The following is a 566699-nucleotide window of genomic DNA, read 5'->3' on the forward strand; positions in this document are numbered from 1 at the left end:
GAGCCTTGCTAGCTGTGCAGAGTATGTGCTGTAGCTTACGTTTGTGTGTGGAAACAAGCGCTTGTGTTACATTGGAGCGATCAATCAGAGAGGTGGGATCACAGACATGGTCCTGAGGAGATAGAGACATGGGTGCATGCTGCCAAAAAAAGGTTGCTGTGGGCATCAAGACAGGAGTCAGGCTCTGCTTTAGCAGTAAGATTGAGGAAAAACCTTTGCAGCAGCTTTCAGCACAATGATTTTTAGAATTTTGCTTTCATGACTGACTGGAGATCCATCAAGCTGAGCTGTGACAGAGAGATATTTCAACCGAAGAGGCCAAAAGCAGGAGCAAAATCTCTGACAGGCATTATGGTTCCTCTCAGAGAGAGAAGGGGAGCTCTGTCTTTTTTAATATCAGTGGTAGATATTGGGTAGGGGGACATTTGGCTAGCAGTAAACGGTTGTAGCAGGGAGATGGGAGAAATGGAAAGAGAAACTGAGAGGAGAGCTGGACTCTCAGCTTGTCATCCTGATCTTCCTCCGGCCAAAGGCCTGTTGGCCCAGCAACCATGACTGTTCCTCCATAGTGAGACACCATAAAAAACATCAGCTTGCTGCTGCAGGCAGCTGAATACGGCGCTGGATGCGGGGTGAGGGCTGGCCCAGCTTGAACTGGGACACGGCAAGCCTTGCAGTTGGGGGAGATCAGATGACGAAATAGAAATGTTGGCTCTGGTGGATTTCTTCATTTTTTTGACCGCTTGAGGAACAAAAACTTTTAGTAGAAATCAGGTCATGAATTCCTTTAATACTCATGGACCAGAGAAAGGACCCATGCAGAGCAAAAGATCAGGAAACTATTCACAATTACTGTGGATGAACCAAATATTGACAGACAAAAAAAATACATATAAAAAGAGGTTTTACCACAGGAGTCATCTTGGGCCAATGCCAGTCATGATGATAAATTAGCAATATTCAGCAATGGAGTTTCCAGAAAAGGTCAGACATCTTTGAAAAGTTTAGGCCCCTGTGGCTTGAGTTGGCATGTGGTTAGTTTGGAGTTTGTCTCAAAATCTAAAACAGCGACTATGTGGCTCTCATTATATCTTTAACAGAAGTGACTGGAAATTAGGAACTCATTTTCTATATAATTAAATTTTCCACAGTCGAAAAACTTACTAAGGCATGAAGGGCTGCTGTGACAAAAAGAAATTTACTGTAGGATTAGGAGTTTATTGCTACTGACTGAACAAGCGATACATGACCCTGGAGTAGGAAACAACACAAAAAAAGACCCCTCCCCCCCCAAAAAAACAACCAACCAATCAAACAAACAAACAAACAAACAGATGCAACAGAATCCAAGACACTGGAAGGGTCTGTGTTTCGGTCACAATTTCAACAGGGCCTATATCTGAGAGGAAATGAGGCAGCACACCACAGGCTATTGCTCATCAAGTGAGAGGAGACAGACCAATGTAGAGAGTTGTGAATGGATCAGCGGCAAGATGCATGGAGAGGCTAGCGTCATCTCATCAGGAGGGGTAAAGAGATCTAAGATGCATTCTTCTAAAAATAGGGAGTAAGAGCCAGGTGGTACTTATACTGTGAAGCACAAACTGGAATGACTGCAGTCTGTTTCTCTAGGCAATCTTATTCATATCTCGGGGAGATGTACTTTGAATTGTGCATATTCTGTTTTTCAAATGATTCTATTTTGTTTCATTTCATCTTATGTTCATGGCTGTTGAGTATTTTGATTATAATACTTTTTTTTGAATGCCTTGCCGGCTGTACACCATAACCTATCTTGTTATCGGTTCTCTATCTAGAGAAATTGATTCAACTTTGGTTCAAACATCTGCTTTGACTCAAGGATGAACCAAAAAGATCTGGGTGGTCAAAGGTCAAGATTGCTGTCACACTGACACAAGATTTGCTCCATGCTTGCTCAGGCACCTGGTCCTGCCGATAACACCAGGAGAAATGTGATGTGGTGGGGTTTTTGAAATTTAGGATTAAAAAGGAAACAAAGCTGACCACGCCACCTAGGTTTAGGAAAGCCTAGGCCTCATTAAAAGGTTGCAGGTTCTTTTAGAATCAGGGGTGAGCACAGTTAAAAACAGTTGCGCCAGATTAAAAAGAATAACAATTTATTTGTAATAAAATAGAAACCCGGGCCCCCCAGGACCCCGTCACATTTAGTTCAGTGTTAGCTCACGAAACACCTTAAGGAAACCTTTCCAAATTTGGCTCAACTGTCCCCTGGGACTCAAAGATGCACTGATGATACGGTGGTCAAAGGTCACTGTCACCTCAAATGAACACATTGAAATGAATCCCACCATCCACTGGGTCAAAAGGATGAAATGAGAAACTTTGGCTGGTTGTAGACCAAGGTTACTTCTATTCATATTAATTGCTCATGTTAGTTCTTCTGTTTACTTCTTTTGCTCATACATCAAGAGGTAATGCGTTAACTCTATCCAGCAATAAGCCTGATTCTGAAGAACTACACATTTTTACAGTTGTGCAAATACAATTATACTGGCACAGTATGAATTACTGGGTGTTTCATGGCGCTATCTAATTAGATCCAGAACTTTGCACAACTTATGAGCAAGTTGGTCAGGAGCAACAATACCACTGCAGTTTGTTAATGTTACGCTTACAGCACAACACATATAAAGTATTACATTTTAGTTAAGGAGCCTGTGGCGTCTGGTTGGCTGATTTTTTTTCTTTTTTCTTTCTTTTTTTTTTTTTTTCCCAGACAGCTAGCATCCCCTCCTGTGCCCAGCTGCAGGTTTCAGCTTCAAAAGCAATGAACAACAGTAGGCAAGAAGGATCAGGTGGTTTAAAAGAACACAAGGGGAATGAGACGAGGGCAAGAAAGAAAGAGCCCACTTGTGGTGTAATTGGTTGAACACTTGTCTCTGACAAGGCCTGCTCCTGAAAATGACAGCTCTCCTCCTCTCTCTGACGGCTCTCATCGTTGATAGACCCCTCTTAGCTATTGCTCCTGCTAATTTTACCTCCACTCAAGCAACCTCACGTGCTCGCACACCGCCGACCATTAATACTGTAAGATTTGAGGTATCAAACTGATTCCGTGAGTACATGGAATTAACCGTTCCTTGCTGTTACTGGGGAGCGTGCAAGTGGAACCCCCACTAAAACACAATTTTGTATGAGCTTAGAAAATGATTGCAATGAGAGAACAACATTATATTAATAGCTGTAGTGCCATCCCTGGCTGGTGATCAGAATAAACACACCTGGGTTTTGCCTACTGTGTTATCTCCAAATCATCAACCTTGTACTTAATTTTCAAACCCAATGGGAAATTATATTTTTTCTCCTGCTGGACCTGATTACCTAATTTTATGTCTCTTAGTGTGGCTTAGAAATGACCCAGTGCCACTGGTGCTTGATGTAAGTGTTCATCATATTGCCTGGCTCGTGTTTGTCTCTGCTGCTGACATTTTCCCGAGACCTGCAGCAGCAGTTGTAACCAACATGAATATTGCTGGCTTACGATCATGATCTGTTCGGAGATTAACAATAATCTATAGGCTCACTGACCAGCTTCATCCTTGGTGACCTGGCACCAAGAGTAAGGATCTGTGGCCGCATGTTGATGTCACAAATAGTGACATCGCTCAGATGTGATCATATTTTCACAAGATTGTGGAGCCCAGGCAAGCTGAGGGGTGACTCTGATTGAAACATCCCAATGATCTAACATAATACTTTGTCAAAATAGGGAGCAACACACATGGTGGGCATGCATGGAGATGGCAACATTTTTTTTTTTTTATCACAATAAAACCATAGTACCATGGAGACACTGCCAAAAGCCAGCTGGTCTAGTGTAGTTTTAATACTTTATTCCACCAAAACACTGAAGTGATAAATCAAGTCTAAAGTAGGGTAATTTGGGAATTCACTTTGCAACCAGTGGAGTCGCCCTCTGGTCGTGTTTAGAGTAAAACTAATATAAAGGACTAAAGAACTCTTCAGCCTCCACCTATGTGTCTGCTACGTGTATGTCCACGCTAAGGACAATTGAAGTGGCCCCAAACCACACTGTAATTAATCACGTTCAAAGGATTTTCTGTCATCGTGCCATTTGCTTCTCTTATCTTCTTTGAACTTAACAGTGCTACCTTTTTACGATCCTTTTAAGCAATTCCTGTGTTTTCCATTGTGTTCATGAGGGTTTACTGGGTTTACCGGTGTTATCACTCAACAAAGATATACACATGCATGCTATATATCATTTTGCTACTTCAAGGCTACAGCTGACCCTTGGGGAGTGCTGCTCACTGCTATAGGTCAGATGTAGAGGATAAAGTAACCCTCTGGGACTTCAGGCGCCGTGTACGTGAAAGGTAAACCAATTGTGATGCTTGTTAGATGGCTGGACATGCACTCATGGTACTTAAGATACTTCTTGGTTAACTATATTCCCTTGCTTAATGTCTTTGTTTCTTTGCTTCATCCTAACCAAGGAATATGAAAGTGCTTGCGTGTAATAAAAAAAAACCAAAACCAAAAAAACAAGTTCATTCATACATAAAAAGCAGGTAAACAAAAGAAACCCAAACAAAACTGTTGAACTGCAAGTAAATGAAAAAAAGTAAATAAAACAGATGAACTCCATAGAATGCCAAAGTAGGAGCTGTTGAATATAAAACAGAAAAGTAAAAAGCGTGTGAAAGTGCAAATGAAAGAATGTACAAAAACACCATTAAATAAACACCATGAAAATGAATATCAAAAAGAAAACAATGAAGCTACGCGATAAGTAAGAGGGAAAACATCTTTCAAGGTCATCAGGATCTTACAAAAGTGAGCTCTAACTCTAGTTATTATTCACGTGTACGACTTGTCCTCCTGTGAGTGTTAGAGGGATAACAGGAAGTACTCACCGTGACGCTGATCTGTGTGCTGTGGCTGACCCTTGCTCCTCTTCAGCCCGCAGAGAGAAACATCATTGACACCCTGGGAGCAATGATCATTCTTCGGTGTGGTAATGACTTGCTCAGGCTACTGGTCTTTCTCTGGACCACGTAACGTTGCAGTGGAGAATTTTACCATCGCACCTTCATGTTATGGCCTTCCTTTCTGCATTTCTATTCTACAGTGCTTCATGATCCTCTTGAGATCTAAGACCCCCCCCCCCCCCCCATACAACACTTCACTGTCAATAGGTGAAGGAGGGAAAAAAAAACCTTCACCTTTCACTTCAAATATGAGGAAAAATAAATAAAATAAAGGGGAAAACAAATCAATTGAGAATAATAACACTCACATCCAAATTGAAGTTCTGTGCTTGACACAAAACAATATTTTGTGATACAGTACAATACAATACCGTGTTATAAAATACAATGTATTATGATATAATTCTACAATTCTACAGTTTCATTTGGCAGACGCTTTTGTTCAAAGCGACGTACAGCACATGCAAGAATTTATACAGGAGGGAAAATCTTAGTAAGAATGACAAAGTGCTTCAAGTTTGATTGGCCGGAAGTGCTGCCATCTAGTGGCAGAAGTAGTGCCAATTTTGTTTTGTTTTTGAATTTTTTCTCGATATAATCTAACCACAACTGACAACAACCAATAATTCAACATCAACGATACCTTTCAACATTCAATATTCAACATTGCCAGGGCTAAGTATTCATAAAGAGCTGGATCTTAAACCTTTTGACCCATTCTACCCCTGAGGACAAAGAGGAGAAGGGTCAGGTTTAAATGCCTAGGTGTTCCCTGAATGGTTGAGTCTTCAAATGTTTCTTAAAAGTGAAAAAGGACTCTGTGGATTGTATGGAGTTTGGTAGTTCACACCACCATTTGGAAACAACAGAGAAGGAGAGTTAAATAGCGATTTAGAGCCATGCTGGGCTGGGAGCAGCAGCCGTCTCTCTCAGGCGAGGCGTATCTGGCGAGAGGGAGCGTAAACCTGGATGAGGGATTCCAGGTAGGCAGGAGCCGTTCTTGTCACTGTTTTTATAAGCCAGAAGAAGAGCTTTGAAGTTGATTCAAGCTGCTGCTTGAAGCCAGTGAAGAGACATTAACAGTGGGGTGACATGCAGTTTTGGGCAAGTTAAAGACCAGACGTGCTGCTGCGAGAGAGAATGCATAAGATACAACATGATATGACCTGATAAGATATGATAAGAAATGATACGATAACATACAATATGATTCAAAATGATAAGATAACATACAGTACAGTATGATATGATACAACATGATATGACCTGATAAGATATGATAAGAAACGATGCGATAACATACAATACAATACGATATGATTCAATACGATATGATTCAATACAATATGATTCCATATGATACGATAACATACAGTACAGTATGATATGATATGACATGATACATTACGGTGTACTATGATACAATACAGCAAGGTACGATATGATACAATACAGCAGGATATCCATCCATCCATCCATTTTCTTCCACTTATCCTGTTAAAGGTCGCGGGGGGGGGGGGATGGAGCCTATCCCAGTGGCTTTTGGGCGAGAGGTGGGTTCACCCTGGACAGGTCACCAGTCCATCACAGGGCCAACACATAGAGACAGACAACCATTCACACTCACAGTCACACCTACAGTCAATTTAGAGTATCAATCAGCCTCGTCCTCTCTTGATGTCTTTGGACTGTGGGAGGAAGCTGGAGTACCAGAGAGAACCCACACAGGAACAGGGAGAACATGGAGACTCCACACAGAAAGATCCTGTGCTGGAGCCAGGACTCGAACTGTGAGGCAACAGTGCTAACCACTGCACCACCGTGCCGCCTACAGCATGATTTGATAAGACACAATATGATTTGGTAACCCAGAGTACAGTATGATAAGGTATAGTACGGTATACACTGTGGCACATTACACTAGGATATGATATAATATGATGCAATACGATGTGAGATGGCACAACTTTCTCCTGAAATGTGTTTTGCATCTCTGTTAGCCTAATTCAAGAAGATGTATTCATAGATGGCACATATGATGACATTTTCATAGTGTACACCATGCCATATATTGTACACTGAACATTTACACACATTTTATCTTAACACCACACGACACAAAATGTCATCTATTTACACTGTTTTGCATGAAACGTCTTCACATTGTTTTATCTGAACAGAATCAAATCCAGGTGATAAAATAGTGCTGTCATTTGCAAAATATGTGTATGCCTGCATAAATTGAGATCAGCTTGTGAATTAATATCTTACAGCCCATCACAAACACTCACGCCTCAAACAGGGAATGTGTGTTTGTGTTGCTGCTTGTGAGAATTATTTGTTTTCAAACTTATTCAGTGAGAAATTCTGTATTGGCATCTTGATTGCAGTCTGTCCTCACATCTATTCTCCATTCTCTCTGATAGAGAACACCCAAAAATGGATCTCACATCAGTTTGATTATCTTAATGACTCATAGCAAATACAAAAGCGCCCATTGTTAAGACTTCAATTTCTGGACGTTTTTGAGACGGTCTAATCCTTCAATGCCCCATATAATGCAGGAAACTGAATGCATCCCAGTGAAGAGTGCTATTAGAGCAGAGAACAGTACTTTTTACTGCAATTTCTAAAGCGCCCACCAACAGTATGACAATACCTCTCTGAATAATAGGTGGAGGAATGTTGGAGGGAAAGGTTACCCATCGAGTGGGGGAGATGACAGAAAACTAGGGTTACAATTGAAAACAAAGGTATAAAGCTCTGCAAGACTCTTATGATTCATTCTCCCTCACATTCACTGCATAATTATGTAAAGCCATTGATATACTGTATAAATGTAGAATTAAAACCTTTTATTTATGCTAAATCATGTCCTCAAATACATCCATTTTTAAAAGCCTGGAGATATTGTGAATCACAAAAAAATTATAGTTCTGCAGCTGCACTAAATAGCTCTTGTTGTCCACATTTTACTTTGAGGCTGAAGCAAGCTTTCGACTGGGAGGTTGCCGGTTCAATCCCCTGTACCGGCAGGATCAATTTTGGGTGGGGAGGGTGAAGAAGCGCCACTACCTCACACTCATTACCACCAGTGATGTGACCTTGATCAAGGCCTTTAAGCCTAACTGTTCCAATAGATCAGACTGTGCTTGTACTGGGTGGATGTGTAAGTGAATCAGGGTGCTCAAGACAGGGATTCTTGATTCCTATATTTTGCATGTGTTGCCATAGATTTTGAGGCATTTCAACTCATACAAATCCAAAGTGTTTGTGTTTCATCCGCAATCCCCATGTAGCTTCTCTTTTCTTCTCTAGTTGATGATTTATATTTCCTTGAATATTCACAGAAATGCTCCTTGTCAGACCGGAACTAGAAATATTCCATCCATCCATTTTCTTCCACTTATCTTGTTAAGGGTTGTGGGGGAGCTGGAGCCTATCCAACACGTATAGACAAACAACCATTCACTTTCACAGTCACACCTACGGTCAATTTAGAGTATCAATCAGCCTCGTCCCCTCTTGATGTCTTTGGGCTGTGGGAGGAAGCTGGAGTACCTGAGAGAACCCACACAGGAACAGAGAGAACATGGAGAAACACACAGAAAGATCCTGTACCCGAGTCAGGACTCAAACCCTGAATCTTCTTGTTGTGAGACAACAGCGCTAACCACTGCACCAGCGTGCCACACACTAGAAACTTTGCTAATTGGAATTCAAATTATCACTTTATTTCCCCATTTGTGATTTGCCTCCTGAATGGTCTTACACAAACACAAAATTAGGTGAGAGAGAAATTGTCAGGTTGTTTATTTGTCAAACAGAGGTCACAGCTGAAATTTTAACAACTCTAAAAGGCACTTTACCAAACATTTGATTCACAACTCTTTAAAAACTTCAAAACAGACCATCAGGATGAATTGAGACTTTTTTTTTTTCCTCCCTAATTTTCGAACAAACTAAACTGGCTGGTACCCGTGTAGCATAACCAATTCTTTATGGATATAGGTTTCCTTGGCCTTTGGGCTTCTTTTCTTAGAATAGCTGCGTAGGCTTTCTTGATATATGATGATAAAACAAAATATATGACAGGAGGAGCAGCATGGACCACTGAACCTGTCTCCACTCTCCCTGTATTGCTCTACCTCTGAGGACAGAAGCTCCTCTGCACCTCAGTCTGTAATGTAGCTATAATAAAACTCCAAACTATTATGTAGCTTCATCAAATGAAGTTTAATAGACCATTCACTTCTTTTTATTGCATTTATAAAGACTGAAATATGGTTATGTCTGTGTATAGATCCTAGTGTTTCCCCTAGGAGTCTTTATTCCGTTGCAAATATATCATGTAATGACACTGTCAGTGATGAAATAAGCCTCACTTACAGTTGTGATGCCATTCTAAAATAATGAAAGCAGAATAATCTGTGAGTGAATCTGGCTTCAGACTCTGTAAATCCTGAAAAAAAAAGTAGTACACACACAGCCTTTTTAGGAGGACGGATCTCCCAAAATATTGTTTTATTTCACAGATGGAGCTGTTACATATCTCATGTAAAAACAATATTCATCTTCCAAAAGGAATTATATCATCTATGCAGTAAATTGCCTTCACACATGACGTTCACTGTCCTTGCACATTGGCTGGAGGGTCATATCAGGCTGCTGTGAGGCTTCAACCCAAACCATCTCAGCAGATTTATAGTTAATTGTTATTCATATAAACCAACCAGATATCGGGGATCTAAATGGTTTCAACGATGCCACCTGTTGTCAGATTTATTTATTTTAGCCATCAGTGGTTGCCATGTTTCTGTACCGAGTACAGTCCCATTACCCTCATGGAAATACTTCTGACTCTTAAAGCTCCTCCTTCCCACCAGTCCCTGATCCCTGGACCAGTTTCTGACAGGGCTTTGTTTCTCACGTGTGTTCTGTGGGTTGCCCAAACGACTAATTTTACTGTGACTGGCAGGTTCTTGGTTTGCAGGTTGTCAGACAGCTGAAAAAAATATATCAAGAATAGAAGGAAAGAATTAAATAGAAAGAATTAAAATAAAAAAGAAAACCTCCTCACATCGTGATCTCATGGGTTTGCGTATCAACGACACAGCACTTTTAAGAACATTTGGTGTTCTGCTATTTATTTACGTGTCCTATTTTGTCTGCGTGTCATTTAACGCCCCCACTGTGACGAGATGGCGTCATTGGAGATGACGCGACGACTGTGTCCAACACGGCAAAGTATAAACAAACATTCTCATTTGAAATTTTAAATGTATTCTAAACGGCATGCGTAAAATAGAAAATGCATCGTTAAAAATAAGTAACGGGAAAAAAATCAAAACACAAAAATTTGTAATGAAATTACAAAAAAAACCACACTGGATCCTCACAGGGTTGTCATCCCCCCGCAGGTAAATGAAAAAGAGCCCAAATCAACAAGCTCTCAAAGCATGGTAGCCCTTTATGTTGTGTAGAGATGACCAGTTGATAAAACAAAAAGTAAAAAATAAAATTGCTGAATTGTTTTTCCTACATAAATCATTTTCTCATTTTGATTGATGTATATTTCTTACATAAAATCTCCCTTACAGTAAGTCTGTACTATATATACAGTATATATACATATTATAGCAGTATACAGTTCAAACATAACTTTTTTTTTTAGGTAATGCTTCTGTACAGTGTGGCCCATTTAATTCACTCCTCTACTTCAAGCTCAGGTTTGTGATATAAACCCACAGAGCCGTTTGCCCTTTTCCTCCGTAACATACAACAGCGCAGACTTGCAATGAAGTCACAGTATTGCAATGCTTTCCTAATCTCTCTATTTAGTGAGGTAACTCCTCATGTGACCCTGGCAGGTTTGACTTTTGTCATTAAATGAAAACATTTGGTCAACGTTTGTGGCTTTGTGACATTTAATACAAAAAGTCAGCGATGACGAGAGAAGAACCTGACTCCCCCTGCCAGCAGTGCTGTCATGTCTCAACGTGTCCGTCGTCGGTGTTTCAAGGAAATACATTCCACATTTGTACTGTCATGTTTTCTCATTCAAACCAAATGACTTATTTAACTCATAATGGAGATGATCTCTTCTGGTTTCCTTAATTAAATTAAATAAATGTTGCTATGATCTGAAGGATTATACTTTGGAATGAAAGCGAGAGACAGACCATGCAGAGAAATCCGTCATCCTCTCTTAAAGTCAGAGAAATTTGTAAAAGTCATTTCATATTTAGCCTAATATCACAAATCTCAGCTTTGCCTCAGGGGGTGTTGAGTGTGTGTGTGTGTGTGCGTGTGCGTGTGCGTGTGTGTGTGCGTGTGCGCAGAATTTATCATCCTCTATCCTTAAACACTCTGCCTGTTAAGATAATTAGGAATGTTGAAAGATAAGAAATAAAAATGCAAATGATAAGTTGAGTAAACATGGATGGAAATCAAATAAAACAGCACTAATAAGGTACTGCTGTCTATCCTCACCTTTACCGTTACCTGACGGGAGCTTCTGACCCGTCTCTGTTCTAATTTATGTCTCAGTCCAGGGAGGAACAACAAATCAATCAGTGCTGGATAATCAAAGCTGACTGGAGAGCAGCTGTAGAAATTCAGGGAGATTTTAGTTTGTTGTTGTAGGGAACAGCCCATTGTGATGTTTATATGTAAAGGCCTCTGAAGTATAAGGATTGAATTAACCAATGACAGCTGGGATTACTACAGAGTGGACCTCAGAGACCCTTGGCCTCATCTTTCCAGCTCAGGTCAGAGCAGCAAGGATGTTGCTGCCTAATCCCATTCAGATCTTCATTTAGACCATCCAGGGAGTTTTGTGACACATTTACTAATTCAGTTCAGGTTGTTTGAGTTCTTCTGTGTGTGTGTAATCACTGATGGGATTTATTGGGAGACGGGTGATCCCTTGTGTTGTTCCCTTGTGTTATTTTAAACATATAAGCCTGTATCATTAAACCCCAATTTACAACAGCACAAGGGAACAACCCTCTGTTCTTCCCGAAGGTCCAGACCGCCTAAATAATCAAATAAATTATAACACACAAGTACAAAGGCTTTACATCTGTGCGGCTGTCATATTGGGACGGGGCATCCATCTGTCCTCGTGGAAGTATTTCTATAGAGGTACAAGTAGGAAGTCTGACCAGAATTAAAATCATCATCAATTTTCAGTAACTTTTCAATTCATCAATTTGATTCCAGTCCATCACAGTGTCATCAGGAGCAATTAGGAGCTCAGTATCTTGCTCAAAGATACTTGGACATGGTCACCGGGGGAAGTGAGGATTGAACCAGCGACCCCTCGATTGCTAGAAAAAAAAACCAGACAGAACAACAACAAAACCATATTTGTTTCTTGAGCACGAGCCTGATAAATCAATGAATCTAGAGTTAATACAACATGACTTGGCACCTCCCTCAATGGGTGAGAGCAATTCTCTTTTATGAATTCCATTTGTCCTTTTTAAATATCTATCCACTCGTATGAATTATTTGTCTCTTGGTCTGATGCTTTTTGGAGAGAGCAGAGTCGCACTTAGCATTCAACACCGCTGAATGATGATACTTTATTATTTCCCATTATTTCAGTGGTTCGACTGTGTCTATTTTTGACATTTTTACTAAATGTAACTGTGTATTTAGGGGAACGACATCTTCATATTTGGCTAATACATAAAATTACAGAAAGCTAAGTGAAAATGCATTCTGAGAAAAAAAGTCATCAGACACATTAAAATCAAAATGCAATTATATGACAGGATGAATGACTTGTGTCACCAAAGGCCCACTGCTACCACCTGGTGGTAAAAGGTAGCAAGATTTTAAGGAAAACCTTTAAAAACTTGCTTTAACGATAACTATAAAGTAATTATTCATATATTTACAGCCTGCTCTTATATGTAGGTATTTCGTTCACCTGGCAAAAGGGGACACAAAATATTTTAAATAAATACATAAACACGTAAAGAAGGATGTGCTAAAACTTGTCAGCTCTGGACATGAGATGTTTTCTTGTGTTCTTTTCAGGCCTAAAAAGAATTAAATAGCACTTTGGTGCAAAGATACAACCCAGCAGTCCATAACTAGATGCGAGGATAGCAAATACCTCCGTAACTGTTGAGTACTTCCCTGGAGAGCTGATATATGCCGGTATAAATGCGACCCACACTGCACAGAAAATCAGCATGCTGAAGGTGATGATTCTGGCCTCATTGAAATTGCCGGGGAGTTTCCTCGCTAGGAAGGCCAACAGAAGGCAGAGGCAGGCCAGGAGGCCAATGTAGCCCAGGACTAAACCGAATGCTATATACGAACCTTCATCACACAGGAGAATAACTATAGCACTCTCACGAGGTATCAGCTGACGTGGAGTGGGAGGAGCAACTACCAGCCACACTGCGCAAATGATTACCTGGGAAAACAGACATTTGTTTGGTTGAATGAATTCTTACTATTAAAATTACATTAAGAGTCAGTTGTCCTCACCTGAATCAGTGTGCAAAAGGTGATAATTGCTTTTTGCTGTGCAGGTCCAAACCATTTCATGACATTACTGCCAGGAAGGGAAGCTTTAAAAGCTATTAACACCACGATAGTTTTCCCCAAAATACAAGAGATGCAGAGGACAAAGGTGATGCCAAACGCTGTGTGACGCAGCATGCAGGACCACTCAGAGGGTCGGCCGATGAAGGTCAGCGAACACAGGAAACACAGAGTCAAGGAGAAGAGCAGCAGGAAGCTCAGCTCAGAGTTGTTGGCCTTGACAATCGGAGTTGTTCTGTGATAGGAGAATATGAAGACCACCACACCGGTACAGCAGGAACCAATGAGGGATATAGCCATCAAAGTGACGCCCATGGTGTCGCTAAATGAGAGGAATTCCACTCGTTTGGGGACACAAGCTGTCCTTTCAGTATTGGACCAGAACTCTGGTAAGCAGCGAACACATTCTATGGCATCTGAAGAAAAGATTTTAACGGTCAGCTCTAAATGTCAGACAGATTTTCAATGGAATACAGGAAACTTTCCTCACCGGTCTGATTGCTAATCTCCCCAGCTGTACAGACCACACAATCATGGCAGCAGATAGGGAAGTTAGGTCTGATTGCCTTTCGGGTGCCTGGCTGACAAATGTTGCTGCATACTGACAAGGGGACCTATGCATCAAAGGAAACACACACTGCAATGGTCTTAATTCAATCATAAAATGTATGAATAAATGCACTGATGCAATTCACAAAACAGCATTTAAAAAAAAAAAAAACCTACATTGGTCTGATTGCCATTCCATTCAATATTCTGTTCCTGGATTTGGAGTTTTTGTCCTCCAAATGTGTTTGTTTCATCAAACCTGCCGATAGTGACAAACTCAATTTCCCCACTGGGTCTCAGCTGCCAGTTAACCAGGTCATACATTGCTGCGGGGTCACCATTCTCATCAAACTTGATTTCTTCACCAAACGAGTTCAAATATTTCACCCGTTTAACATAATGGAGCAGCTAAGAGAAGAGAGTGCACGTCATCTGGTGAGATTATCAGAAATCACAGATAATGTCAACTTTAATCTATCAGATTTGTAGGATTACCTGCCATGGCTCTATGTTGTCTGTATCTGGACAGGCCTGCAGCATAAATGGCCCTCTCCCTTTTTCACAGCTTCTCATGCTCTTCAGCGCATAAACGATAGCATACACAGCCTTATAAACATTGTAGGAAATCCTTAGCTGTGACACATCAGAATAGATATTTGATACATTCCTGAGGTCTTCTGCTCCAGAACACGGTGGTTTACCTCCACCACCACGTTCCTGACCCTCCCCCAGGCTGCACTTAAATACCTCTTCCCAAAAAGGTTTTACAAAGGGGTCTTTAAGGGCCTCTGAGCTGGAGGGATTGAGGCGAAGTAAAAAGTCTTGCAGTCCCGGGATGCGTGCACGCCGAATGGCAAACCCCATCGAACCCTGGAGGATGGGATGGTACTTTTTTGGAGTGGAGAGTACAGCAGCTGTGCTCCAAGCCTCACTGGCCAACCACTGTATCCCGGTGAGCCCCTCCCTAGGATTAACAGACATACTGATAGGAGTTTAGAAGTTGCAGTGAATTACCGAGTTTGTATTTCTACAAACTTAATGAACTCTAAAGCTGAAGATTACAAACAACATGTCATGCCTGAGTGCTTCATCAAACAGTGCTGCTGCGTCTTGCTCTACAGCAAACACCAGAATCACTGCAGCCCTGGAGGAGTGGATCTTGGAAATTATCAACGAAATTGCTGTCTGTTCTCGGTTCTTAGGGATGATTTCATGGAGGGCAACACAAACTCCTAACCTCCTAACCTGAGGAGGTAATAAAAAAACATATTTTATTACAGCTAAACAATAAAAAATAATTAAAAACAAATGCTGGTAAATTATTTGCCCACCTCATCAGCAAATATGTTTGCGCCACCACGGCCGTACGCATCATCCCCTGCAATCACACCCACCCACGTCCAGCCAAAATGTTTGACAAGTTGTACGAGTGCATCTACCTAAAGAAACACACACACAACATGGAAATCCGGACATGTTTGTGTGTTTACAGATGGCATTGCACTGCAACTAATCTGAGTGAGTCAAACCTGGAAGAAGTCACTGGGCATCGTTCTTAGGAATGCTGGAAACTTCTTTTTATCACTGAGACAAGCGCAGCTGGAAAAATAGCTAACCTAGAAGAAAGAAATACACACGATAAAGGAATCTTCAAAATGAGAATATACTATGGAATACGCAGTGGTGTAAAGGCTATTGTGCGGTGCCTCAATCCTCACCTGTGGCACATTGAAGACTCCCAAGAAACGAGCCACTACCAGAGACTGAGTAGAGCCTCCATCCCCGATCACTGTTGGTACAATCTCATGACAGCTGCTTTCTCCATGCATCCTCCCTTTGCCCAGTGAACCATTCGCACTCCCCATTAACTCCATGGTAGCTCTGAGAGCCTGATGGGGAGTACTGCACGAATCATAGATCTTATAGCCCAGTGTGATGTTGGGAAGAAGTTCCCCATCTCTGTTGATCTGCTCAACGGCAAAAATCATAGTCTGCATCCAGCGATATGTCCTAAAGTTAAATCTGAAAGAAAAGGAATGATGTCTTGACACTCAAAAACAACAAAATTCAACATCACGTATTGTAGTTTTGAATAGTACTTGAGGTCTGGTTAGGAATATTACCTGGTGCACTGAGTAGGTGGAGGCATGGAAGTAAAAGACAGATGAGGCTCCTCCACCATATCATGAAGAGAAAAAAGCCCCCCCAAGATAATGTCTCCCTTTTTCTCCAGTGCAGGCAGAGACATAGAACCTGGGATTACTTTACATTGTTGGCTCTGGTCCTGCTGGGATTTGTTGGGGAAAATCCCCCACAACAGGATACTCAAAAGTACAAGATCTGTCCTTTGCCACGACAGACTGAGCTTTACTGAACTCATCCACAAGTGATGCATCCTTTCTATTAATCATGATACACACCTCGTTGTAATTAATAATGAACCAAACAAGCACCTTGTAAGCTCAGAGACCACTGAACAGTTCTGTCAGCCAAAGAATAATTATGTCAAACACATGAATTGAAATAAAGTGTTACGATAATTCACCTTCAACTTTAACTGAAGAATGAAAGAGGAAGCATCCCACCATGAACTGAAGCGCTCATATACAAGCTTATTTCATCCAAATACAGTCCGGCTCGTCTCCATCATGTAAAAACCGCACAGAGAAAGCATCTTGTCTTGACAGTCAAATGATAGACAACCTTGCGAGCATATATGTGTGACCTGCCACACGTCACAACTGCAAAATTGAACTAATTTCCCCTGAGCCTCTGATCAATGGGGGGGACTTGGTTCACAGCAACAACCATAACAGGGAAATAGATAGAACAGCAAATTTGAAAAGACATGAGGAGTGTCATATCATAATCTCATGCCTGACTGGGCCTAACTCACCCTTCACTGATAGGAAGAGACAGGCGGCACGAGCGCTCGCGCACGCACGCACACACACACACACACACACACACACACACACACACACACACACACACACACACACACAAGCTGCGAAATTTTCATCTGTACAATAACGTTCAAACTTAACTAGAATCTAAACATGTACATCATTTAAAAAAAAGAAAAGAAATATTCTTGTCTCTTCTTTTTTCATTCTTTGTTTTCTTTAGCAACAGTTTATTCTGTGGGGTTTAACATGTTTAATATTACGGAAATAATGAGTCATTAGAGTGCTGTGTGCACATCATTATCGAAGCAAACCCTGAAGGCTACTAAACAGAGTTAAAGCAATAAGAATGACACATAGCATATGTTGTGCTGCCTGAGGTCGAAGAGGTTTCGTTATTCAATTAATACATCCCTCTGTGGCACTTAGAAGTTGGGGGGGCGAGGTGCCCTCACAGCAAACTCCCGGCGCTATGTTTTAGGAGAGTCCGTCTCAGAGGAGCTGCTCTCTGAGGAAACAGGCCAGCTTTGTTGTTTCAGAAAAGTAAAGAAAAAGATTGAGATCGCAAAAATATCAGGGATGTTTTAATTCAGATAATTTAAACCCCTGATTATGGAAGTTTCATCGGATGCTCCTCGACACAATGGTGGAAGAGAGAAAAGATGAAATACAGAGATTACAAACATTTGGTTAAGGGATCAACAACGCTGGTTCTCAGCAGTGGGTTGATCACTGCTGGTATAGGGAGCTCAGTCTGGGGGTTTAGTTCTTGGGAGGGGGGAATGTTTGCTTAATGCACTGCTGTGAAGAACAGAGTGCTCTCATAGTCTAGGATGATGATATATGGCTCAAAACTAAAAGAGTGAGACTGCAGATACAAGCACTCCAAATGGGTTTTCCCAGGAGGGTGGCGGTGACGCCCTTAGGTGTACGGTGAGATGCTCAGTCATCAGTGAGGATTAGAGCTGCTACTCCTTTATGAAGAATGGAACCAACTGAAGTTGTTAACCCATTTTGTAAAGATTCTCCCCAGGGAGGTTTTCCAGGGATGGGGTGCACCTGTTGAAGGGGCCTGCAGGGATTGTATCTCCATATTGGCCATGAAATGTTTCAGGTCTCCCAGTCAGAGCTGGCTTGAGTGGCCAGGGAAAGAGAAATCTGGGACCTCCTGCTGGAACTGCAACCTCTGTGACCCTGTGAGACCACTGCTACCCCCCCCCCCCACTCCTCCGACCCCACTGCTTCCACCATGACCCTACTTCAGATAAACAGTTGAGGAAGGAAGGATGATGGCTGTATGGACAGACATGGAACAAGCCATCAAGAAAAATATGAGAAGCTTATGTTACTTATTACACTCAAAGTATTTGATGGGTTTGGAGGCGGGGGAAGGGTGGGCGGGGGTCGGTTCACAGCACACCACTCTGCAAGGAAAGCCCCCCTTTTTTCACACAAGGAAAATATGACATCCATCAAACTCACTCCCCTCATTAGCAGCAGTCTTCAGAGTGTTAGATGCTTGGATGAACAGAAACAGATTTTGCTGGGGATGGGGGGGGGGGGGTACAGCAAGCCAGTCTGCCAGCAAATGGAACCCGTGTTATCTCCCACAAGGAAACTTGTGCATCCATGCAACTTACTTATCAGCAGCAGCCCTGCTATGCAAACATGACAAAACCAGTGAGAGTTAGACAGTGAATGGCTGGACAGAAATGAGTTGGACTAATGACTGAGGGACAGAAAAGAGCTGGAGGGAGGTAGAAAAAGAGAAATGAGGACAAACAAACTTGCAACTTGAAGAACTTTTGCATAATTATGGGTTCATTTTTTTAAAGACGTTTGCTTGAATGGCTTTCAAGGTTCTTGGTTATTTATGGCGGGGGATGGAAACGTGGTTTTTGGTGCCTGCTCTGAAAACAATGAACTCACAAATGGACACCTGAGACCAAGTTGAACTGAAAGAGTCCCTCCAGGCTTGTTTAGCCAAGAAGACTCCTGAAGCAGCATCCTTTTATGGTTGAAGTCAAAGTGCCGCATCTTCTGTGGTCACTAAAACAACAGCTCTGGGTTAGGGACGCGTTTAAGGAGGCCACAGTGAAAGAGGAGATGCGGTGACCATAAGAATTTTACACAGGAGAACTGCTGACCAAGGACGTCTGAAGTTTATGGCAGAACTTCAACGAAAATGGCAGCGCACAAAGGAAATCCATCACTCGGAAACAGGTCACAGAGTTATTCATCAGCGACAGAAGGGAGAGGATGGATGAGATTTATTCTTGCGAAGACTGAGGACATTTGTAAGTCCGTCTCAGTTGACACTTCTCTTTAATATCACTTAGATGTCAGAGACAGGGCTGATGGACTAGCAAGCCAGGTGCTTCCTTTTTTAAGAAAATAAATAAATGGGAATGGACGGGTGTCCTCCAAAAGGGTTATTACTGATTATCAGGTCCTATGCATATTTCACCGTGCATCTGTGGAGAAGCAGGACCCCCAAAACAACAACCTCTCTCATGTGATTGGCTCCATACATCTGAAGCTCGCTCTGAATATGAAATAGCAGCATTAAGATTTCATACTGCAGGCCCATTGTAGACGCTGCAGGGCATTAGACGGTAACGTTATCAACAATTTAGAAGCATGTTGCCAAACCTTCACTCAACAGAATGCAGAGTAATTGGATGAATGGCTTTTGATTTCATTTGTCAATTTATGTTTTTAATGACCTTTTTCCGATTTACGTTGCACACATTTATGAATTATTATTGGGATTTTCATTTGAATTGCAACGCAAATGACTTGAGATGTCTCGTTATTTCAGGTACATTCAGGTCTCTCTTGAAAATGACGTTTCAATCTCAGTGGGAATTATATGAATGAATAAAAAAAAAATATATATATATATTACCGGGGTGGCCTGGCTCAGAGGTAGAGTCGCTGTCTAGAGTTGCTGGTTGGATCCTCACTTCCCCCAGAGACCACGTCGAAGCATCCTTGAGCAAGATACTGGACCCCTAATTGCTCCTGATGGCCCCGTGATGGACTGGTGACCCATGCAGGGTGAACCCCGCCTCCTGCCCAATCTCAGCTGGGATAGGCTCCAACCCCCCTGCGACCCACGATCAGCAGCACTGAAAGTTGATGGATGGAAAACATTGTGTTCACCACAGATCGTTCACAATATATTTGGGCTGTCTTGATGATGCGTCTGCTTCATTTCATGTGTCTGTTCAGAGCGATAAACATCTTTGTGGTTTCATCTCTCTACACTTGCTTTTGTCGGTTGATGTTTTTTTGTTGACTGAAAGCCACTGGAATTTTTCCATCAGATTTGGAATTCTTGCTGAAAATAAACTCTGTGAAAAATACAAGCCAAGGAAACTTACACGTTCTTTTTTTTTGGTTGTCTTTTTCATTTGCTGTTTTTGGAAGTAAACACCCCTTTCATAATATTAGAAGTGCAAATTCAGTTGTTACAAGCACACAGCTAAAGCGATGCAATGAATAAATTAGGTGTTTTTTTAATATATATATTATATATATATACAAAGGGAAAAAAGAAAAAACGAAATAAACAAGAACACAGCCAAAAAAGAAGCACCAGAAACACACGATTCAAGGTCATGTCTACTAGCATCGCATTGTTTTGTTTTTGTTTTTGTTTTTGCCTCTAATGTTTAATATCTGCAACAAAAAAAACCCCTCTAAAGTCTTGCGTAAAAAGCTTCAAAATTCATTGGTGTGGTAATTACCGATGTAATTTATATCAAAGATATTGACTTTTTTTTTTTCAAGCTTATTAACCCTTGACCTTATTTCAGGCTTTCAACCAAAAAAAAAAAAAAATGACTGTAACCAGATTTAACATGGGGACTCATTTTGTGTCAGACGCGCATCCGATGACCAGTTCTGTTTGGCTTCCTGGTGTTGCTGTCTGGCCACATGTGGCTCTTTGATGTTTGCAGATAGAAGTCGAAGCTTTTGGCGAGATAATGAGACACTTTACATGAGAGGGCACTGAGAGGGCACCGTGTCCGTCAGTGCTCAGCATCGCAGCAGAGGAGTCTCACAGTGTTTAGTAGAATAAAATTCGTAGGTAGCACACTTCTGGAATAGCATCTTGTCCTAAAATGTGAATGTATGTGAGAAAGATTTTTTTAATAGCTGCATCTTTTCTCTTTTGATGGGTACTCTTGAGGCCTCTGTTTCGTCCTCTGGTGCTTCTATCAATCACAGTAAAAAAAAAAAGAAAAAGTAACCAAATAAAATTTAAAGAATGTACAGTAAGATTTGGGGGTTTCAGTCATTGTTCTGCATATTGATGAAGAGTTTATCCATGGAAATATAGAAGGATCGGGCCCAGTTTTAAGAGGAGATACATGACTCCGGGATTGTAGCGTTCCCCTTTTGACTGTGCGGAATGTTCTGCATGATATACAGTTTCAGAATGGAGCATTTTTTCAGATTTTTTTTTCAAGTTTTGCTCATTAGATTAACAAATCTGGCTGTAACACATCTAATAACTGTGAGGGTCTATTCATCTCAGTTTTATAATGAGACTGTAGAGGTAAATTGTTCTTTAAAAATGGCCTGCACGGCTAAATCGACGAGCGTATCTGTCATGAAATATTCATTTTTGCCAAGGTATAGTTTTATCCTAAATTTGAATTACTATCTACATGGAAAATTACGTTGTACAAGGTGTACGTTGTTGAGGGGGACTTGTTTGTGAACGTGTTCCTCATGACAATAACCTGTGCGCGGTGTTGTTTTTAATTTTAATCAGTAGGCAAAAACACATCACACACCGGACCATAACACACACACACACACACACACACACACACACACACACACACACACACACACACACAAGGGAAGCACTTAAAATTTGTTATTGTGTGTATTGTGGAAAAAGGAGGTGGCGTCATGACATCATCCTAAACCTGCCAATTTGCCTTTTGCCCCAGGAGGCCGAGGGGAGGGACGCGGGCTCAGCTGGGCAAGAAAAGACAAGCAAGTGTTTCCAATAAGACAGACGACATCTGGGCCTGAGGCTGGGAAACAGCAGCTCACCAGGTGTTGTTCTGGAAATTAATTAATTTTTAGGCTCAATTGAAATTGATCAAAACAAGCTAATTAGAAGGACTGCAGCTGAATCCCTAACCAGTTCCAACATCTGAAATGTTCTTCATTTGAAGAGCCAATTAGGAGCTTTAGATTAAATCGGTCATATCTGAAATGTGCATTTGACTAAAATGTGTCGCAAATCTTTCTAATATAAAACGATAAATGCAATCACAAGTGTTTCTTAGAGAGAAATGAATGCGCCGTTATACATAAATCTCCTAAGTCAGCTTCACAACACCTCACTTGTTATTAATGCTCAAAAAAGAAAAAGTCAAGCAAACCCAAAAATACATTTTAAGTAAAATGCATGGCTGTAACAGTTGTCAGGATGATAAACTAAGAATGTTAAATCGCAGAAAATAAATGTTAACTCTTAGCAGATATTCAACATTAGATGAGAAGTCCTGATAGTTTAGCCTTTTTTTCCATCCATTTGACACATTCTTAGGTTTCGTTTTTCTCTGGCTTGTGAATTCTTGTTCTCTGTTTGATAACATCAGGTTACTAAGAAGGTCATCTCTGGGAGGTATTTGGTTCTGAGGGACATTGAGGGACATAAATTCACTCTGTTCACATCCCAACGAATACTGCATGTGGTCTTCCAGGTCGACTGAATCCAAGGTTAATAAAAGTTTGAGTCTCTGAGTAATGCGAACAAATGTTTTGAAAACAAAACCAAAACTGAGGCAACACACATTTTTGAACCCTGTGACGGAACTCAGGCTGGTCGGTTTCCTGCATGACTGAGAGATGAGGCCACTAAGTTCGCCTGCTTCTGTCTTGTGGTTGTGTGCCTGTCATAGTGAACTGACCCTCAGATCATTGACCTGATTTTTTTGGGGGTCTTTTTTTTCCAGGTTATCATTGAGTCCTTGCAGATGTTTGTACTATGTCCATCCATTTTCTTCCGCTTATTCCTGTTAAGGGTCGCGGGGGGTTCTAGACTGTGTTGGATCTTAATTCAGGTCACACTGACCTTGACCTTTGACCAACGATATTTTCACTTCATTTATTAGACACGTTAGCCCAACAAGCAGGTCGTCTGCTTGGATTTGAAGATAGTTTGCTCCTCATTTAAGCACCATGTCTGTATATAATTATAAGAGAAGATGAGTTTCCCTACCAGATGAGCTGAAAAATCTGCCAAGTTTGAACTGGGTCAAGATTTCTGACGGGTAACTTGAGCCTTGACTGCTCAGAAATTCATGTAAAAGCAAACTGGTGGCTGCCAAAGATCCACAGTAATGAGCTTAAGTTTTTGATTTTGTCTTTGCTACAACCCTGGTAGCAGCAGTAAGCTAGATAGTCCGCATCAGATTGTCCTCAGTGGCCACAATTGAAACTTTTATCAGATACATTATTAAACAATATCACTGCCAGTACAGTCTTTCTATCCAGCCTGTGTTTGATCAGCTGGGCTTACATGGTTGTATAAAATAATTTCAGTATGTATATTTTAATTTCTGATTTTGTCTCATCATTGAGCTTCATTTTAAGTGTCTTTCACTGCACTGTTTTTCACGCTCTGCATTATTTTTCGGCTGGTATATGCAGGTTTTCAGCTGTTGCACTATATTGCCAGGAGATGGCAGCATAGTCCATTTTATGGCATCGTGTGTTCAAAAGGGGACCAAAGCCTGTTTCTTTATCGGTAAAACTTTGATTTGTGGGTTAAAAGTACAGCTATATTAATGTTTGTAAACTGCACTGTCTGTCACTCATATTTGTGATGTTATGTTTCTTCCTGAGTTCTCTAAGGTTAAATAAAAATACATATTAAGGCAGATTAAAAGGCTCTTTAAAACTACTGAGCCATAAATGAGTGTTTCATGTCCATAATCCCGTATTTTGTTGAAACGGAACAATATTGAAAATCTTCAATAACTATTTGCTACATGAAACTTAATTTTAGTCTAAATGAGTGAAAGTTTCATTTATTTTTCATATCATATAAATCCTAATTCATATTAATAGGCTTCATTTATTTTTTTAGTTTGTTATCCTGATGACAATTTGACAAAACAAGAAAAAAAGAATGTCTCGTGAAGGTACTAAAAACAAACCACTGTAGTTTTTCTGGTCATACATGGAAATAAAGATGGCCTTTTCCTCTTAAAACAATATCACTGCACACAAAGTGCAGCAAATCTGGAGTGAATGAACTTGCCTGCGTAGATCCAGAGACCCTCCACGCAGAGGAGTGAGAAAGTTTGAGCAGAAATTAAATGTACATGGTTTTGGATGTTTAAAGTCCCTATAAATGTTTCATGATTGGTGGGTAAATGCAACACTTTGGCAATGTCAAGCAGACAGAATATCAAAAACTCCATCAACTTTTATGAGATACAGCATGGAACTTGGATGGATCAGCGTAAGATGAGAAAAAGCCTTTGGTCCTCTCTCCCTTTTTGATATCAGCTTGATCCTCTCGTAGTGAATTGTGCAAATCATGACCTTCGTGTCCTGGCAGTACACCCAGCCTCACACGTTTTTCCCCCCTCTTTTTTTTTTTTTTTTTTCATTTTAAAAGACGGCGTTGCATGTCAAAGTTCAGACAAAGAAGTTCAATAGGAAACATCATGGACAAATAGAAGTGACAGACTTGACAAAGGCCTCAGGCTCTACCGTAGACTCCAGTAGGAGATCATGATGCAAGAGCCCTGAAGGGAAGTTTCAAAGTTAAGCGGGGGGGGGGGGGGCAATGAACTCCAGAGGGGGTTTTGTTTGCTTGTTTGACTGCTTATGAGTGAGAGGAACCTCAGGTAGTTCAGTCAGGCCCGAGGCACCAGCTCTTCCCTTTCTTCACCTCGCTCCCTCGTGTCTGCTCCCCTGGAGAATGCTGCTGTGTCTCATAAACTGACAGGCATCTCTACAAATACACAAACACTCATTCCTCTTTTAATTAACAGGACCTATGAGCCTCATCAGCTGACTGTTAAACATCCCTTTGGCTCCAAAAGAAAGAAATAACAATAACATCAAATTAAATATCACACGGCTCAGTGCTTTGCTAAATCAGGTGTGTTTGAATTGTTTATTTTGAGTAGGTGTCAAAAGTGTAACTTTAATTTCCTTTCCAAAAAAACAAAATTTCCCATAAACATAAGGTGAAATCAAGGGTGAAATAATGAAGGATTGAGTGCAAACAGATTAGAATTATGCAGCAAAAAATGCTGTCATAATACGTTATCATATTTTATATATTCACAGGTTGTTGATTATTTAAACAAAATGGAATCCAGCAACTGAAGGAAAGGCAGAATCAATATGTAAATCTAGGTTTAAAAACATCCAATATTCAAGCTCTCTGCAAAATGCATTAAACATCATTAAATAAAGAGTTGTGGTTTACATTCAAAATTAAAGCTTATTAATTTGACCTGTTATATATCACGCGCAGGCGAGAAAACAACGCTGGCTTTCTTGGAAGAAATCTCATGAATTTTCATTCAAATTTGTCACAGAACTGCAGTCTTTATAATAAACTTACATGACAAGTTCAAAAAAAGTCCTTTCAAAAACTATAAAATTGTTTTTTCTCAAAAATTGGTTGATTCTTCATCACTTCTGCTCAGCATTTGTCTGATTACAGTCGAGTGAGTGCTACAATCCATGGCGCAGAATGGTGGGTTAATATTATTGCATCAATTTTGGCACAATTTTGTTGATAAATATATGAAGAAAGTCCACATTGGTGCATAATCAGGATGCAAATTGTGATGTTAAAGCATTGAAACAGGGTTCATAGCCCTGAGACTATTTAGGTGTGAAGGACGCTTATCGTCACCTTCTTAAAATAAGACGTAAGTTATTTTATGACAATTTTTTTTTTTTTTGCCAAAAACAACTCCTTATTTGATGTCTTGTCTCCAGTTTTTTTATTTTCTGAAAAATTTGAATTTTTTTTTTTAAGAAGGTGACCATATTTGGATTTAAGAAACAGTTTAAAACTGGATGAACCTCTATATTTTTGCAGTATCCATGAGTCAAAGTATTAAAAAAGCAACAAACATATTAAATGTCCCTCACAATAGCAACATAGCTGTCTCTCTTCTCTCTGATTGGTTAATGAGTTGCCAGCGAACTCCTTCGTCTTCTAAAGATATGTATAAAAAAAAGTCGAGCTTTGGCACTGGTGGATCTGCCCCATTAGGATCTCAGAGAATAAAATGTCTCCAGTGATTCTGAGGATGGTGGCCATGTTGGCATGTGGGGTGGTGGGTGAGGACGCTCCTGTGTGTCATATCCTGGGAAGTCCAGAGTCCCCTCTGCTGTCAAAGAAGGGAGACGTCACTGTCGGAGGAGCCTTTTCCATTCATAGCAAAATAACCCATCCGTCGCTTTCTTTTACAGATAAACCAACTCAGCTCACATGTTCCAGGTAATTGTGTTTACTGTGTAAAACAAAGAGAATAGAGGAGTAACTTTGCTGAGTTTCTATTTGTGTTTTTCTTGTTTCAGCATCAACCTCAGGGAGTTTCGATTTGCCCAGACTATGATCTTTGCGATTGAAGAGATCAACAAAAGTGACTTCCTTCTTCCCAATGTGTCTATTGGATACCGTATTTATGACAACTGTGGTTCCACTTTGTCCTCCATGCGTGCAGTGATGGCCCTGATGAACGGCCATGAGAGGACAGTGGGACAAGGTTGTTCCGGTCAGTCAGCTGTTCACGCTATTATCGGGGAGTCAGAATCCTCCTCTACGATTGTGTTGTCACGCACAACCGGACCTTTTCAAATACCAGTGGTAAGATGAATGTCAGCTTGTATTCTAATGTGTTTTTGTTTTTTTTCATGTGAAGTTTCCTCATCTCCTCATGTGTGTTCTCAGATCAGTCATTCAGCTACATGCGAGTGTCTGAGTAGCAGGAAAGAGTATCCATCTTTTTTCCGAACTATCGCCAGTGACCTGTACCAAAGCAGAGCCCTGGCACAGCTGGTTAAACATTTTGGCTGGACCTGGGTGGGGGCAGTTAACAGTGACAGCGACTACGGCAACAATGGCATGGCCATCTTTCTGACTGCAGCCCAGGAGGAAGGAGTGTGCGTGGAGTACACAGAAAAATTCCACCGAACAGAGCCAGAAAAGCTGAAGAAGGTGGTGGAGGTGATCCGTAAGAGCTCAGCCCGGGTGATTGTTGGTTTCCTGGCCCACGTAGAAATGAACAACCTTCTAGAGCAGCTGAATCTCCATAACATCACAGGCCGTCAGTTCATCGGCGTGGAGGCCTGGATCACTGCTGACAGCCTCGTGACTCCCAATAGCTTCAGTGTGCTTGGAGGTTCTCTGGGATTTGCTGTGCAAAAGGCGAATATCAGTGGTCTGGATGAATTTTTAACCAAAGGTTTCTGGGAGAGAGAATTTAAGTGCGATGACATAAATGAAGACAACATGGAGGCACGCTGCAACAAAAACCAGGATTTAATCAAGCTTAAAGATAACGATGATGATGATGTGGCAGAGCTGAGATACTCCACTAACATCTACAAAGCCATCTATGCTGTGGCTCATTCCCTGCACAGCATCCTGAAGTGCTCCACCGCTCAGGGCTGTGACAAGACTGTGAAGGTTACACCCTGGCAGGTAAAAGTGGCTACTTAGTTAATTCAATAACTGCAACAAAAATGATACACTTACATCTTTCTTTTAGGTTGTAAAGTCTCTAAAGCAGGTAGATTTTACCATCAAGAATGGAGATCACGTGTGGTTTGACAGCACCGGAGCAGCAGTGGCTCGGTACGAGGTGGTGAACTGGCAGCGTGGATCAGACGGTTCAGTCCACTTTAAACCTGTCGGCTACTATGATGCCTCCCTACCTCCAGGACGGAGGTTTGTCCTCAACACGAAAGCCATAATGTGGCCTGGAGGACACAAAGAGGCAAATATCATCGCCGAAATTAAAATTTGACATTTTTTACAGCTTTGAAGTATAACTGCATTTAATCTTGAACGTTTGTCTTTGATTTAAAGCTGCCGGTATCTGTGTGCAGTGAGAAGTGTCTCCCAGGAACACATAAAGTTCTGCAGAAAGGAAAGCCTGTCTGCTGCTATGACTGTGTACCGTGTGCAGATGGAGAAATCAGCAATGCCACAGGTAGATGTATCACCGACATGAAACACACCGATTCTAAGACTATGTTTACATGCCACACCTTGTTTATAATATTCAAGTTAACTATGGTGCAATCTCTAATTCATGTTTTCTGGGTGTAACTGATTACACGAATGGTTTTTGTTACAGATTCTATTGACTGCACAAAGTGTCCTGAAGAATATTGGTCAAATGAAAACAGAGATGTTTGCATACTGAAAATTGTTGAGTTCCTCTCTTTCACTGAGGTGATGGGTAAAATGCTTGTGTTTTTCACCTTGTTCGGGGTACTTCTCACAATACTTGTAGCTACGTTATTCTTTGTGTATAAGGAAACTCCCTTAGTCAAGGCCAACAACTCTGAGCTGAGCTTCCTGCTGCTCTTCTCCTTGACTCTGTGTTTCCTGTGTTCCCTGACCTTCATAGGCCGACCCTCTGAGTGGTCCTGCATGCTGCGTCACACAGCGTTCGGCATCACCTTTGTCCTCTGTATCTCTTGTATTCTGGGGAAAACTATCGTGGTGTTAATGGCCTTTAGAGCTACACTTCCAGGTAGTAATGTGATGAAGTGGTTCGGGCCTGTGCAGCAGAGACTCAGCGTTCTGGCATTTTCTCTCATACAGGTTTTAATCTGCATACTGTGGCTGACAATCAGTCCACCCTTCCCCCACAAAAACATGAACCACTATAAGGAGAAGATTATTCTTGAGTGTGTTGTCGGATCATCTATTGGCTTCTGGGCTGTATTAGGATACATTGGACTTCTGGCTCTTTTATGTTTTGTGCTTGCTTTTTTGGCTCGAAGGTTGCCAGATAATTTTAACGAAGCCAAATTCATCACTTTCAGCATGTTGATATTCTGCGCTGTCTGGATCACATTTATCCCAGCATATGTCAGCTCTCCTGGGAAGTTCACCGTTGCCGTGGAGATATTTGCTATTCTGGCGTCTAGTTTTGGGATACTTTTCTGTATATTTGCGCCAAAATGTTATATTATAATACTCAAACCTGAACTGAACACTAGGAAACATGTGATGAGGAAAATCTGATTACAAAGAAAGGTTACTCTTTGAGTCAGTAGAAGAAATTTGTATTCAATATTAAATTTGTTCCGCCAAACTCTATTGCTGTGCTGAATGTATCAGTCCCCTTGCTTAAATTTGCACAAATAAAAAATATGGTAAAACAAAAGAAAGGATTTATTTTTGATCTAGAACATCATTTAAATGTGTCATTGTGGTCACACGCACAAAAAAGTCCACTGTTGTCACACAAGCACAACACATACATGCACTTTCTAAGTGTCCCTGAATAAGGGCCAAGAAAGAAAAATAAAATCATGTCCATTATTAATTCACAGAGGTGCCTTTCTGCGGCTCACTCAACCCAAGCAAACTGGATGTTAACGGCCTTTCTGAAGCACCCAACAGTTACAGTCCTGCACAAAATATCGATTTATGTTTATCACTGTGCATATTTCTAATGCTTTTACTCCAACAGGGTCAGGTTATTAGCTATTAGTTTACATATTTATGTAAGCATGCGGTTTACGCCTCACCCTAAGGTTTTAATGATAAACATACAGGACCCTTGGCATGTTCATTAAGCTCACATTCTAAAATTAAAGTCGGCTTGATGAGAAGAAATGGATCCTACCGGAAAACACAGCCTGTTACCTGCAGCTGTTGGGTTCAATTGCTCACTGTCACACCAGAAAACTCACAAAGTCACATCCATTTTAACATTTTTAAATGTTAATGTGGTCCATGTTACAAACTAATAATTAATTGTAGCCTTATGTGTCTATTTTCTTTTCATTATGGGGGGGAAAAGAGTGATTTTTAGCATTATTTCTGGAAAAGGGTGTCAACAAAATGTTCCAGTTCCAGTTCTAATCCTGGTGTTTAAGATACATTGTGTAAGATTTTGAAGATCTTTTGGCAAAGAGTAAACATGCTCATAAAAAATATTTACCATGGTGTATAACATCTGAAACATGAAAAGGAAGGTGGCTTAGCCGGAAATCCTTTTAAATTAGCTGTCAATCAGCTGCTCCAAGTCAGCCCACTTCAGCTGCCAACCCACTTGTCTCCACACCCTTCATTGTAAAATGTCATTTCAAGGTGCCTCATTGAATGCAAAGTTCTATCTCACATATTTAAGTTTTATTTTTATTTTTTGCAATCGCTGCCATGTTGTGCCACCTGGTGACTCTGCTCCAGATAGTCACATTAGACTGGAGAGAACAATGAGACACTATTTTTTATTGCATTTTAATGCCTCTTATATTTTGCGTGAATGATATCATGCAGATTTTTTAACATTTATATTTATGATGCAATAAAATATTTTTATTTCAATAGCGTCAATTTCAGGTGCTCTGGGGCCTTGGAGTCAGACTCAGCACCAGACTTTAATACTGAAGTGGAAAAATGGAATACACCTCTTCTTATTGGATTTTACATCCTCTTAATAAATAATATTTAGAATTCAAAATTTCTGCTTTCTACATTTTATACATGGAAAATACAATGTTTATTTATTTATTTCATTAGTTTTAACCTGGGGACACTGGATATTTTTCAAAAAGTATTAGAAGTATCAGGATAGCAACTTAAATGTTTTGGCGATATATTTCAAGATGCTCTATGAATTGAATCTACAAAAAATGTTGACGGTTGGTCTTTGGGCTGACATGCACCTTTCCACTAATTGTTTTATGTAAGTTCAGTCGAAAGATTTAACAAATCATCCATCCATTCATTCATTTACCTCCACTTATCCTGTTCAGAGTCGCGGGGGCTGGAGCCTATCCCATCAGCCTTCAGGTGAGAGGCAGAGTTCACCCTGGACAGGTCACCAGTCCATCACAGGGCCAACACATACAGACAGACAACCATTCACACTCACAGTCACACCTACAGTCAATTTAGAGTATCAATCAGCCTCGTCCCCTTTTGATGTCTTTGGACTGTGGGAGGAAGCTGGAGTACCAGAGAGAACCCACACAGGCACAGGGAGAACATGCAGACTCCCAAGCCCGAGCCAGGGCTCGAACCTGGAACCTTCTTGCTGTGAGGTGACAATGATGACCACTTTACCACCGTGCCGCCAGATTTAACAAACTATCTAGTGAAAACACAACTACCTTGGAGCTAATGAAGCACATCAAGGTAGTCTGACGTCATCACTAAGGACCTGAATTATCATCGTCTGCAGCTGCATAAAGCTCTGCCCAACCAAACTGCTGCATGTTTTGGGCTGTGAAGAACTCATCATTGAGTGAAGACTTGTGTGTGTGTGTGTGTCTGTGTGTGTTGTGACAGATGTGTGGCTTTGTAATGTTACTTCTTGTGTTTTTAATTGGAGCCTCTGAGGCAGAGGAAGACTCTCGGCTGTGTAAGATGCTGGGACGCCCAGAATTCCCGCTGTTATCTGAAGATGGAGACATAACCATCGGAGGAGCTTTCTCCATCCACAGCCAAATCTCAAAGCCTCAGCTCTCCTTCAGAGATACTCCAGAACCTCTCACATGCTCCAGGTACCACTGTTGTCTCCTCTTGTCTTTCCTGATTTTCATTAATGTATTTCATTGTCGTCTGAAACATTGTACTCTTGTCAGAATAAATTTCAGAGAATTTCGTTTCGCCCAAACAATGATATTTGCCATCAAGGAGATCAACAACAGCACCTTTCTGCTGCCTAATGTCTCCATCGGCTACAAGGTGTTTGACAGCTGTGGTTCAACTCTGCCTTCAATGCGTGCAGCGATGGGTCTGATGAATGGGCAAGAGAGGACTATGGGAAATAACTGCTCCAGCCAGTCATCCCTTCATATCATCATTGGAGCCTCTGAGTCGTCCTCAACTATTGCAATGTTACAAACGACAGGGATTTTTCAAATACCAGTGGTAAATATTTGTGTATATGAATAATTTTCAACAGACTATTATGATATAATTTTTAATTCTATGATGGGTTATCAAGGTTAATTCAAATGTAGCAGATTTATTTTAAAAGTTAAATGTTGAGTCAAACAGTATTAATGGATGTTTCGTTACTGTAATATTTTTTCTCCTTTTCCTTTAGATCAGCCACTTTGCCTCTTGTGCTTGTCTGAGTAACAGAAAGGAGTACCCCTCCTTCTTCAGAACTATCCCCAGTGACTACTACCAGAGCAGAGCCTTGGCCAAACTGGTCAAGCACTTTGGCTGGACCTGGGTCGGGGCAGTTAGAAGTGATAACGACTACGGTAATAATGGCATGGCCACATTCATCACAGCTGCACGTCAGGAGGGCGTCTGTATTGAATACTCGGAGGCCATCTCAAGAACTGACTCCAGTGAGCATGTCGCAAAGGTGGTCAGAGCCATCCGCCGGGGCAGTGCTCATGTTTTAGTTGCCTTCCTTGCCCAGGGAGAGATGAACGTTCTGCTCGAGGAAGCTCTAAACCAGAACTTGAGTGGGCTGCAGTGGGTGGGCAGTGAGTCCTGGATTACAGCAGGACATCTGGCCATCAAGAGATACTCGAGCATTCTGACTGGGTCTGTGGGTTTCACCATCAAGAAGACAAAAATCCCCGGCCTGCGAGAGTTTCTTTTACAGGTTAATCCAAGTCAGAACCCTCAGAACGATCTGCTCAAAGAGTTCTGGGAGGCTGCTTTTGATTGTAGTTTTCAAGCCGGTCTGCATGGACGGAACCAGTGCTCTGGCTCTGAGAGGCTGGAGAGTATAAATAATCCTTTCACCGACGTAACAGAACTGAGGGTATCCAACAACGTGTATAAGGCTGTTTACGCTGCAGCTCACGCCATACACAAAATGTTGAAATGCGATGAAAACATGCATCACTCATGTGTACTGAGAGACAATTTTGAACCAAAACAGGTTAGAGACCGCTTTCTCATGTGATATATGAGTTCAACAAGCTCCATATTTATGTTAATTTTTATTTTATTTTTTTAATGGTAGGTTGTGGAATATCTGCAAGGTGTGAACTTCACACTTCCGTCAGGAGAAAGTTTTTACTTTGATAAGAACGGAGATCCCGCAGCGATGTACGAACTGGTGAACTGGCAGAGAAGCAAAGCAGGAGACGCTGTATTTGTGGCTGTGGGGAGCTACAATGCTTCACTGCCTGATGGGAATCAGTTTAAGATGAATGGAATAAACATAACATGGGCTGCTGGTTCTCTAAAGGTATTGGTCCCAGTAATATATATTAATGAATATTAGTTTTTTTGTTTCTTTTCACATGCTGATATTTTGAACTGCAGACTATCCTTTTGACTTTTTAGAATGTACTGGAAAATGGAAAACATATTCTGACATCCACTTAAAAAAAATCCAGATTCATTTGAAAGTTAATTTTATTTGCTTTAATTCCGTTTTAATACCTTCAGTATTAGTGTGCTAATGTAAAGCATATAATCAACTAATCACATTAGGTCTTTTAATTGGAGCAACATGTGGGTGCCAATGAGCTGATGTGGTGTTGTTACAGAGGCCTGAGTCAGTGTGCAGCCAGAGTTGTCAGCCTGGTTTCCGTCAGGCTGCCATTCGAGGGAAACCCGTCTGCTGTTTCTCCTGCATCATGTGTGCTGCCGGAGAGATCAGCAACACCAGTAGTGAGAAGAAGCTTTTTTTTTTTAAATACATCAAAGCTTTTTAATATTGTAAAGTCACATGAGCTCACAGATTGAACAAAGTGCAGCCTTCAGGCCTAGATAAGTGTTATTTTTGCAGCTTTGTGTTGGGTTATTTTGCAAGGCAGGCAAAAGGCAAGTGTAAAATCATTAGCAGTTCAAACATTTTGGCATAGACAAGTAGTGCAATGTTCCTTCAGGGTCCACAGCCCACTGAGGTTCCAGTTAAACCACTAAGGGCACATTTCCACTGACTCATTCCGGCTCGGGTTGGGTCAGGTCGGTTTGGCCCTCACAGTTTCAAAGCAGACCATATAGCCTATACACAACTGTTGATTCAGGACAGTGCACTCAGAACTATCACACAGATTCATAAAGCTTCACAAACAAACGTGAAGCATTTCCAACCCCCACAATTTATAAAAGCCTTAGCATTTATACCACTGTGACTATTTCCAATGCCTGTTGCATTAATTCTTCCTATGTCCAAACATCCCAGAGTAATTGTCATGTTTGGAGCAAGGAGAGGTCTGGACCCAGATGCAGAGTTCAAAAGGATAACAATGTTTATTGAGGCGTGAAAACAACTAAAGATCACCGTAATGGGAAGAAAAGTAACAAATTAATTACAATGGAAAAAAAAAAAATCACTACAAAAGGGAATAACTGGATAAGTAAGAAAAACCACCGCAAGTGTAAAGTCACAAATAAGAGAAAAACAAATGAGAAGAAAAGTTAACAGAGAAAAACCAAAAGTGTCCAGGAGCAAACTCAAACTGGCAACAAAGTTGCAACAGAAAACATGAATGGAATACTTGGGGTACAAACAATGGAAGGCAGGGAACTGGCTCGAGAGCAGGGTTCATTCATGCAGCAAACACAACGCTTTGGAAGGGAGTAAAAGTTTGGAGGAGGCTTAAGTAGTCAGACTAATCAGACAATCGGGAACAGGTGAGTGTGGTTGAGCCCTGCCGTTGAGGGGATCGCCCGCCTCGGGGCGCTCCGACGAGGCAGAGGGAGAGAGAGAGAGGATCAGAGGGCTGCTCACAAGAGCGAGACCATGACAGTAATACTTCAATCATCACGTGAACTTTTTAGCAAATCAGGATCAAAAGAGGGATCAGACACAAGGACGTAATTGGTCAAATTTAAGATTAGAATAGAATAAGTGATGTGATTCAGGGCACAGAATTGATTTTAAGTTAAGTTTATACTTTTGATTTTACAGAATGATGTGTAGACATAACACAATAAGTCACTTATTGTAAATCTACTTGTGCCTTTATGTCAATCTCTGGTGTTTTGAGTTTTTTCCAGATTCTGCACAGTGTTCCCAATGTGCGCAGGAGTACTGGTCAAATGAAGACCACAGCCAGTGTGTTCCGAAGGTGATGGAGTTCCTGTCTTATGGAGAAACCATGGGGGCCCTGCTCACTACCCTCTCACTGTTGGGAGCGAGTTTAACATCGGTGGTGTCATGTATCTTCTTTCGCTTCCGTCAAACACCTTTCGTCAAAGCTTGTAACTCTGAGCTGAGCTTCCTGCTGCTCTTCTCTTTGACGCTGTGCTTCCTGTGTTCTCTGACCTTCATGGGCCGACCTTCTGAGTGGTCCTGCATGCTGCGCCACACAGCTTTCGGTATCACCTTCGCCTTGTGTATGTCGTGTATCTTGGCTAAAACCATCGCAGTGGTGATCGCCTTTCAGGCTAAAAGTCCAGCGACCTCAGTCTCTCAATGTTCTGTCCCGCTTCAGAGAACAAGTGTCCTCAGCTGTACTTTAGTTCAGGTGTTAGGTTGTGTGCTGTGGCTGATTCTTGCACCGCCGTTTCCCTACAGAAACACAGCTCACGCGACTGGAAAGATTATCCTGGAGTGTAATTTAGGTTCACCATTAGCATTCTGGGCTGTGTTGGGCTATATAGGACTCCTGGCCGTGCTCTGCTTCATTCTTGCTTTTCTAGCTCGGAAGTTGCCGGATAATTTCAACGAAGCCAAATTCATCACCTTCAGCATGTTGATATTCTGTGCAGTCTGGATCACATTTATTCCGGCTTATGTCAGCTCTCCTGGGAAGTTCACTGTAGCTGTAGAAATATTTGCAATCCTTGCTTCTAGTTTTGGTTTACTTTTTTGTATATTTGCTCCAAAATGTTATCTTTTACTGTGGAAACCAGAGAGGAATAGTAAAAAATATTTGATGGGAAGAAACTAATATAATCCCAATAAATCAGTAACCATAATATTCAAATACTATGACATTATCTTTATTAGTGCCTCCAATTGGATATTATTAATAAGCAATTCATTTCATTTCTTTTTTTTCTGTTTCTATTATGAAGTTAATTTCATGACTGTTTCAAGAAGCTTGGATTAGAAGAAATGTATTTTTTTGTTATCCGGAGTGAACACATGCAATATGTCATATTAGTACATTATTTTTCAAGACTATCTCATAATATTTTCTGGTGAATTCAGTACATTTTCAGCTGTACTAATCGACAGGCTTAATAGATTCAATGATTGCATTTCAATTGTGATGACTATTAAAATGCACAGATTTCAGCGCCTCTTTTTAAAACATCATGTAATTTATGCAGTTTATTTTTCCCAGACTGCTTTCACACTCACATGTGAAAATGAAGATCATCTCATTAAGGGTGTGAAATCCATTACTCAGATTTCGTCAAAAGTGAAACTGATAATGAATACTGAAATGAAATATACATTTTACAACAACTATAGAGAAATGTGTCTGAAATCATAATCATAAGCAAGTAGTTTTTCTGAAAAAAACAAAAAAAAAACAACAAGCCGAGGCCCTGTACTAGACCCACCCATCGTCTCTCAGTCTGACTGAAGGTGCTGCCATTGGTGGAGAGAAACATCACATTCACACGTGTTGCATCCGAGCCCTCTTGGCTTTATGCTACTTAAAAGAAACTCTATAAAATGCCCAGAGTTGACTGGCATTATTTTGGGCCCGGGGTAGTTGGTAAGGTAAGGTGAGCAGCTATGCTTCTGATAGCAGATGTGCTGCTTCTCTCCCTTCTGGCTGTCAGCGGATTGAAACCTGTGTGTCAAACATACGGGACTAAAGAACTATCTCAGTTCTCTAAGAATGGAGACGTCAACATCGGAGGCATTTTCTCCTTCCATCAGAATCCAGTCAATGTGAACCCAGCTCTCCAAGTCAACCCTGGAACAATCCGCTGTGAAGGGTAAGATAAGAATAAGGGTAATGGTTCTGTTGGGATGTAAATCTTTGTGTTTTCTAATCCTTATGGTATTTTTATATTCAGACTGGATCCAGGAGAGCTCCAGTATGCATATACGATGATGTTTGCCATAGAAGAGATCAACAACAGCTCTGAGCTGCTGCCTGGAGTGACACTGGGCTACAGAATCTTTGACTCCTGCCCCAGTATCCCACTGTCCATCAGAGCATCATTAAACCTGATGAATAGGTATGAGAATGGGGGAGGCAGCTGTGACAAGCTCTCCACTGTGCACGCTGTCATAGGGGAAACTACATCCACCTCCACAATTGGTATAGCACGCACCATGGGACCTTTCCATATACCTGTGGTGAGTCGTGTGTGTGTGTGTGTGTGTGAGAGAGAGAGAGAGAGAGAGAGAGAGAGAGAGAGAGCACACAGGCTTTCGTGTTAATCCTCTCTGATGAATGTGAAAAATCCCTCTGTGAGAATCTGAATAGTTCTATTTCTTCCATGAATTTTGTTTCAGATCAGTCATTCGGCAACATGTGCGTGTCTTAGCAATAGAAGAGACTATCCATCCTTCTTCAGGACCATTCCTAGTGACATTTACCAGAGCGAAGCGCTGGCAAAGCTCGTCAAACATTTTGGCTGGACATGGGTAGGGGCAATCAGAACCAACAGTGACTACGGAAATGGTGGTATGGCTACTTTCCTGGAAGCAGCTGAAAAGGAAGGTGTCTGTGTTGAGTACTCTGTGGCCATTTATAGAACCGATCCCAGGAAATGGTTCTTAGAAGTTGTGGACATTATAAAGAAATCCACATCGAAAGTAATAGTGGCATTTGCTGATGGAACTGATCTTGATATTCTCATCAAAGAACTCCATGCCCAGAATGTGACAGGCCTGCAGTGGGTGGGCAGTGAGGGGTGGATCACCTATCGCTACATTGCCTCTGCAGTAAACTATGCTGTGGTGCAGGGCGCGGTGGGATTTGCAGCACTCAACGCTCACATCCCTGGACTGCATGAGTTCCTAGCTAACAGCAGACCCTCCTCTATACCAGGGAACCAGGGACTAGTGGAGTTATGGGAGATGGTTTTCAGCTGCACCCTGACTCCCAACGCTCAGGATTTGGTTGCAGCGTGCACTGGCGGGGAATCCCTGTGGGACACAAAGACACGCTTCACAGATATTTCTGATGCCAGTCTGCTAAATAATGTTTACAAGGCCACATATGCTGTCGCTCATGCGCTACACCTGCTGTATACTTGCCAAGATGGTCAGGGGCCTTTCGAGAACAATTCTTGTGCAGATGTAGGAAATGTACAACAATGGCAGGTAAAGTACAAGACATCATCCCCACTACAAAACTACATTTTGATCTGTTAAACAGGAACTTGTCCCTGCAGGTGCTGCATTATCTAACCCAGGTCAATTTCACCACTAAGATTGGTGAAAACGTGTTCTTTGATGAAATGGGTGATCCCGTGGCACGCTACGCTCTTGTGAACTGGCAGATGGATGAGACAGGTTATATAGTTTTTGAAACCATTGGATACTATGATGCCTCAAAGCCTGAAGGCCAGCAGTTTGAGATGAAGGCAGGTGTTAAAGCCATCTGGGCTGATGAGAATCTACGAGTAAGTTGGTTGGTTTCAGATTCTCTTTGAGAATATATTCATGATTTTGTCAAATTCACTCTAAATATTTTTTAAGCCTTCTATATCAGTGATTTACAGATTTTTTTTTTTCTTTTCCGTGTGTGTATATTATTGTCATTGTTGTATAGGTGCCAAAGTCTGTCTGCAGTGAGAGCTGCCTGCCGGGGACTCGTCGAGCTTTCGTGAAGGGAAAACCTGTCTGCTGTTTTGATTGCATCCTCTGTGCTGACGGGGAATTCAGCAACAGCACAAGTGAGACAGCAGGAGTCTTCGCCTTTACTTTAGCAATCATCATGTTTCTTTTGGGAAAAATCACTGCCAGCTCTTTACTAGTCTATGTAAAGATGTGTGTTCTCTGCAGCTTAAAAATATTTATGCTTTCAGATGCAGTGAAATGTGACAAATGCCCTCCCGAGTACAAGTCGAACAGCGAGAGGAATAAATGTGACTTGAAAGCAATTGAGTTCCTCACCTTCAGAGAACTGATGGGTATACTACTGGTTACTTTTTCTGTGTTTGGGGCTTGTTTAGCAATCACTATAGCCCTGATATTTTTCCATTATCGGCAAACTCCAATTGTCAGGGCCAACAACTCTGAGCTGAGCTTCCTGCTGCTCTTCTCCTTGACTCTGTGTTTCCTGTGTTCCCTGACCTTCATAGGCCGACCCTCTGAGTGGTCCTGCATGCTGCGTCACACAGCGTTCGGCATCACCTTTGTCCTCTGTATCTCTTGTGTTCTGGGGAAAACTATTGTGGTGTTAATGGCCTTTAGAGCTACACTTCCAGGTAGTAATGTCATGAAATGGTTCGGGCCTGTGCAGCAGAGACTCAGCGTCTTAGCTTTCACTCTAATTCAGGTCGTAATCTGCATACTTTGGCTGACCATCAGTCCACCCTTCCCCCTCAAAAACATGAACCACTATAAGGAGAGAATCATTCTTGAATGCGCCCTGGGATCACTTGTAGGTTTCTGGGCTGTGCTGGGATACATTGGACTCCTGGCTATATTGTGCTTTATACTTGCTTTTTTGGCCAGAAAGTTACCTGATAACTTCAATGAAGCTAAATTCATCACTTTCAGCATGTTGATATTCTGCGCTGTCTGGATCACATTTATTCCAGCGTACGTCAGCTCTCCTGGGAAGTTCACCGTAGCCGTGGAGATATTTGCTATTCTGGCGTCAAGTTATGGTATGCTATTTTGTATTTTTCTGCCCAAATGTTATATCATTTTGTTGAAACCTGAGAATAATACAAAGAAACATTTGATGGGTAAAGTAACTGCAAAAGCCCTTTGAAATCAAAATAAGAGATTTATACTTAATGTCACTGCACATGTTCATTGTCTGTAATTAGACTTTAAAATGATTTAAATGTCATGTTGTAACCAAAATAAATGATTGATTCAGTCTTCAGGTTAATATTCATCTCTGAATATTGTGTATTTGTGTTCATGTCGTGCTGTCTACATATAAACAACACGTTTGAATTGAACATTAACTTTATTAATTAGGAAAGAACTCAGGGCCTCAAGGTGCTTTTTTTTCAAATTTTAATGTCTGCTCCATTCTGGAATGTCAAAGGCCATGTGCAAGTTAACGTATAGAAAATAATCATAAATGCACAGATGAAGGAAACCTGCCAACATCCAAATAGCTTACACATTGAAATAGAAGTATGCAAAAAGATGAATCTGTACTGGCATCACCTGCACGAGACACACACACATACACACACAGACACACACAGACACATTCTGGTGCTTTATGACTGCGTTCATCCATGGAAAAATTCGACATCGTTTGAATGTTTGAATTTTGGACATGAGTTCATCACCTGGACACAAACATGACTTATGATATATGCTCATGCATCTACACTGCCTCCAAATCATTTGTTCAAGGTTTGACATCATAACATTTCTTTGATAAAGGTACATCTTAAGCACAATCGAATATCCCGAAATCATCTGGACTAAGGCCCTGGCCCAAAATGATTTTCTCTAGGTGCACCTCCCTCTTCTTCCCCCACCTCAACATCCATACAGATGAAAGATCATTGGTATGATGTTATTTTTACACTGCTCAAAAATGTATAAATACCAGTGATAGCTTCTGATGTGCATTAATTGATTACTGCTTTCTCAGACAGCATGATGTCCACACAGAGGTGGGCAGAGCAGGGTTTAGCATTTTTACATCTGTTGTTGGTAGCATCTTTCCCTCAGGTCGAGGAGAGAGAGTGCAGGCAGAGAGGAGATGCTGAGAACCCCCAGCTCTCCAAGGATGGAGACATTATGTTGGGTGGAATCTTTTCTTTCCACAGCAGCTGGAAAGAACGACAAGATACCTTCATGCAAAAACCACTGCCACTGCAGTGCACCAGGTAAATCATACCTTTGCTATATAATTTCAAATGTTGAAAAGGAAGTGGGAAAATCGGTGTATTCCAGAACACACCTTGCTGTCTGTTATTACCATTAAATGCTGTCATACATTATCGCTCCTGTTGTTTATGATGACATTTTCTGGCATTGATGTCCAGTTTGAATTTCAGAGGGTTCCAGTATGCCCAGGCTCTGCTCTTTGCCATAGATGAGATTAATAACAGCACAGACATACTGCCTGGCATCTCTCTTGGCTACAAGATCTATGATGCTTGTGGCTCCATTGCCAGAGGGGTGAGAGTTGCACTGGCCTTAGCTAATGGTAACGGGGATGAACCTGCACCTCTGGAGGAGTCATGTAACAGACCAGCTCAAGTGCAGGCCATCATGGGAGAGACATCTTCTTCTCCTTGCATGGCTATAGCCACTGTAATTGGACCCTTTTATATCCCACTGGTGAGTGTTGGAAAACACATTTGTCATTTGTGATGCATCTTTGTGTTTCACATCTCAATGCTATCCTTTTGTCTTCCCTCCAGATCAGTCACTTTGCCACCTGTGCTTGTCTCAGTGATAAAGTCAAATATCCATCTTTCCTCAGAACAATACCCAGTGATTACTACCAGAGCAGAGCTCTTGCCCAGCTGGTCAAGCACTTTGGTTGGACTTGGGTGGGAGCACTAAGAACCAACGATGATTATGGCAATAGTGGTATGGCCACTTTCACAGAAACAGCCCAGAAGCTGGGCATCTGTCTAGAATATTCTCTATCCTTCTTTAGGACGGATCCACCAGACAAAATAAAAAAGATAATTGATATAATCAAGACATCCACTTCAAAAGTGATCGTTGCTTTTCTGTCGCACTTTGACTTGGATGTCTTGATACATGAATTTTCTCGTCATAACCTGACTGGGTACCAGTGGGTTGGCTCAGAGAGCTGGATCTTTGATTCACAATCTGCAGCTTTGGATAAACATCACATCCTGGATGGTGCAATTGGCCTGTCCATCCCTAAAGCTCAAGTCAGTGGGATGAAAGAGTTCATACTGGATGTGAAGCCTCTCAATTCATCAGGTAATGAAATATTCACAGAGTTTTGGGAGACATTATTTAACTGTGAGTTCCAGCCAACAGTGTCATCAGCAGGGAGACAGAGGAAATGCACTGGATATGAGGATCTGAGCGGTGTGAAAAACACCTTCACTGATATGTCACTCATGCCTATCTTTAACAACGTCTATAAAGCTGTGTATGCTGCGGCCCATGCACTTCACAGTAGTCTTGGCTGTGATAAAACATGTAATTCCTCTGTGCGGCTAGAACCATTCACAGTGAGTACACACGCGACTGAATATTATCACCTAAGAAATAAATCACTGCTGCTCTTTATGAAGTTTGTCAGACAACAGACTACATGAAAGCATATCTCCTAAGATTTTACAGAACATAAGAAAGATTCGGTTCAATACTAAGGAAGGAGATGAGGTTTACTTCAATGAGAACGGTGACCCAGCAGCAAAGTATGAGATCATAAACTGGCAGCCGACAGGCGAGGGTGTTGTGGAGTTTGTCACCGTTGGTCTTTATGATACATCTTTACCTGCAGACAAACAGCTGAATCTGGAAAATAAGACTTTAATTTGGGCACAGAACTCCATCCAGGTGATAATAATGCTATTCAATACTTTTTCCACTCATTATAGTGACAGTGATAGATGTGTCTTGATAAGACACTGCTTTCTGTTCTTTCAGGTGCCTTTGTCAGTTTGCAGTGAAAAGTGTCCCCCAGGAACACGCAAAGTTCTGCAGAAAGGAAAGCCTGACTGCTGCTATGACTGTGTGAGATGTGCAGAAGGAGAATTTAGCAACATGTCAGGTACTCTAGTAAAACCTAATTTACATGTTATTACAAATCTATCATAAAACCTTAAATGTGTGAAATACATGTAATGCATGACAAATAACACTCGTCTATAAATTTCGTATTAAAAAACAATGGGTGATTGTTGTGGAATTGACGAGATTGTATTTTATAACATTCTGGTGAGTGTATGATCGAAGCTTTTTGGGGGAAGAAAAATAATTTTAAATCACTGGCCTCAATGATTTCAGGCAAAGGTAACAAATCTTTCATACTTCATTTGTGTCATTTTAAATGTCAGTGGCTTTTTCCAATCTTACAAAAAAGGAGAATGAATAATATTTTTTCAAAGATGTAGGCCAATAAAAGGAAAAGATTAATATTAGATTTGTATTAATGTATTATTTAATATGATATGTTTAGATTCAATAAAGCAAAATCATTAAATGTATATAATTTTCATGTTTGGTTGTAAGAAGGGGCGGCACGGTGGTGCAGTGGTCAGCACTGTCGCCTCACAGCACGAAGGTTGCGGGTTCGAGTTCTGGCTCGGGCACGGGATCTTTCTGTATGGAGTCTGCATGTTCTCCTGTTCCTGTGTGGGTTCTCTCTGGTTCTCACAGTCCAAAGACATCAAGAGGGGACGAGGCTGATTGATACTCTAAATTGACCGTAGGTGTGACTGTGAGTGTGAATGGTTGTCTGCCTCTATGTGTTGGTCCTGTGATGGACTGGCGACCTGTCCAGGGTGAACCCTGCCTCTCACCTGAAGGCCACTGGGACAGGCGACACTCACAGTCACACCTACAGTCAATTTAGAGTGTCAATCAGCCTCGTCCCCAAATTGCATGTCTTTGGACGGTGGGAGGAAGCTGGAGTACCAGAGAGAACCCACACAGGTACAGGGAGAACATGCAAACTCCTCACAGAAAGATCCCGCGCCCGAGCCGGGACTCCAACCCAGAACCTGTATTGCTGTGATAACCACTGCACCACTGTGCAGCCCAGGTAATAACATATTTTCATAAATTAAAATTATACAGAGCCCCCTTTGTTACTCATAATAACGAGTAGTCACCTTTTGCCCTGTAATCATGTGAGGTCTGTGTTGATGCTGGAACACTGAATGAGATGAATGACAAATGTTCTGTGTGAATCTAACAACAGCTTCGATCTGAATCTGCAGATTCTGTCTCTTGTGTGCGTTGCCAGCCTGAACTCTGGTCAAGTGAGGGAAGAGATGCCTGTGTGAAGAAGGAGGCAGAGTTTCTATCATATCAGGAGATAATGGGAGCTTTGCTCACTGCAGCTTCCTTATTTGGAACATACATGACTGCTGTTGTAGCCTTTGTTTTCTTCAGATACAGGAAAACTCCAATTGTCAAGGCCAACAACTCTGAGCTGAGCTTCCTGCTGCTCTTCTCCTTGACTCTGTGTTTCCTGTGCTCCCTGACCTTCATAGGCCGACCCTCTGAGTGGTCCTGCATGCTGCGTCACACAGCTTTCGGAATCACCTTTGTCCTCTGCATCTCTTGTGTTCTGGGGAAAACTATCGTGGTGTTAATGGCGTTCAGGTCTACACTCCCTGGCAGTACTGCCATGAAATGGTTTGGACCTGTACAGCAGAGACTCAGCGTCTTGGCTTTCACTCTTGTACAAGTTCTCATATGCATCCTGTGGTTAACAATTTCTCCTCCCTTTCCATTTAAGAATTTTAAGGAATTTAAAGACAAAATTATCTTCGAGTGTGCTCTTGGTTCAGCTGTAGGGTTTTGGGCCGTGCTTGGCTATATTGGACTTCTCGCTCTGTTCTGTTTCATTCTTGCTTTTCTTGCTCGGAAACTGCCAGATAATTTTAATGAAGCTAAATTGATCACTTTTAGTATGCTGATATTCTCTGCAGTCTGGATCACCTTTATCCCAGCGTATGTCAGCTCTCCAGGGAGGTTCAGTGTTGCTGTGGAGATATTTGCTATTCTGGCTTCCAGTTTTGGTTTGCTCGTTTGCATATTTATTCCAAAATGTTACATAATACTAATGAAACCAGAGAAAAATACAAAAAAGAATATGATGGGTAAAGGTGCTCCAAAATAATTGATCATTGAGCAAAGACATTTTAACACTGCTGACATCGTTTTTACTTTGGAAATCAATCGCTTCTTGTTTTTTTGTCACTCAATAAAAATTTGAAAGTGAATTAGAATCAAGATGCCTGCATTTCCTTCTTTTCCATCTTTTGGATGAAGAATAAAGACAGAGCTTGTTTTTTTTTTTTTTTAAGTATACGTTGAGGTGAAGCTGTCAAGTGTCTCGTTTTAAATTATTTTTAATATCCATCAAATCTTTCCAAACTCGTTGCAAGTTCACAAGCTTTTCAGCATATTGGCTAATGTTGACCAAAACTATGTCTTGTAATTCACATTTTAAAAGCATAAGCAGAAGCACCAGCTTCAGCAGACCGTCTACTGTTGTCAGATGCAGTGCAGGTTAGCCTTTCCCAAACTTTTAACGCCTGTTGATCAAATTTAAGCCTATACATAATTAATGTGGCTCAAGAAGGGTCCCGATTTTGGTGATTTTTGTGTTTACAATCTCTCGACATTTAGAAATGAGGACTCAACTTATGTAGTCATGCTGCTCAATTTGAATTAAAGTTTTGACCTGTATACAAATATTGTGTAAAACCCGCAACTAATTAAATTACAAGCGATACTGGCAAGAATACTTTGTTTTGTTTAATAAAGGAAAGCTCATAGCTAATGTAGCACAACTTTTCCTTTCTCGTTTGGCATTGAAAACGCATAGAGTAAAATCAAGATTCCCACTGACAAAAACATCTTTGTTTGGTTTCCTTTGGTCTCCTGAGGCCAGCAACAACTTCCTAGTTGTTGTTGATGGTGTATAAAGCCCCGCCGTGTTCTTGCAGCTGGTTGGACTGGCCTGCAGGGAAGGGCAGAGCTGCGACATGTCAGTGTTGAGCCTGCTTCTCTTTGCTCTGCTCATGGAGAAGGGAGACACCGATGTGTGCCGACTGCGTAGTTTTGTTCCGACACCTGAACTGGCCCAGGATGGTGACCTGGTTATTGGAGGCATTTTTTCATTCCGTACAGGGCAAGATTATACAGTGAATATGTTTCAAACAATTCCAGAAGTGCGAAAGTGTAAAAAGTATGTTTAGCTTCAAATGTTTGGCTGTATTTTGTATGATGTATGCATGTCCATCCAGTGCTTATAATTAATCGTTTGACACACTAGCAAGATAGGTGATTTATATTTTGTATCTTTCACCACCCCAGTTTCAATTTTAGAGAATTCAAATTTGCCCAAGCAGTGATATTTGCTATAAATGAGATCAACGAAAACCCTGAAATGCTATCAACAGTTAAACTCGGCTACAAGCTCTATAATGTCTGCGGAACTATGGACATACTGAGAGCTGCACTGGCCCTGGTGAGTGGACTCAAGACAGAAATCAGCGATGAAAACTGCACTAAAAGTGAAACGGTGCAAGCCATCCTGGGACATTCAGGATCAAGACCAACTATTGCTTTTGCGCCAGTTGTTGGAAGTTTCCAAATACCAGTGGTGAGTCAATGCAAGAAAATGTCCGCTCATTTGAATTTTTTTCTAATATTGCATTGTTGTCTTTGCTATGTCCTGCAAAAACTGCATGAATGTAAAGAGAATATAGGAGAATACGTAAGAGAGTACATATGAAAAACTCTCTTTCTTCAATACAGGTCAGCCATTTTGCCACCTGTGCCTGCCTGAGCAACAGAAAAGAATACCCAACCTTTTTCAGAACGATACCCAGTGACTACTACCAGAGTAGAGCCTTGGCAAAGCTGGTCAAGCACTTTGGTTGGACTTGGGTTGGAGCTATAGCTGTGGAAAATGAATATGGCCTCAATGGTATAACTGCATTTATGCAAGCTGCAAAAGAATATGGGGTGTGCATTGAGTTTTCTGAAGCATTTTCCTCGTCAGGTCCACCTGATCATCTGCAGAGGATAATAGAAACCATTAAAAAGGCCACTTCTAAAGTGATGATAGCCTTTATGTCCCACAGAGAAATTAAACTGCTGGCAAAAGAGTTGTTCAATCAGAACCTAACAGATGTGCAATGGGTTGGCAGCGACGCCTGGATCACTGATCATTCTCTCACTGACAGCGAGGGACACAGCGTCCTCGTCGGCTCGTTAGGTTTCACCGTGAGCAGAGCTGAGATCCCGGGGTTCGGGGAGCATCTGGGGAAGCTCTACCCATCACAGTTCCCTGACAGCCAGTTTGTCAAAGATTTCTGGGAAGACGTGTTCGACTGCTCTCTGAATGAAACTGCAAACGCACAACGAAAACCATGCAGCGGCTTGGAGAGCTTAGAGAATGTTGACTCACAATTCACTGATGTGTCGGAGCTGAGGTTTACTAATAATGTCTATAAGTCAGTGTATGCGGTGGCCCATGCTCTTGATAACCTGCTCAGATGTGAAGAAGGTAAAGGGCCCTTTCCTAATGGCAGCTGCGCTGATAGCAAACACATTCAGCCATGGCAGGTGAGGAGCTAGCAGTTGTCTGTGATGAACTGAGAACTGCGCCGATCTGCTTCTCACGACCTTTTGAATCTTCTCAACAGGTCCTGCAATATCTCAGCGCTGTGAACTTCACCACTCCTGCAGGGGAAAGAATTTATTTTGACAGTAATGGTGACTCACCAGCAAGATATGAACTAGTCAACTTACAAGTGACGAACAAAGGAACAATGGAAGGAGTCACGGTCGGCCTTTATGATGCTTCTTTTCCCAAAAGTCATCAGTTTATCATGAATAACATTCCACTGGTCTGGGGTCATGGGCACTTTGAGGTAAAGTTTAATCTTCACTGATTCTATTCATTTACTAAGACTGAGCTCACTTTCTTCTGGCGTGTGTATTTGTGTGTGTGTGTGTGTGTGGGGAGGGGGGGGGGGGTGTTTGTGTGTGTGTAGAGGGTGCCTGTGTCTATCTGCAGTGAAAGTTGTCTCCCAGGAACTCACAAGGTTCTCCAGAAAGGAAGGCCAGTCTGTTGTTATGACTGCATCAGATGCCCTGCAGGTGAAATCAGTAATGTAACAGGTAAATAAACTTGAATGACACGTCATAAATATACTGAGTATGAACATGGATTTTAAACTCTTCATTGTTTATCATTATGCAGATTCAATACAGTGCATGAAGTGCCCACCTGAATACTGGTCCAACAAGCAGAGAGATGCCTGCATCCATAAAATTGTAGAATTCCTGTCATACAATGAAATTTTTGGAACTATTTTAGCTTTATTTTCTTTGCTGGGAGTTTTTCTGACTTTGATTATAACATTAGTCTTTTACTGCCATAAAGAAACCCCTCTAGTGCGTGCAAACAACTCTGAGCTGAGCTTCCTGCTGCTCTTCTCCTTGACTCTGTGTTTCCTGTGTTCCCTGACCTTCATAGGCCGACCCTCTGAGTGGTCCTGCATGCTGCGTCACACAGCGTTCGGCATCACCTTTGTCCTCTGTATCTCTTGTGTTCTGGGGAAAACTATCGTGGTGTTAATGGCCTTTAGAGCTACACTTCCAGGTAGTAATGTCATGAAGTGGTTCGGGCCTGTGCAGCAGAGACTCAGCGTCTTAGCTTTCACTCTAATTCAGGTCGTAATCTGCATACTTTGGCTGACAATCAGTCCACCCTTCCCCCTCAAAAACATGAACCACTATAAGGAGAGAATCATTCTTGAATGCGCCCTGGGATCACTTGTAGGTTTCTGGGCTGTGCTGGGATACATTGGACTCCTGGCTATATTGTGCTTTATACTTGCTTTTTTGGCCAGAAAGTTACCTGATAACTTCAATGAAGCTAAATTCATCACTTTCAGCATGTTGATATTCTGCGCTGTCTGGATCACATTTATTCCAGCGTACGTCAGCTCTCCTGGGAAGTTCACCGTTGCCGTGGAGATATTTGCTATTCTGGCGTCAAGTTATGGACTCCTTTGTTGCATTTTTCTGCCCAAGTGTTTTATCATTTTGTTTCGGCCTGAGCTGAACACTAAGAAAAACATAATGGGAAAATCATCCAATAATGATGTACAATATTGAACACTGTCCAAAATATTTCTTTTGTTGTACAATGTTGCAGCAGTGTTCCTATCGTAACCCATATGTTATCTCACATCCCACTTTCAGAGAATAAATCTTTATTCGCAATGATCTGATTCTATTGTTTTACATTTTGTCAAAAGTAAGAAATCCAACAGAAACATGACATGTTTCCATTCTCACCATGTCAGGAAGACGGTGCTCTTAAACACATCTCATTCTGTAATAATTTCTTCATAAGTGGTTGAAGCCACAATATCTGTTCTAAATGATTTGCAATTAAATGTTTCAACACAATAAAAACAAACAAGCTTATTTTTAAAATGTAATATCTGGCATGCATTGGAGATGCGGGAGTGCAAAAAAAGGCCTTCATAATGGAATGTGCAGGGTCTTTGCTGACTGTTTTCTCACCTTTATGACAGTACGCGTGTATAATTTCAAAGTGTAACTCCATAAAAATCAGATAACTGGTTATGCTCTGTTAATCCTCACATCATTACTGTATATGACCGCTGATGAGCAGTCTCCATAAACTGTGAAGAGAATACTCTCATAATAATGACAGACAACCGTCCCCATACTTAGAATTCAAATATATGAGGCTTTAGTTGTCTGAGGTACTCAGATTATGGGTCTCTTTTTTCAGCTGAAGTGGAACATTGGAAATCAGAAGGCAAAATTTTGACGTGCAAAAATTGACCAATTTTGCCACTTTATGTAGTTTTTAGTTTCAGTTGAGGTTCCACTCCAACATACATGCAATAGAATGGAGGTTTTTGGAGATCAGTTGCACATTTTCATCTGCTTGTCAATTCAATGCATTGGACTTAGCGCTTGTTTAATGGAATATGTGCAACATGATTCTGAAAATGTAAAAACTGATCACTTGTTGAGATGAAATATGAAGAACCGAAACAATATGGCAACACTATAAGGCCCTGATACCTTTTCAGACCCAGAATTCCCCTTCCGCTTAGAAATAATCATTCAGTTGCAATCACACTAATTCTCTTTGGCTCAAAAATACAATGATGCAATACAACTGATTAAATATAACACGTATCCAAAACAAGACGGAAGAAAAAAACATTCGAAGACCCCATCTGCTGTAAACATGACTTTATTACCCAGCGGTGTGACACCAGTGGGAGATCTGCACGGCCCCAAAACTCAGAGGCAAGAGATTAAACATTGCAACAGATCGTTTCATTCGCTTGCACAACAACACGGACACCAGGTGGCATATTGCCTCGGGGCGAAAATCAGAGCGCATGTTGATTAGTGCTTTTGTCACAACACGTAACTGTAATATTTCAAACCAATTAAGAGCTAGTTTTGATCTCTGTGGCTTCCTTCCTTTGTGCTGACCTTGAGGCTTCCTTTTTTTTGGACCATTGTTTCCTGTTTGGATTTCAAATTAAATGCAAGATGGTCATAATGTAAAGAAGAAAGTATAATGGTGTCAGATCATGTTTGTAAAATACTAAGAATTCGTCTTCAACAGAAGATGGCGATACACATGCTAATCTAGCTTTGTTTGGTTTCTCTCTCTGATACTACACCTGCAAATTTACAACATCATGATTTAATCATCTATAAATCTCATCTTTTTAAATCTCAAAATGTTAATTACCCCCCAAAAAATAGCTCCAACTGCTGAATTATTTGATTTTGTAGGTGAATGCTCAGCCCACAGCATAAAATACTTTGATTATTTTGATTATATTCGATCATAAATGATAAATAAGCCAAATTACCAACTGCACTCTTGATTCTGTCATTCGTGATTTCAAAGTACGATTAAAGTTAATGATGCTGTGCTGATTGCTAGGACATATCAACAGGGGAGGAAAAGAGCCATAATGGGGTTTTTTGTCATATAATTGAATTTTATACAGAATTAAAGAAATCTGCTTGCAGAGCATCATTTTCACAAGGCTATCAGAGAACATTACTTGAAAATATAGATGCACTTGTAATGCACAAACTCGTACTCGGTTTTGATAATTGCTGCTGTGTTTGATGCAACTCTGAGCTTACATGAGCTTTACATGAGCTTTGCTGAGTTCAGCTTCCTGTTCTATGACTTTCACAGTAAAAAAACCTAAGCCCTAAAGTTTCTCGGGCCCCTTTTTCCTCTTGAGCCACGTCTCCTAACTCTCCCTCAAATGGAGCCCTGGTTGTACTTTTCACCTGCACCTTTGTGATCAAAACAAGCATCAACAAGATTTGCAGCCACCCTTCTAATAAGTTACTGAAATATTTGTGCTCTGGCTTTCATTCACATCAGTGTTTTCATTTCCACATTTCATCTGGCCCTCATTCTCTTCATCGAGCGGGTTCTGAATACATCTAGCTCAGTTTAGATCAGCTCTCGGGGAAAGTTGATTGTGGGTGTGGATACATTTGCAATTATGTCTTCCTGTAATTACCTTCTTTAACATATTATTATCAATGAACGCCACAAGCAGGCCAGAAAAATTATAGTCAATTAGATTAATAAGAAAGCGAATAATAGTCGAGTATAATCGCAATCATAGTGAATTGTAATTCATTCATAGCGCATTATGACTACACTCATAAACACATTAAATCTATTATAATGCATTCTATCAACACTTTTGAAAAATTACAGATGTGGCCTCTGCATTATAATTCAATCGATTTAGCATTCAATGTCAAATACTCACGATTAGCTATAAATTAGAGGTAAACTGATGTGTTTATAGGTGCCTGTACACACACTCAACAATCAACAGTAGTAAGGGCTCATAATGAGATATAACAAACTATGTAGTGTGATCAATTTCAATGTTAGGTGTTACTGAAAGTGAGGCACATATTGATACATCTAAAATCATTTCTTAGCATTTCATTCCTGGTGATAAATATAGTGTAGTACTTTTTCATGTGTTCAAAGGAATTTATGCTTTTAACTACATTTCTGAGTGAGTGGTAGAGTTGCTGCTTTCAGGTTGACCAAGTCGTGTAGCGACATCCACAAAAGCAACATTTTTAACTTTTCTGCTTTGATCCGAAGCTGCTAATAATCTGTAAGTGATGTCACTGTCATACAAAGTCCTGTATGTGTAGCTGACAGATACCCTTTCATATGATGCCAATTTAGCAATACTGCAAAGGAATACTGTCACCCAAGCTGGAGTTTACTGCAGGTGGACAGCTCAGGAGGGAGTGTGGTCATCTAGTTCAAACCCCACCTCCTCTAGATACCCTGGCTGGAATGTGACTGTGCTCCATACAAGCAGATTAAATGGTAGCATCCACCATCAGCTTCTCCGATGTAACGACTTCCAGTAATGAAGCTGCAGGTTGCAACTTCAAATTTGTTATCCTGCAATTGTTCAAAATGGAGTTAGGAAGTTGAAAATAATTGTCCAGTCTGTGACCGAACTCCACAGGGACAATGAGGAAAGCAGATGGACAAAAAGTCTAACAGAGTAGATCACATGACACAGAGTTCAAGGTGTAACATGTGGGTGGATGTGCGCGTGATATTAGCCTCTCTGCTAACAGTTCCATAACTTCGGTGCAGTTTGACCTGTGGTTAATAAAAACAACAAAATGAACACTTTCTGATGGTGGCGACGGGGTCCAGGGTTTCTTCCTGCGGCTCTGTCACTAGAAAACTTGCAATTCACTCACAAAACACCCACAATACAGAAAACAGAGATTTGAGACTCAAAGAGGATGGCCGTCGGCGTGATAGAAGGGTGGGTGGGCAACGTGAACATGGAGCAGCTTGGAGAAGCCATTTTTTCCTTTTCTCTCAAGACTGTTTCACACCACTGGTGCAGCTTTTCACTGTTCATTGTTTGTAATAAACAATTTATAGACTTTTGATGGGAAATGAGTGAGGAGATGGTTCGTAAAAGCAATATTGAGTGTTAAACATTGTTCATTTACATGTACGACCCAATAATGTGATTAATTATGTTCTAAAACTTTACATAGCGCTCACAAAGAAAAAAATCTTAAAAAATATTATTAACATTTTCTACAAAATGTTAGGCTGAAGTGTGTTTGTGTTACATTCAGTGTTCATGAACTAATGTACGGAAAAAAAATTATGTAAAATAACACACAGACATACACACACACACACACAAAAAGCACTTACCTTAGAGAATAGCTCACCTACGAAGTTGCCTCCTACTTCTGGGTTGCTGACAGGAAGCTATAAAACTCAACCTTCCAAGAATGCTGACTGTGCCAAAGGCGAAGCTGTGAGATGACAAGAATCGCGTTAGTCTTGTTAATGCTGTTCACTTGGGTATTGACGTCTGGCACGTGGCTAAGCCTGGGCCGCTGTACTGAGTATGGGCACCTCGAGGAGACAAATGGCTTGAGCTCTAATGTGTCATGTAAGAGAGCTCCTGCTAAAACAAGTCTGACCCCGACATGTGAGAGGTGAGTATATTGTTATTGAATCATAAAGTTGTGTCAAATTCTCCTGCTTGTTTCTTGGTTATTAACTTGCTTTTATTTATGTTTTGTACATTCAAGGACTCATTGCATGTCCCACAGTGATTTCCCAGAGTCATCATTCATAATCTTGTGATTTATGATTTTCTCAGCAGAGAATGGTGGGAATTACGGGGGCCTAAACACCTGAAAAGACAATTAGGTGTTCTCCAGAGGAGCTAATGAGTCACTTACACTTGGAATTTTCACTGTCATTAGATGCTCACTATTTTCCTCACAGTTGGTTTATCATGTGTTTTCCACTTGTCGCTTTTTTAGTTCACTTCCCAGGCACATCTTTAATCTAACGATGACACCTTAACCTTTGTTTTTGTGTGATAACTTGTTCTGTGTTGTGATCGTGACATTGATGTGTGTGTGTGTGTGTGTGTGTGTGTTTATTTCTCTCACGGTTTAGATCTTCTGAAGTGAGCTTTATCTTGAACTCGATTTCCATTCAGGAAGCTATGAAAAAGGAGTGTGTTTGCTTTCCTGATGTGACTCTAAATTGCACACTCGGTCATGGAGGTGTGATCCTGATGCAAAAAGACCAAGACATTGTGACCGCAGGGAAGCAGAAGTGTCAAATTCCGCAATTGCAGCTATATTTCCTCTCTGAGGCCAGGTGCCTCATAATAAAGGTGAGCGGCCTTCGTAGTTGTGTTTTCGCCCATTACGGTTTACCACAATGTGATGATCACATGTCTGTGTTTTACTTCATGTAGGTAAATGCTGATAATGGCTGCAAACATCTCAACTGCGGAAATATGTGTCCTTTTCCCCTGAACTCTGTGGCTCACTGCTCCCACATCATAGCTGTTGTTCCAGCAGGCCACTGGAGCGTCGTGGACTCTATCCTTGAGCTCAGAATCCATCAAACCCTTCAGCATCGAAAGCTTCATGTCACGTTATCCGATATCCTTCCTCATGAGAACAGACAAAGCCTGGCGTCCTCAGATGGATCTGACGTCAGGATCTGCTGTCGGCAGGTTTGTGTGAACGTACCGCTTTGAGTGTTCATGTTTTTCATGTTATCTGCAGTGCATGTGTGTGTATGTTGAATAATACGTATCATGTAAGTGCGCATTATTGGATTTTTTGTCAATAACTGATTAAAAATGCTGATTTTTTTGTATTGATTTTGCCACTAGCTGATCAGTACAAAAACACATTTATATGATATTCATACTGTGTACACACTGAAAAACACATGGAAGCATTGTGAACTTTGTAAACAAGTACGATTTTTCTTCATTTCCACAACTTTTTTAAACATCAGTAAGCTATATATTCGTGGTTGTTTCCTTCCTCACATGGTGAGAAGACTTGAGCGGAACCAGACTAATACCAGTATATTTAAAAAGGATCATATTCTGCAGATTCTGATGAAATTAGCATTTCTTGTGGCTGATCTTGTTAACTGATACACATTTATGCATATTTATGCAAATCTTCTTATCCACTACGATCTAAATGCTGACGCTCGAAGAAATGGAGCAGAAAAGTCTGACAGTTGACGAATCAATACAATCTCATTCACGCACGCATCATTGCATTTCTTTTTGTGTCTTGGCAGTTATACATACCATCAAAGGTCTGCGGGACACAGAAAGGAGCATTTCTTACACCAACAGGTATATCAACCACAATATCACTAGGAAACGAGTTTGATCAACAAATATAATATATATGAATTCTCTTTCTTAGAAGGTATCCGATGCACGACTGTAGAGAAAGTGGACAGCTGGCTGCCTGCAGACAACAGCAGATGGGTCGGAAGGTTCTTCCTGGCAACTGTATTGCTAGTCGGAATCCACATTACCAGGATGAAAATATCACCAGCCAGAGTCTGTCTCCCTCATAGCGCTAACTCGACTGTGGTGATGTTCTTTACTTTGACTCTACATTGGTTTTCACCAGCAGTTGGCATCCCTCCGTCAGCGGACTGGTCGTGGATTCCTGCAGCCCTCTGCCTCTCTGGTGCTCTGGGAAAAACCGTTCTTGTGTTAATTGTTTGCAAGGCAGCTCAAACCTTCCTGAGGTTGCTATGTCCCGCACAACAGCGATCCAGAGCTCTGCCCCTCACCGTTTTGGTTCTTTGGTTGACGTTCTGTTCCTGTTTTCGAAATGAAAAAGACTGGTGTGTGTTTGTGGGGGGCAGCGTGGGGTCAACGCTGCAGCCCTGGGCTGTACTGGGACGCTTTGAGCTACTTTTGACTTTTTGTTGTGCGTTTATTTCAATTCCCATGTTGCTGCAGTCAATCTGGATTAAACTAAATGTTTTAACCATTTTCTTACATGTGCAATTGGTAACCAGTCTGCAGAACACAAGGGTACCAACAAAGTATGTCCTCATCATTAAGATAAAGAGGGTCATTTGACACAACACTACAAGACGTCTCACTCTATGAAAGTCTCGTATTCGAGCGGAATATTCAGGAAAGTGTGCACGCACACACATTAACACACAAACACAAAGTCTCATAGATGTCACTCTTCAAGTGTGTAGCTTTAGAGCATTCATTTATTCATTTCGCAGGAGATATGAACTTTTATTAACACTCACTAACAGTAACAGTTGAAAAGGAATGTGATTAAATGTCCACCATGTTCCCTTTGTGACACCTTCTCCAGCTACTGGGCACAACTGAGTGACTGAAAAAGTTCTTTATTTTTCTCGTTTGTTATTTTTATTTTTGTTTTTTTTTACAGAGCTCGGCAACATTAGGTGATATATGTATTTTTTCTTTTCCATTTGTATTTTCATTTTTAAAAAGATACATTACTGCATTTTAGACTTAAAAAGTGCATACTGTTAGTGATTAGATTAGACTGGCATTTTAAATTTGTGTATTTATTTGTATTTGGTATCTAATAAATCAATACCTCTACCAAAGAGGTTATATTTTAAGTGTCTTGGTTTGCTTGAATATTATTAATATTTTGCCAAAACTGAAAGAGTTTTCTTTAAAGTTTGGCGAGGGGACTGAGGGTAGGTCAGGGAAGAACCCTTTACATTTTATTCCAGGTGAGAATAACAGAGAGAGAGAGCAGTTGTTTTTTTTCTCACTAGCTTTGAGAGTTTAAGATATGTCGTTGTTTTGCATTTTTCATGAATTGCTTTGGAAATGTTACACATGTATAGAAAATAGAAACACAATACTTTTGGAAATATGCATGTGATTGATTCAGTTGCAAACAGCATATATTTGAAAAGTGAGCCTCTGGGGTTTGTGTGTCTGTATGAATGATCCTCAGCAGTTGTTTTTTTTTAAAGAAATTATACTTTCAACATTCATATTCCCCTCATATGCAACCCCAAATAGTTTTCCCCTCATTTATCAAAAGCGGATGCATTACCACACAAATATCTGGAGGGTGTGCAGGGCCTTTTGAATTATAGAGATGTGGATTTCTAACCTTCAAATAAAGAGCTTTTCTAAACTGACAGATTTTACTTTTTAAATGACATTAATGAGCTACAAGAAAGAAACTACTGTAGTTTTGGAAGATTCACAAACTGTATGATGTGTATGACAGTCTTACATGACCTTTATTTGGATAAAACCCCAAAAGGCCAATCATTGATTTTGCTAGAGTTGCGCTGGGGGGAAATTGTCGTATCTATTCATTTTTTTCACGATAATTTCGACCTATTTATTTAAGAAATGCAAACACATTCGAACAACTACTTGAATAGCTTAGATAGCGGTAACCAATTAGCAAAGCAGTTGACAAGGAACATACCTTTTACTGCACAAAACTAAGCAGAATGAAAACAGCTACTTTCTTTCAAGGGTATTCTAGCAATAGATGTAGTATAATAGCTACACTTTCTCTCTCTTCGAAAAGCTGTGTTGCCCAGAAGGTGTTTAATATGTCTCTAAGTTTAAATCACATAAAAAATAGGAAAATTCCAGGAATCTTCAGGCAAAAAGTGTTGTTTTTTTTGTAGAGGAGTCCTTGACTTTTCTTTAACATTAACACTCTTAACATTTAATTTCTCCAACCTCATTTGATGAATACTTTTTTTATTTGGTTTTTCTCAAAATTGTGATGCAGGACTGAATATGATATGTATTCATAATGACTGATACAAATTAATATAGATAACATTTAATTTAACGTAATAACTCCTCTCATGAGGCACCAATGGAATACTAAACACTTGAAAGAAATATAAAAATCTGAAGAAGTCACGTAGAATAAATAAAACCTCTTTATAATATATCTAAATATCTACATACCTATATCTGTCTCACTCCGTGTATATATACAGTATATATGTGTGTGTGTGTGTGTATAAACACACACGCACACGTCCCTTTAGAGACAGGTACCGAAATGTTTTAAGAGATACAACTGACAATTTCAGCTTGCCTCTTTAAAAACATTTCCATTGTCAAAACTTTCTGAAGATGCATTTGTATTATCATGTAAATCAGTGCAACCTTCACAAGTGCAGTGAGGCGTGGAACAAAAACATATATTCTTTTGAGAATATGCTATGTGCCCACATTGGTTGGTGGTGAAATAGAGAAACTATAAAGTTCAGCCGGCGGGTCAGAATTGCATCAGGGAAGGGGGAGAGTGATGGGTTGGATCACTTTTATCTTATTTGTGCTGCTGGCAAGGACGAGGACAGAAAACCTAACATGCAGAGTGATTGGCCAGACGGGGTCCATGGAGTTCTCTAAGGAGGGGGATCTTATCATCGGAGGAGTTTTCTCTATGACTAGTACACGTAAACTGGTTGATAATGACTACCAAGCATTGCCATATACATACTGTGTAAAGTAAGTACATTAATTCTCTGCTTTATTTGATTTTTAAATACTTTTATTGTCATAAATGTATATTGTTTGCAGGTGGAATGACAGGGAGTTGAAGTTTGCCCGTACGGTGATTTTCACCGTGGAGGAGATCAACAGAGATGCGAAGCTTCTTCCAGGAGTGACTCTGGGCTACAGGCTCTTTAATGGCTGTGGGAGTGAAAACCTAATAAGAGCAGCAGTCGAAGCTATAAGTCAAGAGGATTCAAAGGGCTGCACGAGACAGATTCAAGCTGTCTTAGGCCATTCATCCTCTGGAGTCAGTCAGGATATAAACACCATTTTAAGTCCGCTATCTATTCCACATGTGAGAAGAAAAAAAAAAAAAAAACATGATGAAATTGTAACAAATGACAAATTAGCAAAATATGTAACGATTTAACATGCTTCTTTTTTTCCTTTACAGGTGAGCTACATGTCCACCTGTGCATGTTTGAGCAATAAGAAACTGTACCCCACCTTCTTTAGAACCGTGCCAAGTGACCAGTTCCAAGTCATCAGCCTGGTTCTGCTGATGAAATACTTCGACTGGCGCTGGGTGGGTGTTATTTATTCTGAAGTCTCGTACTCGGAAGAAGCCACAACTCAATTCTCAAATGAAGCAATGAAAGAGAACATATGTGTTGAATATAAATTACCCTTCTCAAAGACTAATGAAGATAAATTGAATGCCATTGTCGAGGCACTAAGAGAATCCTCATCAAGGGTAGTCCTGTTATTCATGTCCTTGTCTTACACCAAATCCATCCTGTCAAAACTGGAGAAGTATAATATAACGGGGAAGCAGTGGGTTGGCAGCGAGGCTTGGATCACACAGCAAGACCTGGCTTCTGCTCAGAGGAAAAGCATTTTACAGGGAACGATGGGTTTTGCCCTCCCACAGGCGTCTATTCCAGGTCTGGGGGAATTCTTACTCAGCTTGAAGCCGTCCAGCGAGCCACAGAGTTCAATAATTAAAGCTTTTTGGGAGAAGTTCTTTGACTGCAGCTTCTCTCCCTCAAACACCACGACTACGTGCACCGGCACAGAGGATCTGAGGACAGTCTCCAGTGACTACACAGACGTGAAATACTTCAGGGCTGAGAATAATGTGTATAAAGCTGTCTATCTGGTGGCGTATGCTATCCACGCGCTGTTGCAATGTAAAAATGGCTCAAATCCCACCACGGGAAAGCCCTGTGTGAGCAAGAGCCAAGTTCAGCCCCCAATGGTGAGCTGTGCCACAGATGACAGGAATATAATGTTCCAATAATTTGTGTTCATGAAAAAACTACAGACGTACTGAAAGGTGTCTAAATTGTGCAGGTTTTGCTAAAATGTGAATGTTTATCTCTGCAGGTGTTGGAACACATTCGTTATGTAAATTTTACAACGCAGAGCGGAGCCAAGGTGTTCTTTGATGAAAATGGAGACTCAGTTGCTCAGTATGACTTAGTGAACTGGCAGATAAAGGAGGACGGCTCTGTTGAGATTGTCAATATCGGTCGGTATGACACATCTTTTCAAGATGGGAAAAATTTCAAACTAAAAGATGATGCTAAAATAGTTTGGGGAGGAAACAGCAATGAGGTAAATTTGACCCTTCACAACTACATAACAATCTTATTGTATTTTTTGATTGCAGTCAGTGACATACATTTTATCACATTATTTCTTTTTACCAGTAATGTTTTGCCTCATCAGGTGCCGAGGTCTGTCTGCAGAGAACCATGTCCACCAGGGACTCGCAAGGCCATAAACAAACGTAAGCCTGTGTGCTGCTTTGACTGCTTCGAGTGCCCAGAGGGAACAATAAGCAATCAGACAGGTGAGTGAGGTTTTCAACGTTAATTTCATTGCATTAGTGACAAGAAATGTTTATTTGTATTTTATGACTTCACATCTATTACAGATGCTCCAGAATGTTTGATATGTCCACCAGAATTTTGGCCCAATGAGAAGAAGGACCGGTGTCTCCCCAAACCGACCGAGTACCTCTCTCACCAGGAGATCATGGGGGCTCTGTTGACTGCTGTCAGCTGTGTGGGTGTATTTTTATCTCTTCTGACATCACTAATATTTTTGACCCATAAAGAAACTCCTATTGTAAAAGCCAACAACTCTGAGCTGAGCTTCCTGCTTCTCATCTCGTTAAAACTGTGCTTCCTGTGTTCCCTGACCTTCATCGGCCGACCCTCTGAGTGGTCCTGCATGCTGCGCCACACAGCGTTCGGCATCACCTTTGTCCTCTGTATCTCTTGTGTTCTTGGAAAAACTATAGTGGTGTTAATGGCCTTCAGAGCTACACTTCCAGGTAGTAATGTCATGAAATGGTTTGGGCCTGTGCAGCAGAGACTCAGCGTTGTGGGTTTCACTCTCATTCAGGTTCTGTTCTGTATTATTTGGCTAAGGACCACCCCTCCATTCCCAAGGATGAATATGAAATATTATAAAGAAAAAATCATCTTAGAGTGTGCTCTGGGTTCAGCTGTTGGGTTCTGGGGTGTGTTGGGTTATATTGGACTTCTTGCTCTCTTGTGTTTTATACTTGCTTTTCTAGCCAGGAAGCTGCCAGACAGTTTTAACGAAGCCAAGCTGATCACTTTCAGCATGTTAATATTCTGCGCTGTCTGGATCACATTTATCCCAGCGTACGTCAGCTCTCCTGGGAAGTTCACCGTAGCTGTGGAGATATTTGCTATTCTGGCTTCCAGTTTTGGTTTGCTTGTATGTATATTTGTTCCAAAGTGCTATATCATTATTTTCAGGCCAGAGAAAAACTCAAAAAAGCATCTGATGGGGAAAATACCAGCAAGAACTCTTTAAATCTAATCTGAGTGCCCAGAGCATTTCCTTCATAGTCTGAGATAAACTGTAGAGAAGCGTTAGTCATTTTCAAGCTTATAACTTGCTCTGACATTCCAATAAATTGCACTGTATACAACCATATGATTTAGACTTCAACTGTGTTAAACTGATTTTAAATATAGCATTTTCTGCATGGCCTTTGGTTTATACAAAACTGTATTCAACATTAATCTCTCAGTGCCCCCCCCCCCCCGCCTCCCATATTTATGATACTAAACAAAATCCTTTGCATGAGGTGGGAAAAGTAAATAAGACATGCTGTTCTCAATAACTGTCATCAGCGTGTCTGTTGTTAACGCTCAGATGCGTGAACAATGGGATCATTCACTCTTTCATTATTGGGTTGTTTTTTTTTTTACTCTGATGAGACAATATGTTTATGGAATAAATGTATGATTTTTCCATTGTTTTGGTTGATAATAATGCTTTTTGTATGATAGCTTGGTCCATTATTGTTCACTTTTTTAACAGAACATTTTGACAAAAAAAAATCAAAGTCATCATAAAACTAAACTATTACTAAACTACACTGATACAGCACTATCACTAAATAAAACTAATATAAAGCACATAATTCATCCTAAACTACTATTTCCACAAACAGTGATGAGGTGGATTATGAAAAAAAAAATTCACATACATTCTATAAGATTAAAAACGAGGTTATGTCGCACGACTGCAGACTACTACAAGAAAAGGGGCATGTTATGAGGCCAAAATCTATAGGTTTTTCAAGAGCCTGTGCATTACTGATAGTGTGTGTGTGTGTGTGTGTGTTTATATTCTGTTTTTTTCTCTCTTCTCAGTGCAGCCATTTGAACCAGGATTACCAAACATAAAAAAGAATGTTTTGAGCGATGCACAAACCAATCAAGAAATTGTCTCTACACACTCACACACACATACACACACACACACACACACACACACACACCTAGTGTTAGCAAGCATGCTAATTTCATTGGAACATGATAATATACTGTACTCCTTCACAGGATAGTCGTTTCACACAATGTCAATGATTTGACTCTCTTTCAAGTCTAATTAAGTTTCCAAACTGTTTTTCTCTCAAATTCACTGACATATGGACCTTAAGGTCTCCAAATATCTAGTTACAATCATCATGTGTGAGGAGTTAATTGGTTATTACCGCTGTCAGATCCTTCTTTTTTAAATCACTGACAATTTATCTTGGACACGCATGCTTTCTGACCTTAACTTACCGGTAGTTGTTTGTTGTATCCTTTAGTAAGAACACTGAGTATTAATAATGAGCCTGAATGCTTGTTATCTAAGGCAAGGCAAATTTATTTGTATAGCGCATTTCATACACAGGGCTATTCAATGTGCTTTACATGAATAGATTAAAATACAGGAAGGAAAAAGAAAGACATTAGCGTAAAATCAAATGAAATGAGAAAAGAAAAGAGAGAGTCAGTGCAGACTATGAATAGGCACATGAGCAGAGGAAAGTTTTCCACCTGGTTTTGAAGATGTCCACGCTTGGTGAAAGTTGCACCTCCATTGGTAGCTTGTTCCACTGATTTGCAGCATAGTAACTAAATACAGCTTCTCCGTGTTTATTTGTCACTCTGCTAAGCACCAGTTGTCCTGAGTTGACAGATCTAAGATTTCTACAAGGTTTATATGTTCTAAACATGTCACATAGGTAATCGGGAGCTAACCCCTTTGGTGATTTGTATACGAACAGTAATGCTTTGAAGTCTATTCTCTGGCTCACTGGAAGCCAGTGTAAAGTCTTCAAAACTGGTGTGATGTGTTCTGTTCTTTTGGTACGAGTTAGAACCCTAGCAGCAGCATTTTGGATCAATTGTAGCTGCTTAATGCTCTTTTTAGGAAGGCCTGTTGGCAGACCATTACAGTAGTCCAATCTGCTGGATATAAACGCATGGATGAGCATCTCTTGGTGTTTTTGGGTGATAAAACATTTAATTCTAATTATTTTTTTGAGGTGATAAAAAGCAGTTTTGGTGACTGCTTTGATGTGGCTGTCAAAGGTCAGATCTGAGTCTATTACAACACCAAGGTTATGGACTTGGTTTGTTGTATTCAGGGCCCATGTCTCAAGATACTCTGCGATGGTGGTCCTTTATCTTTATTTCCAAAAAGAATAATCTCTGTTTTATCCTGGGTAAATTGAAGGAAATTGTGGCTCATCCAATTTTTAATTCGCTCCAAACACTTATATAGTGACTCAGCTGAACTTAATTCCCCTGGCGACAAAGATACATAAAACTGTGTCTCGTCAGCATAGCTGTGGTAGTCAATATTGAACTGCTTTATAATCTGACTCAAAGGCAACATGTACAAATTGAACAGAAGGGGGCCTAATATGGACCCCTGGGGGACGCCACTAGTCATTGCCAGTTCTTCAGATTCATAGATGCCGATTGTAACATGATATATCCTGTCTTTTAAGTAATATCTGAACCACTTGAGGACCGTTCCTGAGAGTCCAATCCAGTTTTCTAACCTGTGCAGCAGGATTCCATGATCAACAGTGTCAAACGCAGCACTAAGATCTAATAAAACCAAAAAAGATACACGGCCGAAGTCTGTATTCAGTCTTATGTCGTTTAACACCTTAACCAAGGCCGTTTCAGTGCTGTGGTGAGGTCAGAAACCTGATTGAAATTTGTCCAGAACGCCTACCCTGTCCAGAAAGTCATTCAGCTGATTAAATACAACTTTCCCAATGATCTTGGCTAGAAAAGGGAGGTTTGAGACTGGTCTGTAATTATTCAGAATTAAGGCATCTTGGTTTCTCTTTTTTAGAAGCGGTTTCACAGCAGCTCTTTTTAGCATATCTGGAAAGACACCTGATGACAGTGAATTGTTTACTATTTGCAGTAAATCAGCTTCCACTGAGGGAAGAGCAGTTTTTAGAAAGTCAGATGGCATTACGTCCAGAGTGCATGTTGTTGATCTTAAATGACTGACAGTGTCTTCCAATAATAAAACTCGAATTAAACTCTGACAAAACAGCTGAAGGATTAGGTCTAGTAGACAAGAAAACCTCTGTGTTCAACTGTGTGGCATTGATGTTATGTGTAATGGTTTTGATTTTGTCAGAGAAAAAGTTAACAAATTCATTGCATTTCTCTATGGAGAGAAATTCTGGGTTTATTTGTTGAGGGGGGTTTGTAAGTTTATCAACCACAGCAGAGTTCGTGGGTTGTTGACATTGGTGCTAATAAACTCAGACAAGTGCTGCTGTTGGGCGTTGCAGAGCACACTGTTGTACTCTTGTAACATGTGTCTGTACAGCTCATAATGAACATGGAGCTTGGTTTTCCTCCATATCTGTTCAGCCTTTCTACATTCTTGTTTCATGTTGTATGTAAGTGCTATACAATCATTTACAATCTTGGTTTCCTGGGGCGGGGGGCACTTTGATGGGAAGCCCACCTTGCACATCATCTGCCTTTGGTAAACCACCACTCACAGGCCTCTTAACAATTATATAATTAATTCATTAAACTGGAATTTTGTCATATTTTTTATCAGCATGGAGTGGCGGTAAACTGTTTATTTTATGTTCTATAGAGAGTATACAAATATATAAATATATGTGTGTGTGTGTGTGTGTGTGTGTGTATAAAATTCCTTGAGAATTTTTTTTATACCCACAATAAATGAGAAACACTTAAAGATCACTCAGGGGAGGACATGTGTGCACATCCTTAGACTTCTCATGTAAGGTCTGGATGAAAAGGCAATGATGGTAATAACATAAACACAACCGTAACATACACACTCCTTTTTCATCTTTAATTTATCGCAAGGTTTGTGAACTTGTGGATTTTGTGAGTCTGGGGAATAGTGCAGCTCAGAAACACATATAAAAAAGAAGTACATTTTTTTGGTTTGAAGTGCAATACCTGATGATCAGAGAAACACATGCAACCAATTTTTAATGATTCAAAGTCATTTATTATTCCTTTTGCCATACCGTAACAGGATTTTTGGACACTGAGTTATTTAGCACCACTAAAATTCAGTTCTGACTTTCTCTTAGTCAACATGCAGTGCTGACAGTATGACCCAAATAGAGCAACCACCCTTCCTCATCAGTGAAGCCTCACAAGGCCCTGTGGGGATTAAATGCTGCACCTTTGATATAAGAGTTGCATCCTTATGACTCTTAAAAAATGCAGAGCAAACATGTTCGAGGCGAGAGCCGTGCTCTTGTCTCTTCTTTTCTTCGATGCAGCTGTGGGCTGTGAACGCTTTGGCAGGTTTAACATGCCAAGTCTTTTAAAGCAGGGAGATATAATGATTGGGGGGATTTTCCCAGTTTTCAATAAAGAAATAAGTAGCACTTACACATTCGAGAGGGAACCTCTAGGAGTGAAGTGCGTGGGGTAAGTTGAAATAGGTCTGATTTTTACATCCAGCACGCTGCTGTCTCTGTTATTTTACAATCACTCAAACCTTTACAGATTTGACCTGCGAGTTTTTCGATGGACACAAGTGATGATATTTGCAATCGAAGAAATCAACAAAGATTCTACGCTGCTGCCAAACATTTTGCTCGGTTACAGGATCCTTGACTCTTGTGCGTCTCCCACTAACACTTTACGTGCTGCACTATCGCTGGCTAGTGGACCAGAGGACGCGGCGCCTTGTCCTTCAGCAATATCTGCCCTCATTGCTGAGTCTGGATCCTCTCAGTCTTTAGCTGTGGCTGGAACACTTGGACCATTTCAAGTACCAGTTGTAAGAGATTAGCCTGTTTTTATTATCATGGTTGTTGTGTAATATTTGATGATTTTTGTCAAGCATTTATTTTAGTGGTGTTTTTTTTCCTCTTTTTTTCTTACAGGTGAGTTACTTCTCAACATGTGCCTGCTTAAGTGACAGAACTAAATATCCTACATTTTTTCGGACAATTCCCAGCGACTATTTCCAGGCTAAAGCTTTGGCAGCACTGGTCAAACGTTTTGGTTGGCAGTGGATTGGTGCCATACAGTCAGATAACGACTACGGTCGGAATGGCATCCTTGCTTTTACAGAAGAGGTTAAAAAGCTCGGGGTGTGTGTTGCATTTGTTGGGACAATTCTAAGGACATACTCAACAGATAAAATTCAAAATGTTGTGGAAATGATCAAGCAGTCCACTGTCAAAGTCATTCTTGCTTTCGTTCCTGAGGGTGACTTTTATCCTTTGATGAAAGAAGTGGTGAAACAGGATATCACAGGAATTCAGTGGATTGCCAGCGAGGCCTGGATAACAGCTGCGCGACCCTCCACGCCGGAAATCTACCGAGCGTTTGGTGGAGCCCTGGGATTTGTGGTGCAGAAGATGGCTATTCCAAATCTTAAACCATTCCTTACAGGCATTAACCCCTACATCGATCCAGGTGAAGAGTTTGTGAGGGATTTCTGGGAGATTATGGTGGGCTGTAAACGTGTTTCACCCGCTGAACACACAGACACTGAAGCAAGAACTAAAATGTGCATTGGCAATGAGACATTAATGAATTCCCAGCATGTGTTCTTTAATATCACTCAGCTCAGAGTTTCTTACAATGTGTATAAGGCAGTTTATGCCGTTGCCCATGCTCTCCACCGTCTGGTATTCTGCCAACCTGTCGGAGAGAAACCAGTGCAGCCATGTTTGAACGTATCAGAAATTGAGCCAAAACAGGTGAGAAATAATGCAAGTGATTACTGTTGTGATATGAGCTAAAATAATCAGTTGTTTTCTTTTCAAAGGTGTCTGACCAACTACAAAAGGTCAATTTTTGGAATCAGTTTGGGGACAACGTGTTCTTTGATGAGAACGGCGACCCTCCTGCGTCTTATGACATCATCAACTGGCAGCTGAGAGACGGGAGAGTGCAGCATGTGACTGTGGGTCATTTTGGCTCTGCTGCTAACGGCAGCTATGAGCTTCAGATCCAGGAGGAAGAGATAGTGTGGAGGACAGAAAAAATGGTGACTAATGTTTTCATCCACCAACATCTCTTATGAACTTTCAATAAACTTTTGGGTTTTTTTTTGTGTCTCTCTAATTACATTTCATGAAGTTTTGTTTTTAAATGAATTTTTCAGGTTCCAATATCAGTGTGTGCTAATGCTTGTCCAGTAGGAACAAGGAAAGCTCAAATTAAGGGGAAACCAACCTGCTGTTTTGACTGCATCCCGTGTACTGAGGGAACCATAGCCAATTCAACAGGTATCTAATCCAAACAACATCATGTACAGATATGCATATGCAAAAAAACAAAATCCTCAGCAAACGTAAAATAAATGAGACTTCTAGTAACCCACCCTATTCTATATATTTTTTATAGAAAATTTTATAGAATTGAACAAGTTTAGATGCAGTTTTGCTTTTACATATGTATTTAATAGTCTCTGGATTAAAAAAAAAAAAATCCCTTTAATTTATTTCATCATTCACTGAGAATGGTAGTCTCTTCTCAGAGGCCAAAGGACAAGTGACATTCACAAAAACATTTGCAAAATTAAATACATATATAAGCAAATTTGAAATAAATAAAGAACTTTACAGCTTAGTCCATTTAAAAGATGCATTATGTACACGAAACCAGTTGGCCAACATTAGTGTATATACTTGTGATGTCGCTAGTTTTAAATGAGGGGGTGCAAGGATGTTTGGAAGCTTCAATAGTAGAACTTTTAAATTAAATGAATAACATGAATAACACATGTTCAACAGGTTCAGCAGACTGCACACCCTGTCCACAGGAGTACTGGTCCAGTGAGAGGAAAGATGAGTGTGTTCCTAAAACAGTTGAGTTCCTGTCGTATGATGAGCCAGTGGGAATCGCTGTCGCCATTGTTTCCTTGCTGGGTGCCTCTCTGTCGCTGGCCAACATGATTATTTTTATCTGCTACAGAGAAACACCTGTGATAAAAGCCAGCAACTCTGAGATGAGCTGTTTTTTGTTGTTTTCTCTGTTTTTGTGTTTTCTTTGTCCCTTAACTTTCATTGGCAAACCCACATTCTGGAGTTGCATGTTACGCCACACAGCCTTCGGAGTGACATTTGCATTTTGTATTTCCTGCGTATTGGGTAAAACTATTGTGGTTGTAACAGCTTTCAAAGCCTCGTTTCCTGGCAGCAAAACTGTGATCAAGTTTGGACCCAAGCAGCAAAGGATCATAGTTTGCTCATGCACTTTAATCCAGATTGTAATCTGTGTGTTGTGGCTAAAATTAAACCCACCCTTCCCAGACAGGGTGTTCAGATACAGCAATAAGAGGATCATTTTAGAGTGCAACACTGGCTCTGAAACTGCTTTCTACGCAGTGCTGGGGTACATAGGAATTCTGTCGTTCATTTGTCTGGTTTTGGCATTTCTAATGAGAAAGTTGCCTGATAACTTCAATGAAGCAAAATGTATCACTTTCAGCATGCTGATATTCTGCGCGGTCTGGATCACCTTCATCCCAGCGTACGTCAGCTCTCCTGGGAAGTTCACCGTAGCTGTGGAGACATTTGCAATTTTATCTTCAGCATTTGGACTCTTAATAAGCATTTTTGCACCGAAATGTTACATCATATTGCTTAGGCCAGAAAGAAATACCAAGAAGCATGTAATGGGAAAATTCTGAACAAAGGCTCATGAGTTCTTAAATTCAACAAATAAAAGAGTTGTTTCTGCTTCTTCTACTTGAGAGAAGTACGATCATATAAAATGTTCTTGCTCATGAAACAAGTTTGCATCTGTTTGATGGGTAGTTATTTAATTACGTATTAATATTGATTAGAAACTGAAATATGTAAGCTGAAGACAAATAAAAAATAATTTGTTATAATTACTTTGATCATTAAATGATGACTATTTGTACTTTTTTCAGACGTAACAACCTAGTTTTTGTGTTTCTCAACCAGTGGCCCGTGGCCCATGGGTGGGCTGTGAGCTGGCCTTCAGTGGGCTGTTACTTTCAGGTTGAAGCTTCTCCCATGCTTGTTAAAACTGAATAGCTCTGATTCAATAATAATCTTGATTACGATGCACCCAAGAAAATAAAAAACAAATAAATCAATAAACATGATCAATAATCCAGATCAGTTCCGATCGTCAGAATGAAATATCCCACGCCCCCACAATAACTCCTTTTTGATATTCCCACATTTGTACCTTCTTTTTGCTTTCTCTCTTCTTTATTAAGTCATTAACGTGTTGAGACAATCAATAGTAATAGAATATTGAGGATTCAATTGTCCCAATTCAGTACAAGGGAGCATACGCTACATTTATGTGATGTGTTCAGGCTCTTTTACTGAGGAAAACGTACACAAATTTCTGGAATGATTTTGAATAAGTATGTATGCACTCGTCTCAATCAATGCACAACTAAAAAAACATGTTTTAGATAATAATCCAGGCACAAATTTTAAAAGGAGGATAAGCTTTGAAGCAGTCTTGCTGACACATACAGAAAAAAAAGGTGTGGGATTGTAAAGTAATGAGAGTATGAACTGGATCAAAAACATACACCAAAAAAAAAAAAAAAAACACCACGTAAAAAGAAGCCACACTATCCAGTCATCGTACTAATGTATTTATTCTGCAACATAAATCTTGTGTTATTTCATACAGCTTTTTACTTAGTTAAACAATCAGATCGTTAATATTGAATTTCAAAATGGAAATTACGAGCCGTTACAATTGATGTATTTCTACACAATCGACTCATCTGGGAGGTTTTCCAGTCATGCCTTTTTTAATATTACTCTCAGGCCGCAGTAAAATGATGTAACATTTGGGAATAAAAATACACAGTAACAATCCAGAACTGGAGGCTAAAATTGCAAAAACTTCCACAGCCACAGTGAACTTCCCAGGGGAGCTTACATAAGCCGGGATAAAACAAATCCACACAGCCCAGAAGATCAGCATACTGAAGGTGATCAGTTTGGCCTCGTTGAAGGTATCAGGCAGCTTGCGTCCCAAGAAGGCCAGGAGGAGGCAGAGGAAGGCTAGAAGGCCAATATAGCTCAGAGCCAGGTAGAATCCAGGAGGCCATGACTCCTTACACTCCACAACAATCTAGTGATGACACAAACATATATTTTGACCGGTTTCTTTCTGGGATCAATAAGAAACATCACTCCAGGATTGGAGTGATGTTTCTTGTCCACATTGTCTGATGTGGACAATGTCCACATCAGAGGATTCTGAGCAACTTGACAAACAAACAAACGAATGAGATGGAGAATCCTGGAGTGATGTTTCTCCATCTCATTCGTTTGTTTGTTTGTCAAGTTGCTCAGAATCCTCTGATGTGGACATTGTCTCTTGGTTTATGTGTTTCTATCATGTGAACATAGATTGCACGGTTATATTGGCCCTCATTTATCAATCAGGAATAGACACTGCTTTAGCGCCATCTGAGTGTAGGAATAATTGTCAGACCAGACTCATGTGCAGTTTAAAAAAAACCCCAACTGGTTTTACCTTGCTGAGCGCAGCATATAAATGACCGCTGAAAAATATGCCACCTGCCACCAATCATCATTGATATCTCGAGCCCCATTTCATACTGGTTTTGAAAGCAATAGAGTGAGCTAAGAGTCTAAATGCCTGATATAAGTATACCTTCTCAGGGAGGTTGTGTATTGTGATGGCCCTGTAATTGGCATACACCCTTTGGCCCCCCTTTTTAAAGAGATGTACCCCTGCCTCGGTCTGCCACACCTTTTGGTACTACCCAAGACCTCCAAACAGTGTTGAAAAGGTTTGTCGTTCAAGACGTGCCTTTAATGCCCAGTCTTATCTTAACAGATCTCTGGGGTTTTGCCACTGTGTACCATAGCATCCTGTTGGGGGTAATGTGGCACAGGCCATGTCAATAACTTTCCCCATTAGAACACCAAGGTGTACCCAGCCTCACGCCCAAAAGCCTCTGGGATAGGCTCCAGCTCCCCGCCCCCACGACCCTTCACGGGATAAGTGGAAGAAAATGGATGGATGGGTAGCAAAATGTCCAGATTTACTAAGCCTCACCTGGGGGCACCTTCTGGTTGGCTCAATTGGCTGTGTGCAGATTAACAAAACCTCTGACTGAAATAGACTCACAGCACATTCTTCACGGACTTCCTTACTTTTCCAGTTGAGGCCTGATAGGTGGGATTCTTGAATGGGAAGGGAGGCGCACCCGAAAGCCAACCAGCATAGAGACAAATCTAGTAGGCAAATGAAGAACATTTTCTTGTTTGAAAAATAAAAACCACAATCACACAATCACCAATTCAGGTTCAAATTGATGTCTTAATTTGGCTTTTCCCACCTGAGGAGCTGTGGTGCAAAAGATCAGTGCTCTCTGTTGAGTTGGACCAAAAAGCTTCACAGCTCTGGAACGAGGTGAATTAGCTTGAAAGGCCAAAAGAACCACAATGGTCTTGACGAGGAGACAGGACAGACAGAGGACAAAGCTGATCCCGAATGCTGCCTGACGTAGACTACATGTCACCACAGTTGGCTGGCCAATGAACACCAAGCAACACAAGTAGCAAAGTATGAGTGACAGAAGAAGTAAAAAACTTATCTCTGAATTGTTGGCCTTGACGATGGGTGTGGAGCGGAAACTGTGAAAGACTGTAGTAACGGTGGTTGTCAGGACAACGCCTAGCAGTGTGAGTATCACCAGTATGATACCCATGGTCTCAAAGAAAGACAGGTACTCTTCTACCCCAGCAACACATTTAACTTTGTCTTTGTCTGACCAGTAGTACTCAGGACATTTCGTGCACTCTGTGGAACCTTTGAAGACAGAAAATAAAGACAAATACTTGATAAACATATGCAAATTCCAAAAATAAGTGATGTGCTATGGTTAACCCAAGCTGAGATCCATTCTAATGGTTAAATGATATACCAGTGATGATATCTGAAAAAGACAAACATAGCTACCTGTCTGATTACTGATTTCTCCTTCAGCACAGGGCAAACAGTCAAAGCAGCAGTGTGGTTGTCCTGGACGTCTGGCCTGTCTGCTGCCGGGGGGACATGGTGCACTACACTGGGAAACAGGCACCTGAAGAAAAGGATTGGAGACCAATGTTTACCTTGACTACATAATGTTTAGTGTAATAAATCCATCAATCAATTGTCGATTGCTTATCTGACACTGGGTCCTGGGGTAAGAACTCCCCAAACTTTCCTTTCCCTGGTCACATTAACCTTTTCCGACAGGGCACAGTTTCTAAATGACTAAGGCCATCATCTTAAGAAGACGACAATATACAAGCTAAGATTTGTAGTATACATACAGTACAGTATGGCTTACCTGCAGTTGTCCTGCTGTCCAAACAGTGCTGCTTTTCTCCATCTGTAACTGTTGTCCTGGAGGAGATGCACCATCGTAGCTTCCTACTTTGACAAATCTAAACGCAGATTGAGTTATCTTGACACATACACTTATGCAAAACATTCAAATGAACAAACGTGTCACAATATTTCCCCTTGCAATATTAGCACTTCAGTATTCACAATATACCTTAGCCAAAAGATCTGAATTGCATAAAATTTGCACTTAATTCACCTAATTTCTTCATTGCTGTCCTTCTGCCAGTTAATGATGTCATAGTAAGCAACAGGCTCTCCATTGGAGTCAAAGTACACTTTATCTTGAAACTGGGTGGTGAAATTCACCATCTTCAGATGGTGCAGTAACTGAATGAGAAGAAAGACAATAAAGTCAAGAAAATTGTCCAAAAAATAGCAAAAATAAAGACTCAATCAGTAAAATATCAAATGTTTGCATTTTTTTCTACGTACCTGCTGAGGGGTGAATGAGCGATTTTTCTCACACGTTCCCTTGTCAGAGTCACAGTGTAATAACTGGTGAAGAGCGTGGGCAATTGCATACACAGCTTTGTACACATTATAGGATATTCTGACTTGAGATACGTCAGTGTAACTATTGTTGATTGACCTGAGATCTTCTGAACCAGTACAGAGAGGCTTTTCAGCAGCACCTTTCGCATTTTCGTGAAACGAGTAATTCAATGTGTTTTTTTCCACAACAAATGACTGAGGGTCAGTCACATTGTCATTCAGTGTGTCTCCTAGAATTTGCAGCCTGCAGCCAAACATGTCTTCCCAGAACATATTGACAAATTCCATGCCAGGTTCAGGAGAGGGGCGAACATTCACTAAGAACTCTTTTAGACCCGGTATCTGGACTGCAGGGAAGGACAAGCCCAGTGTTCCCAGTAGGAGAGGCTGGAAGAAGGCTGAGGTGAGCAGGCTGGGAGTCACCCAGGCTTCGCTGGCTAGCCACTGTATTCCTGACACATTCCTCCGAGTCAGCTTGAAAATGAAGCATACAGCTGTCAGATTATCATGGGCTGGTGATAAATGATCATATAAGCATTCTTTTTACACCACCATCACGTCTGGATGCATTAACCCAGATGACGCAATCTCACCTCTGAGAATAACTCTAAGAGCTGCACTTCTGCAGCAAAGACCACCACTACATGTGCCGTTGAACTCTGCAGCCTGTCTGCCATTTCTTGTATTTCAGCTGCAGTGGGTGACTGAGGGATAGTCAGATGGAACGCCACACACCCGCCGTGTTGACTGAACTGATCGGAGAATGCCTGAATACCGTAGCGACTGTAGTCATCCTAAAACACATATCATGCATGTTTATGTTATACATGTCTTTTCTTTGCAATAGAAAATGTCCTCATCTCACCGTGGTTCCTAATACGCCCACCCAGCTCCAGCCATGGAAGAGGACCAACTGTACAAGACCTCTGACTTGAAAAAAATCACTTGGAACAGTTCTCAAGAAAGAGGGGTACAGTTGCTTGTCAGTAAGACAAGTGCAGGTTGCAAAATAACTCACCTAGACATGAAGTATTAACACTTTCAATAAATGCTGCTTTGTTCATATCCAAAAGAAAATAGGAGGAACATGAACACTGAGAATGATCATGTAATTCCTGTCTTACCAGCAGGATATCAAAAGGTCCCAGAGTGTGAGCCACAGCTCTGGTTGGGGAAGACGATGCAAGGCCAATCACAGCAGGGACAGGACAACCAGCCACACATGAAGGGGATGTTTCTGATTCTTTGTCATTATACATTCTATTAAGATCAAGAGTCTTTTTCTCCTTTGGTACATCAAAACCTTTTTCTGTGTCCTCCTTTTGCTCCACCTTTCTAGATGCCATTGTGGAGTGAGAGATTAAAGAGAGTGCGGCCTGCAGACTGGTGTGAACATGGTCACAGGTGTCCATGATCACGTAGCCCAGTTTAACATCAGGTAACAGGCTTGAATTACTATTAATTTCTTCCACTGCAAACACCATGGACATCATCCAGCGGAAGGCTCTGTGCTCCAACCTGGGAGAAGTTAAATGATGTTGAACACAGTCTTTGATTCATTGTGAAACAGATAAAGAAGAAAAAAAGTCACAACATTAAATAGAATGGAAAGAAACACAGAAATGCAATCACATTAAGATACATTCATTTCAGTACCACGTACTGTATGTGCATAAAGGTTTGGGTTTGCTTTTTTTTTGAGTAAAATGACCATATCTGTTATCAAAGGTTCCCTCACACTCACCCGCTGCAGGCTGTGAGCTGAGGTTTGCTTTGATAATTGAACTGCGGCTCAAGTAACCGATAATGCAGAGGAAACAACCCCCCAATCACAACATCCCCGTCAGACTGCAGCGCTGCAGGTTCCCTGTCTGCCAGTTTCACACAGTGAGGAAAACTACTCTCTTCATCCTCCACACCTGCATCCAAATTTAGTTGTTTCCTCTTTTCTGCAGACTGAGGAACATCGGGGAAAACTGGAGAGAAAAAAAGACTGAGCAAAGCCCAAAGAAAGAGCCAGAGTAAAGCCCCAACCAGGCTTCGATGCTGTTTCATTGCTGAACACATAAAGACAGAAGAGAGCTTGTTGGGGTGAATGTTTCTCCAACAAAATCTGTGACAGACTGATCGAGTCAATATAAAAGATCTGATGTTTGCTGAATTTGTTTGTCCAACACGAGTCATCGTCAGATCAACCAATCACAGTAAGAAGCAACTTTCCAGCTTCATACTTTGTTTTTCTCCGACTGGAAATGATTCAATCTCTCTGTAAATTATTGCAATCACTTATTTTTCACGTCTTTAATACAAAAAAAAAATCATTCAGTCAACTAAACAGAAGAATTAGAACTAAGAAGTACAACTGCAACATTATGTAAATGATTGTAGTAATCACAACCGCCTTGCAAAACAATTAGGAATAAACATGCAATTAAAAAAAATCTAATTTTACGACAAAGTTCTACACTGATTCATAAAAAAATTATATGATGAGGAAAATATAATAATTTATATATAATATTTTTTGGCTTTTTGGAAATTTTGTAAAAGAAATCCCGCCCTATTGTGTTTTTGATAGATTGAGTATATTTAAATTAGCGCCATCTGAATGTGACTTGATGTACTGTTACCACCTACTGGACATCATATCGTTAAGTTGGAGTTCACTAAAGTTCATATTCATGTTTCTTTTTAAAACACTGCACTTTCAAGTGTCAGGTTCATCGTCCCACATACACCATATTCAATTTTGTCTCAAGAATGGCCTTTTTAATAGAGAAAAATTGATTTTTTTTTCTTTTTCCATTGTTCATAAACTGAACAAGAGGTGTGAAGCAACATGTTGATGATTAAAATCTTAGTTGACAAATTATCTCTTTAAGCTGTCTTACTCATTGGGTTTTAAGGTTTTATTTTTCCAGTTTGAGTCACTTTACAATTGTATTTTGAGAGGTTCAGTATTATTATTATTGTTGTTGTTTACAATAATAATAAGTAAATAGAGCCATGTTGGAAGTGAGGTCAGGTTCATGTCAATTTATATCAATTACCATTATACAATTAACTTAAAATTGTCTTTTTTTTGTCCTTGATTTAATAGTGTGTGTGTGTATGTGTGTATGTGTGTGTGTGTGTGTGTGTGTGTGTGTGTGTGTGTGTGTGTGAAGATCCAGCAAACACTGACGTAGATGCATTAAGTGGATGAGGTTGTCCTGTGTATATAAATTAACAGAGTGTGCAAAGGTTTTGAAAACAAGAGCAGAGGCAGAACAGGAGTGTACTAATGGGGGCGTTCTTTGACACATACTTGATGGTCTTCATTTTACTTTCTTTCACACAGCCAGTCTCCTCTTCTTCTGTTTCCCCATCTTGTAAGCTACGGAGACAGTTTCATCTGAATGGGATGCACAAGGCTGGTGATGTGGTTCTGGGTGGGCTGTTTGAAGTCCATTATTCTTTTGAATACCCTGAACTGACATACACCTCAGAACCGAGTCAGCCCCGCTGCCGAGGGTGAGTTTCACACACAAGCATAGAAGAAACCTAAGGATTATTCTGCAGTATTAGTGGTATGAACACGATCATATACATCTGATATTATTGTATATTTTTTCTCTAACAATGTCGCATCTTCTTTTTGTAATTGTTACATTTGTTTGTGTGTGTGTGTGTGTGTGTGTGTGTGTGTGTGTGTGTTAGCTTTGATATTCTAGGGTTCAGACATGCTCAGACTATGGCATTTGCTGTTAATGAGATCAACAGAAACTCCAACCTGCTCCCCAATCTCACTCTGGGATACAGTCTGTACGACAACTGTGCTACACTTGGAATTGCATTTCGTGCTGCAATGTCACTGGCCAGTGGTCAAGAGGAGCAGATTGTTCTGGAAGAAACCTGTGTTGGTGCTCCTCCGGTTCTAGGGATCGTTGGTGATGCCTACTCTACATTTACAATTGCCATGTCGAGTGTGATAGGTTTATACAAATTGCCCATCGTAAGCTTAAAATCCTCATTTCAACTGAGAATGAATTATTTACTTACTATCTGACTGAAATATCAGCTAAAAATATTGGTATTCAACTATTTTTGAGTGGATAACCTGTAATGGCCTCTTGTGCATCGCATCTCATAGGTGAGTTACTTTTCCACCTGTCCCTGTCTGAGCAATCGGCAACGCTTCCCATCTTTCTTTCGAACAATCCCAAGTGATACTTTCCAGGTAAACGGCAACAACACAAGAACTTTAACATAATTTGAGCTGCACTGTGCACTAATTCATAAGAACTATACCAATGTAATTCTATTCATCTGCTTAAAGACTTTTTGCATGTGTGTGTGTGTGTGTGTGTATTTTCTACATTTTGATGCAGATTACGCAGCTGAACATGAGAAATTATTTCCTCGTAATAACTGATTTTTTTTTTTTTTTTTTTTTAAATCATTGCCATTTATTCAGGTGCAGGCCATGATTCAAATTCTGAAATACTTTGGCTGGACATGGGTGGGCCTTCTGGTCAGTGATGATGATTATGGACTGAATGTTGCTCGATCCCTCCAGTCCGACCTGGCTCAGTCTGGCGGAGGCTGCCTTGCGTATTCCATGGTTTTACCCTGGGGCAATGACTCAGCTGCCATTCAGAGAATCGTGGATTTGATAAAAAGATCCACAGCTCATGTTGTCATTGTGTTTGCACATGAAAGTAACATGATTTATCTCATGGAGGAGGTAAGAATTTAAGGAAGAGATTAAAAAGATGTTTAACTTTGTTCTCGGAGTCAAGGAATTTTGTGTAATTTCTATAAATTCACAGATGTTTTATTACAATAGGCAATCGTTAAATTTTAGCTACACATGGTATTTCACTGGAGTAAAATTGTACAACAAAATATACAAATGACAAATTTATAAGTTTAGGACATGGTCTACGAACAAATCTGATAGATTTCAATGTATAGGTGATCAGGCAGAATGTGACAGGCCGCCAGTGGATTGCCAGTGAGGCCTGGATAGCGTCCGCTCTGCTCCAGACCCCACGCCTCAGGCCGTATCTGGGAGGAACGATAGGAATCGCCATCCGTCGAGGAGAAATACCAGGCCTCCAAGACTTCCTATTAAGAATACATCCTGACCTGAATGCTAACAAAACAAATGAAAATGACATGGTGAGATGATTTTTCTTTGCCGTATTCGGAATTTTTTAAATTAATTATTTCTGTAATAAAGAAATTTTGTTCGATAGGAAAGGCAGTTTTGGGAGCACACATTCCAGTGTAAATATCCACCTCCTCCAGCAGGTTGGCTGGAGGCTGGAGGAGCACTCTGCACTGGAGATGAACAACTGGAGAACGTGGAGACTGAGTTTCTGGATGTTTCGAACCTCAGGCCTGAGTACAATGTTTACAAGGCTGTTTATGCTCTGGCACACGCCCTTGATGACATGCTGCAGTGTGTGCCAGGGAGAGGGCCTTTCAGCGGGAGCAGCTGTGCTACACTGCAAAGACTGGAGCCGTGGCAGGTGTGTTATTATCATTATTATTATTATTATAAGGGCCTGAGCCTGAAGGTATTTCAGGTGAAGACCCTATTATGTTTTTATTATTATTATTATTATTGTTGTTGATGTTGTTGTATTAATTTTTTTAATTAAGAAAACATTCACTTTTTGTCATATATCATACAAAGGTTTTATGAGAAAACATGTGTATCTCAATTTTTCTGTTGTCTTTTTCTTTTGGGACAAGATTGAACATTCACACATTCTTTTGTTTCCTCCTTCTGAATAACTGTCCATCACTTGAGGTCTGTTCTTTTTCTTTTCAACTGTCATGGCTGATTTAATTGGTATGATGTGTAGACTAAGAAATAACTCATTGTTTCCTCTCACTGTTTTGTAGCTTGTTTATTATTTGCAAAAGGTTAACTTCACCACATCTTTTGGTGATCGTGTGTCATTTGATGAGAATGGTGATGCATTACCCATCTACGACATCATGAACTGGCACTGGCTTCCTGGTGAACAAATAAAGGTCCAGAATGTGGGAGATGTCAAGAGGTCAGCCTTCAAAGGTGAAGAACTCACAATTGATGAAGACAAAATCTTCTGGAATTTTGAGTCCAAACAGGTCACCCCAGTTTTTGTAATCTCCTTTATTTTTGGCCTTGCATATGAAAGTGAACACTGGTGAAAAAAATAGCAGATTTATATTTTTTCCTCCGTACAGCCTCCCCGGTCCGTGTGCAGTGAGAGTTGTCCTCCTGGTACTCGCATGGCCAGAAAGAAGGGGGAACCTGAGTGCTGTTTCAACTGTATCCCCTGTTCTGATGGAAAAATCAGCAACAAGACAGGTTAATTTTAAATACTGCAGTTTGGTTTACTTAACATAAACATGAATCTTTATACCTTCTGTTATGTCTTAGACTCCACAGAGTGCATCAGCTGCCCTGATGATTTCTGGTCCAACCTACAGAGAGACAATTGTGTTCCCAAGAAAACAGAGTTTCTCTCCTACCATGAACCTCTGGGTATCTGTTTGACAACATCATCATTGCTGGGCACGCTTATCTCTGCTGTTGTTCTGGGGATCTTCATCTATCATCGCAGTACACCTGTGGTACGCGCAAACAATTCAGAACTGAGTTTCCTACTCTTGGCATCACTTAAACTGTGCTTCCTGTGCTCATTGCTGTTCATCAGCCGTCCCAGACTATGGACGTGCCAGCTGAGACATGCAGCATTTGGGATCAGCTTTGTGCTTTGTGTCTCATGTATTCTGGTAAAAACTATGGTGGTTCTGGCCGTGTTCAAGGCCTCCAAACCAGGAGGAGGAGCCAGTCTGAAGTGGTTTGGTGCTCTGCAGCAGAGAGGGACTGTCTTGGGTCTCACTTCTATTCAGGCAGCAATCTGCACTACATGGCTTGTATCAGCCTCACCAAGTCCTCATAAAAACACTCAATACCAAAATGACAAGATAATTTATGAGTGTGTGGTCGGGTCCACAGTTGGTTTTGCTGTGTTACTGGGTTATATTGGCTTACTGGCCATCCTCAGCTTCCTGCTGGCATTTCTAGCCAGAAACCTTCCAGACAACTTCAATGAGGCCAAATTTATCACCTTCAGTATGCTGATCTTCTGTGCTGTGTGGGTAGCCTTTGTCCCAGCTTATGTCAACTCTCCAGGGAAATATGCAGATGCAGTGGAAGTGTTTGCCATCCTGGCCTCCAGTTTTGGTCTTTTGGTGGCACTGTTTGGACCCAAATGTTACATCATCCTGCTGAGGCCAGAGAGAAACACAAAGAAAGCAATTATGGGAAGAGGAACGACAAAACCATAAGGCACCACTTGGGTACAACTCACATTCAGTGATCCAGACCGTGCCCAAGCGCATGTGTCCCCTAACATCCAGTTTGGAGGACAGCCTTATACCAATAGCATAAGATTCCCTCTGGCACCTTGAATGAGACACAGACTTATCTGAGTATGGTCACAGCCACCAGCCTTGCCACTTCGTCCCACTATTTAAGACACATTCTGAGGTATTTTGAAGCCAGAAGAGGTGTCATACCCTGCACAAATTTTCAATGCCTGCAGTCTTTGTTCATAATTTCCTTTTACTGGAATTTTTTTAAAAACACAAATATCAGTTCATAAAGACCCCATTCTCGAGCCGGGGCTCAAACCTAGAACCTTCTTACTATGAGGCGACAGTGCTAACCACTGCACCACCATGCAGCCCTATTCCTATAGTCTTTGTTCAAAATTTCCTTTTTACTGGAATGTGTATTTTTAAACAGAAATTTTAATAAATAATGTTCAAAATTAAACAGTACGATTGAAAATCGCAAAAAAAAAAAAACCAACCCAACTGTAACTGTGTAAGTTTGTGGTTGGTAATTGGTATTAAGCAAAAGCATGAATCAAAACTGAATCCAAATTATACATATGGATTTGCAGTATGAACTCTTGAGTCTGTTTTGTTGAGACCAGTAACTTAAATGGTCATTAGTTCATCTATTCATTACATCGTATTGTTCATGAAAGTCTGAACAGTGAACTTAAGGTTTCTTCGTCTTGGACCCAATTCAAAGTAGTATGGAAAGTATGGAACAAGGGCCTGTTGTTGACTGCAACTCCACAGCGTGCTATGATGTAATCCAATGGGGCAAATGGCTTCCACTAATTAAACTCACAGGTTGAAAAAAACAAAGTACAACTTTAAGACCGTGTTTCAAGCCCTCTGTGGTTTAATGATCCCAAGCATTGGAGCACACAAGGGACAACCAGCCTCTAAGGCTTTCTAATAGAAAGATGCTTTCTGATGCAAAACCTTGAGGGTGTCAGGTGAACAAATTGAAGTCAGTTAACACAAAGCCTTTGAGCCAAACTTTTCCATTGTACTATGAATGGTTGGTGGCGTCAGTATGTGTGCATAACAAATACAAATGTGACGGTGTCACACACCTGAACGTTGCTGCAGTCATCAAACCTCTTGATATCAAGAAAGACATCATTTATTCTTTCCAAAGTTAATAGAAAAGTAAAATCAGATACATTTTTAATCATAAACTCAAGAGTTGAAATGTCAAATCTTCAGCTTTTGTCATTTGCTGATGAAACAGTAATATATTGAAGTAGATTCATTTCTGCATCAAACTTTTTATGCCTATATTTCATGTTTATTCTTATGATATCATCCAAATGTTGAGGCAGGAATCAATACCATACGTTTTTAATTCTTTCACTTATTAAATGTATTCATCAAAGGATATTAATTATTAGAATTTCCATGTATAGTCTTGTTGTAGCTGAGGCAATAAAAGATCCAACTAGTAACAGTGTGATACTAATATAAACACACCAGTGGAAAAAAAAAAGCTGTTCATTTCATGCAATATGTGACACTGTGATATACATTCTTATTTACTGTATATTATGTCCAAGCCTCAGGTATAATAAGACTGATTTTTACCCCTCAGATATTTCTTGGTGTTTTTTTCTGGCTTAAACAATATTATGAAACACTTTGGAGCAAATATACACAACATTAGCCCAAAGCTAGAGGCCAGAATGGCAAATATCTCCACCGCCACTGTGAATTTTCCAGGGGAACTGACATATGCTGGGATAAAGGTGATCCAAACGGCACAGAATATCAACATGCTGAAGGTGATAAGTTTGGCCTCATTAAAACTATCAGGTAGTTTCCGGGCAAGAACAGCTAATATAAAGCAAAAAAAAGCCAGGAGGCCGATGTAGCCAAGCACAGACCAGAACCCAACAGCTGAACCTAATGCACACTCAAGAATTATTTTCTCCTTGTGTATGGTTAGGTTTTTGATTGGAAAAGGAGGGCTAAGAACCAACCAAATGCTGCATATCAAAACTTGAATAAAAGTAAAGGTCACTACAGTCATTCTTTGCTGTTGGGGTCCAAACCATTTCACAACATTACTACTTGGAAGTGTAGCTCTAAAGGCCATTAACACCACCATAGTTTTTCCAAGAACACAAGAGATGCAGAGAACGAAGGTGATGCCAAACGCTGTGTGGCGCAGCATGCAGGACCACTCAGAGGGTGGTCCCATAAACGTTAATGAACACAGGAAACATAGAGTCAGAGAGAAGAGCAGCAGGAAGCTCAGCTCTGAGTTGTTAGCTCTGACAATTGGGGACGTCCTGTGACAGTAGAACACCACTGCTGTTACAATGGCCATGCAGGCCCCACCGATGGAGAAGGCAGTCAGGATGATTCCTAGAACCTCGCTGAAGGACAGAAACTCTACCGGCTTGGGAAAACAAGAGTTTCTCTCTGTATTAGGCCAGAACTCTTTGTGGCAAGGAAAGCACTCAGGGGAATCTGGGGGGAGAAAAATCAGAATTGACTTTACAGTACAAGACCATTTATGTTCTGTCTACAAAGTCTTTTCTATGGAGTGTGCCAGTGTCCTGCGCCTTCACACCAAGGTAGTAGTTTGTACAAGCATGGTTTGTTGACAGGTTGTAATCTCCTTCCTGTATGAAACCAAGAGAGGCCAGTTTATTTATGCACCTCCTGTTTGACATGAAGTGAAATTGTCATCTTTGTTTGTTCAGTCTGAAGCCACCAGCTCTTCAGCTTCAACATTACTTTGCATTTCTGCCAGCAAAAGCAATGTCTGTGAGTACAGCTGAAATCATTAACTACCCCAACATCTTCAGTGGGTTGTTTTTGTTTTTTTTGCGTCTGGATACAAGTTTTTTCAATGATGGCTAATATACTAAGTGGCCATGCCACTGTTCTGTGTGGGTAAGCTAAGCTGGGCAAGGTTAGCATTAGCAAACATTTGTGACTGGTGTGAGAAATTAAGATGTCTTTTTGATTCTATATACAGTAACAGTTTAATCCTGCAATTCATTCCTATGCTAAATATAATATGAATTATGCCATTTTCTCCTTCTTGAGCTACTACCTTATCCAAGTGACCATGCTACCATTCCATGTGGGTAAGCTAAGCTAGCCAAGGTTAGAATTAGCAAACATTTGTAGTTCTACATGTAGTTCATATGATCCTGGTATTCATTCCTATACTAAATAACATGCATTATAGAATTTGATTTAATTATTTCTTAACATTTATGAGCCTCCACCAAGCAGTGGCATTCATCTGTTTGTTCGTTTGTTTTTCTGTGAATGGCATTATGGCAAAAACTGAGAGTGTTTTTTTACCAAACTTGGTGAAAGAGTGTATCGTGAGCCAGGGGAGAATCCATTCAATTATCTGGGAGATGAGGAATAGCATCAGATTGTGGCAAATGGAAATTACTTATTCTACATTGATGCTCTCAGTGGTTTGACCAGATCAATGTTAAATTAGGTCAGAAATGCCTGTCGAACGTGATATGTTATCTAGCACCCCCCCCCCACACACACACACACACAGACACACACACATTGGACATATTATCAGGTTTCATCCTTCTCTCACATTTCAGAACAGCCACTCACTGTGACATGCACAGAGATTAGTGTGTCCGCTCATCGCTTCTTGCAGTTGTTATTAGGGCTGGTGTGTGAACCAAACTTCGCCTCGGTGGAGGTATTTTCACTCTGAGCACTCTTTTGCTTTTACCTGTTGTGTTGCTAATCGCTCCCTCGGGGCAAAGTACACAATCATAGCAACAGATGGGTTTTCCTTTCTGCAGCACTTTACGTGTTCCTGGAGGACAGCTGTCAGTGCACACGGACACCGGAACCTGTCATTTATACAAGGACATACAGATAGGGACTTCAGTTATATTTATTCAATGTAGTAACAATGGAATACATGGAAGCCTTATCTTTGAGCCCCTTACTTGAGTGCTACTTTGCATCCAGCTGATGTTACTATTGATACGGAACTCCTCACCAAACAGCAGTGATGCATTATAAATTCCAACTGTCACCAGCTCCAAACTGCCACTGGAACTCCTCTGCCAGTTCACCAGCTCATACGTTGCCACAGGGTCGCCATTGGCATCAAACGACACATCATATCCATTTTGAGAAAAATTAACTTGCTTTAGCTGAGTAAGAACCTGATTCAAGGGAGGAAGGTAAAGAGTAAAAGTACATATGATTAATATTTCACATTTCAATTAATAACAATAGAAATTATGAATCAATACTTCCTGTCTCAATCCCGCTGACCTCTGCAGACCCCATCCTGGGGAATTTACCACACTGAGTTGTTGAATTAGTTTCCTGACACACTGCTTTGTGGATGGCATGTGCAATCGCATAGACAGCTTTATACACCATGTTGGTGATTCGGAGCTGAGACGTGTCAATATATGGACTCTGGAGGCTCCGTATATCTTCAGTTCCATCACACACACGCTCAGCTGTGGCAGCACCTGAAACACAGACAGAGGTGTTTTGGGGCCCTGCAAATGAAAGTACAAATCTCTCCCTGCTTCTATCACAAATAATTACAAACATTTTGTCATGCTCTTGTATGGTTTTCCTTGAACTGAAAACTTCAATGATATTTTAGAACAATTCTAATCTTACATTACATTTAATAGCAATGCCGAATTATACATATCGAAATGTTATATTTAAGTTTCTGCCAGTGTTCTTTAGTTTTCTCTGAAATCATTGCTCTGAATCTTTTCTTTTTTAACTGTACTTGTATTATTCCTTGTAGTATTTTTAATGAAAGCTTGTGTTTAGGTCACAGGAAACATGCGGATACAGGACTGACATAATGTATACACGAGGCAATCCAACCAAATGTACAGCCGAAACATTTACGGAATAGTTGAGTGCTGGCTTATTACAGCTTTGTAGTGCAACATATATGTCAAAACTGGACCTTTGTCTTGATACATATTTGATTACTTTCTTACTTTCAGACAAATGACAGTTGAATGCATCCTCCCAGAACTCTGTGAGCACTGGGGAGGCAGCTACTTCATCAGGAGAAAGATCTAACAGGAAGTCTCTCAGACCTGGAATGACAGACTGCTGGATGCCAAATCCAATGGCACCAGCACACAAGTCGAATCTCAGCATTTCTGGGTCTGTTATCCAGGATTCACTGCCTATCCACTGTCGAGGTGGAGAAGGCCGACGTGACAGCTCCTCCAGCAGAATTCTCATGTCTCCAGATGCCATAAATGCCACAACAACCACAGCTGTAGACCTAGAGACAGTGTTCTACATTACGTATTGGATATCACCTTAAAGCAGACCTAGGAAATTTGTGTTACAAGGACTTACAATCATTTAAGAAGTTGGGTTGTTTTTTTTTTGGGGGGGGGGGGGTTTGCCTGAGAAACAACAACACCCAAAACTAAAACAATACCTGCAGATAACATCAGCCACTCTCTGGATCCTGCTGGCTGAGTGAGTCCGATAGAAAGACTCTGAGTATTCCACACAAATGCCCTGTTTGTGAGCGGCAACCAGAAAAGAGGCCATTCCATTGTTCCCATAGTCCGAGTCTGAGTGGACAGCGCCTATCCATGTCCAGCCAAAATGTTTCACCAGTTTGGCCAGAGCATTCGCCTGGAACTGGTCACTGGGAATGGTTCGGAAGAAACTGGGGTACTGCTGCTTATTAGACAAGCAGGCACATGTGGCAAAGTGGCTCACCTGAATGAGAACAACATCGTTTCACTCTTTACTTAGGTGATCACAATATAACCATTGAGTTTGAAAAGCTTACTTGAGGAATATTAAAGGGCCCAATGACACGTGATATGCTGATAGATGGCGTAGACCCAGATTCACCAACAATCGCTATCACCTGACCAGCCTGTGAGCAATTGTTGCCAGTATAAAACACTGTTTCCAGGCTGTTTGACAGCTGGAGGGCCACATGTACAGCCACAGGCACTGATGCACAGGTGTCATGAATCTGATAGCCGAGCCTGACGCCAGGCAGCAGCTCTGTGCTGTTGTTAATCTCCTCAATGGTGAAGATCATTGCTCGGGAAAAGCGTAGTTCACGAGAGTCAACGCTGCACAGAAACATAATTTAATGTTAAAAGCGCTTCTCACCTGATCGTGACTGAACTGCAACTGTCAATAAAAATGGGGTTGAAGGAGTCAAAGTCATGCAAAATGCTAAGATGATACACAAGTGAACACAGAAGCTGAACTCAAGTTCATACACCGATTTGGCCTTTACTGACAAACACCTAGTTACTAAATGTTCACTATGTAACGGTTGTAAACACATCATAAAACATTGTATACATCTCATTTACTGGACCTCTCTAATACTAGCCACCCCGTAACGAAACACGCATGATCAGGTACAGTCACGGACAGGAAACAGCTTGACTGCATTTGTAAATAAATTAGGTGAAAAGATTCGTTCCCCAACAAGTTCAAAATGACTGAGTCATGATATTTCAAAAAAGAAATAGACCAATGAAATAAAAACAGAAGATAAGGACATAGCTGAGCACACGATGTCAGTGCATGTACTGATATGGCCTTTTCTGCAAAAAAAAAGAGATTAAGAGGTTCAATATTATATAACAGCAAACACATCATAAAACATTTCTATCCGCGCATATCCTTTCATGCCCCCGCTTCTCTCTCATACTAGCCTCTCAGGAACAGAAAACACATGATCAAGCACAGTAGTAATGGGCAGTAAAGAGATGATCTGCGTCTGTTCATGAAATAAAGTATAATTCAGGGTAGTTTTCACCTAAACGAGGGATACTATCTTGTTACCTCTGAAATAAAAGCAGAAAAATTCACAAACAATATATGACATATAGGTAAACACACAGCTTCTATTCATAATGTTTTGCCCACTAGTCTTAACTGTTCAGTATTAAATGAATGCAGTACACATAAAACATCTCTAACCACGTACATTTCCTGCTCCACTTCTCCCTCTTACTCACCTTCCTTTGCACTTTAATGGCTCAGGCATGCTGGTGTAGTTATTCTTCACAGTGTGTATGTAATAGTGTATGGAGAAAGCACCTCCGATAATGTAGTCACCTTCCATTGAGAACACAGGTAGACGAGCTGCACCCTGGAGCTGACATTTCATAGATGCAGACTTCAGGTGATTCCCAGAGTTACTGGAGGGAAGGGCAGAGGGCAGCTTCGACAAACTCAGAACCAAGTTCAGGCCAATAATGAGTGCGGAGGTCTCCATCCCTCTGCATGTGTGTTCATAAGTGTGTTTTCACTGGTTTATATAGCTTTTCAGACAAAAGTTCCCCTCCTTCGTCTACACATCAGCTTCCTAAGAGATGGCCCTACCCAGTGGGGTTTAACAGTTTTATTTCTGTTCAATATTAACATCCAGCCATCCATTTTCTATTCAGCTTATCTGTTAAGGGTTGTTGTTGGGGGGGGGGGGGGGGGGGGGGCTGGGGTGGCGCCTATCCCAGCTGACATTGGGCGAGAGGCAAGGTTCACCCTGGGCTGGTCGCCAGTCCATTGCAGGCCCATCAGGAGCAATTAGGGGTTCAGTATCTTGCTCAAGGATGCTTGTCACCGGGGCAGTTGGAGATCGACCCTTTGGTTGCTAGACGGCCCCTCTACCTCTGAGCCATGCCTCCCCCAATATTGTCACATATTAATGATTTGTCCTGGGCACTACTGTATCTTTAACTCATTGTTGTCCTGTTATATCTTGCCAAGACAGGTGTCCCTTTTTAAGACCCTGGATCAGTGAGATTGTCAGTATTATCAAAGGTGAAATAAAAATAATGAATTAACAAACAGGTCTGTCTCCAAATCCCAGGTACATTTGTATTCTGTGAAAATTACTATTAAAACCACCAGATATCACTTATCTAAATTTGCTGTGTACTTTTATCTCTGCTTGTTTGGTTTTGATTCATTTAGAAATGCATCTTTTTTGGATAAACTAGAGATCCACACTGAATAAAATCTGTAATCACAATGGAGGATAGGACCTCATGGAGAAACAAATATAATTTTTAAGACTTTAGGAATAAAGTTACACAAATACTTTTTACTTCAAAAAAAGATAACGTTACAACAGAAGTAAACAAAACAGGCGAGTGTACAGGGAGCCTACTTGGCCTGTCTCCAGTGCCATTATACACCATCAGTTCTTGGAAATTGATGCAGTTTCTTGCATTTCTTTAAGTCCTGATATTGATACAACTTCGGTGCTGATGTGCCAAAAGATGAAGTCAATACTTAAGTACAATTTCGCAAAGCCCTCCACGACCCTCATTTTAATGCAGGCGACTGCTCTTTTGACATCTCTTTTCAAAAATAAGACGAAAATAAAGACTTTATTCTCCTTAATTGAAGACATAATTCTCAAAATCTCAATGTGACCCTTATACTATATCATTTATTATCAAACAGTCCCTCTGAGCTCTGTCAACTTGATTCTGATTCAACTGCAAATGACCAAAGTGTAACATTTGAGGGTGTCAAACTCTCTGGCCTTGTCAGATCATGCGTGCATCTAGAAAATTCCTAAATGCGAGAAACCATCCAGTAGTACTGAGAAGCCTCACAGAACAAAGGAAGAGAACATACATAGGATACTAAAAGGCTCACTCTGCTACTACCACCTAGTGGACAGATTTTGTTAAATACTGTGCCTTATGAATGAAATTCTAGTGTACACTCAAATTGCACTTTAAAAGTAAATGAAAATATATGTATATGTATGTATGTATGTATGTATATGTATATATGCAGTATGGGGCCACAAAATAGGAGCCCGATGAAAGCCTAAAACAGTAAAAATGTCTGCAGTACCAGAAGAGATAAAGAGAAAAAGTCACTACAACAGCACTGCAGGTTTAAGCCTTTCATTTGCTCATCTTCACTGTAAACGATGAGAAAATATCCCCAAAATGGGTTTTAGATTTAAGGAGCATAAACACAGAGAGACAAAATATGTATTTTTTACAACTTTTGTTACAGTGAGCATTTGAATTGACTATCATGTTCTGCCAACACTTGAAACGATTGTGAAAAGCATACAGGAAGGATGACAAAACCCTGAGAACGGTAACCTGTGCAATGAGATTAGAAACAGGATTGATGAGAGGAAGGTAGTCAGGGGTAAATTTATAAATATGGTGGATTACAGGGTGGAAAGTAATGCAGTATCTGATATTTTGTTCGGTCTTTGTCTCTCATTTCAAGGTTTTGCCACAACGTCTGGCTCAGTGCAAAACACTCCTAATAAGTCTTTTCATATTAAACACAAAAAAATGATGAGCGTTGTAGCTGCGTTTGCAGATATTTTATAATATGAAAGTGTGCTAAAATGATGTAATTGTGACATTCTTTTGGAACACTGTGCCCAGCCACCACATGGCTGACCATGCCCTGATGGGTGACATGATGACAACATGACCCTGCATATAAAATACAGCAACACTGCATGACGAGAGGAAACAGGGGAAGGGAGGAGGGCAGTATGGGGCCATTTACTGATGCATTTTCACTGTTTCATTTGTACCTAATGTTGATTTTGCTGTCATATTCATATTCTTTATTGTCATACTGTAAATTAAGGAAACAGTTCTATCTTAATGGGATACACAAGTCTGGTGATGTGAGTCTGGGCGGGCTGTTTGAAGTCCACTACACCTCTGTCTTTCCAAAGCTGACATTCACTTCCGAACCGCATCAGCTCAGCTGTCAGGGGTAAGTTTCTCACAAATACCACCAGCTGCCAAAATCTCTGCATATCAAATTTTATGATGATTGTACAATTTTTTTGTTTGTTAGTTTTGACCCTCCAGGGTTCCGGCATGCGATGACCATGGCATTTGCTATTGATGAAATCAACAAAAAACCCAACCTGCTACCTAATCTGACTCTGGGTTACAGTCTATATGACAACTGTGCCACACTTGTAATTGGATTCAGTGCTGCGTTGTCAATGGCCAGTGGCAGAGAGGAGCAATTCCCGCTACAGGACACCTGTTTGGGGGGCCCTCCAATCTTGGGGATCGTGGGTGATTCTTTCTCAACATTCTCAATCGCAACCTCTGATGTGATAGGTTTATTCAAGTTGCCCATTGTAAGTTTCCTCTCTTCAGTCTTAGCTGTACTTTTAATGGTCTATTTTATTGATTTTTCAAAACTTTAAATGTTAGGTGAGGTATCAAGACATGATGATTTCCATCAGGTTAACTGAATCTCAGCTCTTGCTCCTCCAACGTGTCAGATGAAAAAATGATGATTTAAATACTGCAAATGATGTGCAAGAAATTTACAACCAGTGTGTTCTTCATGTTCGCTCACAGGTGAGTTATTTTGCTACATGTTCCTGCTTGAGTGATCGGCGACGCTTCCCCTCATTCTTCAGAACGATCCCAAGTGATGCCTTCCAGGTAAAAACTCAGCTAAAGATGTGACAAATAAATATCTGCCTCAGAAAATATAGAGAGCAGCAAAATATTCCTCACACTATGCCGTAAAAAAATGATGCAGTTCCTTTATGTACTATTTATTAAATAATACAGAATTAGAAGGAAAAGCAAATCATCGCCTTCTCAAAACAATCATCAGTCTTTTTTTTTTTTTTTAGGTTTTTCAGAAAACACAAAAAACTGGAGACGAAACATCATAAGGCGTTGTTTTAGGCCAAAAGAAAAAGTGAAAAATTGACTTGGGCAATTATTTTAAGGAGGTGATGATATGTGAATTCAATTGAATTTGTCTGTGAGAGTTTTGATCAATCACTACTGTCTATATTTAATCAGGTACGTGCTGTGATTCAGATTCTAAAGCGTTTTGGCTGGACCTGGGCTGGTCTCCTGGTCAGTGACGATGACTATGGTCTCTATGTTGCCCGGTCCTTCCAGTCTGACCTGGCTCAGTCTGGTGAAGGTTGTCTGGCCTATTCTGAGATATTGCCCTGGGGTTCGAACCCATCTGAATTAAGAAGGATAGTAGAAGTGATGAAGACGTCAACAGCTCGTGCGGTCATCGTTTTTGCACATCGGATCCATATGATTCAACTAATGGAGGAGGTTGGAAAGCAAATGTGTCTGTCTACCTGTTGAGTTTTCTATCGATTCCATCACATCATAAATTATGACTAATAGCTCATCATGTAATTTTGCTGCTTTAGGACCTACATCCTAAATGAAAGAATTATTATAAAAAATAATTCATTGTATGTTATCAAATTCTCTTTTACGTTCTATTTTTTGTGAGGATTCAGTCCCTCAAAGTCCAATTATTTTTCCAGAGAAGTCAGCCTATATACATCTAATCTGCTCTTCTAAGGTGGTGAGGCAGAATGTGACAGGCCTTCAGTGGCTCGCCAGTGAAGCCTGGACAACAGCTGCTGTACTCCAGACCCCACGCTTCATGCCGTACCTGGGAGGCACACTAGGAATTGCCATCCGTCGAGGAGAAATACCAGGCCTCAAGGAGTTTCTGTTGAGGATACGTCCTGACAAACACCATAACATCAGCTATGGAAATAACATGGTAAGAGTTAAAGCAAGTATTACTGGCTACAAGTATTGTGATAAAATGTTTATTGTATGAGTTAAAGCTTTCTTTTAATTCATTTCAGGTCAATCAATTCTGGGAACACACTTTTCAGTGTAGGTTTGCACCTCCTCCAGCAGGCTGGCTGGAGGCTGGAGGAGCACTCTGCACTGGAGATGAACAACTGGAGAACGTGGAGACTGAGTTTCTGGATGTTTCTAACCTCAGGCCTGAGTACAATGTTTACAAGGCTGTTTATGCTCTGGCACACGCCCTTGATGACATGCTGCAGTGTGTGCCAGGGAGAGGGCCTTTCAGCGGGAGCAGCTGTGCTACACTGCAAAGACTGGAGCCGTGGCAGGTGTGTTATCACTGCACCACACTCTTATTTACAGTATAACTTAAATACAGCTGCTACACCTTCATGTAAAACAGATCTCTTTTGGTCGAAGAATATCATAAGATTGGTTTTCTCATGTATTTAGCGGCAAAAAATAAATCAAAAAATCTTTAAACACATGACCATATTTGCAGTGCCTCAATATTCACATTTTAGTACATTTTAATACAAGAACGAAATTATTTAATTCACCATTTCTCATTCATAACCTCAAAGGAAGGTTAAATTCAACAACAAAAGAATAACATGTTGTCTCCCTGTCAAACTATTTATCCGATATGTTCTTATCTCATCGACAGCTCATGTATTATTTGCAAAAGGTCAACTTTACCACATCATTTGGTGATCTAGTGTCATTTGATGTGGACGGCAATGCATTACCGATCTATGATGTCATGAACTGGCAGTGGCTGCCTGATGAGGGAATACAAATCCAGAGTGTGGGTGTGGTCAAAAAATCAGCTTTCAAAGGTGAAGAACTAACACTAGATGAAAACAGAATATACTGGAACTTTGACTCCAAAGAGGTACCTTAATTTGTGATGTATTGTTGTTGATTTCCCTTTGATTTACATACAATGCAAGCATCAAACGGTTTTTCATAACAATTCATGGTTAATTCCCTAAAGCCACCCAGGTCAGTTTGCAGTGAAAGCTGCCCCTCAGGTACTCGCATGGCCAGAAAAAAGGGCCAGCCTACGTGCTGCTTTGACTGTGTCTTTTGTTCTGAGGGAAAGTTCAGCAATGAAACAGGTTAGTATCTCTCATTAAATGACAAGATATTAAATATCATTCCTAAAGTCAGTCCCATTTGTTCTTGCTGTCATTTTCACACTGTTCGGGTGGGCAAAGACAGTGGTTTATTTGTCTGAGTAACAGTGTTGAGAACATAAACATATCTGTTTATCTTAATGAACTCATTTTAATGAGTGGAGATTAGTTTGACTTCAAAAAGGCAAGACAACAAAATGAAAAAATTGTTATGATGAAGAGATATAAATCTTTGAAAATGTAGGGATTCATCCTGACTTTATCTAAGCCTAAAGGGTCACGGAGCAGGGGTCAGTTTGTTACGGGTGAGAGGGGAGGCGGGGTACACCCTCTACACATTGCCCGTCTATCACGGGACAAGAATTAATACAGTCTTTCTATTTCTCTTAGACTCCACGGAGTGCATGAGTTGTCCGGAAGATTTTTGGTCTGGCTCCAAACGTGACCACTGTGTTCCCAAGAAAACAGAGTTCCTCTCCTACCATGAACCTCTGGGTATCTGCCTGACAACATCATCATTGCTGGGCACGCTTATCTCTGCTGTTGTTCTGGGGATCTTCATCTATCATCGCAGTACACCTGTGGTACGCGCAAACAATTCAGAACTCAGTTTCCTGCTCTTGGTTTCACTTATATTATGCTTCCTGTGCTCATTGCTGTTCATCGGCCGTCCCAGACTATGGACGTGCCAGCTGAGACATGCAGCATTTGGGATCAGCTTTGTGCTTTGTATCTCATGTATTCTGGTAAAAACTATGGTGGTTCTGGCCGTGTTCAAGGCCTCCAAACCAGGAGGAGGAGCCAGTCTGAAGTGGTTTGGTGCTATGCAGCAGAGAGGGACTGTCTTGGGTCTCACTTCTATTCAGGCGGCAATCTGCACTACATGGCTTGTATCAGCCTCACCAAGTCCTCATAAAAACACTCAATACCACAATGACAAGATAGTTTATGAGTGTGTGGTCGGGTCCACAGTTGGTTTTGCTGTGTTACTGGGTTATATTGGCTTACTGGCCATCCTCAGCTTCCTGCTGGCATTTCTAGCCAGAAACCTTCCAGACAACTTCAATGAGGCCAAATTTATCACCTTCAGTATGCTGATCTTCTGTGCTGTGTGGGTGGCCTTTGTCCCAGCTTATGTCAACTCTCCAGGGAAATATGCAGATGCAGTGGAAGTGTTTGCCATCCTGGCCTCCAGTTTTGGTCTTTTGGTGGCACTGTTTGGACCCAAATGTTACATCATCCTGCTGAGGCCAGAGAGAAACACAAAGAAAGCAATCATGGGTCGAAGCATTGCCAAGTGATAGAAGTAACAATTACAATCAAACTGTGTACTATTCTGAGTCAATGCGTGTTTTACATAGATTGAGATGTGGAATGTGTTTCTCCCTACATCACAAACAAGCAATTGTGTTCATAAACCTGTGATATATCCATACATATTATTTGATCAGTCCAAAGAAGTCAGAGCAGGAAGTGAAGGAAGGTGTATATAAACACTTGAAATCATGTGTAACAATTCCCTACCCTCATTAAAATGATTAACTTAGACACTTGCATTCAAATGTTTTTGTGTCACTGTCAGAAAATGAAAACTACTAGGACTTCGACTACTAGAACATTTTATTTCCGTCACCCTTATCACTACTAGCATGAAAAAGTGATTTACAATGAACAAATAAAAAAAAACGCAAAACAATTCACACTACATTTGGAAAACAGACATGACAGGCACGAGGAATAAAAAGGAAAATGAAAAGCTAAAAATAAAAAATGCCAAAACACCAAGGAAAGAATTCCTTCTTACCTACTATTGCAGGCATGTCCTGTCCGAGTCTTGGTCCACTGTCAACAAAGGTTTAGCGATCTTCTTTTTCAACCAAGTCTCTGTAGCAGGTAGAAGATCGAGGATGTTTGAGAATCTTAAGTCACAGGTTGAAATGTTGCGAGGTCAGAAATATGGGGGTGGAAAATACTGCAAAAGGCCACAACACACCATACATACAGGATAATCAGCAGAATATTGATATCAATTCTAAAACAAACTGGGAGCCAAACAAATGTTATTTGGTTGCCTTGCTTGTTTCGACCGGTTCAGTACCATCTGGCCGTGATCCGTAGATGTTCGGTAAAGAGAGGCCTGTTACAGGAATGGAAGTGGAATGAGATAAACCATGTATTGTCAGATGGTTTCCAAGATGATAAAGACATGATCTTAAATTTTGTTGTTGTTGTGATGCTCAAAACTAAGATTACTGTCAAATCAGACGCAGTGATTTCTTGCAACAGAAAGCATTTAGCAGGGACGTACAATTACATGTCATCTGCATACAGAAAGAATATCCATGCGTTCCCCTCAGGACGAACAAACAGTAAAACTACAGTAAGTCTGAGTAGGTACATGACCCTTTAGAACCAAGGCTCCAACAGGAGTACATTGGACAAGTTGTTCAATGATGCGTAAAATAACAAATTTAACAACAGGGTTGAAAACCAAGAGAGAGCAATATATCCCCACCTTGTGCTTCAGCATGTCTAGCAATATGCTGCGGTTGAGCAAATGCTGTCAGCTGCCAGTACGAGATCGTAAGAGGTCATTCTATTATTTTGAATGTCTGAAAAACAAACAAATGGAACGTCACAAAAAATTTGACGCAGTCATTGTGGCTGCTGATTGATGACAATGATCATTGACAGCGGAGAATGTCTCTGCACTCCGACTACACATCGAGGACCAGCCTGGAGTGTTTCAGGCTTAAGAGAGAAAAGCCTATAAAAAAGAACGTCTGGTTATATAATTATGTTTAAAATCTTCAGACCCTAGATGAAAAGGAAGCTAATATCAAAGCATCTAATCACCTTTGTTTATTGTAACATAATAAGATGATTGAAAAAAAAAACATCACAAATACTAACTTATTTGATATTTAAACACTTCAAGAGGTAAACCACATCTCATGTTTTTCAATATTCGTAGATTTATATTATTTTCAAATGTTACATGAACATGTTTAGTATGTCCTTCCCCAAAGGCCCACATCCTGATGGGTGGTGCAAAACTCAGCAGTGACAAAAAGCATTCAAAGGGGATGAGATATGAATATAATTAAGTCACCTGGCATGGAGACGAGACAACTGAAATGTCAGGGACAGACATGGGGACTTGTGATGGCATACACTCGCTCTTGTGTTGCTTCCTCAGCTTGTTTTTTCTCTCTCCTCTGTCTTTGTGCTCTGCATCTCCTCCTTCTTCTTGTCAGTTATGGAGACGCTTTCAGCTGAATGAGATCCACAAGCGTGGTGATGTGATTCTGGGTGGACTATTTGAGGTCCACTACACATCTGTCTTCTCAGAGCAGACTTTCACTTCAGAACCTCTCCAGCCCAGATGTCAAGGGTAAGAGCCAAGTGAACATTTATTCAACAGCATAGATCATTGTGAATGATTTGGTTCTGTATTCTTAGGAAAGACACAAATGCATGATGGCTGAGTCATGAATTAAGTATTTAAGGTATTTCAGTGAGTGTAATCATGAACATGCCACTAAATATTGTAAGACTACACTTGCATAGATTATCAGCATCGGTCCAGTGTTATTCCTGTTCTAAGAGTGACATAATCTGTGTTAGTTTTGACATGCTAGGTTTCAGGCATGCAATGACCATGGCCTTTGCTATTGATGAGATCAACCGCAACACCAAGCTGCTACCGAATCTGACTCTGGGATACAGCATTTATGACAACTGCGGTGCGCTTGTCATCGGATTCAGTGGTGCATTATCACTGGCTGGTGGTCGGGAGGAGCAGTTTCACCTTCAACACAACTGTTCAGGGACCCCTCCAGTCTTGGCCATTGTGGGTGATTCCTATTCAACATTTTCTATTGCTGAATCCAACCTGCTGGGTTTATACAAAATGCCAATGGTACGATCTGTGTCCTTTCTCTATTTTATCATTTTATTCTAATATATCGTTCTTGAATCAATTTCGTTTTTTTTAAAACATGACACTGTAAACGTGAATGTATTTTCATGGTTTGATGTAATGAGTAATCAGGCCATTCTGTATGTTTCTGTATAGGTGAGTCATTTTGCCACATGCTCCTGCCTGAGTGATCGGCAACGGTATCCAACCTTCTTTAGAACGATCCCCAGTGATGCATTCCAGGTGGATCCCTTCAACAAAACGGAGAAACAAAAATGTGTTTCACATGCACAATTGTGGACATACACAAACAAGTCTCCTATGACACCAATCATTGCCTTGTTTTCCTTCATGGATTCAATGAACAGGGATTTTTTTTTTTTTTGTAAATGATGAATTTAATGACATAATGTAGACAAGTAAAAACATTATTCGTAGGTCTTTTTCCTAACCCCTCCACTCCTACTCAGGTGCGCGCCATGATTCAAATCTTAGTGCGGTTTGGCTGGACTTGGGTTGGTCTGCTGGTCAGTGACGATGACTATGGACTTCATGTGGCCCGGCCCTTTCAGTCTGATCTGAGTCGTTCTGGTGGAGGTTGTTTGGCTTACCTTGAGGTTTTGCCCTGGGACAGTGACCCACATCACCTGAAAAGGATTGTACGTGTGATGAGGACTTCAACAGCTCGTGTTGTCATGGTGTTTGCACATGAGATCCACGTTCTCAAGCTATTGGAAGAGGTTAGAATTCTGTGATTTGATTTAGAAACTTGTGAGTGTAAGATTGCTTGTTTGTTTGGGTGAACCAGATGACAAGACAAACATTTTCATTTTCATTTTAAGTAAGCTATTTACACAATAGACAATTAGTTGATGATGATTTTTGATAACGCTTACTGCATCCAGTTTCGGTCAACCATTTGGGGTTCATCTTAATGTTCAGCTATGAATGAGTTTATAAATATTTATGTGTATATTTTCATTGTTCTGAAATCCAGGGTTGTAGCAGTCAGTCTGACATTCTGCTGACTTTTTTTTAACGGCACTTTTGTAGTCAAATAACAGGATTTCCTTCATTAAACTGATGAATTTAACAAGGATGATGCAAACAGCTCTACATATTTCATGTGCTGATACACAAAGGTGGTGAGGCAGAATGTGACAGGCCTTCAGTGGCTCGCCAGTGAAGCCTGGGCAGCAGCTACTGTACTCCAGACCCAACGCTTTATGCCGTACCTGGTAGGCACACTAGGAATTGCCATCCGTCGAGGAGAAATACCAGGCCTCAAGGAGTTTCTGTTGAGGATACGTCCTGACCAAGAAGAGGGCACAAACCACAGAAATAGCATGGTAAGAGTTTGTTTAATGAGAGTATTTTGTTTATATCTTCAAATGAGGTAATGCAGGAGTTACATGTCTGATCAAACTGATATTTAAAATTTTGCAGGTCCAGCAATTCTGGGAACACACTTTTCAGTGTAGGTTTGTACCTCCTCCAGCAGGTTGGCTGGAGGCTGGAGGAGCACTCTGCACTGGACAGGAAGATTTTAGGAAAGTGGAGACTGAGTTTCTGGATGTTTCTAACCTCAGATCTGAGTACAATGTTTACAAGGCTGTTTATGCTCTGGCACACGCCCTTGATGACATGCTGCAGTGTGTGCCAGGGAGAGGGCCTTTCAGCGGGAGCAGCTGTGCTACACTGCAAAGACTGGAGCCGTGGCAGGTGTGTTATCAACTTACACTCCACCTGTTCATGCTTTGAAACACCTGCTACACTTTGAGATACATTCTTAAGGATTTTTGGTCAGAATATGATGAAAGAAAATAAGAGATTTTTGCAATGACATTTTGATGTTGCTCCCTAATACTTTTCTAAAACATTATTTCATATAGAAAGGAGCATTGATTTAACTCTATTTTTTTGCGTTTACTCTGCCTGTGTTTGGTTTTTTTTTGTTGTTGTTGTTATTTTAAATGACAATGACAACTTATTTAAGGCCAGATGAAAACAACATCCTGACTTCAGTCATATCAATAAATCCTGGGTTAAATTTACTTCTGATGCATTGTGCTTCCTGTTGTATTTTTGGTTTGTCTGTTTGTTTTATATATGTTATATACAGCTTGTGCATTATCTAGAAAAGACAAACTTCACCACATCATTTGGTGATCAAGTGTCATTTGATGAAAATGGTGATGCATTGCCCATCTATGATGTCATGAACTGGCTGTGGCTCCCTGATGGAAGAACTAAAGTCCAGAATGTTGGTGAGGTTAAAGAGACAGTGTTCAAAGGTGGAGAGCTAACACTGGATGAAAACAAAATCTTCTGGAACTTTCAACCCAAGCAGGTGACAGCATTTTAACACCTCACTCATTCTGGTGTAAAATGGAAAAGCATGTAGAATCACACAATTCTTTTCCTCCACACAGCCTCCACGGTCAGTGTGCAGTGAGAGTTGTCCTCCAGGTACTCGTATGGCCAGAAAGAAGGGGGAACCTGAGTGCTGTTTTGACTGTATCTTTTGTTCTGATGGAAAGATCAGCAACACGACAGGTGGGTGTTCATCTCCATGTCACCACACCAGTGGGCATGGCTGGAGACATTACTCTTAGGTCATCAGTCTGATCCTTTCTCATGAGCAGAATTTAACAATAACAACTTGAGGCAGGGTCTTTAAATTTGATCAAATGCTTCATTTGGCTCAAAGATACACTGATTAGATTTTGGTGATAAAAGGCTGACGTCACTGTGATTGTACTTAATACTTTCCCAACTCAGTCATGCCTTGTAGTTCCATCGTCCATCATCATCATCTTCCGCTTATTCCTTACTAGTAAGGGTCGCAGGGGGCTGGAGCCTATCCCAGCATCTACGGGCGAGAGGCGGGGTTCACCCTGGACAGGTCGCCAGTCCATCGCAGGGCCAACATACAGAGACGAACAACCATTCACACTCACATTCATACCTACGGTCAATTTAGAGAATCCAATCAGCCTCGTCCCCAAATTGCATGTCTTTGGACTGTGGGAGGAAGCCGGAGTACCAGAGAGAACCCACGCAGGCACGGGGAGAACATGGAGACTCCACACAGAAAGATCCCGAGCCATGACTTGAACCTGGAACCTTCTTGCTGTGAGGCCAAAGTGCCAACCACTGCACCACCGTGCAGCCCGCCTTGTAGTTCCATTTGCACCATAACTTCAATTTCACTAACAAGGCTCTTGAATCATAGTTCATCATATGGTCACTAACAATTCTTCCATTTCGTCAGACTCCACAGAGTGCATCAGTTGTCCAGAAGATTTCTGGTCCAATCCTCAGCATGACAACTGTGTTCCTAAGAAAACAGAGTTCCTCTCCTACCATGAAGCTCTGGGTATCTGCCTGACAACATCATCATTGCTGGGCACGCTTATCTCTGCTGTTGTTCTGGGGATCTTCATCTACCATCGCAGTACACCTGTGGTACGCGCAAACAATTCAGAACTCAGTTTCCTGCTCTTGGTTTCACTTAAACTGTGCTTCCTGTGCTCATTGTTGTTCATCGGCCGTCCCAGACTATGGACGTGCCAGCTGAGACATGCAGCATTTGGGATCAGCTTTGTGCTTTGTGTCTCATGTATTCTGGTAAAAACTATGGTGGTTCTGGCCGTGTTCAAGGCCTCCAAACCAGGAGGAGGAGCCAGTCTGAAGTGGTTTGGTGCTCTGCAGCAGAGAGGGACTGTCTTGGGTCTCACTTCTATTCAGGCAGCAATCTGCACTACATGGCTTGTATCAGCCTCACCAAGTCCTCATAAAAACACTCAATACCACAATGACAAGATAGTTTATGAGTGTGTGGTCGGGTCCACAGTTGGTTTTGCTGTGTTACTGGGTTATATTGGCTTACTGGCCATCCTCAGCTTCCTGCTGGCATTTCTAGCCAGAAACCTTCCAGACAACTTCAATGAGGCCAAATTTATCACCTTCAGTATGCTGATCTTCTGTGCTGTGTGGGTGGCCTTTGTCCCAGCTTATGTCAACTCTCCAGGGAAATATGCAGATGCAGTGGAAGTGTTTGCCATCCTGGCCTCCAGTTTTGGTCTTTTGGTGGCACTGTTTGGACCCAAATGTTACATCATCCTGCTGAGACCAGAGAGAAACACAAAGAAAGCAATCATGGGTCGAGGCATTGCCAAGTGATAGAAGTAACAATGATTAAATTGTATTTGTTAACAATTTATCTGTGTCCTAGTCTAAACCAATGTGTATATTTTCAAAAATTCTTTTGTAGATTGCCACCCTCCATTACAGACTAATAAGGAATTTCTTCTGATATCCCTTTTTTTTTTAACTTTCTTGGTTTTATCTTCTTTATTTGTCCGTAAGAATAAGAGCTGATCAGACCCGGGCTGGGAGTGAACCCACGGCGTCTTCCAAGAATTCTTTTATAATCATAAATTTGTTGTTAGAATTCTTACTGATTGTAAGGCTGACACTTACTTCCCCAGCGTTATTCTGATGCACAGCTGTGTCTAGACTTTGTGAAGGTCACATTTGTGCAGCATGTTGTAATTTGGTAATACTGGGTGGTTCCTGACACATATAATTGTCATGGTTAGGAGGGAGGAAGTTTATTGTTGTGTGGGAGCTGACTCAACCTCATGTCACAGCCACCCTTGTACATCTGTTGTGGACATGTCCATTAAAGTGTCCATTGTAAGCCATCTCTGAGTCTCTGGCCTGCTTCTTGTGTCTGACAAATACCTTCATCACACAAAATTCCTCTATCCAGACAAGTAGTTGTGTTTATAAAGTTACGTTTCCATGTGTATTTCCTGATCAGAGTCGCTCAGGAAGTGAAAGATTTAAGTTGAAATAAAAACCTAAAATAATGTGTATCAATTTGCAGCCCTCACTGAAGTCATAAGCTCAGTCACTTCCAGGAAAGAAACAGGTAGGAGGACATGAGGGAAGGAAAGACGTTGATAGGGTAAGACACACAGAACTGGGCTGTGGCAGGAGTTTGTAGAGACTGTGGTCCAGATGGCTGTCATGTCAGCATCCCACCTGCAGCAGGAACAGGATTGGGAAGTGTCTGTAACCACAGAGGTGGAACACTATCTGGAGAGCCTACAGCAGTGTTTGCCCCACCAGAACAAGAGGTGGCGGAAGACTGTTGAGCCAGGTCATGACACGAAGCCAAAGCAAAAAAAGCTGATGGCCCACATGGCTCTCGGGAACACATAGAGCTATTGGAGGAGCATGGGGGGGCTATTGTTGGGGGCTTGGTCAATTGGAACGGGGGGGGGGGGGGTCTTCACAAACTCCACAAGAAAATGAGTGAAGGAAAGGAGCTGATAGGATAAGAGACACAAGGGACAGGGAAACTGTGACAGAATCAGGTGGCTGCAGATGGTTGCAGCGGCAGCATTCCATCCACAGCTGGAATGGGATCGGGTGGCAGCACGATGGATGGACCAGTCAGAACAGGATCAAGTTGCTAAGCCGGCAGCATCCCACCAGAAACAGGATTCGATGTCAACATCCCATTTTCAGCAGATTACTGTGGCATAGACCAGGACAAAGCCGTCTCAAGACTGCGGCTGCATCCCAGACAGAACGGTCGGGAGAAGGCTGCAGTGGGTGCAGAGTCTTTCAAACTGGAAAAGAAGGAAGCTGCAGTGGCAACATCAACCTGGCTGGAACAGTTTCATGAGGGCCCAGGAATCCACACCAAAAAGTCTCTGGAAAAGGCTTTGCAGCAGCAACAGCCACCCAGTCATTACAGGAGGACGCAATATCTGCACCTGCCCAACAGGAGCATCTGGCATAGCCACTCCTTCTTCACTGCTCACCTCCACAGAACAAACACACCTAGAGCTTTCCCCAGATTGCAAAAAAATACACTCTGAAATGTTTGTGATTTCAAAACCTCCTTGCACATCTCAGTCGCTTAGCAGTGGTTAGCCTGCACCACGTTGCCCTGTCTGAGCCAGACTCTGTGGCAAGAGAAGCACACACTTCTTCCTTTGTAGGAGCCTGTATCAAGTGTGGAATGAGTGTGGACTGCTTTTAAAGGTCACAACAACTAGGTTCTATGTGTCCACCGAGCTGCTGATTTCACATGCATCTCTATCACGTCGGATGAGAGCACTGAAATCATGGACACCCCCCCAGATCGTTATTTTAAAATAACTAACGTAATGCAGTGTTTTTAATCAGTGATGGATTGATAAATGCATAAATAACCCCCCCCAAAAAATGGATCTTGTTGTTGCGGCATAAGAATTCTTTAGATACAGTTGAACACAGGGACAAATTCATGAACATATTCCAGCACGTTTCAATCAAAGAATGCGCAACTTCTGTCCCCCTCCTCTCTCTCACTAAACACACACCTCTGGATGAGCATATGTTCATTATTCCTTTGCTATTATATTTACATAAAAAATAAAATATTGGAAAGGGAAATCAAATTAAAAATAAATGACAGGGAAGCTGATACTAAAGCATCGAGTCACAACTGTTCATTTTAATATAAGATGAAATATTCAAAAAAGCCTTCTAAAAATATTAAATATTTAAATGCCTTAAGAGGTAAATAACATCTCATATTTTCAGTATGTTCAGATATGCCATATATGCAGATCTATATTATTTTTTAAATATCTAATAAGTCCTTCCCCAAAGGCCCACATCCTGATAGGTGGTGCAAAACTCAGCGGTGACGAAAAGCTTCCAAAGGGGATGAGATATGAATATAATTAAGTCACCTGGCATGGAGACGAGACAACTGAAATGTCAGGGACAGACATGGGGACTTGTGATGGCATACACTCGCTCTTGTGTTGCTTCCTCAGCTTGTTTTTTCTCTCTCCTCTGTCTTTGTGCTCTGCATCTCCTCCTTCTTCTTGTCAGTTATGGAGACGCTTTCAGCTGAATGAGATCCACAAGCGTGGTGATGTGATTCTGGGTGGACTATTTGAGGTCCACTACACATCTGTCTTCTCAGAGCAGACTTTCACTTCAGAACCTCTCCAGCCCAGATGTCAAGGGTAAGAGCCAAGTGAACATTTATTCAACAGCATAGATCATTGTGAATGATTTGGTTCTGTATTCTTAGGAAAGACACAAATGCATGATGGCTGAGTCATGAATTAAGTATTTAAGGTATTTCAGTGAGTGTAATCATGAACATGCCACTAAATATTGTAAGACTACACTTGCATAGATTATCAGCATCGGTCCAGTGTTATTCCTGTTCTAAGAGTGACATAATCTGTGTTAGTTTTGACATGCTAGGTTTCAGGCATGCAATGACCATGGCCTTTGCTATTGATGAGATCAACCGCAACACCAAGCTGCTACCGAATCTGACTCTGGGATACAGCATTTATGACAACTGCGGTGCGCTTGTCATCGGATTCAGTGGTGCATTATCACTGGCTGGTGGTCGGGAGGAGAAGTTTCACCTTCAACACAACTGTTCAGGGACCCCTCCAGTCTTGGCCATTGTGGGTGATTCCTATTCAACATTTTCTATTGCTGAATCCAACCTGCTGGGTTTATACAAAATGCCAATGGTACGATCTGTGTCCTTTCTCTATTTTATCATTTTATTCTAATGTATCGTTCTTGAATCAATTTCAAATTTACAGAAAAAGAAACATGATTGAAATACAAAAATATTTTTCTGATCTGACCTAAAAGGTAATCAGGCCATTCTGTATGTTTCTGTATAGGTGAGTTATTTTGCCACATGCTCCTGCCTGAGTGATCGGCAACGGTATCCAACCTTCTTTAGAACGATCCCCAGTGATGCATTCCAGGTGGATCCCTTCAACAAAATGGAGAAGTCTATGAAAACCCAAATATATGCTTTTCTTTTTTAAAGATAAAATAAAGTATATTTCTATGTTAAATCTTTTTAAAATAATATAAACTCTAAAAGTAGAAAAGGAAATTATTCGTAGGTCTTTTTCCTAACCCCTCCACTCCTACTCAGGTGCGCGCCATGATTCAAATCTTAAAGCGGTTTGGCTGGACTTGGGTTGGTCTGCTGGTCAGTGACGATGACTATGGACTTCATGTGGCCCGGTCCTTTCAGTCTGATCTGAGTCGTTCTGGTGGAGGTTGTTTGGCTTACCTTGAGGTTTTGCCCTGGGACAGTGACCCACATCACCTGAAAAGGATTGTACGTGTGATGAGGACTTCAACAGCTCGTGTTGTCATGTTGTTTGCACATGAGATCCACATTCTCAAGCTATTGGAAGAGGTTATAGTTTTATTATTTTGTTTAATCATTCTCTATGTCCTGTTCCTACAAATCAATTTGTCATGAAGGAGATTCAGAAAGTCGACATGACATTAATTTGGATTCTTGAACACAAATTGAATTAATTAGTGACTTATTATCAATGTTAAGGCATGACTGAGCGACCATATATTTATTTTTTACACAAAGGTGGTAAGGCAGAATGTGACAGGCCTTCAGTGGCTCGCCAGTGAAGCCTGGACAACAGCTGCTGTACTCCAGACCCCACGCTTCATGCCGTACCTGGGAGGCACACTAGGAATTGCCATCCGTAGAGGAGAAATACCAGGCCTCAAGGAGTTTCTGTTGAGGATACGTCCTAAAATACATGAGGAAAAAAAACACAGACATAGCATTGTGAGAATATAAATTTAAGTTGAGTTCTAAAACTGGGGTAATGCAGGAGTTAAATGTCTGATCAAACTGATATTTAAAATTTTGCAGGTCCAGCAATTCTGGGAACACACTTTTCAGTGTAGGTTTGTACCTCCTCCAGCAGGTTGGCTGGAGGCTGGACAAGCACTCTGCACTGGACAGGAAGATTTAAGGAAAGTGGAGACTGGGTTTCTGGATGTTTCGAACCTCAGGCCTGAGTACAATATTTACAAGGCTGTTTATGCTCTGGCGTACGCCCTTGATGACATGCTGCAGTGTGTGCCAGGGAGAGGGCCTTTCAGCGGGAGCAGCTGTGCTACACTGCAAAGACTGGAGCCGTGGCAGGTGTGTTATCAACTTACACTCCACCTGTTCATGCTTTGAAACACCTGCTACACTTTGAGATACACATGTGAGGACATTCTGTGATGTCGCTCTGACATTTTCAATTTATATTTTAAAAAGTCTTCATCATTTTACATCAAACTGACATTACTGTGACATTTTCTATTTAATTTGTTATATACAGCTTGTGCATTATCTAGAAAAGACAAACTTCACCACATCATTTGGTGATCAAGTGTCATTTGATGAAAATGGTGATGCATTGCCCATCTATGATGTCATGAACTGGCTGTGGCTCCCTGATGGAAGAACTAAAGTCCAGAATGTTGGTGAGGTTAAAGAGACAGTGTTCAAAGGTGGAGAGCTAACACTGGATGAAAACAAAATCTTCTGGAACTTTCAACCCAAACAGGTGACAGCATTTTAACACCTCACTCATTCTGGTGTAAAATGGAAAAGCATGTAGAATCACACAATTCTTTTCCTCCACACAGCCTCCACGGTCAGTGTGCAGTGAGAGTTGTCCTCCAGGTACTCGTATGGCCAGAAAGAAGGGGGAACCTGAGTGCTGTTTTGACTGCATCTTTTGTTCTGATGGAAAGATCAGCAACACGACAGGTGGGTGTTCATCTCCATGTCACCACACCAGTGGGCATGGCTGGAGACATTACTCTTAGGTCATCAGTCTGATCCTTTCTCATGAGCAGAATTTAACAATAACAACTTGAGGCAGGGTCTTTAAATTTGATCAAATGCTTCATTTGGCTCAAAGATACACTGATTAGATTTTGGTGATAAAAGGTCAATGTCACTTTGCCTTTAAATACTACATATTGTCATGATCCAGCAAGGTTTTCATCATTGACTCAAAGGATTTGCTTCGAATGTTTTGAAAAAGACAATTGGAAATTCACACTTCTGGCCCCACCTGTACTTCCTATTTGCCACAAAACATTTGACTGGCATCAAGGTCATCCAGAGACAGCTCAGTAATGTCTCGAGGGACTGATATTGAGTTCAATTTCACCAAAAAACATGACTTAAAAATTTCTGTCAATGTCTTTTGATTTTTCCATACAAGGAAGTCTTGAATATCACTAAATAAACTCATAAACTGTCAAAATCTAAATTGAATATTTGCTTGTTAATGATACTTACATTTCTACAGACTCCTCAGAGTGTGCCAGTTGTCCAGAGGATTTCTGGTCCAATCCTCAGCATGACAACTGTGTTCCTAAGAAAACAGAGTTCCTCTCCTACCATGAACCTCTGGGTATCTGCCTGACAACATCATCGTTGCTGGGCACACTTATCTGTTCTGTTGTTCTGGGGATCTTCATCTACCATCGCAGTACACCTATAGTACGTGCTAACAATTCAGAACTGAGTTTCCTGCTCTTGGTTTCACTTATATTATGCTTCCTGTGCTCATTGTTGTTCATTGGCCGTCCCAGACTATGGACGTGCCAGCTGAGACATGCAGCATTTGGGATCAGCTTTGTGCTTTGTGTCTCATGTATTCTGGTAAAAACTATGGTGGTTCTGGCCGTGTTCAAGGCCTCCAAACCAGGAGGAGGAGCCAGTCTGAAGTGGTTTGGTGCTATGCAGCAGAGAGGGACTGTCTTGGGTCTCACTTCTATTCAGGCAGCAATCTGCACTACATGGCTTGTATCAGCCTCACCAAGTCCTCATAAAAACACTCAATACCACAATGACAAGATAGTTTATGAGTGTGTGGTCGGGTCCACAGTTGGTTTTGCTGTGTTACTGGGTTATATTGGCTTACTGGCCATCCTCAGCTTCCTGCTGGCATTTCTAGCCAGAAACCTTCCAGACAACTTCAATGAGGCCAAATTTATCACCTTCAGTATGCTGATCTTCTGTGCTGTGTGGGTGGCCTTTGTCCCAGCTTATGTCAACTCTCCAGGGAAATATGCAGATGCAGTGGAAGTGTTTGCCATCCTGGCCTCCAGTTTTGGTCTTTTGGTGGCACTGTTTGGACCCAAATGTTACATCATCCTGCTGAGGCCAGAGAGAAACACAAAGAAAGCAATCATGGGTAGAGGCATCACTATGTGAAATATAAGCAATCTCTAATTAATTTAACATATTTAAATGAACGGATTCTTTAGTTTCCATTCGACAATGGTTTCACCAGAAGAAAACGACCAATAAAGATACTGCCCAAATGTTGCATTTGCATTTATTATTCAATCTGAAAATGTATTTTTTCCCAGGGATGTTAAAGATGAAACCATTACAATAAGCGGAATCTGACTGATAATGTAAATGTACAGATGCATCTCTACAGCAAGTTGCACGCTGTATGCTGAGCAATGTTCACTCGGGTTCAGAAGCTTTAAGAGATCAAATCTTGGAATATAATTCCATACGTTCAGATTACATGTAAAGGCACTGCAAACAGTTATGAATTTGAATCTCTTACCATCAGGTAGCAGTGAATAACACGGTAAAAACAAAATTGGCATGACAGTGTGTGACAAAAGCCTGTCAGCTTGAAGATTCTCTGGTCATTGCTGTCCAGATTGGTCAAAAGATAGAGGACAATCAAAAACTTTGGTTTGCAGAAAATATTACATAATGTTTTGGTTTCACAGCTCCAAAAACTAGTTGAGGTATATCTAGGCTTCAACTCCTGAAGGGACAAAAGAGCAGGCAGTGAATTTCGGAATGATTTGACAACTTGATGCTGGTTACAGTGAGCATGCCTTGTCACTTCCAATGCTAGCAGGGGAAATGATGTTGAGGATTACTACTGGCCAAAATGGCTTGTTTGGTCAATAAACATGAGATTGTCGCGCTGAGATATGTGGTTTCAGGAGCCAAGACAGCTTCCTTAGCACACTCGCTACTCACTAGTAGCTGTGACTGGGTGGTCAGGGTTTAACGTCCATGGCAACAACAGCCTATGTCAGTCATTTGAAGGATTTAACAAAATATATCCACAACAGTCAGGTTCAAGTACATACCTCCTTGTTTAAAAAATGCTTCAAATGTGGGTACCAACATTAACTGTACATCAAAAGGAACACAAATAAACACAAACTGTAAATGCAGATCAGGTCCCTTCAGGAAAATTTAGAGCATAGCATAGAGGATGAAGGGAAGACCATTCCCTTGAGGTGTTTCAGGAAGCTGCTACCCTCTAGTGGACATTTTTGTAAATTATCAGAATGCAAAGTCATGGCATCCATATACCGTATGCCTTACACATCATTTCGATTAATTTGACGTCCTTTGTCTCCACAAATATTTACCATCAGCTTATATAATACATCTGTGTAAATACTAAGGTTTTCAAACTGCAAAGTGAGTTATATGTCTTTTAGGGGAAATGATACAAGATGCTTTTATGGAACATCTCTATCATCCACAACTCCAGAAGGTTGATAATGGTTGGCTGTTGTGAGGTGCTTTTGAGTGAAATACATCTGAGGCCCTGCCCCAACCTCTCCTTCTACCCTAATGGGTGGTGTGGAGGATTAAACACTGAAAGTCAATAAAAGGGGATGACATACTACTTAAAAATCACTGAATCCACTAAAGAAGGGCAGGGTGAAAGTCATGTGGACATCTTTGGATTCAAACTTACTTTCACTCATGCATTTCATGCTGTCTTTCTACTTTCCTTCTGCTGTGTCTTCCGCATCTTCTTCCACTTCCTGCAGATTACAGGGACAGTTTCATCTCAACGGGATGCACAAGGCTGGAGATGTGGTTCTTGGTGGGCTTTTTGAAATCCACTTCTTTTCTGCCTTTCAAGATCTTTCTTTTACCTCAGAGCAGCAACAGCCTACCTGCAACGGGTGAGTCTGTTGGAAGACAGACAAAACAAGAAAGTGTTGAGTGTTTCTGTAATCAGATAATGCTAAAATATAATAATCTTATGATAGTGTTTTCATCCAGCTGAGTTGCTAGTAGTTGAATAGCATTTTCTCCCTTTCTTCCTCAAACCAAAGAATTATTAATGCTATTATAATTGGATATAATCTGTTATTACAATCTATTTCAGTTGGTTATAAGGTCTGCTACTTGAACAATATCTGTTGTTTTTGTGTTAGATTTGATGTCCTGGGATTCAGGCAGGCTCAAAGCATGGTCTTCACTATCAGTGAAATCAACAGAAACTCCAACCTGCTCCCTAATGTGACTTTGGGATACACTCTGTATGATAACTGCGTGACACTAGGAATTGGATTCCGTGCAGCATTGTCATTAGCCAGTGGTCAAGAAGAACAATTTACATTAGAGAAGACATGTGAAGGGGCTCCTCCAGTCCTCGGGATTGTGGGAGATGATTCCTCTACCCGATCTATTGCAATCTCCTCTGTATTAGGTTTGTACAGAGTGCCGATGGTAAGTTTGCCGTACAGTTTACCTGATTGTATTTAGATACTGTTCGTGTTCTGACTCATGCACAAGTGTTATTTCAGTTGTAAAGGGATTGAATGGATTTTGGAATTTACAGACATTTTCTTTCACAGGTGAGTTATTTTGCCACATGTGCCTGCTTGAGTAACAGGGACAAGTTTCCATCCTTCTTTAGGACGATCCCTAGTGATGCTTTCCAGGTGAACATGCCTCTGCAACATCAACATGCCTGTGTTGTTGTCATTCCTGTTGTTATGATTGAACATATCAGACTTTTTCATTTATGTCAGCACACATGCATTCTGATAAAAGCTATAAGCAGAAAGAAACAATGTTCCACTGTGCAACCTTTTTTCTCTGCAGTAATATTCCAACCAGTACTGTAAACACTTCACACTCTTTTCGTTCAGGTACGTGCTTTGATTCAGATTCTAAATCGGTTCCGGTGGACCTGGGTAGGTCTCCTGGTCAGTGATGATGATTATGGGCTTCATGCTGCCCGGTCCTTCCAGTCTGACCTGGCTAAGTCTGGTGAAGCTTGTCTGGCCTATCTAGAGGTTTTGCCCTGGGGTGAAGACCCAGACGAACTAAGCAGGATTGTGGGAGTAATGAAGGAATCTACAGCGCGAGTGGTCATTGCATTTGCACATGAGAGTGACATGATTAATCTCCTGAATGAAGTAAGTGATAATATTTTGTCATCTTGCATGTTTCAAGTCCAAAGAAAACCTCAAAATACAAGAAATTAAAATCATCAATGTCCTGACCACGATATGTTATAGGTGCTGTTTAAAAGTGAGGTTACTTTGGTTATTTTGTTTATGCGCTTTGTATGAATGAGTAAACCTAAAACTTTACTTTTTTGTGTTATGCTGCAATATGAACATATAATTCATAATAGGTTTTGTTCAGGTAATGAGGCAGAATGTGACAGGCCTTCAGTGGCTCGCCAGTGAAGCCTGGACAACAGCTACTGTACTCCAGACCCCACGCTTCATGCCGTACCTGGGAGGCACACTAGGAATTGCCATCCGTCGAGGAGAAATACCAGGCCTCAAGGAGTTTCTGTTGAGGATACGTCCTGACAAACACCATAACATCAGCTATGGAAATAACATGGTATGAATGCAACTATGCAGTATTAAGTGGTAGCCTCATAATATATTGTCTGTATTTGTCATCCTTAATTTTGACTATTTCAGGTCAATCAATTCTGGGAACACACTTTTCAGTGTCGGTTTGCACCTCCTCCAGCAGGCTGGCTGGAGGCTGGAGGAGCACTCTGCACTGGAGATGAACAACTGGAGAACGTGGAGACTGAGTTTCTGGATGTTTCGAACCTCAGGCCTGAGTACAATGTTTACAAGGCTGTTTATGCTCTGGCGTACGCCCTTGATGACATGCTGCAGTGTGTGCCAGGGAGAGGGCCTTTCAGCGGGAGCAGCTGTGCTACACTGCAAAGACTGGAGCCGTGGCAGGTGTGTTATCAACTTACACCTCCTATTTATACAGTATGACTCTGCGGTGTTCTCTTGTAGTTTTTGCTGTTCAACTTTAAAATAATGCAATTCCCAAAAAATGAAAGATTCAAGTCTTAATGTGTTTTTATGACCGTTTGATGACAGTAAGAGTGCAACAAAAAAAGAGATCCTTTTATCAAAATCTTAAATATGCTGAAATTTAGTCAAGCTTCAATGAAAAAAAGATGCAGACTTGCATGTGCCAACCACTTTGATCCAATAACATCCTTGATGCCGACCTGTCAGTGTTCAACTCCGATTATAGACAAGGCATTAAACTAATGCTTCAGCAACTACATGGAACACCAGATGAGCTTGTTTCTTCCTCCCCAAGACAGATATCCAGTCCCAGCAGTTTTCTCTGTTCTTCTTCTGTTTTGAATTCCTATCAAACTCCTCCCAAAAAAATAATTTGCAGCCTGTCTGTGCAAATCAGAAATATATTGCAATACATCAGTAGTTAGAAGCTCGCTCAAGACCTGTTTAGCTTGATTTTAAGCAAGAGTTTCACCCCAATTATAGAATGTTAGGCTGTGAAAATGCCATCCAGACATTAAATTAACTATCACTAGCAGCAGCTCTATAAGTTAGTATCGCTATTAGCAGAGAATACGCATGTTATTCATATAGTCTTGATCTTTTGTTATCTTTTCCACAGCTTGTGTATTATTTGCGAAAGATTAACTTCACCACACCATTTGGTGATCAAGTATTATTTGATGACAATGGTGATGTGGTACCAATCTATGATGTCATGAACTGGCTGTGGCTCCCTGATGGAAGGACTAAAGTCCAGAATGTTGGTGAGGTTAAAGAGACAGTGTTCAAAGTTGAAGTGCTAACACTGGATGAAAACAAAATCTTCTGGAACTTTCAACCCAAGCAGGTGATTCAGTTTTGACACACATAAATGTGTGCCCAATGATATTGGCATGATCAAAGTGTAAATATATATATATAGAATACAAGGTTTTTTCTCCATACAGCCTCCACGGTCAGTGTGCAGTGAGAGTTGTCCTCCTGGTACTCGCATGGCCAGAAAGAAGGGGGAACCTGAGTGCTGTTTTGACTGTATCCCCTGTTCTGATGGAAAAATCAGCAATAATACAGGTTGGTATCAGCATTTAAACAATAAAGCTTGGGGATTCAATATAAATATTGTGAGATAATCTCACCGTGAGCATGCATGGGAATTGGTTTTCAAGCATTCTACCTCCCCTTGGTGAAGTTCCTCACTATCAGCTGCATGGAAAGGTGCAGCCAACTACACACACGTGGTAATTGCCTGTGCTCCCAATTGAAGTGAGGGGGGCAATGCACTGGACAGTTGGGAAGGGTGAACTTGCAATATCAACCTTTGGAGAGACAAAATGAAATTAATTCACATGAGTCTCAACAACTTCTTTTTTCTCAGATTCTATGGAATGCATCAGCTGCCCAGACGATTTCTGGTCCAACTCCAAGCGAGACAACTGTGTTCAAAAGACAACAGAGTTTCTCTCCTACCGTGAACCTCTGGGTATCTGTCTGACAACTGCCTCGTTGCTGGGCACACTTATCTGTTCTGTTGTTCTGGGGATCTTCATCTACCATCGCAGTACACCTATAGTACGTGCTAACAATTCAGAACTCAGTTTCCTGCTCTTGGTTTCACTTAAACTGTGCTTCTTGTGCTCATTGTTGTTCATTGGCCATCCCCGACATCGGACGTGCCAGCTGAGACATGCAGCATTTGGGATCAGCTTTGTGCTTTGTGTCTCATGTATTCTGGTAAAAACTATGGTGGTTCTGGCCGTGTTCAAGGCCTCCAAACCAGGAGGAGGAGCCAGTCTGAAGTGGTTTGGTGCTCTGCAGCAGAGAGGGACTGTCTTGGGTCTCACTTCTATTCAGGCAGCAATCTGCACTACATGGCTTGTATCAGCCTCACCAAGTCCTCATAAAAACACTCAATACCACAATGACAAGATAGTTTATGAGTGTGTGGTCGGGTCCACAGTTGGTTTTGCTGTGTTACTGGGTTATATTGGCTTACTGGCCATCCTCAGCTTCCTGCTGGCATTTCTAGCCAGAAACCTTCCAGACAACTTCAATGAGGCCAAATTTATCACCTTCAGTATGCTGATCTTCTGTGCTGTGTGGGTGGCCTTTGTCCCAGCTTATGTCAACTCTCCAGGGAAATATGCAGATGCAGTGGAAGTGTTTGCCATCCTGGCCTCCAGTTTTGGACTTTTGGTGGCACTGTTTGGACCCAAATGTTACATCATCCTGCTGAGGCCAGAGAGAAACACAAAGAAAGCAATCATGGGAAGAAGGATTGCCAAGTGATCGAAATAACAATTACAATTAAACTGTGTACTATTCTGAGTCAATGAGTGTTTTACATAGATTGAGACGTGGAATGTGTTTCTCCCTACATCACAAACAAGCAATTGTGTTCATAAACCTGAAACCATCATGGGAAGAAGGATTGCCAAGTGAAACATACGTTTTTTTTTAAACTAAATACATTAGAATCAGTCTTTATTCTACAGTCCACAGTGGATGTACCAGAAGAATCAAGGAGCAAAAAGAACATGTCAAAAAAAGTCTTCAGCATATATTATGTGTGTGTTTTTTTTTTCTTTTTTTAGGAGACAATTTATTGTTGTAGTCCTCAAGACATGAGAAAGAAAAAATATTGTACAAACACTTTGCCTTAATTCAATCTGATCAATAATATGCATGGATACATACATGTATGTAACAAGTTGCACATGTTGAACAGTGCTCACTTTGAGCCCTGTCGAGGGCAAACTCGCAGATCTTGTGTCTACACCAAACACAAAGCAATGTTTTGACAATTATATGCCAAAGAATATACATCTTTTACCATCAGGCAGCTTAAATAATGAGATGTTAACAAAATTCAATGGCACTGAATCATGAAAACCCATCAGTTTGAAGAACTCCCAATAAAACTGCAGTTTTATGGCCCTTGAGAGCAAATAAGGTTTTTGTGACAAATGTCCAAAAACAAATTAAGGAATATCTCATGTTGAACTATAGAAGGACATAGGGCCTTGCAGTGATTTTCAGGATGATTTAATGACATGGCCAGTTATTCCAGCTCGTATGCCATATGCCTCTTGCCATATTAGCAGGGCAGTTTCACTACTTTGCCCGCTGACACTGGTTGGGCAGACAGCACTGAAGATCTGCAGCTGAGAATAGCTTTACATGGGCAAAACATTTTGAAGCTACCCACTGGCCTAAATGGCTCTGTAGTAGGGATGTAACTGTGTTGTCATTTTCACAGTTTAGCAATGACAAAAACCTCTTGGTAACCCTAACCCATGTGACGGCTTCACAATGTAGGTATTCTCTGTGTTCGGGAGAGAGTCGAGTAGGAGCAACAGTTACCATCGACCCTTGTGTGCCCATTATCCTTTGCATTCTTCTCATAGAAGCAGAACAAAAATGCTGCTGCTTTTTATGTTGTGGAATTGTCTGAGGGGGTTAAACGCTGTTAAACTCAGTCCAAAATATTAGGCTGCAGCAAAGCCTTTTAATGCCGCCATTAAAACGAAGAGAGAAGAGAGTGACAACATATTTGAAGTTGTAAATACTAAAGTGAGTTTTAAATCTGACACGTGGAAGCATTTTGGTTGCCCTCTGTCAAGAACAAAAAAAGAGGAAAAGGCAATTGACATGCAAACAAACAGCAATATGATTAATATAAGGAGCCGCTTGGAAATAATCCCCCTGAAAAGACCATTAAAGATGAAAGGATCAATGTCCAGCCAGGCCAAAGGATGATAAAAGAGAGGGTTATGATCTTACCTACACACAACAGAGAGAGAACCCAAAAGATATCAAGATGTAATGGTGGATATAAAAAAATCCCAAGAATCAAGGAGTTGTTTGGTCCAAAGTGTTACATCATCCTGCTGAAGCCAGAGAGAAACAAGAAGAAAGCAATCATGGGTCAAGGCATTGCCAAGTGAAATATCTAGCTAAGTGCATTAGATACAATCTTTTTTTTGCGCTCGACAATGGTTACACCAAAAGAACCAATGCCCATTATTTGCCGCTTTTGTTGTTTGCACCAAATGCAAAGCAGATTATTCACATGATGTGATTATGTGTGAATTCACCTTTCCCATGCACCATCAATTAAGTGGTGCACCCAAAATCAGCCTGAAAATTCTCCCTAGTTTGTACATTTTTCCAGATAAAGGAAGAGAAATCAGTGTGCAAAATACGCCGAGCCAAGTTGTCAAGAAGAAGGGCACAAACTAAACCAGGGATCTTATATTTGTCAGGCAAAGGGCCCCAAAACTGATGGACTAATGGAGCAGGGACCCCCTTAGACCAGGAATATCTTACAAAAAAATGATTGCACAAGGATTTGTGGGTGAAGTAAAAATGTATTTTTTTTTTTTTTTACGAAGGTACCTGCCTTTCAAATCACGCAGCGTGCGTGGTTGTGTCTTGGATGATGGTCAGCTGGGGGATCTCTGCTAATCACTGGGAACCTGACAAAGCCAGCTTGTGATAGGCACAGCCCTCCCTCTATACAAGTCAAATCAAGTCAGTTTTATTTGTATAGTGCTAAATCACAACAAAAGTTATCTCCTGACATGTTAAGGGTAGAGCAGGTCCAGTACCACACCCCTTCAATGAATTCACACCCAACAATTCTCCATCAGCAAACACATCCTGCAACAGCAGCGACAAAAACCTTCCTTTTAACAGGCAGGAATGTGGAGCAGATCAGTGGGGACGGCCTTCTGCTTTGACCAGTTGGGGAAAAGAAAGCAGGAGAGCAGGGCAGAGACAAAGACGGATAATGGAGGAAGACAGATATACAGAAGGAGAGAGGGACAGAGATAAAGAAGGAGAGAAAGGGAAGAGACTGATGGACAGTCATGGACGTGAACAGGTGGTGCTATTGGTGGTCGCTTGAGTCTCTTCAGGTCTGCAGCCTTCTCCAGCAGCACCTGGGATCTGGGATGTGGGAAGCCTAAAGGCTCCAGAGAAGAAGACAAGTTAGGAACACATATGAGTATGATTGACACATATAGGTGGACAGAGAGGAAGGAGAGGAGGAGAGAGAAGCCAAGTGCACCATGGGAGATCCCCCATGAGGTTGTCTGCCTTCCGGACTGAAACTGGGAGACGGTTCCAGCCTGATAGCTGAAGGCTCTGGCTCCCATTCTACTTTTAGAAACTCTAGGAACCACAAGTAACCCTGCATCCTGGGAGCGAAGGGTTCTAGCTGGATAATAGGGGACTATGAGCTCTGTCAATATGAAGGTGCCTGATTGTTGAGGACTTTGTATGTTAGAAGAAGAATTTTGAATTCCATTCTGAATCTGACAGGGAGCCAATGCAGAGAAGCCAGTACAGGAGAAACATGGTCTTTTCTACTTGTTCTCATCAAAACGTGGGCAACAGCGTTTTGGACCAGCTGGAGAGTTTTTAGGGGCTTATTAGTACAGCCTGATAGGAGGGAATTGCAGTAATCCAGCCTGGATGTGACTAAAGCATGGACTAGTTTTTCTGCATCTTTTTGAGACAGGATGTCTGATATAAACAATGTTACGTAAATGAAAGAAAGTAGTCCTAGAGATTTGCTTTATGTGGGAGTTAAAGGACAGATCCTTATCAAAGAGAACTTCTAGGTTATTTACGGTCGTGCTGGGGGCCAGGGTGATGCCATCCAGGGTACCTATCTCATCAGACAGCTTTATACTTTATATCATGCCACATAAAAGCAGAAGTCATTTAAAGTCACTTTCCTTTGAAAGGCTAGACCTTGTTCTTTTATGAAATAAACTAATAAGGCTTATGTTACTGATCTAATTGATGCAAAGGCGTTTCATTTTGCTCTCTGTATCGTCACACATTTGCAATTCACCTCTGTAGTTGGTTTTGTGAAGACACTCTTATGTACTTTAAACAGACACACACATGCCAATACAACACCTAGACAGAGAAAGAGCGAAGGATAACATGTCACACCAACCCCAACAGTCTGATCTCAGTCTCACTCTTTCCTTCTGTATATCTGTCTTCCTCCATTATCTGTCTTTCTCTCTGCCCTGCTCTCCTGCTTTCTTTCCCCCCCAACCGGTCAAAGCAGATGTCCGCTCCCATTGAGCCTGGGTCTGCTCAATGTTCCTGCCTGTTACAAGGAAGGTTTACATTGCCGCTGTTGCAGGATGTACTTGCTGATGGAAAATTGTTGGGTGTGAATTCATTGAAGGAGGGTGGTGCTAACCCTGCTCTGCCTGGAAAGAGTCATGAGATAACTTTTGTTGTGATTTAGCGCTTTACAAATAAAATTGACTGGACTTGACTTGACTTGAAAGGGGTTAAAGGGTTCACACTCAGCAAGCTTGGCTGTCAGAGAGGAAATATTTGTCCTCACTGTACAAGACTGATCTTGATATGTAAGTAAGAAGGGAAAACATATATAATAGTATGTAAGTAAGTCAGTAAGTTTGACGGCAGGTAAACATCACTTATTTTTTTTACAATGAATTCTTTTAAAAAAAAATCTTATTTAAAGCATTTCATTTTAATGTCGAATGGGAGAGTGAATGCTTAGTGATTTGATCTTCTTTGTTCTGTCCCGTGAGTCAGGCCTCCATGAAAATGCGGTCTGGTCTGCAAGGCTGAGATTGAGGTTCTATATCTGACTGGCTGCCGTGGGTGACTTGATGAATTGCCTTTTACGTTCGTTTTTTTAAAATGCCATTGAAGGGAGTACCAATATTGCCAGATTGGGACCGTTTTGAGTTGGAAAAAATATCAGGTAGATACACATTTTGCATTTTGGTGATAATTCCGTCATTGGTCTTGTGGCTATTAATTGTTTTTCTGTCAATCTGCATTTTGCTTTTTATTTTTTAGTGGTTTTGCCAGAAATCAACGTGAAGCTGGCAACCCAAGCCCACTGACGAAAGTCACATTACAGTCTGAACATGGCTTTGAAGCTACAGTTTGTGAAACACGTGTCAAAGATCAAAGTCAGAACAAAGTCAGTCAGTTTGAGAAGTTCTGTGACCTCACATTGTCATTGATCTTGTGTGATCCTCATTGTGACCTCACAATGACATGGAAAACTGAATTCTGACTGTTATATAAAGCTCACAGCTTCATCATGAACTTCATGTAAACTCTGCTGCATTTTGACAAGAACTGACCTCAAGCATTTTGTTCTAGCAGAATTTACACATCAAAATTCCTGGGAACCCCATCAGACGCTGAGCCCAACTTCTGCATTCTTTAACAAAATGTCTCACACTCCGGTAAGTCTTTAGTAATTCTATAAGCACTATTAATAATTACCACATTATTTCTAATGTGCATACAGTAACAGTTACGTTCTTTAGCCTGTCACTGTGGCTGTTTATTAGGCTATGGAATAGGGTTGGCTCTCTAATTATACATTGAACCAAAGCAAAATATTTGTTAAAATGGGCTTTTGTGTAAGTACAATTACTTGAAAACATTTGTACTGTATTTTGCAGTTTATTTTGAAAGTTAGTTGAGGCAAAGTTTATTTTTTTTGTACTTCAAAAGACAGTTTAGATTTATGTTAAATGCCATATTGGACTTTCCATGCGCAGTTTTTTAAAGATAATTTCGTAAAATACTTCCCTTTGGAAGATGGTGGAATTCGCCATCTTCACTTCACAATTCTTCAGTTCACCCAAACATGTCTGTTTGTAAAAACAAACACAATCACAATTTATCACCTAGAGCCCAACTGAGGGTCAAAAGATCCGCCGTGGAGTAAAAAGGAAGGCTGATGATGACGTGGAGGACCCCCGCAAGAAGAGAGCCAGGGTCAATACATGCCAGGATGTTGATGTTGGTAAGCCTCTCAAACGGAGTCACTCAACTCTACACTTTCTTCTTCTTTCTGCAGAAAAGGAGGAGAAAAACGTTTCTCATTTTTGTTAACGCCAGTCAGATCAATTGCATAGACTTGTGTCATGCCTGTTGTTTCGGGGGGCAATGACAGCTCAGAGCCTCTCTGCCTAATCTGAAATATTAGACAAACTAATGTCATGCTAGCTCTGAGAAAAAAAAGTTGGAATTATTTTGAGAAATGACCTCAAGCATTTTGTTCTCGCAGAATTTACACATCAAAATTCCTGGGAACCCCATCAGACGCTGAGCCCGACTTCTGCATTTGTTAACAAAATGTCTCACACTCCGGTAAGTCTTTAGTAATTCTATCAGCACTATTAATAATTACCACATTATTTCTAATGTGCATACAGTAACAGTTACGTTCTTTAGCCTGTCACTGTGGCTGTTTATTAGGCTATGGAATAGGGTTGGCTCTCTAATTATACATTGAACCACAGCAAAATATTTGTTAAAATGGGCTTTTGTGTAAGTACAATTACTTGAAAACATTTGTACTGTATTTTGCAGTTTATTTTGAGAGTTAGTTGAGGCAAAGTTTATTTTTTTTGTACTTCAAAAGACAGTTTAGATTTATGTTAAATGCCATATTGGACTTTCCATGCGCAGTTTTTTAAAGATAATTTCGTAAAATACTTCCCTTTGGAAGATGGTGGAATTCGCCATCTTCACTTCACAATTCTTCAGTTCGTAAAAACAAAAACAATCACATTTTATCACCTAGAGCCCAACTGAGGGTCAAAAGATCCGCCGTGGAGTAAAAAGGAAGGCTGATGATGACGTGGAGGACCCCCGCAAGAAGAGAGCCAGGGTCAATACATGCCAGGATGACGATGTTGGTAAGCCTCTCAAACGGAGCCACTCAACTCTACACTTTCTTCTTCTTTCTGCAGAAAAGGAGGAGAAAAACGTTTCTCATTTTTGTTAACGCCAGTCAGATCGATTGCATAGACTCGTGTCATGCCTGTTGTTTTGGTTGGGCAATGACAGCTCAGAGCCTCTCTGCCTAATCTGAAATATTAGACAAACTAGTGTAGTGCTAGCTCTGAGAAAAAAAAGTTGGAATTATTTTGTATTTTTGTTGATAACTGAACTGATTCTACTTGATTCTAAAACATATATCTGTATTTGTGTCTCTTCAGCTGCACCCAAGGAGAGAGTGAAGAGTGGCATTGAAGTAAGACGGAACCGACAGGTCTCCGCTTCGACTGGAGCTCATTGCCACAAGCACCCGAATTCGATACTGGTTGAGGCCCACAATGAGGGAGACCTTGTTTGCTCGTTATGTGGGCGTGTTGTTGTTGAGAGGCTGATTGACCACAAAGCTGAATGGAAGAAATATGAGGGCATGGAGGATCCATCCAGGGCACAATATAACAATGAGCCACTGCTTGAAGAGAACCTCGGCACCCTGATCGTAGGAGAGGGTGCCGCTGCACTTCACAGAGCGACCCCCAAGAAGGGGAAGACAGCCATTCAAAAGGCCTTTAAAGGCCTAGAAAGAAAGGTGGACCATCTCCACCTTCTTGAGGTTGTGACTCACACGACTAAAAAATTACTGAAGCAGACCTTTGACCTAAATGGCCTGAGAGATCATGAAGCTGATGCGGTTATTTGTGCCTGCCTTTACATTGCCTGCAAAAAGGAGGACTCACCAAGAACTTTGCGTGAGATCTCCACTGTCTCCACCACTTCCAAGAGGAACATTTACAAATGTGTCAGGTGGATCTGCAGGTCACTTGACATCAAACTGCCCAGCAGCTCCTCTGACGCCGAGACCGTGACCAGGAAGCCGCCACCTGCAGTACAGCGGCTTTGGCTCAAGATGGGTTTTGGTGGACCCTCTTCAGAGTGGTGTAAGCCCCTGCCTCAACTGCCTGACAAAAAAGGGCACTAAAGGTCATCGGGCCCATCTGCTGTCACCATTGGACTACAGAATGTTTTTGGGGGGCAACATTCCTCCAGCTGTAGTTGAGCCCACTTGTCCCTCCTATCAAACGCACCTCACGGACTGTCTTGCTAACACAGATGTGGATCTTTCTGGAGGAAATTGTTCATATGTAGATTTACAAATGTGTCAAGTGGATCTGCAGGTCACTTGACATCAAACTGCCCAGCAGCTCCTCTGACGCCGAGACCGTGACCAGGAAGCCGCCACCTGCAGTACAGCGGTTTTGGCTCAAGATGGGTTTTGGTGGACCCTCTTCATAGTGGTGTAAGCCCCTGCCTCAATTGCCTGACAAAAAAGGGCACTAAAGGTCATCGGGCCCATCTGCTGTCACCATTGGACTACAGAATGTGTTTGGGGGGCAACATTCCTCCAGCTGTAGTTGAGCCCACTTGTCCCTCCTATCAAACGCACCTCACGGACTGTCTTGCTAACACGGATGTGGATCTTACCGGAGGAAATTGTTCATATGCAGCTGGTGGCTGCCTCTGACTGACCCAGCACTTCAGCAGCTGCACACACTCCTCATGTCTCCTCTACTGCTCAGGCGTGTTCAATGCAAAAAATATTCAATTATGCTTTTCATCAATTAACTGTCAACAATGTCCTCTTCCACATTAAAGTAAAAAAAAAAAAGAAAAATGTTTTGAAAGGTTTTTCTTTTTCACAAATAAGTTTTGCATCAAGATGTTCTTTTTGGGGTTGTTTGTATTATAAAAACTTGAACTATGTCTCCACGATGTGTGCGTGTCACAGTGACCTTTGCCCTCTGATCATCTTTTATGTCATCTCCAAGTTCACTTGAGATGTTTGTAGTAAATATTGACATTATTATAAACATTATTCACGTCACGGCTTCATTCTTGCACTTTCATGTAATATCAAATCAAATTTGTATTTATAAAGCCTGAAGTCACACATCGTTTGTCTCAAGGGGCTTTACAGTCTGTAAACAGTACAATATCCTCTGTACTTAAACCCTTGATCAGAGTGAGGAAAAAAAAATCTTAAAAGTCCTTTAACAGGGGGAAACAGAAGAAACTTCAGGGAGAATTTAAGAAGACCGTCTCCCAGGATCTACAGACGATGCCATAGATGCTGCAAGTACACAGCAGATCAACACAATCCCAGAATATCAACAAACTGACAATCCGTGATTATAAGACTGCACTGATTTAGCTTTTCGAAATTTCAAAAATGTGTCAGCCAGAAGACTCTGGTCACAGGTTTTTCAATGACATGACTCCAGTGACCCCCCTGGTTGGCCTGAGTAGATGACAGCTCAAAGGAAAGTGTGAACTAGACCATGAGCAGAAGTTTTCAATTTCACACTCAGTTTTGGGGGACTCAGATTGACACATTTTCTGTTTGGTTCAAGAGGAGAAAGACAAGCTGGCTGTTAGTAATCTGATGTCAGAGCAAAGGATGATCGGCTCAGGAATTCCCCTTGTTCCTCTTATTCAGTTAGAGTCCGAAGAGTCTCAAACAGCCCTTGGAGCTCCAGCTCCAGTAGACCCCACAGGCTGCCCAGCTGCTGCTCTGCTGCCCTCCAAGTCGAGCCGAACCGCGCTCCGGAACACGGAAATCGAATACCTAACTGCTCCACCGGGTCAAGTCAGGATTCCTTTAACTAGGCATTTTCTGGGCAGAGAAATAGCTTAGTGTGTTGTATAATGTCTATGAATGTTCTGTTTATGTGACAGAAGTCCTGTAATTAGCAGATATTACATAGCATTATACGTTATTTATTGATGTTTGTTATTAATAACCGTGACATCTCAAGAAGGTGTTACCTGTTAATAATACTGCAAGTGTGTTAACACACATTTTTGGGTTTACCTTTGTCCTTTCCTCTCTCTCTATCTCTCTCTCTCTCCTCCGCTAAGCGCTCCGCTTAATTATTAATATTCCACAAGTTCTACATCCACAGTGCTAACTAGCGGCTCGCTAGCCTCAGCTAACTAGCCTTGCAGTTAGCCCTGCTGTGACCTAACTGGTTGCTAGGCAACCACACTCCCCCCTCCCTTACTCCCTCACTCACACGTTTACACACACACACACACACACACACATATTATCACTTGTGTCTTTTGGTTAGATAACCGTTGTACCAACGTGTTGCTGATTGATTGATGCACTGTGTTAATAAATATAATTTTTTTATTATAAGAGGGAAGTCGTAGTGTCTTTTGTGTGCGAACTTGTGGTCACATGTCTAAGCAATAGCCAGTGCTCGGATCTCGTCCTTCAAACATCACAGCTGTCCCTAGGTAGTTAATGTCACAGAATATTGACTGTTGACTGATAAACTCTGTTCAAGACTGATAACTGTTACAAGTTTGGTTGTATTTTAGTTTCCCTGAACTCATCAGGGTGGTGCCCCGAATAATTAATATTCAATATTAATTAGTAATTTATTTAATAATAGATGATTAGTGGCTATTCTGAGACATTTGACCACATTTGTACACAAATAAAACATTATTAATATTTTCAGAATTCAGTTTTTTTTGGATTTTGGCCATCTGCACTTGTCTCTTGTCACTTGTCTCTACAGACAGAGATAAGTTAATGGCCTAATCATTACAAGATTATTCATTTAATAATTTCAGAATTATCTATTTTTAATAATTTTCCAATTTTTCCAAATTCAAACATTTAATTTTTCTTTTTTTCTCAATTATCAGACTGGTTTTTAATTTGACTTTGGTGTATAGAATTGTCAACCCTTTTCTTTTGCGATCTGCCAAACAATACCCAGTGTTTTGAGAGTTGCACCAGTGCTTCACAGTGAGAGAACCTACACAGCCACCGCTCTTAGGTACCAATCCCTAATTAGCGCTGCGTGTAGGCTTGGATCAGGGAAAAGACATCCTAGGGAGATACCCACTTGTAAGCCACAGGCCCACCTGTGCACCTTTTATTATCAAAGCAGTTTGATAATTTACTCAGAGTAACATCAATATGGCTGAGAGGAGCTCAGATAAGCCCACTGCCCTCCTCGGCTGCGACCTCCGCAAAGTGGTCGCCTGGCTCATCGCACTGTCCGAAAGCAATAAGCAAATATAAGCTGACTACAGAATCAGCGACTGCAACAGAAATCTGCAGCGCTTGGTGAGTGAACCCATTGAGTCACGCAAGCTAAACACGCCAAGTGCCATAATAATGGACGGGATGCTCTTGTTGCTCTGTCAGAGGTCCGAGCAACAAGAGCTTGAATTTAGGGGCCGCATGGAAACGGCCGCCAGGAACACACACGCCCTGGAGGAGGATCTTCACCACCTGCAGCAAGAAAACACTGAACTGCGGGTAGAAGCGAAAGCCCGACTGGAAGAGTCGGAATCACTTGCACAGTCTCTCCACAGGAAACATTTGCTAGTGAAAGAGCTGCAAGAGCAGGTTACACAGCTGCAGGCGACGAATGATCCAGACACAAGTAACCAGGCCGGGCCAGATTCCTCTGGTCCTGAAGCAGATGTGCAGGCGAGGGAACCCGGTGAGGACAGCAAAGCAGAGGAATACGCCCTGCCCGACAACCGTCCCACTCCAAGGTTCGCCTCCGCCAACCGCACGCCTGAGTATAATCGCTCGGTCGCTTTCAATGCTCCACCTTCCTCCGGAGCATCGCATTCCTTCCCTTCCCGCCGCCCCGTCTCCCTTCCGGAAAGGGGGGCGGAACCATTGGGTTATGGGGGGTACCCACGCACAGGGGGCTTGGGCCAGAATCCCCGCCCCGAGAATGGTACAAGTCTACCCTGTTACGACCCGGCTCCCAGGCCACAACCACAAACACAGAGTAACGCAGGAGTTATCGGGAAGCGCTTCATTTATTTTACAAAAATAGAAAGATGAAAAACTCTGAAGACAATGTCATAGCTGCCAGAGCAAAGATGCAGCCACACAATGAAGTGTCAGCGTAGGCCTGAGGTGCGAGTGAGAGCGTGAGAGCCTCGTAAGGGGCGGGTTTAAAGGTTGTGTGCTTCACCGGGCCCAGGTGCAGCACATCCCCTGATGAGAACCCAATCCAACCTGTAAACAAACGAAGAGACAGCACAGGAAAGAACCCAACTCACCCTAGTGGTGGGTAAGGGTTGTCACAACCCCAACATATGAATGGAGGGACACCTTCCCCACCTTCAACCCTCACAATGACCTGTATCTTGCTAATCCGTGGGCAGAGTCGATGAGCGGACTGCACGCCCATCAGCTTGAAAGCCTTGCCAAGGACATCGACCATTTCGATCCCAACGCACGTGGAGCGGACATCGATACGTACCTTCGGGAGGTTGACTTTTGCTTGAGGAGCGTCCCCCAGGCTTCTGCCTATGAGAAGACCAGGCTTGTGTGGAGAACCACAACGCGACAGGTGAGGGACTTTAGTGAAACGCTTGCCCCAGACGTACGGGCAAGCTATCCAAGGTTGTGCTCTGCATTGCGGGAAGAGTACGGCCTGTACACAGACCAGACGTCAGCCATTCTCGACGCCTTCGCCATGAAGCAGAAAAGAGAGTAGTCGCCACGGGCATTGTTCAACCGTCTGAGGTCTGCTTACTTCCAGGGCCGCTATCAAGCAGGACTGGAAGAAGAAGACCAGGGGTTCAAGTCCCTCTTTCTCTTCAACCTGCATGACAGCATACAATACGATGTGTCTATGCGTAGCAGGACGGGCAACTTCACCACTGTGCAAGCTAAATAGTATGCACAGATGGCGTGGGAAACACGAAACCCCGCCCATCGGAGGTTTGAAAACACTTGGCACGTCTTGGGCCCTCCGACAGAGTCGAACAAGCCCAGGTGGCCCAACCTAAGGCTAAGGGGCATGACGATAGGTCTAAAAATAAAGCTCTGGTTAATCCAGCTCCCAGCGGGGAAGGATCAGACCTGGAGGCTTTAATTATGAGGTGTATTTCAAAGGCGATGAAACAGTTTGGGAGTCCGTCGTGCCCACCGGACCTGCCGAGGTCTAAGGAGGAGCCAGACCCAAAAGCTTCATCATCCAGACTAAGCCAGGAGTTTTCCCCTGCCACCGCCAAAGTTTACTTTGTAGGGTTGGGGAAGGAGCAAAGCTCCCTACATGAAATAAAAGCACCTGACACACCTGACACACCTAACCCACCGTCCATGACATTCCTCCGCAGCCTTGCCCAGCAGGGCAAAGCTCGAGGCATGTATACCTCAGTAGAGGTGGGGGGTTGTATCAACACCCCCGCTCTGCTAGATACAGGTTCGGAAATTAGCCTGATGAGCACTAGCATGTTTGAAGAGCTCCTCAATGAGACACATCACCTTGGGAAGACTCTAAAGGTCCAACCCTGCGACGTGAATATCACCAGCTACACACAGGATAGTTCACGTATCACACAGCAGGTATGGATCGACATTGCTTTCCAGGATCTCCTGGGTCGACTGACACCCCTCACTGACTACAGACAGGGACTCATTTGGGCACAGGTGAAAACACCAAGGCCCCTTAACACAGGTCACAGTCCGACAGTTTGCAGCGGACGGGTCACCACGATCGAGGAGTCTAGAAGACTCCTCCCAATGCTCATGCCGCTCCAAGGGCGTGACGCTGGCACCAACCCCATAGCGCCGCTAGCTGATCATGGACTGCCACCAACCATCAATAGCAAGCCACTGCATGCCTTAGCGACATTATCGCAGGTTGTCAAGGAGGATATCACCTATCTGCAGAAAGTCAAAGACTTAAAGCAGGGCCTCCACAGAGGAATTAGCCTTAGCGGTGGTATGATTCCCTCGTCCATGGTCTCTTCAGGATTGGTAGAAAAAACTCTCCAATCCGCTACGACCACTGTGGTGCAATCCTCCCAACTCCACCTGGCATATAGTCTTGACAGCGCAATCCCTATTTTTGTCGATCCCAAGAATCTAAAAATAGGGTTCACACTCGGTCTACGAATACTCTCCTACCACGAGACGAATATAGGAAGAGCGGACAATCGATGGCTAAACACACTTACGTCCTCAATGTTAATACCTTACAAATGCCATGACACAGCCACTAGTGTGACTCTGCCCAAGCAACCAGTGTTTCTGGCAGTTCCTCAGGGAGCCACCGTACACACCGCCGATATGATCCTCCACCATCTCAATCCTGACAGAGATCACTCTAAGATTGAGATCCTGTATGCGTTCAGAAGTCACAATCTCACCATCGGTGAGGGTTTGTTATGGGTCATTGTCAGTGTCCTCCTCAGTGGTTGGGTCATGACAACAATCAGGTCGTTTATCATGGACAATTACATGAAGGAACTCCAGGCCCTACTGGACGTCTCCATCAGGTCCATTCCACACTTTGCACCAAGGTCAGGAACCCTCCTCTGGAAAGAGATAACATAGCCTCTAACCTCTGTCCTTCCTTTCTCTACCTCTTTCCTCTCACTGTCTACTCAGGTATACAATGAATGTCATATTGATTTAAATATCGATAATCCAAAGGTAACGAAGGAATACACAATGGTTAGTGCCTCATGCAAGTGCCTTAATGGATTGTATCCATGTTTATTTTGTTTCTGTACTAGTTAATAGTTCGCAGTTCTCTGCACTGAGATGTCTAGCTCTGCCCAGGAATGCCTAGCATGCTAGCCTCCAGCTATGAACTGTACGAACTATATGGACTGTACACACCCCTTCCAATCCCCAGGATGTGGATTGGACTATTAATCTCTTTTTTCCCAGAAACCCATGGACTGTCAAATCTCAAGAACAATCTCTGGACGGTTGCGATTAGGTTGCCCAGAAGACTACAGTCTGCCCCACATCCTCCTGTCCAATGGGGGGAATGTTGTGCCAACTCAACCAGATCAAGAGATTAATTCAGAGATATGACAATTAGTCCAGTTGAATAGGCTTTCGGCCTGTAAGGCCTAACACCCCTTTTCAAAGCCTGAATTCGAGTGACCACATGTTCTTGAACAAAGGGTCATAAAGGATCATAAAAAGGGGATGACTCTGGCCACTGACCACATCCAAGAACCTGTGACTCTGCTGACCGGAAGTTGCCTGTCAAAATGCTATTGGCCAGTACCATCCCACGGGAAGTGACATCATCTGTCTCCACATATAAACTTCAGCGCGGAGAAGAGTCTTTCTCTTCGGTGGTTTCGAGAGGAAACTTGGCTCATGCCAAGCTCTTGGCAGTGGACCAGGCTGTCCCTATATTAAACACACACACTAGACGCTATACTTTCACACAAATACACTTGCTAATGTACACACACACACACACACACACACACACACACACACACACAGCTGCTGGCATGCCTCACTTTTCTGGCTGTAAAAGGGCTGCTGGCTTTACACCCACACAACTGTGCTACCCATAGCCTCCATCAATCTCTGTAACATAAAACATAAGCATGCACATAAGCCCATGAGCACACAGCATGAGTGAAGGCTCTGTTGTGGGGTTTTTTGTTTACATGTACTGCTTTGCATTATATTTATTAAACAATAATTCTATAATTATATATTATATATTTACTATGTTATTTACTGTATTCACAACTACAATATTGCAACTAATCTGGTGATTTCAATTACTAACTCTTTTTTTATCATTCATTTTCATACTTTTACAAAGCAATTCAAAGTCCATCTTATGTTTTATTCAAAGCATAAGTGAAACTGACACATCAGTCAAGGTTGTCATGGAACTTTACATCTGAATGATGTTTTTGCTCTAATCCCGATAGATTTTCAAAAAAAGGTTTTTAATTCATCTCATAGCCCCTCCGGTACTGAAACAAGTTGATTTTTTTCTCCCTTGATCACCTTGAAGCTAAGAGCTGCTTGATTTCAAATAAAAAGCAAAAGAATGAAGTGGAGCTTTGTTTAAGCTTGTAACTGCTCCTGTATACACCGGGAAAAGGAAGCTTGTTTGACACTAAGTTATCCAGATGGATTTGGTAGTCCAAGAAACAGTTTCAGGCCAAATAACTGCCGACCCTTCAGAAAATTGCTAACAAGAAGCCGACGTCTGAGGGATAACGAAATGGCAGTTCAGTCCCAACATGAGCGTATCAGCAGAAAAGAAGGACCCGCAGTTATTTGTTTGTTTGATCGGGTCATTAGCATTAAGTCCCCAGCACAGGGAGAGGCAGCGGCCTTTTATTTGAGCTTTGAGTTGACTATGCTGGAAAGACACTGTAGATAGACATAAATGGTGTGTCTGGCACCTTCTTGCCGTCTTAAATTGTCATGTTTTACTACACTTGTAAGCAAAATTAAATCAGAAAATGCTACTGTATACTGGAACTTTGACTCCAAAGAGGTACCTTAATTTGTGATGTATTGTTGTTGATTTCCCTTCGATTTACATACAATGCAAGCATCAAACGGTTTTTCATAACAATTCATGGTTAATTCCCTAAAGCCACCCAGGTCAGTTTGCAGTGAAAGCTGCCCCTCAGGTACTCGCATGGCCAGAAAAAAGGGCCAGCCTACGTGCTGCTTTGACTGTGTCTTTTGTTCTGAGGGAAAGTTCAGCAATGAAACAGGTTAGTATCTCTCATTAAATGACAAGATATTAAATATCATTCCTAAAGTCAGTCCCATTTGTTCTTGCTGTCATTTTCACACTGTTCGGGTGGGCAAAGACAGTGATTTATTTGTCTGAGTAACAGTGTTGAGAACATAAACATATCTGTTTATCTTAATGAACTCATTTTAATGAGTGGAGATTAGTTTGACTTCAAAAAGGCAAGACAACAAAATGAAAAAATTGGCATGATGAAGAGATATAAATCTTTGAAAATGTAGGGATTCATCCTTACTTTATCTAAGCCTAAAGGGTCACGGAGCAAGGGTCAGTTTGTTACGGGTGAGAGGGGAGGTGGGGTACACCCTCTACACATTGTTCGTCTATCACGGGACAAGAATTCATACAGTCTTTCTATTTCTCTTAGACTCCACGGAGTGCATGAGTTGTCCGGAAGATTTTTGGTCTGGCTCCAAACGTGACCACTGTGTCCCAAAGAAAATAGAGTTTCTCTCCTACCATGAACCACTGGGTATCTGTTTGACAACTGCCTCGTTGCTGGGCATGTTTGTCTGTACATTTGTTCTTGGGATCTTCATCTACCATCGCAGTACACCTATAGTACGCGCCAACAATTCAGAACTCAGTTTCCTGCTCTTGGTCAGATTCATATTATTGTATATTGACAGACATTTAAATTTGTGGGAAAAAATTGGGGATTTTTTGATAAATTTAAAAAATATGAAACATTATCAACCAAAAATTTCGCAACCCTCCCTTAGGGGTCATGGACCACCTCCTGAAGACCCTTTGGTTGAAACACAAGAAATTTGAATAAGCATCAAAAAACCACCACAGCACTGTTAAAGGTCTAGTCCACCCCCACGTCTGCAGGGTGCGAAACTGCACTTGAGAGGAAGAGAGATGTTCATTCTTATTTTCTTGCATAAAAGTGTCATAGAAGTGTGGGATATGGTTTTTCTTGTCCTGTTCACTTTTACATCTGGTGGACTCTATGAACTGAAAGACCATTGATTTATTCATTTATATTCCAGAAGACAATCAGCCATGAGCTCATTATCCAGGGCAGTCTGTGCTTTTACTACTGTATCACCAATCACCAGAAACGGGAGAGAAGAGCAGTTTCCAGTATGAGAAAGACACCTGTTGTCTCTTTTAGGTAATGAGGTGGGAAATTAGATGGAAGTAAGCCATCCAACAATAAAGTATATTGATATCATTTCATACTTGATTAAATGAAGTAATTCAAATGGAAAATTGTGATTTATTTTTAGATTTTCTTTGAGACATTCAATCATCTCCCTTCCATTTTATTGTTTTGATGTACATTATTAGTATTGTGATCTTGTATTCAATCATTGTACTCATTTACTGAATTATTGTTCTATTATTTGACTTCTTGTACTCATTCATTAGTTGCAGTCCTCATAAATATGTCTTGGCGAGAACTGAGGTAAAGTGGCAGCATGTACTGTCAAACTGCAAAGGGAGCTACGGGGGAAGCTTGCATTTCACAGCTTAGACTGCTGCACTTCCTATTGTGAGGCCCACATAGACTCATTAGCTCTATCAGAAATATTGGCCCACTAACAATAATCCACATGTGGCCCACTTTACCTCATTGGCGAGTCAGATTAGCTTTGACTTGATCCTTCCTTTCATGGACCTCCTGGGAATTTCCCCTTTTCAGCAAAGTGGAGTCAAAAAGCAGCAATTTTGTGCTTCTTGGTAATCTGCTCACAGCTTAACACCAAACTGACTGATATGTGTAACACATCTGTCTGACCTCTATTCTACCACTGATGAAAGTTAAACAACTACTGGATAATTGTGACAGGCAGCTTCAAAATATAAATTGAAAAAAAAAACTAAACTCAGGGATTTATTTAAGTTCAGTTAGATTCACTGTAAGCGTTCTGGCGTAACACCTCCAATTAGGGACAGGCAAAGGCGAGGGTGATGGGATGTACGGTCCACTGTTTAAGTCCCAGTTCATCACCTGTCCTGTTAGCTGCAGTTCTCGTGTGATAAGGAAAGACTAAAATGAGAGTGGAGAGATACCGGGTGGAAGGCACAGGCCAAAAATTCAAGTTAGATTCACCCTAAAAGTCTAAGTTCAACACCACCCAGTAGGAGGAAGGAAAGGCTAGGATGAGGGAGTGGTCTGTCCACTCTAAAAGTTCTGGTTCGTTACCAATCCTGCTGGCTCCAGGTCCAGTGGGGCAGGGAAAGAATGGGGTGAGGTGGTATCTCCTGTGGGGAGGTACTGGGGTGGACAATGGCCCGCCAAAAAGGTGAATAGACGGCTAAACCTGAGAATAGGAAAGCAGACCTGAATTTAACTATCAAGGTTTTCCTGAATAAAAAGTGTCAACTGGTAAAGACATGCAGCTTTATGGCACAGAGACAATGGTGTTAAAATTGTAGATCCCCAAAAGTCAGGTCCCCTGAGGAAACACCACTTTAAATCATACACCAACATCAGCCCAAGAAAGAACCTTTTCAAAATGCCATTTCACAGCATTTGAGCAAACATTTTACTGTTTTGGAAATGAATAGTGGAAATAGTAAGTTCAAATATACATTCTCCGTGATTACTGCAAGTGACAAATAATTTTTCGTACTACTTTTGAGATTTTCAGATTACCAAGTGTCAATCATGGAGTTACCGACTTCCTGTGACCCCCGGTATCTTGCACTAGGATTTAAGCCACCTTCATGAGCATAAGCCATGTGGAATTCTACATTTCAGCTGGTGTTCAATAGAATTCACTCAGCCAGAAACATATATGATAACATACTGGAAACAAGCACTCCATGCATATCTCAAATCACAAAGATCTCAAATGGTACATTCGTTTTTTTATATGCAACGGAGCATAATTTATGTCAAGTTCCTTGATTAAAGGATGTAGCAACCACAATTCAAACAACTGCAGCAGAGAATTTGGGATGCAGGAAGACCATTCTCATGAAGCGTTTCAGGAAACTGCTACCACCTAATGGACATTTTGGTACATTGTTTGTCGGGGCATCCATACACCAGATTTACTTCACATCTTTAGGATGAATTTGATCTGTTTATGTCTGTCTGTCATCAGCTTATCTGATACATACAGTATGTGTCAATGCGCAACGCTTTTAACTGTAGTCATCTGGGTTTTGAGGGAAATTATGAGATATTCTTTTATGCAAATTTCAGAAGTCTCTATCATCCTTGACCTCAAATGGCTGGCTATAGGGGGAGTGAAATACATCTGAGGCCCTGCCCCAACCTCTCCTCCTGCCCTGATGGGTTGTGTGGAGGATTAAAAACTGGAGGAAAATACAAGGGGATGACATATTATTTCAGCTAAATCACTGGGCTTAGAGAGGGAAAACATGAGGAAAGTCATGTGGTCATCTTTGGATACAAACTTGCTTTCTCTTATGTATTTGATGGTGTCTTGCTACCTTCCTACTGCTGTGTCTTCCCTTTCTTCTTCCACTTCCTGCAGATTACAGGGACAGTTTCATCTTAATGGGGTGCACAAGGCTGGAGATGTGGTTCTGGGTGGTCTGTTTGGACTCCACTTATTTTCTTCCGTTCCAGATCTTTCTTTTACCTCAGAGCCAGAACAGCCTACCTGCTATGGGTGAGTGTTGGGAAACAGAAAAAAGCAGAAAAAGTTGAATATTCTCAGTTCAAAGATAGAAAATAATAAATATATAACTATGCTTTTGTATCATTTGTATTGGTACTTTTTGACTATTTTCCCCCTTTTTTCTCAAATGCAAAGATAATTAGTGTTATCTGTCATCATTGGTTATGAAATCTACTACATGAAGAATATTTGTTGTTTTGTGCTAGTTTTGATGTCCTTGGATTCAAACGTGTTCAAGCCATGGCTTTTGCCATCAGTGAAATCAACAGAAACTCCAACCTGCTCCCTAATGTGACTTTGGGATACACTCTGTATGATAACTGCGTGACACTAGGAATTGGATTCCGTGCAGCATTGTCATTAGCCAGTGGTCAAGAAGAACAATTTACATTAGAGAAGACATGTGAAGGGGCTCCTCCAGTCCTCGGGATTGTGGGAGATTCATCCTCTACCCGATCTATTGCAATCTCCTCTGTATTAGGTTTGTACAGAGTGCCGATGGTAAGTTTGCCGTACAGTTTACCTGATTGTATTTAGATACTGTTCGTGTTCTGACTCATGCACAAGTGTTATTTCAGTTGTAAAGGGATTGAATGGATTTTGGAATTTACAGACATTTTCTTTCACAGGTGAGTTATTTTGCCACATGTGCCTGCTTGAGTAACAGGGACAAGTTTCCATCCTTCTTTAGGACGATCCCTAGTGATGCTTTCCAGGTGAACATGCCTCTGCAACATCAACATGCCTGTGTTGTTGTCATTCCTGTTGTTATGATTGAACATATCAGACTTTTTCATTTATGTCAGCACACATGCATTCTGATAAAAGCTATGAGCAGAAAGAAACAATGTTCCACTGTGCAACCTTTTTTCTCTGCAGTAATATTCCAACCAGTACTGTAAACACTTCACACTCTTTTCGTTCAGGTACGTGCTTTGATTCAGATTCTAAATCGGTTCCGGTGGACCTGGGTAGGTCTCCTGGTCAGTGATGATGATTATGGGCTTCATGCTGCCCGGACCCTCCAGTCTGACCTGGCTAAGTCTGGTGCAGCTTGTCTGGCCTATCTAGAGGTTTTGCCCTGGGGTGAAGACCCAGACGAACTAAGCAGGATTGTGGGAATAATGAAGGAATCTACAGCGCGAGTGGTCATTGCATTTGCACAGGAGACTCATGTGCTTCATCTCCTGAATGAAGTAAGTGATAATATTTTGTCATCTTGCATGTTTCAAGTCAAGTCAACATCTTTTCCTAACTACAAAAATTAGTTAAAATTATAAATTTAACAAGACACATTTCTTAAATCTGCTGATATGGTGAAAAGTTTCTGGTCCAAATAATATGTAATACACGATTGTAAATTTGTATTAAGGAGTAGGCATTTTAATCTCGAAATTTCTGGTATTGCAGTATGAACATATCTGTATCATGTCCTGTTCAGGTGATGAGGCAGAATGTGACAGGCCTTCAGTGGCTCGCCAGTGAAGCCTGGACAACAGCTGCTGTACTCCAGACCCCACGCTTCATGCCGTACCTGGGAGGCACACTAGGAATTGCCATCCGTCGAGGAGAAATACCAGGCCTCAAGGAGTTTCTGTTGAGGATACGTCCTGACAAACACCATAACATCAGCTATGGAAATAACATGGTATGAATGCAACTATGCAGTATTAAGTGGTAGCCTCATAATATATTGTCTGTATTTGTCATCCTTAATTTTGACTATTTCAGGTCAATCAATTCTGGGAACACACTTTTCAGTGTCGGTTTGCACCTCCTCCAGCAGGTTGGCTGGAGGCTGGAGGAGCACTCTGCACTGGAGATGAACAACTGGAGAACGTGGAGACTGAGTTTCTGGATGTTTCTAACCTCAGATCTGAGTACAATGTTTACAAGGCTGTTTATGCTCTGGCACACGCCCTTGATGACATGCTGCAGTGTGTGCCAGGGAGAGGGCCTTTCAGCGGGAGCAGCTGTGCTACACTGCAAAGACTGGAGCCGTGGCAGGTGTGTTATCAACTTACACCTCCTATTGATATGACTGTATCATGTCCTATTCATTACAATACAGCCTTTAGATATAAAAACATATCTTTGAAACCTCTGAAACTGTAATCTTTGCAGATACCTCATTGTGTTTTAACTGCAACAGGATGACAGTGATTGTGCTTGAGTGCAACAAAAAGAGAAGAGAATATTAAATATCATGATGAAATTCAAAAATTGTAAACATTTTAGTTGAGGTCCGAAGTCCAATTGTTCAACAACATATGCGAAAAATTAGGTCAACTCTTTCCAATCAGAATGTCATATAATTGATAAATTGACTTATCATTCATATAAAAAAAAAACCCACATAAAACCAAAATGTTTTGCACTGAACATGTACTAACCAGATTCAATCAATGATATAATGATCTCCAACAGTAAATCAATCACCAATGTGTGCCGCCATGCATTTACAGTCAGTCTACAAGCTCAGACACACTAGCAAGCTTGCTTAAATATTAGGTTGGTGTTGGGCATTCCTCACCTAAAAAACATGATTTACCCAAAATGTCACTGTAACAGGCCCACGGGCTAAAATTTATTTCGAGGAAGGTGGGTGTGAGATGACTCCAGATTATACTCAAAATATATGAGTCAATGTTTCCACAACTAAATGTCTGCAACATTTGTCTTCCTCCCTTGCTGTCATATCACTGGTCATGTCCATGCAGTCCATTTTCAGCGTTCCGACCAAATTCCTCCGAAAAATATTTCCTACCTCTCTGTCCTGTTTTACCCAGAAATACACGACAATACCTCAGTAGTTACATGATCTCTAAATGCTTCTACAGTCCGACTTAACCCTTAATATGCAGTTTCACGAAAAGTTCATATGACCTCTGTCTTTTACTCTAATTTCCACAGCTTGTGTATTACTTGCAAAAGATTAACTTCACCACACCATTTGGTGATCAAGTGTCATTTGATGAAAATGGTGATGTTTTACCCATCTATGATGTCATGAACTGGCTGTGGCTCCCTGATGGAAGAGCTAAAGTCCAGAATGTTGGTGAGGTTAAAGAGACAGTGTTCAAAGGCGGAGAGCTAACACTGAATGAAAACAAAATCTTCTGGAACTTTAAATCCAGCCAGGTGATTCTGTTTTTTTAAGACATATAATAGTCCCCAATGATAACAGCAAAATCAAAATGTAAACTGGTGTACAATACAAGGTTTTTTTTGTTCCTCCACACAGCCTCCCCAGTCAGTGTGCAGTGAGAGTTGTCCCCCTGGTACTCGAATGGCCAGAAAGAAGGGGGAACCTGAGTGCTGTTTTGACTGTATCCCTTGTTCTGATGGAAAAATCAGCAACAAGACAGGTGGGTATCACCTTTCAAACAGTACAGGTTGGGTATTTACTATAAACAGGAGTCTCACTGTGTTGCATCTGGCTTGGTTGGGCATCTGTACAGACACTTTTGGTAGTGTCTGCAGGTTGGAAGCCGGATGAGGTCATGAATGGGGCAAGAACAGCATAAACCTCCAACAAGCTACCTCTTCCCTGTGAAACTCCTCACAGTCAGATTTTTTAAAAAACAGATGCAGCCAACAAAGCAGGGGGGCACAAGGAGGACAGTCAGGTTTGATGAACTGCCAATGTTTGATTTGAGAGGAAAAAGAAAGTGGTGAAGATGAAGGAATTAACTGATATTAAGATGAACACCTTCTGTCCTTTCTTAGACTCCATGGAGTGCACCAGCTGTCCAGAGGATTTCTGGTCCAATCCTCAGCATGACAACTGTGTTCCTAAGAAAACAGAGTTCCTCTCCTACCATGAACCTCTGGGTATCTGCCTGACAACATCATCGTTGCTGGGCACACTTATCTGTGCTGTCGTTCTGGGAATCTTCATCTATCATCGCAGTACACCTATAGTACGTGCTAACAATTCAGAACTGAGTTTCCTGCTCTTGGTTTCACTTAAACTGTGCTTCCTGTGCTCATTGTTGTTCATTGGCCGTCCCAGACTATGGACGTGCCAGCTGAGACATGCAGCATTTGGGATCAGCTTTGTGCTTTGTGTCTCATGTATTCTGGTAAAAACTATGGTGGTTCTGGCCGTGTTCAAGGCCTCCAAACCAGGAGGAGGAGCCAGTCTGAAGTGGTTTGGTGCTATGCAGCAGAGAGGGACTGTCTTGGGTCTCACTTCTATTCAGCCAGCAGTCTGTACTGCTTGGCTTGTATCAGCCTCACCAAGTCCTCATAAAAACACTCAATACCACAATGACAAGATAGTTTATGAGTGTGTGGTCGGGTCCACAGTTGGTTTTGCTGTGTTACTGGGTTATATTGGCTTACTGGCCATCCTCAGCTTCCTGCTGGCATTTCTAGCCAGAAACCTTCCAGACAACTTCAATGAGGCCAAATTTATCACCTTCAGTATGCTGATCTTCTGTGCTGTGTGGGTGGCCTTTGTCCCAGCTTATGTCAACTCTCCAGGGAAATATGCAGATGCAGTGGAAGTGTTTGCCATCCTGGCCTCCAGTTTTGGTCTTTTGGTGGCACTGTTTGGACCCAAATGTTACATCATCCTGCTGAGGCCAGAGAGAAACACAAAGAAAGCAATCATGGGTCGAGGCATTTGCAAGTGAAATATAGACCTTTATTTAAAACTAATTGTATTTGATTCAGTCTTCATTCTATATTCGACAACGGTTGCACCAGAAGAATCAAGACACATTAAAGAAACTGTATAAAAAAGTTTGGAAGAATCATTGTTGTTGTTTTATTTGATAATTTATTCCTCCTTTCCCTGGGTTAAGAAGGATTTAAAGCATAGTATGAACAATTTGTCATTATTCAATCAAATTCATAATGTATGTTTTGTACGTACAATACATGTATATGTTACTGGAACTGAGTGACACCATATAAACAGTTTATACCAAATGAGACAGGGCAACTTCATGTCGGTTCACTTGTCTCTCTCAACAGAAAGAGAGAGAAGATTCATTAAACAAATGCAATACACACCTTCTTGTTTTACATGGTCAGTACTTCCACCTTGACATCATCACTATCTGTTTTATGTGACAAAAACACAACTTCAAAAAAATAGTTTCACCTTGTCTTTTCACATATTTCAACATTCACCATATATACTATTCTAAACTGTGTTGTTCCAGTTACCCCAACTAAAATAACATTTTCACCTTCAGTCTCGTAACTAGGTTATAAGTTTTACTGATTCACTAAATCAAAACGAAGTAACCACTGTGACACTTATGGGTTGTCTCATAACCTTAAAATAAAATAAAATATAGATTCCACCGCTAACAAGTGACTCTTAATAGCTTTCTCTTTTCACGTACCCTTTTAACTTTTACCCTTTTAACGAGCATGAGCTGACAGATTTGAACTAGTTTTAAACCCTTATACAGTATATGAAATGACAGTTTTTAATTCTAGTTTTTAAAACAGCAAGGCTTTTACCTAATTATTTTTTTTATCACATTTTGAATAATTTTAAACAATCTGACACATTTTAACAATATTAAGAAGTCTACAAAAACTCAGACTGACGTGACTTTGGATATAAACAAAGTGGCGCTCTCACTCATGATACACCTGCTAAACATGCTACGATGTTGGCATCACTTATATGTTCATGTATTATTACAACACCGTCTTTCCTGAGTATTCCGAAATTTAGCAACATGTTAAAATAGTGTCCTATAGTTTACAGTCTCACCCACCTGAAAACAGAAGAAATTAAAGCTGCAAGCAGCGTTGTTAGGGCCTGAGCCCCCGCGCGGCCTACGGCCGCGTCCTTGACACCGGCCCGAATCCAACGGTGTAATCGGCAAATCCCTAGGCCTTGTAGTTTAGGAGATACGAGCCTCAGTTCGCTGCACAGTGTGAGAGCAGAGCTGAGACCCGGCCCTTTAAGAGCCCCTCCCTTCTCTGCTCGCTCTCTGCCATCTCTGTCAGAGCTGAGAGCAGAGCTGAGAGCAGAGCTGCCAGCTGGCCCTTTAAGAGCCCCTCCCCCGCTGCACTGTGTCTGATCTGTGCTGGAGTGGAGAGAGTGGAGGATTCAGAGAAATGTAGTGTGTAAAAGGTGAATAAGTCGGCATACGTTGGTCAAAAGTCACACAAAATACCATATTTTTGTAGGGATTTTTGTCAGGAATACAGTGGTGTGTTTTTAAAAGCTGTGGAATGTATGGTGTAGATGTGAGAAGCATTTGTTTGAGAGTATGTACCCTGAGAGGACACGCTCTCCCCATAGACTTCCATTGTAAGGCGAAAAGTGTCTCCCCCACTTTGACGGCTCATAAAATCCAAACCGAGCGCGTAGTATATTAACCTTGAACAACTTTTAATCAGCACAGTTGGGAGAGTAATGTGTGAAAGTTTGGAAGCCCTGGCATTTACGGTATAGGAGGAGATAGATTTTGTTCGGGGCGCAAAATTGTCCAAAATTAGACATTCGTGTCCAAATTGTGGACATCCTGTTACAGTTAGGTCAGGGGTGTGAGTGTATGATTTATCCGTCTTGATGAGACGAGTTCAATGGTGTTTGTCCCATGTCTGTAGGACATTCCTACAGTCTGTGGCGTGGTTTTTTGTGTATGTAGGTGGCGCTATTGAGTAGAGCGCCTCTTTTTTTTTTAATTATCGAATTTTTCGCCGCACCCGATGTGCTTACCAAATTTGGTGAGTTTTCATGCATGTTTAGGGGGTCAAATTTACTTTTGAAGTGGCGAGTGTGACTTCGAAACATAATAGGGTCTTCGCCAGGGACTGGCTCAGGCCCTAATAAATGAGACAAGGCCGCTACACATCTGTTCACTTATATTGCAGTACGAAAGAGGGTGCCTGGAACGTGACCCCTACTGTCGTAAAGACGGCCCTGAAGTTAAGTAAAGTGCTTGACTGCCCCCTGCTGACGACAAACACATAAATTACGCTTGCTGCGGAAACTACAAGATTATGGTGGAAAGAGACTGGTGACACATGGAAATAAGATGAAAACATAAAATGTTAAATTCACAAAACAAATGTGATAACACTTAGTGGGCATCACATATACAGCACAAGCTGTATAAGTCGAAGAATAATCTCTTACACTTGGAGGGCTGCTGAGACCAAACCCTCTGTGTCCACACCGAAAAGTGTGACTGAAGTCAGTCCAGAGATGAAGAATCCACATCTTTTCCCCGTGGGCAATGTGAATAATGTGGTGTGAATACATTTTGAATGACACTGTGTGAAAGACTCTATTTGATGATTTTCCAAATATCCTGCAAGTATCAGTTCTATTTCGTCCTTACTGTCTGCCAGAGGAGGTGTGGTAAGCACTGAATGTCTTCATCTAATGCATGCTTAGGTCAAGTGTTTATACCTACAGAGTCACCTGTGACCCCTGATGACCCTGGTTAACCTATATCTTCCAGTGATATCAGAGGATCTGTTCCTTTTCAGCTTGGTAGGTAGACTGCAAGTGATTGAGCTGACGCAGACCATAGAATTTACCCCGTCTGTGGGCTCTTCTGCTTTCTTTATGACAGCCAGGCTCTCCATGCGGTCTAGTTCTGCCTTCAGTCTGTCATGTAGAGCAAGTGGGACTCTTCTGGGTGCATGGATTACAGGTACAAGCGGGGCACTTTGCACATTTGCCTCTTCATTTATGGCAAAAACTCATTTAACTAAGCCCAAATCCACACAAGCTTTATCCCCCAATAATGTCTCATGTCCGTTAGGCAGGACAGTGAACATCAAATGATGAAGGCGGTTCTTGTGCTTAATTGTCAGCTGTCAGTGCGCTCTGCCCATTATACGCCTTCAAAGCAACTGTTTTGGTCGATAGCTTGGGTTTCACTTTGAGATTTTGTGCATCACTCCAGCTTATTATGTTTGCCTTAGCCCCCGTGTCAAGCTTAAAAGGAACTATGGTGTTATTCGCCAGCAGAGGAGCAATCCAAACTTCGCCCTCTAGATCCACTGCATGCACATCTGCTCCACCTTCAGCCTGCCTTACATCACATTGCACTGTACCAATAAACAGCTCCTCTTCCTTGTTAACAGCATGCACTGTCTTTTTATCCTCCGACTTTCCATCCCAAAGGCACATCCTTGCAAATTGGTTCTCCCACCCCATTTTGCACAAGTTTTACCGTATGCAGGACACTGTCGAGCTGCGTGTCTGTTACTGCATCGTCTGCAGTCATAGGGCATCATTTTCCGTGGCTCTGCACGTCCTCCCGTGTCCTTTTTATTTACAACATCCACCGACATGTTCTCCAGTCCCAGTGTACTTGAGCTGGCTGTCACTGTACTCGGACCAGTTGCTGCGGTGTTACTCTGTCTGAAAGTTTTTGCACGCATGGCCGAAAGTTCACTGGCGTGGCAAAGCTTCACGGCGCCGTCTAAAGTGTGATTACTGTCGCTCAGCATTTTTTCTCTCACCCGCTTGTCACATACACCAAACACGACCTGATCTCATATTATGGAGTCCTTAAGTACACCAAAGTTGCATGTTTGAGCCTTAGTCTTCAGGTCAGATAAGAAAGCACAGAAGGACTCTCCTTGCTTTTGCATATGAGAGCGGAAAACGTATCTCTCATAAACTTCATTTTTTCAGGGTCATCAAAGTGTCTCAGCACCGTGTCCAGATCATCTGCCTTCTCCTCCTCCAGAAACGTGAATGTATTGAACACCTCAATAGTTTGCAGGCCAGCCACTGTTAGCAGCAAAGCTACATTGCGTTCACCTGAATTAGACGCAGCCCCGATTGCCGTGAGGTAGAGAAGAAAACGTTGCTTGAATGCCCGCCAGTATTCGTCCACATTTCCATCCAGCTGCAGATGACCAGGCGGTTTTATCCCCTCCATCATTTCAGTATGTCCTTATCATGAGTCCTTTCACTCCTGGTACCATGTATTGGTGTTGGTTTTAAAGTAGAGTCTCACAGGTTAGTATCAGGTTGAGTTTGTTTTACTTCTCCTGTGCTCTCTATTCGCTATTCTTTACAACGGCCGTAAATCATATCTCCCCCTCACATTACAACAGTTACGTCATCAGTACAGTAACCACTGCATCACCATGCCACCTGCTCCCAGCATAAGTATGTGATATTGGCCTTAGTTTCCGAAAAACATCCACTGATGCGCTATCTTGGACACATCATCAGTGTTGTTTCCTGGAGTCACTGGGTGTTTCTGGTCTCACAACAAACACCCTCATCCTGATGACCCAAACAATGCTGATCAGACCTCGGCCTGTGTCCATGTTTCAGTCTACTGCCCCCACTGCCCTTCCCTATTCAACCAGAGCCATCTGGATGCTTCTCTGCAGCCTCTGTGCCACTGTTCAGGGCTCTCTTTCGGATGGCACCTATTATGCCCAATGTGCCATAGGCCTTGTTTAGGGAGTGACTGGCAAATCCCCAACTGCCCACTTCTACTGGCATGCATCTGGTCCTCCAACCGTTCCTCCGACAATCCTCCACTAGCTCCTGGTATTTCTCCCTCTTTCCCTCTTGAGCCTCCTCCATCCTATCCTCCAGGGAACTGTTAGCTCCAGCAAGACCATCTGCTTTGTAGCCTCAGAGACTAAGGAGATGTCCAGTCTAAATTTGGACAGGGTGATATGTGGTGGAATTTTTAGTTTCCTCTCCAGGTCTACTATCATCGCCCAGTCTCGGGCCATGGAGAGCAAACCAGCAGAGCAGTTCTTTGTGTTCTCATTCTTCGTTATCCACTCCAAAACCACATAATGGCAATGTGACCTGAGCCTCTCAGTTGAGCAGGTAAAGTGGTGCAATACATACAGTTTGGAGATTTTTCAAGATGGTGTCTGGATTGTTGGGGAAACTTGACTTAAATGCAGATACCTCACACAGTCAATGCAACCTAATCTGCACATCTTTGTGTAATAGCACATCAGCAGGTTGTAAGTCCCCAATGATAACAGCAAAATCAAAATGTAAACTGATGTACAATACAGGTTTATGGGACACAGCAAAACCAACTTTTCAGCAAATGGTGAAGTGAGAGAAAATGTCCAGAGACAACCTGTGCACAGTGAAAAACTAACAGACACTATCAGTTATTGATAGAGCAGGAATTAAACATCTTCTCAGTGTGTGGAGCTCAGGTCATGAGATTCCCAGCCATCACTCCCTCACAAACCTTGTGCCACCTAATCTGTGTGACTTTGTGAAAAAAAACATCAGCAGCCTGTTCCAGTCCATTTCAGTCACCAGCTTCACTGATATTCGGACTAGCGTGTCTAAGCTACTTCACAGTGCTTGTTGAGGATTCTACCCTGCAGAGAGTCCTCCTACATTTAATTTCCTGGTTTTGCAAACTGGCTAAGTCATGCAGGTGCATTTGATTTGTTTTAAACATGGGGTGTCCCAATTTCTGTTCAAGTAGTGCTCTGGGATAATGCACAAAATATGATCAAAACCATGAGTGATGCTGGACTCTATAGCCTGCCGTGTGTCAGGGGGGCAGGCCATGAGTCTCAGACCTCCCGAGACCCCTTGCGTTTTGCTCCATGATTTGTAGTATCTTTATGAGCGTAAGCTATGTAGAATTCTACATTTCAACTGCTGTGCAATTGAACCTGCTCAGTCATCAACAATGACAATGTCCCCAGCCATAAATTTGGTGTGGTAACTGTGCCCTTTTAATGATCATACAGAGTTCCACATTGTGCTGATCACTGGTCTTGTTTCATGTGTGTAAGCACAGAAAGAAACTCCATGCATATCTCGTATCACAAAGATCTGATACGGCACATTGATTTTTATTGCAACAGAACATATTACCTATGCCAAGTTCCTTTATAAAGGGAGGAATACACCCTGAATCAAATAACCGCAGCAGAACATTCGGGATGCAGGAAGATCATTCTGATGAGGCGTTTCAGTAAGCTACTACCCTCTAGTGGACATTGTGACAAACTATTTGAATGAAAAGTAGTGTGATACACCGAATTTCTCACACATCGTTAAAATGAATTTGACCTGCTTGTGTCTCTGGAGACATTTGTCATCGGCTTATCTGATATGTTGACCTGATACAAAGGTCATGTGTGATTTGGGGGAAATGATGTATGAGGTTTTTATTCAACATTCAGACATCTCTATCATCTGCAGATTCAAACACTTGAACAGTTGGATATGGTGGGAGTCAACAATATCTTAGGCCCTGCCCAAACAACTTTTCCTGCCCTGGGTGGTGTGCAGGTTTAAACTTGACTGCAAGTCAATAAAAGAGGGATAGCATAGCCATTAAACTAAATCATTGGGCTCAGAAAAGGAGAGCAGGAAGAAAAGTCATGTGGACATCTTTGGATACAAACTTGTCTTCACTTATGCATTTCATGTTCTCTCTGTGCTTTTCTTTTGCTGTGTCTTCTCCATCTTCTTCCTCCTCCTGCAGATTACAGGGACAGTTTCATCTTAATGGGATGCATGAGGCTGGAGATGTGGTTCTGGGTGGTCTGTTTGGGATCCACTTCTTTTCTGACTTTCCAGATCTTCATTTTACCTCAGGGCCACAAAAGCCCACCTGCTATGGGTGAGTCTAATTGGGAACCGCAAAATAAAATGTTAAATGTTCTACGTTATGAGATATGACACGAAAATAGTGAGGATATAATTTTCTTTTTCTCCCAGTTTCATTGCAACCTGTTGACTTTTTTTTTTTTTCAAATCCAAGAATAATTAAAGGTATCTATTTAAACAGTTTTTTCTTCTTTTTGTGTTAGTTTTGATGTCCTGGGATTCAGGCATGCTCAAGCCATGGCCTTTGCTACCAATGAAATCAACAGAAACTCCAACCTGCTCCCTAATGTGACTTTGGGATACACTCTGTATGATAACTGTGCGAAACTAGAAATTGGATTCCGTGCAGCATTGTCATTAGCCAGTGGTCAAGAAGAACAATTTACATTAGAGAAGACATGTGAAGGGGCTCCTCCAGTCCTCGGGATTGTGGGAGATGCTTCTTCTACACGAACAATTGCAATCTCCTCTGTATTAGGTTTGTACAGAGTGCCTGTGGTAAGTTATCCACCTCAATATATTTACAGTTTGTGGATGTTCTTATGCATTTAAATCTTTTATTTCAACTATAAACATAAAATGTGAAAGAATTAGTTGTTTTTAGTGTGCAAAGCTTGTTTTTTTTGTTTGTTTTTTCTTTTTTTTTTTTTTTCTTACAGGTGAGTTATTATGCCACATGTGCCTGCTTGAGTAACCGCGCAAAGTTTCCATCCTTCTTTAGGACGATCCCTAGTGATGCTTTCCAGGTGAACATTTATCCATATCAAAATGCATGAGTTATCACTCCTGTGTTGCAAATCCACATATTAGGCTATCTCATATGAGACAAGCCACTTGCTCTCAGACAAGAGCCTTAAGCAGTAATCAGCATTGTTCCACTGTGTAACCTTTTTTCTCTGCAGTAATATTCCAACCAGTACTGTAAACACTTCACACTCTTTTCGTTCAGGTACGTGCTTTGATTCAGATTCTAAATCGGTTCCGGTGGATCTGGGTAGGTCTCCTGGTCACTGGTGATGATTATGGGCTTCATGCTGCCCAGACCCTCCAGTCTGACCTGGCTAAGTCTGGTGAAGCTTGTCTGGCCTACTTAGAGGTTTTGCCCTGGGGTGAAGACCCAGATGAACTAAGCAGGATTGTGGGAGTAATGAAGGAATCTACAGCGCGAGTGGTCATTGCATTTGCACATGAGAGTCAAATGATTCATCTCCTGAAAGAGGTAAGTGATACTATGTTGTTTTTTTTTTATTTTAATGTTTCAAGTCAAAACAAAAAAGGAAAATTAAACAGTGGTTTTAATAAAATTCTAAATGTCACAATTTTTTTTAAAGAAATTACTGTTTAAGATAGACTTCATAGCCGTAATACTGATATGTATTTGGACCGAATTATTTGTATTTAATTTATACAGGATTGCATGTGTATGAATGAGTAAACCTGCTTAAGCTGTTTTTTCTTGTATTGCAGTATGAATATTTAATTCATATCATGTTTTGTTTAGGTGATAAGGCAGAATGTGACAGGCCTTCAGTGGCTCGCCAGTGAAGCCTGGACAACAGCTACTGTACTCCAGACCCCACGCTTCATGCCGTACCTGGGAGGCACACTAGGAATTGCCATCCGTCGAGGAGAAATACCAGGCCTCAAGGAGTTTCTGTTGAGGATACGTCCTGACAAACACCATAACATCAGCTATGGAAATAACATGGTATGATAATTAACCCAAGTAGCAAGAGAATGTATATTATTATTATTATTATTACTACTGCTGCTATTACCATTATTATATTATATTATATTATTATTATAATACAATTATATCATATTATATCATCATCATTATTGTTATTACTGCTATTATTATTATTATTATTATTATATTATTATTATATTATAATTATATCATATTATATCATCATTATTATTATTATTATAATGCTAATTATATATATATATATATATATATATATATATATATATATATATATATATATATATATATATATGTGCTGTGAATGTGTAGGAGATTGCAATTTCCCTGGCGGAACGTCCCAAAGGGATTAATAAAGTAATCTGTCTGTCTGTCAACCAGAAATGTTCATATTATATTGTCAGTATTTATTACAGAGTTTTGAATTTATTTCAGGTCAATCAATTCTGGGAACACACTTTTCAGTGTAGGTTTGCACCTCCTCCAGCAGGCTGGCTGGAGGCTGGAGGAGCACTCTGCACTGGAGATGAACAACTGGAGAACGTGGAGACTGAGTTTCTGGATGTTTCGAACCTCAGGCCTGAGTACAATATTTACAAGGCTGTTTATGCTCTGGCACACGCCCTTGATGACATGCTGCAGTGTGTGCCAGGGAGAGGGCCTTTCAGCGGGAGCAGCTGTGCTACACTGCAAAGACTGGAGCCGTGGCAGGTGTGTTATCAACTTACACCTCCTATTGATATGACTGTTTCATGTTATCTAGAATGTCTTGTTCAATTTTTAAACTTGAAATCTCACGAATAACTGCAAAATTGTCATCTTTGCTGCTGTCTCATCATGTTTTCACCACTGCTGGTAGACAGCAGTCATGCATTGGTGAAACAAAGAAAACAGAAGGAATATGATGGTAATAGGCCGTTAACTCAAGTTCATTTAGACTTAAGAGGGTCTGTGACAGCTACAGATTAAACTCAAGACATTTAACTAACTGCTTCAGCAAAGAGATGGACCACCAGATGGTCTTCCATCTCTCCCCAGACTGCAGTCCTACACTCTATAGCATCAATGTTCTTGATACACCCCTTTCTGCATTGGTATCAAACTCCTCTGAGACATATTTCCCAACTCTATCTTGTTTCACTCAAAAATACATGAGAATACAGGTTCTCAAAATGCCATTTCAGACATTAAAATAACTGTGCAGTATCACTATAAGCAGAGAATGCCATTCATATGTCGCCTATCTTTTATTCTAATTTCCACAGCTTGTGTATTACTTGCAAAAGATTAACTTCACCACACCATTTGGTGATCAAGTATTATTTGATGAAAATGGTGATGTGGTACCAATCTATGATGTCATGAACTGGCTGTGGCTCCCTGATGGAGGAATAAAAGTCCAGAATGTTGGCGAAGTTAAGAAGTCAGTGTTTAAAGGTGAAGAGCTAACACTGAATGAAAGCAAAATCTTCTGGAACTTTCAACCAAAGGAGGTGATTCTTATTTTTGTTTAATTTTTGTATGTACTCTATATAAAATCTTCCTTTCACCCTTGTAGGATGGTTCTGTGTCATCCTCTAGCTCAGGTCCTCTACCAGAGGCCTGGGAGCTTTAGGGTTCTACACAGAGTCTTAGCTGTTCCTAGGACTGCACTCCTCTGGACTTAGGTTTCAGGTGTTGTTCCTGGAATCTGCTGGAGCCACTCCCGCAGTTTGGTGGTCACCACCCTGAGAGCTCCAACCACGTCAGCCTTGACCTTCCACATCCATTCTTGCTGTTCTTTTAACCCCTGGTACTTCTCAACCTTCTCGTGTGCTTTCTTCCTGATGTTGGCATCAGCTGGTATCACCATTGCCCTCTTCTGCTGTTTGTCCACCACTACTATGTCTGGTTGGTTTGCCGGTAGCTTCTTTGTCAGTCTGGAAGCTGAAGTACCATAGCACCTTGGTCCTGTTGTTCTCGACCACTTTTGGTGTTATGTCCTATTGGGATTTGTGTACTTCTCGTCCATACTGGGTACAGATGTTACGGTACACTATCCCGCGACTTGGTGGTGCCTCTCCATGTACACTTTTTCAGCTAGCATCTTACATCCCACTACTACTGCATGTGTTGGACTGTGTGTGAGTGAGTGTGAGTGTGAATGTGCCACATTGAATCACACATGAAAAGCAAATATTTCTCAGAATGTCTTTTTTAGGACCTATTTAATTCACATACAATGGATAGAATGGGCAACATGATAAACAAGTAACGAGCTATAAGGCTGACTGATTTGACAGTTTTTACCAAACGTTAAAAAGGCAAACTCCTCACTCCAAACTCCAAAGCCTGTTCTGATCATCTTGCCTCTTCTTGATACCCTCTGGCCACATTTGTCCAATCTGAATGATGTCCCTGTGTTGTTGCTGTAGATCCTGGTGGTGTGAGTCAATTTCTCATTCCTGGTGTACATCTTGATGTCATCCATGTAGAGCAGGTGGCTGATTGCTGCCCCGCTTCAGAATTGGTATCCATAACCACACTTTGTGATGATCTGACAGAGGGGGTTCAGGCCTATGCAGAACAGGAGTGGTGACAGTGCATCTCCTTGGTATATTGGATGAGATGGGTCCCTTCTGGGAGTCCTTCATGATCAGGACTGTCCTGCCCTGGGTTAGCCACTTTGGGTGCATCCCATCCCTGAACAGCTAGTTCATCTGTGCTGCAAGGCGTTTATGGAGTGCAGTTAGCTTTTTCAGCCAGTATGTGTTGATCATATCAGGGCCCGGTGCTGTCCAGCTCGTCATCTTTGGCACTCTGTCTTGGATGTCTGCCACTGAGATGGTTACTGGTTTTTGTTCTGGGAGGATTCTGTGGTCAGTTCTCAGGTCCACTAGCCATTGTGCATCGGTGTTGTATGATGCTTCTCTTTCCCATATGCCCTTCCAGTACTTCTCCATCTCAGTTCTCGGTGGGCCTGGTTGGTTGTTATTCCCCTGCCACTGAGAGTACACTTTGGCTGGGTCGGAAAAGAACATCTTCTTTATTTCCCTAGCCTCTGCCTCTTTGGTGTTTCTCCTCAGTCGGGTGGAGAGAGCTGTTAGCCTTTGTTTGGCAGTTTCAAGTACCTCTGACATGGATAGCTTAGTGTATTTCTGGGGCACACCTTTATCCACCATGTTACGTTGCTGCAGCTCTGCTAGCTGGCAAATTTTACTCCTTGTTGCATTCATTTTGGCCTCTATCCTTCTCTTCCATGGAGGGTACCGTTTCTTATGCTCCATATACATGTCTAGCATCTCCAGTATTACTGTTGCCACTGTGCATCAGCTTGTTGGTCTCTGTGATAGTTGTTGTGGGTATTGTGTTCAGTGCGGTATTCACATCCACTCGTAGATCTTCTGAGGGTACTTGACAACTCAGCTTTGGTATTGGTCAGAGGCTCCAGGAACCTTGTTGGTTCACGATCTTCCTTCTTAGGTCAGCAGCTCTTGTATTTAGGCTGTTTGTGTCTATTGGAGCTTGGTACCCAATTTCAGTTGGTGGGGGTATTGATGACATCCCCCCACTGACCTGTCATCCTGGCTCCCCCTTGCTGTAGCATTGTTGTTGTAACTCATTAATCTCTTGTTGTGACAGTAATTACGGTTACAGATATTGGAACATTGGGCTCCATAGGTCCCACATGCTCTGCATGTATTCCCTCTCTCTAGGATTGATCATTTATTAGCATTCCAACAATCACGTATTCTCAGCTCTCGTTCAAGTTATATGCCCATTAATAAGGTTAGAATAAAAGTGTTAATTGATGTATAGTTTTCCTCCATACAGCCTCCCCGGTCAGTGTGCAGTGAGAGTTGTCCTCCTGGTACTCGTATGGCCAGAAAGAAGGGGGAACCTGAGTGCTGTTTTGATTGTATCCCCTGTTCTGATGGAAATATTAGTAACAACACAGGTTAGTATCAATTTAAATATTATAGTTTGATGAGGAATACAAATGATGAAATTTACTAGACAATAAGATGAATCTCAACAAATTCTATGTTTTCTTAGACTCTTTGGAGTGCACCATCTGCCCTGATGATTTGTGGTCCAACCTACAGCGAGACAACTGTATTCCTAAGAAAACAGAGTTTCTCTCCTACCATGAACCTCTGGGTATCTGCCTGACAACTGCCTCATTGCTAGGCACACTCATCTCTGCTGTTGTTTTGGGGATCTTCATCTGTAACCAGGGCACACCTATTGTGCGTACCAACAATTCAGAACTAAGTTTCCTGCTCTTGGTTTCACTTAAACTGTGCTTCCTGTGCTCATTGTTGTTCATCGGCCGTCCCAGACTATGGACGTGCCAGCTGAGACATGCAGCATTTGGGATCAGCTTTGTGCTTTGTGTCTCATGTATTCTGGTAAAAACTATGGTGGTTCTGGCCGTGTTCAAGGCCTCCAAACCAGGAGGAGGAGCCAGTCTGAAGTGGTTTGGTGCTATGCAGCAGAGAGGGACTGTCTTGGGTCTCACTTCTATTCAGGCAGCAATCTGCACTACATGGCTTGTATCAGCCTCACCAAGTCCTCATAAAAACACTCAATACCACAATGACAAGATAGTTTATGAGTGTGTGGTCGGGTCCACAGTTGGTTTTGCTGTGTTACTGGGTTATATTGGCTTACTGGCCATCCTCAGCTTCCTGCTGGCATTTCTAGCCAGAAACCTTCCAGACAACTTCAATGAGGCCAAATTTATCACCTTCAGTATGCTGATCTTCTGTGCTGTGTGGGTGGCCTTTGTCCCAGCTTATGTCAACTCTCCAGGGAAATATGCAGATGCAGTGGAAGTGTTTGCCATCCTGGCCTCCAGTTTTGGACTTTTGGTGGCACTGTTTGGACCCAAATGTTACATCATCCTGCTGAGGCCAGAGAGAAACACAAAGAAAGCCGTCATGGGTCGAGGCATTACTAGGTGAAATACATGCGTATTTTTAACTAAATGTATTAGATTCAGTCTTTATTATGCATTTAACACCAGTGTTACCAGAAGATAAAAGGCAAACGGCGAGATGAAAAGTAAAGTAGTCTGCAAACTATGCCCCAAATCATCAAGGCAGGGCAAAAACTAGTTGCTTAAACATAAGCAATTTGATAGATCTAAAGACGCATCACAATTTCATGTTCAAGTGGATTTTTTTATTGCTAACACTTCAAACAGTAAACAGCAACTTTGTAGCAAACACTGGAAAAATGATAGAAAAAGTACATTGTTCTGGATGAAGAGCCACTTTCAGTTGCTGTCAATATAAGACTTACTGTCTTTTCAGTGTGGTGAATCTGAGGCATGAGGTTTTCAGCCATCACTGCCACACCACCCACCACGCTACATAATCTGTGTGACTTGTGCGAAACCATTCCAGCACCAGACCCCAGTTTCGGGACATTTCAGTCACCAACTTCACTGCTGTTTGGACAGTTGTGTCTCTGATAGCGGTGTGCTGGTATGACTTTTCGAACATTGCCATAACCTTGGAAAAAATATCATGGAATTTCTAACTTCTATATGCTGTTAGTTGTAAAATCTGGCTTTTTTTTAAGCAAATAAAAATCTTGTTTGTCATTGAACTTAACTATTTCATTTTTAAACAAGATAGATAGGCAACTGGACTCACCTCTTGTAAGTGAAGACGTTTCGCCGCTCATCCAAGAAGCTTCTTCAGTTCTAAATTTCTGGTGGAAGTATCAGGTATAAACCACCCACGGGGGTGGGGGCAAAACCAAGTGGTCATAAGGCCAAAACAATAGGCTCGTTAGGTGCACACAGAGCACAGTTGCCTATATTGATCACTTTTGAGAATTACGATGACCTGGATGACTGAGTATATACACAAATACAAACAAGATAGAACATGAGTGAACATCAGTAAATAATGTATAAGTATTGTCCGAAACCAGGTCAGTAAGTAGCAAATAGGGAGTCTACACATGAATTCAAATTCAATTTAAAACTAATCAAGCAATTAACCTTTTAACGTGTTCTGGATGAAACCCCTCTTTAAAGGTTCCAATCAAACTCCTTAGGAAACTATTTCCCACCCTATAAACCCCACAAGTATATAATTTTGTTTTATTGTCCTTTAATTTTATTCTAATCTTCATAGCCTGTGTATTATTTGCAAAAGATAAATTTCACTGCAACATTTGGTGATCACATATGATTGGATGACAAAGGTGACATAAAGGCATACACTGATTGCCTGGGCAGGGACCTGAATAGGCCGGTCAATGTCATTTGTTTCAGAATGTTAAAGGCAAAGTGCTAATAACTGAAACCAAAATCTTCTGGAAGTTTCAACTCCCGGAGGTTATTCTGTTTTTTTTAGACACTTAAATGCTCAATAATACGGGCTTCATAGAATTGTTAATTGATGGAAACAGTTTTTCTCCATACCGCGTCCCCAGTCAGTGTGCAGTGAGGATTGTCCTCCAGGTACTCATATAGTTAGAAAGAACAAGGAATCTAAGTACTGTTTTGACTACCCTTTGTTCGGGAGGAAAAATTGGCACAACAGGTTGGTATCACTGTTTGAACAGTATAGTTTGGGGTTTCAATATCATCACAAATGTCACTGTGTTGCCTGTGGCTTGGCTGGGTATGTGTCTGCAGGTGGGGGGCTGGGATAATGCGCACTAGTACCTTGTGGTCGGTTTGAGCTCCTGTTCAGGTGATTGGGGCTGGGGGCAAGGGATAGCAAAATGATCCAAAGTGCGACCTTTTCCTGATTAAAAAAAAGGAAATAAATCTATAAACATGAATCTCAACACTGTCTGTGTTTTCCTAGACTCCACAACTCTGTAACAACATCTACTGCACGTCTGTCTGTCCTGGGTGAGGGATCCCTCCTCTGTTGCTCACCCTGAGGTTTCTCAGATTTTTCCCTGTTAATAGCATTTTCCATGGAGTTTTTCCTCAGTCAGTGTGAGGGTCAAAGGGCAGAGGATGTTGTTATGATGCCATGTGAAGCCCTTTGAGACAAACTGTTTGAAAAAACGGGCTATGAAAATAAAATTGCCTTGCCTTGCCTTGCAATGGAGTGCACCAGCTTTCCAGAGGATTTCTGGTCCAGCCTCCAGTGTGATGACTGTGTTCCTAAGAAGACAGAGTTTCTCTCCCACCATAAACCTCTGTGTATCTGTCTGATAACGGCCTCATTGCTGGGCACGTTTATCTGTGCCGTTGTTCTAGGGATCCTCATCTATCATTGTAGCACATCTTTAGGACACACCAACGATTAGGAAATCCATTTCCTGCTCTTGGTTTCACTTAAATTGTGCCTCCTTGGCTCATTGCTGTTGATCAGCCATCCCCGACTATGGAAATGCCGGATAAGATATGAAGCTGTGTTCAAGTCCTCCAAACCAGGAGGAAGAAGTAATATGAAGTGGCTTGGTGCTATGCAGTAGAGACAGACTGTTTTGGGTCTCATTTATAGCCAGACAGCAATCTGCACTGCTTGGCTTATATCCTCATACTCATTACTACCATCTTGTGGCCAAAAAATGAAACAGCAAGTCAAGTTGTCAGGGCCAATTCATTATCTGTTCTATTCTAAATGCATTTTAAACAATATTTACCCATATTACAATTAAAGAAAAAAAACACAGCTAAAAACATACAAACCATACTGAGAGCTAATTGAAACCTGGGTGTACATAATATTTGATTTTTTTTTTATCTACCACCTGGTTACACATTTTATAGATAATTTTTGCAGTATGTGCAGTCATATTGATTTGTACTTCTCTCTTCTTACACATATGCATCTGCTGAGGTCTGCAAATAAGGTTACTTCAGGAGGTAGATATGTGTTTTTGAAGAAATGATGCAAGTTTCCTCTTGAGCAATTTATCATTCACAAATTAAAACAGCTCCACAATTGGCTATAGTGAGATGCTGAATAAACTACATCTTAGGCCCTGCCCTAAAATCTCCTCCTGCCCTAATTGGTGGTGTGGGGGATCAAACTTCATTGCACGTCAATAAAAGAGATGACATTACGCTTAAACTAAATCATAGAACAGGAGGAAAGTCATGTTGTCATCTTTAGTCACAAACTTACTTTCACTCATGTATTTAATGGTGTTTTTCTTCTTTCCTTTTGCTGTGTCTTCCTCTTCTTCTTCCTCCTTCTGCAGATTACAGGGACAGTTTTATCTAAGTGGGATACACGAGGCTGGAGATGTGGTTCTGGGTGGTCTGTTCGCAGTTCACTTCTTTTCTGCCTTTCCAGATCTTACTTTTACTTCAAAGCCACAGCAGCCTACCTGTCATGGGTGAGTGCATCAAGGATACAGCAAAAAGCAGTCAGTTTTTAAAAGTATTCTTGGTTCACCACATACTAGTCTGAAAAAATACCATTATGTGGGTTTTTTTTTCATTGCTACTTAAGATAGTTTTTCCTGTCATATTCAACAATAACTTATGCTATGAAACTAGTGTAACTGTTTATAAAAGTCAGCGCCTTGACGTATTTGTATCATGTAAGTATCATATTCTGTATTCCAATGGTAAACTCGAATGTTTTTTTGTGCTAGTTTGGATGTCCAAGGATTCAGGCAGGCTCAAACAATGATCTTTGCTATCAAGGAGCTCAACAGAAACTCCAACCTGCTCCCTGATGTGACTCTCGGATTCAGTCTGTATGATACTTGTGACAAAGGAATTGGATTCCGTGCAGGATTGTCATCAGTCAGTGGTCGAGAAGAGCAGTTTACATTAAATGAGACCTGTGTAGGGACTCCTCCAGTCCTCGGGATTGTGGGAGATTCTTCCTCCACACAATCTATTGCAATCTCCTCTGTTGTGAGCTTGTACAGAGTGCCAATGGTAAGTTTTTGACATAAAAAGTGGTCAATTAAACTAAAGGGTATACAAGGGAATCGAATGATTTTAGGATATTAAGTCTTTGTCTTTCACAGGTGAGTTATTTTTCCACATGTGCCTGTTTGAGTAACCGGCAAAAGTTTCCATCCTTCTTTAGGACGATCCCTAGTGATGCTTTCCAGGTGAATATTCATCTACCACATAAAACTGCATGTGTTGTCATCACTCCTGTATTGTAATTGCACATACATAATGTGAGACTATCATATGACAAACCACTTGGTGGTGTGGTTTCAGATAACAGAGCCACAGGTGGTAATTAACAATGTGCTATTGTGTAACCTTATTCTCTCATTTCTTATTTTCTGCCCGTGGTCAAATATCTTCACACTCTTTTCATTCAGGTACGTGCTTTGATTCAGATTCTAAATCGGTTCCGGTGGACCTGGGTAGGTCTCCTGGTCAGTGATGATGATTATGGGCTTCATGCTGCCCGGTCCTTCCAGTCTGACCTGGCTAAGTCTGGTGCAGCTTGTCTGGCCTATTTAGAAGTTTTGTCCCCAGTCTACAACCCAGATGATCTAAGCAGGATTGTGGAAGCGATGAAGAAATCTACAGCTCAAGTGGTCATCGTATTCGCACCTGAGAGTCATGTGATCCGTCTCCTTGAAGAGGTTGGGTGATTAATTCCTTTTTTTTTTTTTCTTACAGCTACTAGTAGCATTCTGTGAATTATTAGGCCAATTGATATTTCAGGTTTAGGATTTTTTTTGATAGGAGTATAGTTTTACTTTGTAAAGGACAATATTTTGTCTTGAATTTTCTTGAATGCAGGAAAGTAAAATACTTTCTGAAAGTCACAAGGTGTCATGCAAATACGTCTTACCTAGTAAAAATGTGTAATAAGGAGTGTAAATAAGTAACTGTGTACTATTCTGGTGGTTATGCAGTGTGAACATTTAATTCATATCATGTTTTGTTCAGGTGATAAGGCAGAATGTGACAGGCCTTCAGTGGCTCGCCAGTGAAGCCTGGACAACAGCTACTGTACTCCAGACCCCACGCTTCATGCCGTACCTGGGAGGCACACTAGGAATTGCCATCCGTCGAGGAGAAATACCAGGCCTCAAGGAGTTTCTGTTGAGGATACGTCCTGACAAACACCATAACATCAGCTATGGAAATAACATGGTATGAATGCAACTATGCAGTATTAAGTGGTAGCCTCATAATATATTGTCTGTATTTGTCATCCTTAATTTTGACTATTTCAGGTCAATCAATTCTGGGAACACACTTTTCAGTGTAGGTTTGTACCTCCTCCAGCAGGCTGGCTGGAGGCTGGAGGAGCACTCTGCACTGGAGATGAACAACTGGAGAACGTGGAGACTGAGTTTCTGGATGTTTCGAACCTCAGGCCTGAGTACAATGTTTACAAGGCTGTTTATGCTCTGGCACACGCCCTTGATGACATGCTGCAGTGTGTGCCAGGGAGAGGGCCTTTCAGCGGGAGCAGCTGTGCTACACTGCAAAGACTGGAGCCGTGGCAGGTGTGTTATCAACTTACACCTCCTGTTAACATGTCTATCTCATGTTATCTTTTTTTCCAAAGCAGCTTTGAAGGTATACAAGTTAGTAAAAACCTGTGTGATTCAAATTTTCACAGATGAAAACTCTCTGCTGGATGACAGCAGATAGAAGTTGATAGAATAGATAGTAGATAGTAGATAGTAGATAGATTGATAGAAGTATATTTACTCTAATTTCCACAGCTTGTGTATTACTTGCAAAAGATTAACTTCACCACATCATTTGGTGATCAAGTGTCATTTGATGAAAATGGTGATGCATTGCCCATCTATGATGTCATGAACTGGCTGTGGCTCCCTGATGGAAGAGCTAAAGTCCAGAATGTTGGTGAGGTTAAAGAGACAGTGTTCAAAGGTGGAGAGCTAACACTGGATGAAAACAAAATCTTCTGGAACTTTCAAACAAAACAGGTGATTTTGTTTTATTTCTGTTTTTAATCATGATACCTAAGGAAAGAAGTTTAAAGTGGCGGAGCAAACACACTATAATTTTCCTCCATACAGCCTCCACGGTCAGTGTGCAGTGAGAGTTGTCCTCCTGGTACTCGTATGGCCAGAAAGAAGGGAGAACCTGAGTGCTGTTTCAACTGTATTCCTTGTTCTGATGGAAAGTTCAGCAATGTGACAGGTTGGTATCAACACTGAAACATTTCATACAAAAATTCACTGTTAACATGACTGTTATAATCATAATGCTTTATGTATATCCATAGACTCCACAGAGTGCATCAGCTGCCCAGATGATTTCTGGTCCAGCCCTCAGCGTAATGGCTGTGTTCCGAAGAAAACAGAGTTCCTCTCCTACCACGAACCTCTGGGTATCTGCCTGACAACATCATCATTGCTGGGCACGTTTATCTGTTCTGTTGTTCTGGGGATCTTCATCTATCATCGCAGTACACCTGTGGTACGCGCAAACAATTCAGAACTCAGTTTTCAACTTTTGATTTCTCTTAAATTCTGCTTCCTGTGCTCATTGTTGTTCATTGGCCGTCCCAGACTATGGACATGCCAGCTGAGACATGCAGCATTTGGGATCAGCTTTGTGCTTTGTGTCTCATGTATTCTGGTAAAAACTATGGTGGTTCTGGCCGTGTTCAAGGCCTCCAAACCAGGAGGAGGAGCCAGTCTGAAGTGGTTTGGTGCTATGCAGCAGAGAGGGATGGTTCTTGGTCTCACTTCTATTCAGGCAGCAATCTGCACTACATGGCTTGTATCAGCCTCACCAAGTCCTCATAAAAACACTCAATACCACAATGACAAGATAGTTTATGAGTGTGTGGTCGGGTCCACAGTTGGTTTTGCTGTGTTACTGGGTTATATTGGCTTACTGGCCATCCTCAGCTTCCTGCTGGCATTTCTAGCCAGAAACCTTCCAGACAACTTCAATGAGGCCAAATTTATCACCTTCAGTATGCTGATCTTCTGTGCTGTGTGGGTGGCCTTTGTCCCAGCTTATGTCAACTCTCCAGGGAAATATGCAGATGCAGTGGAAGTGTTTGCCATCCTGGCCTCCAGTTTTGGTCTTTTGGTGGCACTGTTTGGACCCAAATGTTACATCATCCTGCTGAGGCCAGAGAGAAACACAAAGAAAGCAATCATGGGTAAAAGCATGATGAAGTGAAACATACTTATTTTTAACTAAATCAGATCAGATTCTACATTGAACAATGGTTGCACCGAAAGAAACAAGGCACATTAAAGGAGTTGTACAAATAAAAGTCTTGGAATTTTATTTTGTGGACCCAAATGTTACATAAATTAATCTGCTGAAGCCAGAGAGAAACACAAAAAAAGCAATTATGGGTCGAGTCATACAATAATACTTTTACATCATAAAACAGAAATAGCTTGCACAGAACATGACTGCAGTAGAGTTAGTCAGTAGTGATAGTAATAATAATAAAACTGTCAAAGTAATAGAAATGATGATTAAAATGGCAAATATGATATTCCCCCCCCCCCCCCCCCCGGAACATATTGATGAATAATGCTTGAATAAATGACTTAAATGAACTGAACAGATTTTTGAAGGTCAAAGGTCACTGTGTTGTCTGAGGGGCAATTAGCAAATGATATCAAAGAAATGTCTTTAAATAGCACAAACACCCCCTGAGACTCTAAACATGTCAGTGATCAAAGGTCAAGGTCACAGTGACAGGCAGTGATTTTGTTAAGTTTTATTCTGAATGTTGTTTCAGTGTCTGAGTCTTCTTTTGTTGCGCTGCATTGGACTCAATTACTATGTATGCATGTATCGTGTACAATTATCATTAAAAATGAATATGCATGAATCTCTATTGTATAATATGTCATATGATGACTCCTCCTCCCCTGTTCTGTCTGGTTCCTGGTTGTTTCTCCTCCTCTCTTCCAGGAAGTGAGCAGGAAGCAGTCATCAGTGTGAACCACCTCACCTGAACTGTGAGCTGAGCTCCTCTTTGAAAGCTCCCTGGTTCAGTTTGCTGGCCCCTTGCGGCTGCATCCCTTCATCTTTAGTTTGATTTTGTCCAGAGAGAGTAATTTTGGTTTGAGTTATGTACCTCTGTAAGCTATAAACTATTACTGTTGAGCAATTTGTGGCCTATTGTGTGTTATCCTCTTTTGTCAGATCCTTGATCAGGTCTTGACAAAATGGGGGCTCATCAATGTGGTAAGGCCCATTGTTTGCCTGTTAGGTTAATCTTTTTTGAGTTGTTGAGTAGCATCTGTTTCAAACTCTAGTTCGTGGTGTTTTTAGGGAGAACATGATACTACATATACATTTTGTGCAGAAGGAATTAGAGAGCCTTTGTTGTGTGCATGCTCAGTTTTGACCAACTTGATAGTAGGCAGGATGTAGGCTGGCCTGTGCTGTAGGAATTCTTGGAGTCTCCTTCAGGGGAACTTTTGGGGCGTTGCACACGTGACCAGCTCCTGAAAATCACTGATCACTTTGATTTGGAACTTCTGGACAGAAGGATACAAGAGTCCATTGAAAATGCTTTGAAAAGTGAATTAATGTATCTGGATATATTGGCAAAGAAAATAGGAAAAAAACCTGAGCCAACAAACTGAACCAGGGAGCTTTTAAAGAGAAGCTCAGCTCAGAGCTCAGGTGAGCTGCTTTACACTGATAATTGCTTCCTGCTTGCTTCCTGGAAGAGAGGAGGAGAAATAACTGGGAACAAGACAGAGCAGGGGAAGAGGAGTCATCACAGTGTGAACCAGATCAATTTTTTAAAAAGGCTGAAAGGCTAAAGTCTGCTTTGAATTTGTAATTTATTAAATTTGAAAAGAAAATTCAAACAAGGGGGGGGATCAAAGGATACAATGAGATGCAAGGTTGATGTATTATTCAAAGAGACATAATTGCAAAAACAAAACATTGCATGTAGTAAAAATGATTTTTCATGGTTAGATGTCAATTACAAGTTTAAAATATTTATGGAATATTAAGCAAACAGACAGTGATGCAAGCTGAAGATCACAAAGAAGAACTATATAATTGCAGTCAAGCGGAATGTATTCTTCAGTTTCATGTTTTACCTGGCCATTAGATGTTTCTTAGTATTTTTCTCAGGTTTTAAAAGAATGATAAAACATTTTGGAGCAAAAATACAGAAAAGTAAACCATAGCTAGAGGCTAAGATTGCAAAGATCTCCACAGCAACAGTGTATTTGCCAGGAGAGCTGACGTAAGCAGGGACAAACGCCACCCACATGGCACAGAAGATCAGCATGCTGAAGGTGATCAGTTTTGCCTCATTAAAATTGTCCGGTAGTTTCCTAGCGAGGAAGGCCAAGATGAGGCAGGTGCCAGCCAGCAGGCCAATGTAACCCAGAACCAGAGAGAAGCCCACCACAGAAGCCATTGCACATTCCAGAGTGACCTTTGACCCTTGGAACCCCAGATCACGTTGAGGTATGGGAGGATTAAGGGACAACCATACTGCACAGATTAAAACCTGAAAGAAAAATATTACCATGATGTGATCCAAACAATTTAGTGTAGCAGCTCTTTTTTTATTTGTTTGGCAATAAAAAAAAAGACGAGTACCTGTATACAAGTAAGTAAGCAGACACTTCCCCTCTGTTGGCCTGGACCAAACCATCTAATCAAGGCTTCAGCACCGGGCTGAGCTGAGCGGAACGCTGCCAGAACCACTATGGTCTTGACTTGGAGGCAGGAGACACAAAGTACAAAACTGATCCCGAATGCTGCCTGCTGGAAACGACAAGACCAGACTGATGGACGCCCGATGAACACCAGAGAGCACAGGAAGCAGAGTTTCAGAGACAGAAGAAGCAGGAAGCTCAGCTCTGAATTGTTGGCTCGAACCTTAAAATGATACATAACACACAGAGAAGACAACATGTACAACATATATTTTGATCCAATCCATTTTTCCTAGCTTTACATCAATCTCCGGTTAAATTACTCACGACAGGTGTTTGACGATGGTAAAGGAAAACCACAAACACTGCAGCGGTCACAGCAGCACCAGATACAGCTGCTGTTGTGAGGGTGATGCCCAGCGTCTCATTAAAGGAGAGAAAGTCCACCTGGCGAGGGATGCAGGCCGTTCGTCCAGCATTGGACCAGAACTCAGATGGACAAGGTTCACAGGAAAGAGAACCTGGGAGGAAATGACTCAGAAAAAGTTTGAGACAGTCAAAGAAAAACAACAGCAGCGAAGTTGAGTATTGAGTCATGTCCTCACCAGATTTATTGCTGATCTCCCCATCAGCACATTGGATACAGTCAAAGCAGCAGACAGCTTCTCCCTTCCTGTTGGCCTTCCGGGTACCGGGGGGGCAGCTCTCACTGCACACTGAAGAGGGAACCTAAATGAAACACATGCCCATTATTTTTAAGTACATGCAATAAAACACATTTAATTAAATTATCTTAAACAACGTTATTTCATAATTTCAAGACCTGATTGGATCCTGTGCTCCAGTGAATTGCTGATTCATGAAGGTGGAGGTCAAAACCGTCCACACGTCCAATCAAAACAAGTTTTAGGGACCCGTCGGGGGTGCTCTGCCAGTTGACAAGGTCATATTTTGCCAGGATATCACCCTCTTGAAAATAAAATTCCTCCCCCTGTGGTGTGGTGAAATTGGCGTTGTTTATGTGCTGCAAGAGCTGAAAGTATCAACATAGTCAAATTGAACACTGAAGTCATAAAACATATTGTTTGTGTAAATTATTGCCATGTGATTGGTGTCTTAGATTGGTGTCTTATTATTAGGGCCTGAGCCTGAAGGTACTTCAGGCGAAGACCCTATTATGTTTTTATTATTATTATTTGACTTTGGAACAAGATTGTTTCAGAAGTGTACCACCTTGATTTCCTTTTCAAATGAAAGGCTGATAATGATGTTTACCTCAACAGGTTTGATGTGTTTTGGAGAGGAGCAGGTGGAGCTGTAGCTCCTCAGAGGGTTGACCATATCAGGGCAGGAGAGAAGGCTGTGAAGGGCGTGGGCTGCAGCGTACACAGCCAGATACACATTATATGTCACCCTAAGCTGGGAGACATCGGTGAAGTGATTCTTCACTCCCTCCAGGGACTCGGACCCACTGCAGAGTGGAAGTGAAGCTTTCTGAAGAGATATTTTTGCATGAGATGGTGGTGAAGAGGCAACAGTCGAAAGAGGTCTACAACCAAACTCCTTTTCCCAGAATTCTCTCAAGAACTCATCATCAGGATGACGAGATGGGTTCAAACTTTTCAGATAAGTTTCAAATCCAGGTATGGCTGAGCTCCGAATGGCCACACCCAGAGCTCCTCTCGCTACTTTAGAGGTGGCCAGATTTTGGAGAAGGTCGGTGCTGGTGCTCCAAGCCTCACTGGCAAGAAACTGTCGGTCAGTCACCTAACATTGGTAAAAGGACACACACAAAAAAACAGCACCATTTCAAAATATTCTTCCAAATAAAATAATTTCATTCAGTCAGTGTACACTGTGATACAATTTCTCACATTAATGTTGTCCAGTTGCACAAACAGTTCCCTCACATCTGTGTACCAGGAAAAGACCAGAATCACTTTGGCTGCGGATGCCTGAATTGTGAGAGCAGCTCGTCTGGCGTCACTCACGATGTTTTCCCTTCGTAGAGTCTCTACAAATGCCAGACACACCCCTGCCCCTCTGATCTCCTCCTGAAATATCTAACATATACAAATGAAAGAAACAAACACATCAATATTTAAGTAATGTATATCAGGATATATTTTATAACACTGTAACATTTTCTTGACTATCAAGATCACAAATATAAAATAGCAAAAATAAAATACTAAAAAACCTTTATTGCGACATAGCCATAATTATTGTTTGCTATCACTGCTCCAATCCAGGTCCAGTGGAAGCGTATAGCCAGTCGGGCCATGGCCCGGGCTTGGTAGATATCACTGGGAATGGTCCTGAAGAAATTTGGAAATTGCTGCCTGTCACTCAGACAGGGGCAGCTAGACAAGTAGCTGATCTGAAAGACAAAACATTTTCTTTTTATTTTACAGAAGCAAATAACTTTATATTGATTTCTTTTCACACCATTTGTACTCACCCCCAAGTAAAATGGGGTGCTTAAAGACTTGCCTATCATTCGAAGCCTAGATATGAGGTGAAAAATTATAAACTCACCAGAGGTACAGAGAGCGGCCCCAGGATTTTGGAGAGAATCTGGGCTGTTACAGAGGACGCACCACCGATGATCACAGGTACAATGCGACTATCTGATCATGGCAAAATTAATTTTAATATTACATTTAATATTAAATCATGACTTAAAATACTCTTAAGCTTCATTGTAAACACAGTAATGCATTCACATTTAATCAGCTTTGTTTCTGGCAGTGTACACGCACCGAGCTTCTTTCTCATTTCTCCATGTTCTTCCTCATCAGCAGCTGTCAAGTTACAGTTGCCACTGTCTCCTCCAACCAGTGACAGTGCTGCCTGCAGCGCCCACGGGTGTCTCCCACAGCTATCGAAAATCCGGTAGCCCAACTTCACTCCTGGTAGCAGATTCCTACTGTGATTGATTTCCTCCACTGCATATGCCATTGCATAAATATACTGCAATGAACCATGATCTAAACTGAGACCAAAAAAAAGAACAAGACAAGTATCAGCCAGGATGTTCTATTGAGAGAAATCTCACCAAAAATCTATTTGTTTAACAGTAAAGATGAAAAAAAGGCATTATTATACAAATGTAAATGGTGGTCAGAGATAAAGGAAGCATTTTACCCAGTGCAAGGTTTGTAGTGTGGCAGCTGAGTGAAATCATGGTCCATAGCTGGGGGCTGGTAATGAAGACTAAACAGCCCACCAATAACCACATCTCCCTCTTGGAAGACACCCTGCTTGCCCGGTGTCCCCCACCCAGAACAGGTCAGGGTCTGAACACTTTGCAGTCCCACCCTGAGCCCCAGCTGTCTGCCCACAAGCCCCACAAGGAGCCAGGACACGGCTGAAGATGTCAACATAGTGAGAAGCCAAGAGAATGTCCAAGTGGATGATATGGACATGTTGAATATGTACAGTATATTCAGATATGTTATTTGTTTCTGCCTGGCAATAAATGCAATATTCATTAACAGTTCCTGCATGGAAAAAGTGAAACCAGAGCCCATCTGCAATACATCAGCAAAAAAAGGAAAAAAAACTGTTCCCCTTTTGACATAAACCTGAGGAAGAAAAACAACAAGTTGCTGGTCAAATGAATATTTTCATACAGCAGGTAGAGTACATCATGCATGTGTGCAAATGACAGTTGATCCACAGTGTGTGACACACACCCTCCTCCTCTGAACAGGTGAACTGCTGATGTGGGTATTTATAATAGATGTAAATGCCTTTTTTTACAAGCAGGTGAGCATGTGATGGCCTATGTACACAACCCAAAAATTGCTCCTCTCAAGAATGACAGCAACACAGCAACAGCATGCAAGTCATTAGTCTTTGTGTAGGTAAGTGGTAGAAGTGGAGGACAGTATTAGATGCATTAATTTGTTCTTTTTTCAAACTATTTTTATTGCTGATGTACATATAATCTATATGCACCAATATGTTGCTTGATATGTGGTTCAAGGGCAGCACAGTGGTGCAGTGATTAGCACTGTGGCCTCATAGCAAGAAGGTTCCGGGTTTGAGCCCCGGCTCTGTGTGGAGTCTGCATGTTCTCACTGTGCCTGCATGAGTTCTCTCTGGATACTCCGGCTTTCTCCCACAGTTAATCCACACTCTAAATTGACTGTAGGTGTGAGTGTGAATGGTTGTCTGTCTTTATGTGTTGGCCCTGTGTTAGACTGGCGACCCGTCCAGGGTGAATCCCGCCTCTCGTCCGAAGGCTGCTGGGATAGGTTCCAGCCCCCCTGCAACCCTGGACGGCTAAGCGGTATAGAAAATGGATGGTTGGATGGATGGATGGATACATGGTTCAAAAAAGGAATGCCTGGTGATTTTTTCTGTTTCTTTCTGGTGTTTGATAGTGGGACGGATGAGGTTTTCATTATCTTACATGTCCATTTTTAACTACTTAAAATGGCCAGTTTTATTAGACCATTCTCTCTCAGGGTTTTTTTTAGCCCCAGCATGAGCGACTGTGGAAGAAGAGCCAGGGTGGTGCAAGGCCCTATCTTTGTTGTAAGATTGTTTTTTTCCTTCTTTTTTTTCTTTGGGGGCTTGGCTCTGACTAGGTGGGCATATATATATATATATATATATATATATATATATATATATATATATATATATATATACCACCTAGTCAGAGCCAAGCCCCCATCTCTGAAACAACTGTTGCCAGGACTGATGTGAGTACCAGGTTTAATGGAAAGTGGAAAAGGGAAAAAAGCACTAGAAAGAAAAAAAAGAAGGAAAAAAACAATCTTACAACAAAGATAGGGCCTTATACAGTATATATATATATACACTGTATGTATATATTAAATTTCAGAACAAACTTTTGCTGCAACACAAAACGCAACAAAGAGGTAAATGGTGGGATCGGTGTAGCCATGTTTATGTGAGTCAATAATTTAGCAACTAATAGACAAAGGTTAAACTACTTTGGTATCTACTAACCAAGACGTAAATATCCTTGTTTCTGTATCTCACACTAATCACAACCAGCCATATGATTGCGTTTGTGTCAGACAGAAATGATTTGATGCAGTGTCATTGTGTTTACCATCATCCCGCCGTGGGCTTTACTGTTATAAATAGAGCAACATCTGTGTTGTACTGCAGGAGGAGGAGGAGGAGGTACTAGTTTGGCAATGCGAGTTGCATCTGTCATTAAAATGATGTTGCTTTGGAGGTGTATGTCATAATATTAAATATATATTTTATTCTCCTGTTGCATTAAGATTTAAAATGACTTTTTTATTGCAGGAACAGTTTGAGGCCAAGTGCTCATTCGTGAATGTTCTGCCAGTGAGAAACTTTTCTACCTGAGCGTCTGGAATATCTGCATCTATGTCTCGGTTCTCTCCTCCGTGGCCCCCCTCAGCCACTTTGGTTCTCTTTGTGGGTCTTGTGGGCAGACAGCTGGGTCTCCGGGTCGGGTTGCACCTAGTCTGGACAGTAACTTGTCCCCGGTGGGGTTCACCTGGCAACCAGAGTCTTTTCCAGGATGGAGACATAATTATTGGTGGGCTTTTTAGTCTGTATTACAAGCCTCCCGCAATAGACCACGACTTCACTCAACTGCCGCACTATGAGCCTTGCACTGGGTAAAACTCTTTGAGTGAATGCTGTATAATAAGAATGTTTGACAAACCCATTTTACATCTTTTCTCTTCTACGGGAAGTTCATTCATATGTAAATGTTCCTATTTCCTATGTTATTAATTATGACTATGTAGTCATTTTCACATATGAATTGATTCCTTCTCTCCTCGGGTCTCAGGTTAGAACATCTTCCATTGCAGTATATTCATGCAATGATGTTCGCTGTGGAAGAAATCAATCAAAGTCCAACCCTCCTACCAGGAGTAAAGCTGGGCTATCATATTCGTGATAGCTGTGCCCTACATCCTTGGACCATGCAGGCGGCTTTGTCACTGGTTGGTGGAGACAGCATCAGCTGTAATCCAGCAGCCTCTTCAGACTCTAATGGAGATGGAAAAGGTACTGAAACCTGCTTCTAATAAATAATTTATTTACCGTATGAAACTTGGTGGTGTTGTTTTAGTGTTGACACATTTTCCATTTGATACATGAATTTAATTGAATTGTCACAGGTGTCCCTTTGATTGTCGGTGGTGCCTCATCCAAAACAGCCATGATACTCTCCCGAGTCCTGGGGCCACTGTCTGTACCTTTAGTGAGTGTTGATTTCATGGAAATAAGCCTTGAACATTTTAATATGTTGTGATTTAAATATGACTTTTTAATATGTTATGATTTTAAACAACATTTGAGGCTCTACTGTGCAGAGTGTCTCTTAATTTTTTCATTTTTTGAAGCTTGTGTTAAAATGGCTGTATTTTGTGTGTGCGTGTGTGTGTGTGTGTGTGTGTGTGTGTGTGTGTGTGTGTGTGCGTGTGCATGTGTGTTTTGTCTGTTAGATGAGCTACCAGTCTAGCTGCCCCTGTCTGAGTGACAGGCAGCAATTTCCAAATTTCTTCCGGACGATTCCAAGTGACATTTATCAAGCCCGGGCCATGGCCCAGCTGGCCATACGCTTCAACTGGACCTGGATTGGAGCAGTGATAGCAAACAATGATTATGGTTTTGTGGCAGTTAAGGTGATTCTATTTGTTCTTATATTTAAAAACAAAAGAAATCCTATGGTGTCTATGCAAAATATACATTTAACATTCAAAAAGATTTCAATTAATTTTATTCCTCTTTTGGATCTATATCAGGTGTTTCAGGAGGAGATCAGAGGGGCAGGGGTGTGTCTGGCATTTGTAGAGACTCTACGAAGGGAAAACATCGTGAGTGACGCCAGACGAGCTGCTCTCACAATTCAGGCATCCGCAGCCAAAGTGATTCTGGTCTTTTCCTGGTACACAGATGTGAGGGAACTGTTTGTGCAACTGGACAACATTAATGTGAGAAATTGTATCACAGTGTACACTGACTGAATGAAATTATTTTATTTATTTGGAAAAATATTTTGAAATGGTGTTTTTTTGTGTGTGTGTCCTTTTCCCAATGTTAGGTGACTGACCGACAGTTTCTTGCCAGTGAGGCTTGGAGCACCAGCACCGACCTTCTCCAAAATCTGGCCACCTCTAAAGTAGCGAGAGGAGCTCTGGGTGTGGCCATTCGGAGCTCAGCCATACCTGGATTTGAAACTTATCTGAAAAGTTTGAACCCTTCTCGTCATCCTGATGATGAGTTCTTGAGAGAATTCTGGGAAAAGGAGTTTGGTTGTAGACCTCTTTCGACTGTTGCCTCTTCACCACCATCTCATGCAAAAATATCTCTTCAGAAAGCTTCACTTCCACTCTGCAGTGGGTCCGAGTCCCTGGAGGGAGTGAAGAATCACTTCACTGATGTCTCCCAGCTTAGGGTGACATATAATGTGTATCTGGCTGTGTACGCTGCAGCCCACGCCCTTCATAGCCTTCTCTCCTGCCCTGATACGGTCAACCCTCTGAGGAACTACAGCTCCACCTGCTCCTCTCCAAAACACATCAAACCCGTTGAAGTAAACACAACAATCTCTACTTCATATCTTCCTCCCAAATGATATTTCTTATGCTTTCAGAGCCGGATTAATTATTTGAGCCTGAACTGTTGCATTGCCGTATGAAAATGTACTAAAACATTTTGATGCTTTCAGCTGTTGCAGCATTTGAACATCATCAATTTCACCACACCACAGGGAGAAATGTTTTTCTTCCAAGGGGCCGATATTCCTGCGAAGTATGACCTCATTAACTGGCAGAGCACCCCTGGTGGTTCACTCAAAGTTGTTTTGGTTGGACGTGTGGATGGATTTGACCTCCACCTAAATGAATCAGCAATTCAGTGGAGCACAGGATCCAATCAGGTGATTAAAGAATAATAAAAGTGACCAAAAATGCCTGATGTATTAAATTTCTCAGTTTGTTTCACAAGACACTACTTCCTTCCATATGTGTATATACTTGCTGTTCAGGTTCCCTCTTCAGTGTGCAGTGAGAGCTGCCCCCCAGGAACCCGAATGGCCATCAGGAAAGGGGAACCTGTCTGCTGCTTTGATTGTATCCAATGCGCTGACGGGGAGATCAGCAATAAAACTGGTAAAGACATGACTTTCAACAATCATCGATCAGCGGCACAGCAGTGTATGAGCAACAACTCTGATGTCTGTCCCTGACTGATCCCCCCCCATTTTTCTTTTTGTGGGTCACGATCTCTCAGGTTCCCCCCAGTGTGAGCGTTGTCATTCTGAGTTCTGGTCCAATGCTAAAAGAACTGCCTGCATCCGTCGCCAGCTGGACTTCCTCTCCTATAACGAGACCTTGGGCATCACCCTCACTACAGTAGCCGTATCCGGGACATCGGTGACAGCCGCTGTGTTTGTGGTGTTTCTTTACTACCGTCAAACACCAGTGGTAAGAAGCAAAGATCGGTAATGAGATCAGGTCTTCAGCTGATTCAAAAGCATTTTTTTTGGGGGGGGGGTTGCTCCAGCCTGATAAAAGAGATATTGACGTATGAAATTTTTACCCACTATTTCGTAAGCTAATGACTAAAATCATTCACCATCAAACCCACTGTGAAAATGTCATGGCATTTGTGCAATATTTATTAAGAGTGCCACTAGAATTGAGTTGTAAAAAAGGAGGGTTAAACCCCAGTTTAACCGGATGAACTTGGAGTTGGAGAAGAATTAAACCCATCTAAAAGTCTTTGTTGTTCAGCTAAGGTGGACTAATATTGGACTTATATTTTGTTTTACAGTGTTTCATTTTTCTGAATCTTTTGAACCGCCCTTTTTTGTTTTCAGGTTCGAGCCAACAATTCAGAGCTGAGCTTCCTGCTTCTTCTGTCTCTGAAACTCTGCTTCCTGTGCTCTCTGGTGTTCATCGGGCGTCCATCAGTCTGGTCTTGTCGTTTCCAGCAGGCAGCATTCGGGATCAGTTTTGTACTTTGTGTCTCCTGCCTCCAAGTCAAGACCATAGTGGTTCTGGCAGCGTTCCGCTCAGCTCGGCCAGGTGCTGAAGCCTTGATGAAGTGGTTTGGCCCGGTTCAACAGAGAGGAAGTGTCTGCCTCTTTACCTGTATACAGGTGAGTTCAGGTTGCAGATACAGTTCTTTCATAATAACGTGATTTATTTGTGCAGTATTTTAGATTAACCTGACATTTTAAATCTGTTTTTTTTTTTCTCATCCAGATTATCATCTGTATTATTTGGTTATCCCTCAGCCCACCTGTGCCTCAACCTGACTTGAATATTCCAGGGTTAAAGGTCACCTTAAAGTGTGCCATGGACTCTGTGGTGGGCTTCTCTCTGGTTCTGGGTTACATTGGCCTGCTGGCCTGCACCAGTCTCCTCTTGGCCTTCCTCGCTAGGAAACTGCCAGACAATTTTAATGAGGCAAAACTGATCACCTTCAGCATGCTGATCTTCTGTGCCGTGTGGGTGGCGTTTGTCCCTGCTTACGTCAGCTCTCCTGGGAAATATGCAGTTGCCGTGGAGATCTTTGCAATCTTGGCCTCTAGCTATGGTTTACTGCTCTGCATATTTGCACCCAAGTGTTTCATTATTCTTTTAAGGCCTGAGAAAAATACTAAAAAGCACTTGATGGCCAGGTAGCAAGGAAGACTGAATGCATAAATACTGTAGTTAGCCCTGGGAATCCATCTGACCTGAGTTTCCTTCCAGTTTGCTCCATTTTCTATATAATTTGTATTTCTACATAAAAATCAAATGTGAAGTTTTCTAATAACAGTCAAGCCAACCAGCCAAGACACAGAACATTTATTAAACAGAAAATAAACGAAACAAGATGCAGCTCAGATCTGACAAAAACAGCAAACACTGTTGAGTAACCAGGCATGGAGACCTACAGAGACGTGAAGAGCTACCGAAGGCTGACAGGAGTCACTTAAGTTAAAGACACGCTCAACTCTGAGGGTCAGGGAAGGAGCTGAAGAAATGCTGAGAGCAGGGTTGTGACTGATGATGACCTATAAGACACATGCGATTCACTTAGAAAAGGACAGTGACAAAAGTGAAACTAAAACATGAGGAGATACACAACAGGGAGTCCATAAATAAATGTCCAGGACTAAATAGTCAAACAGTCCTGACAGGACAGTGACACTTATATATTTTTCCATTTATTCATTGTTGATAATATGTACCTCTTTGTCTACCATATCAACAAATATGACTGCTGGTACACGGTGCTAGCATGAGAAACCTTTCGAATTGACATGAATAAATGCAAGGAAGGCTTTGTTTGTTTGTTTTTGAACTGTCAAAGAAGCTCAAAATCTAAAAAGGTGTCTGTCAGACTTCCCTTCATAACAACATGGGACGAGCAGCAGTTGGGCAGTTCTGAACAGGAACAAACCTACATGTACCACTTGGTGTGTCTCAGTAACTATGTCATTACCTTGAAGCGAAATATTTTCCACGACTCCCATTATCTTTCCATCCTGTTTGGTACATCAAGAAGTTACTTCCACTTCCTGTGTAGCATGGTGTCCGAAATATCAAGAGATGTCAAATATTAAGAGTACTCCACAACATGTAAAATGTATGTAATTCAAATAAGGTTAATTACATATAGCACACTTTCTTTTGCCGGTAGTGTGGGCTACAACCATGACTCAATATAAGCAGCACCACTGATTGCTGCAATGTTCTACTTTCTGGTCTTCCGGAGAAACATATTTTTTAATTACAGTTACCACAAGAGCCAGCATCTATTAAACATATTTTCAATACACTACAAATACTAAAGAGGGTAACAAGTCAATGAAGTTTCAGGAGGCCAAGTGGCCAGCAAAGGAGGAAAATCACTCAAATGCAGCAAAGATCCTAAACATGGCGCTACTGAGGGAAGCAAGGTTCCTGCGGGCTGCGCCGAGGGTCAGGAATGCTGATCGAAAGGTGGAAGAGTGGAAAGCAGCAAAAGTCCTGGCCGGAGGTAGCAGGGATCCAGGAGGACCAGCTACAGGCCACAGAGGAAAAGAGAAAGGGAGTTGCAAGTATCCTAAATATCTCACTACAGAGGGAAGCAATGACCCTGCAGGCCCACGAGCAGGCTACGAACAAGGAGCACCATAGGGTAGCAGGGGTACTGGAGACCCCCCTACAGGCTGAGAAAGACCACAATGATGGATGCCCTTAAAGATGAGCTGCCCCAGGCAATACAAGTTCAAGAGGCTGCACAGGCTCAGTAGGTCATACAGCAGCCAAGGGTGATGGAGCAAGAAGATACAACATGGCTTTTGAGAGATGAGCCACAAAAGGAAGAGAGGGCCCAGGAGTGTAGTAGCATGCCAAGCAGATTCTGGTTGGCTACTCTGGAGTACATCAGTGCTTTTTCTTATTTCCTTTAAGCCTGTCCTCAAGCACAGAACTAAATGTGGACTGCACAAGAACAGGGTCACAGCAGCTACCACTGGGAGAGAAATGCTAAAGTTGAGGACCAGGTTTCGCCTTCTGCAGTTCATTGTTAAATTCCTGTTGAAGCATCACTTACTGAACTGTTTAATGTATTTTTTTGTGTCATAAAGGAATGTAATAACAGAGCACTACGCGTGCCATTCTATGTGGTGATCAGTCATTGAAATAAAGTCCCAAACAAAGTGCCTTTGATGTGTATGTGCGTGCGTGTGTATGTGCGTGTGTGTGTGTGTGTGTGTGTGTGTGTGTGTGTGTGTAAAGGATCCAATTACATCAGACTGAATTCAGGGGGGTCATTACAGTGCTAAGGAGCAGGTGCACACTTCTTCACCTCATGACTCCACAAGCAATTACATCCTATTGTACAGAGAATTGGCAACAACAGAGCAAAGTGAAGCTGTTTTATCACCATACTACAGCTGCTGCATGCAGTTCAACCTTGTGAAACTGTTTGAGTGTTACAGTCACTGAAACAACAAGGATTTAGAATTATTGGTAAATTATGTGACAGCTCTCGTATCTGCATTATAAACAATAAAAGTCAAAAGAATGGGGAGAAGGATGACGGCAATAACCTTCGTGTAACTTGAGGTCTTGCCGGGTCTCTATGATGCAATTCTTTACTGCGATCCATATAAGATGATTCAACTACCAGTACATAAAATTAGGAATTATATTTGTTTTTCAGCAAAACAGAAAAAGAGATTTATTGACTTGGGACATATTTCATGAGCAAGCACCTCTTCCAGGACTCCTCTGGCAATGCTATGGTTTGGTAAAGGTTCAAGTCTGTAATTGATTGCAGCACTCAACCAGGCATTACAAAGGATGGCCACACTCCACATATCTTGGTATAATTCATTTCTGAGGTACACCAACAACTCTTCCTCACGCGTCTTTCTCCCTGGCGTGAATAAGCAGGATCAGTCAAGATATTTCAAGATAATCTATTTCAAGATTTCCCATAAATTACTATAATTCTTTTATGTGTTTTGGAGGAAAGTTTATCAAATCTAAAAAAATAAATAAATAAGAGGACCTGCTGATGTCACTGAGGTTTTAATCTAAAAGACTTGGAAGCAAATGATGCCAGGGCCAAAATTGATGGAAAATCCTGTTTGTTTTGATAAAGCAACGTTTTCAAGCCCTGGTGAAACCGCTGTACCGCTGCACCGCTGTACCGTGCATCCCTATTTGTTTTTGGGAAGTGACCATAGCAATATAACATATTCACAAGGAACACAGCTTGTTCAAATGTTCTGAATTGAAAACTTATCTTTTATTTGTCAAATTAGCCAACCCTCAACACATTTTCCCCTTATTTTATTTCACTGTGATTTAATGTGCATTTAATTGCAGTTTACGAGCCAGTAAAAACTGAATAAGATAAAGGTTGAATTCATATTGACAGCGTGTCATGAACTTGCATTTTGACATAAACTGATATCTACAATTAAATACTAAAATACTACAGAATAGTTCATTTTTGCACAACCAGAACAAGGATACTGTACAAATATCATTGGAGAGTTTATTCCATATATTTAACAACCTCTTAGAAAAGAGCTAGCAAGTGCATCCTGCATAAAGCCCTTAGAACATGTGAAGTCCATCAGGAAAGATCCCAGCCATTCAGGAACATGTAAGCATCCTTTCATGGTGTAATATGGCCATCTAGTGGTTCTTATGTGGTACTTGCATAAACAGGAAGTCCAATTTGTCAACCTCTGGTCACCTTATCACGCCCCCTTAAAGGAGATCTATACATCAATTGAGTGTAGAATAATGGGTGGCAATTCTTCCATTTATATTCATTTTTTTACATATTCATTTTACATTTACATTTTTTTGATGATTCCATTATTCGTTGACGGGCACACTCCATGCATGTAGTTCACACTGGTAGTGTAGTAAAAGCATGGCTGCAAATCACATAGCCCTTTGTGGGGATGATCACAATAAATAATCTATTGATCAAATGGTGTTCTGATGACAAAACAACGCTTTATGAGAGATTGGATGAAGTTAGAGCACATCAAGAATATTCAAAAAGAAAAAATAAGTGACATGACACGGTAAGAGCAAATATGGTCCATCAAATGTGACACTGAGGGAGGCAGATCTTCTCCACCAGATGAAATATCTTACAAGTCTTTTCTCAGGTCATTCTGCCCATCAGGTGTTTCTTAGTGTTTCTCTTAGGCCTCAAAAGAATAATGAAACATTTTGGGGCAAAGATGCAGATCAACAAACCATAGCTAGAGGCCAAGATTGCAAACATTTCCACAGCAACAACATATTTCCCAGGAGAGCTGACATAAGCAGGGACAAACGCCACCCACACGGCACAGAAGATCAGCATGCTGAAGGAAATCAATTTGGCCTCGTTGAAATTGTCCGGTAGTTTCCTAGCGAGGAAGGCCAAGATGAGACAGGTGCCAGCCAGCAGGCCAATGTAACCCAGAACCAGAGAAAAGCCCACCACAGAGTCCATGGCACATTCTAGAGTGACCTTTGACCCTTGGTGACCCAGATCACGTTGAGGCACAGGTGGGCTGAGTGACAACCATATAGCACAGATGATAACCTGAATGACATTCCAATGTTATCATTGAGAGTAAATGACTCTATGATAGATAGATACTCTAATAATCAAATCAATATGACAATATTCTTACTGTACCTGTATACAGGTAAAGAGGCAGACGCTTCCTCTCTGCTGACCCGGGCCAAACCATCTAATCAAGCGCTCTGATCCAGGCTGAGCTGAGCGGAACGCTGCCAGAACCACTATGGTCTTGACTAGGAGGCAGGAGACACAAAGTACAAAACTGATCCCGAATGCTGCCTGCTGGAAACGACAAGACCAGACTGATGGACGCCCGATGAACACCAGAGAGCACAGGAAGCAGAGTTTCAGAGACAGAAGAAGCAGGAAGCTCAGCTCTGAATTGTTGGCTCGAACCTTGATATAAAACAGATCAACAAACATTAAGATGGCTACCGCATATATTAACATTTTAATGAATAGGTTGAGCTTACTACTAACCATGGGTGTATGACGGTAGTAAAGAAACACCACAAAAACTGCTGTTGTTACAACTACACCAGATACAGCTGCTGTTGTGAGGGTGATGCCCAGCGTCTCATTAAAAGAGAGGAAGTCCACCTGGCGAGGGATGCAGGTGGTTCGTCCAGCATTGGACCAGAACTCAGATGGACAACGTTCACAGGAAAGAGAGCCTGCATGAAATAGCAGAGCAATGAAGTTGCAAACTATCAATTAAAGCTGCAGGAATGAGAGTCTGTTGGGAAGTCATGTCCTCACCAGTTTTAATGCTGATCTCCCCATCAGCACATTGGATACAGTCAAAGCAGCAGACAGCTTCTCCCTTCCTGTTGGCCTTCCTGGTACCTGGGGGGCAGCTCTCACTGCACACTGAAGAGGGAACCTAGACAACAAGAAAATATGGATTTATTTAGTCCAAAATATGAGTTATTCACGTGTTATGTGAAATTTTTATCAACTTGACTACCTGATTGGATCCTGTGCTCCACTGAATTGCTGATTCATTTAGGTGGAGGTCAAACCCGTCCACACGTCCAATCAAAACACGTTTTAGGGACCCGTCGGGGGTGCTCTGCCAGTTAATAAGGTCATACTTTGCTGGTATGTCAGCTCCTTGGAAATTAAACATTTCTCCATGTGGTGTGGTGACATTCACTTTGTTTAAATGCCACAACAGCTGAAAAAAACACATATTGAAGAAATCCTCTCATTGAGAAGTACATTAATATTGTGAACCCCTGTGACAGAGTTGACACATAGATAATGATGTTTACCTCAACGGGTTTGATGTGTTTTGGAGAGGAGCAGGCGGAGCTGTAGTTCCTCAGAGGGTTGACCGTATCAGGGCAGGAGAGAAGGCTGTGAAGGGCGTGGGCTGCAGCGTACACAGCCAGATACACATTATATGACACACGTAGATGAGAGACATCGGTGAAAAGATGCTGCAACACACCAAGGGACTCTGAACCATTACAGAGTGGAAGTGAAGCTTTCTGAGAGGATTGCTTGTGAGCATATGTGAAGGAATATGTGAGGGAAGGTGACTGAGTAGCTCCAGGACTGCATGCGAAGACTTTTTCCCAGAATTCCCTGATAAATTCATCATCAGGGTGATGACGTGGGTTCAAGCTTGTGATATAACTTCCAAATCCAGGTATAGGTGAACTTCGTATGGCCACTCCAAGAACTCCGCTCGCCACTTTAGAGGTGGAGAGATCCAGGAGAAGATCACGACTGGTGCTCCAAGACTCACTGGCCAGAAACTGCCTGTCAGTCACCTACAATCAAAGAAACTGAAATTAATTACAACAATAAAAACTGATGAAATTCCTTTCCAAACTAATAAAAAAAAAAAACTCTTTGTGTTCTCTGCTCACATTTCTCTTTGCCAGTTCCAGAAATATTCTCTTTACATATGTATACCAGCAAATGATCAGAATCACCCTTGCAGATGAAGCTTGAATTCTGATTGCTGCACGTCTGGTGTCACTTTCAGCATTTTCTAAACGAATGGTTTGTATGAATTCCAAACACACTCCTTTCCCCTGAATCTCATCCTGAAGTACCTGGAGTATAAAAAAAAATAATATTATGTGTACTACACATGAAGAAGACATAAATGCATCCATTTATAATATAAAATCAAAAACATACACCTGTAGTGACAATTGACTGTAATCATTGTTTACTACAACTGCTCCAATCCAGGTCCAGTTGAAGCGTATGGCCAGGCGTGCAAAGACCCTGGCTTGGTAAATATCGCTGGGAATTGTTCTGAAGAAGTTTGGAAATTTGAGTCTGTCACTAAGACAAGGACAGCTCGCCAAATAGCTGATCTGAAAAACATGAATCAATAATTTTGGCACTTCTTTCATAGCAATAACAGCATTCCCATTAATCAATTCGTATCTCGATGAGAAAAAAAAGATTCATTTCCGGAGACTCACAACTGGTATAGACAGAGGACCCAGGATCCTGGACAATACTTTGCTTGATGTCGATGAAGCAGGACCAATGATCAACGGGACAGACTTAACACCTAATGATAGCAGTAGATAAGAAGTATTCATTTAAGTTGTTTTCATTGACAAAGCAAAATGCAATCTCATTAAATCATACCTGCTTTCTCTCCCCTTTGTTCGTAGTTGTCAGTAGCTGTTAAGTCACAGCTGCTCGTGTCTCCTCCAACCAAAGACAGAGCATTTTGCAGAGCCCAGGGGTATCGAGCACAGCTATCAAGTATGCGGTAGCCCAGACTCACTCCTGGTAGAAGGCTGTTGTTCCGGTTTATTTCCTTGACTGCATATGCCATAGCATACATGTATTTCAGTGACACAGGATCTAAACTGAGGATTAGAATAGAAACAATCAACCATCAATCCAACAAATATTTCATGTTTAAGAACGTGTTGAGCAACATCTTATAACTCATTAACATACGTTGGAATAAAAGAAGACAAGAAATTGACTATAATAAGATTAAAAAACCACAAGCACATTTCATGATTAGGTTTTACCCAGTGCAAGGTTCATAATGCGGCAGCTTGGTGAAGCCCTGTTCTATAGCTGAGGGCATGAGATACAAATTAAAGAGTCCGCCGATCATCACATCACCATCCTGGGAGAGGCCCTTGTTGCTGAGTGTTCCCCATTGAGAACAGACTCTTCCCTGAACCATTTCCAGTCCCATTACACTGAAAATCAGCGGTGAGATGCCTGGGGAGGGCCAACATGTGAGGAGCCAGGAGAGCCAAGACATGAATGTTCTGGACAATTAAGACAGGTAACGTATCACATCATCAGAATATGCATCAACAATAAGTTCAATAATTCAGTTTGAGGAACATACAATTTATAATCCTGCATCATCAAACCTGGAAAACAAAATTAAAAAAAAAAAAGTCTTGAGGAAAAGTCTTGTTAAATTTTCAATTTTCAGAAATACAATAACAGTTTTTAAATTTCCTTCCTGACGAAAATGTTTTGTTTTAAAAGTTCATATCACAAGGTTGGTTGACTAAAATGTACTCTCCCTTGCACAACCAAAGCGCTGTGAACATTTATAACAGCGGTGAAGCCTTTTGCAAGGAAGTAAAATTGATGACACAAGCGAAAACAGCCTGACATGATCGTCTCTGGAGTGATGCTGGAAAACAATTAAATGCTAACACGTGTGTGTGTGTGTGTGTGTGTGTGTGTGTGTGTGTGTGTGTGTGTGTGTGTTTGCGTGCATGTGCGTGTGTGCGTGCATGTGTGTGCGTGTACGATGTGCGATGTACACACAATAGGGCTCATCTTCAAAAAGAAAAAGTCCTAGTCACTTACATTTTTGTCCTGCAGGATACAAAAGTAACATTTTCTTGGGACCCTGAAGTTTTCCAAAAACAGCACTTGTGTATATAAAATATTGGACCAGGACGAACTTCCAAAGCATTTGAAATGTCATAAATCATTCTAGCAGGCCCACATAACCACCTAGAAATGTTTTTGTCCAAAAATCTTTCTGAGAATAGTATATGCAATATTATAGTGATGTTTATAAAGTTTTAGATTTATAACCAATGTTCTGTCTGAAGTTAGAATCAAACATTCTAAAAATGATGATTGAGGTTACGGGCAGTTGACAAAATAGTCGACAGCTTTTCCAAAAATGCTCAAAATGTTGTGGTTAAAATGCGCAGTTGTTTTCTTCATTGAAGCATTCCTTAAATGTGCAATTAAAACATTCTTATCTCAATCATTGGAACAAGTGGCTGCTGCTAATGTTGTATGAAAATTCCCGCCTAACTATTCGAACTAAAGGGCACACAGAAAATGCTATACGCCAAGGTGACCACAGCCAAACCTTATGTAAAAAAAAAAAATTTTAAATCTAATTTTCAAATTTATGTTTAACAGCTCTTCTTTGAAATATTATGGCTTTTTATCAGCCCATGAACACCCCACCAACATGTCTGGTTTAAGTATGGCAATAATGGACACTTCCATAAGAGAGTTATGATTCAAATTGCCACATAGTTTATGTCTCTTCCATTTTGAAGGATTCATGCAGCGTGATAGCTCCATAAAATTTAACAAGGTATGTCAGTCTATCTTGGAACCAGCACAGGGAATTGTATGCACAGAGCAACAGGTGTGCCATTTGTGAGCTCTATTACAGTCATTTCATGAGCAATTACATCCCATTACACATGATGTGGTACACTGGGAAAGATGAGGCTGTTTGTGACTTTCTATCAGTTAATCTGAACTTGATTAATTAGGTTTCCTTGTGTAACAGTTTGTCATAAACAAGAGACGGACATGGAATTTGTTGAAATCACGTAATTCAATATTTTATTGCATTGGTAGGAAAATGCTCACAGTCTTTCAATGAGCAACAATACAAAGAAAAAAAGGATGGTTTAACACTGAAACAATAAAAAAGATACAGCTATGCCACCCTCCCTTCCTCAGCCTTGCCCTGTACAGTTGATACTGTTGTTTCCATTCTATTAAGTTATATAAAATAAAATAACCAGAACCAACAAGATTTTTTTTGTAGTCTGTATCAAAGCAATTAAAAAAATAAAAGCCTTTAAATTCCAATTCTTGAAATTCACAATCCATTTTTTTGTTAACATCTACAAATCAAAGAGAGCAACAAGTCCAAGCACAGAAGTTAATATTGCACCCGATACAAGCCTTCAACCCCTGTTGTTTCCAATGCAACTGCTGTCTTCTTCTGTTCTGTGCAAATGTAGTTGTGATGCGACATCTATTGTATAAACTGGTGCATAGTCATGCTTGACATGTTCACGGGTAACATGCACAAACATAAATGTATAGAATTGGTTCTCAACCCATTTAAAACAACAATGGGTATACAGACACTCAAAAAAAAAATCCCACTGAAAAGAAGAAAGACTTACGTACGGATGAATCCCATCTATTTAAATGTGAATGATTATATTACACATTCAAATGATAAAAAGAAAGACATTCCCTCTTTGCTGAAAAACCAATTCTTTTTTGCTTCATAGTCAAAGTACGCAGTTTTGACGGGACATCACAGGGACAACAAGTATCTGTACAATCAGTCTAGGAAGCCATTTGGAGGAATCAACATCCCAAAGTACATTTAGACATTAAGCAGAATATGGACAATTCACTGCCGGACTAGAAAGACCTTTCACTATTGTGGACAATTCATACAGGAGATTCATGCTGTCAGACCCAACCATGAACTGTATGTGCTGTTTCATTCATGTTAAACTGAATATATCTTTTTTTTTCCAGAAATAGCCTAGAATAAGATTTATTTGAAGGTCATAAGAGAAACCTTCTGGTAAACATGGGAACAAACAGATAACAATTTTTTCCTTTATCATCTGACTTTAAGTGTTATTGAGTATCATGAAGGGTCACATTTGTTTTAGGGTGAGGATCAGAGCTAGAGTCTGAGCAGGAAGTAAACTTCAGGCTCTGATGCGAAATGGGATGATTCTGAAGGCGTAAGGGAGTCGTCTGTATAGTAACGATCTCCATGCTGATCTCCATTTCCATATTGTAATGCTGTACAAGCTCCTTCAGGAAGCCCCCTGTCCTCCAGATGACCCAGATAGCCCGCTATATAAGAGCCAGTAGAGTGTCTGTTTGCTGGTGGATTTTGTGAGGCTGGTTTATTTCTTAAAACCACCCCGCCAGTACTGTTGACCATAACACCTGCCCGTGGTTTTAGAGCTTCTTGTTGTCTTTCTCGAGCACGGCTGTTGATGTGACGCACTCGGCTTTGGCTCCGAGAGGATAAGCGACGTGTAAGGAGAGGAGGGGAATCATCTATATCCCTAGGTGCACACTGGGCTAAGCTCATCGTCTGCGGGTGTGGCAGTGTAGATTTGACTTCCTGTTGTAACTGAAGAGACTGAGGTCTATCTCTTTCACTATCATCCCCCTCTAGGCTAACCAGTTTACGTAACTGTTCAGTAAGTGGATCACAAGGCTGTGATTTGAAAGACATATCTCCCGTCCCCATTCTCCTTTGCTTCCTCATATGGGGAGTGATAAAACTGCGACTAATAATGTGGTATTTGCTCTGGAAGTTGCATGATATGTCCTCAGAGGTCAGGTCTCCCAGGGACTTGGACTTACATGGGGTGGCAGTGGTGTCTATGGTACTAGACTGTGGACAAGTTGAGGAAGGCCTTACATCTGAGTGTAGTGGAACTTTGGTTTCAGGCTGGTGCCTCATATTAACAATGGAAACCTTCTGGTTCCGTGATTGCCTCTGTGTGTAGGATTGCGTTTGCCTTTGGCAGTGTGGTTGTGTGATTTGAGGAACTGTAGACCCTGAAGAGCCTGTAACACAGTCATAATCCAGATGGCTGTACACTGCATCAAAGTCTGAAGAAGGGGAACGAAGACCTGTACCTCTGCATGGGTTTGGAGACACACAATGTTCAGGGAGACTTTCAGAAGAAGAGAAACCATTGTGGAAGCACCTTTCTTGCTCCCTCTCTATCTGTTTAAATCCTTGCAAATCTTGTTGAGACCTATTTAGGATCTGGCTGCCAGTGTGGCCTCTATGTTGTGTGTAGCTGAAGTCCCTGTTATTGTTCAAAACCTTAGGATAGTTTTGGGGACTGGGGTAGCTGTTCTGACGTAGTAGACTACAATTTGAGGGTTTAGAGTCAGTGGATCTGTGGAGGGGAGAAGGGTGGAAATTTGACTGATGGTGGTGGTGATTTATTCGCTGGTAGGAGGGTTGGTCCAGTGGGGAAGGACACTGTGAATATGGTACATGTGATGGGTATTGTTGGGGATGATCACGGGATGACAGTTGATGTTTTTGCGGTAAGTATTTGGCAGTGGACTCGTTGTTTTGGTAAATGGCGTGCCGTTTCGTTGGACTTCTGAGTTCCTCCCATGTAGTGCCATGTCTTGGCGACATCAGCACCATCTCCAGTGGATCTTCATCAACGTTAATCTCCACTTCTGCCGAAGAATTCCCTGCAGACTCGTGGAAGTACTGGAAACAGTCAGTGTTGACAGGGGAGCAGAAGTACCGTTGAGAAGAACTCCGCTGCTGCTCCAGTACAGGTGCTGGTGGGTCATACACCTCCTCATACACACCCTCCTCTGCTTCCTCTTCACATCCACCCCCCTTTATGTGCAAATCATCCCAACCTTTATTGTGACTTTTTCCATGAAGCCCCTTTGTTGGGGAGGAACCTAAGCTGTTTGCAGCTGTCCTCTCCATAGTGTCCACCTGAACTTGAACTGTCTGCTTCTCCAGGTTGTACACTGATACAGGCGACAGCATCTCCTCATCCAGAATAGTGTAAACCTCCTCAAGCTCAGCAGTTTCTGGGCTGGAGAGAGGTGCAGGAGCTGGTAGGTGTACTTGGGTACTCTTGCATGGTGAAAGGATTTCATGGTTGACAAGATTTATTTTTTGAGCTACCTTCTGGGGACTTGTCAGGGTTTTTTTATTAGTTGATGCCACAGACTTAAGTGGAGACCTTAAATCTTGCAGTGCTTTAGGGGTGCTAGGCCTAAGTTTTGAGTAATGAGCAGTGCAGTCAGGAGATAATGTGAAGTCAGTTTGATCAACAGTGCTTTCAAACTGACCAATCAGAGCAGAAATAGAACCATGCGTGTCTTGCTCATTACTTAAGGATACAGCATCAATAAGTCGGGAGATGGCGCTATCCTGCAAAGAGCTGGGACTCTTCAGATCACAGTCCATACTGATGGGGGAAAGAGGGGTTAATAAGGAGGGCGCAGAGGAGGAAGATGAAACTGAAGGTGCAACTGTGAATGTGGTGCTGTTTGATGATGTTTCTGGTTTATCTGATCTCATCAGGTTGTCAACAGAAGGTGAATTGAAACCATTTTGCTGCGACACCATAGAAATGCCATTTGATTTGTTGACTCCTGACTGGTAGTTGACGTAGTCATCTTCATTTCGTACGTCTCCTCCACCAATAACCAGATAAGACGCCTCCCCTAAATGGTCAGGACCTTTATTATTTCTGTTGATGTATGTCTCAGAAGGGGAAGAGATACTTTGTGCAATGGAAACTGGAGATTTGATGAAAAGGTCCACGGAAGAAGACCTGGGCCTATCGAAGGGGAAGGATCCTGTGGACAAAGGATTTTGAGCGTAAAGATTAACAAAGATATATGTTTAAAAATGCAATTTGATGTAGAACGACAAGCCAGCCAACAATAAAACAAACAGTCCAGCCAATTCAATGCAATAGCAATACACAGACAAATGGGTCACCAAATACGACTGGGGAGAAGCTGGAAAATGAGGCTGTGGAGGATATTAAAAAGGAAAAGTCCATGTTTACAGACATCAGATTAGGGAAAAGATGGTCGAATGGGATCGGTTTGATAAAATGAGATCAAATGACACAGCAATATATTTCTCAAACCACTTTCAAACAGAATACATCGAGAGGACGTAATACTGGTATGTTTTTGAACAATGCAACCTTCATACAATAGGTGTTTTAGATTACCTGCAGGAATATCCTAGTCAGTTCTCTACTATAAAGAAGCACAACAAATGAAGATGGGACAGAAAAGGCATGTTAAGGTATCATGGAGAGCAGGCTTTAGTGTGTCAGTTTACATGAGTTGTAGGAAGTTGTAGCAGAGCAAGTAAGCAAAGGAGTGAAATTAGAAATGGTAAGAGAAATTCATCAGCGTGAACAGCAATTCAAGTCAAAATGCCACTTCAGATATGTTGCCTAGCTTATTACTTGGTTGATAAAACAAGCTCCATTTTATTTTAGTTGTCAGAAAGGAATCTTGTATGCTTATTAAATTTGAATAGATGTAATTAGCAAAATAGAAGTAATATCATAATATATTGGATTTTTTTTTCTGTTTGAGAGTCAGAAATACCTACCGATTAAAGTGTCTGCACCCATATCATGCTGCTCCTTGCCTTTGGAGCAGAGGGATAGCTGTCCTTGCAGAAGCCTGTCTAAAGGCATGGACATAGGCCTGTGGGTGAGGGGGGCTCGGGGCTGGAGACGCTTTTCCACCACTACTTCCTTCCCTGATATTCCCTCTCCCACTGCTTCAACAACACTGCCATTCTTGTGGTCTGACATGGAAGCCACTGACTCTGAGAGCGCCATCTTGGTTTTCTTCCGACCCTTTGCTGGAGCACTGGCTGTGCGCCGCAGGAGGTGATCACTGAGGGAGCGTTTCCGAAGGCCAGCGGAGTTTGTATCAACAGAGGTCTTGGAAGAACGGTTAAATAAACCCCGGATACCTCGAAGCTGATTACCCTGTAGGCAGGAGGAACAAAGCAGGATGCAAATAAAACACGGAGAAGAGAGGAAAATGCACATCTGACACGGACTGCAGATGGCTTTTTCAGACAAGTGTCAATAAAAAGATAAAAGACGTGTCATGTATTGAACTTCTTTTACAGCTCTTATCGCATGCATTTAAAAGCATCGCCTATAGATGTCAGCCTTAACCCCTCAACCACAACACAAATAAAAGCAATGGGGGTTATGCATGCATGCTTACATTGTCGAGAATTTTATTTAAAATACAAGAACACTGTAGAAGGATAACTTTAAAGCAATCTATGACTTAGGACACAAACAAGTCATGGTAGATACAACCGCACACAAACGGCAATTTTGCATTCATGCATTACTGTTTCATGCAGCACCACACACACAAAGCCTGAAGCTTCTGGATACCTTGTTAGATCCTAGAAAGTGCATTATGGTAAAGCTCGGGTTCAGGACTAGAGGACTCCACTAGAGAGACAAAGGATTGAAGGAGCACAGCTTCAATGGATTGATGTGTTGAAGAAAACACATTCCTTCTGTTAACCTCCGAAACGCAATCGGGGGTGGTGGTGGTGGTGGGGGGGGGGGGGGGGGTTTGCTACAGTAGACACGAGTGGTAAATCGCTCACCTTCCCGTAGACGTCATGCACTGACACATGCACAAAGATGGAAGCCTCAGTAAGACCCTCCAAGTAAACATGTCTGTAACCTGTTGATGAGTTTGAAGGGAGAAAGAGCAGGTAAGCATCCGAGTGGGAAAGATAACAAATGATAAGTTGTCATCAGCTGGTGACAGACTAGTCATTGCGCCATCATTGCTGTAGCAGAGGCCTTCAGAAGTTCAGGGACGACAAAATAACCTGCCAAGTAACATGTCTTTTAAAATACACAACAAAGAATAAATTCACAATTAACTACAAAATCCTGTGCCCTATAGTTATAACCCTGTCAAAGCCTCAAGTGTGTGCATACATGTGTGTGTGTGTGTGTGTGTGAGTGTGTGTGTGTGTCTGTGTGTGTGTGAGTGTGTGCGTGTACGACGGTGAGCCTGTCTAATAGTGTAAAGAAACATCATGAGTCTAACTGGCATTGACAAACTGTGTCCCCTCTTAAGTTGATGTCATTTGCACACTGCTTTTTCAATAAAAAACACTGTGAAATTCTGCACCGACCAGGCATAAGGCTGCTGAAGGCCACAGTCCGTTGACCAATAAAGTCCCGTCCAATAGGGTCGTGGTCCCAGACCAGGAAACGCACCAAAGCCACTTCAGCCATGTGGAGCGTAAAGGACAAAGTCTCCTCCCATACTGGATTGAAACCTAAAGAAACACACACACACACACACACACACACACACACACACACACACACACACACAAATAAATACTCGTTCTAATCTTTTTAATCAGCATCTCAGCGAACTTATATGATGTCCAAATATATAAAAGTTGTCTTTCGCCTCACGTGTCAAATGACGGTTTTCGTGGGTCAAATCCCTGCGCAGTAATTTTATAATAACGTTTGAGCTCTGAGGGCACCGTAACCTTTCCCCGGGGAGACTTCTCCCTCCCCTCTGTTGGGTACACTGATCTACAGAGACATGTGTGGGATAGCACCAGCAGACCCCTCTGCTCAGCTTCCTTTATCCCTCTAATTAATCCATCTGACTTTTGATCCCAGCAGTGCATCGTGGAACTAAATATGCAGCATCATTGTTTCCTCTGTACTATATGTTCTTTCAGGAACGAGGGTAACAATTCCCACCAATGGGACGATGACTTGCTTGTGTGCACTAATATTCACAAAGTGCGTATGTGGTAGATTTTATAACAAGAAGATATGAGAATTAAATGCAAAAATATACAGACACGAATAGTCATAAAAGGTTGCATTACACATAATGAAAAAGTCATAAACTCAAATAGGGATTTCATAAAAGTTTAAGACATAACTCAATGGAACAGATGTGGCCAAATGCAGCTAATCATTGGTTGTGTATATGTAAAGTACTAAAGCCTTAAGAGGATAAAAATCAATAATAGCATTCATTGAAATTGGGAACCCCCAACACACACGTGTCGGCATCATGATTTAGCTCAATATTTTCACACTACACATTGCCAAGGACTAAAGATAACATTACTGATTGTGGATTCTTCTGTTTCAGCTGTTACTCACTGCATAATTGACAGTTGGATTTTCTTACTGTGACACGTCCCTGTTTTGGAAATACAGAAACTTCATATAAGTGTCTTCTATTCAACAGTTCCTAACCAAGCAGTAGAGACTGCATGTGATGTGAAATTCCAGTCATCCAGCGGCGTGATATACAGCAACTTGGAGCGTGGGAACGAGGGACGCTACAGTCTGTTAAGAACGGTTAAACTCAACGCGTGTAGCGTTGTGATCATGTTTAAGTTGGGTTGTGTGATTCTCACCGTTGTCATCAACAACTCGCGTCTGTTCCTTGCAGCAGTCAACGGGAAGGCCGATGATCTCCACCTCAACGAACGGATCGATAATCTGAGATGCAATTAAATCATGAAGTAGTGATGAATGTCATATAATACTTAATTGTTGTTGTTTTTTTCCCCCTGCAATTATGTACACCTGCAATGGCAGGTTTATTTCTTTCTTGCTCAGCAGGATTGCAAATACATCCTGGTGGAGAGGTGGAGAATGGGTTATGGAGTTCATTCAAATTTGGGGCAGATTTAAGAATTTTAAGTGATGTATGTAAGAATTATGAGAAAGGACTAAAAACATGATATTTATGAGGAAATTTCACATGGACCTTTATAAAACACACAAGACATATTTCCAATTTGGAAATAGTCCAAAATGAACTATACAAAGATCAGTTAACGGTTTGGACTTGGTTGACATATTTCAGAGAAAATAAGAGCTGACCTTATAAAAAATGTATCAATCGATATAAAGCCTCTAATGTAGAATATTTAGTGGCTCCTGATGATGTCTACAGTGTCTTTGCTGAGAGATTGCTCTGTGTGTTGTGTGTGCACACCTGTGTGTCAGATGGTGCCAGAAGTGAGACAGATTGAGAATCTGAACACACAGTCCACAAGCATTCGTACCTCTCCACGGTCGCCCAGCATGGAATCTGGTGGTTTGGGCAGCTGCTGTCCACTAATGATCTTGAGAACGAGCTGCTTCTTGGGGTAAGCTGGAAGTGGGTCATCACTGAATGGGTTGAAGGAGCCTGGAGGGAACCAAAGACAGCAGAGCAACTTTGATTTACTGTATGTCATCACTCAATCCCATAATTCAAGCCTTGTCTGATTGCTTTCCATATTTTTACATACTGAGTACGCGTAACAGACACATTTTCATTTCTGTAACTGATTGAATTTATGGACTTTACAATATTACATTCACAGAAAAAACACTTTGTATTCTCTCAGTGAGCATCGTATCGCTTTAGAATTCATCCATCTTGATGCGTTTTTGTTACGTTGCTGGGCGAGATGGTTAACATCATAACAAACAACAACAAGCTTGCGTGGATGCGAACAAACTACAAGTAGATGAGGCAACATTTTGTCTCTTTCTTCTTCTTGTAAGGGAGAACTAATGAAAAATGTTTATTCCTTTGAATAAGTTTCAACAGCCATTGTCGATGCAAAGTACCATCAAAAGATAGTACTTAACTTTTTATTTTTAAAACATTAGGTATATTTTTTCGTGAAATAAATATATATAAGTACATTTATCTGCATCACAAAATCGCATTGCATTCTCTTGATGCTGATTATTTGATTTCAATGTAAAGATCAAATTCAGCAACTTCTGTTTTTCTTACTTGAATTATACATTTAAGTCTACTCAGGTTAAAATGACGCGAGTCCTGTTAAACATCGTTGTTCTCTCCTACGCATCCCTGCTGCTGCTGTTTCATAGATTCAGTCACAACCTATCAGCCCTGATTTGCACGCATATGTGTGTACTTCTTTTTGTGCGCGCTGAAATGTTTGTTGCAGTACCTTTACACATGGGAGGGGGTTTGAGGACGTAGCCGCTGCCTCCGTTCACCATGAACTTGGCTCTGTTGAGCTGCATCATTCTGCCCTCCGTCTGGTAGTTCAGGGCCACTGAAAGAGGAAGTTTTCATTTATAATTCATGAGGCAGTTTTTAAAAAAAATGACGTGTGAGAACAACAGAGGATGTTTGTTATTTTGCAGCAAAGATTACTTGCACTGGACATAGTTTTTATCATTTTTTTTCCCCCCTTTCGTTTCTGCATTACACCATATGCGTCTCTGCGGTTTTATAAAACTTGACAAAGGACAACAGCTGACACACAATAAGCGATAACAAAATTATGATGGGAAAACACATATCACACCAATGGTTTGAGTCAACATCAAATCACCAAGGCTTTTGGATTTTAATTTTCAGTTCCCGGACAGATGGAAATATTTTTTTGAAATTTACATATTTTTCTTTTAGTTATCACGCATTAATTATGACAAAACTATAACCCACCAAAAGGGAAATACACTCAAAGGAACACAATTACGTCCAAACTCACAATCTAACGAATTAGAGGAATTATTCTGGATACGAGCATGAGGAAAGTGATGTGTATGAAAGTGTTGGATTACTACGTTTGTGGGATCCGGTCTCAACTGATGTGTAATTATTCATATGCGACTAAAGAGGAAGTACGTGGTGAATTCATAAACACAGAAGCTCCACACAGGTCCAAAGGTAAGAGCGACAGGCATCAATCTCACCTAACTGACAGCCAACGTTCCAGTAGAACTGAGGGTTGAAGTTGGATGAATCAATGCGATAGGCTGAGGGATAAATTCGTGACAGCTGCCTCTGGTTGAAAGCCAGGAACTGCTCGGTTCTGTGGTTGACCAGAGACTGAGCTCTGGTCTCACTGAATGATAGAACGTCACCTGGAGTGCCTGAAGAGAAACATGTACGAGGACCCAAAATAAAAGTCAAGAAATTGTATGATCTGAGTGTTCATGTCTGACAGGATTTTTTTTCACCTTCATTCAGACACTCCTGCGAGGCAACAGAGTTGGTGAACACCACCAGGTTTGAAAGATCTCGACTCAGTTTCATCGTTTTCCTCTTCCTCCCGCCCCTACAATAATGACAGAAGACAAGAGTCAGAGAGACCCCATACGTACGGAGAAACACAAATATAGACATTCCAGCTTGTCTCGTGGCAAAGCATAGCAGGTAAGAAAGGATTGTCCATCCGAGAGGCAGCCTGCAAACCACAGGAGCGAGCATCAAAGCCCAAAAGCTTAATAGGAATGCAGAAGCATGCCGAAGCATGCCGAAGCATGCCGAAGCATGCCGAAGCATGCCGAAGCATGCCGAAGCATGCAGAAGCATGCAGAAGCATGCAGAAGCATGCAGAAGCATGCAGAGCAGCGTGACTCACACTCACATATAACTACATACACACACAGTCATGCAAATGTAAGTCAGTCACACAGATGAACACTTCCAGGAATGTTTACGGTGACAGTTCTCAAGAATATGCATATATGAATATGGAACCAGGAAGGGAAAACAAAGTGAAAAACAATGGCCTGATAAACGGGGGGGGGGGGGGGGGGGGGTGGCTGTCTTCTTTTTGTCTAATAGAATAGAAAGTTAAAGGTGAGACAGGGGTGGCCAAAGAATACGTGCGAACATGTGTGTGTGTGTTTCATCCTGTAACCGCTGCTTACACATTCACTTGCGTTTTTTTTTTGGTTGTTTCTTTTTTGTACTCGTAAGTCAAGAACCATGGTGAAACACTGAAACTTCAATATGTACTAAACCGGACCTCGTTGTTGTTTTTTTATTACTGTTGCTAACCTCCTGCAGCCATACCGGATTATTTATCCTAATTATCATACTTTAGGGATATGTGAATCTAGAGAAGGCACTTCATATGAGAAACGTACGATTGGTGTTTCAACTTCCTGTGGCAGCCATGTTGGATTAATTTGGCTTTTTTTTGTGTGTTTTTTTACAAAAAATGCTCTTACCCGTTTTGAGTAATTTTGTCGACTACGACATTTGACGAATTACATGATTAGAGAGTAGATTAATACAAATGGTATCAAAAAAGGGTTATTGTAATTGAGATGGGGCTGAAAAATTAATCTTTTTTTCAAATTGAAATCACACCAGGGCCTCTGCTTAACGTAGAATGTCTGCCAAAATAAAGTATCGCACGTCATTATTTCAACATTGTTTTCAATTCAAATGTAAATAAGTGAAACTTTGCAACTCCAATATCAATCAAAATAAAACAATTGGATTATTTTTTTTACATTTTCTAACAAACCTGTCCTGTCTTAAATCACAATTAAAACTCTGTAAAGTGGATTGATCAATTTATCAAAATGAAAAAAAATCTGTAATGACATGAGGTTTTGCTTTTACTGGTGCCTTTTAGTCACATCTACCAGCGGTAAATGGTGTATACATGTAGAAGCTTTCAAATAGAAAGCATGTCCTTTTTAACAATATTTGACACAGCTATCGGCCCCTAGAGCAGCGCGAGAATACCATATGTGAAGCCTCTAGTCATGACCTCGATTTCATTCACTGTCTTTAGCTCTTCTGTGTCACTTCAGAAGTGTCATGCTACATTAAAGCAATATTATATGAACAATCAGAAAAAAGAAAACCTCTGATCTGAGCAGGAAGAATGTAGAGAAGTCATGGATGTACATGCTTCTCCCATCCCTACTCTGAGATTATGTACTGTGCTACAAGAAAGAAGGAACCTTAACCAGCTAAGCTTCCTCCTCCTTCCTCCTGCTCCTCCATTGCTGACAAAGCATCCATGGTTTATATAGCACTGATGCTTTTAGTTGTTAAATGTTCCCTGAAGCCTCAAGAATCAACCATTACATTTGTCAGAGTGGGGTTTTTTTTTGGTGAGGTAGGTAGAAGGTCACCTGTTAAACTGTCCTCCGGCCTCCCTCCCAGACCTCTCCTGTTCTTCATCCTCCTTTTCCGCATTTTGGCATGACAGCCTGGACTTTGAGTGCCTCTGGACAATGAACACACACACACACACACACACACACACACACATTAGAAAACAAAACACAAAAGCAACTCTGCAAACAAGTGCTTACTAGTTTGTTCTATTTTTCATTATGAAATGAAAAGCAGAAAAATAGAAACATTTGTACGCACAGCTGTACCACAAGTAGCGATCATCATTACACACCCCAAAAAAGTATATAAACCTGCAGTGAAACTGATAACAGAGGACAGAAAGATATGCCAGAAGAAAAGGAATCTGAATTTTAAATGACTGATTAGAACTTTTAATCTGAATCATTTCATTTAAAGAACTGAATGGCCCAAAGAAACCCAACAGCGACACCGAAACCCAAAAGGGACTCATTTAATTTTTTAAGGCAATTGTAACAGCAGAGGAAGCGTTTCTTTTTGCAGCCCTGAGGTGGCATTGCCTTTTATTCTGTCTTCTCCTCTGGTGTCTGATCTTAATGTTACCTGTCAAATAGTTTGCATTTTGTGTGCAAACTGCAAGCCTCCTGCCCACATACAGTGTGATCGTATTCCTCGCGCCATATTGACTAACACTCACATTTGATTTAGCATCAAATCCAATTCATTACGTACTCAGGTAGGTAAGACGAGATTTGTCTGCCAGCGCACGTTTCATAAAACCCACGTAGGTTTTAACATTTTCTTCTTCTTGCTTTCTGGAAGAACACTTATTCATACATGAGTCCCGATGTTGTTGATACAAGTGAGTCTTGATAAATGTGCTAAATAAACATTGTATGATACCACCCACATACATACATGCAGTACATGTTCTTTTGTGGGCAAAGGTTGCTGATAGTGATTTTTTTTTTTTGTACACAAATAGTAAGTGCTTCATGGAAAGCCTTGTTATCGTGTGTCCATGTTGGTGAGTGTGTGAGGTGTCGCTTATGTAATTAAAGTGAGTGTGTATTTGATGTTTGGGGCGAGAGAAACAACATCTCTACTGGAGCTAAAGTGGAGTTGCGAAGAGGATGAGGGTCACAGTAATTACAGGGTTTAGGCTGCTTGCCAATAGATTACATGCACCCATGCATGCACGCATATATACACACACGTGGGAGGATGCATTATGTACAAAGACAGAGAATGGAAAAGAGATGTGAGCTGCTGAAGAGAGGGAGGGAAAAGATATGCGAGGTGAGGTAAAGACGAGAAAAACTGATGAAGTGGAAAGTAGGAAACTCTTTCACAAAAAGACTATGTTTTTGTCTGGATCAAGACCCGGCAGCTTGCTGGAGGATAAATAATGATTTCATAATTCAAAAATGTACATTGCATCCACTGATTGTTTGTGTGGAAATGGAAGATTAGCAAAGCACAGTATAGCAGTGTTGTTTAGGTGCTACCTGCTACAGTTTCAAAATTCTCTCTAAAAAAAGGGTTGCATATTTTATGTGCTGGTGTAATTTTAAAGGACGGCAGTGGAGTTCTGTGAGCCTTTAAATGACAGAAACACTCAAAGCATATCAATTTATATTGTGCATATTAGTTCACTCAATTAAATGTTGAAGATAAGATAAGATTTACTCGGTGTGTGTAGAAACTCCATGAGTGAATTGTCATTGATGGTGTGCTGTGATGATTTTGAAGTCTGACAGCAGCAGGAAGGAAAGACCTGCAGTATTTTTCTCAACACACTGCGGGTGAAGCAGCCCATCACTGAAGGACCTGTCAGAGTGGGAAGATAGCTTAGCCATCATCCTCCTTCCATCAACCACCTCCACCGGGGCATCTTGGGACACAGCTGCTCCTCTAACCCAGCCTGTTGACTCTCTTCCTGACGCCATGTTGATGTAGTGTAATACGGTGACGGTAAAAGAGATATTGCGCCTTTTCTGTTTGCAATACTTGATGGCAGGGTTGTGCGCCAAGCTAAAATAATGCAAACAATCTTGCATAATTTCCAACTTATAATATTCGGCTTTGCCCAGGGACGTGCACCTCAGTACAGTCTGTTCTGCTCAAAGTGGGGCCTGCTGACAAATTTTGGCCCACTATAAGGTGTAATGTACCAGCTTTAAAAAAGAAAGAAAAAAAAGCAGGCGCAGTAACAACATGACTTTAAAAACAGTTAAAATGCCCTGTTAATGCTGTTTGCGAGGGAAATATTTCTGAAAATATGTAGGCTCCTAATATTTTTTTGTTTTTCATGATTTGATGAAGTGGCAGGGTGTCACTTTGTGCAGCAAGTCAGTTTGTCACTAAAAGGTGAACAACATAACAGAGTTAGCCTTTGGCCCTGGCCCATCGTTATATTTCAGGTTTAGTCCTCCATTCTAAAAATTTTGGGCTTCCCCGGTTCAAACTGATGTATCTTTGTATCCTCATGAATCCTAAGAATGTGTTGAAAACCCATGAATACATTTTGTTGGTGTTTCCAGAAGCCTTGTCATCCCTAAAGGGTGATTTCTTTCAAGATGGTTCTTTATATGAAAAAAAAAAATCAGAAATTAACAAACCCGCTCAAGGTCTGTTATTCCTGTGGTTTGAAGCAGAAAAGTGTTTCATTACCAACTTATCTGCAGCTACTGCCCCACATATGTCCTTTGAGAACCAGCAAAAATAGATTAAAAATCAAGCAAAAAGGAGCAACCTCCTTCCCGGTGTCTCACCTTCTGTTTGAGCGTCGTGATGAAGGATCTGCTTTGGGATTTCTTCAGAACCCCTTTGGAGCTCTAGACACAAAAAGAAAACCCATTCAGACACACTTTATGTTTATTGGCGTTCATGTGTGGTATGAATCTAATATCAACCTCATGAGCAGCAAATGAGTCACTTCATACCTAAAGCTCAGTCGCCGGAGGGGCTACAAGAGACATAAGCCAATAAAGCACCACATGGATAGAAAGGGCAGAAGAGAAAAGGTAGAGAAATAAGCAATAGACAGAAAGAGAAGGAAATGAATCACAGAAAACCTTTTGAGAGGGAGAGAATGAGAAATAAAGCGGGAAAACAATAAATTGAATAGGAAACCCTCCTGTATTGAGGAAAGTGAATCCTCTAAAAATAGCGCAAGAGGCAAGCAGGGAAATTAAATATTAAGTAACACTGCAGACATTTAGATTCTCATCACTGTAAGGCTCTTTTGACGCGTTTTAAATGAAACACAGCTCATGTAGTTTAGCCTGAGGGGGTGCTAGCTCTCTGTGAAATGTGTGTGTGTGTGTGTGTGTGTGTGTGTGTGTGTGTGTGTGTGTGTGTGTGTGTGTGTGTGTGTGTGTGTGTGTGTGTGTGTGTGTTTAACCTGTGAGTGGTGCTGTAACTAGTCCACTCTGGTTTTCTCCGTCTCCACCCATGACTAATATTATGGCCTAGTTTTCCCCTCAGCCTTTCTTCTCCTCAGTTGAATCTGTTGACAAGGGTTATAATCAGCTCTACATGTTGTTGCAAGACTTTTACCTGCCGCAGGTTCTTCTGAAGCCCCTGGTGCGTGGCTCGGAGCAGGGCACGGATGCTGAAGCTGTCAGTGTCCTCCTTGTCACCGATTCGAGACTCCTTCAGCAGAGAGTCCAGTTTTTTTCTGATATGAGACTCCACCTGGTGATGACCATTTCCCTGCGTGACAGATAGAGGGAGCAAGTTCATAAAGCACAAGACACGGTGGGGTCATTTCAATAAAGGTGAGCGGACGCTTTTATAGAGGGGAGATAACAGAAAATATTGCTGTCTTCAAGGACACGCAATGTCACGAGTCGGGCACTGAAACTAGACCCATTCAACAACCTCATCACTAGCAGTCCGATCATCATCAGCAATAAAGCTAACAGCTGCAGTGTCAATGTTGACGAGATCTTCAGACTAAACTCTGCCACTAATAGTTGGAAAGTTAGAGATGTGCGAGGTGAAAGAATATTCAAAAGGTTTTAAACTGAAGCCTGTCTAATGATAACAGCACTTTATTGTAAATGTGTGAGACTGAGTTACAAGTGAGATCTATGGGTCTTAAAGATCTCCACACATGCTATCCACATACTCTGGACGGTATCTTGACCCTGGAAGGTACAATAGCATACACGTGTTTGCTGAATATGTGCACACGTCTGTATGTCAACCTCTTAAAATTGGATTTCATGTGGAGAGAAAAAAAAAAAAACCCAGACATGGTCAGTTGCAGTCACAACTGCCATGGGTCTCGGCCAAACATAGCACAGTCATCCTCTAACCATTATTCAACCGACCCTGTCTGCTTCGCCGGGGAAACAATAAAATGTCATAGTGCACATTAGGGCATTTAAGATATATAAAAGATTTTTTTCAGATAAATAATCCGTTTAGGCTGCCACAGGAAGTTAGATACAGCAAGAAAAAAAAACCCAATAAGACGCTGCTTAGATCATATTGAAAACTTGTCTAAAGAGCTATTTGATTCAGTTGAATTATTTTCAAATTACAGTGCAGACAATGATACAATTACACTTCCATTACTGAAGATGAAAATAGCCATTTAGGGTTTTACTCTTGACCTACACACTTCTACACGCAGGAGTTCCAATATTCAACAGAGTAACAAGAAGTAATACACATTCAGGGGAACTGATGGTATTAGAGTTGTTCTTTCTTCTGACAACTTGGCTAATTAGAGCTTGGAGTAGTGCTGAAACAACTTGTTGGCGGTGTCATATACAATTTTACTGGCTGCCCGAAGAGTGTTTTGCTACAAAAAGGCACTATCGAGATGTGTTAACTCTTCTTAAAACCTTTAATGCATTGTTGGCCAAGGTTACTTTCCAGCTTAAGTGATGTTTACCTTTCACTGGTTTAATGAGCTCAATTCAAAACTTATCATCAGTGGAAACCTGCCACCGGCCCTTTAAAATGCCAGCGCTCATCTAAAGTGGCATCTGTATCCTGGTGGCTCCAGCGAAATGCGGGAGAACGATGATATTCAATCACACAAGTGAACCATCTGGAAAATAAGTGGAGTGTAATCCTGCTTTAAATATGATGAGGAGAACCCTGGCTCTACTGTATCCCAGAATAAATGAAGGCTTAGGAATGACTACAGACTGGCACCAGTCGAGCGAAGGAGGGATCTGCATAAGCAAACCGTGATAAGATGCCCTGACATGTTTACATGTTGCTGCGCCGCTCATCTACTTACAGAGTACAACACTCACGGTGACTTAATGCTCATATCTGCACCGTTAAGCATTGATTATATTGACTTTACAAGCATAAACATTCATGAAGTCATTATGGCCAAAACAGCAATGCCATTAAGATCCCATTATCTAGCTATCTCGTTTTTGTGGTACGTGTCTACAAAAGGGGCTTGATTTTTTTTTAAAATAACTTTAGTGTATTTTGTGTGTCTGAGTGTAAAGATTTCTGTTATTTATGTTTTTAAAAGTGCAAAAACAGTGTTTTTTTATTTTTGATAGCTTCCATGTCAAGTGACCTATAAGGACTCCAAAAACAGCACCAGTATGCGACTAAACTGAAAATATAGCACACATCTCTTTTTGACCACATTACATATTTCATAGGAATATTTAAGGGCAAAAAATTGTTTCATATTCAGCCGAATTCAACGTTGACGATTAGCTAAATTGTTATTTTACACACTAACGTCGTCCCCTCTATGCCTGTGTTTCGCATGCCTGTGTGCGCGGTGTTTACACCAGTCTTACATTACTGCTCTTGAGCTTGAAGTCGTCTTCGATTTCATCTGCGCTGTCATCATCGGACACTTCCCCTTCCTCAGCATCCGCGGACAGATAAGCAGGGAGGCGTTTCCCCTGGATGGAGAGAGGACATTTACATACCATCTTAAATGTCATGCCATCTTAAATGCCTTATATGCTGTATCCTCACTCGCTTTTCAATTTTAGACCGTGTATACATAAGAACTCCCACGAGTTGCATCTTTAAGATGGCCTATAAATAACAATGAAAGATGTCAATAGGTTTGGCCCATTTTAACTGCCTACAAGCTTATAGAACAGAACAGGAGATGAACACAAGCACACGTTCAGGTATATCTGAATTTCTTCATCACTCCTAGTCTTTAAAGGCAAAGTGGAAGCTATTAATACCACATAGAACCATAAAAGAGGAATCACATTTGCACACACTAAAAATCATAGCATGAACAGTCAGCCGTCGATGCTCTGAGAATCTCCCAGAGCAGCTCTTTGAGCCGAGTGGTAGCCCATTAGTGAGCCACTCTGAAGGTGTGAGTGGGTGTTGAGATTTTCTAAGCTTCTCCTTCCAAAATCAATGGCAGACACCAAGCTTCCTGCAGCGCTCTCAGTAACTGACATCACCACCCTCGCTTCCACCGCTGCCACAAGTGGTCTGACTTATTCCCTCCTTCTCTTTGTGACTGTCAAAAACCCCATATGCTTTTTTTCTCTTTATTATCTCCCCAGACAGCGCAGGTTCAAGAAAGGTGAAAGGTGCTCAAATGAGGGCATAAACGTGGAGGAGAGAGAGATGGAGGAAAACCTCGTGTTACAGATGAAGTCAATCATTTTCTTATAAAAATCCAATAACGACTAAATTGAGAGTACTCTTTCTGTGTGTGTGTGTGTGTGTGTGTGTGTGTGTGTTCTTGTACTTGCTACATATTGAGGGCTAGAATATGTATTTAACTAACAGAGTGAGGACAATTTTGGAAACTGAGCTCCTCACATCTTCAAAGGGCAATTTGAAGGTCAAGCTTTGGTTTTAGGGTCGAGGTTAGAATCAGGTTCTGGTTAGGTTTAGGGTCAAGATTAGGGTCAGACAGTCAGTTGAGATGGTTCGCTTTAGGGTGAGGGGTTAGGGAATGTATTACGTCAATGAAAGTCCTCACAAAGATATTAGTACAAGGATGTGTGTGTATGTGTGTGCGCGCACGTGTGTGTGTGTGCGTGCGCTTGTGTGTGTGTGTGTGTGCGCCTGTGTGTGTGTGCTTGTGTGTGTGTGTGCGTGTGTGTGAACAACTCCTCCTGTGCAGGTAGATAAAGATCTTCTGGGGCTCAGTCAAAGAACGAGCTGTATTTCTTTTTTCCTGCAGGAACCGATCAGACGTTCTTTACTTCTCATTTCACCTTTTCAGCATCGTTTTTTTTTAGCGACTGCTGGCAAAGAGATGAACTTGTGTGATAACATGACGGCAAAACAGCGTCACGACAAAGCCTTTTTAATGTTATTCCAGACTAACAGGACCTTCCTATCTGAATGAAACTGGAGGAAGCTATTAATGCACTTTCAATTGATAAAAGTCAAATCTGGTGAAAAAAAGAAATAAAAAAAAACTTTAGTGATTTTGCTCACAAACAAGATTTTAACCTTTAAATCAACTTTTCATTCTGGCTCTAAAGTTTGGAAGATCCAATATGTGCAGTTCCTTCATTTCAATTCCATGAACTGTATTATTTTGTATAACTTGAAAAAATGTTGAATTGAATTGATTTCGTAATTTTCATGAGAGCTAAGCTTCAGAGAGGAGTATGTTGGAGTGGGTTTTATTTTATTTTCTAAAAAAAATCACTGTTATGTACAACCATATTTGCCGAATGTAGGAACAAACTAAATAATGTATCTGTCAATTTTAGAATCGTTGGAAGTTCTAGTTATGTGCCTAAACATGATGGCTGTTAACATGTGCTCTTATCTCCTCTACAACATGATAGCCTAGTTTCTCCTCCTCTTCCTTTTCTTCATCTGTTTATGGGCAACAATTTTCTGCTTCATGGTGCCTTTTCTACTCCTTCTGCACATGAAATAAAAAACGTACAGATAACAAGAATTCTGATTTCTTCACTGAATAAGAGAGACAATAGGGCAGAAATATTGCGAAGCAGATGCTTTGATTCAAAAGTGCATTAAACAGCTTCATGTATTGCTATTAATTTCATGCTTATGGTTATTAGGTTCTAAATACATATGATGATAAGTAATGAATACAAATAATATCAATAAATATAAAATAAACAATTTGTATTTATTGTTTATACAAATATCGTTAATTTATGTGATTGTGTTGTTTTTGTTTCTTTCATATTTAGCAGATGACACTGCTCATTCATTTTTGTCCATCCATCTGTCTGTCCATCCACCCGTCCATCCATGCATCAATCAATCAATTCATGTACTGTCCATCCATCAATCCGTCCACCTATCTCTCAATCTGTCCATCCATCCATCATCCATCTATGCATCTGTCCATCCATCCATTTGTCTATCCATCCATCCATCAATCCATCCATCTATGCATTTGTCCATCCATGCCTGCATCCTTCCATCCATCAATCCATCCATCTATGCATCTGTCCATCCATCCATTCGTCCATCCATTCGTCCATCATCCATCCATTCGTCCGTCCATCCATCCATCCATCTATCATCCATCCATCCATTCGTCTATCCATCCATCCATCAATCCATCCATCTATGCATCTGTCCATCCATGCCTCCATCCATTCATCCATCAATCCATCCATCTATGCATCTGTCCATCCATCCATCATCCATCCATCCATCCAATCGTCCATCCATCCATCCATCCATCCATCTACTTCCCATCCATCAACCAGTCGCCCCTTACCTTGATGAGTATCTTGCCCTGCAGGCTCTGAGGACTGGGTAACGTCTTTGACTCTCTGGTCAGCACATCTCCAATATCCAGTTTGTCTCCAAAGACTTCTCTGAGATACTGAGCGATCTTCTTCTGCTGCTGAATGCTACAGTGATTCTCAATGGACAGAATTACTGGGTACCTTAGAGAAGGGCAGGAAACAAGCGCAGGGTTCACGTCAAACCTGACAGCAGTTAGAAACATAGCAAGATTTAACTGCTACCACAGAATTTAAATGCAAAATTAATAACACACTAGAAGAAAAATTATAAAAGAATATTTTTTAGAGGAAGAAACACCCCTTCACCTCTGTGGCCAGATGTGTGTGTTTGTGGAGTGTGTGTCGTCATTTTCATTTAGAAGAAGTGGAATGACTTCTGGCCACACATCAGCACAGCTCAAATGTCAGGTTTGTCAGAGTGACAGCTCTCCCTCAGGAGACACAGCTCCATCCTCACTCACACGCACACGCACACGCACACACGCACACACACACACACACACACACAAAAGCGTGACGGCAGGTAGAGTGACACCCAATCCTTTCATTTCACCCTGGCGCTCTTTTAGGTGCAACAGTGAGGTAGCTCGATGAGCCATGTAATGTGTGTGCGTGTGTGAGAGTGCATGCGTGTGTGAGGGGGTGCAGAGACTTGCTCCATTTCAGTGCAGCCCAGGGGCCATTAATCATATTAACAGGTGGCACTGATGATAAAATATTAGCTGAATGTAAAAGGTGGGCAGAGCCTCAGGAGAGGGAAGAAAAGAGAAAGAACAGAATGTTCACTCTGTTATCGGCAGTATAGGCAGAGATTTCCCTATTAGCATGTGCAAATGACTGCTTCCCTGGACATATGCTTTAATTTAAATCATGGTGAAATGCAAAGATCTCTAGTAAAGCTACTGTGCCTTCAGGAGAGGTTTCCTTAACTGTAATTACTTAAGAAAATGTATATGTTCACTGTAATTTGTTCAAATCTTATATAGCGAATAATGGAAAAAAAGGTAAACTTGATGGGCGGTACATCCTGCTCCTGTGTCCTGATCCTTCACTGGGATTTAGTTTATTGTCTTCTGTATTACTGTTACAGTTTGCAACTTTTTTTTTTTTCCAGCAATTACTTGTCAATCAAAGGCAGTTGTCAGGGAAATAAACCCACTCACATTACAGGTAGCTTATGCTTGTAGAACAGAAACAGATATTAAAATATTTGATTGCAGGTGTATTTGTCCTGTTTGGATGGGTTAATCCGATTGGATCTGATCACGGAGTGAAATGTGCCATATAAATGTGCTACTATTTGAGTGATGAAGGCGAGATCCCCTCAGAGGTAAAGAGACTCGTGGTATCACAATCATTGCTTCTCCTGACATGATCGCTTGTGTCTATGTGCTCTTGTTAGTGAACCAAAATCTCTTGGATTATCTGACTGTTGAAAGAGGATATCCACTATATTGGGTAATAAACTGTGAGTTTGCCAACACGTTTCTGTCATGAAGGGTCTCCTAACAGTTGGTTATATTTATCTTTCATCATTAATTCTACATGGTGTTTCTACATTCTGCTATTCACCTCTCTGTGGAGGTCTTTGTTACTCATTACTTTTAAGCGTAAAGCTCCGAACTGAGCTGTTTTCAAACGTTCCTCACAGATGAAAAAACTTGGGTGATACTTGATCCATGCTGGTGACTTTATACCCATTTCTACAATAAGAATGCCATAAGAAAAAGTACTGCGGCACTTTAACTCAGCTAACTTTACTCGTCGTTGGCCTCTATGTCACGAGCAGTACCTATAATTTGATTGTAATACTGGGGGTTGTGTACTTTGTCCCCACCATGGCACCAAGATGCAAAGTTCACAATGACAAATGTTTTTGTCAGTGGCCCTGATAAACCAGTCGGGTGCGACACTTTGACCCCGACTGATGGCCGGTTTTGCGCTTTATACTCGGTGTTTGTGCATCGTAGGATATCCCAGTTCTCAAGCTGATAATAAAATGAATAAGCATTTGGAGAAACAACCTCATTCTCCATTAGATGAGCATTTTTTCTTTGTCTGTTTTTTTTAGCATTTTCATGTTTGTATGAAGCTACAGGTGGCACAGTTAGCTTTGTTATAAAATCAATCTACCAGCATGTCTTAGCGCTCTCTAATTAAACATGCTGATATTGATTTAACCAATGAAATAAATATTGTGGTTCAGTGGGGGGATGTTGTGATGGCTGCTGCTTCTGTTACAGCAAGGAAGCCTTACGGCAAACTTCCCAAAATGTTCAGCCATACTTCTACCGATGACTAAATTCATTAGATGGAAAAAGAGCGCAAATAAATGAGAGAATTAATGAGAAGTTAAGTTGATGGCTAGAAGATTAAAAGAGAACAGACATACAAGCATGATCTGATTTCAGTTAAGCTGCTGCTAAATGTAGCTACACTTCTGGTCTAATTACATCATTTGAATCCATGCCAGTACTGTCAGTGCTTTTAAAAAATAAAAATAAGAGGTTTTTAATAATACGCTGCCATTATAAGTCGATGCAGTAAATGTCAGAGTGAGCCAAGATGGCAGAAGCTGCATCATTCACCACTTTGTTTGGGTATTGTTGGACCCAACAGAGACAAACATTAGCTCCTTTGGGAGCGAGAGGAAACGCTGTGAAGCAGATGGCTCAGTAATAGGTGCTAATTACTGCCAAGATGCACAGTGTTGGTCTCTGTAAAACATAAACCTGTCTAAATGTTGCAACTTGCGTGAAAACAATCAGATTTATAGACTTTTCAACATTTAGTGTGAGAGATGCATGGTTGAGGGGGGGGAACACAACAACAGAACTTTTCTATTTTAATCTACATAAGAGCAACGTAAACAGTTCCTTATCTTTGCAATCAATAATGCAACATTTGAATATGGCAGCACAGTTCGCAACCAAAGGGTCGTTGGTTTGATCTACACTTCCCCTGGTAAGATGCTGAACCCTAATTGCGCTTAATGAGTTGGTTGGCACCTTCCATGGCAGCCTCCACCATCAGCAGATGAATGAGATGACACCCTAAAGTTCTCGGAGAACCACTAATGTAGAAAAGGTGCTAAAAAGGATTCCATTTACCATAAACAGCTGCGGAGAAATAATGAGCTATTATCCAAAAGCCTAGTACGCCTTTACAGTGCAGGATGTCAACCTTATTTTTCAATCTGATAGATATTCATGTGAGTATAGAGAGAGAAATAACTAAGAAATTGATTTTAACTTGACACTGGCATTTTTTCCCTCACCAAATTACCCACAGGGGGAGAATGAAAGTGTCTAGTTCCTATGAGATGTCACAAACAATCGTACATACATCCGCAGTGGGAGCGGCGTCAACTCACTGGTTATTGATGAAGGCATATTTATTGATGGTCTCTATGACAGACTTAAACATGATCTTGGATGTCAGCGTGTAGCCGTGTTGCACCATAGGCTCTCCATCAGGACCATCCCAGCAGTCCACTGCAGCAGGAAAACAAAGAGAGTGAGAGAGAGAGAGAGAGAGAGAGAGAGAGAGAGAGAGAGAGAGAGAGAGAGAGAAGGCAGGAAGATGAAACATTTCTCCTTCAGGACAAATAATGTTACAGATTTCTTGCTTCCCCCTGCTCACTCTCATTTATAGCAGAAAACAGTGGATAGAGACAGTGTAAAATATGCACTGGAATATCATATTCCACTATAAATCACGGTCTTGATTCCTTTTTAAAGTAGTATAAATAATGTACAAGCAACATATCCGTATTTAAAGTGTAACTGCAGCTGTCAGCTCGTTAAACAGATGCAAAAATATCATCAGCACATTAAATAGAATTTTTCAGTGGCAACTGGGAGCATAAGTAGAGTTGAGGTTGTATAGTTGTATCATTCAAGCAACAGACACCCTCAGATTTATTACAACAAGGGAAAAGTAATAACACATGTGATGTCCATAAAGTAATTTCACAGTCGACACAGCTCAGGTGGATGTGTCAACATAAAAAACAGATTTTGTGTGTTCCACAACAGACAGTTATTGTAACCATCTCCTCAAACATGGTACAAAACGCTTTTGAAGCTCCACAAAAAGATGTATTTATGTACAAATAACCCATTTGAATGACCCTGATTTTTTTTATGTGTGGAAAGGTGTTTTTCCGACATGTCAAAATCATTGCCCTCCGTGATTTTTCAATGTGGATAAAAGCTCACCTTCCACGCAGCGGCAGCCAGACTGAAGCACCCAGGCGTACATGTCAGTCTTGGAGTGTGAGAGGAGCTGATCTCCAGTAAGGTACGTGTTATGAGAGGAGGCGATGAAGTAGTTACACAGAGGCTGATCCATGTCCTGATTCACCTCATGGTGCAAAGGGTTGAAAATGTCGCACGCTGGACTGCGCATAAAACTTGTAAAACCTGCAGAAATACAAATAAATATATGAGCGGACAAATGAATCTCACAATCTGACAACAAGAACTTCCCCACGGTGGTTTACAACACCATTAAATCCCAGAAAGGAGGGCTAGGGTACAGACTACTTCCAGTCTGTTTGTGTACTCAGGTTTCCTGGACTCTCACTGAAAATACACGCTGGATATAAATACTTCTACATCTTTGTCTTGTCTCTCTGAATTATAGGAACCACTGTGAAGGACACTGAAGCCAATTGTTCATCCAGACATAGCCCCCCCCCCTCCCTGAGTCTCAATTTCAGGTAGACACTGCGTTTGACCCCCATTTGTCATCTCACAATTACTCTGGACCATCTGTCCTATCCTTTACCAAACCCTCGCCAATTTAAATAAAACCGCTGTATTACTGATGTGGACTTGAGCATTCCAGAGTTGCAAATGGACTAATTAACATCTAAATATTGAAGTTGAGAAATTAGTTGCAGCAGAATACAACAAGGGATTTAAAGCATTCCTTGTCATGCAGTAATTCAGCGTGGTTCCCACATTATACAGCAGCTAATGTCATCTATTTTTGAATATTTTAAGATAAAAGTGAACAGGGAAACACATTTCCATTTCAAATTACCAGCAACTGGATTCTAGCATGCACTTGTAACCACTCTCAAGCAGACCGAATCTGAATTTAGCACAGTGTTTATCTTATACATCGACATGTATAAGATCTCTTCATCAACAGATTCTCCAAAGAAAATACCAGAGGATGACTTGTCAACAAATCACAGCGGTGCGGTTTCAAACCACAGCACAGATGGGTAACACTTCAAGGAGCCAACTTTATTTAGCTGGTACACGATGAAGAGGAATGAGAGGAAAGAAAGGATCCTTTTATCCAGAGAGGAGGAATGAAAATGACACAGGAATACCAAGAGCGGCGGAGGAGAAGCAGGCGGTTAATGTGGAAAAGGGTGAGGGAAAGGGAGGGAAAGCGGGGGGAAAAAATGGGATGTTGGGATGTTGAGATGTGACGGATTTTTTTCTTTTGCAGTGGAAAGTAAGTAATCAGACTGGACACTTAATCTTGTCTCAGCGCCATCGTGGAGATTTCAATAATATTTTATGGTATATGAATCCTCCAGTGACATATAATAAATAGTCAGACATACAGATTTATGGTGTTTAGGTCCATCACACAATAAAAAGACATGAAGATGAATGTGAACTGTCACATCTGAGTAAAGCACATGTTCAAACACACATATTTCTGGGCTGCAGGCTTCATCCGATCAGCTAGACACACAGTGTTACTCATCATGCCTCTGATGGCAAGATTAGACTCACTTCTCCACCTCTTCGTCTCCTCTACACTCACTGCTCTCATTTTGCCCCCCTCCCACCCCACGCCGACCCTTCATAATTCTGACCTCCCATTTTTCTCACTCCAGCTACCCTCCTCTTTTCTCTTCTGAGCCAACCCTTCAGTCACGGGTGGCATTACTTAAAATGACACAGAGATGAGGACTTTACCAGAGACAACATCCCAGAAGATTTACAATAAATGTTTTTTTTTATCTTATTTTAAGGATCGTTTCCTCTAAATTTAAGTAAATCCAATAAGTGATGAAGTTGCCACCCGATACAGGGAGATGAAGAGATGAAATAATGATTATGATAATGATGATGATTATGATAATGATAGCAGTGGACGGGAGGCTGCCAGGGTACAAGAAAGCTTCAGTTTACTGTAAAACTGACAGAAGCACAGAAATATCACAAAAAGATGAAACCAATCAGGGTGAAAATGGCAACAACCTGCCGAAGACTGGCACAGAAGACAAAGTCCGAATGAACGAATGAAATGACAAGAAACGGGTTCAGTGAGAAGGGGATTCAATGAGGTAGGCAATATAATTAGAATATAATACATCGAGTCCTAATTATAAAAAAAAGAGGAGATACTCAACATGTGTTTTATGAGAAACTTACCATCAATCCCCATGACACCTGTTTGTTTATTCTCATCAGAGACCTCAAACTTGTCAATGACTTCTGCAACGTACTCCGGGGTCACGTTGACCATCTAGAGAGGAAAAGAAATTACGCCATATTTAGATCCTGTGAGTACATAACAATGATTTCAACAGCAAGTCGAAGCAAAACGAGGTCAGAAAATATGGTTGCTCTTATATAAATGTGTGCGTTCCTATTCAATTGTTTGTCAGCGATGTCAAGTACGCAACAATTTCAGTGAACAGAATCCATTACAGACTGTAAATATAACATGATGAAAAATGACATCGTTTCAGAGCCGGAGAAAAAGGAGAGTGTCATAAATAAAAAGAAGAAAACTCCATTGAACAAAAAAGAAAAAAAAAAAGGCTCCGCGGAGACAAACTAATTTTAGGTGAGATAGATTGAGTTGAGTCCTCTGGGCAGACAGCTGAGACAGAGGAAGTAACATGTTAGACTCAGGATGAGAAGAACAAGAATATAATAAGTCTCTTTTCTCTGGCTGCATCTCAAAATGAAACACCTGATTAGAGCGAAAAGTAGTTCGGACGGCTCATTAAATGCGTCCGCCTCAACATCGGGGCAGTTCATCATGATGAGCTTGACCTCCCACCTTCTGCTCGTGGCGCAGGAAGTTGGCAAGCTCTTCTGACGTTAGGTGGTCCTTCCTGTCGCTGTAGGCCATCATCAGCAGGAACAGATCCCGCCTCAGCGACATCATCTTGTAGAAGACGGAGAACTCCTCGTACGTAAGCGTGCCCTGCTGATCGTCCGTGTCTGCTTCCTGGGAGGGTGGTGAGAGGGAAGTCAGAAGATAAATGTTGCAAAATGTAATATATTCATGAATGAGTTATAAATGTGGCTTCATGTCTCTGGAAAGGTATTCAATTTTGAGCCCCAAATGCCTAAAACTCTGAAGTGCTTTTTGACCTCTGGACTGTGTTGGGATTTTAAGATGAGTACACTGATTTGGGATACTAATACTGGATTTCTGAGGACAAAACTAATATTTATAATTGAAACAAGTGCAACAATCATCAGTGTTCGTGTATGTACAGTATGTATGTATGTATATGTGTGTGTGTGTGTGTGTGTGTGTATATGTATATGTATATATATATATATATATATATATATATATATATATATATATATATATATATATATAGTGGTTAGCACTGTGGCCTCACAGCAAGAAGGTTCCGGGTTCGAGTCCCGGCTCGGGCACGGGATCTTTCTGTGTGGAGTCTCCATGTTCTCCCCGTGTCTGTGTGGGTTCTCTCTGGTACTCCGGCTTCCTCCCACAGTCCAAAAACATGCAATTGGGGACGAGGCTGATTGATTTTTTTTTTTTTTTTTTTTTTTTTTGCACTTATCCTGTTAAGGGTCACGGGGGACTTGAGCCTATCCCAGCAGCCCTCATGTGAGAGGCAGGGTTCCCCCTGGATGGGTCACCAGTCCATCGCAGGACCAACACATAGAGACAGACAACCATTCACACTCACAGCCACTGGACTGTGGGAGGAAACCGGGGTACCTGGAGAGAACCCACTCAGGCACAGGCAGAACATGCAGACGACTCCACACAGAAAGATCCCGTGCTCGAGCTGGGGCTCAAACCTGTGAACATTCTTGCTGCGAGGCGACAGTGCTGACAACTGCACCAGCCCCCCCCCCCCCCCCCCCCCCATCCCTATTGGATCATTACAACATGAATAAACAGACTTGTTGGGAACAGAAACAGCTGGCCACATGTGCAGCTTCACTCTGTTTTATCCTTTCCTTCAATTCCTTGTCATGTCCTTGTGTCTCCACCACACTAATACTCACACCAGCAATCCACTTTTTTTTTTTAAATTATTTTACATCACCAACACCTCTCCAACCAATCTCTCCTTCCGTATCTCATATCTCACGACAAGCTGCCGGAGGACACACACAGCATGGTTCACTGATCATTCACGTCTGCTCGCCGGGATCCAGTGTCTCATATTACCTGGATCTCAGGGGGGGCCCATTCGATTCCACAACAAATGTAATATTACCAGCTAATGCCTCCATCACAATCTCATAATGAGCTCACAGTGGGCATGGAAGGGGACTCTGCCACACACCGAATCTACACACAACCAGCAGGATAAATCACTGTGGTGGACTTCATCAGGAATGCTTGGATGGAAAACAAACGGATTCAGGGTATTTTAAGCACTGCTCAAGCTGTTCAGGTGGCATCGCTGCTGTCTGAGCATGCATTCATGAAAAGAGATGGAATTTTCTATCTCATGTAACCCAAACAACTGAAGTGATTTAGTGCAAAATTAGAGTTTATCCCACCTAGAACAAGAGCACACCCTCAAACTCACTGTATCACTCAATAACAGCTGGGTGCCTAGAGTTGCTTTGAGGCTTGAATAATGATAAAACCACATAGATATCGTGAAAATGCTATAACAATATTAAAACACAAGTTTTATCATCAATCTGAGAGGACAAGTGCGCCAAATAATTAAAGATTAAATAATCTAAATACACATTCTTTAATCTCAAAAATATATATTTGCTGTTTTTAATCAAGAAATTTAAATTATATATCCCATTTAATGTTTAAGATTTTATTAATTAATTTGTACATCCATTATTTTTATCCATTTTGATACCAATTAAATCGCACCATAAAGTAATCATGTCATTTTATGATTTTTTTTCTTAATTTACTTGTCATCATTATTTTATCATGGAGTCATTTTATGAATATTGTAATTTTTTATTTTTTTTAATTTGCAAATGATCTGTTGCAACCAATTACTTTGTGACAAAGGTGAACACCAGCCAGGGTTTGCAAATCTTTAAAGTGGACCGATCAAAGCGCTTCGAGCCAACACAGTGCCTCCTCTCTGCTCCTCATCAACCCCAGTATCGAGTGACCCCTACTACCTGAATATTTCTGATCTTTCACTGAGCGAAGACTTTTTCTTTTTAATCTCTCAACTTCTGCATGGAAAGTGTTTCATTGCAGTTTCCTCAACCATCAAATGCGTTAGAAGGTGATATGACTGACTATTGCCTTGCCACCATCTAAAGCAGCGAACTCATCCAATTAAAGAGTCAAAAACAAAATCAACACTTGCTAATAACCTATGAACTATCTAATTAAGTGGTGTCGCAATATACCAGTATTATCGCGAATATTTTCTTAAAAATTCACATTTGTCATTTTGACCACTATAATCTCATACTGAAAATTTGATATTGTGACAGCCTAAGATGGTCGTCGCAAATTAAAAGTAAAGGCAAGTTTTTTTGCTTTTGGTCAACAGATGATTGATAAATTATCACTGATCAATGAAAAAGTGTAAAATGGAGAATTAAACTGAACAACACCGCAGAGCTGGGGATCACTATTCATCCTGGAAAAGCCAGTAGATAATGTTTGTGAATTTTTTTGACATTTCTCAATGTGACTTCTTTTAAAAATTAAAATCTCCTCTTCCACTACTTTCATCCTTTCCCTCTAAAAGTGTCTCTCTCGCTTGTGAACATATGAAATATTTCTTTCACAGTCATTTCACTTCACAAATGCACATAAAAATAAAAAATGCAAAAGACAGCAATCTTACATCAATAATATAAGCAAGTCCATGTGTTCAAATGGGAAAAAAGCCTTTTTTTTTATAAAATGAAAGAAATTATGTGGGAAAGCTGATTTAATATAGATTCCTATGGAAGAAACACATTACATGAGTGAGATATAGCTTCTGGCTTCTGTTTTGTAAGATCAAAATACTCAATTTGCATTCCACAGAACATTTTTTTTTTTTTTTAATCACACATACAGCAGGCTGCACGGTGGTGCAGTGGTGCAGTGGCCCTCACAGCAAGAGGGTTCCGGGTTCAAGTCCCGGCTCAGGCGCGGGATCTTTCTGTGTGGAGTTTGCATGTTCTCCCTGTTCCTGTGCGGGTTCTCTCTGGTACTCCAGCTTCCTCCCACCGTCCAAAAACATGCAATTTGGGGACGAGGCTGATTGGATTCTCTAAATTGACCGTAGGTGTGACTGTGAGTGTGAATGGTTGTTCGTCTCTGTATGTTGGCCCTGTGATGGACTGGCGACCTGTCCAGGGTGAACCCTGCCTCTCGCCCGTAGATGCTGGGATAGGCTCCAGCCCCCCCGTGACCCTTACTAGTAAGGAATAAGCGGAAGACGATGATGGATGGATCACACATACAGCTGACATCGGAACCTGATATCAGAAATGCAGGAGTGAACCAACCGTAATGTTTCTGTACTCTAACCTGGAACATCTGCTTGACCTTCCTCCGGGGCAGATTAACATTCAGTTTATGGAGGAGCTGGTAGATCTCATCAATGTTCAACAGTCCGTCTCCGTTCTTATCAGCTTCCTCGAACGTCTGTTTCATCCACGTCACACAAGCGCGTTAAGGAAAATGTTTCCGTGTGTATGGAGACAAAGTAAACCCAGGGTAAAATCTTATTTAAACTGTAACATTTACGACCTCCTTGTTGAGCCTGTGGAACAGAAACAGATGCGGATGCAGATTTTGGTAAGAGCCATTACGTCTGCAACAGATGGCGTCTGATCAAGAGTGGAAGCATAGAATTGGATTAAAACAAAAAAATCTCGGTAGTATCTCTAACACGTCGAACACAACCCCAAATCCAAACATCATATGACCCTGGTCCCAAAAGAGCGCCTCCTCCTCCTCTCGGCCCCTCAGATATTATATATCTGCTGGCCATCCCAGCTTTTAAATTCAGGTTTCTGAGTATGGAGACCCCAAGATATACGAGAGCACAACATCAAGTAACCATGTATCTGTGACAGACTTCACCTCCTAGCTGAAAAAATAAATAAATGAAAAGCCGAACAAAGAAACTGGCCCATTGGTGATCTGTCTTTTCTGTTTTAAAAGGATATTGGTCATGTGTTCGCTGCCGTTTGGCCAGTGAGTCTTCATCACTGATCCCTGCCATCAGGTAACGGAGGCCAGTGATCCAGGTTCGGGCTTCATCTGAGTTAGATGTCACCAGATCAAGGGACTCCATGTGGTTTCCATGGTAAACTGTGAAACAGCAGGCCTGGTCGAAGCTGCCCTCCGGATGCCGATGGAAGATGTCGGATTGACCACCCTCTGTCACTTTGTACAGCGAATCGATGGTGACTGACGGAAGGAGGAAGTTGTATGGAGAGAGAAGAGGGGGGAAAAAAAGCCACATGGGTATAAATCAACAGAAATCAAGACATTAAAATACACTGAGGGGAACCTTAAGGAGTTAGCTGGATTAAAACCGTGAGGCTGGCAGTTTTCTAAACCTCCCATGTTTTCTCAAATCCATCAGTGCAGCACAGTGTTGCTCTGGACCCATGAGCACAGATGCTATTTTTGTTCAATCCCACATACGTTATCTGGCTTCTGTGAATACTCACTCACTTCAGACATGTATGGATCTACTGAATATAGCTACACCGCCAACAACAAAGAAGTGCAAATTTATTGCTGTTTCGTGTCGTATTAGCTAAAGATGAACAACTGCGGGTAATTATTTTGCCCTTTTCTTTTCTTATAAAGTACAGGACCATATATCAAGCCTGTTTTTAAGATTTATGTTATGATGGTATTGAAAAAGTCCTGAGAAACGGACCATAATACATATTACCAGTGGGTTTTTTTTGTTTGTTTTATTAAATTGAATAATCAAAATGTCTGACAATGCAGCCTCCAGCAAAATAATCAGTCAATCACAAAAGAAACAAAACTGACAAGACACAACAGCATCATCACTATCGGACAAATAAAACCATATGCACAATTATGCAAGTTTCCTGAAATCTCCGTGTTATGATTGTTGTCTTTGGTCTGTCTCATGTGTAAGAGTACACAGGGAGTTGCTGCAGGCCTCCGTGTGTGTATCACGGTCTAATGAGATTGGAGTAAGAACACTGCCATCTTTCATTGATCTTTAGGATTCAGCCTTCAGTCGTCGACGTCCAATTGTGAATTCACTCACGTCTGTCTCTTTGTTCCCGTCGTGTCTGTGAGGTGAGGACTTGTGAGTGACTAAAACTAATGTGTTTCCCGCTAAGCGATTCATATTTATGTGTTTAGAAACATCATTACGCTTCATTCATCGATGAATCATTAAGTAGGTAATACCAAGCATAAGAAAAATTGATTACCTCTCTTTGCGAACTTTATTGCGGTAAGCCATAAAGTTAAGATGATTTGTTTTAGTTAAGTGTTAACTAATGTGACCAAAACATTAACTAACCGTTCATTTATTGTACTTATTGTGTTACATTTTGGGGCCAGATCTGGTTACTTTAGTCGGGGCTTGTACACTGACGCCTTCTACTTCCATTTGATTACCATCTTATCTGCTTAAACATATTTCCTGTCCTCATCCATTCCAAAATTATTCATTTGACCATTACAGTATGTTCTCTCTCCCTCTTACATAATTTCATCTCTTAAATTCCGCTGTGAAGTAACAATATGGCAGCCTTATTTTGATCCTGCTGAGACGGATAGCACACACACACACACACACACACACACAAACACATGTGGGCAGCTGTTGTGTGTATTTCCTTACCACAGCATTGAAGACGATCTAAGAGGCTTATCTCATGCTGACAAGTCAAATATACAAGGACAGGTCCATAGTCAGCTGAACGCTTCAGTGGGTTGATACATAAAACCACTTAAATTAAGAATAAAGTAACAATGATGCCTTTGAGAGATCCAAAAATAAATAATGTAAATCCCCAAGCAGGGTGGTTCACCCAACCAATTCAATGCGACTGAGGAAAAACTGGAACGCAGTGTTGCTACATGAGGTAGCGACAATCTGGTTCGCACTTAAAACATTTAAGATTTGTTTAAAGAAAGAAGAAAGAGGTGAGAGGCAAATCCATCTCTACTTGGTCAGAGTTGTCTTAAGAACTTGGTGACGGCTTACAGTGAAGACTGCTAGTTCTTATAAACACTGTCACTGAGCATGACAATGCCACGGGCCAAGAGTCCACATTGGAGGAGGAGGCAGGTACTCTGACGGCTTTCTTGATGTCTCTCTTCATTGCGTTCTTATCTCGTCAGAAACAAGAGCCCAGTTTTGAGAATACTAGGGGGGCATAATTCCATGAAGTTTTATTTGTATAGAGACAGTTACAGAAAGATAATGTTAATTTGCCTTTGTATTTAGGATTCAATGCACACGTGTATTGTGTGTGTGTGTGTGTGTGTGTGTGTGTGTGTGTGTGTGTGTGTGTGTGTGTGTGTGTGTGTGTGTGTGTGTGTGCGTCCGTACTTCCTAGCATGTGAACTTACTCTTGGCCTTCTCGCTCTTGCGTGAGGGCTTCCAGCGGATGCAGGAACGATGCTCATCCAGGTAAAAGAGTCTCACAAGCCCTTTGGATCCTGCCTTCAGCTTTACCATCTGTGTCCCGGACTGCATCACACTCATGCATCGCTCCACTGTAAAGGAAAGCACACACACACAAATATGTGGGGTGAGTGCAGCACGACATCAGGATGCTGAAGGAACAGGTGTCAGTCCTTTGTCTATTCTCAGGAAAAAGTGAGACAAAGTGTCACAGTGTCATGCAATTAACTGAGCAGCCAACAGCTGATGTGGAACACTGACGCTACTGTGGGAACACACAAGGCTGCTTTTCAGTTGCCCACCCTAACCTTATCCTGAAAGCATTCAGAGATGGCAGAAAGAGAGAGCGATCTCACGATGAGAGAGTACTATTGACAGAGAGGGTCTACAGGAAGAACATCCACCAGGCAGGTGGAAGCTACATCTGAGCTGCATTCAATGCTGCCTAAAACACATCAAAATGTTTAATTTGCACTGAAAGCATGGTCAACCAAACACTCACATTCAGTACTGACACACACTCTTGCGATGTTTCTGCAATGCGTTGTCAGGTTTTGGTACACTGTACTGTATGGATGCTAGTCACATCCCAGGAAAGAAGGAAAATGACGGTAGAGTGCTCTGCTGAGGAGAAGAGAGGGACTGAAATGATGGCGAGAAGTGACTTTGTCTTTGATTGCTTGTCTGCCTGGCAATGTCCACCATTGCGGAAGGATAAAAGATAAAACTTCAAACTTTTTACTTTCTGTGACAGCTGGTAGAGGAGATGTGTGTACAGGGATGACAGCAAAGAGACGGCGAGATTTCCACCCTCATTAGTGAAGCGTGCGCTTACATGCGATAGAAAAGTGCACGCTTTTGACTCTGTCCGTGCACGTTTTCATGTGCGCATGCAAGCATCCAACTTCCCTTGATTAGCATTTAAAAGCAGTGTATACAAATGTTTCCGGCACATTACAATGTACTTACATGATCAATACAGTATAAAGGCATTATGTTTAATAATGCACAGTATTTGTTGTTATCAGCAGTTTGCATTTGTCAGCAGTTACAAGTTACCCTATGAAAAGATCTATATCAATGCAACGTTGCCATCTGTTCATACAACAGCACTCACAGAAGGAGCTACTTTGTTAACGAAGAAAAACACTTATATCTACTAACAACTCCAAATATCCTCAACAGAGCTCCACTTCTCTAAATCTAAACCATAATTTCTGCTGATTATCTTTATTATGGTCAATTAAAAGCAATCGTGTAGGCGAGATCATGAACAGGTTGGGTAGAGGAACTGAGCAGAGTTCCTAAGTAGCAGCAGGATACTACAGTATGAAAACTTTCAGCAAGATCAAGTAAGATCCAGTGAGTTAAAAACAAGTGCGTCAGTAGAGCTGTCTGCTTCAGTCGTTTTTCTGGAGTTAAGAGTTGAGGGGATTCCTTCAGGACACTTCAACTGGATGCTTCTGAGAGCAGAAGATAGAGCCAAATCTTCTAAACTCTCAATCTTCACTGAGATGAAGAAAAAAAAAATCCCTCTTGCTCTTTCTCAATTCTTTTTATACTGTGAAAAAGCTGCTTGACACCAATTGACCACAGATGGCGTTCCTCTGGGGGAAATGTTAAGAGTGTGATCACACCTGTTTTTAATGATTGAAGTCATAGCCTCAACTCCTAATTAGATCATTAATAAACAAACTGTAGCCATACTTCAATGCGCTGGATTCCCATCGGAATCGCATATGAGCATTACATTTTAAGTGCAACATTAAGCATCTCCTCACATCTCTGCAAACATCTATTATATAACACCAGGCTTGGAGCTCCGGGGGGGGGTTAAGATAGTTGTCGATAACACAGTGCGCTCCAGAGCAAGCAACCCTCTTGGAAGTATAATGTGATAAAAAAAAAAAAAATCTGCAGTAAAACACAATTTATGAGGAAATATGAAACCAACATGCATTGCTTTCACATATACGAGATAATCTGATTCAATCAAATACTTCTGATTGTATTTGAACTAGTGATGTTTCAAAAATAGCATTGCCTAAGATGATGGGAGTAATATTACAAATGTACAAATGTTTTTGGCCTGTAATCTCAGAGCTCATTTTCTGTGTGAAATTGAAAATGTATTTAAAAAAAAAAAATCTGGCGAGAGAGTGATGACTCAAAGGATTTACAACTACGTACTGCAACAGACTTCTGTTGGATTTGGAAAAAGAAAATAGTTTAACTCTGCATAATGTCTGGACTGCACAAAAATTTTAAAAAGGCATATTTTGAGAGGACATGGATGATTATCTTCAAGGACAGCTGAAGTCGAACCTCTCGTGGCTCTAAACTCCATATTTAAGCATGCTTAAGAGAACACATTCTGTGTAGAGCACTTGTTAACAGTCCCTCTGTCCTCAGGATAAGCTTTGCAATGACACAAATTCTGCTCTCAGTGTTCCACAAGTCCTTTTAAGTGTAGGTGCTCACTGATGGGACACACACTCATATGCGGTACATACAAGCAGGCGCACACAGCCTGTAGTTCATCTGCCGAGGTGCAGGATTAAAAATAATCATTCAGTGGTCAAAAAAACCCTACCAATGACCTCAAGCATGGGAAGAAAAATAACAGGTAATATGTAAAAAAAGCAGTGAATGCGAAGCCTGTTTCCCACATCCCAAATATCCAAACTTAGGTACTGGGACCATAAAACATCTGGAGCATCCTCTCAAAATCCCCTATTAAAACCAAGCCAGTGTTTGATGTTTTTCCACCCACATTATGCAAACGCCCACTGCTTTTCTCCCTCTGTTTGGGTCTGACAATGATCAGTCTAACTGCAAATGCCTAAAGGTGTTGTGTACTAACCAATCAGAGGAGGAGTAGAGCTGGAGGCAGGGCCTCTGGTGAGGACATTTCTATGATTTAAGGAGCACTATGTATTAAAGATGTGTTGATAGTTAGCCATGGCCCTCACAAATGAACAGACCTTAAGCAAAAAATCCATTGTGTCTTTTTTTTCTATCAGTGCAAATAATGCAATCTTAAATGAGATTAAACTTCATGTATATGTGTGCAAGGGTCCGCTAGTGGAGTAGATTTTGTCATCAGATGTCGTAGGTGTCCATGCAGACGTGTGTGCTTTTGCACTGACTTTTTTTCATAAGGGCTTCAGCTATGCATGTGCTTGAAACTGCATTCATCAGTCCCTGAACATCATCTTAACACACAAGCTGTCTGAGGCAGGACTGCTGCCAGTGGGCTGCTGTTTGAAACTGTTAACTCCAGAAAGTAGCATAAACACAAGTGCCACACATCTGTGCTGTCTGCAGCTGTCCGTGTCCATTTGAGAGTGTGATTCTATGTTTATATGTTTTGGTACAATGATTTAAAACCTTTTGAAGCGATCTTTTTTTTTTTAGCCACTTTAAGGCAACATGATGTAAACGCATATTTGACGGGGTCAGCATTCAGTACACTGCTTTGATCGTCAGCAGCAAAGAAAAAGTACGGGTCCACAGCTGATTTATTATGCTCCGTGATGTTCAACATTTAAAGTGACTATGTAAAAAAGATCAGAGTATCCGCCTTCTTGGGGTCTGGGCGAGTGTCCTGGATGGAGTGTTGACTATATACAGTACACTAAGGGACTGAAGGGTTTGTGTCCTGCAACCGACGACAGGAGGGTTAAAGGGCCGTAGCTAGGGCTAATCCTGGGTCTAGGAAGAATTCAGGGAGGGGAGAGATATTATGGTAAACTAGGGAATCCTAAACCCAACTGACATACCCACTCCCAGACTGAATTCGGCGATTCAGGGAAGCCCCACCTACAGTAAATTCTCATCAGTGTAGAGGTCCTGGGTGATGATAGTGAGATCAGCACCTCTAATTTGGAGGATACGCTTGAAGTAAATGAGATCAAGTACCTTTGGTTCTCGCTCACGACTAAGGCAAAAACCCGTGAGGTAGTAAGACAGCTGTAATGCAGCTTCCCGAGCTCCCAGTTTATCAGTTGATTTACATTCCAGCTCTCCGTTGTTGACAAGATGAGGAGCTCAGAGTAAACCCATTACTTCTTTGCATCAAAATGGGTCTTCTGGAGTGGTTCTGATTAGCATGCCTCCAGGGCTCTTCTCTTAGGAGGCACCAGAGTCCCAGGGTCAGAACCAAGATCTGCTTAGAGTCCCCAAGGAGGAACTGGAGGGCTTTGCTGGTGAGAGAGACAACTGGGTGTGAACAACTGCTGTATAGCCATCCCTTCTGTGCGATACAAATAATGGGACACTGAAAAAAACTGTGAGACTCCGGCTCAAGATTTAATCAAAAAGAAGAAAATAGGCAACGTTACATTATTTATATCACAAAGGCTTCTGAAATCTGCAGTTTCATTACTGATGCATTTCAACCGAGGCCATTGTCAAATGTGGGTATACTGGCATATTGATCTTTGCACTGGTGAACAAGTGTGCTCTCCTGGATTCTCTATCTCACACGGTTGTTGGATGCAAATTCCATGAGTCACACAAGACAAGTTTCCCCAGCAGTAACATCATAAACACAGCCCAAATGAAATAAATTGAAACCACTCGAGAATTCGATTGGAGAGTAAATAAGCGTTTTTTGTTTTTCCAGAAAGCAGTCAGATATATTTCAGAGGGAAAAGCTAAAAGGAATAAAGAAGCACTGATTTCTATTTTAACCAGCACAACAACCAACTCAAGGCAGCGCTCCAAAAATAGAAAGCCAACGCCTGTGACACACCGGGCCATCGGTGAGTGGAGCCTAGCAAAAAAAAAAAAAAAATCATGTTGGCTGGTGCTGTTTGGGTCAGTGAATCTGTACACGATAAACAGTGTTTAAATGTTGCTTTGTTTATATTTGGAGGCCAACACAACTCTCACCCTTCATTGGTGCATCTTACTGCTAAAACCTGATGTCTGCATGGAACTAACAACATAGCACAGATGCATTGCCTCAAACTGTACACCACACCCTGATGTGCACCTGCTTACGAATGTTCTTATGGTTGTCTATGAGTGTCCTCCTGGACAAAAAAAACGTGTTCCCACAAGCAACAATCCTCCCAGAATTTTATTATGAGCAACTAAATGAAGTTAACAACCTCTGTTATACAGAAATGTATGAGACTGAATTTGTCCTAAAAGATAGTGTCATGTTACATTTGCCACTTCTCCTTACAACTCACAGAGAATAATTCAAATAGACATTACAAAATGCACCCGAGTAGAGAAGAGTAAGCCATTTTTAGTTAGGCTGGGTAGAGGAAAGACAGTAAAACATTTTTTGTCTGACCCCCTTTTTTGTTCCTTTATCATTCAGCGAACATGAAACCTGAACATGCGTGTGGCTTTTTAAACCGGTGTGTGTGTGTGTGTGTGTGTGTGTGTGTGAACACTTGTTTCTTGTTACCTATTGGAAAAACCTTTCTGGTATAAACACTAACATTATCAGTACCCGTAGTAGTCATGGTGATGATGGACCGGTCCTAACATGGCACAACATAATTTCTGAGTTCCTAGTTAAAGTTAGAGTTAAGGGCTGAATTAAGTTTAAGTTAAGTTAAGGGTTAGGTATCAACTGGTAAGGGTTAGGGCTTTGGGTTCGGCTGTCAACATGACATGGAAGTCAATGGAATGTCCTAATAAGGATAGCTGCACAAACCAGTGTCTATGTGTGTGTATGTATATGTGTGTGTTTGTGTGTGTGAGTGAGTGTGTGTGTGTGTGTGTGTGTGTGTGTGTGTGTGAGTGTGTGTGTGTGTGTGTGTGTGTTTGTGTGTGTAAAAACTCATCATCTCTGTCGGCGAAGAGCAGAGATAGCAGATCAAAGCTTTGTCTTGCCACTGACGCTGAGGAAATTCAAACATATTTTAATAGGGTAGGTGATCTCAAGGCCTCTGTGATAACCTGATGAACAAAGCCCCTCCTCACTTAGATGCTTACAATAAAGATCAGCTCAGGACAGCAAATACATGACATCAAACGCCTGACATGACATCAAATCGTGTTATCAACTCATTCTGGTTCTTCACTGTCTCTTTTAATTTCAACTGGGTTTAGAATCTCTCCCTCAATAGCTTTATTTATAGTAGTTTAGAACCATTAAGGGAAAATATTTCAATTTATAAACAGCTCTAGAGATTTCTGTCAAGATTCCATCTGAAGAAGAAGACTTGTGATGAACCACAGTCCAAAGATTCATCACAATTTATTCATAACGAAATTAATTGACATTCACCAGCATCTGCATGATCCTTCATGCACTATTCATGTGACTAAAGTCTCACCCAGCTCACTTCCCTCAGCCACTGTTGATGAAAGAAATCAACCTCAGCAATCACTCCAAAACTAATTGTGTGGTTTTATTCACTTATTGCTACTTGAGCTTCCATGACCTCCAGCTTTGTTTTGAATGCTGAAGTTTAATCAGGATGTGATTCAGTTTTGGTTGACTATCTGTCCACAGGACATAAATGAATGAATACATAATAAATTATATTAAAAAACGCACAGAAAATTAACATACTGGGAAGATGAGATCTTCTCTTGCATGTAATGAGCAGCATCTCACCTCTCATGATTTCTACTGGATCAAAGTTATGGTAACAGAATGTGAGCGATTCTATCATCCTGGGGATACTCAGATACATAAACATGAGCTTCTGCTCTTTCTAGGGCTTTAAATAGCAACAGCAAGCAATACGAGCCATACTCAATATGTTTGCTCACATATATATAACTCACACACATGCATTTAGCAGTGGAAAACCAATTGTATACAGTCAAAGAGGTGTTTGTGCATGTCTCAAATGATGCAGTGCATAAAGTATGACTGCACAACATTAGTTAGAGATTGTGGGTTTAAGGCAGAGCAAGATATGTTCTCTACACACACACACACACACACAAAATAATTAACTTACCTATCTGTGAAAGCCTGCATTTTTTGGGTACAGCCAGGGTGCCACCAATATGGTATACATTACGTGCAAGCATGGTCGCTACAGTTAAAACAGCTGATTTTCCTGCCGGACTGTAGATAAACGTGGACTGTACTTTATGGTTGGTTAAAGAAGAGGGACCAAAAAGTGAGGAGCAAATTTCTTCCATCTTCCCTGGAGAAAAGTCCGCCTCGGTTCAGAATGCAATACAGTCAGTTCCAGCTGTTACCATAAACCTTTGAAAGTACAGTTTCTTCTCACTTTAAAACTTGGCTGTCACTCCAAAGTGTCACCGGACTGTCTTCCCACTCACAGAAAACAATCAAGCTCCCCAAACCCCTGCTGTTCATCCTTTACTGTGCAATCCTCTGTTCTGTGGCGCCGCCTTCATCTGACAGTCTTCTCTCTGAAAACACACACCTTTCTCCTGGTCATCTGTTCCCCACTCCCACCTCCTGCTCATCTCATCCACCTCACTCTCTGATGTTCACAGGTTTCTAACAACGGGTGCAGCTGTGTCAGTGTGGCTGCCAACATGTGATACACCTTGGTATACAGAATAATACGCGGATAGCGCTGAACATTTCCAGTATTATTGTTGTGCAGTTTTTAATAAAGTGATTATGAAGAGTAGGGGAGGAGAGAGAAGCAGATGTGTGTCTCAGCTTATATCTCATATCAGCTGGGTTCATTAGAGACAGCCAGTGGGATACAGGGATGAGGATGATGACATAACATTCATGATAATGCACTTAATGCACTGGCATTATCAAGATTTAATGGTGTGTGTGTGTGTGTGTGTGTGTGTGTGTGTGTGTGTGTGTGTGTGTGTGTGTGTGTCTGTCTGTCTGTCTGTCTGTCTGTCTGTCTGTCTGCAAAAGAGGCAAAATACACATACATCTGTCAGCCATGACCTAAATATTCTTCTTTTTTTTTTAGGTCTTTCCTGAAGTCCTGTCCAATCCTTGTTTTGAAATCTATGTACTTGATTTACAGAAATAATTCACTTTAATTTTTCACTTAAACTCGAGTTTGCAACATATTGGGGCAAATAAGCAGCAATTAAATGAACGGAAAGGGATGATTTAGAGGATTTGTTAAAACCGATTACAGAAATTCCATCTTGCACAAGAGGGTGCAGCTGAAGTTGCTACATGCCAATCACCAGGTAGCCACACCTTAAACCATAACCTACTCTGTCATCAGTTTTATTCTGAATTGGACTATATTTATTAAATGTACATCATGATAGTTGAAACTAAGAATACAAGAAATTTGTGAAATCATAAACTACCCATTTTTTATCTTCAACTGCTTAACTGAGGATGGTTTGCAAACCGTTCCAGCAGGGAACTTCTCTTTCCCAGCTCTGACTAGGGGATTCCGAGGCGTTCTCGTTCTTGCATGGAGACATAATCCCTCCACCTGGTCCTCAGTCTGCCCCACAGCCTCCTCCCAGCTGGACATGCCTGGAAAACCTCCCTGAGGAGACGACCAGGAGGCATTCCAATTAGATGCCCAAACTGCCTCAGCTGGTTCCTCTCTACACAAAGGAGTAGCGGCTCTACTCTGAGTCCTTCACAGATGACTTAGCCTCTCGTTTTATCCCCAAGGGAGACACCAGCCACTCTCCTGTGAAAACCCATTTATAGACTTGTATCCAAATTCGAGTTCTTTCAGTCATGGCCCATATCTCAAGAGCACAGGCGAACCGAGAATGACTTGTAGATCGACAGCTTTGCTCTCTTGCTCAACTCTATTTTAGTCAAAACTGGGCGGTAAAGCTAACAGAATATCGTTTCTGCTGTTCCAGTTCTCTGGCCAATCTCACGCTCCATCGCCCCCCTCTCTTGAAAAAAAATAAAACCCTGACACTTGAACTCCCTCAACTGGGATAAGGAATCATTTCCTACTTGAAGTGAGCAATCATCCTGCTGGGAACCATGACCTTGGATTTAGAGGTGTTGACCCCTGTCCTGTTGCTTCACACTCAGCTGTGTGTGAGAGCAGAAGGCCTATGATGCCATTGGAACCACATCATCTAAAAGACGCAGTGATTAAATCACAGAAAAGTGTTAGAGAGAATTAGAATTAGAAGTAGGTGCACATCTGACTTCTTTTTGCAGCCAGTGGAGCAACCCCCCCTCCCCCCACAGCGACAATGGCCTCACCCAAAACAGAGCCCTGTCTGGTTTGCATATTGAGATGTAGATAGCACAATAAAGACAAGGTCCGTGAAATATTTCCTGAGAAATTAATGACAATGTCCACAGGCAATCAGTACATAATTATATATGTTTTAGGAAAATTAACATTTCATGACCTGCTGTCTGATTGACCAATTAATTTTTCAGTAGCTCTATACCATGTTATCAGAACCCCAATCAATAAGACTTTATTGATGTGGGTGGGGGGGGGGGGGTGCATGTTGCAGGTCCTCCCATTAATTTATGGAAAATAAAAAAGCAGTAATGAGAGCAACAACAACATGTTCATGCACGCGCTACACTAACCCCTTCATTGACTCCAGCTCATTATCAATGTAAATCACTATTTGCATAGAAGTTAAATGGCAAAACAAGAGACCACAGGCATCTAAGAAACAGTCTAATCAACTGCAATTAAAGGTTGCCGTGGTGATGCTGACTGCTTAGTGTTTTACAAAGTGAGGCTGTGATGCCGCTCAAGCTTTGGCTTGTTACTTAGTTCAAGACCACAAGTGCTATCACTTTGGTTTTTGGACTTCAAGATACAGAGGACTCTGCCGAACACAGTAATTAGAATTAAAGTGATTTGTTTGTGGTGGCCAATACTGTAGATGGGAAGTACAGCGAGTTCCATAAAGTCCCTGTTTCCCATCCAGTCTACGGTGAAGCAGTAGACGTAGATGAAATATGCCTTTAGATTGAGAACTGAAGCACAATTCATTATCTTGCTTGGTCACGCAAGATGTCCTTATGACTGCCTGAGTCTATTTGCTGGTGCAACCGCCCGACAATGAAAATCACATGCAAATCAGATGATAAAACTCGTAATTAATCCCATTATTATTTTCTTATGTGTACTGGGTTGATGTCAACTAGTCTCCACAATATTTCGCTGTTTCTCTCAGGACATCCAACAGCTTGTGAAATTAAATTAGTCTGACGCACAGCTGTGTGACCGACGCTGACTTCTGGATAGATGTGTGGGGAAATCAGGCGGTATCATAGTGGGACAAATGCCGGTAGCACAGATGTGATGTTACTGAGTCTGAGCCTCAGCAAAATCCAAATTCCATCATCAAGCTCCTCCAGTCTCACGGCCTTTCATGTGGCCATATTTACACAAACATAACAATATGATTAAAACATAATGAGCAAATAATGAAGTGCAATTTCGTTGATTTATTTGTCATCTGTCATGCTCCGTCACAGAGGCCTGGAGCTTCACAGACTCGGTAGAAGGCAGGAAACCCACCTGAGTCAGTCATCATTCAGGGCTAACTCAGACAGACACACACTCAAATGTATTCCTGCTGGGCCCCTGGAGTCTCTAATCCACCTGATGTGTGTCATTGCACAGAGACACAAAGGAAAGTCACATGAATGTATAAATCACATGCAGGCTGAACACAGAAACCAGCGTAGCTCGACGCTCAGTCACACTGCAGTTTACTGGTTTATTTTCTGTGAAACAACGACGGCAATAAGCGTGAACATCCAAATATGTTCCACATAAATTAAAAAAAAAAATTGGCAGGCTCAATTAACAACAACAAAACACTACAAATTACTACAATGAGAAATTATTCATACAGTTTAATGATTTAATGACGATGTTTAGCTGGGTTGGGATTATGGAAATATTTTTAAAAGCATTTTTTTGTCTCTTTTATTTTGTTTGTTTTTTTTCTCTGACAGATGGGAGGCAGGATGTAAACAACCAACGACCCCTACATCTCTCTTGAGAGTTTTCAGAATACGAACAACATAATCATGCTGCCATAATCTTTGCTCTCGAGAAACAACCATCATCATTCAAGGAGGCAAATGCCACAAGAAGTGGCTTGCTAAAAAAAACATCAGCACTCTTTGCCTTTCATACTATAACCATATAACATAAAACGCCGCAAAAAGATCTCAATAAACATGTGAAGCTGATGTAATCGGATGAATAATGCAGTTTTATTTCCATTATTTAGTTTTTGCTTCCATTTCCCACCTAGTTTCTTATACATATAACATGAATATTGAAACCAGTCCATGAAATCTCAAGACACCTCGCAGTGATGATATTCTTGAAATGAAAGTCTTTGTTTTCAACATTCCGGGGCAGCGTTCATGTTAGTGAGTCTCATGGTACATAGGGGGACAAATGAAATTCTTAAAACAGCTAATTACATAAAACCTGGACGGATTTAACAAAAAAAAAATTGGTACACCTTCTTATTAGTGACATAAAAGACGGGGAAACACAGGAAAGCACATACCCTTATCTCACAGTCACTCACCTCACCTAATTAAGGATGCTCAAGGCAGCGCTTAAGTCGCCTATGCTACAAATGAGTTCCCAGGTTTCCCCGGGGTGCCAAGTGAAGCGCAGCACCAGAATAAAAATAAACACATGACAACTGCAGCATAATAATGCATTCACCAAAGATGCTACAGGGGGCTCCCCAAGTGGAGGAGTTCAGCTCCGACATCAAAGGAGGATACTGAAGCCAGCGTGTGAGCGTGCGCTCGTGCATGTGTGTGTGTGCATGCAAGGTTCGGGCTTATTGTTTCTCCCTCCCAAAGCATGGCTGGACGATTGTGAAGGGGCTGAGATATGGTATCTTTGTCAGCAGAACCAGACTGCCGTGCAATCTGTCTCATGTCAGCTGGCTCACAGGAAATGTTAGAACGTGTCCGGTTCTCCTTATCGGCACGTGGAGAGGTTTGAAAGTGTCAGCTGCCTCTAGGTAGCTTATTTCCTGCTGGAGGGGATGGTATTGGTATTTCTAGCTCATAGAGATATATAGAACTCTCTAAATACTACAAATACTCTAAAAGCATGTGCAGAAAGCTATCAGTTTTGATAGTTGCCTTTTCAATTTCCAAGGGATGTCATTCAAACACAATATATGTACAGTATAAAGCTGAAGCATGAGAAAATGTGATGAGCCAAGAGCTACGTCAACTGTCACATAGCGATCGGTGCATTTAACGCATTCTCTTGCAAATAATGCAGGAAACTGTGCTCTGCAACACTCCCTGGAAGCCGGAACATCCATCTTAAGGATGGAGGTCCATCTTAAGGCACTTTGACTATTGTACGTGTCACAAAAATGCTGCAAAAATTCCAGTAGTACTTCATAGCGATAGATTAAAGTGTGCACATGTTCACAACACACCTCTTAGAGAGTAAGATTGGAATAATCCATCCATCTTAATCCAAGAATTGCTTTCTGCAACTGTGAGGAAATGCTGATAACATGATAGTGTCTTAATCAGAGTATCATCCTCTTTAGGTTTTTGTCATAATACAGCCGTCCGTGTAAATGTTGCCAGTGACAGAAGAAAGAGCACTTAAAATTCTATGATAGGAAGAAAGTATAAGAGAGGGCAATGACACTAAGTGTTCCACCTGGACCCCCCCCCCCCCCCCCAAAGAATCTGGAAACCTCCCTGCCTATATCACAACTATTCATATTCCAACATGATAGTTTGAGTTGATCTGATGTCAACAATATTTTGATTTGATGAAATCAAGTAGAGTATTACTCATTACTCAATGCAACACAGACATTTTGGTTTGAATCAAAACTGTATGGAGCTTTGAGAGCCAGCTCCAGAGAGAAGAGAGAGGACCGAAAATAAGAAGAAATGGTATAAAAAGAGCTGAACAGATGAGCGTGTGTTCCCTCCCCTGGTGTCTGTTAGCTGTTTCTCTGCCCTGGAGCAACAGAACGGAAAAGGCAGACAAAGGGGGAAGAGATGGAAAATAGTGAGGGACGTGCTGAGATTCATCATCATCAGTGCAGTGGAGACACATGAGTCGAAACACATTTTACATGGAAAAGCCATTTCCTTCATGGGGAGGAGATTAACAGCCATGCATGGTGCTTCAAACCTTTCCCTCTCCAGTAATTTTTCTCCACTCCTCTTTCCATGACAGCTTATGGTGCCATGAACCTCTTCAAGGCTTAGGTGTTACCAAAATGAATACCAGGGTAACCCTCATGATGATTGTGGCTGGCCAGGGTCCTCCTCCTCCTCCTCCTCCTCCTCCTCCTCCTCCTCACATGCCAACACTTACATCCATAACGAAACAAACACGGGCACTGCAGAAGAGAAGACAGCTTGACATCTTGGTCTCCAATTGCCATGAGTGCTCCATATTTTTTGACAGCGTACAGAAGAGAGCTAAAGAGTCGCCCATCAAAGCTCAATCCAAAGCTCTGTCACAATTTACAGAGCTCAGTTCTGCCAAACCAATCCACCTCCATTACAGAGCATGCGGTAATTCTGTCGCTTGGGCTTCTTCTCACCAAAGTGCTGCAGTGACAGAACCTATAAACGTCTCAGAGGTGTTCTATGAACAGCGAAGAGGGGATTTACAGGTATGTCAAAGATGTGGCCCATCCACACATACTCTATGTGCTTAAGAGAAGAGGGCAGTGCTGTCTAGTAAAAAAAAAAAAAAACAAAACCCCCCAAAATTAAGAGGCTTTTCTGCCCCCTAGTGACATGTACAAAGGGGCAATTTCAGCAACAGTCTCCCGCTGCTCCGTCCTCATCAAGAAGACTGAGGCAATACTGGTCTTTGCTTTGTAAATAAATCTAAACACATAAAAAGGAGTGAGAATTTCAAAAAAAATTAAAATTAAAAAAAGAAATATTATGTAATCAGTTCTGGCGTTTTATGGCCAACATGTCAACAAACACTCACTAATGCACACTAATTACGATTCAATTTTACAGAACCCTCAATTAAGACGAATTTCTCTGATGTTTGAAACAACGTGGGTGATGACATTTCTCCACAACAGGCATAATGGAGAATTTTACGCATGGGCTTCACTTCAGCCTGTTTGCACGGTAGCATATACCCAAGCAAGGGAATGCATGAAACACTGAATTCTTCTCCATATGACACCGTAACACGCACACACACAAATGATAATAAACTGCAAAATGAGCACTTACCCCTTTCCAAACTGAGATTCCTGCAAACTTCAAGTTCTGCCATTTAGGACTGCTCTCACACGGTCCCTCCATGCGCTTTGGACATCATTTTAATTTTCCAGTTGTAGTGTTTTTGAAAAGCTATTAAGGCATGCCGGATTAGACAATTTCTCCATTATGATTTGGCATCCAGAAGAGAATGAAGAGGTACTTTTTTTATCAAAAAAAGAGGCTCAAAAGAAAAAAAACACCTGCCACTCGGCACCTGCAGCGTGGATTCACAAACCCTCGAAGCTCTCACATCCGCTACCTCTGCGCTCACAACCCGCATCCCCTCCTGCCTCTTCTTTCCAGACGCAACACAGAAGCACAACGATAAGCCGATTCCTCAGTCACTCGACGGACTGATGGAAAGTGCTGCTGTTAATAAGCAGGAAAGTGAGGTGAGAATAATGCCAGCATGGAAAGAAAGCGAGAGTCGCTGACTGGACTGGGTGTCTTAAACGTTAGAGTTGGACATTAGGGTATTTCAGCAGCTTGGCCAGACAGTCTCGCTCAGTCTGGCAACAGCGCAGCTCTTGTTTGAATCCCCCACCAAACTGCCCACATCCGTTTGATTTTGGTCAGCTAGTCCTCGTGTGAAGTATTGGGGTGGGGGGGTGGGGGTAACCACTGCGCAGGGATACCAACGCAATGACCCACTTAATGCTCAGTGTCTCTCTCTGTTTATGTATCAGAGCTTCCTCGGAGACACAGCTGGGTACATGACATGTGAGGGGGTTTTCTGCAAAGCTGTGGAGCTCCGGGAGAGAGAGAGAGAGAGAGAGAGAGAGAGAGAGAGAGAGAGAGAGAGAGAGAGAGAGAGCAACTTCAATTACATACATTTATTTAGATCAGGGGACATCAGTGAATAAAGAAAAAATAGTTTGTGTCAGATTTAGCCCCCTGCAAATTTCAATCTGCAGTGTGTTTGTGTGTGTGTGTGTGTGTGTGTGCGTGCGTGTGTGTGTGTTTGTGTGTGTGCATCGGCCAGACACTACTGCATCATCCTATGGCCAGACATTACTCTGATGAAAGTTTTGTCTGCCCTTGTTCATTGGTCCACATTAAACACATCAAAGCCATTTAATTTAGGATTGCAGGAGACAATTATAGAGTGCCTCTCTCATTCACACACACACACACACACACACACACACACGCACACTCAGAGTTGTGTTCAAGCAGTGAGATTCAGATGCTGAGGTTACCTAATCGATTAGTGCTGTCTGGAGGAACAAAAGTACATGTCTGTGCAGCAGTGTCACCTTCTGTGTGTGTGTGTGTGTGTGTGTGTGTGTGTGTGTGTGTGTGTGTGTGTGTGTGTGTGTGTGTGTTAGCAAGAGTTGTTTGGCCACTTTGATTTAAGAGTAAAGCTCTCGCTCACACTCGCCTGATCACAGATATATTCAGACCCTCCACAGACAGATTTATGTACCACGGTCAAACAAAAACCAACTCCCACTTTGTCATTCACAAAAGGCTGAAAAGATCTGTGGAGATAGAAAAGACACAAGAGGACAATCCAAGAGGTGAAGACAGAAGTGTGGATAAACAAAGTGGTTGAGTGAATGAAAAAAACGAGTGAATCGAGAGATAAGCAAGGTAAGAAGAATGTAAATTCTGCTTGAAGCTGATATAATGTTCCCTTTTTTCACAGACAATCTGTTCTGTTGTTTACCTCTAAAAGAACATTAACTACCAGACAGGTGAGAAATTGATTCTGGGGAGGACAGGGGTGGTACAAATATTTGTTTTCCTTCTCATTTTCTTGAATTGAGGCAGCAATGGGTGACATTTCCATAAATGTTATCTCCTCTAAGCATGACAGAAGGAGAAACAGAGTCCTGTGTTGAATGGATTGGGTCAATCTATCATCCACAGTACAGTAGTGAAGCTTGATTCTTAATATTCTTCCCTTGACAGGCAGAAATTGCACATCTCTCACAAAGATCCTGCAGGGGTGGGATGTGGGTGCTGGCTGTAGTTAGTCAAGGTGAGTCTTTTCAGTGGTCTGTCAGCTGGAGGTGTGACAACAGCAAAAGAGACCTGAACATCACTGACTGGTCATGGTAAGACCTGACAGCGTGCGGCCTCACCGCCAGAAACCACATGAATCAAACTGATGCCATTTTGTGGCAGAATTCATTTCAGTTTTAAGTAAAAACATGTAAAAAAAAAAAAATATATATATATATATATATATATATATATATATATATATATATATATATATATATATATATATATATCACTGGCTGCTTGAATTCTGGCACATATGAAGAAAATATTCTTCTTCGTCCAAAACATTCAACCAATCAAATAAATAATTTGTACAGCGTCAAGACTTGATTTTTAAATGAGCCAATTTCTCCATTCCCTGAAAAACAACCTTCTCTCGTAAAAAAATAATGCTAATGTGAGGGATGCACAGTAATATCAGCACACCAACGTATCAACGGACGTTGGTCATTCCTTTTATTTTGTCATATCAGTCTGGTGGCCTCTATTTATTCCTGCCCAGTTTTGCTCATGTGTCTTTCCTCGCTCGTCATCTGTTGTTCGTGATGAAGGAACAATGAATTGAATAAATGATTTATGGGTGTTCCCAAAACATTTGACAGTAAAGAATAATGTTACTTTTAATATATGTAACATTTATCTGTACATATATGTATATACAAAATATGTGTTTTTTCCAATATCTACAAAAAGTCAACATCATGTAATATTGTTTTAATACAGTTATTCTAACGTCATATCAGTCATCAGCTCAATCAGTAGTAATCCAGTCATTCAGCTTAGTTTTTGTGTGAACTGTATATGAGGTCACAGTTGAAATCCCAAATAGTGTACAAAGCAGCTTCTGACATCATTCTCAAATAGTTCCCAGATGCACTGGAGTGACAAACATCTGTGCACATGCGTCAGTCTGCACTGTCATATGTTTGAGGGAAAGTAGACCAACAATAGGCAAAGCACAGAAAGAGGAAGACGAGTTAGACTTGCTATCCTGCTAGCATGAACCATTATGTGTCTATTTGCACAAGTGAGGGAATGCAGACATTAACCAGCTGAACATGGCTAACATTCAAACTGTGGATGACAGAGGCAGAAAAGGCAAAGAGGTGTGTATGTGTGTGTGTGTGTGTGTGTGTGTGTATGTGTGTGTGTGTGGGTGTAGGTGTGCGTGTGTGTCTTTATTGGTTTCATTCGGATTCATGTGTGCTGATAATGACCACGTAAACAAATTAGTAACGATACAAGTCAGTTGTGGACCGCTTGGGGGTGGGCACCTTGTATTGCAGCGTCTATCATTTGAGTGTGTGTGTGTGTGTGTGTGTGTGTGTGTGTGTGTGCGTGTGTGTGTGTGTGTGTGTGTGTGTGTGTGTGTGAAAGCTTGAATAAGAAAGCTTGAAGCACTTTAAGCAAGGTAGAACAGTACACAAGTCAATTAACATCAAATATATATTTATGATAAAGACCACAGGAGTCACTGTTGTCAGACAGCAGTGGAGAGGTTCTCAGACACAACAGCGGAGATGAGTCTCCCTCTACTGTTCGTTCTAGTGACATACAGTGGTGGAAGTATTGGGGCCAAAGGACAGAATGTACATTTTAGTGTCACATCATTTCTTGTACTTACAGTGAGAGATGCTGTTATCAGTCAGGAAGTGACGGCGGTACTGCGGCTCTCCTTTCCTGTTCACGACCCAGGCACTCATGTTGAGAGTAAGGAAGAGACCTCGACCTGGAAGACCTCTGAAGGAATTGAAATACACAGGCATAAAATTAGGAACTATGAACGTAAAGCATTCCATCCATTCATCCATTTTCTACTGCTTATCCTATTGAGGGTCATGGGGAGAGGGGAGGCTGGAGCCTGTCCCAGCAGCCCTCGGGCAAGAGGCAGGGTTCACCCTGGATGGTCACCAGTTCATCACAGGGCCAACATATATAGACAGACAACCATTCACACTCACATTCACACCTACGGTCAATTTAGAGTATCAATCAGCCTCGTCCCCTCTTGATGTCTCTGGACTGTGGGAGGAAGCTGGAGTACCAGAGAGAACCCACACAGGAACAGGGAGAACATGCAGACTCCACACAGAAAGACCCCGTGCTCGAGCCGAGACTCGAATCTGGAACCTTCTTGCTGTGAGCCGACAGTCCTAACCCCTGCACCACCGTGCCAGCCAACATAAAGCATTATAATAACAAAACATGACATAAATAGACTATAATTTATGAAATGTTAATCCATATGTCACTGCAAAATCAGGATATCTGGTAATATTGATCTCTTATTTATGGTGTCCGGGTAGACTTCCACATCACTGCTCAGTATGTGGTCCAGTTTTTCTCCAAGGTTTTGCAGTAAGAAAAGAAAATGAACAGACCTAAAGCTTGTAGCCATTCAGACATCTACCATGACAACACTTTGATCTCCCTCTTTTCCAGAGACAGGATAGAAGTAGTAAAAAAACAAGTACTTTGTTATTGTACTTAAGTAGATTTTTCAGTGTTCTCTTCTTTACTTTACTTGATTACTTGTTGTTCTGAAAGCTTTTTCTCTGTATTTCAGTGCAAATATCTGTCCTATATAATCCTTGTATATGAAAAAATAAATGGTAAATGGACTCAGTTTTATATAGCACTTTTCTACCTTAGTGGCACTCAAAGCGCTTTACGGTGTCATCTCATTCACCCTCACACGCTGATGGTGGAGGCTACCATGCAAGGCGCCAACCTACTCATCAGGAGCAATTATGGGTTTAGTATCTTGCTCAAGGACACTTAGACATGGTCACCAGGGTCAAGGATCGAACCAGCAACCCTTTGGTTGCAAGACGGCCATTCTACCCCTGAGCCATGCCACCCACATAGGCTGTAACTTTTGTTTTCACACGCAACAGAAAAAGCAACCGGAGACGTGATAAGACAAACTCTACAGAATCCATGGATGTTTTGAGTTTTGTTTTGAGCTTTAGCTAAAATAAGCCTGGATACAGTTTAATTGAGAAAATAGGATGTTAACTCAAAGATGCACTGCATATTGGACACTTTATTTTTTAGGGCCCAAGCACTCAACAGTACGAGAGCCCTCTTTTTTATAATATATTTGTTTTTTCTTATTACTATTTTTGTCTTGAAGATGATTGGCACTTCTGACAGTTTTATAATATTCAATTTTATGGTAGTGTTTTATCGTTGTTGTATGAAGAAAATACTTGAGATTTACTTTACTTGACACTGAGTATATTTATGAGCCTGTTCTTCTTTACTTTCACTTGAGTTTATAGGAGGAATCAGTCCTTTTACTTTCACCAATCTTTAATTTACACAAGTATCTGTTCTTCTATTTGAATTATGAATGCCAAACTGTTAACCCCCAAGGTTCCATCCCGCCATTTGTCTTTGTCTAACGCTTTTAATTTCTTCCTCTCTCCCATCACATGTTCTCATTTATCCACCCTTTCTCTTCACCTTCGCCCCAGTTTTTTCCACGATACTTCCTCCTGATCACTTTTCATTCCGGTCTTTCCCACTGTGAGTTTGGGTGCTTGGTGTTCTCCCACCTGTTGCTTGTCTGTCCTGCTGTGATTTACTGCTTCCGACTACAAACACACACATGCACTCACTCAAGAGATGAGTCTGAAATGGCTTGGAGCCTCCGGGACGGCTATACATGTCTGGTGCCGGCTGACATGAGGAGATGTGACGCTCTGGTTGAAGAGTTCATGGGTCAAGTACTTTCTTTTAACTCTCTAAACACCTCAAGAAAGCAGTAGTGTGGTACCATTCATGACAGACCATATGGACAGAGACCCAACATCTGACAACCTTGTCATGAGCCTCAAGCGGAACTTTCCATACGACATTCGTTGGGTTTATAATGCAAAGGTTCCTTTTATCTGCCACAGTTATATAGAGTTCCTTTTAATAACATGTAAATTACTTCATAAATCAATTTCTGATTCAGTAATTTTAGAACTGTTTTGTGTTGTTTTCATATTTTACCAACAACTAATCTAAACCTTTACTTCATAATGATTACATAATGCACCTCTTAGCTGCTCTGTGCTCACTATCCCTCCTGGCTTAACGCTTCATTATAGAATAATGTTTCCAAATGACTGTTTGTTTTCACAGCAGAGTCTGAATTATAGAGCGAGACAGAGAGAGCGGTGTAGCAGAGAGGTAGATGACAGGGGACATTGTTTGAGAGGTTTTAATGGAAAGTCAGGTCATAATACAGCTAGATTTAATGAGTCCACAATAAATGAACACAGGGAGGAGTCAGCAAAGTGCACAAATTTCACACAAAGATACACTGAAAAATAACGTTTTAAGTGCGGCGACATGTGATGCTGCTGCATAAAAAAAAACACTTTCAGAAGTAAAAAAGAAAAAGAAAAAGAAAAAAGCAATTATTTTACCATTAGTTTCTACTTGTCAGCGCATGTTTTTAGGTTTGTGTATCCACTGTCATGTTCATGTCATGAAGACAAGTAAATGACTCCTCTTCCTCTCTTCTAAATGCATGTAATACTAGTAGTCTTCTCATCTATTGGAGGGCCCAAAGCTCAGGGGAGCTGAGTCTGTTCTCGCTCATCTCTTGGGCTGCAGGGAGAGAAAGCAGCTTAAAAATAAATGCTCCACTGTCAGACTTCCTGATGAGCCACTCTAGCTCTGGTCCTCCCAGGAAGCAGGCTGAGGATGCCCCCAAGTTAATGTGTTGTTGCAGTGGATATTTAAATCAAACTGAAGTAATACAAGCTGAAAATTCATGCAAAACACACATTGTATCTGACAGGAGAGCGCTATTTTTTTCCTGTTTTGAAAAGGATGTCGACTTTCACGTAGTGCCACCAAGATTCTAGTCACAACTGAATAATGACAATGGCGCCTAGTCACCCCAAATGTTATGCATTTCAGCTAAAAATATATATAATATGTAGACCTTTGCAGCAAGTTGTACTTTACTGCGAATGAAGTTCCCTCCTAAAGTTTACTTTAGTGATATTTTTTCAGTTTAACTTTTACACAGAGACAGTACAGGTAAATACACAGGTAATAATGACCTCGCCATTACAACAGTTTGACAGTTAAACTCCACACACAATGTATGTCTGACTTTATACTACAGATCTTTTAATCAGACCTTTTAACCAGTCACTGCTTTAATGTTGAGACTTCATCCACCGACTTGCTTGACAACCACTGATATTTAGGATTCACTTTTCTTTTAACCATTATGAGAAACGCTACAGACACTGTTTTCAACTTGTCTGATCGTGTGACAGCTCAGTTACATCGCCTTGTCTGACTCATTGTCTGACAATGCGTTTGCAGATACGCATAATGAATTTGGTGAGTACAAAGCTAAGACGTTTAGCTTGCATGCCACATGAGACGTGACACAATTCACCCCTCATACTTGCGAGTATAATGAGGACGTAACAATGGTCTTCTCATGAAACAAGGACACAACAAAAGCAGCATCTGGCTCCCCATACTGGCACGTGCCAAAGAGCACCCTAGACACAAATAAAGACACTTTGTTGTTTTGTTTTGTATTACCAGCTGTTAAAAAATGGCCAGTGGCAGCCATTTTGTTATATATATATATATATCCGTATAAAATATCTCAGTGATTTAAATATAGCGGTCAGCTGCCACAGATATTAACTTCTGTTGGCAAGATTCACTTTTATTTCTATGATCACACGCTACAATATGTTACCTGCTTCAGTGGTGCAAGAAGTACTCAGATACATGACATCCTCAAGAGACATATATCCTCAAAATATCCCACTGCAGAGCATATAATACTATAACACTGGAACTTAAAGTCCTTGAAAACAGTTTTTTTGATTGAAAATGCATAAATGATATCAACAAAAAGCCTTTGTAGCCTTAAGCATGATGAGATTTCGTGAAATATGAGCATAATGAGGTATTTTGACTAGAAATGGACGTAAGCGCCTGGCAAGATTTTGACTATTTACCATGGTGAATTTACTCCCGCTAGTCCCGCTAGTTTCTTAAGCTGCCAGACAAATGTGAAGCGAAACACAGCTTGACATGACGTTTCTTCTCCTTTAACAGCGAGTCCTACGAGATGGATCCACTCTGACAGCACCTTGCTGTTCCGTAGAGTAAATGAGTAGCCTGTAATTGCTTGTTTAACAGTTATCAGAACAGCGAGCAAACAGTGTCTGTTGCTGATGGGTGGGCAGATACCTTAAAAGCACAGACTGAAAACTGACTACCACAGTGCAATTTTAGAGCAAGCACTGAAAAGAAAGGTAATTGGCATCACATAATGGAAAGACATCATTAATTATACAACAAAAATAAGGAACAGTTTTTTTTCCTCAAAAAATAAACCCATCTAATGTCATATGAGAACTTGACGATCTTTAAAATAAATGTTTGCATGTTTCTGTTTAATGCATTTCTGTTCTGGATGTATGTTCGAGCAGACGTTCTTTTTCCTTGATTCATGAAAGAGTGTAAAATTTGTGTGGCTTTGAGTCTGGTGCATCAGTACAGCTTACATTCCTGCTGGTATCAGTATAGTTACAGTTCATTTAGTTCTCAAGATCCATCTCTGGGAATTTAAGGTTTATTACAACAGACTAAGCAGATTGGTGTAATGAGAGGTCCTATCAAATCATGATGTTTTCCTAAGTCCAGCTTTTGTTGGACTTAAGTCTAATCAAACAGTATCAGAAAGATGTGAAAGCATCTTTATTTTTTAAAAATAGCCATCAAATTTTTATTTTTATTTTTTTTACCCCAGGCCTCATTGGTGAAGGCCTGGTGTTCAAGCCATTCACCCCTCTATAAATTACTCACAGAACTTTGTTGCTATTTATGTTTAATCACTCCATCCCTTCAGGTTTTCTAACAGAAGGCATTTTTCTAAGAGGGAGCATTTCTGTCGGAGGTCTAAACTGTCATTACATCTCCGAGCGACAAGAGCAGGAAGTTGTAACATCAAAGCTGTCCTCCTGCCTGGGCTGCTGCACTGAACCCTTGGCCTGATAAGGAGACAGAGTAAACCTAGAGGGAGGGAGGTTAGTGAGGGGTCAGACTTGTGTTTCAGAGGGGTCAACAGCCACAGAGGCTATCCGAGCGTGTCAACAGACACTGCCGTAACATTGCAGAGTTCTAAATGCAAAAAGAATGCATGGAGAGGCTACTCTTTATCCAATCTGATGAACTGACTTAAAGCTGAATCCTTAAGCACACATCCTGAAATGCTTTATAGATTTAAATGGTGTTATTGTGTCAAATTTCAGTATACTTATACATATGCAGTATATATAGATAGAACATTTATAGATATATGGAACATGTACATGTGTGGTAGAGCGCGCGCGCGTGTGTGTGTGTGTGTGTGTGCGTGCGTGCTGGGGTCATCTTGCTTGAAACTGACAGTGGATAAGGTCAAAAGTCAAATCCAATCTATTTCAAGAGGAGACATCTCAACATCCTCCCTCGAGTTCCTTCTTTTCCTTGAGCACACAGGTTGAAACACAAAAAGCAATACTATAAAAAAAGTGTATTTTGCCTTCCAAATACTCACATATGGGCACCTTGAGCTGAGAAAGACATTTTTTTTTACCACTGCACCACTTTTTAGCGATTCCAGAAGGGAGAAGGAGCCAGCCTGAACAATAAGCTCGAAGTTAATTGTGCATAAAACTACCAAAAATGACAGTTTATGAACTTTCAAGGGCATGGTTTTATATAATCCATGCCTGCTGTATACCACCGGATGCTCAGTAATCCACAAACACTGAGCAAAAGATAAGGTAACTAAATTAGTGCTCCTGTGAACGAGTACAATACGATACGATACGATACGATACGATACGATACGATACGATACGATACGATACACTTAACTGTACCATGTTTGTCTCAGACTCCAGTGCCTACAATTAGCTGCTCCAACAGTGGAAAGAGCATAAGTAAAACAGATAAAACGAGCACCATGGTGCTATTGCACAATCCATACAGCCTCAAGAGGCATTGTTTAAGTGATGGTTCATAACAGCAACATGAAACCAGAAGTGAAATAATTTGTTTTTAGACCAAACAAAAGTCTTTATGTATTAATGAGCATAGAGCTGGATTAGAAATATATGGATTACACCAGGTGATGTGACTGAGAGTTATTTATTTGACACTATTGGACAGTTTTGCCTCTTTGGCATCATTCACTTCAAGTTAAATACACATGGCTGGTGGGAAAATCTGTTTTGGAGAACTTGTGAAGAAAAATACTCTTTTGGGGTGAAGTATCACTTTAATATCTTTACTTACAAGAAGAAAATATTTGAGCTCTGGGAGAGAATTGTATTGGAGCCTATGATAACTTGATAGCACATCGACTTGTTCCAAGTGTTTCGTATTTCAGTGTCTGATTGGCTTTGGCTTTGACATGCAAGCGCATGCAGTGACAACCTATTGATGAGTGTTCTGACCGGTTAAAAAATTAGGTTTACTTCTGTTTCCGAATATTGTCTGAAACCTCAAGCATATTTCTGTCTTCCTGACTGTCACCAACACATTCATCATCACGCACCTTCAAATGAAAAGTTCAGTTAATTTATTCCTAAAGTGTTGACCCCGATTCCTCCTCCTTTCCGTTCCACCAAGAAACTTCAATTATTCAGGAGGGATCACAGCACCCACAAAGAGTCATGTTTCCACTCCTCCAAGCCTACACCAGCAAGCTGATACACTGCTCACAATGCTTCACTCATATAATAACAAGGGAGTCACTTTACGGCTGAAGCATTCCTTCACTCACACACATGCAGGAGTTACAGTGCATGTGGGTGTGTGATGGAGTAGCTGTAGCATTAGAGTTGTTTACTAGTGTGTATTGTGAATAGGGGCAATCTTGCTTTTGTTTCATCTGAAGAAAATCCTATAAGCGTGCATTAATGTGACTGAGTCAGGACATGACACACCTGTATTAGCTTACACACACACACTGACAAAGACACTCCTGGCATTATTTGTAGGCTTACAACACTCTCTCATAACAGAGTTAACTTTAAGGCTGAATTTCAATCGGTGTCTGTCTCTTTAAATGTCTTTGTCTCACACAACCGTCCAATAACAGTCAAATCAAATAAAAAAATCCCCAAGGACTCTGCTGTGGGACGGGGGAGCGCCCCATCTCTTTCTCTCTGGGACGGCTACCGGCTGAGTGTAATAAAGGCCTTTGTTATGCTGCCCTGCTGCAAATCTCTGTTGTAAAGCACAATGGCAAGGAGCAACAACATGTGAAATTAAATGTATACAGAAGAACAGCGATTGTTGACTGTATTGACAAAGAGATATATGATGATCTGATAAATGAAATATTTACATGATCAAATGCACTGCACTGATCTTAAAATGATTTAAAAGTGAAAGTGAGCAGAAAGCTGATTTGAGTGCACCTGCAGTTGTAAATAAACACAAATGTCTCAAGTTTTTGCTTCACAGTACCAAACACACATCTGCTTGGATACTGTATACAGTACCCTTCCAACAACAGTCGGAAAAGTACAGCTCAGATCTAAGAAACATATTAATAAAAGTAAAATGTGACCCATCGGATAAGATGTCATGTTGTTTCCTAAGATATCTTGATAAGTTGTTGTCAGTCATGAAGCATCATAAATTTACTTACTGTTCACTTCACTGTAAGATTGAGAAACCACGTTGACAACCTTCTCATCAAACGTCTTCACTTTCACCAGAAAAGCAGCTCTTCAGGTACTGAATATCCATAGCGTGAGATACAACCACTGTTCATTCTCCAGGTTTCAGATAAGAGCACATCCCAGCAACCTTACTGGTGTGGGCAAGTACCCACCACTACCTCAAGCACCCTTTTCAAAAGACTACTACCAGTGTGGGAGCAGAGGATCTGGGAAAACATGGAATGGATGTGGAGTGGGGTCCTTCAGTTTGAGTTGATGTGGAGACCAAGAAGATGCTGTTGTCATTTAACAGCAAAGATCTGTTTGTGAGTTGAGAATTAGTTCATAAAATTTCTTTTTTTCCCCCATATAGATTCATATCAATCAACTGAATAAAAATATATATTGATTTGTTTCCTTTTTCTGAATTAAACATCATATTGCCCGTTTATTCATAAACACAAGAGTTGATCTTTATTGTTCTTTCAGCTTTTTATTATATCATCTGATTGCCAATTCCTGCACTTTTACCTACATTTGGTTGATATAATGCTGTATTCTTTTTTTATTGTTATTTCCTTGCTTTCTTTGGTAATTAATTTGGCTGGTCTTAAATGTCTGTATTGTGTTTTATGAGGATTAAAATCAAACTAATGAATTAATTATATCCAAAACAAAAAGATTTCAGGATTCTTCAATGATTCATTTCATGTCTTACATTACATTTAAAATATTGAAGCTCACCAATAAAGATTCCAACCAACCAATTTCATGAATGGGACAAACAAATATCACAATTTATCTGGAATGGGAAGAAACCAAGGATTAAATATAATACACTACTTATCAATAAGCAAGAAGGCGGTATGTCTCTCCCAAGTCTTAAGGATTATCACTACTCATCTCAATTAAGACCTCTTATCCTTTGGTGTGATAGTAAATATGAAGCGAAATGGAAGGAAATGGAGAAGCAATATAGAGGTATCCCAATACAAGCATTAATTGGAGACTACAATTTACTAAAAGAGTACCAAGATCATGCAGACTCTTTGACCCAGTTTACCCTACAGTCATGGTTTGAAGTTGTAAAACAACTAAATTCATGGACTCAAATTAAAAAACTTAGATGGGTTGCATATGATACAGAGTTCAAGCCGAATTCTATGGATGCTAGATTTAAATATTGGATGAAAAACGGAATCACTTCTTACTGCACTATAATAGAAAAGAACTCCTTACAAAGTTTTCAGAAACTGAAAGACACATATAGATTGGGAAACCACGATTTTTATAGATATCTGCAGCTTAGGCAATATTTTTTAAAAGAAGTGGTTGAAAATAAAGCAAGCGCAGAGCCTACTGAAATAATACAACTAATTGTAAAGGCATACACAGGAGAATCTAAATCATTAATTTCAAAACTTTATTGGGGATTTGCACAGGCTCAGGGAAATACCACAAAGTATATTATGGAGAGATGGGAAAAAGAACTGAATGTGAAGATAACCAGTCAACAGTGGTTGAACATGTGTAGGACAATTTATTCCACTACCTGCTCTACTCACTGGTGTGAATTTGGTTGGAAAAATCTAGTACGCTTTTTTATTACTCCCAAGATGAAGACATACCTCGGATCAGTGGGGACTTCATGTTGGAGGAATTGCGGGGACAGCGGTGCAGATCACCACCACATCTTCTGGACTTGCCCAAAGATTGGGATTTTTTGGGAAAATATTTGGAGACTTATGCAACAAGTTCTTGGATGTCAATTCCCTTTGTCATGTGTATCTCTTTATTTAGGTGATCTACCAGAAGTAATAACTGGACCTGATAAATACCTTTTAAAAATATTTACAGTGGCGGCGAAAAAAGCCATTACTCGTAAATGGCTGCAGGTAGAGCCACCTACAAAAGAAAACTGGCTGGAAATAATAAAGGAAATTCAAGAAATGGAGAGATTGACCTACGCATTGAGACTTTGTAAGGATTTATATTTTTCAAAATGGAAAAAATGGCTAATATTTTTTAAGGAATAGGACAGATGGCGGAGGCTGTATTCTACTCTACTCCCCAGTACTGAATCTATGTTTAATTTGACTACATTTCTGCTCTTTGTAGATTTTGTACTGCTCTAAATATGTCATGCTTAAGAACAAACTGATGTAAAGGTGCCCGGCTATTTTCCTATGTGTTTTTTTTTTTCTTCTAATGTATAAAAGATTTAAATAAAATCTAAGTGACAAAAAATATATATATATATATTGAAGCTCAGAGGCCTTCAGTATGATGCATTGACATACAGGACATTGAATTGTTAGATTTAATGTAAGACATTTTAAATTTCAACCTATTATTATAATCAGGCCATTAATATCCAACATTTAACTCAAACATAGTCTTAAAAACCAACAAAGTAACTGTGGTGACTTTGTATTCCACATCAAAACAATGTTGGATTAATGAGTCTTGACATTTGATTTAAATTGCCTGATGTTAGAGGTCATCATCTTAAATCCCCCTCAAATTTACACCTTAACTGAACAGAAAAAATCCCCAGCTCCTCTGCATTAGCCATGGTTGTGTGTCTTGGCCGTGGTTTCCCTCCCACTCCTCCCTCACTGACAGTTCAAAGTCTGGCAGCAACAGCCATCAACCCTGAAATGCACCTTACAATTTAAACCAAACAACCAATCACAGGCCTTTTGAGCCATAACAGTCACTAGTAACATTTGCACAACAAAAGAGACAAGCTGATTCATCAACACCCCCCATCCTTCACCCCCTTTCCCTTCTCCTCTGACTCCTCCTCTCCTGCCTTTGTGTTAGGACCAAAAAAATCCCCCTTCTACCCCTGTGACCCTCCTCCCCTCTGCACTAATCTCCTTGTGCCCATTGGATTGACTGCTTCAGTACAACCGCTCGCTGCACAGAGACACCCCCCTACCACCACCACCACCACCCTGCACCTCGCAGCACCGAACACGGTCTGGCCTCATTTATAGAAGCTCCTCTTTTTCTGCCTTGCCTGGATGAAGCATTGTTAACAACTGTAAAGCAAACAAAAGCCTAAGGTGTCATTTTGGCTGTGAACGGTTAACAGGAACATCAAACACACGCGTGGGTGTGATCCTGCTCACACAGGGAGTTTGCTTTTGGTACTGATGATAAATATATGATCCATTCATATCACAAGGTCAGTTTATTGTGCTTTAATCATTTATTCCACAATAATGCAATAACAGGATTATGAGCGCATTAGTCATTTCCACCCTTTCTTCTTTCTTCTCTCATTTTTCAGCTCTCAGTCTTGGTCACATTACAGCTAAATGCGCCCCCTTTATAAGTGCTCATGGACCCCCTCACACACACTCTATATGTTAGGTTCCCAAGGGGTTTGAGTTTAGCCCTTGGTAGCTTTGTATTTCACACTTTGTGTTTCTATAGTAACCGTGATCTCACAGAGGGACAACTGAACCCCCCCCCCATCTTAAACACTACTGACATACCCCGCCCCCCTCTTATGTTTAGCACGGTGTCCCAAACATCCACCCGGCTAGGCTGTGCTTAATTGAAGTGAAAGCCAAGAGCTAAGTATCAGATTTTAAACAAATGATTAGTTCATAAAAAGTAAATTAGTAAAGTTGCTACAGTACTGTGAAAGTAAACAAGTAAACTTTGCTTCAAGTGTAACAGAATCATTTTGGTGAGTTTTTATCAGGGAAATTGAAACTTATATTCATGCTTGACAAGATGAATAATGGATGAAACTCGCAGCATGTCTTTGATACTCATTTCAGATGAGCAGGAACAGGTGCCCCATTAAACAAAACAGCTTTCTATCAATTTTCATACATTTTTATTTCAGACTGCAAAGTTAACGAAGTCTTTTTGGATTCTTCTTCATTAATCAGTCACTCAAGTCCTCCTGAAGAGCCTACTCATCAGTCTTAATAATCTATTGTTCCGGACAGCTTTGGAGACTCTCTCCCATAGGCTGTCCTCCTTCCACAGACCCCTCCCCTTCCTCTCAGCTTTGACTTCCGCCCTGTGCAGGCGTTTGTGGAGACGCCAGTAGAGACGAGAGTCAGGAAAAGCTCCAGCGATGGGCGCAGTGCGAGCCAGACCGAGCCGGAGGACCTGTTCATTTATAGAATCACGGCGCCATATCGACCCCTGCTGGAGAAAAGAGGGAGGTCATGGAAAAATCACTGACCTGCTGTTTTATATATTCTGTTTACCATCTTCTCAGTTGTCTCAAGATGTCTTACCTTACTTTGAGACACCAAACAGTGTAGTACAACGTCTTCGCGACTTATCAGTTTTAACCAGACTGTCTGAGCAGGGGTAACATTCCTCTGCAGCCATAACCTTCCCTCTGGAGTCAGCTCCACTCCTGCAAGATTCACCAGCAGTGGGGATGTGCACACACCTGAGGAGACAAGAGTAAAAGATTATCGTCATACACATTTAAAAGTTTGTGCAGTCTAGAATTGCACCAATTGTAGTTTATAGGAACTTGAGCTTAATGTGCATAAAAGACACAACTAAACACACAATTCTGTTAAAAATTATATTGCTTGATTGCCACTGTCCCTGTATTGTGCTTTTATTCTGAAAAGTCAAAAATCTTTCTAAGTAAATTCATACTAATTTCTAGCCACAATGCAATTACATGAGGCACAATTACCCATCATGCACTGATTAGCGAAAAGAAAAAACATGAAATTGCATTTAGACAACAAATATTAATTAAACATTGCTTGTTCAATTTACAGGTTTTTTTTCTGTATAACAAGCAAAAAGCACAATAGTAAGTCAATTTATCTGCTAATGAAGAAGATTGATTGATTGATTGTACTTGGTAAGGTTTCTTTGAACAACAATCCCCCAAATTTTTTTAAAATGTTCCTCTTTATGTGTTTTTATTTTATATAGGGTTGTGACGGCGAAAGCGCGATTAACACCAAACCAACAAATATCACACAGAAACATGTTTTATTACTTGAGATATAGAGATGCGTGATTCAGGAACTGAGACACCCAAATACAGTACATGTGAACTGAATTATATTTGTGCTATTGATTTAAAAATGTTCAAACTGTGTATATCCAGGGACGGTGTCCTTCCTGGATGCTCTACAGTTTTTATTTCTTCAGTGGAAAGAATTCTAGATGAATAAATTTGAGTGTGTGTCTAGTCCAATCCTTCAAAACACCAAAAATTAAACACTCTTAAATAAAACCCAAACTATCGACGATTAAAAACCACCAGAGGTAAAATGTCTTGTATAATTTACCCTTAAATCCTCTATAATGCAGAAGGTCAAGAGGGGCAAAGGTAATAACTGAAATTGCTAGTTCAGGTTTGTCCTTCACACGAACGTTGCTGATGGAGCATTTTATAGGACGCGCTCATCTATGGCTTTAATTTGATAGTAACACTAACAAGCTTACTACTTCCACTCTAATTCAGAGGATCAGTTTGACTTTACACTGCAACAATGCCAAATTGACGTTGGAGCAGCACGATTAATCGAGTCGCAATCGCAACATCAGCCTGCGTAGTGACGTAATCGTGATGAAAACGCAGGTGTTTGGATAATACTGCACAAATGTTGCAGAAGTTGCTTGACTATAAAATACTTTGTTTTGTAATTGCTATTTGTTTCATTTAATCAACACATGACTTTTGTGGATTTTTTCTTGATGAATGAGTAAACTCATGATACTATTTGTTTATTGCATGGCATTCAAAATAACCCACACAAAAATACCGATGTGACTTTTATGATGAAATCCAGCAGCAGTAACTGACTGCGGGTGGAACTGAAAACATTTCACCAATGTAGCTGAAGTGTGTTGCCCCATGATTTCACTAACAGGATGCTCCTCATTACCTTTGTGTTTTGTGAATAAGGGAGAGATGAGTGGCAGGTAAATCGGGACGTGCTCCACTTCGATTCCTTTCTCCGTGATGGACTGAACTTTCCCACAGAGGCTGACGTTGTTCTGAATGAAACGAGCCGGGATCTCAGACACGTGTTGGAATTTAGTGACCTGAAAAGGTGGAATAAGACATCGGAGAGCTGCTATAACTCATTCTGCTGAATTATTGCTTATTATATGCTTAATACAAGCAAAATAATATTCAAGAGTTTATTTTTCATCAATAATCTGTTCATGGAAAACTCTAAATTTACTCATTTGATTTTCTTTAAAATAATTTACATTATAATCAAGCCCCTTTATCGTCCTGGGGTCCTGCTTTTTATTCTGGCTTAAATTGATTGTAAGTAGATAACTATACAAATATATTTGGCAGCATTTGACTTTTTGCAGTGGATTAGTCAATAAGAACACAATATGCCTTCCATTTTAAGGAAGTTAACATCAAAAATCAGCCATGTAAGCAATTCTAAAAACTCACTAAATATGAAAAAAAAAAAAAAAAAGCTTTTAAATTAGATGCTGTCATTTGCATGTTTGGAGTGTCTCTTACCAGTCTGATGCTCCTCGCTATTACAAGTATACCAGCAACTGCCAGTCCAGTGCTTGTGCTCTACGTGGGGGACAAGACACATGATGTCGGTTCAGTATGTGCTGGAGCTCCATGATTCAGAGGCTACATCCTCTGGGGATGCAGAGTATCTGGTCAGTTTTATGGTAAAAACAGACTACTTTTGAGGGAATACTTTGTCTTTATTCATGATTATTTATTTTTTTCTTGAATAAACATGGTAGTAGGTGGCTAATGCAAAGCAACAATGACGGCTGCACTTGATGCACCGCCAGTCCGTCAAAAATGAAGTTCCTACCCGCACAACTGTTAAATTGTCATCTGCGAACTGAGATATTATGGACACCACGTTACGGGATGACTTGTGTCCTTGATCTCTTTCCTGTCTGTCCCTCCCAGCGTCCTCATTTTCTCTTTCTCCGTAAGACTCCGGCATGTTGTTGACATTTTGTCGTTGCACGTCGCTCCGCCCATTCGGGGAAGAGACGTCACGAAAGCGCTGCTTGTGTAAAGTCTCTGCCCGGTGGCTTGGTTTGGTAACGACAGCAATCAATTGATACACAACGTAAAAGAAAGAAAAAAAAAGATAAGATAATTTGCATTTTTAACTATGAAAATCCATGAAAAATTACAATGGGGAGAACGTTATTTAAAGCGTTTCATTAATATCAGACGAACGTTATATACTCGTGAATTTTACAGGTGAGACTCAAATTGACCGACTCCCGCTTGCCAATTTATTAGGTACCCCCGGATAAATACACAAATGAAGATTATTTAAAATTTTATATTTTGATTTTCATTTTTGTAAACTGTGGTGTACAGAATTGTGTAGGTTTATATGAATAGATCGCCCTTCTGTTAATCAACCTCAATTCATGGGCTACGAATATGACATCAGGATTCTGATGTCAGCAGAATCATTGAAGGCTAACATTCGGTCACAAAGCAGAAGTCATTGAGTGTACTCTGTCTGGCTCTCTCTCTCTCACTCTCACTCACTCACTCTGAATGAGTGAATAAGTGAATGAGTTAATGAGTGTGACCTTCTGACCCACTATCAGAAACAGGAAGGAATGAACAACTTTACATATAACCCCCAAAAATGCCCAAATAAATTAATAAATAAATGAATACCTCAGTCAAAAAACGCAACAAATATTCTAATTCTCGTGCATGGATTATTTTATTGCTTGAGTGTTTTATCTTATCACATTTTTTTTTTCATTTCTGATGTAGCAAGTGCGTGAATTTGCTAAATACCTCGTGTCTTCGGTGTAATTCAATCCACAATCATACTCTTATTCATTTTTACATTTCCAAAAAAATAAATAAATAAATGTATATTTCTGGCTGCTATCGTAACTAGAGGTAACGCGAAACAAATACTTTCTGAGTTCAGTCACACGCAGCAGACGTTGCACAGAGAAACATGTTTAGTAACAGACATCAGAGAGAAAAGACCACCGACAGAATGACAGATGCACGGGAGCTTTCATCTTGTAAACTGTGAAGTCATGGAGCTACTTGAAGCCGAATGACGCCCCCATTACCACAAATTGGCCAATAGGATTTGAGAGGCAGAGTTGTCCTCCTGGCCGCCATTAAAGAATTCAATCCATGGACTGAAATAATGGAAATCTGCTGGACCTATGGATCAGCCAAAGAAGAGAAGCCGATGAATAGTCTCGATATTTTGGCATTTCGTTCGTTTTAGTAGTAGTTTTATTATGTCGGGACACTGGGATGGTTTTAGTCAAACGGAGGGCGGTGTAGCTAATTGCTTTATGTAGGTAGCAAGCTAGCGTTGAAGCTCTGGTATGTTAGCTTGTGTGCTAGCAGGCTAGGAGAGATCAGGGGGAGGGGAGAGTTCCTTTGCTTTGAAATTGTTTCAGATCAGCTAGCTGGCATTAGCATTAGCACATCAGGGACTAAGCTTTTGGTTTGAAGTTTGTTTGTTTTTTTTAGTTTTAGAGCTTATATTTGGGTTGCGCTTTTATATTTTCGGGTTTTGGATTTAACGCTCGTCTGTCCAGGTCATGTTAACGTTGACTATTTGATGATACGATTATGTAGCACCAAGCTCACGGCTAATCAGATCAGACAATACATTTCAAATAGGATTGATGTATCGTATTGCTAAAAGCTTAACATTATAGTTGACGCTATCTGGTTGCTCGCCTAACATTGGTTTAGCTCCCAGGCTAGTGGTGGCTAGCACCACTAGAAGTTGTTTAACTAGCGGTGGCTAGTTGTAGTTAGCAAGTTGGTCAGCGCTTGAACAGGATACTTAGAACCGAACAGCGCTTCTCCACTGAGCTAACCCGATCAGTTATTGGCCCCGATGGTGATTGAGACAATGGACTTAAACGTTACAACCACGCTGTGAAAGGATGAGTTCGTGCTTTGTACCAAACGGGGCCAGTTTGGAGGACTGCCACTCCAACCTCTTCTGCCTGGTAAGACTCTGCTCCCTGCGCTAGCTAGCGTTAGCTCTGCTATTGAGGCCAGAAAGCCATTTTGGCTAATCAGGCAACAAGCTTTGTAACGTCAGTTGCAGACTGGCGTCAAGGCATCGGGCCTGCAACTAGCAAATCGTGATCCAGCCAACTTCCATAACAGGCAGCACACACTGGAGGCCAACTATTGGAGAGTTGCTTATGAATATGGCATGATTGTGTGTTTACCCTGCGCTGGTTAAAAATACAATACGCCAGCTATTATTAACGCTTCTTACAGGTCATAACAACAGGGGCTTATTTAAACCTGGTTATAAAAGCCTTAATTAAAGTGATACTGCTATATTGAATGATACACTCAGACTTAATTAGATACGTTTACACAATCTAATGTGACCCAGTAAACAACTCTGTCATAATTTATACCTCCACAGAGACACAATTGTTGTAGAGACGTTTTCTTTTAGATTAATGGTAGGTATTTATGTGAATTTGTAGTAGTGTTATTGAGCTGGACTGATATTTTAGACAACTATTTACACATAAAAATAGGCAGAATATGAAAAAATAACACCCACTCCTCAACAACAGTAATATCTTTCAAACCAGAACTGAAACAGTAAAAGTAGAGTTCACAGCAGATTTGTTGTATTACATTACATGTACCTCACGTAGTAGCCATTGAGTGTGCAGTAGTAGACAAACAACATGGTGTTCATGTATTTCACTGACTAATCAGATTGTACACAGGCGTTCAGTGGTGCGTCGCCAGTTATTAGCAACTGCTGAGTAAATTACTGCATGTTGGCAAAGTTTTCAGGCATGATTGTGGAGTCACATGTTCAGAGTATTGCAAGTATTTTCAAGATGTCAGCATGCCTCAGTTTTTAACCATTTATTTGCTGATAGGGAGTTCCACCGTGACAGAAACACAGCCTTCAGTTGCTGGACAAGAGCACAGATCACCTTTATTCAACGAATGCTGCACAGCCGTGTCTTCTGTTCATCTCTGACACTGCCTCTCTCCTCTTAGGCTGATTTGACCGGGATAAAATGGCGGCGATTCGTATGGCAAGGACCCACCTCATCACCCATCCTTTTCCCTGTGACCGAGGAGGACCCTATCTTGTGCAGTTTCAGCCGATGCATGGCAGCAGACGTGCTGAGTGTGTGGAGAAGGCACCACACACCTGGTCGCAGAGAGCTCTGGCTTTTCTGGTGGGGGGATGACCCCAGTTTTGCTGAGCTCATTCATAATGAACTCTCAAGTAAGTGCAAGTTGAGGATGTTTTCCTTAGGTTCCACCTGAGGATTTGTGAGCGTTTGATTACTCCTGAAATGAAGTTCATATGATAGTTTAAGTGGCAAAAATGTTTGAACGTGTACACTCAATTATGCACATGGTAATACAATTTACCTTAAGTCTGCAAAGCTATTATAAATGAAATTATTTAAATATTCCAGTGCAGTGTGAAGTTATGTTTGGGTGTAACGGGTTTTAATGTCTGCTCTTTTGAACATTCTGTTTTCTCCAAAAATGAAAGGAAAATAGTTGAATAGCAGTGGATCAGAGAGGAACTGCATGCCATCTGGTTATTACTATCAGTTCTCTAGCTGGCGGGATGTCAAAAAATTCTCACAAGTTTGGGATTAGGAATTTGAGTGGTAACTCAACAAGATGCTTTTTGACCTATTACACATGTTGAATGTGTGATGCCATTTAGTGTAATTGTAAAAAGGGTACAGGCACTGTGCTGCCCCACATTAAAAAGATAATTCACCAAAATTTGATCATTCAGTTATTTTCCATTCACCTTCATGCTGGTGGAAGTTATGGTGAAGTTTTTTAGTCCAAAAAGCACTGCTGTAGTTTCACAGGGAAAGGTGTTGCAGTAATCTCTGAAAGAATTAAAGTAGATGTTGACCAATTTATAAAACTACTACTACAACTACTACTACTACAAAAAAAAAAAAAACTCTTTAAAAGCATGAAATTCCTTCATGTTGCTCTTCTGAAGTAATCCAAGTGTCCTGAAACCTCAAAACACCAACAATAAAAGGTGAAGAATGACAAGTCAAAAGTCAGGCGGGGCAGATAAACGAGTTCCGACCACCAACTTCTGGACAGCTGGGAGATGCAGTCCACTGTCTCCTCACTCAGAGATTCTGTGTCCGGCGTATATCTGACAAACATGCTGAGAAGATGAAGACTGAGGTGGAAATCTGTTGTTCAACTGCGCCATGGTTGCTCTGGGAGGCTTCCACCCGTTCGGAACGTGCTCTTAATTTGTCACGTCATTTTTTACCAAATAAACAGGGTGCCTGTCTAGTGATGGGTGTCACGCTATGGGAAGTAAAATTAAAACGGGTATTCTCATTGGAGACACAACCCAAATGCGGCTCTCACTGCTACAAATTAACAAGAGTGGACCACAAACCATAAACATACTGAACCGAAACAGGACTTTAAGTTGTTTGACGAAGGAAAAACAATTAAAACGGTTACAAGAAAATTCTTCTTTACTAAATCAAATTCTGATATGTTATGATAATTTATCTGATTTATGGTCTTGTGAAGTGTTGCTGAATGTATTGGCTCCCAACCGCAGTATTTCAGTCTTGTACGATGGAGGGCGGACTGCTGTGTATAGCTGTGGCAAATAGCCCCAGGGCAGACTGTCTGATGTAAATGGCTGCTACGTATTCTGTCTCCCATCTCAAGGAGGGTCAGGAATTTTTTTTTTCCCTTTTTTGAACAACAACACAGATTTGTCATCCGTTTCCTTTCAAAATGTTAACACCTTGTCGTTGCAGATTTCACCCTCTGTGTCACATATCATTATTCTATTTTGGATATGTAACTGCACAATGATTACTTTTTTCACATGTTCCAAAGATGTCAGTCAGGTAGTTGCTTTTTTTTCTTAATGAACAATTGGATGACAGGGCTTGTTAAACCACATATCAACATGAACTTGATGCGTTTCTCTTTACCGGGATGTTTTCATTAAAGAGGCATTGGGAATTAAAAGCTTTGTCATTACTCTCTGCCTTGCCGTAGGTGAGGAGGATGGCGAGTGGGAGAGTGGCCTGTCCTACGAGTGTCGAACACTCTTGTTCAAAGCCATCCACAACCTGCTGGAGCGCTGTCTCATGAACCGTGGCTTTGTTCGCATCGGCAAGTGGTTTGTCAAGCCCTATCAGAAGGAGGAGAAGGCCATTAATAAAAGGTATGGCCTGCTAAATAAAAGCCGTCATGAAGTCACATGCTTTCCTAGCATGTGGGGGCTGACTGTCACAGCTGTTGTTAGTAAGGGGTGATTTTACTGCGAAATGTGTCTTTATATTTACTGGAAGTAGGGTTTTGACACATTTGATTATTGTGAAAGTTGTTTTAGTGTTTTTAACTTCCTGTTTTTGTTCTCCGCCCTTCACGTCCTTTCCTTGTGAGGATTCCCTTTTGGATTCATCCGGAGAAATGCTGCTTGCACCTATACGGCTCCAGCTGTGTTATATGCTGATAGCTCCTTTCGGGAAATGAAATGTCTTATTATAGAAATGGCTTGAACAAATTGAGAACAGGCTTTAAAGCGACATTATGTCATTTTGCTGAGCAGCAGCCTACAGGACGCTGGCACATTCAAATCTCTTATGAACGGGCAGATTACTGCACTGTTGTAACATGATTTCCAGTGAAACCGATTTTGCCAAAAAGACTGGAACAAAGAGGAACGGAAGCATGTTATGACATGAGGGGGAAAAAAAAAAGACTTGATTCAACTCTTGGTTTAAAGTTAATCTGTTGGAGTATTTAAATAATAACGTCCCACCATAGCGCCACAATTTTAGAAATTTAGGCACTGAAATTTTGAGGATCTTCCTGGAACCTAACCCTAACCGTTGTGGAGGATTGGATTATTTTTAGTTGTCACATGTTATTCATGTTATAATTACCTATCATGTGACAACATCTGTATGTTGCATTTGATCTGGATTGGCTCAGTAGTAGTGCAGTATTTCCAAGGTAATATTCTTGTCCGCACCTAACTTTTCCCAGCTGCAAGGAAAACTGGTTTGTGTTGTTTTAGAAGCACAACCTTAAGCTAAACCGACCCCAGCCCACAGATAGGTTTCAGATTCTGCTGCACTGTATTTTCTCACCTCCCGTTAGTTGGTGGCATAGATTTGGCACCCCGAAGCTTATGAATAAAGGGGGCTGGGGAATCCTGGAGTTCCCTGATGTGCTAATTTGAGCCTGGGCTTTTTGGCTGCGTCGATCCACGCTGATGTGTGATGCCTTTGGCTCATGTTCCGTCCAGGAACTTTGTTCATGGTTTCAAAGCAGCTCTATTAAAGGGTTTCAGTTTAATTAGATTTCCCTGTTGAGTTTTTTGGGCTACTGGTGAATTTCTCCGGGTTTCCTTTTCCAGGTAGTTGCTTAATTTGTTTCCACGTTCTAACGCCTATCAGACGTTTTGTTGGTATTTCCTCTCATGGTTTCCTAGAATTAATCTTCCCCTCTTTCCTGCTGGGGTCTACACCTTAGCCTGTGAGTGCTGCTGCTCTGAGTGGCCTGTAAAATCAAAGGTGAAGCAAAGTACAGTAAAGAAACATTACGGTAGCACCTTTTGCTGTCTACACATCTGCCATGTGTAGTTAAAATGACACACTGCTGAGGAGAGATTATTTCAGCTGTCACTTAATTACGAGAATTCCCAGTGTTACTTGGTGACAATCCAAAACTGAACCCGTCTGTCATGTTAAAACTCCACTCTATTACACCGCTGCACATTTTGAAGTGAACTGGTTATTTCTCGTAATCCTCTCCTGCCATAACCCGTAATAGTATCTGCTCCGACCCCTGTTAAAGTCTTTGTTATATTCCTATTATTTTGTTTATTCCAGTGTCCTGTTGGCTTTTTCTTTTGTCATCTTTTTATATCCCATCCAATCCAAGCGTGTGCTGAGGAAGCAGCACGGTCTCCTTATAGAGAAGACTGGCAGTCTCGCTGCCCTCTCTGGCTGGTAACAGGGTGGTTTTGGGAAGTGCTGAGTCCGCACTGTGATTTTACAGCAACCATGTCAACAAGTACTATTTTAGTGCATTTAGCTGCTCGTCCCTCCTAAAATAGTTTGAAAATAAAGATTTTTTTTTTTCCCCTTTCACTTTTCAGCACTAAAATCTTTTCCTATGTTTACTTTTGATTCATTTACATCCCTTAATGTTGTGAGAAACTTGTCTGTTGTCACGTCAACACTCTTATGAATTGGAGTTTTCAGACAGCAGCAGTATGCAAAGAAACATATCTTATCATCTCAATCATCTTCTCCACCCTTCCACAGTCATACTGCAACAATGCATGGTGACAAGTATACAGAATGGCCTGCAGCGGTTTTACCCTCTCTTAGATTCTTGGATGTTGACAGCAAGTTGAAACTTGATTCAAATGGGTTTTTTTTTTCTCCTGTCTCTCTCTTAATAATGGGTTATTCTTGCAAACCAATTTCTCTGAGCATTAAAATACATCAATTCCCGCCCCCCACAGCGAGCACCTGTCCTGTGCTTTCACCTTCTTCGTACATGGTGACAGCAACGTGTGCACCAGTGTGGAGATCGCTCAACATCAGCCTCTTCAGCGACTAAGCGAGGAGCACCTGAGCCTGGCACAGCAGAGCTCGAGCCCCCTGCAAGGTAGGAAGGATTTCCACAATATACACTTTTTTCTTTTTTTTCTTTTTTCCTGTTCATGATTTATCTGACCCCACTGTTGTCCCTCTGTTCTATATTCCAGTCATCCTGAGCCCATACGGCTTGAACGGCACCCTCACAGGCCAGGCTTTTAAGATGTCTGACCATCCAACTCAGAAGCTAATTGAAGAATGGAGGCAGTTTTATCCCATCAGTCCCAATCCCAAGGAGGTCCAGGAGGACAAGATGGAGTATACGGAGTGGGAGGATGACTCCTTAGCAGCTGTGGAGGTCCTTGTTGGTAAGGCATCGCTATACATTAAAAAACTTTGGGTTTTCATGTTCGTTTAATGCCAGGGGATCTATTTGGATGGATTGGAGGTCAGATCACAATTGCAATAGAGCTAAAGGTGTTATTATAAATGGAGGAAAGTCTCAGCTGCTTCCTTCACCAGCCACCCGGATCTGTTCAATTATTCTTCTTCAAACAGTAATAAAATAGTCGAAAAAACTACTAGACTGAATAAAATACTCAGGGATTTGCTGCAGCATTTTCTCAATTTCTCTCTCAATATCTTGAGCTGTGGTATGGATAATTAATTTTTGGAGTTCAGATATTGTGGTGGGACCATGAATTGCGAAAAAAAATGAATACAATTTCTACGCAGTTAAAAAGATGCCATATTAAGTTCACATGTGTTTGGTTCCAGCTGGAGTTCGGATGGTTTACCCTTCCTGCCTGGTGCTTCTCCCCCTGTCGGACCTCCCAGTGGTGGTCCCTCAGGGCTCTGCCAACACCTCAGGAAGCTTGTGTGGCACTCAGCAGGGCCAGGCAGCCCACAGAGATCCCGCCATGTCCTCTGTCACTCTGACTCCTCCCACGTCGCCAGAGGAAGCTCAGACTGGTAAGGCTTCACACGCTTCAACAATGGAACCTGTGAGATTAAGACCACATTGATCAGCCTTTACTTTCTGTGGCATTCTGCTCAATAATTAGATTGAAATGATCTCACCTTCACAGATTATCAGCCTGTGCAGAGGTGGTTGAAATTGTCCTCGGCGTCTGATGGCTACAGCTCTAACAACAGTCTTCATGGAGGCAAAATCCCTCGCAGGCTGGCCAGCCAGATGGTGGAGACTGTGTGGCAGGAGTATAACATCAACCGTACAGGGAACAAGTATGTTGGGAGCTTTTTCCCCATCCTCAAAATTAATTAGCATTCGTAATAATGGGTGATTGTAAAACATCTATCTGCTCCTGATTAAAGGCGGAAGTTTACCACCTTGACCAACGGGACCTGTGAGGAGGAATCAGACAAAACTGGACTTTGGGATTTTGTGGAGTCTACACATAGGCCTCACTGCAATTGCTCAAGGTGTGTTGTGTGTCATGTCTTTACAAGTTGATATGTCAAGTTGTATAATTAAGAGTATACGTAAACAATTGTTTCTATTCTTACCCAGACATAAGAATCAGAAACAGCGATCCAGCAGCACCTCAGGACACACACCTTCATTAGGCCAGCCCATCCAGCCGGCCCCCAAGCACAAGCTGGGCGAGAAGCTGGAGAAGGGGGAGAAGCAGCAGAAGAGGCCGCAGACGCCTTTTCACCACCGCAACTTCGTGAGTGAGGAGCAGTCCCTGGAGCCTCAGAATCAGAGGCTTTGTCTCAGAACACCGGAGGAGGGCTCATATCCTAGCCTGCACCATGTGGACACGGCGCCCTCCAAAGCCCCTACGTTACACACACATGGCCCCCCTGCAGACCTCGTAGGGTCCCCGCCTCCCCCTCCTCTAAGCCCACATCCCTGTGACCATACAGAAGGCGACATGACTCCAGGTGGCATGAAGAACTCGTCCACTCCCATTCACCAACCGTTCTACCCTCCATCGGTGGAGCCTTGTCTTCTGCCACAGAAGGGCTCATCTGATGAGCCTCAGCTGGAAAGCATACCTATGCCTATGCCTTTGCCCTTCCCTCCACCCTTTAATGAAACCTTGGAACCCACTGTTTTTGTCGGTTCAGCCATTAACCCCAACGAAGATTCCACCCACAACCCCTGGAAGTATTTCAACCTACCTAGGAAGAAGGCATCTACCTTTCTAACCCCCCAGCTCCCTCTGGACAAGCTACGAGATGATTCTGGAGGAGGAGCAGACAGTGTCGTGTCTGCCACTGAGTAAGTAATTAACAATTCATCTGCAATAAAAAATGTATTTCACCACGTACATCATCTTATTTCTGCTCATTTTCTCTGCTCTCAGGGTGATGTCAGGCTCCATGCAGCCTTTGAAAGTTTCCCAGGAACTGGTTAAGACTTACGTCCAGCGGAAGAACACCCATCTGGTCTCAGCCACAGGAGATGGAGAACACAGTGAGGAGCCAGACCCGTACGCCTTCGTAGAGGGAGATGAGGAGTTTAGCTTCACCGAGAAGGACAAGCCAGGAGCTGAGAGGGATGGCAGCAAGAAACACAAGGTGGGAACCAGAACCCAGTCACAGACAGCCCCCCCAAGAAAACCGGATTCCGGAGTAACAGTAATAAATGCAAAATCAGCCAGACTGTGGAATGTACATGGGGTTGCATGTGTTTTTGTTTGTTTTCAAAATTCCTGTACTTAAGTAGTAAAGATTAGGAATTTCACTGCAAAAAAAAGTAACAAAAGGTTGCTTTTTTTGTTGTTGTTGTTGACACAATAGCTGACATTTTCTTGAAGTAAAATAAAGTCTGTGCTACGCCTCATGTGCGTTCACATGAAACCAATGACAAGGTTTACATCTATACAATATTACAACTAAGTGTACTAATAAGTGTAACTAAGTACTATAATGTGTTTATATGTGGCACATTTGTAGGAATATTCACGTTTATGTCAGTAAGCATTTTACACAAAGGCTTTTCTCTGCGTGTGGGAAATGGCATGCGCAATGTTCCACTTCCAATTCATCACTTGGCAAAACACGCTTAACATCCAGCTCACGTAAGCTGTATTAAACACATTGATAAACAAAAATACCAAAGCCTCACAGTAAAACTAACCAAGAAATGGTGTCAAATGCAGTAAGTAAATGTTACATATTCATGTAAACACTACTTCAAAGATGTATAAGTAATGCTCCTCAACCTGAGGGTTGTCATGCAAGCATGTGACCACATCGCTCTTATCAGTGGCAGCTACACAAAAGCATACGACTGTTAACAAGCACTTTCAGATTAACAGAAACCACAATTTTCTCACTAAATCGCAGACCTTGCCACTTCCTGCAAATTTACTGCAAAAAAAAATGTAACCACTTATTATTGTAGATGGAAGGCTGTTATAGTGTCTGTTAATGTAACCACTGTCAATTTAGTTCAGTGTTTTTCTAGGTGCTACAGTGAGTGATCCTTTGGTTTTTGAGCTTCATTTTCATTTTGCAAAATAAGTGAAATACTACGAGGACCTACCAATACTGTTTGTATCAGGTTTTTTTTTGTACAATTTACAAACGACAGCCACCATTTTAAACATACGGCAACTTCACCGCATTGCGTGGCGGGTTTTAGAAAAGCATCCATTGTTTATAAAGTTTTAATCCATGTTTTCTCTTCTGACACAGATGGACGAGGGAACAGGGATTGATGGTGAGAATATCTTCCTTTCTTCACACGGTGCTTTGGCTTTATAATTGATTTAAATCAGAAGTTAAATTTAGAGTTGTTTTTTGTCCTTTTACTTTTTCATGTGATCCTCTGCAACCTCTTCTCCATTTTGTCTTGTGGTGCAGATGGCCAGGGTCCATCAGGCAGTAAACCATCCGCCTCAACTAGCCTTATTCATGAGAACGACTTGGCTGTTTCCTATAGTGACCTGGATAAAATCTTCAATTCAGACGAGGATGAGTTAGCGGTAAGTGCATCCATAAACTCATCTTGAATAAAGATATTAGGCCTGCCGTCTGATTTCTCAGAATCATAAATATATTTGATTGAAGAACATATTAAATACTTTATTTTTAACTTCATGCACAGCCTGGATCCAAAAGAGCTGGAGTGGGTATAGAGGACAAGTTTGGCTGTAAAGAAACTAAACCGGCCTCGTTGGACTCCTTGTCTTGTATAAGTAAGAAAACCACAAGATAATCATTATGCATCATTCATAGTCATCTTATGAACATTTTTCTCAAGAAAAGCAATATCGCCCTTCTATAGGCTCAGCAGACCTGCACCAGATGTTTCCCACCCCACCTTCCTTGGAACAGCAGGGTTACTCTCCCATGAACTCTGGGACCAAGGACAGCTTGGAAGCAGGAGTGGGGCTGTCCCTGTTGGATGGAAGCCAGCTCAACAACCACTTCAAGATGGAGGTAGAGGAGGGTTTCTGCAGCCCAAAGCCATCTGAGATAAAGGTTTGGAAGCCTCCATCACATACCACACAAGTATGAAGTCAGTGATGCTGCCTTAATGTTGACAGATGTTTCTTTTATTTTCTTTTTTTTTTTCTTTTAGGATTTCTCCTTTGTGTACAAGCCGGACACGTGTCAGTCATTCATCGGCTGTTCCATGTACGCTCCTCTGAAGACGCTACCCAGCCAGTGTATGTTGCCTATCAAACTGCCAGAACACAAGTGTGTGTACATGCGCAGCTGGACAATGGGCAAAATGGAACTGATGCCCCCGGTGACCACCAAAGACGGGTAAAAACAAACAAACACTATATGCGTTGGTCATTAAATCTTCCAATCGAAAACAGGAAAATTTCATAGCTCAGATTCGTCTTAAATAAAATGATTTGTTGAAAGTTCATGAAATTAATTTTACAATGTGTTTCTCTTTGGAAAAGTAACATCCCCAGTGTGGAGCCAGAAGACCTCCAGACCCACACCCCACAGACCCACACGCCCTTCATGTCCAGCAGTGCGCCTCCCAGCAACAGTGGCACGGGTATCCTGCCCTCCCCAGCAACACCGCGCTTCTCTGTGCCCACCCCCCGCACACCGCGCACCCCACGGACTCCCCGTGGTCCGTCTAGCGTCCAGGGTTCGCTCAAATATGACAATTCTGACCTTTACTCCCCTGCCTCCACCTCCTCTACCTGTCGGCCCCTCAGTTCTGTGGAGCCGGCCACTGTACCCTCCATCCCGGAGGCTCACAGCCTCTATGTCACTCTCATTCTGTCCGAGTCAGTCATGAACCTCTTCAAGGACTGCAACTTCGACAGCTGCTGCGTTTGCGTCTGCAACATGAACATCCGAGGAGCTGATGTCGGTGTGTATCTCAAGGATAACGGCGAGGCCCAGTACCCCTGCACTTGTGGTTTCAGTGCCGTCTCAAATCGGCGGTTTGGCCAATCAGCTGGGCTCTTCTTGGAGGACGAGCTGGACGTGGTCGGGCGAGGCTCCGATGCCAGCCGTGATACAGAGCGGAGTTATGAAGAGCTGCGAGCTTCAGCAAAACACAAGGGAGGTGGTCTGAAGGAGAAACCTCCAGATGAGCTCATACTGCTGCTGCAGGACCAGTGCACCAACCCGTTCGCACCCATGGCTGGTGTGGAATACCCCAAAGCCAGCGCAGCCCCCAGTTCTTTCCTGAGGGTCGAAGAGAGAGATTGTTATAATGACTGCTACATGGCTCTGGAGCATGGCAGGCAATTCATGGACAATATGTCAGGAGGCAAAGTGGATGAAGCACTCGTGAAAAGCACCTGTCTTCATCAGTGGCCAAAATGCAAATGTATGTGGGTTTTTTTTGATAACTACAAGCTAATCTTTTGTTGTTGCTAACCGCAAACATAGCAAAGTTAAGGCTTTCTCTTTGTTTTTTTTCTCCTGAAGCAGCAGATATGAGCAAGCTCTTCTCTCAGGACGTCCTGCGCGTGTTGTTATCCCTTCAGCCGGTGTTGCAGGACACGATTCAGAAGAAAAGGAGCGTGCGCTCCTGGGGGGTACAAGGACCGCTCACCTGGCAGCAGTTTCACAAGATGGCTGGGAGGGGATCTTACGGTTTGTGTGATGAAGGCAGTATCTCATTGTTGGTCACGCTGTTGTGGCAGGAGTTTTAATCCTTGTCTTCTTATCAACACAGGTACAGATGAGTCTCCCGAGCCACTGCCCATCCCCACCTTTTTGGTCGGTTATGAATATGATTTTGTGGTGCTGTCTCCTTTTGGTTTGCCCTACTGGGAGAAGCTTCTCCTCGATCCATTTGGTTCCCAGAGGGATGTTGGTTTCGTCGTCATTTGCCCAGAAAATGAAGCTCTTCTCTGCAAAGCAAAGACTTTCTTCAAAGATTTGAGCGCCATGTATGAGGTACGCACCTGGCAGCTTTCTTGTACTGACATGCCTGCAAAAACAGTTTCATCTTCTGAAGAACACTGCTTCTGTTTCCCATGCACTCCCTTTTTTTTTTGTTGACAGGCATGCCAGCTCGGCCAACATAGGCCCATCTGCAAAAGTCACCCAGAGGGTATACTGAAGGTTGGAACCATGGAAGGCAGGAGCATGACGGAGCAGCCCCTCAGTGACTGGTTTCTTAAGATGGCTGCCAGAGACGGAAACAATGAAGCCTTTAATAAACTCAGACTCTTTGCTCAAGTGTGCCGCTATGATCTCGGTAACAACTTTATTTACTCCTGAATTTGAAAAACACTAATTGTTAATAGTGCAAGGCTGTAACGTTTTGTCCTCTTCAACCTTTCAGCGCCATACCTGTCAGAACAGACCTTGGATAGCTCTCTGTTGTCCCAGCGTAGCCCTACCGTGGCCTCCTCCTCCTCCCAGACCTCCAGCTCTTCCAGCACCACCTCAGGACACCAGAGCACCAACACTACCAGCTCCAGCACCAGCTCTGCCCAGGTCAACAGCACCCCTCCCTCCTCCTCCTCCTCAGGATCCCAGACTATCGGGGGAATGGCGTCAGCCAAGCCAGGCTCCTACTCCCAGTTTGGAACAACAGGGTTGCCAGGCAGTACATCTCAGAATGGACCCCAGTCAAACTCACAGGGCCCGGGAGGTCTGGCAGAGAATGGACCCACTTCCAACCAGGCTCAAGGCCCCACTGAGACGCCAGAGAGGTGAGTTATCTCACTTAAAGTGTGAACATATTCATTTCGTTTAATGCGAACATCTCAAATGTTGACAGCAGTGCAGGAGATTTACAGCCAAGTTTCTTTGGTCTGTCTTTGTCCGATGCCTCACTAACTTCACACTGGGAGACATGAAGTCTATACTTGTGCTCTGGACTGATTCATATCGGTCGCATATGAATAATAGTTCCCGAAACTGGCGCACACCGATTTCCACACAACAGTTGTGAGAACGTACACACTTGGATGCAAATGTGTGAATGGGAAATCCATATAAAGACAAAATGAAATTATAGCAAGGCTGATCATTGTAAATAGGTGAATCCTGAAGTGACACCAGTGTAATGATACATGACATTCTTCCTTACATTTGTAGACTGTGATTTATAAAGAGAAGTTGCTTGCAGGTGCGCGTGCACCAGTTTTATAAATCTGAATATTGTTCGGCGTACATCATTGTTGGCTTCTTTGCGTTCGTACACATTTAGTTTGAGTCCCGTGCACTGTTTTCTAAGTGAGACCCCTGGTTGCTCATGTTTAACTTGTCATACAGTAGGGGTCGAAACACATTTAATTTGCTCTCCCCTTATTTTTGTCCTGTTCCTAAAGTTGAGTTTTTCTTGCCTAACCATGCTGCTCTAATAGATCCGTGATCCTACAGAATTCAACTTAATCCTTATTTTCTTTCACTCTAATTTCAACTTACCTGAAAACGTTACTTTGCACAAGCAGCAGCTAGTCGTCATGATCACCCGCACACTGTTTTAACGACTTCATGCTCTCATACATGAACGTCTAGCATCATAACTGCATTGTTTCCCTGCAGTGTGTTTGCTGCATTAGATCTGATTCCTTTGTTGGCCCGCTTAATGAGCATCTGTCTTCTCTTAACAGCACAATGGAGAGAGACAAAGTGGGCAAGCCAACAGATGGAGAATCCCACGCTGTGTCTTACCCGCCTGCCATCGTGGTTTATATCGTGGACCCCTTTAGCTACGCAGACTCAGACAGGGAGGTCTACTCCAGCTCCTACACTCTGGGCCTCCTGCGTTGCTACATGGAAATGCTCCAGTTTCTTCCTGCTCACATCAGAAACGCTGTCTCTGTACAGGTACATGCACACATCAAAGTCTCCTTCTCTCAAAACTGCATGTGTTTGAAGGTTTAGAGTATTTTGGGTCGGAAATATTACCGCTTAATTAGTTTGGAATGAGTCGCTCTGCTAGTTGAGCCACAACAGAGCTTCACACTGGGATGTGAGAAGGACCCAGGGACTCATTAGCAAAAACTAGCTGAGTCGGTAACTGCCACACCTGTCATGCTTGACACAAAGTTGCATCAACATGCCGAAGGGAATTAGTGCTCATATGCTAAAGGCCTCAGCTTTAGTACATTCACTGTGTAGTAGAATATGATACAGCTAGAACAGTGTACCTGCTGGGGGAAAATTGTTTGCCGTATTTTAGGGAATGTTTGTCCGTCACTTTAAACATGTGCTCCTGTTCACAAAATATTTTGCTTCGGTTTGTTTTTGTCGCACAAAATGGGATTTAACAGCCAGAATGAAGGTGCAGATTTGTATTTTATTAATTAAATACAAAGGTATAACACAGTTAGAGACTTGAGTAAATTATTGACGAACGTGATACTTAAGATGTCAGAAAATCGAGTTGAATTTGAACTTTTCATCTTTCCATTGAGGAACATTTAAAATTTGACATCTTCATCTTGACAGCAAACCAGCGTAACTGAAAACTAACAATGTCATTTCCCAGCTGATGATCTTAGGTGTAAGACTTGTACTCACGCTAATGTAGACGAGGTGAACGCTAAAGTGAAACCTGTCTAACGTTATGTTCTCTCATCAGATTGTTCCCTGCCAGTATCTGCTGCAGCCGGTTCACAGTGGGGAACGTCACCTCTACAGCCAGCACCTAAAGTCGCTGGCTTTCTCCGTGTTCACTCAGTGTCGCCGGCCTCTGCCCAACTCCACCAACTTCAAGGCCCTGACAGGATTTGGTCCTGGTCTTGCCATCGACATGGCACTCAAGAATCCAGAGGTGAACTTGGAAGGGGCAGCAGTTTTTGTTTTTGTCCTCATATTGTTTTGAATATTTATCCTTTTTAAAATGTAATTTTTTTTTGCTCTTCACGCAGCGGCCTGAGTGTCTGCGTCTCTATACGCCGCCCTTCATTTTGGCTCCAGTGAAAGATAAGCAGACTGAGCTCGGGGAGACGTTTGGAGAGGCATCCCAGAAGTACAACGTCCTGTTCGTGGGCTACTGCCTGTCCCATGACCAGCGCTGGCTGCTGGCCTCCTGTACAGACCAGCACGGAGAACTGCTGGAGACCTGCATCATCAGCATCGACGTACCCAACCGGTAAGAGACGCAGCAGCCCTGCAGAGCTGATTGATAAATGAGCTTTAGTCTGAGTTTAAACTCACTGTGACGTTGTGGTTCAGGGCTCGTAGGAAAACGGGCTCAGCTAGGCGGCTGGGTTTGCAGAAGCTGTGGGACTGGTGTCTCGGCCTGGTGCAAGTGACATCACTGCCATGGAGGGTAGTGATTGGCCGGCTGGGTAGAATGGGTCATGGCGAGCTGAGAGGTACACATACACACACCTGCAGGGGTTATCACACACACTGTTCACCACTTAATCTACACACACCGATGTGCTGTGGTTCCGGTTCTAGATTGGAGTATTTTGCTGAGCAGGAGGAACTTACAGTCCCTCAGTAAACGTCTGAAAGAGACGTGCAGGATGTGCGGCATCTCCGCTGCAGACACTCCCAGCATCCTTAGCGCCTGTCTGGTTGCCATGGAGCCACAAGGATCTTTTGTAATCATGCCAGGTAAAACCAGACAGAGAAAAAATAAACCCTTTTTTGTGTAAATGTCTGAACAACAGGTTCGTTTTTCCTCCTTAATAACATTTTCTCCTTTATGCAGATTCTGTGTCAACCGGTTCAGTGTTTGGTCGCAGCACCACGCTCAACATGCAAACATCCCAGCTGAGCACGCCTCAGGACACATCCTGCACACACATCCTGGTGTTCCCCACCTCAGCCATGGTGCAGGTCAACACAAATACTTCAGAACCCATCGAGATCAACTTCAACCCCATAAATCCTGGTAGGTTGTCCAAGTCCTTGAGTTGCAGATGACGCTTTCAGCAGTCCAGACACAAATCAACCTGGAGCTCTCTGTCTCTCTTCAGATGGATCGGACGGAATGGGCATCTTTGACCTGTTTGACAACGACATGGTGGATCCTGACCTCATCAACATCCTGCCCAACTCCCCCACCACCTCCCCTGTTCATTCTCCCGGCTCCCACTACCACCAGGGTGGAGATGGAAGCAAGGTCATTCTCCTTCTCGATCAATCCATCAGTTGAATATTTTAACCAGAAATGTTTGTTTTTCGGTCCTCTGATTCTAATTCAGGCGGTTCTTCTCTTTGCAGGGTCAGAGTGCAGATCGCATGGAGTCGCACGAGGAGGCTCTGAACATCCTGCAGCAGCCGATGGCTCTCGGCTACTTCGTCTCCACAGCCAAGGCTGGACCACTGCCCGACTGGTTCTGGTCTGCCTGCCCTCAAGCCCAGAACCAGTGCCCACTTTTCCTCAAGGTAGAGATTCTTACCGGTGTTGAAAACTCTTCCAGGCAGTGATTCAACCTTGATTCCGCCGCTGCTTTGTCCTCTTACTGTTTTTAACGTCGAAGAAAACATCACACATCTTCTTAAAGCTGGACACAAGTGTTTTAACAGCAGTTTTAATTTTAATATTTGATTAAATAGAAGCAGGTATGATGGAGTATTTGGTATTTTTGCTGAAAAGAGTTCCTTAACGATTGATGAATGTTCTGTTAAAAGATTGATAGTTCAACACAAGTGTGCTCAAATTCAATCAACGGTGGACAGAGTTTTTAATGGCATGTTTCATTTTGATATTCTAGTTATTGTACATAATATTTTCTTGTGCCAGGCCTCTCTACACCTGCATGTGTCTTCGGTCCAATCAGACGAGCTTCTGCACAGTAAACACTCCCACCCTCTGGACTCCAACCACACCTCTGATGTGCTCAGGTACGCCGCTATGAACAAGTTGATATTAAAATAAAGGTGTGTTTCAGCCCGTTCGTACTTTTTTTTTTTTTAATAAAACTGCTTCCTTCCTTGTGTGTGTCAGATTTGTTCTGGAGCAATACAACGCCCTCTCCTGGCTGACGTGCGATCCTGCGACTCAGGACCGGCGCTCCTGTCTGCCAGTCCACTTTGTGGTGCTCACCCAGATGTACAACTTTATCATGAACATGCTTTGATCTCTTAACGGGATCACAGTGCTGAGATTTGATCTGCGGAGTCGTGGAATTTCTACTATGAAGTATCTCGGACACTCGCAGGATGTCGTCCTCCCGTCAGGATAAATATGGATGAAGCATCCGCTCCTCTTCCTTGATGAATCTCTCTCTCTCTCTCTCTCACACTCACACACACACACACACACACACGCACGCATACACTACCACACACACTCATACACACAGATTCACACACACACAGACTCAATCAATCAGATGCCAAGAATCCATTTTAGCATTTTGGATGATCAAGGGAGGTTTCGTAATGGAAAATAAATTGTCTTTTTAATGACTGTAGATTGCAATCTATGAAATTTTATCTTAATGAAATGCCTGCATATATTATTTATTGTAAGTTTTTAAATGTGGAATTTTTAATGCTTAATATCTTTTATATATTACAAATCCTAGAGGGTGTGTACATCTCACTGTAAAGGAATTGGTTTAAAAAGTGTAATTTTCTCAATTACCACACGGAAAAAAAAAACCCCGTTCAAGTGAATTTGCTGTAGATTGCTTTTAGAATATTATTTTTTCAAAGGGTACAGACCTTTTTATTGCCATGCTGTAAAAATGAAGTAAAGCTGGCCTGGGCATTTGCGTCCCACCCAATGAGTGGATGAGACTTACCTCTCTGTCTGCTTTGGCTCCAGAGTCTCTCGCACAGTAACTCAATGAGCTCTGAAGAGGAATTAAAAGGTACATTGTCAGATTATATATTTTATATAACAGATTTAGGTAATTGTGTGTGTATATGTGTACATATAATTGTGTGCCGCTACTGATGGTGCAGCTTCTGTTTTAGGAATAAAGTGCGTCTACCTTAATCCATTTGTTGTTATTGAATTTTTTTATTTATTTTTTGACAAATATGTGGATAAATCTTTCTTTCTCACGTGTGAAGACTTTTTAAAACGCCCGTACAGCAGAGCTCGACTCCGCAAGTGTGTCAGTGATTTACTCATCCAAAGCCAATATGAATACTTGATGTGAGTTAAAACAATCCTCAAATTTCAGATCGTCACTGCGCGTGTTCCACTCTCAACGGTCTCCTCAGCACAACTTTAGATAAAATGTTGCAAGATTCACTGGCCTCACGCGTCATTTTACTTGCCTTTTGCACTCAGACCATCCTAACTGTTGGGTCATGTGTTATAGTTTTAAAGGAACATTTGTGGAGTTGATTACAAAAATGTGAGAAAGGCGAGGCTGACTGATACTCTAAATTGACCGTAGATGTGGCTGTGAGTGTGAATGGTTGTCTGTCTCTATGTGTTGGCCCTGTGATGGACTGGCGACCTGTCCAGGGTGAACCCCGCCTCTCGCCTGAAGGCTGCTGGGATAGGCTCCAGCCCCCGTGACCCTTAACAGGAATAAGAAGTAGAAAATCGATGGATGAATAACCCTATTTTTAAAAACTTCTCTATAACTGACTTGAAACGCTTCATATTTTATTGAAAAATTATGCAGGTTTTTTTTTTTTTTATATTGTGAATGTTGGCATAACCAAATGAATTTCTAAAGTGGGTTTATAAGCATTGCTACGTCACGCTGGCGTCACCGAAATCTGTGACAGACCTAGAGAAGCCTAAATACTTAGTAAATGTACTCAAAGAATGAGAACCACAAGACTGCATTTCCTTTGATATGTAAAATTGATGAGATTTCCCAGTAAACCTGACAATTCATAGAAATTCTCAACAACAAAAAGAAGAATCAGCACAAGAATGTTCTGCTCGACAAACAAGCCATAAAAATGGCTCCTTGTTCACTAAAGATCAGAATATGTAAATTATCTGAGTATATAAATGATTTATTGTTGATCCGCTCAGTTGGATTTATGAGGAGCTACAGGGCTGAGATCTGATCCAAGAAGAATTTGCACAGCTGAAAAATAAACTTGCCAGTGCTCTGTGGTTGCTGAAATTGCTTTTTTGAATAGTCTGACAGGTGTGCTCTGGTTCTTGAACGATAAGTTAATAATAGGTTGTCATCATGTGTAAGTAAATTAAGATTCAAAAGTCTCCGAACATTCTCCAGAAGAACTGTTTAATAAGCGCATGAAAAATATTAGCGTTTTTAGACGTTTTTAGAGTCTGAATGGTGTCACTGAGCTGTGGGTTCTAAAGGTTCCAGGCCAGGGGAATGCCGTTCCTTGACAGACCGGCAGCTTTACCTCCGCCCATACTAAAAGGATTGGGATGGTTAGTGAGAATGGAATTAGCTAATCAAGGAGAACATGTGATCCTAAAGCCTCATCCAATCACCGTCTTATGTTCTGCTTAATGGAATCCAGTTAAAGGGTAGCCCAATTTGTCTAGGGCCATTCAGGACAGCACGCTTGGGCCAAATATCCGAATTAAGAGAAATCTGATTTAGTATCTAAGAGCATTTCGTGAGGAAACCCAAACATTGTGGGGGACTCTTAGACTGATGTTCCAGTCGCGGTGACCTCACATGCACCTGGTTGGCTACCACGGCCAGGGAGGTTCTGGTTTCACACGTCCAGATGGGAGCAGGATGACACAAAAACACCACTCACCACCTGTGAGTCTGAATCAAGGCGCACAAATGACATTTCACTTTCGTGAATGCTGCGAGACGTTACTGACTGAGGTTAAGGGAAGGTGCATTTCTGTTTGTGTCACCTTCACAGTCACGCGTTTCACTTTACACAGTTAATTTGATTTTCTTTTTAAATGAATCCAAATTACAATAATAATTTTTTTTTTTTTGCATGTATGCTTTTCTATAATTGGACAAATAACTGATGCATCTATCTTCTGTGCGGGCTGTGATTGGTTGACCGAATAAAACAAATAAAATTTCACCCAGGTGTCTTTTATTCTTACACTGAAAAAGGAGGAGCTGATTTACGTTTTTGATATTAAGGCTGTACATCAATGATATATCTGAGGTTTGTCCTTGAATAAAACTCGACTTTACTTGCATAAAACAAATGATAGTTTTGCCATTCCATTTTAATATAAAAGGTTTAGAATTAAGTGCATTGAAACATGAGCAAACTTGGGATTTTTTTAACATTGTTTTACTTAATGCAGATTGCTGAGCAGAATCCACTGAAAGCATTCTATCCTAATATTGAATGATATAACAGACTGATTTCCTAATTTTCATTTCTCCAGCATCTTTGTGTAAACCCACTTGTTGATCTCTCTCTCTCTCTCTCTCGCTCTCTCTCTCTCTCTCTCTCTCTCTCTCTCTCTCTCTCTCTCTGAATCAGAAGGGTTTAGGGGGTTGATGGGATTATTGTAAGCCATTAGGGGTAGTTAATGGTCTTTCCTGGTGTTGGTAAGTAACACTAACTAATTGAAGCAGAAGCAGCAGACAGCTGACAAAGGTTCTCGGTAACAGGTGTTCCACTAAGGGGGGGGGGGGGGGGGGGGGAGCAGGGTTCATTCTGCCGATGGACTGATGATGCATCCTCACGCTTGTTGGAGACGTTAAGAGGAGAAAAGAACAATCATTCCTAAACATCGGGGTTTTTTACGTCATCATACAGGTAGGAAACATAGTAACCTAATAATGCGAAGTAGAAAATAAATGATAGATCGATTCAAATCCTTCCTTCTTTACCTGCATGGAACAACAACAACAACAACAACAACGGACATTGGTGTTGTTGTTGTTATCATATGACTTTTACGATCAATTTATCTCTGAAAACGTTCAACAGTTGCGTGACGTCATTCCAAAAAAAAAAACATCGTTTTGGCTGACCAGTGCTCAAATTATACCAAATCGTTCGATTAAAAGCTTGTAAAAAAAAAATGGAAATGTAAAAAAAAAACAACAACAAAGGCTCACAGCGCTCGTTTCGGATTTTCTCAAAGTACTAAATCAATTAGACAATTCAAAACTGATAATCGAATCCCTCCTTTAACATTTCTGCTCAATATTAAGATGTTTGTCATCTGACTGTGTGTTTTTTTTTTTACTTCATTAAAGAAAATTACAATTAAAAAAATGGACTTCATTTAATTAAAATTAAATTATTATAATATTTAATTAAAATTAAATTATGGACAGGATGATTCCACGGGTCCTGCTTCACATAAACTTTTTTTGTTTTTTGTCCTTGAGGCGAGACGCTCCTCCTCCGCAGCCTCATTCATTATGTTTGTGCGTCTAACAAACAGCTTCTTCATGAGATTAAGAGATTTCGGTACCGACGAAATCTTGAGAACAAATAGGGTGTGTAACCTCCCGCTAATCTTGTCTTTATGAGAAGGCGGGGGGGGGGGTGTAGATACTGGATTGCTGCACAATCACAGCAGGACAAAAGCTTTGGATCTAAATCCACACCGTTTTTCATTAAAGTAATAGGTTCGCAAAGGAGATAAAACAGACATACTTTCTCATGTAAATGCGGGGGGGGGGGGGGGGGGGTTATAAGATAGCAACACAAGAAATTCAAATGTCTAATGAGGCTTAAAAAAACCCTAATACTCCACCCCCCCCTTTTTTTTTTAAATTTCAGTGCTCTTTTGTTGTTTTAAAGATGAGAAACATCAAACCCCGCCCCCTCTCCCATTCACTAACAGCATTACTTATCATGTGTCCTTGGAACGGATGGCTCCCAAATTAATTAAAAGGATTGTCAGTCAATGTCTCAATTGGATTATCGTCTGTAATGTAATCTGTCTTTCCTAACATGTATGACATGTGCTTTGTGTTGTATTTTCCCTAAAATGACAGTCTGAGTGAATATCCACTGATATTGTTTGTGTCTAATCTGACAACAGAGAATAATAAAGCTGCTCAAGCTCACCTGACACCACTTCAGAGTCCCTAGGATATACCACCGACATTTTAGACCACTATTTCCTCTCTTCTGCTTTTTATTGCCGTTTTCTCAGAAGAAAGTTCATCTCTAATCTGAGCGATATTCCCTGTTCATTCCTCTATCCTGCTGTTATTTCAAGACTCCAGAGCTCTGATCTTCTTCGCCCCAAACACGCCTACACCGAATCAGCACATGCATCATCATCATCATCATCCTCACCAGCTAGCCTTCACCTCCATCCAGCATCCTGGTTTACCTGCTCCAGTTATGAAGAGAAGTCCAGACTCAAGTGACGTAAGGACGCGTCCACTCATTTCTCTGAGGCTCTTTCACACACTTGGGAAGCAAACCTCTCTTCAGTTAGAGCTTCTCATGTGAACTCACTCTTCCAATAGGCTGCTCTCTTGGCAGCTGCTTGTTGCTCCTCCATCATTGAGTCAGTGTAGGTGAACTTTTGTTGACCTTCTTCCTGTTTTTTCTCCTAAAATTATCATCTCCATCATCAGGTTTTACCTCCGTTCATCCAGCAGCGTCCCATGCGTCTGCTCTCCTTCACCCCTGTCGCTGCGCGGAGCGTAGCAACACACAAGTCCTTCACCTCAACAGTACGTCCAAGATGCAGTATTGACATGTTACAGTAGTAATTAGCTATCAAAGATCGAGGAAAACTTCTGTCAAACTTCTACTGTCTTTCTAGGCGTCCAAATGCAATCGAATTTTGATTATAATTCCGTGAAAAGGAGGGTTTGTCAAATCTTTGCGTGCTTTTTTTTCCAGAGCCGAAGGAGATGGGGTGCACTGCATGTCTGCATAGCTTGGCAGATTTATTACAATGAGCAGCTCAAGGTGATAATGACATCACTATTTCAAATTACAGACCATACAGAATTTTTGTAAGATGTCTGAAATGACTGCAAATTATATTCGATTTTAGTATTTTAGTATTTTATCTGGTCCAAGACTAAGTTGTGCTTTACATCGTACACTAATATTGCGCAGAAAATACCAAAACCCAGCAGTCTCCATCAAGAACCTCTGGATCCTGCACCCAGGCAACCCGACTCAGGATCAGACCAGCCCTCGTATCTAGGTAAGTTTAAAAGAAAATTGTAAAAAAACAAACAAACAACTGTTAAAAATATTAAAATAATAGTCAAGAAATTTATCCTGCTTCTCGTTCAGCGAATGGAAACACCAGTGAAACAGGAACAACATCCCCCTCTGACGCTCCCACATCTCTGTCAGCATCCTACTACAGTAAAACCACCGACAGGAAGAAGCCTGACTGGGACAAACCCATACAGCCGCCCAACCTAAACTGGGAAGAGCAGCTGGACCAGAAAGCGAAGCACAGACACCATCAGTTGGACACGTCGTCACATACCAAAGAACAGTCTTGGGATAATGCGGTTGTGATGCCGGACTCCAGAGGGTCGCATGGCAGGAAGAGGCAGCGTGAGTGTGGCAGGTTCCTTCCAGTGAAGAAGTTGAAGCAGGAAGATGCAGATGACCTCAGAGGGTGTCAAGCGGCCAGGGCCCCTACTGGACTCTACCCGGGAGCTGAGCTGGTCCCTTCATGGGAGCTCCAAAGATCAGATCACATCTCGAGACAACTTCTTGGAGGCCCTTTATTGAAAGAAGTGATCAGGATGCCTTACACAGCTCAAGGACACAGTGATTTCTGCTTTTCTGCTTCACATGTCCACTTCCCTCTGGCTGTGAGGCAGCAGGAGGCCATCTACCTCAGCCCGAGGACAGCAATGGCTGCATGTAACGAGAACCTCCACCGCAGCAAGCATCACTGCTGCCACCACTGGGATACCAGCGGACATCTTCCTCACCCTCACCTCCTAGCAACATCCTACCTGCTGCCTTGAGTCACCAGGGACGGTCACAGTACTCTAGAGTCCTAGAGGTGGTACTTTATGAGAAACTTTCATCCAGTGTTTCAGGGATTATTTGCAGAGGACAGTTACAGTTTAACTAATGATGTGATTTTTCCAGCCTCTCAGACGGGCATATTTTCTTACATTTGCAGAATCTGATAAGCAGGCTGGAGCATCTCTGTAGAACTTCAAATACTTCATTCATAACTGCATGTTCTAGCGGTCTTCAACTTTGACAGAATTTACTTTGCGAATGGATGCTGGCAACTGCATTTTCATTTTTTTGAGGTCAACAGAAGTCAAATGGTATCAACGTTCATGTCGGGAGAAGGACACTTTTTTTTTTTTTTTTAAATGCTTCCAGCTGAGTCATCTTCACATTGTCACTGCAAACTCATAAAAAAACAGATAAAGTTTATTTTCTTATCAAAAGTGTATTTAAAATGTACAACAATGTAAACTCTGCATTGAAACAATAAAATGAAGCAATAAGGCCACGATAAAAATGGTCCTGTGACATCCTCTGAGGTGGGGTGGGGCAAAAAATGGAACAATGTGAGTCTGGAATATAAATACGAATATTTCGTAGTCAATTAGCGCTGTTAACACTTGAAAGCTTTAGCAATGCACAGCAACATGAGTTGTTTGTAGCTGTCACTAAGCTTGGCTGAACCAATGAGAGTTAGTAAGAACATCAATATGGATAACAAGGAAGCTTTGGCTCAAAAACTGCTCCAGTGATGACATCACTGATGGCTCTGTTGCAAAATTTACTGGCAAACTGATTCAAGTGCGTGTAAGTCTTTGTCCCTTAATCACACCACGTCCATACCCAGGCCCCTCGCCACCTCCGTCAGAGCCTTAACGGCTCCAGACGTCCCGCTCGTGTCACAGTCCTCCTGAGCTTGTCCTCCTGGCTCATCCTCAATGTGAGGGATGTTGTTCATGACGCAGTAGACGGGAGAGTCGCTGCCTCGGGGGCTTGGCTGAGAGGACACATCCTCCCCTCCGGAAAACTCCGAAGAGTATGAGGAGGAGCAGCTGGAGGAGGGTGAGGAGGATCCGGCGGGGGAGCTCAGACCGCTCTCCGGAGTGACTGCGGCGATTCTCTCGTTCCAGCTGCCGCCTCTCTTACTCTTACGGAGACTCTGAGGTTTCTTGGCCATGTTCTTCATGATCTCTTTCGTCACTTCCACTGTCTCAAAACGCACCATATTGACTTTTAGAAAGCCGTCCACGTCCTTTCTGTACCTGGGGACGAAAAACACGTAGCATATTGTTTATTGAGTTATTGAGACTATAGCAGATTAATACAAGATTCCTTTTAATTTCACAATTTTTTTCTTCCACTCTGACATTAGATTAACTCCCTCTCTGTTATGATGACATAAAAAAAAAACCTGTAATTTATTGGCTAAAAAAGTGTCTGATACTGAGTAGCGCAGCCTCACTGACCACACGGAGGCTACTAACTCACAAATCATGGTTACTTCAGGGTCTTTTCTATTTTCAGTGATCATAAAGTATGGAATACGTTTTGGGTTTCAACGGAAATATGTGTGATGTCGCTGCAAAACACGGTGAACAGAGAAACGTGTTCAATAACCTCCCACCTCCAGAGACGCCATGTTGGAGAACAAGCGACACGCCTGCTTCTTCGAGCATAAAAGGTAGCATCAAAATTTAGCTCCACACGCCAGCTCACCAAATCAATGATGTTTATCATCTTACTGACAAAATAAAATGTTCACAGCTTACAGTTTTAAAAAAAAGGAAAGCTCTTAACACTACAACTACTTCCTCTTCTCCATAGTGGCAGAGCTAGATCATATTGTAACAAGTTGTTGAATAGTCACAATATATATTTTAAAGCATCATATCACTGAACAAGTGATTAAATACATTCATGGGATTGATTTAATAAGGTACGTCCCTAATATTTAAAGATCTTACTACCATATCTGAGGTGTTGACATACCGGAAGCGTGAATGTCCCGAGGGCCATTTCAGCTCGTGTTTCTTGCGAAGGTGAAGGGTGAGAGTGTAACACCAGGAGAAGACCTTATCACATATGTGGCATTTATACTTGGACATTCCCCCGACCTGTAGGTAAACACAATGTTGTTATTGTGGTTGTAAACGGGGCGACAGCAGGTCGTGACGCACGACGCAAACAAACCTCGTGCACCCTCTTGAAATGGTGATTCATGGTTTGGAACGTGTGGCAGGAATATTCACAACCCTCCACGGTGCAGTGAAACACAGAACCCTCATTATGGACCTCAGTGTGCTTTTGAAGATCAGGCTGGTTTTTAAATCTGGGGGGGGGGGGAGATAAATAAAGATATTTTGATATTACAATAGATATCAACTTAGAATCTGGATATCAATATAATGTGACGTAGTATAAGTGATGCCTTCTTCTGCTTTTAAAGGCTAATAGTATCTACATTAAACTGAGCAAATAATTTTAAGCAAAACAGCTAAGCAAATGTGGAATTCACATGGAGACACCAAGAGTCTGACCTTGCATCAGACAGGATTTGCTGTCATTTCGTTTGCAAACTCATGCGAAAGAAGCTCCTTCTACCTTTTGTCGCAGAAGTCACATGGGTAGGGCCGCTCATCACAGTGGCGGAACCTGATGTGGATCTTCAGAGCTGCTAGCGTGGTGCAGGTCATGTCACAGAAGGGACACTTCACTTGATTCACTGCAAGGGAAAAGACACACAATAACAGTTATAAAAGATAACTGGGAATTTTTTATTAATAGTCATTAAATATGGTTCTACGACACTACAGTTACAACACCTGGGCAACAAATATTTGGTGTCAACTCCCGATCAAACAGTTGCACAAGAATAATACATGAAGACATAGCAACCTACCATGCTGGCGAACATGATCCCTCAGAAGCCGCTCACTGGAAAAAGCTTTACCACAGTGTTCACACACCAGCGACTCTGTATGATGGGTACAGTTTACACAAATCAGTGTTATGGAAATAATTTCACATCATCCAACAGATATTAAAAAAAAGAACAAGTTTTGTCTCACCCACTGGCTCGCCCTGCCGCTGGAGGTGGTCGAACAGCTTGGTGTTGCTGGAGAACATGCTACCACACGTGGGACAGGCCACCAGTCTTTCCTGGGTGTGGCTTCGCACGTGTTCTCTCAGACGGTAGCGGATCTTGAAGAAGGCGTCGCAGCCTGTGATGACAACATGAGCACAAACAGAGAGGTAAAATGATGACGTCACAGCCATAGAAGTTTTTTTTTTTTCATAAATACCTCGATCATACCTGTCCAGTGGCAGAAGAGAGCCTGCTGTTGATGAGAGAGCGACTGCTGCTCAGCACTTTCAACATGATTGTCCACGTGTCGGTAGAACCACTCAGGATTGTTAAATGAGCTCTGCATTAACACAAAACATCAACTCTTGAGTGATGGGATTGTGCTATTGAGCTAATTTTGTTTCCTTTTTATCTCTCAAGGAAAATACTCACATCGCAGTGCTCCCATTGGCAAATGTATCCCTCCGATCCTTCAGGAACCAGGTTGTTGCTATGCAAGCCTTGGTTGCAGCTGGGCAGGTTCGGGCGGGACTTCAGCAGCTGTGACCCAATGAACTTGAGCTTACCATGGTAGTTGTGAAAGTAAGCATGGACCTCCAGCTCTGCAGGGCTGCCCATGGCCAGAAACTCACATCCATTCCACAGACAAGCATACTCATCTACAGACAGGAGGAAAAAACATGAACAACTTCACATGCAGCAAAAGCAACAATTCCTTCAATCGACTAAATAAATATTCTGTGCAAACGTTACACCCTCAACTTTGAAACTACTCTATCCATACTAACATTACATTAGTATGTAAGATAAACTTCTCACTCATTGCAAACTGAACTTCATAAACAGCAAGAACACAGCTACAGTCTATCATTTGAAGAGTCTTTGAAGGTTCCCTTTCTTTAGCAAACATCTCCTCAAATATCCCTGGATGGTCGCATGGACTTAAGTGTGAAGAACTTTCTTCTTGAAATGTAAAACAGAAATGCCAAAACAAACACCAACTGACAATAAACATTAATTACTAGATGGATACCTGACTGGAAGGGCTGTTGTTGTTACTCTGTACTGTACTTGTTGCTATACATGAAGCCATAAACTGAAAAGAATACATCAAATGACTGACTCTGTGAAAACTGGTATCTGAAGTTTATTGTCTACATGGATGCATCCTCCTGACTCACCCAGATCCTCCAGAGCATCTCTGTCTCCCAGGTAATCCTTCAGGTGCAGGGACATGTGATCACTCAGCTCCTCCATGGTGTGACCTTTAAAGCTGCAGGAATCCCACTCACAGACCACCTCAAACTTGTCAAGTCTCTTCGTTGTCATCATGATGATGCTCGCTGTGCGTGTCCAAACACACAATCCCACCCTCCTGGACAAAAACACATTTTGACCGATAGCAACTGCGATTAATCGTTGAGCTATTTGATGTATGGCGCTAGCATGAGACGGATAAAAATTTAACTTATCAATATCAACCATAATAGCGTAGATGAACTGAACATGTTTCTCCCTGAAGATAACGACACAAAGAAAAACGTTGTGAATTACTCAGAGTTAGTTAGTGTTTTTTACGGGTGAAAAAAAAGCTAATTGTTTGTTTATTGTTTCAACATTGCCAGTATCGTTCCCTATAAAAGTTTGGCTAACATACAAGCTAAGTTACCGCTCAAACGGTGACAGATTCACAGCAACATTACGGACTTTTCACATAACTAAAACGCCGACCGCCTTTCTCAATATCACCATCGTCATTCGAGATTTTTTAATATAAGTTGTGCGGCGGTTTATGCATAAATGATAGAACATATTCTTACAAAAGGTAAAATTAGTCGTCGCATATACCGGGCAGGTCTTCCCTCTTCCCTACTTGTCCAGGTTTGTTTATTTCCGGTTAGTGCTGGCCTCGAGCCGGAAGTAGTAGTAGTTCTTCTTCTTCTTCTTCTTCTTCTTCTTCTTCTTCTTCTTCTTCTTCTTCTTCTTCTTCTTCTTCTTCAGAAACCCTTGTACACATAAATTTAACACACTAAGATTTCAGAATGACAACTTATCCCCCAAAAACTTAACAACACATTTCTGTCCTAAGGTTTTTATTTATTTATTTTTGTTTTTATCCTATTATATTTTGAATCATATGGAGATGAATAACTGTTATTACTAGATGCTGTGTAATAAATACGAAAAAAAAATAGTATGAAAATATACATCTACATAATCAACAGAGACAGAGGAAATGAAGATGAGAGAAAAACATTAAGTTGTTCTTTAAAAAAAACAACAACTAATCACTTTGAGGGAAATGTCAATTTAATTTCTATTTTGGTGAGAAAACACTTTGTGAAACAACTGTTTCTCTTTACCTTACACTTGACCACCTGAGCAGCAGCAGACAGCTATGCTTCTGACCTCTGTGCCGCATTAGGGACCCTCAGAGTCCATCTGACTGCTAGTTAGCTTCGCACAATGAACGGCAGTGGAAGTGCTCTCGGCCTTCCTTCCTTCGGTCATATTTCATTTTCTTTAAATCCAAAAAGCTGCTTAAACACATTAAAACTACCATGATTTACTCCTCTTAAGTATTCGTGCACTGCTGGGTATCTTTTTTCCTTTGTGGCAACAACATACTATATTTATATGACATTCAACTTCAAACTACCTTTTATCTTTAACACACTTGTGACTAACTGCCACTCCATCATAAAAAGTTACATATTCACATCAAATGTTGTTGCTTATGAAGGTTTTTCTTTCCCAAAATACAATAAAAAGCAAAACACAATGGTAGAGGTACTTCCATACAACTAGAACTAGGTAAAACTTCCTCCTGTACTGTTACATTTATTTTTGTATTGTATTGTTATTTATATTGGATTTAATGCTGGAAAGATAGGTAGTACCTGGCTATTTGTTAATATTTTTGATTTTGTTGAGGTTAAGTTTTTGTGTTGGCATCAGAATATATATATAAAGTGAAGTTCATCCCTTAACAGTTTCACTTTTTATTTACAATAAGTGCACTCAAAGTGATCAGTGGTATCAACTCAAACTGCATACAAACTTTAGTGGTTACACAGAAGAAAAAAAAATCCTCCTTAAGAGGAAAGTTCACAAACTCACTTGTTGAGTGTGTTAGACACAATTTCACCCTTCTGCAGTTCAAGTCTTGCCCTCATCAAAGGTAAGATAAGGTCATAATAAGGCTGAACACCACAACTTTTATTGTAATTAGACAATCAGTCAATTTATGGGGTGGCATGGCTCAATGTGTGAGTGTGTGTGAATGTGACAACATTGTAAAACACTTTGTGTACCACTAAGGCTGAAAAATTTGCGAATTAGTCCACTGATGTATTCGTTCAGTTCATATTTCATTAAGTAAACAGAAGCATCATGTCCAGTGATGATGAATTAAATGTTAAACTTTAGTGAGTTACAGCAGAATGCAGAAGTCCTACCCAAGTCCCTGTCATTAAACATCTCCTAATGTTTTTATCTAAGTCAGTGCATATTTATCCAACAACCATCAATATATTACATGTTAATGAGTTTCCACTCTGTCACTCCGCTAAAATAGGACATCAGAGACTCCTCAGATTGGCTGTGACCTGCGTTCATACTGGCTGTTTGTGAATGTAGTCCTGTTGATCCTGCTCAGTGGATGACTGGACTCTTCCTCTGGGCTGGAGTACCTCGTGGTCCCCTCAGGTGCCTCTGCTTGCCTCTCTAATTTTGGACATCTGGTGGTGAGAAACACCCCTCCAGCCAGCATCAACCCGAAGGCGATCCATCCTAGATACAAGGCAGGTCCCCAGTCCCTTCTCAGCTGTAGAGCACCCTCTAGTGGCTGGCTGGTGTGATAGCACGTCCAGGCTGTAGGGATCAGCAACAGGATACCAGACAAAACAAAGAGAGCACCAGAAAATACTTTGATCTGTCCACGTTTAGGGAACCAAACAGCCCCTGCTGAGCCAATCACTGCAGCAAAAGCCCCAGCTCCTATGGCGGCCATTATCAGAGACCTCCATGTCCGAAAACTTCCAGAAAGAGACAGGAGAGACTGATAGAAAGAGCAGTGCAGGCGTCCATCATGGGCTAAGTCCCAGTGATCCCATTCCAGCCACACCCCATCCCAGTAGGCTGGCAGTGTGGCTGTGCTGTTATCTAGCGAGCCGCTCACCTTCCACAGGGCTAGGCAGCGTGTGAGGATGGCACAAATCCACCCGGTGAGGGCCAGACCCAGGGCAGCCAGCTCCAGCTGCCGGTCCATGACTCCCAGCTGCCTGCTCCTCCTTCACTGCAGGCTTGGGCCGCCTAAGCAGAAACAGCTGGCAGCAGCGGGGTGGGGTGTTCAACGTGTGTGTGCATGTGTCTGTGTATGTGTGTAGGTGTGTGTGTGTGTGAGTGTCTACTCTGCAATAGGAAACCAGTTCTTTGGTATTCATGAAATGAAAAAGGCTCAACCACAGTTGGGTGGAGGAGAAAATCCCTCTGTTTTCTCTGCCATGGTTTCAAAACAATCTCCCAGTTTCTGCTGCAAAGAGAAAACAAAGGTTCAACTGTGCTCTGATATTTTAGCCACACTGCTTTTTTTTGGGGGGCGGGGGGGCGGCAACTTGATTTAAAGAGCCACGAGTTTTTCTCTGATAGAGGACTTTGTTTTCCCACAGTAGCGATAGCTAGCACAGGAGCTACTGGCTGTAAACCACACTCATGGAACTTCTTCTGTCATGCATGACAGACTAGTTATTCAACTGGAAACTTTACACTGCAATGTTAAATTTCACTTGTAACATACATGACAAAAAAAAGCAAACACGGAAGGCAAATGTTTGAAAGCTGTCCAAACACGGTAATAAATAGAATTCATTTATTTATTTTTGTTGATTGAGAAGCGCATTCATGTACTGGTGTCACTCATCTTGTTTGAGAGAATTTGATTCAGGAATTCACTTTTTCAGCAGGTCACAGTCATTTGCAGGCAGCTGCTCCTCCATCAATGCACTAAACTCATTTCTATAAATATATTTTCTTACAGAGAAATCTAATAATTCAAAGCTGCATCGAAAGATTAATACTCACAAGTGGGGTTCCACTATATTAGATGAAATGAACTATTTCTGAGACCAAGTCTGTTACATTGTATATTCATATTTGCAGTTTATGAGTTATATTTTGCTTTATTCAGTACACATTTATTTATTTATTACAGCTTCTGGATACAGAAGATTTTTCAAAAGTTTGAGAATTAAAGAAATGAAATAAAGTACATATCAAGACAGATACTGTAAAAATGGCAAGACAGTGAAATGAAAATGAAAGTACACTGCATTTTCCAGCTCAAACCTAAAGATCCAAATCAAAGATCAAGTTCAGCCTAAATGTATGACATATATTGTATACTTCTATAATATTTTTGTGGATATATATATAAGTAGGATATACAGCAAAATAATGAATCAGCTAAAAGTGTAGTAAACAGTACCAACTGTGATGAACAAACTAATAAATTCTTTATAGTGAAGTCATCTCAAATTTAGAGATCAGAAGGTCTTCAGAACTGATAAAAGAGAATGTTGGAATTATCAAAGAATGATTTTATCAATCTAAAAAACATAAAAAAAATTAGAATAAATATGAATAAAAGAAGTGTAGAACAGCTATTAACATTTATGTGGAGCACTGAATCGATCTAAAAAACGAAAACAAATTTAAATGTTTAATAGAAGTATAACTGACGACAAGAATGTACACTTCAAACATGAATGAGGTATTTTTTCAGTTTATTTAACATACATGTCTTTGTTTTTGTTTGGTTTTTGTTTGACCTTTCTCTGTATCTAATATGAATATATACTGCGTGTGCATTTTTAATATTATATGTAAAAATTCCCGAGATTACTGTAAAAACGAAAGAAGTTACAGCTTTAGTCTGCATTTTTTTTCAGTCAGCATGTCATGATTTTAACGATTTGTAAGGTTTTCTTATTCTTGTTATACATGTTCACTGCAGACACTTCATCCCAGTTGGATTATATCACAATTGGCTTATCCAAAGGAGGTAACTTCACGTCTTCATTTCAGACATAATTTTTTTTGGCGTAGCTGCTGTGTGGCGGTGTCCTGGCCAGCCTGTACCCACCAGTGGGGAATGTGGCCGCTGGTGTAGGGCAGCTGGTGCACAGAAACCCTCCTCCGCAGAGCAGCAGCCCACAGGTCACAAAGCCGATATAAATGGCAGCACCCAGCTCTCTCTTCAGCACCTCAGGGACACGAGGGTTGTGGAAGTCTGTGATGATGTTGTTGGCCGTCCAGGAAACAGCAACTATGGTGGTGAAGGCTGCAAGGCAGAAGATGATCCCAGATCCCAGCACCACCCTAGTCTTGATCCGTGGGTGGCTCAGGCAGTTGGTGCAACGTGCGCCCAGGAGGAAGATAAGGAATCCCAGACATCCCAGCACCAGGCTGATGCAGATGAGGCCGCGGGCCGCCTGCAGGTCTGGCGAAAGGTCTAAAAGGGCATCGTAGAGTTTACACTGCATCTGACCTGTGTACTCGCTGACACAGGTCATCCAAAGACCCTCCCAGAACACCTGCATGACCACCAGGTGCGTACCGATGAAAGCCGTTACCTTCCACATGGGCAGGGCGCAGATCAGGATGATCCCCGCCACCCCTATCATGGACAGACAGATGCCCAGCTCCTGCAGAGCCATGAGACCCTGTTCAGCCTTACTCTGACCCTGGAACAAAGAGACAGGATTTTTATTTCATTCAACAAAATATATTTTAGGATGGGATTAGACCAGCTGCCAGCACCCACATGTATTAGCGCTCATCCTCCTTGTCCTTGGTCACACATTACCCTTTTATAAACTTTCCACTACATTTCTGCCGAGTCAAATCAAATTTTATTTATTTAGCCTAAAATCAAAAATAAAAATTTTGCCTCAAGCAGCTTGGTAAATCTGTATCAGACCCTTGATTAGACTGTGGTAAAACTAGAAATACTGCATCATGGTTGTAGCCCACTGCAATATCTGCCTGTCGCAGTTCCGCCTTTGACCTTTGACCACCAAAATCTCTTCAGGTCATCCTTCAGTCACAGTGGACATTGATGCCAAATTTAGAGAAACTCCTGGAAGACGTTCCTGAGACACTGTGTTAAAGAACATGGGACAGACGAATATGACCGAAACCCAAACACATGATTGCGCCCTCCGCCTTCATTTTCAACCACATGCCTGTGCTGCTCAGATGCTTTCAACAGGCTGCGTAAAAGGCGGAACATAGACTCAAGGTGAAAACAATATCAGCCACACCCCGTCACACAAAACGTGTCTCCACTGCAGTTTAAATTGATTATACTGCACGTGTTTTTTGATATGATATATACTTTTTTTTAACAATTAAAAAAACAACCCTCTCTTCTACTTTAGAATTACAAAATGTCTCTGTATGGCTTCCAGTTCACAACACTGGATTTGACAAGGAAATAAACATCAAGTTTCTATGAAGCTGTTTCCTGAATGTGCTGTCAGTGAAACATAGGATGGAATTTTGGGGGTTTTGTAAAGAAATAATGTCTCCAATATGTCTATGATCCCTCGTGATGCCACACATGCACACCCGCACTCCGGGCTGGAACGCACTCTCAGTAGCAGCGTTATCTGAAAATATATCAACACATGACCAATTAAAGCCTACAAATATAATGTACTTATAGGGAGACGCAAGAAAGGGTGAGTCTGGGCTGCGCTCCTGAGACTCAAGCATGTGACACGCTAAATATTGTGACTTTTTTCCATCCATCCATCCATTTTCTTTCGCTTATTCCTGTTAAGGGTCGTGGGGGGGAGCCTATCCCAGCGGCTTCAGGTGAGAGGTGGATTTCACCCTGAACAGGTGGCCAGTCCATCGCAGGGCCAACACATAGAGACAGACAACCATTCACACTCACAGTCACACCTACAGTCAATTTAGAGTATCAATCAGCCTCGTCCCCTCTTGATGTCTTTGGACTGTGGGAGGAAGCTGGAGTACCAGAGAGAACCCACACAGGAACAGGGAGAACATGCAGACTCACACAGAAAGATCCCGTGCCCGAGGCGGGACTGGAACCCGGAACCTTCTTGCTGTGAGGCGACAGTGCTGACCACTGCACCACCTGGGACTTTTTCCCAATGTCATTACATGTGCTGGGTGAACTTTAGGCCTGGGACAGATGATACAGACAAACTCAATTCTGTTGTAAATGATGCTACTTTGAGGCTTCAGGGGTTTTGTAACAGTCTCATGGTTTTCCTCTCACTGGATATAAGGCACAGGATGCTGAATGTGCAGTTGAAATAAAGTTCCACTAGGTGGCAGCAATAGACAAAGACATGAACATTAGCACACTAAGGAAGAGTGTTTGGGTGTAAAATTGATCTTGACATATGTTTTGTATTTCATAGATTTTTTTACAGCTTTTTTCAATGAGGTGTCATGTTTCAATTCAGGAAATAAAAATGTATTCAGTTTTTCTCTCAACAATAAATGAAGCAGAAATGCTTGTCACCATTTTGAAAAATGACCCTCCATTTTATTTTGTAATTTTTTGTATAAAAGAAGCACTTTTGGCCTCTAAAAGACCAATACTGCGCTAAACAAAGGTTAAAAGGTGACAAATGTAGCACTGAGGGAACGTACAGAACTGTCCTTGTCTCGCGTGTGTGTAACCCACTTTAAATTCCTTGATAATGTTACATATTATGGGAACACAAAGATAGTGTGGGTCAAACTTCTAAAAACAGGCTGTCTTTTACCAATTGAGATTGTAAGTCCCTGAGTCACCATGTTTGTTTCTGTCTGTATCGTCATCTCAGCTGTAAGAACCTGACCGGCAGGTTCTCCCAGTGTTTGGTTCAAATAACCAGAAGTGGTTTTCAGATGTATACAAACAAGGAGCATGAGAGCGGAAGATACAATAAATGCTCATTTATTTTGAAAAGACTTCATCTCAAATATCAGTGAACGAAAAGAAGCATAGTGCTTTGGAACCAATCACTTTGTTAGACGTAAATTAAAAAAAAAGAAGAAAACTTAACATGTCAGAACTGTGTTTATACATGGGGGGGGGGGGGGGGGTAGTGCACAATGAGCAACTCAAAAATAAGTTTCCGTGTATTGTAACATTAATATTTAACAGTATTTCAGACAGAAAGATTCTTCATTTAGCCAGACTAATACAGTGCATTCCTTCATTCATATTGTCCTTCATGGTTCTCTCTCTCTCTGAGTCTCTCCTCTTGCTTCTTGAATAACACATTTCAGTAACTTCTTGAAGGCAAAACCAGATTTTGTTCGTCCCTTCAGGAATCTCAGATGTAAGTTTTCGAAGGTGTGTAAGAGTCCTGTTTGCTGTATCCTCCTATAGACCTGTTTAGGAGGTAATTCTCAGAAGGGGCTTTATCCTTGGGGGGGCAGTTGGCACACAGCAGTGCCCCTCCCAGGACCAGAAGGGCTCCGGCCCCCCAGCCAATGTAGAGTGAGGCTCCTAGCTCTCTCTTTTGGGCATCTACCAGCACAGGGTTGTAGAAGTTTCGTATAATGATGCTGGCCGTCCAGGACACAGGAATCAGGCAGAGGAGTCCACTGATGATGAGGATCACGCCTCCTGCCACCGAAGCCCTCGCCTTGGCCCTTTCATCCGGAATGAAGTTGGTGCACTTCCCACTAGCGAAGGCCACCAGGAGTCCGGCGAGACCTATGACGATAGACACCACCACCAGGGCCCGGGCCCCCTGCAGGTCACTGCTCAGGGCCAGCATGGAGTCGTACACCTTACACTGCATCTGACCTGTGCTCTGGACCACACAGCTCATCCAGAGCCCCTCCCACATGATCTGGGATGTCACAATGTTGCTGCCGATGAAGGCGGTGACCCTCCACATAGGTGCACCACACACGATGAGCACCCCAATCCAGCCAAAAAGGGCAAGGGCACAGCCCGCCATCTGCATACCCATGGAAGCCATCGTTGTCTGTCCCTTGCTGAGAGAAAATTAAATGCGGAGGTGGTTTTTATGTTCCTGAAGCAGGTGAAAAATGGGAGGCGTGAGAGCAAAGCTATTAAGGAGTCATGCAGACCTGCCAAAGGAGACCTGCCATTCAGGATTCTTTGAGCGTACTGACAATAAAGGTTGGGGTGTCAGCTTTTCTTCTGCTGCGAGATGAAGATTGTATTTCACAAGGCTGTCATTGTTCTCCCAACAGGGAAAAAGATACAAAAGTGAAATGTAAGCACTCTGAATGTACAGTACAACAGGGAGTGTTTAGGAGGAATCAAACGCAATATCGCTCACATGGAAATATAAATACAAGAAAATAAAACGCAGAAAACAGGGGAACGAAGTATCCACCCTGCCGTTGGTACGCGGGCCAACAAGACTGAATCAGTGAGTGAATATTGAATGAATGTCAAATGCAGTATTTTTTTATAATAAATCACAGAACACAGTGATTCAAACTTTAAGTTGAAACTTTAAAAATGACAGAACTGACTATGAATTTTGAATTTCAAGGGGTTTACTCAGAGCATGTCATTATTGGAAACTTATTTAAAGAGACAATTTAAGATAAACGTAAATAAGCTTGCGGGTCCATTTTTGTCTTGCAATACCACTTTCTTCCTCAAGAGGCAACAGTGAGTGACCATTTTGCCCTTTAAACCGATTTTTCTACAATTCTGCAATTCTACAATTTCATTTAGCAGACGCTTTTGTCCAAAGCAACGTACAACACAAGCAAGAATTTAGACCTAATTAAGGAAAAGTCCATAGGAAGCGCAAAAGTGCTTCAGTTGTGATTTGGTCACAGGTACTGCCATCTAGTGGCAGAAGAAGTGTTGCCCCCCTCCCTTTTTTTTTTTTTTTTATATAACAGACATACAACATCACACAACACAGTTAGTGCTACATAATCACTAATTGGACCCTCTGACTTATTCTACCCCAAAGAGGAGAAGAGTCAGGTTCAGTGCCTCGGTGCTCTCTGAACAATTGAGTCTTCAATTGTCTCTTAAAAGTAGAGAGGGACTCAGCAGAACGCACAGAGTTGGGTAATTCGTTCCACCATTTGGGAACAACAGAAGAGAAGAGTCTGGCTAGGGATTTGGAGCAGCGCTGGGCTGGAAGCACCAGGCGTCTTTCGCATGCAGATCGTAGTGGGCGAGAAGGAGAGTAGACCTGGATCAGGGATTCCAGGTAGGCTGGAGCCGTTCTTGTGATTGTTTTGTAAGCCAAGAGAAGTGGCTTGAATTTGATCCTGGCTGCCACTGGAAGCCAGTGAAACTTTTTGGAAACTTTTTTTCTTCTTTTTTAAATATAATTTTGTTTGTGTTACCCTTGGAAACAGGAGTCTCTTCCCCTCAGTTTGGGTAAGAGATGCAACAAAAACAACCAGGATGGAAAGTTTGTTATCAATAAGGTTTAATGAGTTAAACGACAAAAGCGCAGCTGGCCGTAATCAACCTGATGAGCAGTGGCAGTAAAGAAAATAAGGGGCGGAGCCGAGTCCTGATTGAGCGGTGGGTGGACCAATCAGCTCATGAAATTTGCTTCAACTTCACGTAAATCACATTTACGGACAAAAACTCAAAAATTAGATCCAATATGTGAAATAAGCAGGGACAAAAAACAACAGGAACAAGGGGAACAATGACAGCGGAGCAATCAGCCTGATGAGCTGATGGAGGAGAAATCGGGGCGGAGGTGGGGAACCAAACAGCTCCTTGAGATGGAACACTCTGATTTACATCACACATGCTGTACAAACACAAAGGTTCAAGTTAGAGCGAATGTAGAGGTTGTAACACAATGGTGATCTTAAATATGAGAGAATTTCCACCTTTGATGATTTTATCACAAAATAAAAGTGTGTTTGTTCCTAACAATAGTCTCCATCGATACCTCAGGTTGTTGGGAACCCAGGGAAGTTCAAAAGAATCGCTTATGATGGTTTTAGAACAACAGCACCGAAAAATCAAATGGTTCATTATGACTTGCTCCTAAACTGAGGTGAATAGAACCTTGTGTTGGAAGACAGCAACCTTTAAATAAAGATACAAAATGACACCAAATCAAACAATTTGACGTTATCAAACACACTGGAGATCACTCTGAATTCTACGAAGGCCCTGAATTTAACTATCACAAAACTTGTCCACTTGTTACCATGCAAACTTAAAATTGTTTAAATAAATTATAATCCGTGAGCATTTCAACTGCAGAAAGTATATATATTTTTAACGTGGTTCTGTATACAACATATAAATCGTGTGGCTTAAACGTTTTAAGCTTGCAGGGACAGACAACGTCCACTTTCCACTGCCTGGAATTAACATGCAATAATCGTCAAAACCTATCAAATTTATGTAGAACGCAGGCTCAGCTTCCCTTGTTCTCACCTCTTATTATTGCCATCTAGCAGACATGTCACTCTCTGACCTCTGGATGCAATAGTTTTCCCAGAATTGCATGATAAAACATTAATCCTGTGAGTAGTACTTCAAGTAGTATTTCGCAATTTATGTTTGGAATTCATTTCATGCTAGATCAGGTAAGAAGTGCGTGTTAACTCCATGACACGTTTTTTTTTTCCCCACACATTGACTCAGGAAATGACTTCAACAGTTAGACACTGGCAGGTTGTTGATCAGAATTTCTGACATGAATTTCTGACATGAAACCACACAGTCTGTGTTTTTAACCTTAACCTTTAACCTACTAACGCAAACACAGAAGTGTGGAAAACTACTTTTATTTGGATGATTCATGTACTGGAACTATTTTAATATGTATTTCTTTCCTCTCCGCTTACATTCGTAACAGCTGATTAGTCTGACAGTCATCCGTTCACAGCAGGGACAGGAATGTTGTCTACGATGGCAGGGACTAGGGTGTGTCCTCGCTAATGAAAGATGTTGTCATTCTGCCCTGACATCATCTCTAAAAAAACTTTTAAGATCACAGTAGAAACAAAGCGCTCATTTCGTGAGTGTCCTGAGTATCGGTATGATTTCTGTTTAACTTTAGTTCAGAGATCTGTTTTTAATTTGACATTTCAGTGACCATTCGATCAGTAGCAAGAACGCTAATACATCCTTTGTGATTCAAGACGGTTGAACAAAACCCTCGAAACATATTTGATCATGTTCAGAACAATGCAGCTCTGTACATTACTGGTTGTAGAAGTACTCAGATTTATAAACAAATCAAATGAAAAACATAAAGCATTTGTAGTTAATCATGTAAAGCGGCATTCATTTTCATTCAGTTATCAGTTCAAATATTAAAATTCTATCAGTCTGCTGCTGAGATGTTCCCTCGTTATTTCTGTCTGCGTAACATTTGTTGAACAGAAGTACGATGGCGTTGTTGATGATGATGATATTTATCCCTCAATGTTAACATTTGTAGGTCAGATTTGTGACATTTCTTTCAATAAACGATGTGTGTTGGGTCGATAACACAAAAAAAAAGACCCCAGGCTCATGACGATCATAAATAATAATGCATTTCAATGTATCATGTGCTTTTAGTGTCGCTTAAACACTTATATTAGTTAAATTTATGATCAAAATATCAGCATAACAAAACATAAAACAGAAAGTAGTTGCAGTATCTTTCGAAACACGATTGCATGCTATTTCCCAAGAGTCTAAAAAATAAAAAGATACTGTTCGAGTACCCATCACACTGTATAATCATCGTATTCGAGGAGAGGATTTGCTTTTGGAGAGAGAAATGTTGGCTCATAAACTGTCTACTATAGTACATCATCCAACATTCCTAAATCTAAAAAAAAAAAACCAGTAGCATGAAGCTCAGTTTAGGTAATGTTTAGGTCTTGCGTTCGCTGGGTGGTATCTTCATAGCGTAACTTAAGCTCTAACAATTGCACAACAACAAAAACCAGAAAAAAAGTGGCACACGTTTGTGAAAATTACATGCAAAGTTCAGGAACTTTCACTTTCCACGGAACAGATTTACTGCGATAATTCAAAATCCACTGCAGAAACCAGTAAGAGGGACCCCAAAGTGATCATCATTCAACTGATCACTGATTACTTCTAAATACGAGAAAGGAAGAACACTTGAATTTGCTGTAATCTAAATTCATGTGTAACTCTATTCTGATCCTATAATTTCCTGATCATACTGATGATGACCATTTTCCTATAACTTTTGATACATTTTTACCAGTTTCCAGGTAATTTCTCACTTGTTTATGAATAGATTTTTTTTTTCTTCGAGTAAACCAAGTGATTACTGGCAAACTAGAGAAATGTACTCACTACTTGTGTTGCACAATTGGCCTTGTAAGGGAAAGATGATGAAAGAAAAACCAAGAATTTCCAAAAATAAAGGCACTAATTTATCATTTATGATTAATGATCACTTCTAATTCTTGGGATTAAGATCGGTGATGCTGGATCAGATTTCTTCTACTTGTGGGAGGAGTCAGACACAAAATATCTCAAAATACAGGGTCCCTCTTGAAAAATAATAGGGTCCATGGATTATTTAGGGTCAGTTTTGGGTCCAAAACATAAGCAACTGCAGTGTAACATTAATCTAGTCTCTGTTCGAGTATGGACTCTGATTCTCCTGGAGTACGACTCTTGCTATGTGTTGAAAAATACCACTGCAGGTTAAGCTACAAGAAGTTTTTATTAGAAGTTGTGAAACTGGTTGAACTGGTTTTTCGTCTGTAGGCAGAACTCAAGCAAACTGCAAGATGCTTGCACTGCTACACTCTCTCCTGCTCAATTTTACCTTGAATTTTTGTGATTTAAATGTGTTTGTGTTGGGGCTTTTTTTGCGGGAAGTTTTTATTACAAATTAGCTGATTGATTATTCCATACCCTCAAAAACCTAAAAACAGGAAAAAACAGAATAAACTTGACAAATGTGTATCAGTTAAGTTGATATCTTTTATTAAATATCAGTGATTTCAGTAACAGTGTTTTGATAACATGAATGAAAACGATATTGTTAAAATATTATACACAATAAAATCTGTACAACTTGTTTCCCATCACAGGTCTTGTTCACGATGAATTTCCTTCTAGCACAGCTTGGGTCTCACAAACATTCAGAGGAAAATCTGGTTTGATAGCTTTGTTAAGATTAGTGCTCATTCAGTCCAGCTGTCATGTTGGAATAGTTTCAGCAGTTCCACACCACATCTCTGCACTGCTCCTCGAATCTCTCTCCTCCACCAAACAATTTTGAATTTCTCAAAACATGAAGCTGCCCTCTCTCTGTGTCATTTCATCTTCAAGACACAACCTGGATTCAGTAACTCACAATGACTGAGGGTCACTCAATGAACGGATGGATTCATTTAGTCTTTCTCAGGAGCGTGGAGCTCAGACGTATGCTCGACTGGTGGCTGTAGACCGGGCTACAGAGTACTTCACCGGATACTCGGGACTTTCTTTGGGTGGGCATGAGCTGCATAGGAGAGCCCCTCCCAGGATCAGAAGTGCGGCGGTGCCCCAGCCGATGTAGAGAGCGGCTCCCAGCTCCCTCCTCTGAGCGTTGGTTAGGATGGGGTTGTAGAAATCCCTGATGATGGTGTTGGCAGACCAGCAGACGGGGATGAGGACCAGGACGCCGGCACAGATGAAGACAATTCCAGCTGCGATGGCAACCTTGGCTTTAGCGCTCTTGTCCTCTACAAAGTTGGTGCACTTCCCCCCAGCGATGCCCAAGAGAACTCCAAAGGCAGCAACGATGATGGCAATGACGATTAGAGCCCTGGCGGCCTGAAGGTCCTGGGGCAAAGCCAGCAGAGAGTCATAGATCTTGCACTGCATCTGGCCTGTGCTCTGCATCACACAGTTCATCCATAGCCCTTCCCAGATGACCTGCGCTGTCACAATGTTGGCTCCGATGAAGGCTGTCACCTTCCACATGGGTAAGGCACAAACAATGATGGTCCCCAAGAACCCAATGATGGCCAGGGCAAAGCCCAGCATCTGTCGTCCCAATGACACCATGACGAAGTCTTGATTGAGTCACTTGTAGTTGAACAAGAGCTGAAGGTTTCAGGAGCGTGTAGGAAAGTTGAATAATGACTCGTGGCACATTTCCATCATTATAAGGATGCCTTCCTTGAAGGTGGAGTCACAACTTCCTTCCATCTGGCCTGAAACCAGCTCGCTGGGTGATTGACCTGCTCAACCAGATTCTTCACATCAACAGTATGTTGACCAAGAACAGTTTCGACGAGATGAGCATCGGCTTCTAAACGACACTATGTAAATGAGGCCAATGGAGGCGCTACATTCAAACAATGCTCTGCTCGTGGCCAACTTTTATCCGGGTCGGTTACAGGAAGATCCAGTCCAGTCACGAGTTTCAGGTTTGAAAGATCGTGGGAGGTAGTATCACCGGATGTCAGACGTTAAAGGAGGAGAGGGGGAGCCTCCGTCAGTTCAAGAGAAGCTTTAATCACTTCTGTGTATGAATAATTTGTGACACAACTATTTTTTATTTGATATTATAAATTATTATTATATGATTTTTCCTATTAATTTCCATACAGCAACATTATATACAATGGGGGAAATAAGTATTGAACGCATTAACTTTTTTGTCATTACATTTATTTCCAAAGATGCAATTCATGTGACATTTCTTCCAGACACTGGTATTAACTCAAATAATCAACACATGAAAAGAAATCACAACATTCAAATCCATAAATAATGATTATGTGGAATTATGTGCAATAACACAGGAAAAAAGTATTGAACACACCATGGGAAAGCTGTATAGTTTGGCAAGGAAAGGCACCATACCATCTCAAATCTGACAGTAATTAGTCTTTGTACTTCCTATAAGTGCAAACCAACATCAGCTGGGTGAGTGCTAATTGATGGCCCTATAAACAGGTTGTTTTTTCACCAAGTAGTCAAACAAGACACATCTCATGATGGGTAAAAGCAAGGAGCTCTCTCAAGACCTTCGCAACCTGATTGTTGCTCAGCATCAGAATGGAACTGGTTACAGACTTATCTCAAAGCATCTGAGTATTCCAGTAAGCACCGTTGGGGCTATTATCCGCAAGTGGAAGAAGCATCACCTTATCATCAACAGGCCACGCACAGGAGCTCCTCGCAAGATTTCTGACCAGGGGGTCAGAAAGATGGTCAGAAGAGTTCTCAAAGAGCCAAGGACCAACCGGAAAGCGCTCCAGAAAGACATGGAGGCAGCAGGTACAAGTGTTACAGAGAAAACGATAGGCAATGCACTCCACCGCCATGGCCTCTATGGACGCTCAGCCCGCAAGACTCCATTCCTCAAAAAAAGGCATGTTGAAGCTGGTTTAAAGTTTGCTAAACAGCATCTGGATAAGCCTGTGGAATACTGGGAGAATGTTGTCTGGTCAGACGAGACCAAAATTGAACTTTTTGGCTGTCATACTACACACCATGTTTGGAGGAGAAATGGCACTGCACATCACCCAAATAACACTATACCAACAGTGAAGTTTAGTGGTGGAAACATCATGGCATGGGGTTGTTTCTCATCTCGTGCTACTGGCAGACTTCATATAATTGAAGGAGCAATGAATGGAAACATCTATCGGCAAATTCTTGAGATGACCCTGCTGCCATCCACCAGGATGATGAAGATGAGACGTGGCTGGACCTTTCAACAGGACAACGATCTGAAGCACATGGCAAAGTTGACTCTCGAATGGTTTAAAAATAAGAAAATCAATGTGTTAGAATGGCCCAGTCAATCACCTGACTTAAATTCGATTGAACATTTGTGGAAAGAACTAAAGAAAAAGGTTCACCAGAGGGCACCAAAGAATATTCAAGATTTAAAGACAATCTGTGCGGAGGAATGGGCAAAAATCACACCTGAGCAGTGTGGGCGATTAGTTAATACATACAAGAAGCGTCTGGAAGCTGTCATTGCAAACAAAGGCTTCTCCACAAAGTATTAAACGAGTCTCAGATAGTGTGTTCAATACTTTTTTCCTGTGTTATTGCACTAAATTCCACATAATCATTATTTATGGATTTGAATGTTGTGATTTCTTTTCATGTGTGGATTATTTGAGTTAATACCAGTGTCTGGCAGAAATGTCACACGAATTGCATCTTTGGAAATAAATGTAATGACAAAAAAGTTAATGCGTTCAATACTTATTTCCCCCATTGTATATGTGTGTGTGTGTATATATACACATATGCGTGGCCTTAGTGGGTTCTGTCTGGTACTCCAGCTTCCTCCCACAGTCCAAAGACATCAAGAGGGGACTAGGCTGATTGATACTCTAAATTGACTGTAGGTGTGACTGTGAGTGTGAATGGTTGTCTCTCTCTATGTGTTGGTCCTGTGATGGACTGGTGACCTGTCCAGGGTGAACCTCGCCTTTCGACCAAAGGCTGCCAATGGGATCCACCCCCCCATGACCATTAACAGGATAAGTTGTAGGTAATAGATGGATGATGGATCATAAAAGTTGCACCTCCTTTCCTGACAGACAGCTAAGGCAAATAGCGTGTTATACAAACATGAAGATATTTTATTGCAGCACAAACATTAATAATTCAGATTAATTTGCATTTGAATCACGGATGGATGGAAATGTATATAAATTGTTGATTGGGGTTGAAGGGCTCTAAATATGAAGAGCTCCAGTACTTTTTTCAGAAAATAATAAAAAAACAAATGGACTGTATACTCAACAAATATTTTTATTGAAATTCTATCAGTTATAAAGAAAATAAAGACATCAGAAATCATATTTACAAAGTCAAAATTGTAAAACAAGGAAATAAATATATTGACAAGTGACTTCCTTGTTGAAAGTTTGGAAGCAAGGCAACTTCCAGTTTTTCTCTCTCTCTCTCTCTCTCTCTCTCTCTCTATCATACACACACATTTCTCCCTTGCATGATCATTTGTACACAAAATCACATCCAAAGAACAATAATCTACAAAAGATTCACCCTCCTCAAACCTCACAGTAATTACTTACATCCCAACAATGTATAGGAATATACACCAGCGTCACTTCCTCCTGTGGTGCTCGTTTATGTATTTCTTTATGTAAGTACTCTCAGTCTCTCTCTCTCTCTCTCTGTCTATCTATCTATCTTTGTGTACCTTCAGTTTTTAGAGGTACTGCGGAACAGAGTATGTGGTTGGTGCTCCGTAAGGTTTGTTGGGAACATAAGACCCGGTCCCTGTGTATGGTTGGCTGGATGCAGGAGCGTACACCGGGCTGTAAGTTGCAGGGTTTCCTACTGGTGCTGCATAAGGGTACATGGGTGCAGGTGGGTAGCCTGGGTATCCGTACATGGGTTTCTGAGGAGGGCAAGAAGTAGTTAGGATGATCCCACCGATGAGGAGAATTGCAGCAGAGGCCCAGCCGATGTAGATGGACGCGCCGATCTCCCTCCTCTGTGTTTCGATGGTCAGCGGGTTCTGGAAGTCTGTGATGGTGATGGTTGCAGACCAGCACACAGGGATGAGGACCAGAACGGCAGCCAAAATGATGAGACAGCCTCCTATGATCACCACCTTGGCCTTGGAGGTATCTTTCTTCAGGCATCCGGTGCATTTGGCTCCGATAAAGGTTATCATGAAGCCGATGAAGCCAAAAACGAGGGAGATGATGACCAGGGCTCGAGCGGCCTGCAGATCCCTGGACAACCTCATCACAGACTCGTTCAGCTTGCACTGCATCTGGCCGGTGCTCTGCATCACACAGTTCATCCACAGACCATCCCACACGATCTGACCGGTGACGATGTTGGCTCCAATATATGAGGTCACTCTCCACATGGGGACACCACAGGTCACCGCCACGCCAACCAGGCCGATGAAGCTGATGATCTGACCCGCTACTTCCTTGCCGATCCTCCCCATGGCAAAGAGGCTTTGTGAGCAGCAGGAGAGAGAAGTGTTGAGGAGTTCAGGTTGGCCTCTCAATCAGAAAGAGCAGCTCTCTCACCTGTTGTTTGCCAGGGAATGCACAGGAGGAGGGCGACACTCTCGTCAGGTGAGTTAATCTGGTTCAACAAGATACTTCCTCCTAGAGCCAGAGGAGTGGCACCCATCTTCAAACAAAAAACACCAAGTTTTGTTTTGTTTTTTTGTCTGTATGCATGACTCCAGATTGGTTTATTGGAGGGAGTCACAGCTACTCAGCAACTTTAAAGCATGATCGTCATCGGTTGATTTCACTTGTAGTGTTAATGTGAGTGGTGGGGAAACGCTGGACCCCTGAAGGAGCTCATGAGATGGTTTCGGCTTTTAAATGGAGCTCCATTTCATTTTCACTTGTTAGGCTTAAAAGACGGGGTTACGATGAAGTAACGTGTTCAATGCTGTGTTTGTCACCAGGTTTAGATAAATTTGCGGGAAAGTTGGAATTATTTTACCACGAGTTTGGGAGGGTTTTGTTCATTTTCGATGGAGCAGGCCAAAGTGGGGTCCAAAGGTTTGATTTCACCCTGTAAATCAATGTTTATGCTGTTTTTTTCTGTTTATAAGGCAAAATTGTGATCATATATTATTTTTTCATACTTTGATCTAACGGTAGAATGCTACTTTGCACAGGACAGAGGTCTGATATAGCCTCGTCACTGGAAGGCTGAGTTAAGCACTAATTTCTTGTGTTACAGTATCTTTATGTTTTCCATTGTTCTGATTGTTTTGAGCTGCACATGAAAGAAATGGAAATATAAAAAAAACTTACAAAAATAAGAACAACGAAAAACAATAACGAAAGCTTAGAGAATGTGTCATTATGGGACTTGGGATCTCCCATTTCCCACAAGGGAAAAGTTAGGGCACTTCTGAGTTCGAAGATCTCAATTCCTGAACTTAATCCATCACAGCGAAGAACAGCTTGGAAAAAGAAAATAATTTCATCACTGCAGCAAAAACAAACAGATAAGACGCGCGATGGAAAAAAAGACCTGTCTCACGATGTGTCATACGCATGTATGACATCATCCACAAATGAAAACCGGATTCAGAATGAGTGAGACGATCTGCGGGTAAATTTGAGAAGTCACGAACACGTGTTCCAGTCTCAGAAACATACCAAACAACTTGAACACACGTAAAATAATTTTATAATCATACACATCACAGCGGTCTCTATAGCTGGCAAAACGATAATCAAGGGCTAATGAGCAGTTACATTTACAAGCTGTAAATAAATACACAATATGTCACAAATATGTTTAGACATTTATATTCACAGGAAGTTATGTAAAAGTGTCAGGCAATTCAAAATTGAAATCAGTTGTAAGTTTCAAAAATCCTTCACAGATTGTTTCTTATTTTTCATACTCGTGATGGGAGTCCATTCTCTCCTCGTAGCGTTTCTTATCGAAGATGTGTGTTCTATAATGACATCATAAGTTTGATTAACGAGCACGTCCAAGGATGCTGCTTTTCTCTGGGGTTGAAGGAATTTTAAAAATTGTTTTACCTGTCGGGGCTGAATAAAATACATAGAAATCAGCATGCACATTTGTTTTTTTTGTTTTTTTAAAAATTTGTGAATCATCTAAAATACATTTGCAACAGGTTATGAGTCAGTTTTCTCTCTTGTAGGGCTGGTCAATCAATGATGGTTAACACACACCAATGCTAATGAACTGCTGCTTTTGATTATAAACTGAAAAGATTCAAGGTGGTGAAAAGAGTGACTCAGAAGCAGCATGCGACCTAGTTCACACAGTTAATGATGGCCTCCAGCGGGATAAAGAGCTCACTTTTCAAAACCCGTGATGGCGATGATGATGGTGATGATACAGGAAGACGCTGCCTTCAAATGCAAGTGACTTTGACGCATTCCTCTGTTTGGTATAAACAAACTCTCAATCCTCCAACTTTCATATGCAAACTTCCGTAACCCCACACATTAGTTTCCATTTCCTTACCTTGAATTCTACTGTTCCACAGTTATACATTTTAAAATTTTTCTTCTGTAATGGAGGGGATTTTTTATTCAAGTATTAACTAACTAAAGTAAGAAAATGTGATCATTTACTTTCACCCATCCAGTATAGAACAATTTAGTCCGAGAGAAAAAGAACAGAAAACTTTCTTTCTTTACTGTCTATATTACTAGTAAACTAAAAAAATATCCAATATTTACATGAAAGATGGGAATGGACACTTGAAAAGGAATGTAACTGAAGCATGTGCACATCTATTAACTCCTCCAGGTTGATTCAAACGCAAATTAATCTGAATTATAAATGTTTTTGCTGCAATAAAATATCTTCATGTTTGTGTAACGCACAGTACATTTGTACTGACAGACAGCAAAGGCAAATGAGCACCCCCTGCTGTCAGAATCAAGAATTGCAACTATTATGATCCATAGCCTACAAATGTTTAGATTTTATGTTGCTTTTTAAAACTATACAGTATATTATAAATGATCCGGCCTCTCGATCATGCATGTGTAAATCACTGATGCGCAGTCAGCCGTCTGCTGCCACATGCCAAGAATCTTGACTCTGGAAGCAAATACTTGTTGAAGAACTTGTCAAATTGTTGGATACTCATGACCTTGTTTTTACCTTGACACGATTATTCTTTTTTTATGAAAACTTGTTTTAGGTCTTGGAAGTAAAGAAACAGTCATGCGCCAGTAAGAATTGGATTTATTTACAGTAGCAGAAAATTACAAGTTATAGAAACGCATATGAAAGTTTCATAGACATAAATTTAAAATTAACAAACCTCAAGAAAAGATACAAATTTACAGATTTTATTCAGCCTGCAGCGTTTTGCAGGAAAGAGCAATTGCTTTTACGGCTTTTTTGCCATTTAAAGAGCAAGACACCATGAAAATGTCTATGATGATACAAACAGTGAGATCCTTATCATAACATATTTACATAGATTGCTCATGACGCCGGCCACAGCGAAGCCAACAACTGATTTCTGTGTTTGTCGGCAGACTTTTGTCACAGAAGATATTTGAACCAGCAGGAAAAGTCAAACATTGTTGATGGTTTCATTCCATTCAGGTATGACAGTGGTCCAGCTTTCTTACCCTGATGGAACATCTAGTTTGAATAAAGCCATTATTAAAGGTCAAAAACTTGGAAGAAGGTCAAGGTGACAAGCACACGAATTGCAATCCAAACCCTAGACGTACTCTCTTGATGTGGAGGCTGTCTTCACAGGGGTGAACTTGGATATATAATGGGGATGTTCGTGTTTGGGTGGGCAGTTCCAACACACTAGCCCACCTCCCATCAGCAGCAGAGCCGCGGCAGCCCAGCCGATGTATAGCGCTGCTCCTAACTCATACCTCTGAGCATTGATCAACATCGGGTTGTAGAAGTTGGTGATGATGGTATTGGCAGACCAGGAGACTGGGATGAGACAGAGCAACCCAGAGACGATGAAGAAAACTCCAGCCAGGATGCAAGTCTTCGCCTTGGCACGCTCATCCTCGATGCAGTTAGTGCATTTCCCACCCGCGATGGACAAGACTACCCCAAAGATTCCTGTCAGGATGGAGATGATGATCATGGCACGAGCAGCCTGCAGGTCCTGGGGCAGCGCCAGCATGGAGTCATACACCTTACACTGCATCTGCCCCGTACTCTGCACCACACAGTTCATCCACATGCCCTGCCAGATGGTCTGAGCCGTGATTATGTTAGCTCCAACAAACGCGGTAACCTTCCACATGGGCAAGGCGCACACCACGATGACCATGAACCAGCCGATCACAGCCATTGAGATGCCGATCATTTGAATCCCCTGTGAAACCATTTCAGCGGCTTTGCTCCTCAAAATACGCAGAGAAAGACGAGTGGAAGGGTACAAGCTTGTACTTATAGTTTGTTGTGTGAGAAGAGGAGACAAAGACATGAGGGTCCTGGTCTGCTATTGGCTGGAAGGAGTTTACACACAAACAGAGACCCAGTGACCTTTGATGGTGCTGACTGGCCGAATTCCAGTGTCAAGGTCACACATGTAAGCTTATTTTGCTCTAATTCAAGATTAACAAGTATTGTTCTCACACCACACTCGCAGGACAATTACAATGTGTTGGAGACAACCGGGAAAACCACCAGATATGAAACATTTATGTGTCTTTGTAGTATTACTACTGTATCAAATGAATACGTAGAATACTTTGGACCTTCAAACTATCCTTTTCTCTGACGCTCTGGTGATATGTGACAAATGGAACACTAACCCATTCAGCAACCAGATGTACATCATAACATTTTTGAAGGTAAACCAGGATTGTAGTGAAGCTATTATTTCATTAAACACAGCCCAGTTGTGCATTAAAAGTACTGAAAAGTGTAAGCTAATTCAATATGACTCAGAGGCTGCAGTTTTAGACCCATGGTCATTGAAACTTCATGACATTGCCACCTTGGGTGAAAAAGTGTCTTCCACCCAGTTCTGTCCTGGTACATGTAACTGTAAATGTTTATCCCACCAGAATACTTCGTTGTGTATTCTTTCTTGAGTTTGAAGAAACTTAAAAAAGTCAAAGTGAATTAACATACAAAGCAGTGTGAATAGATAATGGTTATTTTGTGTATTTTCTTTTATATTTGACCCAATAAGATCTGATCATAACATACCCGGTCCACCTGCTAGGGATGTAACCAGGCTGTAAATTCAAACACTTCAAAGATCAAGCCCACACGAGCCTGGTCTCTGGCTAACGTGACGGGTCGGCGCCAAAATTTTCACCTCAGAAAAATGTTCTATTTTATCTTAATAGTTTTGTCCCATTTATAATGTATGAGAGTCACTGAAAACTTGATTTATCTGTCAGATAGTGAATTAAATGCAACCTCTTAGCATTTTTTTGTTTGAGTTCTGCTCTTATTATTACTGTTGCACTAATCACTTCAAGAGAAAAGTTACCTTTCACCTTGTAAGTTCGGGGACGAGCGGTATATTTCCTCTTTACTCCGCCCATCCTAACACATTAAAAATGTTTTTGCGTGAACATGCTTGGTTCAGCTGTTCCTACTCAAAGCGCGACCTTATGTTTATGCCTTATGCTCCATAAGCAATCGGATGATGAATTTCCTTTGTTTAATTGTAAATGTTCGAAATATCCTGCTTGTTCAGGAGCATAATTTGACAAAACTGGAGTGTGGATTTAAGTTGCTTGAGTGAGATCCAGGACGTGTTGTGTTATTTTGTTTACAGCAAGGGGCAATGTTGAACAAGCTATGATCCCCCACTTCAGAAGAAGATTAAAACCATTTTTTCTTGAATATAATTTCAGGCTTTTGAGCTAAAATATTAGAGGCACACTCAAATCTCAAGTCTATGTTATTGCTTTTAAATGATTATGTTGATTTTAAAGCAATATTTTGAACATATTGGAAGTATAAACGTGCCTGAGATGGTCTCTACGTAATATTTGGTTCATATTTTTAAATGTTATGGTCATTATTGCATGTGAATTAGGAAAAGTTGTAAAAAAAACAACAGCTAAGATTTAAAGAAATCTCTGTTAAAATCAATTTGAGTGGTTAATTTAGATGAATTAATCACAAAAGTCATAATTTCCTTTAGATTACTCTTCCTTGCTAGCATTTTTTAAAAATGATGATTGCAAAACTGGTAATTAGATCACTCTAATTATTTGACAACCCTGTTATAAAATATCATAGATCCCAGACATATTAATTCAATGTTGATCAATTTTTTTTATTTACAGCTTCAGACAGTCACATGACAATAATATGATTTGTAGAAAAAAAGTACAAATGAAAGACAATAAAAATAAGTTTTTAAAAAGGCATCAAAACAACATGTTGCCAGTGTTTTTATCTCCTCAGATGGAGCCGTTGGTTCCTGGGTGTGTCGTTGGGGTGTGGTGCATGTCTCTTTATCTTGGCATAAGAAACAAACTGTTAACACAATAAAATCACTGTGAAATAGCAAACGGACCACACAGCGTTGGAGTCTGTTTTAAGTCTCTTGTCTCATTTCCTCTCCTCAGACGTAGTCCTTAGGTGCAGATGAACGAGCAGCTGAGTATTTAGCGGAGTAGTTGTCTTTAGGGGGGCAGTTGGCACAGAGCAGTGCACCCCCCAGGAGGAGGAGGGCGGAGGCCCCCCAGCCGATGAAAAGTGCCGCTCCCAGCTCTCTCTTTTGTGCGCCTATGGTCAGCGGGTTGTAGAAGTTTCTGACGATGTTGTTAGCCGTCCAGCACACAGGGATGAGGCACAAGACGCCGGCGATGATGAAGGTCACACCAGCTGCTATACCGATTTTAGCCTTGGAGCTTTCGTCTTCCACACAGTTGGTGCACTTTCCCCCTGCAAGGGAGAGGAAGATGCCCAAGATGCCAACCAGGATAGCAATAATGACGAGGGCGCGGGCAGCCTGGAGGTCACTGCTCAGGGCCAGCATGGAGTCGTACACCTTACACTGCATCTGACCCGTGCTCTGGGTCACGCAGCTCATCCAGATGCCCTCCCAGGTGGTTTGAGCAGTGACAATGTTCTGGCCAATGAAGGCTGTCACTTTCCACATAGGTAGAGCACAGACGACAATGACCCCGATCCATCCAATAATACACAGGGCAGTGCCCAACATCTGCATGGCGGCTGACACCATGTCTCCTCAGAAAATGTTTCACGCAGTTGATTAAAAAAAGAAAAAGTCCAATAGAGAGATCCCCAAGAATGAATGTTTGAGAAAGGTTGGAGCAGCACTTATATATACTTGGTTCGGGAGGGGCTAACACACACACACCCCAGCGCAAACACATATAGACATTCAAACTGTCCGTGACGTGATGACATCCCCCGCATGTGTCATCATGTCAGTTTTTGTCTCGCCTTTTTGTTTTTTGTTTTCTCTGATTGTTGCAGTGGAATAACCACACAGTGACTCAGAGGATGCAAAAAAAAAAAGAAAAAAAAGAACAGCCACTCCCTCACAGGTAGAGTATGAGCCATGTTGTAGTTTCTACATGTGGCAAAAGCAGAGACTGAAAACACCTGTTTGGCATACAGGTGAAAATCGTGCATGTAGAAAAAAAAAAGGGAGCAGACGAATTTAAAGAAGGATACTTTACATCATGGAGTTTACACTCATCAGCCAAAACACCAAAATCACTGATTTCCTTTTGAGGATTTGACAAATGTCCTGCAATAGACCATTATTATAGTATTATGGGGCTCGGTTTTTATTGACTCTGTAATGTAATGATCACTTTGAAGGCAGTAGTTTGTGGTGCTGTTGGACTCTACTTCGTCTTATCGATAAGTGTGCAAATAATATTTTGTTTATCCTCTTCATATGAATGAAGGTGATAAAATGTTAAGAACAGATCCCAACAGATCCCCTAAAAGTATTTTACCTTTCAAGAACTTAAATATGTGTTTTGAGCTCACAACTTTTGCATCACTTCTTTGTGACACCAGAACGCAGAAAGAGCCAGATGCGAATTGATAAGTCATAAAATGTTACTGAATGCCTTTTCAAGAAACTGGTGCCAGTGAATGACAATAAAATGGAGTTTTCCAAACTATAAAACAACATTAAGGTTTTGAGAGAGATTTTATGTCTCCAGCATGATAAAATTTAAGCATTTCCATATGGGATCAGGTCAGGATGAGCTTCCTATCCTCAGATATCACTGCAACAGATCCTAAACAATCCCCTGTAGAAATAAAATAGTAAATGGTCTAAACTCAACACACACAACCACAAATTCATACACTCATACAATCAAGGTAGCCGGTACAGGCTCTGCTCTCCCACTGGAGCTCAAACTAGAAGCTTCTGCCACCCCATAACATAGAGAAATGAGAGATGTCCTTACAGATGTGTATGATAACCTTTGACCTTTGCTGTTTGATCTTTTCAGTAGCAGGAGTTTCAGGTTTAGGTAAAGCTGCTGTGTCCACAGCTGCTCAGATGTGCAGAGTAGGTTTGTAATTGTACGTCGTCCTGTCCTCCTTTGATTAATAAATGTATCGTTGTACTAGCATAAAATACCTGGTGACTGATAAGCGTGATTAAGTTCATTGTTATTGAAAATTGCTGTACTGGTAAATTTCAGTCATCAGCCAAGAGTATCAAGTAAAAATATACGTCTTAAATATATGTACTTAAGAAAGGAATACCTTTAATTTGAAACTATAAACCACAGAATACAGCAGCATAATTGCTCATATTGTTCAGTCCCCATACCTTGATATTAGTTCAGAAGTTCTCAGTAAGTTAATTTTACACTTTAATTAACATCGATTATCAAAAAGGAAAACAGCAATGCATTTGTGCATTTGTTTTTCTTGTGAACTTATTCATCGGATCACAAACAACATGTAGGAAGAGAAGATAGACAGTGAAGATGAAAGAAAGATACAAATCTGACCTCTGAATGGTGTCAATCCTTCAAGGCTGCAGGTCGTTTCTTGAGAAAAATGTTCGCTCTGCAGTTCAGAGTTTTGCACAGCAGCAAGAAACATCAGGGGAGGATTTTAGGGAAAATGACAAACTCCCTGCCAAGTGATTGCAGTTGACAGACTGTGGTCAAAAAGAAGCAACAGTGAGAGAGATATTAGAGAGAGAGAATCAGGTTGTTTGAGACATGAATGGAGGCAGTGTTTGGGAGCCAAAATTACCATTAGGACTATAATACCTCTATTTTATCCAAGGTAGGATCATGAAAGCTACTTTGGCCTGGCTATGGAGATTGGGTTCCACACACAAGGAGGAATTTCAACAATCACGACCCTGAAGAGAGATGGTTGCAGGGTGAGATTAGTCCTGCTTGGTGCACTCGGAGAGGCCATGATTACACGCCATGTGTCACAAATGTTTAGTGGCCCTACAATCATAAAAGAGTCATTTATTGTGTCTTTAATTTGCAGTTGAAAAGAATAGGTTTGCAGTGTGTGTGTATATATATATAGAGTTAGAGGTTAGAGGTATATATGGAGTTAGAGTTTAGAGGTATGTATAGAGTTTCTAGGGTGCAACGCGAAGATATAAAACACATCTCTATGAATCGGTTTCAGCAGAGTGAAATCCTGCCCACACAACTCCAGCTTCCGCGGTTCCAAGGAAAGGTTCTGGATTTGCCAAAATACATTTTATGATTACACAATACAGACACGAAAGCAATTCCAATTGTATAAACTGCTTCATGTTTGAGACACAAAAATTCAGCATTTATTTTATATAGAATCTTCTATTTTGAAAAATATGACAACAATACCAATATGATTAGGAGCAGCCCAAAAGAGCTAATTTTTTCCACTGGACTGTCGTGTCTAAAAGTAACTAAAAGGCAGAGTTTCCATTGCTGCGTACTTTTTATGTACGTAATGAATGTGTGCAGCCATTTTGGATCAACAGCCAAAGAAACTACAGCAATAACAGCCGTGAGAAAACGCCAGAGGCAGCTGAAGTGACAGGTGTCGGCAGGTGGTTGCCAGGCAAGTCCGGACTTCCCAGTAACGGCTGAATCGTGTTTTAATCCCAGCAGAGTCCTTATGCATGATAATGCAATATCAACTTGTAGAATGATGTTGGTATAATTTACTCTCCTTTTCCTTGGGCAGCTCACTGGAATATCCAGGGGGAGAAACACTGGGAAAGCTATCTCCTATGACCGTTTTCATATGATAAATAATGATTGATGAAATCTTTGTGTTCTAGTTTGGACAACAAGGGAAAATAAGAATGTATCAGTGGTTTGTACAAGAGGAAAAATTGAGGGGAGCTTCCCCGACAGTGTAATAACAGAGGATACACTACAGTAGGTATGAGAGTGGGAAGTATTTGTGTTTGGTGAGTGATGTCATCACCGTGAGCCCTGAGACTGTTGTTTAGGTAAGTCACAGTTTCAGCAGGTCATCAGAGCACAGTAAGTTCCTTTGTGAATCATGGGAGTGAAGGCGCGCATCATCATCACATGACACAGGTGTGACACTCTAAAAGCGTTTTTTTTTTTTTACAAGGGGGAGTTTGAATTCCTCATTTTTCTATAATGATACAGTTGGTTATTTGAGGAACACGAAGAAAATAAAGAAAAAAAACCTTTAGCTTCCTCATGCTTCATTACATAAATTCCCTATTCATCGATAACTAACATCCTGGCCTTAATAATCTCCCCTTTACATTAACAGTGAAAATGTAAATCATTGATTTATAGGGCTGAAAATCATAATAGTTCAATTCTTAATAGTGCAATCTTCAATAGTTCTTCTTAAACTTTATTTATAGGGAATGTGTAGGAAATATTAAAATCCCTCATTTCTTAATGCTCGTTCTCAGGTATTTTCTACCATTTAAGAGAAAAAGTAGTTGAACGTGTCCGATAAAAGAATGACCATTGTCATAATCATGATCATGGCCACTCCAGGATTTTGTATGTATATCATGTGGAAATGTGTGTGAAAAAAACACAAAAAATGTACTAAGCACAACTTTAGCTGTTTTTTTAAATCCTAACTCTGACCAGCGATAAGAGTTTGATTTTCCATGTCATCTAGGCATTTTAGTCATACAACTTGTAATCTGTTAACATATAATACCAAATTTCAAGAGCAAAAAACAAGCTGTGTACAGTTGCTGGCCATTAATCGGTTAAAATCACTGTGAACAGCAACACCAGTACAGCACATGGGAACCAGTTCGACTGGTTCTCGCTCCCATGACAGGTGAATGTTTAGCAAGGTGTTCTGCAAGTGGCTACACGCAGATTTGCAGGAAGTAGTTTTGTCAGGCTCCTGCACCTGCTGTGGCGAACACCCTTGGTCATGTTCATGTCTGGTGCAAGGAACGTACATCGTGTCCTTGATTAACTTGAGAATGTATTGATATTTATTGATCCAATCAGTAACGTACGTGTCCATAAGAAAATATGCTGTGGGCCACTGTTCCTGTTTGGAAGTGTTTTCGCCTAATCTGGACCCTTATAGCTAGACGTGGATGTTCAGACGCCTGTCACAAGCACTTAAACACAACACATTTGGATTTTGCATCACTGATCCGATGCTCAGTCAGTCAGTCAACCAAGCAATCATTGCATAGGGGTGAGAGACTTATTGCATGAGGTGTTTGGTGAAGAAGTAGATCCATCCCCCTCTTGAACATTTGCCTCAGTGTGAATCTGTTTTGCAAATTTGGTTTCTCAATGGCCCTGCCAGTTTGGAGCGATTCTCTCACGATGCATCACTGCTTTAGGGGGACAGTATTGTTGTGCATCATTATCACCATTATCAAGTAGACTAATGCATGTGCAGACACGTTTGCATTCATTATATGTAAAATGCATTTTGGAACGACGGAAAATGACTAAATACTCGGGTAACAGCAACCAGATAAAAACAAAACAAAAAAAAATTGCTTCATCCTTCAACAAATACCAGATGTTTCCAAGAATGCACGCATCCCTTCTGCTGTTATGGCTCAGTTCATGTCTGGGTTTATCTGACTGTATCTGGTAATCCAGAGCTCTGAAGTCAGGCTGGTCGAAGTTCCAAGACTCATTTTTTCCTAGGAATCAGAGGGAGGAACTCTCTTGTGACATGCTATCCTGGTGCATCAAAAACAAACAAACCAAAAAATATTAGATATTATTATTGTAGAATCTCACCCTAAAATGCATAATGCTTTCAAAACAACAGAAAAATTACACTGACAGAATTCTAAGAAGTTTATTTTTTAGGTGTGAAAACTGTAAAGTCTTCATCTTGTGTCTGCTATCAAATGCTGAATGCCTGTAATATTAGTAATCCACTCTTATCCTGTAGTTGTTGCAACTGGTAATTAAGCAGAGGTTTGAATCAGGGGTTAGAGTTAGGGTTAAGGTCAGGTGAGTAGTGCTTCGCCCCCTGTAAATGATTGCAAATCGATGTAAATATTGTCTTGTGCAGGCAAACGTCCATCCGTTGCGCCGCGATGTAGATGTCACAGAAGAGGCTAACAGAGAAGATAACAGAGAAAGCATCCTAACCACTGACCCTGGGTGACCTTTGTTATTGAGAGCATCGTCGCCCTCAACAGCCCCGTTGTTCAGCTACGTTAGATGCTTTCGTCGATAGCTTTCCTTTGATTTATCAAGTGTGATGCAACAGAACTCATGTTCGAGAGAACAGAGGGAGATTTCTAAGCCTTTTGCACCTTGATTTGCTTTGCTTGTTTTTGTTTGGAGATTAAGTTAAGCAGGTTTAGAACCCCAAAAATTACAATTGCATTTGAAATATATGTCCTTTGAGATTCCAGGGACTGTACTGTAAGTCAGGACTGACTTAATGAGAAAATTCACCAGACCATATCTTCTTACAATCTGTCAGAGTACTAATAATGACGTTGTTGGTTGTAGGCTCATATTAAGGGACGAGTGTCATAGACCCAGTCTATATCGAGGAGGACCAACAGGAAACAAGTCTTGTCATTGTGGCTCGATTTCTCACTCATTCAGAGGATGATTCAGCATTTTTTGAGGCTCAAATCCAAAAGCATGACTCCCTGAATGTCTTAATCATGAATTATTATTGGATCCATTTTGTTTTGGTGAATGTGGTTTGAATATAAGGCATTTCTCTCCAGAATCCTACAGGTGTTTAATGTTTTATTGTTATCACATATAAGGACCATGTTTAGAGGAATTTTTGATGCAGCTGTACCGTGTGATACCAGTTTTTAGAATTAATTCTCCCCAAATGCAAGTGGCTTTGAAGATAAACATGATGCCACCTTAAGCTGACTCCACCTTCAGTGGTCTAAGCTGTATAAAGAAGGTAGAATCTGTTTCTCCCTCAAGTCGTACACAGGACCGTGAGCCAAAGAGATCTGATATCGCCTCCATCCCAGCAAGGTCGATCCTGCGGACACAGAGGGTTCTCTGTCCCACAAAGTCCTGCTCAGCTTTAACGATGTCCTCTTCCGGACTGGAGATCCTCGGGATGATCCTGGCTGTGGCCGGCTGGCTGGGGGTGATGGTTGCTTGCGGCTTGCCCATGTGGCGGGTCGCTGCCTACATCGGCCAGAACATTGTCATCTCCCAGGTCATCTGGGAGGGATTGTGGATGAACTGCTCGGTGCAGAGCACAGGTCAGATGCACTGCAGGGTGCATGAATCCATGTTGGGGCTGCCGGTGGACCTGCAGGCGGCTCGAGCCTTAGTCATCGTCTCCATGGTGCTGTGCGTGGTGGGAATCTGTCTGTCAGTGGCCGGGGCAAAGTGCACCAACTGCAGCCAGGATGTGAGCAGTAAACCCCGCTTCATGTTGGCAGCAGGAGTGACCTTCCTGGTGGCTGGACTGATGCTGCTGGTGGCCGTGTCCTGGACGGCCCACGCCATCATCCTGGGCTTCTACGACCCAATGCTGGAGGAGACGGGGAAGAGGGAGTTTGGTAATGCGCTGTACTTCGGCTGGGCCGCCTCCTGCCTGCTCATCCTCGGGGGAGCGCTCCTCTGCTACTCCTGCCCAACCAGAACAGCCCCGCACCGTGACATTGCACCCCCCCAAGTGGACTACTCAGCTGTCAAGACCTTGTCAGTCAATGGCTACCACAGGAGAGACTATGTATGAGCACAATGAAGAAACGATGAGTATGAGCTCATCGACCCACCAAGCTACATTTGTTACTGTGAGACGACACTGTTTGTGCAAAATTTTTGGCAAAGCTCAGTTTTCAAAAAGATTAAAAATATGTGACTATGATTGATATGAGGATGCCGTTTCCTCATTTTAAAAGTAGAGGCAGCTACACGAGAGTATAGCATTAATACATAATGAATATGACACAGAAATGACCAGAAAAGCTACAATTTTAGATTTTTACGGTCGTAAAAGATAATCTATCATTCAGTGGATAACCACAATGCTGAATCGTTATGTGTTTTTGGTTTTGGCCACAGAGATTTGTTGTTGTTTTCAAAGATTATTTTCTATCTGTATATGATAGCAGAAAATAAAGAGAGCGACAGAGAGAGAGAGAGAGAGAGAGAGAGAAGTAAGAGCAGTAACAACTGTCCTGGTTATCAGATCCCATGACTCATCTTTACACAGTTACCAAGTATGTACATTATTGATTAAGGGAAGTTCCCAGAAGGGGGAAGTACACATATTTAGTTTCTATACTTTGTTTTATTTTGAGGTAACCTGACTATTTATTTGTCTATCTAACTCAAATATCTGTACTTTCTCCCGTTTTGCATCAATTTTTTTTTAATGTATGTATTGTTATTAATCTTCTAGAGATCTGCAAATCTGAAACCCTTCATCAACGGAATGGAATGTTTTCATACTCACCCACATCTCCCCACACATTTCGCTCTACCTCTGTATTGTCTTTGAAATCGTGCAGGTCATGACAGTCAAATCTATGACACCAAGTTCAGTTAACTTTGCAAAAAACATCTGAAATGTCCTTCAAAACCCTTGTTTTTAATCCTCATACTACATTTCAGAGCCTAAATTTTTTTTTAAATTTTACTTGTTGAATCACACTGTCTAGCACACATTCTAGTGTTTACAGCGTTTTTGTTGTAGTATTTTTAACTCCAGTATTTGTACGTCTGAAGCACGTGTGTATCACTTGTAAGTTTCACAAGATAAATACAGGATCAAAAATTAATCGTTTCTTTTAAAATGATTTTTTCAGTGTTCAGTTTGATACTTTTTAAAAAGAAACGCATTTGGATTAGCTAAACCTGAGCGTTCATTTCATACCACAGGGAAAAAAAAAAACGTACTGTGGGATGACAATGGCTGTATAAGTTCCCTGGTACGTAGAAACGGCAGCACATGCCAGCTGTAGTCTGACCAATACGATTCACGCACCAAAATGAGGTATTTTATTTCACTGCAAATGGATGAAAGACACAATGGGGGGCTTGTTTCAGAGAGGCACCTTGTCTTCCATTGAACCCAGTCATCCATTTGTAAGACTGAAACGTAGATAACCGTCTCCATGTGCAGGGGGGATGTAGCCCGCACCATCACAAAGACTCCATTGATCAGCTGCTTACCTTGTGAAATCAACTGAAATAGTAAAAAAGTAAATTCAAATAAATACTTAATGCTGGCTCTCTTTTTTTGGTAATATCTTGCAAAACTTGGGAGGTGGGAACTTTTATTTCAAAAACATGCCTCTCAAAGTGAAGCAATATAACTGACGCACTTATTAGCGTCTCAAAATCGTATCCGTTCACATTTAACAGGCATTACAATTAAAGGCGACACAATAACACATTCATTTCCATGAATTAATACTAGAAAAAAAAAGCCGAATCGATTGACCCATGAACCCATATGTGGATTTAGCAGTGAGTAACCAGTAGAGGGCAGCAATATTTCTTTTGTTACCTTGAGTTTGCTGTCAGTGAAAAACAAGAGGATACCACACATCTTTGAACATCAGGAGTTTTGGACAGCAGTGGTTGAAACTCCACGGCCCTGATGCTACTTCCTGTATAACTGCTCTGTATTTGGTTAATTTTGGGGATCATATGACCATCATGTGACCAGTGAACAGTGTACTAAATGATGGGAAATAAAAAGATTCATCTATTAGAAAAGAAGTTTATCTATTAATTCTAAATAAGATCTAAATTAATTTATTTTATAACAGAGACAGAGTTATTCATTTAGATTAATTAAAACTAATGTAATCGATAGGTTTTTTTGAATGGACAGTGAGTCAAAGACATTGTAGTTACAGCATGCAGAAATATAGATATACTAATTATTTTTGTGATATTTTTGCTTCATTTCTATGAGCTAAACTAAGTTCAAGAGACAAAAACATGGAAACTGTTATGACTATTACTTTTGCTTTTATTTTATAGGTTTACCCAATAAGTGAGTGTTTTTTCACCCGAGTGCTTCCATGTAGATAACTGGAGGACCTGGGTGGTGTTTGTGTTTGCATTCAAGCATGTGGTCTCTGGAGTTAACTTCCCAGAGTAACCACCAGTGACACACTGCACTCATACAGTCAGGGCAGGGTAGGAAAAGCTGTTTTCAGCAGCCAGCATTATAATAAGTGGTCCTAAACGTCATTGGGGAAACGAGTCGTGTAATCTCACAGAAAATAGTGACCTCTTAAAGTAACATGCCCACTTTTTTGGGAAATACACCAATTGTCCATCCTCCTCAGAGCCGGACAAGAAGATAGCTTCCATTCCCTACTCTGTGTGTGCATCAGAGTGCAGCCACAGAGACCAGCTGACTGCTAGTTAGCTTAGTGTAGTGAATGATAGTGGATGGGCAGGTTACCATACCTCCATCCTCCTGTTCCAGTTCTAAAACCTGTAGGTCCTCCTTTGTGTATTCTGGTTCAAATACATGAGGTTCAGGATCTTGTCTAGAAGTAGTTCCCCTCATCCTGTCTTATAAAGTTGGCCATGATTCAAAGCAGTCCCTCAAGGAGTTTGGTTTTGTTGGCCGGAGTTTCAAGACATTTGGCCAAGCCTGTTCAAAATCCTAATCCTGTTCAAAATGTAGAATTTCTCATCTTTTTATATTATTATTTCATAGTCAGTGTTACAGACAACCCTTCTTTTAATGCAGACAAGGAAAGATTTGGAGAAAAGTATATTTGGTGACTTTTAATGCTGTGTACTAACACTTTCTGGAGAATTGTTGGGTGTAAATTCATTGGAGTGTGGTGCTTGACCTGCTCTACTTGTAAAGTGTCATGAGATAACTTGATATTAAGTGTTTGTCTGTTGTCCTATATATTATCTTTTAATAATACTTTGTACTCACGTAGGGCTGCACGGTGTTGCAGTGGCCAGCACTGTGGCCTCACAGCAAGAAGGTTCCAGGTTCGAGTCCCGGCTCGGGCGCCAGATCTTTCTGTGTGGAGTCTGCATGTTCTCCCTGTGCCTGCGTGGGTTCTCTCTGGTACTCCGGCTTCCTCCCACAGTCCAAAGACATCAAGAGAGGACGAGGCTGATTGATACTCTAAATTGACCGTAGGTATGAATGTGAGTGTGAATGGTTGTTTGTCTCTGTATGTTGGCCCTGCGATGAACTGGCGACCTGTCCAGGGTGAACCCCGCCTCTCACCCGTAGATGCTGGGATAGGCTCCAGCCCCCCCGCGACCCTTACTAGTAAGGACTAAGCGGAAGATGACGACGATGGACGATGGATGGATGTACTCACTTATACTTACAAGTCAAGCATATACATGATATGAGTTTACGTGCGGTAGATCTACAAGACAAATGGTCTTGGAATGTGTGTCTGTGATATCTTTACCATTTGTGAGTCCCTTCCTGTTGTCGGAACGGCACCAACTAGTCTTGGTGCTCAGGAGATTTGTGAGACCCCCTTGTAAAACACCTTTAACTACTTCCAGATGTTCAAGAGTTCAAATAAGGTGACTAAGTCATTGATTCTGCCTGGGATGCATGAGCTGAAGATCCCGGTGCCGTTACTAACATTAAAGAAGTACACTGATTAACTAAACACAGTGTTGGATCATTTTCTACCTCTTTGGGAACTGCCACAGAAACATCTTTATTACATAACTTTTGTTGTGATTTGGTGCTATACACATAAAAGTGACTTGACTTGAGATGGCACGGTGGTGCAGTGCAGTGGTCAGCACTGTCACCTCACAGCAAGACGGTTCTGGGTTCGAACCCTGGCTCGAGCACAGGATCTTTCAGTGTGAGTCTCCATGTTCTCCCCATGTCTGTGTGGGTTCTCTCTGGTACTCCAGCTTCCTCCCACAGTCCAAAGACATCAAGAGGGGACGAGGCTGATTGATACTCTAAATTGACTGTAGGTGTGACTGTGAGTGTGGATGGTTTTCTGTCTATATGTGTTGGCCCCGCAATGGACTGGTGACCTGTCCAAGGTGAACCACACTTCTCGCCCAAAAGCTGCTGGGATAGGCTCCAGCCCCCCCGCAACCCTTAACAGGATAAGTGGTAGACAATGGATGGATGGTTGGACTTGACTTGACTTCCAGTCATTGTACCAGACGAACAGGACTGGCCATCTTGGGTTTGAGCTCCCTAATGAAGACAAGAGAAGGATATCCATCTTCTTGTCTGGCACTGGGGGGGGGGGGGGGGGGGGAGTGATAAATAAGCATATCTCCCAAAAGTTAGCATGTTTTGTTAACACAGTATTGTATGGAAGTGGCACGAACTTACTTGACAGCAGCACAGAAACAATTTTGAAGGAAATCAACTTCAGAGGAGGATGATATCATGCTCTCTACACATGTACACAGAGCCAGCAGTTGTAGTCAGTGAATATGCATGGGGTGAGAAAAAACAACAACATTTAGACAGAAAAGAAACGCAAGTGAAATCAGGCTCCACACAGGCGGCAGTCTGCCTCGACCATCAGATCAGACATTTGAAAGAATACTCTTGTAACTGGGCTGCACGGTGGTGCAGTGGTCAGCACTGTTGCCTCACAGCAAGAAGGTTTCGGGTTCGAGTCCTGGCTCGGGCACGGGATCTTTCTGTGTAGAGTCTGCATGTTCGCCCTGTGCCTGTGTGGGTTCTCTCTGGTACTCCAGCTTCCTCCCACAGTCCAAAGACATCAAGAGAGGACGAGGCTGATTGATTCTCTAAATTGACCGTGGGTATGAATGTGAGTGTGAATGGTTCTTCATCTCTGTATGTTGGCCCTGCGATGGACTGGTGACCTGTCCAGGGTGAACCCTGCCTCTCGCCCGTTGACGCTGGGATAGGCTCCAGCCCCCCCGCAAGGTGTAGGAATAAGCGGAAGATGACGATGGATGACTCTTGTAACTTCTCACCTACTCGCTGCAGTATCTGGAGCAGTTTCGCCCAGTATATCTGACTCAGTGTTTATTCTCCGTGGAATAATTCTGTCAATGAAAAGTCTATTGAAGACAGTTTCTTCCACATATCCTCTGTTTATCTTAATAAGAAGCAGACGCTGACCTGCAGACCTTCCCTACAACTTGATGAAAACTTTATCACAGTCATTCAAAGGTTATAGAGACGGATATAAATAGATCCTCCAAACTCTCAGAGAGCTCCCACTGGTTTCCAGGTAATTATCTATGACTATTTACAAGTAATCATATCATGCCTATCCTTTCCTCTCCTGCCCCTTTTTCTGTTCGTTTTTTCAAAAAAATGTTTCATAAATGACCCAAAAGTCAGTTTGCCTCCAAACGTTTGTGCATATCACCATATTCTCTTAATTACTGAGTATTATTAATACACTTACACTATTTTGTATGTGTATTAGATTCTAGCCAATTATATTCAATAAAAAGAGTTAAAAAGCAGCCCACAACTTGCCATTTAAATAACACAAACATTAGAAGCTGGCAGGAGTTTACATTGTGCTTCCACTTTCAAACATTCATCTACTCATCCTCATGCCTGTTATCCTTTAACCACTGCCGAGCTGAGATACCGGCTCTCTGTGTACTCACTCAAACAGGTGGACGAGCTACCGAGGCCGCAGAAGTTGAATGATTAAGCTGAAGCTGTTTGTATGCCAAGGCTAGTGTTTTTGGAGACATTCAAACATGATGGAACTCTTCCCTGACCAATAGAATCCAGTCCTGGCCAAATAATCGAGTGACTCCACCTTCTAGACTGAACATCCGTTGCTTAAATGAGTGGTGATCAATGAGAGGACACATTTATTCAACATGCCTTCAGTGGGACTGGAGATACTCGGAGTGGCTCTGGCTGCCCTGGGATGGATTGCAGCCATCGCATCCTGTGCCTTACCTATGTGGAGAGTGTCGGCCTACATCGGAGTGAACATCGTCACAGCCCAGACCACTTGGGAGGGCATCTGGATGAACTGCGTGGTCCAGAGCACAGGTCAGATGCAGTGTAAAATCCATGACTCCATGTTGGCTCTGAGTGGCGATCTCCAGGCAGCCCGGGCTCTCACCATCATCTCAATCACGATGGGTGCTGTGGGACTCCTGATGGCTACGATGGGGGCAAAGTGCACTAACTGCATGGATGAGGAGCGGGCCAAAGCTCGGGTGATGATAGCAGCCGGGGTGGCCTTCATCTTGGCCTCTCTGACCCAGCTCATCCCCGTGTCATGGTCGGCACATACCATCATCATGGAGTTCTATAACCCAGTCATTCCCGAGACTCTGAAGAGGGAGATGGGTGTGGCTCTGTACCTGGGCTGGGCGGCTGCTGCCTTTCTCCTCATTGGAGGGGGCATCCTGTGCTCCAGCTGCCCCCCACAACCAGAGAAAAAATACGGGCCTCCATCAAAGATGATGTACTCACCGCCGAGGTCGACTGCCCCGAGCGGCTATGACAGGAGAGACTACGTCTGAACACAGCTGTGCTTTTCTCACATTGACCCTTCAAAGAGAACTGGAGAGGACGGGCAAATTTTGCTTGCTGTTTTTATTTCTATTTTCTGTGTGTGCGCGTTACCTCTATGTTAATTACATGTGTCCTGTATTTTATTTTGTATGAATTCCTGAGTATACTTTGTTTTTGTATTACACCATTATAGCAGATCTGACCTGGTTACACCCACCATGTTGAGTGTAGCACAAAACCACCGTGTATTTTTACTTTTTAAAAAAAAAAAATTCTACTGTCTGTTTTGTAAAGAAGCCTTTGTTGTCATTTCATAATGGTCAGAAATTTGTCGTTCAAATTTAACGTTTTGGCACATCTGAATTGTCTGTACTGACGCCTGATATATATGTTACTTTTTTAATTAAAGGAAATGTTCTTTTTTAACTTAAGTTTTCCGTATTGATTTCTTTTCTTTTTTTACAGCTAAATCGGGGAACATTTAATACTTTGATTCTGATCTTTATTCCAACTTTCACACTGTTTTATTGTCACTCCAGTTGTAGAGGAGAGTCATGTGAAATACTTCAACCTGGATGCTTCACTACAGATGGAAGAGATGATGTATTGCATATTAGAAGTATTCATCCTACCTAAATGGAGCTAACCTACCTAATCCAACCCTAAAAACACTAGAGTACAGCTAAAATATCTCTACTGCAGAGCTCCAGTTGCCATCTTTTAGAATCTAATACATTGAAAACTCCTTTTAACATCTCAGAAACATATCTAAAGCGAGATGATTCATGACACACTCTGAGTCTGAAAGTCCGGCTCATGCATTAATTTCTAACTGACTAATGAAATAACCCCCCCAAAAAAAACCAAAACAAAAACAAACTCCAGCTCACAGTATTTACTAAGACCAAAAGTATTGGAAACATTGTTTTCTAATTCAACAAAAAATAACCACTTCCTACGTTATTTTTACATCATATCAACATGAAACTTTCCACAGAAAGAAAAAAAAATCAGTGGAGAGTAAATACTGAGATCTAGAGTGAAATATTGCAGTGAGAGGGTGAGAAGTTAAAGAAGTGTTCTTAGGAATATCTCTGGAACGGTGCCCACCCACTTTGCAGGAACAGCCAAAATCCCTCTCTGGAGAAAAAGAACACATTTCCCAAGTATTTCCCACATATCAGGCTGTTGAGGGATCGCTCATGACTCCCTGACACCGATATTGCTTGAAGTTGCTTTCTGTTTCGTTGTCCTCACCAAGTGTTTGCACGAGGACAGTAAGAACATTACTTTGTTTATAAACCAACACTATATATATATATATATATATATATATATATGTGTGTGTGTGTGTGTGTGTGTGTGTGTGTGTGTGTGTATAAATATATATATACATATATATATATTTATAAATATTTCTTTTTAAATACACACCTGTTACATGGAATGAGATAAGCATATAATTGAAGTATTTGAGTTAACAAAGCAAACCACACCCGTGTGAAATATATGCAGTTGCAACACATTCAACAGGTGCAGTGAAAGGACTAGACAGCGTGCGCCCTGCAGACCCCTGGATTAGGCTGATGAGTGGGGGTCTCCATCACGACGCCTGTCTACCTGGCTGCCTCCCATTGGTCTGCTGGCTCCAAGATAATGAGAACTGTTACTTTGTCAGCCTCCACTATCTGAACTGACTAAACAATGGATCTGTTTCATGTGCAAGGGGGGACCAAGGGTGGGGGAGGATGGAGGGGGAGTTGTCAGCGCCTGGCTGCAGAATGCTGAAGGAGGTGGGGGGGCTCTCCAGGGAGACGGACTCCTCTCTGAAGAATTCCAAGGGCATCCTACGGGAAGACAGACTGATTAAAGCCCATCAAACAAGACATGGTTGTCAGGTGAAAGCTTGTAAAGACATAAAGTTAGACAAAGCTTGTCTCGCTTTTGAGTCCAACCTCCTTGTTAGACTTTTACACTTTAGCCTGAAGCTGCACAATTCAAAATTTTTACCACACAGCAATGATGAATAGGATTTAAAAAATAAGGAACCTCATCTCATTCCGAGGAAGCAAGCTTGTTAAAGAATGTTAAAGATAAAAAAAGAGGTTACTCAATCAAAACTAAGTAATAAAACAATGTAAAATGACAAAAGAATAGAACCTCTTTATTGTCCATCCCAACAATAAACTTTAATTTTCTCTAAGTTATAAATATATTAAATTAATTTGTAAAAACTGATTATAATCTGTCATTTTGGGACAGTGAACTGACTGGATCACAGCATTCATCGATGAAGACTTCAAAAGAAATAAATAGCGTGTAACATCTTTGAAGTTTTTTCACATAAAAGCTATTCTTTCAATGAATCAAAAAAACAATTAAAAGTGAAACGCAAAGCTTATAGAACCATGTGGTATTTATCAAATGCATTTCATATGAAGTTTCTTTTTATTCAGTTGTGTCGATCATGACACTGATGTTTTCGTCCATGTTGAAAAGGTTTACCAATGCAATTTTCAAATATAACAACAATTTTGCTCATATTCACATGTGCAGTTTTGCAATGCCTTATTGTATCATTTTGTATTCACTCTAAAATGCTTCAGTAAGGTAGAAGAATCAGATTTTAGAGGATTAACAAACCAAACTGAAACCAAATTATCTTTGGACTCAAACATAAAGTCTGATAAATGTGTGAAACTGTGTTACACAGTTGTTGTTTCTTTTTCTCAGATTCTTTTGAAAAAAAAAAAAAAAAAAAAGGGAAAATAGAAGAAGCTCATGTGGTCTAACTCAGCCATGACTGGATGCAGGCAGGATTCCATGCTGAGTCAGCATATTACATAAAAATGTTGCTTTTTAACCCAAGTTACAGCTCCCACTTGTGCCACAACGGCACATGCAACACTGTAGAGCCCCTCTGGTAATAAAAGGCCTCTTTGTGTCCAGCCCATTGTGAAGGCTGCCATGTAAACTGATAGCAGAGAGTCTCCTGGTCCTTCCTCCCCTTTTGGTGATGTCATCTTCTTCAAGGACTCCTCCCCTTCAACTTTATAAAGGATACTGTTGAAGTGGAGAGACACAGATGCTGAAATTCACTTCACGACCAGCTGACTCTTCTGGTTTCTTCTGTGTTCAGGTGTGACACAATCAGTAGCAGCAGCGGAGGAAGAAGATCCGTCAGAATGTCTATAGGGCTGGAGTTGATAGGCATCTCCCTGTGCATCCTGGGATGGATTGTCGCCATTGTGGCGTGCGCCCTCCCCATGTGGAAGGTAACAGCCTTCATCGGCAGCAACATCGTGACGGCTCAAATCATCTGGGAGGGCCTGTGGATGACCTGCGTTGTCCAGAGCACGGGACAGATGCAATGTAAGGTCTACGACTCCATGCTGGCCCTCTCCCAGGATCTCCAAGCCGCACGTGCCCTCACCATCATCTCTATCCTGCTCGCCATCCTGGCTGTGCTCATCGCCATCACTGGTGCCAAGTGCACTAATTGTATTGAGGATGAAGCATCCAAGGCCAAGGTGATGATCATCTCCGGGGTCTTCTTCATTGTGTCAGGGGTCATGCAGCTCATTCCTGTCTCCTGGACTGCCAACACCATAATCAGGGATTTCTACAACCCTTTAATCCCTGAAGCTCAACGGAGGGAGCTGGGCGCCTCGCTGTACATCGGCTGGGCCGCCACCACCCTTCTGGTGCTTGGTGGTGGACTCCTCTGTTGTTCCTGCCCACCACGAGAGACCAGATACAACAATTCACGGATGGCCTACTCTGCCTCACGTTCAGCAGGGGGTCAACCATTAGAAAGGAAAGACTACGTATGAATCGAAGTGTAAAATGAAGAGACTGAATCTCAACCAGCACTCTGCACAAGAGTGTAAAGGACTCACGAACACGAGGAGACTCCTCAACGAAGGAAGTTTAATTTTGTCTTTGATGAAAGTCGAAATTAAGTTCAGAGTGGAAAGCTATATTACCGTTGTACAATCATACGCTTTTAAAGATTTCTTCATGTTTACCAGTACATCTTTTATGAACGCACGATTACAGCTTTATGTTTTTGTGCTGTAAACAATGTAAAGAGAGCATCACTAGTCACCTGTAACCATCAAGACAGACGATATTCAGCAGAGCAGGAAGGAGGACTGCGCCAAAGAGTTTCATCCATAACATGAAATATTTGTCTATTATATGTTTGTGTGTGTTTTTAATAAACATGCCTTTTTTTTTGGTAAGTAATCTATGGTCTTGTTTTGTTTAAAAGTTTAACCTAAAGTTTAGTAGGACAATAGTGACTGATCTATTTCGGAACCTTTTTTAAGGTCAGCCTGACATTCAATCCCACCAGCTATATTACCACCAAATGGCAACTTAACCACACACACACTCCAAAGCAATTAGCCATAAGATCAGTTAACGTGCAGAAGTGAGAGGCGTGAGCGCTGGAGTCACTCCAGGTTACACGACTGATTCCTTTTCTTGAGTTAACCTGGGATGCTGCTGGCCACTGACCAGTATTTACTGCTATTAATAAAAGTTATTTTTAATGATGCGTCCAGACTCTGTAGAGGACCTATCAGGTAGAATTTACACGGTAGACTTGAGGCTCTAGTTTCACCAACACATGCAGTAACACCCAACAAAGCCAGTTACATGAAATTTTAATGAGGTTCTACTAGTAAATATGAGAGAGGTCCGTTGGTAGTGTATCACGTTACTTTCCTACAGTTCTGTTGTTGCCCCCCCCCCCCCGCCACCCGCCTCTAAAAAGGTTGAGGAACTGCTTGACATCTGTAAATGCTCAGAATTAATCCAGATTGGAGCTAAATTTAAATGTAATTTATAGCTTTTTATATTATCTTGCTTCAATGCAACATAGCCAACGTGATGTATTTTCTTAATTTCCCATTATTTTCCACAATAAAGCTGGCCTTTATATTCAATTGAATTTAGGGTTTTTAAACACATACGACTTTCATTAAACTGCAGTGTGTGGGCTGACGATTGATGTAAAGTTGGGAACAAAATGTAACAGAACAATGAAAGCTTGGCTGGAACAGTCTTAAATGAAACGACATCCAGATTTTGCAGCAGGACACATTGTTTTAGTTTGACAAAAGAAGTCCATTTTTGGATCCAAGTTTAACTACAGACATATGGAGTCAGGCTCCTATACACAAATAGTGTAGCGATAGTGTAAATGCAAACAAAAGAATTTCAGTTATAAATTACTGTGGAACATTTATGAATAGATACAGCATGCTGATGTTGATTTGGGTACTGGGACATTCTGTAGACAAGCATTTGCAGGAGACCAGTAAAACCATCAGAAGTTCACACAAGTGCAGCATATATTCTGGATAAAACTTAAAAGGAAAATCCTGGTTCTCCATGTCATGAATTTGACTCTTCTCAAATGGTTAAATGTATGTGAATGTTTTTTTTAATCTCTCTCTCTCTCTCTCTATATATATATATATATATATATATATATATTTTGCACCACAGTAGTCCCACGTTCACATTAGTTATAGGACGCCAATAAAAGAGTGAAAGATCGGGACATTCCTCATTAAAATGACATCCTGAGCCAAGATATCTGGGAAGTGGTTATGCAACACAAAATACAATTTCTGTCTGGCAAACCCACTACTTGTTACTTGTTCATCCCTAAATATCAAAAATGCTTTCAAATATTCAATTTTATTTATTACCATAAATGTACTGAAAAATACCACATGTTGATGTTGGCTTGGATTTGGGGATCTTTGCGCATCAACATCTGTTAGCCTTTTACAACCCAGTATCAAACACGAGAAGAGTTTCATGTGTTTTCCACATGAGGACACGTGTGGGGGACATTGCCACATGTTTAAGGAAGATTTCAATCTTTCTTAATTCTATTTTTCTATGCGTTTGTATCTTAATTGGACCAAAAGTATCCTTTTAGATATTGAGCAAGAACGCTTTGAAAGGCAACTGCGACATGATTTTGGAGGGAAATCATCCACGTTAAAGTAGGTTCACTAAAAGAGCTCATTTTTGCCACAGACCAGTTCAGACCATTCCCCTTTCACTTGTCACAATTTCACCATTTTAATTCTTAACAAGCTTTTGAAAAGATATTTGGGGGGGGGGGGTGGGGGGGTTCATCTTCACAGGATTATTAAATCAGGAAAAATATAACGAGACACTTCATCTTAGTCTTGTGTGACTGCTCCAAAGTGAGGTTTGGCTGTAGAATACTTGAGATTCCGAACTGGGAAGTTTGGAATGACTGGTGCGATGTTTGCTGTGACTGCAGCTTTCAAATGCTGTTTTGAGAGTCGTTCGTTTCATCCCTGTGATGACTAATGATTGAAAAATAAAGATTAAAAAAAATATGATATTTCACTGAACACAGAAATGCATTTCAAATATATCCAAATTAAACTGACATTTATATTGATTAACAAGGATTCTCTGTGATTTAAGTTCTGCTGCATTTCAAACATTCAAGTGTCTTTTTATTACTTTGAGTTTTTGTATGTTAGATTTTATTCTGTGTATAAAATGGTACAAGCAAACATTAAAAAAAACACTATTCAGCACAAACCACAAATATGCTAAACTCTTTCTGTCAAAGCCTAAGAGAGTCACAGTGGAGTGTGTGTGTGTGTGTGTGTGTGTGTGTGTGTGTGTGTGTGTGTGTGTGTGTTTCCTAGCTGTGGAGTGTGTGCTGTTCCAGTGACTTGCTCCAGACCCTCAGGCATGTTAAACTAATCATTGATGCTACCACTGATGTACTTTTCAACTAGGGTCCCAAATGGGAGTTTATCAGTCAAAAGATTTAAAAAAAAAAAAAGTTTGTATTTAAAATATTCAAGTTGCTGATCTTAGAAGGTTTATTCAAAGTACAACTATAAATTCAACAGCAGTTACTTCTAAAGGTCCCAGGGCTGCGATGATACGGAATCTCATCAAATACCTCAATGGGGGAGATTAGGAGAGGAAAAAGTCTGTGTGAGTCTCTCTGGTCGTGCTCTGCTGGCTATGGCCAAACACTGGTCACATGACCGATACTGGGGAATGTGAAGGGCAGAGAGGTTGCCTGGCACCTGAGGTCAGAGAGAGCCCCCCCACCCCGCTGAGAATAACAAGCTCACTGTGTGTAGTCAGTGGGAAGAGAAACTAACAGAGGTTTCTTACCTGTGACGACTGTAAAAGGAGGTGATTCAAGCAGAACTCTTCTGTATAAAAACTATTTTCAGCTCTCTGTTTTACTGTGGTTGATTTGTGGTTGATGCCTGCCCTCTCCAGTGAGAAAACCTTATTTTACTGTTGAATTACTTACAAAAAATGGAAAACCCGTTTAACACTTTTGTGCTAATCAAAGCAGCGATGAGAACACCACACACACTAACCCATGTGCTGCTGAGCAGAGCAGGAGGGCAGTGAAAACTTTTAATGTTTGGATTTTGCACCAAGGAGTAGAGTTATGTACAGTTACGTACATAAGTACGTACGCATAGTGCAAATATATACGCACTCATTCATCCACTAGGTGTCGCTACACACACTTACTTACACTTTTGTTGCTGTACATCATGTGAAAACGACACGACGTAATTCTGACGTCAAATGATATTCATTTCATCGGGCTTACTTCCTGTAACCGATGGGTTGCCTTCTTGCCAACTCGCAGCAAAACACCTCAAAGTTTTCAAGGTGTTTCTGACAAAATGTGAGGTTGTGGCGTTAAAGGCTGGACATGACAGGACTCAAACGCCTGTCTCCTTCTGCAAGGTCTGGTTTTTGGTGATACAACCGCCACGCCAGTGCAGACATTGTTGTGTTACCATTGGCTGTAACGTGAGTCAAAGTATTTGTGCAAATTGATCCAAACTGAAATTCCTAAAATGAAGATTGAATGAAGAATGCTCGGTAAAGAAATCCTACATAGAAGGTCAAACTGAACACAAAGTGGATGATCCCTAAATCTCTAATTCTCATGATGAATACCTGGGACATTAGTATTCCAGGGAGTGTTCCTATGGAGATAGGTACAAAGCGTGTTCACATTTAATCCCACAGCTCCCAGGTCAGATTGTGCTGGCAAAACCATTCCTGATCATTGCATCACAGTAGGTTTATGGGGAAAACATTCAGCCCATTAGCTCACTGGTGATGCAGGGGTGATTTAATTTGCTGGTTGATAAAGGTTCAGATGAGAAGGTCAGATGAGAGCAACAGATCACTCCCTTGCATTCCTGCAGTCTGGTCCAGCCAGGCACCGATAAGAAACCTTTGACCAACGGCTCCTGTCGAAGAGATGTTGTGCGAATGGATTTTTAGCAGTGATATAAAGAGGAAAATCTTCTCTACAAATCCCTCTAGCAGATTTGATGGTTTTAAATTTTCAGGTTAAAAAGAGCCATCGGGACCCTCTTTTTTTGTTGTTGGTTTTTTTTGTTGTTTTTCTTTTTGGCAAAAAGTTAAAACTCAGAAGTGAAATATTCTGCTGCCCTCAAGTGGTCACCTGAACCTATTACAACAGATATGGGTTGAGTGTTCATGTGTGGTACCTATTGACCATTTCAGGTATAATCAGCAAACTTAGGGTTAAGCTGTCCACAAAGACTGGAGGTCAAACGGTGACCCGGGGCCATTGACTCAAGTTTCTTGACATCTTACACGGCCAAGATGATTTCATAGTAACAAAATCTGTCCGTAGAAGAGACGTGCAATAATATCAGTATCTGCAGGTATTGGTCATTCTTTTATTTATGTCTTATGTTTATGTAAAAGCCTTATCGCCCAGAACTTATTTTTTTCTTTATGACACACACAGACTCGAATTAACCCTGTAACTTTTAGCTACGCCAACAAAGGCGAATGTCAGATGGCTCAGGAGATGCTTCTAATAGCGTCACCTCTGAAAGTCAATCACCCATTTTTCATCTAAATTCATTCATTTATTAGTTATCCAGCAAACAATCAGACTCACAAAGGCGATCACATTGGCCGGTGATTATTCCTCTAGAAGTCTTGTGCAAGTTCGGTATGGTTTTATGAGATTTCTTGGGAAAAATAAATGAAATTATTGATCTTCACAATTATTCTATGACACACACAGCTATCACAAACATTAACAAGAAGGCAACTTTGGTAATAAAACTAAACAGACTGAATTTAGCTGCTTTCCGTCACAGTTGAATCGCGATGCTGCGATGTTTAGCCGCAGTTTAATTTCCGTGTTGACGTGTTTCCCATCCTGAAAAATGAACCAACGGATACGTTTGTCTCTTTTGTTTTATTAAACTTAATTCAATCAATGCTCCTTTTATTTCACTTTATCTCAGGTTGTCTCGGTATCTGAGACAAAGACGAACTTCAAGCTCAGAAACAAAATGCAGGTTATTTTTAATTTTATATATACACATCCAAATCACGATAAACACAAATGGGTTAAACCATGACAAGACTCTGGATTAAACCAAAATGGTTGTAGGAAGGGGGAGTTAAACTCACAGCAAATGATTAAAACACTGAATCCACAGATTTTGTTCGCACATCAACAAAAATAGGTCGTATTTTGTGTTCAAAAAGATTTGCCACTGCATCACAGCAGACTGGCCTGTGGGCATCACATCTTCTTCTTCTCTGCATCGCTCAGCGTGGTGTACAAATACGCGGCATCATCATCCGCATATATGATGGCCACGGTCTCGCCGGCGTCCGACACGGCTGCACTAGTCTGTATGTAAACCTGGGGACACGGAGACAACATACACATATGAATGACATGGAATGGAGTCAATGTGGAGGTAAATAATGTTGCGTCTCAAGTGTCTCACCCTCTCCAGCAGCTGCAGCCGTTCTTCATTCAGCAGGTTGCTCTGTCGGAGCTGGCTGACCGTCGTCTCCAGTCCCAGCAGTTTCTCCAGGTGTCGACGGTGTCGCTGCTGCAGCACTTTCACCTTTTTCTGCAGCTCCGTCACAATGGCCTCCAGCTGCTCCTTACTCAAACTGTTCTTATGATAGCTGGAAATATTAAAAAACAGAGGGTAGGAGCTCATGTCAAGAGTCTGTAAAAATGTCTTCTAAACTCAGTTCAAAACTTTGAGTTGGAACAAAGTCAAATTTGTGCTACTGCTCACATCTTTGATCGAGCTAAAGATACAAGAGGCCTCACATTTAAAGGCTTTGCTGCTTAATACTTAATAATGTCAACATTGATACATTATTTTTTTCACTAAAAAAGGAACAAACAAGAAGGAACACAATGTTGTTTCTGTTTCAACTAACCCTAACCCTAAAATTCTTGTACTTGAACACAAACATGGCCTCGAAAGCGGATTCTGATGTTGCCCAAAGACTGTTCAGTGTACAAGGGAGAAGAGTGTGATGACTGCAGCCTCTTCACTATAGATCACCTCCTGACACTCACCAGTGTTCCTCCAGCTGAAGATCCGGTCGCTCAGTGTCATCCTCCTCTGGCTGGACCTCGTCTCCCTCCCCCCCGTCTGTGTCGAGTCTCTCCACGGTGAGGACCAGGGACGTGGGCGATGGAGACACATGTTTGGACACTATAGGTAGAGTGGATGTGATGGGCTTGGAGCTCAGAGCGGACGATAACACCGTATCAGGAGAGAAGGTGAACTGTCCGCTTTCACTGGGAAGAACGTTTGGTATGGTTTCAAAGTAGGCGATGACTTGAGTTTCATGGCCTTGGTGGAGGTCGGAGAACTCCTCGGAGGTCGTATCTTCAACGTAGAGGGAGGCACCGGCCTCGTCTGTACAGTCCAGTAAGGAGTCGCTCATCAGCAGCCCGCGGCTCTGAGTTAAAAGGGCAGCGGTAATCTCATTCACCAGGTCCTCCTGTCTCGCACCGGCATGACATTCTGACATCAACACCACCTCGGACTCCCTCCCAACATCACTCTCTGCATCTGCTGACTTGATTAACGTTAGCGGGAAATTAGCGCCGGTGTTAAACGTGCCTACTGACGGCGTCCATGGATGCAAGTCGTCAGTCTGGAGAACACTGTCAGATTTGTTCACATCACTCAACTCCACCAGGCTGGTTTCCGCCTGCTGTGACGGATCGACGGTGATCTCATACAGGTGCACCGTGTGCGTGGTGTTCTCCATCTCTACGGCGTCAGCAGCCGCCGTTCTGTCATCTGGTGGTTTTTGACCCTCGTTAACACAAAGCATTTTCGCTGTCTTCTCACTGTGATCGATGGCTTTTCGTTTCTACAAAGAAACAGGATATCAGGATGTTGATGACTCTTCACTGAAGGACTGCTGTAGCGAGGAATATGAAACTTTCATCTCGAGTCTTTGATGATTGAAATAATGTTTATTTCCCAAAGAAACCCCATATTCAGACCATATAAATTCTCAAATTAGACTTCCAGTGGCACGAGTATGAATATCTTATGGCAGCTTCTTTCATTATTTCATAATGAAATTGATAGAAACATAGTTTTTTGTAGTTCGTAGTACATTTTTTGTGCAGGTTTGTACATAGTTTTCCTGTAACAACCAGCACAGATGTGTAGCCACATTTACCTCTGGCTTCTGGAAGACTGTGGGCACGGCGTCACTCTCAAGGTAACGGATACCCCATCGTACTTTAAAGCACGACGCTGCAAAATGTTCATGGCAGATATACTGGTGTCGAGATGGAGTCCAGTTCTCACGTCCCATGTTCCTCAGCCACTGCTGCAGCCGCTCCGGGTCCTGGAGGGGAAACCTTGATACAGTGAAGACCAGAGACAATCAAATAAGTTCAGAGCATCAGGAGCGGAGGTGATGCTGCGATCAGGTAACTGAGCGACTCCGAGGACTCAGCACATTTTAGCTTGTGACATTAAACTATCTTTCTAACACCCCATGACAAGTTCATAACACAAGCTTCAATATCTATAAACCTGTAACCTGAATATCGCTGAACACCTGAGCTGGATACTAGAAGATGCTTTCACATTCACTCCTTAAGGTGTCAATATTCTCTGTGCTCAGTATAAGTCTAAACGTGCACACGCACAATCTTAAACTTTATAATTTCTCGACTTTATCAATATACAGTACACACACACGCGTGCACTTTAGAAATATGAGAAATCTTGTATGCAGCTGTCGAACATGTGAAATGAAAATGACTGCATATTAATTTTTTACGTGGCACCTATTTTTTCTGCAAAACCCCAAGCTACACACAGTATTCTTGTATGCCTGCATTTGGTTCTCATTTTCTATACGACTATGTTTGTGTATTATACTGAGTTATTCTGTCGCTATGCTGATATCTTATTGATTTGGCTGCTAGCTAATATTTGCCAATGCCAATAGTATTTGTTTAAAAACAAGTTTATGCCACAGTTGCATTTTGTTCACACTGAATAACACAAAGTGATTTTAAAAGAATTGCATTTGTTTGTCATTTTTCAGAACTTCCAGAAAAGCCTCACGCTAAATATTTTTGCACCTTCAAACAATAATAAACATAAAAGAAGAAACCAATCTCAATTTGCTTGGTCGATATTGTTAACAACATTGGACCAATACCGATACTCAGCGTTACACAGCGTCTGAATACAAAAGGTACAAAGTCTACTTGATTAGGTGATTGCATACACCTAATGAACAAACTTTTTATGTGAGTACGTGACAGAAAATGTTATTTCTGTTGAAAAATAATATTTCAAAGTTTCATTCATAAAATCGCAGCTCCTGGATAGAGATGACATCATTACAGGAACGGGCTACGTGTTCAAGTGACTCAACACCTGACAGATAAACTCCCGAAATAACACGTTCGATACATTTTAACTTAAAATCACAGATCAAACGACGCGATTCATCAACGAGAAGAGAAATAAAGATGAGATTTTATAACGACCCTGGTTGGGCTTAGTCACCAAGCTGGTACCCTGCCGCGGTCATCGCTACCACATCTACCTGATGAGAAGTTAGCCGCTAACTCGGGTAAAGCGTTAGCTTACTTGTAGAAGCTCCTCCTGTCGCCGCCCCCGGAGTCGTTCTTACAGTTGGGCACCGAGCAGTATTTGGGCATCTCAGGCTGATTTTAGCCAGATTTTAATCTTTGTGACACAAGGTGAAACCACTATGGGTGAAACTCGTGTTGTGTTGTCAAGTAGACGCATGTAGGTGACGTCACGTGATCAGCTGTCCACATTCGTGACGTCCAATGAATGTGACAGCGTAAAAACACGTGCACGAGGAAGGAAATCACCTCTTTTACATTCTTTTCTAACAAGTCTTTTTCAATGTCTCTTAAGCTTTTGGAATATTAATATTAATTCCAAATATTTCATAGCTGTGAATGTAAACCAGAAGCAGACATTTGACTTATTCGCGAGTCACCTACATTTCCGTCAGATTTTAGGACAAGTTTAAAACCACGTAAATCAATTCATCAAAATTATTTACACAGAAAAAGTAGGAAAACAAAGGAATCTGAATAAAAGTGGTGAGAAATGTGAAACGAGTGAAAGGACGTGTAAACAAATACTAGGGACAACAGAGTTAAAATATTGAGTTTCCTTCTAAATTGAATGGATGAGTATTTCACAACTCCTCAAACTAAATTAAAATATAGCCCAACAGAAAAGGCATTCATGGGTAAACTCTTCTCATGATTTTGATAAATAAAATTGAATTGAATTCATTCTACATGAGATGCAGGCAACTATGTTTTCAGATCTGCCCTACACTGAAATCCGGTCGTAATTAATGGTCAGTGGAAATGGAATATCAAAAATATAAATTTGAATCATATTTTAATTCTTAAACTATGTCATTTATAAAAACAAAACAAAACTGAACTACAGTTTGAAATAAAACTGTATTCAGGTCTCATAACAAACATTTGGGTTTCAGAGGGAGAGCAGTCGTGCAGATTCCTAGCACCTTTTTCAGACATGAACAGTTTTCTGTTACTTTTAACTTTTCTTGTGATCAATCATTTTACAAATTATTTAAGGGATTCAAATTCAAATGCATAATTTTAATTCACCTCTGCCCATGGCATTTCTACTCATTAGCCACCAATGAAAAAAAGATTCCATCAATTCTAAAATCACTGGACCGATTTTTTTATTCAATATTTTTTCCAAACATTACACAGAATCTCGATAAATGATACAGTATATATATATACATACACATTAGTGTATTTCTTTATCTAAAAAGTTGAGGGTCATTAGACAATGCAGCTGTGCGTTTCAAGACAGGATTGCATTTTGGACGTTTGAGTACTGAAGAAATCCACATATGGGGGTCGGGGGGGGGGGGGTAATAAGTCAGCTGAGAATTGAACATGTACCAGAGAAGTGAGTGCCATCAGTGTTCGCCTAACACCAAAGCTGGTTTGGAGGGTGGACAGTGTGGGAGCTGCCGGGCTAAGTGGCACAATAACGGTCAAGGATGACAACATGTAGAGCAGCAGTATCTTCCTCAGCAGGAAGCAGTGCAAATTAAAGTTGACCAACTACGTGTCTGAACTACCTACGTACACCACTAATGGCAAAACAGCACCTCTCACAGAGAACCACGTCTCTTCTTTTGGACTGGGATCATACATGTAAATATATTTGGAGTTCCTGTAAAGTAAAACATGTTCAAACAGATATACTGTAGGATGGGAAACACTGATGGACATGCTGCTCAAAACCCATTTCACAATGCTTGAAGCTGTGTACAGGCTGACAGTACAATACTAGGTTTCAGTCACAAGGCGCTCCTTGTAAGAACTGAACAATCATTTTATTACTGATCTTTGGTACATACCACATATTTGATCCATCTGTCGAGAATAACATACCTAAGAACCAAGCAGCTCCTGGGAAACACATCTGAAATTCGCAGGGTTGTTCCGTTTTAACCCAGTGATTGAATACACGAGCAGGCAGGTGGACAATAAACATGGGAACTTTCCAGTTTTAACAGATAACATGACAAAATGCACCCAGATGTGGACTGGGTTGGTCTAAGTGATCTCTTCCCATCTAAACTACACCACAGGATTTCTACACATAACTTGCGGGAGTTTGTCGGGGACAGGGATCGCTTAGGCTAAGCAGTATGGGGAGCATGTCCGAAATGCTGGAGGGAGTGAGGTGGCTGGGATGGTTCTGTTCAGATGGGAGGTCGTCAGTGTCACAGACAGACTAGCGTGGCCTCTACATCATCCCTAACTGCATTAGCGTGTTGGCATACGCCATGGGCTTGACATTCGGATGAGGCTGTAAAAGGACAGGAAAATAAACATTAGATGACAATCTAACAGACAATTTGTAAGCTCTGCTAGATATGCAGCCAATTCAAACGTTCACAATCTCTTAAAATCTCTCCAGCTGGTGGTGTCCTTGGCATCATCACAGTCGGCGATAATATTTTTCCTTGAACACTGATTTTTATATGAGCTGAAATCTGAAAATGACTAATATCATGAGGCTCAAGAGGCTGAAAATTAAAATTGAAAATTGTGCATCGTATTTGTACACCTATGCCTCCAAACTTTATCTCATCTCTATATCTTTTGTTATTAAGTCTGCTACTTTTCATCTGGTGAGCCAACTTGGCCCTTATGACAGGCCAAATCTGCACCCCAGCCCCACTTTGGGCACCTCTGTCCTCTACTTTAAAAAAGAAAGGAAAAGAAAAGATTGGGTGTTGTTGCCATCTGCCATTTCACCACTAGATGTCACCATACCCTACACCGTGTTCCTTCACAGAACCTGGACCAGACCCGGCAGTAAAAGCCTGCACAATAACGCTATAGAATAAATAAAATTCACAGTCATGATGACAATGCTCAAATCACAAGACCAATTTGAAAAAAGAAAAAAAAAGACGGAGGAGGTTAAATGCAAAACTTGATTTCAAAATAATTACACATGCCTGCTGCTGCCAGTAACAGGTTAACTGGTACACAATCAAACAGACGGAGGAGAATATACTGACCACAGCAGTGAACTGGTGAAATTCTGGCTTGAGGTCAGATCCCCTGAGATGTATATAAGCTCCTTTGTTTCCCATCTGATCACTGGAAGGAAAAACAGGACACACAAGAGTTTACGTGAACAGCCCGAGGAACCACTGACTCAGCGCTGCAGTAAGTGAGCAGACATGTTTACGCACCAGTAGTTGGGTGCTGAGAACACGGTGATGCACTTCCCTGAGTGAGTGACCTCGTAGCCCTCAGCTTTGACCTCATGACTACGAATGATGAAGTCAAGCTTGTTCTGTTCCAGGAAGCGCTCGGTCACATCTGGCCCAAACTGGCAGCTAACGCCACGCTTGCTGATTGAGCGGCCATTCTGATTGGTGCAGAGAGAGAGGGATAGAGAGATCTGACTAAAACTCAGAAAAATTGGACTGAGCGCTTACTTGTGGATAAAAAATGGTATTAAAGATGTAAAAACGTGTTGGCTGGCTGGTAACTAACCTGTGGCTGTGGATCTGACCAGAGAAGGTCACACATGGGACCTGTGGATGAGAGGAGGACGGATGTTGAAATGTTTCTGAGTTATTAAAGTGAGTTCCAGGTTGAAGGGTGAAGTCTGATTGCTTTGTTCTAAAAGTTCATTGCCCCCCCCCATTTCTGACTTTTAACTGTTATGGTGCAATAAGACGCGCGCCTCCCTCCCATCTCTCTCCATCCACAATGTGCTGTGCTTTGATTAGTTTCTCACATTAGGTTCTATACACAATCTGTTAGGCTTCACACCTGTAGCAACCTGGAAAATGGTTCATTTGAAACTAGACTAACCAGGAGGAGCAACTATTTGATCAAACACTGGTTCAGGGAGGTTTTGCTCCTGTAATTTTGGTCCTAGTCAAACTGAATGGTCAAAAGATCTCGATCAGACTGGGTATGAAGAAAAGAGCCCTGACCCTGGCCGAGTATGGTTGCAGCAGTATGGCCCTTAAGGTGGGCCAAGTTCCAAATAGGGCAACTTTTTACTTTCAGAATTAATTAAAAGGAAGTGTTAGTTAAACCTAAAAAGCCCTTCTAATAATACTTAAACTGACACATTTTCTGAGATTATTTTTATACCATGGAAACCTGCATATACCTGAATCGGGAGGCTGTCTGTTCCTGTCGATCTTCCTGAGGTCTTCCAATGTGACGCCATCTTCACTGAACAGTCCCCCGTGCATCACCTGACACACACAATCTTCTTAGGACAGTACAAAATATCCAACTACTGCAGTATCAAGGCATCACTTAAAACAGTAGACATAAGCTACACTCGTATATTCAGACAATTTTGTGCGAAACAAACTTTCACACGCCACGTTGATTAAACACAAGTGTTCTGAAGCCTTTTCTTGAAAAGTGAACCAATTACATTCCTGCTGAATTCTTATATTCATACTTAAACTCGTTATGGTCAGAAAAATGGGCCTAAATCCTAACTTGCAACTGATTTTGCAAAAAAAAGTAATGGAATGCAGGAAAAAAAATGATTCGAAAAATTTCTCAGAGGCTCTTGAGACTGTTACTAGAAATCTCAGTCAAGTCAGTTGCATCTCGTTGCTTTGGGCCCGTAATATTATTACCAGTATTTTGTTGTTGATGCACTGTGCGAGAGGCAGCCACTGGAAGACCTCGCTGAACAGCTGGAACATCTGCGCTGAGTACTTGGCCTTTACCTCTCCTTCAAATCCATACATCTGGTTCATGTTATCCGTCTCGTGGTTCCCTGCAGGTAAAGATGATCACATGTTGCACAATCCGGTTCGAGCAGCATTCTACACCAGCCAAACATCTCACTGTGATTCACCGTAACATTGCACTTCACATACAAAGATGAGTAATGAAACACATTATCACGACCTGCTACAGTAACACACGGACAGATACGACACACGCTGAAGGTCCCCCTCACCCCTTAGCAAGTGGAAGTTGTCAGGGCAGAGCAGCTTGAAGCCGAATAGGATGAGAATGACCTCAACAGAGAAAGAGCCGCGATCCACAAAGTCACCATTGAACAGCTGAAATCTGTGGTTAAGTACGGTGACGCATGAGTTCTGGGTTTGAGGCGTGTGTCTGTTTTTGACCTAAAATGCTACAAACAAGGGGGATGAAGTGCACTGAGTTTATTTCATATAAAGTTGTTTTGATGTCTTTTTACTCCCGTTATTGAAAAAAAAAAATAAACAACTTATGTGACCCTCGCTGCATGAAACTAATTAGCTAACAGACAGATTTGGATGAAGATTTGGACTGTATATTAAGACAGTCCTGTTGGGTAATTTGGGGTTTTTTGCACACTGGAAAGATATACAATCAATATTATATAAATAAGGAGGTACAACCAAAATATAACGTGGTGTACCCACCACCCTCTTGGGCTTAGCGACAGCTATGACCAATGCCATCAGTGTTAAGAAACAACGCTTTCAAAACTGCTGTTATATTCGCATTAAAAACAAAATTAACCTCATAATAAGTTTTTGTGACCAATGAGCTACGAAGACAAAAGGATACATATGGGTTGGTCTCAGACGGGAGGCCGTTCAGCTTGAAGATGTTGAGGAGATCGTAGTATTGCCCGTGGGTGTCGCCACAAATAGTTATTTTTTCTGCCTGTGGTGAAAAGAAACAGAGCACCTTAGAAATCCCTATGAAACGTCAACATAAAATAACATAATGAACCTATTCTTGCATAGAAGTTTATTGATATTGACCTGAAAAGACCTCACCTCTTTTAATGAGATTTCAACAAGACTTGGTAGTTTCGATAAAACATCTTTAACTTGCACCAAAATCTGAAAAGAGCGTTAACATACTTAATTACAGATTATTAACAGTATAGCTGACTTTTCTTCAAAAGAAATCAGTGTGTTTCTACCTGATATGCACACTTTCTGTGCAGTTTCTTCTGGTCTGTAAACCAATCCATCATTTCCTTCATGAACTTCATTGTGACCTTCCCGTCCTCCAGTTTGGGGCCTGCATAGTCGTCCTCAATGGCTGCGGATCAAGATCGTCACACATCACATTAACGATTCAAAAGGCTCAATGTTCAAAACCACAGCTCCTGTTCTACACTCAACATGGGGCTCAACTCCAACCTGCCACTCAACACATCAGCCTGCCTATTAGTTCTGGAAAGCCCCGGGAGATCCAGCTCACTTCAGATTTGGCGAAGAAGACTTCCTCCACGAACGAATATTCGAGTCATGAAATCCTTTAAACCAACAGAGCGTTCATGTGTCATGTAAAGCACATCTTTTTCTACGTACTGCTAGACGGTAGGTGACCACATCTGGGAGCCTGAGTCAGTCAAAATGGAATGTCATGCTTTCCAGTAAATACAACTTGTAGCCTACTCCTCTCCTCAGTGTGTGTGTGAGAGATGTTACTAAGTTCTAAACAAGATATTTATAGAAGATGTTGTTTTGTAGCCTGCTAAGAAATGTCATAAGGACCCAAATTTATTTGAATGACTGCAACAATATGTTGTGGAATTAATTGATTTCAAATGTGTTTATTTGAAGAACTATAAATCAAATTGTGTTGGAAAGGAAACTGAACGACTGACATAAATCAGTGGCTTTTTTACTTTTTCACTTTGTTTATGACACCATAATAAAATAAACATTCTGAACATGTGGAGGCGCATAGTGTCCCCCCCCCCCCCTTTTCAGAGCTTTATTTCAGGGGTCGACCTCCTTCACGCATTTTAAATTCTGTCTTTTTGTCAGACACCTGATTTGATTCAAAAGATGCGCACATTTACGAATATTTTGAAAAATATTCTGAAATATCGTTGAGTAGGCCTGGTACAGAGCATACATCTGACATTCATTAATAGGATTTTGTTGCTTTACAACACTCAGACAGTATTTATGTATTTATGATACTTACTCATGTTTTCAATGTCCAGAGAGTCAACAACAGATTTTTTTGTCTCATCGCTGGCGATGGCTCTCGCGAAAGCCTTCTGTTTTACAATCTTGTTACATTCCTGATACTTCATCCTCGCATCCTTGTCATTTGGTCGAACCCTCACTACCTGTCGTCAGAACGGGGAAACGAAGTGAATTCAACAAGCTGGTTAATCATCAACTGGATTCACAAAAAATGGAGCTCAGGGAAGCAGCAAACAGCAGGATGTAAATGGTGGAGAAAGTATATTTAGCGTTTTGATCATGCAAACAGGTGCAACTGAATGAGAGTGCGGTTCATCTTCATGTCATTAAGAAAACTGAATTATTGGCAATCTACTGTGATTTATACATTAAGTAAACATGCCTCCTCAATATTCCATATTCTTAATTTTTAAGTACATACATACTGAAAGTGGACTCTCCACAAATCTTAGAAGAGCCAAAAGCAAACAATTTATGGTGCAAAACATACTACAGATAATTGCAGCAACCCTGTTGAAAATTAGACTTAACTATGTGTAACAAATTAATCATGTATATATCAGTTTCTCCTAAATTCAAACAACCTGATGAGATCAGTCAATCCTTTGGCACTGCTTCTTGTTACAGCTTTAATCTCAGACGGCGAGATATTGAATTTCAGTATTCATCATATTTGTTTTGTAAACTACTTTAGGAACGTGTTCTGAAGCAGCTCTGCTACCGTAAACATTTCTTACTGTACAAGCAGAACAAAACAGGCCCCCCAATTTAGCTGTGGTACCAGAGCTTTCTGGATCTCGCTGGCATCACGACTGGATTACAGGATAATCCCTGTTCAAGTTGTTAAACCAATGTGCAGAGTCTAACTCAGAGTGACAGCAGGAACTGGGGAGGTCTTTAAGATTCTCTGAGGAAGTTTGAGGAACGGTGCACATATTTAATATACAATAATATATAAAGCTATTGTAGTTCATATAATTGCGCCGGTATTATGATGCTACTTCTTACCGTCTCATAGTCTTTAAGTGCAGCCTTAAACTTGCCGAGGGCCATGTTGGAGGTGGCCCTGCGGTAATATCCCTTGATGTAATTTTTGTCTATTTCCAGGGCCTTTGTAGCATCCGCCAGGGCGTAGCCATAGCACTCCGTGCGTAGGTACGCCAGGCTTCGGTTGCTGTAGTAGATGGCATTGGATGGATTGAGCTCCAAGGCCTCTGTGTAGTACTTGATTGCATTTTCATAGTCTTTATCTGAAAAACAAATGTAACATTGTCAAAGAATGTCCATGATTCTATGAAGTTTCTGTAAAATGTCAAAATCCCTTCAGGCAGTGCAGTGTAAATCAAGTGGTTGTTGGTACTATCACGCAGTGCCTAATGGACACCAAGGGTGGCTGATAAGGCCTCTGCAGACAACTTCTTGGTAATGTCAATCATACACATATATTCTGTAAATACAATAATGCAAAAGAGGTTTCTGGCTATTCCACAATGATGTATCATCCGAATGATATATAATCAAAATCTGGATATATATTATCATATTAATATTTTGGAAATATGGTTGGTGTACAGGAAGAATTCTGCACTTTCATCACAGCAATGACACAGCATAAACATAATTTCCTATGTGTGAACTCCAAGATGTGATGCAGAACTGTAATGCAGGAATTTGAGTCACTGACACACACACACACACACCATTATTAGGGAAAATGAATGAGAGCAAAGACTGCAGGAATAAGTAGGAGGCAATTGTGTAACTTATAAGATAGGGAAAATGTATTATAGCCTCAAAAACACTTTTGTTTTATATAATGAAAAAGTAAAAGTATGACAAGATGGATGAAGTCTGGAACATATAAAACTAAGTTTTGTTAGTCAAGGAATATGAGAAACCGTCATATCTATAATGCTACCTTCATAATTTGGGGGGAATTAAGGCCACTATAACACATTTCTCAATATTTAGCTTTATGACAAGTAGGATATATTTAGGGTGCAATAGAGAACCAAAGGACAGTTTTAACTGTAGACTTAAAGCAAGGAATTTGATGTATATTCATTATCTATGCTTCATGTCAATTGTTGAACCAAAACGTAGAGGGGTTAATATCTACCAAATTTCACACACTGCAACACAATAAACGTAAAAAAACAACGCATAAAAATCTATCTTGGCTGTATTATAAAAATGATTACCAATCGGTTGCTATTAGAACGAGTTTCTTGCCTTGATGCTAAATGCTCACACACTCCCGCCGGGTCAACTAAATTCTAAAGAGTTGGATTTAAAACTTTAAACACTCATGAAAACACCGACAAATGAGTGGGAAACGAATGATCACAAGTGTAATATTATATTAAACCACAGCAAATTGTCGGTGCATTGCATGACAAGCGTGACGGCATGTTGATGCTGCTGACACTGTGGTGCTAGCTAACTAGCCTTAGCTAACTAGCGCTATTTGAATCCAATGAATGGGCTTCACATTTTAGCATGCTTTCTGAGTAGGTTTAGCCTAGCTTAACAGTGGCGTATGGGTCTGACCGGAGTGTACAACAGCAAACTCGTACCATTGTCTAAATAAGCAGTAACAACTTGATCTGTTTTTAATGGCCGATAAAAGCCAGTGACTTGACAGTGCTCTACACTCACCTTTAAAGTACTTATTCGCCTTCTCCTTGAGTAGCTCAGCATCGTTACCTCCCTCCGCCATCTTCTTCTCACTGCCGTATTCTGATACGTGCGCCATTGACGGATGGTCGCAAAGGTCGCAAAGTTGTGAACGTCAGAGAAAATGGAAAAATAGTCACATTATCTCTGGAAGAATTGGCCAAAATACGCGAAACTTACGAAATTGTGCTGAAGTCCTTGCGCACTACTAAGAAAATTCAATTTAACTGAATTATTTGAGTCGTAAGTGTTCTTAGTATATGATAATTGCGAATTGCAATAGTCTGCTCAGTCGAGCAAATTCAAATCATACGATACAATACGATAGTTTAGCCCAATTAAATTGGTACAGCAATTCACAGAAAATGTGAGGCCTCCTATGCTTGATAAGGAAGTATCATTTTCATGGGTGTGTTAAAAATAATTATCCTGGTAGTTTTGTGTTCGATATTAATTCATGAATAGCACGGAGATGCTGTAGAAAGAAAACAGTCAAGATGGAATTAGTCCAGCTGAGATGTTTCACTTTATTAACCAGCAGGGGTCAATAGAGGCCTTCACCCAATACAGCTGCTGGTGATGGTAAATAAACCCTCTTAAGGTCAACCAGAAAACTGTTTAAGATAGTACAATTCAGTGATTAGTTCAAGTTTACATAAATCCTCTAAGTGGGAGCTAATGTCCCCCGACTTTCTCTTGAATCTGGAGTGTCTGCATGTCCAAATTGAAAGGTAAGGGTTAGCCAAAACCAGCTAATGCACTCAGATTACTGAGAGATCAAACAGGGGTTTTTGAATTTTGACTGATGCTGCTTTAGAGATGTGGCTTCAATCTCAAACATTCAACTGAATTTCATTTCAGAACATAACCTGACAGAGTATTTTGTATTCTATTGCTTAAATTGAATGGTGGGAATCTAGTAACTCAAGATACTATCATGATATTTTGCTCACTGTAACAATAGTATAACAACTGCTCTGTCATAATCAGTGTACTTCAAAACAATCCATCTATGTACATCACACGTGTGTGTGTGATTGTAGAAGACATATCCCTGAATACAGCAGGAATCATGGATTTATACACTGTACTGTGTTGTCATTTTCAAGGAATTTGATAACCTGGAGAAAATAATGTCAAAAAATGTTTGGTCTCTCAGTTTAAGAGCCTTTTGAACACAGAGACAAGTCAAACTGTGAATAAAAAAATGACAATGAGGTGAATCGGTTTGTACCAACACCTGTTGTAATAATATAACAATAATAATTATCTATATCTCTATCTATCTATCTATCTATCTATCTATCTATCTATCTATCTATATGTATATATATATAGTTTTGGGATTTGGGCAGAGTACTTTAGGGACTGAGAAGATTTTCAACACTATATGACTGGGACAATATCGTGTGTCAGTTGAAGCAGTAAACAGCTTTTTTTTCTTTTCTTTTTTAGTACTCTGTTTTTTTAAAGTAAGAAACCAAAAATGTATGCATCATACCTCCCTTGTAAAATGAATAAAAAAGACATAAAATGACATCAACACTGTTCTTGTAGTTAAGTGAGTAATCTGCATCATAGAGTGGATGAGTTGACTTGAATATTTGGAATTAATTCAAAACACTTCTTCTCCCCGCTTTGAAAATAAAATGAATTAACAAATGTTTATACTGAAATTTTGCTGTTACATGCTGAAACATAGAAGTGCAGCGTCAGTCAGTCATAATTCCCTTTGGTCTTCCTCCAGATGTCTCAAGGATGTTGCAGTGGAAGTTTCCTGATGTCTGAGCGCAGCAGTTGGCCTCTGGCAACCACAGATGTGGCAAAGAGGGGACAAATATGGTACAGGTGCCCATCTACGCAGCTTTACTCACTCACACATGGCATCTGACGCACTCCAGCCTCAAATAACTGGTTTGCAAAAACGTCACGCAACCTTTAACAAAAGCACATCCGAGCTGAGACGACTGGTCATTGAAGCCAGTAGAGGGACATCTGTCATCTGTACCAGAAATGAAAATAAAAAAGCAATATTTTGAGATAGGTTTGCGGTTTAGGTTTTAATTAGAAGTTCAGCAAAAAACTAGACATTTAATAAAAGAATATGACATAGAGGATACAACCCAGTCCAATATGCTGCTGTGACTCACAAGCAAAATCCCAGGGAAAAGAGTAAGAGGCCAAACAGCCAGGTGACTCACCATGACCCCCGTCAAACACTTACTAACCCCACAGAGAGTGAGTTCACTTTCCCTTAGCATGGTTACCTATGTATGACTCGTCTCTTTTTCTGAGCCATAACATGTCTAATCCTCTGATAGTTTTACTCGTATGCTGGAAAAAAAAATGTACGAGGACACTGCCTGAGAATGAGCTGACGTTACAGCCTCAGCCCCACAGGAGAGTAAACGCAGACAGTGAGTGGGAGAGACGGTGTGGGAGGGAGGGAGTGAGAGGGAGAAAGAGAGAAAATCTGGCTCGCTGAGAAGAACGGAGTAGCAAAATTGCTGTACTCTTGGGTGTATGATGCATGAGCGTGGGTTTTGGAGGGGTCCTGAGAAAGTTAAAACAAATATAAATGGAGGAACGAAGAGATATACGAGCAACCAGAGAAAAAGACAGATGAAGGTCATTTGGAATGTGAGTGACATTCCAGGGCTGGGAGCCAATGAATGATGAGGCCTCAGAGTAAGTGGAGTATATGTTACATAGAGCCGATCCAGACCTTTTTACTATTTATTATTCTGTAGCATGTTGCACAGTGAGTGTTTTGAACTCCTCTAACACTCCACCACTCCAACTGTCACGTCAGAATTACTGCCAATATTTTCTAGAAGCTAAAACAGCAACAGTTTTCCGTCCTCTGCTCTACTCTTTCCAAATAATTCACTACTGGGAGCATTGCTTCAGGGGTATGTGGGGGGTCGTACTTATTTGAACCATATGTTTTCTAGCCGGCAGGAAAGCGGAATTAAAGATAAATTAGTAATACAATTTATCATTTGGAGCACCATCCTTCTACATTTCGTATTCCCCTCAATCTCGTCTGATTTAGACACTTGTTTTTTTCCCCCCGCATTGAGTCATATATGAATCGTAGGATTCGCCTCACGCAGATTCTTCTACCTCCCAGTGGAACCTCCTGTTAATCCGTGTAGCCGTCCACCGGCGAGTAAGTCAACATCCTGAAATGACACACGTCCACTAGAGTTATTTGCGCTACAGGGAAGTGAGGAGTTGGAAATTGAATGTCAAAAGGAGAGGGGGGAAAAAAAAAGAAACACGGTGCATACCTGCTGCTGCTTTTACCTTTCCATATTAAAAGCTCCTTCTGTTCCTCCTTGGATTTGTAGCCAGAGTGTGCGAGGCAGAGGAATGGAGGAAGGAGGGCATAGAAAGCAATGGTGTTTATATTTTGCTGAGCGTCTGTTTACATTTCTTGTAGGGCTGCTTTAGGTATTAAGAGAGGTTGTTACTATCTGTGGCAGCAGCGAAATGAGTTGCAGGGTGAGGATGTGAATCGTGCTTAACAGTATTTTTTGTCTCAAGGGAATATACTGACTTTTTGGGGGATAAATTTATTGTCCATCCTCTTAATCCAGACAAAAAGATATATACTGTATACTCTTCTCCTCTGGCTGGGTATTAGGGAGCTGAGACCCACCTAGATTGCTAGTTAGCTTAGCACAATGACTTGTAGTGGATGGGCAAGATAGCATTTCTACCGTATGTCTAGCCTCCTCAGCGTTTTGAACCTGTGGGTCCTGCTCTAATCATTCTCATTCTCATTCACAAAGTTGGTCGTCATCACAATTTCCCTGCGCTTAAAGTGACATAATAAATTGCTTCCTTTGTTTATCCAAAGTCCAAAATCCAAAGACAAAAAAACAAAAAAAACAGTAACTCCTTATATTTAAGAGTCAGGTCTCTACCTAGCAACTGTTTAGATGAGTTGTGTATTACATTTCGCAACATTAGAAAAATATCCACAGTACAATTAGTCAATATTCAATACATAGAAGTCTATATTATCATTGTACATAGATGCAAGAAAATGTGTAAATTGATTGTTGATTGCTAGCGTCTGTCATGTATCATTTTATTTTGAATGTCGTATTTTTCTCTGTGGTAGAGGGCGGTGATTACATGATAATCCATCTTACCAGGCTTTAAGTTATTGTGTGAAATTCTAAACAGTGGCTCATGGGGAGGTTAGTGTGTTTGTTGCGATAGCATCATTGATAGCAGACATGGAGAATGGCAATATTCTTCAGTTTCTACTTCAATTTGGTGATCTGATTGGTTGAAGTTATCCAATCACCCAGCTATTTTACTCGGAGAGTGTATATCACCGCCAAGGCAACATGAAGTCATCAGATCCGGACCAATTCCAAAATCCAATCAGTTGTTCCTCAACATAAATTCTATCGTGCCACCAAATTTAATCAAAATCCATCAACAATTTTTTGATTAGTAATCACATTAGTTCCTTGGCGCAGCTAATAATGGTAGTTGCATCAGCCACTGAAACCATAGCTCCATACCTTAGAGTGAACACATACACACATTGAGGCCTGAACGGCATCACTTCTAGCATGTGGAAATGTTCTTTCTACCTTTTTTTTGATGGCTCATACCCACCAACCCCCTCCTGTTCGACTGGCACCACAGCCTTGTTAAATGGAATTTAGAAAATGACAGATAATTAAAATAAATAAAAACAAATTGCTTTGGGAAGCGAAAGCAGCCCAGATTCCCTGAAATTAGATTAGGATGGAAAATGATCCTGCTGTATGAACTCAGAGGTAGGCATGAGCCTGGCCTTTTTTGGCCATAACTGTGGATATTATGATAATTAACCACTTTTTATTTCCGTCTCCTTTTTCCATTTTCCTTTGGTTTTCAGCGTGTCTATGTCATCAGTCAGGATTTTTTCCTCTCCGCTGTCCTCACATTCTCCACGCATACCCCTCTCCCAGTCACATTCACCCGTGCTGATGCGTTATGTGTATCCTCCGCTCTGTCTCTTTCTCATTTTTGAGCAGCTCGGGTGTTTGATGTCTGCTGGGCATGAGAACAAGGGATCGGATACACACCCCAAACAGGAAATGAGAAATTCAAGCAACTCAACCCATGTCTGTGTGCCTCGCAGAGAAACTCACGGGGAGGAATCCAGATAGACAGCGGAGGATGTGAAATAGACACTCTGAATCAAGAAGCTGTAAAATTTGAGGTGAAAAGGTTATTGTAAACTGAATGTGAGCAAGAAAACAGAGGAGGAACCTCCGCGTGTATTTATAGACAATGACCACCCCGGGCGTCGCCCCATGACTTCACTCATCCTACATGTACATCAATCAAGACTGTAAAAATCACCCGTTTAACTGCTTGTGTGTGTGTGTGTGTGTGTGTGTGTGTGTGTGTGTGTGTGTGTGTGTGTGTTTGTGTGTGTGTGATCTCACCCCATCAATCAGTCTTCCTTCACCATATTTCTGTAATAGCTTGTCAAATAAATCTCATTACATTGAAAGTAAGACAGAATCAATTAACAAGTAGTGACTCAATTATATAAAGGGGCTTCTTTCTTTTTTTTTTTAAAGATGATGTAATCTGACTTCCCTCAACAGAATATTTTAAATTTGTAAAAGAGTACTATATAATATACATTTATTTTTAATTTTGCAAGATACTGAGCCCTTAATTGCTCCTGATGTTCTTGCGATGGACCCAGGGTGAACCCAGCCTCTAGCACAATGTCAACAGGGATAGGCTCCAGCCCCCCCACAACCCTTAACAGGGTAAGCGGTATAGAAAATGGATGGATGGATGAATATTTTTAATTTCATTCAGTGTAATTTGATTCTTTGTAATCAAAAATCAGACTGTCACACTTTGCAAGCCTTTTATTGTATTGTTCAGGCTATGTAACACACCAGCAGCTCAATTGGGCCCCATTCAGACCTTGAAGTAAGATACATCAGGTGTGTGAACACATTCAAGACTCCCTGAGATCCAAGGCTCTGTTTACATTTCATTTGGAAAAAAGTGTTTGCAATTTGCTCACAGTTGGACCGTGAGAACATCTGTCATAATAAAACATCTCCATTTGCATCCAGCTGACCGCCTGACATCGGATTTAGTTACTGCCTATGTCACTTCTGCTACACTTTATATACCAACAATGTGCAAATCTCAGTTTTTCATTTTTATATAGACAATATAGCAGGAGTTTTAGGAGTGGACATTCAGTGAGTTGGAATCATAAATAACATAAAAACTGCAAAAAAAAGTAGTATTTATATTGAATTGAAGCTGAATGGAGAACAAAATAGGATGTGCCGACAGTCCTGAAGCCTTTTTTATTTTGACCATTTTGAAATTCGTTTACAATATTTGATCAGTGTGAAAGGAGATTGGACCAAATGAAAATTATAATTTTTTGCAACTTTTATTCTGAAGTAGCCAATTAAAACTTAACAAACAGAAATAATGTAGCTGTTTATTTGCGTGTGTGTATGTGAAAGAGATACAATGACAAGTGGCCTCTCCAGATGGGTTTTGATGCGATCTCTTAACTCACAATCTTAGAGCTGTCCTCTTGAGATCAGACCACACATGTTAACACCAGGTCTGAATAAAGCCTTACTGCCAGGTCTTAACAGAGCCCTAAGTAAGACAGGGCAGGGTTTATTTGCCCTCTTCACCTGCAGATAATGCCAGATTTGTGACAGGCTCTGCATCACATCCACACCCCACAGTTGTACTAATGCTCTAGACGACACCCCTTTAATGGTTGAGCTCATAAAACAAAAAATAATCCCGGAATCATCTTTCAAAGCGACAGTGGCGCTCAGGCGGAGCCTTTGTGTGGCCTGCTGCAGCCCTTTCATCTGGCGGTGCGGTTGGTGTCTCAACACTAGTTAACGGTAGCGGCGACATGTTGTTGAAGCTAGTTTATTTTACATAGCGTGGTGTGCTCCTACTGTTTATGAGCAGTGAGCACAACACACACGGTCAAACTTTCCCACAAAAAGGAACCCGCATCATGAGTGAGTCAGGATGTCTGGGTGCTCACACTCTGACCATTAGATGACTAGGGGACTTAAAAGGGAAGGAAGACTTCAATAGGCCTCTGAAAACAAGGTGGAAGGAGAGAAAAAAAAAACACCTCAGCTCCTCAAGTGGGGATGATTTGTGATTTGATGTGGTGAGACGGTATAAACAAACAAGTAAAGCAGAACACGATAGAGATGATAAATACCTTGTCAGTAGAGCAGCAGTACTTTTCCAAGCAAGTGCATAACTATGTTTAATACCATTAGGTCACGAAGGAGAAACTTACCATGTCAATACCAGGTGGAGTACAAACACTGCAAAGTCCTGGAGAGGCTGTATAGAGAGAGAAAAAATACATTTCGTGGCCATTCTTTTTTTTTTTTTTAATTTAGGGAGCAAGTGATATCTTGAAGCCTCGAAACAACTAAATTGAAAGATCAATCTTGTGGCTGTGAATTAATGAAGCAAATTAAACAATTATTTTGGCTTTATTTTTAAATGTGTTTTCTCTGTAAGGCCACTCTGTGCTCACACAGACCAACAAACTCTGTGTCTTGTCTGAAAATAACCAGTCGCACATCGACAGGCCATCCAGGATGTTCAGGGGGAGAGTTTCCTCTTCCTGTTGCTGTTACAGTTGGACTTTCCTGTCAGTTAGTATTAACTACTGGTAGAGCTTTGGGTGCCTTCCAGACTCCCTGAGATGTCTTTCTATCTCCAGGGAGTACGACTGTATTAGATCACATCCTGTACACTTGGGTGGCCGACCAGAGGAGACTGCTTCAGATCTAGGTGCTCTCCGGTGCAGATGTGTATTATTCGACACCAGCAGGTATATCGAGAGGCCAAATGAAGAAACATGTTGACCAGATGACTAAAAAAATCCATCCATCCTCAAAACTGTCACTGGGTGGAATGCAGTAACCTTTTTGATCTTTCTCTTTATCATCGTTGTGGTAAAAATCTGATCACCTCGGGTTTGTTTCATCCTCTCCACTGGGAATCTGTAATCCATCTCTGTGCTGTTCCACTTGATTGAGAACCGGCCTGTGTGATTCAGCAGTGCCAGAGGAAAGGACTGCACTGCTAAGATAAACTGGCTTCAGTGAATTAGTGCCCAGTTTGAAGTCTGGATTCTGTTATATCTTTGCCAGTGTGTTGTAGAAATGTGGTGGTGTTTTTATGTGCCAGTGTTCAAGCCAAGGCTGTTATCAAGTCTAATTGAGTGGGAATTTAGACTGAAAAAAAGCCTTGCATTAAAACAATGTGCTGTAATTCATGTGAGACAAGTTTGCATAACAGATCTGTGAGTTTGAAAGCTGCCTAAATTCTAAAATGCTAATAAGTGGTCTATTAATGTTCTTTTTTAAAATTTTGGGGCAGTGATGGTGTGGTTAAAAAAAAATATAGAAATGCTCTCTTCATGTTACAAAGTCACATTGTGATGTGGCAAAAATGGAGCCTGGCTCAACTTCTGCGCTGGAGCTCGCCGCGTCGGCGCCCTGCTGCCCCGCTGGACTGGCTCCATTGAAATGCGTGAGATGGCAGCGTTTTTTCCTCACAGGGATTCATCCTAAAAACCAACCTTAGTTTTTCTGTGTTTAAAAGTTGCGACAGGAGACTTTGTTGGCAGGGAAAGGAAGACCAACACCAAAGGTGTTAAAATAAGCACGTTTAAGAAACAGCAGTGGTGCTGAATGTAAATGAAAGAACTCTGTGGAGATGTCCACTGTTGTGGTTGCCATGCCAACCAGCATCAGCAATCAGTTGGGGTAAACGCTAAGACTGGAGGAGTTGGAATGTAACTATTTAATAACAACAACAATGTCTGCATTAAATCAAAAAAGTAGAATTTTGAGGGATCTTTTTGATAAAATAATCATCAGAACAATGTGTTCATGCATGAAAATCACATCAAGTTTTCTGCTTTTTCATCAGCGTAGTACCATTTTAAAGGGAATGAGTCCATAGAGCCCACCATGTTTCATTTACAACCAGACCAATTGGCACCTTTGCTTTTCTTTTGTAACACATTTGACATTTTTTATTGATTGTAACTTATTAAAGCTGTAAGTACCATCTCTGAACAAGCTGGCGGAGATGCTGCATTTTAACCATGGCTTTATGTTTGTCATGATGAATGTATTTGTGCAGCAATTCCAACTCCTCCAGTCTTACTGTTTACCCCAACTGATTGTCGATGCTGGTTGGCATGGCAACCGCAACAGTGGACATCCCCACAGAGTTTATGTGGACATACAGAGGAAGCAGATAAACTGTGATGAAGAGAGCTGAGTCACGACAGCAGAGATAAAGAGGAGAGTTATACCATATCCTCGAACCAAACTCCATCCAGAAAACAAACGTTTTAAAATTTGTTTGTTTACCATCGTACAGCAATTACTTAAAATGCATTAATTTATTCTTATTAGAAATCAGTATCATAATGTAGATGTTTCAAGACTTTTAAAATAATTTATTGTTATTATATTCTGGCAAAATGTAAGTTGGAAGGAGCTATTGACAATGACTTGGTAATTCACGCGTACACATAAAAACAGTAGTGAAGTACAACAACCCTGCAATAAACTCTCCCTTCATGAAGATTATCATGATTTTTTTTCACAAATCAGTTTTAGTTTAATTTTCTTTCAGATAAGTGCTTTTAAAAGATGCACAATAATAACAGCGCATCAATGGCATTAGCAGATGGTCATTTTATTTGTTTATGTAGGGGCAACAGACAATACTCTCACCTATGGGCTTTTTCATATGTGTCAGAAATAAAGAAAAACATTCCTCGTTCAAATTCATAATGTTTACATATGTTTTTCATGATGTACAAAATGTCAATATCATACACTTATTTTTAATCGAATAATTTGGACATTGATAAATATTAGCTATCAGCCAAAACTAGTTGTCAGATATTGCCGTGTGAGGATGGTGGATATCAGAATAAAAGAAAATGCAACATTGCATGTATTTACCTATTTACCTATGAAATGTTTGTTTATTCTAATGGACATTTTGAACTTTACTGAACAAGTCTTCAAACATATTTGGTAGTGAGGTGTGTGAGTACTTTTGTCCATGGACATACACCACCAGTCAAAGATCTGAACACACCTTCTCATTTAATGATTTTTCTTTATTTTCAAGACTATTTATTTTGTAGATTCTCACTGAAGGCACTATGAATGAACACACGTAGAATGTTGTAGTAAGCAAAAAAGTGTGAAATAACTCAAAACATGTTTTATATTTTAGATTCTTCAAAATAGCCTCCCTTTGCTGTGATTACTGCTTTGCGTTCTCTCCGTGAGCTTCATGAGGTCGTCACCTGAAATGGTTTCCCAACAGTCTTGAAGGAGTTCCCTGAGATGCTGAGCCCTTGTTGGCCCTTTTGCCTTCCCCAACAGTGTCACCGGCAAAGCGGCCCCACACATCACACCTCCTCCTCCATGCTTCACGGTGGGAACCATGCATGAAGAGACCATCCGTTCACCTTTTCTGCATCACACAAAGACACGGCGGGTGGAACCAAAGATCTCAAAATTGGACTCAGACCAAAGCCCAGATTTCCTCTGGTCTAATGTCCATTCCTTGTGTTTCTTGGCCCAAACAAATCTCTTCTGCTTGTTGCTTTTCCTTAGTTTGGGTTTCTTAGCGACCATAAAGGCCTGATTGTCGCGGTCTCGTCTCAACAGTTGATGTAGAGATGTGTCTGCTACTCGAACTCTGGGTGGCTTTTATCTGGGCTCTAATCTGAGGTGCTGTTAACTTGTGATTTCTGAGGCTGGTGACGGCAGAAGCAGAGGTGACTCTTGGTCTTCCTTTCCTGGGGCGGTCCTCATGTGAGCCAGTTTCATCGTTCCGCTGCACTTGGGGACACACTCAAAGTTTTTGCAATGTTACGGACTGACTGACCTTCGGTTCTCAAAGTAATGATGAACTGTTGTTTCTCTTTCCTTTGCTGATTGGTTCTTGCCACAATATGAATTCTAACAGTTGTCAAATAGAGCTGTCAGCTTCTGCACAACGCAACTGATGGTCCCAACACTATTAAGAAGGCAAGAAATTCCACAAATGAACCCTGACAAGGCGAACCTGAGAAGTGAAAACCATTTCAGGTGACGACATCATGAAGCTCATTGAGAGAAGACCAAGGGTTTGCAGCGCTGTCAACAAAGCAAAGGGGGGCTACTTTGAAGAATCGAAAATATAAAACATATTTACAGATATTTAACAATTTTTTTCTTTGCTATATAATTCCATATATCTTGCTTCATATAGTTGATGTCTTCAGTATGTACCTCCAATGTAGAAAGGAGTAAAAATAAAGAAAAAACATTGAACGAGAAGGTGTGTCCAAACTTTTGACTGGTAGTGTATGTACGCATGCAATAGTATATTTAGATCGTGTTCTAATGGTGTTTAATATGATTGCGTGTGAGACTGCATTGAATGGGAGGACTGAATAAACCAAACACATAATTTCACCCTCCAACCTTCTCCCAAAGTGCCCGATCACAGGAAATGGGTGTAAAGGAATGACTCAGCTGGCTTTGACCTCCAACACCCCCCCCCCCCAACTCCCTAACACCCCACCCTCTCCTTCAGGGCTGCTTTAATTAGAAAAGCAACTTGTTTGTTTTCCCCTCGTCTGAATACTCAGACTGTCCCTTTCAATCTGTGCCTCTTAGAAGGAGCGCATCCCAGCGCTCTCAGCTTTGATGATTCATAGCTTTCTCCTCCACCCATCATACATTCTCTCCCTCTCTTTCTCTTTGTATAATGTAATTGGTCCCAATTTTAGTGTTTGGGGCAGACATGTAAAAAAACAGCTGTCCTACATATGTACCCTTATCTGTTCTGGAGTGTCCGATCTGCACTCCACATGTTTACAAATGTCATGCCGTAACGTTTATGTATTCACTCAGGCTTCTTGGCTCAAGGCTCGGCACTCACCCACACACACACACACTTTACATATGTGTACCCATCCTCATGCGTGTACGCAAATGCACACACACATGCTGCTTCAAAGGATGGCGTGTCATAAATAGAGTGACTGGGAAGGAGGAATGTGTTGTTCATTGGGGAATTCTGAGAGAGGAAGGAGAGGTGGGGGCACACTGACCCAATGTGTGTGTGTGTGAAGGATGAACATGCTGTCAATATGGCCACCGAGACGTCGTGCTGAGCCACCCTCATCACCTCCTTAACTTCCCATTGATCCAATCAGAAGTTACCAAGTGGTACAGGTGAGGTGTGTGTGCATCCACAGGACAGGAAGTTAATATTTCATGCTGTCCAGTGGGTCACTTGTGTGTGATTTGTGTTTTTAGTCACACCTCTCTTAATTGGAGTCAGCAGCTATGTCTCAGTTTTAAGTGTATTTTCGTGTGTTTGTGACTCCATCCAAGTAAGACATGGGATGAGTAATAGAGTGTGACTGAACTTATAGTTTACTCCCACCGGTGAGGGTCACCGCCTCGGTTCAGCCGCACTCACTACGGGGGAGAGCTCAAGCTCCGCCTCCTCTCCTGGCAGCCCTGTTTTATGAGCTTCTGAGGAGTCAAAAATAATTCAGTTTCTACTGTTTGGTGCACAGCATACTATGCTATGCAGTGTTGGCCTTATGTGTAGTGAGGAATATAAAACCCTATAGTGAAAAAGTAGTGTCAGTGTCACGGAGGAGGATTTATTAGCTGTTATGTCATCTGCAGCAGGCTGGAGTACTACAACAGGCTGTTCACAGGTCTGTCCAAGACCACAATTGATCCAGAATGCTGCCGCAGGAATAGAAGACAAGGAAAAGAAAAGCTCAGACCATCACTCCGGTTGTCAGATCTGAGCGAGTCAACTTCAAGACACTATTAATTGCTCATAAATCACCAAACACCCTCAAAATATCAAATCGCATGAACTGGTGCAGACACCTCAGGTTCCCAAGAGTAAAACTAAAACTAACAAAGCTACTTTTACCGACTATTTTTCCCAACTTTGGAAAACTAAAAAGAGCATTTTTACGCTCTCAAATCTGAATAAAATAAAATAAGGTAATTTCATTAGTCACATAACAGGGACTTCTTTTGGTGTTAAACAGCAAAATGAAAACAAAAATGGAGCACCTGCAATATGGAAGTAGGAAAATGTACATATATAATAAAAACAAGGAAACAGTACTCATAAGGGGAAGTAACATATGTAGCAGTGGACATCCAGACGTGGTAGGGGAGGTTGTGTCTGACTTTGGCATGTCATCGTCGCCAATTTAACATCTCGGTCATCCAAAAGAAAGTATTTTCACATTGCAGAAAAAGCACAGCAGACTGAATATTGGTCCGCTGGCCAAAATCTGACCGAGGTCTGAGGTTATTTTCACACCTCCTATTATAGTTAGGACCAAACCAGGATTACCCACAGTGCTTTGCATTTTTAAAATCAAACTTATGACTTATATTTTTGAAATTGCTTGGAACTGATGATCTTATTATTTATTAATTGCTTGTGGTTTTGATGTTTATATTTGAGTAACTGTGGCAGTTTGTCAGTCATACATTTGTGTGAACCACACAGTCTTGCTGAAGTTGTATCCAAACAACTCTGAGCCCTAAATAAAGGATGTTTACCTTAAAAATAAACCTTTTAAACAGTGGTTTAAATATTTTTAGCTAGCTGAGCATGAGAATAGAACACACTTCCACACGCTGCAGGAAAGTTAGGAGTGAAATTGCAGAGAATAAGAGCTGAACGCTTGATTACCCAGAATTATGAGTTAAATCTCAGGTTAGAAACCTCAACTGAGTCAGACGTTTACATCAAGAGCGAGCGCAGGCTTGTGGCTATATTTTCATACCTATTATGTGCTTATGGAGAGAAATCTATGCAACTGAGATCGCTTTAGAATTTGATTCTTTCTGGTCTTGCAAAACTCCCTTCAGTACACTCAAGTTGGCCATGTGACAAATTGCCGAAAAAACTGTAAAACCTATCACCTTAGAAGAAACTCCTCAATCCCCTAAACCAAACATTTTTGGTAAATGCGCAGAGGAAAGCCGAAGGATCAAAGGCGTGAGAGTATTTGAAGGGCTGAATGGAGTCTGTGGCTGCACATATGTCAAAGCAGGACGCTTTTAAAGTTGGACAGGCTCAAAGACGTCTGTACTCCCACATATTCCCATTTATTTTAAAAGTCTAAATTGCTCTCTGCTTTTGAAATCTGCTCTAAAACTGAATGTTCTTTGTTTTCCTGTCATGTAAATCAGGTCAGTAGTTTATTTAAGATTTTCCACCATCGACTGTACATAGAAACAGACGTCAGTCGAGCTCCCCGAAAGCTAAATTGCCGTGATATCACAAGGGGTTGTCCATATCACGGATGTGCTGGCTTCATTTTTGCACCCTGGGAGGAGGTTGATACAAAGCCTATGAATCCCACTATCTCTCCTTCCATCCACTGGTGTAGATTTCTACATCAGAGTTGTGTGATTAAACTGCTATTTCGGGGCTGGCCCTACTCTACAGACAGTTGACAAATAAAGGAAAATCCAACATGCTTTACTTAAGTGTTGAGTCACCAGAACCGCTTCACTTTGCCTTGGCAGAGGTTCTTCAAGTCTCTGGAATGCTACTGGGAAATATTCTTCCGAAATATATTCATTTGGGTTGAAATCTGGTGTCGGAGAACACCATAGCTTATTAGTCTTATCCATTTATTGATGCTTCTATTCTGCATGGAATCCTCTGTGTTAAATTTAGTCAGGTTTTTCCCCATTCATCCCTCATCTGTAGAATCTACAGTGTCGTCTCTGTAGAGTGAAATCCTCTCCTCCTATCCTCCTGAGAGATGTCGGTTGTTTATAGGGGTAGATTGTCCCTCTGTGTCCAGGGACAGAGAGAGAGAGAGAGAGAGAGAGAGAGAGAGAGAGAGAGAGAGAGAGAGTAGAAAAAGGAAGGAAATGGAGGGGCGGAACCGCGAGAAGGAGTCAGTCCAGAGATATAATTGGTACCTTCCCTTTTTTAGCAAACATTTCTTACTTACTGAGGTCCAGCAAAATGAGTCAGTGTTTCATAACCACACTCAGACCCTCAGACATACTTTCCCTTTGTACTTTTCTCTTTGAAGAGGGTTTGAGTCTCACGGCTCTGTTTGATCCTGCGTGTACTCAGTTAGCTACTGGTCACGAGCGCGAAGTGACAGATTCTTTGTGAATTAAAAAAAAAAAAAAAATTCAGTTAATTAGTTTCACAGACATTACTGTTGAGCTAATCGACTAGAAAGCAGAGGGTGTGTGGTCCTGCTCTATCTATATCCTCACTCTACATCTGTTTTCTTCCCTTATTACACACCATGTTTTGTTCAGGTGATAACACAAAATGGCCAGGGAGCGTCTTCAAAGAGTTTGCAGGGGTTAACAAAAGAAAAAGATGGGAGAAAGCAGAGAAAAGAAGCGATATGGCGCTCTGACTCATACCGTGATAACCATCTTGAGTTAGGGTGTGAAGTGAGAGAGGGGTGGTGGCAAAGCAAATTGGATGGGGAAAACCCGGCTGATCTCCTTTGCATATTCAGCAGAAATGGAAAACCTCTCAGTTCTACTTAGGTTTGTAAATATTCAGAAATATTCAAAGTTGGAAACTTTCCTTGGGAATTAATGGAAATTAACTGGGTTATCTTAGTGCAGGAAGTAGTGACTGTATTTTACTGAATAGGGAATTTTTTTCTGTTTTTATAAAAAAAAATTGTCATGAGCTTTAACTTGTTCCCTCAACTGAATAATTTCATTGCCACAAGATACAATTTAATTGCTGAACTCTTCTGGCAGCTCCAGACCTCCTTCAGAAATCTATCAAATCAAAATGACATTCAGTTAAATGTCTTTAACTGATGTAACTCACATCAATAACATGTTTGTTTTTTTTAATAAAAAGAAATGTTCATGATGGTGAATTATCGGTCTTAAAATGAAACCGACACTGAAATGAAATGGGGACAAAATAACTCCCAAACCAGTTCTAAGTGTGAATATAGGCTGGCCTGTTTGCCGATTGGTGTATTTATATAGATGCAGCACCTGGAGCAACAATGGCCCTCAGCAGCTGTGTGTTTGTGAAGCAGAGCTGAGCAGCAGCAGGACACCAGGGTGTGTTATTAAGGTCACAGTCAGCTGTGTCTGAGTCTACAGGAATTACACCAGTCCGCTTTACTGCCCCCACTTTTAATGACCACTTGTGGCAAAAGATCAGTGGTCATATAATTGCACATGTCATAGATGTTGTCATAAGACACAACCCAAAATAGCATTTCAAGACCGGCGGCAGGACAAATGAGAGTAGCGTGATCAACTCGTTAAAAAGAAGAGAGAGAGAGAGAGGGAGAGAATGTTTCAGGCAGCTTTCCATTAAACCAGGCTTTTCAATTTTTACAGATAAAAGGAGATGAAAAACAGCACACCGATGCTATAAAGGCTCAATTATGGCAAAAGTGAATTTCTTCCTTGCTCTGATGAAGCGCAGCACCGCAACAACTTGAGGGTTACTCATCGTCATAAAACCTCAGCACAAGGCTTGCATTAGTGATAAAGGAACACCTGCCCGATTTACAAATGCAGCAAGCATTCCTTGCTTTTTTTCCCCTGTGGTGTAACACTCACACATGCTACGGTGTACACTTTTTTCCTTTCTCTGGATGGAGCAAATTCTGGGATGTGCTTCGATTTGTGGCAGGAGATGTCAGCAGTTTGTTTCAGTGCCATTAAAAGCCCGAGGGCTTGAAAGGAAGCAGCTGCTGAGAAATTAACATTGGTTAGAGGGATAAGCCTACTTGAGTTTGACTTCCCTCTGGGACCGTTCCATTAACACCATGACAGATTTATGAGCCTCCTGACATTCATACCTTTTTCTGGACATCACAGGGAAAGTGAAGTGGAGATGCTTGCCTTTTCAGAACCGTTTTTCTATCACCTCTTCTCCTTCAACAAAACACACCTTTTGTTTTCTCAGGCCTGGTAATGATCCTGTTTTCGTGAAGAAAAAAATGTTTTAATGTTCCCTGCCAAGATAACATAATGTGCCTCGGCACCATTAAAAAGCAAAACCTGGCAACAGATCTGTCGCAATCATTTTGAGAGGTGAGACAAAAGGAGTTTCAATTATGCTGATCGTGTTTCATTTTACTGTGTTTATCTGCCTTCAGAAGGGAACATTTCTACGCTTTCCAGAAGAACCCTGGGTAACATGACCAGCTTTGGAACAAGATAGCACGAATCACTGTCACCTTGTTAGCAGCACAAGCATCCGGCACGCCGAAAGCTTATATAAAGCATTTCATGTGCCGGAGCCGCGGCTGTGTGTCAGCGGGTTCAGTGTTTTCATGTGCATGTGTAGTATGTGCGTTTAATTTTCCATGTAGTCACTGCCCTTAAGTCTGGGACTTACCAACGGGTCTGAACCTGCTCTCCTCATTCCCAATTCAGCCTCACGGGTTGCCAGTAATCCCTGGAGTACTGAGGGAGAGGGGTGGGGCTGGTATGGTGGGGGTGGGGATGGACAAGGTGCATGGAGATAGTAAAAAATGTTGTTATGGCTTGCATCCATAAAGTTAGAAGCATTGCCAAGAGCGGGGGTCGTGCATCCAGGAATTCTGATGTTAGCTTAGCCGCTGGTGAAGCCCCGCAGGCCTTGCTACTCAGTCCAGAGTAAACAGGCATCCACTGGTTGCTCAGAAATAGACCACACACACCTGGCAGATGCCACTTTTCCACTTGTGAATCTGACATGGAACAGTCATTGCTTAGTGCACGACCTGGGTTTCTTTCAGTGGGGTACTGTATATCCCATCAGCAGTGCTAAAATTGTGGGGTGGGTGGGGGCAGAGGTAGGATATATCCAACTCATTAGTTTTCTGAAAATTGAGTAACCAAAATTAGACATATCATAAACAAGACAAAACTATGTGTAAATAGGGATTTGCCAATAGAGCACACAAAAATGTCTACACACATATATGTATTTTGTGTTTCAAGTCCTCCGAGTAGGTGTCTCAGCTCACGTCTAAAGCTTTTCCCCCTGCATCACTGCTTTGTGACTCAAGACAGAGCTAGCCATGTAAATTTAGCTGGAAGCTAATGGTGACTGATGGCTAACAACGGAAACAACTACCCCCAAAAAATGGCCATTTCAAAACTTTAGAGTGCATCATCCAGTTTAATCTACAAACCCTTTAATTTTAGGTAAAAACAAATAGATTTGAATACTTTGAGTTCAGCTGCCATTCACAGTCGCACCAGGCACAACCAACTGGCAAAGAAGTTGCTCACAATTGTCTGCGCTTGCTCATGTTAAATGCCAAACCAACAATGTTATAGCTTGTTTTTTGGTCAAACTTAAGAGTTTGCGGAATATGTGTCACGATCCCTGTCTCGTGCTTCCTGTTTTATTTTGTAGTCATGTCCTGTCTTCCTGACCTCCCTCCTGTGATTACCTTATGTGTCTCACCTGGGTGATTGCACCGCCTGTGTCTCTTTTTCCCTCATGCATTTAACCTCTGTGTTTCCCCTGACCGGGGTTGGTCCATTGTCGTGTTTCGTTGCGTTGTTGCGTGTGATGTTAGGTGTTGCGTGTCTTTTGTTCATGGTGTCACTAACCACATTTCAGTCTCCAGTCTCAAGTCAAGTCATCAGTCTCCAGCTCTCACGTCAAGCCTCCAGTGTCCTCATCTCAAGTCACCCCGTGAATCAATAAAAACTCTTTTTGTGCACCATCCTACAGTCTGCTTTGGGTCTACTTCACCCCTCACCACCCACACGTAACAATATGGAGGTTACAACTGGATAAAGGAAGATGTGGATTGTAACTTGATGTGTTTGAGCATTTGTAAAGGATGTTTTTGGACAGTTTTGTTGTTGTTAGCCATAAGATTTCATTAGCGACAAGCTATATATGTTGTTGGCTCTTTCTGCATTCTGGAGACACAAAGAAGTAATCCACAAGACACCTATTTGTGAGTACTTTAGAAGCAAAATACACTTTACATATACATGCTCTGACAAGCAAACACACACACCTACTCTACTCAGATGACAGCTCACAAAAACTTTCCACTCTGACATGATAATTTAATGTCAGTGTTTATTCCATTTTTGAAAGTATTTACAAATACAAATTATACTGCACTATAAAAATAAACTGGAAAAAAGTGTTCTTTTATGTCTAAAACTGTCACGGAATTACCTCAAGAGAAATGAATTGGGCAAAAGGCGTCACATTTCAGATTAAAGTAAAAAATAAAAGGCAATAAACTGCTGCTAATTTACTGTGGCGATTTAAAAAAAACAACAGCAAATGTAAGTTTTGAATGTCTTTTCCCTAGAACAGCAACATTCCCAGTCACTCACTGTCGAAAGAAAACAAGCTGGCTTTAAATCTCAATGGAGTGAAAAACATGCTATCACCACTGACGTCAGTCATGACTAAGACAGCATGGAAAAACGACAAGCTGACATTCAACTATGAACACAAATTGTAACAAAAAAAGCCCTATAAGAATCACGTGGGTTTAAAAAAACAAACAAAGCAAGTACAAGTGATGCGTGTGAAACGTTGCTGAGAGCTCGAGCTACTCAGTCAGAGGGAGTTCTCACAGGTCGGACTGTCCTTGTGGTTGTCTGCTGTCCTTTATGCTGCAGATATTTTATCCAGGAAAACCCCAAGAACCACTGTTTTCCATACCTGGGATTTAGCACCTTTCACTGTGACTTCTGGAGGTTGAGGTGGCAGAAATGTCCTAACCGTTCGTGCAAGCGTTCTTCCATCTTGGTCACTTTGGTCCTTGTGTCCGTTATATTATCCTTTTTAACACCTTTTTTTAAGTACAAAATTTGAGCTTTTTCCGGGGTACTTTTATACATGAGTACAATGTCTTTACAGAGCTGTTCATTTGACAAATAAATTAATCAGTTTCAGGAAAGATCTTTTTACTACTGTAAGGAAAAAAGTATATACACATAGAAAATATTATCAATGATATTTATATAAAAGAAGTCCATGGCTTCCAACATGATAATGGCAGGGCCAGCATGAGGAAAGGCAGACAACAAAGATCTTGTTCTTCTTGTCCTCTCTTGTCTGTTAGATGCTCCAGTCAGTGGTCTCAAACATGACCTCTTCCATTTATGTTTGAGGGGAAGCAGAGCGTCGCGCTCTGTTGTATTTTTAGCTACATTTGCAGGACTTCACGATCATATTTGACAACTGCTCCACCTGAAAGCGAAAATCAACAGCGATGTGATAAATCATCTCCAAGTGTTGCTTTCACATGAGGGTTTCTTGTAAACATTTCACCTCTGACTGAATGTCATAGATACCTTGTGTTGCCGGCCCACGTAGTAAAGAATTGGAAGCGGTTCCAGCGCCTGCGGAACACAGCAAGGCTGAGCTGAGGCTCCTGGGTTGTGATGCTTGTACAGAGCCAGAATCTGTAAACAATTAGGGGGAAACAAGAAAACAGAGAAGTCAGCGCCGCGTTTCATCACTGACATGGTATGTGAAAAGGCAAGGGCAATAGTAAAGGGCTAGATTTGAGAGGATTTACAAGGTCTTACTTAGAAAATAGAGGATAAGGGATACATGGGTGCTAATGCTTCCTATTCTTCTAAGACAAGAGGCAATTTTAGGGCAACTGTATTTTGGACCTCTTTCAGGGCCTTTTTTTTTGGTGAGAAATAATTAACTTCTCTGGGGAGGGAACCTCTGTGGGGCCCTGGAAAAACTGCTGGGCGGGGGTTCAACTGATTGGCCTGGACGGGACTCAGAAGTTGACATAATGGATGTGAATAAATGAACTGAAAAAGTTTTTGCTGCGGCTTTGACGGCGAGTTAGATTCCAAGTAGCAAAGCAAAAATTATTAACTAGGAGGAACTGCTGTGTTGCAGTTATGTTTGTTATGGTCTATTTTACTCCTTTTTCTTCTGCTACTTGTTCCACGTTGTTGTGGTAAATTTGTGGTTTCCGTCATGGTTGAGGCTTCTGTCAACTCGTGAGTTTGTGAAACAGATTCTACATGGCAGTGTAAACAGAAAGACTGAATGGCCAGTTTAGGGCCATTTCTGTGAATTTTTGTGGCATTGGGCAATGCCAAGGGTTTTTGCTGTGGAAAACCATGTAAGAAAACAACATAGTGGTGCTAATTTCAGGGAATCCGTTAATGACATCCTGAGGTCCCAGGGCTGATAAAAAAAACTGATTTACAACACTCACAGTTGTCATTTGGGTTTGCTGCGGGACGAAAGGGATACCTTAAACCACTGTGAGCCCCGTGAGACAAAAATACTGTCATGAATTGGATGTCATTTGTTTCATGGAGGTTTTTATTTCATGCCAGTTATGTACAAGTCAAGTTGATGTAGCCAACAGAGGTAAAATCTCAGAATTCATGGAAATTGCCATTAGAAATATTGTAAACAGACTTTTGTGGTCATTTACAATAAAAGCATGCAAATATTTATTTGTTTTTGTGTGATTATGTTTGAAATTACCTTAAAATATTTGTTTCTTAGTAGTTTGTCAATTGATTTTCTCTCTGTCTATATTCGATTCTATCCAGTATCAATCAGCCAGGATTTGACCTGATGTTGGTGGCCAAACAAGAAAAGTCATCGAATCGTCAAACTTACAGTTCACCCTATAGAGGCACAATAACATCTGTGCTAAATCTCATAGCAGTACACCGGACTGCTGAATGTGGTGATATCAGTCCAATCCACAAAGTTACACTCATGTTGACGCCACGGGAAAGACCCTCTGAAAACCGTTAATGCGAACTGGAAGAGTCTAAACCTTGATCTTTTGATGATGCTAGATGAAAACCTTTTCTTTCTCTTTTTTATTTTCCGGGCATCGATAATGTTCTATCAAATTTTGTGGAAAACCCCTCTGTGGTGCTGGAGATAAGGGTCAAAGGGACCAAAGTCTGTTGGCTTTCTCCTCTGGAAATCGTGATTGTTAAAAAAAACAACTACAATTCATCACATGGTGGAGATTTCAAGTTTCAGTCATTGAACAAATTGATTAATCTGCCAATCATTTAAGTGATTGTTTAAATTCATAATAATTCCTCTCTCTCATATGAGGCTTCAATATTTTCTGTGTTCGTCACTAATTGCGTTTTGATTCAAAACAGTTCTTCAGAGATGATGGAAGGGAAAGTTTTCAGAAATCCTCCAGACTGAACTGCCAAAGCATCTTGTCTTATTCAACTATTCAACCATGTAAAACACAGAGAGGTGTTGCAGTATACCTGAGAATATTTGTTTTCAGCATTCCAGATGTAGGTGCAGGACCCCATGCAGTAGTTGGCGAGGTAGCCCGTTGGCTTATGTATCCACTTCCAGCCCAGATCTTTCCTGAAGTCGATGTACAGGCTCCTCACGCAGCAGGTCTCTGTCTGGCTGCGCTCGAGAAAACACGGAAATATCTTTTTAGTGAAGTGTAGGAGCAGATGGTGTGGAGAATTTTTGAGCATCGCAGCTGTAGGAAATGAATGAGTTGCACGCAGGGTTTTAAGCTGGACCAAGGACAGTTTTAACTGACCAATCCCATGATTGCATGGCCAGCAGCTGAATATGAGAGGTGAATTGACTAAAATTAGTTTTTGAGAGATATATATATATATATATATATATATATATATATATATATATATCCCTCCTTCTGGTCTCACAGCATTGTGATACATTTAAGGATGAACAGGTGACACCCAGTGTCTTATCACCCACATGAGAGCCAGTGAGTTAATGATTTTTCTTTTTTTTGGTGGATTACTCTTCCCATAGAGAACTGTGACACACATCCCCATAAATGTTATGATATACAATTGGGTTTCATTTGTTCTACTTTCTATATATCAACTGAATTTTATTGTTAAACCAAAGTGCCTGGGAGACAACACTGCTTGGCGCGTGATTTGGTGTATTGTGCAACGCCCTCCATCAATGAGGCAATGGTTCAGGTCAAAACTAGTGAGAAAGTAGGGTGTTTCCACTGAACGTGGTAAGCGTCCTTGAGCAAGGCGAGAGACTTCCAATCAGCTGCCATATTATGGAGCACGTCACCCTTCTGACGTAAATGCAGTCCATTAAAAGACACATCATAGATGAGAAGCACTCCCCCCCCCCCCCCCCCACACACACACACACTCACACTCTTAGATTTTTAAGTTGCAAACCAAAATAACAACAGAATGTGTCACATAGGCAGGGTTACTTACGCTGTACAGGTGTCCCTGGTTTCCGTGGAGCGTTTCTTTCGTGAAGTGACGTTGCTGTTACTGTTTTGAGGGATTGACATAGTCAGGATGTAGGGTGGTTGTCGTGTCATCTGTTCTATTATTTCTTTGTCTCCCCTGTCGGTGGTGATTCCAGAGATGGAGAAACTGAAACCACTCTCAACAGTCGTCTGGCCACATTCACAGTACAGCCGGAGCTGGAAACCCTGCTCATCCTCTGCTCGAACAGAAATTCAGATTTTAAAACTAGTTGTTATATTGCGACTGGACACATCCACATTATTTGATAGATCTTTGAGTGCACTGTGTGTTGAACTCACCGGCTCCATTGAGCCATTTCTGTAAGGTTTCGGTGACATCAAAAGACAGCCACTTGTCTCTCCACTGGTTTGTGATGAAGCGAGAGGCGAGGTAGCGGGCAGAGGTACCCAGACCCTGATACAGTTCCACCCGCTGCTCATTGGGTATGGCTGTTTGCTTGATTAGCATCCGTAGTTCTGCACTGGTCAGCAGGCGGTAATCCCCAACACTTTGACGAATCTTGGAGATGTTGAAGAACATTGGAATGGTTTTGGAGTTCTTGGTGTTCTCTGTGACATTTTTTCCTATTAGTAGTTGAAGAAAAGGTAGTTACTTATTTCTATATGTTACAGAACTTTTTAGGGCAAGAAAAAGATCACACAGATCATGGCCAAACTTTATTTGAGCTGCCTATAAAAACAGGAGGAAGTATTTGAATGGTATTAAACACCCCTGTTCTCCATGGCTCCTCCCTTAATCACTATCACCACCAAAGACATCCTCTAATCACTGGCATTTGCAGAATGATAATAACAAACATTTTTGATGGATTTTAAATTAGTTTGGTTGGATGACTTCATATTGCCTTAATGGAGGTATGTGCTGTCTGGGTGCCCTCTGAGATATCCTGCTAACAAACACACAAGGTCTTATAGAGCTGGGCTGATACAAGTGTCCCAATTCGATTCTATCACAATACTTGGGTGGTGTTTTGATGTAAATTGGGATTCTATGTCATATTTATGTGTTATTTTTATTTGCTTTTTTGAATGTGGATTGTCTTCCATAGCCACCTGATAGCAACCTCCAATTTTACTTACAAACACATGCGTACAGTATTTACTTATGTATTTTATATCATAAAACAAAACGTTGTGAGAGCTATTGACCCTTTTTTCAGGCATTTAAAAATTCATTCATTCAAAAATTCCACTGATTTTATAAAGAGGGGCCCAGATATGAAACAGTCCTTACTTACTCTCAGGTTTTAAAGACTCTCTCCATCCTATTGTTAAAAAGCTTGCCCAAGATTCTACACTTTAGCTTTGTTTGGGGTGAGATTGGTCCTAATTGAACTCCAGATTTAGTAAATACAACTCTGAGCTCACTACATACATGATGACTGTAGTATTACATATGGTTATTACAAGACTTTAATTTCAAACATCAGTGGAACACATGAATTTTCCCAAATTCTGAACACACAGTAATAAAATTAAATAAGTGCAGTGTTACTCAGCAATCAGCTGCAGCCAAATACTCATCTGTTCCAGCTGCTGACCACAGAGAGCGTTTTGTTTTCTCTCTCAATTGCTACCCATATTTGTAACTTTTATACACATGCCTGCCTGCTCGTATCATGGAAGGAGGCACATCCCCCCTGCAGGGCCTGATAGAAAACAGAGCTGCATGTCATAAATCTACCAGATTACAAAAGATTAAGTAAATCAGATATCGTCGCCTTCTTAAAATAATCGCCTATGTCATGTTTTCAAATTTTTCAGAAAAACCCCCAAACTTTAGATAAAACACCATAAGGGGTTAGAAGGTGACGATATGTGACTTTGATACCCGAAGGATGTAAGATGCACAAGTTAAATGCTGCAGAAAGAGAGCGGGTAGAGGAGAGTGGGTAGAAGGTTGGGGGGGGGGGGGGTTGCAACACCATCAATGCAAAGAAAACAGCGAAGTGAAGAATGCGCTCGTATGACTTTAGCACATAGTTGTGAGAGGGGTGGGGAAGCGGTGCACAGGAATCGGAGATGTTTATCAATGGAGCCTGGTCTGGCCCTGATCCAAAACCTTCTACTTTGCCTCAGCCTGCCAAAGCTGCGATTCTCTGCTCTCAAATCCAGGAATTACTCCTTGACAGCATTTTAGCCTCACACACTCGATCCAGGCCGTACCAGGATCCTGCATGTCACGGCTACTTGTGTATCATTTATCAGAATCAGCACTGTTACTGACTATAGGTAGTATTTCATCCTTTGTAATGAAGCCAAACTGAAACCAAAAAAGAGCTGGTGTGGGGTGTAAAGGGGAAATGAGATGACATTTAAGTTGTCCCACCCAGAGAAAGAAGAGTCAAATGTCAGGATATAAGTGCATGAACTGAAAAACACACCTTCGCATCAGTGTATGTGGACGGACTGGCGATGAGGTACTGAGAAACGAGTTGAATTAAGTCAACTGATATAAATGTGTTAAGGGTTAGAGAAGTGTTTACGAAACAGGAAATTAGATCACTTCCCCTAAGAAGCGTATTAGCTGCGGTGCCATAATTATGGTGAAGCTTTGTCCTCACTTCTACTTTCTAATTAACACAGTTTACATTGTCCCTAGAGGCCTTTTAGGGGGAAAGCACAACATTTTGGGGGAATAAAGTATAAAATTCTCAATGCTTGGCAGGAAAGGCACCTTATGCTTCCAACTATAGCTAACACCCTAGCCTGCGTACTAACCAACTTGGGTGTGGGAGGATTTTGTTTTGTGTTGAATCAGAGCCTATCCGCAGGTAAGCCGGGGACAGCTGTTGTGACAGGTAGGGAGGCAGCTCTGTAATTACCAGTGGGAGGAACCAGATTCCAGCAACACGCTAAATACCTGCCTCCTTCATATGCTCAGCTCCACCCTCCCACAGCCTGCTCATTGATGTCTCGTGACCCTCCTCAAGTTTTACACTTGCCACTCTTCCACCAGTATTCTCCATCACCGGCTTAGAGAAATTTCATTTAATATAATTAGTGATGCATTTCCAGAGAAGTGAGCTCATTCTTACTCTGGAATGGCACAAATGGACATGCTCCAAAGAAGAAAATAATTCCCTCTGTAAACAAGCTGAATTACTTTTGGAGCAGCACCATGTTAAACAGGAGATTTGAGATGGAGGAGGAGAAGGAGGAGGGTGACTGCTAACTTGCTGAAGGAATTTAGTTTTATCCACAATTACCAGCATGGAGAACAAATCTAAAATGCACACAAATATGCATCCCTGTAGGCAGTTAAGGTGTATCAGGAACGTGTTAGTCATCCAATAAAAAGAACCGCAAATTAAAGTGACGAACAGGACTGGTAATGAATATGAAAAAAGTCTTGTTCTCTTGTTGGATTCTGCACTAATTGCTTTATTTTGCGTCTCACAGAAGAGCAGAAGTGTCTTCCACACCCTCCTGGTTGTGTGTGTGTGTGTGTATGTGTGTGTGTGTGTGGTGTGTGTATGTGTATGGTGTGTGTGCGTGCGTGTGTGTGTGTGGTTGTGTTTTAAATAATTGCAAAGTATTTCTTGCTGGGCCCCCACACCTACACTCACACATTTGGTGTTCATCCTTTCCAAGTTTATGGAAGGTTTACTCTGTATAAAAGAAGCCATGCTGAGGGTTAAGACAGTGGATGGGTGTTCTCTGGCATTCCACTGAGGTAGGAAACACATGCTCCCCATGGGCACCGCTTGCACCGGACCTGAGTCACTCACGATCTCAGTGGCCATCAGCCTGCCTTCCTTCCTGCCAAGCTGCCCTGTCACAAACACAAACATGTAACCACTCTGATAATAAGCGCAGGAAGCCTAGCAAAGAGGTTAGGACATAGTCAGGGAATGAAACAGAAATGGCCAGGGAGAAATAGAAAGAGATATGATGGAGAGCAAGTGACAGGATATGCAAGGGAGAACCTGATGCTCATGTTACAGGAAACCCCCTGATCCCTGAGGAACAAAGGGAAAAAAAGAGAGAATGAAACAGGGTGAGGGTGAAGGAGTGCATTTCATGTCTTCTCTCATCTCATTTTTCCATTTTCCCGCCTGCTTTTTTTGTTTTTACATCAGAGCAGAACCAAATCATCTTTTTCAAACTTCCTTTGTTCTCCGTTAGTTTTTCTGTGTATGTGTCCATCTTCTCAAGCCTTTCTTTTGAAGTGGTGGATAAAGGAGGGATAGAGTGAATGCCTGCCAGATACCGTCAGGAGTATAGACATGTAGAGAACAATGAGGTAAAGACACAAAACCGATTAAAAGATGTTTATCATAACAATTTGCGAGTCATTGCACAATTATACGCCCTACCACCACCACCAACACCACTTTAAACAAAAGAGAAAAAAAAAACAACTTGGCTGAACAAAAAGATCATGCTGAGAAGCCAAACATACAGGTCTAATAAATCAACAAAAATGTTGTGGATACACCAAACACAACACGGAGCATTAGATCAGATGCAACATACACGCCTGCTAACTTGTTACGCCTGTGATCTCTGAACTCTACAAGTTGCCTGAAGATGTTGGGTGAAGATCAGGCGTACACATGCTGAGGGAATTCAGGGTAGAAATTGGAACTGGCAGCAGCCATCGAGAAGATGCTGATCAATGTGAGCTGGAGCTGTAAAATCTGTATATGCCACCACCTGCTTTCAGGCTTGTTGGTGATGAAATTTGGAAGGCCGGCTGCAATAAAATTAGATTGTGAAACATTTGCTTTGAACAACAACATGCCTCAAACCATCTTTGTATGTGAATCCATTAACATTTTGCTTCCAAAGAGCAGCATTGTCCTCTGTAATTATCTATGATGCTAAGTAGCACTTTTCCCTCTTTCTTTTGTCTTTTAACAGAGGACTGTTTTTTTAGTTGAGTTCAACATTTCTAAATCGCTGTTTGTATTGGATTGGTTGTATGATGATTATTTTTTCAGTGATTTTTTTTTTCAAACCTTTGCTGTTTTTGTTGTTGTTTTTTTCCTTTGTTTTTCCTTTTGGATGAACAGTCCATGTCCTGTTTGCATCTAGAAAGTACTCAGACACCACGTAACCACACCAAGGTAAATTTTCACCACTTGCTGCGTTCGGGCCCCGATTGAATCTGCAACCAACAACCGACTTCGCACCCCCGTGCAGATTGGGGGTGTTCGATGGCTGTTCCGTAGAGAGAGAGGGAGGCGAAACCTGAAAATATCTGTATTTTGCACGGAGAAGCAAACAAAGGTCTGTACTATGGTGCAAATACCACTTCCTGCATTCACTAGGTGGCACTAGAGAACACATATTTTTAGTGCTGTCAATAAATTAGACATTAATCTAATCACTTGTTTTGTAATTTATTCTAAACTAATTATGATCGTGATGAGCATTTCAAATATTTCAGTCTAAATGGCTTTTGGTAAATGGGTGATCAACTAAACTGAAAAATTGTCGAGGATGAAATATTCCCCTTCCCTTTTTAATTTCTGGCTGATTAGAAGCAGCAAAGGGGTTATTTTGCTCTTCAGTGTTAACGCTCAGCTCTCTATTGACAATGACTTGAATTCAGCTTGCAAATGTCTTCAGGACCTTCATCAAATGTGAGATGTCTAGAAAATTTCTGACAATATGGAGCCCAGTTAGAACAGTTTCTTGTTCTAGGGCAAAATTGGCCACCTGGCAACAGTAACACTGTTCAACAAAAACTCTCAGGCTTCTCAGTTACTCATCACCAACTTCATGAGGTGATTCTAACCAAATTTTAGATGGATCAGCTCAACCCATGAAGAGGAGCACGTGGAAGTGTAAAAAAAAAGCAAAATAAAAAAAAACAAAACAACCAAAAACAACCCCCATCATTTCCTGTTGCAACGAGGCTGCACTATGACCAACGTGTCCCAAAACATGATGTATTGTTGCCGGTCCATTCTACAACCCCCCTCGCAAGTTTAGTTCAAATCAGCTACATAGTTTTTGCTCAAAATAGACAAAGGCCACCAAAAACAAGAACTTCCTGGTAAAGATAATAATAATTTGCAAGTCTGTGATGCACTTTTTGTTGGCTCATGTTTTTTTTTTTTAAATGTGTCCTGAAAATAATTGCAACTAGATTTATCCTTCTTAGTCAATCAACTAAGTTCGTGGGAAACATTTTTGCTTTTCCAGCTGCTATTGCAACAGATATGAAGGGAGTTTCCTGTAAAATTTCCGTTGAGAAACATAAATGAATGTTGGTAGAATGTAGTTTGGCAGCTTGCAACTGCTACCAAACTAACTGAAGCCTTAAAATGAAAACCATCATTGGTGCATCTCTAGTTTCTTTTCTTCTCTTTGTGAATCTCACATCTGTTCTATTATTTGTCCTTTCCTGTGCATAAGGGTTGTGTAATAAAATCATTGCAGAATGTATCGCAATCTTTTTTGTTGTTGTCTCAGCTTCTGGTCTTGAGATTGTATTGTAATATATCCTGAGATAATTGCAATACATTGAAATTATATCTGTATTCAGAAAGGAGACTAGATTTTGTGATATAGCATTGTTGTTGTTTTTTTTGTGGCTTTAAAGGTTGCAGTTCAGTAAATTTGTGCATTTTTAAAAAAAATTTCCAGCAAATCTAATAACCTCTTCACCATTACATCGCCATTACTGTTGCTTATTTATTCAAAATCATGTTATAATTTTTTTTTTGTGTGAAAACACCGGTAGTCATCCTTGCAACATATCAATTGAATTCATCTATATTTTCCAGCTCTATTTCAGATTATGTTAAATTAGTTCTATTGTCACCTCTGTTTTAAAATTTTCAGTAAATTATGTGGATTACTGCATTATGCTTTGTATCATATTACATTGCAACACACCACAATAAAATCCCATTGTGATACGTAATGTATCAAGAGGTACTTGCCAATAGAACCAAACCCAAGTGTGCATCAGCATATTATTTGACATTTGTAGCACTGTAGTAAAACCATCAGTAATTGTTTTGGCTTTGGCTCACTTTGGCTGTCTTATGTGTTAGTCCAGACTGAAGCAGTACTCACTGGTCATGTTGAACTTGTGCACCACCTTGGCGAAGTACTCCTCCTCCTCTTGTTCTGTGGAGATATCTGTGTGGACCTGGGTCTGCTGCTCCTTCAGCATCTCCTTGGTGCTGTTGTAGAGCGACATCAGCGATGTGGGGATGTCCTGGTCGTCTCCAGCCTGATCTGGCGCAGGTTCCTTTGGCAGACGCAGCTTGCTGAGAATCTGACTCCGGATGGCCTCGATACGCTTTTTCTTCACCATTTCCAAGTCCAGCGTCTTACACGTAGACATGCTACTCCCGCTCCCCACCATGTAGACCACCATGATAGTAAAGAATAAAAGCTTCATGGTGCCAACCTGATTGTTGCAGCTCTTCAACCACTGATCAGTTATTAGAAAGTCCTCCCTCACCTCTTCCCTCACTGCCTGACTCTGGATGCTTAGGGAACAGTGAATCACTCCGTGGAAAGGTGTGACTGACGCAAAGTGTTTACGCACGGCCGAACAACTAAGGCAGTGTGGAGAGTTTCTGAAAATTCAGGACTACTGCTGTGAAAAGCGACTAGCACTTGTGTCGTCTTTGCATAGGAGCAGGTGGAGAGGATCCCTGTGGGTGGACAGACATGGAGTGATGAGCCAGCCTCTGACTCAGCAGCACAGGTAACACAATGACGTCCCAGACTCTGAAGTGAGCCCAGACCTGAGCTGTCATATGCTAACACGGCCCAGCCAAACATGCACACACAGTCAATGACCCCGAGGTTTAGATCTCTATAGTAACCAACTCAACAGAGCTTGTACTTACAGAATAAATCCGATAAGAATATATACACCTCCACTCCACGTGTCTGTCCAGTGTTGTTTTGCCAACCCGGCAGTTCTTCTTACATGTTTCCAAAGAAGAGCCGAGCAAATCTGACTAAAGCTGTTTAACATTCACCGCAATATTTTGGCAGAACTAACTTTGCATTTGATTCAGCTTTCTGTACTCCTGGACTCACAAAGTCTTTTGACACATCATTCAAGACTATTAAAAACAAAGATGTGATGACAAATGCAGTCTCACTCTACAGAAGAGGAACAAAACAGTTTGAGTTTAATGTGAGAAAATGTCTCTGAAGTTTGATCAGATGACCTCTGGCTTCCTTTACAGCCCAGATACAACTCTCAGGGGCTCTGAGTTGGCCCAGGGTTATTCCAACAGCCAAAAAGAAGGGAAAGAAAGACGAGTATAGTATTTTAAAAAAAACTTACTTATTCAGTCAAGCCATCGAGTTTGCCTTCAAGCATCAAACGTCTAAAAACTTCTGACAAACCTTTTTTGCTCTGACTACCCCTTTTTTTTTGTTTTTTGCTGTAACAGCATGTGATCAGTGTACAGCTGCAGTTCACAAGAAAATGCTCTCAACACATCAGATGTCTAACTCACACACGGAGCAGCTGTCTCTATCGCTGTGTCCTCATCCTCAACTACAGTAACACAATAGTGGAAAGCTTCCCAAGCCTGAGATGAAAGCGCTTCAAGTGGGGGATGCTCTCAGAAGATCAGAGCACAGACACAAACTCTCCTTCTGACCTCCCGTAACAAAATCTCAAGTTTGACACACCTTCTTTTGAAGCGAGTGCAGCATCCAGAGCAGGAGTAACAGTCCCTCTCCCAGTCAAGTCCTTCTTTTCCTTCTATCCATCCATCGATATCACCTCATTTGTGCCCTCTGCATCTCTTTCACAGCTTCCCCCTGAGTCTGCTCTGACACAACTCCCTGTTCACACCTCTATTTAACTACACAGCTCTCTCTCTCTCCCTTTCTCCCAGCGTACTGCCCCTCTCCTGGTGCTTGTCAGAGCTTGCTAGTGACAAAGTGATTTGTGGGAGCTCTGAGCTGAGCTAACTTTTCTCTTGCACTCCCTCTCTCCCTTTCTGGTTCCTGTTACTTGTCTAATAGAGCAAAGAGCTCTCCGCCCAGGAAATGAGGGTAACGGCCGCAGTGTAAAACATCTGCTGTTTAACAGAGCTTTGCTGCCTGCCTTCTGTCCGCATTAGGAAGCCAGGAGCACTGAATTACTGACTTTAGAGGCTCCGACTCTCTCACAGTCCCTTGACTGTCTACCACTGTGGCAGTGATGACTGACATGTCAACTTGCCTTGCATGACACTTGTGTCTCGCCAGCTGACCGCCGCTTTTACCTGGTGGCTGTGAAAGTGAATGAGTGCCAGGCCAAAGGACTGAGCCACTTGCCAGTTGCGGGTCTAAAAGTGGAACAGTGAACTTCAAGGGATGGAGTGCCAGCAGGGTTGGACCTTGTGGTGTGCTGTCCCAGGTCTGGGTACTTTTTAGAGGTTGGGTTGTGTATTTTCAAAAGGAAGGCTAGACTAAAACAAACAAGTGATGGTTTCAATCTTTTGTCTCTGTCTGTAGAATGATTCATCAAGGAAGTAAAGATAGTAAATTGCCACGATTGAATGTTTGTTCTTGGGATATTTTAGGTTTCTCATACGTATCTATTGTCTTTTTTGTCACTGAGGCACTTGTAAATAATAAGCTATTCATCAAACACTGGCTATGAACGGTGACATTTAAGTGAGGGAAACTCAGGGCAAAAAATCCCCTAAGATACCAACTATAGAAACAGAAAACAATTATCTGTCAGACAAAGATAGTACAGACAATTTCCCCACAGGTGCAGATTACAGATTAGCACTTCAACTAAGAGGCAGAAACACAACTCTCAACATCAACAACTAAAGTCGTTTGTGATGATCGGTGGGTCTGACAGACCTTTGATGGATGTGCACTGCCCCCTAGAGGTCAGATACGGTACATCAAGCCCAACTGGAGCTCTGATTTGCCTCTGGTGTTAACAGCTGCAGACAAATTAAGAAGAAACCCGAATTCGTGTGGAAACAATACAAATGCTTTTACACAGAACAATGGGGTTAGGGGACGGTCAGATGGGTCTGAAAACCATGCAAAGCAAATGCTACGACCTTCACAGTCAATACAATTTAGTGCTCATGAGATTCTGACTCTCTTCCGTTGTTATCAAAAAACAAAATCCATCCATCCACTTTCTACCACTTATCCTATTGAGGGTTGCAGGGGGGCTGGAGTCTATCCCAGCAGCCTTCGGGGATGAGGCAGGGTTCACCCTGGATGGGTCGCTAGTCCATCACAGGACCAATACATAGAGACAGACAACCATTCACACTCACAGTCACACCTACGGTCAATTTAGAGTATCAATCAGCCTCGTCCTCTCTTGATGTCTTTGGACTGTGGGAGGAAGCTGAAGCACCAGAGAGAACCCACCCAGGAACAGGGAGAACATGCAGACTCCACACAGAAAGATCCCGTGCTCAAGACGGAACCTTCTTGCCGTGAGGCGACAGTGCTAACCACTGCACCACTGTACCGCCCAAAAAACGAAATCAAATTAAGTAATGTGTATTGAAGCATGCCCCCCCCCCCATGACATCATCATTGTAAGACCAGGCTCAGGTTGTAAAATACGAGCAAATACACAGAATAAACTTAGATTTATCGTCTATTATGACAGCCACCCTCCAAACCACAGCCATAATATTGGACACCATGAAGAATATTCACACACTGATGACATCTCGCTAGTTCTGCCTGACTAATATTACAGACTCGCTTGCAGCACACAACTTCCTGTGTAGATTTCCTGTATGTACCATGTAGTCAGAGATGATGCCGCTTCAGATGGTATCGGTTCAGTGCGCAAACTTGCTCCAGTTCTTTACCTCATGATAACAATTTAATTTATTTTTTGATCATCAGAAAATGAAGCGTATCTCTAGATATCCAGATAACCTCATAATGAGATGCCAAGGCATGACCTTGAGATAGCTAGATAATTATTTTATGATAACGAGTTAGTATCCTACCATTAGATAAACAAGACAAATTTGTACAAGATGATGATGCTTATCACGAGACAACAGCATCAAAACGTAATTGTAGTCTGGCCTTGCTCAACTTAAGTAACCTCCAAACGAGGTACGCTGGCTCGACATATTTGTATAGAACAAGTTTAGTATTGCAATCATGTAATCACTTCTTTATATAGTGTGTTTAAGAGATGCTGTACTAACACAAATAAATCCAGATCCACAAATCAGGTGAATGTTTACTTTCTCTGCAATGAGGGGGTCTGTTCACATACTTCATGGTCCTCTGACTCTGTTTCACCCGCATGTCTTGCCAGTCCTCCATGGGGCATTTCAAACCCTCCACCACAGGCTTCGGTGCCATTGCCTCAAGGTGTCTGAGTGTCTGTGAGCACAAGAGTGCAACCTGGTCTCCTTTCCCACCATTCACGGCGAAGTTCTAAGTGATTCTGCAGAGGATCCCACATACCTGTGGCAAACCCCGAAGTCTCTGAGCCAGGCAAGGCCAGAGAGGAATATTCACAGTCAATAGAGAGAAGGGATGGTCAATAAATCATGTGACCACATTAGAGCTGCTCCTGCATACATTTCATATCTGTGACAGAGTGACACTGATTCACATTCTTTCATCAGTCTTGGCGACGGGTGAGAATATTTACATATATCTAATATATTTATATATTTAAAACATTTAGAATAAATAATAATATGAATTAGTACAACGTAAAAAGGGGTGCAAGAGCGTTCTAGAGCAATCAAGAAAAAATACAATGATCCTGCAATACTCTCATTATGACCATAAGCATGTGTTCATAAACTTCAAGAAAAATAGGGTTAGGGTTAGCAAAATGTGAGTAATCAGTGGCAAGGCAAAGCATCCTACATGTAGCAGAATGACTATAGGCATATATTTAATAAATTCTGTAAATTATTTTAATTGTCAGAGATTAATTTTGTGACTGATCAAGATAGATGTCATTTAAAAATGCACATTTGAATAAGCTTATGGGTTTAAATCCTTAATGCTCAAAATAAAGGGCTATAATTCAGTTGGTAGGTGGTTAACATATAATTAGCAGGAGCCTAAAAATGAGATTGTCTATCCAGCACCGATCCATCCAAAGAAAGACATTTTATTGCTCTTACTTTGCATTTTCCAATAATTTGCTCTATTTTTTCTTGTAAACATTATTCTATTTCCTATTTAAGATTAACAAATTAAAGTAACATCAGTAAACATATCTTTAGCTTCCTTTTGTCAACTGAAAAGTCTCCCATGCGCCTGGCTTTCTTTCCTTGGTTACAACGCCCGTTTGTCCACTTACGTCATGTAACCTACGTAGACGGCTTCGTGAATTGTTATTCAGCACTGCTGTCGCTTTTTGCGCTGTTTCCATGGGGCTGGTGTAAGAGTAAGTGGCCATTAATTCTGTGTTTGCAAATACGTTTAAGTGGAGGTTTAACCTTTAGTCGCTTAGTTGTTGTGTGGGGAGGTCGTAAGCAAGGACGCTCCGTCGGCTAACGTTACGTAGAGACACCTGAGACCAGGACGGGGACCTCTGAAATCCTCCTGCAACATCAAGAGGAGAGTTAGGACGCCAGGTTCTGCTCTTACAAGTGTACATTTACGGACTTCTGATGGACTTCAAATCAACCACGAGTCTGCGGCTAACCTGTCGATGAGGACCCGTCAGATTCTGGACAGGTGAGCATTTGTAATGCAGGTAAACGCCCCTAAAACTTAGTGTTGGAAGAAATACCATCCTCGCTATACTGAAGTAGAAGTAGACTTATAAAGTTAAACAGTACACTGATAACAAGTATCCATTAAAAATGTTTCTAAAGTAAAAGTAGAGGAGTATTTGATATTGAGTTACCTTCAAAATTAGAACTATACATTCTATAAAAAAAAAAAATGTGTGTAAGTATTTGGAAGAGTTCAATAAGTGATTAATTGACCTAAATTTATGTGTGAGTGTTCTTGTGGGCTAATATTCAAAGCCTCTTTATTTGATGCAATATGATGCTAAAAAATGGCTTCAGACAGAAGTAGTGGAGTAAAACGTACAATATTACCTTTAAAATGTGAAGGAGTATCCGTACCAAGTCCCTTAAAATGCAAATATTAAAATTACAGATACCTCAATGTTGTACTTAACTCCTCAAGTACAAATACTTTGTCATATTTGTTTTACTTTATTCATTTATGTATATAATTTATCATTTATTTCTCAGTAACTGGGCATATAACATTGCTATGGATATGCACAGAAGAAGCTCAAATGCTAGTTTTTGGCCTCATCCTGTGTTATGTTGGCCGCCTTAACTAAAGAAATTAATCAAGTTAGTTTCAATCACTGCTGTAAAGCAAAAACTTAAAAAAGTAGTGGGTAAGTCTGAATGAATTTGTTTTTGTAGGGAGTAATTTCTGCAGGGGAAAACCTACCTACCACAAGTGCTGCAGGAAATAACATTGTCATATGATTTGTTTTGTTCCATTTAACTTCACGGTGAAGTGTTTGCCCTTCTGACAGGTGACAGCGACTAACTGCCCAATGGAGAAATATGAAAAGCTGGCCAAAATTGGTGAGGGTTCCTATGGTGTGGTGTTCAAATGCAGACACAGAGACACTGACCAGATAGTCGCCATCAAGAAGTTTGTGGAATCAGAAGATGATCCGGTCATCAAGAAGATTGCCCTACGAGAGATACGAATGCTGAAGGTAAGCAAAGTCAACCGGGAATTCGCTCGCTTTTAGAAATGTTTCCCATTCATAGGTGTGAATGTTACATCTGTCCTTGTGAAATTTTATCCGCGAGAGCTGATACAGCATCCATGTCCTTGGTTTTGCGCTGCAGCAGCTGAAACATGTCAATCTTGTCAACCTGCTGGAGGTCTTCAGGAGGAAACGACGACTTCACCTGGTGTTTGAGTTCTGTGAGCAGACGGTCCTCAATGAGCTGGAAAAACACCCTCGGGGGTAAGCAGCTGGTAGAAAGTGATCCTGTAAAAGAGATCTCTTGAGGAAATATTCAAGCATACCTGTTGACTCAGCATCTGTACTTCGGTGAAAGGTCATAGCGAGACTGAAGAAAAAGTGTTTTGTTCTCATCGTGGTATTACCCAGTAAAGTTGGAGCTCTGTAGTTTATTTAGGTTAAAGAAAATGTAAAGATGCTCTGACTTTTTGTTGCACTGGTCTTAAGACAACTGTAAGATGTAAGTATTTTAATTTTAGATAACCACATTCTTATATTTTGGTCCCATTTTTTTACATATTCACTTTTTTGAACATTAAAGTGGAGCATCATGGTTGTATGACTGTTCATCCTTGAGTTGTGCTGTATTCAAACCTTATTTTCTCAGCTGAGATATTGTATTTTTATTGAGGTGACAGTGACATTTGACCACCAAAATCTTTTCATTTCTTCCTTAAATGCCAATGGATTTCCCACCAAAAAATTTCCAGGTTTCTTCTTGAGTCTCAGCGGACATTCGTGGAAAATTCGGAGGAATTTTCCCATGGCGTTCCAGACATATTGTACTCGTGTGATGCGACCTATGACAACCGACATCTGTTCAGTCCATTTATGATTCCCAGTTGACATTTGTGCCAAATTTGAACAAAATCCCTGAAGATGTTTCTGCACTATCATGTTAACAACAATGGAAGAGAGGGACAGACACCCAAAAAAGTCACGTTTCCGTCTTCTGAGTTGTAAATGTTGATTATAGTCACAGAGTACTACTTTGTAATGCTCCAGTTTGAGGCAAATGTTGTCATGTAAAAAGAGTAGCTGCTCCATTTTTATTGGACGAAAATAAAAAGTACTGTCCAAAAATAATGTTTAATACTCATTACTGCTTTTACTACTACTACAGGCTCCTCGCCAGTAGTCTGTTATTGATTGGTGGTCTGGAATCAGGCTACCGGTGTGAGGTCAGGTTTTTCTAACATTCTCTCAATCCTTCTGTACAGTAATTAATGGAAAATACACGAGGAACGCCAACAGTCAAGTCGAATGAAAAATGTGTTATGGATATTTAAGGGAAAACCTTAAGTCACAAGACAAGACTTAAGGTATAGTTCAGTCATGTGAAATCCAACAGCTGCTGTCTGACCATTTGTATTTTACCCACAAGGCTGTGGAGCAGAAACTTTAGCTGCTCCTGCAAACAAAGGTAGTGTTGCTGTGAGAGACAGGCCTACAGTTACCGGGGTGACAAGAGGACTGCCTAAAGCACCACTTGCTTTTTAAAATCACAAGAATAATAGATGAGGAAAACATGACGAGTAAATAGGCTGCGCTTTGTCCCTCAGACAACGATCAATAATCCGTTTGTCTCATGTTCTCTGCAGGGTTCCGGAGGTTCAGTTGAAAAGCATCGTATGGCAAACGCTGCAGGCAGTCAACTTCTGCCACAAACACAACGTGAGGAGATATTTTACACGGTGCCAATGTCAAGTTACCATGTGTTTCTCTTATATATGTTCCATCATTTTCTTCTCCTGTGTCTGATATCAAAACTGTGCTGTTTCAGTCTGATATGGTACTATACCAATTCATTTAAAAAAATACAATAATATACAGGAGTTGATAAGTTGAAATTGCGAGAAGAAGAGTGTATTGAACCTACTTTTGAAAATGACTTGTAATTTGCAAGTCTATCTTAAATATGACAAATTGAATTTTCTGTGCAAATGTTCTCTGAAAGTAAAGGGAAGCTGCACACCAGTGGACACCATCTGACCTCCTCTGGATCACACTCACACTTTATTTAAGCCTCCGTGTAAACAATGAATGAATAATTGATTGTTGTGAAGTATTTGATGTTGTTTTCCCATGTCCGTTATGAATCCGTCAGTCTCTGTCTTTGTAGCTAAGAGACGATGTAAATATTTGTTGCAGTGCATCCACCGTGACGTGAAGCCAGAGAACATCCTCCTCACCAAAACTGGAGTCATCAAGCTCTGCGATTTTGGCTTCGCTCGAATTCTGAGTAGGTCATCCAGGTTTTTACTGCATTTATGTGCATTTAGTTTCATTGTGGCTCTAATGATTTATTCAGCACTGAGCCAATACCAGCTCCTGCTGGTGGCTTCCTCACTTTCAATGTTTCAATGACTGCATTGCATAGGATGATCACTGAGCCGGTCAGTGTGTCTCTGTTTACCCATCCTGCCTCAGGTTTCAGTGTTGTGTTACCATACATCAACATGTAGTCACTCAGACACTCTTGTAATCCCCTCCTCTACAATGTACTTGTTATTTAGAGTACATTATTTAGTATCCAAGTGTGTTTGTCCCTTTGTGTTATCCCCATCTGTCTGTGTCTCGGACACTCAGCGGGACCCGAGGATGACTACACCGACTATGTGGCCACCCGCTGGTATCGGGCCCCTGAGCTGCTGGTTGGGGACACTCAGTACGGGCCCCCTGTGGATGTGTGGGCGCTGGGATGTGTCTTTGCGGAGCTGCTTAACGGAAGCCCACTCTGGCCCGGGAAGTCCGACGTTGACCAGCTCTACCTCATCCGGAAAACACTCGGTACACTGATAAGGCATCATATCAATCTATAAGTGAAAAATTGTGACATATTATCATTTGGAATCAGGTACATAGCCGGGACTTCTTTTCCTGACTTGGCATAGTAATGTGACGCAACACCTCTTAACAGGTCATCATTGTGAATAAGAAATTGATCTTAATGTCTCACCTTGTATAATAAAAGTACATAATTCCACCATTACTCATACTGACTGACATTTTGATATCATCACTTTTCGGACCTCAGGTGACCTGATCCCTCGCCACCAGCAGGTTTTTCACTCCAATGTTTTCTTCAGTGGAGTCAGTATTCCTGAACCCGACACAACGGTATGATTCCCATTAACTTTAAGGCCGTTTACTTAAATAAGAGGCGATAAGTGTGGTTGATGTGGTTTTCCATTTATTTGTTCCCTTAGGAAACATTGGAAAAGCGCTTCTTTGGAGTGTCACCTCAAGCTCTTCAAGTCATGAAGGTATGTAGTCTTTGTGCTTGTGTTTGTTCATGCATATTCATGACAGTGTCAAATACATTTAGCTGTGTGTGTGTGTGTGTGTGTGTGTGTGTGTGTGTGTGTGTAGTCATGCCTGATGATGGACCCCTCCCTCCGGCTATCCTGTGAAGAGCTGCTGGAGCTGCCGTACCTCCAGGATGACGGAGGAGCCAACTGGGGCCGCGAGAGTGAACGGCCAGGAAGACGACATGACAGAGGCTCCCGACGCAGACAGGCAGGGGTGTGTATGAAACACTGTGTCCCAGTATAGATGTTATGTTATCTTTAATTTAACAGGACAACATTGCCCTCTCTCTCCCTCTCTCTCTCTCACACACACACACACACGCACTAACACTCTCCCTCAGGCTCAGTACCTGCCACAGTTACCACACAGCAACCTCTCACCAGCTCCAGACGTCAAGAAACAGGTGAAACATAAATATCACCTGCCCAACATTTAACACTGAAGAGCTGGTCTGACCTGAGGAAGGACGGACTCTGGTGTGATCATTTCAACACAATTTGAGGATGAAATTCTTGATTGGAGAGTGACAATGAATACTCTGATCACTTGCACATATCCACAAACTTAATCACTTTATGTTTAACACTGAAATTGTTGGTAAGATGTTTTACATTTGTAGGTGAGGCAACAAACTCACTCCTTACCAAAGGTACAATATGCAAATTCTATACTGCAGAGCTCTGGAGTTGCCTTCAGAGAAGGGAAAAAGAGTGTCCATGAGATATAATTTGTTCTCTCAATCTAGTTATTTTATATTTTTGAACTCTTGACAAAAAAAACAATATTTTGTGGTATTTATTTTAGGGGGTGTAGAGAGAGCAAAAAAGATTTTTAAGCCACGATGTTTTAACTTGTTCCCTCAATTAATTCAATCATGGCCACGAGATATCACTTAATTCATGGATTTAGATAGTGTTTTTAAACAAGTTACATCTTGTTCAACATAACTTCTCTTTGAACCAACCAATTCTTCCCCCCCCCCCATCTTTCTTGCCACTCCAGGGCTCTGCACCATAATATCAGTAGTCTTGCAGCAAATGTACACATGCAGCAATTTCACAGGTCTATAAAATATCATCAAATTTCTAAGGTCCTCCGTGTGCCATCGTCACTTCGACAAAATGCATTTTCTTGTTTCCTGGTGCACTAAATCCTAATCCTAATCCACATGAAGGTAAATACAGGTTTATCAATATGTATAATGTACTGAGGTCAATCCATTTAACAAGCCATTTTATTGTATTTAAGTCACTCTAAATGCATTAGAAAGCTTGAGGCTCAATAAAAATGTATGTTTTGTATTGTTCAACTAAAATATGTAACGAAAGTATAGTACAAACCACAAGATTGTTCCCATGTGTTATGTTAGTCTAATTAAGGTTTAATAAAACCTGCCATGTCAGCTGATACCTGCTGTGAGCAACGCGATGTGTTCTTAACATATTGCAACCTCAGTGTTGACAACGATCCCTAAAGCCCAACCAGGACATCGGGACAGAGATACACTGGAACACGCATCAACTCTGACAGCCTGACACGCAGCTTGATTGATTACCTAAACTTGAACTCATCACATTACAGACGTGACTCATTCTGAGACATCGCTCCTCTCAGGATCGGTCATCTTAAGGTGTCGACCAGTGGAAAAGAAGAGTCCACTACCTGCCAACAACGTTTGTGGCCCTAGGGGCCATCCATGTTGTATAGTAACTTCAGGGCGATTATGAAAGGATAGGTTGGGTTCAAGGTTGTTGTCATGGCAACAGAAGTGATGTACTCATCATCCTACTTTACGCTGCATATTCAGGGGACATTACTAAATACAGCAAGGAAAAGGATTAGGCAGTTCTGCTAATTCATTTTACAGCTGTTTTCGCTCACAACACAGAGAGGAGTTCAAATTCATACGATACACAGTGTACACAATCACAAAATAATATTTATGCAATCATTCATTTATATATATATATAAAAAAAACCTTAACGTAACCAAATCCTGACATTTGTCCACCATATTTCTGCATACATGATGGCAACTCGTGTTACAAATATTCCATTGCTTTTGTTTTTACAAAACACACACAACCTGAAACAAAGAGTGCTTCGTGAAGGTCCTTTAATAGGAATATAACTAACACTTACAGATAAAAGCAGGATTGATTATAATGCCAAACAGTTGCATATCAGAAGATCATCATTAACTTCCTGCAAAATTTCTGCAACTGGAGTCCAGGAAATTCACACTGCAACAATATGAGTATTTACAGTATATGTAGAAAAGTCAAGTATTTCCTTTTTTATAACGAAATATATTTTAGAAGGTCAGTCAGGCATATACTAAATACTTAAAACGTATCAGACAAGACTGTCGTGCCGTGATTGATTTTGGTTTGCATGCAGCATGTGACCCTGTGGGCTTTGCAAAGACATTGTTGGAGGAGATGATTTTGCCGATGTCATGATCCCATTTTAGGAACACGTAGATTAAAAGAAAGGTTGAAGACACAGGCACGTGCTGAATCGAATCTGATTACCGACGTGGCGTGGCGATGATCTCGTACTGCCGCGGCACATTGGCAAAGCTGCTGTACTCTGGGGTGATGTCTATACTGTCAGGTCCATCCGGATGAGAAAAACTGAAATGCTGCAGAAGTGAAACCAGGAAAAGGAAAAGCTCCATGCGTGCAAGCGACTCTCCGACACAAGCTCTCTTTCCTGCAACACAAACACATTGCTATGATCTAACAGGCTTGTGGTAATTACAAACGTTGCTGGGTTAATGATTGGCCTGGAAAAAAAAATCGTGAAATAATTTTACCACAGAAAACCCTCAAATGTTTGATCAAATTCAACCAATCCTTGAAAAGTGCAGGGAAATGCTTTACTTAATATGACCTGGAGAATTTACCTGCAGAGAATGGCAGGAATGCTGCATTCTTCTTGAAGTTGCCATTCTGGTCCAGGAAGTGCTGCGGGTTGAAGGACCAGGGAGTCGCCCAATGCTTTTCCTCTTTAAGCACAGAGTGCAACAAGGGAATAATCATTGTATCCTGTTGAGATAAAATATTTTGTATCGTTGCCTTCTTTGTTTTTCCTCACACTGTCTCCATCGACACTGTGACCGATTGAACCGGAATACCTTTGGAATGATGTAATCCCTGAAAGAGATGTCCTGGAGGGCATAGTGAGGTATGCTCATGGGAACAATATCCATCATACGCTGCATTTCATGGAGGACTGCATCCGTGAAGGGGAGGGACTTTCTATCCTCCATATTTGGACAACGCTCCTGTCCAATCACACTGTCAATCTCCTGCTGCATATGTTCTTCAAAAAGAAGACATTGTTCACTCTTACACATGTTTTGATGCAAACAGTTATTTAAATCAATATTTCAACTAAAAAGTCTCACGTTTAGCGGTTACTAGCTGTTCCATGTCTTCAATTCATTAAGTTTTTTTTTAACCCCCTGTAGAACTTACTGATGAATTCAGAATTAAGAGAACTCCAGCCTTGCAAAGATGAACAGCAAAACTATAACAAATGTCTGTTTACACACTTTCAAAGGCATCATCCAAGGCCTCCTCATCCAGTTGTGGGATCTATACTCCACAAACACTTGGATTTGAGCAAAAAAACTACTTCACTAAAACCGTTGTGGTCCTGGACACTCCGGTGTGAGCATGAGCGGCTAGCACTTTCAACTGAAATCCAGCCTCAAGCTCATTCAAGGGTCAGAACTCGGCTACCTGGAAGTTAAGCCCCACACTATGGGAAGATGGGAGGCAGGGTTTCAACTGGATGTGCGAGCTGGTCACGAACATTAAGGTTGTTAATCAACAAGTATTAAAGTGGAATTTTCTGAATTCTGGAAGAAGTCAAGCAGAGGGGAAAAAACATCATGAATACAAGATAAAATTAAAATACATTAAATAAATAATAAAATTACATACTTGACAAGTGTCTTTTTGGGGGGCAGAAATTAAATTCAGAGATTACCAAATTAATCTAGTAAAATACTATAATGGAGTTTTTTGTTTTGTTTTGTTTTTTAGTTTAGATTTCCTTACACAACCTCATGTTCAGCCAAGATTACAAAATTGAGCATGCGCACCCTGTAGACTCAAGACTACTTTGTCCTGGGTCGGAAAAATAAAAACTTTTAGGGGCCAGTGATGGAAAAGTCACTTGGTTTGGTAAATCTGAGGCCAGTGTAGACTGGTTCATGTTTACCTACCTTGTACTTTGGGGTATTTGATCAAAACGCTTAAGGAGAATCTGATGGTGGAGCTCGTGGTTTCTGTACCTGCCAGGTACAGATTCAACACCGTTGACACCAAGTTATCATAGTTGAACTCGGTTGTGGGAATGTGCTTTTCCTAAAGAAATGAAATAAGAACTATTATGAAATACAACTGTAACACTCGTCAGATGTCAAACCGCACTCGAGGGAGGTGATCAGTCCAATAAGAGCGTTCGCTCTAATTTCATGTGAGAGAAACTGAGACCAGTTTTACCTGGCTCACCCTCATCAGGAAGCAGTCGATGTAATCTCTCGGAGAGCTGGGGTCCAAGGTGTCCTGGTGCTCCTGGATCTTTTTCGTTATAAATTCTCTCAGCGCTTCAATTCTTGCAAATGCTTTGTGCTGCGGACCTGGCAGCCATTCCATCAACCGGGGGAAGATGTTGTACAACTGTGATGGGGTTTGGAAACGTGAATACGGTGAACAATATGTAACCACTGTTACAGAAGCATTAAAGGAACAGGTTTTAGGCAAAGCTGCATATGTTGTCATCCTCCCCAGACCCAGACAAGGAGCTCTGCTCTGTGGTTCATTAGGGAGCCAGCTGAGCACTCGTTAGCTTAGCCCAATAAATGGTAGTGGAAGGGAAGTTTCAACAGTATGCTAACACTTCCCATCCATTGCCATTCATTGTGCTAAGCTAACTAGAAGTCAGCAGGTAGGAGTGAGAGGGATCTGTTCACAGAAATGGGAGTTTAACGTTCATAATTATGGTTTCATTCGTGTGAACTCACTTGAAACTGAGAATATATTGTTGTCAGCTTCTGTCTACATAAACTGTGCCGCCCCTCATAGAAACCACCATGTTGCATCTAAACTGAAACATTTTGAATTGGCTATCTCTGCACCTCCCTCTCTTACCTGACCCCACGGACTGCTGCCAAATTTCAGAGTCTCTGAGAGAATCTGCAGAAGGTGGAGGAAGTGAACGTCTTCATAGCTAAAGCGTTGACCAAACACTAAGCAGCAGATCACATTGGACACGGTGCAGCTCAAAAAGTAGGTGGGATCAAAGGGTGAGGCTGAAGAAAAGTATGGATAAAGGCCCAGGAGTAAAGCTTAGTGACCAGTATTTATTCACACAAAGATCAGATTTGATACTGATCAATCCTGTAAATACCTTTGGTGTTATTTATACGATCTACTAGATGTCTGCTCTCCTCCTGGATCCACTCCTCCATCCCTTTGCGTCCCATCCCAAAGTCTCTTAGGGTTGTCAGGGTGAAGCGTCTCAACTGCCTCCAGCGTTCTCCGTTACTGATCCCCAAACCTTTGAAGATATTGTGGTGAAAGTCAATTTTAATCAGCCTCCATAAACAAAAGACACAAAATTTCGCGTAAATACTGAGGTGCCATGTTAAGTTCTGAAGCTACTGTAGTTTTATCTCCATCTTTTAGCAGTGACCCTTACTACGAAAGACCAAGACAGTCTTCTTGACTTCATTACCGTAGCCTCTGGTAGCTCTGACCAGGAAAGGAAGCGGTCCTCTGCCCGTGAAGTCGTCTGCCTGGTCCACCAGTGCCTCTGTCACGGCGGTGTGTCCCACCAGAACCACCGTGCGCTGACTGCCCAGATACACAGTCATCACCGGGCCGTAGCTCTGGCTTAGCTGCAGTTAAACAGACCAACAGGTATTTGTCACATTCTTGTCCAGACATGCGAGGAACAAGTAAAAAACAGCCAGTTGGAAACAGATAACTTGGGAATCCTGACAACCGTTGCACCGCGTCAGTAAATAATCCAAATTAGATTTTGCAGGTCAAATAAAAATGAAGGCGACAAAAAAAAGTTGCGTTAATTTGCAGTATGCGTACGTTAATCTGCTGTTTTCGGAATTACAATCATAGTCAGCTGTAGAAGAGTGAATTACGCACCTAAAGTCACATGGTAACAATCGTTTAATCACCGGAGCGGATACCGAAGAGAAAACACTTCATCCCCAATCGAAATCGAACTCTCACCTTTAGCAAAGTTTTGAACGGCGCTCTCTTGTCCAGCTGATGCAGGTTTCCTACGATCGGCAGTCCAGGAGGACCCGGAGGTAAACAAACCTTTCTAGGACTCTTCAGGCTAAGGAGCCACAGCAAAGCAAAGATTAGCCCTAAAATCAAAACGCTATAAACATCCATCATGTTTCACGAAAGAAAAGCCCACTAGGCTTCTGAAGTTGACGGTTCCGATCTGGTGATCCTAAAAATACCTGCAACTGGTTTGGCTGCTCGCTAGGTGGCTAACCTTTAACCTGAGCGTTCACGCTGCTGTTTGGAATCCAGGAAGAGGAGTTCCTGAGAGTGACTCTTGTCCTGCGAGCAGGAGCATATCTCCACACTTTGCCCCTGATCAATGCTCAGCATTTCATCAATTGTTCTGCAAGGATGATGTAATTTTGTAGGCTGGAAGTAATCTTCAGAGGCTCTCTTGACACAAAGCAAATGGGATTTCTGTATTTGAGATTATTTCCAAGAATATGTTCCGTGGTAAACAAAGGTTTTTGAGAATTGCACATTTTTCTTTCTCCAGCAAGGTCAATTTCACAAATAACTACATTTCTGACCTTTAAAGTGCAAATACAATTGTTTGAAGTGCAAAAGCCTGAACTTCACCACAGACTCACGACTCCAACTCTTCTGGTTTCGTTGAGATGAAATTTGTTGTCATGTTTAGCAACCACCACTTTTAAGACACATAAGAAATTCAGGAGTGTTGTATTTTCTGAATTATTTCACGGCAAATTAAAAAAACAACAACAATTTACTAATTTCTTGACTTATTTTAGGTTTGCATGAATCAACAGCAAATCCTTAAAAACCTTACTGTTCTTGTTTATCTAGTTCTGGTTGATTGAGCTCCTGAGGTAAAACAGCACTTCCTTTAACATGAAATAACCCCAGCAGAGATAATAGCAACCCTTGAGAAAGGCCTTGGTACAGATTAGGCCTCACCTGAACCCTCCCAGAGAGCAGAGGGCAAGGGGGGGTCACTGTGATAAGGCTCGAGGTGGATTGGGGTATTGCAATAAAGGTTGAGCACAATGACAAAGCCTTTGTTATATTGAATGTGTACATCCCATACATTTATCAAAGAAAGTGCGTGTACATGTATATATGTATGACAAGCTGGTGCTCTCTAGCATAGTCCAACTACCTGCCGATAGCTACACTCACAAGCGAGGCATGGCACACAACATCCTGGCTGGATCACTGTGTAAGCACAGCTGATGCTCATGATAGCCTGGAGAAAACGGAGATATTGTATGCTATGGCCACATATACCTGTCTGGTTACTACTAAATGTAGAGAATATTCCTGAACCGACCAGCTGTGATTACCAAGAAAAGAGCGGGAAAATAGATCGATATGGAGCCACAGAAAAAGACCTCTAGCATTACAAGATGTTGACTAATAAGGGCCTTATCCTATACGATAACACTGCATGCAGTAGAAGGGGTAAAAAGCATAATGCCAGACCCGGATGGAATGAATATGTATCTGACCTACCTGCTGAGGCCAAGGAAGCTTTCAAAATCTGGGTGATGTCAGTGAGACCTCGACAAGGGCCTGAGTGTGAGCACAAGAAATGGGCAAATGCAGGAGTGAATTATGCCGCACGCTACATTAAAAGAAACGAGACACGAGGGCCAACGCCCTGGCCAAGAAGCTTCAACACATTAATGCCAAAGTGTTCCAGAAAGATATAAAGGTTATCAATAACAGTAAAATGCCACTGCCATCCAGCATTGGTGGTATCACTGGGCCAGAAAATAGAGCAGATACCTGGGGAGGACACTATAGTGATATCTTAAACTGTGTCAAGAGGGAGAAATTTGAACTTGGAACTGTTCTCAGAAATGATGGTGTGGTCATTAGGCCCACTGAGGTGAGCTGTGCCATTTGAAGAACTGTCTAGGAACAAAGCATGTGGCCTTGATCAGTTATCAGCAGAGCATCTGAGGCGCGGCTGTGAGAGAATCCCAGTGTTGCTTGCCATGTGTTTTACTGGTATGTTAATGCGTGGCACACTACCAGATTCCATACTGTCTGTACTGTTGGTGCCTGTAGTCAAAACAAGACTAGGAAGATCTCCAGTACAGACAACTACTGGCCAATTTTTAGACATAATAAACTTAGATAGGCTCAGCGATTATGTGATTGATAACCAGTTTGGCTTCAAGAGCAAGCGAGGCACAGATTGATGTAAATACGCACTCAAAGATGAAGGATGAAGAATACAAACAACAGAACTCCACTGTGTTTCTTTCTTTCTTTTCTTGATGCATCAAAAGCTTTTGATAGAATCAATCATTGGAAACTGTTTGCCAAATTTAAACCCTGAGGGGTTCCACCCAATCTGATTAGGATCCCACAGTTCTGGTGCTCCCACCAAATTATGCAAACTAGATGGGGTTCCTGTATACAGTATATGCGCCTTTCCTTGTCACCAATGGAGTGAGGCAGGGAGGAATTCTGTCTCCCGTACCCTTCAGTGTGTACATGGATGACCTGTCCAAGAGGCTTAAAGAGTGTAAGACTGGACGTATGGTGGGAGGGACACTTATCAACCACCTGATTTATGCAGATGATCTTCTTATTATGTCTCCCTACAGTTCTGGCCTACAACAACTTCTGAAAGTCTGCTCAAACTGTGGAGCACAATTTGACATCAAATTCAACCCTAAAAAGAGTGTCATTAGGATAGCTAAAACCAGGAAGATCTGAATCTAAAGTTTCCCCCTTTTATGCTGTCTGATCGCACCCTTGAAGCGCCGAAGGCTGCGCGATGCCTGAGTCACGGCATTTCTGACGATATGTGTGATGATGATGATGATGATGATGTACAGCACCAGTGCTGCAAACACTCTGCTCGGGCCAATATGCTGGCCCGCACGTTTCATATGTGTACAGATGATGTTAAAGTTGGTCTGTTCAGAGCCTACTGTGCTCCTCTATACACAGCGCACCTGTGGTGTAACTACAGGGCTGCTAAAATGAAAAAAAAGGAGCTTATTATAATGAATCATGCTTAAGGTTTCAAGATGGACAAGTGCAAGTTTTATGTTTGTGACCAGCAACGTCGCCACCTTTCATGCAGGGCAGAGGAACTTCATTTATAAGTTTATGTGCCAACTTCTAGAGTCAAAAAACAAGCTAGTAAGTGCTCCAACTGAGACTAAACAGAGAGATGCAAGGTATAGAAGCACTGGAATCGATGCCTCCGCACATCCTCTTAATATATATCCTACAGTCTCACTGCTGTTGTTTTGTATTCAAAATTGTCGTGCACTTTGTAGTGTAATTCTTTCTGTATTGTTTTATATTCTTATATTGTAGTTTTGCACACTTGTATTTTCGTTGTAATTGATATGGACCATGTGAGTCTGAAATAAAGCATTCAATCAGGATCAACCCTGCAATGATCACCTTTACACGCACATTTTTAAGATACTCTTTACTTTTATTTTAGTTTTTTCTCCTCACTCGTTAACAGATCACTTTGTAGGAGTTACTTAAATTATAAAAAAATATCTGAGTGGATTTTTAAGAATCTACCGTTGGCCGCTGAATCTGGTGAGCCACGTGGTTTTGTACATACCTGCCAGTGGACTTTGGCCTGACTACCATGTTAAATTGTCTAAAACCTACAAAAAAAAAACAAACCAATGTCTGTCAAATCTGCCAAGTCACACACTGATTGTCAGAAATGAGCAAATGTTTGAAAATGTCATTGAATGCGGTGTTGTATCTTATTAAATCAAGTCCGTAGGAGCTTCAGCATGTCAGACTGTTATGTAATGTGGCCTGTTTATTTTGGACAACATCAGAGAGAGATCAGGATTAATGAGCATGGCGGGGGGGGGGGGGGGTGCGCATTGTCCAACAAAAGCCTTTAAACACTCCACACCTCAGTGCATCTTTGCTGCTGACCCTTTTCACACAATAAATAGTTAACTAAGATGTAGAGTCTGAATATTTAGACGTACGTTCTGTTTGTTCCACGGTTCTTAGCGGGAGCAACATTTGACGCCGTGCATACCATTAATTTTATGAAAGCTGTAAGTCGGAGGTATTATGTTTTCAGGCCATCATACGTCAGTCCTTTCAACATGATATCTCTGATTTTTCAAATTTTACTTAAACGCCCACTGGGACTTGAGACTGACAAGATGTTGGTGGTCAAAGGTCACTGAGACAGGCACATATCAGGGAGGAATACAACCGTGATGTCACTGACCCCATTTAATCTCACATCAAATCAGTGTAAAATACAGTGACTACACACATTTTATTGTCTTGCCGGTCCCTCAGGTGCTTTTCTTGACCAACACTTGCGTACCCTTACATACATCGCATCGTCTCGTAGTCTTTTTAGTTGATTTCTTCATAAATAAGCCTTTCATTTTTGATAAGTTTTTAAGCAATTTTCATGAGAGATGTTGAGAAAATGTCCAATCTTGCTTTTCCTGTTGTGGTTCAAATATGGTATCCGTTTCAAAATTAATCTTGAGGCTTTCTATTTAGAGTCAGAATGAGAAGATCATGTGGGAGGCCATATGTTTTTATAAATGTCTGTGTGAAAAATGTAATTTTTTCTGCATAGTCACTGTATCAGTTGAGGAAAACAGGAAGGTCATCATCTCAGTGCAAAAAAAACAGTATTTGTAATGTAGACAACGGGTGCTTGTCGTGAGTCACAGCTGTTCTATAAACACCTCTGAATTTATAATTATTTTAAGACAAAAACAAATTTTAGGTTTATTAAAATACATACTCTGTTACATCCTCCACCGCTAAAAAGAAAATAATAAAACAGTCCAGCGTTAAATCAAAGATCAGGTTAAAACATGAGACAGTATCGTCTAATGCTGGGAATATTATGGACTGTATAATAACTGAGATCCATGGTCATGAGCATAACTCCAAGAGATTATTATTTTTATTTTTTTTATCTATTTTTTGCTGTGAGACAAAATCTCTGCTAAGTAGATGCCACCATCCGATCTCTGCATCCCCATCATGTGCAAATCTTCATCATCAAACACCAGATGGATGCAGAGAAAGATGCGTGGTCATGGTGACAGCTGGATTTATTTAGAACTCACCTTTGGACTGCATTTCATGTAAAACACCAGCAGATGGTAGGTGATAGGGTGATTTCTGAGAGAAAGGAAAATCAAACAAACTGCCACCGAAAGGGGAAAAAAAATATTTACAGTGGTCACATAAAAAAAAATCTATAAATTAAACACAGTGATGAGGCATACAGTGGAAATACAAGACTAAGATGTAAAATTCCCCCCAAATGTCTGAATCATCTCACGTAATTAACTTCAAGATGTCCCGTATGGAGAGAGTGAAACAGTGCAACACAGACCAACTGTTCATGAATGATTTACCTGAGGAGCATGGGCGTAAAGCCAGGAAGAACACCTTCATGAATTTATAAATTAGACATTTAGTAACTTATTAATAACAGCGTCCTTTTGCCATCAAGGGATACCAACACAGGGATTGTGAAGAGAGTATGTGGCTCTCTGTTTGGCCACAACTAAAAAGCAAACCCTCCACAGTCAAAAGCATCAAAGTCGGAGTCTCCTTCAAAGTCGAAGCTATTGAAGTGTGGCGAGTCGACGTCCTGGCTGCAGGCGTGGAAGGAGCTTCCAGCGGATAGGTCTGATAGCCCTCCTGCACCGTGAGCCATTTCCGTGGCTCTGCTGGCGAGGGGGGATGAAGGGGAGCAGGAGTTGAGGTAGCCCAGAGCTGAGGAGGCCGCCGCCCCTCCCATCAGTAGGCACACTGCCCTCACCGCCCGAGCATCACTGCTGTTGCCATGGCGAAGGCAATCCGACACACGATGAGGGGGGGCCATTGACACGCTGCGCAAAGGTCGCCGTGGTCCACTGGCTATAGGAGATATTATAACACCATATGTTGTCACCTGTTTAATGTGCAACTTCAGTGTTGAAGATGTTTTACCTCTTCACTCAGACTTTGAGACGATCATGATTCTGGCTTTAACTCTCAAAGGATTCAGAAGAAACTATCAGAGGTGTGATGCTGCATCATCGGGCTTTCAGGTATCCATATTTTTCTGACAACTTCTAACCTTCTCCTGATACATTTTAAAAACTAACACCTCTGAACGACAGCTGCATACAAGCATGTCTTATTCAAAACCCCAAAATACAAACACTTCACACAAAGACATTAACACGGTCTACTTATGTAAAAGCTATATTTGCATATTAATCATTTACATGGTTAAAAAAAACAAAAAACAATGAAAGCCGTTTTTGAAAAAAATTAAGAAATACTTGAGCAATGTCTAGAAATTATATATATATATAGAGAGAGAGAGAGAGAGAGACAGAGAGACAGAGATATAGATGTAGTTTTTGATTTTTACAATTATTGTATCTGTTGACTCATTTTGTTTCATTTTCACCTGATTTTGCACAAATAGACCACCTGACTGTTTTTGAATAAAAGTCATGATGTCTAAAAATAAGCGTGTTTATGTTCAGAATTTCCTCGTTCAAACTGGTTCTTTAGTCACCTGAGTATTTTTGCGATTATCCCCCAAAAGTTATTACATTGTACTGCAATGATCAGCCTATCAATGTAAAGTATACAGTTAAGTTGTAGTTAGGACATATTCACTGATAGCTGACCTTGGTTGTGGCCACGGTCTCTGAGGGAACCTCCTCGCTCAGTGACATGACACAGCGGAGGGGTGCCCTCGCCCACCCTGGGTGACCCCGGGTCTTTGTCACTGGAGGAGTCGGGTAGGGGGTCTCTGTCAGTGATGCACCGGGTGATGCTGCGCTGTCTCTGCAGGGTCAGGGGTGACATGACACCCTGAGGAAGCAAGGGATATTCTGAGTGATAGTGGCCGATGATTAAGTTAGCGCTGGAACAGCAGTTGCCAACAAGTAGCTAAAAGAGACTACAAACATCATCGCACAGAGAGAAGATTCTTGTGCGGCAAAAATAATAACTCTACTAAGGCTTCCAAAAATCATGAAAGTAGAGTTCATTTGTTATCATTAAGTCTCATAATGTAAAAATCCTTTTGACTGAGGGAACCCATGAGGGTGCTGACTTCTGGGTTGGCCTAAAAAAAATCATTGTTTCAGCTCTTTATTAGCAACTTGTGACTGAAAGGAGTTTTTGAGATTGAAAACAAGATGGAATACAGCCAAACTAGACTGGACTCAAAACCGAGGACTCACCTCTCTGACTTTCCTGATCAACGTCAGCCACAGACTGTGAAAGAAGAATATGACAAGTCATGATGATTGAACCAGGTCCAGGAGTGTAAAGTGCCCCAGTTACATAAACAACCACATGAAATTAAGTGGGGCAAAGGAGTTGTGAACTCCTGCATGTTTGTGTCAATATGTTACCAAGTGGGGGCAGAAGCTGTGTCAATCATTCACTTTTCAAGTAGATTGTACTGTTAAAAGTGAATTTTTGTTTCCTTGTTTTATCAACATAAATGTGACTGCGGCATTAATGTCCCTGAAGCTAATTTAAGTCCAAGCATGTGAGACTGAGAGAGACCCACTTGCAGTCGTCAGGGTTGTCTGTCAGCAGCAGGAGGAACTTGCTCTGGGGCAGGATGAGAGCGAAGCAGCAGTCCCTCCTGCCCCCTGCAGGCAGTTTGGGCAGGTCAAGGATCTCTCGGCCTTCGACTATCAACTCACAGTTGGCTTGTAAAGATACCACCTGATCCGGAGGGGACTCTGCATCGCGGCACACCAGTAAACTCCCCTCCATAGTGAGCACCACGTACTTCTCCTTCCACTGTTTAAACATGAAGCCGCCTGAAGCAGAGACAGAATCACAGATGCTGTGTAATATTGCTGTGCATCATGGGAAGACAACATTGTGATTTTGAAATACATCAGATAACGTTTGTAACATCAGGCTTACTTCCTGTAACCGCTAGGTGACACTAAGACTATGACTTAAAACTTCAGGTGGTCAATGTCCTCTGGCTCTCATCGAATGTTAAGTTTGGAAAAGATTGGATCAATATCCTGTTCTGTGGTGAAGTATCAAAAATATCAAATTTGGTGAAAATCAGCCTCATAGTCTTTGCACGTTGCTGTGTATAATCCTGCTGAAAGGCAGGCAAATGTCACAGAAAACCTTGACCTATTTGGCAAAGTTAACAATAAAAAAAGAAGCAAATGGGTGAAATGCTCTTTTATGTGTTCCATATTGTTAATTAAAGGTATCATCAAGGCGTGATTGTCAAATGGACTCTGTGACCCAGTAATCAGCCATTCTGAGCGGCTCTTTGTTTGTAAAACATGTATTAAAGTGAGCATTTGGCTTGTAGAAACAAGAGCAAAGCGTCTGTTCTGGATAATACTGTGAGTTTTCGGGACAGGACACACGTGTGTCCCAGACAGACATCCACTCTGTTAATACCCATGGTGATGGACAGGGAAGATCTGCTCTAGTTCTCGACGCAGAGGATTAGAGTTGACCGACCGGGTTTGCCAAAGGGAGAGCGATGTAGGAGTTTACACTTGACATTGTGAGGCATTGATTTCTATGGTATTTCATTATTACTGTTCAGCACAGTCGAGAAAGGAAATAAAAAGATGTTGAACTGCTGACATTGCAAGTAAAAAAGTATCCACTTCCCCTGTCCACTGAGGCGTTATGACACCACCATGAATGAAACCAACTAAGATATAAAACAGATGTAAGAGAAACACAAAAACATGAAACATTGGCTCCTGAATCATGACTTGGCTTTGAAAAAAAGAATATGTCATCATTCTGTGAAAACACATGTGGGAGTGATTAAATCAGACGGAGGGGAGACTCATATCCCTCAGCTCAGAGTTGGAGCAGCGATCTGAGAGTGTTTCTCTTCAGTAGTTGTTGAGTCAATACACTGATGAGCTGTTCACCCTCCAACGACCCCCTAAATCAGTTTTCCCAACAATGGACCCCTTTGAAATATTAGCAGTCCCCGAGCAGTGTTAAAGATTTCTGTTACAATACCGTTCTGCACCATCAGCATCTCATTAAATAACCTTTTAACTGAAAAGGGACTCTTCAAATGTTCATAATCTATCAATTCATTCACTCTTATGATGAAAGACAGAATTGTAGTTCCATTGAAATGTGAAACCGGAAGCCAGGAAGGTGCTGCAGTACATTTGAATTGTAAATTATCATTAAATATTTATCATTAAAATTAAAGCAAAGCTCTTTGACGTATAAATCAACATGCATACATTCAAACTCTTGTCAAATGAGTTCACACAATTCTCATCAAGCCCATTGTTGCTTAATAAACCTCTGCATTTCACACTACATAGAGTTTGCGTGCACTGCTGGGAGGACGCATACTGAGCGCGTTCAGTATGCGTAGCACTCAGTAACACAGCTACTTCCCGATAGCCCCTCTGCTAACGTGAACGCGAATAACTATTTAACAGTGCAGCTCTTTAAGACTGTCGGACGAAATAGCTAAAATTCTGATGGTGAAATAAATACACAAGGATTGTATGACTCTATAAAACCTTTTTCCATCGTTTTACAACTCAACTAGGCTACAGTTGAGGTGGCTATGTCTGATTAGCCCCTCTGCTAACTTGTATGAAGATAATAACTTTGATTAGAGCTCTTCTGCACTTTCCAAATGTTTCTGGTTTAAATGGTACAAATTCAGGGTTTCGCTGGGTTTGTGTGTAAACCTCAAAACAGCTTATATATGCAGTAACAGCTGAGAGTTGTAATAGCTTTTACTACCAGCTGATGGAGACAAAGGCTCAGCAGTGAAGCTTTAAATATGTTGATACTGCAGAGGATACTGCCAAATTTTAGATATTTTATCACAGAGTCAATCAGCCAGGATATAATAACAATCCACTAGTCACGCCAAATTTATTACCCTTGTTGCTTTACAATTTCATACATGACTGACTGACTAATTTATACTATTTATTTATAATATAATAATAATTAATAAAGAGAAGTACTTCATCTTTGTCTTGATCAGATTTGTTTGCTTCAATTTTAATTTCTGGCGGCTTTGTTTTTAAATGTTAGGAAGAGCTGATCAAATGAAATAAGTTTTTTGTGCTGCACTGTTGAAAATAGAATTATTGAATATCAATAATGGATCATCAGAGTACGGAAATGAGTTTTCCTTAAAGGTGCATTTGAATCCAATTTATCTAATGCACACTCAGTGGAGGCAGAAATGCAGCGAGGTGGATGGATGGCTGCACAGATGGATGCATACATTGATGCATAGGTGGATGGATGCACAAAGTCAAAAATAAAGAAGAGTGCAAAGAGTCTGAATAAAAAAAAAAATGTTTCTAATTTTCTTTTAAATTTTGACAAAAAAAAGCTTTTTTGAATTTGTTTTACAGTCGAAAATTGTTGTGATGAAAACCATTCAAATGGAACTCGCTATGACATGATCATCCACCAGTGCCTCCCACACTATCTGACCTACTGCATAATGCAAAAAATATCATGTCAACTGCAAACATAGAAGGTCAAGAACTTTCCACCAGTAACATCAAGCAATTCTAAATATTAAAAATACAAGCTCCCCAGAGCACTGCTACAGATGACCTTGACCTCAGAGCTAAAAGCAGCAAATATATGAGGCTAATATGTTGAAACAACAAACAGAAAAACAGAGAGGATGTAACATCCTGACATGATGGATGCTCAGGGGTGGAGGAGTCAAAGTATGCCTACCATATTTCCTGAGGAAACCTCGATGAACACCTGCTGTGCCCATACCTGCGGTCATCTACAGCATTAGGGACTGCAATGAGAAGCACAGCATTTGATGCTGAAAAATAGGGTCGGAGAGAGAGAGAGAGAGAGAGTGACAGAGAGAGAGAGTGACAGAGAGAGAGAGAGAGAGAGAGAGAGAGAGAGAGTAATCCCCACAATTCAGGCCTTCCTTCCTTAAACCCATGCTGTTTTGAATGGAATTGGAGCCTCCCAGCTAGCTTACGCACATATAAACATCCCATGAGAGGTCCAAACAATCATAACAGCAATGGCTAAAATCCCACCAGCAAGATCATATGATTTCCATTGCAGCCTCCACCAGATGTCAGCTGGACGTTCTCATACTGCTCCTCTCTCAGGAACACATGCACGGATTTAAGCTTCTATTTGCAGCCCTCCATGCAACATATGGGTCATTATAATAGCTCATCATCAAACTGTTTTCTCTGCTCCCATGGATGGCTTCCGAACCATAGTTTGGATCACCTCCTGCTCAGGCAGATTAAAACAGAGGGATTATTATTCTCGCACAGCTGGAAGCCTGTTGTGGCAGTGCTGTAGATAGGCCCAACCAAGATTATAATCTGTTCAGACCTAGGTTACGTTCAGCCCTCCAAAGCAACCGCCTCCAAGATATTTACAGTTTCTTGTATCCGAGGGAGATTAAAAAAACGAGACCTGCGCTCACTTATTATGAGGGTTAAGACAACATTATGTAAGAGGAAGGCTCAGGAGGAGACAATGACATCACTCATGCCACATATTTCCCAAGACAAACGTTTATTTATGACACTGAGGAAATGAAGGATGGGAGGATTCAGCAGGATGGACTAAGACAAACACATGCAAACGGAACAAATTCACACATGTGTAGCAAATAAAAACTTTGTTTATATCCTGACAAACCGATAAAATAAGCAGGCAGCTGAAAATAATATCTGTTTTTTTGTAAACAGCTGTAAGAAAGTTTTGACCTCACATATATTAAAGACAGAGCTATGGAAGTCCATTTCTGTAACAGTAAAAATTATATTCCCACGGTATATTGTAATTTTGAGATGAGAAGTAAAACCATGGATTAACAAATCCTAGTTTAGAGATAAAATAAAATTATGAACTAGAAGTTTGATTTTGGAATTAAAAGTCAAAATCATTAGATTAAGTTACATTTCTGAAATTAAAAAAAAATAGCAAACGAAAAATAAGAAACAACAAATAGAAATTATGAGCTAAATCAGTCATAATTATGGGGGATGGATCCTTATTTTTTTATTTAACACGTTTGCAGTTTTAAATCTTGTCATGATGTCTTTTTAAACTTGCAGCGTTAACCTCCCATATAATTTTTTTTTATTATCAAAACTTTCTTACTTACTTTTCTCCGTTACCGGTTGGATATTGTCATCAATTAATTAACTGCAAAAACACAAATGCATCACTTAGAAATGAGTTATCAAAAGTCAGAAAAGGAAATATACTGAATGCCAAAACTTTGGTTCTTTTTAGAGTAAGATTTTCCCACAGTGTTGACCTGCTGTGTTTATGAATAGAAGCCAAATCAAAAACACAACTAGTCCTTAAGATGGAAAACTACATCAGTCATGGTGTGATTGTTTATTTCCTTTCTGACACATTGGTGGAATCAAATGGATTCTGCTAAACTGTTCACATCTAAAACAAAGCAGATGTGTTAAATGTGGATATGATTTGGCTCACCGGCTCATGAGAAAATCCGTCTGTGCGACCAGCTGAATTTTCAAATTTCATGAAAAGATTCTCGGTTCACCAGACTAAACTGATCAGCGATCAGCAGGAGGGGACATGCTTTTAAATCACATGGACAATTTAGCTTCATTGTTAACAATAGAACATTTCTGAGTAATCACTGCAAGTATCTTTTTGCATGCAATGTTTTATAATGCAGTGAAAAGGCAGCATATGAACAGGGAATGTTGACAATATTAATAAAACAAAGTTTCTAGTGTTGGTGAGAACGCTTGTTATACTAGATTTCACGCAGCTCACGCTAAAAGAGTCCAGTGTGAAGAGATCGGAGATTTCATCAAGGCAGACATTTGCAAGTCGCACATAAATCTTAAATCTTCAATTCTAAAGCAAGCGCCAAGTTGTTTTTCTTTGGTAAGTTAAATAACAAAAAGTCCTTCATTACTGTGTGGTGAGTACTGTAAAAGCACTTCATTTACAATTTTTTAACCTATATTTAATCTATTTGCTATTTTTTAAGTTGTATTTACTCCATCTTAAACCCTTCTTAATTTCATTAACTCTGCTTTCTAGATGGATGTTTTCCTGAAGTTTACTACATTTACTCAGTTAACTTTAAGTTTACTGTTTTAAACCTACATGTACTCAATTTTAAACCTGTATTTCTCTTTTATTTTTTACTCTCTTTCAAACTGAAAACACAATATGAACACAGTCAAGTCATTTACGTCATCATGACTCAAGTGGGGTCAAGTCCTGAGTTGTGGATTTCAGTTATCTTATTTATTTATTTATTTTGTCAAGTCATGTCACAAGTCATCCTAAAGTTGATGACTCATGTCTCCATCTCTGCAAGAGATGCACGACAGATGACAGAGGTAAGGAAGTCAAAAGTCATCGGGCTTTGCTTCATGTCTGTAAGACTAAAATGAGGGTTAAAAACCCTTGTGCAGAGAGGAACATTTTATGAATGAGGCTAAATAGTTTGAATATTAGAAACACATACCAGTGTACCTGCAGGACAGGTTCCAAAAAGACACCGCAGCCATGCAGATAATCTCTGGTACAATGGAGGTGAACAAAAAACATAAATTAATTTCCATCGCTTATACAAAGTAAATTCACTTTTCTTCTTCGATTTAAAGTAGGGACACCCATAATTGATTTCTGTCAATTGGAATCTGGCCTCAGGAAGCTGCATGTGGATTCAGTCACCAGCAGGGGGAGGAAGAGGCTCTGTAATCTCCAGGCATCATGAGCCAAAGTGAGGTATCAACAGGTTGGTGAGAAATTGTATCCACATTGCAGTAAAAAGAGGAAAAGCTTAGCTGGGTCTTATTATTGTGACCCTGTTGCAGAGCAGAAAAAGATGTCTTACTCCTTTATTTTCTTTTGTGACACAACACAAGAACTGGTGTCCTGATCGCTCATGTTGCTGCTGCTGCTGCTGCTGCTGCTGCTGCTGCTGCTGCTGCAGAGGCTTCGGAAGCAAGTGCTTTCAACTCTTGTAATCCACTTTAGGTTCAACCAAAAATCCCTAAATCCTGGTGAATCAGGAATGCTAGGTTTTGGTGTGCCTCAGTCACAGACGCCCATCCCCCACAAAACCCAAACATTCACTCCTTCCACACCCATCCAGCCCCAAAAACTTTGTGTTTTTGAGTAGAACACCCCTCTTTCTTGTACCGGACCCCCTCGGTGACCCTCCTCCCTCCCTCCCTGCCTGTCTATCTGGGAGCAGTGAGAGCACCATTGCTCCAGCTCCTATTGAAAAGCGAGTGTATACAATGGGGTCTTTCTCAGTCTCTCTCTGTCTCCATTAAAGACCCTGGGAACACAACACTGTCCACTGGGCCATTCTTAAAGGGCCAGGGAGACCCAGGTTTTTTGTTTTGTTTTTTGCAACCTGAGTCTAGCACCTCCCACCATTTTCATGGGAAAAGAGGGTGGAAAAAAAACAGGCAGGAATCTACACAACAAATCAATTATTGGTGAATGGTATGTGAACTGTGCAGGGTGCTCTCCCAGACAGCCAGCATCACCTCCGTCACAACACAGCCAGCTACAACATGGCTGACGGTAAACACCGTTCCAAAACTGATGACAATCAGCGAGTTATTTAGACTAGACAGCTAATGCTGCTTCAGGCTGTTTGGGTTACAATGGTGAGTTCAAACAAATTCTGAGACATTTTGATGAGATTATCCCAAGTAGTAATCTTGAGGTGCTTTTACATGTAACATTTTAACTCACAGCTCTCAAGGATGTAAATAAAACACTGACAGGTCTGAATAAATCAATTTAAAAAGCACACCCTCCTTGGTGGAACAAGAAGGTTATGGTTTTTGTGTTTGTGTGTTTGCGTGTTTGCCTGTCTGCAGGATTACACAAAAAGTTTCAGGTCGATTTTCTCCAGAGGTGTAGAATTGACGAAGGAGGAATCTATGCAATTTTGGGGCAAAATAGTCAAAGTTTCACCCGGTAGCAACAGGAAATGACAGGCTGAGGTACACTTCTCCTAGCCAGTTGACAAGATTTATCTCAAATTTAATCAGAAACACCTTCAGAACTTCTCGATGCGTTATTATGACGACTGAGTTTTCATTAAACAGTGTTACCATGACAAGGCAGCCAATTTTTTTTTTTAAAGATATTTCATCATAGAACAAACCACCATTCTTACTGGACTCCACATGGTCAGATCTTTATCAAACGTCACACTTAATGAGGCCTGAAGACATCTACAACCTGAATTTAAGTGAGGGTCCGTTCATTGCTGCTTGCAGCTTTAATTAGGCCCCGAGTACCAAAGTTCCAGGGGTTGAAAAGTCGAAAGTTTTCCTTCGTTGAGGAATGCACTCCGACTGCTTTCTAGTTGTGGAAATGGGGTTGAAAGTTGGGGGGGGGGGGGGGGCAAAATCCATTTTCAAGATGATCTTAATCTGACTGACAAAAGCTACAACACACAAAAGTTTGTGGGCCTTTATCAAGGTGTCACAGTTTTAATTCCAGAAGAAGCTGACATGTGTAAAATCAATTTAAGCTAATGCACATATAGATAACATGTACAGATAAAAAGTCATGTCAACAGTAATACAATCTAACAATCTGGGAATGCAAGACCTATGATAAAGCTCTCAATAATTGTGTTAATAACACCTGAATTTCGTTGTAAATAGTCACAAACAGCACCATTTCATCTTAACATTTGTTGCGTCATTTGGAACTTTTTAATTATCTCACTTTGTATGTTTGTTAGTTACAAACTCAAAAAAAGGTGTGAAATGTGTTGAAATAGTGTGACATAGTGGGTCAGTAACCATCAGGTCATATAGTTAATGTGAGGACTGCAAACAGTGACCTATTAAACAGATGGTAAACACAAGATAATTCTAATATATACACCATAGCCCAGTACTTCAGAGGGTTACACTTTAATAATTCATATTTCAACTTTAAAAAAATCTGGGCCTCTGAGTTTTTGGTCTGATTTAATGCTTATTTCTTATATTAAAACATGATCATATCAAGGGTGTGCTATTGTTGAGCCCTGCAGACAGATCTCAGGTCTGTCTGCCCCAGACTGACACTTCAGTTTCACGCGGGAAACGGGTGATTTACTCCACCATTTGTAACCTCTTTATAATTAAAAAGCGAATGGGGGATTGTGCGAGACAATCAGCATGCCGCGGGGTTTCTCACATCCTCTGAGAAGCGAGGGAGACTCAGGAGTAGGCGGAGGAGGAGCAGGCTGGAAAAAAAAAAGAAGGACTTGAGTTGTGGAATTTGAATCCTCCTGTATGAAGGGGGGAGAGAAGGGAAAGAAAGAGGAGGGGGGGATGTCTGGGGAGTCGCAGGGAACCGGTGGGCAGGAGAGAGACGCTGCGGAAAACACCGACGCTTTCTAGAAATAGACTTCGGACAACTTTATCAGCAGGAGCAAAAGTTTGGTGCGCGCTCAGCTGTGCGCTTTTTGGATTCGTTTCGTTGGAAAAAAACAAACAAACAAAATAAGAGCACAAGAAGGAAGCAAGACTTCGCCTGAGCAGCTTGTTTATACAGTCTGCTTCTTTTAATGGGGAACTGAAACGACGGGATCCGGTTTATCTTGCTCTCATCTGTGGATAATCGCATTTCCACGTCAACTTTCTTAGCGCACAATTTTGCGCAGCGGAGATGCGGTGATGGGTGATGTTTCCGCAGCTTTTCTCCCGAGGGAAAATTCTAGAGGTGCTCTCCTTGTAAGAAGAAACATGAACGGGTTATTATTACTGCTCCTTACCGGCGTTTTATCCGCTTGGAGGCCGGTAACCGCCGGCACACTCAGCGGTAAGTCAGCTGCTGCCTTCATCCAATCTGACTATTGTTAGAGAGAAAAACATGGTAATGAGCAATTAGCCGAGTCAGCTTTCTACCCTGGACTCATTAAGTCAATTTGCTGTGGGGTGGAAAGAGTTACCACATACGCTCTGTCAACATCTGGCTCATTAAAATACTTTAAAAACAACAAGTTTTACTGTTTCAGTGAGTCAAATCAAGCTGTTGTTATGAAAGTGACTGACTGACAGCAGGTGAGGGTGATGAGGACAGCTGATTATCAGCTCTTTATGTTGTTGCATTTTCAAGAGTCTTTGACGAAACCTGAATTCTTCTGCAGGTTTCTTTTACTACCCAAAGCAGGTATCCAGAGCAGGAGCTCCTCCCGTCACGCCCATCTGTGAGGTTTTAAGAGATGTATCTCAGGGAGGATATAAATCCCGCTGTGAACATGAGCTGTGTATGAAGTTGTTTTTTTTTTTTAAAGAAAGGTGGTAACCAGACTCCTTTATAAATGTGTCTACATAGCAGCTCTTCTTACATGAAGGGCACTTGTGAGGAAATCCTGCCAACCATCATTCAGAAGCCATTATTTTGTTTGTTTGCTTTTAAATCCACTTAGGAAGCTTTGTCAGTGGATGAAATATTGACCATCATCTGTCAGCACGTGTGTTTTCATCATCATGGTCGTGCTGTCTTATCAGGAAGCGGCACCCCTGCCCCTCAGCAAATGTATGACTAAACACAGCTGTGATTTATTAGCTCTGGCTGATGATTTCTGAGTTTTTCCCTGATGTCTCAGTTCCTATTTGGATGTAGGGATGGCTCCGGCCCAGGGTTGTGGGGGATGAGGAGGGGTTTCAGGAGAGAGAATGTTTGTGAGTCAGAGCCGGTCTGACTCAGTGAAATGATGGATGGGCAAAGGGGGCAAGAGTGGAGGGGAAAGAGTGGAGAGGGGAGGTGGCAGAATGTGTAGCGATGAATCCAAAGAATGGCATGAAAGGGGCCTAAATGAGAGAAGGGCAACCGTGAATGGAGGGAATGAATTAGGCAGCGTTAAAAAGCCAGGAGGATGAAAGGAGGGACTGAAGGAAGGATAAATGTTCGGATTGTGTTGGGTATTTTTGGTATGTGCACTTCTACTGACATCTGAGTATTTTCTACAAATGAGAGTAGGAGGTGCAGTGTGGATCATGAAGAAAATGTGGGACCTTGAGGGAATTCAGGGGACAAAAGGGAGGAGACAGAGTAGTTCAGCACAAATAAATCACTAGAGACAAGCCACACACACACACACACACACACACACACACATACACACACAAACTGGCTTCTGCCTATCTCAAAATAATTCTAAAAAGGTTTACAACATAAAGGCAAGAGTCAGAGGAAAAAAACGAGTCTGTTTTTGGTCAATATGGCACTGAAAAATAACAAAGTCAGGCTCTTGCAGAATTTCTCAAAGAGGTCAGCCAAGCTTAAAAATAAAAGGTGGAATGACTTTTAATGCCAGAAAGCATACAGAGACAGCGAGGCGGTGAAGCGGAGACTCAGCGGGCCCCTTCATTTATTGCTCCAAGAACAAACTCTTTGATTGCTGAGGTTATGCACTTTGATTACAAGCACACTCACAGCATCAAGAGTATACTTATGGATAAGATCAGGGATTAAGGCTTGATTGTTTTTTAGCAGACGTTCACATTCATTTATATTAAGGGTTTTTATGTGTGTTAGATAAGTCGCAAGTGGAGTCGTCTGGGGTCAAAGGTTGAAGGTCAGCCATGAAAAAGACTAGGAGGGTAGGTTGACAAGCTTGAGAAAATCTTTACAGGCATCACTCATTGAAACAAATGTGATTTATTGTTTAATTTAAGAGCCAACTATGTTCTTATATTATTACCTCACCAGGGACGTTGTGGTTTTGATGTTGTTTGTGTGTGGGATCATGCAAAAACTACCTTTCATGAAGCTTGGTGGAGGGGCGGAACATTGGGCCAAGGAAGAATCCCAGAAATTTTTGTTGCATATTCGAATCACACAGGGCAGATCCAGGATGGGCTTTGTTTTTTTTTTAGAATTTATGTGTCATTGAAAGATATGAAATAATTATGATATTTACATTTATTTCTCGTGATATATCGCATTGACTTTTGTAGGGGATTAAAAAAAATCAGCCATGCTTCCAATATTTTGGGATATATTTCCAGACACGCATAATGTTAAAGTTATTGGTTTGCAATTTTGTTGAATTTGAATCAACTTTTTCCAATGTATTTTGCCGAACTTATCCTTGGGAAGTTCATGACAAAATTCAGGCATATTTCTAATATTTTGGGGGAAATTTTTTCCTGACATAGACCATACTTTCAGTGGCAGTTTCCTTTATTTAGGATATGATTTCCTGTTATTTTTCCAAGGATACGTTACACAAAACTTATATAAGAAGTTCTGTCATATTTGTAATTGTTTTTGGAAACATTTCCAGACATATGTTGTGGTGTCAAATGTGGATTTAGATTTCTCAGAAATGAAACTAAAACCATGTCTTATGGAACAAAAGCAGTCATATACTGTAATACATTTGGAAACATATCTGATGGTTTCAGATTAGTATAAAAGGGAAGAGTGGGCTATCGGCCTTGGCTGAGCTCGAAGCTCTCCATGTGCTTTTATCTTTCATCTGTTTTATCATGGTGAGTAAGGAATGCTTTGTGTTGGCCAACACTGTGGATGCTTTACATTTTTATTTGTTGATATAAAAGAAAGGAATCCGTAAAGAAAGTTGCCCATTATATGAAAGTGTCCTTGCTAGGTTTGTGTTTAGTGGAGATAGGGGCTGTGACCTTTCCTGTATCTTAAAAATGCGAATGCCTTACCCTCAACATCCCCAAGACTACCTCTCATTCCTTTTGAATGTCTTAAAAGTAAGAAACCAGACCTGGAAGTTTATACTCATCACATTTATGTTCCTGTCTGGGTAATTTTTTTGGACGTTGAGCAGATTTGCAGACATCTCGAGACGACCAACAGGCCTTTGACTGAACGTGTTTAGTGTCTGACACTTGTCAGCAGGAGCAGCCGCCGGCTAACAAGGAGCCTTTGTCCCAGTATCAGCTCAGGTCGGCTCCTCTATCAGTGAGAGACAGCAGATAACTGTGGTGGTGGTGGTGGTGGTGATATTGATGGAGGAAAACATTTATCAGAACCAACTCAAGCAAAATGCAGCATTAAGACGTAATTCTTTGATTAACTAACAAGTCGACAGGAATTCAAATCTCACCTGTCAATTCTCTTCCTTGTTTCATTGTCATTCATCAATGATTTGGAATTCGTTAAAGTAATACGTTACCCAAAAAGTGTATTTTGGGTCTTGAATACTCGCAAATAGTTGCCTTGAGCTCGCAAATGTCGTCCCCTCCTGCAGCCCGTATTTGTGATTCCAGAATGTAGAAAGAGTCAGCTGTGTATATTTAGCTTGAGGCAAATGACAGCTAACAACACCTACAACAACAACAAAACAACAGCAAAACTACCCAAACCGCCATTAACAAACTTCCAAGCACTTTGTCCGGTGTAATCCACATCTTCTTTATCCAGCCATACACTCAGTAATCAACAGCAATTTTAATTTCATGCAAAAAAACTACTATAACCCTTCCAAACCTGCTCGTTCAGGACACCTCTGGGTGCAACCGTTTGCACTTGTCCAAACTGTAATTGTTATTGTTGTTAGTTATTTGTTGTCATGAGCTCCAAGCTAAAAACATGGCTGGTTCTTCCTGCAGTCACAGAGAACTCATGAAGGAGGGAAAAAATGTCTTTGTGGACAAGGTCACCTACTTTTGAGTACTTGGAAAAAAACATTTTCTAGATGAAACCTAACTTTAAGTATTCATTATTTTAGATGTTAGAGCTGGTGGAAAGTATTTATATGTCTTGAACAGGAAAATAAACAAGCATAAAAACATTATACACCATCCTTTTTTGTTGTTAGTCATCCGCCTAACTGGCTGCGCAACTTAAACCACTTGAACCTCACAACCTTATTTCCATGACGGCAGCAGCGTCTTAGATCTAGAGCCAGAGCATCATTAGAGGATATCAGTATACTTTGTGCTTTACCAGCTTTTAAATTTGAGCTGTATACAAGATTTATTTTAATAAGTGACATGAAAACTCAACCGAATCTTGCTTATCCCCACTCTTATTTAAAGATTTGGAGTTTGAGCTGAGTCCCACCACTGTCATCTCCTCTCTGGGCAAACCTGTCAGACTGCACTGCACCCTTAGGGGTACTGGGGGTGAGGAGGAGGACCCCCCTGATGTGATCTGGCTGAGAGACAGTGTACCACTCCAGTATGCAGACACCGACCAGTCCCAAGTCCATACTGGCAGCAACAGCTGGACCATCAAGAGTACGCTGAGGTAGATTTGCTCTGCAATACTTGTTCTCTTGGTTCATCATGTTGGTACATGAGATTTAATGTCAATCATCCTGGCAGTGAAGCAGCCGCACGTGATCCGAGAATGCCATTCCTGTTCCTCCACTTTATCCAGCACTGCTACAGATTTACATCACTGTACTGACTCCCAGCTACTGTGGAGTAATTAGGGCCTGAGCCTGAAGGTACTTCAGGCGAAGACCCTATTATGTTTTTTAAATTTAAGCTTGAAATAACCCAAGTAAAATCCCATGTGCCTGTCCAGCTTAATGTATTTAATCCCGGTATGATTGGAGTGCAAAATTGGAAAAAAGGGAAGTCATCAGGATCAACCTCTATCCTGCTTTTGTCAGTGTGGTTTATTTTGCATTGCTTGATCTTTATGAAACCCATCAAATCCCAACTATCTCTGCACATTGTACAGTATTGAGAAAGTCCAGCTTCCAGACATGGGCTCCTATCAATGTGCTGTTCAGACAGATGACCTCCAGATTTTGTCTGATGAGGGGCGCATCCAGCTAGAGGGTGAGTTCAGTTTGATGACTCTAAAAGATACCTGCAGGTACCTGCACAAATATCTGTGCCGGTTTGTTGAGTAGGAAGGATTTAGAGTCTGATTGAGTCTCTTTCTCTCTATCTATCACCCCCCCCCCCCCCCAGGTCTTCCTCATTTCTCTACGGAGCCTCAGCACATGGCCGTGGTGGCTAACATCTCCCTGAGCCTGCACTGTGTGGCCCACGGACCACCAGAGCCAGTGAGAGTTATCTGGCTACAGGATGGTGCTCCTCTGAACTCCCTGGAGGACCCGGTGGCCCTGTCCCCCTCCACGCTCAACCTCACAGGTATCACCATTCGTGCTATATTATCTCAACTCTGAACACAACATGTGGTCAGCCTCAGGCTTGTTTTGAACAAAGACCCAAACCATGCAGCTCAAAAGTTCAAAAACCCCAGCTACAAGAATAGTTAGTTGTTTTTTTACCCAGTGACTGATGAATTAATGTAGTTAATATACCCAGTGAGAAGTGCAGCTTATTGCATCAGGCTCTCTTATATTTAAATGTTCTATAAAATTGCAATGTCAGAATCATTGCTGTAATTTAATCCACTCAGACTGATTATTCTGCTCCGCTTGAAAAACAACTGTAACTACCTTCTATAGTTTCAAAAACCTCCAAATCCCCCTCCCTGGCTTGAACACAACTACCAATTACCACCCTCCCCGGAGAGAGCGGGCTGCCTGGCTCTGTGCCAGCAGATCCATTGAGGATATGCCCCGTGGTTGTGTGGTTAATGGGTAAAGATGGAGCAGCAGGCACAAGAGGGACTATTGGGGGAAGAAAAATAGATGTTCAGAGGACACATAGAGATAAAAGAATAAGAGAATGAAAGGAGGAGGTTTTGGATGCAGCTTGAATGCTAACCGCAGCCGCCTGCCAGATAGCTGGTGTGTGTTTAGTCCAGCAGTAGGAGGACAGTTAGAGCTGGCTGAGTCAGGCGGAAGAAAGAGGGCGCAGGCGGCAGTGGCGTTTGCTCGAAGAATTCAGTTTGACTCATCAGAGCGGGCTGGCTGGTGTAGACCAGGACCCTTTTGACAGTAACCTCCACTCATATCTTTGGAATGGACAGCTGCTGTGGTAGACCACAGGTTCAAACTAAGGAAAACAAAAAAAAAAAAACTTCAGTGGGCTCCTACACACAGGAATGGCATGAAGTACCTCTAAAATTAAAAGGTGTTTTGTGTGAGCATTTGCCAAATGTTGAATTCACTCTTACCGGTACTGAGGACTTTCATGATCTATGTCGTGACGAAGTCCCCTTCAAGTGTGACGTGGACTGGCTAAACACTGAATGGTATCAGCGATGATGTGAGTGCTGCATGGGTCTCTTGTGGTGAAAAAAAGACTTAACTAGAGTCAAATGTCTCAATTTACAAGGTGATTTATGTCCCGGCCATCATTCATGGTCTAAACTTGTAGAGACTGAACCAGTGTGGGGAAAAATTGGCCAAAATCATCATCATCCAGACATCTGGAGGGAGCACAGAGTTGCAGTGACTCACTTGTATTATTAAGTGGTATTATTAGACTGGATGGACCAGTGCTAAGTGGTTAGAATGCTAATTCCAGTAGATAACAACAAATTTCCTTTCCAGGATTGATAAAGTGTTTCTAATTCTGGTACCTCTACAACACATGTATTTGTCTGAACACCAAAACTTGTATTTCGTCACATTCTGTTGGAAAATTTTCGTTTTGAACGGAACACTTGCCTTTGTACCTTTAACTTCACCATGTTTTCCATCCATATCTGTTAATAATACCTCTTCTTGAGTTGTCTGATGGTTTCATGGATTAAGACGTTAATGTATGAATTAACATCAAGGTTAAAGTTTTTATGTAGCCAATAATGTATGTCATTTTGTTTTAAAGACCTGCCAAACATAAGCAAAAACTTTTGACTTCTTGTTTTTTAAAGGTTTTTGCCTTCAGCTTGATCTTCAGCACATGAAACACTATTAGATTGAGCTCAGGTGACAATTTTAATCCGAACGTTCAACTTTTGGATGTAAAAATATATGTATTTCATATTATGTGTTGATGAAGTCACGAAAACTTTGTTTGATTCAAAAATAGTGGAAACAGTCGTACAAAACTCATGTTGTTTACGGTGATCTGTTTTCACTGTACTGTATGTATGAATCACCGAGCCATGACTCGTTTCCCCAGCTGACATGAAGGCTGTTGGTCAGCACAGACGCGCTCATGTGTTTACTTCTTCCTAGTGAGCCATTCTGACATTTTCAGCTGATCAGAGGATGTTGTGTTGTGGTCAGCCGATGGAGGAGGAAGGAAAAAGACAGACAAGTGGTGCAATCTCGAAATGGCCTGATGGGCAGTTCATTTACCCACACAGTCAGCGGTCATCCCTCACCCCCCCCCCCCCTTGTGAATATCGTACCCCCTGTTCTTTTAGCGGCCACGATACAATGGAGGCATGGTGCCGTCAGCGCAGAGCGACACACTGCAATATTCTGTGCGTTTGTGGCTGATTGTCAATGTTGGGGTGTTAGATAACAGTGATAAAACTTGAAATATCACGTGTGTGTGTGTGTGTGTGTGTGTGTGTGTGTGTGTGTGTGTGTGTGTGTGTGTGTGTGTGTGTGTGTGTGGGTATTGTAAGCCTGTGTTGTGGAATGTTTCAAGTGTGTGAGCTTGCTGTGAGTCACTTTGTGAGAGAACTCATTCTCTGTTGAATGTCAGTGTGTGTCACAGTGTTCTGGCCCCCTTCAGAGGAGCCCCAGCTTCTTCAAAACAACAACTCAGACTTTTTACACCTGGCTGCTGTTTTCGAAACAACAGTTCTAAAAATGTTACGTATTTTAGCTGGTAAAACTACATAACTCACTACTCAAGAAGTTGCTATTTTAACTTTAAGTTAGCGCACGTACGTTCGGTCATGTAATACCACTTTGTACCTCTGTGGGCGTAGGAAAACACAGCTCTTCTCTGATTTAGGCCACTTGTATCTTTGTCATGATCCAAAGCTCTTGACCATTATTAGTAAATGGAGATCTTGACCATTCTTCTGAGCCCCTTCCTCACTGCATGCATATTAACAGATCACTGATATTTTACTCTGCCCCACTAAAGTTGAAAATAAATCAATTTTCCAGTGGAAGCACAGTGCAATTTCCTGTGCAAACTACTGACTGAAAGCGACAAAGAAGAATTTTTTCCTGGTTTTAATTTTTGTCAGCGATAACTGAGCTAACTGGGAAGTAGCAGGGTCCCATTTCAGGCCTAAGAAGCATGGTATGGAGCTGATATATTTGCAGATAGTGTTGAAGTATTTCTACCAGTATCTGATCCATTTGTGATCTGGTCTCAGAATCTAAACAACTCTGGTTCGCTCTAGTGGTTTGAAGTATTGAAGTATTTGGCACTTGCCAGTTTTGAAAATTACAAATAGCACCTTTAAGCTTAAGAAGGGTGCCTGACATGAGGTTCACATTTGTGTAAATCAGATATGATGGAGGCTTCAGGTTACATACGAAATTGTTCCTACAGCAAGAGCATATATTGAAGTGAAGCAGGCCGAACACACATGCTGAAATATTATATTTTAAATGTCCTGGAAGACACAGCCATAAAGCTTCAACATCAAGACAATGTAGTTCATTCACACTCATATACAATTTGTCACAAATGGGAGATAACTATCTGACAGTCTGAGATAGACCCGCAAAAACTGATTTCCCCCTCCCTCAAATATGTGCTCTCACATTAACAAGCACACACAAACCCCCAAACTAATCGTCCTGCTGTTGAAAGCGCTGTATGGAAACTATTACCTTCACACTAGTCTCACCAACTCAGCACGCTGAGCAAGATGTTCTGGTTTCACAATGTTTCCCTCACATGCAGGTGTCGTTTTTCTTCCAGGTTTGAACAGGACCAGCACTTTTTCCTGTGAGGCCCATAACTATAAGGGTGTGTCCACATCTGGATCTGGCACTATCACAGGTAGGCGTCACACTACCGAAATACATCTCAATGTTGTTTGCTTATCAACAAAATTGTTGCTGAGTAATCAGAGTTTAGATCATGGTTGATCAAGGGTGTGTCATTGGTCAGAAGTTGAGTGTTTCTCATTGGCTGCTGCTTATTCAAAAGATGTTTTCTGACCTTCTGAGTACTGAATTTAGTAGCCCGGAACTCTAAACATAGAAATTCATTATTGGCCCAAAACTCTTAAAGTCACTCAAGTAGTCCAATGATTATGATCATTTAAACAAGTAACACACATTATGTTACTATAATAATGATTCAAGGACAATCTTAGACAACAGCAACACTATTACTGGGACCCAGATGAAATTAAACTATTGTCACACCGAAAACTCACATATATTTTACCACTGGCAACACCAGCCATTAACAAGTGGTATATCTAGTTCCTACTAAGAATCAGTCAATTTGTTTTTGTTTTTTTGTTTTTTCATTAGTGCTGCCATCCCAGCCTCAGAATCTACATGCTGTGGAAGTCACCGCGACTAGCCTCCGTTTGGCATGGCAGCCTGGGTTTGGAGGCGACTACCCAATAATTCGCTGCTCTGTTCAGGTGAGTCAAAAACAACAAGCGCGAAATAAATCACTATTCCTGTTTGAAATGTGTTGAACAAACACATCATCCACTCTCTATTGGTTTGATCTTGAGCTTTGCCTTTTTGCAAAGCTAATTTTAAAGACAAGAGAGCTGGTTTTTCTTCTTCGAACTCACCCCTCCCTGCTTTATTCATGTACCAGAAGATCAGGTTTCTCTCTGGGAAAGTGGCCTCCTGGACTAATCGTATGCAGTACCGCTCCCTCGCTTGTACCACTATATTGGCCATTACAGCTCATAACGGAGAGGAGGGACATTTTCTCCTGGAGAAAGAAGCAGTGCAGCACCACCCCTAAGCGTCTGGTTCTAATAAAGCTGCCTCTCATACCTCTTGCTGCTTTTGCCCCCTCTCCTCCCTCAACCCGCGTAGGGAAACAAGGCGAGGGGCCAGCTCAGGCAGAATGGGGCAAAAATCAGAATTTAATGCTTCATTGTGTGGGCGAAGGGAAACATGAAAAGAGCTACAATGTAGAGAGCAGGAGGATTTCACTGTGCTCCCAGAAAGAAAAGGGTGTGTGTGAGATAGTACGAAATAAATAAACGGAGAAAGTCAGATTAAGGAAACAGGAAATGTCCATGACAGCAGGTATTGTTGATGTGAGCCATACTCAGGGAATGCAGGCTGAAGTGTGACTCAGAGCTGAGCTGTACAATTAGATTAAACACACTTGTTTATAGTCTGGACGGTGACTCACTGAGTCAGGAATGACTCTATCTGGCTCTCTTTTACTCTGTAGTTCTCTCACCCATACACACCCACACACACACACACACACACACACACACACACACACACACTCTGACACATTCATACACTCCTCATTCAGCTTTATACACACAGGGAACACACCTCCTAACTCATGCCATGAGGAAAAAATCCCCCGCCCATTTGAATATGATTGTTTTAAAAGTCGTCATCAGGCAGCATATAGCAGTACATTCTTACACACACACGTACACACACACACGCACACACACACCCAGCCCACCTTGTTTGGAGCAGCCTGATAATCATCACACATTAGAGGACAATGTTCCAAAGCTGCAACTTTAATGTGGGTTTAAGATTGTTCCACTGAAGACTTTTGTGTTCCTCTTCAGCGCAAAGATTTTGCAGAAACAGCACTTTTCTGCCTGTTATGTTTTTTTTTAACAAGTTCTGCTTTCAGTGCACCTTGCTGAGCTGGGGTCATGTACAAAACAGCAGTGACATCCCTCCTAACCGCGATCATGCACGCAGCACCGACTCTTGTTAAAGTATCTTTTCACCTACAAAAATATCTACATTTGCATTCTCATCAAAAATGAAGTGGCTGCAATCCTAGGATCACATGTCTGGTTTTCATGACAGTGCAAACTAGATGACCACTAAAGGCTGTGTTCAACTGAGATACCACTTACTATTGAAGTACTTACAGTTTTCAGGGCCTGTTTGTGCAATGTTTGTTATTTGTTCAACCACATTAAAAACTGTCAAAACCAGCTCATCTTGCAGTACGTGGCCATCATCACCACCCACACAGCTTGCAATCGCATATGAACAACTTTATTGATCCCTCAAGGAGGAAACTGAAAGTTACCATATAGATAAATTGAACGGCAAATTATAAAACACTTTATGTTATTATCATATTATCCATGATAGATTCATATTCATCCGTACTGTCAATTCCAAAAGATCCAAAAGAAGATTAATGATGGGAGAAATATGAATGTGTCCTATAAATTTATGTATCCCATAGACATAACTGAATTGGGAGTTGTATACGCATGTATCTTTGATTAAAAAAAAATAAAGCAAAACAACATATAAGTCTAACGGTTGGAGGGTTTTCCAGTATTCAGGTAGATCAACATATAATTGTGAAAGTCATTGTCAAATGGGTTGAATAAGTATGTATGAGCATCCTTCACTGTCTCTGAAGGCTTCAGCTGTACCTGCACTCGAAGACCACCGAGCCTCCTCCTGTTTGTTCTACAAAACCAAAAATTCAAAAGAAAAGAAAGAAACTCTGATAACAACCATTAATCCGGTAGCTGCAAAAACTCTTGCAGGAGTTTCATTTTGTGTTTACAAACCGAATACAGTAAAAACATGAATAATACTTAAGATACATTGAAGTTTTATGTCTGAACATTCCAGGCCAAACATTCAGGGGGGACCTTCCCAGAGGGCCCAGATATGATGATCCACAACCAGAATGTGAACATCCCACCAGCCACCCACCTCATTGGCGACCTTGAGCCCCACACCCTTTACGCCATCAGGGTGGCCTGTCACAGCAGCCAGGGTCCGTCGGACTGGTCGCCCTGGGTGGAACTACGCACTTTCGAAGGAGGTATGAGTCTTCTTGTTTTACACTTATTTTAAAGTAGGTCAAGATCTAGATTGCTGCTCGAGGTCCAGGTCTCCACCCATTCCTGCTCCTGCTGCATAAGATAACCAGTACAAAACTTAACCAGCAGCTACCAGACCCAGCTGAACCCTTTGAACCTTGAATTCTTTAATGATGTAGCCAGTATGTGAGTAAATACATTGGACTGGGACATTAACATAAATACATATTTCTCATTATAATAATACAGTTTTGCTTGTTACTGCCAAAAATATCAAAAGTCTCAGAGTAGGATTTTCCGGCTATGAATTCCTGTGGTTTTAGTTTTTTCCCCCTCATTGGGTCAAGTCCAGTTCAAGTCTCAGGTGAAGTCTCTGCATTTCAACATGTGCAAGAATGTTAGTGGCTTTTACATAAATCCCTTCAATGCATTGCTCTGCTCTTTTCTTTTTTTTTTGCTGCTCAAATTTTGAGCTGCCTGATACCAGATCCAATGTCGAGGGCACAGACCTCAGGGTCCTCAGAGTCCTCAGATTTAAACCTGGGTTTAAGTCTGTTTTAAATGAACTGGATCTATTGATGCTGCTGTCTTTGCAAATTTCTTCCATAATATTGAGCTGGAGCTGCTAATGTTTGGCAGAGCTGCTAGTGATCTGATTTCGTTTGCCTGCTCTCGGTGCAAAGAAGCAGGTACATGGTTGGTGATCTCTGCTTGGAAAAAAACAAACAAAACAAAAACGTTGTTGTTTTGAACTGGTAGCAGCTCGCTTCTTTTGCCTGGTTTACTGGAAATATAAAGAAGTAGAAAAACAAAACAAAACAATACAGATGTGTTCTAGACGAATCAACCTCCCAAAAATCCTTGTGGAAAATGGCAGCATAACCACCTCCATTTTTTTTTAATTCACACCGCTGAAAGAATGTTGCCATGCTGATGCTGCTCACCCAACACCAATCCAACAAGGCGTTGATACTTAAGCTTCCCGGTCTCAGCCTTTTGACAGACGGCTAAGCTGCCCAATCAGGTGCTTTCTGGATTCGGCTGTTGATGGACAGCTATACGGGCCAACCAATCTAGCTGGTAGCAGTTTTTGATTGGGTGGAGGTAAATTAAGCCCAGCACTTCTTATGTATTAGGGATTTTGATGCTTCCTTTTTTAAAAATCCTAGTTTTTTATTACCATTGAGACATCATGAAAAATACAGGGATTATAACAAAAAGTACATTGAAATCTGGGTACCTACCCCTCCTTTAAGTTGGCTAAAAGACCTGATTCCCAAATCAAAATGAATTGTCTTACTACTAGATAAAGAAATGGTAAAAAAAAAATACTTCCACCCGTTATAAGTCATGGATGATAGGATGTATCGCAGGTCTCCTTCTATACTGTATTATAGTAATATTCCTAAACCAAGTCTGTGTTTCTGAAAAAGGCCAGACACAAACTGCTGTGAACTCAGTTTCAAATGTAAACTCTTGAGGTAGAGGGCGGATTGGTATTGATGGTGGAGGAGGCAGAGACAGACGGAGGGAGGAAAGGAGGGAGGCTGGACGTTAAACTCTCCTGAAAGGTCTCAGTTAGGACCGCGGTGTTGTGTCCAAACTGTAACGTTGGGCTGCTGTTTGTGTAGAGCTTAAACTGAGGTGGGATTTTCCATGCCTGCTCATGCCGTCTCTATCCCTGCATGAATAGCAATGGAAACAGCATATAAGGAGCGATATGCCTCAGGAAGGATGATGGGGGCTTTCCGTGGCGGTAGTGTAATCTAAAAACACTTTAAACATCATTTCTCATAAACAGAAAAGGAAGAAGTAGCACTCCTTCAAATCCCAATAATGAAGAAGAACCTAAAAGTGGTACTGATATCTGCTTGCTTGAGATAGTCAGGATTTTCAAGTTTCAGTTCTTTATTGAACAGAGATCTTTGTTCCGTTTTAGGGGAAAGAAAAATACACAGTTTACTTAAACCAGGTCATTTCTATTTGGACAATTCGGTATTGTTTCTTTCTTGGCAGCACTTTAAACACCGATGAATCAGAGGATGATAAGATTCACCGGAAAAAAAACAAAAGGAACATCTTTTCTTTTTAAACAATGAAAACGCTTTTATTAATGTGGCCTGCTGACATTGAAAATGACTCACTGACAAAGGCAAGAGGCTGGAGTGCATCTGTCCTGTTAGAGCTTCCTCTTCTTGTCCTAAACTTAAGCTAGAAACCTAGCAAAATAGATTATTTTGCCGTAAAGTACTCGTAATTTGATACCTTGAGCTCACAAAGACATTCTACAATACTTTTTTGCTCTCTAATCCAGAAGGAGCCAATCACCTGTAGATAACTATGTTAGCCATTAGCTTTAATTAAGTTAATGATGACTGACAGACAACAGCAACAAAACTGCCCCAAAAAGTTTGCTTACAAGCTTTCAAGGTTTTTGTTTGGTGTCATCTATGTCTTTTTTAGTTGGGCATATGCTCAGTAATCCACAGAAACCTTGATTTCTTGTTCTGGAACACCTCTGGTAAGGTGATACCAAGAACATGCGCACACCAAGTTGGTCCCACTGGTCACACTCCACGTTTCTTCACAGTAGTGTCAAACTGGAAGTGTTATACGGTTGTGTTTCAGTTTATGTTTGAGTGAATGGAATTTGCGGACAGTTTTTGGAAAGATTTGCTGTTGTCATTGGCCATAAACTTCAAGCCAAATAAACGTGGCTGGCTCTTCCTGTATGGAGTCACGCAGAAGTATTGCAAGAGGGGAAAAAAACAAACGTTTGATCAGCTTTAGTTGTTAGATACCTATTTTTAAGTACTTGAAAGGTTAAAAAAAAATTTGGGAGGGGAAGCATCATTTTAATCATAACGTTTTAATTGCTTAAGGGGGGGTTCTTGTTTTTAATGTTTACATACATCCCATCCATACAGCTCATTTGATTTGTGTCAACTGTTTGTCAAAGATAGTTTAGGGGATGCAAAAGGTTATAGAGTGAAGAGGAGTGGTAGTCTCCTCACAGATTAGACACATTTTCCATGTCTCAACTCTAAAACTGTAGCAAAACTCCCACTAAAAAACTCATTTAATTCCATGTGTTTCCCATTAATGAATTGTGCAAATATGTGCTGCACTATCTCCTAAATGTGTCATCCTGGCACAAACATCCACATTTACCGCTCCTCCCTCTCCTCCCTGATTCTTGTGTTTTTTTTCACTTCATTACAGACTTGCCTCCTACCGGCTCTTTTCTTTTCTCATATCCAGCCTGCACTTCCCTCAAATAAACTGGGCCACGAGTCCCTCCCAATCTCACGTCTGACTGAGACTTCAGAGGATTTCTTTTTTTTTTTTTTTTTTTACTGCATCTCCAAACAAGCAGAACAACCTTTTTTTTGGTCAGAATCCAGTCTTTCAACTTTACTCCTTCCGAGTCTTATTTCCCCCCTCTTTTCTGACCCCAGATGCCCTGTGATGTCTCCACAGCAAGGCACTGTGGGAAAAAAAGCCAAAGGAAAGTGGGTTGATGGTGGGAGAAGACAGAGCAACAGGGGGAAGGGGCGCTTTGAGAAAACACTCACTTTTGCCATTTTCCCAAAGCCCATGATGTTCCCCAAGGGTGTGAGAACAGGAGGGGGGGGAGGGGGGGGTGGTGGGACAGGAAGACTCTCACCCTGGTAATCCCAAAATTGCAGTGGGATTATATTTTACATATCCATTCTAATAAAATGTTTTTTTTTTTATTTTAAAATATCTCCAGAAACACATTCAACAAAATGCAAACAGAACTGACAGGTGTTGTTGTGAGTCAGATTTTTATGCAGTTAACTGTTACAAAAAATGCAGATTAGTAGTGAACTAAAAAACACTGCACTCATATCCACCAAGTATCATCAAGATATCATCAAATTCTGCCCATAAATTTCCTTCCCAACTGCCAAAAATAGGTTTTCCTGAGCCCTGATCCAAAATAGAAAACAGTCATTTGGATCCTGGAACTACAATTTAATCCAGATTGCGTGTAATTTTTCAGATATCCTGCTAACACACACCACATGAGGTCAAGTTCTCAGTTTCCGGGCATGCAGCTAACGTCAGCTGAAGCTGCTGCAGAATTTTTTGCTTTGAAGGCCCAAACACTTGGAGAGTGATTATTGATGTGTGTCACTTGACGATTCTATGAGGCACCGCAATAGCAGGTTTGAAAAGCTTGCACCCACACCACAAAACCAGATCATGCAACTGCTGGTTTACATTCTTTATTCAGTTTATTTCAAACTTGAAATGAAATAGAGGTGGATGAGCACTAAATCATAACAAGACGAATCGTGGGGATACATTTTTATCGAAATTCTGGCAGTTCAGGAAGGAATCTGGAGTTTTCTATCTTTTTTCTCTAGTTTAATATTTCAACAATAAACTGTGTGATTTAAATGAAAGTCAACCACCAGTGACTGTGTAATTTCTGTCAAATCAAGCGGAGATGATTCATTTAAATAAAACAAAACAGTAAAAGCAGCAGCAAATCAAACACACAACACAAACAGGTTTGGCTCAGTAGCAGTTTGAAGGCAGTTTGACACACATGAAAGCACTTTAATGTGTGAGAGTTTAAAAAAGGTCTCTGTACTTAGATATATTTAGTTTGAGCAGGTGATTCCTAAAAGGTAAAAGGTGTTTTGTGGCCAGTTTTGTATTTCGCATTTGCAAATATTTCAGAGGTTCATCTTCGTCAAGCTTTCTGTATCGGGCTTGAAATTGGGATGAGGTCACATGGCTTTCTTTCTCAAAAGTGTCGAAATTTGGCACCAATCAGTTAAACGTCACCCAGTTCTCTGTAGTAATGACATAGTTCGGTTCCGTTTCCAACTCTACCGAATCCCTCCACAGATTTGTTTTATCACATCTGACGTCTGTTTCTGTAACAGCAGAATTAACACAGCCACACCCAAACTCTTCTCCCCGATCTCCACTAGCACAAACATTCACTTTCGGCTCACTTTGACACCACTGCCAGTTAGAACCGCGATTATTAAACAATTCACTGAAGTCAGAAAATGGTCTTTCCACCATAAAAACGTCTAACAAGTTGTCCTCAAGAGTTCTGTGATGACACGAACATTCGTGCTTTGACTGATCTGTGAGACGTGTTTCCTGTGTAGTGCTGAGCTTGTTTTCATTTATGGAGAACAGGCTCCCAGGGTTATGAGTCAGTTTTTGGCTGAAGGATGACCCTTTTCCATCCATGTGTCGACCCATGTGAAGACTAAATGGGGCGAGAGGGCGTGATGAAGCCCACAGAAAGAGAGAGAAGAGCAACTCTGCTGTTTTATGTGCCGGTCCAACACGCCTTCATCAATAGCAGAACACAAGAGGATGTGAAACAGTAGTCTGTCGTGGATGCAGATGTTAGCCTCAGCTACTACGCACAAATTAACATCTCTGTTCACTCAGACTCATAAAAAAGAGGGAGGCATTACCGCAGAAGAGAAGAGAAGTAATCAGGGTGGGATGCAGGAGAAGAGAAGGTGAAGAAGGGAGGGGGAAGCAAGCAGCTATGTAACAAAGAGGTGGAGGAGCAAACCACAGGATGATGGAGAATAGGTGGAGACAAATCAACTTGACTCAGAGGGGTTTTTTTTTTTTTTTTTTTTTCGTTGTTGCTGGCGGGCAGAACAGGGACCACATGTGGAAACAATCATCCACCAAACGCTTCCTGATAACATCATCCGTAGCCTGGGCCATGTTTCCCCAAACTCACACTGGCTCACTGCATATATGTGTGTTTAAGTTTATGTGCGTCCAGCTCGTTTGTGTGACTTTGTAAGCCTGCAGAAGGAGCGAGAAGCAAAGACAAAGAGAGCTTTAAGTCAAACGGCAGCAATGGAAATAAGCAGATTCATGGACAGGTTCTTGGATTTCTGAGCTATACAAAGCGTTAATCTCTCTCACGCTCACACACACACACACACACACACACACAAACACACATGCAAACACAAATTCCTCATACTATTTCTAGCATGTTGTTCAGTGAGGTTGGTCTCCACTGGGAATATCTCCTAGCAGCTTTTTTCACTCTCCAGAAAAGGCAAGAAACGGAAAAGGCGAGCAAGAGAGAGAATAAAGATATTGGAAAAATGGTGGTTGACGACTAAAAAGAGACAGTGTGACGGCGAGACACACACACACACACACACACACACACACACACACACACAAACACACACACAGGTCTGAGAGTCCATCTGTGTTCATCCAAACATGGAAACCAAAGGAAAGCACAGTAGCTTCTGAATCTAATCTCAACTGCCCTCAGCCAACCATTTTTGTCCTAATAAAGCCGAGTTCTCCACATTCTCTGACATCTTCTCCCTCCAGCTGTTGTAGTTATCCACACCCTCGAGGCGCCAGGCTGTCAAAACAACACACGCCTGGCTGACCCCCAGCCCACTGGCCCCTGGCCATGCAGCATTACCAGCTCATCACTCATACCCACAAACCTTCGACACGTTAACTACCCCTGAGCTAATCTAGTACCCCAGCCTAGGTTTAGTAAAACCGGGGTAGAACTAAAATGAATTTTACATTTTTCAACCTGAACTTCAATGACAACAGTTGCAAAACTTTTGAAAGACACTGACATGTCAGTTGATGATGTCATACTAGTATAAATGCGGTATGAATTCAATAATGTGGCTCATGGGGTGGGATACCATTCACATTTGAACTGTTAATACAGCCAATGGTCAAGGTGTGACCACACTAGGGCTTGGATACATTGCTGGGGTGAAGTCACATGGTCTGAAATTTGCCAACAACTGGTTAAAGTGAGTCAGTTCTCTGTATTTGTACTGGTGTTATCCAGCAGTACCCTTAAAAGTACTGACAATACCCAACCCAAGTTGCTTTCTGCCAAAAATGGACAAAAAAATAAGACAGAGGATTTGGTCTTTTGGATGCATCGGAAAGAAAAGTTTCACTGACGTTTTTTTCGTTGGAGGGTCGTTGTTTTTTTTTTTTCCCCTCGAGCAAATCAAGTTTTCAACTATGAATTTATCAAAAGCTCTCTCCCTGAAAAATGAAACAAAGTATCCTGCCGGTGCCAGCAGAAAAAAATGATACAGCATGACTGGGTCGATATTATCAAGAAAGAGAGCGATGACAAATAAGATTCAACACAACAGACTTTATATGATCTACTAAGAAATGTTATTATGTAGTTGGTAATAAACGACTTTCAAATATGGTGTATGAGACTTTAAATTGCTTCATGTGAATGTAAAGTGGTGTGGAGCTGCAGACGCAGTAAGAAACAGTAACAAGGGAAATGTAGTATTGAATTAAGTGTTGTTTTGTTGTGTTCCAGTACCAGAAAACTCACCAGTTAACGTGAGCGCGGTGCTTAACGGGACAGAGGTACTAATGACGTGGGAGGGGCCTCCAGGGAAGCTGAATGGAGAGCTACAAGGTTATGTGGTGGAGTACAGCACGCCATCGTCGCAGCAGGTCTGTCTGGGATGAAAAAAATCATGTTATCTGGTCCAAACACTCAACCAGATACTAACTGTTTTCTTCTGTTGTTGTCAGTATGTTGTGGATAATGGATTGGACACCGAGCTGTCCATCAATCTATCTGCCCCCTTGTCCAATGTGTCTTTTCGAGTGTGTGCCTACACAGGAGGGGGGCAGGGACCCTGGACCCCCACGCAGACCCTCACGCTGATCACTCCGGGTGAGTAACCACAACTGAAAAGATAATTTATGATAGAAACATGAAAAATATTACCCTCCTTTAGGGGATAAATGCTGCACAACAAGTTTGACACACAAATGATTTAAAATGCATTCAACTGGGTTTAGAACCTCTAAATATTATTGTTGTTGTCTTTGTTGTCATTTTAAAGTGCAATGAGCTGAAATAAAATACAAATATGAAACTGGAAAATATGCGCAAATGCCTCCCAAACAACATGGATTGAGTTGGCCTGATGGTAGCGCTGGTTCACATTCACCCAAAAGTTTAAATACATAAATGGAAAATAAACGTATTGGGACACCAGCTCCATGTGTCTGATTGACTTGAAATTGAGCACTAGATGACAATGCTCTACAAAGAGAGAAAACTGGACTGTAAAAACTGAATTTTTTGATAATGAGTTGTAGTAAAATGAATTTAATGATCAATCGTATCTGTATTAACGCTGAAGAGCCTATCCCAGCAGCCTTTAGGCAAGAGGCGGGGTTCACCCTGGACGGGTCACAAGTCCATCGCAGGGCCAACACATAGAGACAGACAACCATTCACACTCACAGTCACACCTACTGTCAGTTTAGAGTATCAATCAGCCTCGTCCCCTCTTGATGTCTTTGGACTGTGAGAGGAAGCTGGAGAACCAGAGAGAACCCACACAATAACAGGGAGAACATGCAGACTCCACACATAAAAATCCTGTGCCCGAGCCGGGGCTCAAACCGGGAACCTTCTCGCTGTGAGGCGACAGTGCTGACCACTGCACCATCGTGCCACCCTTTAAAAACAATCTTGCAACGAAAATATATTTATTAATTAAGCATATTTATTACCACATTTGGATTTTTCTATTACTTTGAAAAAAAAACTTCACATTGCTGTAATTCCTTTAGAAAAAAGTCTTACAATTAGCTCAGTGCTCCAGCAGCATTTATTTTTGATCTTCAACATTTTTTTTTACAAAGTGTTGTTTCATACACTGTATATTTTAAAGATAAATGTGTTGTTCTTCAAAAAAAAAATCCTGTTCTTCTGAAAGTCAAAATATTGATCCTGCTTTCATTGTTTTATTTTTACTTCCACAGAAATGGAGGAATTTCGAGGTGAGTAATTTCACACACATTCAATCCTACAGTGACCTCTCAGAGTGGCACATAGTGACACGACGAGAGTGGAAGTGAGCTCACGAACTTCTTCTTATTCTTAGTCACCACGTTCCTCCTTCAGCCCTATAGTGCCTTCCTGTGCATTTAAAAAAAAGGAAGGATGAGAAAAAAAGAGAAGGGGGGATCTCGGGGAGATGGGAAAGGGGAAGAGGGTTTCGGGAGTGAATGAGGAGACGCATCATAAATATTTATAACAGGCAGGAAGAGTGAAGCATCTCTGTTTGCTTAGTCTGACAGAGTCAGACAGACGACACAAACAAGAATGGCAGATAAAGAAGAGAAGAGACGGGGTTGAGTGTGAATGGGAGGAAGAACTAAAAGCGGATGAGAAAGCCAGAGCAGACATGGAAGAACTTTGATTTATCAGGAAAAAATGCTTTGAAAAATAAGAGTAGGGATGAGAATTCTTTGGAAAAAACAACTGTGTGCACGCTTGGAGAATTTTTCACATTTTATTCTTAGTTTGAGTGCAAATAATTAAACTAAACTGGTTTGGATAAATAAAAAATGGAAAATATATTTTAGATGTATTTAGTTGTATTTTTTATGTATTGCGCATTAATTTACCTTTTTGTTTATTTAGCTAATGCATGTATGTTTTTACAGGCAAACTCTGTATGCTAAGATGTGGCTCGATCATAATGAAATTTGTTTCATCAGTGGATACATTTTTCTCAAAAGGACTATTTAATTGTCAATGTGTGTATTGTGTATATGTTTGTGTAAACACGTTCATGTGTTCACGCCTCCTTCCTCAGGTCTGTCCTCGCCGCCCGCCTTTTCCTGGCACTGGTGGTATGTCGTGATGGCTATCGCTGGTGCTGTGTCCATCGCCGTGCTCATGGCTGTTTATGTGGCCAAGCTTCGCCGAAAGGAAACACGCTTCGGGTGGGTAGAATGGCGGTGCTCCTGGCGGGTGTAAGGGAATGGTGCTCGATGCCGGTGTGAAACCAGAGAGCTGCAGTTTCTTTCTGCTTTTTGTCACTTTACTGCAAAAAGTCCGTAGCACGTGGATGAAGAAGCAATGACATCTGGTTTAAAAACGGTCTGTAGAAAAATAGTGAATCTTGGAGCGAAGCAGCACTTTCACTTGTTTATGCATTCTCTTAAGTCAACCAGACAATCTGTTATATCCTGGAAGTAACAAATCATTTATTTTACTTACTTCTTTTTCTGACAACTTTTTATTTTTACCCCTTAAGTATCATCATTAATAACTGTACTTTCTTCTCCTTACATTTCTAAAATGCTCTCTTTAATGCGTTTGAGCAGAATTAGTGATTATTTCATATTATGTCACTGACGTATAATAAAATAATGTAATATGATAGTAAAATATACAAAAGACAATTGTTATGCACACCTAGCAACTTGTGAAATGCCTAGTTACACCTGCCTAGCGTTTTATGTGCTGACTGAAATATTGTGATCCATTATTTTCAGCTTAAACTTTCTTTTAAGTCAGAATGTCAGGAAGTGATTTATGCAATCACTGTAAAACACATTTCACAAAGGCAGTTGGTCACTTTTACCAGTTTTTTTTTTTTTTTTTTACTTCAACTTAAAGAGTAAACTCATGTTTATTTGGTGCTTTTCTACCTTAGTGGTACTCAAAGTGCTTTACAGCGCGCACACTAAAACCATTATTTCTCCACCTCTGTGACAGATAGAGGCATGTTTGAATGGGCAATAATAAACAAGACATAAATGATGTGGATGTTGCATCCAGTTAAAAGGAGAAACATCCAAATGATGGCGATATTTCTTGTTCATGATACTGTTAGCAATATTCCAGGAGTATTGATATATGAAAAATAAATAGATCCTCTGATATAGCTAGCTCACTTCCATGCACCTGCCATTTATTTCAGAAGATGGACTGTCATGGTGGAGAACATACTATCGTTAGATAACCCAGGTGGTACAAAGCAAGTTGTATTTTCTTTATTTTGAATAATAAGTCAGTTATCTGGAGTATTGCAGTGTGCATCAGATCGTATTGTGAGGTGCTCCAAATGTAAGATACATGTGCACTTCTGCCACCTCTGAGTTGTGAACGGTGTGTTTTTGCTTTCCCAGAGAGGCGTTTGAGCCTATGATGGAGAGCGGGGAGCTGGTGGTCCGATACCGTGCTCGCCGCACCTACAGCCGCAGGACTACAGAGGCAACATGTGAGTTCTGCTCTCTTCCTCTGCTTGCTCTGCAGAAAGATGATACTTGCCAGCAGCAGGAAACATGTTTCTTAGCATGTCCGATCCTGCTTCAGAGCGATAATGACACAGAACTGCTCTCCTCTCATTCTGCGGGGCCCGGATCTAACAGTTCAGAGGGTCGACACACAAAGACAGCGCCATACTTCACTGTCATTGATGCTTTTATTTGGTAACCAAACACAGAAATACAATCAATTAATTCATCCCTGACAGATTGTGAAAACAGCCTGGCAGTGTCATGTCAGCAGACTTATTAACAACAACACTGTGCCCCTTTATAACCCTGCAGATGATATTTTTATAAAACAACAAATCCAACTTTGACTGGAAAACATTTCTGCCGTCTTCCTGATCAAACTATCGACAGGAAGTGTGGAAATCAAGATGAAAGCATGTTGGAATGATCGAATGTAGGCAAGCTGGAACAACAGATGAAGAAGTGACTGTTGTGACTTGACTCAGGAGGTCAATTCACCCTGCAGGAGTTAAGTGTCCAGTGTCCTCCAGGTAGAACGATGACCTCACACACAAAACTGCTGTAGTTTGTGTGCTCCAGCAGCCAGCAGCCTCTCCTGATTACAGGCTGCGATATGCACCTTTAAACACAATGCAGAGACTCGAGTTTCATGCAGCTGGGTCACATTCAAGTCCTGACGCTGTCCCTGGTGTGCACACAATATTTGTGAAGACCTCATACACAAGTCTCAGCTTGCCACAAAGAGACAAAACCAGAGAGAATAAACCAAAAAAAAAAAAAAGAGAGAGAGGCGCCAAGAGGAGATGGGGGAGAAATCAAGCTGAGAATAACGGAAGAGGTCAGATTGAAGGGATTAAGGTCGGATTAAAGTTGTCCAGTCATTTTGGCCAACTAGGACAAAGTCAGACCCCTGGGCTTCTGTTGTTGCATGTGTTAGCCAATAGCTGGTCACGCTAGCATGTGTCAGGACATGCCTGTGGACTGAGCACATACTTGTCCAACGTGTGGTAGATTGATAGCACAGCCACATCTGGAGGAGGATTTTCTGTCGTTGCCTTGTCATATCCCTGCCCAGATGTGAAAACAGAGCTGCCGTCAGTCTGCTACACAGCGTCTCACACCTGAAAATTGATCCTCCACGAGCCTCCGTGTCAGATATTCTCTGCATAGTATGCTGAAATTTTTGAATGTGCTAAAATATTTAGCACTGCACATTCAAAACAGCTGTAAATCAGGCCAAGAAGTAGCTGAAAAGCTCTTTGAAATTAATTCTTTTTGCATTAAATGGAAACTACACATGCTTTTTGGTTAGTTTTTTTACAAGAATATATAATTGTGTTTGTTCAATCTGAAGGGTGAGAGTGTTTATTAACGTCTGTTTTTCACTTGGAGTTGTGGCTTTGGGAACCCGAGGGAGGCTGTGTGGTAAAATTTGTTTCAGTGTGAAGAAACACCATTAAAATTGTTTTGTTTTTTTTCCCCCCCTCCCCAGTGAACAGTCTGGGCATCAGCGACGAGCTGAAGCAGAAGCTCCAGGATGTGATGGTGGACAGACATAAACTGACCCTGGGAAAGACGCTGGGGGAAGGTATGTTTAGAGTCCTTAACCCTTTAAATGTCAGTCACATTGTACCACATCAGGGAAGGTCTGACAAATGCTGAACTCTTCTGTCCTAACTTGCTTCCTGCTTCTTTTGATTTATTATTTATTCATTGGTTTATCAGTGAATCATTATTGCAGGTTCTGTACTGTATTTGAATTAAATGTGTTTTCTGTTGTGTTCTCCACTGCTACTTTCCAAAAAGGGCATGAAATGACTCAAAATACGAGTGTACTTTTTGGAGTCTTGGGCTTTTATGGGCCATTTTTTAAAAAATATCTCTATATACCACCTGGATATAAAGCATTAAAAATTGCATACTTAATTAGTTATTCCATTGGGAAAAGAACAGAGACTGTTAGAATAAGGTTCCTCAGCTGGATGAAGATTGATTTCGCAGTCAGTTAAGATAATTTAATAATGGGTAGCCTAAATCCTGATATTCACCCTACTAATACTCAATAAGGATCATACCTAAGCTGGCAAACAGGCCAGGACTCTTAGAATCTTAAAGCATCTCATATTTTAACATCTTTCTGCAGGCGAGTTCGGCTCAGTGATGGAAGGACTGCTCACTCAGGAGGAGTCTGTTCTCAAAGTTGCTGTCAAGACAATGAAGAGTGAGTAGGAAGGTCTTTCATCTCTTATTTATATCATCTTTATTTCTTTGCGGCTCTTGAAAATCTAGATTTGCAGTACTTGCTTTTGTTACGTCTACTCCCTATCTTGCTTTATGTTGACTGTATGCACCAATATGGAGCAAGTTCCTTGTACCCGTTAAGAAAATTGAGTCTGAAGTACTCTGCGATGACCACCAGACATCCTCTAATATTAGACAAGTTTAAAAAAAAAAGATGCATCTTGCACAAAATATAAGCAGAAAACTATTACTACAATGCTAAAGACAAATGTAGAAAGGACAAAAGGATTTATTGTAGTGACCCAACAGCACCACCCTCCTCTGTGGAATCATCCAGAGGGAAAGAAGTTCAAACATACTTTGTGGTAAAAGCTTCTAGCATGATTTAATTCATAATAAATATATGAGCTAAAACGACCTGTGAAATAAGAGTTCGTGTTACCTTGGCAAACTCTCAACTGCGTTACTCGCGGAGCTCACCTCACCACTCTCTCTCTCTCTCTCTGCTCTTCAGTTGCCATCTGTACTCGCTCAGAGATGGAGGACTTCCTCAGAGAAGCTGCCTGCATGAAGGAGTTTGACCACCCAAACGTCATGAGGCTTCTAGGTGAGTCACACCTAGGGTGGGTTAAAAAATATTACACACACACACACACACACACACACACACACACACACACACACATGCACAAGAACTCTTGTTTTGACTCACCGTATTAGCTTCTTTTTGGGGGGGGGGGTCTTTACTTCTTCAAACTGATTTTAAAGTATCATATCTCGAATAATTAGGGATTCAGAAAATGTAATTATGGAGCTCAGTAGTCTGAAAAATAGAATTAAATGCTTTAATTCGTTCCAAAAACTGCTTCCCAGTTATTCATAATACAGCAATCCTTAAATCTCATTCGGAACCAAAGAAGTGGAACCAATCACAAATCTTCTCCGTGTTTTCTGTGGCCGATCCAAAGTCACAGGGTATCTCTCAAAATGGCCCCTCTCCATTACAGTGAGGTGGCGGGTACGAATACAGCGGCGAGCTTTTGGATGAATTCTCAAATTGAAACCTGTTTTCTCAAATATTTCATTACCATGGGGAAAAAAAATGAAAAGCATCTCAGGTAGAATTTTCTTGTGTTAACATCTCCCAGGCCCTGAAGATATTCAACACTTTACACTCACGTGAACGCATTGACTGTTTCCCTGACTGACTGAAGAAGGTGTACACCATGGTAAACACAGTGTTGGTGACATCTGATCATGACGCTATTAAATGCATTCAGCATTTTGTTCATCTGTAAGTCTCTAGAGGAGTAAATGTGTGTGCGGGTCGTGGAGGGTGTTCATTTACAAACACACGAATATGTTGCCGTCGGTCACCAGATGCAGTATTTGACAGAACAGTGATAAAACAGTATGAATAAAAAAATATATATATATTTATATATATAAAAGAGGAAGGAATAATTCAAAATTTATTATAATAGCCACATCAGTAAAAAAGCCTATGTGTTTCAGCCCAAGAAGGTTTTTAATCAGGGCTTAAAAACAGACTCACAGACATACATAAGCCCATGAAAGGTAGTCACATGACCAAGATAATGACCTGACAGGTGAACACTGTCAATGCACGAGATAACAAAACTACATACAGCCACAAAAAGGTTTTGACCCAAATTGAAAAAAAGTATGAAGGTCTTGTTCCAAAATGTTGCAAATAAATATTATGTTGCAAGGAAGACAATATGCAGGAGTCCCTTTTTTTTGGCAAAATAACAAACAAACAAACAATCGTCAATCAAATGTCCAAAATTTAAAAAAAAATGAAATCCATCAGAATTGATGACAGAAATCATGTAGGTCTGACGATATCCTCCTGCTGCTGCAGCACAACAGCGGATCCCTCTTGAAGATTTATACCATATTTGACCAAATACCATCAGAGACAAGTGATGTCTTTAGTTTTCTTAGATGGGGTGACCCCTGTCATATAATGAATGAGTACATCTCTAACTGCGCTGTTCATGTTTCTTGTGACTTCATAAAACAATCAAACAGTGGAACGTCTCCCTGACCCAAGTGGAAACATGGTGCTAAAAATAAACAACGTTTATCGCACAGTAAAAGATACACTAAAGTAAAATACATCATCCACTGAGAGAAAATTCAGAACCCGGATGCAAATGCCAGAAAAAGTGTTCATCCGCAGCTGGGCGTTATAAGTGAAATAGCGTCATTCTCTGAATGTGCCGAACAAGTGTGTACAATATTAAGCAGAGCTGTTTTCACAGGTGTGTGTCTCCAGACTGTGGAGAGTGAAGGATACCCGTCCCCGGTGGTCATCTTACCCTATATGAAACATGGTGACCTGCACAGTTATCTGCTGTATTCAAGGCTGGGAGACTGTCCTGTGGTTAGTTTGATGATGCACACACACACACACACACACACACACACACATACACACACACACATACACACACACACATACACACAATCAGAAGTTTATACACTTAGAATTGTGCGCAGTTGATAAACGGGTTCGAAAGTTCACATGAATGTCTGTCAGCAAAATGAAATCCAAAGGTCAACATGGATATAACACATTTGTTCCACTTGCTCCTCTTTGACATCACACACTCTGAGAGCATGAAAACACGAGTTGATATCTGCACTCCACTTATTAATAGTGGGATTTTTTTCTGAAAGGAGCAACGTTATACGCAGCCAGTCCCTGAAGGGTTACGAAACACAAGTCTAATCAAAACAAGATTGTGATGAAATATTGAAACAATCCAAAAAACACAGCGGTGTTGGAGTGGGATCCTCCCAGGAGGATCTGGAGCAGGGAGCATTCAGTTCAGACTGGATACCCATGTCTTGTCTGCTGCCCTCCAGTGTTCAGGAAATAAACACCAGCTGTGCTGGCTCTGGGAGATTATTTATTTATTTCTCTGTCCTTCAGTACCTCCCCTCTCAAATGCTGGTCAAGTTCATGACGGACATCGCACGGGGGATGGAATACCTCAGCGGCAAGAACTTCATCCACAGAGACCTCGCCGCTCGCAACTGCATGTATGTATCTTCTTGCATCATTTTTTTTAACTCGCTCACTTCCTGTATGTGCTCTTGCATATTCTGTTGCTTTCCTCTTTCACATGCAATGAAATGATTGAGGGCAATTTTAATGCTGAATCAGACAGAGAGCCAGTGGGAAAGAATGAAAGCCTGATGTGAAAAGAAAGTACAACTGCTGAGGCCCTGAGAGCTCAGCAGAGGAAAGACAAATAGAGAAAACACAAGCAAATTAAGAAAACATTCATCAGTTTGATGTATGATGTAGAAAATACACTGCAGACTCACACGACAAGACACATAAGACTGTGAATTCCATTAAATGACAACCGAAGTGTTTCCAGAGGGGCCCTTTAAGGTGAGGAACACATCTGGATCAGCTTTCTGAAGTTCATATATATATATATATATAGTGACTAGAGCTCGTCTGATGCTACTGAGATCTGTTCTGCATCATGAAACTCTTTAAGTGTTTGTGGTTTTGCTTTATTTTAACTTTGCGGTCAACAAAAAACAACCAAGCGTATTTCGAGATGTTCAACACTCTTAAGTGCCCTCTGGAAACAGGAATTCGCGGCCTTTCTGTAATGTGCCACGTTGTACATTGCATGTTTTCTTAATTTGCGTATGTCAATGCGGGAAATGCGTGTGTTGACCTCTGAGGACCATCCGTACATACCTCTCTAAAGGGCGAGAACAAGGAAATAAGCAATAAACTGTATTATCATTGACAAGTAGATGAATTACATATAAAGCCGTAGTAACAAAGCAACTTTTGCCACATAGATCCTCCCCTATGTTGAGGTATAAATGGGAGTAAAAAGTGAATACATTTTCACCAAATTCATACGTCACTTGATGAATGTACATCAAGTGTTAACATCACTCTTTCTGTTTCAGGCTGAATGAGAACATGAATGTGTGTGTGGCTGACTTCGGCCTCTCCAAGAAGATCTACAATGGCGACTACTACCGACAGGGACGGATCTCTAAGATGCCCGTCAAATGGATCGCCATTGAAAGCTTGGCTGACCGTGTTTACACCACAAAGAGCGATGTGGTTAGTTTACCTCTTGTGTGCTTGGAATAATTGTTGAGTAGTGTAGGGACTGGTCCTCACTCAGTTTACAGTGTATTATTGGGTTAAGAGCTGGCTTTTCTATGGTCAGAATTATTTAATGGTTACAGCTACGTTCAAAAAAATGCTGAGGATCACCTGGAAGACCGTTAAAGGGACAGTTTGCCCAAAGAATGAAAATTCTGACAGTATCTACTCACTCACATTTAGTGCACAAAAAACTGCTACAGTTTCAGAGAGAGGCTTCAGGACACTTGGGCAAATTCAAATGAGCAGTAGGGAGGTGTTTATGGGTCTATTATCTTTGTGGCTTTTTGGGTTTGGAAATTTCATCCTTGAACTGAATTTTTATCTTTGAAGAGTTATTTCACCAATAAACTAGTAATTTTGCTACTTTCAGCTTGTAATTTTTTTGTAATGAAACTACACGTTTACACTTTGAGCGTTTGGGTACAGAAGTTACAAGACCAGTTTGACATGTTTCTCCTGATGTTGCTCAATCGTTCCCTTCTGAGTAAGAAAATCTGTTATAAACTTCGTGGCCAGTTTTCACTGGGGTAAAGTGTGTTAGTGAAGTATCACAATCTTAATAGTGCCAAGAATTTGTGACGTACTGAGCTGACTAGACTACACCGAATGTCATTAGCAACATCTGTGAAAGATATTAAGTGTAACAGCTGGTGGTCTGCTGGCTGGGCTGCAGCGTGGAAGTATGAAAGGATGTACATTCTTGACTAAAGCGCAGATGAAGAAGGATGTCCAAAGAGTCTAAACAAACACAGCCGTGGTATTTCCATGACTGAGGGTTAACCAGCGCAGATTCATGTTCAGCTAGTATGAGGCAAGATGCAAAGCATTAAAACTTCTAAACCTTTACCCTATTTTTCCTCCTCCCCCCCCCCCACCCCACCTGTCCATTTCCCAGTGGTCATTCGGCGTCACCATGTGGGAGATCGCTACAAGAGGTCAGACGCCGTACCCCGGGGTTGAGAACAGTGAGATTTATGACTACCTGAGACAGGGTAACCGTCTCAAACAGCCTCCCGATTGTCTGGATAGCATGTGAGTAGCTGCTGGCTCCTTCACTGCACTTCCTTCCTGATTAGACAAAGCTGGAGGATTAAAAAATCCTGGAGGATAAACAATCCAGAACATTTCAGTGCAGGTCGATTAAACAACACGCCTTGTGGTAAACAAAAATACAGAACATAGGTCAGGAAATATTTAGCCTTTTTCCATCTTTTTCCAAATAACTGTGATCTAATTTTCTGCTGCTCTTTGAGGCGATGCACAGCAGCTGCCGTTCTTCATCTAACACAGTCACTCCCTGCAATACTCCAACTCATCTGCTGTTTAAAATGTCAGAAAGGACTGTTGTCTTTTGTTTTGTAGACATAGTTTTGATGAATAATAGTGATGCTGATGGCGGGCAGTGCTGAGCGTAAAGACGCGTCACTACTTCACAATAAAAGTCTTGTTTTGTAACTTAAATGCTTTTGATAGGAAGTAACACTTGCAGGAAATGATCGGTTTGCATTAGCATTCATGTGACAGATTATTTTTCGTGTGTGACAAACTCAAAACCATTTTATTGAAGATATTTCTATTGAATTTATTTTATTATTTTATTGAAGTTCATTTCTAAGAGAACATATTGGGAAAAGTTGGGAACTGTAAAGTCTAAGTGTTTTTCACACGCTTTGACATGGCTAACATGTGATTGCGTCTCCAGCTACTCCCTGATGTTCTCCTGCTGGCTGCTGAGCCCGAAGGACCGCCCCTCATTCGAGTCACTGCGCTGTGAGCTGGAAAAGGCGCTTGAGGATCTGCCGGACCCCCAGGACCCAGATGAGATACTGTACGTCAACATGGACGAATCCTCTATGGAGCTCGGGGCTGTTGGTGGCCGTGATCCCATAGGAGGCCCTTCCCCTCTCGTTCTGAAGGGTCTAGACTCTGTGACCACGGTGGAAGTCCACCATCCAAACCGCTACGTCCTCTGCCCCCAACATGAAACCAACCGAGCCCTCTCTGATTCGCTGGAGAGTCTGGACATGCCCGTGTCGTCCTCCACCACCACGCTGCCTCTGCAGCCGTCCTGCCACTCTACTCCCAACCCCACCCCAGCTCCGACCCCAACTGTAGAGCTGCTAGAGGACAGGGAAGGGTCCCGGAAGATGCCCTGGCAGTGACAGCTTCACTCTTGAAAGATGACAAGTCACTGCCGAGGTGTCAGGAACAGGATCGAGCCTTGTTACTGACGGCTAGACGCCTAATGTGCCCTTATGTACATATTTTGCACAAACACTCCCATAAAGACACAGCTGAAGACATTCCAAGGAAGTGAAGGACTGGGAATATTTCATCATCATCCACCCTCTCTTCTAAAATAAGAGGTTTCCAACAGTGTTGTCATGTGTGTTTGCTGTCACAGGGGGAACTTTTACCAGAACAGGGCACACAAACTGCAGAACAATCAGAGAAATACATTCCCTGTTGTCATAGCAATAACATGCCACCTCTGCCAAACCGCTGCACGCCGCAGAGTGACCTCCTCCATGTAATTAAGCTAAAAAAAGCTACCGTCTCTGTGAAAGCAGCTCAGTCACTGCCAGGCTGGATACACAACTGAATCAGCTCAGGAGCTCTGGGTTTCCACCTGAGGAAACAGTTACTCTGTGGAAAAACTTCACCCATCACAACTGAGGACGGGTGGGAAAGACAGAAAGAAGCAGCAGTGTCTCTGTCCCATGACGGCATCGGGCTGTTTGTACTTTGATGCAGGTTCATGGAAGACAGGATGAAGGTTTTTAGGCTTTTCAATCACCAATGTTGTTGTTGTGGAAATTCTTCAGCAAACAGTTGCTTTTACAGAATTTTGCCCCATTATGATTTGATGAAATATGAACTTAAAAACATGAGAAACTGGAAGTCCACTAAAGGCTGCAGAGATTCTGGATGCTTCTTAGCTTTCAGAGTAAAAGCCTGATGTAGCTCTATTAAGCCTTGCGACCTCTCCAGAGGGTTTACTGTGAGCCAGCTACAGTTCACACTCCAGTACAAGTCCTTATGCAGTCTAGAGGTGTTCTGATACCAATATCAGAGATGCAGTCGTGGACAAAGTGCCGGACCCTTAGTGGTAGAGTCAAGGAATAGATCCTCCTGGAGTTAGACTGCAGTGAAGTACTTCCTTTAAAAAAAAACAAAAAAAACATATTTTCTTTTTAATATCAAAATATTTTGTATTCTTTTCACAGTGCATTTACTGAACCATGCACTTCTCTGAACCCACCAGGAGTTATCGGTGACTCCCTTTTTCGAGACGACATGACAGTAAAGTCACATCAAAAAAGAACCTTGAGAGAAATGTAGTGGAGTTAAAAGTAGAATGTTTGTCTTAAGTTTCTTAAGCTCAGTGTTCAAGGAGATGTACTAATGCCTCAGATACTGGCTCCAAATGCAGGATCAGTACCGCATGTATGCAAGTCTATGCACTGATCTGATGTTGTAGCCAACACAGGACGTTGTGCTGTGCTGAGCCAGTTCATACAATCGTGATGTCATCATATCACATCCGTACAGGCTTGGTATCATTTTTAAACATCCATCCATCCATCCATTTTCTACCGTTTATCCTGTCAAGTGTCGTGGGGGGGGGGGGGGGGGGGCTATCCCAGCAGCCTTCAGGCGAGAGGCGGGGTTCACCCTGGACAGGTCACCAGTCCATCACAGGACCAACACATAGAGACATAGAGACACAACCATTCACTCTCACAGTCACACCTACAGTCAATTTAGAGTATCAATCAGCCTCGTCACCTCTTGATGTCTTTGGACTGTGGGAGGAAGCTGGAGTACCAGAGAGAACCCACACAGGAACAGGGAGAACACTCAAAAGACCCAGAACCTTCATGCTGTGACGTGACAGTGCTAACCACTGCACCACCGTGCCACCAATTTTTAAACATATACATACATATAATTATTATTTTTTAACATGCTGGTAGCAGTTGAAAATTCTCAGCTTCACATATCAGAATAGATATCTGGAAGAAGATAAAGGTATCGGAACATCTCTAGTCTACATCTTTGTTAAATCTCAGGAAGCTGAGAAAATGTATGAGTACTGATGGCATCACAGTAATAATAATAAGAATAATAATCATGATGATATCAGAGGAAAGGAGCAGACCGGGGGAATCATGATGGAGGGATGAGCTCCTCCGATCTGTGGCTGAAGCACAGTGCTATTACACATTTGTACGCTGTTTTTTTGGTGTTTTTACAACTTTGCACTAATGTTTTTATATCGATGTATGTTGGTTTATACTTTGTGTATCTTTTTCGCTTTGTGTTTTAATGATTTCTGTGCATTCTCCTGTAGGCATGAAATCTGTTCTCATGTTTTCTGTTCCCAGCCTGTGAGAGCATCGCAGAGGCGTATCACTCCATTTAATGGAGCGTTTTCCGTAAATTAGCGTAGACTGGGAAACATGACTAACCTCGTCGGCTCACATTGTCACGCCGCTTTTATCCCAAGTTATTTTTGTCTCTTGAGGTTGAGAACTGTAAATAGAAGGCTGTTACCAGCAGTAGTCAAGGCGAAGACTGAATGAAGTAACCCAGCGAGAGTGTTCCAAGAATATCACTGTGCAATGTTCTAGTAACGTTTTTAGGGGCGGGGGGGGGGGTGTTGTTGTTTTTGCCAGTTCTTCATAAAGGTACATTCTGTAAAAGGATTCTATACATCTTTGGTGTTTACCCTAAACCCTTAAGAATCCTCTTTTTTTTATACTTTTATTATTTGGGCATTTTAGCCTTCGTATAGATGGTGATAATGGAGAAACAGGAAGCAACGGGAATCGAACCAGGGACTCACTGCTCAGGTTGTTCTCACCTTTGTGGTATGAACCCGACACACTCAGCCACTCTGTCACCTCATGCGCGCTCACTCTGTTTCTCAGCAGCACGATATCACGCTTTAAACACATTTTGAAAATGTTTCATGGTGTCTTTTTACTGAAAATGTTTTAACATGACTAGAACATTGTGACAACATTGTAAATCACTGACTCCACATTTTTAGCTGGGACGACCAGAGCTGTGACATATGTACATTACCTACAAGTTCTAATGATGTGTCAAAGAAAACACTTTAAACTAGTTTTAAGAATGTTTGAAGGATGTTAAAGAAGTTTTGAGGTTTTCATTTTATTTATCTGGGAAATTCCCACTGAAATATTTCTTCTACCAGGGGGTCCTGGTTAAGAAGTCAGCAGAGACTAATTTCACACAAAAATTTGTATTATTAAAAATGTTTTCTGATTGGAAAAATGTAACTTCAGCAAAATTATTCGACTGATAAACATCCATCCATCTCAAAGTTTAAAGAGTTAAGTATTAGAAATGTCATTAGAACTTGTTGGTAACACAAGTCCATGTTGTTCCTCGCCAGCTGGGAAAGATCCTCTGATCTTCTGCTTTGAGGAAACTCACCAGCTGCAACTTTGCATGCACTTATCTGAATATATATATATATATATATATATATATATATATATATATATATATATATATATATATATGTATATGTATATTTATATATATATTTGCTTTAGTTCTTTCATTTTGTCATTGGAATGGATTTGACTAGATTTTGCAAGAGTAAAATATGTTTAAATGAGGTGCAGTGATTCTCAGATCAAAGGTACTTTTGCAGGGCTGCGTGATTTTGAAAAGCAATGTAAAATTGCAGTTATTTTACCTGACATTGAATAGACCATATCAAGGAATGTTAATTTTTTTTATTCTTACTTTCATTGAAAGTCTCATTTTGATTAATTGCGCAGCCCTACGCTTTAGTGTGAAACATTATAGAGTGGTAAATCACAAGTGTAGCATTTCTGAAATTCATTGGTCAGATAAAGCATGGGCTGCATGCTATCTCTTTGGTACTTTATCTTCAACAAAGTGCTGCTTTGATAGGGTACATATTTCAGCGGTTTAAATCTTCATACTGTCTTTTACCAGCTTTTAAGCGTTATGTGAAAAAAGAAAGTATGTCCAAGCTGAAGGTTGATATTCCCTCTGATTTCACTCAGTTCAGCCTTAAATCTCAGAGCTTCACGTCTCTACCAAGTGCCTTCCGAGAGCCAGTATTTCACCTCACACTAGACGTGTTCATGATCCTCCTGGTGTGTGACAGCTGTTCTATAGTGACCTCTATTTTTGTCACTGTCATGATTTGTAAACAAATTTTTATACAGCACCTACAGTATTTTGTATAAGAAATAAATGTGTTCATCCATGAAAGAGCTTTGATATTTCAAACGTGTTTCCCGTTCAGGTGAAATATTTGTTTATTCATTCAGACAACCAGATATGAATATAGACACAAAAGGCTTCAGGTGTGAATACATTCAGGATCACACCGTAATGTAGAGCAGCACCGTTTGGATGCGAGCGCTTTCAGAAGTGGATGTAGGAGATCTGCACGTCCCCGTCGATCTCCAGCTTGTCAATCTCATTAAAGGATTGAATGCGGTGAAAGAAGTCAAACAGATGCTGCCCGTTGACAAACACCTTAAACCTCTGGTTCCCGCAACGAATCGACATCTGAGAGACAAAGACAGAAAGACAAGTCTAAGCAAGTTTTAAGGAGAGCTGAATAGAAAGAATGAAGGATTAAGCTTACGTCGAAGTACTGTCCCTCTGCGAAGGGGTTCATGCTGAGCTGCCTCTCCTCCTGACCCCAGCTACCACCCAGCATGCTGTTTCTCACCACGATCCCCTCCCTTACTCGGGGGTTCATGTGGAAGGCGATGTCTCGGGATCTGCTCACCACAAAGTTGATGCACAGTCTACAACACAGAGAGTGTAACACAAGTCTGTTCTAGGGATGCACTTAAAGTACCGATACCAGGATGGATATCAGCCGCTATCAAGTACCAGAAATTGCTTTCCTAGCATTTGAAAACAAAATGCACTGTTAAATATGCAGTCCTACGACTGTACAAGCACATGACGTGCATGACATCGTACCTTAATGTCATCCATTACCACAGAATTAAATTCCATAGATCAGCCGCATGTTCCCTGATATCTGCTCCATCTATCTGCGTCAGTACCAGGCTGACACCCAACATCATCATCAGTTATGAGCGTCCTCATTCTGTTCCCCAGAGGTGGCAGAAGTGCAGACATTTCTTCTATTTATCCCTTAAATGTCTTTATTCATGATATGAAGTGCAGGTACGTGTATGCAAATACTGGTAGACATGAAAAAGTACAAGCAGTTAAATGTACAAAAGTAAACAGTAACTCCTTGCAGGGCATTTTCAATGTTAGCACCAGTTTCTTCTCTTGAAAGGCGTGTCCCAGTCCTCCATACGCCACCGCTGCCGTTCACAGTAACACACAACACACACACACACACACACACACACACACACACACACACACACACACACACACACACACACACACACACACACACACACACACACACACACACACACACACCTGTTGGCTCCGTAGGGCAGCATTCCCCTGATGATGATGGTCCTCTTAGGGAACATCCCTCCAGGGACCATGCTGGAGTAGGGGATGGGCTGACATCACACAGCAAAGACACACCGTTAAACATTTTAACACCACGAAAGCAACACTCTTCGTGGCTCCTGTGAAGTCAAACTAACTTTTATAGTCATAAAAAAAGGAAAACATTTTCCCAAATGACGTTTTGTAATTTATCCCTGTCACACCTGTATTAAGAGTATATTTAGATTTATTTTAGCTTCGCTGAATTTTATGTTTTACACTTAATTCTTTTTTCCTTGTGTAAATTGCTTTGCTACCTCATGGTATATAAAAAAATATGAATATGCACACAAATGTATAAATTATTTAAGTGAATTCTGACAAAAGCAAAACATTGTATTATCATTAGAAATATCTTATTGAGAGAATTAAAATTTTTACAATCATGCTTGTTGAACAAATTTGATGTATTTCAGTTCACCGTGTGACCACTAGAGAGCTCTAAGGTTGGGCTTGTATATTTTCAGAACAGTAATAACACAACTATCCTTATCAATACTCCAAATAACATAAATAACATGTTCAACTAGCTGTTAGATTCTGTGTGGAGGGTCCTTTTAGAAAATAATGGCCCTCAGTATCAAAAAAATGACATGTAAAGAAAAGTTAGATGGCAGTTTCATAACAGTTATTGAATTAGTTCATTATTGTTTACACAATGGAGGCTATTTTTTGGCTGCTATATTGATATAAACATGCATTTCCTATTAAAATGATGTTACACAGGCTTAAGTGCAGAGGCAGTAGTTATACACTGTTGGTGTAAGGCCAAAACAACTGGCCACTGCTGATGAGGCCTTCAGAGCCCAAGAACTGATTATTGCTAGCCTAAACTGTACTTACAGGATTGTAGACTGGCTGCCCACCCATACCCTGCCAAACGCAAAACAGACATATGATTTAAGGATATCCAAAAGAGTTAGAAGAAAATTAAAGAATTGCTACTGATGTCATCATGAAGTTTTCTCACTGGCAGGTTTGATCCAGGGAATCCTCCCTGAAAGAAAACAAAAGTAAAAATCTGATGCCAATGTTGAATCAAGATAGTTTATTTATATACTGTATCATACTTCAATGCACCAGATAATTACTATAAAACAATCTAAAACAGTTTCATACCCCCATATCACCTCCCATGCCTCCTGGATATCCACCCTGGAGTGAAAAATATCACCGTCATTAAAATTGAAATTAAAATGAATCGTAGATTGGCAAAATTCAGGAGGACTTGTTCTTTATTTCATTCATGTTTGTGGTGCGTTCTAATGCAGATACGCAGATGAGGATCACGAACACAACTCCAGTTAAGTCTTACCCCCGTGCTGCCTCCCGGGTATCCGCCCTGCTGACAGGGAATAAACGTGTTCAACAATGATTCAGTTACGCTTTTAAGTACAGAAAACATGTATCTAAACAAAAGTTAACATAACTTACTCCCATCGCTCCTCCTGGATATCCTCCCTGCTAGAAAGTGTTCAATCATGTTGAAATGCATTTATGTTTTCCAAATAAGTATGAAAATAAAGTCCTTTTAACGTGACTTACACCCATCCCTCCTCCCGTCCCTCCTCCCATTCCTCCTCCTGGGTAGCCTCCCTGCTGAAAAGTGGTAGACATGTTCGATAATGTTGTTATATGTCTATGTGTAACACTCTAAATATGAGTGAGAATAAAGGCCTGTTAACTTGACTTACTCCCATTCCTCCTCCCATTGCTCCACCCATTCCTCCACCCATTCCTCCACCCATTCCTCCTCCCATTCCTCCTCCCATGCCACCTGGGTGTCCTCCCTGGATGTCATTCAGGAGAAGCAAAGTTTTTTGACAATATTTAACAGAATTTCTCAATAGGCCCCAATATTTTCAGTAATATTCAAAGGAAAATGCACAGAAATCCTATCAACGTACCCCCATGCCTCCTCCTGGATATCCTCCCTGTGGAAGACCATTAACACGGTAATATAATCCCTGAAATTATTTTTCAAACCAAAAATATTCGTGGACTAACATGAAAAAGGTCTATTACACCTCCTGTGTAATTAGATTTCCCCTGAAAAGCACCAAATATGAAGCTTCAAGTCTCGAGTACTGTAGCTCTCACCCCGATGACATTAATGGTCTGGATGGAAACATCTCCTGCAATTTGCATGGCACGAACTCCCTCCACATTGATGCGGTGCTGGAAGGTGTGGAAGTCTTTGCCATTTACTTTAATCTGCAAAGAATAATTTCAAATATATATATATATATATATATATATATATATATATATATATATATATCAAATGGTGATATAATGTCAACACGGTAATAAATACTTTTCAAAGCATAAAACATGTATTTTGCGTTTCAAGTACTCAGACTTTAAGTGATTGCAAGCTGTCAGTTTAAGCTATCGGGTGACTGGCTCACAAAGAAGTGACAAAGGATGACAAGAATTTCTTCATGAGCTCAAGATACCTCTTTGTGAGGCAAAACACACATTCTGCATGAAGAATCGCTTTTAGGGAGACTCATGAAAAAAGGTCATATTCACACAAAAGGTGACTTTTATTTCATAGTTGTGCATGTGCTGATGTTTGGTCGTTCTGACCTGGTAGCCCTGAGAAGTGACCATGATGACCATTTCAAAGGTCCTGCCCTTGGTGAACGGCATATCCCGGATCTTCTCTTCTGACTGCCAGGATCCATTCTGACGAGTGTTGAAGACCACTTTGTCCCAGCCGTCGAAACGAGGGTTGAAGTGGAGGGCGACGTCGCTGGAGTCAGACTCTCCCAACAGCAGGTTGATAAAGAACCTGCCAAAAGCAAACGTAGGTGAAGCAGAGCCATTATACCCTGGAGGTGAGTGATGAGTTAGTTTAGTGTGAAAAACAGGAGGAACGTAAACAGTGAAGGTGAAACCAACAATGTCTCCTGACATAAAAGCTGAAGATGTAGTAACCAACCAGGTGTGTGCACTGTTGACATAATCTGCTAATGGGCTGTAAACCGAGGCCACTCTGATATCACTGTTTTGAAAAGAGGAGGGGAAGCCAATAAAAGTGGAACAGCTTTGATGTTCAAGAATGGAAAGAAAGTGCGGTATTACACAACTCGTAAAAAGTGTAAAACTAGTCATTTACTTTGGAATGACTCATGGACGAAAGACGCCCAGATATATGAGTGTATACAGCGTGCGTGTGTGTGTGTGTGTGTGTGTGTGTGTGTGTGTGTGTGTGTGTGTGTGTGTGTTTGTGTTTGTGTGTGTCATTTTTCAACTCGCCTGGTGATATTCTCAGGAATTGACCCCTGGATGTAAATGGATGAGCCCGCCCTCAGCCCTCCATAAATGGGTCCAAGGTATGGGATCGTCTGTACAGTGAACACAACACTCAACACGATTGTACAACGGCGCGACATCGCCACACCTCAGTCACATTATACTATGCCTTTAGAGCGGAGTGAGGTCACACGAAGGTCTAGCTCACTGAATACAATTGTTATTATGTTCTAGATTTTCAACAAATCACACATGGCATGACTTATGATTAGTTCTTGCCAATCTTTACAGATCTTTTTAATTTCTTATTTGCCTGGTTTGGTTAAAAAAATAAATAAAATTGGTATTTACTCTTTTTTTAAAGAATGATGATTTTTGCATTCACACATTCATATAAAATAGAAGAAGTTCGTGAAGTTGTACAAAATAAATGAACAAAATATGTAATTTTGCAAGCAGGCATTTAGTTGTTGTTGTTGTTTTTGTTGTTTTTTCAAACTGTGTGTTGTTATGAAATCCACTCAGCCAAGCAGAATTTTAATCAGTCAGTTCAGTTCCTAATCTTTCACTGACTGGCAGTTTAGGAGGCAGAGTAGCCTGTCTTTCATTATCGTATGGTGGCTCCTCACCTGTTAAAACAATGAGCCAGTACGACAGAAAAAAGGCTAATGAAAAGGCTAATAACAGACAGAGGAAACATTGGCAACATCTTTTACGATACAAATCCCTTCATCGATTCAGTTAAAATGGACAACTTGTAAAGTGCAGCTAGTGAATTGTTAAGTCCAGGCTGTATGAAACAGCATAATAACATGTCCTCCTCCTGTCAAAAATGTGTTTTTTCTTCTTGTTCCCACAGTTAAACAGTGAAGACAAACTGTAGGAGACACCTTTAGTCCAGCAGTTAAATTTGTGAAATGGAAAATCTTTGCGTATTCATGTAATCTGAAATTGTTACTGAGGGAGAAGAGTATGTGTTGTTTAAAGAAATTTAATGTGGCAATTTTTTTACATTTTTTTTTTGCTCCAACAATGTCAGACAAATGTTATCGTGTTTGTTAAGCCTCAATACATGTGTGGAGGGGATCTTTCAAATGTCACTGAGTCAACATGATATACCGTACGAAATTTCAGTTTATGGCAATTTCACCACTGATTATAAATTCAAAAGAAATTTTCATATATTTATGTGATGTACATGAACTCTCGTGGCCCACCAGCGGTCCACCGCCCATATATTAAACTATACATTCATTAAGCACCAGAGGAGCAGTAGGAGCAGATACTCACGGGGCCGTAAACCGGCTGGTAGCCTGGAGGAGCGACGAACGACATGGCAGCAGCAGCAGTGATGAGCCAGCGGAGGGAAACAGGAGGGCTGCTGCATACCCCCATTTATACACAGTAGAGCCAAACCCTGGCCTGCATCACCTTATTTACTCTGGAGGCACAAGATGCATATTAACCTTTGACCCTTTTCAGGAGTGGCACGTTTGTAACAAAAGACAGAAAGTGTGTGGTGGATGTGTAGGTATGTGTGTTTGCAGTGAAATTTGAAGTGGAACGAAAAATTAAAAAAAACAGTCAAAACAAAGCTATTGTAGGAACATGCATCTCTATTACATATTTCTTCCACAGTGAACAAAAATGTACAAGACGGAAGTAGTATTTTCTGGATGGGATTAAACTAATTGTAGCAGGGTGTGAGTATGAATCATCAAATATCCAGTCAGCCTGTCTGCCAAAAGCAAACAGTCTTATCTGCTGCTCATGTCCCAGTGTAGCATTGCATAGATGTATATATGTATACTGTAGGGAGGGTTGGCCAGAATAAACATGAGCTGACATATACGGCACTATTAATACTCAGATATCTCTTTAAAGGTTGGCAGGATTACAATGTACTTCCTCATATTTGCTTAAGATTCTACCAGAACCACTGTGACACTACAACTCAGACGCTCGAGGGAAGAAATATTCAGGTGTTGTTTCATTTATTGCAGGAAGGATGCGATTGATCAGCTACAGATGTCACGATATAATCACAAAGGTTTCGGCTGAAATGTAGCATATTATGGGAAAGGAGGTAAGGGGATTCTTGGGAGGAAAACACATGATTTTATTCTAAATAGATGAAAGCAGAGGTTTCAAAGGAGGCTGAGTGAATGGGGGTGAAAGGACAACAGCAAATGTGACTCACTTCATATGGTGAAGAGATGTAGTAGTGATAGTAGCTTTAGAGAATTTTACTGCTATTCCGACTTTCCAAAAGTCAGAAATCTATAAATAATTCAGGACAGGCAGTTTTCATGTATTTGGTGTACTCTGAAGTTATGTAAAACAGTAATATTCATCTTGCTGGGGTCAATAGTTGGATGGATGGGTGAAAGAAACATACTGATTAGAAGGCATCCAGACCATATAAGGAGTGCAAGGAGGGTTAGACTGAGCACCCTATTCTAAATCAAATTCAGGTCTAAGGGGCAGCCTTCCATCTCAGACGATGAAAACCCCTGGATTAGATTACTGAAACACTTTTTTACTGGCTGAATCTGTCAACTGCAAAAAATATACATTCTTGTTCAGAACTGTGCAGCAACATCTTTATTGAAAACCAAGGACAGAGAATGTTTGGTTTTTTTTTTCTACATGTAAAAGGATCCAGGTATGGCATTCTATGTTCTCTTACTTGTTTTCCAGAAACATCCTTTCGAGGTAAAACTTTTACAGGGACAAAAAAATATCAACAAAACAGAAGTTTTAATGTGAATGAAGACACATGTTCACGTTCTCCTTAAAATAATCTGTTTATTCTGAATTGAAATGCAGGGTTCAGTCAGAGGACACTCAGTCAGGTGTAATGATCTCCTGTCAGCTCAGTACCACCAGCTGACTCGCTCAGCCTCGGACACAACCAGTCATCACGTTAAACACACGATGGAGAGTTTGTATGAGCATAAAAGGACCTACTGTTCTGAAAGTGGCATGATGAGACGGAACTGTCCGAGATCAATGCATCACATGATACGCTGAATTCCTACAAATAACTATCATAAAAACCTAACTAGCAAAACAAAAGCTAATTTGATCTTCTGTCAACAAACTGGGCGTTTACCTTTTCCCACCGCGGATGGATTTCACACACACGTTTGTGTCTGATTAAATAGACTCCTTAAATCCTTCAAAGCCCTAAAGAAAAATAAATATATGTATTTATGTTTTATGTAAAATATGTGTATTCATCAAAAGGCCAAGTCATGATTCAGTTATACAGATGACACTTTGGCCAATATGTATACATTAAATACATTCATCACTTATCTTAATGCACTGGCAAAACTCTGTGTGCATCAAGTCATCAAGTGTCATAAAACAGACCCCTGGCCAGAGAAGCAGACGGGTTCAAATGGTCGTATTCAGAAGAATTAATCTGCATATAAACAAGAAATTAACAACCGTGGCATCCTCCTATAGGCTGCTGTGTGTATATGTGCGTGTGTGTGTGTGTGTGTGTGTGTGTGTGTGTGTGTGTGTGCGTGTATATGTGCGTGTACATCATTGCTGTCATATAATGCACAGAAAGCCCGGTGGAGTTATAGGGGAACCACATACTTCCGGGGACGCATTGTAAGACTTCAGAGTGCAAAGTGGTTTTGTCCATTCACACTGGTATACCGTGTGTCATGTACGCAAATATTCTCTTAGTGAGTCCGTTTCCTCGCGTTATCACTTGTTTGAAAACATGTTTCTGGGTCTTGAAAGAGAAAGAAAATAAGCAAGAGAGGGACAAACTGTTCCCTGACTGGGAGCTGCTCTCACATCATTCTCTTTCAAAATGCTCTCACAGAAACACCAGAAATGAAATATGCAGCCACATATTGAAAAAAAAAAAATCTTACAAACATAAATAATAAAGCTTATTCAATCTAATCCAAAAAAAATTGCAACTATCTGATGGCACAAGCAGTGACTTTGCTATAGGCACTATAACACAGTGTCTACACAGCTATCAGCCTGTTAGCAGCATGGACGGCTTCAGTCCTCTTCCTTCTAATATACAGGATGCGTTCAGGGACAGTGCTGAGTGTAGGTCATTGTGTTTTAGCAGCACCGACACACAATCACTCTAGCGTGACAGATGACAGACAAATGCAGCTTTCTGTGTAGACGAGCTGTGATGTTCACAACAGTGGCGACGCTGTGGATGCAAGGCAATCTATGTATATTACACAAAAAGGCCATGTAGTGTGTTCTTAAAGGAATAAAAAAAGGCCCCTGGATACTTGTCTCTTTTATGCCTCTCTGATAACATTACGCTGCTTTTCTCCTATCTGATCATCAACATTCTGCTGCAGGTGGTGCAGTAGTGCAGTCAAAGTGTGCATAGCTTCACCAGAGGAGAGAAAGTGTGCAGACGAAGGGCAAAACTGACATATAGACATGTTAGATTTCTAAACTTCTGATCTTTCTTCTTCATAAATTCCCCTCCTCCTTCTTCTCTTTCTCCTTCAGATGCACGATGACGACGCGGGACGTTAGCCGAGCTGATCCTCATACTGCTTCCTGAAGCAGTCACCAGCAGGGAAGAAGTCCCAGCACCGCTCCTGGTACATCTTCCACACATACGACTCCTGAGAAACAAAGAAAAAGAAGAAAGGTCAAGTCAGAATTACAAAAGTGGGATGATTTTTAGACATTTGAATATTCACTGACCTGTCCGGTGTGTTCTGTTTCATCTTTATTGATGAGATACATCAGGAAGAACCTGGAAGAGTGAAACGTTTAAGAAAAAAAACCAAAACGCAGCAGTGCAGCACTTTGTGGTGAAGAAAAATCATCACGTACACTTTTCTGTATTAATATAACTATATTGCCTTTTAAAAATCTGACACCAAAGGTCAGAACTACTTTCTTAACAAGGTGCTACGATTTGACGCAGAACCTCAAAACTTCAGCCAAAATGTTTGTTGACAACTAGAGGAGCGACTGCTGCTACTAATCTGTGTTTTTAAGTTCCATTTAATCACTTTTTATAGATAAATATTCACATTGTTTGCTACTGGTTGATAAATTAGTCTAAACAAGACCTCCAAGAAAAATCATTTTCATGACATGAGTCTGCATGAGAGCCTGTATCCTGTAACTAATGGCAAAACAGTGGATATGTGACGATAAAAAAATATTTAACTCATGCAGCTTTAACTATGTGATGATTTTTGACAGTGGTAAGCTAACCTGCCCATCATCAACCAGTCATGATGCTAAGCTAACTAGCAGTCAGCTGGCCTCTGTGGGTTTCAGCTCCCTAATACAGCAGAGAGAAGGCCACCTATCTTCTTGCTTGCCTCTGAGGAGGATGGTAAAGAAGTGTCGTTTCCACAAAAGCTGCACTGTACCTTTAAGGTTGACTTTTTTAACAGAGAATGCAAAAAGAAGTGCTCATTACGCTGAAAGGTGACTCACATGTAGTTGGCTAAGTTATGTTCTTCTAAGGTGTGTGTCTCAAAGCCATGCGGCGTCGTGTCGAAGTAGTCACTTCCTATTCCACAGATGAAGCACTTAGTCTGGGAGGAGAGAGAGCGTTCACCATTAAACATGCAGCTGCTTCGTAAGTGAAGGAGAAGTGAAGGAGGTTTTAAGTAGGGTGACCAGTTAAACACCAGCGGGACTCATTATCTTACCTCCATGTCCTCTCTGACCTGCTCCTGTTGGTCTCTCAGCTCACCAAAGGCATCAATGATCAAACCTGTCTCACAAACACACACATACACACACACACACACACACACACACACACACACACACACACACACACACACACACACACACACACACTTCTTACTCACTTGAAAAACAGAGTGAGTCTCAGAGAAGATATAGTTAGATAAGCGTTAAGAGAAATTCCCAGCAGGTTTAAGATTAAGCCTTTTATTTCTTGAAACATCTTGACTTTGCCAGGTCTTATACTTAACCGCTTAATTTTCATTAACCTTGGTGGAAGGTTAGATCCTGGAACTAATAAAGAATATTATGTGGTAGCTCTGTTTAACAAAGCAAATAATAGCCTTTTTTTACATTGGGTTTGGCTGAAGTCACCACGGGGGAAGTATGTGCTCTCAGAGTTCCTCTAGTAAACTACTGAATCATACTGTGAAGCAGCTCTTTTCTGGGATTTAACCTTCTCAAATGTGCCGATTCCATGTTTAATGCCATTGTGAAGAGAATGATGGTGTTTTGACTGTTGGTGAGACAAAAAAAAAATTGGATGGAATGAATTCAACTGGCAATAAAACAATATTTAAAAAGAATTTATCCACCGTCAAATTTGCAACAAATGTTTCCACAAAATACAATTTTATTAATGAACAAATTATAGCCTACAGACAAATCCAGAGACAAATCCAAACACTCCCTTTAAATTGTGAATAGTTTTCTGTCTGACTTGTAGTTATGTCGAGAGTTGGATGTAAACAAGCTTTTAGCAACACTTTCCTGAAGGAGATAAAGGCGACAAAAATGTTCATACCCTGGATGATAGCCAACAGGATTACGATGACGAAGAAGAAGAAGGTAATGTCGAAGACCACTCGGTAGAGCTCATATTCATCCCCAGCTGGGTCCTCGATTTCATCACCGATGCCGCCACCAGCTCGCACGCCAACATACATGTGGAACAGGTAACACTAGGAAGGAAGGAACCAGGATGTAGATCAGCTTCTTTTTATTAGACATAGGCATTATCATCTGAAACAAAGTCATGGTTCATTATAATCATGCTAATCCGTTATCGCCGCCTTCCACTCACTGTCATCATGTCGTCGCACTTCATGTCCGGTTCATCCTCGTCCTCACTCTTGTTGTAGAACTTGCGGAAGAAGTTGAAGGCCACCACAGTGTAGAGGTAGACCACTACAGCCAGTAAACCCACCGTCATCATCAGCTGCAGGGAAATGACGGATGACGTGTGTATTATGAGCTCTGCTAACAGTCCCATGACATAAAACACGTTCCCCCAGTTTGGTCCTGCGCTACCTGTATTAACTGTTCATTGATCTCTTGAGAGAAATACAAGTCAACAAAATCAGCATTAACGTCGTCTTTTCTCTGCCTTTAAAAACAATCAAATCATTTGATGACTCATTCTGCATTCAGGAGCATTTAGTCATTTTATATTCAATAAAAATGCTCTCTCGGATTCTTACGCCCTTCCCCTTCTGACTAGATGCTCTCACAGCAGCACCCAAAGACTTTCCCACAGACCAACATTGTGAAAGACAAGCCCAGGAAATGACTGGTTTCACGACCATAATGTGGTCACGTTAGCCTGATAACCTTTGCGGGGTCTTGGAAAGGCTGTGTGGTTAAATATTTATTCATATTAAAGGTAGTGGAAGGACCTTTACTGCTTTTGAGATTTGGGCTGTAAAATGATGAATCATGCATGTCCTGCAACCCCCAAGAAATGACTCGTTCAATCCCATAATACTACCGGTTTAGTCTAGTCTCGTTTGATGCAGTTCGCAATGTGAAAATGCCTTCCATTAAATTAAGTTTATTCACATTCAAGTTAGCTGACTGGCTAATCAGAGGTAGCCAACATAACTGACCTGTTTGCCATTGTGAGTAACGGAGGATAGGATGGTGCGAAGGGTTTTGACACCCATGGCGATGTCCAGAAGATGAGCAGCAAAGAAGAAGTTGTTGTAGTGTCCAAGAAGGGACATGAGCATGTACCAAACCAGGTAGAGGAAGGTCTACAAGGACAAGAAAGGGGGTCAGAAACAACAAACTGAAACTAATTTTCTCACCAATTACACTTTTACTCACATTATCAGTGAAAACAACACCGAACTTCCAGATCTGGTACTTGATGTCAATAGACGTTATCCTACAGAGAGAACGAGAAATGTTTGCTCGCTAGGCTTTATGATTTAATGAGATTGTTAAGTCGGGAGTGCACTGTACAGACCAGCTGAACATTGAAGTGTCGGGTTCGGGCTTCTTTTCATGCGTCATGGCGCTGACGTCGAGGGAAGCCAAGTCCATACCCAACAACTCCGCGATCCTCTCTCTACCGTAGATGTCACCATATTTGTCCAGTACCTACATAATCCCACACAGACGTCACTTCTACGCAACACGTGCCTATAAATCATATAAATATAAGTTGGCTGCTAAACCCACCTTTCTTTTCACAAACTTGTCCCAGTAGTTGTTGGGGAATGTTCTGTATTGAAAGAGAAACATGACAGAGAGTTTCAGGCCTGTTCACAACTGCGCGTCTTCCATCTGATAGTTCGACAGCGCTCTTACGGAGTGTTGAGCACCAGTCTGTCCCATTGACCCTTGATGTCATCGTCTTCAGGCTGCTCAGTGACATAGAGACCGTCAAACTCCAGCTTTCTGGCCAGCTCCTTCTCTCTCTTGAAGATAACCAGAGGGACCTGAGGAAGGGTGGACAAACTGCGTGAAACCTACATGAAGAGGAGAAAACAGACGGATGTTTACCGATCGGAGCAGAGTACAGACCTTGAGGCAGTTGTAGCCGATGATACAGAGGAAGGAGATGACGGTGTGGAGGATACTGAGGAAAGCTAAGGCAGGTTCCATGTATCCAGTACTCTCCTCCAAGAAGTAGTACATTGGACCTTCATCATCATCATCTTCTCCACCGTCCTCCAATCCGGACCCTTCCTCCTCAACACCAGAACCTTCAAACAGGCCGGAACCTTCAAACAGACCAGAGCCTTCAAACTCCTCCTCACCAGGGGGGCTGTCAGACACCTGGAGGGGGGCAAGAGGTCACACACAAGATGAGTCCAGGAGAGCTCGTACATGTAATTTGAGCAGCACAAATATTCTCAGCTTCAAATAAAAAGATAAAGATTACACATAGAATAAATAATAGTTGTCAGAATTTATTCAACAATATATAGTCTCGATTCATTCATGCTATTGGTGGGTATGATCTTAACAGCAACGCTAAATACTTCATGATGTGCTTTAACTGTTTAAACTAAGAATGTATAAAGCGTTAAATAATCCAGAGAAAAGGGTGAAGACAATCAAAAAAGAGACTTATATCCGTCAAAGGAGCAAACTTATGGAGTAAGTGTGACAGTTAAAAATGTGTAACGCAATTGGTCATTGAGAAAAATTGTTCAAAGACAAGGAGATTGAACAAATACAAAACTCAGGTTTACAAAATATATTTTTTGACTGTATTCAAAATTTGTTCCAGCTTGCTTACATTTATGTGCCTGTTTTGCTTTATATGAGGATGTAATGTAAAAAGGGATGAACCACTGGGTACTTTTTCTGTAAATAAAAAAAGCTGTCGAGAAAGACCAAAATAACTTCATACTAATATTGATCATATGTATCGGATTAAAAGATATTTGTGTCAGGATACCAAACATGGGGTTATTCCTGTTTTCAGTTTATTACGTGAACATATTTTCCAGGCACACTCAGAGGTGATGTGTTGATAGTGTGTGTGTAGCTTTCACACATTCAATATACCGACCTTGTAGAAGAGCAGGATGAAATTGAGTGCAAAGGCGATGAAGAGGGCCAGGAATCGAAGGTTATAGAAGTTACGGGAAAGGTAGTTCTGTGAGGCAATAAAGAATTGAGTGAGACACAGTCGCAGAACTGTTCTGATGTACTAAAGTTAGGGCTGAGAAGATGCTTGCTTTGCATGATATTATAGTTACGCAGTGGGGAAATACAAATGAAAGAAATACTACTTTACTTTACTATAGTTTATAACTGAATTTACACCACTGAGATAAAAACAGAAATAAACAAAAATCAGACGACCAAAGAAGATGCCCATCAAACAGATGGATCAGGCTCTGTCGCCAGCACCAGCATTCCTTAGAGTCCAAATGTGTTAGAACACACATCACTACGGTACCAGGTAGGAATTTCTCACATTAATTCAAGGATAAGTACCTTTACAGAAAGCTGCTCACCATGAATTTAATCCTCTGGACCTCAAGCTCGTTCCACAGCTCAAAGCCTTCCTCGGCAGTCTTCTTCTCCTTCTTTGCTTTGGCCTTCACCGTCGTATCCTCCTTCTCTTCAGGTTCTTCCTCCTTGACCTCCGGTTCAGGCTCAACCTCTGTCTTCTCTCCATTCTCAGTGCTAGAAAAGACAGGAGACACATATGTCTTTTTCTTTATTTAAGAGGAACATGTTTCTGGGGCATGGAGTTACACTGACTGCTGGTTCAGTAACAGTATAAGGACTTGGGAACCATTCTAGTGAGCCCTCACAGGTGGCCCGAGATGTCAAAATGAAGTATTCTCCTCATTTTAAATTCATGCATATTCTCTGATTAACTCAAATAAACTAAAAAAGTTCAAATGAACCATACCAACACTACTGTTCTTGTTTACAGACTCTCAGTAGTCGTTGCAAGGTCGTTCCTGTCATGTAAACCTAAATCAAAGACGGGATGGTAATCTGTGTATCATATGGTGTACCGTGGATCAGCACGGACAGACAGACTGACTTACTCTGCCTTCTCGGTCTCTGGAGGAGCCTCCTCTTCAGCTTCAGTCTTCTCTTCCTCATCCTGCCCTCCAACGGTGGCGGCCAACTGTTTCAATGGTAGTTGGTGGTTACTTCGAGAAAAGGGCAGAGTACAAAGAAGCTATCGGAAAGAACTCCTCACCAATTTCCTCTTCAGCAGTGGAGTGCCCTCTGGAGTTGGAGGCTCTTCTGTTGTCGTCTCACCAAAGTCTCCAAGTCCACCCGGAGTGTTGAAACCTGGCAAGCGTCCACCTTCCCTCTCCTCCCCATCATCCTCTTCCTCCTCCCCTCCTCCAGTATCAAGATGGTCTGCCGCTCCGTCTGTGTCTTTAACCTCGCTGGCCCCAGGTTCAGGTGGAAGGTCTCCGTGAACTTCGTCCTGGGTTGGATCTGGCATACTGGCGAGGATCTCAGTCACTGTCATCTTTTTGGCGCCTTCCACCAAGCCACCACCGAACAGCACTTTCCATATGAGTGTGAAGAAGCCCTTGCATATACTATAGACAAACATCAGGATACCCATGAGAATGGTGTAGACAAACGTAACCAGGCCAATCACCATCTCCTTCACCGTCATCTTTCTTAATTTACGGTAGCGACGCCGCAGGTTACGGAAGGTGAACATGTTGAAGAAGTTGACCACACTTGTCAGAAAATCTGCAAAAGCTGAGGTTGACTCCGGAGCTTCCCCTTCTCCGTTGCCTTCCTCTCCTTCTCCGGACTCTCCTTCACTTCCTCCACCCTCCTCTTCTTCTTCATCATCCTCCTCTTCTGCACCATCGCCCTCAGGCTCAGAGATAGATGCAGCAATGTTCATCTCAAAGATAGTGTCCTCACAGAAGTTCACAAAGAGCTCCATTTTCTCACTTTCACCGCCCTCATTGACCACATCAAAAATGAACTGCCGCTTAGACTCTCTGACTTGTGGCATTTCCCACTGATTGCGATTCGCCTCACTGATTTCAAAGTAAATGCGCTCGATCTTCCTGCTTGCTCCCATGATCTCGATACGGCCAAGGAAAGGGCGGAAGTAGTTGAGCACACTCTCGGCCTGCTCCAGGAAGTTCTGAAGGCGTGTGTCATGTGGTACGTGCTCTGAGAGGTTAGTCAGAAGAACAGCAATATTGAAGCCAATGTCTTTGGCTGGCTCCTGGAAACGGTCCGCAAATTCTTCAAAGTTGATCATCTCATTTTCATCGGCCTCGGAGCAGGAGAGGAGGAACTGGATTTCTGAAGGAGAGTATTGCTTCTGGCTGTCCATGGCCTTGGAGAAGTCCTTCTTGGAGATGAGCCCACGGGGATCAGTCACATAGTCACGGAAAGCGTCCGAGGCCACAATGTCCTTGAGCTTGAGGAACATGTCAAAGAACTTGAGGATCATCTCCACATTACTGGAGGACTCCACCAGCATGTCAACCATCTGCCTGGCGATGGTGCCATTTACTACATTGCCTGAGGTGAGGAAAGAAGAAGGAATTATGTGTTTATAAGCATAAGGGTGGGGGGGGGGGGCGTAGGAATTATTGTAGTGGGGCGAACATCTCACCTTCAAGTAGAGACAACAGCATCACTACCATGTCCTTCTGCAGATCCAACAGTTCCTTCAACAGTCCAATTTGACTGGAATCCTGAAAAGACACAAAAACACACACACGCACACAGAGTAGAAAACAATATTCTTAGCAAGAACATCAACTGTAACTGATCTGAGAGGAAATGTCCTCCTCTCTGGTAGGATTCTGCTGTTAAAACTGATAAACTAAACACATTATGAGAGATAAAACAGTGAGAGACTCTACCTCAGAGTGTGCTCTCCAAAAATGATCCTGGGTTTGCATTTTTAAATAAAGAATATGCTCTTTTAATATCACAAATAGTATTGAATGATGGAAATCTGCTAGGCAAGTATAAGAATAGGGACGAACAGGCCTCTGCCAAACAGCGCTGCCTTTCACCTTTATCTGAAAAAGTAGCTGCAGCGTGAGAGCAAGATGCACACATATCTGACGCTGATATTAGCACTCCTGAAGACCTGCACCAGATGATAGTTAGCAAGAATCGCAATCATTTCTGCAGACTGGTTTGGCGTGTCCTGGTTGTTGTACTAGCGCCTCCTCTGGTTGGTGGGGGAGTCTGTTCGGGGGGGGGGGGGGGGGCATGCTACGTCCACCTGGTGGAACTCCTCACTGTCATGTGAAAGGAAGTGAGTGACAGGTGACTTCACATGTATTGGAGGAGTCTGCCTTTCCTAGATCAGCATAGGGGGTGGAGCAACGACCAGGACAGGTTAGAAACAGGAGAGTTGGCCATGAATAATTGGGGACAAAAAGGGGAAAATGACAAAAAGAAGAAGAGAACTACAAATGTTCAGGAATTTATTTGTCAGGCTGGTGGAGATCTAGAGGAAAAGTGTGTCAGGACAGGCAAGCATCATTGCAGTGACATCACATGGGTACCTTTACCTTTTTTACCTTTACTTTAGCATCTTGTTCATCTACATGAACAGAAGCAAAGCACGATGTTTAGATGCTTTGGGGAAGGACATGAAATAAATCGAATCAATTAGGAAGGAATATTAAATCAACAAATTTTAAGTGAAAGCCTTTTGAGAAACTTCTGAGTCTAAAAAAATGTCACAGTCACAATTCAGGAAAAATTTAATACTTTGAACAGATTTTTCTAGTCAGTCTGTATTCAGACAAAATGGATGGAAAGTCAGTGTCTGTTATAAACTGTCCCTCTATTCAGGGACAATGTGTGATGACCTCTAAGGAAAATTACAAAAGAAATTAAAGAATGAAAATAAAATAAGAAAAGAAGGACATGTACATGATGTGGGTGTTAAGCTGCATATTTTAAAATGTAATGAAGCGTGAGATATTAAAAGAGGCTTAAGAAGCATAAAAGGCTTTGGCAGAAAAACACAGAATCTTACGCCATCTCGTTGTCCGGGATCAGGGTGCATCTAACAGGGTTACACATGAAAATAAAAATGTCATCCATCAACATTTTTACTTCATTTTATTTGTCTAAATCTGCAGATTGCTTTACAGATTGGTGCAGGATTGTTTCCTGCATCTAATTATCATCTTTCTTTATCTTAGGCTAAATTAACTCGCACGGATCTGCTCTCTTGTCTGCTGCAAAACCATGAAAAACCCGGCTTTACGTTGGAAAATAGAAATGCTCTGTAATCTATCAAAGGCAACATAAAAATATTTGAAAGTGCATTTTAAGGAGCAGCATCAGTCGCAATCCACAGTTTCATACAAAGTAAGATTTAAGTAGGCAACACTGCAGCTTCTTGTTAGCTCAAAGACGTTACAGATTGCAGACACACACACACACACACACACACTCACAAACACACAGAAAAACGTTTGTCCAAAGCCCCACCAAACCCTGGGCACTTGTCAGTATCAAGAGATCGATACTTCAATTAGATGAGGTGGATTAAATGTATTATGAAGGATCAGGAAATGTAAAGTGAGAACGGGTGAGGGAAAGAAAGAGAAATTGATTCTGCCTTCTTAACCTGAAATCATGTTAAAGGGAAAAGATGAAGAGAGTCAGAGGTCCACGTGAGAAATGTGAACACAAACAGCGAAGTTAGCCTGTTTTCTAATTTATCAACCGTGGCTTCAAAACCTTTTTAGACCTCAAAGATTTAGAACAGAAAATTCGAAGAGAGCAAACTTCAATTCCTGCTAGTTAATGCTGTAATTCAAATTTGTTGGTTTTTTTTGTGTGTAAATCTACAATGTTATTTTACATTTTCTGGCTATGTGACTTGTTCCTGTACAGTGTATGTTTTTTTTATTTTTTTTTATTTTTTGGGATGTTACTTGTCCTCATGGGGAGTATTTTTTTCTGTGGCCCTCTTGACCAAGACTCCCAGGCAGACAAATAAAGGATGAAAACTCATACTCAACTCAAAGATACTCATATGATTGACACAGACTCTATTTGATAATAGCTAAAAGGATGTTGTTTAAATCTTTTTTAAATAACTAATTAATCTGATTCAATAAATAATAAACTCCATAACTGTACTAGAAAACCCTTCAAATATAATGGAGTTAGAGTCTTTTTACATGCATAACATGTGATATTCACTTCTCTTTAACGTAAAATGTCTCAGTTAAGAGGCAGAAACAATTTGGCAAAGAAGAGGTGGGGAAAGATAGTTAAGTTGAGAAAGAAAAAATATAATTATTAAAACAAAAGGATAATCAAAATAAAATACATACTTTACACTGGAGGAACCATGAGAGAGACAGTTCACAAAATTAGTACGTCAAAGAGGAACATTTGAGAAAATTTGATCTTTTTTCAATCAACTTTGATTCATATGATGCCCAACTGTAAAACAATGAACACTGGCATTATGGGATGATTCAAATATTTTCTTATAACATAAATGGGGACTTCATTGTTAAAAAATATTGATTTTGATTACCTGAGCAAGTTTCATCATCATATGAGCAAAGACGTGAAGGAAGCCCACGACAGCGTCCCACAACCTGCTGTGGGCCAGAGACTGCTGGTTACCAGTACAGGGACCCTGATGGACACACAGACGGAAGGTTTACTGTTTCTTGTCAGTCCTATGTCAAGTTTTCAAATTTTATAGTGCTTTCATCATATATGCAGGTTTTAACACTTTTTTGTGTAATGCAGTCCTTCTCACTAGTAACTACGGACAGAGTTTAAGATAACGCCTCCTCACAACCCGCGTGGGCTGTGCCGGGGACATGATCGTGATCATTTATTCATGATCATTGTTCTTACCTGGATGTACTCAGTCAAGCTGTTGAAGACCTGCTTGGCCACAGTCATTGCTTTAGAGAAATTCCTCTTACCGGGCTCGTCGATGATGTCTTTTCCGGAGTAGTACCAGTAGAAGTCACTGATAGACTCCTGCAGACAGGACAGAGGAATACGGATCAAGGAGTTAAATATTGTATTAGCCAGAGTGAAAACACATATTTATATGCACAGCACAGTATTCGAATATTTGTTTTTGACTTCATGTACTATTAAAGTACACATTTATTTTGGTACTACTCGACAAATATAATCAGTACATTTATGATAAAAAAATAAATAAAATCAATCCACGTTGACATGGCTCACTGTTCTGCTGTCATGTGATTGTGTGTAATAGGAGCGGGTTTCATCCAGCACGTCTTGCTGCACTGTCAGACTTGGACCCACACACAATCAACAGCATGCATGGAGGCAATCCAAACTTTGGTCTCTGACTCCTGTGACGTTTTTTCACCTCAGCTACAAATTCAATCTGAGTAGGGCAAAGAATACATCAGAAACTCTGCAACTTTCCTCCATGCTGCTTCTAATTCTTTCTTCCATGCTTGTATTTCTGTGACCAAAAACAATAGGACACTATTGTCCATTGCCTTTTTGACAACACCTTTCACTTTTTCCTGGTGTGGTGACTGCATTTGACATGTCTAGACAACATTATGCCCAGTCACAATGGGACAAGGATAAATCTGCTTGACTCCAATCTGCTTTTTAAAGCAGGTTTAAAAAACACTAGAAGGGTAGAATGGGCCAGTATATTAGACAAACCTGTAGTCGGAGCAGGTAGTCCACAGTGCAGATGATGATATTAATGGTGGTGGTGCTGCCTGTCTGAGTTCTCAGGTAATTCTGAAAATCTGAAAACAGAAACACAATGAACTTAAATTGGCATGTACAAGTATCTAAATGCCAAACATTTATTTAGAAAAGCTCATACTCATATAAGAGCATGGCGTTACAAAAGCAGATAGCAGTCCAGATAGCGGGTGATTTGTCAGGTGCATTTTGTGGAAATGCACCATGTTAGCTTCTGCATTTTTGTCAGTATTACTGAGTCTCTTCTTTTACCCGGAACAGCTTCATATTAAACATTGGTTTGATTTTGGCGAGCAGGTACCCTCGTTGCCATGCCAACCTGAGGGTAGCGACCTAGGTCTCTTCCTAACTGACTCACCATTATTGTGGCCTTCACAAAGGAGCTGCAGGAAGCGGAAGAGGTCGCATGTGAATTCATCGTCTGCCATGACCTTTTCATCTGTGCGGACAGAAAAATGAAGTGTAAATACATCTCTGCAAACCAATGTGGCAATTTTGTTGATGTGTTGCAGTAATGTGGAGTTTGTAAGGATTCTGTGTTATTGTGTTAGAGTTCAACAAAAACTGGAAAAAAAAGATTAGGTGTGTTAAAGACCAATGTTTTTGAAATGAATAAAAACATCAAAATTATGTTAATATTCATTATATGAAATTCAAAATTATTTTTCATATGATCATTTCCTTATGATGGGACCACAACTCCTATGAACCCATTTCATGTTGTGATGTGTGGAGAGGTTGCTGAGACTTCCACAACATAAATTTTGAGTTATTTTAATACAAAGTTTAAGAACTGAAAGTGGGATTGAATCAAGTTCTGTTCCATCAGAGAACAGCTTTTTTCACAGAATGGATCGAGGGATCAACAACATGTTTCGATAACTTGTGTGACCTCGGAGTTTTCTGCACATCAAAAAAGAACTTACACAATTTGGTTTAATTTGGGGTTTTTTCAAATTTGCCACCCCCACAAATTTTTGCCGATTTTGCTTAAATTGGCATCATCCCAAATTTACTGTGATTTATTTTAGCACATCTTTTTTTTTTTACATTCTTAGAATCAACACAGCACTTCATGTTAGCAGTTCCATAATTCCCTCCATTGGTGTGATAACTAAAGCTAGGAGCATGTATGATGACTTTGAGCCACACTTACCATGTTAAACATATTACATGTGTGTTTTTTAGTGTCAAATGTGTAATGCAAAAACTTATCAGTAGTATCTCCTCACACCCCTCCCTTACTTTAACAAGAATTTGCTAGTGAACACCACACAGAACTCGGAGTCCACGTCCAAATGTCAGCCAGAGGGAGAGAGGGAGGGAAAGAGGCCAAGACTTCCACTGTGACTCCCCTCTCGGATTCCTTTCCTCCTGCTCCCTCCCACAAACTGTACCTTTGTCTGGTTTCTGTAGCCACAAACAGGCCACAACAATCTGTTCAACACGACTAAAAGAAACGACATGTAAAACCCTAGTCACGTTACATTCAAATGGACATGATGGAACAAACAGATGAACGACGACATGAAAATGGAACACACACACATATATAACACAATGAAAGACGTTTTCAAGACACACACATTGACACAGAAATTCAGAAAACATCAAGGCACACCGTCATGCAGGACAGATCTACCGAACTCTATAAACTCCAGTAGGCTATACAGGAAGAGATTTGGGTATCAAATAGGGATGTGCCGCTCCGATATTTGTTATCAGTATTGGCCTGATATTGGCCCAAATCACTGGATCGCAAATCAGAATTATACATAAATATAATCCGATACGATCGATTTGCCCAAATTCCCCTATCAATGCATCAGTAAACAATGAGCAACATGCTGCAAGATGCGGTAAGGAAATAAAAGTTATGAGTTACGAAGACGAACGGCATGTTTGGGGGGTATAAACGAGTCAGGGTTCATTTCTTTTTATAAACAGGGAATAAAGTGAAAAATTTATTTCACAGTTACATCTGTTTTTATAGATGGCAGGTGAAGCAAAATTAACAACAAAAATGTATTAATAACTGCTTAATCGTTTTATGGGGGGAAAACAGAATTTATTGGATTAATATCAATGTCTGCAGATACTCAAGGCTGATGTATCAGCCATGGAGCCAGTGCTTCCACCTTGTAGGGCATCAATAGAAACTAATTGTTATGCAGCACACCTGCCCGTCTGATTGATGTGCTCTTTAAATAGCACTTCACACCTAACATCACTGATCCAAGACCAGCCTCTTCTTGGTTTATGGCTCAAGTGTTTTCTGACCAAAAGTAGCAATACGCCATGGTTGTGCCAGACCAGGCCTCATTAACATACTGAAGCCCCTGTCGGAGCAGGTTGAGCACATGTTCATTTGCTAGTCAAAGGGTGAGGGCGCTTGATGTTAAACATCATGTACGCCCACCCAGTTGAAACTTTGTAAGCACTTAAATGTTCTTTGGCTGCAAGAGGGTAGCCTCAAGCCCTACCTTCCACAGTTCCTTGCCTTTTGTGTGTTTTGGAGTTCGCTTGTCAGTCCCCTCTCCTAGACTAATGTCTTCAAGGTCATAGATTAAAGACACACCAGGTGAGACCAGACAGCACCAGCTGCCTCAGCACATCAAGCCCAGCCAAATTCAGTGCGGTAAAGCTGCGATACACACAAGCAGCTAACTAGTGCAAGCACTTCATGTAGCACAAGATATGTCTGTGCCCAAGGTACAAGAGAGAGACAGGCCAGCCAAAGACTACCTGGCACCAGACTTCTCAACAGACATGTGGAAAAGGCTGACAAGGAAACAGACAGGAAAGCCCAAGACAGCACTGAACAGCCCATGTTTCATGAACAAGGAGCGATAGATTTAAGTCAGTAGGTACATGAACATAACAAAATGATTGCTGTCATCCTGGCTGCACCAGGAAGGGGAGTGGGTCACTTATTGAGTGCTGGGGCTGAAATACAAGTGGTGGGACATGCAACACAGTCAGCAGTTGGTACTTTTATAGGGTACATGAGTCTGCAGTGGTCAATTTTTTTATATGTAAATTGTGTTGTAATTACTCTGGGACAGGACATCCAGTTAGTTAAAGCATTATGTGCAGTCAGTGGAAAGTTATGACAAAGTTTTTAATGGTTTGATGCAGAACATTGTGACGTAGACTCTGCCATAGCCTACCCCGTCTTAAGCATCAAATAACCCCTATGTATTCATTTCACAATCAAAATATGATCCATTTGGTCGAGTAACATTTGGGAACACTCGAAGAACGGCGCCATTAAATTCTCGATCCAGATTCAAGCATTCCATTCCATTCCAGGCTAGCGAAGGGCTAATTCAAAGTATAAAGCACGCATTAACCCTCCCTGCAGCGTGGCAACGCCATCACATTCACAAACACCATAGACTGGAGATGTCTGCTGCGTACATGAGTTTGTTTGTCTTTTTGATTGCAGCAGGATTAAGGAACTCAGAGGAAGCTGTTCAATACTGTCCAATTTTTTTCATTGGCTTTGGCAGCGTTATAATCTTCTGATTTCCTTCCAGGTTTTTTTCACATTATCACTCTGTTTCATTTACAGTCCACCCGTTGCCATTCATAAAACCTAGCTGTGATCCCGTGACCAGACCATTAGTGGCTGTGTGTTAAAGTCCTGAGGGGACAGAAGGTTGAGGAGAGAGCCTTTCCGTCTTCCACGTGGCCAAACATTACGCAGGATATGCAATAAGATTTGATTAGTTGCACAATAATCAAGTTGGATGTTTTAATATTTCACAGAGAATCATCTGTCTAACTTAATTTAACCCAAACATGTTCTGTTGTTTGCAATGGTGTTTATCCATCTGGATCACTTTGGTGTGTTAGGACATACTGACCACAGAGACATCTGAATTTCCAATGCCCCTGGATCTCTGAAATTGTCTGTTTCTGACTGAACTACAACAAAATTGTAAACATGAAGGCTTTGTGGATTGTCTTGAGTAAGTTTGCCATGTTTTCTGGAAAGAATCAAATGCACCACAGTTCTTAGTAGAACTAATTAAGAGGAATTATTGAAATATGCCTCCTAATTGCACATCATTTGTAAGACCTATCAAAATATATTGATGACCATACACACATTTTAGGTCAAATTTAAGGCTTTCCCATGGAAAACTTAGTATTCAACAGAACACAAACATCTCTAAGGCTCTTCAACCAAAATTGTCTAGATGGAAAAATAACTGCGAATAAAGTGAGTGGGAGAGGAAGAATGGGTTTACCGTTACTTTCTTGCCTTCCCATTGATCAGCCATCAGACGGCATGTCAGAGTTACAGTAGATCTGTGATAAAACACTCAAGGACGAGAATGAAACTTTGGAACCAAATGAAATAGAATAGGGAACGTGATACAATGCAGCTACAGCAGCATGTGTATCACTGAGAGGTTTCTATCACAACGCAACAGTGAAAAAGGAATTTCATCGGATCCTTGAGTGAGAAATAAATGCAACTCACAGCAAAGAAAAGACTAGTCAGGTAAATAACAGCTAAATGAGACAGAGAGGACAGAAAGGAAGGACAGAATTAAAATATGAGAGGGAAGATTCATTTACCACGTTCTAGCTTCTTATCTGAGAACCATGAGAGCAGCAAATAGACGAACAAGGACATGAGGGGTAAAGGGTTGAAACAGGCAACGGAAACGTGACGACGAGGGAGAGAAAGAGACAAAGAGAGACGATGTGAGTCCAGAAATCTCATGGCTGTCAGTGGATGATGAAACGTTTCAGTACATCAACAGTCAAAAATGCTGGGACTCATTAGAGTCATTGATTCAACAAACTTGCATGAAAACATTACTGCACCTGCATCCAGACATCCATTAACACACACGCGCACGCACACACACACACACACACACACACACACACACACACACACGCACGCACACACATACACACACAAAAACAAAAAATGCACAAAAGACAAAAGAGTATGCTACACATTAGAACTACTTTCAGATTATATCACAAAGCAATGCAGAATAAAGAACAAAGGTGTGGCTGGCAGTGTGTGTTTGGGACCCCTGCATTCCAACTGGTGCGGCTGCGTCACATTACGACCATGCTGAAAAATACTGAAAAGTTTTCAGGGGCATTCCAGAGGCGGCTCAGTGCTCCACTCCACAAAGAAGGTGCTGAAGGTCTATTTTTGTAAGAAGTGTCAAGGTGCACAGAGCCAGAAAAGATGTCCCAAAACGAATGGCACAGTGCATCTGGTCCATTTTCAAAATAAAACACCCCAAGAACAGACAGAAAAAACACACTGTTACAACACACTCGACTATCGTGTGATTCAAACATGTAAACAAAGAGACAACGACCAAATCTGCAGAATCTGACAAATTTAACAAAAGTGGGCAGGCAAAACGAATATCAAATGGTGAGTAGCTAAGATTAGCCTCTGTGTGGAGGACGGACATAAACAAGTGTCGCAGCCGAAAAGCGACGTAGACGGAACCAGTGGAATATTGGAGCGAGTGTCAGTGTGACGGAAGACGCTGTAGACGATACTCACTAGTGCCCTCTTCTGAAACCATCCCAAGTCCCTCTGCCTTGTTTTGTCTCTCAAAAGCATTCAGATCCAAAACGCTGTTGACGTGACACAATTCGTAAGTTTCACAAGGCCGTCTTGGCTTGTTCAAATGTCTTACAAATATCGGCAATGACACAAATATCACCGTTGTTAACAGACCTGCAGGTCTGCATCAGTGCCTGAACGCTAAGGAAGAATCCCACATCCTTTTTATCCTTCAGATAGTCCAGCATTCTCTGTACACAGACAAAACAGAAAAAAAAAAAAAAGCTTCCTTGGAACTGTAGTACTGCTGTGAGACTAAACAATCAAAAGGAAGTACATTAGACTTTAACAATAACGGTCAACGACTCATCTACCTGCTGCACATCACTGTTGCCTCCATTGAGGATGGAGATTCCCAGTTTGAGTGTAGAGGACACCATGGCTCCAGGTTCGCCTGAAACAAGCAGACACATTTCTCTGTACTGATATTTTAAAACTGACCAGCCTTCAACATCATTTTAAGCTTGTTAATGATCTTTTAGTGGGAATTCATCATTTAGCAGTAACACTCAGGTAGGTAGATATACACTAATTAAGTAAAGTATCCTGACACATTTGGAGTGTCTGTACTGTATATCCAGATGTGTGTTTGCGGGTCTAGCTACCTTTGCAGGCACTGATCATCTGCAGTACCATCTCTGCAGCCCCCCGGTTGTGCAAACGGGACTGCTGGTACAGAAGCCTCTGTTTCTCCATCTCCTTTTCCTATGGAGCAAAGTAGGAGGGACACAGCTGTAACCCTGCCAAGACTGACTGCACTGCCCCCCGCACACGCACGCACAAACACACCCCTATCCTTCTAATTCGTCTTGTTTCATTTTTCTTACGGCTTTTTTTTTTTTAAAGTTTAAAAGTATTCTTGCAGCTCGTGGTGCTTTGAAAAGTGCCCACGTGAAGCTCAGGCTATGAAAGAAGCTCGTCTCTTCATGAGGAAATGGTGTCGTATTTTCAAATGTTTACTTTGTAATCAATTTGACCTAATTTGAGATTAGATCTTTACAGTAGCTCTGTCTGGTTTGCCCGCCAAAATATAGTAGGCAAACTTTGCTGTATTACTCAGACAGAGATAAGATTAATATAATCATCTTCATCTGCACCAGGTTGTTTTATATTATCATTATTATTATTATTATTATTATTATTATTATTATTATTATTATTATTTCATTTAAACTTTTTTGGGGCGTTTATTCTTCAACGAGCTGTTAGCAGCACTGGTCTAAAAACTCTCTCACACACATTCACACCCACATTCTCTTCCATTGGACACACTGTGTGCATTAGTGATGGAGGACGTTATTCCAGCTCTTCGCATCTTCCAGAGGCAGCAATCCTTCGATGGCAGCAAACTTTTTTTTTTTCCCAGAGCACTTCACGCACTTCAAACACACCACACACGCACACGCACTTCAAACACACACACATACGCATTCCTCTGATGAGGAGGCAACAGCTTGTGACACTAAAAGCATGCAACTCCTTCTTACAGTACAGCACACTTATCTGCAGTTTTCTAGGTTTCAGTTTGAACAATTTATTCAATTTGTATTTTGTTTTTTAGATTTTTCATTTGATCTACAATTTCATGTGTTTTCATATTCAATCATAAATGTACTGTGTGTGGAAGTAATCTCCGTTCCTGTCAATTTCAGGCTTCAGACAATTAAGGACACTGTCTTGCCAATAATTTTCTACTTTAGTGTCAAGCTTCACAGAATTGTCTTGAAAGCCAAATGTTGAAATGCATCAGTTGAAGTTTTGAAGTAATATACTCTTTTCTTGCTCGCATCCATATACAACCGAGACTTTCAGATGAGCACACATTCGTGTGATTCAAGCATTACATAGTTTCCTTCTCCAGGTAGAGTAAAGCCTGGGCAGTGCCCCGGAGCAGGCTTCCAGCAGTGGGCCAGTCGGGAGACGGAGGAGTATAAAAGGATTTATGTGGAAGTGAAAAGAATCTGTGAGAAGTCATTGTGGCCCTCCAGTGTATCAATACATCTGGATATCATCTCAATCATCTCTCATTCCCTCACTGACACAAAGCAAGCCTTCTCCTGTTTCTGCTCTCCATTTCCAAGTTAATATTTTGTTACACTTAAAATACAAAAAAAATGCATAATTTAAACCTACTGTACACCATTAAAACAACTATTCAGGGCTGTACAATATTACTCTGTGCAGTGCAATTGAATATTATTCCTATTTATTCTTCTACATGATATAGTTGTGCAGTTAAGTGCTGAAAGCTACATTAGCCCATATGAAACTTAACTAGGTTAGTCTCTTTGTAGCAAACGATACAATACAGCTGCTATTCTAAACAAGCCTTTACCCACCCACTGCACATTATGCCAAAAGCCCCACCCAAAGCACCAAGATCTCTATCTACCCCACCCTCCACCCCCCACCCTCATGAGCCTGACTGTGTGTTACAAATGTGGCGCTTTCCTCTGACTGCAGAGGACCTATTTCAAACTATGTGTGTGTTGTGATGTGTGGAAGTAGATGGTATGTAGCTGTGAGTGTTGTGTGTGTGTGTGCCTGTGTGACTGGGATGTGCAGTACGGCTGACTGTGCAGGCTTTTACTGTAGTCCTTGGTGAGCACAGAGAGGTAGACTATTTGTCCAATTCGAGGTAAAGACAAACAAAATCAAAGAATGTCTCAGTAGTTGTTAGATTACAGTCAGGTGAGTCCATTAGTGGGAACTCAGTCCAGTTAGAAGGTGAGTGAAGGAGGTGTGAGTCAGAAAAAGTTGGTGCAAGTCGAGGAGAGGCTGACCACAGACACACAAGATCAGTACAAGAGATCTGGTTCTAGTGTTAGCAAACCTGCTGCAAGGCTTGTTTGCTAACGGTTATCAAGGTTTCTAAAAATAGCATCTAAATTAATTCTTGGATAACAACATCACATTTTGGTGCACCACGAGAAGTCAAGTACAGTTTATCTTGGAACTGCCTCGAAAAGGCATTTGCTCATTCAGGACATTTATATTGTAAAAAGGAATCTGTGGTGCTAACAGATATAATGTGACTTCCAATGAAAGCCATGAATTTCTAAAGCAACATCAGTGCCATGACCTTCGGTAGCGAAACAAATCAGTGAGATATTTATTCACTCAAATTGTCCATCATAGCAAAAAGTTAATTTATTAAGACCTAATTTTCAGGTGCTTACAGGTAGTTTTACTCTGGAAAGGTGATAATTAAGGGGCATTAAACAGGCATGTTGAGTTTGAAATTAATGGTAATCTGTCCAGGATATTTATTTGCAGCCTCTAGGAATTGACGACAATTCCCCCGATTGGCTGTTTGTATTTCCTGAGGGCCTTTAAAACATGCCAACCTTTGGGAACTCCTCTTTTTGTCCATCCTCCCCAGAGCCAGACAAGAAGATAGAAACCCTGCTCCCCTCTGTGCTGCTGTAGGGAGCTGAGACCCACAGCACAGACACCAACTGGTTGCTGGTTAGCTTAGCACAATGAATGGCAGTAGATGGGCAGGTTAGCTTGTAATTTCTTGTCTGGCTTCTGGGAGGTTTCCAGATAGGCTTATTGCTGTAAAGTGGCCATATTGCTTGAATTGAATTTACACATTTGTATTTCACATATATATAAAATATTTTATATTGTGCATAATTCAAACTGAATCGCACTTTGATGTGCTGAACCATGTTGGTATGAAAAACTGTTGAAGTTGTGAACTAATTTGTATTCGGTCAAGCTCTAAAAATGTAGAAAACATAGTGGTTGGAAACTTGAATTATGACATCAAATGTCTCGTAAAGACTCAGTGGTTTGTTTTGACCTGCGTTTCATTTTGTTGTCTTTAGCTGCACCATCTCTCTGCACTCAAGTCATGCAATTTCGACGGTAAAACAAATTGAGTCTACAACATTGATCCGACTGGTTTCCAGAGTCCAGCAAAGGCATGCACAGGTCAGTCCACCAGAACAGGAAATAGACAAGTGGTGTGAGTGAGCGAGAGAAAAGACAGGAAGAAGAATGTTGGAACAGGGGTCCTGTGGGGGGGTGTGCTGAGTGTGATGATGTGGTGTGATCACTCAGTGCGTCGGGAGTTGCTTCTCCGCTGACTCCCCTGTGTCCCCTTCCCTGGTCCCCCCCATACCATCTCTGTCTGCCGCACCTCAAAGGATGGCTCCTCCCCCTCTTGTTCTCCCCCTTCGTCCTCCTCACCAATGTGACAGCTCTGGAGGGAGATGAAACAAGTCAGTACACATTCCGTTTGGTAGAAATGCAGAGTTAAAAATATGAATAACACAATATGACGACATGCCTGTAGATTGTTCATCTTAATGGTGATTTAAGTCATTTTACCAGCTGGGCCACTGTGCAGGAGATTTAAGATTTGTACGTGGAAAGGTAGACGAGGTACTAGCAGTGGTTTTCTGCAGTGCAGTGCAGTCTATCCTCATTCAAATGAATCTCACTACAACCCAGTGCAGCAGTTCTCAACCTTTTTAGAATTGCACCCTCTACTAATCAAATCTATTTGAGCATTTTCATGTTGTTTTCAATTTTTATTAACTGCACCGTCACGGTCAGCACGTCTGACCAAAAGAAACACTAATGGAAGTAATTATATTACTGCAGTAACTGGGCCTTTTAAAATTGAAAAAGAATTGCCTGATAATTGTATTCAGATTAAGAATACAGTCTGGATTCCAAAATCCATACTCAGACAAATTACTGGTGGTAGGATATAAAAAAAAGTTTCAAATCTTTTTGTTTCTTTTACATAACATAACTTTTACATTTGCTGACCACAAGAAATGATTTTGTGAGCCCAGTCAGTACGAAAGTCTTACCTTTGCCATAATATCAGCATACGACATATAGAGATGGTCAACATCAAGTTTGCTGCAACAAGATGATACAGAAGAGGAACGGATGAGTCTCAGTGAGGTCACGGTGCCGAGGAGCAGAGCAGGAAAGATGCTCTTACGTTTTCTCTGTGAGAGCAGTTCGGCTGAAATGAAGGATGAGCTGATGAAGGGGGTCCGGCTTCGTCTCAGTCTCCTCTTCCTCTTCCTCCTCTTCCTCCAGGGCTTTCTAATTATTAGCAATCGTAACAAACCCTCCGTGAGGATTATACTGGACATCATGCCAGTCGTACACTGCTCAGCTTTAAGCGGAACTCACTGATAAGTCGTCAATCATCTTGTCCTCAAAAGAGTAGCCTTCCGTCTCTAACCAGTTGCGCTTGTATGCATCCAAGAACATGTTGGTTGCTCTGTGCCTGTGAAAGGAGACAATTCAGGAGGGTTTGGATCTTGGATCTCTCATGGAGGGATGTATGATATTATTATGGGTCGTTTTGTTGTCGAGTCTTAAGGGAACAGTTACTTTGGGATGTTGTAGAGGGGCGTCATCCTGAAACAGGCCACCACAGCCCTCCGACGTTGTTTGGACAGCAGCTTGTGCCACACCATCTTCTTTGACTTGAAGGGATGCTCAGTCTGTCACAAGAAAAGACTTGAAGTAAACCATTCCAGACAATATTTCCCGATTTTTCACTTGACAATTTGAACAAGATCAATTTTCTAAATGTTGCTGCAAAAGCTGTCCACTGATTCGCTGTACTAATTTGAGGCTACAAGCCACTACAGTAAATACTGCGTTGGCTGTGTTCTAATCAAGTTTCTCTACTCACCACCTCGATGTGGTAAAGGACGGCAGACACCTCTTGCACCCTTTTCACCACCTTCTCTGGGTCCTCAGCGTCTTCAGCCTTTCCAGACATTTCCTTATAAAGAGACATTTGCCAGCGCATTGCTGGGTCCTCCACCTGAAACAGAGGGTCAAACATAGATGTTAACATATTTATCAAGGAATTCAGTGCATTTATTCTCTTCTTTAATACGCATATGATCAAAAGGTGAACCTACTTTGCCTTGCAGATGCAGATTGTTGTGCAGGAACTCCCTAACTTCTTCATCTGTGTCTTTCTGCAAAGAAAGAAGTCAAGATTCAGAGGTTGTTTAGTAGATTCATGGTGTTAATATTCTTTGTAATGTCATGTCTTACAAATTTCAAGGAGTGGATACAAAGGTTGACAGGTTAGCTTCAACACATGACAGTACCAGTGAGTATCTGATCTTTGCCAGGTTTATGAGCTCCTGGTCTGCAGGAGAGCACATATTGAGGCCGATTGGAAGCATCTTCTTCAGTGCTGCAACGATAAGGGAGGTCTGGACAGAGTAGCGATCCCCCCGTCGCTTCTTTTTGGTACGCTCCTGCTCTGAGCCTCCGGACTGAAGAGAGAAAGAAAAGTTCTGGCTGATCCGCCACTGTCCTGTTTACAACTGCCACACCAAAAGCAATATTTTCATACAACATCTTCTTGATATCAGACTCTCAAGAATATTTACCATAAATGTGATGAGCTAAAAGACAAAATGTACCAGGAGAAAAAAGCTGAAAGATTAAAGTCCTTTCACAACATGCTGAAACTGTCAATCAACAAGAAACTGAAAATAATTGCTCTTCAGCTGAAAGACTAACAGCTGCAGTTTCAAATAAACGACAACAACTCCTGGCAGGGTTTTACTGCTGCATCATCTCAGTTGTTAAACACAATGCAGCTTCACTGTTAGTAGCTCAGAGGCCAGACAGGAGAAATCCTATCCACTGGACAGCACACAGAACAGCACAAGACTTTATGGGGTCAGCTCAATCGCCCTGGAGCTCGTCTCACACACTCCTGTCCTGAGGCTACCGATAGTCATTACTGGCTGTTATCTGGCCTCACAGCGTCCTCTGGGGAGGCGTTGTAATGATCAGGTAACAGACGCTCACTACAGTAATGCTCATCTGATTGCCAAGGAGAGGAGGTTTTCTTATTTGCCTTGCAGCAACCATGGAGACAAGCAGTTATTAGATATTCAATGATTTAACATTTTAATGATGTAAATGAATTAAGACATGGAGGGACGAGTCTAGTTAGTGAAAATGGTGAGAGTTACCTGGTGGTCAAGCTAGCTTCAGCTCCCCCCAACAACTCATCTAGCTGTGCTACTGCTGGAGCAACTTAAGCTGATGATGACTTTTGGGTGTAAATAGAAAGAGAACAAAAAGCCAATATTATTGTACAAAAAAAAAAAAAAAAGGAGAAGAGTCCCCCAGTGCAGGAATTCTTACCACAAGAGCTGAAAGAAATCCAAGCGTCACTAAGACAATTGAAACGTCACAGAGGGCAAAGGAGCACAGAACCCACAACGGTATCCAACAGGGACAATCTGAAGGCAAACTGTTTATTAATCAAACAAAAATCAGATGATGGTGCTCGGCTGCAGGAGTGCACACTTCAAATTAGATACACCACTGCTCAACTGAGCGCCATGAAACCCCTCAGGCCACTACAGTCTACAGCAAAGAGCTTTCATCAAGCCTCTCCAGACCCCTACTCACACATCACACACACAATCACAGACACACACACACCACCAGAGGTAGCAGAAGTACACACATTCGTTACTCAAATAGAGGAACAAATACTGGTGTAAAAAGAAAAAAGATCTTGGAAAGAGTGATAGTACTTAGTCAGCTTATTTACAGAGGTAAAAGTAAGAAGTACTCTTAAATATCTGTTGTCTTTGTTACTTGACATTCAAAAACTAAAGTATTAAAACAGCAAAAAAATAAACTATTATAATATACAGTATATTACAAAATGGTATATAAAATGAAGTTTTCAGTGAGGATTGTGTCTTCGAAACAGCAAAAACAGTGACTTGCGTACTCCAAAACTACAGTAATGAGCCTGTATTGTAAAATGTATGGTGAAGAAAGCAAAGATATGAGTGTTAAAATGAAAGGAGTAAAAGCAAATAAATATCAAAGTAAACAGACTCCTGAAAAATCTGCTTCAGTACAGTAACAAAGTATTTGTACTCTGCTACTTCTCGAGACCCTAGAGCACTCACAATCAATAGTACTCAGATACAATCATGTCCCACAAACACAAAACAAAACAAAAAAGAATCTACATTTCACACCTAGATATAAATATTCGTAACCTTGGTGTTTACTAAATGTCTTTTGTGGTATTTTCTTGTGATAGAATGGACTGTATGTGTTTATGACCCTGTTTGTGTGAATATGGGAGTCTGTGTGTAAGAGGTGTGGTAGTCCTTGGTAGAGCTTGATGAAATGCCTCCCAAAACTCAGGGTGCCATGCGATCAGCACAGCGCTCGTGCACAAACACAGTCTAACCTCTCCATCTCCGGCCTAGTGGCCCAGCGTCCAACCCCCGACACAGGATCCGAGGAGAAAACACAGTTAGCAACAACTCCTACCGCAGTCTCAACACTACAATCTGTCTCTTATCATGTCCTGGAGATTTGTGTTATTAGTTTTGTAACAGCCTACATGACATTTCTCAAAATGGATCATTGTCTACGGATAATCATTTACCTGACCTTCACTTCCACAGTAACTTGAAGGAAAGAAAGGAAATAACAGCTGGTATTAGATCTATAGTTTTGCTTTGAATTTTTTTTCTGTGTATAAAATGGGAGGAGTTAGTGAATTAGAGTTTAGTTCCTTAATGTGTTATAGCTATGGAGTAGATGATTGAAACGCCTAACGTAACAGGCCGTGTTTGACTTTTGATCCGCTTGTCCACTCTCACCTTGCTCATCTTGCTCTTACTGTCAGCCGTGAGGAAGGACATGTTGTTGATCTCATTCATCACCACAAAGTTCTGCTCCTCCCTCTTGAAATTCTGTAACCAGGCACGCAACGAGAGCGTTAAATGACTTAAGACAACTAGATCAGAAAAAAAAAAAGTAAGGCCAGAGGTGAGAACTCACGTGAGATTTGGACCAGAAAATGAACACCTCTCCCACCATCCTGAAGAGTTCTTCTGCATCCGGGTCTGGACAGGTCAGCCACCTCGCTCTGTGGACAATCACAGCAATATCATCACTGGATTGTAGTGCTCAAACAGATGTTTTATCAAGCCAAGGGGATGTTTGTGGCAAATGTGAAGAAATTTCCTCACAGACTCCTCGAGATATCATGTTGACGTGAGGTTGACATTTGACCAAAGGACAATTGTGCCAAATTTCGAGAAATTTCCCAAAGGTGTTGCTGAGATACAGGAATGGGGGAGAAAGTCCGATAGGTGGATAACCTCAAAACATAAAGCATCTGAGCCCATGTCCATCACCAACATGGAGGCACACCACATTTGTAACATTATCAGTCACTGTATACCGTTTCAGTGCAACAAGAGCAATGTGTTCTCCACTTGATCATGGAGCTACCTGTTATTGTCCACGTAGCGGATGAGCAACGGGTAGAGAGCGTACAGGTCCCGACAGAGCACAGCGAACTCGTCTCGGATTGTTCCATTTTCACTGTCCACCTCCGTCTTGCCTTCCATGCGAAGCTGATCCTCCTCAGCCACCACCTTCCCCGAGCGCTTCTTCAGCTTCTCCATGGTAGGGATGAAGTGGGATTTAAGCATCTCTGGTTTAGCCCTGCTGACGATGGGCTGGGCAAACACTGAACATACGGGACAAAGGAATCAGAGAGAATCAGCAGGAGTAAGATTAGCACAAATTTGTCCAAATATATGAAAAATAAAGTGTGAAAATAGATGAATCTGTAATATTAAATATGCACTGCTTGCATAAAAAGCAATTTTAGTTTATCAATCCAAGCAACTTTTATTACTTCAAAAACCTAAGTAATGTAGCAACCACAGCTGCACAGCAGTATTAGTAGTAGTATTACTGTGAACCGTGCGCTCACCGACCTGCCAATCTCTTCATCCAGGATGCCTCATCAATACCCAGGTTGTTCACCACAATCTTCATGATGCTACCCAGGAGCTGGTTAAGATGTTCGGAGGTTACAGAAGTGCAGATCTGACCCTCCATCTCTGGGAAGTTCTCTGGGCCTCTCTCCCACCAGCGTGGCAGGTAGTTACACAGCATGGGCAGAGTGATCTCAATCACATGAGGCATTTCTGTGTAACGGGCCCCGGATTCAGCCAGATCATGGATCTCCTTCATCAGGATCTCCAGCTCTGGGATGTCAGGGCAAAGCTCCTCCACTTGGTTGGGAAGACCCAGAACTGAAGGAGGAAAATCATTTTACACACACATTCAATGTGGTATGAAGACGGAAAGGGAAATGAGAGAAGATGCTGAAACTCACTGGCTCTCTCTCTGGGAGTCTTGGTGGTGTAAACAGAAAATGTGTTGAACTCATTAAGGAGTGGCTCAAGGAAGGCGACAGGCATCGCAGCTGCTAGGTGGGCCAAACACTCGCCGAGAGCTGGACGCTGTCTGTAGAAGAGAACAGTACCACACAGCCGTCATCAAGTTAAACAAAACACGCTGAAAATATTTGCCTGGACCACAAGATATGGGTGTCGCACGCAATGGAGACTTCAGATTTTGGCCTTAAGTATGAATGAAACTAATGGAAAATTCCAACATGGAGCCCCACTGACCCTCTCAAGTTGAAGGAGTGGTCTTTGCTCTGCTGTCCATGAGCTAAAGTCACAAATGTGATGATACAACTACCACTACAATCAAATATTCAACAATGCAAACTCATTCCTTTACCACTCTATTGTGGTCGTCATGGCGCATGTGGCAGCAGTCACCAGTGAAACAGTTAGAGAGAAACGTTGTTTTTTTGTCAGACATTCAACTTACTTTTCTGCATGTGGAGTCTTCACAGTACCCAAAGAGTAGATACTGCACATGATACGATAGCAGGATATTTGCAAATCGTCCACTGAGGAGGTAAAGAAGAAGAGAGGCACCTGTGAGTCCGCTCTCTGCAAGAACGACGAAGGGCAAACAGATAATACACTCTATCTATCTATCTATCTATCTGATACACACTCATGACGTCATCTCCAAACTGGTGCTGAGCGATGTGGTCAAAGAGTGACGTGAGGACTGGTAGCAGGGCGGTGGTGGTGTAGTTGATGTTTTGAGCCACACCTTTCACCTAGAGGAACACACACACACAAACAAACACACACAAACACACACACACACACACGCATGCAAATATCAATTTGCAAATAGAAAAAAAAGAGATTGTGAAATATTGCGGTATGGTTCTGGTTCTGACCTGGTTTCGACTGGATACTTTGCCCAGTTTCAGATTCTCAACCATCTTCTCAATGTCATCAGCAGCACTCTCAAAGAACTGGCGCAGGCCAGCCTTTACAATCTCAGGCCCTGATTTCATAACAGTCCTTTAACAGAAGAAGGCAAAAGGAAAAAAAAAGAATTGTAAAAACCAGAAACAAGCACAGAAAATCTCTCCTCAACAGTGTTGTGTGCATGAGAGCAGATCCTGAGTTACCTGGCGTCCAGTGATCGTGACAGGATGTGCAGACAGTTAACCACTGCGCTTGCATCCGTTCCTGAAATCAAGACATTGACGATACTTTATCAGAGCTGTCCCACACTACACATTCACTGACTAAAACAGCCCAATTTACTGTCTAGGGCAGTTTTACTCATAATAGTAGAAGAGTTTTAAAAAGAGGTATGTTCGAAAACATGATGTGGCTTATATAACAAATTACAGTAAAACTAGTGCTGTGAATCCATTCAAAAATCCAGTCAATCCCAGTCTGATGTGATTGATCATGGTTAATTGCAATTCTAAAATATTGTTATTAAGATGTAGTTTTTAAGAAGATAAAACAAATTGGTGCTGCTAATGTGTTGCCCTACCGAGCAAACGTAACAAAGTACCTTCAGGAGAAGACCCTATTAATTGTGTTATATTAGAATAAAATATATGAATGAAACCTTGTCGGAGGAATAAGATTCTTTAAATTTTTTAATAACTTGTCAGTTTAAGATTTGAATTAGAATTTCTAAATTTGTTGGGCAAAAAAAGTAAAGGAGGTGTATGGTGTTGTCATTTATGTTTGATCCAGCTCCTCTGACTCCTCTGCTGTTCTTGCTCTGCTGTGTGGAGGAGTATTTTAGGGTACATGGCTTAAGCGCCATCAAACCCAAAGTTATGGAAAGACATTGGGACAATGTTCTTACGGGACATTTGTTCTTGAACTCTGGATGACTTTTATGGCCCTCATTTTAGTCTTACGAACAGAAAACAAAACCTGATGGCTCTTTGTAATCCTGATATCTACCGTGCCTTCCTCATCTGTGAGTTACGGAGGAAGTAGCTGTCAAACAGTCATCAGATGGATTTGCGTTAAAAAAAAATTAACATGCCTCCGGGTTAAACAAAGGCGTAACGTTCAGTCCTGTATAAAATACCATAATGTTATTGATATGATGTTCTATATTCTGTTCAAACTGACATCTTCACTGAACTGACTTGACTACTTTTAAAGTGGCAGTTACAGTTTGACTTGGACAATCGCTGCCGTATGGTGACATGTGAGTGACTGACTAATAAAGACATGGTGGTGGTGGGAGAATGACGACAAAAAAGCATATCTATTGCCTTGAGTAAGCCACATCACTGCCGCTTGACACCTGATCCTACTACAGTCATTCATGCTCAAATCACTCTGACTTGGTGAGTGCCAAAAAAAAAAAAAACAACAACTTTGAAAACACCAGGCTGCAGAAAACAGCAAAGCCAAGCACAAGCTGAGCTAAAGAGAGAGAGAGAGAGAGAGAGAGAGAGAGAGAGAGAGAGAGAGAGAGAGAGAGAGACGCATTAGACTGGTATAAAAGAGAGAATGAGAACATGAGGGAACAAAAGGTGAATGTGTGATACAGGGCTGATTAGTATGTCCATAGAGAGAGAAATACAAAGACATTTTAGAGAAAGACAGATACAGAGGGGCAGATATGGTGACAAGGCATAACGCCACCATGCAGATTCCTTACCAAAAAGAGATACTCTGTGCCTCACCAAAGCAGCCAACTTACAGAAGATACTGACGTAGGAGGAGAAAAAAGGAAAGTCAGGGAGAGGAGGGAGGATGATGAGGGGAAACAGGGAAGGAGAGATGTTTGAAGTGGCACAGAAAGCAAAAGGGAAGTCAAGGAAATAAAAGATTTTGCACAATAGGGGAGGAATGGAGACGTGAAAGAGGGAGACAGACTATATCACATAAAAGGTTTTAGCACGAAAGGAAAGGTAGAGTTCACATGAGCAAAAAGAATCTTTTGAAAGTTTTTACTGAGCCTACCTGGCAATCATTTCCTTCTCCTTATTGGAGGAATGTCCTCCACTGCCCAAGACTTTAGCGGGAGTGGAGAGGAAGTAGAGGCAGTGGTTCTTGAAGTACTGATTTACTAGTGGCAAGAGAATCTGCAAGAAGAAAATGAAACAATCTTCATTACAAAAAACACACAGTCACGCCACACATGGCGAATCACTGAGTTTTCAGGCAAATCAATCAGTTTAAAAAAATCAACAATACAATACAGTATTGCCTCATTCACACACTCACACACTGATGGCGGAGGCTGCCATTAGATACACCAATTTATTTGAAAGCATTCCTCTCGTTGCTGATCTCGACTATGTGAGCACGTACGACGTGGACAAACAAGGCAGCTGAATAAAGCATCATACAACTCACCTTGGCGAAGAATTTGATCTCTTGTTCGTGTGGTGATTTCTCCACTCTGCCACTGCTAACAACAGCCTCTGTTCAAATAAGAAACATCAGCTTTTATCAGTATATAAAATACTAGCTCCACAGTACACTGGTAATGCGTGAATTCTGAGGGTTACTATCCAGCGACTTCATCATAGTCTCTCAAACCACAGTACCAAGATGAGCGATGAACTCCTGAGCAATATCCATCCATTTCAGAAGCTTCTGGAGGAAGCCATAAGCGAAACGCTTCTCAATGGAGGAAATGTCCTGTTCCATGTCCTTCATGCCCCTGAGGATGGTGACAAGAAAGTAAAAATGACACAAAACAAGACAAGAAGTGAAATGGTGACAACTTCCTCCCTACCTTGTCACAGCGTAGCCATTGAGCTGGAGAAACTTGAGAAGATCCTGGGCCTTCTCTCTGTCTCTGGCCTTCTCCTTGGCAGTCAGGGTGTCATATGGTACAAGCAAAGGATGGGTGCCACCACCTAACATGGTCAAAGACAGGTTTGGGATCAAAGGGCTGCTAATACCGAACAAGATGTCACATGTACAAAAATATGTACAGGAGCATATCATAGATCCCTCTGACCTTTGGACTGCAGCTCTAACTTCTTCTTCCGACCCCAGGTGTTGTGATAGTTCTCAGCCAGCTGTTCGGCCATAGACTACATAAAGAGAACACATATGTTATTGTTGGGTTTCTGACAATCTCTGAATATACGAGAGCTGTGAGATAAGAACCTGTAATTCCCTGGAGAGGGCCATTCCTGCGATGTCTATTGGCTGAGGGTTGTAGCCATGACTGGGATCGTAAGTGGCCTGCAGACAGAAGAATTGTTACACAGAGGAGTGACTGGCTATGTGAGAGACACAGCCCAGCATTGTGTCACTAACATCATTAAATACAAATGTGCAAAATACAGTAGAGGCAGCATGGTGGTGCAGTGGTCAGCACTGTCGCCTCACAGCAAGAAGGTTCCGGGTTCGAGTCCCGGCTCGGGCACAGGATCTTTCTGTGTGGAGTCTCCATGTTCTCCCTGTTCCTGTGTGGGTTCTCTCTGGTATTCCAGCTTCCTCCCACAGTCCAAAGACATCAAGAGGGGATGAGGCTGATTGATACTCTAAATTGACTGTAGGTGTGACTGTGAGTGTGAATGGTTGTCTGTCTCTATGTGTTGGCCCTGCGATGAACTGGTGACCTGTCAGGGATAAACCCTGTCTCTTGCCTGAAAGCCACTGGGATAGGCTCCAGCCCCCCCGCGACCCTTAACAGGAAAAAGTGGATGGATGGATGGATGGAAAATACAGTTGAATGCTAAAATCAAGAGGGCAACCTGCTTGTAATATGAGCAGGTTCCTTATCTATCATTCCTAGAGAGCCAGCTGTGTTCAACAATATTGCATTTAAGCACGACTACTAAAGACAGAAAACTGGCAAAATAGCATAACTTATACTTGCACTCTTTTACACTCCTCTTGTACCTGAGCAGTTTGGGAGATTTTTCGTGTGGTGGCTTTCTTCTCGACTTCTCCCTCGCCATCCCTGGCTTTCTCCAAGGTCCACTCCCATGCCAGCATTGCTTTGATAGATTCTTTTATGGGCCAACGATAGATCTCTTTGTCCTGAAAACCAGAGATGAGGACTTAAACGGCAATAAGGAGTTTATTAGCAAAACACAGGTGTTTCTCATAAAGCTTCTGTTCTATTCAGGTACAGACTGCTAACATCTGTGCTGTGAAAAAGAAACGTGGCTGAAAAATTGCAGCATCGGAAACCAAATTCGTGCTACTGGACCCACTTACCTGCACATCGATGATCAAGAGTCCAACTACATAGAAAGTAATGAAGTACCTTTTCAGAGAATGTTTTGTACGGCCGCAGCATCGGGTGAGTCTTAGCATTCTCGTCTAAAACCTCTCCGTAGGTCCAGTTGTTCTGAATCTGGAAATGTAACCGTTGGGACAAAAGTTAAATCAATGTCCAAATGAACAAATTGAATTAAAACTGATTTACAGTTTTTTTCACAGCAGACCTTTTCGAAAGCCCATTTGTCATGCGTGTGCTCGGCATACTTGTTGATGAAGGCATCCAGTCTTTCAGGTATTATGGTACTGTGGAAAAATAACACGATAATCAATTACCTAAATTTAGCAATTTAGCGAGCTGTAATTAACATGATTATGTTGATATGCAAAACCCTGATAAACTCAACAAATGAATTTACAAGAGCAAACCAAAAGTTTTCTGCAGAGCCTTATATTGGAGTGTATTACTGTCTTGTATTTTGCTCTCAGTGCTCACTTGGTGGTCTCTACTGGTTTAGGGTCAAAGTTGCCTTCAGCATCCACAGAGGCCTTCTTCTCCATATGAGAGGAGTAGCTGGCGTCTACGTAGTCAGGAGGGATGGCGCCTGCTATAGCGCAGAGGCATGGCATGGCGATCTTAAAGAGCTCTGCATCAAATTTCTAGGTGACAGAACGAAACCCAGTTAATCATGATACGAGCTGAACTGCTCTTTAATCATATATCTCGGAAAGAGGATACCAAGAGGTTCACTTACCTTGTGTGCCAAAGATTCAAAGATTCCCCAGAAGAGTTTACGAGAAAGATGCAGCTCCTCCTCCGAGGTCACACCGAAGTTGGCCCAGCCATTAGGCAAGCAGTAATACTTCCAACAGCGCTCATAGTGATTGGTCAACAGCTGAAACCATCCGATAATGTTGGAAATAGAGTGAAGGGCCATAACTGTCAGTCTGTGTGCTTTACAATACAATGATGCCTGCATGTGTGTGTGAATGCAAACCAATTAAATAGTTAATAAATAGATAGCAAACCTTGAGAGGCATCTTTGCATATTCATTTAGGATGGGCACATCAAACACCAGTCTTCTAAGCAGATGCTGTAGCATGGAGGGTCGAAGGTACCTGCAATTCAACAAAGGAATTTAACTTTTAAGCAATTGTACTTCTTTCATATGTTTCTGCTCAGACTTCATTATGCAACACAGTGAATCTGCCAAAAAACAATTTAAAAACCTGAATTGTTCATGTGTTATTGAGGATTATGTATCAATTGAGACCTCTGGGCCAAGTGTCTGAAAATCCCTGCTTTATTAACAGGAAGACTTGGTTGAATACTGACTTGCAGAGGAACATGAGGCACTCCTCAATGACGTCCCTCTGAGCCTTGGTCAGAGCTCGGCCACGGGACAGACGATAGATGGTGTGGAGCATGGAGTCGATCATGATGGCTCGGTGGTCTGTCCCAGCGAACAGCGGAGCACACTTGGTGAGCAGAGGCAGAACAGCTGAACAGAGGTAGCGATTTAGTGCCAAGGCCATCTCAGTTGTGCTGAATGCCACCTAGAAGCCGAGAGAAAGACAGAAAAACTCTTACTTTGGCGACAGATAACACAAGTTAACATACTCATTTCTGGACTGATGTTTCTTTTTCTATTTTGGAGTAGTCTAAAATGCTATCAAGTCCTTTCTACTCACAGTGTCCAGAGAAGCTGCAGCTCTCATGTCTGGCAGGAAACCAACCTCCAGCACATGCAGCAAGAAGTCCTGGTTTTCAATACCATACACTCTGTCAAGGAACAGCACCATGGAGGCCTTGTGGTCTGGCACAAAACTGGCAGACATCTTGGGCTCAACAATCTGACCATCTGTGGTTTTGACAGAAGAAATCATGAATGCAGGAGGACAGAGAACAGGCTCATACTTTACATTAAGACAGGACACCAACGTTATGTCTCACCTTTGCCGTGAGCAGGAATCTGCACAGGCAAGCTGATGACCCCCACCAGATCCTCTATGGGCACCAGAGACCTCAGGATGGCCCTGATTCTCAGAGCTTCACCCTTGCCAGCTTGGATCAGCTGCAGATATAAACATTTAAGGATTAACGGCTGAGCTTCAAGCACCAACTGAGTTTGGTGCAAAAATCCTTTCCTGCACTCACATGCATCTCGGGGGCACAGCGACCCAGCAGATCAATGAGGGCGGAGTAGAAGGACATGATGGCATTTCCCAGATGAACACGGTTCTCCTCCTGTTGTTCCTCACCCCCAAACCTGCCAATAACAAAAAGAGGAGCCAAATGATTGATGATACATGATGCAAAGAGATGTTCACTTACTACATGCAGCATGGTTTAAAAATAAAACACATAATGCACTACGTGCTTCTCCTATTAGGCACTTACATGAAGCGTCTGTCTTTTTTGACAGTGGGTCCATCCCTTGCTGGATCCTCTGAGATCTTGATGGCCTCCTCCATGGCAGCCAGCAGACCGTTCCCACCCTCTCCTCTCAGGGCGGGGCCAAAGCACTCGGGCCGGCGGATGAGAAGACGCACCACAACGTTGGCGTTCTCTTCCACACTCTCTCCTGTGTGGAGCGGAAGTGGGAATGTTAGACAGTAAATTACCACTCAGCGGTAAATATCACATGAAGTTTCTGACCGTTAACAAAGACAGCAAAGCGAAGGAAATCCAAGTATCTCTCTCCTCCACAAGGGTTCCAACCGATGTCAGGGTAGCCCTTAGACAGAAGCATTGGACACATCTGCAGTCCGCAGCCCGCCAGGTATGTCACCACCTACATCATCATACATGGTGGGAGAGTTTATCAGTTTGCAGGATCACTGTTATCAGATATTTAGTGTTCAACTTCTTTTATTTCTTATTTATTTCTCAAACCATTTCAAGATCCTGCTCTTGCAGAGCCAAAGCCAGTTCATTGTTGTCAATGCAGGAGGCTGCAGCCACATCTAGAGGGGTGGACCCGCGCATGCCTGCAAAGAGAAGATAAATACAGTGAGTTCTTACATGTTGGATTCATCATGGTAAAATGGTAAATGGACTCAATTTTATATAGCGCTTTTCTACCTTAGCGGTACTCAAAACGCTTTACAGTGTCATCTCATTCACCCATTCACACACACATTCACACACTGATGGTGGAGGCTACCATGCAAGGCGCCAACCTACTCATCAGGAGCAATTATGGGTTCAGTATCTTGCTCAAGGACACTTTGACATGGTCACCGGGGTCGGGGATCGAACCAGCGACCCTTTGGTTGCTAGATGGCCACTCCACCCCTGAGCCATGCCGCCCACATCATATAAATACAGTGTTGTTTACAGGCAATTGATTTTTCCTACAACTCATTTTAGCCTCTAATCTTTCCGGTTTCAAAATGTTCGACACTTAATAAGGACCCCTATATAAAGAGTAGCAGTGCAAACAGAGTGACAGTCCCTGGCCACTCACCCAAACCAATGCCACTGTTCTGCAGCAGGTAGCTCAGGTGGTCAAACATGGAGCGCTGGTTCTGTCGGCTGATACGACAGAAGTAACACAGGAAACGACAGCAGTTGGTCACCATTTGTGGGAACCGAATCTCCTGGAGAGCAAAAGAGAGAAGTGGTGACACGCATCTAGCGTGGGTTTGCTGAAAACTCAAGCATGTTGATTATAATGAATAGGAAGGACTCCACGGTTACCTTCGAGTCTCCTCCTCCACCCAGTACATTGACCATCACCTCCATGACAGTCTCGTGCATACCGAGAGCTCGCATCAAATTGGGGTGCTGGTAGAACACTTTGTTGTTCATAATGTTCCTGGAAAAATTGGGAACATACCAGAGTCAGATTTTATATCATCTTACAACGTATTTCACAGATGATTAATGGTTGTCAATCCCCTACCGCATCATCTTGGCTGGTATATTTGTTTAACTTTGAAAAGTATGACTTCAGTCAGACAAACTTCTTTACATGTGTTTTAAAGCCCAGTTTTAGTCAGATTAACACAGTAAATTGACTTTTTCTAACATCATTAACGTCCCATTTTAAAGTGACTCTCAAGAGGACAGTGCTTACAGATATTAATCTAAAAATAATTGCTTTAAGGTGGTTAGAGTAAAAAAAACTGGTAACAATAAATATATGTACATAAAAAATTCCAATGACAAGAAAGTAAAAGTTTCACATCTCACTTACCCGATGCTCTGGATCATGAGCCGCTCCTCCTCCGGGCCCATCTGGACGATGAGCAGTGAGCGGATCTGTCCCAAACACTCCAGGAGGTCCATGGTGTCCTGATAGGACACGGCGTTGATGGAGTAGGCTTTGGGTAGGGCTCGGATCAGCTCACCAAGTCCATCGTACTGCCTGTGAAGCAGGCTGAACATCATTCGCACCAACTCAGGGTTCTGGATGAACGACTCCTGGGCCCAGTGGATCATGGTGTGGGAGATCAGTTCTTGAAGGGTGCCTTTGTGAAGGGGAAACAAAAAGGTTACATTTTCTTTTTCATTTTCATATTGAATGAATCTAACTTTTTTTCCTGTAAAATTAAACATTAATCTTTTAATCTTACTGGGTTTTGCTTCCTCCTCCACCTCTGGCTTCTCCTCCTCATTCTTCTTGCGCAAGTTCTTAACTTTGTCGACCAGACTGAGGAGCCTTCCCCTTAACGAGGTGTCCACCTCCTCTTCCTCTTCCTCTTCCTCAATATGTATGCCTTCGTTTAAAACAAGAGTTAATTATGAGGAACCTAGAAGTACTTCACACATGCAGGGTACTGCTACTCAGGATATTTGAAGACATCCTTACCACAGTGAAGCAAGATGTCGTGGTGAAAATCTCGCAGAGAATCCCGCACCTCCTCAGGTACTGGACAATCCTCATCCTCAGGACTGTGCTTAAAATTAGTCAGCAAAAGGACCTTGAAAAGGAAAAAAAGGCAGAAAATCAGGTCAGGTGTTCTTTTGGTTCAGTAGTTTTCATTTTGCTGTTTCTAACATGTAATTCACCCAAAAAAGTTTCACTAAACATCTGGTGTCTGAAGCCCATTTCATGTTTTTCAATTTTTTTTTAAAGACTAATAGCCAGTTCTCCACCTCACTAAGCTCAAGAGACACTGGGTCATTGTTATTCTTCAAACTGATAAAAAATTACACAAAGGAAAACTTGCCCAATCAGAGGCAAGCTGAGGAGTTGACAGATGTGTCACTCAAAAAGCAGTCACATAATTTCCAACTGTCTCCCATCTTTCGACAAAATGTTTTTCAGTTTTCTGTGAGTGATCTGAAATCCTCACGTCAATCCTCACAGCTATGCTTGAGGGAGGATTATTCTCCCAACATTTCAAACACCATATTTATGAGGTACCTGGTCCTGTGGCGGAGAACGGAACTCGCGCGTCTTGCGTGCAGTCTCAGCAGCTGACATGGTGAACGCTCTCATTAACTGGTTGTAACGAACTCTTTGGTTGTTCTGAATATTATGGACGAACTGGTCCGAGTAGGCTACGATGCATTCCACTCTGTGTCGCAGCTCGCAGTCGCAGAAGTACTGCAGGAGTGTGCACATCTGAGAGAGCGGGAGTTTGAGATATGAACACATGTTAAATACATTTTCTATGAAGACTGCACCTACAGACTGTGTTTTAATATTAGATTGACCTGCAGTTTGACAGATTCTGGCAGCTTCATCTGGAGTAATCCCTCTTCCGGTCCCTCCTCTTCTTCCTTTGCTTCTGCTTCTCCTGCTTCTTCCTCCTTCTCCTCTTCTGCCTTTTCTCCATCCACTTTTCCAACTTGGGCCTCCTCTTTGTCCTTCTCCTCTAGTTCCCCCTTCGGCTCTGCATCTTGTCCTTCCTCAAGCTCGGCTTTCAAAATCTCTTTCAGCTCCTCCTCTTCCCCCTCCTCACCAACCCCTTCATCCTCCAGGTCAGCTTCATCAGCCTCTTCCTCCTCATCCTCATCCTTTCCTTCTTCACTCTCTCCCTCAGCAGCTCCACCCTCTTCTGGGACATCTTCCTCCTCCTCTTTTCCACTGAAAACATTGGGATCGATCATCTTGAGGATGTGCTTTGAGTCCTCATCATTGAAGATGCCCATAATGAGCAATGTACTGATCAGCTTCAGGATTGGGACGAAGTGGAACTCCACGCTGCCTCCAACTGGATCACGCATGGCCTGGCTACCATCCAGCACAGCCTCTGTTAACATGCTGATTGCCTTCGTCTTCAGCTCCTGTGTGTGGGGGGAGAAGATATTAGTACATTGTGGCAGTAATTTCCTCACGTTTGCACCAGTGCAATTTGTCTCTCACCTGTAGAGGGAATATAGGACTGATGGTGTAGAGATCAGGATCTGTGCCGACAAAGTTGATAGAAGAGAAATGCAACTTGGGCCGTAAGCAGGTGGTGAGACCAACACCGGGGAGAGAATGGGCCTTCTTTGCATCAGGATAGAGGTTGATGCTGAGAGTCTCTTCAGTCATGGGGACAATAAACTCCCTGTTGGTGCCCAGGCGTGCCCGCTTGGCAGACTCCAGGTGGATGCTGATGAGAAGGTCATAGTAGCCGCTTCTGAGAGGACCAGGCAAGTAGGTGTTCTCAATGGCATAGAAGAGCTGGGATTCATCCACGTGGCTACACAAGGCATGAGCCACTCGGTTGTTACCAAGAGCGCACACAGCGCAGTAGAGCATGAGGGTGTGGAAGTGGAACGTCATCAGATCCTGGCGCTCTGACAGCTCCAGGATGTCAATACACCTATGGAACAAATTCAATATTATTAGATATTGATGAGGTCACCATATCATAGTATCATAGAGTAGAGCAGGGGTGACTTATTCTTGGTGGCCATGGGCTCCCTCGACTAAAGGCCAAATGGGTTTTACATTTGATTTAATTATGGCAGAAAATACTGTCTAAACCAGGGGTCGGCAACCCGCGGCTCCGGAGCCACATGCGGCTCTTTCATCCTTATGTTGCGGCTCTGTGTGGCTTGGGAAAATAAATTATAAGTGTCCGATTGAAGTGGATGCTATGTGTCTCAAAAACGTGTATCATGTCTTCTTATTAAGTAAAAGTTTTTAACTTCTTTCTTCAGACCTTGTGCAATTTCGGTGATCAGCATTCGCCTTCTTCAGAGACGTTTGACAGCACTCGACGTGTCAGCAGGCAGCCGGCATGCGCGGAAAGCCCAGCGACACCAAAACTGCGCAATATCTGAACGCTGCGGATCATACAAAGGTGCGGCTGGCGGGTGTCTGGTAGGCTGGTTATATTTTAAACAGACGTTACTGCACCTTTAGGCCTACTGTTGTGTTACAATCACTTCATTAGTAGGGCTGCAACGATTAGTCGACAAAAATCGATAATAGACGATTGTCGCCAGACGCGTTTTTCCAACAGAGTGAGGCATCTCGCTTGATTTTTGTCTCTGCCGAGATTCGCTCGTGCGCAGTAGCGTTTTTGTCTCTGAGCGGTAACCTACAGAAATGGCGGCGTCAACATCAGGTACGCGCACCAAAACTTCTAAGGTTTGGGAGGATTTTAGCCTGAATACGGCGAATAAAAACACTACTTGCAAAGATTGCAAAGCAGACCGAGCGTATCATGGCAGTACCTCGGTGATGCGGGAACATTTAAAGAGAAAGCACGTCGGGAAGTTGAACGAAACGGAGTCTGACTCGCCTCGGTGAGATTCAAGTAACATTCAAGCCAGTACGGTTATTATGACATTCATTGTACATTTTATTAGCGTATTTTCGATATAAAAAATGTTTACTTGATTTTGATTTATTATTTATTTGCTATGGCGTCAGATAGCGGTCAAAATCATGAGAGCGCAAATACAAACTCAACGAGCACAGGATCAGGAATTGAGGGCATAAGAAACAAACAGGTTTACGTCAGCGAACTTCTTCTACTACTCCTTCTTCTTCTACCTTGGTTTAATGGCACGTTAGGAGCATGACCGCCACCTACCGCCCAAGAAAAATGGATTTAAACAGCTGACCATTAACAGGCGTATTCTGCAGACGAACTTCGACCGGCAATCGTCTTACACCCGTGACGTATTTCAGGCAGGAAAAAATATCGAGAGCCAGGAAACCAAAGACAGGAAACATCCAAAGCGAGCGTGGAGGTTAGAAGAGAGAGCGAGCAGCGCCACCGCTTCACAGCTGCACTCTGTCACAATTTACAGGCTCGAGACAAAACTTTAATAGCCACAAGATTATTTTTGACCTCTCAATTTTATGTTTCTTATGCCCTCAATTCCTGATCCTATGCTCGTTGAGTTTGTATTTGCGCCCTCACGATTTTGACAGCTATCTGACGCCATAATTTGCCTGTCCCTAAAAAAATGGACAGAGGTTTATGTATTTATGGATTTCTGTCTCTACTGAGCGAGCACTGGGCCTAAGTGGTTTTAGACAGGACATTTTGATTTAATTTTTGTACGAATCCGCTGTATGTTCAATAAAAGATGTATGTTTCGTTGTACCCATCTTTCTTGTGTTTATTATCATTTGCCACATAATTAAATCAACTTCATGGTAAATTTAAGAAAAAATTAATAATTATCCTATTAGTCGACTAATCGTTTCAATAGTTGGTGACAAGTCGACTATTAAAATAGTCGTTAGTTGCAGCCCTAGTAATTAGGCATAGCCTCATCGAGCGCTGTAAGCTTTGTTTATGGTCCGTGCGCTGAGAGTGCACCGTTTATTTCTACACATTAAATACGTTTAGAATGCGATGAAAGTTTGTGTGTCTGAAACGCGATGTGTCGTGTGATACAGTACAGTTTCCACAGCACGGTACATGTTCCCTACTATTATTTTAAGTTGTGCATACACGCAACTTGTTGTTTGTAGGAAATGTTAACAAATCGGAAGCTTCCCCAAACAGCCATCTCTTTCCTGACAATCCCCTCTGTGCACGAACCCTTACATATGGTAATTAAACATTAAAACACCTGCAGCTTATGGTCCAGTGCGCCTTGTATATACACGCATTTGTTTTTTACCTACATTTCGCTGGTGCGGCTTATAGTCCAGAAATTACGAATATATTGTATTATTTAAAATATAAAAAGCGTTTGCGGCTCCCAGTGTTGTCTTTTCCGTTCAAACCGGGTTGAAATGGCTCTTTGAGTGTTAAAGGTTGCCGACCCCTGGTCTAAACCCATTGACTGTGAGATGAGGGAACAACCATGCTAACTTATTTCTGAGTTCCTAGATCATTCATATCCTGGAAGAAAATGTATAAACATATTATTACCTTTAATCCCATTTTAATGTTTACGTTTTACTTCCACATTTTGAAAGATTGTCGCTTGTTTGTGGCAAAAGAGAAGTTTTAAAGTTATAAGGACAAGGATCTGGGCGTTAAGTGAGCAACAGGAAATGGTAGTAGCTGCCGGGGTCACCGTGTCTGACCTGTTCTCCTCTGGGATGTGCAGGGCCATCATGATGAGAGGTTCAGTGCACTCCACCACCCAGCCGAGTCTCTCGTTCACCTTGCCCACCTCTGGGTTGAGGAAGTGATTGGGCATTCGACTCCAGATAACAGGGGTCAGCATTTGGACATCCAGCCTTGGAGGACACTGGGGGACTGCGTTCTTGCGCTCGCTGCGGAACATCGCTGCAGAGATGGGCATGATGTTCTGGCAGATGAAAGAAGATAAAGCAAAGGAAGTTTAGAAAATCCCAGGACAAAAACTAATTTGATCTGCAGAACAGAAAAGGTGGCCGAATCTACCACTGAAAACCAGTAAATCAAGTGCAAAATCACATCAGCATACTGACAGCTGTTATACAGCTGGCTTCAAGGGAGATTATCCCATTAACTCCACATTCATTCAACCCATTTCTTCAATTTTCATATATAACTTGTGTTGGCACTAAAATCCAATGAAAAAAACAATTATGATGCCTACTTTTTCAGAGACATTTTACTTTCTAAATGTTTCCCATTAAAATAAAATGTAACGTCCTTGTGTATCATCAATTAAACTAGAAAACAAACGATTTTAAATCAGCTACTGTGAGAGAAATAGTCTAAAATGCAACCTAATAAAAAATTGCAGTGGCATTCTGTCTACCAGGGAGAGTCAACATATCACCCAGCTTGCACCAACACAAGCACCATATCAGTGATGGGGAAATTAACTGACAGCACAGAGACACTCAGGACAGGAGTGATGGGAGCTCCTGCCATTGTTTCACTTAAGACATGAATAGCAGATGTCTGAATGAACTGACAGTTATTTATAGGCTTTTGGATGTAATCCAGTGAAATAGTGCACCAAAGCAGAGAAGTCTGCTTTACAAATCTCCAATGTAACGATAGCCTGCGCGAGTTTTCTGCATCTCTGAGACACGAACAAACTTGAAGCAGGATCAATACACAGTTTTACGTTTACAACTTTAGTAAATTCACCAAAACTGAATGTCGTGTGAAAAAAAATTATTCGAGTAAATCAACACAACATACACTATTGTATGCAAATATTTGTGAGGCGGATTTCAACCACTTTCCGCAATTTTTTTTCCCTGGCTTGATTTCTTTAGTTCTTCATGCAGTGAATGAGTTAGTGGTGGAAACTGAAGGCGCAGTTTCTCTTTTTGATCTCTGGTCTCCATTCTGCTCGGATTTAGCTGGAGACCAACTTTGTGTTCTCCGCTGATAAGAAACAATGGCTTTACAACTGAATGTCCATGCAGTGGGATAGGGACAGAATCTGTGCAATCGAGCGATTGATGGAATATTACATCTTATAAATGAATAAATATAATAATTATTACTATATACAATTGCAAATTTATTATAATCATATATAATTATGAATACTGTTAATATTAAACTATTTGTAATCATTCTTTAAATGTGAATTGTTTTGTTGTAAAAATGCAGCAGTGTCTTTAAAAGGCCACACGATTTTGCAGCTTCCTGTCGCTTTAGGTGTCAGATTAAAATGCAGGAATGGAAGAAGAAGAGAATAATACTGCAGTATTGCACCAGGCCAACAAGACTAACCTTGAGTTTGCCCAGTTCCAGCTGCGCCATGTTCTGATTGGACGGTTGAATGAAGACAGCGGGGAAGAGCTTGGTGTTCGGCTCCACCTGAAAACAAAACACCCCTGTTTTTGCTTCTCAACAGCCTTACTTCACTCATCCCAGCTAATTGGAGTTTGACAGATATTAATACATTTATAACACATGCAATGCAGACTCTAAATACCTGATAGAAGGTGTTAATCTCCTTCCCGTTGGCTGTGAAGGTCATGAGACCTGTTGCCAGGTCAACCAGGCAGCCCACCACCATGTCCTCCTGACTGAAGCGGGTCTGCTGAGTGCTGACGAGGTCCCCTCCCCACACCATGTAACAGTTACTGTGCTTCATGCTGCAAAGGCACAAAAATCGCACAGATATGTTAAAAACTCAGCTTCGCTTTTCAGGTTTTTTTTTGGTTTTTTTTGCTCATTGGTGTTGTAATTTTCTTTCCCTTCAGGGGGTTTTTGTACTTAAATCTAAAAAAAATAGAAAGGCGTTATCATTCTAGCTTATGAAAGGAGAAAAGGGAAGAACATCACCAGAGACATAATTGTTCCTTATTTCTTTACTACTGTTACCTAGTTTGTCTGCAACATCCCAGAAGGTTTACTGGATATCACTGGCAAAATATTAGATAAGTAACAGAAATTGAAACTTGAAAACTAGACATTTAAACATTAGAAAAATCTGTTTTCTATTACTTAATGTCTTCTATTGTTTTTGAAAGCCAAGATAGAAGCCTCAACAAGAAGAGGAAGCAAGATGGAACTCGGTGACGTAAATTAGAATTCCAAAATTTCTGTGCATTTTCCTTGTGAGCTAAGTACAAATGACACTTTGGAAAGCCTCACCTGTTGTGTATGTTGCCTTTGTCATCTCCCACGGTGACGGTAACATTCCGTACTTTGGAGAGGTCAAAGCCTGGATCAAACTGGTGGTAGTCAGGTGTAACCCAGCCGATCCACACCCCGGTCGGCTCCTGACCAGCAAAGATCCTCACTGAATAGTAATACTGCGAAGATACAAGAATATGGAAGGACTTATTATAGATACAGTACAGTAAAAATCACTGTAAGCTCCAGATGAGCCTCATCCCTGAGTGTTTAACTTACGGTGGTGGTATTTAGGATGATCTCGGGATCATCTCTGTCATCTGGGACCACATCTTCCACCAGACGTGGCACTGTTGGAGGGGCAGGAGGAGGGGCGAGAGGTGTCATGGCAGCCTTCTTAGCTTTTGAGAAAAATCTGATGTGAACAGAGGATGGACATAATTTTTCTTTCAGTTTATAAATCAACAAAGACATGTGAATGACAAAGAAATGAATTTAACTACAATAGAACAACCCTATTAAGTCAATTCAACGCCATGCTGGCAGGAGAAATGTCAAAGAGCAAAAAAGAAGAGAAACAGGATGACAATGCCCTCATCTACATGGCGTGAAGGGCCACTGAATTTTTGATGACTATGAAAAATTAAGAATCAAATTATGGCCTTCAAAGTCACAAAATCTGAACCAAGCTTAACACCGAATGGAGATCAAAACACCAAATGTAGGAATATCTTTAGGAAGAATGTTCATCTCTTCAGTCGAGTTTCACAAACTCCAATTTATGTTTAGATGCTGTTCTGACAGCTAGTGGCACCCTAATGTCTTACCAAAACACCTCATGTTGGTTTTTGCTTTTATGTGTCCCCTGTCTGTATATATGAAAACACGGGAAATGATAACCAATGAACCAGAGAGGAAATATTCCTTTCAGTTTTTTTTAGCTTTAGTATCCACTTCCTGGTTTTAAGGTTGAAGAATCATCATTGCTGGCAGAAAATTGAGACACTGCAGGGACTCATTTGGTGTGAAATGAGTGCTTTTCTTTGACCCAGTTTCCAAGTTACAATGAGACGAAAGATGTCTTCTCTCATAATAATCTGCACCTACAATACTGATGAGGTGACCCCTGACACTTACCCTCTCTTCTTCCCCTTTTCCGACATAGTGTCCTTCTCGTTTTCCACCGAGATCTCCTTTGGTACAGACGGCTCCTTCTTTTCCTCGTCCTGCTCCTTACGACTTGCAGATTTCTTAAGAACTTCAAACTCTGAGTCGGGCTCCACCACTACCACTTCTTCTTCGGGTATGGTTAGGGGACGGGTGAGGAGGGTGGTGCCTGCCGGGACCTTAAAGACCTCGTGGAACTGGACAGGCATGCTGAGTCTGAGGAACATCATATCTGTATTGGCATTCTGCGACCCAAAGGTTTTATGGGTCAACTTCAGACAGGGGGCACTGTCTACAGTTCCATCCACACGGGACACCTGGGAGAGATCTAAAGATTAGAATTCTCTACTTTTAAGGCTGATGCAAGCGTTACAAATGTCACGTTTGAGGAGTTACCTCAATATGATTATGATCAGGTGGTACAGGCACAAACTGGGGCAGACTCTTACTGAACCACATGGTAATGTCTCGCTTCATATTAATGGCAAAGGGTTCAAATCCTTCCTGAAGACCACAGATTGCAAAGTAGCGCAGACTGCTGACGTTCTGGCCAAGATTAATCCTTCCAACCTGAGACAGGCCCAAGGCACACACTGGGATAAAACCTGAGGAGGAAAACCACATTCAGGGTTTGGTTTTGTTTGTTTTTTTTCTAGAAAGATCTGCTGCTACTCTTGATGGTCAAATATTATGATCATTTGAACGCTCACCTTCCCCAATCTCAATGTCTTTGAAGGCCATTTCTGAGCCCGAGTCACTGATCAGCATCTCTCCGTTCAGTGTGAACATGATATTCATCTCAGTCAAGTCAATCATACAACCGACTACGTCGCCAGACTGCCACTGGCGACCGAATGGCTCATTGCCGATATGCCATCGTTGAGCCTGAAAGATTATATATCATTAAATTATCTCTGCAACTTTCCATAAAAATACAGAGACATCAAAGTCAGGCTCTATAAAGCAAAGAAATATCCCCATCTCATAAACAGCTTTCTGCTTATTATAGCATTTTGTTTTTCCTCCCCTGACTTCGATTCTCCTTCAGAACCCGAAGGCACAAACTGACCTTATTGCCGTTGAAGACGTAGGCTAGTTCATCTGCTCCCAGTTCAGTGTCAGAGTGGACACTGGGACGAGCCCAGCCCACTCGCATCTCCCCTGTGGTCACTGCTTCAAACTCAAAGTACCACTTTCCTTGGGTGACAGCGTATGTCCTCTCTGCCCTGAAGATTCGAACCTTGTCACCACGGATGTTCTCAAGGCCATGGCCAGCTGCAGGAAGAGGAAGGACACGATATAAGACAATGAAAGATTACCTGGGGGGGGGGGGGATTTTCAAACTGCATGATGCTGAAAGGAGACTTACTGCTCTCCTGATCTGGAGGCTCAATGTTGTAGCCATAGCCGATGAGGGTGCGGACAGCGTTGTTCACACTGTCTCGGTTAGTTTTCTTAGTTCTCTCGTCTAGCAAGTTGTAAGGTACCAGACGAGGGTTTCGCTTATTCAAGATGTCCTGAGGAGAGCAGAACACAGCAGGATACAAATTGTAAGGAAAAAATATGCAAGCAATGAATGTCTGTAATGTTTATGTATGGAAACAAAAATAAATACAGAAATCTGAATGAGTTCAGCCAAAGGCAAGGTTACCTGTACAATACTGTACGTCCATCCTTGCCGGACCCTGTCCCTCGCCCAAACATTATGCCCATTTTCTGCTAGTTTTTCCACAAGCTGGTTCTGGTTGGGTGTCAGTTTGACATGGGTGAGGTCAAGGGGGGCAGGCTTGTATCCGTTGCTCATCACATAGCTAGAGAGGAGCAAAAATCCATATTCAGATATGCATACAAAAATAAAAACAAAGAAAATGTTATAATCAAATACATATTTGCAACCATACGTCTTTGGTAGCTTGATCTTCTTGAGATTCTCCTCTGCTTTCTCGTCACCCATACCAACATGGCAACCCAGTGCCAGGAGAGTCCTGTAAGAGAAGGACGTCATCATGAGGAACCTGTTACGTTCTTCTTCTTCTGACCCTCCCCTCTCTCAAACTCATTTAGAAACTCACTTGAGCGTCTCTCCAGACATCTGCAGGTTATAGTTCCTCTCTGGTTCAGGGAGGCTCTGGAAGTCCACCAGACAGGGATGGAGTTTTTTGTTGTCATCTCTGAACTGTGGAGGATGATTGTTAGTCAATTTTTTTTTTCTTTTAGAAAAATATCAGTTTTAAATCATCTAAATATTAGGTATTCCTACACATTTGTTGTGCTGGCTCCATACTCACCACCCCATAGGTCCAGCCCTGCTCAATACGAGTGACTGCCCAGAGCTCATGGATATTCTCTGCCAGCTTCTCTCGAATACGCTCCAAGTGAGGTGGTAAAACAATCTGCACAGCAAAAAGATAAAAGAAAAACTCTCATACCGCATCATTTTATGCATTCAGGTTTGCCAGGGGTTTTACCTGAACTGTGTCCACAGGGCAAGGGGTGAAGGAGGTGTGGGTGAGGGAGAGGGTGGGACCCAGCAGGTTGCGAACACCATCAAAGTCATGCTTGTACTCCTTGATGGGTTCAATGCGCATCCTCTCTCTAGGTAGCACAGCCTCATAGCAAGGGGCGTAGCCAGGTGGGGGTAGGAACTTGAACTCTCCATGACGACCACCGAGGAGGAACCGAGCTCTAGGGTGTCAGGAAAGAGTTAATCCTTATGACAGAGATGATACAAATAAAATCTGCAGCCTGTTGGAAACCTAAGTCATAACCTGATATCCTCTCCAGGGAAGCAGTTTAAGCATTTTTTTTGACACTCTTTATTTGCAAATTAGTGCTAATTCACATGATGTCACACCTGATCCTTAAACAAGCTTCTGTGTTTGTAACATTGACCTGCATGACTGCTCTAATTTGCAGCTTTAGAGGTTGAATACATAAATTAACACGTGTGTCTGTAGCTTTCATCAAAGAAAAAAAAGATGACTTCGTGGAAATTTTTACGTACTTGACTCCAGCAGAGAAACTGAGGACAGGGAAGAAGAGGCCGTCCACATTGAAGTTTTCAAACATGCCCTGAACGGGGTGTCCATTAATTCTGAACGAAATACTCGGTACGCTCAGATCCAGACAGCAACTGACAACATCATCAGCAGCCAGAACATGGGCGCTGGGTGAAGCCACCTGGCGTGATACAGTACCTGAGGGCCAGAACATTGTGTGATCAGATTTAATAGATTAAAAAAACATGAGACGTGGCATATAATATGAGAAGCTGGTTAGGGGAAGCTTCTTACCGGACCATAGGTGCAGGCCATCAAAACCGTAAGAGTAGAGGTCATCTCCTACCCCGTTACCTCCCCAGCCCTCTCCTCCTCCAGGGTAAGGGCTGTAGCCTTCAGTCATAGCCCAGCCCACACGCAGGTGAGAAGCCTGCGCTGTCACAAAGGGTTCCACGTAGTCTACCATCAACTCAAAGTACCACTTCTTATACTGCGTGGAGCCTTCACATGTACCCAAGAAGATGTTGGGCCTCACACTGAGAACGGAGGAGGGTGTAAATCAACATTGTTTTCTGTAAGTCTGTGTAATGTAAAGACGTGGTGACAGGCGTTCACCTACCTGGTCACATAGTTTACAATGTTGGTCTGCAGCAAGAGGTCCCGACCCGGGAGCAGGTTTTCAGTGATGAGGTTCTGATTGGACCTCACAGCTACACCGTTACACACACAAAGAGAGCGCAATACATCCAGAACCTGGAGACAGTGGACAGCGTGTTAAACCCAGTGATTTAATGTAGATGAGCTGACAACAAACAATTAACACTTTAAGATTTTTTAACATCCAACTCTCCTCTGCCAGACTGTCTGGTTTGGGTGCCAGATATTAACTAAGTGCCAGCTGTCTCGGGCGAAGAGAAAAGACAAACCTTGTGGTTCCTTCCATGCTTGTCCAGGAGAGAGATGATGGATTTGATGTGGTTCTCCTGGATGATGTTTAGAACCTCAGGGCTTTCAATTAGCACGCAGTATAGCACCTCAAGAATACCTTAATGCATTGAGACATGAAATATAATATTTATCCTAAAAAAAAAATTACCTCATACCATGTCAAAATAATGCAAGTAAATCAAAACCAAAGATAATAATACCCTGCATGTACTCGTCAGTTTAAATGGGCTTCCTTTTCTTCTCTTTCATAAACACAAATAAAGTCTTTGCGGTTTCCTTTCCGATTAGAAGTGCTGATGTTCAGAATACATGTTTCTGTGTGTGAATGCTAGGTGTAATTAATCTTCCTGATTATATTTAGAAATATAAAATATCTAAATATAAAATGAGGCTTGGGGGCTATTATTGGCTGGTTTAGATCCTCAGCACCTTTTTTAATGACTACAATGCAGCACACAGCGGTCCCTGATAGATTATGCACTTCAGATGCATCTTTTAATCCCACCCTGCAGACATCTTCTCCACCTGAGCAACCTTCTTCATCTGCCCTCCAGGCCAGCTTGTAGTTCATTGTTATACCTGCACTTTTTTTCTATTTGTCGTGAGTCACCACCAACTCTAACTGGGGAACATCTGATACCTGAGGAGGCCTCCAGACGGTCCAGCTTGCTGACCAGCCAGTCCAGGTTATCGCAGAAGAGAGCACAATTGGAACGGTTCCCCCGGATTAGAGAAGCTTTTCAATTGGAGGAAAAAAAGATAAAATGAATATTATTCTATTTATAACAAAAATCATTTGTATATTTTTTTCAATTTCCCTCATTGTGAATATTTTTTCCTACCCAGCAGCTCATAAAGGAGGTTGACAATCTCCTTCCAGGACTCTGCGGCTTCCTCGCCAGCAAATTCAGAGAAGTGGGCAGCAGTGTTATACACGTTCAGTCGGTCGATGCACTCCAGCACGATGGTGATCATTCCCTGAGAGAGGAACAGGAACATATTTATGTGTTTTCTGTCTGTAATTTGATACGGCATGTGTGAGTCTCTATTAAAGTTTGAGAGTCTGATCTGAGTTTGAGGGTGAGACTGTTGGTGTATCATGCACATAACATACCTCCTCTTGAAAGAGGTTCTGCCGGTTGCGGAGGGAGCGGAGCTTGGTCTGCTTCTCCTCGTGCTCCAGTTCCTCCTCCGGAGGACGGAAGTAGAAGATGAGGTCCTGAAGAGAGAGGATGACCCCCTCCAAAGGGAGGTTCACAGCCCCCGGTGACTTGCTCTTCCCATTCAGGGTGTCCAAGCCCCTGAAAATTGCAAACAAATCATTTAAATATCTTGTATTTGTTTTAAATAGTTTCAGTTTGAAATATGGCTAAACCACTTTTCTTTAAAGATCAATAAACAAAGGAGACCAAATATTGGAGATGACAGTTTGCTTTCAAGATTGTGCATTCAGATTTTTCTCTCTTAAGCCTCATTTTGGAAAAATAACCATGCAGCGAAAATAAGATATTTCCCACCCCCCACCCTCACACAGTTGTTACTGAATACTAGTAGATCTATCTTACTTGATGAACTGCCTGAAGAGGCCCATCGTGCTATAAATCATACGAGCAGCCTGAGACTCTTCAGTCTGGGAGCGGGACACTGTAAGGGCATCATCCATGTGACCCTCCTGGTGCAGAATGACCTGGAAACACAGACACCATAATTATGTTGCAGACGAATCTTCCTGTCCCTGTCCTTCAACTGTTTCTGTATTTCTTTACTCCTAATTTTCTGGAAGTGACTGCAATCTATCTAACCTTCCTCTTCATCATTCCCAGACGAGCAGCTTTTGCATCCAGGGCAGCATACGTGAGCCACAGGCCTGTAGAAACATGCTGGACGAAACACATGGACTCTCCGTACTTGATCTCTGGGATGCCCATTCCCTCAACATCACGCTTATGGGCAACATCCACCTTCTCCTGCTCAGGGGACAAGGAGGAGAGAAAAAGGAAGGAACAAAAGATATTGAGAGGAGGCAGCATGAAGGAACCCAAAGGCAAAATCTAGAGAAGCTTCAAATCTGTTCATTCATATCCACATTCACATACATCCACAAACTGATTCCTGCTGTGGATATTTTTACGTTACACTCTTCCTTAAACCTTGTATTCTCTCTTCTTTCTGACCTTTGACACACGGAAGCAGAAGCCAGAAAGTTTGGTGTTGGCCTTTTCTGGGTCAACCACCAAAAGGCCCTTCTCCTCATCCAGACACAGGTACCGGCCTGTGGTGATGTGGCGAATGCGGAAAGACTGTCCCCACTTCATGTGGCTACCACTCCAACTGCAGGCAGAGAGAAAAGTAATGTCATGATTTTTTTTTTTAATGTATATATCTTTAGCTAGATAGATAGGTCGATAGATAGGTCGATAGATAGGTCGATAGACAGGTCGATAGACAGGTCGATAGATAGATAGATAGATAGATAGATAGATAGATAGATAGATAGATAGATAGATAGATAGATAGATAGATAGATAGATAGATAGATAGATAGATAGATAGATAAATAGATAGAAAATCTTGCATTGCTCAGGCTTTCTAAACCCTAGATTTAGCTCTTGTGGGGTAATTACCTGATTCTCAAAGGCTCCAGCCTCCACAAGGATCGGGCCTGACTGCATACAGCACCGCCTTCATAGTGAGCCATCCTGTAACAGAGTCAGGAAAACACACATGTGACTATTTAGAATTAAAAAATAGGGTACATCATTGTTCAAAACAGCAATGCTTCCTCGGCATCCTCACCTGCGCTTTTCCTCTCCTTCCTCTGGCGTAGCAATGGCAAGACACTCATCCATGTGGCCGTGAAACAGCCTGAGGACGTGCCCTCCGGTCAGAAACCCTAGGAGGAGGAGCAGAATTTTTGAGCATATTTCGTCTTATGTCCTTATGTCAAGCTTACACTTCCTGGGTTTTTATATCACCAAACATCCCCCTTCAAAATTCCAACGATTTCTTGATGCTCACGATTCAATGCCTGAAGTAAATTAGTCCATAATCTTCAATCTCTGTAAATCCCATTTTGTACCTTCAGCTAGTTCACATCCTGAACTAATTGGGTTCATATTCCACAGAGTCTGCATGAAGGAGGCATCCACCATCAAATCTCCACTGGCATAGGACAGGTGCTGAGGACGAAGGACACGAGGAAGAAGAGGAAAGAGAACAATTAGCACAACAAACACACAAATCCTCCATCTTGAAATAGTGAAAGAGTTGAAAGAGTCTTACCAGGTATCTCTCAGAGGACACACTGACCAGGATGAGGTCATCACCCACCCTGACCTTTTCACCTTCTGACCTTTGCTTTGAGGCAGGATGAATGGTCCACCAACATGCCTCTCCTGTGAGTAGAAAAGGAAGAAGTTAATAACATGACTAAAAAAAAATGTGTTTTCAAATTCCAAAATGGAGAGTAATCTAAAAAATGTGTTAAACCTTCAGAGAATCTTGTGAAAAACATCTGCTCATACGACATAATACGCCCCTAAATAATATTTTAACAATATACTATGACAGAGAGTAAATCGTAATGCAAGGCAAACACTGCATTTATGAACCAAATGGTACCGGGCCTCAAAAATAATTTGTTCCAGTAAGAAACTAAGTAAAAAAAATGTGCTGCGCTGCCTTTTTTTAAAAAGATTTTACCAGTGGAATCTTCTTGTAAGCCCACGTCAAAGGCCAGCTTGTCTGTGAGTGACCGTGATGTCGTCAAACAGCTTAGGTACTAGAGAGAACGGTTTCATTTAGGACATGATTAAAACATTAGCAAAACAGATGTAAAGATTGAGCAACTAAAGTAATGAAGCATTAGCATTAAGTCTTCGACGGTACACTGCCTTTTGTGTTGTGAGGCTCAACAGTGACCAACACCATTTAGCCTCACAACACACAAGGGAGTGTACCTTCAAAACGATGTTAAAAATGCTGCGCACTTCCATGTGAAATGACTTTTTCTGCTTTGTACAAGTAATCATAGCCAGTCTTACCATGCCTGAGTGGTTGTGTCTCAGAAGGATGGCGTGACCATACAGTAAGGTACGATGGCCACCACCTTGAGACGACTGGGGGGCAAAAAAGAAATATTCAACAAATCACACAACTGACTTTAAACTTCAAATAAAGATGTTTATCAGAGAGGGGGAGGAGGGGGGGGAGAAACATTTCTTCAAGAAGGTCCAGAGGTCAGAAGAACTCATTATTTACAGCTGAAATGACTCTGTAAAAATGGCTCGATCACAACATTCACCCCCATCCCGTTCACCTTTCACCGGAACTATTATGTTCTGTTGAAATGTTGTTTTATTACTGAATCAACTGTTGCATGATGAGTGTAACATTTCAGCATTTTAACAATAAATTATACTGTAGCTCACTCAAGGCTAAAAACATACTGTATCTACTCTCAATTTATCATTGTAAGATTACAAAACATATAAAATGAACAAAAGGAAGAAAATAACGGTCAGTCTTCGATCAGAACACATAATTGAAAAGAATATTGAACTGTCAAGTTATAATCAAGCAGAATTCACTTACAGACACAACACTACAATGAACTGTCCAATGACAGATACTGTACACGCAAGAAATTGGGACCAACCACGACAAAAACCACAAAAATTAAAAGTAATACAGAAATGTGAAAATATTGTTAAAACTAATATTATGCAATATTAGTTATATATCAGGTAATAAGGATGATGTGAGTAACGCTAAAGAACTACACATCAAGTCACCACAAATCTTCCACATAAGCAAACACAACATTTAACCAGCCTACCTTTTCTCAACATTCAGCAAGTGTGCAACAAGAAAACACAATTACTACAGTAGTTAAAAATAGAAAAACAATTTATTCTAAGCAAAAAGTCGATAACATTACTCTTGTATGTAAGGTTAAACACCAACAATCCTTTGGGATGAGAAAGGGGCAGGTATGTCAAGTGGTATCACTGCACCTTTAACCCTGGTCCGCATTAGCGCTAACTCCATCAGGACAGGTGGTGGTGCATGTTTCCAAAGTGTGTGTGTGTGTGTGTGTGTGTGTGTGTGTGTGTGTGTGTGTGTGTCAGAAGAGGGACATACTCCAGCTCAGAGGTCTGGGAATTTCCAGTTTCCCATCTAGCTCTGGGGGGCATGCCATGCTATTCTCATCCTCCTACTAATCATTTGGAAGGCTTTACTCATTCACATCTTCCAAACCATGCCGTGATGATGGGACTACTAAACTTGCAAACAGCCATCTTTACAGCTAGCTAAACTTCTCCACATCCTTGCTCTTCCTCGATGTCTTTTTTTGCCTTTTCCCTAGTTTTTCTCCCCAAATGCACATTGCAAATTCACCCTACCAAGATGTCCTGGTCATTGCTCCACCCCCTCCGTTGCTCTGGGGAGCACCACAGACCACCCCAGTGCTTCCCCCTCTGTCACACGTGCAGTTTCTGGCAACATCTTTTCACCTGGCAGCAAAGAGTTTCAGGAGGATTATGCTATGACCCAAAGTTCTCCCCACCCTTGGATAAGTTCCCTGACCGACCACAGGAGGTGCTAGAGCAGCGACCAGGACACATACTTTACCTGAAATAATATCAACTACATAAACAAGGGCAAGGAAACACATTTTTATCCAAATTGTCTGTTTTTACAATGCTGCATCAACACGTTCTGTGAAAAAAGAGGAAGATTATTCAGCTTGACATGTTCATGAAATACAACGAACAACAAAAACAATGTGCCCAAGTATCATAAACAACATCAAGCAAGGCAAGATAATACAGTAGCGAGGTGGTAGGGATACTTCCGCATGAAATGCAAATGGCCGATGCACTGTGACCCCTTGCTAGACCCAGTGAAGGCAAGGCGCTGATTAATATGTGGTTATTCATAAAAACTACACAATTGGCTGCTGCACCCAACAGCTCAACATCAGCGTCCTGCAGGCACAGCAGATGTTAGATTTGGAGGTTACCAGTACAACTATCAGTTGGTAGAAGAATCTGAACAGACTCGTCAGTCTTGTCCATTATTAGCAGATATGAATGGTGATATGTGAATGACAGGGCACTTTTTAACTACTCTATATGACACCAGTGGGAAGCAGGACTGGAACAAGGACAGTTGCCACTTTGGTTGAGACACACGTGACAGGAAACAAATCTGTTAACAGACATACCCATTTGTCCAAATCGACTGCCTGCTTGGCAGAGAGCAAGAAGGGGAGGGGAGGGAAGGGAGGGGTCCAGATACCAAGTAAAAAATAAATAAATAAATGCCAAGAAATCCATCTGTGATGCTCACATAGATAAGTGGATTCAAAAGTTTACAGAATGGTGAGAGTGTGTAAAGCCCCAATCGTCAATCAGATCTGAGAGTTGCCAACACAGAAAAAAAACAAACAAAAAAAACACAAAACTGAAACCTGGAATCACACCTCTCTTTTACCACATGAAATTAACACTAGACAGGCAACGTGTTTTTATATTTTGACACTTACATGTTTGGTTACAATTATGAAATATACATCCAATACATGGAAAATACATTGTGTATATGAGCAACACATAAACAACATTTATATATATTGACATTATTACATTGCATTGTGGAGGTACACAGTGAAAAATTATCTTCTGGGAACACTAACATATTAGGTGATAGGTTACTTGCTCAAGACTTGCTGCAGACAAGCCTCTGGAAAAACATGATCTGCAAATAACTCCCAAATTGTCCTATTTACATATTATATCTTGTTGGGCTGCTCTAGTCAGAGATTTATGTAACACAAGAGTGCAGATTCCAACCCTCCGACCCAGGCAGGACTTCTATGATGCAGCAAAGTGTGTTAGATGTATTTCAAAAAGTTTTGAGTAAGTACTGCACAATTTTCGGTCTGCAAAGTGGAGCAATTTGAAATAGTTTGCAGGTGCCTTTGGAGCATAATTTGTGTGCTAGCAACTGTAAACTGGGAAAAACACCTCATATACTGGAACTGACCGGATACAGATATCTAAATGCTGTTGGCTTTCTTTTGTGTGAGTAATCAAACATGCACCTACCTCGGTCATCTCCACTGTGTTGGCCAGCATCTCCTGCAGAGCACGAACCGACAGGGACTGCTCCAGAATGAAGTTACATATTGCCAGGTCTGGGGGCACATTCTGCGAAAGACAGACAGCGACATAAAATGTCACTAATCCCCAGAGACCAAAGCTAGTTTGATTTGTCATTGCTGATTGAAGGTTATCAGCATCCTACCTGGGCATTAGACGTGGTCTCCAGGAAACAGAGGCGGTTCCCAAACCCCTCACAGGACAGGCAAAGCTTAATCTGCTGCTCCTTCAGGACGGAGGCAGTGCACTGCAGAACGACCTGGTCATCCTGCACCCAACACACAAGTAAGGGACACATTTATTCAATGACCCGTGTTTGCAGGATATTTCATGCTCCTGGTGCTAATTTGGGCCATCACAACACAGTTTTTCCCAGTCATCTGGTCATTGCTGCTGCTCGCCCCTGCACTGACTACTTTTTCACTCTTAAATATTTTTTTTGTTTTTGTTTTCTTTAAAGGCATCTTGAATAAAGGTTGGTATGACAATTGGAATATTGACGACAATACTGGCCGTTTAATGACAACATGCTTCATTAGTACAGGGCAGAAGAGGGAAACCTGCCTACAACACTTTAAAAAAAGCACCTATCATATGATTCCCAACTAAATATGTGGTGCTGATGTGCAACCAGGTGACTCTCCAACTTACAGAAAAATTCCCAACAAGTTTTATCATATAAAAAAAATACTTATAAATATCCTATTAATAAATATAAATAATTTGTATTGTTGTTGGCTGTTTGGATGATCATCCTTTGCTGTAATGTGTATTTCAATCTAATGCGTTTTCCCTTAATTCTAAATAAACATCAAACTTTAAACTTACTTCAGTGTTGTCCTTGATAAGGCCCAACTCAGAGTGACAGTTTATATCTGTGCATGGCTTTATACATCTTTTTAAAAGTTCAATCCTGGAATTAGAAAACTATTCTATTAACAAGAGAGACAAACATTTCAGGCTGCTGTCTCTGCATTAAAAAATTACTAACAATTTGTCATATAATCAGTCCAACTTGAAACGCTAACAAGCCAGTTAAGAAGCGGGCAAATAGTTTCTTTCACAAGCAGAATCCTAATAGACAGTAGTTCTTTTGCTCCTCGTCAATGGCTGGACCCCGCGGAGGTTGGTGTAAATACAGCTATAAACACCCCCTCCCCTGTGAAACCCACACCCAACACTCAGCATTCTCAGCTGTTCCTTTTGCTCAGTCATTATAAAAGTAGTCCCATCAACTTAACCTGACTTATATTCCTCTCACCCGGATCTGGACAGATACCTGACTTTTCTCACCTCTTGTCAAACAACTAATGAATAATTCTGTCTTCACATACTTGACCTGCTCACAATCTCCCCCTCGTGATTCTGCGCCATCGAATTGTCATGACACAGTGTTTGGATAATAGGCAGGCAAATTCAAGCCAGGGCGAGGACAGAACGGTTTGCATGTCTATGTCATTGACGCATAGTGGGAAAATGGCAAGTGACGCAGATCAATGACCTCATAACATCCCCTCCTCTCTTTTATACCCCAAGGCCTCAAGTGTTTCTTCATATGAAGAGTGTCCCCTCTTCTTTTGGCAAGGCTATCATCTATCTCTCCTCAGCCTAGAAATGTCTCCTCCGTCCTCTACTCTCTTTTTCAGCCTTCCACTCTAGAAAATGGAGCAACGTGCCCTTCCTTGTTCACTGCAGACATGAGCAGCACCACTCAATGTGCCAGTGTTACTAAAAGTGGACCGCATGAAGACCTCTCAATAATGTTAAATAAAAGTGGTGCAGTATTTGTCCCTCCTTGATGGGACTGAGCTTGTTAGTGTATTAAAGCACAGTACCTCACTACTCCAACACAAGAAGTCAGATGACAAACGCAGACATTACACACTCATTAGATACACAAAGGCAAACCTGATGTGGCCTGCAACTAATGATTGATTAATCGTTGATTCAATTTTCCTGCCAATTATTTTCATGATAAATCATTGAGGCTATAAAATGTCAAGAAACAATGCTCATGGCAACTTCCCAGACGTGTTCAAACAATCCAAAACTTGTTTTCTGTCACAAATGACAAAGAAAGGCAAATCTGTATATTTAGGACATTTTTGTTTGGAAAAAAGCTTGAAATGATGAATCTATGGTCAAAATAATCTATCCCTTGATTGCAGCTCCAAACTGATGCAACATAATACAAACGGTCTGCAAAATTAGTAGTAAAATTTTCACCGCAGGAAAAAAAAACATCTTTATTTTTACCTGTTTTGGTTAACAAGTTTGTGCTAAAGCTGCTCCGTCTACCTTTAAACTCTGGATGCTGTTAATCACTAAGCCTCAAAAATTTGAACGGTAGATTTTGACAGAAGCCACCATTGCACTCAGTTGGCCATCACTGGTGGTGAGGCCAGATCAGCATGGTTTTTTGAGTCATCCATAAAAACATATGCCATCTGAAATAAAATGACTTCTGAAGACATCAAATGACCTTCAGGAAGACTGAGAGCTCAAGGAGAATATTTTATATTGAATATATGTTCAATGTGTGTGTATATATTTTAGCGACCATGATGCTGTAAGCTGATTTATGAATGGTATTTTCACATAGTTGGTCCAGGCAAGTTCTCACCGAATGCATTTTTTTCTAACAGAAGGCTGAAGTCAAGAAATGTAACAGCTCCCTATAAAGCTGTGCAAGTTACCAACAGTACATAAACCGCTGTGTTCTGAACAGAGGTAACAGTTTTACTCCAGTAGATAGTAGTAACGCCATCCTCCACCATTTAGATGTCATTGATGCACTGTGTTTAGTGTCATAGTTCTCTGTGAGATCAATAATACAACCCGGTTTCCTTGGAACTAGGTTCATACAATCTAACAATCTTTAAAAAAAACAAAACTAAGATATTATAGCTGAGAAGCAACAATTTTATGGAAAATACAAAGAGGATTTTCACTTTCAGAACCTCATCGTTGAGCTCTGCGCTCCACTATGTTTGCTGTGTTAGATGTTTGGTGCTGAGCATGTCATGTACAGATTTTTATAGCTTTTACTCTGGAAATAGCTGATGCCCTGAACAACACAATGGGAGGAGGGAGAATGAATCAGAGTAGAAAGTTGCACGGCTGACAGCTGAACAATGAGCTGAAACTGGCTATGCAGTCGAGGGGGGCCACAAAGTTGGGCGATCATTCTTTGCAGATTCATCACAAAGGGATGCCCCGAGCATTACACATTATTGAATATATATTCATTGTGAAAATCAGTAGTCAACAATCCTGATAGTTGACAACTGAGACTAATAATAGAGCCCTGCCAAGTGAACCTGCAACTACGGATGGACGGATGTCCTTCTCTTCCAGCAGTCACACTATGTGGATCACTTCCAGTCTGACCCTGTGAAAATGTCACTTTGGAGACCACACAAACTCTGGAGCTTATTATTAACAAGAGGCAGCTTTCAGGATTTGAAGGTTACATCTGACACTATGTTGTAGCCAACTGCAAATCCCGATTATTTGTTAATCTCATTGCTTTTAATAGAGCCGAGTCAGGTATTGAGTGACAGTCAGGGTCTGCTGGGTTATCACCCATCTGACCCACTGAACTGGCACCTGAACACTAAAAGATTTGTAAATAAAACCCATTCAGTAGTGTAGGGTTACAGCCAAACCATGTTTGGACCTGAAGCATCTGTGTTATGTGGATGTTTGGGGTCAGAGGGGGAGGAAGGAACAATTAAGTCCGAACTGACAAGACAGTTACACAAACACATCGGAGTGTTTAAATATAGGGGCCTAATGCAGCATAGATTTTCAACCAGAGGGACAGATAAGCAGTCTGTAAGTAGACACCTTTGTATATTCTCTAGGGCCGTCTGATGATACGTATGCAGACAGGGGGTAACCAGGGTTCCCCAGACAAGCAGGCATACTGCCCGCCCTGCACAGGAGGCAAACAGATGAAAAATACTGAGGTATATCTGCACTCCCAATCTCCTCATGCTCTTCTAAACGAACTCCAAATACTTATATGGAGGATACGGTCAAGGTCGGACTTGAGACAAGTGGGACAATGGAGCTTTGGGCATACAATGACAGATTAGTTTAAGTTTGTGTGGTTGTCTGGTGCTGTGTGGGACATTTTCACGCTGTCTCAACTGATGCCATGATGGGAAATGAAGAGCAGTATCCAGCCAAGTGTTGATGTATTTATAACCGTATGTCTTTATCTCAGCAACCGTCGGTCCCATTGACGTCAAACTTAGCATATGCATTACTGGTGCTCTGACGAAGAGCAGCGTCGCGTTTGAGACTGGGGTCAAGGATCTAAGAGGTGACAACAAGATTAAGGACAGCTTTGACGCCGTCTGTGTGTATGTATGTGGCGATCAAAGCGGTCAAAGATCAAAGATGACAGAATTGTCTCCGCATTAACTGAGATGAGAGACAGAAAGACTGTCATCAGAGTTAAAGGTTGGGAGATTTTGTGATGTCACACAACCCTTGGCCCACTGCAAAAGATAAAGGGGTGGGGCATGGCCTCTTAAAAAAACAACACTGCAAGGGATTTGGGCATCAAAGGGTGATGTATGATATAAAGTATTCCCTTTGTTGTACTTGTAGCTTTTTCACAATCTAAATTAATTTTAAAAAGCTTAATTTCAGTCTTATTTCATTCTTTCTTTTTTGAATCACACACTAAACTCTGGATTGATAAAGTTCCCTCCACCTCAAACCTGTCCTGTATTCAAAACTATCCTCTCAAGCAAACATATCTGTTCTCTTTATGGCTCCTGGTTTCTGTCAGATGCCTTGATCAAGCAGTGCTGATGCAGGCTATCCCAAGACATTGATTATACTCCGGCAGACATAAAAAGAGTGAGGGACAGCACATTGTTCAGCATGTGGGTGGAAGAGGGGAGCAGTTCTGTAAGGCAGCAGGAAGAGTGATGATGAAATCCAGGCGGTGGGGGTTTCCCTTTGAAAATGGGGAGAGACCAGGCAGGTGCACCATCAGCAACCTCCATCAGACTGTACTTTAAAGAGCCCTGTGGCAAATGTACTTTGCTAAATTACGCACTCAAGCAAACGATTTCTCCTCAACGTTTCAAAATGTATGGGGAGGGGGGGGGGAGAATCTGACTTTTTTAGACGGCTTTTCTTTGCATAGCGCCTAGGGAAGAAAATTAGAGCCAAAAAAAAATAAAATAAATCAGATCAGAAGTTACCTGAGGACAATTTTGCAAAGAGCAGGTCTAGACTGTATTTGCTTTATCATTTACAGACACCAAAGCATTGCCCTGTATGCACAAGAACTTGGCAATGGCATCAAGGACAAACTCTCTTTTAATGGGAAGACGACTCAGGCAGAACCAGACCCCAAGTGTGCAGCCATCTGCCTCTGCATTTGGTATCTTAAGCTCTGCCACACAGCCCACCCACTACCATTCATTATGCTAAGCTAACTAGCAGGTCAGCAGGTCTTTGTTGGTCTCAGCTTCCAAACACACCACAGAGGAGAGCAGGCTGTGGCTGATAAGCATATTACTAAAAGTTGGCATGTCGCTTCATCTCGTGGCGGAAGGAAAACAGCATTATCGATGTACTTAGGTGGATTTTAATCTGAGCAAAATCAAGGTATCTGTAAAGGTAAACTGTGAATTATTTATTTCCTGTTCAGACAAAACAACTTCATCTACAATGAAAACGTAATCAAACAACAAAGGCTCTATGATGATGAAAACCGTACACTTCTGCTGCTGCATGCATGTCACTTCAGCCCTACCAGTGCCACAACTCACTTGTGCATGTTACGTGGTGTCTGACTGATAAGCTTAAGCACAGAATACACAAGCGTGACTGTGCTCCAGTGAATCATCGCTGATGAATCCTCAGTATATTTGCTGCTGTTATTTCTCTCTTTCTCTTTATCCCAACCCTTCTCTCATTTCACATTATTCTTCTCTATCGGCTCCCCTCTCAGTATTATTTCATCGCCATCCTTTTTTTTCTCTCCCTTCTCTCCATTACCTCTACCACTCTGCTTTGGGCCTCCCCCTCCACTCTACTACTATTTTAGGTGGCTGCACCTGCCGCTATCACATTGCCTCCTTTTGCTGACCAGCAGATACTTGGAGGGCTCACTTGGAGTGAGAGCCAACAGTTCCACTCTTGAAGCAGGGACAGTATTTAGCAAAGGAAACCTTGCTGATAAGACCTACGTGTGATCAGGAGCATGTAAATGTAATCAGCTTTTTTCAGACACAACAGTTAATCACTATAGTAAGTTAGTAAAGCAGGAAAATAATGAGGTGTTGAGGCTGAAACACACAGGTCTTTCTTTATGAGGCAGTTGAGGTGATTCATTCCAGTTTACTAGCTTAATACAAATGTTTATCCAATCAGCTGCTGTGTATTCAAATCCTTGAACATACAGAAAATACATTACTAAAACTATTGAAGCGATGTGGAATCATTCATCACCACGGCAGATAATCGTGTCAATAAAAACTAGACACCATTACTGATTGGATTATTCAGCAGAATATGAAGCAGAAATTCAAGAGTGTAGTTGAGTTAAAGTTAACTAGCCACCAGCATAGTAAAGGTATATAGCCTGGACAGATTAAACTGGGAAGGAGCGTCTGAAACATTAGGAGGGACTGCTGACTGATAGCGTTAACAAGCGGGTTTATCTGCTTTAAATAGGGTAACAGGGTTGCAAGCGCTCAGATGACTTAGAGAGAACTTTTATGAAAAATTCTGTGATTCAGGAAACAGCTTTCAAAGGGAAAATCTTCTTCCTCCCAATATAACACAGAGGACTTATTTTGATCCAAAATGTATTCTTTTTTTGTCTTTTTCGTCCTTTTTTGTTTGTACTTTGGGCCCTGGGCCTGGGGTGTGTGTGACAACACAAGAAGCAACTCTTTGAAACAATGGTGACATTTTTACTTAACTAATATACATGCAAAAGCAACCGGTGCTACATCATGGTCAGCAGAATTATGCATTTTGACTTATTGTACGATACATCAGTGTAGTATAAGGAGAGGAAACATTCAGCAGTAGCTTTAAGCTTCACCACCCAGAGGATGGACAAGGAAAATATTCAGGAAAAGAGTTGTGTATGATCTGGACAGGAGGCCGACGGACAGCTCACATACTGCAGGCTATATTCGAGGTGATAATTCACCATCAGCCGTCAATCATTCCAGTTTATCTGTCAGTCTATTTTTCTCTCAGCAGGATTATGCAAAAGCTACAAGGAAAAGTGTCATGAAAAAATGGTGAAAGGCTGTAGCATGGGCCGGGCAAGAACCCATTACATTTTGGTGCAGATCCATTTAATATAGCATGAATGGCTTTTTATTTCATTGGCGGGGGCGGAGGTCTGTGCTCTCTGCGTGCCAGGCTGTCAGCAGGATTACATTAAATCCAGTGGGCTGATTTCCATGAAACTTGAAGAAAATGTGAAGCGTGCGCAAGGGAAGAATCCAATAAATCTGAAGGTAAATCTATTGATTTTCATTCATTCCTCAGGAACTATGAGTCACTGCATAGGTATGTCCTTGTATTTTTCATTATTTTTTGACATCTAACAGGTAATGTTTTATAATTGCTTTTATAAATTTGATTCGTAAGCAAAGAAAGTATTAATAAAATGGATCGATAATGAAAGTAAGTGTTGCGGCTCTGCTGGAGTTCAGTCGCTCATTGTGGTTTGATAGCTTCAGCTCTCTCGGGCTCAGTAAAAACATTCTACAAACTATCAGACATCAAACATTTAACAGCCTCTGCTTTAGAAAATCAATAAGTCCGGCTGACAACAGCTAGACCAAGGAAAAAAACTCTTACAAATTATTTCAACTGTCTCCAATCCAAAATACATTCATCCAAAAATATCTGTTTACCTCAAGAGTATGTAAAGTCATTTTCTGACAAGCAGGCCTGTGTAAAATAGATGAGTAATCCAAAAATGTAATTGTGTGGGTTGATGAAGCGAGACAGACAGCAAGGACAAGCATTCCAATTGAAAATATAGTCTGGAATTTAAAATATTACTGTTATATAATATAATACAACAAACACCTCTAATCCACCTGAGCAAATCATTAAATGTGTGGCATGTGGACGGTTAAAACATTTCCAACCATTTCTAAAATAATATAATTAGCACATTTCCCAAGATAAGTTTTGCAGTATCCAAGTGCTTCAAGCCAAATAACCGCATGTAAAGCAATGTATTATTGACACGATTCACGCCAGCATTCTGGAACGTTCTGGCATCTTGGAACAAAGCACTGTCATTCAGAAAAGTAGGCAAAGTAAACATTGGGCATCTGGTCTTGATTACCAAAGCACTTTATGTTATACTTGCTTCTAAAAGGCTTCAGAGCTTCCAACTGATTTACATGTTTTAGCACATTTACTACAACTTACATCTGCTTAAAATCATTATAAACCATCTCCAGATCCATCAAGCTGTGAGGTGACTGCTAATCACAGAGCCTTATATTTTACACACACACACACACACACACACACACACACACACACACACACACACACACACACACACACACACACACACACACATACACACACACACACACACATTTATTTAGGTCATTTTTTGGGGATTTATTTGGGGGGGGCATGAGCCCTGCAAGGCCACAGGTTTGTGTTGCAGATTTTGGGTCACAGTTTCATCTCTGTCTTTTCACATGTACAGCTGAACCTTAGGTTGTGTACTGACCTGTTCAGTTTTCTGAGGTTCAATTTTGCATCTCTTGTACAAGCATAGACTTTCATCCCTCACCACCACTTGCCTAATTTAAAGCCAGGCTTTTGTCTTAATCAGCACATGCAATTAATTTTGAAGTCATGTCTGCATCATTAAAAGCGGCAGATCCACACAAAGCATCATTTTTTTTCCAAACTGTGAAACAAAGAGTTTCAATTCTGCAGAGACCTTCCCTCCCTCTCTCTTTCTGTCTCATGCCTGGGAGCAGACCACAAACGACCACCTGTTCATTGTGTAAACCAGTTACCAAGGCAGACAAATGAGCAGGTGTGTGTGTGTGTGTGTGTGTGTGTGTGTGTGTGTGTGTGTGTGTGTGTGTTGTCTCCCTGTAGATGTGTTCATCTCCTGGGCTCAGCACTTCTAAAGCCCAGCTTCGCTCACACCCTCCCCACCTCCCTCCTTCACCCCCATTTATGTTCATCTGCCACAGTCCCAAAAAATGTGCCGCTAATGTGGCAGTGACAGTGTGTGACTGATGTGTATATGTGTCTGTGTGTGCGTGACAACATTGATGAAGGGGGGGAGGGGGTCAAGAATAACTCTCAGTGCAAATAAACAACAGTGTAACCATATAATATGATCAGACAACAAACATCCCACTAGCTCAAGCTAGGAATTCCACAATTTCCACAAAGAAATGTAATTTGAATCAACAAAGAAATCAGGAACCGGGATTAAATTCACCTGCATTAGCTTATATGATGTGATGGTACACAGTCAGAACTGAACACTTGCTGGGTTGTAGAAGATGTTCGACGTATAGGACGAGAGGGAGTGGGTAGCTCGCCCAGGCTGCAAATAACAGTCCATATTCACAGCATCCATTAAGATATATCGTTGCAGGGTAAACACAGCTGTAATTAATGACATCAATAATGTCCATTCTATTTTGGGTGGTAAAAGTGGTATTGTGCGTGCTGCCTCACTGCAATGCCTGCGACACACTAAACAGAATGGGACCATCATGAATTTGATCAAATACACCTGTGTAATTGAGTAAGGTCTTTCAGACTAGAGTTAAAAATAACAACAGCAGAATGTTCAAGGTTCAAAATGCCCTTTAAGGTTTTTTTTATTTTCGCCCCCAGTCTCACTGCAGAAAGCTGCTCTGTCTGCCTCTGTGACCAGCTGTCACAGCTCGCTCTGGGCAGCCAACGTTCTTTACTGTTCCTGTTTAAATCGATCAGACAAAAAAACCAAAAAAACAATAACAACAACAAAAAAGAACATAGTAGCTGGACCATTCTTTTTTTTTTTGCAGCTGTAACCTACATTTGACCACTGTTGAACTATATTGCTAATACTTGTAGGACCTGGACCTGATATTGGACTTCAGTTGTTAAAGGTTATCAAGTCATAAAAAATGTTGTGTGTGCGGGCCACAAATGTCCAAACAGATAGATCGGTACAATAATAAACGAGATGTCTGTTCAGTTGACACACACTCTCTCACACACACTCTCTCTCTCTCTCTCTCTCACACACACACACACACACACACACACACCCACACACACACACACGACTCCCAGAGGATGCTGGCAAGTAGGACACCCACTCCTCTGGTTTCTCCCTTCAGAGTGTGCTTATAGTGGCACACTATAAAAAGAACCTGCTATTATAGACTAGAACTCGAATACCCCTTCAAACTCACTCGCCTGTGTGTGAATCACACTGTAAATGCGACATTGTGAAACAGTGACACAGCTTTTACCGTCGTCACCAGTAGATATACGACACCTTTGGGTGAACTCGTGTGATGTTTACGCCTTTTTCGCTAATGCACAGCAGTTCCAGCTTTTGACAGCGCATGTGGGTGCTGAAGTACTTGCAGAGTGCATGCAGCAGATGACACGGCTTGTCCCGCCAGCCAGAGTAGACTGCAGAAAACTACACTGCACTAACTCACTCACTCACTCACTCACTCACTCACTCACTCACTCACTCACTCAGCCTTGCATGAGTCAGAGTCCTCAGTTATATTACAATAACACAGAAAAACCCTGAAAAAGACTGGAGCGGCACTGCTGAGTAATCTGTGTGTGTTTTTTGTGATGTGAAATCAGTCAGCGAATATGTATTGAAGGTGTCCAATACGCATAATATTCTCCCCCATCTGTCGTCCTGAGCAGGATTCAGCATTTGAATGATCAAATGTCCTTGTGCTTTCTTCTGCTACGATCAAACAAACTCCCGAGGATAAAACTCTAAATGCGGTATAACAGCACTGCATTATTTCCACATTTACACACCCGCAGCTTTTCTTCTTAGATGGGGGTATCCCAGAAGGTAAGAAAAGAAAGCAAAGTGGCGAGAGAAAAGAAGAAAAATAAAGGGACTGAGTAGTTTAGCTCAACGATAAATGCATCAGCAGGAACACCAAAGGCAGCAACAATAGTAATAGTAGATGATGATAAAAACAATAAAAATAATTACAGTGCTCTCTTAATCAGTACACACTCAGAACTCACATGTGACCTCAATCACGCTGTAAGGGTTCAAACCCCCAAGGTGGATAAAAGCCAGCGACTCAGAACTGAAGAAGCCTCTCAGTTAAAACTTATTAGATTGTTGATCTCACTTTAAGTTAGAATATTTTCAATCAAAAAAGTAAATGTTCCTAATATGTTAGTTTAAACTACCGTCTGTTTAGATCAACCTGTAGATCAACTTTGGAGGGGAGTGCCACTGCATGTGCTGGTGGACTGAGAGGAGCTGCAGCAGGACCTGGAGCTCACAACTCCCATCCTGGGGGCAGTTAAATCCCTATATTGGAGACCAAGATTGTCTTGCGGGGCTCCATGGATAGAGGGGAGCCCCAGGCATGGTTCTGAACTGTGGGACCCTGCTGTAGTAAAACCACTGAGAGTCAGGACTAGAGGAATGACCTGAAACAACAGACACAGAGACGTGTGCAGGGGAAATGTCAACAGGTTCTCAGTGACATTCTCTGATAACGGATGTCTGTCACGTTTCTTACCATAGAAATTTGAACCTGAGGTAACAAACTCTTCAGAAAAATATTTGGAGACCTGCAAATTCCTGAACTGTCAGGAGAATGGATCTGTTCAGCAGCTACCAGCTTGATATTTATTCATGAGCAAACCTGTCCATGCAGGTAAACCTTGTAAAATGAAACCAGAAGCCACACCTCCTCCAAGGAGGCGAGTACATACACTGCATCATCAACATCTGCTAATACATTTTCTTCCAAATTGCTAAAAGTCAGTACTTCATCCACATCCTGGAGTTTAATACTTCTCTAATGCAATAAATGACATCAAACAACTTCAGATAAAATGTCCATCATTACTCTGAGAAAAGTCGTTTGGAACTCAGATCCAGAAGACCATACTAATTATTCCTGGAAGTCAAAATAGTCCCCTTTCAAGATTTTCAAGTAGACTCAAGAAATTCTATCAAAATTCATCTCTGATGTGTCCAAAAAACAAAACAAACCGAATGAATAAGAACCTGCTAATGGTGTACAACAGTCTTCAAAGACATGCAGTTCGATCCAGATCGCTTCCAAAAGTTACAAACACGTCAGTGGTCGCATTATCGTCATCACTCGTATATTCCTACAAAACCTGTTTATTTTATATGCAGCTTCCTCCTCGGTCTTAATGTCATACGAAGGCTAAACTTAGAATGCCAAAAAGCTTTCGTTTCACAAACCAGCTAACACGTTGTCGATGGTTATGTGAGAGCCCTTGCTAGCGCAACACAAGAGGAGCAGGTGTGATACTTTGATGGATCACAAGCACACTTCCTGTACATCTGCTTTTGACAACATTCTAATCGGGACAAGCTGTACGACATTATCTTTGAGCCTTCAAGTATTAGGTTTTGGAAAAAACAAAGGACGTTCTGGAACCATTTTGGGCACAATATACTGTAATTCTGCTCTGGGTCTTTGTATTTACTTCTCTGAGAGAGAAAATAGTACAAATCTAAACATCCGATGTGTGCTCACAGCTAACAAAAATTTCTGCTCTGCTAAACTAAACACTGTGTTGTTATAAAAATAGCTTTTTTTTTTCCATTCGAAGTGACAACAGTCTGCTGCTCCAGGTGAGGTCAGACGTCCTGGTTCCATCACACCTCCTCCAATATAACGTAGGGAAAAACCCCAGCAGAGAGAAACAGCTGACACAATGCTGTCTAATTAAGACACTGATTAACACTGACCATTTGGTGGATGCTTTAATCTGAAGAGCCTTACAGCATCACCAGCGCTTACATTTTTAGCCTTGTGTTCCCCACGAGTAGAAGCCCCCCCCCCACACACACACACACACACACACACACACGACCCCTGCAGTTATATACAAGATATTAATAATTCACATGCATCTGCATTGTTTTTCCTTTTGAAGTGTTGATATCTGCTAGTGTCATCCTCATGGAGCAAGTTACAAACCCACTGAAGGCATTTAGAGTGTCTAGGCTGGGGGGAGGGGGGTTTGTACAAGGAAGCTGGAGGGGGAGGGGGCCTCACAATTCATTTGCCAGTTTACGTAAGGAAGAAAAAAAAACATCAGTGTTTATGGTTTCGTAAGAGACGCAACAGCTGCTGTGTCATGTCATCTCGTGGAGATTGTGAGCCGACTTCACAAGCTTGACAGGAATCCTTCCATCAGTCTGGTTGTGGCGTTGTTGCACGCTGTTACTGGACTCTTTCGTATTTGGACTATTATTATTACAGGACTCACTCAAGTGCTTAGGGAGGTTAACACTTCAGCAACAATAACAGTAACACAGAACTCTCCCTTAACGGAAGTTTATGCCAACTGAGAATATTTTCCTAATGAACTGGGCGAGGACGGGCCTTATACGACAGTCAATGGATACAAGAGCCTTGAACTTATTTTCGACGGTGTCTGCTTGTCTGCCTGTTTGTTCGGCTGTTTGTCTTTTATGTCTGTTAGCAGGATTTTCAAAAAAATTATGCTGCCAAATGGGTCAAGGAGGAACCCGTCAAATTTTGGCGTAGATCTGTTTAGCGTAGCCAAAAATGCTATTTTCAAACACTGGGTTTGGCTGAGTTTGTCTTGGCTGAGGTATGCATTGTAGTTGTTTTAGCGCTTTCGATGAAATTCCATCACACTACTCGGTAACAATAAATATCACAAGAAATTTTACTGTAAGACGAACACTAAATAATCGTACTTCTCCAACTCGTATCTGTCAAGAAAGCAGTCAACATTGTGTTGAACATGAATTTCCAGGTCACAAAAAAAAAAATTCTCAATACACTGGTATGGATGTGGATTTATGGTATTATCAAAATGAATTTCAACAATGTCGCCTGGGAGTGCATGGACACACTGGGCCTCATCATGACATTCTTCTGCTCTATAAGATCGTTGTTTTGAACCCTCAAAGTAAATTGGAGGTTTAAAACAGTACTGCAATGTGAAAGAACTCATTTTTGCTTATAGCAGCATTTCTTGAATGAGGGTCTCAACAGTTTCATGGCCACCTTTTGTGGAACATGGTAGGTTTGATGAAAAATTGATTTTTTTTTTTTTTTTAATTTAATCCCTGCGTTTCAAATTTTGGCTTAAATTCAATATGTCTGGGTTTTGAACTGCAGCTTGAAGAAACCTTAACATTTGATCACCAGAGTTTTTCACTGAATGACACAGGTGTTTTTGCCTTTTGTTAGATGTATAAATAAATAAATATCTACTCTACAGACCGAATGATTAATTCCTTAATCAATAAAAGGTCATTCATGCACATAAAACGTGAGAACTGCTGGTCATAGCAAGATTAGAGTCGAAATGTCAAGAAATAAAAAGGTTCTTGATAGGATTTGTATCCGCGCAAGGGGACCACACGCTCCCTCAAGTACACTGCTGAAAAGAAACTCTTAATTTTCCATGTTTTGTTTCATTGGGAAATAAAATCAGCAGATTAACAGAGAGTTAACATTCCTTAGCTGGAGTCCTACTCAAGCGCACCAAATGGTTAAAACTTCACGCTACGCGCTACTCTCTCTCTTTTCAGCTTTGGCAACACAATTTCCCAACTCAGCTCTTTAAGGTCTTTTTTAGGGGGGTCTTCCCCCTCTGTTGAGGGGAAATCTCTACACTGTGTGGTGAAGACATGCAGCCTTTGGCCAGCTGTCCTCTGCAGGCTCTGGGTAGCTTGTTGCGCTGCCTCCTCACCCCACACTGACAGGCTCTACTTTCCTCAGATATAAATAGATAACGATGCTAACAGATGCACCAGCTCCTGTCTATCTATCTAGGCTGGCGCACACGTATGCAAATGCACGGTGTCAGAACATTCTGAAAATAGTATATGAAAAAAGGTGAGGTGAGACAATGATCAGATAAATTAAAATATGACTGTGTAGTGTGGGTAAATAATCTGAGATTTCTGGTCTCATGTGAGTTTTTAAAAAAAAACTGAGTTTAAGAGTCTATTAAGAGGGACGTGACACATTCAGGGTGGCGCTAAAATAGTCAACTATATGCAGAAGCAGAACTTGGCTCTGCAACTACAGATTTGACTTAAATATCCTTTGCCAGGAAAGCAAATTTATAGAGAAGAAACTTGAACCAGAGCATTGATGGAGACAGATCATGAGTGAATTTTATGCCAAGAGCTAAATCACCTCGAATATAGAGTGTGCGCTTGTCTTAAGTGGAAAACTAACTGAGATCCTCCCATCTTCTTATCCAGCAGCCAGTGCAGGTTAGCTCTCCAGGAAAAAAAAGTAAGTCAGACTCACCGTTCGCAGGAACTGAATCTCCTCCTCTCCCTCTCCACCTTCTGCCATCCTTTGCCGAGGGTTATTCTCAGCTCCTCCAGAGAAAAGAGAAAATCCTTTAGTTTTCTCTCTTCAGGATCTGGATTTTTTTAATCTCCTCTGCTACGTCCTTTCCTCTCTCTCTCCCTCTCCACCTCTCCTTCCTTGATGATGCACCTCTCCCTCTCTCTCTCTCTCTCTCTCTCTCTCTCTCTTGCTCTCAGTGCTAGTGTGTGGGTGTGCTGGAGGACAGCGTGAGTCCTGTGACTCTCACGGTGTTGTGAGAGAGAGTGACGGGAGGCGCACCCCTGCTCCTCTCCTCTCTCATCTTGCATCCTCCAACCCGACTGCAGATGGGGGAGGGAGGGGAGGGATGGATGAGGGAGGGAGGAGCAGACACCTTGTTATACATTTGCACCGCTCCCATCCAACCACGCCACCATGTTTGTAGAAGTGGGACACTCCTTCACATCGGCTGGCCCTATCTGACACACACACACCTCCCTCCCCTTCTTCCACATGTCTGAGGCTATAAAAGGATTGGGGGGGTGAGGACTCCGGAGCCTTTGGGGAGTGTGCAGTAAGAGCACACACCTCTTAACTCCTCAAAGTGAAGAAGTCAGCTCCTCTGAAGCACCACTTCAGTCTCCATGGGCCTAATAAAGGATTATCTTCTCTTAATCAGGTGCCCAAATATTTTCTGCTCAGAGGAACTACTACATTTTTTTTGCACAAATACTGCAGGAACTAAGAATGATTGCTGTTCTCAGAACTACTTTTCGTGTTCGCTCCTTTTTCGGAGTACCAAAGGTCTCATCTGATCAAATCTGATATCGCTGGAGCTGCAAAATTAATTGAATCAGAATCATAAAATGCCCCACTGCCATTTTCAAATAGCAGGAAGGTGCAGTATTCGTTAAAGGGTAGTCGTGCTAAATGTGACAGATTCGATGTGACTCTCAGTGTGAGCAGCAGGCTCCTCCAGATCTTCTATTAATCTCTACAACACAGCAGGTATATATATTTGCAGAATAAAATCAAAATGTGACATTTAGGGCTTCAACTAACTGTTATTTTCATCACTGATTAATGTCATTGATTATTTTCCCAATTAATCAGTATTTCCAAAAGTAAAACTTCTGTTTAATACTTAAGAAACCAGACAATATTCTCAGAGTTGGAATTTTCTAATTTTGATTCTCTGTGGACGGAAGCCGCAAATATAAAGCCTGCAGCCGGGTTTGTCACCTGCCCTGGGGTGGAGCACAACAATCATTTCACAGTGTTTCAACACCCTACAAGTACAAACATTTGTAAATGGTATAATCCGTGTTCTTCCTCAATCGGTCTGGTAACTTCAAAACTGCCTTTACTGTCGGATCAAAGCAGAGCTTCAACTACAGCGTGGTGCATCCAATGAAGAGGACTCTACTGATTCTTTCTGACAGTTGAATCAATAACAGGATGAGACACTCCGCAGACGTTATGTCAGACGTTTATTTGGGTCATTGCACTTTCTCACTTTCCCAGAAAAATTCTGATTTTATGCCTTACTGTTTAAGTACGAAAGGTCTTGTATGTGTGATTAAAAATAGGAATGAATTAGCGGTCACCTTAGCTTTTAAGATCCTCAGTATTTTAGTGTAGGAATATGAATGTAAACAAGATACATCACAATGTAGTCGAGCCTCTGTCGATGACCCCGTGCGTCTTTGACTGGGCACAAACCCAAAAGTGTCCTCCGCATGAGACAATAAGAAATGATCCATCAGATTGTTCTTGTGTAAAAATGTTAAACGTCATCAATTTTTTCCTTCCTTTCCTCCTTTTTTGGAACACTGATACATCAACAGAGAATATTTAAATGAATAAACTGTTTCGATCATTTATTAATTATTTCAAATGCCGCTTTCATTTTAACGGACCACCAAATTTATCGACTGAAAAGAAAAATGGAATTGCAAGTAGGGCTGTGCCGTATCGTATCATATCATATCATATCATATCAGATCATATCAGATCAGATCATATCAGATCATATCCATGATATATCATTAAAGCCTTTTTTCATCATTACTTTTTTGTCTTTGAGTAAGGTGATGAATCCCTCAAGTACTGGTACAGTTGGGTAACAAACTTTGATAACTTGCACAAAATTGCTTCAATCATCTAAGTACCAAAATACACCTTCAACACTAAATTTCATTGCCTGAAGAGTAAATTTACAAAGTTGCAAACCGTCTTTTTGTCTTGTTGATCTGCTGTGAGTTGAGACTGAGCATCGCGTTCAGAGGGTTAAGATATCACAATGATGGTGACGATCCAGGTGCTGCTCAATACTGCCGCCACAGCTCGCCCCAGACCACGGACACGTCATAACCTTTCATGATCCATTTTTAATAATCAAATGGAATGTATTTATGTGTACCTTCACTTAATAATAAGCGCTGTGCGGTTTACTGCTGCTTTTGAGTGTATGAGAATGCCAGAGGAAGCAGAAAACAGAAGAAACAGATTGTTTTAACATAATGTTTTAAATAATTTGGATTTTGTTAACATGGGTTGTTTTGTTTTTTTTTAGATAAAGAAGATACATATCGATCAGTAACCACTGTCAAACTGATGATAAACATGCAAGTATCATTGATTGAGTGTCAAGTTCTTTAAATCAACTTCATTTCTGTCGATGATGAAAGTCAGATTGACTTTTACGGATTGAAGTGCTTGCATTGATCTCAAGACTGGGGCCAAATTCTCAATTTTCATACATTGTTTCACTCAATTTCATTAAATAACTTGGTCCCTTAATTGTATATTTTTGAACAAATTACATTTTGTGGCCAATAATGAATTGAAGGAATGAATGAGGGAACAAGTTCTGTTTTGTGGCCTTAACATAACTAATTTAGGAAAAAGCTATGTCTTCTGGCCTAAAAAAAAAAAAAAATTCTCTTTGCCCACAAAAAAACACCTTCTCCATGGCCACTACAGGCTCCATAGTCTTCTCTGCTTTCTGCACAGTATAAATGATCTTTTTGTCAGAATTCATAATGTCACCCCCAAAATATCATCTCCCAAAATCAGGAGCTTGCATGTCTGCAGCAGTCTGTTTTACCCTGCAGGTGGATCTGCATAAAGACCAGTGGCACACCCTCCTGGTCAGAGATGCACGGGACAGATAAGGCAAGGGAGTCTGAGCGGATAAAAGCCAGACACACATCATCATTACCTCCTCCGTATCCATCCGACATCCTTCAGCATGACGTCCCTGTCGCCCATCTCCCACTGCAGCAGCAGCTGGCAGCGGAAGAAGCTGTGTTGAGACGCTGCTTCCCGCGACTAAAACCCTCGTACAACCGGTTTGGTGGTGGTGTGTTTACGGAGAGGAGAAGGAGATGATACGGCACTGAAGCAAAACTAACATGAATGCTGGGAAAATGAGTCCTGATTCAGAGGTGACCTGCTGTTGCGTTTTTCTTTTTTCTTTTTGCTAACTCATGAATCTGCTCTGGTGCAGTTGGAGTACCTCTCCTGAGGGTGGCACCGTTGTATATACTGAGATTTTAATCCGGCAGACTGCTCTCTAAAAGGATTTCACATTTGAAAACCATTCCTTGGTGAATAGCAGTTGATAAATTAAGCCTCAGATGATGATTAATGTTTGTTGGCGACACATCGCTAAAACAAAAGGGAGATTGATAATAGCATCAATAGAGATGAAGGACAAGTATCTCAGTGCATTTGTCACTTTTAATCTAAACTGCATCACAAAAGAAGGGATTAACATTTCAATTTGTGCCTTCATACGCTTCACCTTCCGTTCTCACCAGAAATTACAAAATAAAAGCATGAAAACAAAAACTTCCTTTATTATTGAGACATATCTCAATAAATGATAGCTAAATTATCACTGTGTGTTGGTGTATTACAAAGTGTTGAATAAATATGAAAAAAGAAAGGAATTTGCTTCTATGTGTTCACTGTATGTCACTGGATCTTAATTTGTTCCTTGTCCATAGCATTATAGATTATAATACAGCATTATAACAATTTCCATGTATCCTGTTCCTTCAATGCATTTTTAATGTTTTGGACTTTGCATGCATGGACTGTAGGGGCACCGCTATTGAATGCCATATCACCCACTCTCTCTGCCAGCCAGTCAGCTTCCTGCAGCAAAGAAGCCACCTCTGCAAACTTGGGCTCATTAATGTCCCCTGTCTAGTTGCCCCTTCCTCCTGGTGTGTTAAAACAAGGATGCCTTTCAGCCCCCCACCCATCCAGCTGCACTGCTACATTCACAAGCACAAACACTACCTCCCTGTGTAATCGCTGAGAAATGACAGAGGAAGGAGGGTGGTGGAAAAGGAAGAAATCAGGATGATACATTTGAGGGGTCCCTGGGAGGTTGAATCTTGATGGGGGTTAGGTTTTTAGGGGTTGATTCATTTGCTCAGGTCAGGTGATGTCCCTGAAAACTACATCAAAAAGTGTACTTGAGGTGTGGCCTGTATTTTTGTCAGTGTTATAAAGCTTGTATGTGGCTTCCTGGAGAAGACTGACAGATGATTACCGATCTCTCTCTCTGCAACTCTTACTTCCTATATTAGTGCTGCATGTACTCACTATTCTCTCTCTCTCTCTCTCTCTCTCTCTCTCTCTCTCTCTCTACCCTCCCCCTTGTACATGCACAAAAACATGCACACACAGAGAAACTGATGTAAGTTCCCCTATCCATCAGAGCCAGTTCCTCCATTTAAGATGTTGACTGGTTTATATTGAGGGTGCAAGTCATTTTGTGGGCTCTTGCACTTGTTTGAGGCTTAAAAGCAGGTTGAGGGAGTATTCAATCGGGTTTGTTGCTGATTTGTGGCTCTGAGAGCAAAAAGATACAGAGCAGGATACAGACACGGAGCTCAGCCTTGTGGATGACTGGTAGGTGGGTAGCCCTTACCCCCAGCAACTCTCCGTCCTGTGCCTGCTACTGCTGTCCCGGGCACATAAACACATAGAGGACACAGAGGAGGAGGGTCAACCATGGAGCTGTAGGGACACGCTCAGATGCCTGTGCGAACACCAGTGGAGGAGTGCTGCCGCGGAGACAAGCTCTGCAATGAACAAGACCAAGAGGTAATTTAAAAGAAAAGAAAGGTGCACTAAAACTGGGAGTCTACAGCAGTTGCAGTTCAGCTTCAAAGCAAGTGTAAGTCCAAGTATGTGTCAGCAGCAAGTGCGTGCAGCAGTGTGAACATTGAGGTTACATCTGACGTGCAGTGGGGTTTGTACGAAGTTGAAGAGAAACAAGCCATGTAAATGTATTTTCCTCTCAGTGCTTGTGTGTTCTACTTCAATATGAGCTGTGTGAGGTGAAAAGCTTGTCTTTGAGTTAAAGGACAGGTTGCTCACTCCAGTCACGCACACACAGTCACAGCTAATTTGTTTTACCTGCATATCAGTGAACAATATCAGCTTCTCAAATTATTTGTGTGCACTGCACACATGCCAGCCCTGACATTCAGCAGGAGTGCGTGTCTTTTACGCTCTGCCTGCTCCCCTTTCCATGGAAATGTGTTCTACTCTTTCAGATAACCTCCAATTATACGTTAGACAGTGTTGAGACACTTAAGTAGTCATAGTAACCTGCATTTGTGCTGTTTCACTTCTGCAGTTGTAACCGCAGTTCTCATTAGATGGCCGGGAAAGAAGTCGTTGAATTTTAAGGTAGTAAAAAGTAATTCAATCTTCTTGAGTTTAAGGTGGACACATTCACTTGCACACCAATACAAGTTCTCTTAAATCAGATGTGAGATTCATCAAGAAAATATTTGTCTGTATGAGATTTAAAATGTGTGTGTGTGTGTGTGTGTGTGTGTGTGTGTGTGTGTGTGAATGTGTACTGTATGTGTGTGTGTGTGTGTGTGTGTGCGTGTGTGTGTGTGTGTGTGTGACTTTCAAGGAGCGAAACAGGGACAGTATGTATTGGTACTTGTAGGTGTGTGTACTTGTTCAGCAGGATTTCATTGTCTATTTATTTAATGCCGAAGTGCCAAATGGATTATAAATCCTCTTCCTTACGAAACAGTTGAAGGAGGTGTGTATATGTGTGTGTGTGTGTGTGTGTGTGTGTGTGTGTGTGTGTATGGGTGTTGACAATTGATTCTGCTCTGCTGACTTCAGTTGTTGGTATATAAGCTTCATGTTGGAGCAAAAGGATGAAAGGATGAAATTGAAGTAGATGCATCCCCCTGATGCAGAAGGAACAAGAACCCAGGTTGTGAGAGGGGGAGGGAGGGGGAAAAAGAGCAGCACACAATCAAGGCCTTCAAAGAGCTTCAATTAATCAATTAGGGGAAGAAAGAGAGGAATTTGCATATCCTTCCGCCAGTGTGAGAGCGAGTGAGGGAGACTAGGGACGGGGGAAGCTGAATCTGTGGCCAGGAGCCCTGACAGAGATGGGAAAGGGACTGAGAGGGGGATTTCCACAGAGAAAAGAGGGGACCTATTTCCTTAATGGCTTGAATGGGGTGAAGAAATAAGGAAGAAGTTGGTTTAAAAAAAGGAGGTGAAGAACTTCCTAAAAACCAACTCAGTGATATGATGCACCCAGGGCAAGTACATTCACATTTCCTCTGTCAAGTTTCATGTTTGCGTGGTTGCTGTGTTAATATAAATGTGTAATTACTGTGTACAAAAGTTGTGTAGCTGCGTCCAAGGAAAAGGTGAATGCAAATGCACAAACTGTGACTTCAGATGTGTTGAGAATTGCATGATGGGAGTCAACCACACGCCAACTCTTCAACAACAGGTCTCTTAATACCAGCCAGGCTCATTAAAGAGATCTCTGAATGCTGTGGTGTGTGAGTTACCTAGATGAGGCTGAGGGGGAAATTCCCAGACAAACTTTTCTGACATCAGTGACATGTTCTCATCAGCACTTCTGTTTGTAACGCACCTCAGCTTATCTTCCACAAACAGCTGGATTGAGTCAGAGAGAGATGACAAGATGTGAAGGGAAATGAGATCAGAGAACTAAAGAAACGGTTACATGATGGTGCAATAAATGGCAGCACTTTACCATTAGGGCACTTTTTTTTAAAAATATACATGAGAATGCCAAATATGTATTGCTGAAGCATAATTAACCATTTATTAACTTTCTGACCCTTGTCTAAAATCTTGCCCAAGTTATTTCATTTATCTTTGCTATGACCCAGTACCCTAATATAGTAAATGAATACTGGACACATTCATTAACTGTTAACTAACGATTAACCAAGCATTATCTAACTTATCAATATCCCCTTATTGTTAACTGTTGCCATTTGAAAAATATTGAACTTATAATTTGCACAGTTTTGGATTCTATCCACAAAAATATTTAAGAAAAAAAATCAATATGTTACATAGGGCAGCACCAAATTTATTAAGTTCTTCCTTGGCCTATGCCACACCCCTCCATAAAGAAAAGTTGCCACATAGTTTTTTTGCATAATCTTGCAAAAGGATTATGCAAAAAACCCTCAACAAAGGTATGAGTTCCTATTGTTGTAATTTGATAATCAAATGAAGATGAAAATGAATTATTAGATTGAATGTTTTCGTCAATTTATATCATCGTCAATTTGTTTTTAAGTTTATTTTGGACATACGAAACAAAATTATTACATAACTGTCTCTATGGAGATTTATGATAAGCATCAATTTTTTTTTAAAACTCAATTTTTAAAATAGATTACAGATTACTCAGTAGCGAAGATAATCATCGTGAGGAGTCGTAAACAATGGCGGATGAGCAGGAGCAGAGGGTGATGCTGGTCCAGCCCCCCCCCTCCCCCCACCTCTGGGGCTAAGGGTCCATAAATGGTCTTCAAAATGGTTTGCCAATGTTTTGCAGGAAAATATGTGTATAATGAAAACTGTAACAGTGAGGATGAGATGATCAGAAATTCAAAACTCTTGCCAATGCTAATCTAGAATAATCTGTCAATCATTTTGCCACATCAGTGAGAGAGGGCATAATCCTGTTACTTTGAGCTGCTTTAAAATCGGCCATAAAAAAGGCCATGTTCCATCAAGTTAGACCTGGCATTTTCTTTGCATAATCCTTCTGACAGACAGACAAATAGTACGGACAGAATAACCTCTTAAGGTGATGTTACCAAAGAGATTTTGTCAGCAACACAGACAAAGCGTTGAATTTATTTTGAGCCATTATTGTTTTAAGGTACTTTTGTTCTGCTGCATAACCTTATCTTATATTTACTCTAAATTTCAGATTCTAAAAAGATTCTTGGTGATGCCACAGTACCACAGAATCCTCCCACACACCTCACATAGAGTGCTGTTGTTGTTCTCAAGACCGAAATTGTTCAAACTGTACCATCACCGATGATCTCAGTGGCTCATGCACTTACGTGGACGTAAACCACATATGACTTTGACAGGCAGAAGGACAAAAAGTTCCAATGAATTTGATACTTTTTAGACTGAATTGTTGATTTGAATGAGATAGTGTGAAAATGCGTATTTATCTGAAATTAGAGATGCCATGAGTATAATAGAAATTATCCAGATGGAAGAGGAACATGGGGATATTTCAGCATCAGTCCACACATGTCAACGTCTTGTGTGACTGCGTGCACTGAAAACGTGAGTAGGCTGGGGAAATGAGCACACACACGCGCGCGCACGCACACACGCACGCGCACGCACACACACACACACACACACAGGTTAAGATAAGGGGATGTAGGTCTGGTCATTCAAGGAACTTGCCTTCGCCAGTTCTCTGAACTCTCTGTGTTTCCCGGTAATGACAAAATATTAGCTGCCGTGTCAAGACTGACACAATTTCAGAGACCAGCAGAGTACACACGCACACACACACGCGCACACACACACACACACACACACACACACACACACACACACACACACACACAGGACAACATTTGACGTAAACAAATCACAAACATATTGACCAAAGGAGAAATACATGATCAGGTTTCATTTGCTTTGATGGCTATAGACAAAGTCTCAAATCTAGAAGAAAAAAAAACTGAAGCGGAGATATCAGTGTGAAGTATGGAAAGAGCCATTCACTGCTATTGTGAAATCATCAACACTAGACATTGAGCAACTGAGCCCCTGATCTGAAGAAGAAGCATCAATGGCATCATGTCTTATCTAATATGTCTAATCTTTTCAAGTGCAAAGCTTCAAGACTGACTGTAAAGAAAGTCACACGCTTCAAAGAAGTCTTGTTTGTCTCACCTTCAGCACAAGTCCAGACACATCTGCATGTGGTCAGAGGTGCCAAAACTCTGAACGTCAAAAATACAGTCTCTGGTTTGCTAACTGAACCAAGGGTTATGTGTGGAAAGCTGTAATGTATAAGTTAAAATAAAGTTTATGAATAAGATTTAAAAGGAGACAGGATGTCTATTCCAGACATGCTCACTATGAATTTCATGTGTTCTGAGAACATCTCTGCTCATGCAGATTGCCTTGTAATGTTACGACAGAATTTTTAAAGGTAAGGGGGAGCATTTACAGAACCTGATGGTGACATCACAGGAACCTTTAAGTGACCAAAAAATGATGCTGTTTTATAAGTTTCTTAGAACATTTGCACAACTTTAGGTGACAGTATAGGAAGGTTCCAGAGTAGACCTGCGCTGTAGTCAGCCTTTGCATCAACTAGCTCCAAGTGCTGCAACGCTGCTTATCTGATGATCTGCATTTCCTCAGATGGTGACCTGCAATAACTCACCACATTTGCTCTACTTATTTCTAGGCTGCTTATTCTCCTTTTCTGTGTCTCTCTCAGGAAGCCAAACGTTGACAGCCCTGGTGTGCTGAGGAGCAGGAAGCTGGTCCAGCGGAGGAGAAATACATGTCCCAGTCCCCAGGACATCAGCCGGGCCCTGCAGAGCTCCAGCTCTGCTCCCAGCACAGCCAGCCTGGATGAGCTCATTCTGCGCTGCCTGAACTGCTTCGGTCAGCTTCTACATGTTTGCATTCAGTCCCAAAGTTTGTCATGAGCCTTTATCACAACCAGGTTACATAAATGAGGGTGAAAAAGGGGGAATCCAGGGTGAGAGAGACAAACAGGGAGGAGGGAAGGAGACAGAGGGAACCTCTTTCAATCAAGCTTTGTTCTTCTGGGCTGAAGAGGCCAGCCAGCTATTCCCATGCACTATTTAATATGAATCTCTCTCTCCCTCTCTCACTCTCTGGCCTCCTTCTCTTCATTGCTCCGTCCATTCTAATCGTGAAAATTTGCTTTACTGGCCAAGGTTTTGAGATGATGTTCCGTTCTGGAAATGAATGGTGGTGGTGGTGGTGTTCTGAAAGCCACAACACAATCCATCCAGAAATAATGGAGCGAACCTCACTGTCGACATGGGCCATAACAGACCGGAACAAAATATTTAGTTGATAAAGAGATGACAGTCTCCTGTCCACCTGAGTGGTATATTTTTTATTGTAAAATACAAATTTTCCCTCCCAATTCTATTACTGATACCTAAACCGGTCATACAGAGGTCTGATAGCTCATATATACTGTATAATATTGGTATAATAACGGTGATATAATGACATCATTGCTTTATGACGCAGCTCAGATCGTAAAACATGAACGAGCACATCCAGAGAATGAAGTCATACAATTCTGTTTCACCATCTGTTCACCCTCTGATATTGCACATGCCAATATTTGGTTGGTGAGGTTTTCCTGTTCCATCCAACTAAAGTTAACAACTGACTCTTCTTCACTGCTCTAAAAAAGTATAGTGGAGGCACATTACAACTTCCTGTGTAGGCTGAGGCTGCTGTTTTTAGAGAAGTAAAGAAGAACTGAAGTGAAGAGATATTTTTCCAGGCCAACTAGAAGTTAGTGTCACCATGGTTCCTTCTATGAAAATCCAGCGAGATTTTTACAATTGGATTCTAGATTTTTTTTAGAGAAAGTTAACTGATTTCACAAGAATATTTTTATGAATGAACACATTTGTTATGAGTTTGGGTGTAGAAATATAAATTCAGTGTTCAGTGATGCTAACTCAGTCACGCACCATCTGCATCTATATTAGAAATAACTGAGCTAACTGGGAATTAGCAGGGTCCACGCCCAAAATACTACTTTTACCAGTATCAGATAGTGGTATCTGAAAATGAGCAACTCTAATGGAAACATCAGCCTTAGTCCTGCTAAACTAATTGAATGTAATGAACTGAAATGAACTATTTGACCTGTAAGCCTCAACACAGCAGCCAGTCTTGTTATTGTGGTTTCATCCCACTGATGCTGTGCTTCGCTTGCAGATTCTGAGGGGAAGCTCTCCAGTCCCAGGGGTTTCCAGACAGTCCACATGACCCTGATGATGCACATCTGGGTGGTACCATCTCAGACATTTGCCCAGAAACTTCTTACTCTATATCCTCCACTCTGGCTCAGCGCAGTTCTCTGGTGCCAACGGTCCTCTGCTCTCAATCACATGTCCACAGTCATTAATCTGATCAGGAAACAGCCAGGGCTTTGTGTTGCGCTACTCGTTACCAAAGCAGATTTGAATATTTGTAAATTTAGAAATATATATCTATTTTTCCCCCCTTTGATGTTGTTGAAATCCTTGACTCTTTCGCTCACATATAAAGATTGTCCCTCAGACAAGAGAGGAGTAAGGAGGGCACAGGTCTGCCACCTTGTTAGGTGAGTAAGAACAGCATTGTTTGAGTGAGGCAGAACTGGTTATACTGCCCTACTTGCGGTTAGTAAACATATTTTCTGTCCTGCTTCATGCCAAGGCAGTGGATCAGCCAGTTTCCAGCCGTGTTTGAGGCAGACCCCCTCCTGGAGCAGACGATGGGGGACCTGTGGGCGCTTGTGCGGTCTGATGAAAAGGAGACACACTCACAGCTCATCGACACCTCCTGCCTGTGAGCCATATTTTCACTGGATCATGCCCTGGAGGAGTTTGGTCATGTGGCATTTCAATAAATAGAAAATAGAGCTTTCCTATAAGCACATGAATATTCTAAAAATAGAAAATGTGACAAATTTTGTTCTTGTTTTTGTAGAAGCTCCCATGTAAACATCTCGCAGGCACCTTCGCCCTCCATGAAGAAGAGGAAGGTGTCGTTGATCTTTGACCACATGGAGCCAGATGAAATGGCCAAGCATCTCAGCTACCTGGAGTTCAAGAACTTTTGTAGCGTTTCAGTAAGTTCAGAGCTCAGCTTCTTCATGTTATCTGACGCCAAAAAAAAATACATTAACATTTGACGGGAGTGAATAAATCCTAAATTGATGAATGTGTTACACTGTGTATATCTAATTAAGTCGCAAATGTATTCTTATTATATTCATCAATCCCCTGATGAAGAAACTGTATCAAAGAAATTATAGATGAAACATCTTACGGCTGAGGAGAAACTGAGATAACCTGTTTCTGTGACCTCAAACTCATTTGATTAATTCCCAGTTACAATGCGTTGTCTCTTAAGTGCTGTTTCATGGGCACAGACAGGAAATGACAATTCTAAAATCTGGTGTTTGGTAAAAGCAACTGTTTTTTCCTCCTGAATATTTAATAGGGTGACACAGCATAATATATATAAGTGGTTAGTGGTTAGTCATATAAATGTTGGAAGTGGTTTAGACACCTGAGTGAAAGCTAAATCATAGCTGCATGTTTGACTCCTGATCTCTGCTCGGCCAGTTCCTGGACTACCGCAGCTACGTGGTGCGAGGCTCAGTGAGGGACAACCCTGCTCTGGAGCGGTCTGTCATGATGTGTAATGGCGTCTCCCAGTGGGTCCAGCTGATGATTCTCAGTAGACACACGGCCCAGCAGAGAGCGCAGGTCTTCACCAAGTTCATCCATGTGGCTCAGGTAAACTGAAACTCTGGCTTAGAGGCTAATGCCGATTTTCATTCAGCTGTTAGCTACCGATGAGCTCCTTCTTTACCCACAGTCCCTCACTTTGCTGTTTCCTCCATAGAAACTTCGAGCTCTCCAAAACTTTAACACTCTAATGGCGGTAACTGGAGGCCTCTGTCACAGCTCAATCTCCCGCCTCAAAGACACCTCAAACCTTCTGCCTCCTGACATCACTAAGGTAGTCTCAAAGTCATCAATCCTCCAGCCTGAGCTTCAACATTTTCCCCTTAGTCTAATCCAGAGGCGGCAAAGTACACACATTCTTTCAAGAAAGAAAAAAGGGGAAATCTGCACATTAGCTGGAAAATACTGCAAACTGGTCTCAGAACAGGAAAAGGTGACCGAGTCAAAGATCCTGATGAAAACTTCAGCAGTGGTGAAACATCTGTTTGCACCACCTTAAATAAGTTTTAAATTCAGGTTTTCCTTCATGCTGTACACAAATTCTTTACTTAAGGAAAAACAAAAGTACTGTAAAGAATTACCTCATCAACTTTGAGTCTTAAAGGTACTCCTCCACCACTGATCATCGGTTAACTGCTTAGCTGCCTTGTTGTTTTCCTCCATCAGGCCCTGAGTGAGATGACGGAGCTGCTCTCCTCACGGAGCAACTACAGCAACTATCGCAGGGTTTACAACGAGTGCAGCGGCTTTAAGGTGCCCATCCTGGGAGTCCATCTGAAGGATCTGATCTCACTGAACGAGGCCCTTCCCGACTATTTGGCCGAGGACAAGATCAACCTGGGAAAGCTGCAGCACTTGTACAGTAACATCAATGACCTGCTGTCCATTCACAGCTGCACGCCACCATTTGAGGCCAACAAGGACCTTCTCCATCTGCTCACGGTAGGGGACAGGAACCAGGAGATGAGTTTGATTCAGAAAAGAAGACTAAAATAACAGGTGACATCTGAAATGATGTTTTTTAATGCTTCAGCTCTCTCTAGATCTCTACTACACTGAGGATGAGATATACGAACTCTCATATGCCAAGGAACCCAAGAACCCCAAGATCCAGGTTCGTAGAAATGCTTGTCTCACACCTGCTGAAAACCTCTTCTGACAAATATCATTTCAGTAGCGTATTTTCAAAATCCAAATTACAAAGCGATGCACAGGTTGCACATGAAATAAATGTGCATTGTACAAATATTCCAGGACAGTATGTGAGGGCATCAAATTGGAGGCCAAATTCAGATAAGTCTAGTCTAAAAGTTAAGGTCTGCAGGAGTTCTGAGATGTATGCAGGGACTAGACCAGAGGTGCCACAGATACACAAGACCCGTATCATCAAAGTTCATAATCTGACCCATTGAATGACTCGGCAAACTGTGAAAATTGCAAGCTATCATTATTGAAATGGACTGCACCATATTGCTGAGGCACGACCAAAACATTTGATTTGTGAAGACGTATTAGATCATAGAAGATGAAATACACAGAAAATAAGCATTTCTACATTTTGGCTCAAGTTTTTGCAACACTACAACTTCCTGGAATACTACTGTCGTGCATTTTTACACTAAATGATGCATCTGCACATTCTGGAGCTCTGATTTTTTTTTTTTTTTAGCAAAGGTTTTCGTTGTCAGGCTCATGTTTGATCACTTGCTTGACATCCCTGACCAAGACTGTAAAGGTAATTAGTTTCTGTAATTCGTGTTTAGAGTAGTATTTTGAAATAGATTCTGAACTTCATGGGCAGTGCGTGGAGGGATGTCAGTGCGTATGTGACGTTTGAGCTTCTGCTGCTGCTGCTGCTGCTGCTGCTGCTGCTGCTGCTGCTGCAGGTGGGATTTTTGGCTCAGAGTAGTGCAAAGGATGTTAGACGTTGTCCAGAAGATGAAGGTATGGATAGGTTTGATTTTAGCGAGGTTCCTTAGTTGGAAAAACAAACTCGTTAAGATGAGGATCAAAGTTCATATTTTGGTCAAAGTTTATGCACAGATTTCTAGCTTAGGGCTCGATTCAGGTGTACTCTCTGTGGGTGTAAAATCTTCAAAACAAACGCACAGACTCACATCAAAGTGAGTCACATCAAAGAGTTGCGCTTTAGGGAACTTGTTCCGGGGTGGGTGTGCCCGTTTTGGTCTTCTTTTTCACATGTGAAGTCCCTCATGTCTCATCACTGCATTTGTTGGTCCACAGCCTGTAGCTCCCGTGAAACCACCAGTAGTAGCGGAGTGGGGTTCAGGGGTCACCCCTCGGCTGGATCCCGACACCATCTCAAAACATGTCAAACAGATGGTGGATGTGAGTATGAGGCTGTCTTTCACTTCCTCATTACTTCGCGGTTCAAAGCAGAACTTCTTCATTACAAGTGATCGCTCCGCTGCTCCCCCTGCAGTCCATCATGAAGAACTACGACCACAGCCAAGATGGCTACATTTCTCTGGAAGACTTTGAGAAAATAGCAGCTAACTTCCCCTTCTCCTTCTGCACTCATGAAACTGACAGGTGAGGAAGCTGTGACACACACCAGCAAAACATGTAACTGCACGACTTGGTGAATAGTTTGTAGTAACTTCAACTCTTACTCACTATTTTTTGTTGCATGTTGGAACATTTCTCGCTCAGGCAGGGCCAAATCAGCCGTGAGGAAATCACCTCTTACTTCATGAGGGGAATGTCTGTATGTGCCAAGCTGGGCTACAACTTCAGTGACGCACATAGCTTCCATGAAACCACGTACAAAAGGCCAACATTCTGTGATACTTGTAGAGGCTTTGTAAGTAGTAATCCGTGTGTTTCTCTCTTCTTCTTTTTTTCTTCAAACATCCACTCAAATTGAAAAAAAACAAAACACGTCTGTCATATCTGCTCTCTTGTAGCTGTGGGGAGTCATCAAACAGGGCTACCACTGCAAAGGTGAGGTCATGTTAAAGGGATTGTTCCCCCCAAATTATAAATTCAGGTATTTTAGCTAAATGATAACCAGAATGTTGGTCCAGAATCATTTCCTTCATGTTCCCTGTTTGTGTTACACAATATTTCACCAGGGTCAAGATGTGGTGTTGGGTAGATATTTGGGGATCATCTTTAGAGGAAGGCGTATTTGATCTCTGCACAATGTTCCCAGAACTTGGCAAAAGCTTCAGTGACAGCAACCTCTAGGGGTTTAGAGGAGAAGTGCAGATGCATCAGATAAGAGCAGTGGAATGACACTTTGAGACAGTGAGGGAGAAGCGAAGACAGTAACTCAGACAAAAGGCATTTCAACAACGCCATCAGTGTTGCTCTTTATTTGAGATGTGGACCTCCAAGCGAAAAAAGTTTGGGCATCCATGAAAATGTTCCCTGGACATCCTGAATGTTCCCTGAAACTCCCCCAAACCCTCAAAGAACTCAACATTGTGACAGTGTTCGCAAGACAATGTCCTTTGCGCCAGTGGATTGTGACGCTACTGACTTGACTCGTAAAACGCTGACACTGAAGGTCCTCTGCTTTCTGTCTCCTAGACTGTGGGATAAACTGTCACAGACACTGCAGAGTCCTGGTGGGAATGGAGTGCTTGAAGAAACACAAAAACACCACTGGGTCTTGCCCGTGCACCCCCGCCCCTGACTCAAGCACCAAGGGCAACAGTTGGAGTAGGTCATCTCTCCACTTTACATACTCACAATTTCTCATCCGTAAAACAATAGTGAACCCTGCATGTTTCGTGTTCTGTCAGGCTCTGAGGAGGAGACCTTCGTTTTCCCCCAAAGTAATGAAACAGAACACGATAAGGGCCCCTCGGTTTGTAAAAATAACAGGAGTGATTTGGTGGTGTCGGACCGCTCCACTCAGACGGACCCTGGCGTATGGACCCCTGAGAAAAGAGACAAGAGGTCCCACTACCACAGCTCTCCTGTACATGCGTCCCTGGAGAGACCGGTAAGACAGAATAAATGGCAACTACTTTCGGTCATTGCTAAAGGATTTTTTTTTCAGTTGTCTTCAGATTCAAAAGTCCTCAGCTTTAATGCTTATAGCATAATTATTTTACTGTTTCAATTACGACCTGAGGATTTTATACACTAATGCCATTATTAGGAAGTAATAATAGAAGTACGAAAATATTAACATATTAGCCAAAATTTGTATGTGGTTGTCAAACACTTTTGACCAATATATATAATATGGGTCGACTAAGAATAAGCTGTCATAAAAATTTTAAATTATTGACTGTATTTTATGTATATATATATATATATATATATATATATATATATATATATATATATATATATATATATATATATATATATTTCTGTGTGGAGTCTGCATGTTCTCCCTGTGCCTGCGTGGGTTCTCTCCAGGTACTCCGGCTTCTTCCCACAGTCCAATGACATGCAATTGGGGACTAGGTTAACTGAATACTCTAAATTGACCGTAGGTATGACTGTGTGAATGATTGTTTGTCTATAGATATATATATGTGTGTGTGTGTGTGTGTGTGTACATGTCTGTGAAGGCCGAACAATCAGAGCTCCTACCTCCCCCACTAGAAATAGAAAGTGTTTTTCCATCATAAACTGATTTTTTTTTTTTTGTGTGTTTAGCAGGTCAACACGCTGCCACAGAGAAGCCGTGGCTGCTCCATGCCCGTTTCCTTCCTGCAGGAAAAGCTAGAGGAGCTTCACCTCTACAAAGACAAGAGCAGAGAGCCAGACTGAAGCCTGGACAGCTCCTCACATGGACAAAACCACCAATCTGACCAGTCAGACTGGAGTTGAACTGATGGGATTTATTGGCCTTTCAGAATGCCAGCAATGATCAATGGACTCCTACATGTTTGTGCCATTTCTGTAATTAAGTTCAACAGTATTGTCTAGAGTTCACACATCTTGTTTCCTGTAATTTATGAACATTATTTCTACTTGTGCCATAGTTCCCTGGTGCTACTGATGTCATGTGACAGCCTCCAGACACACGAGGGTTTCACAATCGTACTGAACACACACAATAGACCCAGGGCAGGAAATTAACACTAGTGCTAAAAAAAAAAAGGAAAAAAGTAATCTTTTGCAGCTACGTATGTATTAGGGGCTCAGAAATATGGAAAGTAAATCTGAACAAAATGAATCACAACTATTCTGTTACGAGTTGATACAATCGGTTTCTACTCTATCAATGTTAAGAATCCAACAGAGCTTCTTCAGTCCTACATTGAAGATACTGTATCTTTACATTTGTATGAGGAACTCTGACAGATTTAGAAAGTAGTGAAATTCAATGGGCTTCCACAAAATGTTGACAAATCATTGGTAGATTGAATCCATGGTTTATTTCCTGCCCTGACAACAGTTGAACAATTTTTCCAATGTCAAGCAAGGCTGCACTGCAACAACCAGCTGGTTATTTTTACCTTTTTATGTTTCAATCTTGTTTAAAATTAGGAAAAATACATCAATGATGAATCTTTGTGTTTGAGTCATTAATGGCAGGAAAACAAAGGACCACATTGACACCGACAGGCTTATACAATGCTTTTTATTGTATAAAGACAAGAAGACAACTTCGGTCATGATCAGATTTTCATTTTCAGGTAGAAAAAAAATGTTTTTGATGGAACAGGATTCAACTAGTGGACTCAATGAACAGCAATCACAAGGGGATAAAAAAAATGCACATAACTACTCAACAAGTGTGGCAAAATTTTATGCTCAAAGACTGATTATTTATGCTTAAATACTACAGTATTAACACCTATAAAAATGTTCCATATTGTTTGAATTCTACCGGAGTAAATAAAATGCACTCAATCTAACGGGAAAATTAAGGAGCAAGACAGAAGAAAGCATAGTAAATGGAAAAAAAGCATGCATTTTGTTCTCATTTATCTTTCCAAAATTTTTATTCAGGCGTTACAGCATTTTTATGCCCACCTGTCACTTTTGTACACGATGCATCCAAGAAATATACAATTAAACCTCTTCGACCTGTAGGAAATGTGGTGCTTGCAGTTCAACAGACATCCACATTCAATGCATAATAGATAACATTCATTCTATGTTTTTATATCTATCATCTCACTGTCGCTGCTTAAAGTAAGACTTGAGTTGGTACAAAAAAACAAAAAGACGTCAAACTGTACACAGGTCATGTGTACACTGATTGGTGAGGAATGAGGGCCACTGTGTTCAGCTTGCCAGCGTGTTATGTAGATGACTTTTAGAAGTGTACAAAATTATTCATTGCAAAGGTCATTGGGGGTTTTAGGATACAAGTGGGTGCAGGTACATATGCAGGACAAAGCTACTGGGAACCTGAAGACGAACCTTGGCTTCCCTGTCCAGGGTAGCTGCCATACTGGCTGTAATACTGGTTCCACTGGTTCTGGTTCTGGTAGTACTGCTGCCACTGCTGAGCATACTGGAGGGGAGAAACAAAGGATATGTTTACAGTACTTCTAACTGCCATAAAATTTCTATTTTTGCACTATTTTTATAAAAGTACTGCATTTGTCAAGTGTTATGATAAAGCATCCTCTTTTCAATTACATATATCCTTCATATTATATCCTTCATATACTGGTTTGTGCAAAGGAACCTAAACTGGGCTCATTCAAGCTCAGGTTTTGGGAAACTCCAAATTATGGGTTATTAAAAAGGTACAATTTGTAGAAATCTTAACAAGCTAGAGCCTCACATTTCACACCCCAAGCCAACTGACCAGAATGTTGGGGAGTCCATCCTATTGTGGGAAACAAAGAAATGCTAACTTCCCTAGCATTAGTTGGTCAACAAAGCTATAAATTCACTTTAAATTCCAACACGGCAATGGTCACATGACTCACATACCACTTCAGTGGTACCTAATCTAGAGATCTGAAACTCACCACAACTTTTGCAGAGCTTGAAACATTTGACAGGACCACAGAATTGGACTGCACAAATTTAATCTAATGCATTACACATTTCCTCCGCAACGCACAGTTGATTTTAGTGAACCTCTGTCAGCTCGGACATACAGGAGCATGACCCTGGTGACCCTGCATGTTGTTTTTGTCCAACTTTCCAGAGTTGTTACAAGTAACAGCATGGACTGTTCAGAAGTCAACTCTGCCATTTAATATCATCACTGGAAAGTAGAAAACAGGACTCAATTTAAAGAAATCCGAACTACCCTTTTAAGTGGCTGTTTCAAGTCAAATGACCATTAAAAAAAAATCATACACTAAGTAGACCAGAATAAACTGAAATAAATTTTAGATGAGTCAGTTGCAACTCTTTGCTCTTAACTGTGAGCGGATGAGCCACAGTAAACAACTACTAAGAAACCATATACTGTTCCACAAGCACAAACATGAAGATGAGTGACACTTCACATCTTTGTTTGTGAAAAATTGATAACTAGTTAAAATGAGAGCTAAATGTTTGTAGCTACACATCTCAGCTTCACTTGCCACCCAGAGAATCCCACTCACTCCCTCTGTCACAACTGTTTGCCATCTTCAATACCACTGCATTAATTAGAAAGCGGTTGAAGCAACGCTTCTATGAAACTAGCTCAGCGTCTATTACCCGGGAGTCAGTTACCTACCTGCTGGTACTGCTGGTTGTAGCTCTGCTGCTGTTGCGGTTGCTGCTGTGGCTGCTGTTGCAGCTGCTGCTGTGGCTGTTGCTGGTGGTGGTTGTACGTCTGTCCAGTTGCAGGTGTCTGGCTGTAACTCTGGCTGTATCCTGGGTACTGACTGTAGTTGCCATAGTAATTCTGGTTGTAGCTGCCCTGGCTGTACCCTTGATTGTAGCTCTGGCTGTATCCCTGCAGGTCAAGCAAAGCAATTTGGTTTAACTCACTTTTTCTTGTCTTAATAATGATTTCGAAAACTTAACACATAAATTGTCTTAGTAGAGTACCTGGTTGTATCCTCCTTTGTAGGGAGGAGGGCGATTGTAGCTTGCTGCAGACTGCTGGCTGCGGTTATATCCAGCACGTGCATCTGAGCCTCCGTCACGATAGCCTCCGTAACGGTTCTGGCTGTAACTGCCACGACTGTAGCCTACAAAAAAAAAAAAAAAAAAAAATTACAACATATATACTTTTACTATATATATCGAGATACTTTCCTCTGCTTGTGCCCCTATTGTGTGGCTTTGACTTCAGCAGACATGGAGAGGGTCAGAAAAAAGGACAACTAGGAGATTAGTTAGAAAAGGAAATGTACATTAATGTGCACTATTGTTTTTTAACGCATTCTCAAGAATTATTGCAGCAGTAAATTAAAAAACAAACATATCCAGTCCAAGATTTGATATAGACAAACTCACTTCCTCTGTATCCGCTCCCTCCATCTCCACTGCGGCTCTGGTATCCGCCTCGGGAACCATCACGGTTATCATACCGCTGGAAGCTACTGCCACCGCGGCCACGAAAACCACCCTGCCTGTTGTCGAAGCGTTTATCAGGGGGTGGGCCAGCCCGGCGGCCCTCCTCATTGTACTGCTTCAACAGCTTTTCAGCTTCTTCCTGCTGCAGCTCAACAAAGGTGACATCCTCCAGGAAGTCGCAAACTTCGGGGAGAGTAAAGTTGGCTTGGAGAGTGGCAGAGATGACCAAAGGAGGTGAAGGGGAAGAGAGAAGACAGCCCATCCAGCAAGAGATGGATGGACAGGCAGACAGAGAGAGAGAGAGAGAAAAAAAAAGAGAGGGGTAGGGGGTTGTAGTGAAGACCAGAGTAGTCACACCACCGGGAGACAAAATGAAAAATAATTACTAACATATAGGGGCAACAGAAATCATAGAGAAACTAAGAGCAGATAGATGACAGCAGATGGCAAGGTAGAGGGAACAAACATCCCCTCCAGAGAAACATGGAGGAAACATTTGTTTAAGCAGACACAGGAGAGGGAGGAGACTTCAGTAGAGGTGGGGAGGGTCACAAAAAAAGACAACTAGAAGGTTGGTGAGAAAAGGAAAAGCACTGCAAACCGAGGACTGATTATGTAACACAGTTAGAAATTAGCTTTCAACTTCAGTGCAACTGCTCACAAGTCAGTTTTTTGGGGGGGAAATATTCTATTTCCAGCAGCCAAATTTACATTGTTTACTACTACATGACCCATGTCTCCGTTTGCATTGCAGTAGAAGTAAGCTGTATGGTAAGTGGCAGATAGAGGGCAAAAACAAAGAGGAATCAAAAGTCATGTGGATTTTTTTTTTTTTTAAATAAATGTCCACGTCTGATATCTGGCCAAAGGCTATGATGGGGTAGGGGGGGGAGGGGGCATCTTCCAAGTTTTATTTTAGAGACAACACATAGAAAAAGTAAAAAAAAAAAAAAAAAAAGTAGATCTTGTGTTTTATTTGTTGTTTCCACAGCATTCCTACCTTTCATTTCTAAAACAGCATGATCGGGCACATCCTTCCCCTGCTCATTGGTTTGCTTTAATGTTCGTTCTTTAAAATCCTCGTCCGTGGGACAAATTACAATAGCCTTGCGTTGAAAACCTTCAAAAGGACGCATTTTTCGTCTCCTTGCTGATCCATATACATTTGTCTAGCAATGGTGACAAGAAAGAAGTAGAAGCTTGTTTGTTATTGTTTACTTGTAATGGCTTTCCACTGGAAGGAAGCTGGAACCCTGCAATAATGAAGTGAGAGAGGTTTGGCTTGGATGTCAGTCTATGTATTTACTCAAGTGCTAATGGCCTCTCATCACTCCACAAACCTACCTCACAGTTTGTGTCCTGGTGCTCAGTGACTGCTGGTGAATGGGTTATGGCTTTCAAGGGGGGGAGGGGGGACCCAAAGTTACCTAAAACTGTCTGACTTCCTGGGTACTCATTTGGTCAAGTTAAGTTAGTAAAGAAGTAGTCGTTAAGAAAGTAAAAATATATTTAGGCAGTAGATGTGCTTTCATCGCAATGTGCAGCACGGACACGCATTAAAAAGGATGGGTGACCTTTCACCCTTTGATTTCCAACTGACATCAAGTTGAAAACGTCTAAATACTGACTGCCAGTAAGTATCACACGTAATTAATGACAAGATACTATAAAGTTTTGTTGCTTTCATACTGAAACGACATCCAAATATTCTTTGTCCTGTCATACCAGAAAGAACAATACTAATACTTGCTATTTCTGCTGCATTGTGACAGCTGGGAAATATAAAAAATGCACTTGTTATCAAGCTGCTAGAGACCCTCAGTTTATGCCATACGGGGAAAACGAGACATTAAATCAATGACTGCGCGCAAAATAAAAGCTGATACTACGTTTCTTAATGGAAGCAGGGAGTTCCAACAGGATGCACTAGATGAAGACATACAAATATACAAATGAGTAACAAGTGAGTAACAATTTTCAAATTATGCAATCAAGAGGTTGTGATATGAAACACATTGCACAACTTAGCGTTCTTCCTGCTTTCAATACACTTTATTAAACAGCAACTGGGGGTTTCCATACTAACCAACACCAACTAAAATGCTACCGCAGTTCAAACACCTTTCAAATCAATGTCAGGCATTCTAAAATAACAAATAGGTCTGTCCTAAAATACCATTTCAGTACTTATCAACAATACTCAGAGCTCAAGTGGGAGGGTGTGGGGACTCATTTATGTTTCCTGACAAATTTACTCCACAGCATTGCAACATATGCCTGACGATTAACAGTCTTTTTAATTTACATCTAAATACCATAAAATCTCATAAAACCATATTTCTTTAAGTGACATGATGCACATCAATTCTTTAGAATCTATGCTCAGCTCAACTGCCCTATCACTCAACTCCACACATTGTTTCTGTCTGATATGGTCAATATAACCCCAAGTGTTTGTGCCCAACTGTCACGCTTGATGTTTAACCTGACTAGAAATACCAGATCAGAGGCGCCAGGGAAGCAACAACTACTAGAAACAGTGTAGTGGGTGCAAGATGCAAAATTGGCAGAACACATATCTGCCTCTCATCTTATCTGCCCCCAATGGGCTCACATATTCAAAGGAAAAAAGACATTTACACACACCCTGGAGCCGGCCATATTTAGCGCTGAGAGTGCAAAATATACAGTGCTGTTGGTCATAGCTGCGGCAAATACCGCCACATCAGTCCCAACCAATCTACCGCTGTGGGAATAACCATTCTGTTTGTCTACACTTAAAAAAGTCCTCACAAAGTCAAGCTTAAATAATAAAAGACAACAATCAACAACTAATCACATTAAGAGATACAGGTAACAATAGTTTAACTAGTTAAACCTTTTTACTTTCGGCATTGATGGTGATGTATTTACAATGTGTACATCTAAAATGTATTTAAAGTTTAAAGACTCTTTCCCCCCCCCTCAATCATTATTACTATTTTCCTAACGCATGCTTGGACCCTGCAGCTGCCATTTCCACAAACATACCTCTTTAAATACAGAGAACATAAAGGCTCTGCCTTTCAGCATCACTCTGATAAAAACGTATATATCTGCAGAAACAATCTTTTTGTTACAATCAGCCAAACAAATCAATGTTATGTTAAAAAAAAAAAAACCTGTCTATTCTGACGGGTCCCCCAAACACTTACCTCAACTTACCAAATGCTCAGTTGGATTCTAGTCCCATTCAAGACAACAGACAGATATAACCTACCTGTTCATACTCACAGTGTCCATGGAAAACCAAAGAGTGCCACAAGACCCACCTACCTTTACCACATTTGCTGACCACAAGTATCTGAAAATCTAAGAGTTGTTAGTCATTACTTACCTTGAGGGTCAATTTATTAAAAAACACACTCAAAAGTTCCATGAATCTCACTTAAAAATAGCTTTTAAAAAGCTATCCACTCTGTCTTATAAAATTAGCAACAGAAGGTGTTTTTCTTACTCACCAGCCAGAGCTTACTTGTTTCTCAACATCTTTACATAGTCATGGTTTACTTGTACGTTGTTGAAATTCACAAGACAAACAATACTGTATTATGACAAGAAATAGCAAGTGCAAATATACTGAGGGATGAAAACATGGAATATTCTGTCACTTATGAGAGCCATTAATCATTTTTCTTTTACAATACATGACAAGCAAGTGACAAGAGGGTGATCAAAGCATCTTCTACTCTATAATACACAGAGCCCCCCTGAAAGATAAATAAATAGTCCATTAGAGAGAGTGATCATCAGGGCACATTGACTGACTGTGGTGAGAATCAGAGCATAATGTGGATTGGAGGGCAGTACCTGATCCAGGATGTAGTTGCGTCTCTTGCGGGCAGCGATCTCGATCAGCCTGTTCAGACACTGGGTGGCTTGCTGTATCAGAACATCCCAGCGCCCCGCATAGTTCTTCTGGCGACGCAGACCCATCATCTGCAGGAGAAATGGACGAATGAGGCAATTTCAGACCGTGAAACTTAGTCTGTGATCTTTTCTTTGGGGTTGGTGGCTCAAACCAACCTTCATCTTGTCCATGATGGCGTTGGTACCCAGGATGTTGTATTTCTTCTCAGGGTTAGTCTCTGCATGCTTAATAGCCCAAGTTGTCTTTCCGCAGGCTGGCAGGCCAACCATCATCAAGATCTGAAACAAAAATGTCGAGAAAAACCTCTATCTGACAAAGGAACCAAATCGATATGTGACTGCAATACCAGCCAATCCAAGCTCAGTTCCTGTAAAAAGACATAAATTTAAGAGGATTTATTTAATCCAACATAAATTTTGTCAATCTAAGAATGAATTAGCAGTATTTCTGATTATCACTGTCAAAAATCTTAGTTTTGTGTGACTAACAAACATGATTCAATGCTGTGAAAATACAAAATGCAAATGGACCTTTAGGGCAGGGGTCCTCAATCTATTCTACATCGAGGCCCACCCTCTTCATAACTGTAAAGGGCCAATGCACCAGAATATTATGGCGAATCTATTCTAATGTTTGCTTTAAATGGACTTTGTAGAAGCTTGCCAGTTGTACTCAGGTGGATCATGACTACGCTCCAGCACTGCCCTACCTCACACTCAGCTTTGCTGGTAGGTCCCTTGGTGCCTCTGATCTTGTCCTCCATGGCCAGATTATGGATGTAAGTGTATCCATCTGGAGGGGGGAAGTACGGCTGCTTCTGTCCAAAGTTGAACTCAACAGCACAGTTCTTCACCAGGACATGAGGGAAAAGGGCACGGCCTGCCAAATCCTGCTTGGTTGTGCGGAACGCCACACCCAACCACACCCCATTCTTTGAGAAGCCCATCTCCACTTCGTCATCTTTGTCAAAGTCCTAACATGAAAGTCACAGGCAGAAAAAGACATGTAGACTTTACATACAATACTGAACTGTCAATGACAAATTATTTTATTGCTATGCGGAATAGCTCTTGTCTATACTGTCTGCAATCAATTTTTAATGACCGATTACAGATGGAAGTAAAGATAAGGAAGATCAATAAATTATGGTTGCCAATACTTACAATGTAACATCCAATGACATCATTTTCACCAAACTTCTCCCCAAAGTTTGCAAATTTGCAGTCAGAGGATTTCTTTCCAGTTCCTCCATATCCAAAGGAAAAGGGCTCCTCGCCTAAACATTAAAGAGGGTCAGCAAAAATGTTTCCCCCCCAAACAACTGTGTGACCACTCGGATAACTGATCCTCTTACCAAGCTGAGTGCTGCAGTAATTGAGGGACCATCCAATTCTGACCACATGGGGGTCTGGCTCACTACTGGGCAGGTGCTTCACACCAATTTCCTCATTAATCTGAAAAATGACAAGACATGTTAACTTTTAGAATGTACAGTGCTGCATGCAAAGAGGGGGCAGAAAATTCTATTAAATTTGTTGTCATGATGGAATTATAATTTCCATGTGATACTGTGTTCTGGATTAAGTTGCGTGTATCTCCATTATCAATTTATGTGAGGATGGCTTGTCTTTTTATTTTTACAAAAATCATTAATAAGATGGTTAAAACTGGTCAGTTACAGGGCTGCGTCCAGACATCATGCAAAATTGGAATGCATGTTACGGATATTTTATGTTAAGAGGAGACACAATTGAAGCAGATCAACCACTGTTTCCAAATTAACATAATAACACATCTCAAACATATCAGGGAGCAGTGGTGTTTTGTGATCAGCTGGGACACTTATGACAGACATTTTGCCCTGTGGATGGTGTGATTTCAAAATTTATACGTTGTATGTCCATACCTTCATCTCGTAGCACACACGACCCTGGGTGACACCATGTGTAGCTCGTGCTCCGGCCCACAGGTAAGCAAAGCCTTCAATAGTCAGTGGATAGCCACTGTAGCGATCTCTGGACACTTTGAAGTGCAGATCACAATTGTCTGAAAAATAGCGAGAATGGACAATTCAATATTTTTACTAGTAAAATCTGGGTAACAAAGCATTATCCTACAATTTATGGCTGAGCAATGAAACAACCTGGAAGATTTCATGGCTATCCATCTAGTTCATCTGCATATTTAAACGTTTGTCTGTACAACTCAGCATTCAATCAACATTGTACATAGACCAATACTAATAACCACAGAGCCAAACTGGTAATGGGGATAGTTGTTAAAAAAAAAAAAGAAGTAAAAATATGCTTATGAGATTTGATCTTACATGTATCAATTGTGACCAGAGCGTCATCTACTTCATCATCATCTTCTGCAGGGGGCTGTGGTGTGCGGGATCTGAGAAATGCCAGCAGAGTATAAGGTTACAGCCACGTAAATAACGACCAGTCCATTACTTCACAAATCACAGTTCACTATCAGCATACCTCTTCTCCTCACGGTGCTCATAGTAGCCATAGCCCCTGTTGTCCTCATGAGGTCGCTTGCGGCTGTAGTGTCCACCTTTGTCAGATTCTGCTTTGACTTGCTCAGCCTGACTAGCACCATCTTGCCCGCACTGATCTTCTGTCTCTCGAGCTTCCTGTCTGTTTCCAGAGTCCTCAGGGTCATCTTCCTTTTTGATCTCCACTTTAATTTCTAAAATGATGAAAGAATGACAGTGAGCTCGATGACAAGTCATATAACTGCATCAACTAACAGGGGGAGGAGGGAAACACAGCAAGTTTTTGCTGTTGAAGATGATGACAGAAAGACAATTATAAAAATAATTCAGTCTTCAAGTGACACTGACACTCAAAGAACAAAAATACTTTATAAGGTTTGTTGCTAGCTGTCCACTGTACCACAGAGAAACATGACAAATTAATGACCTTTATCCATCTCTCAATGACCTGGTTAACGTTTAACACGTTATTAGTGTTGCTTGTGACTGCTGGTCACTGAATATCCCATCCCTGATGTGCATGTAAATAAACACCCTCCCAAATTACTATACTTTGCAACTTTAGCTTGACTTAACTTGAGAGCACCTTCCCAGCAATGGTTTCCTGTGCTTGACAAGACTTATACAGAGCAGGGTTTTCTTTTCTTTTCTGGAAAGGCACCACCATGGTCTGACATTGTTAAAATAATTTCACGCCTCTGCGTAGGAACACCCTACATACTAAAACAAAACAAAACAAAACTTTTTAACACTCAATTTTCCATAACCTACCTTAAAATGAAGGTTTTGCTTTGTTAAGGCACTGAAAATTCTCTCTTTTGTTCCTGGTGGAGATTCCACAAAATTTTCCTGAATGCAAAATCTACTGGGCAGTATTGAGTGTTGTGTTTAGTTAAAAATTACCTGGTTTGTCCTCAATAGTCGGCTCTGGCTCTGGTTCTGGTTCTGGCTCCAGTTCTGGTTCTTGCTCTGGTTCTGGTTCTGGTTCTGGCTCTAGTTCCGGCTCTGGCTCTAGTTCTGGTTCTTGCTCTAGTTCTGGTTCTGGCTCTGGCTCCAGCACAGGCTTGACATCTTCCTCAGAAATCGCATCGGACTTGGGTATGTCGACATCTGCGGTGAAGTCAGGCATGCTGTGACCGGAGTCTGAAGCTGGTTGACTTTCATAGGGTTCCCCTTCTGCCTCCTCTTCCTCATAGTAACCACCCGAATCTCCACCTTCATCTTCCTCTTGGGGCATGTCGTCTTCACCTTCATCGCCATAGTCATCTGCTGCCTCTGCATATGAGCAATTCAAACTAATGAAAAACACCCCCTAATAAAATTATCTTTGTAGCCTCCTGTATGTACTCCATCACATGCATACTCACTAACTGATTTGAATTTCACAAAGGTTTTGTTTTCAACATTCATAAAACATAAACAGAACCATGTTGGTCAGCACATGATAAAAAAAAGTACACAATTATTAACAATAAGAGGTCCTTCACAATTTTAACAGACGAATCAATCTGTCCTCACAAGTAATGCTGGAAACTGGTATAAATTGTTAACAGCAGACAAACAATACTGATCAACTTATTGTTTCAATTACTCATTTATATGCAGCATTGCGACTTTTGATCATAAATGTTCTTATAACACAAGTCACCATCAACTGATCTTACCTTGTTGTTCCTCAGCACCTTCCTCATCATCTTCGTTATCTTGATAGTCCTGGCAGTATTCATCCCCCTGCTCTGCGCTATCACCTTGAGCTTCAGCCTCCAAAGCGGCTCTCAGCCTCGTCACCAAGTCTGCCTTCAGGCCTCTGGTGTCCAGGCCGCGGCGCTGAAGCTCCTCTTTCAATTCGTTGACTTTCAGTTTCTTAACGTCAACACTCATTGTGTTTCGGATATTTGAACGTCTTTATCTGTTTCCTATAAGAAACGGGAATGGAAATGGTATGATATAATTAAGTAGAGCATACAATACTGCATCTAACTTTTAGATCGAGATCTCTAAAACATGGCAGTACAATTTAATGTTGAGTCGAGCGTACGTTAGCTTCACTAGCCGCTTAGCTAAGCTGAACTATTACTCCGTTGTCAATTGTATGTCTAAAACTTCGAAATTCAGTTCTTATAAGTGTGCCCGTCAGCATTATGTTTTTTTCTCTGCCATTTAAGTAAGTTGTGTAGAAGTTGCAGCATTTGTTTATACTTTATCTCGTTATAAGTTCTCGCTACGTGGCTAACGCTAGGGTTCTTAGCAGTTAGCAGTAGCTAGAGTACCGACAACTGATCCATGGCAAGTAACTGTAGTTTCGCCAGTTTGCACGCTCGGTATGTGTACATTAGTTTCGCATGCGATTAATGCAGTCGCTTTTCTATTTTCTTCCCTTATAGCCCAGTCATACTGCAACTTAAGATAAAAAAACAACGTTGAGGCCTACCTTTTCTCACGCGAGTTGCGCGGGTCAGTCGTTGCAACGGATTGAAAGAATTACTGCTACTGCCGCCTAGTGGCCTGAGTGCCTTATGTTAAACCGGAAATCAACAGGACCTCGGCACTTGAGGAGCGGTTTTTACTACTATTGTCAGTCAATATTGCAGAGAATGAGCCGTGCTTATTCAACAATGCTCTGAAATTTTTGTTAATATACTTTTTACAGCCGAATTTAAGTCATGTCCTTTAGCTAGTTTAAATGTTCTTCGTTAGACTTGGGACAATCCAAATAAGGAAGTGATGTAATGTTTATGTTGAAGGGATGCTGGGTATTGTAGTAACACAGATCTGCCCGCCAAATAACACCGGCCATGATTTTAGATAGTGCAGAAGGGGAAGTACTGCCTACATACAATGAATATTGTCTTTCTGCATTTTTTTTTCTCCAGAGGAAACTCTCCCAACAGAAAATATGCAACTTTCTTTATTTTACAATATCCCTATACATTTGTTCAACCACTATGTACATGAATCAGCAATGATAAATATAAACTGTCAGCTGCTGAATGTCATCCACTGATGACAATCCAGTGTTGACACAGTTAATTCACGATTATTTGTCTTTTATTTTTCTAATATTTTTTTCATTGTCGCCTTTGGTGAGTATGGTTCTAATTTGAGTGACAGCAGTTGACTGACAACAGATGTTATATTCTCGTGTCAATCACAATCCAAGCCCTCCTTCACAGACTAGTCCAAGAGTCCCAGAAATTAAATGAGAAAGCAAAACCTTTGAGTACTTATCAAATTAACCATGAGATCACGATAGCCTTTTAATATTTTATACAGTCAACAAACATGCAAGGTCAAACATGGAAATACACTATGAATATCATAGCAATCCCTTTTTGCAACTAGATGCTCCAAACATGAGCTAAATGTAACACCCAAAGCCACAGCGCACCGATATGCTTACGTCCACTTCTTCCACCCAACAGGAAGGGGACAGTGTGTGAATTGGCTGCTATCAGGCTGTACAAGTGGCAGTACAAGTGGTACACCCCTGTTTCTACACTTGCTTACCATCAGAGTACCCCACAATATATCAAAGAACAAATTCATTTGTTGGTGGGAACAGGAAAGGACACCAGCAGCCTGTTGACCTCTCTGAGTTGAGCACCTAGAGTCTCTGTGGTTAGTGTTAGTTCTGCTATTTCAGTCTGTAGGCCTGTGATGGTTTCATTCAGCTCCTCCTCTTTGCGACGAGAGTTAGCTGCTTGTCTGCTATACTCCAGCACCATGCATCCTCCGCCAATGAGGAAGATGATTGCTTCTCCCAGCAACTCGGCGCCCAGCTCTGCAGCTGTCTCCTCATTCAGAGGCTTGATGACGGAACCCCGAAATCCCATGATCCGCATCTTTGTTCTCATCTCGATCCAGTGATAAACTGTCAGAGAAAAAGAGCATACAGCACTCAGACATGTTTCCATTAGGCTTGCAGAGTGGTATTTGAACTCATGAATCAGGTGATGGTCAATAAAATAATTGTAAATACATGAAGCTTGTTCACAAACAGTCAATATTTTGAATATGGATGCATCTCATGACACTATGGGACTGCCAAGACACATTTTTAGTTATAGTAAAAAAAATGGCTCAGTTTGTAAAATTCACACTAATAAAGCAGGGAATATTTTACATTCTGTTCATGAGGTCATCCTCTTAACAGCTGCCTTAAGTTGAGAACCACAATCTGAATCAGCTATGACTGACATCATATTGACACATTACGCTAGGGATTTACAATAACATCCATATCAACTACTACAGTTCATATTGATTATATAAATTTGAATACCATATTAACTTGTTTTAATAGAATGCCTCCCTATTTACAATGATTTGAACAGCTATAGGGGCATTAACTTTCCAAGTACCTATTTTATCTGTCCTGTTTTTTGTTTATTGAATGATATTGTTCCAACACAGATGAGGCATTAAGTCAAATCAGAATGATATACTTAAAATATTATTAATATCATGATTATTATCAATTTAGAGTTGCTGCCTATTATCATCATACATCTCTCTTAATGTGCTATTTTTAATTTTTAATTACGCTTTGTTTTGTTGCTTTATTAAATTTTCATGAAAACTACAGCTTCACACAACTTTTTTTGCAAAGAATTGCTGGACAATTTGATAAAAAATATTTGATAAAGCACATGAACACATTAGCCAAATTATTTAGGGAAACCAAACAATATCAATGAAATAAAAAATAACGTGCCTGCAATCAAGCCTCTCCGTGATGATACCTATGTTCAGTTTGATTTCGATTTATTTCCATCCTGAGATTGATGGTACTGTTTCAGTGCACTTGGTATAACTGAAAGCGTCCTTAATGTGTTATGTTTTCATATATAAATAGGACCTTTAAAACACAATGCCGCTCAAAAGCTCCGCTTATTACAGTCTCCAAAATGGGCATTACAATAAATCAACACCCGATTTACTGTCAAGTGACTTTGTAGTTAACAAGCTCTACGACTGTCTTTATCGGTGTCGAATGTATAAATACGAGGAGCAGTTAAATATTTTTTTATCAGAATAAATGTTGTTAAGTATTTGACATAAATTTGTCATAGGTTATATTTCCTGTCAAATCCTGAGTAGGATGTGGAGCAGAAGGCATCCAGGCTACTCTCCTATATTGCTAACAGCTAGCTCCCCTACAAAACTTCAATGACACACTAGACCCGCCCTCTAAAATCCTGCATGTCTGCTATTGGTCAACTCCATACATGCTTGAAAATAATTGGTTAAATGATTGCAACAACTACACTCCCATTGGTTGTTACAGCCCCTCTATGTCTATAGCCTGGGTGCCTGACACTGAAATCCAGCGGTCATTAGAAGCCGTTAGCCCGGTTACTCACATTGCGCCGGCGGCAGACAGATGTACGTTTTAAAAAACTCGCTTCTTCGAGCTCCCGCTTTTATCCGGTTCGCTACAGGCTTGCTCATCTGCCTCACGCCGAGGTAGAGGAGCTTAGCTATAGGGAAGGCACCGACAACCATCTTGACGGAAACGCCTCACGTTGCAGGGCGGAGCATTATGTGGTTACGTGATGACGTTACATCATTGATTTCCGCCCACGTATTGAAATGTGTTTAAAGTGGATAATAAATGGATAATTAAAAAAAAATACATACGTGAATAAAATATTTCATTTCAATGCTCTAAAATAACTAAAACAAAATATGAAATATTTGATATACAAATATAGTTATAACATTTAATACTATCATATAAAAACAATTAGAAGCCTTTAGCGCACGACTCACTCCACACACACACACACACACACACACACACACACACACACACACACACACATATATATATATATATATATATATATATATATATATATATAATTGTTTATCACAATGTTTTTAAATACATTATGTTCTACTGTACTTGACGTAAGTGAACTGGTAGACGAACTGAGGTACTTCGCTTAGACTTATTTATAGTTTTACTGGATTTTTTTCAACTTCCATGTACATTAAAGCACATCAATCCTGAAATGAAATAAAGTGCTGTTGATATCACACGTTGTGACCGTACCACGTTCCCTCTCACAGTTTGGGAAGCCCAGTTCCGCCACTAAAGGTTACATTATAGGTTATAGAAAATTCCCATTGGACATTATTAATGTGAGATGAAGAAAAAGTCGACAGCAGGACATGACAGTCACAATAATGAGATAAAATAATCAAAATTATGTGATTAAAAAAGTTGTCATTATGCCACAGAGCCATAGTTATGAGATAATACGCAATGAAATACAAATTCTCAGTTGTGACGTTAAACATCATGGGGAAAAGTCAATAGGAGTGATGATGGAAATGCTAATTATTTCTCAAAATTAATATATTTTACGATCCCTGCAATTTTTTCTTCTTCTTTTCTCTTCCTCTCTTCTATCCTTGAATAAGACCAAAAATGCGAGCTATAGCTTTACAAGCTTCCGATTTATTTGTTCTCTTCGTCACAGAAAAATACAATAACACGCGTGGATTTAGGCTCATTGCTTTCGTCCACCTGGGCCAGTTGTGGTTGAAACACCTGGGTCGGGTTACGTCTTACGGGGGGCTGGACTCTGAGCCAACAGAGCTCTGCTCACTACGCACGTAAATGTCTGAGACGCAACCCGAGACCAACACCGACCGGGCAGTCCGACTCCAGGAAGAAACTTTGGAGCTTTTCTCTTAAGTCCGACAAACAAAAAGGAACAAAAAGGCTCTCGATCGTCTCTCGAGGTAAGAAAGTTTTACTGCGTCTCCAGTCTATGAACAGGAAGATTCACGGTCGATTATTCTTTGCCATCTTATTTGCTTTACAATCAAAGTTGATATAGACGTTTCTATCCGGTCCATAGCTTCAAGTACTGCTATGAATACAGCAATCCTTTCTCCTGGATAATTCTTTAAACTGAGTTATCTCAGTTCATTTTGAGGTTTTGTGAAAGCCAAGCGGCACTTATTGTTCTCAAACTAATGAAAATCAGATGTTACTATTTCTGTCTTGCGTGTCTCTCAAGTCTACAACCACAGGAGAGCAACATAACTGGGCATTGTTGCAGGACTAATGTGCAGCAGCCAGTGAGACATCACTTTCAGCTGACACTCTAAAGCCAGTCTGAAAAAAGTTTACATCCATTGAAATCCCAGAATCGGTGCACTGCAGAGGTGGACTACGTGGATCTGAAAGTGTATCATGTTTCTATTTTATTGTGGGGTAGTTCATGATATAAAGAGCAATATGGTTAATAATAGCTGTATTTAAGGAGCCATGCAAGCAGACCCAATAAAATAACAAAATTTGCTCTCAGACTTGACTCGGTTTAATAATGTAAAACAATATTTTACAAAGTTTTAACATTGTATTACAATACTTTATTTTTCCAGAAACAATACAAATGGATCTATGAAAATTGCGAGATAACAATTTATTTTTGACCATACTCCTGAGACATTAGCCATCATCAAATACAGAACAATAACATATACCATAATTTATCGTAATCAACTGACATTTGATATTATTTGTGATATAATTTTGGGACGTTAGTTTGTTCTATCTAAATGATTTTGAATTGAAACTATTGCTGTGACAACCTTAAAATCAATGTCAAAGTCAATGTCTTTTTTTCCCCACAAAAAAATCGCAGTTGACTAAAAGTACTAAAGTTAAAAACAAATAAGAAAATGGAAATAATATTAAAGATTCTTACACATAACAGCAAATATACTGTATGCTCATTATGATAATGATGATAACAAGAGAACAGTGGCACAGGAAATGAAATTGAGGTGTCTCAAGCTCTGTCTTTCGTCGCAGTTTTATATGAACAGGTAAACCACTGCAGCTGCAAAGACTGGGTCAGCTAGATCCAGATGAGCCTGGATCTTTGTACACCAAACAGCATGTGATTGGATGACCTCAGTGCTTGTTTCTCATGTGTGTGTACCACTCCTTGCGCAAGATTAAAATGTGAGAGGCTTTGCAAGCTTTTTTTTTTTTTCAAGTTGCATTGATCTCTGATAAAATACTAAATGCACGCAAGGAACCAACTCTTCCAGTCAGAGTGGGATATAAATACCTCCTATGTCTCAAAATTATGTTTTTATGAGGCACTTGTTGTAACCTGTTGTACCACTAACACTTCATACTTAACACCTGTTCTTAAACTTCCATGGAACGATCACTTGCCTGGATGCCCTACTTTACGGCGGTGCACCTCAGCTCTGCAGGCAGTAGACTGAGCATGTAACCTGTCAGAAATGTTTGCTATGTGGTGCAGAACTGAGAGATTCTTAAGTCGCTTGCAGTGGAAAACAGTGCAGCTGTAATAGTGGAAAGGTGGCGATCTTAGCGCCTAGAGGCCTTTTTTGTTTAAAGAGTGGCTGCTCCATCATGACCAAAAGAGGAATGTGGGCAAGCTGTATAGTAGTCGGGGATTATTATCCATAAATTCTGCAGGAAATGATCGTTATTTCCAGTTTAAGAGGAGGAACAGAGCTGTATTGTGTAAGATTGTTATCCTTGGCAGTGACGGTTGCTGGAAAGAATAGAACGAGTGCTCGCTTGGAAGCTTGTTTGTTTTTTTATTCATGTCAATAGAAAGGTTAAGCATTTTAGTGACTAACTACAGAAGTGTAGCAAAGCTCTGAGTATGCTGGGTGGAGTTACATGGGAAATTTGTTGAAGTCTGGATGTTGGTACAACCAAGCTGTCAGTCATCACATCCTTAGCTTACTTTAAACTACGGATGGGGCCTCAAAAATATCTAGAGGAATTGAAATGAGTACAGCAAAGGCTTTGTGTACGTGAAATTTAATAATCAGTATACCAGCAGGTTCATTTTCATCCACTGACTAGAATAATAGCCATTGAGAAATACTGCAACACAAACCTCAACACATGTAAAACAGATAGAGACCAGCCTAGTTGACAGATAGCCAGCACTGTTGTTAGTCTGGAGACCATGTTGTTGGCTCCTTGCAAAGCACCGAGATGGCTGCTTTGAGTTGTCAGTATACAAGAAAAACCCAATTTATATGCAGCTCATGCACCATGTGCTGCTAGCAACAGTGAGATGCATGTAAGAGGCACAGGGTCTGTCCTTCTCTGCCTGTCGTCAGTGTGTGAGAGTGTCCGTACCAGCTACACACAACAGACACACAACACAAAGTTAAACCTGAATAAGGAGTCTCTTTTACACTTCTGCGTCTGTATAGAAATATGGAGAGAAGGGATGGGAGGACTGACCACCACCACACCAGGAAAGGCAGAATCTCTCATTGAAAACACAGTGGATGTTGCATTTACACATTGCCTGTCTGTTGCAGAATGGAAAGAGGCCTTATTAATTCACCCACTCGGGTGAACATGATAGTTAGCGCCCCTCTTCCGGCGTAACGCCACATGCAACTTCAATGACTTTTTGTCATCTTTGCCGCGCATTTAAGCCCACTGAGTTCAAGCAGCGCTTTAACATCGTCACGTAGTTTGAAGAATCGGGCAAAGGCAGCTTCTGCAACAGCGTATTCTTTGTTTATCCTGATTTTTGGCGTGTGTGGGATGTTGAATGTGATATCCCAAGAAGGGTTTGCTGGCACAGGACAAAAAGTTTTTTTTTCTGACTCAGATTTATAAACCCTGCATACACACACGTGCACTGAGAAATGTGAACAGGTCATGTGTGAAGAGTGATCTCAGCACACAGATTTAATCAAACTGATGTAACAGACCTGATTAATGCTCTTCTGAGTCACAATGTGATTTTTGGACCTCCCAGCTTATGTTTATACAGCCCTGACCTAGAACGCCAATGGTCTGTATCTAGTTCTTCCCATCACACGCAATGCAAATAGGCAGTGTCACATTGGAATACCTTCATTGGACTTCAGACGTTACTTACATTGCAGATACGTCAAATCAAGCTGCGATTTAGCAATTCTGAGGGTGTGTCCAAATCACAGTTCACAAGTCAGGTGAATTTCATACTTGTGGGGCATGCAGTACATGATGAGGGTTTTAGATGACTTGGACTGAGAGATGTTCAGTTGTGTTCATTTATCATTACATCCTAGGAAAGTTTGTTGGCAAGAGTGAAAGGAGGCTAGATTTGGAGGAAGGATACAGTGAAGGAACAAAGAATTGTGACGGGTAGGAGGAAATGATTGGATTACTGAATGGAAAAAAAAAAACCTGCTGAAACTAGAGAATCAGTGTGATCTGGATTTGTTGGTGAAGGACATTAAAGGAATGGGAAGGAGGGAGGGACTGCTTGTAGACATGGTTGGACACACCCTGTCATTCTGCAAATGAATGTTTATTGTCTTTAACCCTTAAATGTCTCACGTGCTTCCTGAAGGAGCTGTCTACTTTGTCCACTAATGTTTCAGAATGAATAGAAAATAAATTGTTATTCACAGTTCAGAGATCAAATTCTGTTTCCACTTAAGAGAGGTGCTTGTTAGAATGGTAGAATCAGTGTTAGAAAGATGAAAACGAGAGAAAAGCTTTTCCAAATTGTTTCTCAAGGAAGCAGCCAAAAAGCAGCAGCAGGTCAGTGGAGATGGAAAAAACGACGGCATCGCTGGACTGTATGTATAATGTTTCTGTTTCAGTGCTGAAAGTTAGTTGGTCTCCATCTCAGGCTTGGCCAGTGGAGTAATATTCCAATTCTCCTTCCCAGTGCAGATTCTGATGCATGAAGTTAAGTATTCGCTGATACGGAGTACTGATCCAAAACCTGTGTCGTTAAAAAAAAGTTTTAGTTCAGTCTTTTTATTCTCTCTGTCTTTGTTTTTATTGTTATTCACAACAATTTTTCAAATCAAATCCAGATTCCCAATGACAACAGAAAGCAACCAAGTAGGAAACTGCGTGTGTGTCTAAAATGGATCTTCCTGGCTAAATAAAAGATAACTAAATGAAATGAAATAAATAGTTGGACTACGAATATGAAATTATTACAGAAACTGGAGGGCACTTGGAGAGCACAAACTTTACTTCTGCCAAGGTGAACTCAACCAAACGCAATTTAATAAACACCTTTACATTCTTTGTTCAACAGATTTGCCATAAGATATGAAGTATTTAGTGAAAACCAGCCTCTCAGTCTTACATAATCTTTCCAAATACCACCAAAACACGACCTCATCAGCTAATACTCCCCTGGAGGAGGCCTATGAGGTAATGAACCTGATCTACTTTATTAACCTGTGAATTCATCGTTCATTATTAGCACACACTAACAAAGAAGGAAGCGTTTAATTATATGCCTTTAGCTTTAGTTTCATATTCGGTGGTTATTGTTTATTCGGAGAATAACAAAAAAGATGTACCTACAATTAAAAAAAATGCGATTAAATGAAATACCTTTTTGAAAGTATACTGGGTTGCACAACCAGCAATGAATAAAGTAAAAGGTTTCTGGGTAAACAGCGGCAGCAGACACTAAAGCACCACAGGGAGGGAAGAGTTGGGTCAATGAATCTCTGAGCAGACACAGGAGTGACTCATGTGAGAGTCAGTGAGAGTGTTATCATTTTGGGTGAGCTGCTCTTGACGGTGATAAGTGCGTGTGAAGTGAATGCCTCACTGGGAGGGGTGGCTAGGAATGCGAGTGTTCAACCCTGCCTGACCGGGACACTTACAAGCCCTGGCTGCAGCACACCACACAGTGTGAAGAGGCGTCATTATCAAACTCTGCTGGACACTTTATTTCAATGGCATTATGTAACATGTTTTCCTTCCTGGCTAATGTTCGGCTGCTGGTGGGGTTTTCCAGGCCCTTATTAAAATGTGCCTTCTGGTGTGCTATCAGTGCACTATAAATAAAAGCAAGCCTTCGGTTGATATTTTTCACTACAAGGAATATACTTCACAAATGAGCTTGTGCTGGAAAGTTCTCGTCTAAGGATATTTACTCAAAGCTTTACTAGTAACCATGGAAACACTGGCACACACTCTCAGAGCTTTGCTTTTATTCTCTTCTAGAATATTCTCATCTATGTGGCTCAGTGAGCTGCTTCACTCTTGTTTTATACAGTCAAAATAAAGTTGATTAAATGGGAGTATTATTTAATTTGCACAGTAAATAATTTTATCAAACGTTATCTAAGTGCCTGCAGACTAAATAAGAATATGCTTTTGTTCATGTTTTATGTGTTGTCAGTACATAAAATATACAAAGTAGGCTGTCAGTTAACTTCTTTTAAACTAGATACAAGAGAGCATGCTTTCAGTTTACTGACTTATTTTATCAAAAATATATTTATTTATTATTAAATATTAATTTATTAAAATTATACTTGGCTTATATTGAAAAGTATACAGGAAAGCCTGAAGTATATTTGACTTACTTACTTACGTACTTAAGTACTTCATCTTTTGATTGAAATACATTTATTAAAAAAACTCTTACAATATATTTCCTTTTTGCAGAAAATCCCATCAGTAGGAATTTGCCACAAACTTGCACAACAGAGAGTTATAGGGAACTTAAAAGCTGCTGCCGTTTGTACTCTTTCCAGTTATAAAAGGAAGCTAAAGCAACTTGTTTATTGCCACTTTGCGCTCTACATTCACTTGTAATTGTAGTTGTAGTTGCAGTGTAAAGGACAACGTGTACTCAGTGCTGTTTCGTGTACGGCTAGTTTACTTCCAATACACCAAAGTAATACATCCAAGCTAATTTATTTGTGGTTAAAATACTGCAAATAGTTTGAAATTTGGTTTGTGACTCAGAGTGGAACCAATTCGTTGTTAGTAGAAAAGAGTTTGCTCACCCAAATTTAGATATGTGGTCAATAGTCCAGTTTATGTTGACCCCGGGGTGAGATTTCAAAGCTACTGTACTTAAGTGGACTGCTATTTATAAAATGAACTCTGCTTCTTCTTCTTCTTCTTTGTGTTTTTTGGCGGATGGCCAAGTGCGCAAGTGTGCTCTGGTCTCTGTGGTGAAAGCCGAGAGGCAGATGAACAGAGAGAGAGGTACCAAATATGAAAAAAATAGTCTCCACCAAATAAGAAAAGCTCCTTCTGAAGCATCACATCTTGCTTGTTTTTCTGTTTAAATAAGAGGAAGACAACTTTTGAGTTCATGAAAGTTTTTTTTTTTGTTTAACTTTCAACAAGTGGCAGTTTCTCTGAATGGTTTTTAATGAAGAACACGCTTTGCCAGCGCTGATTAGTGATGATATATTGCAGTTAAGAGGGTTTCTGGTTTGTTTTTGAAGTGGGAATCATGATACCCCACATTCATGATGAGTGGTTACACAGCAGGCCAAGACGTTGAATCACCAGTGAGAGTGGATTCGGTGTTTTCCAGGCTGGGAAGGTGACCTCACTGTGTTTCCATGGCGACCATTACAGTAGTTAAACCGGGACAGGACCACAAGCGGGGGATGCATGTCTCAAAACATTTTAGAATCACGATTTAACTTCTGTTTTTGGGGACATATCATCGCCCCTAACTATTTATGAAACGATCTGAGATTCAGGATGGGATTAAGCTGATCTGGATGTACATGAAGGACACGTTGTGACTTATTGTTCCCTTGAACAAAAGATTCTCCTCAACATGAAGCTGTTTTTAATTTATTTAATCTGTTCATTTTGTAATAAAGATTCAATATTTTTTCTTAGCTTTTCATTTTTTTCACACCTCTTCTGAGTAGACATACGCAATATGTCTGTATTGAATATCATGGAACTTGTGGATTTCTTTAAAATATTGAGAATAGAGCGATGATGTAACCAGTGTTGATGCAACTCTGAATGGAGCATCGACACGAATTCCCAAGGTTTTGGGTTATTGTCAAAAAATAAGCTCTGTGTCGAACAACCATTCATGAGGCTTAAAGATCCTGTTTTGCGCAATCATCTCCACGTTCTTGTTGGTGCCACATCTCTGGAATGCCTCGAGAGATTATATTTTGATTTCGCTCAAATGTCCACTGGGACTTAAGGATAAATTAAAAAGATTCTGGAGGTCAAACAAACATCAAGGCGCCTGTGACAGACACAAATCATGGAGGCTTACAACAGCAATTCAATATTTAATGTCTCTATGTTTGTTGACCAGATTATCTGATGTGCCATTTTCAATACTCAAGCAGATATGCTTCGATATTGATGTTGAAAAAGGAGCACATTGTGATTTATTGCATTATTGCAATTATTATAACAAGTGGGGTTTTTGCTCAGAGCGTAAAGTCCTTATTTTCTCAACATATGATTGAGACAGAAGTAAGCCAGAAGAATCACGTATAGAAGTGTGACACATTGCTTGAGTGGGCATATCTTGACGAACCTATTGTGATACCGAGCTACTAAGGCTATTAGCAGGATTTGTCATCCACCTGATACACCATGTCTTACACATGCCTGTCTGTGTGAAACTGGATTGTAAGCAGACGTGTGACGTTAAGCTGCAGCATCTGGTATCATATAATGCGGCTGAGTCAGCAGACTGGACAGACAGTTGTAACCTGCTTTCTAAAGGTGAGCTCTGATGTCATTTAGGGGCGTTGTCTGTGCTTTATAGCAGGAGCGAAAGTATGAGGAAACCACAGCTTGTTGAGACACGATGTTTAGGTTGTATGGCCACAGAATGCTATCTGTCAGTTACAGCACCTGAGGTGATGAGATTGTCAGGAGCTTGCAGAACAGGAATATACTTAGAGCCCCTTATAATGAGTTTTGAAGCTCTTTGCTAAATGTGGTGAGACATTTGCTCTAACATCTGTGTGGTGTTTTCTTTCTCAGGAGCCAAATACTGCACAGCCATGAGCTCTCAGACGAGCTTTGGCAGCAGCATGCTGTGTAAGTTTAAGTAAATCAGTCATTTGTCTCTTTACCATTGTGTATTCTTGCGCACTTGGGAGTAATATCCTGTGATAATTGGATGTTGTGTTTCTGTGGTTAATTGCAGTCCAGACCATAAACGATGACCTGAACGCATCACTGGCTACAGCAGATGAGTTGTCCAAAGAGTTTGACTCCCTGCTGAGGGAGGCCTCTTCCAACAACAACAGCACAAAGGCTGAGTCTCGGGTACAAACACACACACACACACACACACACACACACACACACACACATTTGTTTATTAAATGTACCAACCTTGTCTGGATGTGATATGATGTCAGAATTGTTGTACGACTCAGGTTGTACAAACTTGAACAAACACAATAAGGGAATAAAGCCAGAGAACTTTGTCTAATCATTTACTTTGACATTGCCCTCCAAACTGCAGCCTTGATACTGAACCCACCCACATTTGGTGGGATTTCATATTGTACAGTATCATTACATTGGGTAGTAGTAAATGGGAAGTAGCCGGGGCCTCTTTCAGGGCTGAGAGATGATGTGGTGTCAGATCGGTGCAGAGGTTGGCTACGCACTAATAATGATCCTACATTTTTACCAATGAGGTATATCTGATAGCGAATCTGTTAATCATGTGACGTTAACCTCATCCAGTGACCTGATGCTTTTCCAGCTAGCAGGTGCAGAAATTCTTCTTCCATTCATGGATTGTTTAAGAGCTAAAATTTAAAAAAAAAAAAATTCCTGGGCTTCTGTCCATATTCTAGATTAAATGGGATACTATAACTGTACTTGTCAGTAGAATTGAAGCACATAATTAGGCAGAACATGGCACAAGTATAATTATTACCTTACTATTCATTTGTCTCCTCCAAAGATTGTGTCAAAATGTGTTTGAACACGATTCTGATCCTCTAATTGCTCCTGATGGGCATTATTGTGCCTGGCGTGGCCGCCTCTACTGCACGTGTGTGTGCCTGTGTGTGTGTGTATGTGTGAACTGTGTGAATGAATAAATGAGGCAACATTTAAAAGCACTCTGAGAGAAGGTAATATGGAAAGGCCCCATATAAATTGACATCAAGCCAATGATTTCAAACGGTAATGGGTCTAACACCCATGGGTGCAGTAGCTGTGAATACTGTTTTTGGAACTACCAACTGTATAACACCTAAAAGTACAGTATGTATTGCAAATGTCGCTTTTCATCCCAGTATGCAGTGTGAAACCGATAAATCAGTTTTATTGGCAGTATGCTTGGCTTTTCCAGTTTTCCAGTTTTAAAACACACTTAAACTGTCCTCAGCTTTACTTTCAGACAATTTGAACCATATCTTTCATTTGTGAGACCAGCATTTGAATTGTTTCATTAATCAAAATGTTACAGAAGCACCAGAATTGGCTAAGAATAGCAAAAGGGCTTCCCAAGAAAAAGCTGCTTTCGCCAGGATGTTGAGACATGACCCATATTGACGTGGCTTGTTCAGAAGGTATTCTAAATATGAATGGTGACATTCTCTCCTGAAAAAATACCAAAACTTTGCAAAGTGTGCAACTAGCAAACAAAAAGTGTGAAACTAGCAAACACAGGACAAAAAAACTCTTGCTCAGAATCGCTAAGCTTCGCATTGTGGGACAGTGAGGTAGACTGGTCGGATGTACACTGCTGATTTTGTGTCTATTCCATACTGCATTCTACATTTTGGCAAAATTAGTATATACTACTGGGGAAATTATTTGAAAACCAAGAAATGATTCAAATGTTTGTTCATGTATTTGTTATGTGTATTTTCCCTTCAGACTAACACCACCATCTCCAGAGAAAGACCTCTTTCCACTGGACAGCACAACACTTTGAGAGAGTCAAGCAGCAGGAGTAATGGCAGCTCCAGCTCCATGCCTTACTTCCCCAGCTCAACAGCTTTCAACCCCATTGACTCCATTATCTCCAGCAATAAAAACGCACCATCTTCCCCCGTCTTCACCACCAGCCCACTTTCATCCCCCAAGACCCAGAGGAAGCCACACTCACCGGTCCCTCAAGCTGGAGCCAACAGCTATTCATACCGCCAGCAGAGCCCCAAACAGTCACCTAGTAGCCAAAGGCGGAACTCCCCCTCCCGTTATGACAGGAGTCCCCAGGGCTCCATCAGTTACATGGATAGAATCCCTTCTCCCAGCCCCACTTCAAGCACATTTGACTGCTCACCTCGCCCTGGCTCGTTCCACTCCCCCTCCAACCTGCTGAACCCTTATGACAACAGCCAGATGGGTCGCAGGTCTCCTCGGCCCGATCGGGGACCTTCTCCTTTGTCAATGAATCATTCAATGTCCAGCACGCTTCCCCGAAATTTTGTCAATTTCAGGCAGTCCGGTAAGTGGCTGTAATTATCCAAACTCAAGTCAGTGAGCTGAAAGTTGCAAACCATCTAAATTGAATTTGATTTATCAGCTGAGCTGGTTGCAGTTGCTTTTTTTTTAGTTAACTTCACATGCTATGTAAAAAAATTAGCTGAAAGATAGGATAGGGTACATTTGAGTCAGTACTGGTGCTAGTACCTCATGTGTTTCCACTACCTCTCTTTCTTTTGCTTTCTGCTTTACTTTCTGTATAATGAGAAAATACAAAAAGTTAATAAGCAATAAGAAATGAAGTCAAAGCTATCCAGGCATGCTGCTAACATTAGCTGCAGCTGCTGTGGGAGAGTAAATGTGGTAGTCTTCAACTTTATGATGTATGCTATGTTTGTCCAGATGTTGCCCCCTTTTGGATGTGTTCACAGGTTTTGAACACTGAAACCCCACTGGAGACGACTTTAGCATTGCCTTCTGAATTTTGTGTTAGTGTGTGTGAAGTGTGTTTGTGCGATTGATTCAGCGTCACCCTGTAGTACAAACATACTTTGGTTGTACCTTTTTTAAAAGTATAGAGTTTGATACTTAACCCTACTGCGAAGGGCATAGTGTAAGGTACTTTGTCTCAAGACAAAATCAAGTCTTTATACTGCAAATTTAACAATATGACCAGAATGGTTCAAATAAATCAATCTGAGCATGTATGTAAAGACTTCTATTTGTCCGAGGACAGTTTAATCAATGGTAGCTAGAGTTCCTGAAGATATTTGGCGACCCATCTTCTTCAGTTTGAATGTAGGAGGCGAAACATCATGCAGTATTTATAACTAAATCCAATGAACGTCAGTCAGTTCAGCCCTTCTTGGATTATCAATCTGCTCAAATCCTCAGTGTAATGCCACAACTAGACTGCTGTTGATGACCTCTATCTGTGTGTTTTATAGTGAAGGTGTTTGTTGCTTTAAATGCTGTACACACAGAATGCCAGGGAGTGGGTGGGGTCTGCTTTGCTGCAAGCTAATTGGTCGTTTGAATAATTCTACTGTCACGCAAAGAAACCAAACCGTCTTTTTTTTATTTCCTTTATTAGATGTGGGTGTGAAGCGCCCAAAACTGGCTTTTGATCAATCAGGACAATTGCTAATACATAAAC

General features: G+C 41.4%; 49 protein-coding genes, 3 long non-coding RNA genes and 1 pseudogene across 77 annotated transcripts in view; 26 read left to right on the top strand and 27 right to left on the bottom strand.

Annotated features, from left to right (window-relative positions):
* Positions 1-12993: 12993 nt before the first annotated feature.
* LOC147254805 (extracellular calcium-sensing receptor-like) lies at positions 12994-16458 on the bottom strand. Its single transcript, XM_086215212.1, has 10 exons — positions 16232-16458; positions 15827-16130; positions 15638-15724; positions 15440-15547; positions 15187-15353; positions 14604-15072; positions 14286-14516; positions 14050-14173; positions 13503-13975; positions 12994-13428 (listed from the first exon to the last, which is right to left on the bottom strand). Exons 1-10 carry the CDS (start codon positions 16354-16356, stop codon positions 12994-12996), a joined length of 2523 nt encoding a protein of 840 aa, XP_086071338.1. The 5' UTR covers positions 16357-16458.
* A 10166-nt stretch (positions 16459-26624) lies between these two features.
* On the top strand, positions 26625-29288 carry LOC147254806 (extracellular calcium-sensing receptor-like). Its single transcript, XM_086215213.1, has 5 exons — positions 26625-26894; positions 26979-27731; positions 27799-28026; positions 28119-28242; positions 28390-29288. Exons 1-5 carry the CDS (start codon positions 26640-26642, stop codon positions 29286-29288), a joined length of 2259 nt encoding a protein of 752 aa, XP_086071339.1. The 5' UTR covers positions 26625-26639.
* Positions 29289-31895: 2607 nt separating this feature from the next.
* Positions 31896-36097, top strand: LOC147254807 (extracellular calcium-sensing receptor-like). The gene is made up of 5 exons (XM_086215214.1): positions 31896-32150; positions 32329-33126; positions 33211-33438; positions 33743-33866; positions 35202-36097. The coding sequence occupies exons 1-5, from the start codon at positions 31896-31898 to the stop codon at positions 36095-36097; spliced, it is 2301 nt and encodes a 766-aa protein (XP_086071340.1).
* Positions 36098-36897: 800 nt separating this feature from the next.
* LOC147254808 (extracellular calcium-sensing receptor-like) lies at positions 36898-40063 on the top strand. The gene is made up of 6 exons (XM_086215215.1): positions 36898-37103; positions 37185-37470; positions 37630-38442; positions 38514-38744; positions 38894-39017; positions 39150-40063. The coding sequence occupies exons 1-6, from the start codon at positions 36898-36900 to the stop codon at positions 40061-40063; spliced, it is 2574 nt and encodes an 857-aa protein (XP_086071341.1).
* A 1040-nt stretch (positions 40064-41103) lies between these two features.
* On the top strand, positions 41104-45357 carry LOC147254809 (extracellular calcium-sensing receptor-like). Its single transcript, XM_086215216.1, has 6 exons — positions 41104-41150; positions 41310-41607; positions 41691-42485; positions 42589-42816; positions 42907-43030; positions 44202-45357. The coding sequence occupies exons 1-6, from the start codon at positions 41119-41121 to the stop codon at positions 45107-45109; spliced, it is 2385 nt and encodes a 794-aa protein (XP_086071342.1). The 5' UTR covers positions 41104-41118; the 3' UTR covers positions 45110-45357.
* A 623-nt stretch (positions 45358-45980) lies between these two features.
* On the top strand, positions 45981-49128 carry LOC147254810 (extracellular calcium-sensing receptor-like). The gene is made up of 6 exons (XM_086215020.1): positions 45981-46126; positions 46312-46600; positions 46756-47568; positions 47649-47876; positions 48000-48105; positions 48209-49128. Exons 1-6 carry the CDS (start codon positions 45981-45983, stop codon positions 49126-49128), a joined length of 2502 nt encoding a protein of 833 aa, XP_086071146.1.
* Positions 49129-58296: 9168 nt separating this feature from the next.
* Positions 58297-61250, top strand: LOC147254811 (extracellular calcium-sensing receptor-like). The gene is made up of 6 exons (XM_086215021.1): positions 58297-58409; positions 58482-58752; positions 58852-59655; positions 59784-60014; positions 60129-60252; positions 60337-61250. The coding sequence occupies exons 1-6, from the start codon at positions 58297-58299 to the stop codon at positions 61248-61250; spliced, it is 2457 nt and encodes an 818-aa protein (XP_086071147.1).
* A 4227-nt stretch (positions 61251-65477) lies between these two features.
* LOC147254812 (extracellular calcium-sensing receptor-like) lies at positions 65478-68900 on the top strand. Its single transcript, XM_086215022.1, has 6 exons — positions 65478-65677; positions 65756-66032; positions 66139-66963; positions 67032-67253; positions 67371-67494; positions 68002-68900. Exons 1-6 carry the CDS (start codon positions 65478-65480, stop codon positions 68898-68900), a joined length of 2547 nt encoding a protein of 848 aa, XP_086071148.1.
* Positions 68901-69668: 768 nt separating this feature from the next.
* olfcu1 (olfactory receptor C family, u1) lies at positions 69669-74625 on the bottom strand. The gene is made up of 11 exons (XM_086215217.1): positions 74436-74625; positions 74257-74369; positions 73998-74150; positions 73726-73926; positions 73073-73519; positions 72837-72967; positions 72582-72678; positions 72206-72329; positions 71583-72055; positions 71398-71478; positions 69669-70342 (listed from the first exon to the last, which is right to left on the bottom strand). The coding sequence occupies exons 1-11, from the start codon at positions 74623-74625 to the stop codon at positions 69986-69988; spliced, it is 2367 nt and encodes a 788-aa protein (XP_086071343.1). The 3' UTR covers positions 69669-69985.
* A 1895-nt stretch (positions 74626-76520) lies between these two features.
* On the top strand, positions 76521-80464 carry LOC147254814 (extracellular calcium-sensing receptor-like). The gene is made up of 9 exons (XM_086216356.1): positions 76521-76645; positions 76832-77126; positions 77265-77351; positions 77589-77858; positions 78089-78295; positions 78373-78648; positions 79028-79255; positions 79355-79478; positions 79551-80464. Exons 1-9 carry the CDS (start codon positions 76536-76538, stop codon positions 80462-80464), a joined length of 2511 nt encoding a protein of 836 aa, XP_086072482.1. The 5' UTR covers positions 76521-76535.
* Positions 79349-80579, bottom strand: LOC147254815 (uncharacterized). Its single transcript, XR_015118193.1, has 4 exons — positions 80488-80579; positions 80245-80404; positions 79534-79739; positions 79349-79451 (listed from the first exon to the last, which is right to left on the bottom strand). It is a non-coding gene; the product is annotated as an uncharacterized LOC147254815 (long non-coding RNA).
* Positions 80580-81921: 1342 nt separating this feature from the next.
* On the bottom strand, positions 81922-87776 carry LOC147254816 (extracellular calcium-sensing receptor-like). The gene is made up of 8 exons (XM_086215023.1): positions 87517-87776; positions 86319-86613; positions 85956-86245; positions 85498-85793; positions 84797-84990; positions 84463-84684; positions 84240-84363; positions 81922-82987 (listed from the first exon to the last, which is right to left on the bottom strand). The coding sequence occupies exons 1-8, from the start codon at positions 87774-87776 to the stop codon at positions 82074-82076; spliced, it is 2595 nt and encodes an 864-aa protein (XP_086071149.1). The 3' UTR covers positions 81922-82073.
* A 2310-nt stretch (positions 87777-90086) lies between these two features.
* On the top strand, positions 90087-94546 carry LOC147254817 (extracellular calcium-sensing receptor-like). The gene is made up of 9 exons (XM_086215024.1): positions 90087-90271; positions 90356-90650; positions 90877-90963; positions 91336-91605; positions 91865-92071; positions 92160-92435; positions 92774-93001; positions 93104-93227; positions 93636-94546. Exons 1-9 carry the CDS (start codon positions 90087-90089, stop codon positions 94544-94546), a joined length of 2583 nt encoding a protein of 860 aa, XP_086071150.1.
* A 2326-nt stretch (positions 94547-96872) lies between these two features.
* On the top strand, positions 96873-101352 carry LOC147254818 (extracellular calcium-sensing receptor-like). The gene is made up of 8 exons (XM_086216357.1): positions 96873-97167; positions 97324-97410; positions 97638-97907; positions 98310-98516; positions 98614-98889; positions 99290-99517; positions 99600-99723; positions 100442-101352. Exons 1-8 carry the CDS (start codon positions 96880-96882, stop codon positions 101350-101352), a joined length of 2391 nt encoding a protein of 796 aa, XP_086072483.1. The 5' UTR covers positions 96873-96879.
* Positions 101353-104049: 2697 nt separating this feature from the next.
* On the top strand, positions 104050-109094 carry LOC147254819 (extracellular calcium-sensing receptor-like). Its single transcript, XM_086215025.1, has 10 exons — positions 104050-104207; positions 104441-104735; positions 104895-104981; positions 105158-105427; positions 105617-105823; positions 105911-106186; positions 106371-106598; positions 106681-106804; positions 107355-108245; positions 109030-109094. Exons 2-10 carry the CDS (start codon positions 104448-104450, stop codon positions 109092-109094), a joined length of 2436 nt encoding a protein of 811 aa, XP_086071151.1. The 5' UTR covers positions 104050-104207; positions 104441-104447.
* A 794-nt stretch (positions 109095-109888) lies between these two features.
* LOC147254820 (extracellular calcium-sensing receptor-like) lies at positions 109889-114423 on the top strand. Its single transcript, XM_086216355.1, has 9 exons — positions 109889-110013; positions 110269-110563; positions 110692-110778; positions 110989-111258; positions 111491-111697; positions 111781-112056; positions 112757-112984; positions 113085-113208; positions 113513-114423. The coding sequence occupies exons 1-9, from the start codon at positions 109904-109906 to the stop codon at positions 114421-114423; spliced, it is 2508 nt and encodes an 835-aa protein (XP_086072481.1). The 5' UTR covers positions 109889-109903.
* LOC147254821 (uncharacterized) lies at positions 111584-138715 on the bottom strand. Its single transcript, XR_015118192.1, has 8 exons — positions 138561-138715; positions 133947-134122; positions 132688-132805; positions 120742-120908; positions 119844-120010; positions 115918-116024; positions 114207-114366; positions 111584-111659 (listed from the first exon to the last, which is right to left on the bottom strand). It is a non-coding gene; the product is annotated as an uncharacterized LOC147254821 (long non-coding RNA).
* Positions 119160-122731, top strand: LOC147254822 (transcription initiation factor IIB-like). Its single transcript, XM_086216358.1, has 5 exons — positions 119160-119393; positions 119848-119962; positions 120227-120309; positions 120746-120860; positions 121164-122731. The coding sequence occupies exons 1-5, from the start codon at positions 119379-119381 to the stop codon at positions 121916-121918; spliced, it is 1083 nt and encodes a 360-aa protein (XP_086072484.1). The 5' UTR covers positions 119160-119378; the 3' UTR covers positions 121919-122731.
* LOC147254823 (extracellular calcium-sensing receptor-like) lies at positions 132654-138813 on the top strand. The gene is made up of 9 exons (XM_086216359.1): positions 132654-134128; positions 134344-134638; positions 134767-134853; positions 135064-135333; positions 135579-135785; positions 135869-136144; positions 137051-137278; positions 137382-137505; positions 137867-138813. The coding sequence occupies exons 1-9, from the start codon at positions 133875-133877 to the stop codon at positions 138775-138777; spliced, it is 2652 nt and encodes an 883-aa protein (XP_086072485.1). The 5' UTR covers positions 132654-133874; the 3' UTR covers positions 138778-138813.
* Positions 138814-148014: 9201 nt separating this feature from the next.
* LOC147254824 (extracellular calcium-sensing receptor-like) lies at positions 148015-159481 on the top strand. Its single transcript, XM_086215218.1, has 10 exons — positions 148015-148125; positions 155581-155718; positions 155980-156271; positions 156364-156450; positions 156673-156942; positions 157253-157459; positions 157543-157818; positions 158041-158268; positions 158362-158485; positions 158571-159481. Exons 1-10 carry the CDS (start codon positions 148022-148024, stop codon positions 159479-159481), a joined length of 2637 nt encoding a protein of 878 aa, XP_086071344.1. The 5' UTR covers positions 148015-148021.
* LOC147254825 (uncharacterized) lies at positions 149877-151072 on the bottom strand (annotated as a pseudogene).
* Positions 159482-161381: 1900 nt separating the features above from the next.
* On the bottom strand, positions 161382-165341 carry LOC147254826 (extracellular calcium-sensing receptor-like). The gene is made up of 12 exons (XM_086215026.1): positions 165103-165341; positions 164781-164950; positions 164494-164585; positions 164156-164335; positions 163830-164018; positions 163509-163722; positions 163231-163445; positions 162779-162988; positions 162561-162684; positions 162283-162476; positions 161897-162178; positions 161382-161804 (listed from the first exon to the last, which is right to left on the bottom strand). The coding sequence occupies exons 1-12, from the start codon at positions 165339-165341 to the stop codon at positions 161382-161384; spliced, it is 2532 nt and encodes an 843-aa protein (XP_086071152.1).
* Positions 165342-167334: 1993 nt separating this feature from the next.
* On the top strand, positions 167335-171617 carry LOC147254827 (extracellular calcium-sensing receptor-like). Its single transcript, XM_086215027.1, has 11 exons — positions 167335-167591; positions 167768-167988; positions 168102-168175; positions 168429-168608; positions 168729-168917; positions 169028-169519; positions 169655-169864; positions 169973-170096; positions 170218-170411; positions 170807-171088; positions 171195-171617. The coding sequence occupies exons 1-11, from the start codon at positions 167335-167337 to the stop codon at positions 171615-171617; spliced, it is 2646 nt and encodes an 881-aa protein (XP_086071153.1).
* Positions 171618-175599: 3982 nt separating this feature from the next.
* LOC147254828 (extracellular calcium-sensing receptor-like) lies at positions 175600-179200 on the bottom strand. The gene is made up of 11 exons (XM_086215028.1): positions 179028-179200; positions 178630-178856; positions 178461-178549; positions 178167-178346; positions 177888-178076; positions 177285-177788; positions 176978-177187; positions 176770-176893; positions 176491-176684; positions 176125-176406; positions 175600-176028 (listed from the first exon to the last, which is right to left on the bottom strand). The coding sequence occupies exons 1-11, from the start codon at positions 179198-179200 to the stop codon at positions 175600-175602; spliced, it is 2601 nt and encodes an 866-aa protein (XP_086071154.1).
* Positions 179201-180825: 1625 nt separating this feature from the next.
* Positions 180826-241233, bottom strand: plch1 (phospholipase C, eta 1). Of its 5 annotated transcripts, XM_086216362.1 has the most exons (24): positions 241131-241233; positions 233070-233185; positions 215226-215372; positions 212816-213059; positions 212172-212301; positions 208494-208664; positions 207857-207950; positions 205670-205873; positions 204823-204943; positions 201419-201590; positions 198516-198623; positions 196285-196440; positions 195498-195560; positions 192759-192853; positions 190839-190936; positions 190572-190751; positions 189818-189925; positions 188912-189036; positions 188255-188339; positions 186989-187135; positions 186446-186525; positions 186225-186284; positions 185411-185798; positions 180826-184632 (listed from the first exon to the last, which is right to left on the bottom strand). In XM_086216362.1, exons 2-24 carry the CDS (start codon positions 233146-233148, stop codon positions 181943-181945), a joined length of 5745 nt encoding a protein of 1914 aa, XP_086072488.1. In that variant the 5' UTR covers positions 233149-233185; positions 241131-241233; the 3' UTR covers positions 180826-181942. The 5 variants fall into 5 exon arrangements, with proteins under 5 accessions (XP_086072488.1, XP_086072490.1, XP_086072489.1 ...); XM_086216364.1 differs by lacking the exons at positions 233070-233185; positions 241131-241233 and adding an exon at positions 229406-230022; XM_086216363.1 differs by lacking the exons at positions 233070-233185; positions 241131-241233 and adding an exon at positions 228516-228578.
* A 3442-nt stretch (positions 241234-244675) lies between these two features.
* Positions 244676-248126, bottom strand: miso1 (mitochondrial inner membrane subdomain organizer 1). Of its 2 annotated transcripts, none has more exons than XM_086215220.1 (5): positions 247959-248126; positions 247643-247702; positions 247041-247200; positions 245412-245572; positions 244676-245316 (listed from the first exon to the last, which is right to left on the bottom strand). In XM_086215220.1, the coding sequence occupies exons 1-5, from the start codon at positions 248094-248096 to the stop codon at positions 245059-245061; spliced, it is 777 nt and encodes a 258-aa protein (XP_086071346.1). In that variant the 5' UTR covers positions 248097-248126; the 3' UTR covers positions 244676-245058. The 2 variants fall into 2 exon arrangements, with proteins under 2 accessions (XP_086071346.1, XP_086071345.1); XM_086215219.1 differs by having other exon boundaries at positions 244676-245319.
* A 1106-nt stretch (positions 248127-249232) lies between these two features.
* LOC147254831 (mediator of RNA polymerase II transcription subunit 13-like) lies at positions 249233-268053 on the top strand. 2 transcript variants are annotated; one of them, XM_086216365.1, is made up of 30 exons: positions 249233-250119; positions 251153-251387; positions 253181-253349; positions 255666-255811; positions 255912-256109; positions 256519-256713; positions 256830-256986; positions 257077-257184; positions 257273-257989; positions 258075-258288; positions 259411-259435; positions 259579-259700; positions 259823-259913; positions 260003-260199; positions 260300-260487; positions 260634-261523; positions 261625-261792; positions 261875-262098; positions 262207-262402; positions 262490-262862; positions 263769-263985; positions 264743-264934; positions 265032-265255; positions 265339-265481; positions 265570-265728; positions 265826-266008; positions 266094-266239; positions 266341-266505; positions 266864-266964; positions 267068-268053. In XM_086216365.1, the coding sequence occupies exons 1-30, from the start codon at positions 250054-250056 to the stop codon at positions 267198-267200; spliced, it is 6342 nt and encodes a 2113-aa protein (XP_086072491.1). In that variant the 5' UTR covers positions 249233-250053; the 3' UTR covers positions 267201-268053. The 2 variants fall into 2 exon arrangements, with proteins under 2 accessions (XP_086072491.1, XP_086072492.1); XM_086216366.1 differs by having other exon boundaries at positions 261628-261792.
* Positions 268054-270637: 2584 nt separating this feature from the next.
* Positions 270638-274430, top strand: LOC147254832 (uncharacterized). Its single transcript, XM_086216369.1, has 6 exons — positions 270638-270762; positions 272186-272340; positions 272553-272651; positions 272824-272892; positions 273046-273136; positions 273229-274430. The coding sequence occupies exons 2-6, from the start codon at positions 272239-272241 to the stop codon at positions 273921-273923; spliced, it is 1056 nt and encodes a 351-aa protein (XP_086072495.1). The 5' UTR covers positions 270638-270762; positions 272186-272238; the 3' UTR covers positions 273924-274430.
* On the bottom strand, positions 273788-278983 carry LOC147254833 (histone H4 transcription factor). 2 transcript variants are annotated; one of them, XM_086216368.1, is made up of 10 exons: positions 278855-278904; positions 278188-278381; positions 277439-277665; positions 277235-277346; positions 276990-277142; positions 276821-276895; positions 276523-276643; positions 276112-276250; positions 275911-276035; positions 273788-275183 (listed from the first exon to the last, which is right to left on the bottom strand). In XM_086216368.1, the coding sequence occupies exons 2-10, from the start codon at positions 278336-278338 to the stop codon at positions 274748-274750; spliced, it is 1539 nt and encodes a 512-aa protein (XP_086072494.1). In that variant the 5' UTR covers positions 278339-278381; positions 278855-278904; the 3' UTR covers positions 273788-274747. The 2 variants fall into 2 exon arrangements, with proteins under 2 accessions (XP_086072494.1, XP_086072493.1); XM_086216367.1 differs by having other exon boundaries at positions 273790-275183; positions 278827-278983.
* A 118-nt stretch (positions 278984-279101) lies between these two features.
* Positions 279102-281500, bottom strand: LOC147254834 (claudin-4-like). Its single transcript, XM_086216370.1, has one exon. It carries the CDS (start codon positions 281274-281276, stop codon positions 280599-280601), a length of 678 nt encoding a protein of 225 aa, XP_086072496.1. The 5' UTR covers positions 281277-281500; the 3' UTR covers positions 279102-280598.
* A 1586-nt stretch (positions 281501-283086) lies between these two features.
* LOC147254835 (claudin-4-like) lies at positions 283087-305483 on the bottom strand. The gene is made up of 2 exons (XM_086215221.1): positions 305438-305483; positions 283087-283749 (listed from the first exon to the last, which is right to left on the bottom strand). The coding sequence occupies exon 2, from the start codon at positions 283720-283722 to the stop codon at positions 283087-283089; it is 636 nt and encodes a 211-aa protein (XP_086071347.1). The 5' UTR covers positions 283723-283749; positions 305438-305483.
* Positions 285747-287159, bottom strand: LOC147254836 (claudin-4-like). Its single transcript, XM_086216373.1, has one exon. It carries the CDS (start codon positions 287023-287025, stop codon positions 286369-286371), a length of 657 nt encoding a protein of 218 aa, XP_086072499.1. The 5' UTR covers positions 287026-287159; the 3' UTR covers positions 285747-286368.
* LOC147254837 (claudin-4-like) lies at positions 291964-293136 on the bottom strand. The gene has a single exon (XM_086216374.1). It carries the CDS (start codon positions 293052-293054, stop codon positions 292422-292424), a length of 633 nt encoding a protein of 210 aa, XP_086072500.1. The 5' UTR covers positions 293055-293136; the 3' UTR covers positions 291964-292421.
* LOC147254838 (claudin-4-like) lies at positions 295757-297044 on the bottom strand. The gene has a single exon (XM_086216371.1). It carries the CDS (start codon positions 296947-296949, stop codon positions 296194-296196), a length of 756 nt encoding a protein of 251 aa, XP_086072497.1. The 5' UTR covers positions 296950-297044; the 3' UTR covers positions 295757-296193.
* Positions 299696-300889, bottom strand: LOC147254839 (claudin-4-like). The gene has a single exon (XM_086216372.1). The coding sequence runs from the start codon at positions 300835-300837 to the stop codon at positions 300202-300204; it is 636 nt and encodes a 211-aa protein (XP_086072498.1). The 5' UTR covers positions 300838-300889; the 3' UTR covers positions 299696-300201.
* Positions 302734-303757, bottom strand: cldna (claudin a). Its single transcript, XM_086216375.1, has one exon. The coding sequence runs from the start codon at positions 303667-303669 to the stop codon at positions 303046-303048; it is 624 nt and encodes a 207-aa protein (XP_086072501.1). The 5' UTR covers positions 303670-303757; the 3' UTR covers positions 302734-303045.
* A 4467-nt stretch (positions 305484-309950) lies between the features above and the next one.
* On the top strand, positions 309951-310610 carry LOC147254841 (claudin-4). The gene has a single exon (XM_086215222.1). It carries the CDS (start codon positions 309951-309953, stop codon positions 310608-310610), a length of 660 nt encoding a protein of 219 aa, XP_086071348.1.
* A 6068-nt stretch (positions 310611-316678) lies between these two features.
* LOC147254842 (claudin-3-like) lies at positions 316679-317753 on the top strand. The gene has a single exon (XM_086216376.1). It carries the CDS (start codon positions 316685-316687, stop codon positions 317339-317341), a length of 657 nt encoding a protein of 218 aa, XP_086072502.1. The 5' UTR covers positions 316679-316684; the 3' UTR covers positions 317342-317753.
* Positions 317754-320334: 2581 nt separating this feature from the next.
* On the top strand, positions 320335-321577 carry LOC147254843 (claudin-3-like). The gene has a single exon (XM_086216377.1). It carries the CDS (start codon positions 320519-320521, stop codon positions 321164-321166), a length of 648 nt encoding a protein of 215 aa, XP_086072503.1. The 5' UTR covers positions 320335-320518; the 3' UTR covers positions 321167-321577.
* A 4772-nt stretch (positions 321578-326349) lies between these two features.
* LOC147254844 (THAP domain-containing protein 5-like) lies at positions 326350-330526 on the bottom strand. The gene is made up of 5 exons (XM_086215223.1): positions 330335-330526; positions 328899-329082; positions 327772-328580; positions 327179-327365; positions 326350-327090 (listed from the first exon to the last, which is right to left on the bottom strand). Exons 1-5 carry the CDS (start codon positions 330403-330405, stop codon positions 326968-326970), a joined length of 1374 nt encoding a protein of 457 aa, XP_086071349.1. The 5' UTR covers positions 330406-330526; the 3' UTR covers positions 326350-326967.
* A 911-nt stretch (positions 330527-331437) lies between these two features.
* On the bottom strand, positions 331438-340055 carry ppp5c (protein phosphatase 5, catalytic subunit). The gene is made up of 13 exons (XM_086215224.1): positions 339897-340055; positions 338247-338488; positions 337234-337381; positions 336215-336336; positions 336066-336131; positions 335851-335949; positions 335249-335354; positions 334920-335062; positions 334433-334520; positions 333802-333842; positions 333495-333673; positions 333318-333399; positions 331438-332596 (listed from the first exon to the last, which is right to left on the bottom strand). The coding sequence occupies exons 1-13, from the start codon at positions 339991-339993 to the stop codon at positions 332534-332536; spliced, it is 1476 nt and encodes a 491-aa protein (XP_086071350.1). The 5' UTR covers positions 339994-340055; the 3' UTR covers positions 331438-332533.
* A 370-nt stretch (positions 340056-340425) lies between these two features.
* Positions 340426-348098, top strand: LOC147254846 (uncharacterized). The gene is made up of 3 exons (XR_015118069.1): positions 340426-340645; positions 341662-341756; positions 347692-348098. It is a non-coding gene; the product is annotated as an uncharacterized LOC147254846 (long non-coding RNA).
* A 10992-nt stretch (positions 348099-359090) lies between these two features.
* Positions 359091-372244, bottom strand: tgfb1a (transforming growth factor, beta 1a). The gene is made up of 6 exons (XM_086216378.1): positions 370339-372244; positions 363583-363867; positions 363245-363479; positions 362276-362426; positions 360344-360454; positions 359091-360239 (listed from the first exon to the last, which is right to left on the bottom strand). Exons 1-6 carry the CDS (start codon positions 370667-370669, stop codon positions 360192-360194), a joined length of 1161 nt encoding a protein of 386 aa, XP_086072504.1. The 5' UTR covers positions 370670-372244; the 3' UTR covers positions 359091-360191.
* Positions 372245-375286: 3042 nt separating this feature from the next.
* On the top strand, positions 375287-381803 carry LOC147254848 (cyclin-dependent kinase-like 1). 4 transcript variants are annotated; one of them, XM_086216382.1, is made up of 10 exons: positions 375287-375939; positions 376769-376957; positions 377097-377215; positions 378595-378667; positions 379145-379235; positions 379583-379783; positions 380031-380113; positions 380203-380259; positions 380366-380518; positions 380646-381803. In XM_086216382.1, the coding sequence occupies exons 2-10, from the start codon at positions 376790-376792 to the stop codon at positions 380739-380741; spliced, it is 1041 nt and encodes a 346-aa protein (XP_086072508.1). In that variant the 5' UTR covers positions 375287-375939; positions 376769-376789; the 3' UTR covers positions 380742-381803. The 4 variants fall into 4 exon arrangements, with proteins under 4 accessions (XP_086072508.1, XP_086072509.1, XP_086072507.1 ...); XM_086216383.1 differs by having other exon boundaries at positions 375290-375939; positions 376855-376957; positions 377094-377215; positions 380646-381802; XM_086216381.1 differs by having other exon boundaries at positions 375293-375939; positions 377094-377215; positions 380646-381799.
* A 429-nt stretch (positions 381804-382232) lies between these two features.
* Positions 382233-386895, bottom strand: cyp2y3 (cytochrome P450, family 2, subfamily Y, polypeptide 3). Of its 2 annotated transcripts, none has more exons than XM_086216380.1 (9): positions 386485-386587; positions 386057-386219; positions 385730-385879; positions 385471-385631; positions 384823-384999; positions 384543-384684; positions 383445-383632; positions 383214-383355; positions 382233-383020 (listed from the first exon to the last, which is right to left on the bottom strand). In XM_086216380.1, the coding sequence occupies exons 2-9, from the start codon at positions 386193-386195 to the stop codon at positions 382836-382838; spliced, it is 1284 nt and encodes a 427-aa protein (XP_086072506.1). In that variant the 5' UTR covers positions 386196-386219; positions 386485-386587; the 3' UTR covers positions 382233-382835. The 2 variants fall into 2 exon arrangements, with proteins under 2 accessions (XP_086072506.1, XP_086072505.1); XM_086216379.1 differs by having other exon boundaries at positions 382235-383020; positions 386572-386895.
* Positions 386896-390142: 3247 nt separating this feature from the next.
* Positions 390143-397779, bottom strand: LOC147254850 (uncharacterized). The gene is made up of 6 exons (XM_086215225.1): positions 397674-397779; positions 397348-397417; positions 394172-394430; positions 393837-393870; positions 393276-393462; positions 390143-392508 (listed from the first exon to the last, which is right to left on the bottom strand). The coding sequence occupies exons 2-6, from the start codon at positions 397400-397402 to the stop codon at positions 392153-392155; spliced, it is 891 nt and encodes a 296-aa protein (XP_086071351.1). The 5' UTR covers positions 397403-397417; positions 397674-397779; the 3' UTR covers positions 390143-392152.
* A 5195-nt stretch (positions 397780-402974) lies between these two features.
* axl (AXL receptor tyrosine kinase) lies at positions 402975-436510 on the top strand. The gene is made up of 20 exons (XM_086216385.1): positions 402975-403443; positions 407646-407856; positions 408298-408398; positions 408534-408716; positions 412320-412400; positions 412883-412998; positions 415184-415379; positions 422741-422880; positions 422962-423106; positions 424210-424227; positions 425049-425178; positions 426370-426461; positions 427973-428068; positions 428624-428701; positions 429236-429328; positions 431010-431131; positions 431684-431793; positions 432694-432853; positions 433797-433933; positions 434604-436510. Exons 1-20 carry the CDS (start codon positions 403299-403301, stop codon positions 435061-435063), a joined length of 2814 nt encoding a protein of 937 aa, XP_086072511.1. The 5' UTR covers positions 402975-403298; the 3' UTR covers positions 435064-436510.
* A 2704-nt stretch (positions 436511-439214) lies between these two features.
* Positions 439215-445084, bottom strand: LOC147254852 (galectin-4-like). 4 transcript variants are annotated; one of them, XM_086215226.1, is made up of 15 exons: positions 445022-445084; positions 443735-443823; positions 443063-443267; positions 442571-442684; positions 442378-442404; positions 442156-442260; positions 442007-442069; positions 441905-441931; positions 441786-441815; positions 441590-441625; positions 441441-441467; positions 441314-441343; positions 440393-440481; positions 439566-439731; positions 439215-439486 (listed from the first exon to the last, which is right to left on the bottom strand). In XM_086215226.1, exons 1-15 carry the CDS (start codon positions 445064-445066, stop codon positions 439340-439342), a joined length of 1200 nt encoding a protein of 399 aa, XP_086071352.1. In that variant the 5' UTR covers positions 445067-445084; the 3' UTR covers positions 439215-439339. The 4 variants fall into 4 exon arrangements, with proteins under 4 accessions (XP_086071352.1, XP_086071354.1, XP_086071353.1 ...); XM_086215228.1 differs by lacking the exon at positions 442378-442404 and having other exon boundaries at positions 441905-441918; positions 442018-442069; positions 442165-442215; positions 442574-442684; XM_086215227.1 differs by lacking the exons at positions 441786-441815; positions 442378-442404 and having other exon boundaries at positions 442016-442066; positions 442156-442216; positions 442572-442684.
* A 2128-nt stretch (positions 445085-447212) lies between these two features.
* On the bottom strand, positions 447213-524071 carry ryr1b (ryanodine receptor 1b (skeletal)). 10 transcript variants are annotated; one of them, XM_086216391.1, is made up of 108 exons: positions 523906-524071; positions 520659-520732; positions 505256-505378; positions 505057-505158; positions 501988-502062; positions 501647-501725; positions 501227-501339; positions 501024-501123; positions 500741-500837; positions 500569-500643; positions 500119-500275; positions 499747-499911; positions 499510-499631; positions 499059-499245; positions 498787-498922; positions 498585-498680; positions 497923-498041; positions 497616-497749; positions 497291-497532; positions 497002-497194; positions 496466-496682; positions 496286-496390; positions 496070-496173; positions 495899-495982; positions 495649-495808; positions 495367-495514; positions 495067-495272; positions 494708-494882; positions 494394-494602; positions 493968-494314; positions 493110-493245; positions 492849-493009; positions 492184-492346; positions 491979-492065; positions 490379-490605; positions 487256-487700; positions 486604-487176; positions 486311-486511; positions 485753-485864; positions 485517-485660; positions 485138-485411; positions 484639-484756; positions 484406-484538; positions 483832-483926; positions 483595-483730; positions 483337-483520; positions 483094-483205; positions 482890-483010; positions 482628-482797; positions 482272-482492; positions 481964-482054; positions 481690-481830; positions 481431-481594; positions 481162-481240; positions 480981-481070; positions 480611-480751; positions 479870-479947; positions 479718-479793; positions 479490-479613; positions 479299-479414; positions 479105-479172; positions 478709-478830; positions 478404-478453; positions 476890-476950; positions 476653-476779; positions 476418-476526; positions 476226-476307; positions 475720-475850; positions 475316-475636; positions 474822-475062; positions 474366-474453; positions 474185-474277; positions 471635-471805; positions 471440-471499; positions 471205-471339; positions 470898-471010; positions 470694-470790; positions 470497-470603; positions 470360-470411; positions 469660-469740; positions 466136-466235; positions 465845-465924; positions 465645-465721; positions 465468-465541; positions 464504-464521; positions 460272-460352; positions 459866-459954; positions 459062-459190; positions 458730-458834; positions 457206-457235; positions 456070-456096; positions 455817-455898; positions 454413-455722; positions 454255-454337; positions 453709-453880; positions 453258-453344; positions 452261-452515; positions 452045-452175; positions 451916-451958; positions 451701-451834; positions 451559-451619; positions 451339-451485; positions 450537-450671; positions 450258-450414; positions 449413-449477; positions 449195-449295; positions 448445-448496; positions 447213-448362 (listed from the first exon to the last, which is right to left on the bottom strand). In XM_086216391.1, exons 1-108 carry the CDS (start codon positions 523925-523927, stop codon positions 448267-448269), a joined length of 15309 nt encoding a protein of 5102 aa, XP_086072517.1. In that variant the 5' UTR covers positions 523928-524071; the 3' UTR covers positions 447213-448266. The 10 variants fall into 10 exon arrangements, with proteins under 10 accessions (XP_086072517.1, XP_086072518.1, XP_086072520.1 ...); XM_086216392.1 differs by lacking the exons at positions 456070-456096; positions 457206-457235; positions 464504-464521 and having other exon boundaries at positions 469678-469740; XM_086216394.1 differs by lacking the exons at positions 456070-456096; positions 457206-457235; positions 464504-464521.
* A 1340-nt stretch (positions 524072-525411) lies between these two features.
* Positions 525412-540007, top strand: rasgrp4 (RAS guanyl releasing protein 4). 3 transcript variants are annotated; one of them, XM_086216398.1, is made up of 18 exons: positions 525412-525806; positions 530506-530675; positions 532005-532116; positions 532330-532392; positions 532488-532619; positions 532761-532902; positions 533402-533575; positions 533685-533801; positions 534194-534469; positions 534561-534641; positions 535197-535262; positions 535772-535876; positions 535971-536080; positions 536201-536351; positions 536455-536491; positions 537083-537214; positions 537298-537500; positions 538172-540007. In XM_086216398.1, exons 1-18 carry the CDS (start codon positions 525790-525792, stop codon positions 538280-538282), a joined length of 2199 nt encoding a protein of 732 aa, XP_086072524.1. In that variant the 5' UTR covers positions 525412-525789; the 3' UTR covers positions 538283-540007. The 3 variants fall into 3 exon arrangements, with proteins under 3 accessions (XP_086072524.1, XP_086072523.1, XP_086072525.1); XM_086216397.1 differs by having other exon boundaries at positions 538169-540006; XM_086216399.1 differs by lacking the exon at positions 535197-535262 and having other exon boundaries at positions 538169-540006.
* On the bottom strand, positions 539108-550851 carry hnrnpul1 (heterogeneous nuclear ribonucleoprotein U-like 1). The gene is made up of 16 exons (XM_086216396.1): positions 550784-550851; positions 550017-550268; positions 549256-549627; positions 548336-548546; positions 548176-548246; positions 547756-547895; positions 547204-547303; positions 547013-547125; positions 546559-546822; positions 546005-546127; positions 545789-545917; positions 542940-543108; positions 541880-542143; positions 541469-541611; positions 541152-541373; positions 539108-539981 (listed from the first exon to the last, which is right to left on the bottom strand). Exons 2-16 carry the CDS (start codon positions 550231-550233, stop codon positions 539865-539867), a joined length of 2655 nt encoding a protein of 884 aa, XP_086072522.1. The 5' UTR covers positions 550234-550268; positions 550784-550851; the 3' UTR covers positions 539108-539864.
* A 399-nt stretch (positions 550852-551250) lies between these two features.
* opa3 (outer mitochondrial membrane lipid metabolism regulator OPA3) lies at positions 551251-553890 on the bottom strand. Its single transcript, XM_086215230.1, has 2 exons — positions 553716-553890; positions 551251-552223 (listed from the first exon to the last, which is right to left on the bottom strand). The coding sequence occupies exons 1-2, from the start codon at positions 553855-553857 to the stop codon at positions 551895-551897; spliced, it is 471 nt and encodes a 156-aa protein (XP_086071356.1). The 5' UTR covers positions 553858-553890; the 3' UTR covers positions 551251-551894.
* Positions 553891-554922: 1032 nt separating this feature from the next.
* The window catches only part of ppp1r13l (protein phosphatase 1, regulatory subunit 13 like), an 18703-nt gene continuing 6926 nt past the window's right edge, over positions 554923-566699 (top strand). Inside the window, exons 1-4 of the mRNA XM_086216400.1 lie at positions 554923-555105; positions 563129-563185; positions 563295-563416; positions 564992-565565. Coding sequence (XP_086072526.1) covers positions 563149-563185; positions 563295-563416; positions 564992-565565 — 733 coding nt within the window. The 5' untranslated portion in view covers positions 554923-555105; positions 563129-563148. The remainder of the gene's footprint in view (positions 555106-563128; positions 563186-563294; positions 563417-564991; positions 565566-566699) is intronic.

Source organism: Aulostomus chinensis, chromosome 10, assembly GCF_037954235.1.
Source record: "Aulostomus chinensis isolate RoL2024-O1b breed Wild chromosome 10, RoL_Achi_v1.0, whole genome shotgun sequence".
Taxonomy (NCBI): Eukaryota; Metazoa; Chordata; class Actinopteri; order Syngnathiformes; family Aulostomidae; genus Aulostomus; species Aulostomus chinensis.

Bases quoted from the DNA above. Each gene is read 5' to 3' on its own strand.
- LOC147254808 (XM_086215215.1), top strand. From the start codon at position 36,898: ATGCTTCTGATAGCAGATGTGCTGCTTCTCTCCCTTCTGGCTGTCAGC. The intron at 38,443-38,513 runs GTAAAGTACAAG...TTGTCCCTGCAG, and splicing joins GAAATGTACAACAATGGCAG to GTGCTGCATTATCTAACCCA. The intron at 39,018-39,149 runs GTGAGACAGCAG...TTATGCTTTCAG, and splicing joins GGAATTCAGCAACAGCACAA to ATGCAGTGAAATGTGACAAA.
- LOC147254817 (XM_086215024.1), top strand. From the start codon at position 90,087: ATGTTGATTTTGCTGTCATATTCATATTCTTTATTGTCATACTGTAAA. The intron at 90,651-90,876 runs GTAAGTTTCCTC...GTTCGCTCACAG, and splicing joins GTTTATTCAAGTTGCCCATT to GTGAGTTATTTTGCTACATG. The intron at 92,436-92,773 runs GTGTGTTATCAC...TCTCATCGACAG, and splicing joins AAAGACTGGAGCCGTGGCAG to CTCATGTATTATTTGCAAAA.
- LOC147254842 (XM_086216376.1), top strand. From the start codon at position 316,685: ATGCCTTCAGTGGGACTGGAGATACTCGGAGTGGCTCTGGCTGCCCTG.
- LOC147254848 (XM_086216381.1), top strand. From the start codon at position 376,790: ATGGAGAAATATGAAAAGCTGGCCAAAATTGGTGAGGGTTCCTATGGT. The intron at 376,958-377,093 runs GTAAGCAAAGTC...TTTGCGCTGCAG, and splicing joins GAGAGATACGAATGCTGAAG to CAGCTGAAACATGTCAATCT. The intron at 379,236-379,582 runs GTAGGTCATCCA...TCGGACACTCAG, and splicing joins TGGCTTCGCTCGAATTCTGA to CGGGACCCGAGGATGACTAC.
- LOC147254828 (XM_086215028.1), bottom strand. From the start codon at position 179,200: ATGGGACTGGAAATGGTTCAGGGAAGAGTCTGTTCTCAATGGGGAACA. The intron at 177,789-177,887 runs GTGAGCAGAGAA...CTTTGATTGTAG, and splicing joins TGGAACTGGCAAAGAGAAAT to GTGACTGACAGGCAGTTTCT. The intron at 176,894-176,977 runs GTAGTCAAGTTG...CTTGTTGTCTAG, and splicing joins GGAGCACAGGATCCAATCAG to GTTCCCTCTTCAGTGTGCAG.
- LOC147254814 (XM_086216356.1), top strand. From the start codon at position 76,536: ATGCACAAGGCTGGTGATGTGGTTCTGGGTGGGCTGTTTGAAGTCCAT. The intron at 77,352-77,588 runs GTAAACGGCAAC...CCATTTATTCAG, and splicing joins TCCCAAGTGATACTTTCCAG to GTGCAGGCCATGATTCAAAT. The intron at 79,479-79,550 runs GTTAATTTTAAA...GTTATGTCTTAG, and splicing joins AAAAATCAGCAACAAGACAG to ACTCCACAGAGTGCATCAGC.
- LOC147254838 (XM_086216371.1), bottom strand. From the start codon at position 296,949: ATGGGGAGGATCGGCAAGGAAGTAGCGGGTCAGATCATCAGCTTCATC.
- ppp5c (XM_086215224.1), bottom strand. From the start codon at position 339,993: ATGGCGCACGTATCAGAATACGGCAGTGAGAAGAAGATGGCGGAGGGA. The intron at 336,132-336,214 runs GTAGAAACACAC...CGCTCTTTTCAG, and splicing joins ACAGAAAGTGTGCATATCAG to ATTTTGGTGCAAGTTAAAGA. The intron at 333,843-334,432 runs GTATATGCAGGT...TCTCATCCACAG, and splicing joins CAGACAGCCTCCCGATTCAG to GTCCCATGTGTGACCTTCTC.
- tgfb1a (XM_086216378.1), bottom strand. From the start codon at position 370,669: ATGAAGCTTTTATTCTTTACTATCATGGTGGTCTACATGGTGGGGAGC. The intron at 363,480-363,582 runs GTGAGTTCAACA...CTGTTCGAGCAG, and splicing joins GAAATGGCTCAATGGAGCCG to AGGATGAGCAGGGTTTCCAG. The intron at 362,427-363,244 runs GTAAGTAACCCT...TCTCGAGCGCAG, and splicing joins ACCAGGGACACCTGTACAGC to CCAGACAGAGACCTGCTGCG.
- LOC147254834 (XM_086216370.1), bottom strand. From the start codon at position 281,276: ATGGACCGGCAGCTGGAGCTGGCTGCCCTGGGTCTGGCCCTCACCGGG.
- LOC147254844 (XM_086215223.1), bottom strand. From the start codon at position 330,405: ATGCCCAAATACTGCTCGGTGCCCAACTGTAAGAACGACTCCGGGGGC. The intron at 329,083-330,334 runs GTAAGCTAACGC...CACTGTATCAAG, and splicing joins GACAGGAGGAGCTTCTACAA to GTTTCCCCTCCAGGACCCGG. The intron at 327,366-327,771 runs GTGAGTGTCAGG...TAATATTTCCAG, and splicing joins CTTCAGCTGGAGGAACACTG to CTATCATAAGAACAGTTTGA.
- LOC147254835 (XM_086215221.1), bottom strand. From the start codon at position 283,722: ATGGCTCTGCAGGAGCTGGGCATCTGTCTGTCCATGATAGGGGTGGCG.
- LOC147254837 (XM_086216374.1), bottom strand. From the start codon at position 293,054: ATGGTGTCATTGGGACGACAGATGCTGGGCTTTGCCCTGGCCATCATT.
- LOC147254833 (XM_086216368.1), bottom strand. From the start codon at position 278,338: ATGATGACAACGAAGAGACTTGACAAGTTTGAGGTGGTCTGTGAGTGG. The intron at 277,666-278,187 runs GTGAGTCAGGAG...TCCTGTCTGTAG, and splicing joins AGATGCTCTGGAGGATCTGG to ATGAGTATGCTTGTCTGTGG. The intron at 276,896-276,989 runs GTGAGACAAAAC...CCCATCATACAG, and splicing joins GCGGCAGGGCGAGCCAGTGG to AGTCGCTGGTGTGTGAACAC.
- LOC147254850 (XM_086215225.1), bottom strand. From the start codon at position 397,402: ATGACCGCAGGTATGGGCACAGCAGGTGTTCATCGAGGTTTCCTCAGG. The intron at 393,871-394,171 runs GTGGGTCTCTCT...CTTCTTTCACAG, and splicing joins GACAACCCTGACGACTGCAA to TCTGTGGCTGACGTTGATCA. The intron at 393,463-393,836 runs GTGAGTCCTCGG...TTGCTTCCTCAG, and splicing joins TGATCAGGAAAGTCAGAGAG to GGTGTCATGTCACCCCTGAC.
- LOC147254822 (XM_086216358.1), top strand. The intron at 119,963-120,226 runs GTAAGCCTCTCA...TTGTTCTCGCAG, and splicing joins ATGCCAGGATGTTGATGTTG to AATTTACACATCAAAATTCC. The intron at 120,310-120,745 runs GTAAGTCTTTAG...TTTATCACCTAG, and splicing joins ACAAAATGTCTCACACTCCG to AGCCCAACTGAGGGTCAAAA.
- LOC147254809 (XM_086215216.1), top strand. From the start codon at position 41,119: ATGCAAAAACCACTGCCACTGCAGTGCACCAG. The intron at 41,608-41,690 runs GTGAGTGTTGGA...TCTTCCCTCCAG, and splicing joins GACCCTTTTATATCCCACTG to ATCAGTCACTTTGCCACCTG. The intron at 42,486-42,588 runs GTGAGTACACAC...ATATCTCCTAAG, and splicing joins TGCGGCTAGAACCATTCACA to ATTTTACAGAACATAAGAAA.
- LOC147254805 (XM_086215212.1), bottom strand. From the start codon at position 16,356: ATGTCTCTGCCTGCACTGGAGAAAAAGGGAGACATTATCTTGGGGGGG. The intron at 15,354-15,439 runs GTGGGCAAATAA...TTACCTCCTCAG, and splicing joins CAAACATATTTGCTGATGAG to GTTAGGAGGTTAGGAGTTTG. The intron at 14,517-14,603 runs GTAATCCTACAA...CTCTTCTCTTAG, and splicing joins ACAACATAGAGCCATGGCAG to CTGCTCCATTATGTTAAACG.
- LOC147254841 (XM_086215222.1), top strand. From the start codon at position 309,951: ATGTCCTCTTCCGGACTGGAGATCCTCGGGATGATCCTGGCTGTGGCC.
- LOC147254810 (XM_086215020.1), top strand. From the start codon at position 45,981: ATGTCAGTGTTGAGCCTGCTTCTCTTTGCTCTGCTCATGGAGAAGGGA. The intron at 47,569-47,648 runs GTGAGGAGCTAG...TCTTCTCAACAG, and splicing joins AACACATTCAGCCATGGCAG to GTCCTGCAATATCTCAGCGC. The intron at 47,877-47,999 runs GTAAAGTTTAAT...GTGTGTGTGTAG, and splicing joins GGGGTCATGGGCACTTTGAG to AGGGTGCCTGTGTCTATCTG.
- LOC147254806 (XM_086215213.1), top strand. From the start codon at position 26,640: ATGATCTTTGCGATTGAAGAGATCAACAAAAGTGACTTCCTTCTTCCC. The intron at 26,895-26,978 runs GTAAGATGAATG...GTGTGTTCTCAG, and splicing joins GACCTTTTCAAATACCAGTG to ATCAGTCATTCAGCTACATG. The intron at 28,243-28,389 runs GTAGATGTATCA...TTTTTGTTACAG, and splicing joins AGAAATCAGCAATGCCACAG to ATTCTATTGACTGCACAAAG.
- LOC147254812 (XM_086215022.1), top strand. From the start codon at position 65,478: ATGTTCGAGGCGAGAGCCGTGCTCTTGTCTCTTCTTTTCTTCGATGCA. The intron at 66,033-66,138 runs GTAAGAGATTAG...TTTTTCTTACAG, and splicing joins GACCATTTCAAGTACCAGTT to GTGAGTTACTTCTCAACATG. The intron at 67,254-67,370 runs GTGACTAATGTT...TGAATTTTTCAG, and splicing joins TGTGGAGGACAGAAAAAATG to GTTCCAATATCAGTGTGTGC.
- plch1 (XM_086216360.1), bottom strand. From the start codon at position 222,405: ATGGAAGAAATTTGCTCCTCACTTTTTGGTCCCTCTTCTTTAACCAAC. The intron at 215,373-222,218 runs GTAAGTTAATTA...TTTCCTTTACAG, and splicing joins ATGCAGGCTTTCACAGATAG to TGGAGCGATGCATGAGTGTG. The intron at 186,526-186,988 runs GTCGGTGCAGAA...ACTCATCAACAG, and splicing joins CTTCAGCAGCCTTATGCCTG to GTTACAGACATGTTTACTTG.
- cyp2y3 (XM_086216379.1), bottom strand. From the start codon at position 386,742: ATGATGGATGTTTATAGCGTTTTGATTTTAGGGCTAATCTTTGCTTTG. The intron at 385,632-385,729 runs GTATTTACAGGA...ACTTTTCTTCAG, and splicing joins TCGTATAAATAACACCAAAG to CCTCACCCTTTGATCCCACC. The intron at 383,633-384,542 runs GTAGGTAAACAT...TTCTTTTTGAAG, and splicing joins CAAATACCCCAAAGTACAAG to AACATATGCAGCAGGAGATT.
- LOC147254807 (XM_086215214.1), top strand. From the start codon at position 31,896: ATGATATTTGCCATCAAGGAGATCAACAACAGCACCTTTCTGCTGCCT. The intron at 33,127-33,210 runs GTTAGAGACCGC...TTTTAATGGTAG, and splicing joins ACAATTTTGAACCAAAACAG to GTTGTGGAATATCTGCAAGG. The intron at 33,867-35,201 runs GTGAGAAGAAGC...AGTTTTTTCCAG, and splicing joins AGAGATCAGCAACACCAGTA to ATTCTGCACAGTGTTCCCAA.
- ryr1b (XM_086216391.1), bottom strand. From the start codon at position 523,927: ATGTCGGATGGATACGGAGGAG. The intron at 475,063-475,315 runs GTCGGTGAGCGC...CCGTATGTTCAG, and splicing joins CTGGATGAAGAGATTGGCAG to TGTTTGCCCAGCCCATCGTC. The intron at 466,236-469,659 runs GTATGGGGGGGA...TTTGCTCCATAG, and splicing joins AGGTGCGGCAGACAGAGATG to GAAAAGGAGATGGAGAAACA.
- LOC147254819 (XM_086215025.1), top strand. From the start codon at position 104,448: ATGCTAGGTTTCAGGCATGCAATGACCATGGCCTTTGCTATTGATGAG. The intron at 106,187-106,370 runs GTGTGTTATCAA...TGTTATATACAG, and splicing joins AAAGACTGGAGCCGTGGCAG to CTTGTGCATTATCTAGAAAA. The intron at 106,805-107,354 runs GTGGGTGTTCAT...ACATTTCTACAG, and splicing joins AAAGATCAGCAACACGACAG to ACTCCTCAGAGTGTGCCAGT.
- LOC147254811 (XM_086215021.1), top strand. From the start codon at position 58,297: ATGGAGTTCTCTAAGGAGGGGGATCTTATCATCGGAGGAGTTTTCTCT. The intron at 58,410-58,481 runs GTAAGTACATTA...TATTGTTTGCAG, and splicing joins CCATATACATACTGTGTAAA to GTGGAATGACAGGGAGTTGA. The intron at 59,656-59,783 runs GTGAGCTGTGCC...TTATCTCTGCAG, and splicing joins GCCAAGTTCAGCCCCCAATG to GTGTTGGAACACATTCGTTA.
- LOC147254826 (XM_086215026.1), bottom strand. From the start codon at position 165,341: ATGTTGACATCTTCAGCCGTGTCCTGGCTCCTTGTGGGGCTTGTGGGC. The intron at 164,586-164,780 runs GTGGCAACTGTA...TGCCATGATCAG, and splicing joins GTCACTGGTTGGAGGAGACA to ATAGTCGCATTGTACCTGTG. The intron at 162,685-162,778 runs GTCTTGAAATTA...TGTTTCATTTAG, and splicing joins GGAGCACAGGATCCAATCAG to GTTCCCTCTTCAGTGTGCAG.
- LOC147254831 (XM_086216365.1), top strand. From the start codon at position 250,054: ATGAGTTCGTGCTTTGTACCAAACGGGGCCAGTTTGGAGGACTGCCAC. The intron at 261,524-261,624 runs GTATGTGGGTTT...TTTCTCCTGAAG, and splicing joins TCAGTGGCCAAAATGCAAAT to CAGCAGATATGAGCAAGCTC. The intron at 266,506-266,863 runs GTAGAGATTCTT...TTCTTGTGCCAG, and splicing joins AGTGCCCACTTTTCCTCAAG to GCCTCTCTACACCTGCATGT.
- LOC147254820 (XM_086216355.1), top strand. From the start codon at position 109,904: ATGCACAAGGCTGGAGATGTGGTTCTTGGTGGGCTTTTTGAAATCCAC. The intron at 112,057-112,756 runs GTGTGTTATCAA...TCTTTTCCACAG, and splicing joins AAAGACTGGAGCCGTGGCAG to CTTGTGTATTATTTGCGAAA. The intron at 112,985-113,084 runs GTGATTCAGTTT...TTCTCCATACAG, and splicing joins GGAACTTTCAACCCAAGCAG to CCTCCACGGTCAGTGTGCAG.
- LOC147254816 (XM_086215023.1), bottom strand. From the start codon at position 87,776: ATGGAGACCTCCGCACTCATTATTGGCCTGAACTTGGTTCTGAGTTTG. The intron at 84,364-84,462 runs GTAAGGGGCTCA...TATAAATGACAG, and splicing joins GGATGCAAAGTAGCACTCAA to GTTCCGGTGTCCGTGTGCAC. The intron at 82,988-84,239 runs GTAAAAGCAAAA...TTCTCCCCCCAG, and splicing joins AGCGATTAGCAACACAACAG to ATTCCCCTGAGTGCTTTCCT.
- axl (XM_086216385.1), top strand. From the start codon at position 403,299: ATGGGTGATGTTTCCGCAGCTTTTCTCCCGAGGGAAAATTCTAGAGGT. The intron at 403,444-407,645 runs GTAAGTCAGCTG...TCTTATTTAAAG, and splicing joins AACCGCCGGCACACTCAGCG to ATTTGGAGTTTGAGCTGAGT. The intron at 408,399-408,533 runs GTGAGTTCAGTT...CCCCCCCCCCAG, and splicing joins GGGGCGCATCCAGCTAGAGG to GTCTTCCTCATTTCTCTACG.
- LOC147254827 (XM_086215027.1), top strand. From the start codon at position 167,335: ATGTCTCGGTTCTCTCCTCCGTGGCCCCCCTCAGCCACTTTGGTTCTC. The intron at 167,592-167,767 runs GTAAAACTCTTT...CTCGGGTCTCAG, and splicing joins CACTATGAGCCTTGCACTGG to GTTAGAACATCTTCCATTGC. The intron at 169,520-169,654 runs GTAAACACAACA...TGATGCTTTCAG, and splicing joins AACACATCAAACCCGTTGAA to CTGTTGCAGCATTTGAACAT.
- LOC147254852 (XM_086215226.1), bottom strand. From the start codon at position 445,066: ATGTCGTTCGTCGCTCCTCCAGGCTACCAGCCGGTTTACGGCCCC. The intron at 442,685-443,062 runs GTCAGAACGACC...TATTCTTTGCAG, and splicing joins TCACTTCTCAGGGCTACCAG to ATTAAAGTAAATGGCAAAGA. The intron at 441,468-441,589 runs GTATGAAACTGT...GTTTTCTTTCAG, and splicing joins GCATGGGAGGTGATATGGGG to GGAGGATTCCCTGGATCAAA.
- miso1 (XM_086215219.1), bottom strand. From the start codon at position 248,096: ATGCCGGAGTCTTACGGAGAAAGAGAAAATGAGGACGCTGGGAGGGAC. The intron at 245,573-247,040 runs GTAATGAGGAGC...TTGTCTCCTCAG, and splicing joins CTTATTCACAAAACACAAAG to GTGTGTGCACATCCCCACTG. The intron at 245,320-245,411 runs GTAAGACATCTT...TCTTTTCTCCAG, and splicing joins GTTTGGTGTCTCAAAGTAAG to CAGGGGTCGATATGGCGCCG.
- LOC147254824 (XM_086215218.1), top strand. From the start codon at position 148,022: ATGCTCTGGCACACGCCCTTGATGACATGCTGCAGTGTGTGCCAGGGA. The intron at 157,819-158,040 runs GTGTGTTATCAA...TAATTTCCACAG, and splicing joins AAAGACTGGAGCCGTGGCAG to CTTGTGTATTACTTGCAAAA. The intron at 158,269-158,361 runs GTGATTTTGTTT...TCCTCCATACAG, and splicing joins GGAACTTTCAAACAAAACAG to CCTCCACGGTCAGTGTGCAG.
- rasgrp4 (XM_086216397.1), top strand. The intron at 533,802-534,193 runs GTAGTCTCAAAG...TTCCTCCATCAG, and splicing joins TGCCTCCTGACATCACTAAG to GCCCTGAGTGAGATGACGGA. The intron at 534,642-535,196 runs GTTCGTAGAAAT...TTTTTTTTTTAG, and splicing joins CCAAGAACCCCAAGATCCAG to CAAAGGTTTTCGTTGTCAGG.
- hnrnpul1 (XM_086216396.1), bottom strand. From the start codon at position 550,233: ATGAGTGTTGACGTTAAGAAACTGAAAGTCAACGAATTGAAAGAGGAG. The intron at 547,896-548,175 runs GTAAGATCAAAT...GCTATTTTTCAG, and splicing joins TCTGGTCACAATTGATACAT to ACAATTGTGATCTGCACTTC. The intron at 546,128-546,558 runs GTAGGGCAGTGC...TTTTTGTTTCAG, and splicing joins CCAGCAAAGCTGAGTGTGAG to ATCTTGATGATGGTTGGCCT.
- olfcu1 (XM_086215217.1), bottom strand. From the start codon at position 74,625: ATGATGTCCATGGTGTTTGCAGTGGAAGAAATTAATAGTAATTCAAGC. The intron at 72,056-72,205 runs GTAGCTATGTTT...CTGTCTTCAAAG, and splicing joins AGAAATCAGTAATCAGACAG to GTTCCACAGAGTGCACGAAA. The intron at 70,343-71,397 runs GTAAGGAAGTCC...TGTCATCACTAG, and splicing joins ATCAGGCCTCAACTGGAAAA to ATTGTTGTGGAGTGTAAGGA.
- LOC147254843 (XM_086216377.1), top strand. From the start codon at position 320,519: ATGTCTATAGGGCTGGAGTTGATAGGCATCTCCCTGTGCATCCTGGGA.
- LOC147254839 (XM_086216372.1), bottom strand. From the start codon at position 300,837: ATGGTTTCACAGGGGATTCAAATGATCGGCATCTCAATGGCTGTGATC.
- LOC147254823 (XM_086216359.1), top strand. From the start codon at position 133,875: ATGAGGAAAGTCATGTGGTCATCTTTGGATACAAACTTGCTTTCTCTT. The intron at 134,639-134,766 runs GTAAGTTTGCCG...TTTCTTTCACAG, and splicing joins GTTTGTACAGAGTGCCGATG to GTGAGTTATTTTGCCACATG. The intron at 137,506-137,866 runs GTGGGTATCACC...GTCCTTTCTTAG, and splicing joins AAAAATCAGCAACAAGACAG to ACTCCATGGAGTGCACCAGC.
- LOC147254818 (XM_086216357.1), top strand. From the start codon at position 96,880: ATGCTAGGTTTCAGGCATGCAATGACCATGGCCTTTGCTATTGATGAG. The intron at 98,890-99,289 runs GTGTGTTATCAA...TGTTATATACAG, and splicing joins AAAGACTGGAGCCGTGGCAG to CTTGTGCATTATCTAGAAAA. The intron at 99,724-100,441 runs GTGGGTGTTCAT...CCATTTCGTCAG, and splicing joins AAAGATCAGCAACACGACAG to ACTCCACAGAGTGCATCAGT.
- LOC147254832 (XM_086216369.1), top strand. From the start codon at position 272,239: ATGCATCATCATCATCATCATCCTCACCAGCTAGCCTTCACCTCCATC. The intron at 272,652-272,823 runs GTACGTCCAAGA...TTTTTTTTCCAG, and splicing joins ACAAGTCCTTCACCTCAACA to AGCCGAAGGAGATGGGGTGC. The intron at 273,137-273,228 runs GTAAGTTTAAAA...CTTCTCGTTCAG, and splicing joins AGACCAGCCCTCGTATCTAG to CGAATGGAAACACCAGTGAA.
- LOC147254836 (XM_086216373.1), bottom strand. From the start codon at position 287,025: ATGGCTTCCATGGGTATGCAGATGGCGGGCTGTGCCCTTGCCCTTTTT.
- opa3 (XM_086215230.1), bottom strand. From the start codon at position 553,857: ATGGTTGTCGGTGCCTTCCCTATAGCTAAGCTCCTCTACCTCGGCGTG. The intron at 552,224-553,715 runs GTGAGTAACCGG...TTTCTCTGACAG, and splicing joins CTGTCTGCCGCCGGCGCAAT to TTTATCACTGGATCGAGATG.
- cldna (XM_086216375.1), bottom strand. From the start codon at position 303,669: ATGGTGTCAGCCGCCATGCAGATGTTGGGCACTGCCCTGTGTATTATT.